Here is a 487,587-nt window from a genome sequence, read left to right on the forward strand (position 1 = left end):
CAGCAACTTATTTATATTTTCTATTTGTCTCAAGTTTGCCCAATTTGTATCATTCTCCAGTTATTTACCCCAGCAGTGCCCATTTCAAGAAAAACAAAATACAGCAGGGACAGTAAAATGGCAGCCACCAGATATCAGCCCAGCAGTTTAGTTACATGCACTGCAGCATTCACCAGCACCTGAACCCAGCTACTTCCACTAGAGCCTTGCTCTCACATGTGGAAAACACCTCATTTGCACTGTCTCTGTTTTTGGGTGCAAGTACACACATTTTTCTGTAGACACCTACTAGGGCTGAAGGTAGCTCTTAAATGTACATGGGGAAAGCCTCCTCTCAGGTTGCTGTTTTAAATATCCTTTTGGAACGCTGTTGAAAAGAAGCAGAAGGTACAATGAAGGTAATCTGTTGTATCACTGAGTGACCAGACAGAAGGGAACATAAGAAAATGATTTTCCAACATGAACATTGGAAATAGAGATCAAACATTTTCAGTTAGACTCAGGACAAAGATTTTATTCAGGCAAGCTTTCACAGCCCACACAGCACTCTGTCCTTGTAAAGTTCATCCTAAAAAGGAATTAGACCACCACAGCTCTACACACACACACAGCTCCGGTAAGTAGTGTCCATACTGATCACACTGAGAAGCCATGAAGGTTCCTCCAATTACCTAAACCATGGGCATTATACTGTTTTCCTGACCCAGAGTTTAATGCTTACAGCAACCCTGCATTTCCAGGTTCTCACCTTATCTTGATCTTCAAGATACACAGCTCATGTGAGCACTTCCTAATTCACTCCACATCAAATATCCCAGCTAAAAGTACAATCTCTATTTCTATATACTAACCTAGATAATTTATCCTTAAAACAACTTAAGAAGTCAGAAGCACTGACCTCTGAGGAGGGCAGTAGTTTCTTCTATGGGCACATCTGGATCCAGAAGAGGATAAGCCCTCTTTGGTCATAAAGGTGAAAGAGCTGCAAATGCACTGAGCTATTCCATCCCCTGGGCAAAAAGTCAGATTTGTTTTCCTGCAAGATATCTCCAAGCCTAAGCTTAAATGGAAGTCAGACTTCACCAATTCTGACTCTATTGAAGTCAAAGGCAGTTTTGTCATTGACTTAAACAAAAACTGGGATTCACCCTACGGTAAGGGGCATTGTGTTTTTCAGCAGCCACCCATGTGGAAATTTTGCTTAGATGACTGACTGCCTGGAAGGTAGCAATGCTAGGCCACAACGTACCAGAAATGTTTGTTAACCCATGTACTTCAGCATTTGAAACTGCAGAGATCTGAGTACAGTCATGTCCTTTAGAAAAAGGATGTTCCTATACCCTTGGCTTCTTTACTCCACCTGAAGCTGGTTATGCACCTGATGTACCTAGCCTGTTGTTCAGCTGTGCTACTGGGTCTGACTGTTTATCAGGAAACATCAGAGAGGTTTTATGTTCACACATTGTAAATAATGTGACAGACCTTGAAAATATAATATGGCTTTTTATAGCTACTGTATGCATTGTGAACTCAAAAGAAAACATCTCCTGAAAGTAGAGTTGAAAATAGGTTATTACATTCATGTTTCATGTTCACTCACATTCTGATTTTGAAAAATCTACTCAGTGCATGTTCAGACTGTGGGGAAATACATAAAAATATAGGAAGCAGGAACTAAAGAAGAATTCAAAAGCATACCTAGGAAATTCCTAAACTCATCCCAGGAATTTATCTGGTACTCAGAACCTGGGCGGAATGCTTTTGTGAGTTCAAATGAACATACATATGCAGAGGTATTCTAAAAATGCATCTTTGAACTGTGAGTCTGAACCAAAGTTTCTGTTATTACAAAAATGCAACAAAACTTCTTGGTAATATTGCTTGCTTATGCATTGTCTTTTCAGTATAAGGAGCCCTGTATTTGGCAACAGATGCATTTAAATTTATACATACAAAGATTTAGTGTGCTATTAAAACTGCAATGCAAAGCATGCTGTGAAATGTATAAAATATACTGCAATATAGTTAAGCTTGTGCTTAGCTGAGCTGTTTTCACCTGCTCTAATTAGAGAAGGCCTCACACAAAACCATCAAATCAGAGATGGAAGCAAAGCATCAGAAAATGCAGAAAGGCTGTAAAAAAAAAGGAGGAAAGGCATAGAGAGATCAAATTTCAGCCTTTGCATCTTGGGTTTCTTTCTAGTTCAGAAGCCTCCACAAAAGCTTTCCCGAGGTGGGTTGCTTCTTTCAGTTTCTTCAGTCTAGAAATTAAAGCAGGTACGTATCCACAGGCATCTTTTCACCATTCCTGTTTCTCCCATCTGCAATGAGCTTCTTAACAGTACTTCTGTGCTTCTGCTTTTGGGCCAAGCTGCAATGAGGTACTTCAGCCATCTAAAAAAACTAATTTTACTGTAGCAGCTAGAGGTGAACAACCCTCTCCTTAGAAGATGAAGTAGGTGCTAAATTTTATGGTTCTGAAGTGAGGCAAAAAATAAAATAAAATAAAAGTTAGGAACAGAAAATGAGTCAGCCTCCTATCTGCATCTGCCTGCAGGCACTGTTCTGAGGGACAGAATTTATGACCATGAATGCCCCTGTGCAGTTTGCATGAAAAGGAGGACAAACTTTCCACAGCTACATGCAGGCCAGTCACGATCTTGCTCTGTGGAAGTATGACTGGCACCAATAGTACCAACACCTTGCATTCCTCCAGCATCATCCATCAATGGGTCTCAGAGAGCATTAGAGATCCCAGAGGATGAAGGGATGGAGAATGACTTAATGCTTTTCCAAATAGCGAACTGTTATTTTCATTTTGCAGATGGGATGCTGAGGGTAAAGGAAACGAAGTGACTTTGGCCCATATGACAAGGCCAGAAGTAACCTCAAATTTCCTGAACACCATTTCTGAAATGTAGAAAGGGCCACTTGGCACTTTCACTTTCTTCACTCCAACAAAGACTTTTTCCATCACTACGCAAATCAGGGAAGATACTCTCATATGTTCCTAACCTCACCTTGAAACTGCTTCTCCTTGAGGTATATTTTATTTCCATCCTCCTCCTTTCACTGCCAGAGGTCTTTCTACCTCAGTACTCGAGCATTACGGAGCAACTGCAAAATCTTGCAGTACAGCAGAGCAGAGGTTATATGGCCAAGACAACTGCTATTTTCATCAATTCTTCAGCAGTCCAGCTGATCATAACAGCTATTCTTGACTAGCCTGCCTTCCTAATACCAGTCGCCAGGAGAACACAGCACATACTATTGGCTGTGGCCCTCACTAAAAATACAGTGCATTCTTGCACAACAACAAAAGCTCCCAGTAGAGCCAATGGACAGCAGACTAAAAACAGTAACCAAAGGCTTTAAATTGCACAAATTACAAAGGTAGAAGAACTGAAAGCAGCATGCCACTAAAAGCCATCTGCCATCTTGGCCCGCCCATGTGTCCCTTCTCCCCAGCAGTGTTTTATATTAGTAATGATGTCTCTGTATTATGTATGACAGTGTCTCTGCTGCTTTGAGCAAGCAATAATATAGATGCTCCTTCAGTCCACTGCTTTGCATATCCACGCTAGCTGGGGGAGCAGAGGATCTGCCTCCCAGTCTCTCTTTCTGGACATAGTTCAATTGGAAGGCAATATGCACATGCAGATATTCTCCAATGCATGTACATGTTGTATTATCAGGACTCTCATGCACATTAATAATACACAGAAATACATAGAAATAAGCATGGATTCAGACATGGTGTGGATTAGATGAGATAAGAATGGATCAGCAAAAGGTTAGTCTGATTCTGGGCCCATCTCCAGGATATAAAAACATTGGTGTGTTTTTTTAATTTGTTTTAACTACTTCACTGGTAGGTTAATAATTTTACCTGTCATTGAAGCTGCCCTTTACGTAAGTCTTTGAAGTGAAGTCTCAGAAGATTTTTTGAAGGAAGATGAAGCCAACCACTGGACTGTTCTGAAAGATGCTGCAGAGATGGATGTGGAGTCAAGGCTGAGGCACAGCAATTCAGTGCAGAAAAATAGCTGAGAACTCTCCACGATCAAGCTCACGTACTAGAAACAGCCTCTGCAGGTTAACATGCACTGTGAATAAAATAAATAAATAAATAAATAAAATAAAAAATAAAGGAGAATTAGCCTGAGGAAGGTAATGTGCTGATTTGCAAAGACTGCTTTCACTACTTGAGCTAATGGGCTAACTCATGTGGTCTTCACACAGTCCTGCCAATAACACCTGAGCCAACAGCCTGTACTCAGAAAAGAGAATGAATATAAATGAACAGAAGATGGAGGAAAAGGTGAAAACGAAACATGTGAATTTATGTTGGCAGATCTTGTTATGAATCAGAGAAAACGGTAGTTGGTTCAAGAGAAATGACTACTGCAGCTGACCTCAGAAACTACGGTGGGTTATCAGAAAGTTGGTGGAAAAATTCATTACAAGCTTATTTATTCAGATAATTTTGCAAAATACACTGTGTAACCCACTTTCAGCTGATGCTTCAGCTGATGCACATTGAAATCCATGAATACAAAACATCTTGGGGAGTTTGTGTATGGGAAACCCATTACCACAGCTCAGCTCACCTCAAGAATTAGATGGAAGGCAAGGGATATAGAGGCATATACACAGAGTGAAGGCAGGGAGAACTGAAGAGTTGAAAAGATATAAAAACAAGGGAAGGAGGAGACAAGGAAATTGTGCAGAGAGAAAGGTGGAGGGAGAAAAACTAGCAGAGAAGAAGGAAAATAACAGGGAAAAAAAAAAAAAAGACAGGTAAGTCAGAAGTAATCGTGGATAGCCAACAGGGTGGGGAAGAACAGAGTCTGCCAATAACTGGAGGAAGAGATGGCAGCTTGAGGCAGCTGAGCCTATAAGAAAGGGAAAAGTGAAATGTGCTGTCCAGACTCAGAAAGACAGCAGCAAAGGACATGTAGTAAATGTATTTCTTTCTCCCTGTTAGAGCATTTATCACCATTAGAGCAGAGAGATGGTAGCACATGTGAATCATTCCACAGCTGAGTTTTGGATCCCAAGCCAGCACATTCTGTATTTCAGCACAGGATGTTATATATTAGCAGAGGTTCTGATTTCCAGAGGTCCTGAGCTCCCAATCTGAAGTCTCACAGCTATCAAAGGCAGCTGCTTTCCCCTGAAAAGCTGCAGCACTGCACCTGAAAGTTATTTTGCTGGACTTTTATTCATGATTTTGACAAATCAGGCCTCAGCTCAGAGCACTACAGTCCAAGAACAGCCATTTGGCAAGCACACATAATGGGAATAAGGAGGAGTGAATCTGTTCTTGGAGGTAATGTGTTTCAGGTATGCTTCCAGTCAAGCCCCTCAACTGTGTGATGCAAAGAGAGCATCAGATTCCCTAATTTCTAGGAACAGTGGTCTGGATGTGTAACATGCATTGAGATGCTCAGAAGAAAGGTCTAATTTTAAGTCCAGAGAGTTGACATTTACTTGATTTTTCCCAATCTGCTGTTTCTTAGAACTCCAAATCTAAAGGGATGGGATGGTGCAGGCAACTGGCGATATCACTGTTATAATAGCTACATCATGGCACAGACAGCCCCAGCTCATAAGGCGGTAGGAAGCACACGAGTTGGTATATAAAAAAGGACTGGCAGCACAATGCAGTATGTGGATGCCAGATTCATTGCTCACTGAAAGCTACATTTTTAAATCCAGCATTTGCTTCGTGTCTGAGCTGTAGCTGATTGTTACAAAGAAAAAATACTAAAAAAGAATTTTAGCCCTGAGACTTTGTGTTGCTCTTGGTTCTTACGGCACCAAGAAGAAAGTAGGGTTTCTGTACTGAAATGCTAGTGAAGTCTTTGTCTGAATTGAGCTTTCTGTTGGCATTCTGGCTGCTCCTGTCTTTGTAAAAACTATAAGGTAGGATTTTTTTCATTGTGAAAGATTTAGCAAAGCTGCAGACATCCATTTTAGCCAAAGTGATTTCATCTCTTTTTCCTCCAAGGCTGCCCAACTGAAGAATTATCAGACTCTTTTTTTCTACTTCTCATTGCATTCTCTAATGCCACTGGTTTATACCAACCTTTTATTCATTTCTACAAGCCCCTCCCTAGACTAGCAATCATCAAACAGTTCAGATGTTGACTAGGAAGAAAAATAGTACAACTTAAAAATAGCAGAGAAAATAAAAACACGAGTTATTCTTCAGGGATCTGAATACATTCTGCTTCACACTGAATGTGTTTAAGAAAGAACAGACAACCTACTTCCCAATGTCTGGGAACACAAGATTCAGATTCATGCTTTGGCCTCATTTTGAGCTAAGATAGCACAACTACAGGACAGAAAAAGAATTGCGTAAGGATCTGATTACAGGACTGAGAGCCAGGAAACCATGAGCATTGGTGCTGTCACCAGAATTTTCCTGTGTAAATCACTTAATTTCAATTCCTCTGTCTGTATGAAGACAGACATATTTGCCTACTCCTAAATAAGTCTCAGAGTTACTGGTAAATTATTGGCAGAGAAATCCCAAGGCCCAAGTGCAGATCTGATGGTTGAGCACTCATCAGGAGCTCCATCTGTAAATACTGAGATTGAAAAGAAATTGCAGGCAAAAGGGGCGCATCCTCCATCCCTGAAGATGGCAGCCTCAACAAGTTCAGATTTGATCTTGTAGGCAAGGAAGTCCTTCTCTTTCCAGTTAGACATTTGTGTTCTTTTCTTGTATCACTGGAACAAAGCCAGAAGCATTTATTTTCTGCTACTTGGTTTTGCAATTTGCATGGAAAATTGTTCACTCAAGAATCAAAACATTTTTTCTTGCTCTTAAAAAAAACATTAAGACATCTTTTGTAAAAAATTCTAGAGAAACAAAGATATTTCACTTCTTTGCACAGAACTTAACAGATAATCTAAAGGAATTAATATCCACATTGGACAATATGCTCTTATTCCATACATCTCATGGGGGTATTACAAAGGAGGTAGTACATGGATTGTGAAAGCTTAATTTGAGATTGAAAACCTGCGGAACAAAACAAACGCACACATAAAAAAGAAGCTTCTGCAAAGTTTGTCAGCCATCTTCTTCATCTCACCAAAGACTGGTTCAACAGATGTTTATTTTATCTGACATACTAAGCATAGACTAATAATCAAAATAAGGTAAAAATAGAGGGAATCTGTATAAATTAATCATAGCATCAAGATTCATCATGGTATAAAACATGGATCATCAACCCACCAGGTACTGAGACATCATGCCACAAATCGGTCTTCAAAATGCACAATATTAGGTTCTGTCCATATAGTAGAAAACCACTCAGCTGCAGTCTCTCTAAGATCCCTAAATAAAGTGGGAAGACTGAACTTAAGTGTTTAGATAACAGACAAAACATCACTTGGTGGTACATGTTATTGCTCCTGAAAAGCACAAGCAGAAGGTGAGGTTATGGAATCCCCCCAGAAATACAGAAAGAAGCTAAGTGAGACTTTGCTAAGTAGTAGTTACTGCAAATACTTTATTGTACTCTCAGAACACAGATGTCCAGAAATGGTCTAAGACGTTCTCATTTTACTGAGGAGAACATCTCTTGTTTTCTGTGCCTTTAGAGGCCCCACTATAGCTGCTACATCAGGCTAAACTCATGTAGAATACTTAAAGAAAAATGAAAAGTGAAAGGTGAGTTGAAGAGGCTTCTGAACAAATTGATAAGCGAAGAGTAACTAGTCACTAGTATCAGAAGTTACATATCCAGTGATTCTAAATCAAAGACATTACTGAGTTATTAATAGAAGTCTATAACTAAGTCCTGAGTTCAACCGCAGTATCTTGAGGAGGTGAAAAAAATGAGACTATTTTTTGCCACATAAGGATTCCATAGGAATCCTGGATAACTAAAGAACAGTGTATCTGACCTCTGCAGTGGATACATTTCTAGAAACAACAGCAGTGAATAAAATTGGTGGACACATAAATAAAATATGCCGGGAACAATCCAACAGTTTCTTTCAAAAAGTCATGTCCCAGAAATTTGATGAAATCTTCTATGAGCATATGGCTTAAGATGCTCTCTAGCCAATATAGCATAAGAAATCCCTCCTTGCACTGAACTGAACGTTCATAGATCAAGAAGTTAATAATTGGAAACAAACTGTACTGTTAGTTCTCCCAGTGGAAAAAGGTTTTGAATGTGTTTACGACCACTATAACCACTATATTTTATAACTAATCTGGGAAAGCACTACAAGTGAGGTGACAGTTTGCTGATGATACAGCACTGCTCAGAACAGGCAAAATTGTAGTTAATTGCGTAGAGCTGCAGAAGAACATCATGAACTTAAATGAAATTCAGTGGTGATGGATGTGAAAAAAAAATTATACTAGTTATAGACACACAGTGATCAGAAGCACTCTTGGGAAAGAAATCTTAGACTTACTTCAAATAATTAGAAAAGGTCACCTCAGTGTTCAGCTGCTGTCAAAAATGCCCAAAGCAGCTTTTAGAAACTGCTAGGAAATAAGTTGAGAGAACAGCAGAATGAATGAATGAATAAATAAATAAATTCTGTCTTTCTGGATGAATCCACAGTGCACCTGCATCCTGAACACTCCTGGTCTCAATTTTAGAGGACATCATTTCTTGAAACATTTTAAGGAAGCATGGAAAAGCACTAGAAAAGCACTGCCACTAGCACTAGCTGACTCAAGGCTGCTGGTATAAGATGCAGGGGGAATGAGGAAGATGTCTGGTGTTGGGACCTGTCTTACTGGCAACTTGTCATGGGAGGAGAGTGACTCACAATACTTAAGATCACCACGTTGAAGAGTTTTACTCCTCATTCATGGAGACAGTGCACATTTAGAGGATGTTCTGTTCCTCTCTACAGTAGGACTCTCTGGTTTTGTAGCCAGGAGTGAGAACATCAGCATGTTTCAAACAGAGCACAGGTGATGCATGGAGAAATAAGCAACTTAGAAACTATCTGAAAGGAATCTAAACTATGTAAGCTGCCCAGTGACAGATGGGGAAATAAAAGGAGGACCCTCCTGTTCTGTCACATCTCTTGTCACCTCTTGCCCTCCCCTATTAATCATTTCCCATGCATGTCATCTTCTTACTTCCTTGCTCAGTATCTGATATCACTTCTCCCCTTCTGACAGGTAAACACCCACCACCTTAAATTTTCCAGGGTGAATTCCTAATGACCCACAGAAAAAAAATTATAAGGCTTTTAAAAATGTCCTAAACTACTTTGCCCTTCCTCTATTTAACTGATTTGCACTGAAAAGCAGTACTTGCTCTATTCTCAAACACAGGAATCACTAAAGGCAACAAACATATGTCATGATAAAAGAATACGGAGAATTCACATACTTCGTTCTCAGGATCATTTCAATGGAAACTTGAGTTCTCTGTGGATAAATACAATGCTTTGAGATAAATCTAAGAGGACTGAGCAGGAGGAGTTGTACTGGACTTGATTGGGAGGTACTGGTACTGTACACCTTTCCTGGGCATGAACACAGCATTTCAAAAACATCCATACAGAACCAATCTAGGATGACTCAGAATACAGGTTGAAATATAGGCATAGATACTGTCGTGCGTTTTAGAAGAGATTCATCTGGACAGCCACTATGAACACCTGAAGGTTTTGGTTGCATTTTGGAGGTGTACACTGGAGTTGCAGAAGTGTGTAGCCAAATCACAGACACTGCAAGTATGTCACAGCAGAGAACAGGCAAAAGCCCTAGCTATAGGAGGAGAGCAACTAGAGATGGATGAAGTCCAGCCATAAGTATTTCCGCCATAAGATTTTTGACCCTTGCATTTTTTGCACCCTCTGGATTCAGCATCTCCATGAAATGTACTGAGAAAAGTGACATTTTGGCAAAGAAAAATTAGTCAGGTTTTGAGTGTTATGTTTCAAACCATTTCATATCAGAATAAGTCTGCTCCTATTAGGGAAAAGGAACACATTTTACAAGGAAAAGCTCCAAGCTATGCTAGTACACACAGTAGAAAAAAAGGAAGCCTATTTTCAAGTTTCATGTTCAAAACATCATACGAAAGTCACGTCTCCAGCAGTTTTGTTGGGGTTGGGTTACATGCAGTTCCAACAATGCTATACAAGGCATATGAGCCATTACAATGATACCTCACTTGATCTTACATGATAGAAAAGGCAGATTGCATAAAACAGGTGCTATGCAGTAATGCAGCTTCCTCAGTTATCTGCTTCACAAACAGCAAACTCTTTAGCCTTATTATTGTTTTTCTCATTTGCCACATTCCAGCTCCAAAAGCAACTCTAGTTCTCTAAATTGTTAGCAGCTTTTATAGCCAAAGATAAGTATCCATCACTTTTAATTTTCATCGTTGCATCTGTTTTGTCATTTAGCTACAGCAGGTTGTATCACAATGAAACGATTAATGAGAAAATGGATACAAACATTTTTATTTCAAATAGTAGCTCCTGGACAAGATCTGTAGAACAGAACCAAGCCATGTGACCGTAAAAAAAAAAATAATCAAAACCCATACATATGTTTGTATACACACAAACCTAAACAAGTGGGAGTTGTGCCAGTCTGTGAACACCTTAGAAATGCAACAAAGGTACAGGCATATTTTTCACATTTGCCTGGTTGGATTTTTTGTTTGTCTTTTACAATTAATTTGGCCTTTTTTATTTCACATGAATGTCCAGCTCAAGTGTGGTACATCAACAAATGGCATCATTTATTTTCCAGGGAAAAGCCAAATGTTGTGCTTCCATTCAGAAAAGGCAGCATATATAAAAAGTACTGCTAATATCAAAGGTTTTGGGAATGAGAAACAGTAACTTCTATTGCTGTCTCTAGCAGATTTGCTATAAAAACTGTTCATTTATAATTATATTGGAACAAGAATATTCTTTAGTATAATTGTTACCTATTAACATAGAAGTCCCCCAAAATATTTTACAGTTTCTGCTGGATGGGAAGAAGAGTGTGATCTGTGGACACTATCCACAGAAAGCAGATAAGCTTTTCAGATTTCCCACACTCACTCCCCCCCCCCCCCCGACAATCCTTCAGATTGAAAGAATTAGTTAAATTTCATTAATATTAACATTGTAGTCAGTTAAGATTTTTCTAGGAAAACAAAAAATATTCATAAAAATACAAGCACATGAAACAACTATTTATCTAACAAGCAGCATATTATAGAGAACAGCATATAAAAGTGAAGACTGCAATAATAGACTGAGATGAATATTCTAGCTGGAGACCTATTAGATTCTACACTTTCATGTCAATGAAACATTTGGCCTACCGATGCATTTTTGCCTACTCTGCCAGGCAGGGCTCAGGCTCTGCAGGAAGATACAGCCGCAGATCTCTGCAGGAAGAGAAGACCTTTTTTTCCCCAAGTAAAATGTTCCCTAACTCTGCAAGGGAGGTTGGCAGTAGATCTCAAACTCCGGCCTGTCTTTTTAATACCCCTACAATAGCTCAGTTGGATTGGGACCAGCTGTTGGTGCATTACCATTTGTAAATGCTTAAAGCAACTACTCCTTGTTTTCTTGGCAACATGTACTGTGGAAGAAAAAAAAAAGCACTTTCATTCAGACATTAAGAATTACTGGATGCCAGCTTTGGCTTACACAAGCTATTGTTTGCACAGCTCTCTTCAACAAGTTTTCACAAAAAAAAAAAAAATCCTGTAGGGATAAATTAAGCCCCTAAAATTCTGATTTGCACCATCCACTCAGCCTTCATTGGAAACAAGATTCCTTTTCTAACTCAACCATTTCAGGCTACAGGTCTTTCTGAGTTCCAATTTCTGCAACATCCCCGCAAAATCACCCAGATTGTCTTAGGAATGATAATTATAACTTCCTTACTCGCTGTTTTAAAATAACAGTGATTTTTTTTGCCTGTTAATATGAGCATAAGAAAGAGATCTGAGCTGTCATTACCCATGTTCTAAAATCAGATTCAGCACTGAAAGCTTGGGAAAAAAAAGAAAAAGAAAACATTAGGATTATACTTAAGCATTTGAGAAATACTGAAAGAGTCAAAATACCAGAAAGATCCCTGATTTGGTTGCCACAACAAAAAGAGCCCAGTCATAGTAGGGAACATACCAACATTTTTGCTTTTCAGATGAAAACAGCTCCAGTGACCTTTCACTGCCTCATCCCTTCCCACCACCCCTACTGGAGCATGGTGTACTGGAAGTGTCTAAGCACGAATGCTAGCATCTCGGTGGTTGCAGCTGCTAGTACAATAGGATTAATTTGCCATCTACCAACTCTAATGCCCTTCTGTTTCATCTTCTTTCCCCACCAGGGGCAGTGGTGACAGCATCTGTTCCACTGTTATTTTAGTGGCGCCTTTCGTGCTGTTATAGTTAAAGGTCTGTCAGCATTTCCATTACTCTCACGCATGCACACATTTCTTGAGGGAAGGGACAGCTCAAATCCCTCTCTGGGAAAAAAAAAAAAAGAAAGAAAAAAATAGTAAGAACACTTTGGGGCTGAAAGGTATGAGAGTCTAAGAAGAAAACATTTATCTAATTTATTGTTAGAGAGAAAAAATGGAGATACAAGAGGTTCCTAGTAAAATATTTTGCACTTATTAATAGAAAACAATGTTGAAAATTTTATATGAGTTGTTGTATGGATTGGTCTTAGAGAAAGATATGTCAAAAAGAAAACAAAAAAGAAAAAAATGACAAAGCAGATAATTTCTCCCCACCAACCACACTCTTTTGTTAGCTTTTAGGTGACTAATTTAGATGATAGGATATTACAGGATATTATTGCAGACAAGATTTGATGAATGAGCCGTTGATTGGGGCTGACCAGCTCTTAATAAATTTAACAGGTGCCCCAGATCTCTGAGCTGAGAGAAATAATGGGAGAGAAGCATTGTTTTCTTTAGGAGGTCAAATGCTCCAAGAGGTAAAGAATCTCTCTGCCGGGGTCTGGGAGCCTACAGGTTGGTACTCCCAGCCCTGCTGATATATGTGGCAGTGATGGTTGCTGCATCCTACAGGACAAGGGCTCATCCCACCATCGTTTTGTGGCAGCTGTTGCCCATGAACAAGTCTGACTCACGAGCATTACTTTCTATCCAGTAGAGTGGATAGAAAAAAAAGGCAAGTGCTGAGGCAATTAGAGGACAGGTCAGCTTATCTCAGCAATGAAAATCCTCTGGAAAAGCAACAGGTAGCAGGTTAACCAGCTCAGGACTGCTTCACAGACCCCACAGGTGTTTTCTCTCACTGAGCTATGCAAGCCCTTCCATGCAAAATTGCTGGACGTGTGCAGGTTCCCCCTGGTGAAAGAGAACTTTGAAAGAGTATAACTTATCTAAAATCTGAAAACCCCTTTCACTTGGCATGCTTTAATACTGCAGAGAGGTATGGCTTCAACAATAGAAGGGGGGAATTCTTATTTTACAAAAATCTCTTCTTATAGAGAGAAATTCATTGGCAATTGAGAGGGCCAGCACAGGTAGAAGTACAATACTTGCCATAGGATGATTGACGTAATCTGAGTTTTCTGAGGGCGAGTTCAACTTTATCTCCAGTCTGATCAACAGACTGCCATCATTTACAACACTTTCTGTAAACCTCATCCTCTTCCACATTCTGAATAACAGAGAGGCATTTATCTTTCCGAAAAATACATTAACTAAACAAAGAAATTGGGGATTTTTAAATTCTTAGCACCCTAAGGGAAAAAAAAAAAAGCCTCACAAGAAACAGCTAAGCAATATAGTTGGAGGCAAGGCTCCAAAGCCATACAAATTTCTTTAGTCACATTGATTACCATCACAGTCCAGTCACTGTGATGGGAAACATTAATAACATGCTGTTTCTTTTACAAGTTACATGATCAAATACCTGGGTGTCCTTTGTCATATCACTTAACTGCTCTGCATTTCAGCATCCTCATCTGTGAAATGGAATAGGTAATTAAACACTCATGAATGCTTTGGGACTCTTTGGTGGAAAGAATTATGGTGTCTTATTACTGTGAGACAACATGCAATTGTCTCAGGTCTCTGTAACAGCTGAGCCTAAATGGTAAAGGAAAAAAAATCCAAAAGCTCAACTGAGATCTTCTGCCCTATCCTCTGCAAGATGCTGCTACTACTTCAATCTGATTTCCATGTTGGGGAAATCAATCTGAGGCTGGATCACACTGAAAAATATTATCAGGTTACATGCAACCAGGTTGGGTTGGAAATGAGGAAGAGAAAGGAGAAATGAAGAACTGTATCTCCCAGAAATATTACATTCATGAGCTGTAGGAATTATTTAAAAGATGACTGAGCAGAGGAAGCTCAAAAGAAGAGCATGGAATATACAGCCTTCCTCTCACAAAAAAAAACCACCCTAAAACCAGCGGAAATTTACCCCCATTGTGTAGTCAATTTCCCAAAAGCACACAGCAATGAAAAACATTTTATACTGCCCCAAATTTGCCAGCAGTGAGATCTAGGTGGCTACTGCCCACCTCACAGCACTGCAGAAGCAAGTGCCCAATGGGTATCATTCTCCATTATCTCTCAAACCTTTGCCACCAGTGTACAGATAGAAGCGACGAAAAAATGAAAAGTGTGTATATTGTAAGCGTTGGTTAAACAACCCCACAGTAATTCTTATTTGCTGGAGGTTTTAGAGAGCAGATGTAGGATTGGCAGGGGCCAGGAGCTGGCTATATTGTTCTAGCACATTTAGAGCCAACACGGAAAGAACACGGAAAGCTGCATTTTTGTGTGTGTGCATGCGAGTGTGTGCGCATACGTGCGTGTGTCTGCCTTTTGCCATCAACTCAGCTAAGGTTTCTTGGATTCACACTGACACATACAAAAAAAAAAAAACAGTGGGTTGGTTCTCTTCCAAAAGAAATATGACTTATATCAGCTGCTGCATGAGAGTCTCTCAATTGCCACTACTAAGCTGCCTATTTTGCAGTAGCAAGTGGCCATGTGCTGTAACACACTGATTGCCTGCTTTGGTGGTATCGGTTGCTAGAATAAGGGCAAACAAATGGGGAACCAAATATAAAAAGCAGCCAGCAGCACTGAAGAAGCATTACAGCTGCCAGGCAATAACTTAGATAGTTACAGCTGCCATCACCTAGTTCACGCAAGCTTTTTAATATCTTTTGGCAGCGCTTGGTGTCACAGCACAAAAGGAAAGTTGGCACTTCCTAGCATACTTTGTTTGACATAACTGTAGGCAGAACCCAGCTGATACCTTCATCAATGTGTATGTGTTTGCTCTTAAGGTACATTTTAGCAGATCAAACATTGTTTTTCTCTTTCTGTTGCACAAACCGCTGCTAAATCATAGGTTGGGAACCACACCAGATAAATGGGAAGCAAGCTGGAGCACACAGCCAGTCCCAGCAGCACCTCCGATAAGGAACACAAAAAAAATCCTACAAAAATATAGTACGGCGGGAGGGGTTGGGGAGGGAGGTTTAAAAAAATAAATATACTGCTTTGCCAAAATGTTCTCCCGCCTCGCCAGTAGCAGCAGCAGCCTCAGAGCCAGGCCAGATTCTCTCCTCCATTTACCGTACTTATAAAAAACCCACAAGCACAAACACATAGACCATCACATACACATAATTAAAGCATCGACATCCCTTACTGTGATTTACAATCCACACCACCAGAAGTACACAGGCGCTCCCAGGATTTCATCAATGTCTCATCTGGTGCTCTTGGCAAACCCAACCTCTTCCTTAGACACAGCGCATGCTGCACCTCATTCTCTCAGAAATGGGGATGCAGAGCTCTTCCCCTTATGTGAACTAGGGAAGACAAGCACTAAATGTGTCAGCGCTGTGTGATTTGCTGCCGTGGGACCTCATTTTGCAGGAGATTAATAAAAGACTAGCCTGCAGCATTGACTCTTGAGACTGCTTTCTATCATCGTGAGCCTTCTATGTGGCCCACAGATTCGGGTTATAATATTGTGCAAGAAACTGGACAGCCTCTGCATAATGATACTATTTTACAGCACTTACAAGCAAATATACAGAGAGAGAAGGCTCTGCCCCCAGGAGCCTCCACTGGCTTCAAACACAACAAGCCAGTAAACCTCCGCTTGAAATCATTCTGAGGTTCTAATAATGCATTGTGTTGATTTATTTGTATTTCATCCCATAAAACAAATGAATCCCTCTCTTAGGCCTCTGTTGCTTTAACAGGCATTAACAAACTACAGCACTAAGATGAACAGCATTACAACGCTTTTCAGGTGTAACACTATCAGGAAGGCTAGCAATTAAACTTGACAGAAGGAAAAAAGGGAAGCAGAAAATATCATTATTTTAATTTTAAAACAGGAAACTGAGGCATGTGAAAGCAATGAGATTTCTCCAAACCTAATCCAAGGCCAAGAACCAAAACACAGATCTTCCCGCTTTCTCATTCAGCATCACACCCCACAGCCCTGAGTCAAGCAGACTCCTCTCTGGGGAGCAGAAATGGCCCTGAATCCAACCTGCCTACTGCTGCACAAGAGCTAAAAACTCCAGTTGATCGTGGGTGGCAAAACACGGCTCCAGAAGCACCACAGGGACATGAGGGAGGCGCTGAATGTTTTCCTAACACTTTGCTTTGGGATCCAAAGCAACACTTTCACAGTGGCAGAAAAGGAAAGCCGATCCACAGAATGTCCATGTGGGTCCCAGTTTGGTCCAGGCTGCAAACACATTTTGTCTCGGTACAGCTCTTCATGTGCTGTACCGAGACAATCATTTAGACATGTATGCAAAAGGACAGTCCCAGATTTACATCCACACACCAAGGTAGAACAGGTGGCTGTAATGCAGTAAAAATGTATTGTGAGGAACGTGTGAATTTTAAAAACAAGGATGCCTATAGACATAATAAATTGATGCATCATTCTATTAAAGCTAAAGCTTTTGCCTATCTTAAAATGACAATGCAGGGGAATTCCAGGAAAGGGACTGCTCCATCAGTACTCATATCACAGCAATTTACTCCATTCATGCAGGTCACCTCCTTGATCTCAATGGGACAACACACAATGTCATGGCTTACATCTGCCACACACGTAGGAAACCAGGACCAAAGACACCCAACAAAGTCAACCCCAGAGAATTCCTGTGGAAAATAAATGTTTCAAGGTCCTGGCAAAGAAACCCAAGCCCTTCTCTTCCTCTACCACAAGACATGACATCATCTTTTCTTTGATTATTTTAAACATTTCAGGGGAGCTGATGCCATCTGATAGCCAAGAATTGCTTCCTCTTTCCCTCGTTGTGTTTTTAGTGGCAGTATACAGACTTGGAACTACTACAGATCATAGTCACTTTTCAATAGTATGGGAGCAATAAAATAAACTGATAGAGTCCTCTGCTAGCCCCAAAAGCTAAAGAAAGAGAAAGAGTGAGCATCTAGATTTAACTTTGCAGGCAAGATATATCCACCTCAGTTAAGATGCAGATTAACAAGACAGACAGCCTTACAGCATTTCACCAAACACTTTAACTGGGAAAATAAATAAATAAGCTAAGGTGCAGTGGGACACCGAAGAGAAAGAAACAGGGATAAATTGTCAATTATGATAAACTGGTTTCCTCGGTAACTATATTTATAACTGTAATGACATTGTTATTCTTTTAGTGATGAACAGGAAGGTTTGCTACAACAGTATATAATTCAGGTATACAACCAGCATCTGTTCCATTGGTAAAGCTGAATCTGTCTTAATGGAACATGGCAAACCTCTAAAGATTTTTAAATGCTTTAACGTTTCTTCTAAATGTTTGCAGATTTCCTACCAGGGAGGGGAGAGCTCACAGTGCTGAATTTCTCCCCCCCACATCTGTGCCTGGCTTTATGAGGTTACTCCAGCTCCAAGAGACAGTAGGCAAAGGCACAGATGAGAGGAGGAGAAAAAATGAGAATAACTTGGAAGTGGTATTTGACTTGTTGAGTATACATGTAATCTTCATCATACAGGTGTCATAATTAGACATTGCCTCCTACCTGCTTCCAAAAATGATTTCATCAGTAAACTGCCCCATCTATTTGAAAATGTGCTTGAATTTCCACTACTAATATCAGAAAATCAGTTCTACCGATGCCCTTTTAACTGCCATTTTAACTGCTTTCGTAAGTCAATTGAAATCCAGGCATAAATCACACTCCTTCCCACAATCCAGCCTTCAGCTGCCCATCAAAGCTGTGGTGCCCCACCCCTGCAGGCACTCAAGGCCAGGTTGGATGGGGCTCCAGGCAGCCTGAGTTGGGGGGGCAGGAGCAGCCCTGCCCACGAGCCGGGTGTAGTTCTGGGTAGGACATAAGGTCTCCTCCAACCCAAACCATTTTTTGGTTCTACAGCCTTTCATCACAAGTCTCCGGTCCTGAAAGCAGGCCATAGGCTGGAGCAGCATCTGCCTTCTTCCCAGATTTTCCCCCGGTTAACACCAGCGTTTATGGATGAGAGTGTGTGAAGTCCTCTGGTCTCCCATCTAGACACATTTGTTAGTACCACAACTGTGCCCCATCAGTGATAATCTCCACAGGGGCTTGTGATGGTGACTGACCTGCTTCACAGCATCACAGTACCCTTTCTTTCCAGCATGCCCCAGAGCAGCTTATAGTACAGTCAGTCATCTGTAGTCTGCCCACTTCTGCAATGCCCTTAATCAGGCACTTGGGCAGTTGGTGTCATTACTGCCCTCCACTCACAAGGAAGAGGAATGTAAATAGCAAAGCAAACCAAATCCTTTGGCAAAATAAAGACACTGTTCAGTTGCATCTGGAAGCAAATAAGCCTCCTGATGAACTATACTGTGGGCTGGGGGCTGCCTGTGTGCCTGATTGCAATATAAGCTTCCCCTGCCTAGCTAGGCAGGCTTTTCAGTTAGATGCTCAGTACTGATTAATGGGAGTGCTAGAGCTAAAGCACTATAATGCTCACAGATTTTACCCTCCACTGTGTCTTTAGGCCATTGCCCCAAAGGCTTTCATGTTCCTAAAGCTGTCATTTAAAACATTTGTGAATCAGGATGTGTGGACAATGGAAGAAGCTGGTAGAGCCAGGGAGTGCAGATGTGAAATAATTCAATCAACGGCAATTTTTCCATTTACTTCAATGGGTTTTGGATCACCCGCCTCATGAGTGGAACACGTATTGAGGAGGAAGCAGCCCGAGCCAGATGAACAGCCAAGATACCAAAGTAACAGAGTTCCACCAAACAAGAGGATCCACAGCAGCTGCAGCTTGAGATGTATGATGCAAACACAGACCACGACTCAGCTAGCAGAATGGGAAAAGTGTACAAGAAAAAACTGAAAATAATCAAGGATTTAGCTATATAAAATGCCATGAGTTGCTGAACAGAAAATTTTTGTAGGAGGAAACTTATTTCATAAAGGAATAATAATACTTGAAGAGCTGTGCAGGATTTTTCTGAGGGTGAAATGAAGGCACAAAGAAACAAAGTGAAAACTTCAGAACACTGAATTTATAATCAAAAAACAACCAAAGGAGGAAAAAAAAAAAAGAAAAGAAAGCCTGAAAGCTTTTTATTCCCTATATGGCATAAGTATCAGTCTGTGATGCTCACTGTAACAGTTATATCACACTGTGGTGCTGAGATCATTGTGTGCTAGATGACAAAGCTTGTCCTAATTGATGCCATTAAGTAATAAAATAATTATTGTACCTCAGATTATTGGCACTTCAGAAATGACCATTTCCACACACAAGCAGTGATGCGTTTCTGGCACACAGCTTGGTGCTGAAATGGTTAACACCATAGATTATATGTCAGTAATGAAAACTAGCACTCAAGCAACGAAATTCAAAGCTAAGGCTGACACACCATCGTTAACGCAGCCCTTTGTGCTTAGCTACCACGGGAGTCTTGGAGCAGCACATGGTGTTGTACCCCACACAATATGTGCTACTACAATACCGCATTCACAACACAATGAATCGAGGTCAAGTGAGTGACCTTAAAAAGAGCTTTCTTTTAATTCTTTAAAGAAACACCCCATGATATGTTGGAGCCCATTAAACAAAGCCGCAAGAAGATACGGTAAACTTTAATTAGCAGTGAAGGCAATAACCTCACTTTATACTTCATAATTTCTCCCACCATGTTTTATTACACGGAACAGTCATTTTAGTACCTTTGTACCTAAGGCAGCATCTGTGTGGTGTGGTAAGGGATGTGTTGTTGGATATTTATTGTAATGGGGCTTCATGTGGTTGGAGGTCAAAGTGTAGGACTTTCATTTGTACATCACTGCTCTACTATCTGCTCATGTCTCTGGGTAACCTGATGTTCAAACCTTTTGTAAGGCAATTGCTGAGGAGGTTGTTCTTATTGTTACAAGAACTTGGAGAAGGGATGCTGGGCCCTGGCTTCGGAACAAGCCTACTGTGTGACACAAGGTAGTCTGCCAAAATTTTTCTCACACTAATCCCAGATGCTTCCATTTTTAAGGGACTCAAGTGCAGCTCCTGCATTCTGGTCTCAGAGAATCAGCAACTGTTATGGGCTTGTCTGAAACACTCAGAAGCAACTTCAGAAAAATCACAAATTCTTACCTACAAATCACCTGTGATTTTGAAATGCTGGCCTCTTGCCACTCTGACCTTTGAAATATCCCACATTAAATTGGGATGGTAATCACCTACCTCTTAGAGCAGATTGCAAAACTGCAAGGGACACTTTTTGTTCTTTTTATATTAGATATTTACCCAATAATGGGGCATAATATCTGAACTTCTTGTATATATAAGGACACTCTCTGCATTTTACTGGTGGAAAACTCCAATACAAAGGGGTTCTGGACCAGATCCACAGCAGGGCTCGAGCAGCTGTATCCAGCCTGTGTGGAAAAGATATAATCCTCAGAACACCCAGGAGTCTTTTGGCACATCAATCAATTGCATTACATATTCCTCAGTTTGTACAATTCTGCTTCTGTGCATGCTTAGAAAATGCTGTCTTGAAAAGACTCAGTCATTCTGTGGTGATCAAGTATTTATGCCCCAGCAGGCATCCACACACCTCCATCTATCTCAGCATAACAGCCTGGTCTTACAGGTGCCTTTGGAACACGTCTACTAAAAAGGGACTCAATACAAAAACATCATTGCTCTCAATTTCCTAGGCACCATGGCTAGAAGAGGAAGGCATGCCTAGTGGTAATGGCAGAACTTGATTTCCATTACATGCTTCACAGTTCCCGCCACAAAACCTTCCTTTCCCAAACAAGCACAGCTAATGACTGTGCTAGAGTTGGACTATTTTTACATCCGTTTTCTGCCCCAATTAACCTTGAATTTCATGACAAGAATCACTTCCTGAAGAAGCATGAACATCTCTTCTGTCATCCTACCCAAGACTAGATGGTAGTTTGATGTGCAGGATCCAGTTCCTCCAGAAAACAATTATAGAATCACAGAAGAACCTGAGTTGGAAGGAAACCATAGCAATCAAGTCCAACTCCTAGGCAGGAGAAAAAGAAAGTGAACTCAAAAGTCTTGGATAAGTGTACTAACCAGTAAAGCACCAGCTAAAAATACTGCAGTTTCTTTGTTAGTTTTTCTTCAGAGGAAAGTCAAACACCAATCTTAAGAGATTTTGAGGCTGAAAGTCCCACATAGACAGAGGTAGCAAACAGTGCTGATTAAAGGGTCTGTGCCTGGGGGAAACACCTTGCAATGTTCTTCTACCAACCAGCTTCCAGAGTGCATATAGATTTCACAAAAAATCTCTGCACCTAACACCAGGCTGCTCTTCTCACTGTGATGTGAGGCCACTGAGAATAAGTATTGTGACATCTGCTGTTGCAGCTGTCAGTGTTGTTGCATCTCCGCAATAGGACCAAAAGAACTTGCCAGCCCCTGTGCACAAGGGATGAGAAACCCTGCGTAAGATAAAAAACTTGTCCTGTCCAGGATCACAGCAATCAAGTACAACACTTCTCTTGGATCTGAAGCTACAGCATCACAGGGGTTGGAAGGGACCTCAAGAAATCATTGAGTCCAACGCCCCAGCTGAAGCAGGTACCCTACAAGAGGTTGCACAGGTAGGCATCCAGACAGGTCTTAATTATCTCCACAGAAAGAGACTCCACAACCTCTCTGGGCAACCTGTTCCAGCACTCCATCACCCTAACTGTAAAGATGTCCTTCAGCTACCATGCAGAAGAACAATTTCCTATGTTTAAGTTTTAGACATTACTCCTTGTACTACTGCTACACACCACCAAGAAGAACACGGCCTCATCTGTTTGCCTCCCACATCCCCTTAGATATTTATCAGATCCCCTTCCAGACCTCTTTTCCCCAGACTGAACAGACCCAGGTTATTAAGCCTTTCCTTGTATGGGAGGTAATCCAGACCCTTACTCATTTTTGTGGCCCTCTTCTGGACTCCTCCTATCTTTTTTTAAACCAAGGAGCCCAGAACTAGATACAGTGCTCCAGATGTGGCCTCACCAGAGCAGAGCAGAGGGGGAGGTTAACCTCCAGGAGGAGCTTAGCAGAACACAACCCTTATGAAATGACAGGAGATGGACATACCTGTGCATTTCATACCATCAAAAATCTTCACCAACGGCTGTATTTACAGTGTTTGAAGGCCAGATTTTTCAGAATTCAGGGTATATAGTTCTGCACAGGAACATGTTAGGAGCATCAGCCTGCTGGTAGGCATGCACATGCCAGCCTGAAGAATATCCAGGAATATATGATGCAGAGGCTGCTGGATCTGTAGACGTAAACGCTGCTTGCTCTTAGTAGGGCTGGAATAATCACTGAATCTGCATTGAGAGCAAGTGCAGAACACAGGAGCTGCACGCTCTTAGCAGCAAGCCCTCAGTGAACACTGGGCAGGATGCTCTGCTCCAGCCCAGGCTACTAAATTGCCCTTAGAAGTAGTTCTTGATTGAGCACATTGCAGTCTCTACAGGGGGACAAATGTAGAAATAATTGTCACAAGAGGAAAGGGCAGAATATAGACAACTCAGTACTGAACAGGCACTTTAATAGGGAAGCAAATGAGAAAATTCAAGACAATTAATAGAAGACGGTTTAATTCTCTTTTTCTTTAAAGTCTGGCAAATGGGGCAGTAATGACTACTGGTAATTAATTTTTCCCATTTTGTGAAAGCACAGCAAGGACTCGCTAGGTATAAAGCAAGGATCATGTCATGAAGGCCTTTTTAAAACCCGCGTTGCAGACAAATCTTTGCAGGGCCCCACCTGGCCAAGTACCCTCTCAGCACCTTTATATCTCACTGTCTGAAAAACTGCTGTAGAACTGCAAGAAACACTAAAACACTAAATTCCACTAGAAAACAACAATGTCAACAATCCCCTTTCACACAACACATTTATTCCTAGAAAATATTAAATATATTCATTTACATTCACCCTTGATGCAATGCTACCAAGTTTAGCTGTGGCAAATTTACATCAGGTGTGATTTTGTCTACATTTGAGAAACTTCCAGTGCACTGAGGCTAAAATGCAGCAAGAAAAAGAAACAACTAATCAGCTTCAGAAGTTCCAGGAATGCCTTCATCTCTGTGTTTTCCCTGTGTTTTTATAGTATATTGTTGCATATGAGTTAAAATTTGTGAAAACATTAAAGCTGAGCCAACTACAAAATAAGCTAATATCTTGTGTTTCCTGAAAAATGCAAGTCTAATTAGAGTTTAGGTAATTAAAGCTTTCACAGTTATAAAAAATACAATACATTCATTTATGCAAATCTGCCACAGAGTGTGATTTCAGTAAAATACCATGTAATGCGCGTAACATCAGAATTTTGCTTACAATTGAAACGTCGGCAAAGCAAGTTCTCTTCCTAAATTTCAGGCACACGCACTGTAATTCTCTTGCATTATGGATTTAAAACTCAGATTGCTTTGTCTTCATTTAAAAATGATTAGCAGTTTACATCGGATTTATGTGCTGGCATAGCCTTTGTATCATTGAACAACTACAAGCTGATTTACAAAAGCCCAGATACACTATGTGTATATCTACGTAACTACGAAGTAATATGTGATGGCAAGCATAACCAGCACATAATTTATAATTATGTGATTAGCAATATAAGCCACTATTATTAATTAACGTTTAATGCTGACATTGTGCTTGGGGCCGTATAAACTACAGGTGTAAGGCAATTTCTGCCTTGCTTGGAGTGGCAAGGGGCTGAAGTGACACATCTCCCAGTCCTGCAGCTTCTGAGGACTCCAGAGGAGAAAGCACACAGCAGGAGTCCTGCAGCTAGCTCTGCACAGCCAGAGCAGCACAGGCTGCTGCAGCTGCCAACCCCTCTGAAATAGAAGCAGCAGGAAAAGCTGAGAACACTTTTCTATAAAGAAAACAACGAAGACGACTCAAGTCTCACCAAAAAACAGTTCTCAGCTTTTGTAACCCCGAGGCAGACCCAACAAATCTATTTAATACAGAGAAACATAGAACTAGAAACTCACCCGTCTCGCTAGCAAGGAGGAACAGACAACTTTGGGGGCTGCACAGATGATTTTTGGTCCATTCTGTCACTGAAGAGGTGAGAACTGCTTTTCAATAGCTCCAGGAGCCCTGACACAAAGCCTTACTGAGCAGCCCTAGTCTATAGGATACAACATGCCCAACACCTTACGAGCAAGTTCTCACGAAACAGCACCCAAGACACATTTGGACAGCAAAACATGAGTGAGAACAGTAGTTCAGAAACATTTGCCTGTAACTGAGACACCAAAACCAAAATTAGATAATCAAGATATGCAAAACAGCAAGAACAGCCACTATACGTTTGAGGGAAAGGATATTTCCTAGGTAGTGTGCACACTTGAGTTTGTGATTAGATTGAGATTTTAACAAAAGCCATGCGTAAAAGAGGTGGTGCTGCTCCACAGCACTCAAATGTTACTCTATCTGTAGACACATTTCTTGACTATGCAGAAGGGTAAGAGATATGAAATATCTTGCCATGAAACCATTGCATCTCCACCAGCCCCCAGGAAGGAATAACTGTCCACTATGCAATAAAGAGGAGTGGGGAGAATTTTTAGTACCCTATGAATTGGCTATGTGAAGCTAGCAGTAACTAAAACTGGGTTTAAAACATTTTTTAAGTGGCGATTAGGCATTGAAAAACACCTCTAACAGATACTGTCAGTTTTGAAAATCCTCTGCTTCTTTCATGCTCAGTAGTCTAAATGGGAAATAATCCAACCTGGAAGTGTCCTTCATTATTATTTACATAGAGCCTTACCTGCTCTTTTGTTGATAAATTGAAAAGCTGTATTTGCAGCAAAATAATGATAATATACAGCTGCACAGACAGATTACGAAAAGCAAAGCAATCAGACAATTATTTACTGTGCTACTAGAAGACAGGTACAAACTTTCTTTACATCAAGTTTTAAAACTGTCACGCAGCTTTTAATTGCCATTAATAAGGTGGAGATAAAGCCCTCTGGGTCTTAATCCCATCATCATGGTGTCGCAAGTTAATGATACATTAGCCACTGCTGTATATCACCAGCTTACAGAAGGGTCAGAAGGAACATTTCATCCTAGGCCATCAAGGCTGTATTCCATGGGTAACCTCTAACCTATTGGGACTGTCAATCAACAAGCAGTATGCATGAATACCATGGTTCTGGTCTGTCATCATCCATTATTAACATTTCTTTCAGTAGTTACAACTAAACTGAGTTGTCAGATCTTTTCACGATAGAGATGGGTGATCTGCTATTGATCTTATCTCAGAGAATTAGTGATCTACTGCACGGCTTTGGCTACTGATAGCACTACAAGTGGCACAAGATTGTTTGGCTTGCTGTAAAGGACCTCTGAAGATTACAAGAATACAGAAACTGTCAGAATCCTATAAAATTAAAGGAACTATCAAGGAAACAGTCCTTCAGATGGATTTAGCTGAGAGATGAACTGAGATCACAGAAGTCAAGTGACGGAAAGTAGCTGGGCCCCAATAATGAGCAGGACCTCAGAGAGGTATTGTCATACAGATAATAGAGATCTGCATCCAACCTACCACAAGATTCATTGGCACTTTGATTGGATTAATGCCACCAGTATAGATAAGGGTAAAAAGAATCCAAAGCAAAGGACTTTCTATTCCTTGCTATTGAAGTCTTTTTACAGAAAAAGTACTCTGGAGACCAGGTGTTCTATTGAATAGTTTTACATAGAAAATATGACTAGAAGTGTCTTCCCAGGTCATCCCCTGCTATGTCTGGTACATCATAGCTCATTGATATCACAACATCACGATCTCATTGATAGATTTCTCAAGTTTCTTCTTGAATCCAGGTAGTATTCTTGCCCCTGTGACTCCTACTGGAAGGCTGCCCCAAAACTTCATATTATTTAAAATCTTTATTCAACTTCCAAAGAACATGTGTTCAGAATTGGCTCCTATCAGTCATTCCTACAGCATTCAGTGTATATTTAATTTAAAGTGTTCTCTCTCATCATTTATCCTGATAATATTTTCATAGGAGCAATACACTCCTACTCAGTTTTAGTTTAACAGAACTGAAGACACAGTTCCTATCTCAATTTAATTAGCTCTTTTTCTGTATCACAGCATAATAGACTGGCTGAGGCTACCAGAGACCTCAGGGTCTATCTGGCCCATCTCCCACTTACACAGGGACACCCAGAGCAGGCTAACCGTTTCTATGTCCAGGTGACTTCTGAAGATCTCCAAGGAGGAGACCCCACAACCTTTGGGCAACCTGTACCAGAGCTCTGGCACCCAGGCAGCACTAGAGCACTTCATCATGGAAACACCTTCCATGTTCCAGTTTGTACCCACTGCCTCTTGTCCTGGCACTAAGCAACACCAAGATGAGGCTTCATCCTCTTTGCTCCCTTCCTTCAGTTACAAACTTTAAGATCTCCCCTGAGCCTTCTTTTCTCCAGGCTTACCAGTCCAAACTGTCTAGCCTTATCACATAGGAGAAATGCACCAGTCCCTTAACCATTTGTGACCTTGTGTTGGACTCTCCAGCATCTGTTTTTCTCTTACACTATGAAGCACAGAACCAAATGCAGTTCTCCAGGTGTGGCCTCAACAGTGCTAAGTAGAGAATAAGGATCAGCTGTCTTGACTTAATGCAACACTTTACCTAATGCAGTCTGAGATACATATAGCTGTTGTGGTTTTCTTTGCAGCAAGGGCACACTGCTCGTTTGTATTCAACTCTTTGTCCACAAGGACCTCCTCGTCCTTTACTGCCAGGCTACTTCCCACCTGCACATCCCCCAGCAGGTCCTGGTACATGGGGCTGTTCCTCTCCAGGTGCAGGACTTTGTACTTCTCCTTGTTGAACTTGGTGAGGATCTCCCCAGTGCCTTGTACAAAAGTGTTCAGGAATCCCACATGTTTCCTGGATATGCTTCCCCTCATGCAACATTCAGGGGAATATTTCCCCTTCCCTGCTGTTGAAGAGCTCCAGTAGTTGTCAGTCATTGTGAGATTCAGAAAACTCTATGCTGTTACTTCCAGTTGATGAGCCTCCTGCTCAGAGCAAAAAGGAAAAACATCTGCATGACCTTGTGCTTTATTAGTACTTAATTTTATCTGTTTTCCATTTCTGCTGTTGTCAGGGTCAGTCCTCTGAACTGTCAAGGCCTTTCAGCTTTCCGTCACTTACAAACTTTTTATGTGCTCACAAATAAAAGTGTTAAGATAGGTTACAAGACTGATCATTAATAAGCTGCTAGTTGCTGTTCTTGTCCCTTGGCAGTTCTTTCAACTAGGTTCTCAGCAATCATCCTACAGCCATTTCTTTACACTTCTAGCAAAACTCACGTTCTCCAGCCCAAATTATTTTCTTTCATGTACCACTCCATTAAATATTCTACAGAAGCCTTGATGAATTAGAGCTACTGTAGCTCTTGGTCACAAACTCAGAGAAAGATACCAAATGAATGGGATACAATTTACTCATGGTAACCCATGTACTATTACAGTATTTGCAAATTATGTTTTCTTCCAACAGATGTACACACCTCCCCCAGTCTCATTCAACTAGAAAGAGTTTTAAAAGTTACTGGAATTACAACAGCACATATTTTTAAAAAAATTTGAGACCTCACTTGGAACAGGACAGAGTGTAAACCCATAACTGTAATATCTACGTAACTATGGAAAGGATTAATCATCTCAAAATTATGACATCTATCTCAAATGAAAATAATTTGAAAGATCCTACTAGCCTCTAACAGGTTTTAAAGCTTATGGCAGGCAGCGTCATTGGTCAGTGTTGTTGATCTGAGAGAATATGGATCTGTTGCAGAGAGCTGCTAGCTCTGAAGTCCACAGAGAGAGTATGATATGTTGTCCTAACTTATCTTTACCTTTGCCCCATCATAATACCCTCGCGTTGGTATCTTCATGGGAACTTTTGGAAGGAAATAGAAGGAAATAATAGCCATCACTGTTTCTTTAGCAAGCCTGAAGAACTCCTAGGTGTCAGCCCAGCTCTAACTATGACCTACATGATGGTGACTTCAATATTAAAAACATGCACAGAGCTCATGCTGCTGTGGGCCCTTTCAGAAAGCTACTCACCATGTCTGATGGAAACATAACAAGATATACAGATTGCTGAAAATAACATTCCTTTGTGAACTCCACTGCCTCAACAGGTCAATTTAATTACTCAGAGAAGATTAACAAAGTAAGAAAAGAATAGCATCACTGGACCCTAAACCATGTGCTATGTCCTTGCTGCAGAAGAAAGGATGATTTTGACACTAAAACATGGCTGAGAGACTTACGGTAGGACTCTCAGTGTTGCACAAGTCACTTGATAACTTGATTCATGACAGTTAATAAAGTCATGACACCAATAAAGCCTCCATCAAAATAGTTCAGAAAAATCAGACTCATTTTGAGAACTTACTTATTAGAGCTTTTGAGATACCTTTAGACCCTTAGTTGGTAGAAACTGTCATTTCAGTAAGTGTATTTGGATGCAACAATTTCTCTATTTCAGCTGAATCAGTAGGACTGCTCCTCATAAAAAGCTCTTAGCTTAGAAGCTGTTCATATGGGTTTAGAGGGCCCAATCTTGCTGAGGTAGCATGAGGAAAGCGTGCATAGCATGTGGAATGTTGCCACATTCACTTCTCACTGGAAGCTGATAGATTTAGAAAAAGATGCAAGTGATTGCAGACAGATACTCCAAACCCTGACAGAAGTAAATGGAAAGAAAAGTTTTAGCAAGGTTCAGGCATTTGTTCAGTGGTCTAACATGAAGTACAGAGACCAGTTTCTACAAGAGCCATTCACCTAGCCCCCATTATTGAATTACTCAAAGCTGATTAAACAGTCTAAATCATCATCATCTTTACAATTATACAATTTATTTACTAAGCTTGTCAGACCTGGGCTTGTGTAAGATTCAAGGGCAGCCACCAGAAACTCCATATGTATCTGCAGTATTCTTAACTGCCTTCCTGCTAGGTGAGCATAACTCCAGTTGTCTGGACACCTCTAGAGAAAGAGAACAAGAGGAAAGTTCATTGTCTCCCCGACAATTTGCAAGAATATGCGAATTAAAAATGGAAGTTTTGTCATTTGCATGGCAAAGAGAGCGAGGAAAGAGAGGAAGTATTGTTAGGTATTGGTAATGTAAAAACATAAGTATGCTGTTATTTATGTAATTAGTTATTGCTTTCATTATGGGTGCAGTCTTAATGGTTATAGTATTTATGTATAATTACCTTAATATTCACTGAAATTTCCAAGTAGCTCCCTAATTAACTGTCTCAAATATATAATTACATTGCATCTTTACGCAAGACTTGCCTAATTAATGTAGTTACACCACTTCTTTGTGAATGTGCATTATTAAATGCTCTTCGCATCATTCTTCTGACTTCTTGTAATTCACGCTTTACAAAAATTAAGACCCTGAATTAGAAACCTTCATGAGCAACCAGTTCCAAAAGCAAGCACCAGATGATCTTTTCTTAACAAAAAAGAAATCTTACTGAGCCTCATTACCACCCCCTTTAACAAAAGCTTTCCATCTGGATCTCAATGAAATCTCAGGTACCATTGTTTTTTTGTTTTTTTTTTTTGTTTTGTTTTGTTTTTTTTTAAACAGGGCATAGAAAACATGTTATAGTTGTAAAGAGAAGATTTTGCTGCCATCAAGGGTACAAACTCCAGACTCCTTAACTCACCTATCAACATGCACATCTGGCAAAGGAATCAGATGAGTGCATGAGAGAACCTCAACCACTTGACAATGTCAGGTGACATTTTCAAAATGCAGGAGGTAACAAAAAGTTTAAGATGAAAATCCTCCAAAAATCAAATGTGCTGTGGTTTTAAATCAGCAGCTTTGACACTTTTTTGCTAATACCCCCACCAGCTTCTACACTTTAGACACTGCCCGTTGCTCTGAAGTGCCTACCATGACACTGCTTTCCAGTATCACAGCTTGGAGGTCTTTCCTTAACCCTTAGCTCCACAGGGAAAGGACTGCATTCCACCCTTGGTCAGCAACATGTGCTAAGTTACAAGCCTGTTACAGTTCAGAAGAATTTAAATGCACTTATAGACTGAATCCTTCTGATCCCCAGCATCCTGGACTGCTCTGTTAGGCACTTGAGAACAGAGACAAGAAAGAAGTTCTGGCACACTGTCCAGTGGCAAGGGTTTTCTGAGTTCATTATGCCCATCTTCACGTGACAGTGAGGACACTAGAAAGCTACTGAAGGGACAGAAAGGCCACAGGCAGTTCTTTAAAGAGGAGGAGCACTGAAAAGTGAAAGAGCTAAAGAAATCTTGTCAGAGTTCTTACAGAATAGAACTAAACCTGAAATCACCAAAATGCAAGGACAGTATTTGTTCACATTGCAAGCTAGCATATACAAGGAACTTGATTCTGCCAATTTCATAGGACAGATGTAGCTTATACTGTACTCAGCAAATGCTCTTGGCCATATAGGCATGACACTCGCAATAGTGTGCTCCAGCAGCACAGAACTCCCTGTCCACACCTGGTCAGTATGTTTTTCCCACCCTGGATTTGTTTGAAACAATTGGGTATGCTCCACAGACATTTTATAAGGGTTAATCTACTGGTTAAGTAGTTTCCCAAATAACTAGGAGTTGGAGAAAACTTTGCCAAACGTACTTGTAAACTGTAGAACTGTTGTAGCAAGTGACATCCACCCATGCAGCAAGTGAAGTGAGAGAAGAAGCACACTTCAAGGACTTTTAGTGAGACTTCACTTGGAGAACAGAGCTAAAGATCCCTGACAATCACTGTCTGTTCCAGATAGCCTGCTCCTTACATTAATTTGCCATTTCCAGTGTGAAATTCACTTGGTATTTTTGCACAGCAACCAGATCTCAGAGGTAAAAGGACAAAAGCTTCAGAGCTTGGGACTCAAGTTTGTTTGTATTTACCACTGCAAAGATTTCAGCAACCAGCTGTCATAGGTAGGCAATGCAGGTACATAGAACTAAGTAGACCATTCCTTTTCAGCTCCCATAGTAATCACTAAGTACAAGTACACAGGTGTATACTGCATATAAACCACATTACACAAGAAAAGAACCTACCCTTGATGAATCTGCCTGGATACAGATAGAACTACTTTGGTAGGCAAAGAGTTGGCATTGCTGAGCTTTACAATGCAGGCCAAAATGTACAGTTAGGCACTGAAATAAACAGCTTGTCTTTCAGAAGTGCCAAATGTCAGGAAGCCAGAATAAGAACTACTGCATACATCTTCAAGTATCCTGCCCTACATCCATATATTCTGGCCATTTCATAAGTACATCATGTTTTTTCCATGGGAGCCCATAGTTCCGAACTGGTTCAAGCACTGAAAAAATCTTAATCTCCTTGTTGCTAACAAATCACTACTATTTTAAAAGAACCCCTTTCTTTTTGAAATAACAGATACCAACTCATGTACTGAATGGATACACTAAGCACTATGTACTGCAGTATTTAGATAGATGTTCAACCTGCCAGTTGTGCATGTTTCAGTCGACATGTGACAGGCAGGTGGAAAATAGAGTATCATTTCACTGTGGGTTTTTTCCATTTCTGTTTTTTTCAAGCTTGTAGTATGCAAAGAGTTACTGAAATAGTCAGTCATGCAACATCTGGGAGACAAAAAACACACACAGGAAAATACAGCAGAAGGGGAAGATTCATGAAAACAGGAAACATTAAGAGGAGAGTGAAAATATGTCAAAACAAAGGAGGCAATAGACTATCAGGACGAATGAGTTCACTGATCAGAAGTTCCTCAAGAGCCTTTGGAGACCAGCAAGGTAACACAGGTCCCTCCTGACACAAAAGACCAGCAACCTTTTTAACCTCCATTTTATACACACGAAGTTTGGTGGTCTGCTCATAGACATGCTTACTGAGCACACAGTTCCATTTTCAAAGTCTGTGCCTCATTCTAATGGGAAACATTAGCACTTAAAGAACACCACTAAGAACAAATGCAGATGTTTACAGCCACAGGTGCCCATAGTAGGTGCTTGGACCTACTCTGTTAAAGCATCACTGGCAAACATGCATACTCAGACTTTTTGCTCCAACTGCAACCAGAGCCTTTTCACCAATGCTTGCACAAACAGCCTTTTACTTGCCCAAAGCTTCACCAGTACTCCTGTATTTCCAGCCATAAAATAGGATTCATTTGCATCACTTGTCCTCCCTCACATTTTCACTCTGAACAGTTTAGTCACCCAGTCTGATGCTATCAATACTATTTGGAGCACTGGAATAACTAGTTTCACAGCAGAATAAAAAACTGTAAGTACCTGAAGTGAGCAGTCCTCAGACCGAGCACTGCTCAGGCAATGTTTCAGTGACAAATGTGAGTGCAGAAACCAGGACGTTGTGCAACATGAGGAGCTGTGAAAGCAAAGGTCATTCTGCAAGAGATTACACAGGCTTTAAAGCCAGCCTGTCAAAGTAGCCTTACCCCGCCTTTCTGAGGGAGGCCTAAGATAGAGAGCCTTTGTAAGACAACATCAGCTCTTGAATCACTATAACTTTAGACAGAAAAGCAGCCAGGTATCATCTGCACAAAGAGAAGTTCCTTGTGTGGACATCCTCAGTCTTCTTATCACAGAACAATCTAGGAGGATTTTGACTGAGGAGATGAGGTACCTCAGTTCTTTGCAACAAACCAAGTCTGAGCCTGTAAGAAATGAAAGATCTGAGGACAAAAACAAAAAACAAAACCAGACTTCAGTGTAGCCTCACCCACTGGCTTTTTGCACTTGCACCAAGTATGTGGGCTCTTCCCATTTCACAGCACGTACTTTCCTCTGACACAAAAGCCATTTAGATACACAACTCCTACTGACTTTCAGAGGAAAGGTAAGCACTTAAATGCACTTGTGCCTTCACAAATCTCCCCCTAGTGACACAGCAGTAAAATTAATTCTCCAATAGTTGCAATAAAACGTATTCACTGATGCCCTACGAAACATCCCAAATCAGGCTTATGGGAACAAAAAAAATGCACAGGGTAAATGCTCCTCTCCTCCCACCTGGAGAGATGAGTGGAGAAACCTTTGGGGCCAAGGTCAAAGGGGGTTGTGAACCCCATGCAGAGGCTCAGGGGAGGCAAGAACTGAAGGCTGTGCATTGGGTTTGTAGCCAAAAGATGCCATCAGCTTCAATTCCAGAAGTAAAGATGACATCTGAAGGGCACACCTTCAAGAATCCATTCCAACATGTGACCTCAAAAACTCTTCTGGAAGTATCTCAAGCTCTCTGGAATAGCTCCCCCAAAAGTGAGAATGCAAATGGCTGTTAAATGCCAGTCTGGGTCAGAGGTGGGTTTCAGCATTTCTCCTCCTCATCTCACCAGTCTCTGAAAGACAGGGTGTTCAGGGATTTGCAGCTATGATGCTGGGAATCATGAGCTTGAGCTCTCTGCCTGGGGTTGTGACTAATCTACCACACCCACGGGTGTTTTGTTTTACTTTGAAAATATATTAAAGCCTTTCACAAACCCCAATTTAGACTGAAACAGACCCAAAAAGTCCACATTGTTCACTCAAGACCTAAACACCATCACAGAATAAAGCAGCACGTTGGGTATTTGTCAGACTACAGATGTTAGGCCAAAGCAGAAACTAGTACAGGGTTGCAATGAACTTCTGGGTCTGTAATGTATCACATCATACAGCATCCTGCCCATCACCAAACACAGACCCCACAGTTTCCAGGCACACAAGCAACACCCCATCTCCCCCAGCTGTAAATACACACAACATATACTCCAGATCCAGCAGTCAGAAGTGCACATGCCCGCTCCAGTCCCAGCGAGTGCACAGCACTGTGCTCAGCAGGACTCCCACAAAGTGAATCCCTAACCACACATCTCAGTTTTAGAAAGTTAATTCTAACCATTACCTGAAAGGCAGCTCATCCACAAAGTGTAGATCATTCACAACAACAACGACATCAGGAGAGATAGAGGAGTTTGGAGGGGGGGAAGCCTCTTAATTACATACAGTGCTGCATGACTTCACAGAGCAAAGCTTTTCTTTAAGATCTTAAGACCACCCACAAGCATAACACATGGCCTGGAACCTGAAGAGAATATCTGAACAGGGGTCTCAGCATAAGGATGGGAGGCAGGCAGTTTTGCCTGGGCATATGCAAATGTTTGTTTCTATGGGATCAAATAAAAATTAACTATTTGTTGTGTCTGGTTATCATTTGTCTGAGCTGGGGGCTGCTTGGTGAAACATGGAGAAATAAACCTCTAAAACCTGAGACACAGGAGGATTATTTGTCTGTGCAAGGCTTTAGTCACAGCTTTTGGTGTTTTATGTATGGATGTTGCGCAGGAATAGGACAACAAGGGCTTTGTTCAACTTGATCATCTCATCAAACAAGGCTAAAAGAATAAAAGTTGGGATGCAAGACTAAATGGATATGATCTGAATGCATATTTGTGTTACATCTAATGCAACCAGCATCATAGATGAACAAGATCAAATAAATGGTAAAACCTGACAAAGAGAAGAATAGATGGTGTGTGGAGCCATCTGTTTTGGAGGACACCCAAATCTGTCTGAATCAGGAAGGCCAAACTACCAGCTATTCTAAGATCCTCCATTCCAAGAGTGGCCTAATACGCAACTACACAATCAGCTTCTCTCACCATCACTTTGGCTGCAACTTTTTTGTGCAATTAAGTAATTTATTCCTTTCTTCATCCTCCTGATTCTAATGAATCCAAGCCACAAACAAGCCCCAGTTGCTCCTATTCAAGGAGTCTGATTGCATCTGGCAGTAATTGCTGAAAATCCTGAAGAGGAAACAGGGAAGGAAAGCATATTGTTTGTGGGGGTAATAGGTGAAGACCTGCCTCTCTTGACCTATAATACATTAGTGTCAGTGAACATTTGGCAGCCTTCAGATGATTAGCAATGAAGATGAATCAAGCAAAAAAAGAGGTAGAAATCTGCCTCATCTGAATCGCCAGAACTGCATAAATTTGCATGTTGATTAGCTGTTCTTTTGTCTGTGTTCCTAATTATTATGACACATTATGTCTTCATCATGCAAGATTCTGATCTGTCTTGTTCAAAATGCATGTAGAAAAAAGTGCTGTTTATTGATTCAACATGTAACTTTAATTTTTATGTTTGCTTTAATTAAATACATATTTGATTGCTTTTGACTGGTGTCTCAGATTTTTTTTTTAAACTCTTATTTACTTCATCCTGTTGACAAACAAGCAGGTAACCTTTCTTTATTCTCAGATCACTTGCTGATTAAAATCCTCCCTACCCCCATCCTCTTCTTCACACACAACCACCTTTCCTTCCATGTTAGAGCAAAGATTATTTTTAAAAAAGTCCTTAAGTAATGAGTGGTATCTACAGTTCTGAGCAGGACTGCAAGGACTTGAATGACATAAACAGTAGCAAAGAAGTTCATGTACAACACGGTCAAGGTAATTTTCTTACACCATAAACTCATTAGCATTAAGACCAGTAAAGTGTCTGGAAACGGAGACCTTCTGATCCACAGCATTAGTTACAACAGGCTAGATACTACCCATGAATTCTTCCATTGACTTTCACAGTATCAAGATTAAACGGTAGAGTTCCTAACACCAGAGGAAGCAAAACCTCCACCATTCCACTGATTCTTGCATGATTCCAACAGTCACAACACTACCTGCCTCTGGTAACTAGGAAACTATGTTGCTGTTTCTTCTTACAAGACTTTCTTGGCTGAGCAGCCAAAGAATCAAAGCCAAACAATAACAAAAAAGTAAACGTCAATTGCTTTGACTAAAATAAGCTCCCAGAAGGTTTTTTAGCATTGAAAAAAAGCAACATAAGATTAAATTTCAGTGAAAGATTTCATACTATAAATTGAAGTATATTTTAAATCTTTCAAGTTTTGAGATAAAATTGAAGTCACTTTGAAAATTAAACAGCATGTTAAAAGGAAAATTGGGGAAATGTATTTCATTGCAGAGCACGCTGGAATGTATAGAAATGTTGAAATGAAACATGAGTATTTTGGCTTTTTTTATTTTTCCCAAATTGAAACAATTTTCTGAAAGTGGCACAAATTTATGATTTGTTTTGTTTGACAGAAGTTTTAACCAGAACCTCAGTTTCAGATTAAACATTTGACCCTCTTCCCTGCCTACTAATATTAGTCTACCTTCACATGTGTATTCGTTATGGAAACTGACCTGCCTGTACTGAGGTAGAAAATATTTCTCTGGATTTTTTGTTCCTGATAAAGAAAAATAAACATAATCACTATTGTAACTTGGAAAACTAAGTAGCCCACTGAACTTGGCAACAATTCCTCATACTGTGGGCCAAATACGAGTATCAAGACTTAGGTTAACTTCCTCTAAGCTTAAAAATTATGTGTTTTATTATTATTATTTTCTAAAATCCACTCTTTCAAGGAAAGCAGCAAACAGCCTATTAAATTTTCTCTAACAGGAATAGGAATATGATAGTCTGTGTACAGATATTAATCAAAACTGTACTGATAAAGATGCCTGTGGGTGATAAAAACTGTATATACAAACAGTTGATTTAGCTGGTTTTTTTTTGTTTTTTTTTTTTTTAAACTGTTGTATCTCTGCCAAATCAAACAAGATTTAAAACAATGTTTACTATTTTTCACTGTTAATGGCACATGACTGGCTGCAAGGGTAATCGGTTGCTTGGTACCCAATAATCATCATGAAACACAGGTAAATACAAATACATATTTTTTAAGAATATGGACACATAATTAACACATTGTTACAGAGTAATGATTTAAAGTCTTTGACATCAACCCACAAGGGAAGGAGGAAAAAGTTGTTGTATTTTCAGGCTATCCATCTTCATTTTCCTTAAGTGCCAAGAGTATCTGATCCCGATCTAGAGGCAAGCAGTAACTACCACCCTGGACCTTCATTACAGTACCCAGAAGTAACAAAAGAAATCTCACATGTGGACAATAAATAATAACAGAGATTAAATCGAGTCAGCTAATAGACTCTCTGTTCTGAACTTTCCTTCCCAAAGCACTTCAGCACATGGCCCACACAGAGGCACAACAGCTCTGGGCTCATCCAGCCTCCACAGCAGCCAAGCACAGCCAGAGACAGGCAAGTGCACTGCAAATTAGGGCAAAGAGCAATGGAAAAGGGGGCCATGCTGGCATGACTGTCATGGGGCAAGTCAATACACCTCACCTCTGCCCTGGTAGCATCAACCTGAAGACAAAGCAGCCACATGACTACCAGCACTACATCCAAGACCACCACCGTGCTCTACCAGCACAACCATCAGTATATCAAGGCATTGCAGGTATCAAAGAGGATACATGATTTTTATTCACCACACAAAAGATCATGCTGATGAATGGATGCAGTGCCCTCTCCATGCTTTATTAGTACCTTGGGAAACACCAGACATCCTCCAGTTCTCCCTTTCCAGTAGCATCCTCAGCAGAGGAGGGAGGCAGAGTGCAAGGAGCTTGGTAAGCAGGAGAAGCCTGTTCCTGTAGTACAGTCTCATTTCTTCCAGCAAAGCCGTTCACACTATCTACTGGCTTCCATCCTTTCCCATAATCCTTTCCTCCAACTTACTTAATCAACAGGGAGGACTCGCCCTTCCTCACACATGGAAAATCAACACAGCTGCATTACAAGACCCAAAGATCAAATACTTCGATCTTTTGTAAAACCTTCCCATTCCCTCCTCCTCAGCCCGTGAAAAAATAAGAGCCTTATTTCACATCTGGTCAAGTTAATGTTAAAATCCCAGACTACAGCAAATGCACCAAAAAGCTCCCTCCATTTCAGTATCCATTTGTCCTGGATTCCACCTCACAATACTGCCTTCTGTCCAGGATTGCTGCAGAGCCCAACCCATAAGGCTAAAGTCTTGACGGAGGAAAGCTAGAGACACCAACCAAGAATTACCAACACACTGCATTACAGTTGGTATTACAGCTGGAAAGATTATTGTGGTGAAAACAGGAAAAGAAACAAGCAGGGAAGGAAATGCTCACCTGTATCCAAAGATCTAAGTTCACAGGAAAGACTCCACAGAAGAGGGATCTCCAGAAAGAAAACCTTCCCTAGTGGCAGTCAGCCCTTAAATGGGGTCTAGGAGGGGTGCAGCCAGGCTTCTGGTCATACAGCTGAATTGCCTTCACCTGTGCTCTCATGGCTGACTCAGTCCTTTCCTCAGGTGATCAATCAGTGGTTCAGGCCATGACTCAACATTTCCCATACACACTGGAAATTGACCATGACTCAGCCTTGAGGAAATCCACTCTGCAGACATGAGTTCTTCCTAACTAACATCCAACAGGCTTCCCAGCTCCCAAGAAAGCTTTTACAGCTACTAGCCAAAGAGTGGCTGGAACTAAATTCTGCTAAAAGTAAACCTTTTAGAATCTGGCATGGTTTGGATTCAAGTTGGGATGTAGCTTGAGTTGCATTGATGGATGAGGGTCTCCTGTCAGTGGGAAGAGGGCATAAATCCATCCTCATCCTCCTTGGCTTTAGTATTAACTATGAGATATTGCTGTCTCACCTGATGGGTGACAGAAGTCCAGGGTAAGGTACTAAAATTATTTTCAGTCTTTTCTGCTGAGACTCATCCCATGACTCCTGAAAAAAAAAACATTATCTTCAGCATTAAATTCCTCTCTCCTGTGGACTTCTGATCTGTATTCTTTGCAGCACTTCCCCATGCCTACAAAGAGCTACTACATGACATGACATGGATTGAATTGTCAGAAGTAGGCAGATAAAATATGTCTATATCTACATCTTGGTGAATATAAACACCCTGCTACCTCCAACATGACAGTGGAAGAAAAGCAGCTGGTTACATTCAAGCAAGACAGAGGTAAGACAGATGGGAGTCAGGAAAGTGTCTTTAAGAGCTTGTCACTTGTGTGCAGTATGCCTGGCATGAGATTGCATTTCCAGAATCGGGGTGTTTGTTTCATAATTTAGGAGTGCTCTTGGATTTGCTACTGATGCTAAGATTTCCCACAGCAACCTCTGCAAATAATACTTCTGTTCTCTTCCATTGGCTAGCAGGCTCTCTCCCATCCTGGCAGGTGATGACCTTGTCTCGGTTATTCATGGCTGTGTCACTTCTCAGCTGGACTGTAGTCATTTGAAATATGCAAGCACGCAGCATTCACGCTTAGAAAACTTCATTTACTGCTGCAATGCATCTCTTCAGTGACAATGGCATATCAAACCTGGCATTGGGCCTGGCACCAGCTTCCCCTGGAATTCCTAATTGAGTTCATGGTCTTCATTCTTATCATCCTCGTCACATCTAACAAGCTGTAGAAAGCTGCAATGAACGGACCGTTTGACAGATTTGCTCCTCTAGACCTATGAGCTTGCTGCAGAAACACATCTGTCCAGAGCCTTCAACCTGTGGATCAAACATCTTCACCTCTATCATAAGGCATATTTCTCTGACTTGAATAAATAATAATAGCAGAAACACAAAAACAAGATTCTCCATTGCACCTACTTTTCCCTTGGCAGGAAGGTTAGAGAGGCAATCCCATCAGAAAACCCTGATAAATTGTGTAGGGTCCTTTCCTATACACAATTCCCACAATGCTTGTTCCCCATGACAGATCCTCACTCTACAGGCAGCACCAGTGTCACCACCAAAGCTAAAGCCTCCAACAGCACAGTTGGGTTAGCATGGCCCTGGCACCAGTTGTGCTTTGCTCAGTGGGTGCAGGGGCTGCCTGCAGGGAGCTGACATGCCAAGCACACACTAAGGGCAGGGGCTCACACTGGATCCACCATGTCTGGGAGTTAACTTGGAACCAACTGGAAATAAACCAAATATGTTGCACCCAGGTACTAAAATGCATTATTGTATCTACTTTTATTGTATACGTTGTTCCTGAACAGATAATGAATTTGCAGGAATTCTGTATCATGCCCACTCTTCAGATGAATATACATTTCTCCCAGCTTGGTAAACACAGTTTTAGAGGATGTTGACAGGTCACAAGGCCTTTAAGATCACATGTTCTCCACTAGAATATGAATCTTAATCCAAATAGGACTTTTTTTTTAATTGATTTTTCAAATGCTGCAGTATTTTTAAAGAAGTGTTGTTGTAAATCCCATCTTTCAAGTCTTGCAAGCTCAAAAGATCACATCTGATGATGGTAAGAGGGCAGGTCAAATTACCAGCAAGCACGTGAAAATTATTTGCCATATGAAGGCTATGAAATATAATTAATATCTGCATAAAGGATGAAAACACTTTGCCTAAGAGCAATGTTTGCTGAAATTCACACTGATTAAACTACTGCGGTAGGAGGTGCTTTCTGGAGGCTTCTTTTCCCATAGCTTACTTACAAGTCACTGATAGTGGAGCTATTACTAGATGTGTTTATATCTATGGAATTGTACGCTGCGTTGCACTTTTCTTGGGGGGAGTGGAGGGAGGCTGTAATTACTGTTTGTTCTGGAAAGAGTGGACTTGGGTTTATACTCAGATTTCTAATGTATTCAGACAAATACAATTCCTCAGTGTCCATCAAAATACAAGTATTTACATTACAATACAAGTATTTACACTGTACAGCTCTACTTGCTTTGACTCTATACTTGCAATAAGAAATTACTAACATGCAGCAAATTTCTATCAGCAGAATTACACCCAAGCAATGCAGGTTTTGTTAATTTAACTGAGTCTGCGTGGTCTAAGACCAAGATTAGATAAAGCCTGCTTAAACTGACGGCAGCTACGTGCTTGTGACATTCCCAGTGGAGAGGGATTGCCAAAGCCACCAGTGTCATCGGCAGTATAGGTCTCTGCTGTGAAAACTGAAGCAGCAGCAGATACACTTTGAACAGACCCAGCAGGAGGAGCTGGTGAAGCTAGCAGGAACAACAGGTTTGATTCTACCACATATATTTTCCAACCCTGAAAGCCTTTCTATTATTTTGGTATGGATTTGAGGATAGGGGGTGTTTTTCTTTTGTTTTTGTTTTTGGAATTTTGGGTTACTTTGGGCATTTTCAAGTATTTTCATTAGTGTGACTTGCTGAAATTTTAAAATCATGTGAGAGAACCAAACTTTTCCTCACTATGGTGGCAAAACTGAGGTTGGAACTTAAAAGCAGTAGTTGGCCATACAATTTGCCAGACATGATCCACCCACTCAACAGAAAAACCCACCAGATGGGGGAGATGGCATTTCCCAACCTTACCACATTCCTGCAGAAGAACCTTCCCTTTATCTTCCACCAGCCTGCAGAAGTCATGCCACCTCCTGCTCCTCCGATTTTCCAAAGGCTGGAACAGATCAGAGAATTTGTGGCTGCTGCTTCTTGCTATAATCAGTATTATTTTGGCCCTGAAGCATGGAGGACCCTCCAAAAACGCCTCGAGTGGTCCACTCCTTGCTGCCTGCAGCCCCGAGGTAGCACAGCACAGCGTGGCCACGTCCCCCTGGTGGTGAGGACAAGCAGGCAAGTTCACCTGCAGGTCTCTGGCAGGAGTGGTTAAATCGCTCTGAGGGATATTAGGGACAGCAGTACATACCGATAAGTGGTTGTCCGGTTCCTTCAAAGTGGAGGATTTGTGGGTGCTTCAGCTTCGCTCCTGTGGCTGGCCCCGTGTCCTCAGCAGGAGGGTTACCTGAGGCCCACACAGGCAGGAGAGGCGTAGCCGTGCCCGGCTGCTGCCATCAGCGCTGGGCTGCCACTGAGAGAACAGCGCTTTTCGGCACAGATTACTGTTCCTCATATTCCTTTGTTTGCCATTGTAATCTCCGCAGTCATTCTCGTTGATAAACAAACAAGTGAAAAGATGCAATGAGGTGTAAGAATAGATTTGCACAGGGCAGACAACTGAACATTTAATTTATTTACCTCTCCTAACAGATACCTGGGGTGACATTTATTAATAAACGGCATTATCAGGTGTCTGATATGTAGCTCACAGAAATTAATTACCCAGCCCATGGTAAAACCATAACAAGCCTGCAGTGCTGTAACATTTGTGCTAATTGAAAATGAGATAAGTGCTGTGGGTGCAATTTGCATTCAATGCAGTGTATTAATTATCTTCAGTTCTCTTCATGATAAATATACCTGACTGAACCGCTCTGCTAATTTACTGGGTAATAGAGTCATAAGTGGATTCCCTTAGGTGACCAACTACCGGCACTGGGCTCTCCACAACATCAAGGCCTTCATCTCTTCCAAGCACTGACGCTGGTTAGCAGGCATTATATGATTTTCTTGCAGACTGAGTTGAAAGTACACAGCAGCAAACTCCTTTTGTGACCTCTCCGCTGCTCCATACGAAATTAGAAAACACATCTCCACACACAAGACTTTGTACTTCACCATAAAGCAAAACAGGACATATTTCATTTCCATTAATGACATACTGCGAAGTTTGATGGCGGCTCCGTGAGGAAAGGCCTTTCCCTCCATGCTCCCCGTCCCTCCCCAAGCATTTCACAGTCATGTTGTTGTGGGATTTAATTAGATTTCTGTGTGAAATATAAATGAATTAACTCTTGTAATACCTGTAATGATCAGGACAATTCAGATTTAAAGGTACTATGCAGTTCCAGCAGATTAAGGCACTAATTGTTGTGCTCACAGACTACGACTTATATGGGGATCAGGTTACAAAACCAATATGTGCTCAAGGTAAAGCTCTGTGGCACCGTACAATTAGGACTAAAGGTTTCCATAAATGGGCCCAACAACGCAAAAAGCTCTTTGCAAATCCCAGTCTTTCTACGTCAGAGGTCACACGCTGTCTGAGGCAACTGCTAGTACTGTACGCAGCCACCATCCTTTATTCACCCTCCTCCTCTGTGACTTGGGCATCTGAATTTGCCGCTAACCTTGGACGCGCTGTTACTAATTTCAGGGTAGGTGATGGCAATGCAAGGAGATCAGGGCCAGCGCCTCACTGCGCTGCCCCTGGAGCAGCCTGGGCACGCTGTGACTGAGCGGTGATATCTGCCTCCCCCAGCTCCCCTTCAGTTTGCAGGCTGCAGATGGGGTCAGCTTTTGGGCTCGGCTGTCAAATAAGCAGACACGCAGGGCAGCAGACGGATGGAGGTGACAGTCACACTTGCAGCTGAAGGTGCCAGAGGTGGTGAGCACAAATCTCAGCCCCAGGAGCACATAACTGAGGCCTGGTTGCCTAGAGGCAGCCCTGCAGGCAGGGAGACAGAGCAAGGAGGACACGTTCTGCTCTCCTTCATCCCAATACAACACCGTCTCAGCAACAACTGAAGGGTGAGAAATATCAATTCAATGCCAGCAGAATCAGTTAGCTATCTCAGAAGAACATCCTCGTGCAAAAGAGCTGGAGAGACAATACACTTCTGCCTGAGATATGTTCACAATGTTCCCTTTTTAAACAGAGGAGTCTCTCCAAACTGTTACCTATAATCTGCTTCTAAACACACTAACTGCAAGTACAAGTTTGTTTCTCAAAGTATTTTGTGTGCTTACCCAAATGCTTTTTGCTTCTTGAGCTTGTGTGGCTCATTAAAAAAGGCAATTTAATATAACTATAAAATTTTAGAGCTATTTTTAACAGGCTGATATGATCTATGCACAACTTAGCAGTGACATCTACAGAAGCATCAATTACATCTCCCCAGCACTGTTATTCTTCTCTGGAAAGAAATTCTTTGGAAAGATAAAACTGAAGAAATCTTTTTTTCTTAGAAAGCTGTAAGGGAGAGGCGGTAGATCTTATGCAGTATCTTTTGGTTCAGATGATAGCCAGAATCAGAGAGGATAGAACCTTGGCTATGCAGAGGCATACAAGTTCTCCCAACCCAAACCTCTACTGAAAAATTTTTATGTCACTACACAGATAGAGGGCATTACCTCATGGAAAGGGGTGTGGTGGTGTACAAGAGTGGCTCCTCAGCCCAGAGTGAGGGCAGTTATCCCACCCAGACCCATTTACAAGCTGAAAACAAGCAGGTCTAAGTCTTAATGCATTGAAGCCACCTTTATATTATTATCCTCCCCATACATTCCCAGACTGGTCTTCTCTCAGCTGCAATCCCCAGTATGGGCTATGAATCCTTTTGCCAAAGGGGGAAAAAGCCCAGTGTGGCAGGGGAGTCCTGGCATATTCATAGTGCTCAAGGATTCCAAGTGTAGACAACTGGGTTGCTTCCCCACAGAAGGGTGCTTCACTCCTCACCTCTTGCCACCACACAGCCCACCAACAGCTTCAGCCATGCTGCATGCAGCCCACCCTGGTTTGAGCAGACAGCTGCCACAGGGTGCTGCAGGCACACTGGTATCCCCATTTTGTGGGCAAGCAGGACAAATCATAGAATCATAGAATTATAGAATGGCTGAGGTTGGAAGGGACCTGAAAGACCTCAAGCTCCTATCCCCAGCTGTGGGCAGGGCTGTCCCCTCCCATCTCATGCTGCCCAGAGTCCCATCCAACCTGGCCTTGAGTGCCTCCAGGGACACCACAGCTTCTCTGGGCAGCTGTGCCAGTGCCTCACCACTCTCTGAGTAAAGAATTTTTTCAGAACGTCAATAGAATTCAGACATGCAGCTTGTCTGGGATGCTGCAGCAGGACTAAGATGAAGTCCAGATCTCCTGCATCCTAGTTGTCACACCAATGTGCCAGGCCTTACCGCCTTTGCACGCGCACAGTGGCCAAAGCACTTTCCTGCTCTTGCAGGAAAGACAGGGCTGCATAGAGAAGGACGTGAGGTGCAACAGAAAGAGGTGGGGGAAAAACATGAACAAAAAGTCTTAACTTTTCACATGAAGCACACATTTGCTAAATAGAATCCTAATGGCATTATTGTAGCTAAAAACAGAGACTTGAAAATGCTGTATACATTATTATGTTCATTATCTACGAACTGCAAGAATGCTGTGCTAAAACTAACTCAAAACACCTCAGGTAAGGTAATTGCTACTAATGGATTTGAAGTGTGTAAAATTGAGCGTTATTACACAGACATCACATTCTCGACTTGGTGAAGCTGTTGGATACTGTAGTTACCAGCTCACTCGTCTCTCAATCAGGGAGGGATTTGAGGAAAAGGGCAAGCTCTCTTTCAGTCAGCGCTGGAAGGAAAATTCAACAACATGATATTAAGGGCAGCCTGCGCACACTTCTGCAGCTCAGATGGGTCAGTGCTTGTTTTATAAACCACTGCCTCAGAAAAACATCTAGAAAAGTTTGCTCCAGAAGTAAATCTCTCAGGGGAGATCTGAGAGTAAACTTTGCCTTTTGTTTATACTTGCAGGTCTAGAGGAAAGAATAGGAGAGCAGCCTGCAAAATAAGATCTGAATAAGGAACCAGGAGTCCACATGATGCATTCTGATGCAAATTAAGGGCTGGCTCCTCAAGATATCCTAGGCTACTAAAAAGCCCTGCTGTCTAAAGACATCTACTGTCTTAATATACCCCCTTCTATTTGAGGGGATGTCCGCAGGCCAAGGACTGTGAACGTGAACCTTGCCAAAACCCAGGTGTGTTTGAAACATCTGAGTCACCTGTTTGAAAAATCCCATATAACAAAATGTGTTTAATAAATTTAGTTGGGTATTTTTGCACTGAGGAAAGGCAGGATTTATTTGCTTAAATGAACGATTCTGGATAAATACATGAAATTCCAAACACCAATTTAACTCTTTGCAGTCACATCACTGGTCCACAAATTAACCTCAAAACAACAGATTTTCCTCTTTCATAAACATGAAAAATAAACTTTATGAGAACAAATGCTTTTTTTCATCTTTGAGAAGTTAGATTAAGTCCATTTCTTATTTTAGTTACAGCACCAGAGCTGCAAAGTGGTGTTTGGACAAAATGATGTAGAGTATTGCCATTTCAGTTCAATATGCAGAAAGAATGTGTGGCTGGTACTAGTAAGTTTCAGTTCTTTCTGATTGTTGTGGAGGAAAGAAATTAAAAAGACCATGTACGAATGGGATTAAAGCAGTCTCTATCCAAGTAAAGAAAGCACAAAGAAATCTGAACTCACAGCTGCAACTGACAGCAATGGGAGCTGTGCTTTGAACAGATAACAAGCTGAAGTTCTCTGAAAAATCAGAGCGTGCATCTCAGATTTCTTAAAATTAGTGAACACTTTCCTACTTAATCTCTTTCTGCCTGAGTTCTTCATCATGAAATGGGGATAATACCACCACCCGATGCCTTACTGCAGCGCAGTGAAAATAAGTTCATTAATGTTTATGAAACATTCAGTTACCATAGCGATGAGTTCTATAGAAAAGCCCGTGTGGAAATTAATATTTCTGTCTTCAGAGCAGGGTTTGAATAGAACACAGTTAATAAGGCCCAGGGCCACACAATGAGGAGAAAGGAAAACCGTAAATAACTTGCCATTGAAAAATAAAAACAATAATCAAATCAAAATAGCTTGTTAAACATATTTTTATAGAAAATTTTCATTTTGGTAAAAGTTATTTGGTGAGAAATCCAAGATTTTTTTCTTGTTGGCTTTCTCTTCTCTAGTTTTCCCCTTTGCCTAGTACAAGGTTGAGCATTTTTTAAAGAGAGCTTGTGATGGCAAAAATTTGAAAAACTGGTGACATTTTTAGCTATTTGCAAAGTGTTTTGATTTGCTAATACATTTTCTGCCAAGAAAAGTACAACATCAGCCTTGCCCAACCCCAGAAGGTCAAGACGAGCAGTACCTCTGGAAGAGGCATCAGGTTTACGTAGCTCCGTTCCACACCTGATACTGGCAATCACTAAAACCAAATACAGATATATCAAGGGAATCAATAAGAGGAAATTACTGAGAGAGTGCAAAGTCTTTAAGACATAGATAATGAAAAATCATTTGCTCTGTGCTCTCTGGAAGCAAGAAATACAAGAGAGTGAACCTACGCCACGTGTGTTTTTTGAAATTCGCACTTTCTAAAGGGATGTGTTGCAAACCAAAATTGCATAACCTAAGCAAGACTATATATATACGTTATAAGCTGAAATTTTCATACTGAAAATAGCTACTGTGTAGCAAAAAAATGTAATACATCCAAAAACATATTGAAATACCAATATATGATTTGGGTATCTAATTACAGAGAAGACACTTAACTAATGAAAGCATTTTACTTATTAACAGCAAAATAGAAGAATGAAATAGAGAAATTTACCAGAGCAATAAAATATTAACAAAAAACTTCAAGATGTTTTTATACAACATCATATACTGCATCTTCATATTCCAAAACTTGAATTCCCCATTCAGAAACTAACAGAAAACCTTCAGAAGCTCTGAAAGATTTCCATTTTAGGTTCCTGAACAGTTCTGAACTGTTCCATCCGGCAATTCTTCTCACCGTACACTCACTAGTCAGTGTGCAGACAGAGTGATATAGTTTTCAGATTTTGAACTGTAATGCCTGGTGCTTGGCTTGAGTTGGCTGCTTGCATATCAGCTAGAGCTAGAGCTGATACCACCACGGCAGTCAGCACAACTAATCCCTGAAGTTGAGTCATTAATATCTTGGTAATGAATAGGCAGAACTTCACAGGCAAAACCAAATGAGTTGTTTTTAAGTAAAAAAATGCAGTCTTTCCTTTACAAGAGAATTTTTGCCAAAAAGCAAGCAATGAAAAACAAAATCTACATTCTGCATTAGAATTCACCTACCTTTTGTTGAAGGTGATCATTCAAGTCTTTCTCCTCTGCTTTAGCTCTCCTATGCATTTCTGCTATTTTATCTAATAGAAAACAGTGGTGGAGTCTTTTGAATAACCTTTATTTTCATTTGGCATTCACATTGATGTCTGAAAAAATTAAGCTTTGAAACACTACAGGACCACAGGATTCAGGTGGTGGAGAAAAAAACTGCTGCCTTATATGCTGGCTAAGTTTTGTGTTCGTTTATTGAATCCGATACCAAGCAGGGCACCTTTTGTCTCTGATTTTGTCTTTGTGTGGCACTGTTGTCCTGTTATCAGTTATTTATGTAGAATATATCTCTCTATATAGATGCATTTATGTAGAATATATCTCTATATATGTATTTACAGAATGTATGTCTACTGTTCTTACAATAGGTAGCAGATGAACGTTCATTCATGCTGAACGTCCATGGAACAGGACTCCCAAGGCATGTGGCTACAAGTGCTGTTAACCTCTAGAGGTGGGTTCCTCTACTCATTGCCAGCATGGTCTGCATCTCCTAATGCATGAGGCCACAGCAGGCACGGGCCTATTATGGAGCTACAGCCAGGAACCAGCACTCTCAGCAAAAGATAATATTTCTAGCTAAGCATGGTGTTAAATGGGCTTGTGCAATCCACTGCCAAAAATCCTGTTAAAACTAAGACACTAACAGGATTTCAAAAACAATAATTCAAGTAGATCTGGTGAAAGCAGTTCAACTCAACAAAGATAAAACAGGCATAATCTTTACATTTTAAAGCAAAATCTGAAGCTAATTGAACTTTGCAGGAAACTCCACCTACAAGAAAATCATTTCAGTTATTTACTATACAGATGTGATTCTCAGACAGGCCTGATAGTGAATAATAGTGAATGACAGATACTCAGTTCATAGAATGATAGAATCATTAAGGCTGGAAAGACCACTAAGATCATGCAGTCCAACCCCTAACCTATCCCCATCATGCCCACTGACCATGTCCCTCAGTGCCACATCTACATCGTACTTGAACACCTCCAGGGACTCTACCATCTCCCTGAGCATCCTGTGCCAGTGCCTCACTGCTCCTTCTGAGAAGAAATGTTTCCTAACATTCAACCTGAACCTCTCCTGGTACAACTTGAGGCCATTCCCTATTGGTCATTTCCCATTTTGAGAATATTGGTGTCATTTCAGAACACCTATATTTCCTTATAGGACCACAGACTAGGAAATGGCAGCACTGCTATCACTGTGTGCTTGCTGAGCTGTGCTGAGAGAAAAGAGCAGCTATGCCTTGAGCCTTCACCATCCTATGCCAGGGACCCACTGCACAGACCAGCCAGCCCACAGCTATAATTTGGTCTTTTGCAACAGAAAATTGTGCTGGCCTTTTTCACTAACTTTCAGGAAACTTCTTCATCAGGACTTCAGAAGCTTTTATGTTTTCATTTAAGAAAAGCTCTTCTAAGCTAGAGAAGCCTAATTATGAGAGCTGCAGTCTGCTACACAGCACTCTTGTACCCAGAAATGATGTGAGGGCCAATTGCCAGGACTAAACATTTAACGCATCAACAGGTGTTACATGTTATGCATCAATGAGGTGTACATCACTGAAACATAAAGACCCAGCAAGGCGGCAGCACAACTATCAACCAGAACAACACAGCCATAAAATCCTAATTAGCCTCATACACTTGTTATGGACATTTTTATTTATTGACACGATCAAATTAACAGGCAGCAGCATTTTATTTTAATGATAGCCTAGAAATCAGCCCAGAAAGAAAGTTAGCATTAATGTTCAGATACTGCCTGCCATTCACATTTAGCCATGTGAACGTATTTTTTTAAATACATAAATACTGTCACTCTGATGGAGTTACCTTGAGCAGGTAAAACCAAGCTTTAAATCGATGCCTATCTTGTATATTCTTCTCCCAAGCTGTGCAGAAGAACTGCTCAGCAACAGACAGGCCGCAAGCTTCATTGCTCTCCATGCACGTTGCCACAGGCCTGATCCCTGCCTGCTGGATGGAGCAAGTTCAGGCAAGATGGAGTGAAGGCATGAGGAATCCATGGTCTTTTATTTGAATGCAACCAGCCAGGGAACTATGTGAAAAGCACCTACAGGTTGGTTGTCCCTACAGGAGCACTGCACTGATTCACACACTTCCAAAAAGCAGGTGTTTCACTGAGCACTACGCTACTGCTATAAAGATTTATGTCCATTAGCAGAGTGGCAGATTCCCGTAAAGCAGACAAGATGGAGCAGACACTAAGTACTGGGGTTAGCTGTCAGCAACAGTTTACAAAGCAGGAGAGAATACCTCAGCTTATGGTTATTGCAGTGGGGAGTTTAGGTGGTCGGCCTGATCTCTTCTCAAGACACATAAATGGAAAGGAACTGAACAGCATTAGGGTTATCAACGGAGTTAGAGAAGACGAACAGCATAAAGGAGAATGAAGATTATTTTCCCAGGTAATTTAAACAAAATCCTATTTTGCTGAAGGTAGTAGAAGTAGCTTGGAGGTGAGCATTTCTGGAAATGAAATTATTTCATAGAGTTCAAATATACTGAGTACAGCTGCTTTCCCAAACCAGCTTCACCATTTTCAAGCTCCTGATTTACCCACCCCATCTATGATTGTACCAGAAATTGCAAAGGAATACTGGGAAAGTATCTGTGTGCAATAGTTGAATAAGACAGACTACATATTTTGCATGAATTACATACTATACCATGCTATGCTTGTTTGTAAATCCTGTTGTATACAAAGGATCAACGCTTCAAAAAGAACCAACATTCCCACTCAAAAGTGATTTGAGAGTCTAATTTCATCATCCAAAGTGCTGATGTCCTTTAAAAACACAGCTTGCATTTCTAACTCACTTCAGCAAACTACAGGTTTTTATGCTGAATCCTGTAGCTGAGATGTGGGCAGAAAACTGGAGAAGGAGAAAAGCACTCCTAGAGGTTTCTTGGTTCATTTTACTTGGTGTTTATGCATATGCATGAGGACAAACCCACCCGCATCTATTTTTTTGTTAAAAAAGAACCAGAAAATCCATTTTCACTTCAGTTTTCATGGGCAGATTATGTTGCTTCAGGGAAAAGCAGGCCTGCAAGCTTACCCGAGAAAAAGTTCCACACTGCATTTTTAGTAAAGGTGGTCATGACATGCAGAGAAGGACAGAAGAGGACAAAAAATCCTGCTTGCTTGGGTGCAAGCTCAGGCTCCAGTTGCTGCTATGGGACAAGAGCTTCCAAAGGGGTTGCATTATCTCAGCTGCTGGTATGGGACAAATGCTCCCAGAGGGGTTGAATTATGATCCCCACACCTCCCAAGCCCAGCCAAACTGGGGTATATTTTATGGCCTTTCTTCAAGTGATGGCAATATCAAGAGAATGGCCAAAAATGAAGGGGGAAAAAAAAAGCAGAAAAAAAAGCAGTTTCCAGTATTTGTCATTATTATAGGTTATATATACAGAAAGAAAGTTAATTAAGCTTTAAAAAATCCATCACACATCAATGGCTGCATTTTAATGAGTACAAAAAGTTGAGGTGTTTACTGCCAATTAAAGTGGTTTTTAAATAAGCATTAATTAACACAGAAATTCAGAAGAAAGTTATACCTTGTCAAAGAAAGGCCAGTGCAGGCTATGCCCACTTCTGCTCCCATTCATACTCAGATAGTAATTACCACCAACCCTATATTTTCCATAATAATGAGGAGAGGCTGTCATGGCTGTCAAACAAAAACAAAACAAAACAAAAAAGTAGTGCACAAAAATATCCTTAAATTGAAGTAAACTTTCTTTTAAGAGCCAAAACTGAAGGAGACTACAGCCTGTACCAGGACAGCAAGTGGGGCTACAGGACCACTGCCTCAGGAGAATCACAGAGCCATAGAATAGCCCGAGTTGGAAGAGATCAATATAGATCATGGAGACCAACTCTGGCTCCAGAAAGCACCACCCAAGATTCAAACTCAATGTCTGAGAGCGTTTTCCAAACGCTCCTTGAACTCCAGCAGCTGTGCCCACTGTCCTGGGCAGCCTCTTCCATGCCCACCACCCTCTGGTGCAAACCCTTTCCATAACCCCCCAGCTGCCCCTCCCCAGACACAGCTCCATGCTGTTCCCTCGGATCCTGTCGCTGACAGAGAGAGCAGAGCTCAGCGCTGTGCTCTGCTCCCTGAGAGGAGTTGCAGCCGCCATGACAAGATTCTGCTCCCCGCTGAACAAGGAAAGGAGCCTCACCCACTCCTCACACACTTTGCCCTCTAAATTCTTCTCCATCTTTGTTACCCTCTTTTGGACACACTAATAGATTTATGCATTATGGAAGCATCAGAGATGCTCAAGGCAGAGCCATCACCAATTTGGGGGCTTTCCAATCCCAAACCAAAGTTACAACTTCCCACTGAGGGAAGACAAAAGAAAGGCCAAAAGATGAGCAGTTTCATCCCTGGAGCCTCAGGTCCTGGAGGAGCCAATTTCTCATCCTTTAAGGATCCTTTCTGAACTCTCAGCAGGAGTTTTGTTCTCCCTCAAGTAGTCCCTCAGCAGGAAGCAAGGAAAACAAATTCTCCCATTTTTTGTCAGGTATATATTCAAAGATTTTAGGAAAATCTTCCCTACCCCAAAACGCATCTTAGGCATCAATGCCAAGGAAGTCTTTTAAGCTGCCTTACTGAAAATGGTGTATCTTCTGAGCTGTGGTCATACAAGAACATCACTGTACCCCAGCTGCCAGGAGAGACAAGTCCAAATTCCAGCACTGTAAGAAATTTTGGACAAATCTTCAGTGTAGTAATTTTAAAGGTAATAAAAAATTGATTGATATAAAGATGCACAGTTCCTGTTCCCTCTGTCCCTTTCCCTTGGCACGCCACCTGTACAAGTTATGTCGTTTAGACAACACACAGCCTTGTTATAAAGTGCATTGCTTGCTTCTATCAGGCAGTATCTGGGTGCCTTTTTCCTCTTCTATGTCCTCAGGCAGTATCTGCAGTAAAATAAAAGGAGTACATTAAAGCCTGTGGAAGTTTTGTTTAACTCAGCTGAACTGGGCCTTCAGATCTTTCACTAATCTTTCTAACATATCTGATGGGGCTAGAGAGGAACATTTTATTGCTAGGAATAGTTGGGCGATTACTTCAGAGAAAGGACGGACGTAACACAAAAGAGTTTCCAAGTACCGACAGGAAAGAGTGTTGCTCATTCTAAATTCCACATTAGGCACTACAATAATAACAAAAAAAAAACACCGGCCCTTGTGATGTCTGAACTCCCCGACACTGATGTATGGAGAGGGGAACAGGGAGGAAAAAGACAGACAGAGCAAAGCAAATACGCAGGGATGCTTACGAGCAGAATACAGAAGCCAAGTGCCACGAGTTGACCCTTTGTGTTTGCACTGAAATTTGACCACTCCAGGCAAAAGTCCCTTGGCATTTTTATACCTGTTTTGATTTTTGTTGATAAGGGGTATTTCACGCAGCATTATGATATTTAATGTTGATTAATCAAGATTTCAGAGAAGGAACTGATTTTAATTACTAAAAAATCCATTGTTCACATTTATGTTTTCTTTAGATGTATTTGCCCCAGCTCTGATTAAAGGCTGCAACACATAAGCATTGTGCATACAGGCACGTAATCAGAATACATCTTGCTTCATAAAAAATGGCCACACACACCCAAGGAAAATGCTCAGGAAAATGCAGCAAAGCCCTGTCCTCTGCTAGAAAACCTCACAGACCTCCAAATAGCCTAGCAGCAAGTAGCAGCAACCTTAGTGGAGCCCTCTGGGTGTCCTTGGCATGCAATTGACATGGGTTTAGCTTGCAGCTGCAGTCATCCATGTGTGAAGCTCCCACCAAAGAGACACCTGAACACCAGCACTTTGGGGTTTTTTATCCACAGTTCTTAATCACTGAGGAACAAGGGAAGTAAGTCAGAAAAGTTGTGCTGGATATAAATTATGTTTACCTTATACGTTATAGTGAGCGTGGCACTGGGCTTAGAAGTACAAACCTAAAGAAGGAATTGAAGTACCAAATCCAGCATGATAAGTACATAAGAAGCATACATAGTGAGAGAGGATGAGGCCATTAATTTTGAAATAACATGGAAGCTGTCCATTCTCCAAAAGTTTCAGCTGCAGTTGATTGGTCTAGACCAACTGCATGTCTATGGTCTAGACCATAGAGCTGGCCACACTCATAAGAATGCACATTTATATTTATGTTGGTTAAATTAGTGCAAAAAAAAGTAACTATTTGCTCTGACATCAATGGAGCCTGAATTCATCTGCAAGCTGCAGCTGACAAAACTGCACTACTAAGGAGACAAAATTTTTCACAAGTGTGCACCGCTCATGTGCAAATCCTCATCACAGCTGGCCTCATGCATCAATATCAGTGTTTAAAAATGGCAGAGAGAATCACAGAAAGAATCTATAGAATCATAGAAAATCCCAGATTGGAAGAGACCCTGAAGAGGCATTGAACTCAATTCCATATGGATAGATAGCACTGGCTTTCACTACTAGGAAACCAAAAAAACTCAAACAGTAGGAGCACCATCAGGCTCAACTCCATCAGTAGGTACAGCTGTAGGACAGACAGCTTGTCACCAACATCTTCAAGCACCTCGACACTTCCTTCAGTCTCTCCTGAAGGAAATGTCTCTCTCAGGCGCTGACACACAAGCATGCAGTGACCATCTCTCTAAATCCTGAAGTGGCATTTTTGCTTTAAGTCTTTTTCTGATTAAAAAACAAGCTTACATTTCAGTGAAGCATCCTCTTTTGATCAGCCCTCAAAAATAAACCTTTTGATTAAAAAATTATCCACACACCAGAAGCACTTTGAAAGGGCCACTGAGATGCTACAAAACGAAGAGGGTCTGCAGGAAGTCTCAGAAGGCATCTCCACTTTGTTTCCTATTGACAGCGTGAAAGGAGCCCTGACTTGCAACACTTTCTCTCTATTTAAGTGACAAAGGTCATTTCAAAATTTCCAAAACAGAAGCAAATCTTTAATTTTAGACACTGTATTTCCAAAGATGAGGCCAACAATGTGACTAGATAGTATGCTGGCATGAAGGCGGATATTGTTGTGAAAAGGGAGGGAGGTCAAAAAGCCACCCCAAGCTACGGACAGGAGGCGACCAGTAGCACGAGTTCCACACCTCGGTGCCAGAAAAGCCAGCCCAAAACACACACACATCCTCACGTGCCTCTGAGCACGTGCTGTGTGAGGACCGAGGTGGGACCATGTATGGGGCCGTGCCGGGGCGGGGGTCACATCGTGGGATCTCTGCTCTGCTAGGAGACCTGAGAGCAACATGGTAAAGCCAGGCTGCCAGGGTTTTATTGTGCAAACTACAAATAATACTATTTCTAGGAAAAAACAAAACAACAACAACAAAAAAAAACAATAATTTAAAAAAAAAAAAATTAACCATAGTAGTACATCTCTACAAGTCTTTGAATTAAATGGCATCCTGAAAGTCTCACATTTGCATCTTTCATACGCGTCATATTGTGAAGCAGTAGCGTAATTGTTTCAGAGCCCTGGATGAAACAACACCAATGATTAAACAAGCAGGTTTAACTATCTCGCACTGACGAGGCATTTGTCAACACGGTCCCGGCATTTGCGCGTGCCTGTGGCACATACTCTGCGGCTGCAGAGCCGAGCAGCTGCCCGTCAGCAGAGCGGTTCCCTGCGAGAACAGCGCAGTGCAGACTCCGTGCGACCCTTGGAGCCTCTTTCAGCTGCCTCCTCCTTCCCCATCCCTCCGGAGTCCTTCACCAGCATGTTCTGAATTAAAAGGGGGAAAAAAAAATCATATCAGAATATTTCTATGCATCTTCATATTAAAAGAGACTTAACCTTAGGCAAGTCTGCCTACACGTGCGAGCCAGAGCTAAAACAAAGTTGGGGAAAGGCGGCTTTGATTCACGGCTCGCGAACAGCTCCCGACAATCCCTTTAATAGAGCTCACCACATTAATGCAGCCCGAGCCGCTTGTGACACCCATTAGGGCTAGGGAGAGCTCCCATACATGTATTTCAAGTAAGCGGCGCATTCCCCGGTCCCAGAAGCTGTCTTCATTACAAAAGTCTAATATATCAGAAGACAGAGGAAAGCTCAGCTTTTAGAATGCATTTTTTATTATTCAGCCTTCAGTGGAAATGTCACCTTTCTAAAGCAAGCTGTTATCATGCGTTTCCCATGCCAAACACATGGCCTCCAAGGAGAGGGTTTTATCTCTACATTTCTAGTGATTTGTATTTCTCTTTCAAAGAGCTCCATGCCTTAAGGCACCCGAAACGCTCTCAGCACAGGGAGGTAAGGTTACACGAGACACCATCGAGCAGGATGAAAAGCAGAGCTGGGAGTCCAATGGTGGCCGGATGATCCCGGACCCTTTGGAGGCGTTGCTGCCACCCAAATCCCCAGTTGGGGCCCTCATGCCCACAGCAGCCATGGCAGCAGGGCCAGGCCAGGCAGCTGCCCTGCGCCTGCCAAGCAGCCAGATGCTGCCACGCGCTGGCATCTGGGGCCTGGAAAAGCGGCCACCGCCTCCATTTGGCGGCGAATCCCGACCCCTCAACTGGAGACAAAAGGAGGAGAGCAGGAGGGGGAGAAGGGGCCTCTCCTGACAGTCTCACTGGTGACGATTTAGACAAAAACCTATTGTTTAAGGGCTAGCCAAATGAATAACTTTCGGAGGGGGAAAAAAAAAACCACCAACCTTGTGCATTCTCAGTGCTGTCAGAGTCCAGGGTGCAAGTACAAGGGATTATTTATGAAAAGAAATAACAAGGAAACCAGACACCAGCCTTTCTCTGCCCCACTCTCTTTGGTCCCCTGAAGGGAAAGGAGCGGTACTGTTATGGCAGCCTCTCATCCTCACAGCTCAGGCCAGATACCAGCACCCGACCTCTTACAGGGTCCATGGCTGGTCCCAGCTCCTGCCATCCCCACACCCCTCCACCTGGGCTGGAGCTCAGCCCAGTCAGGGGCAGTGGCCGAGTGCCACACTAACAGCACCCTCCAGACCTGCAGAGAACGCTTTGGCTTATTTCTCTAGGCTGTGCATCCCTAAAGCTGGAAAGCAAATATAATCTCTGTACCTCTTTTCAAGAACTTGGCTTCTAAATCAAGGGCAAACCCCTGACCCAGTGAAAACTCCCAGCAACGTGAAGAGGGCTGGGATTTCACATTGTGCACTGCATTACTCTGCAGGAGTGTAACAAAGATAGTGAAGGGCCTGGAGGGCAAGGTGTGTGAGAAGCGGCTGAGGTCCCTGGGTTTGCTCAGTGCAGAGCAGAGGAGCTGAGGGGAGGCCTGATGGCGGCTGCAGCTCCTCACAGGGAGCGGAGGGCAGCGCTGAGCTCTGCTCTGTGTGACAGTGACAGGGCTGAGGGAACGGCATGGAGCTGTGCCAGGGGAGGGCAGCTGGGGATCAGGGACAGGGTCTGCATCAGAGTGTGCAGTGTGTTTGGACAGCACTCTTAGACACAGGGTTTGAAAGTTGAGCAGTGCTGTGTGAAGCCCAGAGATGCATTTGATGTTCCTTGTGAGTCCCTTCCAACTCGGGATATTCCATGATTCTTTGAGGGGTCATTCCGTTCAGGATTGAGGAGCTCACATTTGCTTGGCTTGCAGGCCACTCTGAGGGACCATGGTCTGGGCTCAGAGGACTTCTCTTGAGATCAAACCAGGACTGGGGCTGGAAATGAAGGAGGCAGAGCAGTAGGGAAGAAGGTTAAAAAAAAGCCTGGAGAAAGAATATACACCACTTGGCTCCTAATCTTCTCCGTGCCTGGTTCGTAAAGGAAGCTTATGAGCATGCAAATGTCAGAGCACAGTGCTCAAACAGGACCACAGGCAGAGTGCAGCCAGCCAGCAGAAAGCCCTAAATCACAATGCAGCACTGTCCTCTCTCATGGAAGCTTCTTCTCTGTTGTTCCACCACTGTGCTGGGCACCATAAAACTCTCATTACTCACATGCTTCTGGGGTAAGCTATTTCCTAGCCCTTTTACAAGCCCAGCACTTTCATTCTGTGGGAGCAATCCTTTCTGTTTTCATCATTACATGGGTATAACAGCTGCATCTAATAATCCACTCCCAGGTCCCAGCACTTTAGGACAGCATATCAGAAGCACAGGCGCAAAAAGAGCAAGAAAACCTGTGGCCAGGGCTGAAGGACATAGCACAGGACATGAACAGAGGCAGCTGGGCAAATCAGGCAATACCCTAGAGAGAAATGGCTCAGGGGTGTGAGAAACCAGCAGAATAGGGCACAGAGGAGTTTAGCTGGGAAGGAAAAACTACTAAGCAAGTGATCAGAATAAAACCAGAGCTTATTCTTCTTCACCTCACGCTGCACTGGTGAGGCTCCAGGGACACCTGCAGCTGCCCCTTCAGCCTCCATCCCTGCAGCTCAGGAGGAGCCATCAGGTAATGCAGCCAGCAGAGCCACTCCTTTTATTCAGCTACATTGGACCTATTTTGGTTTGTGGCTTTGTCCTTTACCACCATGCAGCTCCTGCGGTGAGGTCACACTGAGGCACAACAGCTGTCTAGTATGTCTAGCTGGTCTAGTATTAAATGGGAAGGTTGGTGGCCCTGCATGTGGCAGGGGGGTTCATGATCCTTGAGGTCCCTTCCAACCCTGGCCATTCTGTCTCCAAGGCAGAGCAGAACAAGGCTAGCAGGCTTTGCAGAGGACTGCTGATCAACATCTGCTCCTTCCCTGGCTGGCCCATCTTTATCCCACTTTGCCACCTGCCAATCAGCTTGCCTACTGCACTGCCCCCAGAAGGTCGTTTCCCAGACTTGCCAAACTTGGGATCTCGCAAAGCATCAAGGCACCTGCCTGCAGCCTTCCCAAGAGGTTGCCAATTCCCTGCTGCCCAACAGTGCGCACATCCCCAGCTCTCCTGCCCATCATGGTGCCACCACAGCCTTCCGGCAGCAGCTCTAATCCCTCCTGACAGGTCCCTGGGCCAAGAAGATGGAGACAGAGCTGCCTTTGGAGGAGGACAGCCTCTAGTCTGCCAAGAAGCCATGAGGTCCCATTGGGGCAGCACATGGAGCTATCGCCTGCTGCTGGAAGGCTGGACCATTCTCTGCTGTGCCTAATTTTGCTTCTTCTGACCCACAGCAGCAGTGCAAGGGATTTCACTGCACAGCACTAGCAGGTTGGACCAAATCCACCACTTCCTCCATCCACCAGAATTGTGTTTTTTCTTGGGGATGCCCCACATTTGGGTCTGGGCTCCCCGGCTCCACTCTTGTAGGTGGCCCAGGCACCAAATGGCCCCACTGTGCAAGAGATGGCTTCGTGCTGCCAGTGTGACACTGCACCAGTAGCAGCTGCACAGGCCTTCTGAGCAGGCACCATTCCTCCTCCAGGAGCTGGCTCTGCTCCCTTCCCAAAGCTTCCCTCTGCAGCAGAGCTGCACCAGGCCCCCGCCCACATTTGGTGGAAGACATGGCCCAAACAACGGCCCAGAAAGGGCTGCATTCACCTCACAGCAAAATCCACACGGAGAGCACAGATGCCAAGAAACCAACAAGTGCACTTTTTCATTTTATTGCTTAAATCACTGCCATAAATCTCACCAGAGAGGAAGTTTCTGTTTCTCCGGCTTCCTACTTAGTGTCCTTGAAAAAACAAATGACACCACACTCAAAAAAAGCCCTCAGAGGTTTACTTCGCACTTCCCTATGCGTTGTTATGCTGAGTGCTTCATTTAGAGCAGGCTGACCTCCCAGCCTTCTTCATCCCGCTGCCCTTCTCTGCGGGGACGCACCAAGGAACAGGTTTAGAAATGGAGAAAAGAGCCGAGTCGATGTTCCAGAGCAGCTAACCCTGCCAACTCAGCATCCCAAAGGGGTGCGGGGAGTCAGCATGACAATAACTGCTGTCTGAGAGGTGATTTTCACAGGAGATAGAGGAGCTAGGCAACAAGCACAGAAGCTGTGAATACAGCCATATAAAGCAAACAGTGTTACATCCCCTACATTTCACGAGAGACAGTTTCTCCCTTAGGTTTTGAGGGGGCTCTGGTGTGCTTCACAGCAACCCAGCTCAATGCCAAAGGTCAAAGATCAGGAGAAGCTCAAAGAATGTTGGAAAGGCTCAAAGAAGGGGGAAAGAAGGTGGAGAGGGGACCATGAGCACTCAGAGGATGTCAAAGCAGGCCAGGGTCTATCAGAGAAGAGAAGAGCAGAGATGAGCAGAGCAGAGATAAAGGGGTTTAAAAATGAAAATCGGAGAAAGGATGGTCAAAGAAAAGACGGTCATGGGTGTCAGAAGTCTGCAAAGAGAACATCAGACAACACAGGGAAAAAGAAGGTCAGAGAAGAGCAGACAACCAGAGAAGGACAGAGAGAAGATCAAGACGAGGAGGTGAGAAGGAAACAGACCAAGAAGACAAGAGCAGGTCAGAGAAGATCCAAGAAAAGCAGAGAAGGTCAAGGAGGGTCAAAAAAAAGGTGACAGCAGGCCATAGACAGTCAAGAAGAGCAGGGAAGAGATTTAAAAGTGAAGACGGGAGCAGAGAGGAGAGGAAAAGGTCAGAGAAAAGGTGGTCTTAGAAGGTCAAAGAAGGTCAGTGAATAGGAGGCTGGAGATGGAGCGATCAGAAAAAAGGAGGAGGTCACAGAGGACCAAAAAGAAAGAGAAGGTCACAGAGCCTTCATATGTTTTCTCTTTGAGGTTTTTTCAGTAGGAGACAAAAACATAATGGAGTGGTTCAATGGGGTGCAAGGAATTATCACTTCCAGACATCCAAAGCACGTCATCTGCTTTGCCTAAATGAGGATGAGAAAATCTATATGTGTATTTTACTGTACTACATCGTCTCACAGGAATTTCTGTGAACAAACTGGCAGGTTTGCTTTGCTATCAGCCGTTAGGTGTAACAGAAGGTGGAATGGACGCAGCACTTCTCAGCAGTCAGCAAAACAGAGATGTGCACCACAGGACCTCATAACAAGCACCAGAGAGAAGATAACCCAGAATATTTTCCCAAGTCATTTAAGCCATTGATTAGGTACAAAGGAAATATATAAATATCAACAAAAAATAGAATCCACCACCTATCTATCTATATATAAAACCAAGATTTTTAATGTGCCATTAACTCCAGACTGTGCTGTCTTTAGCAAAATCATTATCTGAAGCTGTGGTAAGGTTATGAATAACAGCAGTATCGCAAAGGTGCAGTTACAGCAAACTGTCTTATCAAATGTCCTGCTCCTTCTCATCTAGACTTCCTCATTACTCAATGTTGCACTTGAAAAAGAAATATTTCATTGTGTCATTACTTAAACCAAATCAGTGAGAGTCACTGGTCATTTGGTTCCTGCTAGAGCAGCGTTTTCCTTCTGCTGCTTGTCCTGCTGTGCTTGCTCACACTGCTTTCACCTATAACCAACCCTGGCACAATCTGAACAAGAAAATGTTTTAAGGTAACACGGAAAAACCCTTTACTTTTTTTTTTTTTAAATAGTTATTGCCAGACAAACACAGTGGGACAGCTAAATGGATCCAACAATACGACGAGGTGCTACCAGCACGCAGAGTCGCCAGGATGGAGGCAGGTGGCAGAGGGATGGAGTCCTCCCCTGAGCAATGAGCCCTCCAGAGTCACAGCCGGGGCAGCACTGGAAGGAAGCTCTGCATCAGTTCGGATTCTGCATTAGAGATTTCCTACCCTCTCGGCGCAGGAAGTCGTTCCTGTGGCTCACCTGAGGGAGTTCCTGTTATGAAGCCAGAGGGTGGTAGGTTGAAGCACAGTTTCTGAGAGTGATGTAATCTTGGACAGTGCTCCGTAGGCGGTGATACCAATGACCTGGTTACAACCTGCAGTGTTGTTACAGCCCCTCTGCTGGCCCGGTGATCACAAGAAAGGGAAGAAACAAAAAAAGAGGGGAGTGGAATAATTTTAAAAGGAAAAAAAAAGTTTCCAGATTTCCTTTGTTTAAGTGAAGCATTTTCCTTTTCCACTTTATTTCAATACACCGACCTGGTGTCTAACAGATGGAGACTGTGCAGATGCACTTTGGGGAATGCTCATAAAATGCGCTGCTAAAATACAAATGGAAGGATACAGCTCCCTCCCCCCCACCCCCCCTTAAAAAAAAAAAAAAAAGTCAATTCAAAAATCATTGCTGTCACCTCATTTTCCCAAAGGAGTCTGCTCTTTGTTCTCCGGATAAAGCTGGGGAGAAGTTTTGTTTTTTTTATAAAAAAAAAAAAACAGACAGAGAGCAAAGGGAACATTTAGAAAAGAACACAGATCCATAATCTGTACAACATTACAGTGTGCAGTGTTTGTACATCGGGAACCCATACAAGCATGGCTGATTAGCAGCAACCACAGCACAATATTCTGCATCCCTTGTGTCCTTCTCCCATTCTCTGGACCTTAACAACAAGCAAACAGGTCAGCTGGCTGGCTCGCTCCCAGCTCTTACCCACCAGGGTTTGCTCAGAGATGACACCAAGTCACTCAGTGTGAGCAAAGCCCAGGTCCTTCCTGCTCGAGCAGCAGAGTGGGTGAAGGCTTTCTTTGATTTATTCAGATCATTAACAAATAGAAAGTTCAGAAGCTTCCTCAAGCAGAACACAAGAATAAAGGGTTTTTCCTGAAGAAATGGTTAAAAATAGGACACTTAGAGGAAGTGAAGTTCATTAAGTGCTAAGTAGTGGCTGCAGTGACGAGAGAAGAGCTTTTCCTTTTGTAATCTATACATTTATTTAGCACTCTGTCTTCTTGCTCCTTATCAAGTTGCAAAAGCAGTGTTTATCCGGCTGAGGGAAAGGTCTCCCTTTCTGTAGTGACGTTAACATGTAGCTCATCAAATATAACAGAGTCAAGAGTTTTAAGCAGACAGTGCCAGCCAACAAAGTACAACATTTGACAGGATTATTTGCCTTTTATATGCTCTTTCCACTGTTTGAAGTGATATGCCATTTTCAAGACACATTCCACAGTATTATGCAACAGCTTTCTTACTTTTTAATGGATATACTATTTTTAATGTGTCAAGTTTTGCAGAAAGCATTTTAGTATTTCATTCAGCATATACCATTAATAAATTATTTGTTCCCCTCCCTCCTCCAGCTGCACTTAGCATAGGGAAATGGTCTACTGACATACAGTATAAAAGATATTTTCAACTGGCATACTCTACAGACGCTTCCATCACCAGACAAAGCACCAGGAGGGCACTGTCACTTAGTTGACAGTCTGGCAGCGCTAAGCATGCTATGCAGCAGCTTCATCACATATCACCCTTTGGTGAAAAGACTTACACACACATAGCAGCCAGTTGCCATAAAAATAAGCTAGCACCCTGCACAATTGGTGAGTCCTGTTAAAAGTGTTTGCTTTTGGCATGATTGGTCCAGCGTCCTTCAGTTAGAACGTCCAAGGATTTGGGACACCTGAAGGAAGAAAGTCGGTGTTGTTCTGTGCCAGAGAAACTTGTCCACTTGACCTGAGTTTGTTCGGAGGGCGAGCACATCTCTCATTTCACCAGATCTCCCCATTCTATGAGGGCAAAAAATGGATGGGATTTGATGTCTTCAACACCAGCAACGCCAGCACCAAGACGCTCCGCAGGATTAAACTGCAAAAGCTTGATATAAAAAGAAAAAATATATATATACGATTCAGTGAGTAAGAACAAAAACAACAGCTTAAAAGTTCTGTAAAGGTCTAAGGTAAAGGATATCCCACCGTTTTCCTGCTCTTTGAGTTACTTTCAAGAGTGTGAAGCATACTTGAAATTCCTAAAATGCAGTAAATGGAAGACTCTCTTTTCCTTGAGTCTCAGTGATACAGTCTTCAGAGAGTACTGATCACAGCATGCAATACCCTGAAGCACTGTACACTGGGACTTCATTTTAAGCATAACCTCGTTTTTAAAAAGAGAACAGCAGCCAGAGCCTACATCTGTAGAACTCTGGCCACTGCATTTGCTTCATGCAAACCTTTGCTCACACCACTGCAATAAGGCTACATCAGGGACGCTGGTCTGTAACTTTCCATTTCATAAGTTGTGAGTTGTTCCTAAAATATGGCAGTCAGTTCTCTGTTTTTTTAAAAAAAAAAAAAAAAAAAGTTTTTAAAGAGTTCTACAGATGCATTAAGATTGAAAAATCAAAATCCCAGTGGTTAAAAAACAAAACAAAACAAAACAAACAAAACAACAGCGTAAGGGCTCCATGGAAATTTCCTGAGATTCAGCACCTCATTCCCTTTCTAGTTGTACATCACATGCTGAATTCATGTGGAAAGGAAATCACAATATTTACATCTGTTTAAAGATATCAATCCACATAAAAGGGAATGCAAAGGTAATACTCTGAAGATATTAATAAAGACACACAAAAATATTTTGCACTTCCAGAGAATTGTTTATCCTCTATTCAATTACACTCAGTACAAAGGCATGATTTCTTTCTTGCTCTTTCTGCAATAGCTAATAGGATAACTTCTCCCAGTTGTCTCCTGGAACAGTGTGTACTCATATCTTTATGCACTCAACATCTAAGTGAGTCTACTTCAATAAACATATGAATTTACACATTCTAAGATAGCTTTGCGATTTGCAATTGTAATGTCACATAGTAAAGGTAACTTGATGACAGTAAATGGTGCTGCTCTGAGATCTTCCACAAGACAGCACAAGCTGATGCTGCCACTGTCCCTCTGCCTTCTGCTGAACTGTAACTCTGTGTAGCTGAACACTGAACGCAGAGAGTTATTCTGTGATGCTTTGACCTTGGCAGTGGAGGGAAGGAAAGTCGCAATGACAAATTACTATCCATGCCAAGAGAGCTTTCTTCCTTTTCCTGACAAGGTTTCCTCAACAAATGAATGGCAGCTTCCTTGGATAGTCACACAACAGAAATGTGATTTACTAGCTCATAGAGCTGAACCTCCACCTGACACGTCACCAACCTGCATCAGAAGGCTTAACCTAACAGGCACTAAGGTGACTGTCCTCTGAACAGATTATGGTCTTGCAATATATCTGAAAGTGACAGACATATCTCTACCACTTACATTCCAAGAGACAAAAAAGCTACTCTTTGGCATATATGAAAACAGGCAATACATTAGTCTGCACAGAACAATCCTGTATTGGCAGGGAAGAGTGAACTCCATGACATTGTTTGTCTTCATTTTCAGTATTAGAAGGGAAGAGTTCCCTTCATTGAGCTCGTTTTGCTTTTCTTTATCCATTTAAGTCACGTTGCACTTGTAGGTGAGGGCAACAGTTTGCTACCATCTAACAAAATAAATGCAGGTTCAACAAAGATGGGATTTTTCTTTCATCACTTCCCTTCCTATCCTTGCCAGAAACACAGAGATGCACGTGAAAGCACTTTCAAATCTGGAGGTTCAAACTTCGGGTTGCCTCTCCACTCATCATACAAAACTAACAGTGCAGAAATCAGTCACTAGGTCTTTTGACTTGCTGAATGTTCAAAAGGTCCTTCCTTCATTTTCTTCAGAAACTATTTTTCTATTTTCTTCCATTCAGTTTCTTCCGACATTTTGTACATATTCACTAGCCAGATACTCTCCACTCAAAGCTGAACACCACAGCTCACGTCTATTATTTATTCAGCTCAAATGGAATAGGTCTGATCCAGGCCCCACTTGCACAGTTAGGTCAAAATTAACTACAGGGAGGAAGACAGTATTACCTGAAATTCAAGACTCTACACAGACAAGTTATTTATTTTCCTCAGTTGTGACAACTTAAATCTAATTAGTTTGAAAATATGTGGTATATCACTCTGGAAGTTTGTCTGTATTTTAAAGTTTCCCATTTGGCTTTTTGTCTAACCTAGCAGTTATCTTCTTCTTACAGAAGTCAGACTATTCACATTTGCAAGTCCTTCACCCAGAATTTCCTGAAGCACAGCAAATTTTCAACCAGATTTTCAACAAGTGGTTGACATTTCAAATCATTGCCTTACGGGTTTCATGGCACTCTGAGCCATCTTGTTTGATTGGCTTTGGTATTTTCAAGTTTAATTCACTTCATCACAAACGTTTCCATTAACAGCTAGGACAGAATTCCTAAAATGGCCATGTATCACCAATAGTGTTGCCAAAGCACCCAATATTGACTAAACTTGTTCTTTGGAGAAACAGCAAAGCACTCTGGTTTTCTACAGAAGCACTGGGAAGCAGAAGTCAGTTTCCAGATGCAACAAACCAGTCAGGCAAAAATCATCACTTGCCGACAAAAGACCCATCCACATTCCCATCAGCAGCTTTTACTTTTTACAATAATTTCCACAAGAACAGTTCAGATATCTAAGTATTCATCTGAAGTGCATGTGTACCCATAGAAAATGATTTTTCCCCCCACAGTCACCTGCTGAATCAGCGATCTGGCTTCCTTTGATACATGGTCTGGTATACTTAAAGAAGTATGAGTGTTTATTCCTGATGGATGGCACTCGACCAGGGTCTGGAAAAAAAAAATAGTCAGATACATTTGTTAACTCAAAAAAATGTAGTGCTGGATTATCTTCTAGTATACATGTCAATTAGCACACACAGCTAAAATTTCAGTGCTTCCTAGTTTGAAATACTGGTTCTGAAAGGAACCTCTACAGACACTGAAGTACCCCTAGAGGTTTGCCATTAGAAGATTTACATCATAATGCTCTTGTTCTATTGCTCAAACTTGAAAAGTTTTGGAGTTTGGTGAACTTTGCTTTCCTCACATGGAACTGCCAAAAAGCCACTATTTTTCAATTTGACTGAGCACCCTGTCTTCACAAACTGAAATCAGCATTCCTTAGAGGTGGTGGTATCTTCCTGTTTCAATGTAAGATAATTTTGCATCACCACATCAGTCTGAGACCTCCCAGTGTAGGCAATCCACCAAGAGAGTCTGCTCAGGCTTGAATTAATATGTCACTGCAACACACAAAATTTAAACTATCCCACAGAATAGTGCTGAAACAAAGATATCTGCCAGGGAAAAAAAAGTATTAAATGTTCAGGAGGGCTATTAGAGAGTTTTGATTTTACTGCAGTTGAGAGGACAGCATTGGTTTTGGCTATTTTTTCAGTCCTGAGCTTGATGCAACTTTATCAAGTTATTCTGAAGCTTGAGCATGCTTAATTTCATGGCCATGAAGACATAGAAGATCAAGGATACTCTGCTATGCAAAGCACATCTGCGTATAAGAAAGAAGAAAATCAAAACTGGGCAAACCACTTGTGAGAAACTATTGGCCAGCATGCCCATTTTATAATGTAGCTTGTCCCCTACCTTCCCTGTGAGCAGTTCAAAAAGAATGGCACCCAGGCTCCACCAGTCACAGGCTTCTGTCTCTTCTAGGATAGCTCCAACCTCTAAACATGAGACATTTCAATTAATATTAAAAAGGTCAGTTACACCTTCAAAATTAACATATATTTACAAGGTGACTGTTTAATGCTGACAGAACATATACTAAATACCACAGAGCTTTCATTACGCCTGCAATTTAGTTAGCCCTTTAGCCACCTACAGATTGCATTGTTCAAACACAGCAACACTACACATTTCATGCATAATTTGCTTTTTCCTTGCACACACAGGCATTTTCAAGACTTTTAGGAATTATGGTTAGGATTCTGCTGCACTGAAACTGGACAGTGACAGATGGTAAAGCAAAACACATTTACAGAATTTACTCTGGTTAGAAGAGCTAGACTGGCAAGTTTGACCTGAGGCATCCATAAAAGCAATACAAGAGAGTTTATAATCGTCAACTGCACGCTTTAATTTTGTCTTGGAGGGCAGGATTCATCTCATGGCCAACCCGTACTCTGTGCTGTGATCACCATAGCAGGCTGTTCACAACAGCCTCCTGTCTGCTGAGAACGAGATGGAGATGCTAAATCTACTTCGCACAGCCTAGACATGGACAGTAATTGCACTGCTACAGCTCAGCCCGAGCTCACCTTCGCTACCTAGGAATAAAAAGTTTTCCCTAGCAACCAGCAAGAATCCAGTGCCATCCTTTGCTGCCCACGATCAAGCAGTAGCGGAGAGGTGAGGTGGGACTTGTGTCAGCCATTGTGTGTATAAGAGCACGATGCATGCAGCAAACTTGGCCTTCAGTGACTCAGGCTTTCAACTGCAAAAAATATTAAATACAAACACACCACACAGTCTGCTCTATATCAGTCAGAAAAACAGATTGTAACGAAGATGAAATCTTCATTTTGACTGTCAAAGATGCAGAAGCTGTACTAAAACAGATTTGGTGGCAAAAGGCACACCAGATTCCCAACAAAGGACACCAATTAGCATACAGTCACACAGCCATCACTGTGAAAAGCACTGCAGCTCATTAGAAAAATCCTGCTCATCACTTTATGGAGCTTAGTGTGAGCATGGCCAAGGAGAGCTACAGATGAGTCAGACTCCAGCATCAGGGGGAGGAACACCATCATCCCAGAGCTTCCCTAGCAGTGTACACACTGAGCAGGGGGTGTGCAGAAAGCTCCCTCTGGGGGAGATGCTCAGGACCTCAAAGGATGAGTCTGAGGTCACTGTTGCAAGAGCACAGAAGGATGGATCACACACTGCTTCTTTGGGTAGGACATCACTCCTAGTGAAGTTTTTTTGTACAGTTAATGGCATTTGACTCTCCAATATATCACTGTAAGGGTGCCATATGCTGGCATTTATCCCGCTCCTTATAGACTGATACTTCAATCAGTATTGAGGAACACTTAACAAAGATATAACAGCAGTCACATGACAAACTTATTGGTTTAACTGTGTTTCATACGTGTTTTAAGATCCCAGGCATGCATCTAAATAATCTCAATGTAAGTTGAGACAACTTATATGAAAATCAAAATCTGCTCCTACAACTTAATTTTATTTTAGAAAGAAAAACCTCCGTGACATTTGTCATCCAAAAAAAGAAGGGAAAAAAAACCCTCATGCCTTTCTATGTTAAATGGCTGCTAAAAGGTTTTTATAGCATTTCCCAGTAACACCTACACAGTAGAAATGCCTTTCCAGTCTGAGTGTGATTTCCTAGTGCTAAATGATCCAATGCTGTACATTCAAAAGCAGCATAATATGCAAACTAAAATCTAAAGACAAACACTTCAGGCATCTTTAGAGTTTTCTTTTCTTTGTGTCTTCCAAACAAATGGATGTTTTTATTACAAGTCCAATTCCGAAATCATTTGAGGATAAGGACAGTTAAACCAAGAGTTAATTACAACTGATTACTACATTCTCAACTCCCATACTGCCAGTAACCTCCCCATATTGACATACCTTAAATTTTAACATAATGCCCCAAAAGGAGATAGTCTATTCCTCCCCAGTGACAATGAAGGAACCTCAGAACTAACATTTAAAGGGGATGGACCTCTTGAATAACAGTCTAAAATAAATACATAAATAAATAAATAAGTGAAAAAATGGTCCTTCTGATCACAGAAAAGAAATATTATAGAAAACTCATTTCTAATTTTTGGTCCTTTCATGTTGGCAGTTGCAGGTGCTGATGCAGTTCTTTGAAGCATCAAACTTACAGTGCACTCTTCACAGAAACACACACTGTGTCACAAGAAGTTGCTGTAACCCTACCTCACTGATCAAGCAAATGGACACAGAGCAAGAGTCAAGAAGTAAACTAAAGTCTGCTTCTCCAAAATCTGAACTTATACTTTTAACCATAGAAGCACTTCCAGTACACATCAAGCCAAAATAAACATTGCAGAACTCTTGCAAGAAGAGTACTAAACTCTTCCATCCCTCTTATCTGTGACAAAACAACAGAATTGGGATAAAAAGAGAATGGCCAAACTGTGCAGGCTGGGATGTATGGAAAGTCTCTGGCTGGGTTCTCATACACAGAACAGAAACGGGTCTGTGATAAGTCATCTAAACCAACACAGAAGAGAACATGGAAAATTCAGCTGAAAGGAACATCTAAATCCCCTTTTTACAAAAACTAAATGTTAGCTCCACTTTTCTCCCACCATCCACTGTCTGCTGTCCTGCTGCTTTCCCTAGGTCCCACAGTTTCCTTACTTTGGACTAACATGAATGTTTTCCTTAAAAATAAAAACACAAAAATCAATGTGAATACTACAGATAAACATGTGTTGTTTACATTCCCTTACTTTGAACAGGTCACATTACTTCTGATGCAGTACACCGATCCTAAGTTCAGGATATCACATCAATATTACTGCATTTTATCTCAACTACACATCATGGGAAAATTTAGAAACTATAGATTATGAAGTGCTTTCAAGTGATACAGAGTAGCCAGCTAATGTAATACACCACACAGGGCATATGCTTTTTTTAAAGCTCTAATGTCGCAATAAATCTGAACTACAATATCTGCCTTCACTAAGAAAACATTTTCATCTCAATCCATCAGCAAAGTAATTTAAACAATAAATGGTAGTGACCCATAAGCCTAAGTGAAGAACATGGGGATATTTGTGCCAATTCTTTACTTCATGAACCTTGAAATCAAGGACCTTGTCCACATTTGTACAAACATAAACATGCGCACACACATGCGTAGTGTTGGTGTTTCTAGGACCAACACTGTAACATTTGCAGAAAAAAATATATTCTTATTTTCAAATACAAGATCCTTTTGAACTGAATAAACAAAAAGCAAGGTGAGAAAATAAAATCAGTAGCTCTACCAATTTTATTCAACTTCGTTAAAAGGAAAAACTTCCTTCTCTTCCTTTCCCAGCATATGTCCGTATAGTAGCTAGCACCAACACGTGCTCAATTCCTGCACAGAAACAACAGTAACAGCAGTCGTTGGGGTAAACTGAAGGGAAGGAGATTTGTAAAATGCTAACAGATTCAGACTGAGGCAGATGGTTCAGGTAAACAGCTTCTCTATCCAGCACTGTCTCTCCAGAGCAGCTGGTCTCAACTGAAAAGCCATTTTTTTTTAGTGTTTCCATACTTATCTCAGTACTTATCTCACTTCCTGATACGGGATCTGTAGCTGACAATGTGCTGTGTTTTCAGACAGAAGTGCCAATTCCAAAGTAGAAGAGTAGAACTTCACATCTTTTGAACACACGCACCCTTGATAACATTGTTAACACCGACGCTGATATTCTTTCTACTGGACCTTAACCCAAAATACATCCTTTCATTCTGAAGGATTTCAAAGGCTTTTACTACTATCCCTCAGATATATTCTCCTAAGAATTGTCTCTTCCATGGCTCCTGACCAGCTCACACAAACGCTAAAATAAAAGAAGCCAGGCTTAAGGCTGGCCAGGTGGACTTGGAAATTCACTGCGCAACTGAGCCGCGGTCATTTGCAAACAACAAGGAACATAAAGTCAATCAAACTTTGCAGGATAAATTGTAACATCCAAAGATGCATCTGAATTAGGAACAAGACCTGAAATCAGCTCATGAGAAAACAGGGTCTACACGGAGAAACTGCTTATCCAAACACCTGAGAGTCAGGATTAGCATTGCACTGAGATGGAATTAAGAAGGCAGCATTTGAATCTCGATGGATTGATAAGATTTTCAAAAGCCAGGGGATCCCTTTCCTTTATTCCGCATTTCAAGCAGAAACAGCATACCTTCAAGTACTGCTTCTGCACTGATAGGAAAACAAGGGCATCTATCTGAACTGCTGTCAGGTGTCTAGCACAGTTAAGGAGGAAATGGACTTGTCCAACACCCTGAAAACACCAGACACAAAATTTTCCCTTCTGCTGCCATTAAGATAAACAGCGTTGCATGAAAATCCATTAGAGTCGCTTCAGAAATTCTATTTACCTTACACTCATTTAATTTTAAAAGCTTACTATTTTATCTTATTTTAATATCTATAAATGTAAAGAAGCATTTGCAGAGAACCAAGGAAAATGAATCCAAGCTAATTTACTCTATGTAGATTCAGTCAGCCAAGGTGTAAGATACACTCACTAAATAATATATCACGCAAGCAGTCATAATGCTTTGCCTAAAATGCTTTAGCAATTTATAAAGCACAGTATTGAACCATCTACTCTTAAGTATAAAAAGTTTATCATGGTCTTTAAACAATAAAGTAGTGAAGCAAGTGCAATGAACATCTGCTAAGATCAAATGAAGTATGAAAATAGGAAGTTTCAGCTTAAAGGTATCAATAACATGCGAGCTTCTACATTCCTCTTTGGAAGAAATTTCCTCACGTCATTAACAGAAAAAAAAATTAGAAGCAACTCTTTTTTTTTTTTTTTTTTGTCCTCTTAGCAACCCAAGATGGAATTAAAACTTCCTTTAAAATAATCAGGTGGCCATACAGACAAAGAAACCTTTTACCGCTCCGTTAACAAAAGAAAGCAAACACTGTTTAACCCTTCAGCTATCTCCATTTATTTTTGAAAGGCATCTTCTGTACTATCTTTAAGTTTCAGCTCCATTATTAAAACATAACAGCAACAGAAAACAACTGCAGGTAAATTACAGTTTCTTCCAGAGTTGTTAGATGCCCTTTATGTCAGCCAGATTAAAAGACTAGATTCTTATAAATCAACAGCCTCAGTACATCTCACTGCTTACTAGTTAGAGAATCTGCAAAAGCCAAAGGAAAAGGTATTTCAGCTACATCACACAGTGTACTTGCAGCATGCCTGAGTGCCCAGCCACATCGTGCTGTTTTAGAAAATACCTGCTGCCCTCTCCAAACCTTTGCTTTCAACTACCTTCTCCAGGCTTATGACAGCTGGCTATTTTGGGAGCAGTCAGCTGCTACTGTTCTCTTTGGGACACTCCGGGGTCTTTGGAGAGCTGTACACCCCCGAAGGGTTGCACAGTCGTTACTCCCAGCTTCACAATCATCATTGCTTTTTCTGCAGCTTCAGACTTTTCCTCCTTATTCACAACAGCCATATAGTCGTCGCGTTAATGTTCAGTCCCATTTCCTATTGTCAGAGCTTTTAAAATCAAGATCGCTGTCCTTTTACACTTGCTGCTCTAAATCCATTCATCTGCCCCGTTCCCCCGACCCTTTTTTTCTTTAGGATCATCCTGAAACATTAACGTCACACAAAAAGCTACAACAGAGTCAGAGATAACATCGAGGAAGTCCAGTCTCACACTAACTTGAGACCAACCCACCCCTCGACACCTCTCGGGGTCAATGGCACTTTAATCCACCACCGCTATTTTGCTTCTTAAACAGTCTACTCCAAATTAAACCACTATAATAGAGAACAGGAGAATTTAATGAGTGCTTGCAAATTCCTACTGCAAAACACATACACATAACGTGCAGGTTTTCCAACATCAGATATCTATTTGGTAAATAGAGGCAGACCATTTTTTGCTTTCTTCAGTAAATAAAAATTATAGCATTCACTCTGATAATAGCACGCTAGCAATTTTTATTTTAATGCCATATGTTTTAGGTTATTATCAGCTGCACTTCGCATCTGTATTTTCAATTGTCTACAAGTAGACTGTTTGGGAGTATGAAAATCAGGTTGCACACTGAAACATAGTGGTCCGCTTGGGGTAAAATCATTTACCTGCAAAGCCTTCTTTTTTTAGCTAGGTTTCCCATTGTGTACAATTAGCACCAGTTTCGATCTAACCAAATATATCACAGATTTCCGTGCAGGCTTCTGCAAAGGTTAGTTTGTGTAAATAAGGCTTGATTATAGCACACAGCTTGTGAAAGCATCTGACTAACATGATGCATCACTGATGTCCAGTTTTCTACTTACATTTTCGATGACGCTAAGCTTATTTTTTCTACTTACATTTTCAATGAATCTAAGCTCACTTTGGCTTTACAATTTCAACAAATCTCCGGTTTTTAGTAAAAACAATCAGAGAAAACTCATGGTTTGGGTAAGAAAGAAAAAAGACTCCAAAGAAAACACAGCTCTGAAATCTCATCCTCTAATAATTCTACAGGGATAAGACAGAATTCGCCTCACTGCTGGAAGGAGAAGTTAGTGCAAATAAAACACCTCGTTCACAAATTGCATCCACGTGTTAGGTTAGACCAGCAAGCCACTGTAACATCCTGCTTTGCAGGTTAGATTGAAAAAGTACCTAAAAGATTCCTCTTCACGAGTAAATCCTCAACACAATCTGTTTCAGCTGCACACAGGCTCGACTAGTCTGTGGCTCTAGGCAATTCTGTCTTTCCCACAGGTATCAAGCATACTAGAAGGGGCTCTCTGGGAAAAAAAAAAGTTACCAATTTTATTTTAAAACTCACAACTATCAAAAATGGAATATAATTACTACTCTTTTTAAAAGGTAACAACACTTTATATTTAAGATCACAAAGATGACAAAACCAATACTTAAGTAACAGAAGGTAATCATTTGCATTTCAAAATTCATCTATCTTGCTTTTCCCTCAATTAGACCAAAACATGTTGATTCACAGGTTTGTGTGCGCGTTTGTTTCTTTTTTAAACTTATTTACAGTGCAGAATAATGGCCCCCCTGCTAGGCTGGCATTTGCTCAAGTTTCTGTCCCTGTAAATTGAATCTGTTACTGGAATTTTCCCCCTTCAGAATACCTAGGCACATTAACCAAGAGATAAAGAGATACACGCTGCTGATTCTATCAGCCACCGGGTAGGTGGATAATGTGAGGGATTTTCTGTTAGTTTTTGTGGGGTTTTTTTTTTGAACAAATAAGTGATAAGAGTTCTCAGGGGGCACAGAGAGCAAAGGGCTGTTTAAACAGAAGTGAATCATTCTCATCTGATCTGCTAATAACTTTGTATTCAGACATCAGCACACTTTAAAACATCCAGAAAACAGAATTACTTAAAAGAAGAGGAAGGGGAAAAAAAAAAAAAAAAAAAAAAAAAGCCAACCAAAAAAACCCAGGTGGATCTCACATTTGTCACCTTAACCACATGAGTGCAGCAGAACAGCTCACTTATGAGCACTTAATTTCTTCTTTAAAAGCAAATACGTTATTTTTGGCCAACTCCCCCTCAGATTTACTTGAAGCGGTGCTGAGCTTACAGGGATGATTTATAAACCATCATTTCCCTTGTGGGTTAGAGAAACAACATCTGACTTATCACAGGTGAACAGCAAAGCTTTGGTTTGGCCATCCATCAAAGCAGAGCGCGGGCGCTACTTCCAGGCATCTGCAGACAGCCCTGTTGTCCCGGAGCGGCTCCGGCACCAGCTCTCAGACTGAGTACAACTACGCAGCAGCGAGACTTCTGCCATCGAACAGCAGCGCAACGCAGCACTGAGCTCTAAGCACAACTCCGGAGGTGCGAGTCGCTGCAAGTAAACCTCGCCTTCAGCCTGCCGAGCGGTTGTGCATCCTCCAATGGCACAATGCCACCTGCCGCCCCCGGAGGAGAAGTGCAACTTCTCGCACGACGGCCGGCCCCGCTTTTAATTTATGCACGATGAAAACTGACAATTGCTCTTGCAAACAAAATTAAGTACGCTGGCAGCAGGAAATGGAGTGCGGCTATTTAAACTGTTTCTTCTCCCATCCTTCTGACACTTCTACGCTTACAATGTTTGCATTTGTTCTGTTAATTTATACCTACGTTGCATAATCCTTTTTATACACACGCCGTTAACAATTCCTCTCTGCTTTTCATAGGATAACAAGAGCTGAGCGAGCCCCGGCTACTCGCCGCAGAAAGGCTCTGGCCGCTGCCTCTGAACCAAGAGCCCTTCCTTGGCTTTCACAGAGCCCCATCCTCGAGGACTGAAAACCTCCACCACCACCTCCAGACCCACACAGGGGGACTTCTTCCCTCCTCAAGTCTGAAGAGCTTCAGCATTAATACATTATCATCCTTACCCCCTCCAGAAATTAGATTCTGACATAGAAGTTGTAGGATTTAGGTTCCACATTTTCCTTCAACCAATAAAGCAACTTAAAACCTAAATACACCCTCAGGAACTTTGCTGCTCAGTACTATTTACATATCATGTAAAAGATTAACACCTGAAACCTTAGCAATTAAAAAGATAAAATGATTTCAGATACACTTTTGTGCATTTCACATAACTCTGCAATACAACTTCCTACTATTTTAAATTGAAGATACCACATAATCTATTTAACTTCCACGTTCTTTTTTTTTTTTTCTTTTTCTTTTTCTGCCTGCAAAATTTGTTTCTCAACTATTATTGCAGAAAAACAACTGCATCTCAAGAAGGGTCATCATCTGTACTCAGTCCATAACACCAGACCCTAAAGGACAGCGTTGTGACAAAGATGTCTTCCCTTTCTTGCCTGCTTTTAATGAGACCATTTAAATAACAAAACGTCAAGAGTCTGTTAAATACAGGCTTTCTGCACCCAAATCCTATTCTATCCTGAATTCAGATGAAAACAGACACCAAACTAAACACATAAAGGTAAAATTTTACAAGCTGAGTTTCACTTGAAGTGTAAAGAGATGTCAGGTACCCAGAGGCACAGCACCTACAGCCCACTGAGCTGCTGGACGCACCAAAACGAGATGGAGATCACTTGGAGTTACTTCATTATTCACCGTGTTGCAATGATGATAAAAATCATAGGGCCTGGCTAAGTTTTGTGAAGATCACTTGTTCATCTCTTCCTTCAGCAGGAAAAAGCAAGCTATGAGAAACATGTACAAACAATTTGAAAGAGCAACTGAAGAAGAATAATATAAAATCCAACTTTCTCAATTTATCTAAGCACTCTGAACTGATGCACAACTAACTTCAAAATGGTTAACCCAAGAAGCAGCTTGAAGGGCAATGCTGCCATGATTAGGAGGAGACATGGGCTCCAGGCCATAGAACGTTTCTTAAAAGGAAAAATGACTGTCCACATAAGGCTTATTTTCCTGTAACGTAGCAGTGGTGCTGAAGAAAGCCCACTAAGGGGAGCTTTTTTAATAACAGTTGGATGTTTTCTAGCAGCCATAAGAAAGCTACTTCCATCTCAGCTGCACACATTATCTAAGGTGCACATACTAAACCTTAACTCAGAATAGAAGGCGTACACTTCAACAGGTAACAATAAGATCAAATATGAAAGGCTCACGTAGCAATATCAATCCTGCCATCCTGCATCTATCTAACACTTGCACTTGCAGATCTTCATCTTGCAGCTCACCAGTTACAGACACAGAAAAAACTTAACCAAAAAAATCCAGATGGATACCACACCTGTGCTGGGACGTGGAAATAACGATGGCACAGAAAACTTTATTCTTGTTTTTGGGGACTTCTAAATACTATTTTGCCTGCTTCCTAAACAATTAATTACCACAGGCGTTGGCTGGTTGAAGCTCAGGGAGCAAAAAAACCACCTCTCTTTGGATCCTCATTAAAATACAGAAAAATTAGGCTTTTGACTTTTACAGCTTATTAATGGTGACAAGGTGGGAAAAGGCTGTACTTCCATCTTTAAGGCAGCTCAACTGCGGAGAGCTTTGTACAGGCCTGGGTTATGGAGGCAGGAAAACACCTCCTTCTAATGCAACAGACTGCATACTGGCAAGCAGGACGTTTCTGTTCCACAGCCACAAGAATTGCTGGGGTTCTCAAATCAAGGGTTCCTCAGTTTTGCTGCTCTTGAACTAAAGTGGGGTGAGGGTAGAACAATAGTGCTGACTTTGCTTTCATTAAAAAGAGCGTTTGTTTTCTGTTTTTCTGTAATATCTGCCACTTCCCTTTTGACTTGCACCTGGAGAGCAAAGATTTTATTTACTGTTAATCTCAAGAGCTGGGATTCTTTTTTTTGTTGCCATACAACCACCTGTATTCACAAAGAGCAGTTTCTTGCTGTATTTCAGTTGGGGGGAACCAAGTTACAGAACAAACAGCTGCCAAACTAAGTTCAACTTTTGCCTTGTGTCGTTCACTCAGCTTCAGCTAATTTTTTTCAAGCCCATTTGCAGACTCAGCTTGAGGACTATCTGCACACCAAGTTGCAAAGCCTAGCCAGGCCACGCACTCAGCAGAAAGCGTACACTGGCATTTCAAATTCAGAACCAAAAAGACAAACTGAAAATCTGAATAGCATCAGTGTCGTTACTTTAACTCTAAAAGTCATTTCTTTAAGCTACCTATAAAATGTTTAAAATGCAAAGTTATAAGTAAAGTATCTGATCATAACTGTCACTACCATTAGACAACTATAATAGCAGAAAATAAATTGGAAAGAGTAAAAGAGGGAGGGACCAGTTTCAAGTGCCATCCTTGCTATAAAAACCCAAGAGATATTGATTTTATCACCCTCATGATTGATGAAAGCAGTTCTAAGAAAAGAGCTCTCTAAACTATTTCAAAGCCCACTGTAGCTCATCAAAAATGTCAGAGGCATCTCTGAGCCTATTAGGGTTGTGTATTTCATACTGCGATATGTTTTTTTCTATGTTCTTTGCATGTATAAATTTTTTGTGCTTTTAAAGCTCATGGTGTCATCTTTTCACTCTGCCCTTTCCCCATTTGCTCATTCCAGTTATCAGGATGTACTCACACATAACAAACCACTGAAAGAACACACAACATTTTAAAAATTTCCTTAAACAAGACATTCAATGCAATTACACTTTATGGAAATGCTCTAACAACAACACAGTTCAACAATAAAGCATTTACAAACTCTCTTGCTTTTTAAGAAATTCAGGAAAATAAAATTCTATTGATATTGCATGTTCTTGAGCTCTGTGTTACAAAGGCTCCGTGAGAAAATGAAAGCTGCTTATCTAGTTTCCAAGTGAAACATTGTAGGTGATTGTTCTAACCTGGGGCACAGTACATTCTCTCTATGGCATCGTTGTCACAGGAATCTTCAACCTCCCTCCACCTGCTAAAATACGTTAGCTGAATGTGTCCTAAAAACAAAACGACAGGAGAAATCAAAACATTTTTCCCTTCCATTTTCTGCAGAAGTGAACTGTAATTACTCCTTTTGTAGCTAAAAACAGTATCATTAAGAATAATGGCATCATTAAGTACTAGAAGCTATTACTGGGGGTGAATTTGCTGCACTGATAATGAAGCTCTAGACAGGAAATGAAGATACTAATTACAAGATAAAACGCCTACTCAGTTAATTGGAAGCAACAGCGAATAAAAAGAAATGCATTTGCAAAAGTTCCTGACCTCTATCATTCAATAAGATGTTGTTTGGGTTCAAATCGCGGCACACAATTCCTTCTCTATGTAAAGCATCAAGGGCTACAACCATTTCAGCTGCCCATCTTTGAATGCAGTCCTCTGGGATATAAAACCTGGAGGTTATCGCTAATCTTTCATCAAGGTCCTGAAAAATTTGGTGTATATCCTTCTCCCCTGCTACTGCTATTTTGTCTTCCCTCTTTGGTGCTGTCTGTTCACTTTCAGCTGCTGGTAACAAAGACAGGTTTGTTTCCTCTTTCCCAAAGTCTTCAGTTTGATCAGAAAACAGCAACACTGCTTCGTTTCTTATCGTGTCTCTGTCCAAGCTAACATCTTGAGCACCTGAGAGCAGGTTGGAAACAAACACGCTTTCTTCTTTGCTTGTCATGTTTATGGAGCAGGCTGCAGGCCCTTGAAACAGAGCCCCATCTTCTGAACTACCTACCTCTGGTTCAGAAGTAAAGAGGGTCCCGAGAGCTCCCTGAGTGACACCGCTTTGTCCATTTACTTCCTTGGGGGAAGGATCACCCAGTCCTTGTGTCACGTGATTTGGCTCTTGATTAAATGCTTTGCATTGCTCTGCAGAACTATTTAATTGTAGGACATCGGGTGTTTCTAATAATTTTACTTCTAAAACATCCATATCAGTTTTTGTAAACTTGGCAGGTCTTGACGCTGCTGCCTCCTCAGTCGCATCAGACATACCAGGTAAGTTTATCAGGAGATCAGGCCTTCCTTCATCAACACTACTCACATCATCTAATGCAGCATCCTTAAATGAGATAACTGGCACAGAGTCGTTTGAACCCCTGCTTACGGTGTCCTGAGCTCTCACACCCATTTTGTTCTCCAGGGCATCCAAGCTTCTGTCATGTCCTGGCATAGAGAACAATGGTTTCAAAGGTTCTGATTTCAGGTTATACAATTTTTCTCCCAAATCCAGTCCCAGAAGCTCACTAGCGCTATCTTTGCTGTCAATTCTGAAGAGTTCCATGGGACTTTTCTTTGATTTGGTTAGCGAGTCCAATATCCTAGTAGGACTGGCTATTTCTGATTCAGCATCATCAATGAAAAGCTTTAGCTCCTGAGATGGAACATGAGAGCTGAAGCTATCACTGCCAACAACAGTGCATTTCTGTAAAGAACTTTTCTCTTTAATACTCAGATCTTGACTCTCCACTTTAACCATAGGCTCCTCATTGAGAGAGCCAGAATCAATTTTTTCTTGTCCATACTCATTACATAACGTTAAATAACTTGTGGTGCACTCTTCTTCTGAGCTGGATGCTGAGTCCATCCATTTTGAACTCTCTTGCCCATCTTCCTGGTTACTGCTGTCATCCTGAGAGCTCGGCGTCAGGCTGCTCCTCAGCGGTACCACCTTCAGCATGTTCTCCCCGTAGCTTTCTCTGGAATCCGTGCTGCTACTCATTTCTTTAGGGCTGGGCGTCGGCCGCTCCAGGAGAATTTTAGTTGAACTGAATGTTTTGGTTTCAGGAATTTCAAAGCTCTGTTCAGGACTCGTGTTTAAGAATTTACTGACATATGACCACAGTTTTCCTCCTGCAAGAAAAGAAGAGATAGAAGTCTCTTAACATCACTCAGAACAGAATCAGTTTAATGGTGATATTGGAAAATGTCAATATTGACAGAACACACTATTTCCTTAAGCCCATAAAGCAAGTTGGATCTACTTCCTCAGGAGGAAGTAATTACAGGGACCACAACTTGCTTTCCAAGCGGATTTGTATTAATACATAAATATTTAAATAGCTGCATCTGAGATTAAGCTTTTTTTAAAAAATAAAAAAATAAAACCTTCAGTAAAGTCTCATTTCAGAGTCTGTCTCAAGTCGTATGGTGGTGACTGCTCTCTCCATCTGCTGTCTCAAAAGAAAGCATAAACTGGGAAAGATCAAATGGTTTAGGAGTACTCATCACCAGTTCTGCCTGTTCTGAATCACAGCTTCAAGCTCATAAGCAACATCAGGGAAGACAAGACTAAAAACTACTGATTAGTGAGTTCAGTGAGTGGAAGGGAAATACCTCACATTAGTAAGGTATTTTAAGGATCTGTTTCTCTTTGAAGAAATTGATTTTTTTAGTTAAATACAGATGAATTTCTCCCTTTAATGTCAGGCCTTAAGAAAATTCTTTATGCCTTGCTGCACTAAGAAAACATTTTCAATATTTTACACTATACAGGCAAACCAGTTTCTTCATATCAAAAACTCTAAAAAAAAAAAGATACAGCTTCAAGAGTAATCATGAAATTAAAAAAAAAATACACTCTAAAACTCATTTTTTCTCATTTATAAGAAATATTACAGATTACAAAACAGAAGTGGAAAAAAAAATGAATCAAGAAGTTACTGCTGCATCTCTTGCATATGGCAAAGAATTTGTCTTTGAAAAGCTAGAGAGCCACCTTTACTAACTTAAGGAAAAATGCAAAGACAAGACATTTCAGTTTAAAAATTTTATAAAAATTCTAGAAAGTACAGTTCAAACAATCTTTGTAGAAGAAAAGAATAAATATTCAGCCCGCTGGGCACCTGCAAAGTTTTTGGTGTGGTTTTTTTCTTATTTTACTTCTTTGGGTAAAACAGAGATTTATATTATGTTTTTCCAAAATAGAGTCTTTAATAGTTATTTTTAAGCACTCTCCTTATCAGGCAAAATTCCTTTAAAAAGGACAATGAAAGAAGAAAGTATTTTTCATTGCCTAGGAACAGGTTTTATATATTTCCAGGTATTTTAAAACTAAGTTATCAAAGGCAGAAAACCCTTGATACTTTAAAAATGAATTTGAATAATATAAAGTGGAGTTTTCTTGCTCTTCATCCCCCTGGCTAAGACAAGACTTCTTTTTAAGGGAAAAAAGATATCTCAGTGGTTGTTGTAAAACTAAATATATTAAAAATATTAAGAGGGAATTCTAGCAGCTTGAGTCTAGATGTAAATATGACAATTTACATTTATTAGTCCACAGTTTCTGCCTGCAAGCTACAAATTGATGTAGTGGGTCAAAATGACTCTTGCCACTTTCCAAGGCAAGAAAGTATGTCAGGAACAGGAACAAATGGAAGTGATGCTCAAATAGAAGGGAACAAGAGCTGCTGTACTTGCCATTGTATTACATAAGCATTTCAGATATTCACCCAAAGATGTAGAATCACTGAATGAATCTTGAGTTGGAAGGGACCAACAAGGATCAGTGAATCCAACGCTGGGCTCTACACAGCCACCCAGTGTTCAAATGCCAGGGGCTCAAAAGCCTTGAAAGCATTATCCAAACACTCCTCAAACTCCTGCAGCTTCATACAATCCCTCGGGCCCTGTTGCTGTCACACAGAGCAGAGCTCAGCGCTGCCCTCTGCTCCCTGTGAGGAGCTGCAGCCGCCATCAGGCCTCCCCTCAGCTCCTCTGCCCTGGCTGAGCAAACACAGGGACCTCAGCAGCTCCTCCTCATACCCCTTGTCCTCCAGACTTTTCACCATCTTCATAGATCTCTCTAATAGTTTTACACACTTCTTATATTGTGGTGCCCAAACCTGCATACAGTGCTCAAAGTGAAGCCATATCACGTATTCAAATACTTGCATGTCGTGCCACAGCAGCCAGACAAGGTCCAAGCACAACCGGAGAATTACCTCCTGCCAGTGTCACCAAGCAAGCTGCCTCCTGGGACAGCAACATACTCCCAGCCTGCTTGGATACAAGCAAAGTAGCAGCATGCATGGGAAAGAGCCAAGCATCCCAGTCCTGCCAGCAGCACCACACAATCAGGACACTGTTTGTCCCTGTGAGAGGGACATCCCCATCTCACCTGCTTTATATTTATTAATACAAGCAAATACTACTTCCATCTTCATATAACTAGTATTTATTATCCCAGCACTTTTTGTAAGAAAGCACAAATCTCAGCTTTCAAAAGGTGCTCACATAACACGACCAACAAAGACTCACTTTACATTTTCACAGCATTGCACAGTGTCTGAGATACAACGGCATCTCAGCTTCCAGGAATGGCTTTAAATGCAAATACTGTCCTGACCAGTCCTTTCTCTGTAGTACAAAAATCACTTTTTAATAGAGGTCTGGGTTGAGCTTAGACCCAGGGATCCAGAAAGCTCAATACATTGTTGCTGTGGTCTGTCTTCACATTCTTTTCCTGCGTCCTTACTGGACACCAGGTATGCTTTTGCATGTCACATCTGAAGGTCTGTCACCAAACTAAACACTTCATACCCTGTGCTAAGATAGAAAGGAGCTGGACTGTCTGACAGCATGAATAGTGAAAGAATTCTCCTCAGCACTACGTCATTTTTCAAGCATAGGTCAAGCTGCTCTTGGTGCAGTTGTCTTCTGCTCCCTTCACCTCACTTAATGCAAGATTTCATTCAGTCTCCACTACATCTTGGCCTCTGCTCAAAGTCTTAGTACAGCTTAAAGAAGGAATCAACTCAAGAAGGACTAACGAAGGAAAACAGATATGTTGAGATTAGCCCTTCAAAACATAACAGAAAACTCAATGGAAGAGTCAAGAAGTTCAAACTGTTTTTTAAAAAATGTTTGATTTCAAATGCTTTCAGCAAGAATAGGGTTTGCACAAGACAAAAAATAATCTCCCTTTATCCTTATAGCTTTCAGAAATTCACAACTTTCTATCTGTGAAAAGAGAACTACAACGATTCATTTTCCATTAGTAAACATGTTATTATCTTACCTTCTTAAGAAAGAAGTTGCTTATTAATAATCACTTGGACTGAGAAATCATAGTGAAAATAACTACTTCCTGCAACTCCAATTTCTAGTTAAATGCAAGTAAATATTAAAAAAAAAAAGTTATGTTCAAATATGTTTACACACAAATATTTCAAGACTGGCCTCCTGGTCAAATGGAACTATGTAAATAAATGCTATTCAATAATTGTGTTCTATAGTGAAAAACAACCATTTTATTCCTTTTTGAAAATGTCCAATCCAGGGTCAAACAAGAGTGATATTTGTATCTGGGTATATAATTATGCCTTTATGAATGACATACTAATAATCTTTCCCCCTCTCCCCATGTGTTGTGTAAGATCAAGAAAACCCATTAGCAAGCCATGCTAATATAGTATCAGGAATCTATAAAAACTAAAATTACAGAAATCAATCCAAACAAGTAAGCTTTGGTCACTGTCAAATAGTCTAACATACTAAATAACTATAAAAGCTATGATTTTAAGCTAAAGTTTATTAGTATTTAATACAATTTCATAAGTACAGTATTAACATAATTAAGATTTTTTATTATTTTTTTTTACCATAAGTAGACACTATAACCAGTCTAGCTTACTCTTTCTAGTTTTACTAGCACACAAAAATCAAAGCTCCTTCTGCAGGTATTAAATGTAAAATTACTTGTCAGAAGTGCCTTGTTTCACCATATTTTCAATACTCTGAAGGTAATATTTGTGCTTCAAGAGGCGGAATCTAAAAAGTTAGTGTTAAAAAAAAAACAATAGAATTTCAAAACAAAGTGATCAAGTGATGAAGCTGGATGGGAATACTGTTAGTTCCATATTTTTTTTTAATATTCTATCAAACACTTCTACAGTTTTTCTAATTAATAGGACTTTGAAGCAGCACATCAAAGAGAAGATACAGAGACTATACCGTACACACCACAAGATAAAAGGAAATCTAACATATCAGCAAATTTAGTCTCCTAACCATGTTTTTGCTCTAGCTGACATGAAAAAAATCATAACCTGTTGGTCTTTTCCTCAGCAGGTGCTCGGTCACTTACTATTTCAGTTCCACACCCTGAAAGACTGGCTACGTGGATGTAATTCAAAAGAATTCATTGGCTTTTGCTATCTTGGCCCACGAGTTTGCTCTGAAGGACAATATTATACATCAATTACTACAAAACCAGAATGCAGTTCAGAACGTGGTAATCGTTGTATTTAGGAAAGTCCAAAAAAAGTGAAAGTGAACAGCCTGAGCTTTCAAAAATGTGATTTAAAAATAAAAAAATAAAAAATAAAATAATAAAAAAAAAGCACTGTAAGACATCTGCTTGAACTATTCTGCAAAATCTGGCTAAATTCTCTACATCACTACATAAAAATCTGTTTACGGCCAGGACTGCCATTCATAAGTTATGTATTTCATGTGAAATAATATTCCTGGAAAAAGAACAACCTTATAGTTTTCTTAGAATCACAATCCTTCTTTTCAGTAAATCCATGGCTGCAGCTAAACTTCATCATATTAATACACAATGACAACATATAATTATCTTTGCATAGTTTCTAGGCCAAAAGGGAGCCAGACATGCAGACATTATCATGATAAAATAACAATATTTCACAGCAGCCACAATAGTATTGCAGCATACACAGGAACTGGAAGCTAATCTCAACCTAATCTCTAACACAATAGTTACAAACTCCAGAGCCTCATACACACAACTGCTTCCACTGCTGCTGGTGAATCTCTGCTATGAAGTTTGCTAGTTTAGGCAAAGCTCCCACTTCCCAAAGCACTTCAAGCAAAAGCTATTATTTCAAACTAGCCTTCTGAAAAAGTTCCTTGCCAATGACTACATCACCTTTCCTACCCTTTCTGATCTCTGTCAAGTCCTTACAGCTAGAACTGTCTCCTTTCCTAACAACAAATCCAAGCTTTGCAAATCACAATGCTACCACCCTGTTGTCTACCAATTCCTGCATGCAGCAAGCCTCTTCAGTGTGAAGTTTCTTGAGTGCTCTCCAGATTGATAAGAATCCACCTTATTTATGCTTAAAGAGATTTGACAGCTTCTAACAGCCACTTAAACTTTGATGCCCCATAGAAGCCCCCCAGCCTATTTTTGAAGCATCTGTTTCTAAAATTTCTGGAGTTCTTAGTGCCAAGAAGCAGCAAGGCCTTGTTAAGATCAGATTGGCTCTCTACCATAATAGAACTTGCAAAGTGCCTTCCAACAAAGCCACAAGATAACTTTACTGACTTTTGTGCTTCTAAGGCCCTCTTCAAGCCTCCAGCTGCAGTTACAAGAAAAGCCTGTTAGAGGACTCAAGAGCTCACTCAAAAGTCTGAGTGAGTGACAGCATTACAACTTACTGAAAAAAAAGTTTTCATCTGGAGCAAGAGTTTGGGGTCGAGCTTTCAGAATTCCATACAAAACCCAACAGTGCTGAACTTACTAATGCAGTTAAGGTGTACTGTAAGTAAGAGCTAGCAAGCTCCTTACCAAATACATAATACCTAACAGAACATTAGAACACCCTCTGAATTAGCTATAATTCAAGCCATAGCCCACTTAAATTAATATTTTATTTGTGAACCACTCAGTGATACTGATAGCATGACTGACATGATAGATCACCACAAGACAATATACTTATAAATTAGACTGGAACTATTTTCCATTGGAACAGAACTATTTTGAGTATGAATGTTAAGAACATTCACAAAGTGATGGAATAAAATTTCAGAGATTATCACTTTAAAAGCACTGTCCTAGAAACCTTCATACTTTCTCAAACTTACCTACAAGCACATTTTCTATTTATATTTGGTCTGAGATGGACAAAATTTTTTAAGAGAATATCTTTAAATATTCCTGGTATTTTTATCCCTGTTTAAAGGATGAGTTCTACTAACAAAGGACTGATGTGTTCGAGACAATCATCAGTGGGTTATATTTTTTTTCATGTTCTCTCCAGAGGTAGGAAAATCTACAAGACAACTTCAGCATTTCTGCTGAATTGCTTTCCTGCATTGGTCTCCTGGGACATGGTAAGGTGCACAGGTAATGCAGTTCCAAAGCAACACAAAATTATTGCTCATTAGGGATTTGGGACCAAGCCCTACACCTGCAATATAATTTTTGTACATGTTCTTGAGCAATTCACTCATCGATTTGTGGCCCAGTTCTCCCTCTTTAGAACAGAAAACAGCACTTATCTTCCTCTCCCTTTGTATGTTCAAAAGCCAGTCAATAATTTCATGAATGCAGGGAACTATCCTTAAAGACATTAACCTTGTTAATTCCCTGGTCATTAGGAAAAAATACTTACAGCAGTTGGAAAAAAACAGAGGTGAATCCATTTCCAAACAACTTGTTTTTTCAGAAAATGAGGGGAAACTCTTTGAGCTTAGCTTATACTCAAAAGTGTCCAAGTAAAGTGAATAACACATACCACCAATAACAGCCCTAACCCACATGAAATCCTTTTCTCCCAGCTCACCCATTCCTCCCCAGCACATTCTGACAGTCCTGCATCCCTGCAATGCTCCCCAGCTCTTCCCACGTCCCCTTCTCACTGTTCCTCCTTCAGAGCTCTCTTCAGAAAGTACTCCTATCTCACCATCTCACCTGCACACGCTCTCTCCCAGCTCCACCTCAAAATAATTTATCTCTCTCTTATGTTCTCTGCTTGCATGCATGACCCACAGCCAGCGAAAGGCATCATGAGCTCTGGCTGCTTCCAAGGATTTTTTTTTGCTGACTGCCCAGGTGAAATGACAATGCCTGACAGACACCACCTTCACCGCTGGCAAACAGATATCACAGGGTGCCACGCAAGACTCTAAACTGCACAAATAGGATTTAGCAGGCATTTGGTAAATTAAAGATCCTCCCACCACAGAACTCTAAACTCTGTTACAGACAGCGTTGGTAAGAGCAACACATTCAGGCCAAGAACATTTAACTGAACTCGTGATGAGGTCAAAGATGACTAGAACAGAGTTGCTCTTTCTTAACGAATATACTCCATCCAAGCATTAAGCTGAGTCTTCTGTTCTTAAATGGAAGAGCTCTGATCATACAACATCTCCATTTTTATCACTGTCATCACACACAAAAAAATTATAACTTTGGGGAGATTATCTTTGTCAACCAATCAAATTAAATTAAGCCTGCCTTTACATTTTTGTTCTCTCCATATGATCACTACTCCCCCAAATCCCATTGTTACTACACCCGGTTTTCCATCTGTCTTGTGAAGGGACATTCTTCCCAGGAGAACAGCAAAACCGTAGGTCTTCAGATACTGAAGAACTATTAGAAACAGTTGTAATTATTACTGTATCTGGTCTCTAATTCTTTCATTCATGCTAGCTTTAGGATCTGCTGGTATCTGCCTAGGCTTTGTTGTGTTTTGTTGTTGTTTGGATAGTTATTACTTCTCAAACTGTACCAGCTTACAAGTAAACTACAGTTCAAGGGATGGCTTCTAAATTATTTGGCTGAATTATACAGCCCTCAAAAAAGTAGCACTGTACAGAGCCACAGCATCACCACGGTACGGTACAGTAGTGTGAGGCCTTTCTTCATGCAACACTCGTAGCGACAAAATCTCGTCACACATAGCTTAAAAAGTTATTCATGCTTTAAAGCCAACTTTAGCTGGCCTCATGTGACATAAATTGCTCATAAAAACGCTAAAATCTAAGTTATTAGGAGTAAAAACAATAATAGTCAGTGCAATAAAATTATCTTCTCTCTTTGTTAGTGCAGTTCCTTCAAGTCATCCATTGTGTCTAAATTGTTAACAGTTCCTAAAAAGAGAACTATTAGCAAACCCAACATTTATATTCTGCACTCATTCTAAATAAATGTGGGTAATTATATTTGAGGAATATTTAAATCCAGGTGTTAGAGGAAAAAAATCAAGATGTAATTATTTTTTGCCACCTGTTCCCCGTACATTTAACAGGAATTTCATAAATAGTTTGAAGGCACTGCTCTGTGGTTCTGCTTTGAACTCCTATGTGATGCCACTAGCTATTTTCTTAAAAATCCAGATCAGAATAACTATGTAATATTAACTACTAGGCAAATGTTTATGGCTTTTTAGCACAGTTATTCAACTCATATGGGAATGCTCGTCACTTAACTAAAAATTTACTTGCCAAAGTTTGCAAAAGTAGCCAAATAATTAGTTTCTTAAAGATGACTGTAAATACTACAGGTATTTATTGCATTAAAAGCACGTGCTCTCTGGTAGAAATTAAATAGTTGGAATCTTTCAATAATGCTACAATGCAATAGACCCATCAGGACTAGAGGCTGTTTGAAAAAGGAATCAGATCTACCACAGAATGAAGGGAAAGAAGAGGAGAGAGGATGTGAGATGTTTTACATGACATCTCTAAGGCACAGAAAAATATTTTAATTAGATATACATAAGAGATTGATTTGACACTGAAATGTACGATTGATTAAAACCTAAACCTTTGACTTTTTCAGCAATATACTTAAATGAGAGACAAACCTTCTGCATGCTGTAATACGAGAAAGACAGACTCCTCAGAGATGATGTACTTGTGCAGGCACACCATGTTGGGCACACAGCGGGGGATGATGGTCGTTCTGCTCCTGCTGTACTCACTACTTTTCCTTAGACCCTGACAGAGAACAAAAAGGTCAGTTGTACCCTCAGTTGCCTTTGGAGCCTGCTGTGCTCTGTGTTTATCAACCAAACTAATCTATCCGAGTTACTCTGGGCTTCAGAGAAACCACTCATCTGCTGCTCTATGCCCCTCGGTCCCCCGAGGCTGTGCTGATGGCATCTGGCACATTTCCAGAGAACAGAAGATGGCACAAAGCTGCCATTAAAATCAATTACATGGGTCAATGTTTTTATTAGAATCTCTCTCAAACTAAGTCATCAGGATGACACTCAGTTATTTCCCCGTGACCTTTTTTTAAAAATTTATTTTTGTGCATGACCAAAAGACACTATTAAAAAATTCAATTCAAGTTCTAAAGACAAAAGAATGCTCTGGGCTTACAGGTAATCCTCACATTTCCATTGTACTTTAGTAAAGACAACAGCAACAACCACAACAAAAAGGAAAGGAAAGGATTAATCTCCTTGAGAGGTAATGATTTTTGGGAGGTAGCACAGAGATGAAGTTGCCAGAAGTGAAAAAATTGATGTGAGAGGGAGAAAGGGAGGGAATAGGAAAAGGAAAAAAAAATTATGTCAATAGTGTGACCTATTACAGTATTGATAAACATAAGCAGTGAAATGGGAAATTCAATGTTTCCCTATCTGCCAGCAGATAAAGTGAGGTTCTAATATACAATATTCACAAATAATCTTTTCTGAAGAACAAAACAGTTTTCTGTACCCTGCATAAACTTAAGACAAATCACTCCAATTACCAAATGCACTAAGTTATGACAGGATCGTAAGCCAGTCCTGAAGATACGTTATAAAATGTTAACTAATTATAGCTCCATGTCTGGGACATCCTTTTTCAGCCCCTTCTCCCATCGGTCAAGTCATTAATTTCAATGGGAGTCAGAAATAAAAGCCACAAAGACACGACTCAGACTAAACCAACTCTCAGCAACACAGATGCTCGAAGTATGTTGGGATCTTCATCTGAGCACTTTCTGAAACACAAAAGAGTAATATAAAAAAAATTTATCCTCAACCTTTAACTATTTGGCAGTTCAATGGCTTAGTAACATTAAATTCAGTTTTCAGAGTCTATTGATGTAAGCCATAAAAAAGCAATTTTGGATAAGACCAGTCATCCACTTCATCCAGAATCCCCTTTGGTCAATACTATACTCTTCAACTAAGGGCAACAAAACCATGAAGAAGAGCTGTGGCAATACTTGGGCTAAGGAGAATTTTCATCTTAACTTCCTTAACCAGTAGCACATGTATGGCTTGAGTCATCAGAGTCTGATGGCTCTTTTACAAAGCATGTTGAAACAGTGATTGTTTACCAAAGCCCACTGAGGTATTACCATCAATAACAAGTGGCAAATCAAGTGAGTAAACCAGCACATATGAGAAGTTACACAGAGAAAGGAATGGAAAAGATTGAATACTGAGAAAAATGATTCCAGCGCACTTAATATGGATATATATAACTTGGCACATTAGATGCAAAGTGATCTTGTGTGGATGTATAAATTAGGAGGCCAGTCTGTTTAGAGAAGTAATAAGACTTTACTTACCTTCAGTATAAAAGTCTGCTGTGTTCTAGTGTCCATTACAAGTAAAACCTAAGCAAAAAGTGTTCAGAGAAACATTTAAAATTCACATCAGTAAGAAGACAATACTCGACTCTCAAACTTAATATTGAAATATTCTTGCAAAGTGAAATATGTCACGATGAAAAAAAAAATTAAAGCGCTGCAACACACATTTGTTAAACAACTTTTTTTTTTTTTGTAAAGAAATAAATTTGACTGAGGATTGGATCTCTAGAGAACTACTAGAATGCTGCCTGATTCCCAATCAGCCAACTTAAAGAACGAATCTTAAACTGATAAAAAAAAAAAACTACTTTATAATTGTAGAAATAATTTAGCAGAATCCAAATTACAGAAGTGCAATTGTGACAACAAAATAAAACACACAAATAATGTCCACATAGCATTAGCCTCCTATGTTACATCATTTGTATTATTTTCTTTTTTCCTAGTTCACTGCACCTATCTTCTTACTACGGTATTTCTACCTCCAGCCCCCACCCTCCCCCCCCATCAAGCTTTCTGTACATCAAATGCTTTTCCTGCTAGTAAAGGAATGTTTTGAAACCAAAAGTTTTCAAACTGCATACAGCCACTCCTGTCTCATTCCTCAGCTGCCCTTTTATTTTGCCACACTCATAAACCACAACAGGAATGGCTGTAAGGAAGTTCCTTTCATGTCCCTGTAAAACTAGTATTAAGGTAACAACAAAAAGAAGGATTTCTTTTGGGAAAAAAAAAAAAAAAAGTTGATGGGTTTGCTGTAGAAGTACACCTACAGCCACAGAGAAGTCTCTATTAGGACTGCGTTACCTCTGCTGAAAGTACAGCCCAATGATGACAGAAGTACTAGACCATGTTCTGCCTCTTAGCAAGCTCTGTTTATTTACATGTTGAAAACAAAACAAACAAGAATTATGTCCGTATTTATTTTGGGAAAAGTTTATCTTCAGGGAGCTGGAGCTCTCTGCACCTCTTTCTTCAGATCACACACACACAGGAATTGTTTGTAAACTCCAAGAACACGGATGTACTTGAAAAGCACCAGCTGCAAGAGAGCCACAAAAACAATGGCAAGCACAAGATCAACTCTCTTCTAGGAACAAGAACAAGAGTACACACTCACTGCTTATTTACAATGTCTATTGGTGTAAATTGTCAGATTTGGTGGCACTAAATTCTTAGGCTGAAAAATTAAAAGCCTGAAGGGCTGAAAATATCAGCACTGGGGTTACCAAACTCAGCGTTCAAAGGATGAGATGCAGCAACTGCACTTACAGGTTCATCAAGAAAGACTCCTTGTAGAGGAACAATGTGTTGGAGCAACACGTTCTGGGTTTGCCAGGTGACAGGATAAGTGCAATACAGCATTCAATCTCCCCTGTTTCTACTCTGTGGGGCAATGATGGACCCACTGGCCCTTGTAGGGTAAAGCCTACCAAGTTCACTCACTGACTTTCTCTGCACCTTCTGACTTCCTCTTCTGCCAGAAGAGCCCCACGTGCAGTGCCTGTAACAAGGTGAAGATGTACGTAAGTAGCATGAGGGGAGGTTTCAGGGCAGCACTGCGCAGACTTTCCCAAAGCTGTGGCTGCAGCAAGACAAGCACTGCCTTTTGAGATGGCTCTCGTTCTCTCTCCACTTCATTCTAGTAAGAGAAAGAGAGTTGGAGTCTTCCCACATCGTTGCCCTCACCAAATTTCACTAAAAGAAATAAAGGGAGAGCCGCTTTTCCTTCTCGAAGACTTCCTCTTCTACTAGGATTGCACCCAGTATTCAAAGCCTTTTTTTATCTTCTAGTGAAAAAGTATCATCAGACGTTGCTATTAGTGACAATCTTTGAGAAAGAAATGACATGTCATTTCCATGTCAGTGGCATATGTCCCTACATCACGGACTTTCTCCAAACAATCTTTCAGGTCTCTTGATTGGATCTTCCAGAAACCAGCTGAAGAAATGGTAACTATAAAGCTGATTTTACTTATCCTTGCCTAACTACAAAGGAACAGAATTAAAATGATATAGAAACAGTAAAGAAAAGCAAAGAGCAAGAGGAAAATAAAAGCCACTTTGCAAGAGGTGCCAGACGAAGACAGATAAAAAACAGTTGAAAACGATCATGCGTTTACCGTCACTTTCTTCTTATCCCAAGTTTATTTGTAACTAGACACTGTTCACACTGAGGCAATAAATACAAGAACATATGTGATTTTTTTTTAAATGTGCCCTTTGACTGTCAATATCTCCCAAACAGGTGTTGGCTAAATGATTATAAATTGGCCTCTGGATACACCTCTTCAACTGAGCCGTACCAGGAGTGGCGATAATATAATTAGACCTAAAAACATCAGGCTGGTGAATGCTTTCCATCTGTTTGGCAATAATGTTTAGTTAACAATAGTCTTTAAAAGAAGCACCTTCAACTTCAGTTCTTAAAGTTATTTATAGGGCCATTCTTAACACACCAGCACTCTTGCTAACAAGAGCTTTAGCCACTTGGAAATTATTAGCCATACAGCTGCAGAGGAAAAGGAATGGCAGCATTTAACATCTGTATCTCTCCAGATTTACAAGCATCAACCTCATTTAAAGTCATATCTTAATGAACAGTTCTGTGGTCTGTATTAATATTTTAGTTGCATGCACAAAGATCATAAGGAGCCAAACATTTTTTTTTTTAATATCAACAGTAGACCTATCAGTAATGAAGCTGTCAGCATAAAGGACAGAATAATAGCTTCTTTAACCCTCAGACAGGATTCATTCATTTGTAGAGTAGGAGACACCAATTTAAAAACTGCTCATGGGTTTGCTCACCTTTATAAAGGCAAAAATCTAATTTGGTACTAATTTGATACAATTGTCTTTCCAATAAAAGTCTCCTAAAGCCATCCTTTATTTTATGATAAAACAACTGCTATAACTAAAACTGTCATGAAATAATTACCTTTGATAGCATACCTTATTGCACAAATACAATTAATGTATTCCTCCCTTTCATTTTTCACACTTGCTTATCAGCACTGTATTAGCATATGGTGAAACAGAACAGATTACTGAGCCCTCGCCCTATAAGATGACATATAGAATGACTACGACTAACGGGAATAAAGCAGACAACGGGTCCCTTTAGGGCTGCCTTCATCTGTTGTTATATTACAACATCAAATTGAAAGTACAGCTACAGCTTTATAGCAGTAATAACAAATAATGTTTGTGCATTTTTGAGGTTAACTACCTAGGTGGACTAACCAGTCTTACTAACCAGCTTCCCCATCAAGCATCATAACTTTCCCCCAGTGACGATGAGCTACAGCTCCACTTTATTTAATGGGAAATTATTTGTTTGCTGATTCAATACTTACTTTTCCACAAGATCGTTAGCTTCACAGGAGATTGATCCCAAGCAGCCCAGCAAGAACCATGGAAGGAACTTTTTGCCCAGAGATACTGCATTTGACCCTGGCTGACCAGGGAATTTACAGGGGCCCATGAAAACCAAGAATAAATTTCTAAGAGAGGCAGCCTGCATGCATATTACAAAAAGGTGGTTTAACCAGGCTCATCCAAATAATTTAACAAATACAAGGATGATTAAATCACTGACCAGGAAACTGATATTTTAGGAAGGGGAAAGGCAAGGAAAGAGACTGTCGCAAGCACATTCACTTGACTTTGTATCAGATGAACAGAGCAAAGAAAGGTGAGCAGCTCTTAGATGCATTATCCAGGCTGCTGCCCAACGGTAAAACCATCACTGACCCAAGTGCCAACTTAACTTCCTCGCTTTGCTTTTCCTAGCCAGGTTCTGGACAGCCATGTACCCCAACAAGTCTTACCTATTTGCACACTTTCACATTTTCCTCCCATTGCAAAAGGAAAATGCTTGCAAGTTCATCAGCAATTCTTTTTCTAAGAGTTCTTTTTCAAATACAAAATGACAAACCTCCACCAGAATGACACAGCAGGACAAAACAGGTTTCCACAAAACATTCCCCATTGCATAACTCTGTCCTTCCCCAGAGCAGATCACACTGAGATGCCTGTACTCCTGGCTTGCAGTAAGCTGATGGAACCTGTTTCGCTGATGACAACCACTGTGTAAGGTGTAATATTTAATACCTCGTAACAATGAGCTGTCAACTGTAACATGCAGCATCCTATCTCAGGGGGGAGGGAGAAAAATGCACAGCAGGGCATTCCTGGGCACTGAGCAACTAGACTGTGACACAAAAGGAGACCAGGCAAAATCCTATTTGTAATACTAATGTACAAACACAGTCAAGGTCTACACATCACGCTGGCTTTCGCAGCGCTGTTGCTTACCCATTTTTCCCTTATTTTTGTGCATTGATGACAAACTCAAAATGGTAAAAATAAAAATAAAAAATAAAATAAAATAAAAATGACAGCAAAATAGCAATTGCCATAAATGTGTATTGTAAATAAGTGTCTACACTGCTCATCCCTATTTTGTGTAAGCGGTGAAGTTCTCAGGAACATACTAAAACACAGGTGAACATAGTAACATTGCACAGCAGCAGACAGCAACACTTTTCTACTTGTGATTTTAAGATTTTTGTTTGTTTGGGTTTTTGTTGTTCGGTTTGCTCTGCTGGGGAGGGGGGTTAAGTCAAGCTTAATACTAATGCTGAGAGAAGCTACTTAAAAAATTTAGCTTCTTAGATTTAATTTACAGTGTATCCAACAGCTTAGTAGAAAATAAATTAAAATAAATTCAGTGCAGAAGGTACAATTAATTGGAGAAAAATAAAATAAAACCTGCTTGGTAAATAACGATAGTCTGGCTTTAAGAAAACAGTTAATTTTAGGATTTTTAAATGCACGGAAATTAGCAAGTGCTTCAGTATGCTAATTTTTTTTAATTAAAAGATATTTCTGCAGTAAAAGCTCTTTCATATGCACTACTGATTCTTCATCAAACGTTAAGTTTCCAACTTAACACCAGTATAGCCGGTGGCAGCCTGAAGGTTTACCATCTGCTGCCACCCAAAGTCACGGTGGCCACCTTCAGAACATATGCATCAAAGCCCAGAGATAAGAGACCGAAGGAATACTGCAGAAGTCAGCATAAGGGGAATCACAGACCCAGAGGCAGGCAACAGGCAAGTCACCAGGAAAAAAGAGCGCGGTGAACCATCAGTCACCCCACCAAGCACCCAGCCAAGGTCGCGCGGGACACTACTGCAAGAACTAAGAACTGCTAAATGCACTGCTCTCCTGCAGGTGGCTTTAATATAAATGCAGCCCTCTAACATACCGCTGTTATTTGCTTTCCCAGATCTCCTTTCTTTTCTGTTTTTGTTTCTCTCCCTCCCCCCAGTATATAATATTAATGTTTTTCCAGAATCCCTGCTTACAGAACATGGCACAGAACATATTTGTGCAGCTCGATTTACTTGAGCAAGGTTTAACATTGATCAAAATAAACACCTCAAAACATTCACTTACACAAACGTGACTAAGTTCACTAACATAGGTTGAAAAATAGCTGTTGCCTGATCAAATAAAAAAGAACAGAATTCCTTACTGTAGTATCAGATACCTAAAGGGTTTTGAAGATACTCTACAGCTGAGGGGCTACTTTAAAAGCTACTCATTTTTGTTTTTTAAATTGCTGCTCTACACTGAAGACACCCCACATAACAGTGTCACTAGTGGGTCACATAATGATTCTGGTCCTTACCTCCTAAACAACTGCAATCTCATCAGAGGACAGATCCTCTGGCAGAAGTCCAACAAACTCACAAGTATCAGATGCTCACCTACGATTTTTTCCTTGCATTTATACCACCAGTGGACAGGAAAATCCCATTACAGGTAGTGACAGACAACTAGGAAGGAGACAAGTTGGGAACCTGATCCTAGGACAAGCACTTGGGACTTCATAAAAGCCTCAGCAGGGCGGACAAAAGGCTGACTGCCGTGCTCAGCACACAGGAGTAGTGATGAGACAGAAACAGGCATGCAATTCCCCCTACTCTCCTCAGCTGTGCTGGCAGTCAAGGCTACTAGGATTAAAAAATCTGCTTAACACAGATTTATTCTTGTCACTTTTCAGATTACATCACTCAGACTCTCACTCATCTTCCTCTGTTGTTGCAAAAAGAGATTACATTTGGCTAATATGTATGAAAAATGTGATTATTGCTTATCTTTGTACCTGTGCAACATGAATTATCTTCAGTTTGCAATTATTCCTCCCTTCACACCATTATTCCAAGGAACTTAAGGTTTGTATATTCTGTGACTTGCTGTAATAGTGTACTTAAAAGACAAAAGGTGCAGCTTTAAATAATGCAAATACCAAGAGAGCAGAGTATATTCAAATTGAAGTCTTTTAATACTTTCAGTTGGCTGTAACAGAAAGAAAAGTTCATCTTTTTGCAAGCTAAAACCCAGTCAATTCCTTGCAATGTTTTCAGCCAGTTTCTCTTTCTAAGCATAATTATGAAACAAGAACAAATGTCTGAACTTGTTCACACTGTTTATTACAGTTCCTTCCCTCCCCCCCACCCCCCACCACCTCTCATATGCACACAGCCTCTCATTCAGATCCCCAAGATGGTTGAAAGAAGCTTGGCAACGTGTGCCCAAGAGCCAAGTGAGAGCAAACACCTGCTGCAGTCAATTCAGTTTCACAACCGCAGCATTCTTTAAACTCACCTCCACATACAGTGCTGCATACTGAAGTTTCTAATAGACACTAAATGGTCACAGCCACAACAACATGAAACATTCATGCCCAGCACACACTGCCATAAGAGCCCATTTCTCCTACTCTCTGACTGAACTCCATTAAAACTAGCCACAACCTGTTTGAATTCAACTATAGGTCTGCAGATTATACATGTGAACTCCAGATTCTTTATATTTGTGCTTTTTTGTATTTTTGCTCATCGCATTTTCTGAATAATTACCCCTGATTTGGTTATTCTACACATTTCTAAGGTCAACTCATCACAGTATATTAAATCAGTTACAACTTCTCACAGCAGCACAACAGTCACAAACATAATCTACACTACAGATTAAGACAATTACTTCCAGTTCTTCATGGGAAAAAAAAAAATAATAATTCTGGAATCCCCCTCAGAAGCTCCCAAAATAATATTAGCAAGGCCCTGATGAGAGTGATTTTATTTGATAAGGTTTCAGGTTGTATAAGGAAGCTTAACAAAGAGCGTATTGAACAACAAGGCTCAAATACACAGACATTCATCAAAGACTGATCACAGCACACCATTGCAATACGGACAATATGGCTTGATGAGAGTCTAGGGGAGGGGACAGAAAGACATAAAAGACAGTCATTGGTTACAGAGGCATAGTTATTACTTAATGTACTCTGCTTTCAAGATGAATCCTTAAATGGAGTGACTCTAAATAACAAGGTTCTAAAGAATAAGAAATTGGGCTTGAAACAGCATTGTTAAGGTATATCCAGCAGCACTGTAACAAAGTAGTTTCTTCAGGGGCCAGTTGTAGCTTCAAAGGAAAGATTTGCCTAGGGCAGAAACTCAGCACAGAATCTGCAACTCATATTTTTAATTAGTCAAATTTTGCAAGCAAAAATCCTTGGTACTCCAGAAAGAAGTTTTGTACTTTAAGGTACGTGAACCAGTAAAATGATTGATTGTTCCTGGTTGGTGATAACAGTAGCTAAAATATTTATATATTAGCCTGTTTTCAATGTGGTACCCCTGGTAACATTAATAAGAGCTGTGTTTGCCAAGCAGCAACAGAGCTGAGAGCCTACAACAGTTGCAGGACAAGAGCAACATCCAGAATTAGATTAAACCCCTATTTCCAGAAAGCCATCTACAGGTAGACTCTTCTCATAAGATACTTGCAAACACCATCTAGTTAACCTTTGGTACCGTGAAGCAAGCACAGCAAACATAGCAGCAGCAGAATTTAAGAAACGTGGTTTCCTCAAACACTAGCACAGATCCTCTCCATTCTATCAAAACAGTTGGATTTTTACCCACAGCCTTTGTACGAGAGCAAAAGCAAAGGGTGAGAGGTGAGGCACTGTTATGGGTGCTCTACTCTGAATTTTCACAGCACTTTCAGTATTTTAATAATGCTAAAATCCCTAACTCTTTCCGTTTCAGCAGAAAAGGGATCAACACAGCAAAAATTATTCAAGAAACAAGGAAAGTGAAAAGGCAGATAGAGAAGGAAAGATGGCACATCACTAAGCCAGACTAGAATTAAATGTCCATTGTTTTGCCCAGTCTAAAAAAAAAAATGGAAATAACCAGCATTTCAGGTAGCAGTAAGCATTTTATCTGTGAACAGGAAGCCAATTCCAAATACTTGAAGTGGCTTCAAAAGAAGAGCAAAGACAGACTTTACGCTAAGGTGAGGTGCTGAACCTTTCAGCATTAGATGAGTGAAGGTTAACAGCTGGTTTGCTCCAGTCAGCACTGCCACAGACACCAGCCTGGGCCTCATGCAGCAGTGGAAGAACAGCTCTGGAAGCCACTCACCACCATGTTCCATTCAGTGTGCTTAGTCTTGCCCAGATCTAAGCAAGACAGCAGTAAAATGTCAGTGGCTTGTTACTATCCACACACCTATTTTCTGCTGAAACCAGTGAAGTTATCTCAGGGTTAGAAATAGCAGAATACTATTTTCAGGCAAAACTCCGGATAATGCTGAATCAGCTGTAAACTTGAGCCCAGAAATATAGCATCTTCGACGCCAGTCCTGAAAATCAGAATCGATTTTGAAGAACAAACACACTATGCCTCAGCAAGAATACCTGCATCCAAAACTCGCCAATCAATTTGGATATATTCAGACATGAGCTTTATAGAGCATATGCAAGCAGAGAAAGAAGCAAAAAAAAGGGATGGTGAGGAAGGAAAGGAGGTGGTGGTTTAAAGCAAAGGCAGGGGCATAATTTCCAGCACACATACAAATGCATATCTTTGCTCCACTGATCACTCACTGAACGTTTGAACTTAGAGTGCCTTTTCATTTGCCTCACGAATGGATAAATACTTAGAAACAAAAGATAAAAGACAAGACTCAGTGTAATAAGGATAATCTGGAAGCATGTATACAGAGTACAAAGACAGCTGAAGGAGTATTGTTCCTTTTTCCACACAGTAATTAAACATTAACTCTGACCCCTATAGTACTGTTTACACACAAGCATACAGCTGTATATACAGGCCTGTTTCCTTGGACCACTCCTCACGTGTATCTCCAGCACTAAGATCTTATATTTCTGTCATCCTTGGAACCCTTATTCTCCCCAGCTCTGCCTCAAAGATCTGGGTACATTCATTTCACACCTGAGAAATGTTCTGAGAGCGATCTAGGAGACCTCATAATGCTAAGGACTCTAAAACCTCGACTGCGAGAACCAGCATTTTGTCCAATCACTGCTCCTTTTTCCTATACGAGAAGATGGAAAAGGCTTTTCTCAGTTCCTTTCCAACACTTCTTCAGTCTTATACTCTCAGACTAATTCATAAAGTCCATGACTGCCATGGGCATTCAGTTAGAGGCTACCAATCAAAGAGGTGTTCTTTCAAAGCCGTCTCTGACATGTACACAGGGAGAAACACGGGGTAAAGTCTGTACTTAAAAAACAGAGCGAAGATAATAAAATGAAGTTGAGGATCAGAAATCCTTATGTGTGACAAAAACAACCATAACACCTAATGTATATAGCCCTCTGAGAAGTTATCAACTTATCCACATAATTACAACAGTACAAGCAAAGAAAAACAAAGATTTGTAGCTAGGTTCAGTCTAAAAAGAAAAAAGAAATACAGATCTTAAAGCGATAGGATAGCTTTTCTGATACGACTTAGAAATGCATAAATTGGTCGTGCATCAAGTACACCAAGCACAAACCACAGACTATACAAGGAACTCAAAAGACACAAGGGAATTGGAATAGAAGGAGGAAATGAACCTTTGCAGTCTTACATTAGCCACTGTCACAATGCTGATTAACGCATCATCCTAGAAATATTTGGTAAGGTGACAACTAATCATTATCAAAACAAAGCAGAAGTTCTTCTGGTCTCTTAATCAGGCTTGCAAAAAAATCTGTATGGTCTTTCACTGCTTATAGAGGAACATGACCCTGAGATTTTGGGTGACATTACTTGCATGTGTCAAAAAGAAGCTTGGCTTCATTGATCAGTCTGTGTCTTTACTGGGGATTTCAATTCCAAATTCTCAGGAATGGAGAATAAACATTTGTTGTCCTTCTAACACCATTTTAAACAATAGCTCCAAAGTGGGAATTTTTACCTGTCTGTATTTCAAATGTCCACCAGCTTATACAACTAAAAACACATCAACTTGTCCTTACCCCAGTACTGTAACCATGATTCATTTTCAAAAAAACAGGCCTCATCCTATCGAATGCCACCAAACATGTGTCTTATCCTTTAGCTCAAATATATTTTGCATGACCTTACATGAATTGCTCAGATAAAAGCCTTTTTTCTTCTACTTTTGTTATTTTAAAGTGCAGATGCATTTGAGTCATTTTCCCCTTTTGTTTCATATCCTTAAGATCCACAGCTTCAAAGACAAAATGTCAGCATGCAGTCGATTTATGACTGAACTCTTGAAGAGACACTGAAGAATTACCTTGTCAATCACCCCAAGGACTCTGAAGGCCTTCAGTTCCTCGGCAGGGCTCCTTAGGTTCCAAGAGGGCCTTGAACTTAGTGATCCTGGAGGCTAATGGAAGATATCAAAGATTACACATCAATCAGGGTGGTACTTGAAGGAAGACTGCCTGCTGAAGCAAATGCCAGGCCGAAGGAAACTAAATTTATCATAAATCAGAGAGAGTGAAGATGAAAGGAGAAGTTTTCTGTTTGTCCTTAGTGGGGAAAAAAAAACAACTTGCAAGTAAATAAAACCAAGATAACATCGAAAACAAAATTTTGAAAAGAAAAAATAATGACTTTTTATACTTTCTATGCTTAACAAAACCTGGTTGAATCAATTGCTGAATTCTTAACCCATCCCAATAATCAAAGCCTTATAGCTATTACAGATACAAAATAATTCAGAGATCACTGAAGATGAGAAAGTAAATTAGAGGCTTTTTAAGTTTGAAGAACATAAAATACAGGGTTATAAACAGAATTCTCTTGTTCTCTGATGAGCATTATGAAATCCTTTTAATAGCAAGGTGTACAATAATTTCTAATACTGCCTTAGGAAAAGAAAGCTAGCTACATCACATTAATCTAGAAATTAACAAGAAAATCAGCAGGTGCTAACTGTTCAAGTATTTAATATGCAGAGACTTTTGTCCATGTTATACTTTGTAATTTCTCAGGGCAGACTCTAAGTTTGCATGGCAGAGGAGGGAACAGAGTTTAAAGCAGAAGTCTTTCAAGACAAAGTTCAACCTCTAAGTATCACATTTACCTCGGGCACGTTAACAAACATTTTCAGAAGTTTCTAGTTGCAAACTGAGAGAATTCATTAGATCCTCCTCTAAAAATTCAACATGCAGCTTCTACTAGAACCACAGACCAGAGTCTCTCCCTCCCAAATCTGATAAATTCATTTGGAAAGCTATTGAACACAAAACTCTTTTTAAGCCTAACCCAGCCTCCCCACGTCTCTCCTTCTAATGTACAAAGATAAAGGAAGAGGAAGGTGAAACTCCTTGTCTTTTTAAAATTTCTGAAAGTCAGAAGTTGTTTATCTCATTTGTCACTATCTTGAGACATTATTTATAAATATGTCACAAAGGAAAATGATCAGAAACTTGCAGAAAAACTGGAGACATTAAGCCAGTTAATTCCATTTCCTCCCCAGATAGTGTTTACCCTCCAATATATTCACTGTGCTATTCTCAAGGACCACAGCACCTCCTCATATTTCTCCCCAAAATCAGTTTCCCTTCACATTGTAAATCACCTTATTTCCTTCCAAATTATTTCCTCAAAGCAGCTCCTATTTTAGCATTGCCTGTGAAATTCAACAGAAAGGGTCAAAAACACACTTTCCAAAAACCTGGAACATGTTCCAAAGGTGTAATTTTCTTTTTGTCCATCTACTGGGCTCTTGGTTTAAAAGAGTTTATAATTTATCTTCATTTAACTGATTGGCTCTTATGATTTTTCTTGTCATGTAGATACTGCTGAGTACCACCAGCATGTAGAACACCCCAGATTCTACAACTCACTAAAGCCTTTGGTACAAAGAAGAAAATAATTCTGCATGAAGTTTGTTCTACAGACCTACCTTAGGTCCCACATGTTAGTAAGTTACCAGAAAGGTTAAGGGGGCTTTTTTTTTTTGTCTTGTATTTTAAGTGTGTGCTATTTTTCTGCATTAAAAAAATAGATGCTTTGAAACAGAGTTCTGCTAATGCAGAGTTTAATCATGACACAGTTTCAAAAGCATTCTAAGGAATACGTGTAATGAAAGAAAATATTTCAAAATTCTCAGGACTACTGTAAAAGATTTCCACTTCCATTTGCAAGCTATTACTGTTTTATAACATTGCTCGATAATCATGCTTTCAAAACTTTCTCTTATGCACAATGTTCCAACCATGAATTAAGTTCATATGTCTCCTCAGAAGTTAACAGTTGTCTTAACAGTGCTATAGAACTGGACTTCTGCACCCATCACGTCCATAGAGTCTGAAGTAAAACAGTACACGTTCTAGGGTTCTTCTCTACAATATCACCAACAATGGCACAGTCAGTAACAGTACATACACACTGTTCTCCATATGTGCATTTTATAGTTGCTTCTTACCTTAAAATGATTAATAACATTAATGTCTCTACAGTTCCCAGTAGCTTTTCTATTTCTATAAGTTTCAGGCTATTTTTCTTTTTCTTCTTTGTTCTTTTAAGTGGTTTGGTTTCACCGCTGCAAAGTCTAGCAGCTGACCCCAGAGTTGGAAAGACATCATACTCTGTTGCAGAAGCAAGCTCTAAATACTCAATTTCCAGAAGTAAGGCAATTAAGCATTATATGTCTGCTCCTCTGAACAAAGTGAAAAACCCAAGCTCAGCATCTTGCCAGCAATAAGAAAAATAACTAAAGGACAGCTAGCTCGTCAAAACTAGAGGAATTAAAAAAAGAAACAGGAAAGAGGCTAACAGAAAATCAAAGACTTAATCTGCTTTTAGAAATAAGGCATTCATATTCTAAAGGAAGTGTCAGACTACCTATACCCACAGAACTATCTGAAGAATAACTTCAGCAACCTGTCCAAATGCTCAGTATACTGCTCAGGTATTCTAGGACTTTCTCTCCCGTTGTTAAGCCTTATGTACCAGTTCCAGACTACACTCTGAGATTCACAGTAGAAGTCAGCTGGGATTACCTGACTAGGGATCAGCATCCAAAGTCCTGCAGTTCCTTTCCTACCATCACTTTTTGGTAAACCGGTGCTAACTTCAAGTGGAGAAGGATGATGTGATTGTGATGCTGGCCATTTCGAAGATGCAGCAATTTGTGTCCACCACGTGTCTTCAAAAGGCTCTAGTTTTGGAACCTACACAACGAAGCATAGCTCTTGTCTTAACTTCAGCATCACTGTCGGCCATTACAAGAGCCTCTCACGTTAATTTCACTGAAGACAAGAGCTCTATTCCTAGCCTGGTGACACAAACACCATGTGACAGGAGATAATTCTACTGCTGATTCCACAACCTTTGACAGAAATCTTCACAGAATTTCAGGATTAAAAAAGAGCACTTTCAGAAACATCAGTGCAGAGCTCAGCTACGAGCTGCATATCAAAATTAGATCTTCCCTCACCATGCAGAGGTAAGTGTTTGATGACTTCAGTCATCACCCTTCTTAGCACGGCCAAAACCCTCACTTCAGCAAAGAGATTCTTCATTTTGAAGCAGATTCTGTTGGCCTGAGATGCAAAGCTTCACATGATGGTTGTGAAACAGTTTCCAGCTCTCCTTGTCCAATAAGGTATCCAATAAGAAATCTGCACCAAGCAAAAAACATGCTGCATCTCTGCATGCATCTGTACAGAGACTAGGTTAAGGTGTGCTTCAGAAGGTCCCCAGTGACCACCAATTTGAAACTGCATCTTCCATGAAGCTGAGACACAGCTGGGGTCATGTACATCTAGAATCAACAGCTGACTGGAATGCAGAATGATCTGGAAAACCTAGAGACTGAATTTCTATTTTATGTTAAACTTGCAACACGTAAAACTAAAGTAGTGTGTTTTCTTTACACTTTCTGCAGTTTTTATGCACACTGAATGAGAAATTTAGGAAGTACAATATCTTATGAAATAACTGCAAAGAACGGAGATTATTTTTTCTGTTTAGGCATTGAGTTTGCCTGTAATATACAATACTAAACTGCTCTGAATATTTAAAATATCTGACATTTTAGAGGACAACAGCGTTTGTAAAGGTGCAAAAAGAGACAATCCAAATATAAAATAAATGGCGTAAGTGGAACTAGAAATAGTTTCAAAGAGTGAAGATATGCATTATAAAAATACCATCAGAGTTAAAACAGACCATGGCCTGTATGTATATTTGTGCTGGGCCTCCCAGTCGACAGCTATGCTAGGCTGAAGCTTTCTATTGGTCAGCCCAATGCAATTCAAAGGCTGCTGCGGCAGGCTATCTCTCTCACTCAGGCTTGGAGGTGACTCCCTCAAAGCCTGCTACTCATAAGTAGGCAAAAGTGAAAAGCAAAGCTTGAGAACCTGCAAAATGGCCTGCTGCTGCCAGCATTCTTGAGTATTTATTGTCAAGAAGGCTCTCGAGCCTGCCATGCTGTACTGAGGAAGAGCAGGAAAGTGTTTGCTGAAGCATGTTTTTCCATAAGGTCTGCATGCCTGTTTACAATCTTCTTCAGAAGGTCCCTCCGTATCTCCCACTCCAACAGATCACAGCAAGGCTTTTCTCAATGTTTACCATACCTTGTCAAATAAGTTCCCAGTTCATGGTCAGTCACAGTTGCATCTGTTCCCTGTGCTGCTTCTCAGCCTTAAGAAATCCTCTATCCATCCTTAAGCCCTCTGTTTGTAACCTTTTTCAACAGTGCCAAGAGTTCTTCAAACACGTCCTCTTGTGTTTCTCTCTTCACCACTTAGACTTGCCAGCAGCAGGGTGGTTGCTAAGGATGCTATCCTTGAGGCTACACTGATGGCTTTTTGCTGAGGCAAGAGAAGTAGCAAACTATTATCATTCTTTGTTTGGTTTCCATGGCATCAAAGAATCTTTTTCTTTGCAGTTTCGAAACACCAGGCTATTGCCTCTAGAGAAATCTGGTCTTCAGTGAGGCAAAAGCATGGCATTTCAGGCCTAGAAGAATAGCTTGCTTCCTTCTGCACAGGGCCCCAAGAGAAGTCCCTCTGCCTCAAGAGTTCAGATGGTAAATACTTGACTTGGGTTACATTTGTAATACACAGCCTTTTAAGGCTGCTTCATGTGGCTCAGCATAAGCCTGACAGATTTGGGGAGTCATGAGGAGCAGAGACGTGCAAGACAAATACTAAACCCACACTTCAGAGCTTACCTCTTCCCTTGCTGGACATTTCTCTGGCCTGGTGGATGAGAAAGAAGCAAAATGTCACATCTACGAAGGCCAGATAAGCCTGGTTTTGAAGCTGCTCACCCTGTTCCTTATAAGGGCGCAACAGGAACACAAGACCTACGCTCGTCATGAGTGACAAAGTAGTTCTGCCTTTTAACATCAGGTGGTGAATAGAAACACTGAAATATTTACTCCAGCTATCTAACCAAGCCTCTTCCTCCAATGTGCTGAAAGTTTCAGCGCTTTCATATTCCATGAAGTTCCCTGCACTGAATCATGTTTTCCTTGCCAGAAATGCATCCTGCCCATCATACAGGCACAGGCAATTCCAGGAGTCTATTACACCTGGAAGTGTGACAACACTTGACCATGCTTCTAGTAAAAGCATCATACATGTACTAAAGCAATGGTTCCTTGTAAACATTTTAGCATCACTCTAGCAAGGACGAAGAGATGAGAGACCTTTTTGCTGACCCATGTGGGCAAAAAAAGATTTGTACAGTCTTATTTAAATATTTGCCTACGTATCCTGTCCAAGCACCAGTATTTGAACAAGAGATGGGATCAGTCTGCAGGACTTACAACAGTAGGGGATGCTATCAGTAACAGACTAGCCTTGCCCCAGACTTGACCAAAGCCATGCTTACAGCAGTTCAGAAGCTAACTAGTTATAAGGAACGCGCACACTAATCTTCAAAACTATAGACTTAATTTCTATAGGGGACACATGCAAAATATCTGCATGTTTCCACCAGTGAACGTCTCCCACAAATCACCCCATAAACAGATGCAGGTAATTTCAGTACACTTTATCACTGCCTGCATGGGATGGAATAATACACACACACACACACACACACACAAATCTATCTTGGGGACTAAAAAGGATAAGTAGTAAATAAGTAATTAAGTAGTAATTAAGGTGAAAGAATTCAGGTCTGATCTGCAAACACCATACAGGGAGTCACTTTCTTCTTTTTGTAAGATCCTTTCCTGTCCTGAAAGCCAGAGTAAAGAACATGCCAATTCCTCACCTTTAAAACAATTTAGGCAAGTCCTTCTTCCAACAAATTTTCAGCTATAAACTCAGAGACAAGCTATTCTCCACCACAACCATCGTGACCCAAAAGCACTGTCTGCACTTGATGCCAGAAAATTACTAAAATTCTAAGACAAAAGTCAGGCTTCCATGTTATAAAGAGTAGGAAATAAATGGAACTAAAATACAAAGGGAAAACAGTGCCATAGGGAAGACAAAGCCACAGCCTAGAAAAACATATTTTATTGTAAAAAGGAGAGCAGAACATTCAGATTTGCCCTATTTTGTCAATTTGGAGTTTCAAGAAGTCTGAATTTCTAGTCTCATTACTTTCTTTTTTTTCCTTTTGTCTTAGTCCAATTAGTTCAACTTTCTTTGGATCTACAAAGAAGACATTTGCCTTACTCAGTACAGCAAAAGAGGAAATATTTCTCAAGCCCTCATAAAAAACGCAACCTATTTCTTCCTCCTTTCCAACTGCAATTAGTTTTTAAACTTATAAAAGGGTAAAAATAGGTTGTTCTTGGTTTTCTTTTCCTTGTTCTGTGGTTTCCAAACATACTGAGATTTCCATTCAATACAGATTCTTCCCCACTTTCAGGGGCACCTGACCCAAAGAAAGACTACCTAGTAGGAGTTCATATCAGTCCAAAATACTAAATTGTTCAAAGTACAATTCACAGCAGCAGCAAGACTCCAAATCTCACAAAATATATCTCATTTGGAACATTCTCAAAAAAATGTACTTGAGGGCTCTCAACACAGAAAAAGTTACCTTTAAAAATCACTGGTTTTGCTTTTTTAATTTACTTATTATGCAGTACGATTTTTATAACACTTCACATTTAGGTAGCTGTAATCTCCTTACAGCATTTTTGGATCTGTGCAACCTAAGGAGCAATAATCTCTGTGCTTTTTGCCCTTAACTGATACACACACAAAGAGATGGGAAGTTGGTAAATTTTATATTTACAATAGAGCAGTCACCTACATGCAGTTTCACATGAGTGCAGTAAAGATCTAAAGTAAGAATAGATAAGTCCTGATGGAAATGGTTGGGGAAGGGCAAAGTAGAAATTTATTGAGGGCGTCTTGGAACAAGCTTTGTTTATCTTTTGCACAAGTACAGATAAGGGTGTTTCTGCTTAAGACAGTCCTGAAACTCCACACCAATAAAGAATCTACTGATCACTCAAGCATAACCAGGAGAGACATTTAAAGAAACCAAAAAGAACCTTAGCTCAATTAAGTATTTATTTCTAACCATTCCCCACCCCTCCCCGCTCCACAAGCTTAACTCAGTTGTGATACATCTATATATGCTAGGCTAAAGAAACCAAGAGACTTTCTGCTCCATCCAGGAGTGAGTAATATTTTCATTGAAAAGTCAAAAAAAATGTTCTACTGGTGGCTTCTGGATTTTTGGTTTTTTTTTTGTTTTAACTAGAAATTCTTTAGCATGATCAAAATGTCCACCTCATCAACTGTGGAGCAGAAGAAAAGCGTGCTAAATCAAGCATGGTCTCTAATGAAATGAAACCAAAAAGAATAGGAAAATAAGAGCAACTTAATAGAAATGTAATACCAAAATACTCCTTAGGCCTCCTGAGATAAATTCCAAAGTTTTTGATCCTCAAGCTTGAATATGCTTTACTATGAGACAGAACAATTTAATTATACCAAATTTTAAAAAATAATAATAACAAAAAATAAACCCTACCATAGAAACAGATGCATCTTCAGAGGATTTATGGTAGAGACTGGAAATCTTTTCAGCTCTCATGAGGTATTCCGCAGTCTTCCTTTTCACTGCTTCTCGACGAGTTGGACTTGATTCACCTCAAAGGAAAAAAAAAAAGTAGGGTTATTTTTTCTACACAGAGAGAGGTGCTAAGTAATCAAAGCACATGACTGTTTTGATTCTACCTTTTTTATTTACTTTGGGTTATTAATAATCAAAACTACAAATAAGCATCTCATAAAATGCAAGTACTATGATATCAGAGTTCCACCCAAAAAAAATAAAATTAAATTAAACCTTGTAATAGACTAAGATGAATAAAAATTTTTACCTGTTTTTCCGTGATCTGGCAGATGTTCCTATTGTAACTTGAACTGAAACAAGCCGCCAGTGTGAACACTGTACCCCCCAAAATCTCAATTACAGAAAACAAGATAAGACCTTACATAGAAACAATAGAGAAATTTTTGGAGCTGTTTTTCCCCCCTATGTTTCTAACATAGGATTCCTTAAGTATAAAGGGAATACAGAAATGCTATCAATAGTCAAATGACAACATGAGAGACGTCAACAACTCCTGCTCACAACATTCTGATGCTTGCTATTCCTTTGCTGTTGACTTGGGGGTGATGCAGTAAGAAAGGAAAAACCACTCATATCAACTATTTCAATTTCTAGATGGCTGAATATTCATTGTGTTAGGCCTAGTCTATCCAAACTCTTGCAAGAGTTGATAGTCCTGTGGTACTGCAAAAAATCTGTGTTCACTCTAAATCCTTATGTTCAGGCACTCTCATCACAAGCAGTGTATTGCTACAAGAGACTCTATTTTTACCAAAGAAAAAAAAGAAGCCAACTACCAACCAAAGAGAAAAAGACTGAGCACCATAATTGCTATAGCAGAAAAACGAAAATAGTGTGGCTGCTGAAATACTGAAAGGCCTGTCCTGAAATTTCTCAGAGTAACAGCAAAAATTTCATTTGGCCATGACAGTTGCTTCCAGTCACAAATGATGCTGCCCAAGACTTGCATAAACACGGCCTTGGCTACAGAAGGCTTCAGAATCACCAGGTGCAAGTCAGCACCTTTCACCAACTGATTCTCAAACGGGGCAAGGAACTGCAAGGTTATCTAACAGCTACTCAAGATAAAAGACAAGGCAAGGAACAGGAGAGGTAATAAATTAAACATGCAAACACCAAACCCTGACAGCAGATAGCAGAGAATAACAAAGACTAGAACTCATAAGAAAGAGATCAATGGGCCATTTGACATGCCCACCAAGTGTAACCTTGAAGAAGTTCAACCAGAAACTTGGTGACTGATAAGAAAGGAACCAGATTATTGTGGGTTATTAAGAACAAGTCTCATAAAAAAAAAAAAAAAGCAAAATTATTACAGGATGTCTGAGGGAAACCAAGGAAGAACTTACTGAGTAAAAGCTTGTACACAAAACTTCATATGGAATGCTTTATAGGACAGATTGTGGGAAGGTTTAAACATCATCGTGAGATGTTTAGGGCCAGGATTAAAGGTGAGGGACAAGGTAAGGTCCCAGGGGACAAGTGTGAGAAAATAGGGATGGGAATTACATCAGTTGATTGTGTGTAAGTAGGCTGTTGGTCAGCATAACTGTCTGACTAAGATCCTGTACCTGGTCATCACTGTTCGTCTTACCTTCTCACTCAACTCTATTCTTCCTCATTTTCTGCATGTGTGAGCTCATTGCTCTCTGTGCGTATGATGCAATACCAACCTTCATACAAGAGTAGCAGACAAGTCTTCTGAAAGTCAGACAATGGGCCTAGACCCAGTCTTTCCCAGAACAGCAATAGTTCAAAAAAAAAATTCAGCTGCATACTTTGTCTGTGGTTATGTAGGTGCCTACAAAGGCAACGTCCTCTGCCTGTGCCCATCTGTTTGTGGCCAGCCGTGTGCCTACAGAGTATGCAGCCACATGCATAAGCCTCTCAGAAATTTGCAGCACAACTAGCAGGACCCAAAGGAGAGCTGAGCTGCCTACACTGATCTCCAGCAGGTCAGGGCAGCAGGAGTCACTCTGATCTTTCAGTTGGACAGACCTGGTTAGCTTTAACATCGGACTCCTTAATAAGGAAGGATGAGAAAGTTGTCTTACTGCTCATATTTCTCAAAACATTTTCAAGATCGGAGAGAAAAATGAAAAGCTAATTAGCAGGTTTCTTTAGAAAATTCATGGGAAATTTCTCTACTATAGAAGCTCTAAGTTATTTTCCCTCTGCCCTATACAAGAAGAAACAAATCACAGAATGGTTTGGCCTGAAAGGGACCTTAAAAAGTCTATCCAGTTCCAATCCCCCTGCAATGGATACGGTCACCTCTCACTGGACTGGGGTGCCCAAGGCCCCATCCAACCTGGCTTTGAATATCTCCAGTGATGGGACATCCACATCTTCTCTGGGCAACCTGTTTCACTGCCTCACCTCCCTCTGAGTATAGAATTTCCTCTTTATTTCTCATATAAATCTATCCTCTTTGAGTTTAAAGACATTACCCCTCATTCTTTGATAAAGAGTTCCTCATCTTCCCCACAGGTACTGAAAGGTTGCTATAAGGTCAACCCAGAGGCTTCTATTTTTCAGTCTGAACAATCACAGATCTCCCAGCCCGACACCATAGGAGAGGTGCTCCAGGCCTCTGATCATCTTCATGGCCTCCTCTGGACCCACTGTAACAGTTCCTTGTGTTGGGGGCCACAAAGCTGAATACTGTACTCCAGATGGAATCATCACTCTTGCTTTAAATAACCCTTGGACCAAGAGAGTGAACAAGGCAGAGGGGTCTTTATCACATTGTTTTTGTTCTACCAGTCATTTTGACCTTGTTAAATTAAAGATTCCCCCTCACTTTGTATCATGACTACCAACTACCTAAATGCACAGAACTGCCACACAGACTCCATCAAGAACAGAGCAGAAGAGACTCGTGTTCTACTCCAAGCTCTACTGAAAGTGATCTATTGTAACTATTATTATCCATCTCCCAGCAGGGTGGAAAAGTGATTGTTAACTCCTTGGATAGAGATACAAAGCTCTTCTCCATAAATATCTTGGACTGCACGTGGTTTAGGAGGAAGCCGGACAGTCAGAAATTCAGCACACTTTTAGGTTACAATGTTATGGATATGCACAAATTTCTGAGTTAACTCCTCTCATTCTAAAGAGAGGGTAAACTCAGGGGCAGCTCCTCTTAGATCAGTCTCTACTGGGTAGTACTCTTCTAGTGAAATTCCCTTGGACGAGACTAACAGTATTATTCTCATGTAGAAGAAAAAATAAAATTCAATTGTTTGAGCTTGAGATTGGCTGTATCAGCATGGAATAGACACACAGGGTTTTGTTTGCTTTTAAATAAATGTGTTGCAATTTCTTGAAATATGACCAACACTGCTGTGTTCATCTTTAATCTTAGAGCACCATAAAACTTTGTAATGATCACTGGTGATCATCAACATTCTCAAAGGCACACAAAAGTGGTAGTTGCACAGGGAAAACAAATCATCCACACTGCAACATTAAACTCTTCAGCCAGCATTTTCTTCAAACAAACTGGTAGAAAACTGCTAGGCTAGTGTCTAAGGCTATCATAAAAGTCAAGCTTACTGCTTAATTGTTAGTTATGTGTATTTAGTTTGGATGTTTATTGCCTTTTTTCAATGCTTCAGTAATTTTACAGTAATTAACGCAAACAAGATAGGCTGTCCCCTTAGAGCTGTCTTTGTTCTCCCTACTTTCACAAGACATTAATTTCAGTTTTCCTTCTAGTTTTCCTTCCTGAGCAATTTGTTAAAAAACATTCACAAACTGTTCAGTCATTAAAATCTTCAGCCATTAAAGAGGGTGCAGATTCACAAACTCAACAAGTTCTTGTAATCTTATTCATGATCAAGATCATTATCAGTTCCATCCCCAAGAATCCTGTAATAAGGTGTATGTTTGAGTGCGACTTGAGGAATTGAATTCACAGGAATAGGATTTTTATTTGCATTAGTTTAACAAAGCAAATGAAAAGGAAAAAAAGAAAAACCATATTCTAATGTAATTTCCCATTTAGCCAGTCAGCGCTTCATGGAAATCTGTAACGAAACAGAGGATATAAATTCTACAGGAGTAGAGGAAATATTACTTTAAAAGTCTTAGCACAGGGTGATGACTAATAATAAAAATCTCATTAAACTAAAAATAATCTTTACCATTTATGACAAATCTCAAGTTATCAAATGCTTCACTTAAATAAAGCATTAGAACACAGTGGTAGAAAAAAATCTGTTTCTGATAGATGCTTCAGCTGTGAGAGACTGCATATTTTTTCAAAATGGCAATATTGCATTTTGTTATAATATTTTTTAAAGTGAAACGAGTGCGTGTTCTTCAAAGAATCAACGCATTTATTTCTAGTGAAGATCTTTTGATTTTATCACTGCATGAACACACTGAGTTCCTATTTTCATTCTGTGGTTAGCCTGCAATAATCTAAAGAGGTATCTCTCTTTAATTACAATTTATAACTTGAAAGGCGTTTTTCTTTAAATGGCAGCAAACAGGAAATGTTTAAACTGTGTCAAAGCCTTTGATGAATCTTTACAACTGCTCATAAAAGATCATCCTGCTTAAAATAATATTGATTTTTCATTTATTTTCCTAGATACTAGAAGATTTATGTTTCATCTGATCAGGATCAAAGCTTTTCCCCGCTCCTGATCACTGGGATTAAATCAGCAATGTCATTTTACATGTTTAAAAACTACACTGCTAAAGCACAATATAAAGTGTAGCGATGCTGATCACAGAGACCTGAATAAAAACCCCCTCAAGATTCCTCATCTCTCTCCCTCTCTCTCCCTCTGCATTTGCTGCAGAGCAGCTGTGCCTCACACAGATTCACATGAATGAAAATATTAAGGCGAGAAACCACCCACTTAGTTTATTTTCCATATGACTTTCCTGTAATTATTTTGTAAACTGTTCACACAACAATATATAAAAACATCTGCAAAAACAGGTAATTAATGTGTCAAGCCAAACTAATGCATTTTTTATGGTGTCCATGCTTCGTCAACTGTAATTATAACTCTTTTTAAGCAAATGATGATGTGTTTGTTGCAATGTGCAAGTGGTTATTTTAGATGCTCTGTTTACTATTACTGCAAACAGAATATAAAAACTCTACAGCTACTTTGTTGCACATATAAGCCTTCATCTACACAAGCGCGAGCAGGCTGCTCCCTCATTTTCCAAAGGCTTTGCCTATTTCAAAGAAATAAAAATATCTTAAAATGAAAATTGGCTTTGGAAAGGCTGACCGGGCCACCCGCTGACCAAACTAACAGTAGCCAGGACATTAGGACAGCAGCCAACGAATTAAAATTTGTTCTTTAATTTTTATTTCTAAGGACAGCTCAGCTATAATATATTTACAAAAACAGACGTTCCTAACAACATTCAAATGATCTTGAGGGTTTGATAGAGGAAAACCACAAATATCAGAATAACTGTGCCACCGAGTTCATCTGTGACTTGCAGGCTTGTTTTCCTATAGCCCATTGATCTGAATGCAAAATACAGAGAAGCAACATTTCCACCAAATATGCACCCTGCGGTAGCATCTGGGAAGCCAGCAATATTACAAGCAGCTTTCTTGCTCAGAAGAGTAAGTACCTCTGAATGATCGGCTAATTTAATGGTGAAGCTTTGGGTGTTAAGGTGAGCTAGCTGTTTTTCTCAGGTATCAGATCTTCAATGATATTATCATATAGGTAAATGCCTTATGTTCAGGGTCAGGAAAAAAAAAAGCTATGGAGAGGGGGTTATACCTTGTAAATACAAAGTGAAAAATGAAAATATCTGGGAGATACCAAGAGGTGGTGCCCCCTCCCTGGAGACATTCGCGGTCAGGCTGGGGGGCTCTGAACACCTGATTGAGCTGCAGTTATCCCTGTTCTTTGCAGGGGGGTCAGTCTGGATGGCCTCTAAAAGTCCCTTCCAACTCAAATGATCCTACGATTAGGACCATGGAGAAATCTGTCCCTTTTTCCCCCCAGCTAATCTAGGGTACCAACAGAGCACATTATGGATGCATAGAAGTGCCTTCAAACTTGCTCTGGTCCTTCAACTAGTCTTCTCCACAGATCCGGGATGGATGCTTATCTTACAGGATGGTAACAAACAGAAATAGCACTGCACATTACTTGCCCTTAATGTATACTATATCACACATCTACTAAATCAGTATATATTACCCACCTAGGAAATCCAGATATTCCTTCCGTCATATCTGACCTCCTCCAAACCACTCCAAGCCCAAACAGTGAGTTCCCTACCTAGCCAGCTGCTTGACCAGGATGTGCATATTTCCACAGAAGAGGTACAAAGTTATCACTTGTCCCGATCCTTTGTAACCTCCATATTCCAAATCTTCCTGCTTTTTTCTCAGACTTACTAAAAATACATGTGGGCTGCCTTTGTTTAAGAGGGTATCAGAAGCGATTTGCTCCAGGAAGGAATGTCCTCTTGCAGGCTACAAGGAACTTGTGGGAGACTGCCTGTTGTGCTAACCCCAAACTCGATGTACTTAACAATTTAAACGGTAAAACTTTCTCTAAATACTGAAATCTTCAATGAAACATTTATAATTGCCAAATCTAATAGCTATAATACCATTTTTTATTTTTAAAAGTTTCTTTATCTTCTTCACAGTCTTCCTGCACATATCACCCAGCTGGATCGCTGAATTTTTCAAAGAATTGCTCTCTATAAAAATGCAAGGGAGTAAGCCTTAAAAGATTTATTTCTTCTCACAATGAAAAGAGGTTTAGCAGCACCTTCCTTATTAGTGGGTAGCCCAGCTGTTATTTTTGCCTAATTGGTTCAAGAGGACCTCTGTTCTTCTTAGGGCAAACACTTCTTACATCATGTGAAGCCGACTCCTTTGTCCATATTAGCCAAACAAAAGCTCAGGCCCACTGTAAGTGACAATGCAAGTCATAATCCAGCACAGATTTGTGACCACTTTGGACACACTTTTATAACCTCAACATTTATTTCAGGAATGGGAAGAGCTGTGGATTTAGGAACAAGTCTCCAAACTTTCACAGGAAAGTGGGTAACCTTTAATTTTCAAACAATTACTTAAGTGAAATGTGACAGGTGCTGGAGTAGACGGGCACCTCAGCATCAAGGAAAGATGCTATAGAATTTAGCAGCAGGTGGCAATTCGGACTTGCAAAATAAGCCCACTGGCTCCTCATCTCCAGTATGCTATATATTAAATTCATGGTGATTATCTTTGGGGTGGTGGCTAAATTCCACTGCTGAAAAAAAGGCAGTAAATATTAAAAAATAAATAAAATCAAAGTTAAGCCTATTATGGTAAAAACAGTTTGAAGTGATTTTTTTTCTCCTAAAAGAGGTTAGGATGCACCATATTTCTCAGACCTCCTTCCTGAAGGCACCAGAGAGTACTCTACTGTCCCTTAAAATCTCACAAGCTAAAGCACAACTGTGTGACAGTGAGTAAGCATGTAAGAATTCTTCTTCCAATTTTCTGGTATGCACTGTATATTTTGTGCATTTTCTTTATTGTACATTGCTCAAAACACAGATCATCACTCCCTGCAAGGTTACGAATTCCATTTGCTGTCACAAATATAAGGTTGCAAGCTAGTGGTATGAATATTTAGGTAAATATTTCCCTGGAAAGAAAATACTGGCACATGTGCAAAAGTTAAGATTACACAGAATAATGGTGTGGACAAAATGTGTTTGAATGACCAGTCACCAGGAGACAGTGACACTCAACATCATAAAAAAGTAGCTTTCCAGAAATACTAACCAACAAACATCTGTTTATTCATACAACCTCATGTTAAACACACAATATGGTAGCTTTCCTCATGCATGTGTGACTAACTGGAAAAAAAAACTAAAAGGAATGGTCATACAGTGCTACAGGGAAGAAAAGATTAATTTCTCATCCATCTGCTAAAACTTTCAGTCTTCAGCTGCAAGGCATTTCACCAAAGTAAGACCTCACAACATGAGAAATAACCTTGAACACTTTCCTGTAAAACTACACAGGAAAAAGGAAAATAAACCCACGACTTCTGTAAGACAGAAGGATAAGCAATGGCATCCTAGCACAGAAGGAAACAAAATGGTGACAATAGCAGCTCCTCTAACACATGGGCCACAGAAATAGAAAAGCACTCCAAAAGCCACAGCAGTGAAAGAATTTACACAGACCACCATCATGAATGAGAGGAAAAGACTTTCAAACTTCTCTGTGCTCTTCTTTCTTAGCTAAAAGAATTGACCCTTAATTCACCTACACGGCCTGAGGCATTTAATTCTGCAGTCAGAGACTTCAGTTAGTTTTCTCACCTAGACAAAAGTACCACCACCTAGGTCATGTGTTTACATCACCTAGAAGAAGCATGGCAACCACTAAGGGGTCTTCCGATAGGAGGTTAAAAACACCACAGAGCAGAAGCAAAAGATTAACACACACTGCTGCAGCTAAATGCTGCCTAACAGCCCAGACAAAAGGTTGTGCAGGCAGGCAAGGAGATCTATTAGAGACGCTGGGCATGATCAGCAAGCTGGTGAGGAACTGCCATGAGGACAAACTCAGAAATCCCTGGATCAACACCAAGCCCTCCGAAAGAGGGAAGAAAGTACAGATGCTTATGTTCCACCTTGCCACACATTTATTCACTCCATTACAATCAAATGCTATGGAACCGCATTCAGTGTCACCTCTGCAACATACCCTATACATTGGCTTAGTTGGCACCACAATTTACCCATACATTTATTGTACGAGTATCAACCTGCAGAAGGTAAACCCCAGATCTTTCTCAGCATTTTGTGCAAGGAAGTCTTGAAGTTTAAAATGGAACCTTGCCTTGAGTATTCCTTTACACAGCTGAATCTGGTTGTATTTACATACTAGACTGCACCATACTTTACTAGCAGATGCCATATTTTACTGCTTAGCCGTGATGGTGTGTCTAAACCCAGTATGTGTGCATACAGAATGACTTCACTCAGGGTGATCTATCCAACATCTGCCCTGCAGTTACAAATCCTGTGGCACTAATCTTCTCTGAGGCTCTATATGGTCTGCAACAGGCTTGGAAGTCAGCACATTTCAGTTATGAATAGCTCATGGCCCATATTAGCAAGAATTTCAGCATCACTGAAAGCACACTGGAATTAGATGATTTTTTTAAGCAAACCACAGTATTTTCAATATTCCTTCTTAATCCAGCTGTTTATCAGCAGACAAGTACTACTAAAACAACTAGCCTGTTTTAGAAGAAGAGCTGTAATGTCAAGAGATAACACTTTGCACAGCTGCTTAGAAAGCCAAATCCAAATGGTCCTATAGCATCCTCCTAGTCTACTAGGATATAATGGCTTTTGAGTTCCTCTGGAAGGACCTAGGGCAGGAACTTCCTATCTTGACTGGCTCCAAGCTCAGTGGAAGTTACAACAAGGAATAAGGAGACAGTCACGATGCACCATCTGAGCACAGAGGTCTGAGACTGGCTGGAAAACCCAGCAACCCCAATTCTGCTAGTAATGCTGCCATTAACCTTCCCTGGCACAACTCTCTTTCCCTGCAGACATCATCATCTCTTTCATCTCACAGCCCAAGGTGTCCTGATGGGCGGTCACCTCCAGGGCTCTGTCTTGCAAAAATTAACTGTTCCTCATCTCTTCAACAAGATCTCAAATATATAACATTAGCATAAATAGTCCTGCAATTGGAATGCAAGGATCCTCATTTGTATTTGCCCTATGTCAACAAACCCACCCTGACACCTCTTAGAAAACAGGTCTATTGTTTCCTCAAAAACGCTCTCATCTGGCACAATCACTGCCTAGCTCAAAAACTGCATAGAGATTGTCACTCTCAACAAGAAATACTACTCATAAGACTTTACAATCTATATTCCTTTAACATAGCTACTGCTTTGTACAGAAGCTGGTTTCGTAAGTATTATTCAACAAACAAGCAAAGGTTCTTTTTAATCTGGAAGCCAGAAGCATGCTCATGGAACAGCCACGGCTTTTCTCCTCTTTTCACAAAGCACCGTCTCTCTGGCATTCTGTCAGTCATGCTCCTGTTTGCATTCCTGGCTTCATCACAAGCTCAGATCATAGTCCATCATAATTCCAGTAATTAGAAACAAGTCAGTTTGTTTTCAGTATATCCAGAAATATCACCTAGTTGTCTAAAGTATTCCCAGTATTTCACTGTATATGCATTTCTGGGTTAAAAGTCAAAGTCATTGTATCAAGGTTCCAATAATTTGTGTAATTTTGTTCCAGCTCTGTTTACTGGATAAACATGAAAATAGCACGGAGCTGTGAGAAATCGACATTCACAGCCTGCTTTCAAAGACACCAACAGCTTATCTAGAAGCTGTAGATAACCAGCACAAAACACAAATACCTGGGAAACATACTTGTGGCTGCAAAGCTGACTTACGTACCATGCACTTCATGCAACGAGGTCTACACTGCCTGGCTGAACCAGCCTCATACAGTAAATAACTATTAACTGTGCTTAGCCACAGCTGCTACACACAGGAACACAACCACCCCAGATCCATGACAAAGCAAACGGATCATACACCTTCAGATGTTAATATGTAACAAAGAGCCTCATATGTAACAGTCTAGGAATGGGCACGTTTGTTTTCTAAGCCACAGGGAACACAGTTTGTACTTTTCTACACAATACAACTATATTGCTGTGGCTGCTCTTGCTCCATCACGTGCTTGAAGTGATTGAAATGCAGCAACATGAAACAGCATTAACTATGTTTTTACAGCCAAGATCCATAATGGATACAACTAGAGAATGGTAGGAGTTGAAGAGGAGCAATTCACACCAGAAGGAGCAGGACTCTCTTCTTTACTCCAAAAATCCTCTTCCATAATTTCAGTCCCCTAACCAATTTTTTCCTAACATAAATTACTTTCTGCATCGAAGTCAGGAAAGCACTAACTTTGTATAAAACACAGTTGACTTCCAGCCTAGAAGTCGGTGGCTTGCAATCAATAAGTGCATTTTTTCCATCACTGGGCCTGAAGCAATGCATTGACCTCAAAGTGCTCTGACATGCTAACAAAACAAATGAGCAGCTGTAACTGTGAACCAAAGTTTTTATCAATTAATGTATTTATTTTCTAGCATGGTTAAAAAGGATGAAAATTCGAAATTCTCAAGCAAGTCAGGAGTGCTCGCTCCCAGCTTGAATTTCTGAAGGTTTCAGTTTCTGGAGAAGTAGGCTCAACCAGCCTACACAACATTTACAGACCTGCTTTGTGAAAGTGCCAAAATCCTGCATACAGCAGATCCCAGAAAACACAAGAGGGGATCAGAATCTGTGTATTTCAAGGAAAAAGAAAATGATGGCAGTCATTCCCTCTGTGTGAACGTGAGGGAGCTCTGGCAGCAATGAAATGGGAAGTTACAAGAGGTGCAGGTAGGTCAGGGGCAGCAGAGCCCTCAGACTGCCATTCCAGGAATTTGTTCTCCTTCCCAATGGCAAATATGTTTAGCATTGAATACGTATACGGAGCAGAACCAGGCCCAAGACATTTGTAGGGCAGATGTCCAGAGACCAAGTTACACTACAGCCTCTCAGAGCATACACAGCCTTCATTTCCCAAGTGACACACATCCAATCTTGCAGCAGGACTGTAAAACAGGACATGGAAGGATTCCGTACTAAAAGTCCACAAGGGACTAGCAGAGGAAAATGCACATAGAGCATGCACAGTATAAGTGACAGCACTATGCTTCTGAGAGTATAGATAGTTGAAAATGAACTCAAGATGGAAACTTCCTTGGTGTAAGCCTATGCAATACCTCGTCTCACCCTGTAGAAGTACACCAACTCAGAGAGCTGAAGTCATTGGGAGTGTGACAGACCAGCTGCCCCAGCTGCTTTTATGGAAGCCTGCTATTCCTAACTAAACAATAAGTCTGTAAACTCACAGTAATAAACTTACTCATACGTGATTTGGAAGACGTAGACTTAAGAAGTAAGAACTTCTTGTGCCAAGCCTAAAGGAGTGGCTGGCAACAGAGAGATTTTTATCTTTTAGATATGCCTAATCAGCGCATGGAGGCATTTCACTTCCACAGTAATTCTCAGAGAAGTTTCAAACATAAGGGATGAATGATGGTTCTTTTTTCCTCTGGCACATTAGTTACATTTTCCAATTATAAGTATCAATTTCTATTTCCTTGGTGCCACCATGTGGCAAAAGTATGTACTGCCATTTTAAATGCAAAAGCCACCTCCAGTTCATTCTAAAGAAAGGCTGCATTTGCAGACAATACATGTCTGTATTGAAGGGTACAGTCACTTTAGATTGGTGTGTAAGTATGTATGAATGCTATGTTTCACTTTCAGAAAATACATAGGCTAATTTAGACAGAAAAGAATAAAGATATTAAATGGCAAAAGACAAGAGGCATCTGGCAACAGGTGCACCACCCTCACCTTAGAAACAGGCACATTATTATCCAAACGAACTACATAACCAGTATTGCTGAAATGATGGGAATGAGAGTTTTTTATTGCAACATACAGTGAATATTCACAAATCAGTGTTAAACATACCACCCTCACATTAAGCGTACAAGAGCTAACTCCTAGATTGGGCTTTTCTGTTATTTTAGTTTTTTGTGTGGGGTTTTTTTTTAAACTGTCTTCACTGATGCTTAAGCAGACTTTTTAAGCTCAGAAGAGAACACAAGATGAGCTGGATTCATACAAATGTAAGCTAAGCGCCCAGCAGAGGATGACCATCAACCTCCCATCTCCACACTCATGCAGAGCGACAGAGAAAGAAATGTCTACTTAGAAGCAGTCTGTACACATTTCTACTGCCAAGGAAAGGCATTTTGATTACATGCACAAGCCACAGCAAGCAACAAAGCAGCAGCCCTACTGACACCACTGGGACAGCAAAAATAAAAAAAATAAAAAAATAAAAAAGAGGTGGATTCACTTTTGCCAGAAAGTTAACGGACATTTTATATAAAGTGCACACCTCTAGCCTTCATCATTAACTTATCCATTATTTTCTGCTAGCCCCCATTAAAGCAGCTCAGTAGGTTAAGTTCCATTCCTACGACTGTTCACAGGGCTTAGGCCACTGCTGAGCTCTGTACTGAGATGGAGAACAGGATTCTACTTGTACATTCTTTGGTACATTAGCATTTAAGTTCAGCTCTGGAGTAGTAGAATATTCATGTGTGTATGCTGCTAAACAATGCCACAATTTTAATCTCATTCATTTGATCTGTGTCAAACAGAAGCACAATACACAGACCTTGAATCCACTCCAGGAAACAACAGATCTCTTCCTGTGGTCATTTTATTCTGTTGTTGAACAAAATGCAAATACATGAGGTTATCCCTCTAGATTCTCAAGAACTAGAGATGGAAAGGGATAAAACTGTCTCTTGACTGACAGGGTGCAAGGAGACTCTACAGAAGTTTACACAGAGTTGCACTTCATCAGTTAACAGTGGCTTTTGCAGATATACTGATGCATCTAGGTCTTCTGAAAAAAATCCTGTCCTCCTTCAGCAGCATAAGCATATAAATTTTTATGAATCTTCTAGCTAGAAAAAGGAGAACAGTTAAATGAAAGAAGCAGGAGGCTGTGAGCCAAGAATACTTCTAATCTTGTTGTGATTGAAAAGTTAACCTGAGTCTGCCTCTCCCCATGTGTAAAGTGGGGATAATTAATCCTCACTTAACCATGTAAATTAAATAATGTTTCAACAGTGCTGCAAGTGCCACATATTAATTAATGCCTAGGTAATAAAAAGGAAAGAGACAAAAGTGGAGCACTTCGCTACTTACCTGCAAGTCAGAGGTTGTACTGCAATTTTGAGTAGGAGATATTTGGCTCTTGGAAGATTAGACCCTAACTTATTATTCAAGTCTTGAATAGAAAGATTTCTCTCTGTCTTGCAAGCACAACAGCTATCAAGTAGATGAAAGCCAGACACACACTTTTCTGCATTTCATATCACCTCCTTGCAACACAATAAGCAGATGTAACTAAGGAAATGCCATAATCAAATACACATAACCAAAGGTAAAACAAACAATATGGGAAGATCCATACCTTGAACACCTTCCAGAAGCAAATCAACACCCTTTCTATAAAAGCTGAAAGCAGCTTCATAGTCTTCTTCTTCCTCCTTTTTCAAGGCCAGCTTTATCAACTCGCCTGCTTTCTCTAAGTAATCTTGTTTGCCAGGCTTGGGTTTTAAGCTTCCAGAAAACAGACCATAGCTCTCCCTCTCTCCTTCAGGTTTGCTCCACTCCTGGTTAGATGCCACAATGCTTTGTACTGGGGGCTCAGAAGTAAGGCAAAGGCCAACAGCTCTACTGGGAGAGCTGTGGTTGGATGCCATTCCATCATCTAATTCAGCAAGAGAGTCTACATCAACTGTCAAAGAGATCAGGTCGCTATCACTGGAGAAGCCTGAAAGCATGTTAAGACAGACATTTGTTACTCTACATTATACAGCACAGGAACATTCAACATTCTTTATCACATCCAAATATTTTAGCTTTCTTTTCACCTTTCCAACTTCCTAAGACTTTGCGCACAAAAATTTTCCAACTTAAAAATGGCTTTTGAGTAACCAGAGAAATGCTTTTTTTTTTTTTTTTTTTTTTTAAAGTTAGCTACAAACTCTGCAGAGCAATTCTTCATTTTAATACTGGGAATGAAGAGACAAACATCTAACACCCAACTTTAACCTTCAAAGCCTGCTTGCTGCTGGGCCCTAGGAAACTAAACCTCCCTGTGTGAGTGCTGTTAGAACAGCAGAAGCTAGATCATTGTTGTAAGATCTCTGTATATACTGTTTTGAAACAGTAAGATGAAACATCCCAAAATCATTCAATTAGGACTTTTCACAGAGTTCACAGAGTTTGGCAGCTTCTGCATCACGCAGCACTCTAATTCATGACTACCATATATACTATTCTTTCATTGTTAAGATGTGGTAAAAAATAGATTAGCTTACACCTCTTTCACAGGAATTTCACAGCTAGCATATTTTATTTTACATCTGCCACAAGCATACACACTTACTCCAAACTGATCTTCAGTAATTTCAAACTACAGAAACCTTGAAGAGCTATTTGGGAATAAGTGGCAAAGATATTTTACATGTACACCATTCTGTACGAATCATCATCCACATAAGGTGTCCATCCATAATTATGACTCTTCAGTAATTCAAATTCCACAAAAGTAATTGAAACAACTGTAGAGCTCACCTCCACATTCCGACTGGCTTGTAAGTGTCACATCATCAAGTCCACTTAAGTCTTTCCGAACTGAAAAAGACAAGAATGATAAAAATGGTTCTGATACCCTTTTGCATGACAGATTAGATGTTCACTTGTCATCAAAAAAGAAAGATAGGACCCTGCTGCAGGTAAAAGTATATATTGTGAAACTGCTCCTGAACTGGCTATCAGAGATACCCATTTGGTAACACACCATTAAAACTGACAGCAAAGTTAGACTTGCCATTTCTAGCTGCCGCCAAGGTTAAAATCAGAACACAGGCATTTGCTTAGGATGGCTAACTCAAATCTCAGCACTCCAACTCACCTAATTTCAACAATAGTAGGACTTTAATCCCTCATCATTCCAATGATTTACAGTTAACAAGACTTATAACAGAAGAGTCTTCAAAGCTGGGACCTACATCTACAAACTAAGACAAAAATGCCAGGTTTCAGTCTCAAAAAATGTCATTCCAGAATAGTACTCTGCATGAGACATATGGAGCAAGCAATGAATTTGGCAGTGCCACCTGGATATCACGTAGCAGTTTGTTTTATCACCTTGGCACACGTACCCACTGAAGCAATAAAATAAGCAAGAAGGTCAAGGCATTTAGCTGTTTGTACAAGCAACAAAAGTCAATTTTGAGCTAAAACCGGCTGTCTTGTTTTCTTCTGTATTATCAACAGAGTCAAGAGTTTATGCACATTATCAGGAAAAGTATTCTGACTTCTTCAAAAAGAATGTGTAGCAGCAAGGAGGTGACTCAAAGGCTCAAACTAGCTCAAACTTTCATTTTGATTTTGCAACTCTAGAGTTTGGGGGGGAAGGGGAGGCAGGGGGTTTTACAATTTATGGAAGAGTAGAGAGAAAGCACACACATATTTGCTAAGCACTGTAGAAATGTTGCTTCCCCAGAGTTAGCAAATCATTCAACCTGAGTGAGAGGAAAAAAAAAGACAGGAAGAAGAACAGATTACCAGTCATTACTTGGTCTAAAATCAAGCCATGGTGATATTCAGTGACACAAGACTACTGGAGAATACACACTCCAGTGCACACTCCTCCGGATCTTTTTAGGGGAAGAAAATATAGCAGTGTTTACACTGAGAAGAAAACTGTAGTTTTATGAATACATAAAGAAGGCAACTTCACAACAGACCAGTCGGAGAAAGACAGAAGATTCATTAGGATATGAGTGATTAGGTATCATCTGCCCAAGTTAGAGATAACAAATTTAAATTTGGCTGTTCATGACTAAATTTATGAAATAACATTCAGAGGTGCCAAATGTTTTTCTTCAGTAAAAAAAAAAATCACAAGTTAGGGAATCTGCATATGCAAGCAGAGCTGACTGATGGACAAAGGGTACAGACAGAATGAATGAATGGAAAAGACAGCCTTAAAGGCCATCCAGTTCCAACCCCCAGCCACGAACAGGGACCACTCCCACTAGACTATGTTGCTCAAAACTCCATCTAACACCTTGAATGCCTCCAAGGGATGGAGCATCCACAGCCTCTCTGGGCAAGCTATTCCAACACCTCACCACTCTGTGAGTAAAGAATTTCCTCCTACTACCTAATTTAAATGTACCCCCTATTAGCTTAAAACCATTACCCCTTGCCCTATCACTATCAGGCCATTTTGTGGAAAGGGTGCACTGGTCTCCCAGACTATATACACCTACACGGATACAAGATACACCTACACAGCATATTTCAAACACAGCTGTCTCCTGCAGCCAATTTGATCAGAAGCTGCATGAACACAGCTAGCAGGACACAGAGCCTGAGATAATAACTTTGCTTAGGGGTGTGGTATAAAGCCCAGGTCCATCACCACACAAATCGCAATCATAGGGCTTCCAACCAGCATGAGAGGTAGGAAAAGTCTGAACTGCATCTGCTTATTTCTGGAAAGAAAGCATGAACATGGTAAAACCAGAAGGAAGGAAAAAAAGGGGAAAAAAAAGATGATTTTCCAAGGGGATTTATCTAAACAATGTGGCAATTCCTATAGAAAAAATTTTGGAGAGGGGGGTTCGACAGATGAACATTATCCCACATATCCAGAGAGGAAGATGAGTGACAGTCAGCAAGATTAGTAAGTACTTAGTGATGCTCTGAGATCCACCCTCTTGAAAAGCACAGAGATCCTTGTAGAAGCATTTAAAGCATGAATTGTCAAAACTGCTAGAGAAGCAGGACATTTATTGTTCATTTATTGCTCAAAAAAAAAAAAGCCCATCAGTTTGCTTCTTCTACCATTAATATGCATGCATTCTGCAGAGTGAACTTTGTCTTAAAAGAATAGGCAAAACTGAGAAAACACATCAGACCCTTATTAGCAAACACCAACTTCTGTTAAGCAAACACAAGCTCCTTCTCAGTAGGACAGTTTGGAGGAACAGTGCTCATGGGGAGGCTGTGTCAGCCCACAAAAACAGAGAACTAACTAGTCCCAGTTAGCTATGATAATCAGACTAGAAGAATTATATGCAAACAGGGAGAGGACTCAGAGCCGAGTATTGCCACTGCCATCTAGAGGCCTTAAAGACAGCTGTTACTTTCTCTCCCATATCCCATTTGCCAACATTTGGTTTCAAACTTAAGAAAATATGAGTCGCAAGACATTAGTATACTTAATATATGAAGTATTACATGTATTACTTAAAAATGTAAGTATATCTGTTATAATAATACATACTTATATGCTGTTACTCTCTTTAACAAATCCTATTTGCCAACATTAGGTTTCATACACAAGAAACTGCGAGCACAATTTTTAAGTATATCTTCTGGATTCTAATGAGCAGTTAAAGCCTGGTGGCATCCAGGGCACAAACAGCTGAATAAGAACCCTCGAAATGAATACAGCAGCTCAAATCTTAGACCTATTTTTCATGCTCTAGGCAAATTCAAAGTTACCTTTGTATTTATTGATCAATCTCAAAATGATTTTAAAGTTCCCTGCAAATTTTTACCACCAGAAACTTAAGACAATTCATCATGAATGCTACTAGACCGCTTACCCAACCTTTTGGAATCAGGTGGGATTGCATACATTTACAGCAGAGAGGTCAGTTCCCAGTGATACCTGAAGAAGTTCTTTTTGAACAACAGAGCACAAGGACATTTAAAGTGGACTGGACAAACTCCCAGAAAATGGCCTGTTAGAAGCAAACTTCTAGTAGAGCAGACAGAGTTCTGCTGAGCTGCACTTTTTTTTTTAAAATCCCAGTTTCAACTTATCTGTCATATCAAGCAAACAGAAACTAGATACCAATGTACAAATGCAGCACTTGTCATTTACATGCTCTTTTAAAAGAGATTAAGGTATAAGGCCACATGACAGAAGGAAGCAAACCTTCAGAGCTGCAGTCAGATAGGTTGTCAGTCAGGGAGTCAGACAGAGGCTCAACAGGACCGATCAGTTCAGATCCATCGTGTACCTCTCCACCCTGAAGAGAGGGAAAGAAATTACTTAGTTGTTGAGCTCTATGGAAAGTCTCATTATATAGCACTGATATTCAAAATTAACTTTTCTAACCAGTAAGCGTTCCGCAGCCTTTCAGTTAATGCACTTAATCAATCTATACATACCTGCAAAATTAGCTTGAGGTTTAATCTGAGTATCATTTTAACCTATTCAACAACTGTGTAAAACAGCTGGTATAATTTCTCACAGACTTCAACAGGTATAACACTGTAACACAATGGAAAGCAAAGCACAGCAATGACAGTGTAGTAGCAAAGCCCCATGCTGAAGCAAGTGAGGATATGCTCAAATGCAGCAGCCATGGACACAGAAACAAAGGAAAGAAGCTGCTTACCTTCAGGAGACCTCAGGTACACAAGGATCTCCTGCAAGATACCCTTGCCTCCACTGCCAACCCTAAAATGAGATCTGGAAAGGGGTGGATCACAGTTCTACCCCTTGCAGTCACCCAGGTGCACTCCATGCACCTGAGCTCTCCTGGGTTGGCCCTGCCTTCCACCAGGTGCTCAATCACTATTTCAAGCCCTGACTTACCATTTCCACTACAGATGAGAGACAGAAAGCCTGATCAAATCCCTCTAGCTAAACTTCATACATTGCACAATATAAAATTAGGAAAAACTTCTCTGAAAGAGTGTTCAGGTGCTGGAACAGGCTGCCCAGTGAGGTGGTTGAGACACCATTCCTGAAGGTGTTCAAGAAACATTTAGATATTATAATAAGGAACACAGTTTAGTGGGGAAATATTGGTGGCAGGTGGACAGTTGGACTTCATGATCTTGGAGATCTTCTCCAACCTTGGAAATTCTATGATTCTATGAAAATTCACAATGCACTCCCTCTAAAGAACAAAAGCAAAACAAAGGTTTTTGCTCAGGCCATGGTTGCTTGCCACAGACCACTTAGGTATCAACTTCAGCTTCTGCGGTGAGTAACACAAGTCTGAACCACACAGGCTGCAGCAGGTCTACCTGCAAAGTCTAGAGTTTTACATGGAGAGAACAGTGATGCTCTAGCTCTCTTGTGGTTTGAGTCTGTGTCATTTCATGGTATTCCCTAGGTCAGCAGGGCCCTCACACAGAAGTGTCTGTGGATCAGATTAATAGCCTAACCAGGATCCAGTATCCTGAGTTTAGGACAAAAGAAGATAAGGCCAGGGCCAGCATGTAAGGACAGTGTTATATCCTGCTAAGCCTGGAAAGCACTATAGGTAAAGTATCAGAAGAAACAGTTAATTGCATGAGGAAACAGCTTTTCTTTTTTTTTTTGCTGTTGCTTTGTGCGTTGAGGGTGTCACTTTGTCTCTGTTTTTTTAATTTTCTGCTTTGCATTTCAAGTTCATCCCTTCCATGTAACTTTATTAGAAAACGCACCACATCCAAAGGCATTTCTAATCTGTCTTGAACTATTCCAGCACATTTCCACATAGGTAATCTGTTTTTCTGGAGTCAGTAGTACGTAGATAGACACAGCACCCCTCTCAGTTCTTTCTAAGACTTCACTAACCAACTCTACTTCTCCATGACTATATGCACAGAAATCTGACAAGCAACAAAACCACTCACAGGTGGAGCAGAAGGACTCTGAGCCAGTGACTGATCAAAACATGAGGCTTTCTTACAGAAAAACATAACATAGCATCAGCTAGTGTGAGCTCAGGCTGTTACACTTGCATAAATCTCCTTGTAGACATATTTACTCCCATAAAAATGAATGCCATTCTAGGTTTGTTCATTGCCTTATAAAGTCAGAAAACGTTCACTGGAAGGCTAAAACCAATACTTTTGTTAAGCAAAAGATGAAAACAGTTCTGAACAAGTATCCAAAAGCACGGAAGTATTTAAAAATAAATTTTAAGAAGTGTAAATGGAAATAAACTGAAAAATATTTAAATTCATTCTCCTATTTACCATTACTTCCAATGCTTAATGAATACTATCTTTATTATGCAATAACTGTACCATGAAAGTGAGTCGTAATTTGTAAGTCTTGCTGTAATCTTGCTTTTGCATGTATCATTTAAAGACACTAAACATGTGAATATGCTTGTGAACCGATCTAAACCAAATGAGTAACTCCCTTAATTTCAGGGAGTTATTATCATGTTTGCAAGTAAATTTATGCTTATCTACCTGTGAAATATTGTAATTAGCTAAGTACTGAAAATAAAGAGGTTTGAAGAAACTATTGAAAGTGAACTGCCTTAGATGTAATAAAAAGGAAGTCTCAACTTACTGTCCTAAACTGTATTCTGGTGAGTGGTTCTCATAACACTGTGCAAGTAGCATATTTAACTAGTTACATGCCAAATTTGTTTTCATGGAACTGAACCCAGAACAGGACAAGAAAAGAGTTTTCTAAGTCTTCATTCTTCTAGTTTGATGGTAGAATTTTTATTGCTTCCCCACATCATCCAGATTTAACATCACTGGTTTTGCTTCGGTAAGCAAAAATTCCAAATCCCTTCAACTAAAGTTCCTGTAGACCTTCCCACCTTAGAGGTGTGATACACCTTTTTGGTTTTTTCCTCAAAGCTACATTTTGAGAGTGAATGGAAAACTGCCAGTTGCTTCAGAAAGCAAGTCAGACCAGCTGGTTGGCATTCTATTGCTTATAAACAAAGCAGAATCAGCAGTACACTTTATTCCTATCAATAAGGAAAATACTCTTGCAAATACTAACAAACCTTAAAAAACTCTTCAAGCTGTTTGCTGTTATAGAGAGCAGGGATATTAGCAGAAAACTGCAACAGGTCTTCAGCACATTGCCTTCTTTCTTCAATCACGGTTTCATCAAATCGCCCTGGAACAGATACGTGGATTGACAGTTTTAGAAATAACTAGACATTTATTCTGCAATAATAACCACCACAGAGTAAATAAATATTAAAAAAAAAAAAGCAATGTTCCAGAGACAATGCCCTGAGCCTATGGAAGTTATTCCAGTGCTTCAGAAGAACACAGCAAATCTTCAATCTTCCTATTCTCAATTATCCCTAGAGTACCACCTTCTGCAATCCACTAGCATGATGAAAGCTGGCAGCTACGACAAGAATCTTTCACACTCTCATCGTAAGAATATGTGAGGCAACACTCTTCATTAGCCAAGAGACACTAACGGATGTCCAGTGTTGTCTAACAGTAAATGATACGTGCGCAATTTGACAATATGCCAGTCAGTGTCAGCCTTGATTACAGCCCAAATCCTGTAAGGAGCTGAGCATTCTTCACGTGTTCTCAAGAACGATGCATGACATGAGCAGAAAGCAGAAATATTGCTAAAAGCCCCCAAACAGATAAGTGATTCCAAGGTGCTATTTATGGAGACAAATCTCAGTGAGACAGGGAGTTACCAGGCACTGAAGCAGCTCCATGCAGACAGGGCCTCATCTCCCCTGGACTCAAGAGGTAATCAGAGCTGGGAGGCAGCTCGTTTACCAAAATGTACAATCCTTTCCTTTTTCCCTTCCCAGCACCCAAGACGTTCCAATTAGAAAAAAAAAAAATGTTTAAAACCAATCCCACAGCTCACCTCAGAGATTTGCTTCTCAGGAGAAAGGGCCCTTGCATTACTACCTTAAATCCACATTCTTCACAATTGCACACAACTTCTTTTAGCTTTTCATATCAACATCACTTTGTTGTTGAAATAGTTATAAGTTTACAAAAGGAAAAGGGCAGAGGTGAACAGTAATAATTGGAGGAGAATAGAAAAGATAGTTGAAACAGCTATACAGAGGGGAAAAAAAGGACTGGGAAGACAAGTTCAAGAAATAGTATTGCTATAACAGCATGACCATAAAAATAAGAGCCACCTATAACAGCTCTGTGGCATTAACCTTTGAAGAGGACAAAAGATGCATTGAATACAGAAGCAAAATTCATTTATACTCAGAACAAGCAAAAAAAAAAAATCCCAGAAGAAAATATCAAAGCAGGACTCTTTCCAGAAATTCTTCAAGTAAATAGCTCCTGCCCATGTGGTAACAGAAAAAAGAAAATAAAACTAGAAAGACATGTACATACTCAGAAGATCACAAACACAGCTTTTTGGGGATTATTTTTTCCATGAAAAGAAAGAAAAGTCATTGCTGGGCTAATTTTCAGCTGGATCAGCCCCATGATTTGTTCACTCTGGCCATTCAGCTGTACAAACATTAGCAGACATACAAAAGAGTGGGCAACAAGTAAGCAGAAAGAAGGCAAAGGCAATGCTACCACATTCAGTGGCAGTGCTGAAATCAGGCCATATCAAACTGCTCATCAAACTTCAGAAGCCTTCAGAGCAGCACTGTAGGAGCATTATGTTTTTCGCCTCACTCCAAGCAAGACAGGACATCGTGAAAAAATAATTTCCCTCAGTAAAGCATAACAGCATGAAATAAATTAATCTACAAAGTAACACAGATGCTAATGCAATGCATCAGAAAATTGATTACAAAGAAATTAGCAGCTAACAAGGTCAGAAACATACAATCTGCACAAAAAAAAGTGATTCTGTAAGACACCATTCCTGGTTTCCCAGAGATCCTTCTCCCTCCATTATACTCCTTCATCAAAACCAGTAAGAAGTGACTTTCTTCTTCCTCACCTTCTCCAAGCTTCCAGCAGGCACAGGCAGCATGCACTGAGGCCTACAGGCTGAAAACACTCTTGCTCATGTGCAAGTCCAACAGGCAGCAGGTGGCTCCTCCTTCTCTTAGGAGGACACAGCATGGGCATCCTACTCACTGGAATGCTGTTTCACACACTTCACAGAAACATCATTAGGTTTGCAGGCACCTCATCTCTCAAATTCAGCTGTTCCACATGAGCAAGAGATTTAACTTTCTGACAGTGCAATTATATAAGCCTTATTTTCTTAGGGAGCTGAGCAAAAACAAAATTCACTAAGATGTATGTTGGCATAAAGCCACTGAAACATAAGTCACTGTCACATTTTCTGGCTCATCAGCATCACGATACACTAACAGGACAACCAGTTTCAGAACTACAGGACTTCTTGGGATGGAAAAATATTATTTGAACTGCTTTGTTCAGACTGTCATCTTTGCAGCAGTACCATGCCCAGGCACCCTTACTGAACTCCTTCCCACTCCCCTAATTCTCCTGTTGCTCAACGCGTGGGCTGGTCTCTTCATTCTCAGTAAGCCTTTCAGAAATATTCAGATACTCATCTGACTCTTCACACACAGTCTAAATGATATCTTCCTGCACCTATGTCAATGTAATTTTCACTGCTCTTCACATCTCTTAGACAAATGAAAACTTCATGACAGAGATCATAGCTTTCCAGAGTTTTAGGAAATCTCAAGCACAATTTCATCGTACAACAAATGCATTAACATCATTAGGCTACTCCTCCAGCAAATGATCCTTTCAGAATTTCCTATGAGCACAGAAATCAAATGCAAGTTTCTGTAAAGAGACTTCACCATTCTCTTTCTGGAAAACAAAATACCTAGCAAAGTTTCTGCTCACAGTGCAGTTTCTCACAACACTTCAGATCATACATAACACCTAATCGTTAAACAGGTTCCTTCATTTGGTATCATTACCTGAGCTTACTATGGCCTGAACAATCACCTATAACATGGGTGGAAAAGTTCATTCTACTTTTTCTATCCTTCACTTGATTTATTTTTCCCTCACCCATACCAACTTTCATATTTGGAAGTGAGCAGCTTAAAAAAACCACACACTTGCAGATCATAATTTCCAAAAGCTGTGCTGTAGAACGTGCAAGGCAGCTCAATTCTGCAGATGTGACACGGCTTTGGTTATCCCAAATACAACAGCACAGCATGACTGATTCACTTCTAAATCCTTCTCAGTACTCCACATCACCTCCTGAAACTCTGAATGCTACACTTGAGATTCTGATGAGGTTTAACACTTTTAGAACAAATAAGCTCAACTGTCTGAATCAACAATGCCCACTTGTAAAGTATATTCTCCACAAAACAATATGAAACGTTATTTAAAGTACATGCATTTAAAAAAAAATGAAATTATGTCATTGGCAACTACTGGCAATGCTTATAAATAACTAATTTAAAAACTGCAACAAATAAAACATCAGCAGAGTGAAAAAATGTTTCAGAAATGCTTCGTTAAAGCAGCTTGAAAAGGGAAGCTCTTAATAAAGGTGTGCTTTGCAGCTCCATTTTAGCTGAACAAGACTGAAAAGAAGTTTGTCAAAAACTCAGCATCCACAAAGGCTACACATTTCTCTAAAACAAAAAGCACTAGGACTGAAGATACATGCTTTAGGTGGCAATAAGACACACAGCACCTATTATGAAGTAGAAGAGATGTGGAATTTTATGTTTTAAATAAAGATAATTCCTAAATTGGAAAAAATAAGGCATTTCTGTTCCTCTCTGCTATCTAAGAATTATTTAAAACTTTTTTTTACTTCATTTTTTCTTTTCTGTATTCTTCATTCAAACTTAGGGTGTTTTGCTTAGTTTGGTTTTTAACTTCAAAGAGTGTTTTGTCAACAACTACACTGAGTCCTTCTGTAGATTTTCTTCTCTTTGAATGTGTGCTGCAGTTATGTTTGTTCGTTCCATACAAGAGAAAGATGTATTTTAAAGGGATTTAATTCTATTCATCCCATGTTTATATAGGTACTACAGTAACAGCTCACAAATCTGTATTTCTGACAATTAAATTACTTGAGACATTAGAAGTTTGTACTCTTTTCAACCTCCATTTTATTTTCTCTTCCCCCTTCCTTGTGAATAGATACCATATCTTCTATCTAAAATCACATTACAGGTTGCAAATATTGACTCTGTGAATAACTTTTCCAGAGCACTCTAGTTTGTAAATCAGACTTGAAAATCATCTCAAGATGAAACTAATAAGGCAGTCCCTATTTAAACATCAGTGCACAAGTTCTGACAGAACAGTGAAGTTTACTCCTCTTCCAACTTCATAAACAAGCAATAAAAAGACCCAAGAGCTGGGTGTAATGTACCTGTTGTGAAAGACAACTTAAACTAGGAATTTTACACAGCTCTGCACAGAGACCCATGAAGTCTACACCAGAGCTCAGCTTCCTTCACTTGAACATTTCTAACAATAGCAGGCTAAGTCAGTGCCTCCCCAAGGGTAGTTTGCACGCAGGCTACAAGCCAACTTCAACTTGTTTATGTTCATATATTCTTCAAAACATTGCAGCACCATGCCTACATGCAGCACAGTCAACAAGAATAAGCATGGCAGCACTAGGTAGCAAAACTCTACATCTGGCAGAATTTGGTCCCTAAGAAACTAAGGGAAAAGTTGTGCTTTGCAGGTAGAGGTTTTGCCTCCAGGGGAGTTTCTTACTGTTTCTCTGACACTGGAGGAAAAAGAGGGCTGCCAGCAAATACTGCTACAGTGCCATAGACCAGAGCTTCACAACAGCACTGCTGAATAAAGGGTGACTGAATCACCTCTGCTATGGCAGGTTTGCCTATCTCAAAGTCACAGGGGGTTGGAGCTTTTTGTTATTTTCTTTTCACATTTACCCCTGAAATCATTCTTTAAAATAAAAAATGCACCAACAAAAAACACTGTGCAATATAAAAAGAATTAAAAATGCAGATAAAGTATGCAAAGAACAGCAAGGTGCAAGAAAGGGGAAAAAAAGTGTTAAATGCAAAAATGCTATACATGGAAAAAAAACAAGCAAAAATACACACATCAAAACATACTACATGTGAGAAGACAGGCAGTGAATGGTGTCAAATGCATGCTAGAGGCTGAAACACACTAGCAAGGGACAAGGAAAAAATGTGCAAAAGCCACATGCATGCCTACAAACACTGCATGAGGAAAACGTGGAAACATGCAGCAGCTGCACATTGGCTGCTTAAAAAGGCTCGTGAAAAATAAACACAAAAAAAAGAGTGCCCTAAGGCCCACCCAGCTGAGAAATGCACCACGTGCAAAAATGCACAAAAAAACACATTGCATAGATGCCAAAAATGGAGAAAAGGTGCAAAACTGTACGCTAGAGGCATACCATGAAACTTGAAAAACAGTCAACACACAAGCATTAAATGCCAGAGAAAAAGAATATGAAAAATGCTGTGAGAAGTGCAAAATGCACAGTAGGCACACAACTTGTTAAAAACACAATACACAACAAAAAGGCTTAAAGCTAAAGATATTGTACATCCAGCAAGACAAAGTTCAAAATACAATGTTACAATGTTACACAACAGGATATTACATTTTAATGTTAAAGTTATTTTAAGCCTTAACACTTGGGAGGTTTGGATGGCCTTTTTGGTTGGTTGGTTTTTACTTGAGAGGCACACAACATTTCTATCTTTAGTAGTTGATAGAGTGCAATTGGTTCTATATGGAGTTCTATACAGAGCCATACTGCTTCAGTGAAAATCCATCTATAGCTACTCTTGATGATTTTCATCTGGATTATGATAAGACCCTTTTAGGCTAATTAGTTTTTGCCACATATTTCTCATGTAGAGTCACAGCCATCTTATGTGCTGTCCTGGTAAAATAATTAATAGCTTTATGTAAAACTGTCCTCAAAAGAGTATACAATTGATAGTTATAATTAAATATAACATTTATTTTCTCCAACATTGTACTTCACTGTAACTCATCAATAAACAGTCTATATATCATAGTCTTTGTACACTGTTCAAGCACTGTTTACAAAACTAATACAAACAACATGCTCCTGAAAACAGGGAACTAACGTTTAACAGATATAGAATCCTTAGAGTTGGAAGGGACATTTAAAGTCCATCTAGTCCAACTCCCCTGCATTGAACACGGACACCACAGCTAGATCAGGTTGCTCAGGGCCTTCTCTAGCCTCGTCTTGAAAGTCTCCAGGGATGGAGCATCAACCTCATCTCGAGGCAACCTGTTCCAGTGCCTCACCACTCTCACTGTAAGAGACTTTTATAGAACATATTACATCAATAAACATAAGCACTTACATCTCTAAAATGCACAAGTACTTAAGTAATTCCATTTAAAAATAATACTAAAATAATAATAAAAATACCAAATTGTGGTAGCAGTGCACCTATCGGTAAGACATTCACCACAAACCAAAAACATTGAGCTCAAAAACACATAGGACAGATTTCTCCACGCAGCTGCAAAACAAAATGTACTTATGGATTCTGAGTTATCAATACATTTCAGCAATTCAGGAAGAAACCATGCTTAGTTATCAATACATTTCAGCAATTCAGGAAGAAACCATGCTTACCAAACACTATCGCTTTGGCAAAAGGTGGAAAGAGTTCTGTATGTCTGCAGAGGTTTTTATGAATTTGCCAGAGATCTTTGTGCAGTTTCTTAAAGTCGCTGTATCTCTTCCAAACGACTATCTGAAGCACAGAAAGAGGTGGGGACTATTAGTAGGGTCATTGTTCAAAGCACAAATATATTTTCAAGCAAATCAGATTCACTATCTTCAGCAAACACGTTTAGCAAAAATATACAATCCGAACTGACAACTGTAACAATCATAAAAAATAGTGATTCATTACCTGTCCCCAACCCCCGTTTTGGCTAACAAAACGATAGTGTACAGACTAGACATTGAGGAAAAGATGAAAAAAGGACACAGAGGGTGAAAGCAGCATTGTTTCAGCCACGATGCAAACCAGTTGCACAGGGAACCACTAAGAGAAGGGAAAAGAAGCTAAATAGGAGCATTTCACTATCCAAAACTCAACAGCATGCTGTGTTTGGCACAGGTATGGGGAAGAGACAACAGCAAGAGAAAACTAAGAAAAATAAATCAGTACAAGTAATAGATTCTTATGGATTCTTATGGACTGAGCATTAAGCACCAAGGACTACAAACTAGCTGATAATATATGCATCTACATAAAATGCTGATTGTGTGCAAATGCAAGTCCAAATTTTTTATTACTCAAAATCACGGCAAAAAAATTGAACAATTCTTTCTGTACTCTAGACTTCAGAAATGCAAAGACAGCATTTATTACAATGGATTTTCCTGATCTGCCCTTTTCAGAAAGAAGCAGCCATCTTGCAGGTATCTATATTATCCTACTTGCATCCCATTCTTTGTATCCTGCCATTCGAGAAAGAAGCAAGCCCAGTAGGAAAATCAGATCAGGAGAAAAATCAAGCAACAGAATTTACATTTGTCTGCTAACGAGTTCACTAACAAGATTTAAAAAAATAAATTAAAAAAAAGAACAAAGGCTAGACTCATTAAGCCATCGTAATAAAACTCAACACTAATGCAAAGAGACTAGTATAGAACAAAGAAAAACAATGAGAGTGTAATAAATTCATAAGTTGATTCCAGTGTTTCATCAGTCAATCGTCTCAATCAAGTTAACACAACTAAACACCATTTATGGTTTAACACCAAGTTTAAACAGTTGCATTCTTATGAGCAATCATAATAGAAAAAAAATTATCTGATCAAGCTTTCTCAAGGAGATCAGATTAAGAGATAAGTAAAAGATTTGATTTTAGAGTAATTCTTTTTTCCTTTTTAAGCACCAGGTCAGAGGCATTCCAATTGTCAGCGGATGTCATATCTACAGAACAGTGCAGATATAAGGCAATAGGACTGTTAGGAGTGTATATGCAAAGCTTTATTATGGCAACACTCTATTCACCTCATCAATTTAACTATGTGTAAAGTAGCTGTCCTGACTCAGCCCCACCTACCACACACATGCATCCAGAACTCAGCTGCAATTAGCATTTGATGGAGTTCAACAGGCATGGCAATTAAAAACAGAGTTTCTTAAGAAAGCTAACCAGTGATTTGACTTCCAGGAACAATAATTCTCTACTGCTGTACTTCCATTTAATCCAATATCCAGAAAGTGGGTGATTAGCACTTCTTGAGTTTCTTAAGAAAGCAAAGTCACAAAACATCAAGTTGCAATATAGTCAATACTTGGAGCCAATGGAAAATGCTGCCAAAAATTAAGAGCATTAAATTCTGTTCCACCACTATTATTTTTTGCTGCTGCAAGCGTTCTCCCAATAGCCAGGAGGAGAAAACATAAATGGCCTGTAAAGCAAATGAGTGAAGGTCATCCTAAACTCTTTCACAAGCTCATGGAAATCATGCCTTTGCATGCACACAGCTCAGCAAAGTTAGCAAAGCTCCCACTGTTATATACTCATTAGAAATTGGATTTGGAGGAAGGACACGTTATACTTTGAGGCCCAACAAAAGCACACCAAGTATATCAAAAAACATAAATTAGACTTGTAAGGCAATAATGTGTGTGCTCATCATAGCTAGAGCCAGTGTATCTCTATTAAGTCATCTGATCTCTGTCTCCACAACAAACAACCCTTTCTCCTCAGCAAATAAGGGAGGAAAAAAAAAGAAAAAGAAAATCAACCACGACTGCCCTAACTAGGATGACTTCATATGCCATGTTGCCATCAACACCCAGAAGCAAGGAAATTGAAATGAATGCCACAAGCCCTTTGGTATCTATTAACTCCTCCACATACAATTTTGCATTAACGTCATTCTTCTGAGAAGAAATCCCTTACTAAGTTATCTTCCTTCCTGTCTCAGCAATAACAGGTGAGGACATCTTGAACTCTAGTTGGCAGCAGCGGGAGAGACCGTGCATTAAAGGTATTCTAAAATGTAGTTAGAAGAGGTGACAGAAAGCAGAATTGAGGTGACTATACATGGTTTTACATACAACTGCATATACGTAACTCATTTATCAGCATCACAGCAGTGCCAAAAGACTTCTGAAAATGTAGGCAGGTGTGGCCAAGTGGGAAGTGGTTGCACAAGAGAGGCCATAAAGCAAGAGGGTTGTCGAATATACAAAATTCTGTCTGTTGGATTTCTAATCAAGTATTCTGGAAAACTGAGGTAATTTATTTTCAGCGGGAGCAGACTAGGAGCATCTTTTTTTTTTTTCTTTCAAACACTGCCCACAGTTCTTTCACTTCACAGGAGATCACTATAACAGCAAAGCTCCCAATGTATGTTGTTTTCCCATTACAACTCACTCTTTTGGCAACTACAGTCTGCAGTCTTGCTTTTAGTAACTAGGAACTTTCAGATGCTTGCTTATAACAAAACTGCATCACACTACCACACTACCACATGCAAAATAATTACTTTGATACAATGCAAAGTGGAAAAATTATCAACTAGTCCATGGCACATTTACGTTTCCATGTTGACTAGAGTATGTGGAATCCTGCAAGGCTAACCTGCATCTACAAAGTAAAGCAAGGACTGAAGGATATGGTTTTGCTGTTTTTTCAAAATTATTTAAAATACATTCATGCAGTACACTAGCTGAAAGACACTCAATGTATTTTACTGATAGCAGCTGTTGATGAGCTGTTCCTAAAGTGTTTCTCCCACAAATGAAGATTAATGTACTGGCAGAGGGTGCACATGGGCGGGCTCAACTCAGGAGTCTCTCTGGAAGAGGAGACTGAGCTACAAGCTACAGTCACACAGGTTTACTACTAGATCCATGATCTGATTCTTATAGATTATTTTAATCTTCTATAGCTTAAGAAAAAAAAAAAAAGCCAAAAGCATGAATGCTCATGCTTGCCTCATCCTCAAGACTTCAAAGAAAGATGCAACAAAAGGGTATTGGGTGTAGCAGGCAAGTCTCACCTCTGCCAAGCCACTAATCAGTAACTCATGTCTGACCATACAGATGCAGTGAATTCATCTACGGGCTCTTCTTTCATCAACTATCCAGGTTCTCCTCAACTGTGGTAAGAGACTGCACCAGAAATTCAACATATGCATGTTACTCAATGTCTGAAAAGCCATAAGGTTGCGCTTTTGAAGGAAGATACTGCATGTACACTATAATAGTATCAGCAATGTCAAGTCATTAGTCTAGAAGAAATCAAGAAAGAAACAAAAAATAGATTTTCCAAGGCATTAAAGCGACACAAGGCTTATTCAGAGCCTTTTTGAAAGAGGCAAAGAGCAAGCAATTCAAAAGTTTTATCAAAGTACATCGTGGGAAAACACTTAAGGATCCACAAAGAGAGACGCATAATATATGACTTGTAGTCTAATCTCCCTCAATTACTCCCACGTGCCTCCATTTTCCCTACTCACTAACAGCCAGTAATGATGTAGGCTTTTCCATGAAGTATTGGTTAAAGAGGAGAATAATACCTACAGCTGAGACCTAAGACTTGGATTGCGGACTGATCTCTAATTTTACCAGTAGGAGTTAAGTAACCATCAATTTGCCAATTCCAGCCCTGAGAAAAGAGCTTGCAAAGTTATCAAAGCCTTTCTGTCATCAAAAGACACTTTACTCCCTAAGACTTTGTTTCAAGTAGCATTCATCACTGAGGGCAGAATTGCAACATGTTACACCAGCGAGTTTTCAAGTAAGAAAGCAAAAAACAGATGGAAATATACAAAAAAGTGTTTGCACAATTATGATGACAAAATACATAGAAATTGCTAAATTACATAAAAGATACTTCAAAAGGCATAACATGATATGTAAAGACATTTGCACAAGTTTAAACTGTTACCTCCTGGACATCCTCTGGATTTTTTCTCGAAACAATCTGAAAAGGAAAACAAAAACATTAAGCACTCAACTTTACTATTCCAAATGGAAACATGCAATGATTTGCTGCTGAAAATTAAAACCTGGAAAAAGGCAAGCACTTGTATATTTCTCCTTGCACTTAGAACTGTTTTCATTAGTTTCACAGAAGTCCAATATCCAAACACAACACTGTAGGGAGTTCCAGCAGCAGAGATCGTTGCTGGGATGAGAAATCAAGATGGACATTCCAGGCAAAACGGCACAGAAGGCATCTCACAGAACAAAGCTGCATAGAGTGAACCCCCCTCATCTTTCCCATCTTCTCCTATTATTTCATATTAGGGTCACATTACTCCCACTAAGCAGAGCTAATTAAGGCCATGCTTAGCTTAATACGAGTCACTCACAGCCATGCTGTGAATTTAAGGCTTTGTATTCATTAAGACAGTATTTTCACTTCACTTACAGCCATCAACGTGCATACGCAACTAATTCCATCCTTCCGTATTTGTTTCTGCTTAAACGCTCTTTCCCTAATTAATTATAAATGACTTTGTCCAGAGGAAAATCGCAATGAAAATGAGGCTTGGCTGCACACCATCAAGAAGCCTGTGTTTTGTCAGGATTTCTTTCCATAAATAAACATTGACTGCAAAAGCCTTCGTAATCCAAGTTCTGTACTGATCTTATAAAACAGCAGTAAGAGCACATCCACACAATCAAACACATCAAAACCAGGTATCTTTATTTCATAACTGCAATAACCTTGTGTCAGTCAGTATATCCTTCATTGTAGCTCAGCCAAAGCTGTTTAGCACAATAATTAGCCCAGTCCTAAATAAACAGGGCACACTCACCCCAAACTCAGACTATTCACACACTGACACACCTCAAAACAATTAGCACTGTGAACTGGTGACATACAGGGGGGTAGGCTAAAGAGTTGATGTGACTCATGTTCCACAGCATAAAACACCATCTCACTGGCCTTGAGCATCACTCAGCTGTCAGTCCCTTGTAACAGCCTGCACTGACAAAACTTTCCTCAGCTTCTCCTCAATCCAAGGAAATCTGTGACTAACGTCACATTTGGCAACTCTACCAAACTTTAACCTTGTGGCTGTGCTACCTCATTCAGTACCAGCCAGTTCCTGTGTACCATTTGTGAACAATTCTGACCCTTCTTTTCCAGCAGCTGGCGTACTTGATGTAGGGAAGCTGTAGAGCTGAGGAAGGAAGGTACCACAGGTATGGCTGTGCGTCAAAAGGAGACCAAAGGGCGTGCACCAGCTGTTTGGCTTTGCAGTTCACCTTTAGTTAAAGTCTTACACCAGTTCTGGCAGCTAGGAAAGTTACCAGATGGGCAGAAGGAGACCCAGAGAGATGAGTAATTACCAGCCAGTTAGTAAGAATCTGGAATAAAACCCAGAGGCCCTGTTCCACACTTGTTATAATGTTACACTGCCTTCTATATCTACCAGTCCTGCCAACTTTTAGTCAGTATGTAATAATTAATGTGTCGTCCTACTTTGTTCTTCATATCCTTTCCTGAAGGTCAACCCCAAAAGAGGTTTTCCCCTTCAACCAAACCTTCAATCAATCCAGAGACTTGCCAAATAAACTAACCCCCAAGTTTTCTGCGCACATTTTTAGTCCTCCCACAAGGATCAATGCAATTGGCTCCTTCTGCAAACCTTTAATGCAAGCAACTTCCAACTATTTTAAAAATATCATCGGGATACCCATCAATGAGCTGAGCAATGCATAACTACTGCATTATGATCTGAAAAGAGAGACACTAAAAGGATCTCATACTTCACCTTTGAGCTAAGTATTTCAGAATATCCCATTCCTGCAGATAGCCAATGTAAGTTCAGTTGAATTTTAATTAGTAACTGTAATCTGCTCAATTTTCTGAACTTTTATGAGTAGCCTACATTTTCAGATATCACATAAACAATTCTCTTGGTATCATCACTTCCTGATACTTCTTTCTGTGCCTATGGTTAACTTATCAAATCTACTTTACAAATACATGACCTCAGTGTAGTTTCAGAAAGGATTCACTCATGCACCATTGAAAGGCATCTCCACTAGCACACTTAGTACCTTGGGTCTGTCAGAAAGGGATTCAATGCAAGGGGAAGACCCACCCCACTTTTTTCCTGGCAGTCCCCCAAAGCTGCTGAGCATCAGCTCAGCCAGTACAGCTGTAGTGCTGTGATATCAACCATGGAGCCAGAGCACTACAGGAACAGGAGGGAGGAATAGGAGGGGAGAAAAAGGGACAGCAGCAGATACGTTCCCTGTGTTATTTTTAAATCATTCTGTCCAATGTCTAACACATCAAATCCTCACTTCAAGTACTACATAATAGATTACCAGATAGAGACCCACTGAGGTGAGACAAATGCTATTTGTATTTCTACATTTGTCAGTACAACACATGCTTTGTTGCATAAATTAGATAATTTTGTATTTTGAGGACTTTCACCATCCAAACACAGCAAAGAATGAAAGATCTCTGGTTAACTCAGCTTAATTTGGAGAGATCACAGGTTGACCAACTCCTTGTTCTGCAGGAAAATCACTGCAGCCAGCATGCTCCCCAATTCTGAACTGCATCTCCTGGAAAACCACACCACCAGCATGGCTCCAACTTACAGGACATGGAGACACTCTGTCATTTCTCACTAGTTAACCACAGCCTGTTCCTGAGCAAGTGTGCGAGTACCAAAATATCACTTATTTTGACTATCTCCCACTCTGCACCGGCATTACTCTACCTCCGGCATAGCACCCATTGCTTTCCTTAGTTGAACACCACCAGCCAGGTGACTAGCCACCAGCCAGCCCCATTCACTGCAACCCTTTGAGCAGTGGGGAACACTACTAGCTCAGGTAGGATAAGGTTTGCTCTCCTGAAGTCCAGAGTGGTAATGCTGATCTTTCTTCTCTTCCTTCCAAAACATTTGAACGTAACCACTGCAAGAGTGCTGTGGCCAAGATAGCAACTTACTGACATCTCTCCCACAGGGCCTTCCCTGTTCTCAAACAACAGCTCTAGGAGGGCACCTTTCCCCCTTAGCTTCTCACTTATTTCTTGTGACAGGAAATTATCTTCAACTTGCTTTGAGAATTCCCCAGACTCAGCTGTCACAGCAGTTTGTGTCTGAGAAGTTGAAGTCTTCCATAGGGATGAGTTCAGCTGATGCTAGGATTCCCCCTAGCTGCCTACAGAATAGCTCATCTGTACTACCATCATGGGGGGGGCGGTCAATAGCAGACACCCATGACAACATCTGCTTTGCGATCCATCCCCTTAATCCTCATTCAGAGGCTCTCTGACTGCAAGCACAACCTAATCTTTCTCTTTTAGATTAAAATCTCTGAGGGAAAAAAAAAAAGAAAAAAACAACTTTTTTGGCTCTTAATAAAAAGTAGTTTATTTGACTAAAAAGGATGTATCAAGCACGTCCCATATCTGTGTTTGTATTAATACATATCTGTAGGTTGCTCCAAAAGTAATGCCTACAATTCATTTCCATAGAAAATACAACAAAGAGCACAACAACGGTCTTTGACAGAGCAAATTCTCAGCTACAAACCACTATTTTTCAACTCAGTCACCACCATTAGCTATGCATATTCACCAGCAATGAACAAGAGCCTGCATAAGCATGGCCGTCCAGAATGTTGCTTGACTCTTACATCATTTTCATCTCTTCTGAAACACACCACAAACCGCCTCACATGCTCACACCCACTGTTTGATCTCCATCAACATTCAACAAGTGTTAGTGACCATCAGTGGGTGCTAGTTTGTCCATATTAGGAGGAATTTGATTCCATAGCTTTGCCTCATGCACACTTCCATGTCAGACGCCATTTTGTCAGAGTGCCCCTCTGCTGCCATCTGTCACACGTCAACAACACGTAATGGGATACTGGTGGAAAGGTTCAGCCTCTGCTGCCATACCACCAACATCTGCCTCTGACATTGTGTGCCAACACATCAGAACAGGAAACATTACTTTTGGAGCAGTCCTCATTTGGGGTGGGAGGGTGGGGGGGAATAAGAGTAAAAATAGGTTTTTAATTCTATAAAATTATTTCATGCAATGTGATCGTGCTCAAAAAACCCGAGTGCTACAGCATAAAGACAGGTACAAAACGCCAAGGTAGGGGAAGGGATACACACAGCCACATTGCTCTCCCAGGCAGAACGCCTACAGCCACAGCACGCGCACGACCACAGCCATCTGAACACAACCTGTCCTTTCCGGTGGTCTCAATACACCCACCAACCCGTGACCTGAACTCCCACTCCTCTCGCAGCTTTCTCCACGTATGCACATACTCCTCCTCCCTTTCGGGCTTCAATGGGAAGATGGAGGCGAAAAGCATCCAGCACTGTCACAGGGCAGAGGCCCGAGCCCACGCGGCCCCGCAGACAGGGGTCCCCGCACTACTCCAGCCCAGCAGCCCAGCAGCCAGCCGGGCAGGGCGAAAGGAAGGGCTGCGGCCGCCGCCCGGGAGCGGGCAGCGGGCCGAGGCTGAGGCCCGGGCGGTGGCGGCGCGGCCCCGGGCGGCGCTGACTCACCCGCGCCGTGACCTTGTAGACGGTGTGCCCGCGGGGGTGCCGCCGCGGCTCCGTCACCGTGTAGAAGCGGGCCAGCTCCCCGCCGCGCTCCCGCGGGCTCAGCATGCTGCCCGCCGCCGCCGCAACGGGCCCCGACCGCGGCGGAAGCGGCGCCCCGGAACGCCCCGCCCCGCCCGGGCGGTGCCGGGCCCGGCCGCGCCCTCCCGCCCGCCGCCTCAGGGAGCCCCGCCCGAGCGGCGCGAGGGAGGTCGTGCGGACTTCCGCGGGCGGGGGAGGAGGCGCGAGGGAGCGGGATGTTCCCCTCCCGGGACCGATCTGACAGAAGGCGGATCACGTGCCCGCAGATTTCCTTGCGAAAGCCCGCAGAGCTCAGCACAGCTGCTGCTTTGAGCGGTGCAATCCCAATAAGAGTCATTCTGTGGGGGGGTGTACGTCTCATAGGGCAGAAATGGCCAAAAGCGACTTTTATAGCACTCTGTCTCTCAGTTTTATCTGGATTACTTTGGCATTCCAAGCTATCACTGGCCCCTCGCTACCAGAAACGCATCAAGGCCCTCGAGCACGTCACAGAACCACAGAATGGCCAGGGTTGGAAGGGACCTCAAGGATCATGAATCTCCAATCCCCTGCCACATGTAGGGCCACCAACCTCCCCATTTAATATTAGACAGGGCTGCCCAGGGCCTCATCCAACCTGGCCTTAAACACCTCCAGGGACGGGGCATCCACAGCCTCTCTGGGCAGCCTGTTCCAGTACCTCACCACTCTCTCTGTAAAGAACTTCCCCCTTGCGTCCAACCTAAATCTCCCCTCCCTCAACTTAAAACCATTTCCCCTCATCCTGCAGTTATCTACCCTTTGAAAGAGTTGATTCCTCTCCACGTCCAGAGAAGGCAAGGAATTTGTAAAGGATCTGGAACACAGATCTTATGGGGAGCAGCTGAGAGAACAGTGTGGAGGAAGCTCAGGAGAGACCCCATTGCTCTCTACAACTGCCTGAAAGGAGGTGATGGCGAGGTGGGTTCAGCCTCTTCTCCTGGGTTACAGTGATGGGCTGAGAGGGAATGGCCTCAAGTTACATCAAGGGGAGGTTCAGGTTGGATATGAGGAAACATCTCTTCTCAGAAATAGTGGGGAGGCAGTGGCACAGGCTGCCCGGGGAGGTGGTGGAGTTGTTCAGGGAACGCGGGGATGTGGTCAGTGGGCACGGTGGGGGTGGGTTGGCACTGGACTAGATGATCTCAGTGGTCTTTTCCAACCTTAATGATTTTATGATTCTACAAAGTTGCTAGGAAGATTCTTTATATTTTTATTTTCTAAGAACTCTCTGGACATTTTCTTAAGAGATGAGGAAGAGAGGGGACATGGATAGCACCTCACCTGCCACACCCACTTATCTTTTGAGAGAAGCACGTCTTTTACATCTTTGACAAGGTGGTATATCCAACTTCATGCAAGTAACTATCAAAAGAATTACCTCAGAGATAATTTGGTATTGATCACCATCCTTCTAAAGTAAGTTTCCAAGCCCCAAAGCTAAAGACAAGCAACAAAATTCATTGTATAGTGAATACTTTCTTATACCAATTTTAATGAAATAAGTTTCATTAGAAGAAAAATTCCAATACAAGGTCTTCTGCTTGGAGTAATTTTAATTACATAAAAACTCTAAGATTTTGTTTAAATTTGAAAGGAAGGGGTTAGAATGACCTCAGGATACTTTATTATTCTCATCTTCTGTAATATTAGCTGTAGAAAGTTTGCAGCTGCTCCGACTGCATTGGTGGCCGCATAAATCCAGAGGACACACTTGTCCAAGGAAACAAGGAAATGTTTTCCAGTATGGCATACCAAGTATTTGTAACATGCAGCTCATACAACCCTCCAGTGCAAAAACATGATTAGACAACCACTTCCAATATGAACTTGCTTATGAAGCGGTCCTTACTAATTATATCTTACAAGATGTGGAAGTTCTGAGGTTTTAGTGGTAACAACAGAAATCAGTGGTACTGAAGGCATCACTGATTAACCTCTTGTGAATGACATAACAGAACCTATTTAAATTTCAATAGCTAACTCATGCTCCTTCTGAGAAAAACATGCCAACTTTAAATCTGCCTTATTCAAAAGTTAGCATTTTGGTGGGAAGAGGAGCAGAGAAGCAGAAGTTCAGTAATTGAGAGGGGTATGTTGCAACACTACAGCTACATGGCTGAACTAAACTTCAGATATTTTGTGTAGTCAGAGAATACATAAATATTAGAAATAGGAAACCTCAGGAGGAGGAAAATAAAAATAATCAGAGACACGGAATAGTTTTGTTTGTTTGTTTGTTTTTTTCTTCATTTAGAACAACAAAACAGTCAGGGGGCGGGGGGGAGTTGGCAGGGAAGAAGAAATAACACAAAAGGATATGTTAATGGTCCACAAAATCATGAGTTGTATGGAGAAGATGGATGGGAATGGACTGCTTGATGTCTCTTTCAATACAGCCAGAGGCTGGTAGGAATTAGATAAATATATAATCAGCTTTTCACATGATGAATACTAGCTAGACCTGCACAACTTTTGCCAAATTATGTTGTTGATTTAAAAAAAAAAAAAAAAAAAAAAAAGCCAGAGTTTGCTCTTGTGAATAAGAAGGCTAATGATATCCTGGGGCACATTAAAAAAAAAAAAAATGTGGTGAGGCTACATCTGGAGCACTGTGCCTAGTTCTGGGCTTACCAGAAAGACAGGGAACTTCTAGAGAGTCCAGCGGGGGGCCACAAAGATGATAAGGGCCTGGAGCATTTCCCTTATGAGGAAAGGCTGAGAGACCTGGGGCTGTTCAGTCTGGAGGAGACTGAGAGGGGACCTTATCAACATTCATAAATATACAAATGGCAGAAGTCAAGTAGATGGGGCCAGGCTCTTTTCGGTAGTAGCCAGCAATAGGACAAGGGGCTGTGGGCACAGACAGGAACTCAGGACGTTCTACACAAACATGAGGGAAAAATTCTGTGCTTTGAGGGGGACAGAGCACTGAAACAAGCTGCCCAGAGAGGGAGTCTTTTTCTTTGAAAATATTCACAACTCACTTGTGTGACCTGCTGTAGGAAACCTGCTTTATCAGCAGGATTGGACTAGATGACCCCCAGAAATCCCTTCCAGCTCTTACGATTCTGTGATTCTGTGAAAAAGTTCACAAGTTCAAGTATATGGGGAGAGAGTCACTGAGATTTACTGAAAAGACAACTGCATCAGGCTCAGGAAATCTACTGCACTCAAAGCAGCTAGAGGCAGGGAAAGCATTCAGCTGCAGTTTGGCTGGTCCCTGCACATCTTGAGGCATCTGTTGCCAACCACCTCTAGAAGGCAGGAAACTGAGTTCTGGACCATTTTGCTGAAGCACCATGGCTGTTCTCATGTTCAGCATAATCCATCAACGCATCCCTCAGAGAGCCAGTAGCCTCAGATCACTGGGGAGTTTCCAAAGCTGAAATGATTCATGAAATACTTGGCTGCTAGTTACAAACCAGTATTTGGGGGTACATATTTCAAAGAATCTCTCTTAACATAAGCAGTACAGCCTAGATATACAAAATAATAATTAGAAGAGATTACATGTAATTAAGTGTTACTGGGTTATTAAAATTTACCTAGGGCAAAGTAAGAAATAATAACAAAATACAGAAATGAAAAGATTTTCAATGTATGATTAGATTAATCTCTTACTTCTATTTTTTTGTTTATAGTTTCTGTGTTTGCCAACATACCTTTCTTTTTTTAAAGACTTACCTTAAAAAAACTGTCTTCACAGCCACTGTACATCAAAATAAAATAATTACACGCTATGGGAAAATTCTCTCTGCTCCAAAAAATAATTGCCATTGATGCTGCCGCCTACGGGTGTCTTTTCTGTCTCCAAAATATGCTTAACAGTAAGAACTGCAGCGCTTCATTTCTCTAAGAGAGCAGAAGGTGATGCACGAGCTCCCACCCGCTCGGATTGCGCACAGCAGGGCGTGCCGCCCACAACCAAGATGGCGCCTGCGGCCTCACCCCGCCCTGGCCCAACATGGCGACGCGGCCCGGCCCGGCGCCGGCCCCCCCCGGAACCAAGATGGCGGCGGGACGGCAGGGCGGCCTTTGGACTACAAGTCCCACGGGCGAGCGGGCGTGGTCTAAGCCACCGCCCTCACGGGGTAAGCGGCGGGCAGGGATTGTGGCGGCGGCGGCGGGCGGAGCTGGCGTTGCCCTGGAATGACCCCTTCTGGGGGCGCCAGGGCTTGGCGGAGCAGCTAGCGGGGCTCCGCGGGGCCGGGCCCGGCCCTGGGCCCGCCGGGAGGTAAAGAGCGGCGGGCGGGGATCGGGGTTTCAGGGGGTGCCGGGCCCGAGGGCGCTGCGAGGCCTCCGCCGGGCCTGGATGCCGCGTCGGCCTCGGTTGGGCGGCGCGGCAGCTGCCGGAGGAACGGGCCCGGAACCCCGGGGGCGCCGCGTGCGGCTGCGGGAGGCCTGGCCGTGCCGGCCGGTAGCTTTAAGCGGCGCCCAGCGGAAGTCGGCGTAGGCGTGCGATTTCTCTGCTGGCTGCGGCGCCCGAAAGGGAGCGAGCATCGGTACCCTCTGTTTCCTTGTCGTCATGGCACCGTCCTTGTCAGCGCCTCTTTCAGCTAATTCCCGACTTCTTGCAAGTCGGTGCTTTTCTGACTGCTTTCTAATGGCCTTTTAAGGAAGCTAAAGCCGCATGCAAAGTGACCTTTTGTAAAAGTTGTTCTGCTGAGCGCTTGGAAGATGTGGCGTTCAATTCAACAAGACAGAGTTGTAGATAGTTTTTAAGAGGGAAAGTGTGAAAATTAAATGGCATTTGTATCCTTTTCCGTTTTCAGCATAACAGGAACAGTTCCTGAGGTCTCGCTTTGCGAGTCATCATCTAGGTTAAGGTTTACATTTCTGCCTGTGCCAACTACATTTGAAATTCTAAGTAAGAAGTTGTAATGTGTAAGTGGTGTCTAAAAATCTGACTCTTCTCTCATGTAGCTGAACTAGAACTAATAGAAAAATGAATATTCTGTATGTGTTAACTTGTAGAGAAGCAATATAAAGGCTTCTGCAGCCTTCTATAGGCACATTTTGTTGCATGTAAGTAACAAAACGTACACTTTCATTGGTAGACACCCCATGCTGCCCCGTCATGTGCAGAGGCTGGGCCGAGACTGGATCACCCATGTCAACAGTTCTCAGGTATTTGCCTTCAGCAGCCCAGTTCCCACCTGTATGAGATGGGCTGGACACTGCCCGTGGGCCTCGTTCCCTCTGCCTGTTCCGGTTGATTTCTCAGCAAACTGGAGGCTCCCACCGTTTTTTGGACCTTGGCGGCAATTTCAGAAGTCTAATTGGCAGCTCGATAACTTTGCACAAAATTCTTGCTTTCACCTGCCTAACCCCAGTATGAAATCTGAGGGAGAAGAACCACTGACAAAGAAGAGGAGGCTCAGCGCTGAGCCGGATTCTCCAGCCCCAGAAGAACCAAATTTCTCTGACCAGAAAGAAGCTTTATGTGTTTCTGTCTCACAAGATGAAAAAAGCAAGAGTAACAAGAAAGGTAAAAGATGTTTTTTTGCTTCTTTGCCTTGTTTGTTTCTCTTATTAAGAACATAGAACTTGTAACAACTTGTAACAAGTTAGATGCAACATTGCCCACCTCTTTTGAGTTACTGTTTTTCTTGGCACCTCTCCCAGAAAACATCTGTTTTAAAAATGTTACAGCGTCACAAAGGTGCAGCATGACTTCTCTCCTACTATGAAAATCGTATTTGAAGCCTTGCTGAATTCATTGCGGATACACTGCATTTAGGATGTAGGGGCAGGCAGTGACATAACCCTGTGTCAGAGACATGATTTGACTTCCTGGGCCAGCAGCCTTCCTGCAAGGAAGGAGCAAAGTGAGGTGGTGTGGTATGACAGCAGCAATCTCCTTAGAACATGCCAGTTTCCTGTTTTCAAAGTAATTAGCAATCCAGGACATATAACTGTTTCTGCTGTGCTGTTTACTGATGCTTATATAAAGATCATCATTTTTGGCATCTGGACGAAGAGCTGCGAGATCTGGTTTAGTAGCTTGTGGTAGCAGTGGGAGTGTGAAGATGGTTGGACTAGATGATCTTATAGGTCGTTTCCAACCTTGTGATTCTGTGATTCAATGGAGATTCTAAATCATTGCTAATCAGATGAGCTTTTAGAATTGGTTAAGCAATTTTTCAAGGCAAATAGTTGTTAGTAGAATGATTTCTAAGAGCAGTAAGAAGTCATATGGTTTGTTATGTAACTTGTTTTCTGCCACGTGTGTTTTTAACAGGAAATATCAAAAGACACTGGGAATATTTCTGTCAGCACAGCAGGACAATGAAAATCTTGGAAAGTGCAGAAACTGACCAAAGCAATAGAGAATGTGAAGCCAAATTTGATTTCACAGTCATGTCCTACAACATCCTCTCCCAGAATTTGTTAGAAGATAACTCCCACCTGTACAAACACTGCAGACAACGTTTGTTAATCTGGACATACAGATTTCCCAACATTCTACAAGAAATCAAACAGCTGGATGCAGATGTGAGTAGAAAACAAGCACGTGGCTACTAATAAGAACTGATGAAATGGGGTAGCAAATCCTTGATGGTTTTTAGTTCAGTGGATGGGCTGTCTTGGGAATCCAGCTGATCTGTTAGTTACGTCATGCCTAACAGTAGTTCTGATTTATGATTTATAATGCATTCCTTATGGTCCAAACTTAGAGGAAAGGCAAACTCTACAGTATACAACACTCATGGTTGCCTTTTGTACTTGACTTCCTAGTCTTTTTGAAATGACTCTGATGTTCTGCTGACACGCAGCAAAATTTTTCAATATTAGAACATGCTCTTCACATAAGTCTCATTTTGTCTTAAATGCATGATTGAATAGTGTGCAGTACAGAAAGCACCGAATTTAAGAATAGCTTATGGAAGTATAGCTGAAGGTCCACTCAGTCCAGCGTCATGTCTTCAGCATGTCTGATATAGATGTAGAGTGGGAAAATAGGGCAACTTTCTTTATGGTAGTCTCAGCTTCTGAACCTCTAGAGCTGAAGTCTGTGTCTTAAACTGTGCCAGAAATTATTTAGTGCAAAGGACATGTAAGACTGAATGAGTGATTTTCATTGGCAAATATTTCATTTTAAGGAGCTTTTTTTTTTTAATGGGAGAGTGAATCCTTTCATAGGATTATGGGTCAAAAAAAAAAAAATCTAAAATCTTTTTGGCTTTGTCTGAACACATGGAGACTGCCAACAGAGAGACAAAGTAATATTTTTATTGTAAACTTTTGCCTTAGGTACTTTGTTTACAAGAAGTCCAAGAAGACCACTATAGGAAAGAGATCAAGTCAAGTTTGGAATCCTTGGGTATGATGAAAATCTTATGGCCAGTATGGTTGTTGTTTTTTTTTTAACCACTGTTATGCTTCACAGGTAACATCCAGGAAAAAACAAAACAAAACAAAACAACCCTTTATTATGCAAGTCTACTTGCATAGATGTGACTTGTGGTTTATATTTTGGGTTGTTTGGTTGTTTTTCTCTTTTTCATTTTTTTTCCCCAACATGAATAGAGAAGAACATGCTTGGTATCTTAAACTATTTAAATGCTTATACACTGTGAAAGGTATTAGACCAAATTTTCTGCAGTATTTAAACTGAAGTTGGGACAGAATGCCTCTTGTGTCCACTCTCCTTATTGAACCATATTTTGAAGCTTTCATTAGTAAAGATTGCTAGTGATACTTGATTACTTATGTATCATTAGTTATGTTAAATAATTTCTCATTTAAAGAATATCAGATAATACCATATTAAATACTTACATTTTTACGTTTCTAGCTGAAGTTTATTTGGGGCAGATAATACTGAACTATTTCCTGACTTGAGATGGCAGCTCAATGCCATCTTAAAGCAATTATTTTTGGAAAACAAGAGACAATGGGGATGATCTGCATCAACTTGAAAGATAAACAGGAACTAAGTTTTACATAAGTTTCTTTTTATCAAGACCCAGTTGTTTTGGTATTTCTGTCAGAAGCCATTCAGGTCTGAGTTTCTCATAGGGAGTTTGTGATGGATATTGTTTAGGAACTCTGTTCTTAGCTTTGTATTTAGTGACACCAAATAATTCCCATTAAAGTCATCTGTCCTCCAAAACAACATGAGCATCAGAAAATTTAACCTCAAAAGGTGCAGAGTTCAATGATCGACATAAAAGAAAGGAATGTGAAGAGTGCAGTGAACTTCCCTCAGGCTTCTGTACTTCAGGCTGAGTCTTTACTGCTGTGGGAGGGGAAAAAGTAGAGTGAAGTGTAACTTTTTTTTTTTTTTTAATGAATCTGTATTTTTACAAGAGTATTCTACGTTTTTAATTACCTTTCTTGCAGGGTATCACTGTGAGTATAAAATGCGGACAGGAAGAAAACCTGATGGCTGTGCTATTTGCTTCAAAACTTCTAAATTTAGCCTGATCTCATCAAATCCCGTGGAATTTTTTCGCCGTGATATTCCACTCTTGGACAGGGACAACGTTGGACTAGTCTTACTTTTGCAGCCTAAATTTCCATGTAAAACTAATGCTGCCATCTGTATAGCTAATACACATCTGCTGTACAACCCGAGGAGAGGGGATATCAAACTGACCCAACTTGCAATGCTCCTGGCAGAGATTGCTAGCGTCGCCCCTCAGAAGAATGGTACCTTCTGCCCAATTATCATCTGTGGTGACTTCAATTCTGTTCCTGGTTCTCCACTGTACAGATTTATAAAGGAAGGGAAGTTAAATTATGAAGGACTTGCTATAGGGAAGGTAAGCTTTTCATTTCTTACCTGGAAAAAAGTTGATTCTGATTAAAGAGAATTGATAGAAATTTGCTGTGGAGTGAAGCCTGGGTTTGTTAGCTGTGCCTTACAGGATGTTGTATCTGCCTCTATTACTCTAAAATGAAAATTCTGCCAAACAAATTAATTGTTCTTAAAAGGCAGTTATCCACAGGATGATTGTGTCACTGTTTCTCAGTGCTCTGGTCTTTAAGCAGGAGAAAATAACCACTTAATCAATTACATACTGTTCTCTCTCTGAGAAGATGACTTTTGTTTTAGATGAGCTTGAATTGCAGTGCTTAGAATAACTGTAAAAATCAAACACGGGATTGGGTGCTGAGGCTAAACTGTTTCAGGTTAGATGGTTTTCTTTATAAATTCTTGTGTGCCATAGCTCTTGGGTATGTCAAATGCTATTTAATAGGAAGCACTGAACTATGTACAATGAGAAAATAGGAAAACAGCCCCAGTGGTGTTTGTTGCCAGTGGGTAGTTGTTTTTAGCCTGTCTTTGTTTGCTTGACCCCAGAAGAATAAGCATAAAAGAGATGAAATAAGATTCTGTTAGGGAGATGTCTATACCTATTACACTGCAAACAGTGTTCTCAGTAATCTCTCAGCTTCATGTCGCAACAGCTATCTTGGAAAATTAGGTAGCTACAAAAAGACCTTGATAGGAGTAAACAAAGGGAATGTACTTTCTGATGAGACCCACTGAAGTACTGTGTTCAGTTCTGGGCCCCCAGCACAGGAAGGATGTGCACCTGTTTTAGTGGTCCAGAGGAGAGCATGAAGATGCTCAGAGGGCTGGAGCACCTCTCTTGAACAAAGGCTGAGGGAGTTGGGCTGGTCAGCCTGGAGAAGAGAAGGCTGCAGGGAGACCTCATTGTGGCCCTTCAGTGTTTACAGGGGTTCAACAAGAAAGATGGGGAGAAACACTTTATCAGGGAGTGTAGTGATAGAACAAGAGGTAATGACTTTAAACTGAAAGAAGTTAGGTTTAGATAAGAGATATTCACGGAGAGGGTGACAAGGCAGTGGCACAGCTGCCCAGAGACACTGTGGTGTCCCATCCCTGCAGGCGTTCATGGCTGGGTTGGATAGGCCCTGGGCAGCTGAGCTGGGGGCAGCCCTGCCCATGGCTGGGGGCTGGGGCTGGGTGATTTTTAAGGTCCCTTCCAACCCAAGTCGTTCTATGATCAGGAGCATTTACTGTTTTTTATAATGTCTTGTCAAATTTCTATAAAAGATTTATTCTAGGGGGCTGTTTTTTGCTTACATTTTTAATGTACAGAAAATGTGTGGTCACGTCAAGGTCTTTTTTTAATCAAATTTCTTCTGAAAAAGCATGTTGTCTTTCTTAGGTCTCTGGACAAGAACAGTTTCCAAGGGGACAAAGAATCTTATCTATTCCAATTTGGCCCAAAAAATTAGGTATTTCACAAAACTGTGTGTATGAAATAAAACAGCAGCAAAAAGAAGAAGATGCAGGTCAGTTTCGGGATTGATGGATTTTGTGGTCCTTTGAAAGCATCCTTCAGGAAGCACTGAAAAATACATAATCTTTTTTAGTAGAAGGGGGAAAAATAGCCTTGAGCTTGCACAAACTTATTGTTGGGCTTGTTTGAGTGTAAGGTTATTTGTTCACATGTGCACATGCGAATTTGAATATTGTACAAGATAAGCATTTTCAGATTTAAATCTTTGAGAAGACACAGAATTTGCCATTCAGGAGCTGACAGATAATCACATCAGGATTACTGTGTTTGCATCAGGACAACTGCTTGTGCTGGGACAGGGAGAAGAGAGGGGAATGCAATGTGTGTAGCATCAGCCTACATATTCTGCTCCAGTATTCATGTATTACAGTAAGAGTATGTCATGAGACAAATGGGAAAAGAAAGTGATTCCTTGTTGAACGTCATTGCATCTTTCATCCACCTTTTGTGTGTGTCAGCCAAAACAATTTGAAATGAATGTGATGTAGGGAATCTAAATAATGGAACAGAATAATTTAGTCCAGTTTTGTGAATTGTACCTTGCTTGCCACAAGAAATAAACATACTTAGAGATATTCAGATATTCTGTTGTAGCTTTTCAATATTATAGTCTCAACTACATCCTACTTTTTAAATGTAAACTGAATGTATTTTTATTTGACAGGAGAAAAAACAGAGGAAGCAACATCAGATAACACCAAAGAGATTGTAATAGCATCTGAAAAGTATGTGTTGTTGGGGAAAAGATGCATTCCTTTGACTGGATCTTGGATATTTGGGGGGGGGGGGGAAGAGGAGGGGTTGTATTGGTTTTGGTTTTAGACCAAACTTGTATTTGATTTCAGACATGGATATAAGATGCACACTGATCTCAGTCTACCCATCTGGCAAAATAATCAGTAGACTGCTGTGAAGAAACAGGTGTTTTTTTGTTTTTGTTTTTTTTTAAAGGAAGAATATACTTGCATTTACCAAACTGGGAAAAGCATGTAAAATAAAGCAAAAAAGAAGGAAGCTCCTTTAATGGTATATGCGTGATATCAGGCTCTAAGTTAGCCATGTCTTATCAGAATTGAGATCTTGGTATCATTGCTAATAGATTAAAACCTCTGGTAATCAAAAAGGCAAGGAATAACTGTTCTGAGGAAGGGAGTCAATAACAGTACGAAAGTGGAATGCTACAGTGTAAATCTGTAGCATGCCACGTGTTGAAGACTGCTTGCAGGTTTTTTGCTTCATCTTATAAGGGAAATGAAGTAACAAGGATGATCAAAGTCATTGGAATAGCTTTGATCTGAAGAGTGACTAAATGGACTTGGGTCTCTTAATTTCGAAAAAGAAGAAAGCTGGGAGGGGATTAACTGGAAAATCATTTAGGGCTAGCAGAACATGAGCAAATATTGAAGGGTTAAGTAGAGAATGTACTCACTGTGACAAATTTCCAGGCAGTAGATACAAAACAGACAAACACTCTTCGCTTTCAGCACAAGTAAAACCAACTGCTAAACAACGCTGCACAAGTACTTGAACAATGGTAAGGAAAACTCATTGAAGAAAAAGCTGTTGCATCTACACCGATTAAGTCATGTACAATGATTGTTGGCTAGGCTGTGAGTCGCAGGATTGCTGAATGTTTAACCAGTTCTCACTCCCTGCCTAACCATTTGCACTGGCTGGTGTCAGGCTGTTAGGGCAGGCTGTACTGTCTGAGGAAAGCTGCACTTCTGCTTAACGTAGATGGAAAAGGTCATCAAAACGCAGGATGCAGAAGTCTACAGAAGCTGCAGCGTATAACTGTTGGCAGTAGAATCAGATTAAAAGAGAAACTTATTCCCCATCCATTTCTAGAGCAGAAATTACTACTTTCCTGTATTGTACCCACTGCCATCCAGGCTGATTTAATTGTAAAAACAACAACAAAACACTTTATTTTAACCAGGACACACTGCAGATTAGGTTTAAAATGCAGCCATGCAGGGTGAGGCAGGTACAGCTGAGGAAAGGGTAATTTGCTGAGCTGATAGGAGCAAATGGCCGGGATAGAGAGAAGAGCTGTTCTGCTGAAAGGTGCAATTGTGCCTTTTTCTTTCAGAATTGAATAAATACATGAGATGAGATGAACTGAAGAGAAACAGACTGGTTGCTGATGAGGAAAGGCAGAACAGGAGCCTGAGTAGAAGAAAGTTTGGGTACAGCCTAACCTGAGAACACTTGAGTTTTAGTTCAGGAAAAAAAAAACAAAAACATTGATTTCTTTACATACGGTAGGGCCCAGGTAGAGATGAGTTTCATAGCCAGTCCCTTTCTTATAAACTATTCTTATATAAACATTTCTAGCACAAAAAGTGATGAGATTGATTGCTTAAGGAAAACACCAGTTTGCTTGCATATCCAGAGGATTATTTTGTTTGAACAAGAAACCATTTGATGGCTTTTTCTAGGAAATGTAAGAAAATAAAATGTTTTTCTTTTGATTCCTGTCTAGATTGTCCTCAAAATTGCAGCACCATTTTAAGTTGTCTTCAGTCTATTCTCACTACTTCCCTGAAAATGGGTTGCCAGAAGTAACAACTTGTCACTCCAGAAGTGCAGTCACTGTGGATTATATTTTCTATTCTGCAGCAAATGATGATTCTGTTGCCCAACCAGGTAAAGAAACCAACTTTTAATTATTTTTCAGAGATGCTAAAAGGGAACTTCTGGATCCGGTTGTAAGGGAAACGTGATAATTTGATCCATATCGAGTACCTCAGAGGTATGGCTGCCTTGTCAACCTATCACAGCTGGAATGTCACACAGGGCTAACTCTTTCACCTAGAGAAACATTCCTGTAGTTACCATCTCAGCATGGAAACCAAGAGCTAAGGCTACAGAAAATCAGTGATGTAAGTAGCACTTGGAAAATATTGTTGACAGTAACTCATGGAGGATCTTAGTGCCCAGACTTACAACAAAATAGTTTTTCCAATCATTCAGCCAATAAAATGGCAATTCATGACACGTGCCAAAGCTGCTAAATGAACTGCTTCCTAGAAAATTACTTTTCAGATAGTCTATGTCAAGTGAATGGCCTTTCCTCTGAGAGGAGGTGCAGGCAGATGCCCAGTTGTCACTCTCCTGAATGCAGTTGCAGCTAAAACTCACCAGATGGTGCAAGAAAGACGCAGTGCCTCTGTGGGTGCCTTTCTTGGTGGGGAACTGCTCTGCTTTGATCGTAGCTGTGTGTTAGTGTGGTGCTCCTGAGCAGCAGACTTTTCATGGTACAGTTAGCTGCGTGTTTTGTGCCATTGTCAGACACACGTGCACAATGCAGTGCCATCAGATAAATGGCTCTGTAGAACTCTCAGCGAAAAAACCTGGATTCTACTCCTGCTCCCAGTGCAGACTGCCACTCATTTTTGTGAACTGACATTGTTCTTGGTAACTGAAATGAAAATTGCACCTTCATCTCTCATACTTTGGGTTTAGGTCATTAACATTCATTGAGTGAATGCACCGAAGCTTCTCTAGAAAAGAGTCTCTAAATTCCTCCTGAATTCTGTGCAATCTGAGTGCTCTGTGATTTAAAAATTTATGGTATGCTTAGCCAAGAATTTAATTTGGTGTTCTGGAAATGTTTCTGTGAAAAGGGAGTTAATACTTACCTGGGTCCTGCAGGATTTGATTTGGTTGCTTCCAAAGTGCATGCCCTGAGCTGGCATGAATCACTGCATACAAACCATGCTCTCTGTAGCAATGAACTGCTGCTTTGTAGAAGTGCAGGTGCTGCCAAATAATACATTTGGCTCAAGAGCTGAGCAGACGTGCTGTAAAGACACTGAGACATTTTTTGCAGCAAGAAGGATTTCCTTCAAAGCAGCAGTAAGCAGCTGCTAGGTTTTCAGAGGCCTGGTAAACTAGCAGTTTGCAAAAGGGGGTGAAGCTCCTGAAATCTGCAAGGAATTTAGCAGTTACTGGGTTATTCTTTACATAGTTCTACTTGTAAGCCAGCCCTTAAAAGGTTCAGCTGGAAGTTCTGAAATCAGCTGATCATACACATTCATTTCGTACACATTTTGTCAAAGTTGCAGCTGCTGTTTTGGGCCATTCCTGAAAAGCACTCAGCTCCCTGTGTATCTCTGCCCAACCAACTGGTAGGGGTGCAGAATAGTCTGCTCTCTCAGGAAGACAGGTCAAGAACTCTAAAAGTTTGATGCAACACAAAGGATCTCATTCTTAACAGAATTGCTTAATGTAAAAAAAAGTTTCTTGCTGCTGCTGCTGGCTTTGTGGTTTGTTCATTTGTTTGTTTTTAATGATGACACATTTTTAAATATAGTGTAATAATAATAAGGTTGTAAAAGGCTATCATTCATCTTCCCCTCTTCCATGACCAACGTGATGCTTTTACTTTGGGGGAAGGGGTTGGTACTTTTAAGATTTGTTTTAAGGCTCTGATGGAAAGTTAACAGGAAACACTGGGGAAGATCCATTTCTTATGATGAGCAATTAGGACTGAAGATGCCAAAATGCTTTCATCCTCAGCAGAGAGAGTATTGTCTGCCTGCTGGAGAACTGCATGCTTGAGGATACAGAAATGTTATGTGTACCAGTAAATCTCATGAGATTCTTAATTTTGCAAATGTCAGCTCTGTACAGCCATGCTGCTGCGCTAAGGAATAAGACTGGATTGTATGAGGTTTTTTTCAGGGAAGAAACAATGGACAAATAAATCCCTTTCCCTTATTACCTCAGCTCCCCTTCCTGCAAAGTGGAAGGGCTGTGTCCTGAGTATTGCAGCTCTTGTGGGAGCAAGTTCTTCTGTGTGGGAACAGCAATAAATTGAAAGAATTCCAAACCATCTTGTTTGGTTATTGTTCCATATAAAACCACAGACTGTCATGTTCTGTTCTTTCTGAAAATGTATGAATGCCATCTATAACTATTTTTTTTTAATTTAATTTAATTTTATTTTATTTTATTTTTACTTTTTAGTTTAGTCTACACTGAATGTTTTTGTCTGTTTTCACTTAGGAATGGAGGATTCTCTTCATGGAGGTCTGAAGCTACTTGGAAGGCTGGCACTTCTAACAGAGAAAGATCTCTGGACTGTTAATGGTCTTCCCAATGAAAATAACTCCTCTGATCACCTGCCATTGCTCGCCGAGTTCAGGCTCATTGAACGGTAACACCCAAAGGACTTTCTATGTAGCTACAGTTACTCCCACCTTCTCTCTTAATGTGATTTTTATTTTTTAAAGTTAGTTTGAGCACTGCTGGTTCGGTTAAAATGTTTTGCTTGCATGCTGATTTGGTAGTGCTGGGTAAAGTAGACTTTTTAGAGACTTTTTTAAAGAATTTGAATTACTTTATGAAGTCTTTGAGGCAAAAAAAAAAAAAAAGTTTACATGAGCTTCCTCTTTGATAATGGAAAACATCTGTGCCAGTCTTAAAATGGCATTATTTTTCACAGAAATGCTGTAAATGGTCTTTATTGTAAATCTGAGTAAAATTGATTATTCTCTGAGAACTGTGCATTTCTTTAATTAAAGGGGAGAGTTTGTGTGCACGTCAAATTTTGTAATGAGCTGAAAATAGTATTTTGTTATGGAGTTCCTTTTGAGCCACTTTCATCTGAGTACTTCTGCAGAGGAATTCAATGGGAGAAGATAGGTAAGGTAGGACTTGAGCAGCCCTTGTCTGGCACTCAAAGAAGTATTTGCTTAAAGCCTCAGCTCTTTCACAAGACAGGTTTCACATCAGTTCCAATTTCTTCTGAAGTACTTATATAGGCCGTAGGGCTGGTCTGAATCTTAAATTTTACACTAATTTAAAAGCAAATGCTTTAGATGTGCTTAACACTGACCTTCTCTATTTGTCTTGTATTTAAATACTGTGTCACTGTGACATTTTAAAATGATTTGGGTATTCTCTGGAATATCACAACTTGGACACTTACCAATAATGGCCAGTGTTAGACAAGACAAAAAGTAACCCTAAGTCACTACAAAGACTACCATGATATTTTATTGAAGTCTCACACTGTGCATAAGCATACAAGTAATGAAAAAAAACAAAGAACAGCATGCATGTTTTCTACATTATTTGATCATTTTGCAGTAAGGTAACAAAATGGCCACTAGAACCACCATTAAGACAAATGCCATAATAAGCAAGTTTCAAGAGAAATTTTCAGTTGAACAAGAACCACCTCAGAACAGCTCTGTAGCATAAAAGAGCTTCAGTATAAGTTAGAGGCTAAGAAAAAATAACTCAGATTGCTCTGGACCCTGGTAATAGATATATACCAACCACTGCTACTTGAGTTAAAAAGTAGTAAACTGTGGTTCCATAGAAAAAACTAGAAACATACCAGATACCCTCATGCTATATGATACAGCTGATCACCATGTCAGTTTTTCTACAGTATTTTACCCACGAGAAATCTAAAAGACACAAGAAGAAAACTGTCACAAGACAATGAGCAGCACAAAGTATAAACCAAACTCTGTAGCTGATGTCAAATTACACAAGAATTTCTACTAAAAAAATTCTTCCCTCTCTTCAACTTCACCCCTTAACCAAAATTCCTATTGTGAACACAGGAGTGAAAAAGGGTGGGGAAAGAGGGATGAGAAAGGCCTCCCTGTAACTGATCAAGTAATCTTGTATAAAGAAGTATAATACATTTGAAAAGCCTTCTTTCCAGGCCTCATGAAGAATGATTAGCGAAGAGCATTCTGCTGTTTGTAGAAGCTTGCTGGGTCTCTGTTGGCTTCCTGTCCTACGGAGATGAGTTCACTGGCTCTTCTGAGCAAGCAGTGAGGTTTGGCTACATGCACTCATTTCCTTCTGTTTTCGTTCGTTTCCTTGCTGATGCAGGAAGGGTTCTAGGAGCTTATATCATTCCATTTCATTCAGTATTACTATCATTGTGTTAGAATGTCCTGTCTTCTATGAGATTCCAAAACTAGTGCGTGCCCAGAAGAGGAGGTACACAAGGCCCATGGCAGTATAATCCATAAGCACAGCACAAAGGGTAGAGGCTGGATGCTTGGAATAATCCAGTTTCTACGTAGGCACCTAATGAAATATTTTCAGGAATGCAGCGCTCAAATGCTTCCAGAGAACTTCATTCATATGAAAGGCATGAAAGTCTCTTACCACGTCACTTGTGAGCACTGCCATCCATCACAGGTCCTTAGCCAAGTCTCACAGTGGAAGGGCAGAGGAAGGAAGAAGCAGACAAGCCTGGTTCTTGGCTATTTCAGACACACAATATATTTTATTGCTGAACTTGTTCCAATACAAGCTTCCTTATTCAGGTCTGACTAAGCAGTTGTGATTACGATGCATACAAGAGAAATTCCCTCGGCAGCACAGCGGAAGCTTAACTTCAGCCTGTGATGTCTGATCTTAATATAAGATGTCAAGGCATCACTATCTGAGAACACTTGGCCTTTCAAAGACAAAGTTCAAAGTTGCACACAAATCTTGAAAGAGTTGTGTTAAGACTCATCAAATTTGGATGATTTTTCCATGATTGCAATAACATATACAAGCAACAAGCCATTATTGTGGACACTTGTCTCTACAAAAACAGCAATCTCTTCTTCTTGTGCTTCAGCAGTGTAGTCAAGAAAGACAAAAAGCTTGTGACAAAGTATAAAAAATTATGAAATATTAGAAATTCATTATTAATCAATTATCATTATTTTTTTAAAAAACTCGTTTTTCCCCAAGAAAATGTGTTTAAGAATACACCTGCATATTACTATTACTTAACATCTTTCAGCAACATGCACAAACCAATACTAGAGGTGGCAGGGCACGTCCAGTGCCATTTTAATACTACCAGGAATGCTGGGAAACAGTACAAACTTGTTACAAAACAATAATACTGACAGTTTTGCATATCTATTCAGTTTTGTGAGGTAATTTGACACTTCAAGAAATCATGCCACTGCTGCACTGGTTGTTTTTATTGCTGAATTGACTATTAATACTGAATGTGATTATTTTTTTTTAAACACTGCACCCAGCACATCTTAATACTAAGAGTATGAGTTGTAGCCAGCCCAAAGGTACCACCCAGCACAATGTCCAAATTCAATTAATGCTCACATAGCAAAACTCTATTTGTAGAAATTCACATACAACTGCTGTTATGTCCTACACGATAGAGTGAAAGTTCTCTTCACTGATGCCTTTTCATGAACTGAATGAAAATAAATACAGCCACCAAGAAAAATCCTCTCTGTTCTATTTTCTAGATAAAACCTTTACTATAAGTGTCCACAAGTTAATAAATAGTCCCATTCCTTTTTCCTTCCAATGGAGTGAGGGTAAAGTGCAGTGGGAAGCACCCAGGAAGCCCTCTGTCCAGCCTATGGCTTTGTTAGATGCGGAGCTGGTAGCCCACCTCGTTGAGCGTAGCCAGGTCTCCCTTCTTGTCCACCACTGCAGGCCTACAAGGAAAGGAGGGGAGAGCGTTCTGCCAATGCTGCACAGGAACAGAGAGCACCAGTAGAGCCAGGTACAGCTTACTTCAAACTAGGGCTGACTACATCTAGTTTTCTCACTGCAAGCATGAGCATGCTGAAATTCTTACATAAATGAGCATAACCTGAGCTACTCATGTAGGCTCCCACAAAAGCCCACCACCAGCAAAGAACAAGCTGTCCATCCTCTGGTTTTTGCAGCAACGTGAAAACTGCTGAGAGTCAATAGGCAAGGACTCTCACACAGTAACGTAAGTCTCAGCCTACGCCTTCCCACTGCCTAAGTCTGCATGAAATTCTAGAGTCAGCCAAACAGAAAGCCTGAGATGAAGACCTTACGCTTTCCAGGCATCTTATAGATTGGTACTATCGAGCCATTCACTTCAGTTATCTCACTTAAACACATGCTGTTACTATATTCACAACTCCAAGCAAATGAAACTTCAAGACTGAGCAATCAGTCTTCCCCTACTTAGCATGCAATGGAAAAGCTCCTGCAGCAACATTCTTAAACCTAAATAATCCTGGCAATGTATAGTTTATGGAAGCATTTGATTTGATAGTTCATTCCAGGCTCTCAGCTATTCTCACAATAGAAAAGCAAACATGTCTCAGTTTGTAAGTACTTATCAGAAGAGAATTATAGAAGCATAACCATCCAGGCTGGCTTTAATTAAAGAGAGGGAGGAAGAAAGGACACTGGAAACTTCATATAGTGCATCTCTTGCTGTTCTCCCGCTCTCAGCACCAGTGCAATACATCCCCATGAGATAAGATGTAGGGTTTGACTAAGCATACCATACAACCATAGATAAAGCTGCAGTGCCTGTATTGTACTTCTGTACTGCACTAGGAGAAACCCAGAGGGGACCTCATCTGTCCAAAAGAACCCAGTAGATGAGGCCGGGGGGGAGCAGGGCCTGCCATGACTGTAATTACTCACACACTAAGCAAGGAGCACGCAGCGATGACATCTAAAGCACAGCATCGTGGACCAAGTATGAATTCACAAGTTAAAATAAAAGCCTGCTGTGAAATCATCTGCTGCTAAACTATCTGGAAGTTATCTTTAGAAAGTTAGCCTAATGTCTTTGTTAGCCACTTTCAAATAAATAAATAAGTGCTGAGACAGTAGTCCGGGAGCCTATTTAAAAAGAGGTGATCATAAATGCATGACTAATCTGGGTGACGTGTGAGCTTTCGCAGTTGTCAGCTTCCTGGCACGAGGCAGCGCAGCTCGAGCGTGACCCTTCCACATCTAAGGTATGGAGTGTGCTGGTGGCTGTAAAAGGCCTGGCAGCTCACTTCTGTCCATTTAGAGGTATCGCTCGCAGTCACAGTCCGTTCCTCCCCGCTCAGTTGCAGAAAAACAAATAGCTACGAAGCATGAATGAAGTGGCCTGGTTTTTTAAACCGATTAAATCAAAAGTTTACAATGGGAAAGCTAGTTCTGCTTTGGCAAGAAGAGAAAGGCTGACTTCTTCCACAATCCTCTAAGCTGGATAGCAGCCCAATATCAGTGCTACTCACAGGAAATCCAGCTTCTTTTGGAGCAGTGATAGCTGAGAACCCCACATCACCAGGAGATCTTCTCCTGTTTCTAATACGTATGTCTGAACACCCCAAAATGTGATCAAACTGCTTTCCTCCCTGTAAAGGCCTTCTGCACCCCAAGATATGTTCTTTGTTTCTCCCAAAAATGTACTGTATAAAAACCGAAAAAAAAATAAAAGGTGGAACCCACACTTTCACTGCCACAGCCATCCAACATCCAATAGAGCTGAACCAAACAAGTGTCACCAGGGCTTCCAGTGGCACCGTACAGAGGAACCATCAGGGACCAGTAACCACAGCAGCACCGGGACAAGCAGCACTGCTGACCTGGAGAGCCTCTCAGGTAGTCAAGATCCTGGTACAGTTTTCCTATAAATGCCAGTGTCTACATTTTGTATGCTGTCAAATAATAAATATATCATCACCCCCAACTTCATACGCCAGCAATGGCAGCAGTGACAGCACAAGAGTACTCACGATTTGTCTCTTCTGAACGGCCGTCTCGGAGGGCTGGCCTGCCTTCGGCGAGGGGACAGCGACTTACCCCGCGACCTCTCCTTCATGGGAGAATGGGCACTTGAGGGCTTCAGAATCTGCAGAAGATGGGAAGGGAGAAGCATTCTGTGATGGCAACAATTCATAAAGAAATAAAGCTTAAATGAAGGGCAGTAGCACGGATGGCACACACAAAGCCCTCGATCCCTTGGGGTTCATTCAAATGTTGCCCAGGTTAAGAGGAACTTCAGGCTGTTTTCAAGACTCAATCCTCCAAATCAGACCTCTTGCAATGTAAATGTTCTGAATTAAATGGCTCAAGCTCTGAATTAAGTCATCTTGTGGCTGACTAAGAGGTCAAGGTGGCATTAGGCACAGCCTTACTCACGTGGGCAGAGCTCAGTGCAGGACTTTCAGTCCTCAATTTTGACCTTTTTGACTGAATGCAAGTGTACAGGGCTGTGGTCTGGGCCTTGAGGACAGGACACAGTGTCACGGCTTGGTACAAATACTGAGCTGGTGCCTCTGTCAGAAGCAAGCACTAAGTTCAGGAAGCTGTCTACCTATATGGACTTCTTTAACTGGAGCCCACTTCAAGCGATTTGCTCTCCAGATGGTATTAGAAGTGTATGAATAGAGAAGAAGGGAAAAAAAAACTTCATTACAATGTAACCAAGCATATTTGCCTAGGATGACATCAGGGTACAAGCTGGCATGGCATCCTATCTGTGCCACTGCCCCACATGCTGTTTCTCTAAAGCCCTGTGCAAGATCACTTTGGCTTCAGCGCCTTTCACTGCTGTCTCCTTCTCCAGTGCCCCAGGCACAAAGTGACAGAGATAGCAGCGATGCTCACTGGGCCCACCTGGCTGCAGCACAGCTGAAGGACACGGCCCACTCTGTCCCGGTGGGAACCTCAGGGGACTCCCGAAGATAGATGTGCAGCAGAGGCAGAGGGAGGACATCGCTCACCCCTCCCGCCCTACTTGGCAGCACAGCAGAGGGCTGTCCTGCTGCCACCAACGTCAGCAGCAGTACTCCATCAGGGGGCAGGGAAGCTGCCTCAGCCCCTACCAAAAAGGCACATAGCTGCCATGTATGAGCCACTCCTCAGCAGGGAAGGGTGTGGGAACCCAGAATAACTCACATACCACTCCAAAAGAGCCAGCCCCATACTTAGCAATGCACCTGCTCAGCTCCTGCTGCCAACAGAAGGCTGGAGAGGCCCCAGCTCCCCTTCTGCCCTAGCTGTGACCGGCTTCTTGCCCACAGCCATGCTGGCAGCATGCTCAGGGACACCCCTTACCCCAAGGGCAGCCAAACCCTGCAGCCCTCTGGCAGCCAGCCCTCTCTCCCTGTGCTTCCCTTGGTCCTGCCAAGGGTTTGCTTTCCTTCCCTCCCCACCTCACCCACCTCGTGACTGAAGCATGGGTGGTGGGAAGCATGCCCTACATGGAGAAGCGACTCTCCTCAACATATGCTTGCATACCTCGGGGATTGCCATCATGCTCCTCTACAGACTTGCACCTCTCAGCAGATAGAGGAAAGGCCCATTTCCCTGTGCTGCAGGCATCCGCCCTTATGTAACACCAAACCTGCCTGATTTGGAGCTGTACAGAAACATCAGCCCCAATGGCCTCCTCTGGCCACCCTCATCCAGAGCTAGAAAACATGTTGAGAACAATCTGAGTGCTGACCCCTCAACAGCCAGGGGAGAGTGTGAGGTTCCAGTGTTTCCCAGGCTGAAGGAGAGATCCTGGAACTAAAACCAGGCACCGGACCTACCTTCATCCTCATATCCCTGGCAAACTTCTCCAGCTCCTTCCTGACTTCTGTGCGCATCATTTTGGATACGTTGAGGACAAGCTGTTTCCACTCAATGGGCTGAAAACTGTGTGGCTCATGTGGAACATATAATCCAATTTTGACTTTTTTGACTGAATGCAAATATTTTTTATAGGAGTCTTCAAATTCAAAGATGAGATCGCTCAGAGTTCGGTAAGTCAGAGGTTTGTCCATTAGATCCGAGCGCCTGCTCATGCCCAGTGATCCATACCGGCCATTGCAGTAAATCCCAAGCACCACATGATGAAAATAGTTCCCTGAGAAGTGGGTTTTAAAGCTGATGGGGAATCGTTCCACAGAGGGCTGCCCATTTGTTAGGTATCTGTGCACTGAGTCAAGGCAAAAACGGAGTTGAGAAGGGAGTACCACATTACAGCTGTGAGACTCCAACAGTTTTTCACTGCCAGGACCCATGCAAACACAAGTGTATTCTCAGTGTACCCCAGCAATTGTCAATATTACCAAAGCCCGTTTTAGTGTTTGGAGAATAAGACTCAATTGTTGAGGCAGGAAAGGGCCTGACTCTACCATGCCTGTGGAGAAGAACAGAAAAACAAAGCAACAATGACAGCACTCAGTGCAGTATGCTGGAGGAGAGCATCTGCCCCAAATCCCTGGGAACCCCTTTATCTGACACCAAAACCAAAAGGGAACTGTTGACACTTGGTAAGACTCAGGTTGTTTATCCTCATTTTCACACATCTCTGCAGCCGTTAAGCAGTAAAAACAGATCAGAATCCTCTCTACAGTTACAGATCTGGCTTTCAATATGACCCTCAGTCTGGCCACTCCTCATACAAGACCGGTTTCGTATATGTAACATGCTGCTGAGATAAAGACAAGCTTCTGGGTTGACAATTACTGTTTTCAGATTAGCACAGACACATATGACCAAGAACAAACCTTTATAAAGCAAAATTTGTCCCTGAACTGCTGGCTGGCCGTTCCAAATGCACCAGGGCAAGTGGCCGAGGGCCAAGCTTTCTGACAGCAATGTATGAGCTCAGATGGGAGCTGCGTGCTGGCCCAGGTGGTTTCCTCAGGACATCAGTGACCCTCACAGAATGGGAAGGACAGAGAGATTCCCTCACACAAGCGGGTCTGCATCAGTGCCGAGTCTGCACAGCTCCCTGCTGCTAATCCTGGACAGCTGAACCCCAGCTCCAGGCACTGAAGCCCACAAGGCCTCTTGGCCCCAGGCAGGGCAGGTGCAGTGATGAGGAACAGCTGCGGCACACTTCAGCACATTTGGGGTACATCATCCTCCCAACACTTGCTGAATTTCACATACTCAAACATTTTTACCACAGCAATTGTGACAACTGGAAACTCGGCCCACTCTCCTCTCATTTAGGTCACCTTACTCCAGGCCTTAAAAGGAGCATCCTGCATCTATCAAAGTCACATTACAGTAACTTGTCCTACAGACAGTTTCTTACAGAAGCCCATTGTATTTATCAATCCGTGTAACTGAAAAAGCAGTATCTTTTATTAACACATATGAAGCATTCAAACATTGCCACTATTTTCCCTTCATGATGAAAGGGTTTTCTTTCGCTCCCCAGCGCCCTTCTATTGAGCCCACACAAAGCGCGGCACCCGCCTGCCACACATACACATTTCTGCCACCAGGCCTTGCAGAAGTTGCAATTTAATCTCATTAAACGCTGGGTAGGAGTAAAAGGCTCCTTTGAGGATGGAAATTACCCGCCATCAAACAACCCAGCAACAACTGCTGTGGAAATTAACCTTTAGGTACAGGTTGCTTCTGCCAAGGGACTGCTTAATGAGAGTCCCCACCCGAGATGAAATGCACAGCAAACTGGCTTCCCCTCCGCCCGTGTGTCATTATTAGTTCTTTTCCTTTCTGCTCTGCCCTACTAGAGCTGTATTGTAACAAACAAAAGGCAATGACACGCTGACACCACGGCTGCAATCACATTTCTGAGCTGGGCCTGTAACTGCAGGATGGAGAGTCAGGGAGTAAATTGCACAGCACAGTGCTGACACAACACGGAGGAGGAGAGGGCACAGGCAGCTGAGAGGAAAGCTCGGTGTCCTCCACATCCTGGTCCTGATACAAGTCAAAGCAGCTTACCAGGGCCCAGCCATGGGGCTACACAGCCAAAAATCAGTATTGAGGGATGCTGATCTCCTCAGATGTCACCCAGAAAACCTATCTGTCACCTTCTGGGTAACCACCTCCTGCCCCCACTGCAAAAAGCACACAGACAACATCTGGAGCCCCACCAGAGAACACAGTGATAGGACAAGGGGGAATGGCTTTAAACTAAGAGGGGAGATTTAGATAGAAATTCTTTACTTGGAGGGCAGTGAGCTCTGGCACAGCTGCCCAGAGAAGCTGTGGTGCCTCATCCCTGCAGGCACTCAGAGTCAGGTGGGATGGGTTCCTGGGCAGCTGAGCTGCAGGGGCCGCCCTGCCCAGGGCTGGGGGTTGGAACTGGGTGGGCTTTAAGGTCCCTTCCAACCCAAACCATTCTTTGGTTCCATGAACATGCTGAGCTAAGGCATGATCTGAGTTAGACTCTGTTTTAAAACTCTGGAGCAAAACTAGATTCTGGATGTTTGTATTTTGTTTTTAAGTGTATATACCCACATGATGACTCCAGCAATGCTTTATAGTCAGCCCTTCCACGTTTTAATTTATTCCCTAGTAAACTCTACTACCAAAAAAGTCCTGCAGAAATCCCAGCATTCTTCTTCTCTGTTACAGACCATTCCCTAAATAGGTGATCCCCACCGAGGAGTGCAGAGCAGCTCCTCGCCAGAAGAGGAACTCTTCACCTCCTTCATCTGCCAGGAACAAATTTAGAAAGGGTTTTCTCTAATGCTTTTTTTTTTATTTTTAAATACATAATCTGAGTGGGATCTTTCCACGTGCTAGCACTGTGGCTCCAGGCTTTGGACACTGACATTTCTGGAAATAGGCCTTAGCAGCTGATGCCATCTACGCAGCAGCTGGCTTCCCATGGCTACCCAAGCTTGTGTTGCCTATGACCAACAGCCTCCCACAGCCTCTGGGAACCGCTGCCAGCTCAACAGGTGGCGAGGGAACAGTCTGCGGGGTGCCAGCCCACTGGTACCCAAACCAAGGGAGTGACTGTCACGCACCATGTGACATCAGGCAGGGAGGCTCAGACAGCAAGCACAGGCCAGGGCGGCCTGGTGCCAGGGAGGAGGGCAGAGCAGCCTGGCTGGCCGGACACGGCCGCTCATGGGAACCTGCAGCTGATGCAGCACTGAAATTCCTGGTCTGCATGGCCCTGCTGACTGAGCAGGGAGCCAGCTCTCTATTGCCCAGGTGCAGCCCGAGCTGACTAGTTCAAGGTTAGGCCATGAAGATGGAAGTTATGACAAGCTCTCCGAGCTCTTCCCAGCTACCAGAGGGGCTGCAGCTCTTCAGCAGGGCCTTCCCTGCTTCTATTCCAGTAAGAAAACATGTCAGGCTGCAGACAAGCTTGCAGAAAGCAAGCAGGGGACAGAGAGAATGTCAATATCCCAGGCACCCTGCAGTGACAGCAGGAAGAAAATCCACCCCTAACCAAAGCACTCACTCCCAGCCAGGAACTTGCCTGCAAGGCAAGAGGGACTCCAGCAGAGATAAACATCACCCAATGATTAAACGGGCAGAGTGTAAAGCCATTAAATCACCTCTCCTCCTGGGGCACGTCTGCTCTCCCCATTTAATGACATTATCAGACAGCAGGAGGTCTCATACGCTGCACAGGTCTGCTGGTTACCTCGCATGAACCAGGACAGGGACACTGCAGTCAGTGGCAATAAGTTAGATTCACCTGTCGCAGACAGCACTTTGTGGACCCCTGAGAATCTGTACTCACCCTCCATTATTTTGCTCTCCACATTTTAATACAACAATTAGATACAATTCCCTTGGCACCTTTTGGTTTACTACTCCCTTTCCTGAGCACAAGTAGTTTTGATCCTTGCTCATAATGGATGTAGTGCACACACAATTACTCAGCTGATCTACAGCTGAACTCAGAAGCATCCTGGGGAGGGCAGCAGGAGGAATGCTTCCAGTCAGGCACTGCTGAGCAGTCCATGAAAGCAACAAGACACAAAGCCAGTTCAGACAGCTATGCGGAGGAGATCTGTACAGACTGCTGCAATCGTTATAACGCTGGAAGATCTGTATAAGCTTCTGGTAATCTCACAGCAGCTGTTCACTTGCTGTGTGCACATAGAATAGCTCGGTATTTTACTTGCAGCCAGATAAAAAAGCTTCAAAATACAGCACGAAGACAATTATGCAAAACTTAATTCTGCACCAAGAGAGACTGCTGAAGTATTTTATAAGAAGTCACACTGCAAAAGGCAATTGCACAAACCAGCAAGCAGTTCAATTAAATGACACCTTGCTAAGCTGCTTTGCACAAGCTGCGCTCTGAACAGAGGCTCACCCTGAAGGTTCACTGTCAGCAAAGCTGGGCTTTGCTCCTTTCGGTACACACACACACCTCAGGATGCTCAGCTCAGGTGGATGCAGCTCAGTGATGTGACACTCAGAAAAGGGAAGAGAGGGCAACAGCATCTCTCATTTGGAAGCTCTTTGACCCTGGAAAGCACATCACAGCTGCTGCCTAACCAAGTACACATCCAGAGGGTGACAGTGAAGATTAAAGTCTCACAGCTGAGGAAAAAAATCAGCCAAGGACATGTTGTTACAGACATCTGCTCCAGAAACACATCTGGAGCACACCATGAGGTTCTGCAGGGACCCAGACTTTGTAAGGGCCACTTCCAAAAATCACACACTCACTTGGCCCATCGAATTGCTACTGATATTCTGTGTGCCCACATCTCACCTTTAATATAAAATCTGAATATTTTGCTGGTATCTTTTAACTTCCTTTAACGAACATGTTACTAGACAACCACCCCACAAGGCAGCCCCTGTTCTTACACAATTGACTTCCAACGCAGGAACTGGAAAGCAAAGGAAAAGACAGCCCTGTCCCACTCTCCTCTCTAAGCCTTCCCATGAGGCAACTAAAAGCCTTCCATAAACATTTTGGAAGTACTATCTTGAGACAGAAACATTCATTCAAAGCTTTAAAATCCATCCCCAAAGAAACTTCAGATGATACAAAATTGCAAAATCCAGAGCTTTCAACTGTTTTACCCCCCCCCCCCCAAAAAAAAAAAAAAAAAAAAAAAAAAAGATCAGACTTGAGGAAAGCAGGTAAAATACTTTGGAAAAAAAGGCATTTTCAGAAATCAAAAATAAAATGGTCAAAACTTTTCCACTGTCAACCATGACTCTTAGGTCATCTTTATGTCATCAGTGTTCTCACCCTCTGTTTGAATGCTATGTGGTTCAGTACTAGAAATACAGCACCAGAAGACACACTGACACTTACCAGTACTGCTGAGCAGCATCAGTTCCTCCTGGGGATTTCCTCCCCACTTTGTTCTCCAAATAATACAAAACAAAGTCCTGACACATGGCTAAGCACACATTGGTGTCAGCGCGAGCCTCCTGCTGCCACCAAGCCCTCAGGACTCCCAAGCCACCAGCAGGCCCTGATAAGGCAGGAGGAGGCAGCAGCACACAGGGGTGCAGCTCTCAGACACCCCCTCGCTAGCAGCGGGCACTACAGCACATGCCAATTCCTTCTGCCACGAGAGGGGGCAGCAGCAGCAAGCAGAACGCGGCAGAGACACGCCAGAAGCCACTCTGCATTGGGATTGGGTTTTCTTTGTTTGAAATCAAATTTGATCAGCTATGCTGAGGTACATCCAGTGCACAGCTGTACCTGTAGGCCTGCCTTGCCCTTTTCCAGCATCTGGGGACAAACAAGTTAGTTTACTATTGAGAGAACAAGGGAGTTAGAAAGTGAGTCGGTCTCAAAATAAAAATACCCTTGTTATTTTCTCAACCTGAGAAGGAAATAGCCATTACATTAAGGTAAAGCATAAGCGCTTAACTATAGTACACACCTGTTTCTGCACAATCCACAGCTGTGGACTGAGAAACAAAAAGTGAACACAACTTTGGTATGCAAACATTACACAAACACAGAGCAGAACCTATGCTTCTCATGTGTTAACAAGCTTCAACAGCAATAGGCAACAAACAACTAAACAAAGCAGGGATTGTACAGACAGACACTTGTGGGTCAGATCCTGATGTTACACAAATTACTGGGGCAGGAGGCAAAGGCAGCATGGCTGCTGTAACACCAGCTGATGCTTGTGAACAGCACGCACCCTCCCCAGCTCTTCCTAACACTTCTCAACAGCTCACCAATCCACAGCACAGACAGCCCCCAAAATGTGTATGCTCACCTTTGGCTTTGCAGATCTCAGACACCCTCCAGGACCGGTGATAAATTCAACAGCACTGCCGAATAAGAAGTGACAGACACGTGAAAGGATACATCCCCAGGATGACTGCTTCAAGGCATTTGATAGGTAAGGATTCCCTGGTCATTTCTCTTGCTGTTTCCATCAACCTAGGACAGAGACAAAAAGCTTTTAGTCTTTATGGCTGGAACAAAGTTCTCTCTTACTCTTGGAACTAGACATGTCCATTTCTCATCTCTGCAGGTGCTAGATGTGGTCTGAGGTTCCCGGGGAGCTCTGTTTGGGTCACTGCACAGGTCCCTGGGGCTGGAGGAGCCTCAGGGGATGCAGAGGACACGGCTTCCTGCTGGGTGGGTGCAATGACCACAGCAGCACCTTGTGAGCAGGTGACAGCTGTTGTTGGAAGTGCTGGAAGAACAGCACTCCTGCGTCGCACATGTCATTCCACACATCAGGCTGCCTATTAGGAGCTCCCTGTGCACCACAATCCCCTCTGCACTGCAGAACATGCCTGCATCGAGTTGATCCCCTCAGCAATTATGTCCCTTTTTGAGCTGATGGCTACAGATGCAGGCTGGAATTTCAGGTGTTTTACTGAAGTCTGCTCTGCAGCAAGCTCTGCCAGCACAGATATCTCACGTCACTGCAAGCCAAGTTACCTTCCTGCTGCTCCCCATCTCCTCTGGGCTGCCCCAAATGCAGGATTTCCTACAGGAGTGCAAGAAATGACACATCCCAGGGATCACGGCAAGCCCATGAAATTTAGTTACAATCTGGACTCTTTAAAAAAATTACCAGGAGGTAGAAAAGAGATGTTCAATGGCAGCAAGACAATGCTAAAAGCCAAAACAAAGGATGACTTCTATTTTGAAGTCTCCTCTAGCCCTCTCTGAGGAGAGCGTTATAAAAAGAGAGATATTTCTACCAGAGAAGATGATGAGAATATGCATCTCAAACCATTAATCTATTATCCCACTTCCCAGTTCAGCCATCTCACGCGTTCTAAACCTTGTGTTCAGTGTAAAAGGCAGCACAGCTTCCACTGCTATTATCGCCTGTCACAGGGATTCCAGGCTAGAAATTATCTTTTCATTTGTAAACAACTGCTCTTTACGTGCTGCCTGCCATACAGTGGGCACAGCAGGGCCAGCCTGCCTGCCTCCACCACGCTCACAATCAGTGACAGGAGACCCAGCACCAAGCAGCAGGTCTGGCAGGGACACAATGGGGCCCCTTCATCCTCCCACAGCAATGCAAGGCAATTCCTGTGGCTGCTGGGCTCGGGGTCACCGTCTCACCACAGCACACAGCACTGGCTCTCCTAACAGCTGCCTGCACAAGCTCCCTGCCATCAAGTCAAGCTGTCAGGCTGGATATAACGTTAATGATTCCCCAGCCAGGGAGGGAGGCTTCAAAGTAATCGGCCTAAATAAGCAGCCAAATTAGCCCCAATATATCTGTCACAGCAATATCCATAGTACTTAAATACTGATTTCTATTTAACATATGCTCTGCTTGCAAGTACAGCCCTTCAAGATGCTACATGATTATTAAGATAGATTTAAATTGACCAGGAGAGGCATTTAGCTTGCTTAAAAAAAAACAAAAACAAAAACAAAGTCACAATGCTATTCTTTGGCTGCCCACTCAGGCTAGCAGCTGCTCTCCCATTCCTTTACATAGCATCGGAGGATAATTCAGCCTGGCAGGGAGCATGGCAAGCCCATTTGTTCAGCTCCTGCTCTCAGCATCAGGACGCAGGAACCACAGCCATCCCTGGAAGGACAAGACCAGGTGGGAAGCCCATGGCCAGCTGTTGGCTGGTGGGCCCAGGGGCCATCCTGCAGAACTGGCTCTCCAAACTCAAGAGCTCAGCCTTGCTCCCCCAGGCAGCTCCTGGGCAGAACAAGCCCGGGTCTCACCTCAGTGTGGAACAAGAGGGTGCTCAGCACTCCTGTGAGTTCATGGAGCACAGAAAGCCAGGTGAACAGACCCCTGAGGATCTCCGCATCCAACACCACCACCCTGTCATGCCTAATCCTGGGCAGTACTCAAAGTTTTCTTTTTCCTTCATGTTTGCAACACAGGCCACAGAGTTTGTGGATGACCCAGTTCAACAACCACCCAGAGCCTTTCTGCCTCTCTTAACAAGCCTGAGTTAAACCACAGCCTCAAAAACTGCATTTGCATTGGAGACAGTCTTCAGAAAATCCCTAAGCCACCATTCTGCCCCAAGGTAGCACAAGCCAAACCTAAATCGCTCCTCACTGATAATTTTCCAACCTACTTTGAACTGGGTTCTCAAAGGCTTGGGAAGCCACCAGTAAATCCATCCTATGCTTAACCTCACATCTAAGAAGCTCCCCTAATGTTTAAATATTTAAACTAAATCTTTCTTTTTGCAATTTAAATGACAAGCTATTTCTGCTATCCGTGGTGGACATGGAGACCATTTATTAACTCTCCTCTTGCAACAGACATTTATACATACACAATCTGTAATCAACCTCTCCTCTGCAAACATGACAAAGTAAACCCACATTTACTATTATTATTATAGCCCTCCCTCCCCAAGCTTTGCCATAAGTCATGTTTTCTAGACCTTGGGCGACGTTTCTTGCTTTCCTTTTGTTCTCTTTTCACTTGTAGCCCTTTACTTGATCCCACCACTCCAATACAAACACTAATTATCTTTTCAATCCAACTATATTTTTGCAACCCAACCCAGTGTGTTGTTGGCCCTGCTGACTCACATTGAATGTCTTTAAAAATAAATACATAAAATCGGATCCTTCTCTGCAAAACCAGCCTCTCGTTCTCCGTCGTGTATCCTCACAGTTGAAGATTCCCAAAATCATTCTCTGCAACTGTCCTTACTAAAATAACACCTGTTTGTTCCAATCCACCTCCTACTCCCCAAAATCACTCTGAATCCCAGTTCAATCTTACAAAGCCTTGTCACTTTGTTCAGCTTGAAGTGCAAAGCACATTCATTAGCAAACAATTAGTCTTATCCACACCATTAATAAAAAAAATAATTGACATAGGACAGGTACTGCACACCTAAACTGATAAGCTCTGCCAGACCAAGAACAAGCTATTGTCCGCATGCCACTTCCTGAGTGCAGCTTTTCACCAGCTTGGGTCCCTCTCTCAGAATCATTTTATTTAGGCTGGATGCCCCTGCCTTATCTGGAAGCTACCAACAGCCATACTAAAGTGATCACTTCTGCAACTTCTCCCTTACACACAAAAGCCTTTACAATCTCATAGAGATAAAATTTGCCAAATTAAATTCATGTTGCCTTACAGCTTTATTATGTTCCAGACACTTGATTATTTGCGCTAGGGTTTTTTCCTGAGATTGCAGATAAATTGGAAGTTTCTAGATCTATTTTCTCTCCAGCTTTTTTTTCCCCCTCCACTAAAAGGCTGGTATCACTGCCTTCCTGTTTCCAGCCACACCACTCATCCTTCCTACACACTGTAACCAAAGCACAAATGGTTTGCAGGCTGCTCGTCAGCTAAGTCACCTAGAACAACCTACGCTGCATCCAGCTGATTTGAAAACAACTAATTACAAATGCTCTTTGGCTTGTCCTTTCCTTGTTTGATTTCACTCCTGAATTCTTACCACACTGTTTCATGTATTAACTGTGATGAGAAAGATTACGTGATCAAATTTGTTAATGAAGATTTAAGGAAGGGAAAAATAAAAAAAAAAAGAAACATCATCAAGTGCTTTGATTCCCTTTCTGCACAGGGTTTGTTTGTGGGACTTTTTGATCCTTCCGGTCATCTCAACAGACTCCACATACACAATTCTCCAGTGCGGTACCTGCAATCTCATCTTGGGCAGCTGGGAACGAGCACAATGCAACTTCCCTCTTTGCTGCATTTACACCACTACCTAAAATCTGCCAGGCAGGTATCTGTCCCAGACCACAGTTAACACTTCTGCCTCTGATAAGCACAGCTAACCTGAACAGGCTGCAGGCTTCCCTCTCTGGGTCCATGATGATATCTACTCGTAAATTGACTCAAATCTATTTCAGTGTTTTTAGGTGCCCATCTGAATTATCACCCTTGGTTTCTGCTCTGAGGATTAATTCATGCCATTCTAGGATACTTTCCATTTAAGACTGCAGTGACTGCAGGCACGTCACGTGAAACATAAATGCCTTTTGCTCCCTGGTTCTTAATCAGGGCACCACCCTTCCTATCTCACATACAGGTTAGAAAAAACTTCAAACCTGTTATCATGCCCAGTGCTAGAGGATCTCACCAGCAGGGGCCCACCACACTCATTCAGAGATGACCATGCTAAGGAGCACTGAACCATTTTTCCTCACCAAGGTTCCTACAGCTGTCAGTAAATCTCATAACAAAATCCTCCCACATATTTCCTACTAAGTTCTCCTTCTCCAGGCATCAGGACTTGCACAAGGCCCACTGAACCACTCTCTTCTTGGCTTTTCAAAGGCTCCTGACAGGTTTACTCTTCCCAAACAAAGCAAAAAGAGAAGTGAAAAGTAGGAGTAAAAAAAACAGGAGTAAGCAGATATAAAACAGTGCAGCCACCATTCTTGAGAATCTTCTCAACACCAGTTTGTGTCAGTGGCAAAAGGACTTCTCCCACACACTGACTACAGCGATGTGAGAAAGCAGATGTTCAAAAGCCTTTGCAGTCTATTGTTTGGAAATGGAATGAGCCCATTTTCTTTTGCAGCCCCATCAGGGTTTCTTAATAACATGGTGTGTTGAAACAGTATTGTGGTTTTTCTCCTCCCTACTATTTGGTTACATAGATCCCATGTGTCTGCTTCTATCGCACTCTTCTTGCCATCGATTATCTGCTGCCACAGAACAGCTCCACCTTCACAGCCCAGAGGCAGCTCTGTCATTTCTCAAAGCACCCACAATCCATTGTTGTTTTTGTTTTTTGCTTCAGCAGGAGTTACAGTAACCAACAGGACATTGAATGGAGGGAACGGCGCAATACCACACCTACCCATTACTCTGTGCAGAACAGAGATGCTCACTCCACATTGTGGCTCATGTCTGTATCCTAGTACAGAAGCTTGCAGAAGGTTTATTGCCTGTTGTACAGCCAGTAATAAAAGTCTGTTAGCACTGAATTAACATTCATAGACTTTATTAGATATCTGGAAATGCATTTTGTTTTTCTGAAGTTCTTATATGATCCATTCTTGGGAGCTTTAAAGAGTGACGACTAAAGAATAACCAATTTTAAATCAGAGTTGTACAAACAGAAGCTGTAATGTAAGTTCTGCCAGTATAATCCTGTATGAGAAAAAGAAAACCAGTCCTATAAGTGCCTGACACACACATATTCCAGCCTCACTCTCACACCTACCACATATCAGTAGAGCAGAACTCCACTGAGTATCCTTTACTTACCCAATATGAAAGGGCACACCACAAAACCTAAACCAAGGACATTGCCCTGGATCAGAACATCCATGCTACATCTGTAAATCTGGATTCCGTACAAGTACAGCAAACCCAGGCAAGCTAAGATCAAGTTTCACATACACACTGCCAATACAATAGGAACAACACACAATTTTCAGGGTCACATCTCTCCCACCCCTTACAAAGCCATACCAGCACAATCTAATATTTTCAGAAGCGTCCTTTGAGTCCAGACAAATTCACAGGGTGCCAGGCAGTCTAGATGCAAGTTGAGAGCTAACTGACTTCTTCATAAAAGGGATTATAAAGACAGAGTTGTATCAAGGCCGCATTGCTTAATGTTATGTGTTCCTATGGATAATTTATGCTCTCCTTCCTAAGCCCAGCCAGACATTTTTATTCTCTCATGTATTGCATTGATGCTGACAGTAAATCTCCATAATAGTCCTCCCTCCATAACAGAAATACTCATTAATATGCTCCAGCTGCTTTAGGACACTTTCACGTGAATTTATGAATATTCATCATTTCTACCTAGTGCTCTACTTCTTCGTGTCCAGCCACCACTCTCATGAAGTCAGGCTGCCAGAGGTCTTGTAATGCTTTCATTAGCCTGAGCCTTCACGATATGAAATAAACAATATGTTCAGCATCAATAAATCACAACTCTGGTAACAGTCTCAGCTTCCAAGAGTTGGTAGAAATGGATAGTGTAGCATCTTGCCAGATCCACTTGCAAATACAAACCTCGCTTTGTCAGCAGGCTCCTGTCTTATTTCAAAAGCAAGTGAAGGATCCTACACACATCCTGTGCCAGGCCTACTCCTGTCCATTATGTCAAGGAGCAAACCAATGCAGGCTTAGCAGCTAATACTGTGCAAGTCTAATGGAAGAGAAAGGAAGACAACTATGCCTGGCAAACCAGCAGGCCATTTCCAGAGGCCCTCACTGTAGCTCTCCTGAAGTCCTGACCACCACAAAGTAGATTGCTCAGAAGTCATTGCAACAAGGAGAGAAGCCAAACATGAGTACCCAAACCCACAAACATTAAAGGCAGATAAAAGGAGGAAATGAGACCACTTAGAAGAGGATCCAAAGCCCTGATTACGTCTCCACACTGATTCACCTTAAGGAAAAAGCACCATCCTCGTAAGGCAGGCTATCATCAAGCCCAAGAGAACACAGCCATTTAAAGTAGTGAGCTTATCTCACCCTTCACTTCCCTGGATAAAAGTAATGGGACAACTTTAAAAATGAGTGGCCAGCTTGAAAACTGGCTTAAGTGTCTGTAAACCCATTCATCATTCAAAGCACAAGATTTCTTCTAAACAAGTTCCACCAGTACAGTAAAATTACATAGAGAAAGGAAATGAGAAAGATTGTTGTCAGCAAGATGAAAACTTGAAGTCTGGAGCTGTGATTGGAAGAGAAATTTACAGCAACACACTATTAGTAACAGACAGCTGAGGAGAGCTAGACGGGACAACCTACAGGAGTCATTACATTCTGCTTGTCTAAATTTTGCCCTATAAAAAAGGCACAAAGTTGTCAACACCACCTCCCACCCCAATCTGCCAAGTTACTGGGTCCTTTCAAAGATCTGTCATAATCGGGATACAGCTCTTACTTGCAAGAGGTCCCAACTCTGTTGCTACACTCCCTGCACACGTTTTTATTCGTATTGTGCAACTCACTGTCATCCACACCAGGTGGAAGGAATGACAAGATGATCAGCAAAGGGAGAACCAAGACCGTGACTTGAGCTATTCCCTGCGATCCTCAAAGGTGAAATAACTGAGCCCAAGACAACATTAAAATTTCTGCAGCAATGTGCACAGTTGATCTCTTCCTATCATTAGCAATGGTATTATAGTGATTACAGTGCAAACCAGAATATCAAGATTTACATAGTTTCCATAAAAACAGCCCAGCCCTCCCAACCCCACATCAACAAACAAGAATCGAATTTTTCCAACCCTGCACATTCAAGCTTGGCCAGCTGCAGCATGGATACTGAGCAAGTTCAGCTCTCCCCCCTTGCTGGCTTGCTATGGGTCCTTGTCCCAGGAGGCAGCAAGCTGGGACTCTCCTTGCAAAGGCAGTGACACACAGCCATGGCTGTGCCAGGGCAGACAGTGACACTAGAGACCTCCCACACCACTACATTGCTTTGCATCAGCTGAGTGCCTTCAGTATTTATGGGGGAGCATGACAGTATACCACCTCCAAAGACACTTACCCACTTAGAGGTCTGGATTTTCTGATCTCGAAGAACTGAGTTCCCGTGTGATTGTATCTGAAGTTTGTATGTTAAGGAAAGCAACTTAAAAAGACAAACAATAAAATCACAATTTATGACATATTAATCAGCATGAGGTGGAGGATTGAGCAAAAAGGTCACTTGTCTAACATGACACATTTGGCATTTGGGAGATGTGAATTCTCTTTTCCTCTAGCTCCCATTTGCCACTGGGTTGCATTTGAAAAAAAATGAGTTATAGTTTGAAAAAAGTCTCCCTTTCAAACAAAAGCCCAAACCAACCAGCATAATTCATTGTTTCAAAGAACTAATTTCCTTTGTAAGTTTTAACTCAGTCAGCCTATAAATCAACTGCATGGCAATACATCTATTTACTCTTAGGAAATATAAATCATTCCCTAAAATACACAATGCACTTAAAATGGAACTAGCCAGCTAAGTGCAACTCAAGAACAAAAGTTAACACCACGAGCACATGAGAGCTCACCATGAAGGATGCCAGAGGACAGCCACCCACCAAGCAAACCCCAGCATAGTACAACCAGCACTGCTGTTGGCTGTGTGACCATGGCTATGCAAATCTTCAGTTTGCATCAGGATGCTCAGAACAGACTTTAGTTAGAGCTCAGAGACCTCCAGGAAAAAAAGAAGAAAAAAAAAAACCTTTCCTTCTCTCCCACCCACCTTTGAAACTTAATTCATGAGGCCCTTTCACAGAGTGCTCTGAAAACATACAGCCTCCTTCAGCCCTCAAAGGAAGCCAGGATCCTGCTCCCTAGTCCCGGCACACTTTGAAGCCTTTTTGAACACAGAGCCAAACCCGACCTCTGAGACTTGTTCCTCCTCCATAGCAAAGTGCAGCATTTCAAAACCACTGGAGGAAAAGATGGTGGTTTTTGAGCTGTGTGACATGGCCTCCCCTTCAGTGCAGCCCTCTTCCCTGTAGCTCTCTCTGCCTAAGGGGGGCTGCACAGCAGTGCCTGCCCTGCAGCTGCTGCCTGGGCTTTGATCCCAACCTCTGCCCTGCTATTTTTGGATGCTCCTCCAGCTGCCACCCAGATCCCTTTCTAATCCTTACCAGGACTTCACGTTCATTCCTCATCTTCACTGCTTCCCCCAGAGCGCGCACACACACACAAAGGGAGAGTTTAGAGAAAAAGCAAACAGAAAAGAGCAGCCAAGTCAGCATCCAGGCCAGCAGCTGCTTCCCCCAGCATTATCTGTCAGAGCAGCAGGGAGGCCAGGTTGATGCTTGCTGCTCCAAAGAAACCTCCAAGCATTTGGAACATGTGGAAAGGGCACTTCCTTCTTACCCCTCTCTTAATACAGCTGTCCCAGGGGCAGGCTGCAGGGCTAGAACACAGATGCATGCTCCAAGACCACCTTCCCTCCCTCCCACAGCTCCTGCTTTGCTGCAGCTCATTACACTCCTCAGAAAAGGCTCAAGAAGTCTGTAGCAGTGCTGAGAGGTGTCCCCTCACCCCCAATGATCCCCTTGTGACCAGGCTCCAGCAAACCCTGCTAACCCATGAGGCAGTGCTGCATGCTGGACACATCAGCCTTCTTTGCAAGAGTGCACACTGTGCAGAGGATACTGCAGCATCTTCATGTAGGTCTGTATTGCCTGCAGCCATTCTGGGATGGACATGGAGAGCTTGTAATTGGGCACTGGTGGAACCGAGGGCTGGGCACAGAGAGAAGAGGAAGAGGTCAGACAGCTACCACTCCCCACAGGAGGCTGTTACTCAGACAGATGCAAGCACTTAACGCCGCCGTGCAGCATTGCAGCACACGACTCCCACCTGAGTGAGCTTGGGCACAGGACAAAGCCATCCTGCTTGTGACAGGGACTGCCCACACCCCACAGCGTGGGGACAGGACAGGACCTGTGCCTGTGCAGCCTGCACACACAGGCTCCTCACAGAAACACAATCCCAGCACTTGCCAGGCAGGGATTGGTAGGGCCAAAAGGCCATCTGAGGGCACCAGATAGTTAATGGTATTAAGACACTTAAAAGATAGAGACTGTACCATAATGGGATTTTTTCAGAAATCCCCTAAGGCATCAGCTGGTGCCAAAGCACCATCAGAAGCCAGGCCCTCAATCCACATCTAATCCCCACAACTATGTGGCTCCTCAGCCCGCAGCAACGTGGGGAAGGGGCAGCTCCTTGTCATCATCCTACCACAGGGGCAAGGCTGCAAAACAAGGGGTCAGCATCTATAAAAATAGGTGGAGCCTCCATCCCATGGAACTGGCTGCTCAGGCTCCCACCTCCGCTCTGAGTGAGCTGCTCACTGTTTGCTTTGTGACAAGCACCTCCCAAGGAGACCGGCACCCACATTCAGCTCGCTACTACTGTCAGACAGTACACAGACCTTGGAAAAGGGATAGGAAGAGACTCACACTACTGACACACAAAAATGTGTTTTAAGTGGGAAGCAGACAGACAGCTGGGGCTCCAGTGTGCTGCTAGCATCCTCAGTGCAGCGAGAGATATGGTAACCACGCAGACAGCTCTGCTGCCACAACAAGTCACAAGTGGGGATGGTGAGCATTTCTTAGTACAAATTTCCAGGCATACGCTCTTCATTAGAGGTAGTTCTTCAGTTTCACAAGTTCCTTCCACCCCCAACCCCTTTGGCTTGGATGAATCACTGAGACAGGGCTCAAGTTTCAGGAGCAGAAATAGTTAAAAAAAAAAAAAAAAGTGAACGAAGGTTTCCAGATGTAACAGCTGCTGCTCTCACTCCCATACAGACCATCCTGTAAGATAAAAGCCTGCCTGCACTGCACATACACAGCACACTGAGGCAGTGGGGCGGCCCTCACCCAAACTACAGGAGCTCAACTGCTGAAGAGCCTTAAGGCCCCCAGCTGCTGGGACCCACAGCCCTCACTGCACACAGTGCAGGCATCCCAACTATCAGGGCTGGGCTGGCCTGGGCCAGGCCCCGAGCTTTTGGTGCTGAAACCTTCCATGTCAATGTCTCTCACACGTGTGTGAAGTACACGTGGAACAAGATCACCAGAGCACCATAAGAGCTTGCAGCACAAAGGGCTCTGGACTGCTCTGCATCTTGGGCCAGTCCCAGGCACAAATGTGGCTATGCAGGCAGCAGGCCCACATCGGTCACACCACAGCCAGGCAAGCTGATCTGGGCCAGCTGTGTCCTGGGTCAGTGGGCAGAGCTCCATCTGCCCAGAGCTCAATCCCTGCACATTTCTGAGCAGCGTGCAGCTCCTGCTTAACGCCACTGGAAGCACAAAGGACCGAGCACACCCCAGAAGGTGCTGTATACTCTCAGGGACCAGGCAGCATGAAAAATTCCAGTTCCTGGCTTCCTAACCACAGATTCATCCCTGGTTTCCAGAAGTACCCACAGAGATGGGGCACAGACAGTGGTGGGAAACGAGAGGGGACAGAAGAAGGGCTGCAGCTCCCATCCCTATTCTTATCTACCTGCAGGGAGCCCCCTCCGTTCCTCTGGTCACACTTTACACCAGGCTCAAGCCAGGGAAACTCCTGCCGGGACTGTCATTATGTCACAGCATTTGCTGCCTGGCATTGTCCTACTCCTCAAAGCACACCCCTGCAGAGGACCGGTCCCAGCCCGCCAGCAGGGCAGCAGCCAGCGCTGTGCGTACAAGTGGGATGTCAGGGCTGCCGAGCAGACACAGCGCTGCGGATCGCGCGTTTATAAAGCAAGTGGGATTCGGGAGCAGAGCGATGGGAGACCTCGACCCTGCGTCGCTATTCTAAGCAGCGACGCCTGCACAGACCGCACGGCCGCTGCAGCGCGAGGGCTGCTGATCCGAACGGCGCAGCGCGGCCAGCGACCGCCCGGTGCCCGGAACGCCAGGTCCCGACTCGCTGCGGGCAGCCCGCGTGGAAACGCCTTCCCTCGCCTCACCGCAGCCCATTAAGGAGCAGGAGGCCGCCGTGCGCAGATCGAGCGCTCCGTTACCCAGCGCGGACAAAGCCGGCGGACTCGATCCTGGGGCTCGCCATTCATTCCGGTCCGCACGCACCGTCCCGCCGGCCCAGGGCCCACCCTCTCCGGCCACCGGGCGCCGAGGCCAGCTCGGCAGCAGGCACGGACCCGCGGCGGGTCGCAGGAGGTCCGCGCGGCCCCTTCCCACCGCCCCGCAGCCTTACCCGGGCCAGGCAGGCGGCGCTGCGGATGGCGGCGGCCACGGCGCTGCCGTCGGGGTGCACCCGCTCCACGTGCCCCCACATCCGCTCCCAGGTCTGCCCGTCCAGCGGGAAGCCGCTCTTGTTGACGAGGAACAGCACCCCGCCGTCCCGCTGCTCCTCCTCCTCCGAGCCGCCGCCGCTGCCGCCCGCCGCCCGCGGCTGAGCGCTCCGGGAGCGGCCCCCGCCCTTGGCCGCAGCCGACACCCGGCGGGGGCCGCCGCCGCCCGCCGCTCCCGTCATGGCCCCGCCGCCATGCCCCGGGCGGGGGGCGACCGGGCCCCGCCGCCCCCCTCCGTCAATAGAGATGGGTTTAAACGTGCGTTCGCGCGCGCCGAGGCCCCGGCCCTAACGGCAGGTACCCGCCCCCCGCGCGACACCCCGAGTCCCACGGCCCGGGCGCCCCGGCCCGGCCCCGGCCGCTCTGCGGGTTCGCCGCTCCATGCCGCCCCGCCGTTACCACGCTACGGGCCTGCCGCCCGCCTTCAGCGCGCTCCTATTGGCGGCCGCAACAAAGAGGGGCGGGGCTAGAAGGCGGGCGGGGAAACAATTGGCGGAGACGCTGCCCGGCACGGCCGCGACGACGGCGCCCCCCGGCGGTCCGGGTACCGCGCCCGGGGGCTGTGACACGACTGACACCCGAGCCACCCCCCCCCCAAGGCTGCCTCACCCCGTGGCCCTTCAGAGAGCCGTGCCCAACCCCGGACTGCGCCCCTCACTAGCTGCCTAATAGCAGAAATCCCACGTGTCAACTAGCCCAGTAGGTGGCGCCAAGTGAGCGAGGAGAGCTGCCCCCTCAGCCACCCAGAGGCTGGGGTGAGTCCTGCCGTGCCCTGGCCTCTCCGTGAAGGCTCTCAGCGGCGCTGGGTGTACGCCAGCCTTCTGCTGACGGCCCCCAGCAAGAGCTGGCGTCCCCTGTGAGGGCTGTGAGCCCTGCCAGCCACCTTCTGTCAGCGTCCCAGCTGGAGGCTGGTGTCAGGAAGACTGGAGAAGGGCTGTCAGCCAGAGCCAAACGAGACCCTGCCTACCAGGGGCACCCACGCCTCAGAGCAGCTCGGAGGGCACTGCGGTCCCCTCTTCAAGTAACAGGGCTGAGCGGCACCCTTAACCTGTGGTCTTTTTCCTAACGCGGAGCTTGGTGCCACCGCAGATGTTTTCTGGGTCAAATGAACTAATTTGATCATTAAGTCATGCAAGAAGGTTCTAACCTTCATTATTTCCAATTGCAGACTCATTCACACACAGCATTCAGAACACCCTGCAGTGCAATTACACAACCAGCAGAAGGAAAATTAATGGCTCTTAATTGCACTGTAGCAGCAAGATGATATTAGGATCAGCACTGCTTCCTGGAAGCTTTCCCACAAGCTTCCCCAAATTAAGAAAAGGGGGAGCTGCTCTCTCTGCTAAGAACAACGTGGACCCCTGCACCCACAAAGCCCATTGCAGTTGCTGGGGGAGGAATGGTCAGGTGCTGGACAGGCTGCATAGGGAGGTGGAGTCACCCTCACTGGAAGTGCTCAAGAAACATTTAGATGTTGTACTAAGGGACATGGGTTAGGGTTAGTAGTGGTAGATGGACAGTTGGACTAGATAATCCTGGAAGTTATTTCCAAACTTGGTGATTCTATGATTCTGTGGAAACAAAAGAATGTGGGTCTGAAAAGTTTGCCTGACGTAAGTGCATGATGGATGTGCAACATTGAGTCCGTTTCCTGAAAAAAATCACTTGGTGCCTGAAAAGGAAAATCAGACTCATTTGTTTGGGCTTTTTGTCCTGACCTGGAAATCACACTGGAATGGGATTTGCTTAGTAATGAACTGCAAGGTTAAATGGTGATAAGAATGTCACCATGGTAATATGTTAATGGCAAGGTTGCAGGAGTGGTTTGCGTAACCACTAAGAGCGATAACTTTATGTATAAATCAATGTGATCATAAAAGCTGGCAGAATAAAAATGTAAAGTAGACTTTAAAAAAAAAAAAAAGCTATGAAAGGAAGACTTGAGAGTATGCTGCTTTAGAGCACTCCCCCAAACAACCCTTTCTGGAAACTCTTAACTGTTTGTTTTGCACTGCTCCAGCACAGCACAACAGCATCAAACTGCTTCAGCTTTAGCAATGAAGAACATCAGCAATGCCTTCTGATTTCCACCTGACCAGGTCCAGGACCTCCCGAACTAATTCTACCACAACACATCATTAGTGCTAATTTAGTTGGGTTTGTTTAATGAGGCTCCACTTGATCTCAGTCTAATACAACATGCAAGGTTTCCAGCACCGGAAACCAAAGCGGCAGGAAAAGCCAACACATCAGGACTAGCACGTAAATCCACCCCAACATGCTCCCCAAAAATCTTTCCTAGCCCTGCCAATAGCAGCGCAGCCCTGCCCACCCTGTTCCCATTAGGGTCACCTTGCTGACTGACAGCTAGTAGCACCAGGTACAATGGAGATCTCTGTTACTGAGCAGTACCCCACCATGTCCTGGCCAGCCTGCATTGCTGTCTTGCTCCAAGGCTTCACTCCCAGTCTGGGGAAATGTCTGCATTAACGCAACTTGTTGTGAAGGTCTCACTTGCCAGCATATCACATGATTCACTCTCTACAAGATCTGCTCGTAAAAAACAAGGAAACACAGTGGTAACCTTCCATAAGTCTATAAAAGCCATCTTTTTTGACTGCTCACTTCCTCCATAACCTTCAGGTGCAGGGTGAACCACTCCACACCATCACATTGCTCAGGGGAACTGCATAATAGCAGCACCGGTAGCAAAGAAAGGTAGCTGCTAAAAAAAGGACCTGCTTCTCTGACACAAGATCACTTCCATCTCTTCAGCAATTGGCAGCATCCCAGTCCTTATCACAAGAGAACTGGAGTAGTTGAGCAGAGGTGAGAGCTGGGACCGTCTCCCTGCCAAAGTAAGCCTCTGTGTTTGAGTACTGAGTCACTGTTTCCTGTACCAGGGGAGAAGTGGATGCCATTCAAACACTGCCTGCTCAAGATCAGGAGTACTTGAGAGTGTACTGAGAAAGTGATCAAGTTTAGCAATAAAACTTGTCATAAGCCCAGCAGCTTCAAGTGTTTGGACCGAGGTTCTCTGTGAAATCTGCAAAGAAAGAAGTGTGTGATTCACTGTTTTCACTCCACAATATGACAAAATATCACCGCAACACATATGATTTCATCAAGCAGCTTTTGATCTGGAACAGCACTTCAAGTTTCATTGGATGCCAGTGCTCTGCAGATTAAAACTCCTCCTCCTCAAGAAAGCAATGACTGAACAGTAGACAAAACACTGCAGAAGTGCCTGCAGATGAGGGTAAAGTTCAAATACTGTGGTCAATTTCAAAACTTAAAGCTCTTAAAGGAAATACAGTCATTTGGAGCAAAATGATTTTTTTTCATTCATCTACATGATACCCCATCATGTGAATCATACTCATTTTGCAACTCTAGCAAGATCCTCACAGTCCATGGCGGAGATGAAGTATGTTGGAGCAAAGTCACCCCAGGCTCTTCTGGATCTCCGTATCTCCACTGTCAGCTGTCAGGGCTGGGAGGCCTTGTCATGCTAAGCCCCTGAGGGCTCCTCCACCCTTTTGATACTTTTTTTGAGCAAATATAAGAGGAGAAAGTGTGGAAGCTTTAGACTTTAAGCATTAGCTTCCACATGAATTGTAGGCTTTTAGGAATAGACCCCTAAGTGAATTTCAGCTGCACTCTAGGAGCACAAGATATACAAACTGAAGTGCACGAAGCTGGTTAATAAGCCAAGGGCAAGCCATTCTCACCCCAGCGGGTTTCTTCCTGCACCTGGAAGCAAAATTAGCTGATGAATTATTCTGAGGAAAACAAGCTATTTTCCAAGGAAATAAAGGAGAATATCAGTATGTACAAGCATAGAAAGGGCAGCATAACATTTTAATGCCTTCTACCCTCGATACCAGAATCAGTAAAAGAATAAGGAACACGTGTGGTCCAGTCCCTATGATCCAACAACTTCAGGACTCTCCCCTCTGATTAAAAATCAGCACCCTAGAGGCTAACTGCTGACGTTACCTGATATTCAGCAGGCACTATCTCACAAATCAGAAACCATGTCTAAACATTGCCCACATTTCACCTTTTTTACTGATATGACTGCTGAAGTACTTTATTATACAAAGTCCAGGATATTATTGTTTTGACTTCTGAAAGATGTTGTCTAAGCAAAGATAGAAATACTGATTCAGAGCAAGGTCAAATGAGGTAAGTCCACTGTCAAAGGCAGAAAGGAGGAAATCCAGCAAGCTCTAAGAAGCCTTCTTAGCATAGGAAACAGAGTATTCATTACCTGTGCATTTTAACTTTGCAAAATCCAGTTTCTGAAAGTGTATCCCACTTGTTAGTTTTGGATACATACAGCACCCCTCAGTTATAGAAACAAAGAAAGCGTTTTCTCTGGAGAACAGCTTTGACTCACAGTCAGGATGCCTTCACATCTCCCACATACCTGGTGAGTTTTCTTTTCTTTCAAGAAAAACCAAGTGTCTGCCAGAGAATGAACTTTAGGGTAATAATAATTTGCTCTGATTGTTCCCTTCCAGCTGTGGGAACGTTTAAATTGCAACACTAAGTGGCAATATAAGCCTACAGCTTTTGTAGAGGTACTTTCATAGAGGAATACAGTCCTAACCAAATACGAGCGAAAATTAGCAGTGACTTACCACTCAAGGCTGGTGCATCTGATGCTCTGCACGAACTGTAGCCTCCTTCTAGGATTAATCTCTTATGAGAAAGTAGCTCAGAGCTGTGTGGAGAAGGAAGGTGAAAGTTAAAATCACTTTCTTACAGTGACTCTACTTTCTTTGAAGCTGTATCCTTCAGACTTGCTTGGCCCCCAGCTCATGTCCTGGGAATCAATACTAATCATTTGAAAATAAAATAATTAATATTGCACTACCCTGGAGGAGCTGACTTTATGCACAGCTTCAGGTCTCAGCCATACTTCTCCATAGACCTCCTTCAAACCAAAGGAGAAACCACTACATTAGAATAGTGCAACTCAGCAACTCAGCTATCGGTGCTAATACTTCAATTTCATACACTGACAAGATTTCACTGTAAGCCAATAGTCTTGTGTATAATGCTTGGGTAATGTGAAAACATCCAGTCTGTATATGAATGCATGCATGTTTATTAAGTGCACAGTAAAAAATTCACATATAAAGCTTAGTTTTCCTACATTAAATGACAGCTTTTGAGGGGGGCAAAACGAATCTAATACATCAGCTGTACCAGCAGCTTTGCTACAATCAAGTTGTATGCTGTAAGCTTTATAGGTGACATGTAATGGTAAAGAATGATTTCACCCACATATATACATATGTACAATACTGCATTCAGAGAATATTCATAGGTTTTTTTTTTTTAACTTTATTTTGAAACAAAGAATGGGACAATAACAAAAATTACAGCAAAAATCTTCACAATCTCCAAGAGAACAAAGACAAGCAGTATATAACACAGGTCTTACAAGAAAATGCATTTCTCTTAAGCATATTTTTGCTTATTCCATTCTATTCCGTGTATTAACAACTTCTCTTCACAGATTTCAGGCAGCATGTTGTGTGTATGGGGGATAAAACATGGATACAACAGCTTAGCTTGTGGGCTATGAACCGTTTGTAGTCTCTAATGCTTCAGAAAGTGTTACAAGTACAGCAAGACAAAAACCAACACCGCATTCCCATTCACAAACTATTGAGTTCACGGAATGGAAAATGAGAGTGATACATACTCATGGCTTAACCCAATTTCACTTAGTCATACACACAGACGTTAGTCCAAAGCTTTTTCAAAAGCATTTTTTTCCAGTAGGAAACATAAGTTGGTAACAATAATCACACGCTTCCGTGATACGTAGAAGATCATACTTAAAACACAAATTAATGCATGGGATTGGGGTGGCTCTCCTCACATGGTTTCTGATTCTGTTCTGTCACAGTTGGCACACACACAATCCCATTCCTGGACTGATTACTCTTTAAGCAATTTTGATTCTTAACCTCTGCTGGAAGAGAGCTGAGCCACAATAGCTCATAAACTCAGAGGCATTATTTTCAATTCCAGACACATTTGACTGATATTATTTAAAAACAAACAAACACAAAGCAAAAAAATAAAGCCCCAACTACTCCAAACCTGTTTCTGCCACAACCTAGAACCTTTTTCTTTTTTTTTTTTTTTTTGTGAAAAGATGAGAAGACTATTGGTTTATTTGTTCCTCATTTTGCCACTTAGCCTTTTATTTCTATACTTAGTCCTTGCCTAGAAATAGCTTTCAAATAAATACATACTCACAGGTTTCCGACTTTCAAGTTCCTTCTGATCTGCATTAAGTCCAGGATGTAATTAAGTCTTCATTATTAGGAATATTTTTTTTTCAGGAACCCTGCAGGTTTTTTTAGCATGCCAAAAATCTTGTTTGGACAATTTCAGAGGGCAGCCAAGTAATTTGGCAGAAGATGAAAAACACAAGGAGCCAGTAGGGCTGGAACAGTTTTCAATAATCAACTGAAAACAACTAAACAAATTGGAATCTAGTAGGGAAAGGAATTTCCAAAATAAATTAAGAGCTCAACTTTAGAGTGTTTAGCAGACATGTAGAAAGTATTCTGGATGCTGCCAAAGACTCTACTGGGCACAGTAGAGTACTGGGCACTCTATCTGAAAGCACATCCCCCAAAACAGAAGGTCCTAAATTTTTGCTTTCAAAAGGGAAAGCGCATAGCAAACACAGTCTCTGAACACAGTATTCTGTATATTTGTATTCTGTGGAAGAGTTTTATATTTATATTTATATATATATAATTCATAGTATCATCACTCCTCTAAAGGCAAAAATAACACAGAAAGAAAAGGAAGGAACTTTCACTTTGCTCACTCAGGCTGAAAATGTGTACATACCTGAATGGGGTAGCTGGTATCAGTTAGTTGTTTCATGTAAGAACTGAGATAAATAAGGAACCTCTACTTCCACTCCTATCCTCTTGCCTGCCATTTGAACATCTCCTTTCAGCTGTCTCGCAGAGGACTCCTCTCATAGAGCTTGCCTCTCCAGGAGCCATAAGCATGCCCACTTTCTCTGTAGTGCTGGGTCTGGCAGAGGTATGGACTTGTTTTGGAAAGACAAATGTTCAGATATGCCAGGCTTCTTCAGATACGTACAGTGCCACTCAGCCTACTCATATCTGAAGCATTTATCATACAAAACACTAAATTAAGAGCAAAGCTTAGAGGCTAAGTTAAGAAAGCTACCTATACAGGTTCTTTTTTATATATAAAAAAAATCTCAAAATCTACAGAGAAACAAGGCAAAAGAAAAGCATTTTATTATACTTAACACCTTGAAAGACTATCTTGGGAGTTGCAAAGTTCCTCATATCAATCTGTAACCCACAAGAAAACTTCAAGCAGGATTCAACCTGCTGGATGGCACTACAGCTGTAGGAACACAGAGACTGCATCACTGATGGCACTGAAACTGCAGGCTCACCTGAAAGGCTGCTAAAGCCTCAATGCTGCTAACTCTGGCTGGACTTTTCAGTAGAAGAGCCTCAGCATTACTGTAGGGATGTCAGTTCTCTAGCTGGGTAGATAGTACACAAGGTGAAGAATAATATCAGTAGCACTGCAGTGAGAAATAATAATACAAACAATTATAATACAAAAGCAAAGCAGCGTACTTAGTAGCTAAGACTCATTATTTAAACAGCAAGTATTTCATCAGACAAAGAGAAACATCACTATTTTCCTTTCAGTCACCCTTAGAGCTTTTAACTGTGAGGAACAAGACATTATTTACCGCTAAGTTATACAGTGAACACAAAAATTTTACAGGAGACAAATGATACAACGTAACACAGAGAAATAAAGGGAGGGGAAAAAAACAATACAACAGGTAGAACACATTTTCTGATACTCCACAAATATTCAGGAGGTTTAACAAGCAAAATGGAATGTCTTCAGCAGCACTGGTCAAACTCAAGATGAGACAAGGATTTTCTTTACTTTGTAAAGGCACCATCTCTTTGTAAACACGTGTTCCTCTCATTTGAACTGAGAAAGCACTCAAAATATTCAGGAGGCAACCTGTGCAATCATATTTCATTGCCTGTGAATACTTCACCATAGATAGACAGATAAATCAATGATCTTTCTTCTTCTTTTCTTTCTATTTAATAAGAAATGTATTTTCTTCAACATACCTAGTAAGAAATTCTTTAAATCTCCCCAGAAATGCTTGATGAACTTACAAAAAAAGCATTTTCTTTCATCTTCCACTATCTACCAAGAAGTTTCAAGGCAAAAGAAACTCAACACGCATAATTGCAGTTATCTCATTTTCAGAATTGTGCTATAGACAGTTTCCCAGAAAGAAATACTGTCTTACATCAGAGACATTAAAAAAAGTATGAATACCCTCCAGTCATGCAGCTACCTACTCTGACTTGGTAAAAGCACTAGAAAGGACTGCACAAGTAATTAATTAATTTTCGATTTCCTGGGGAGAAGATACTTCTGATCATGATTGTACCTCAGGATTCCAAACACACATTTTGGTACTACACATTTGGAATGTACACTTCTTCCCAAAATGGAGAGCATTTGGGGTTGGACTTGATGATCCCCAGAAGTCCCTTCCAACCCCCACGATTCTGTGATTCATTAACGAAACAGCAAAACTCGTAATCTGTTCCAATAAATATTCCATACAAAGTCCTATCGTTTATATCTCAGGCAAAATGAAGTCAGCATCTTCCTAGCTCCCACCACACAACTGTAACCAAAATCAGCAAACACATTTTACTACTCATACACATAAATCCAGTGATTACACTAATTTTGTTCAGCATTCAACCAAAATTGTGCGTTTCTAAGCCATCTTCTTTCAGGTTTACAAATCTGACTGAATTTTTAATGCAGTACAAGTTTCACGTTCTACTGGATTGTCAACTGGTACCTGTGGGAAGAAGAAAGCAGTAATCAAGAATTAAGCTGTAATACAGACAAAGCCACTTTCAATCTCAGTACTCTTGGGTAACTATTGAGTTAGACTACAATAGTATGTTAGACCAAATAGTTCATGTTGTTTATCAACTAGAAAAGACATTTACAGAACACTCTATTTTCCCTTCTCTTTTTGATTAAAAAAAAAATAAAAAGAACAAAAAACATCCATAGAATTGAGTTTCCTTAGTTTAACTCTAAAATATGCATTTACTGCACATAGATATTTATCATGTGGAGATTAACTTCCTTTTTTTTTTCCTCCATCAGGTTTAAATATGGGAGAATCTTAATCAAGGTTTAGAATCGGGTGTATTTTATCTTTATTTACACAGGAAGCTGTTCTACATTTATTAACACAGGCAGCTCTCATCTATGATAATGCTGGGGTGAGAACTCTACGCTTTCGTACTATTGGGGTTAATATTAATGAAGTTGTTTGACAATCTAGCTAATTAACAAGGTAAGGAGGGAAAGTGGAACAGTCAAGGAACTGCTACGTACAAGTCATCACGTGCATCTCTGTGACAACCCTAACCAAAGCTGATAAACACACAGACTGTCATACTGTGCAAACACAGCCACACAGGTTTCAGGTAAAAACGTCTGCTTGTGTGGCATTGACTTGCAAGTTTCTGAACCTTAAGTGTTCAAGCTGCTTGCAGATGACCAGAAGCTGTTGTTTATGCTAGACACCTTTATAATACAAAAAGGTATATGAAGGACCTTAAAAATCTGACTTCAGAAAGCTGTTTTCCTTAACTGAATCAAAAGGGTCAAGAAAATAACAGCACTGAAAGAAGTTTCAGGTGTTGGTTTTAATTCAACTTGTGACTATTTTAAGTTGTAAAAGCTGCTGAACCACGGTCTTGGAACCTCGTAAACAGCAGGAAGCACAGTGCTCATTCTCCCATAACTCAATAGGGTGCTCAGCAGAAGAATAACCTGGCTCTTCATGAAAACACAGAATAAAAAATGCAGCATGACTTCAGTTCATTGGACATCGACTTCACCTACAGGGATGGCAGGTATTTAAAATAAAATGTGTCATCTATAGCATGACCTCCTAAAGCAATATGCAAAAAAAAAAAGGCTTCACAATTTACAGAACTACTTACAAACATGGAAAAATAAATAAATCCTAGACTCAAGAAATAAAATAAGAGATGAATACTAGCCACACACAATTCAGGAAAATCTGAGAGCAGAGATTTGTCATGGAAGCTAAGGAGAGAAACATTATCTGATGGTAGCATCCCACACAGCTCCACCCTTACAAAGCAGCACAGAAACAGTCACACAGCAAGTTTTTGTCAATCACTCTTTTCTGTTAATATTAATTCAGTAGAAGCCAGCCATTCAAGTGTAGTAATATAATCAGTGTAAAAGAGTCACCACTTACAGCTTTAACATCCATATTCATAATCCCTGAATTCACATTATGTCTTCGCAGATCTGATTTTATTAAGGCTGGGGGAAAAAAAAAAAAGAAAAAGAGAAAGTTGATTTCCAGTTTTGTAATGACATGCATTTCATGGGCATGTGCAAGCACTAAGAAGCTGCTTTCAGCACTGACTGAAAATACATCACTGATTCTTGTAATTTGAAGTGGTGACAACTGGAACTTGCTCCTCACAAGTCACATGCCAAAAAATGACAATAAAAGCTTTTAAACTATGAGTACCTAAAGCAAAGCTTGGTGGTTTTGTCACTTCCAGCATGCTTCCAAATGCTGGCATGTCTAAATCACATCACATAAAAATCAACATTTCTTAACATTTGAAAAACTGCAAACTGTCTGCATTTATCAATTTGCTTATATTCACTAACCTACTTTGAAGGCAAGCATCTGCCACAAATTCAGGACAAGGCTCAAGAAATGGGTGGTGACTGGTTGTTCACCTATTAGCAACATCATCCTTAAAACAAAGCGTGTGGACACAGCAAGTATGTAAAACTTAAACAAAACATACCCTGCACTTACTAGTCATTTTGGTCCTCAGCCCGGAAAGAAAGTCACATACTAATACACATACATTCTATGTGTTTGAAACATCTCAACTCTACGTTTTTCTATTTAAAATAAACCATTACTTACATTTCTGCTTAATTACCTGTTAAGATAATGCCCACAAACAGCCAAGCACAAAGAAAGAGGTTTCCTGCACGAGGACTGTAGTCTGTTGTAAGCTTTCCTTGAACAAGCGTAAAGACAATTCCAAATATCTACAAACAAATCACTTCATCAGTACCACATCAAAAAGAGTCATCAACTTCAGACCACATCGTACTGAACCAAATAATAATTTAAAAAACACACATTTTAAAAGGACTACAACAACACAACGGAGATCAGCAGCCAAATCTAAGGAAGAACTTAGACTCTAGCAGAGCAGCCTTCCTGAACTTTACACCACTTGGATAAATAAAGTGACATAACCTGTGCTGATGCATTGAGGAGTCCTGAGGAAGTGCCTTCAGATTCTGGATATGTAATTTCCACTGCAAATTCAAACCCGAGTGGGAGATAGCCGGTCATGAAGAATCTGTTGAAGAAGAAAACAAGAAAATGATGGATATGGCTTTCATCTGTGACTGGGGCTATAAAAATCAAGCATCAACACCTGGTACTCTGAATTATCTGCTACTCTGAACTGTTTGTTTTCAAGATCTAATATGATTAAACACTTGCTTTGCCTGCTAAATAAACCACATCTATTAGCTACATAGACATAGGTTGAGAGCACGGTGACAGAACACACAGTAGAAACACTAAGTTAAAACAGTCAAATACTGTCTCTGAGCAGAACTGCAATCAGCCTTTTAGCCTCCTTTCATCACTCACCCAAGCACTCCTCCAGTCACAAACACCACTATAAGGTATCCGAGGTCCAGCGTGAAGGTGAATACCACCATCCCAATGAAGGAGAGAATGTAAACAATCAAAGTAGTTTGCCTGCAACGCAACAACAATAAAAACATATTAACAATTTAAACATAAGGTCATAGCACATTGTTGAAGTACAGAAGAGTAATATAAACATTATTTACTCTCTTGCTAACAACTGACTTTCTATAATAATGAAATTAGCTTCTGTAACTCTAACTTAACCATATAATGCATTTTAGTGAGAAGACATTCATACCCCAGCTCCTTATTGCCTTAGTTACACAGCTGCTTCATTCAAGGCCAAGAGAACTATTCAGACTCTCAAAGAACAAATAATTGTACAGGAAACCATTACCTCAAGACTAACTGAAGTTCTCCTTCAGTTCTGTGCTGCACCTCTTGGCCATTCTGCAGCACAATACATTATATAAAGATCAAAACAGCAGCAGCCAAATCAATATTAGTGATTTAAAAAAAAAAAAAAAACAGTCTAAGAAGCAAGTCAGAAAAATAAAACATTTTAAATCTGTAATGAGGGATGTAATCCAAAACATTAAAGCATGCACCACTCATTTATACAGCAAAAGGCATGGAGAAACAATCTACAGCACTAGCATCCTATAGGTTTCTACAGTGCTCACACGTGAGAATCACCAAGGGAGAACTCCTCTGCTGCCAGCAGCACTCTGGAGCACTGCCCACTCCTGGGGGGGCACCACAACACAGGCGATGGACCCAAGAGCTCTTACACCAAAACAGAGTTCTGCTGCATGGTCATCCCCTGAATGAAAACCAGTGTTGTGCTTCTTAACAGGTCCAGGAGTAGTACAAGAACTGGGAATCCCTCAACTGGATGCTTCACACAACAAGAGAGGGTAAGTTTTGAGCCTTTATGCTTTCCACAGATAAGGAAACTACTGGGTTCCTTCTGGCCACTACACGTAGGACACACAATACTTTTTTTGATAGCATGACTTTCCCTGCAGAGACAGGAGTAGATGAAAAACTCCTTCATGTCTTTGCATTCTCCACAGCACACCCTATCTCATTTCATTTTGTCAAGAACCAGTAAGAGTGTCAGACTTCTGCTGAAGCCTCTGAAACTCGTCTTCATCAAGGCTGCTCGAAGATCAGGAACGTGCTGCATTTTATCATCAGCTCACCTCCACACTTGCAGTATTTTTCAAACATAATTGCACCAGACTCCTACCCTTAGCCCCATACATGCCTACCCACACTTACTTGTACGTTTTAGTGTAATCCAGCCACAAACCACAAATAATCGAACCCACCATTCCTGCCACCACCAGTGTCAAGCCAATTCTCCCAGCGTTCACTTCTTCTCCCTTTCAACAAATATTTATATGGTGCTCATTAATAACTTGTTTCCACTCAGAGGCAAGTTCAGACCTCTTGGCAGTCATAAGGCAAACAAACATTCCTATGACTCCCACAGCTGTATGATGCAAGAAACTGTATGGGAGGGTACAAAGGAAACCAAATCTAAGTAATAAACACCATCACCTCTGCAAATATAAAATTAAAAAAACAAAAACAAAACAATACTTACCTCATAATGAGTTACTATCATCTGGTTCAGTAATGTGGAAACAGAATAAAATGTTCCAGTCATAATTCCTGCAACAGCAAAAGAAGAGCTTCAGTCACCCCACATCTAGCCACACAGATCTGCTACCACACAGTTAATCTTTTGACATCTAAGACTCAAACCAGAGGAATACCTTTCATCTACCATGCGACATCTCTTCTCCAGACCTATAAGTGGCATTTTGAATACTGCAGGGTTTTCCAGTATAAGCTGCTGAATATGTAGTAGTTTGACATTCCTCCCTCAACCAAAGAAAGCACAATAATTAACCTCACCATGCTTCTGGCACACATTGGAACTGCCCTGCCAGACAACAGCCAGACAGAACCACTTACCATAGCTGATCAGCAGAAGTACAAATGGGACATTTTTGATCAAATTAATAATTGACTGCTTGTAGGAGTAATCCTCAGGAGGCATAGCTTGCAGGAGTGCTTGAGAGTGACTGGGAGGGTATTTGGGCTTCTCTTCAAACACTAGGGAAAAAAAAGATTTTCATCTGTCTTTATGAGAGTCATTGCCTGTTTCTTTCTAGAAACATGAAGTCTTCTAGTTCAATACATTTAACAAGATTAATTTGTCTTTTTTTAATACTTCCAAATATATATTCTAGATTTTCCTCATGCAAGAAACAAGACACAGCCAGAATAGATGTGTTAATTAACTTGTTCACATCTCACTGCTGCCAGCATATAGTTAGTCTGACTTCGTATGCAACTTCACATGCAACCTTCACATCTAAATTGTAAGAATAACAGAAAGAATTTCCATAATATCATAGCGTCCCCATGGGTTCTAGCAAAAAACTGAGAGAGGCTGCTCCACGTGAAGCATGACACACAGTAACATTTGTCTCCTAGCCCTGATACCACAGACAGTGAGCACAAGTAACCTGAGAAGAGGTAAACTAGAGTCCTGTGGGCTAAGTCAAATGCCTGAAGTACAATAGCATAAACACTCCCTATGGCCACAGTACTTTCACACTGTAAGAACAGAACACTTACCAACTCCTGTTAAGAAGAACAAAAGTGTGGATACTATTGCTGTTCCATAGAACATTATGCTTATATTATGTGCCATTAGATCAATATCATCAGGGGTATTTGGAACCAGGACAGGTGGCAACAAAAAGCCAATGGCAGTGCCAAGCTGTAAAAGCAAGAAAAGAAACAAAAAATCATTTTCCTGACATTTTGGGTATATGTGTAAAGCATTAAAAAATGTCAAGAAACAACAGCCTTAAATTACTCTGCAACTTGCCTCTGCCACTCATATAAAACTAGGCTGTATTCTTAAGTGCAAGAACAAATTCTCAGACTTAAAAAAAAACCCCTGCATCTATTTCAGGTTAAAATGAATAATATGTCAATGACTGTCAGGACGGCAAATTCACAACTCAGAGAGCAGTCACACCAGAGGTGTGCCAGTAGGCTCTCAAAGCAGCCTTTGTGCATTCGCCTTGCAAGTCTTTCCCTGCTCCTCTCTCAGGCCATCAGATTTAAGCAGTATTCAGTTTTCACCTGAAGAACTCATTTCTTTTTATTGTCACCCTTCAGTATACAAAGTTCATAAACACAGAGTACACTGTTATGCTTTTTCCTAATGTGTAGGACTTTTATTTGCCATCAGAGCAGTGCTATGTAATACCCACAATCATCCTGTGCCACCTTTTTTTTTTTTAAAAAAAAAAAACCTTCTTCATACAGAGAACTGCAGTACAGAATTATGGTCAGAAGGATCAAGAAAGAACCTGTTATACCCAACTGTGAAACTATTTTTGAAAACTTGGTGCTCAAAACAACCCTTGACAGGCAAACAGCCGCACTCTCAGAGATATATGTTTCAGCTGAAGTAAACAGCACCTCAACAGATACCGTGTGTGATCTGGGACAATCCCTGCACTGCTGTTCCTCTCCTTCACCAGCATCAGAGCGAAGCACAGCCCCACAGCCAGTTTCTGCACTAGCTGGGGAAGCCTTGGCCACTGCACTGCCAAACTGAGGCCCCGGCAGCTCCTTGTCATTGGGAGGACTGGTGAGCATCTGAACTGCAGAGATGGAGCTGACAAAGAAAACTTAAACCTGATTCTGGATGGCAAAAAGGCACAGAATTAATTGCTGTGGGAAAGCAATAAAACAGCTGTTAATAGAGAAGTAGATTATAGCAAGAACCTTAACCGAAATATTACCAATAATCCAAAGTGCACAGTCATAAATCATCAGACTCACGCGACAGAAAACACAACCTCTATTATCTTAACGAAACCACACCTATGACCTCAGCCAGCACCAGTGACCTTGCTGGGAGTTTCACCATTTTGCTGCCACAGATGAGCAGGGACGGGGCTGAGAATAAGGTGATGTGGGGAAGGACAAGGAGCAGCACCTCATCTCCACCTGCGCTTCCAGAGATGCCCGGTCCAGCTCCGATAAACCAGCAGGGGACGCGGGGAGATCCGACTCAGTTACACCGCCACCTCATGCCACCGCCTCACACCACCATCACCTCACACCGCCTATCAGGGAACGTAACTCCTCAGAAATTGCGGTGAGGCAGTGGCACAGGCTGCCCAGGGACGCGTGGAGGCACCGTCCACGGAGGTGTTCAGGAAACGCGGAGATGCGGCGCTGAGGGACGCGGTCAGCGGGCAAAGCGGCGACGGGCCGGGGTCGGCCAGGGTGACCTCGGAGGTCTTTCCAACCTTAATTCCCCCGTGACTCACGGCACTTCACGTCGCCCAGCACCGCCTCAGCCCACCTCCCCGAAGCCGGCGCGAGTCCCTCACCTGGTTGCCCAGCACGGCCACGGAGCAGGCGGTGGAGACCTCGGCGGGGCCGAACCAGACGGAGGCGATGCGGGAGGGCAGCCCCAGGATGAAGACCTGCGCGACGGCGCACACGGCCTGCGCCGCCATGGTGAGCGCGTAGCGGCCGGGCGCCAGGCTGGCGCACTTGAGCCACGCGCCCAGCGCGTTGAGCCCCGCGCCCAGCAGCGCCGTGAGGCGCAGGCCGCGCGCGTCCAGCAGCCAGGAGGCGGGCAGGATGAGCGGCACGTAGGCCACCATGTACACCATGGAGAGCCAGTCTATCTCCGTGAAGGACACGCCGTAGAAGTGGACGAAGACGTTGCTGAGGATGCTGTACTGGATCCACTGGAAAGCGTTCACCAGCGAGTAGCAGCTGAACACGGCCAGCACCGCCAGCCGCCGCCGCGACAGCCGCGTCTCCGCCCGCCCGCCGCCCGCCGCGCATCCTCTGGGGCCGCCGTTCTCCGCTTCCTTGCCGGGGAGGAAGCCGTTGTGCTGCGGAGCTCCCAGCATCTCCCCTCTCTCTCCCTCCGCCTCCTCTTCCTCGCTGCCGTCCTCCACCATCTCGGCCGTCTCCCCGCCCAGCTTCCCGGCAGCGGCGGCCTCAGCCCGGCTCCGCCGGCGCTCACCGTCCCGCCAAGTCAGCGCTCCGCCGCCGGGCGGAAAGCAACCTCGGGCGGCCGGCGCGGGCAATCGAAGCCCAGGCGAGGCCGGGGCGGGGCGGGAGGCGGTGCTGCCGGAGCCGGGCGCGGCTGCCTCCAGCCGCGGGCGGCGGGGCTGGGGTCGCGGCGGCGCTGAGGGCGTGGCGGCGCTGAGGGCGTTCCCCGCTAGCTGCTCCGGCGCAGGCTGCGGGCTGCCAGAGCGCGGCGGGAAGGTGCTGTTTCTGTACCGATGCCCGCCGTCTTTCTGGACAGAACAGTCCTTGTTTATTCCTGGTGCCGAGTCGCATTCTGAGTGGTGTTGCTTGCCGACAGGCTGCCCTCGTGTTGTGTATTTACAGTCTTTTAGTCTGAACCTCGGAAGTGTTTCAGTGCAGACGATGGGGAAGCATATGGAGACAGGAACGATGTAAATAATCCCCACAACGCCCCCGAAGGAGCAGCAGCATAATCTCATTCCCATAAGCTCTTTCTCAGCTTACGCACCCTGTGTGCGGCAGCCCCCCCTTCAGCTACACTGCAGGCTGCATCCGCTGCTGCCCCGCCGCAGGCAGCTCCAAGGAAACAGCCACTGCTCCCCTCAGGCCGTAGGTTTGTCTCTTTGCAGCTGCGGTGGGAAGAAAGGCGCTGATGGGTTACGATGCAGGGGGCAAAGATGGAGGCCTGACTGGAGGCAAAGGGTGCCCAGGACTGGCGCTAGGGAACGCGCCCCTACCCTGGTCTTTCACTGTATCAAGTACTGTAGTCAAAGCATTCCTTGTTTCCACCCAACCTCTCCAGTCCGATGTGACGTACCCCCCAGAAATCAGGCTGTGTGGCTCACGTGTAGGCCGTCACTTGTCACCTCACTAAGTGATACTCCCTAAAACTTTGCCCGGTATGCGTTTGTGTAGGAGTGGTACCTGGCAACCCCACTGTGATTTATAATACTGCTGCTCTGGACAATGTGCCGTTATAAAAACGGATTGTTCTCCAAAGAGCATTAGGAAAATACCAAAATATTTAAGTTTGTTACTGGCTGCTGTGGGAAATCATTTTGCGTGTGCTCAGCAAATAGCATACTGCCAATTGTTGGTGCATATGTTTGAGCCTAATCAGATTTGTGTATGAGTGGTAGATGGCTTAGCCACCAGCCTTAATTTTCCTCGCTAATTATGATTCGGTATTTTACTTAACATCAGGTGATCTATTTAAGCCACAGTTCCTGATCTAATTTAGAGCATGAATAATACTATGAACACATTCTTCAGAATTCTACCTTGGCTATATTTGCTTTCCCTGAGCACTTAGCTAAGACACAGTAGTGATGACTGCAGGTACTGTGGATTTTTAGAGACTACAGGAAGTGAGTCTCGAATTCACAGATCACAGATAAGCAAACTGCTTTTTTTTGCAATTAAGTTATCTATATCACATTCAGGCCGTCTTTGTCTCCTTCATTCATTCCAAGAAAAAGCCTGATCTAGCTGTACTTTCCTTGTATCAGATCAGGTGCTGGGTAAATTCATTTATTCTGGCTGATTTCAGAGTTTAAGTGCTACTTGCTCCAGAAGCACAGCTTTGTTAAAAATAGGACTTTGTTTTGGTTCCTCTTTTTCTTAGACATCAAAGCAACAGAAGAGTCTGCTTTCACTTTAGGTGTGTCAATGCAACATGTCATTAAATGTGCTGAGGCCACATCTTGATACTTCCAACAGTATCTGTTTGTGGTCACTGGAGTCCGGCCATCTACACTGCTCAACTTCTAGAGCAATGCTTAGCACAGGGTTGGCCTGGGATAGTCACTGTTCAGTATTTAGGATGAGCTGGGAGCTCTCCTACCCCTCCAGCTCATTCATAGGAGAATTTCACTCTGTAGTAGGCCTTGCAGCTGAGGAAAGGACCACAATTTTTTGGGAATATAGGTATAGTTCTTGTTCTTTCCAAAGAAGGTGTAAACAGTGATCTGATTTCATTTAACTTTTTTTTTTTCCATTGTATTTTAGATGAGCTTGCAGTCCATCCAACGATAACATTTACCCCTACAGACATAGGAAATGATCTTTGTTCTTCTCTCATTCTTCTTTTTCCTAGTGTTACACTACTGACTGTGCAGCAGGCAGAGTTAGTGCTGGTGGATATGCTCTGAGTAAGGTTCAAGTTCAACCCTTTCTAGAGATGCGTCTGAGCTTTCACTTTCACAGCAAACAGACAGCATTCTCTTTGCATCACAACAACAAAGCTTTGTTTGCTTTCTACTCAGGAATCTCACGCAGAAGAAATAACTGAACACCTTTCTCAAAATGATGTCTAAGGCAGTGAAAAAAGCACCTGGTTGCAAAGGACATAACAAGGCTGTGCAGATGCTTGGTATGAGGGGAGAAGAGGCACAGCCTGGCTTGCACCTCAGAGGATATGTTGCCCTCAAAGCAGTGGAGGTCATCAGGAGACTTTAGAGAAGATCCTACGCCTGGCAGTAGAATGAGCACCTGGATGAAAGTTAGCCCCCATAAGCAAAGTGGATTTTTTCCAGAAGAAAGTAAGTTTGTTTATAACTCATCAACTTGAAGTTAAGTATATCACTGCCACTGCCACAGCTACACTGACGTTAGTAAAGTAAAACCAGGCTGAGTTTGATGTGGTAAAGCCAATGCAATTTTATGTGCTTTATCTCCAGAAGTACCTTTCTAAACAGGAAAGGAAAAGGCAGAACAAATTAACAGCACTAGGAAAAATCTTTGATACTTGCATCCTAACTTTTTACACTGTGTTTCATAGGCTTCACAACTACTACTTCTGATTTACATCTGTTTGCATGAGAAGCAGGGCCATTGGAGGAGCTCACTTAAAATGTGCATCCTTGGAGTTCTATGTTTCATGGATAATTTATGAAGCAAAAAACAGAAGACTGGTGTCAAGGTTTGCAGGACAAATTTAGCTTAGAACTGCTGCTAGCCTTTTTCAATCTAGCCTCTCATCCAAAATCTGATCCTGTTACTGTAATATATTGTCAATTGAAAAAGTGATGTATTTTCATAACTATTTCCAAACTTTAGTCTTATCTTTCAGATAATGCCATCTTTGGATGAAACATCATTCAGAAGGTGCCTTTTTATTTCAGTTCAGAGCATATAACAAAATAAAGGAAAGTCAGCTATATAGTGCTGCTTTCAAGGTGTAATTAGCTTCCTAACACTCCTAGTCACATTCTTCTTCCAAACCTCACAACAGCATCTAAGCCCTCCACCTAGAAATTCACAGGTGTGTACCTTGGTGAAACATAAGCCTAAGGGTAAGAATCTGAAATGAACATTTCACTGGGACTGGCTCTGTAGAATGTTGCCAAAACACCAACTCTTCTTCAAAAATAAAACTGGAATTATTTGTTGCACCTGGCACACAATTCAGATTTCCAGGATTTTCTGTTTATAATGTTTCAAACCGTGCCAGTCTTTACTGTCAAGAATTTAAATGTTATTTTATAAAGCACTCAACTCCCGGTTACACTGATCTCAGTGCAGGGACAATCTCCACTGAAGAAATGCACTGTGTACTTGTCTTTAGACAAAAATAATAATAGTAATAATAATAATAATCTAACAGAAGCTTAAGAAAGTGATTTCAGAACAAAAGATCTGAAGTTCCAACTGAGCTGGAAATGAACTACTTTAGCAAGATATTAAACAAACCTCGGTAAGCTGGACTTGAAATAAAGTGGTCTAAGAGTTGCATGTTTAAATTTCTTCATTGAAAGCTGTTAAGAGAATACAGGGAAAATGTAAACATCCTCTTCCTCCTATGCAGTCCTCATTCCAGCAACATTCGCCTGCTCTCCCCATAACATAAAGCCTTAATCTCTCTCACAGAATGAGCATCTGCAATACAAAGCACTTAATTGAAGTTGCTCATAGATTAACTCCAGGTGCTTGTCTGGGCACCTTAATTTTTGAACATAACTGCCCATAGCAGGGATGTTTGTCTGTTACCTTTACACAACTTTTTTATACTGGCAGGCACACATTTACTTAAGCATCAGAGAAAAGTTCTCAATTTTGAAACATGGGGAGTGATAAGTGAGCAGGGTACTCTTCTGTAAATAATATTAGAGATCAGCATTCTGAGATGTCTCCATCCACACAAAAGATGGAGAAATGTACATCTGGTGCTTCTGTTGTGCTGCCATCTGGTTTTCCTTTTGTAGTCAGCTGTCAGTCTGTTATATGTAACAGAATTTTTCTCCTGAGTTTCCAAGCAAAGTAAGTGGGGAAAAAATGTTACATACAGAGAATTTGTGTTTAAAATAGATAGATAGATAGATAGATAGATAGATAGATAGATAGATAAAGTGAACAAATCCAGTAGGTTAAATGTGTTGGGTTCTTATTCACCATGGATAAGAGCTTCTTCATCTATTACAAAAAGTGTAACCTCCATTTGAATCCTTTATAAACAGTAAACAACAACAAACTGCCCATGTTCACAACAATTAATAAAAATCATGAGATGTAGAGGGTTGCCTGTAAGGAACATTCTCATTTTCAACAAGTACTCATTCATCCAAACGGTGGTTAACTTTTGGGAAGAGCCTCAAAGCATTTTTTGTTGTGACTGCACAAACTCTTCCCCTAGTACTCTGTTCTCTGCAGCAATGCACAATAACAGTCTCAATCTCATGTTCTTTTGTGAGAGAGATCAAATGACATCAGCCTCAGTTAGCAAAAGACTGGGGGACAGAAGTGATTAGAAAAGCCATGTTAACATTAAGAAAAAAATGCCAAGTGTCTGACAGCTTTGGTAGGATGTTGAACAACTGGCCAATGAAAGCATCATTCAAAGGAATAAGGATAAAACATCACCTTCACTTCTAGGAGGTCTCAGATAACTTGAGAGCTGCAGCAATTTAATGTGCTATAATGCTATACTTGTGAAAAAACACCATAACAGGACTTCAGTTTCATGACTCTCTTTTACCACCTACTTCATCGCAACCACGTGCACACTCTTGAAAAATTAGATGGAAGGGAATTGTGGATTTGGATCTACTAAGAGCCAAGTATGGAAATGTACTATAAAGACAGATTGCTCACCCGATCTTGAGAAATGTTGTTACTCTTACTACTGAGGAAACCCAAATATTTACTAACAGCTTGAAGTTCCCAATTTCTCTCTGAAGAAGTTATCAGCAGGAAGAGAGCCATGTTTTTTAATGGCCTACATCTATTCCATAGGGAAGATGTTGGCTGACCTCAGCATAACTAAAAATCAGAGGGATTTTTTTTGTGTAGACTTGAATTAAAAAAAAACAATGCCTGCCCAGGCCCCTGGCTGTGATAGCACATTATGGAAAATGCAATAACATTCCTGCAGCCTACATCACTTGAACAGGAACTCAGCCATCCGACACCAAAAGGGACCTTTTCTGCTCCTTTGTTGGGAAAGCACTGCAAGCATTCTTCAAAGACCCCTTCAGACAGCAATCTTTATAGTACACCCAGCAAGATTCAGACTGTTTCAAATTAGCCGCAAAGCCAGAACATCTCAGGGAAAGTTCTCTTCCCTTTTACTATGGGGGAGATAATTTGGTGTTCTCCAAGGTGTCGATAAATGCATTCGCTGGCATGCTTTACTGGAGCAGTTATCACATAATCTCAGCCAGAAAGTGACACGCTGATTTACAAATTATTTATCTTTTCAAAACCTCGTGGCTCTTCTCATACGAAATAACAAGACCAGGCCAGTAAAAAAGAAAATACTGTGTTACATTACACTAAGGCTTTTCAGTGCATTAAGTTTTCAGAGAATACAGGCAGACAGTTTTAAAGGGGCTTAACTAAGGGGATTGATCTACCTGTTTTTGACTGAACCTATTTGTTTGGACCAAGGGAAGCACCCACTGTTTGGATCCATTCTCCTACATGGAATCTGTTTAATTAATTTCTGGTGCTGTTAAGAAAACAAAACAAGGCAGAACAGCACATGACAAGGTCAATCTCACTACAGAAATCAATATAGCAACATTCAAAACAGGAACCAGATCCGCCAGAGTGGCATTCAGACTGTTTAAGCTTCTGGAGATAATCCTGTATTTCCAATGAACTGCAAATACAGGCTAAACAGAGCATTTATGTCCCTTAAGACCTCAGATGGTACAAATGGCTGGCAGCTTTTAGAAGCCCTAGGAGAGGCATGAAGAGAAAATAACTTCAGTTATTTAAATAACTTTTGATTGCTTACTTCTCTTCACAGGCAGTATGAACTTGGGCTCCTTGGAGCTATGCACAGGACAAAAGCTGTGTTGGATGTCAGCAAGCAGATTCACAGAGCTCATGAAAAGCCATAGGTTACTTGAACACACTGGTGAAAGAACACCCTGGTCAGCTCCAGGTGGGCTGGTGGCTTAGGTGCACCATGCTTAGCAACATACCCAGGTGCCTGCTCACCGTCACCTCCTTTTCTTCCTCACTGCACAGTCAGTAACACTCACGGTAGTACAGCTTTTCCCAGGGTAAATGTCTGGGTGCTAGAAGCAGCAGTATTTCATTGGGCAGCAGCGAAGGTGAAGAAGTTCAGCCTCCTAAAAAAGCACTTAAAAACAACAGCCTGTGGAAGGCTCAGCTCCAAGCTGCTACATGAGGCCTTGCTCAAATCCCAGCATCTCATTTTCACCCCAAACGAAAACAGGTCTGCAAGGAGCACGGACATCACTGATACTTTCCATGGCATGTAAGTCACCCTTGGTCACCCACAGCCTCCCATCAATCACTTCTCCTTCTGCATTGATTCAGATATCGGAGAACGATAGCGGGAAGATAAAGCAGAAGGCCAAGCCTAATGCAATCTAATTATAGCGTGCTGAAACGGCTTCCAGGAACTCTGCAAGGACAGATACCCTGATCGTGCCTCGTAATGGCTGGAAGAAAAGTAAAGATAACAGCCACGTAGGTCCCGTTCCAGGAGAATAGTAAAGGTTCACACATTGTGATTACATTGGTACCAGACCAACACCAAGCAGCACCACCAGCCCAGTTCTGGAGAGCTTCCTGAGCACAGAGCCACATGTCCAGGCAGAGATGCAGGCACCAGTCTGTTAGCAGGCAGTGGGTACACAGACATGTCAGTGATCAGTTCCAAACTTGTGCCTAAGCCTGCATCCTGCACACTGCTAAATAAAACGAGGAGCAATACTGACCTTCCCCCTCAAGGGAAGCAATCATTTGCTGGCTGAATGAGAACACACATTTTTGCTCAATGTAAACCCATGCCTTCAAAAAGCAGAGTGTGTCACTGAGCAAGTTCATTGTTCTTATCTTAATTACTTAAATACTCCAGGAGAAGAGCACTATCCTGCAGTGATTTTCCAGACCGAACATGGACAGCTGTACCTTTCTACAGATCCTGATCTCTATTTTTTTTTAACACTTTTAGCAGCATCAGTCACATCAGAAGTCAGGTGTAAAGGTATTTTCACATCTCCCTTTCTACTGACTCACTCCTGATGCTGTTCTGATCAGGCTCCTATGGCTGGATGGTCATTATCCAGCCCCACTTTTGCAGCTGTTATGCCAGGTCCAAAGGGTATACATGTAATAGTTAGCAGTAAGCCGTACGAGGACACCTCCATCCCGAACCACCCTCTCGCTCACTCAGAGTGGCTTTATGGCCAGATCACGTGGACAGCACATGGCAAAGCAATTGTGATCTCTGATTTTCTCCAAATATCGATTTTCTGCTGGTCACCACAGGCGAGATGCTATTTCCTTCTTGCTCCTATTTGCATCTATCTGAAGTTTAAGAGAATCTTTAGAAATGCTGTACTAGATTTCATTTTTTTTTTATTGTTAGTGCTCTGGGCACCTGTGTAGGTATAGCTGTGACCCTTCCCCACACGTATGAACTGCACACAGCATGCTTATTTACAGTAACACAGTCACATACAAAAACAAGAGAAATTTGGCATTCCTGAGGTTCATATTTATGAAATCAAGCTTTTTGTTGGTGGTGGTAACTGGTGTTTTTTCCTAAATACTGACCCACTGGGTAGAGAACTGCTATCTACAACAGAAAAAGGGCTTTCAAACAGATACAGATCTTCCTTACAACAATCTGTTTCCAAAGGTTTGTCAGTCTACACAAAAATAGAACAACTAAGCTATGGGTGTTAATGCAGTAAGAGATCTACACAAGAACAAGATTTGTACCTCTCTCTCATCCTCCCTCCTCCATTCTAAATCACCTACTGAGGGCTGAAAGCTGGAGTCCAGATGGGGTTTTCTAAGAACAAGTAGCCCAGAGGTATGCTGGGTGGTACAGCCATGCATTACAAGATCACTGGCAAAGTCCCACAGAGAGAAAGCAGCCCTCTATCTTTTCTCTCTTCAATGAGGACCTTTCCTCTGCTGTGTCATGCAGCCTGGGATAAAACTGGGACTATTACATGTATAAATCTGAGCGGTCCCATCAGGTAAGTACAACCTGGTTATTACCAAGAAGACAGTACAGGTACTAATGAAAAACAGTTAAGAACCATAACATGGGGTCTCCATGGGGAGACAGGATGGAAAGCCCGTAAGGTACCTTACATCCAATCTGAGATGTGCTGGCTCATTGTCCTGGGATCTCTTAGTGGATCACTGCGTATGCGGTAAAATATTTAAACGCTTGCTTTGGCTTACTGTGTGTGTGAACGTGTGCTTTGTGCAGATGCCTCATCCCCAAGTCTGAACACCCTGATACAAGGAACCTCTTTGGATAAAGTCCCACATACATACATAGATTGGCAGTGGATGTTTTCAGAGGGCACTGACATCCACATGTGCAGGTTACATGGCGCTAGCACAAAGCTCGGCTTCCACTCGGAGCTCCTCAGGCAGGAACAGTGACCCCAAAACAGAAGGGAAGTTATCCAGGGGTGCTTTGATGGAAGCTCCCCACATGGTGCTCCATTTAACTTCTTCCCACTGTGCTCTCTTTGTTCGTTTCCTTCTTCTTTGTTGTGTGTCCAGAAAGACTCTGAGCTCAAAAGTGCTCTCTCTGTGTATTTATAGCAACAAGCCTGGGCCAACAAACTTCAAAGCTGCCCTTTCCAACAGCGCACATCACAAGGACAGGCCTTCCTGCCAGATAACCCCCAGCCCTCTAGTTTCCCAGCCATGGCAGTGTAGTGCAAGGAGGTCTGATCCCACAGGGTAGTACCACAGCAGGTACGAGGGAAAGGCATGGGGAGCTGGGAATGAAGCAGCTGGGAGTGGGGTGGGACTGCAGGGCTGCGATGGGAGCATCACAGGGCACACACACAGGAGAGTGGGGCTGCCATGGTGTGGAGGTCCCAATCCCTTGGAAAGAAAATCTCTGTGCTGCTTATGCAATGTGTTCTCTTCTGTTAACACAGGGACACTGCCTGATCTGTGCTGAGGCTGGGCTGATAAGGAGCCAAGCATCAGCTTTAACACACAGCCCTGGCACAGCAAAATAGACCCAAGATCTTAACATGCCCTCCTAACATTAAAGGAGACAAAACCCAAGTGTAACCCATCGCAGTGCCGCAAGGAACAGCTCTAGATAGAGTGGGCTGCATGTCCTAGTGCCTCAGTGTTTTTTTTCTCTCCACCATTATTTTTCACAGTTCCATGACTCACAGCATTATGGGGGCACAAAAGATGGCTAGCACTCAGGGCAGGAAGGGAGCTCATGTCCATGGAAAACCAGTGTTGGGGCACAAAGGGAAGGATAACCACCTGCTGGAAAGGAAAGCACTGAGACAATGAGGTGCTGTGGCAGCCTGTAACTTTTTGATTCCAATTGTCTTTTTAAATTGCATAAGAAAGCAAAGAAAAGGACAACAAACCTTTCTGCTAAGCCAGTAACTTTCTTAAATTCATTTTCCTGCTCTGCAATGGAAACAAAGGCCGCAGTCAGCATTAATGAAAAAAAAACAAAAAACAAAAGCAGAAGCTCATTAGTGATAAAACTTACATTTCCAACCAATTATTTACTGTTCCTGCTTCTAAAGAGCCTATCTATGCATTGCATAGGAACCAGCTGAAAGCACCTCCAGCAAACACCTTTAGTCAATTTGTTCAAACTCTTATCACAATGAGTAACAAGATAACACATATTATCTGCTTGGCCTTATTGTCATCTCCTCACTTGTTCCCACGTTAAAATCTTGAAAAACTACTTATCCTCACAGTTTGCCCCAGTATTTGGCAGAAGCAGTCCTTCACGGGAAGTTTCAGAAGGGCCCTGTGAGGTTGCTGCACCTGCAGCCCTCCAGAAATGAACTGCAAGCTCAGTCTGTGGAAAGTACGTTCACATTACTACTATCAGCCTGCATCCTCCTCATGATGTGTGTCTTGTACCGAGCGATGCATTCACTGTAACCCTATACACGTGGGAGTTCCTCATGCCCATCTGTGTGCTGTCTTTTAAATTTGGAAAGCACCAAGTGACACAGGGGTTTTCTTCCAGCAGAAGCTGTACCCACCAGAGCTGCACCAAAGACTGAGCGCTGAATAATGAATGAGGCACCCTGAAGGCACTATTTTTTACAAAAAAATCACAAGCCTTTCTTCATTTTTCTATCACTCCCCATAGAGCCTGCAAGACAGACCAGAAAAACCATACTACCAGGTCTGCTGTTGGGAGTATCCAAGAGGAGAATGATGGTTGAGGATAGAGCTCAGAACTGACCATTCTTCATGTTGCTGCCAACCTCAGGAGCCACTGTGCAGCTCATTTAATATTTCTGTGGCCTGCTTTTCACAGACACAAAGCTGGGGACACCCAAGCACTGCTCTGCTCCTGGAGTGCTGTGAGAGCTCGCTGGGGCTGCCACTGGCCCAACAAGCTAAAGGCATGACGGAACAGGAAAGCTGCATCTCCACTGGTTCTGAGCTCTCTCTCATTTCCCCTCACGATTCCTGAAAGCTCAACTTGATATCCAGCTGAATTTGCACTGAATCTGTCCCTCAGCACACTCCTGGTTACTCCAGTGCCCCATGCTACACAGGGAGGGGACAGGACTCATCCCAACAACCACACTGGCTGCAATAGCATTCAGCACACATGTGCTTGATCTCCTTGCCACACACAGAAAAGCTGATCTCCTGTGCAAAGAAACAAGGTTATTTCCAGAGCCTGCTGCCCCCAGTGCCAGCTGCAGGGCTAGCAAAGCCAAACAAATAGTACCCCAGAGCTGGTACAGCTTCTCATCCTTCTCTATACATGATTGCATTCACAGTCAGAATGAAGCACATGCAAGGTAGCCTGTTATCACCTGCTAGCATCTCCTGTGACAACATAATCATTAATATCACATAATTTAAGACTATTGCACACCTGTTCCCTAGCACCACCTGGAGGCAAACTGCATCATTCACTAATTCAGTAGAACTGGTGCCTGTATAACAAATGGCCCTAACTACTCTGGGTCAAAGCTTCAGGAGATTCAGGCAGTGCTGATCTGCATGCACAATGTAACATAGACTAATTCTTCAAGTTTTGTTGTGTGCTGCAAGACTGCTTAGAAAAAATATTTAAATTTGATAAAGTAATTCTGGATAAACAGCAGAATATCATGGTGTGGGTATGCCTTATATCACAAGGTTTTGCTCCCATTTCTATTTTACTGGACAGCTGACACCTTCTCCATCTGAATCCTCAAAACAGCAAATAAAAAACAAAACAAAACCCTTCTTCCTGACCTAAGGCAGAAGTACTCAGCTCTAAGGTATTTACTGCTAGTAACCTGATATGCCAATCAAGACAATATTATCTCTCCTTCTCATGCAACCCACAGAAAGGCAGACCTCTGACGAATTCAGAATAGGGCATCCTGCTGGGGTTTTCAAGCAGGTCCTAGTGGAGCTAACATAACACACACGTGGGGCCACAGACAAGTGACTTCCAGTCAGTGGAATGAAGAACAACATAACTTTATCACATTTAAAAGCCAATAACCTTGTACACGGAAGATCTCTGATGAACTTAGTATAATCATTGTAACTTGTATCTGTACAACACTGTGCTCACTTCTTTTTCCGTCTGATAGCAAAACTTCTCTTAAGGCCAAGATATGTGTTGGTTTTATTTATTATGTCATAACCAATAGTTTCAGCAACATCAGTTTCTAAGTCTATACCTGAAGAAAGTTACGAAGTTTGGGGAATACTTTCAGCGCATTCTGTGTCGTCACTTCTATAACTTCTTCAACTGGAATTCCTTTAATTTTAGCAATATATTCTGCAGCAATGTAAACATTTTTTGGTTCATTTCTCACCTGGATTAAAAAAATAAAATAAAAATCAAACAGACCAAATAACAGATCCCTCCAGATGGCATGTGCTTCATATACAGTACTTCCTGACACATCTTCAGTCACACTGTACCTATCCATGGTAGAGAAATTACAGGTATCTATTGTCCTTGAATCATTTTCCCCTTTGACCCTTTCTGGAATTTCTTTTTCTTTCCCAGCTTCAGACTGGGAAGTTACCTCTATAGCTATTTCTCTGAATTGTACATTTCAAAATTTCCACCTGGCAATCTCCTTCATCCCTTGTCAACGCCTACACTCCTCCTCTCTCCCATGCTAGCAACTAACCTCCACAAGGAGTCATTGTGGATATACAAACATAGAAAACCCCTCATCATTTACCTGTTTTTCAGGCCCCAAAGCAGGAGAGTCAGTTTCCAAGCATATACTTTCCAGAGGTAACACCTTCACAAGTTTCTGCTTCTTGAAGACAATAAAGAGAACTGCTAAATGTTTTATGCACTTAGACTTGTGGGAAAAAATGTGAGATATAAAGGTAAGTTCTGCATTTAAAAGCAATGTTCAAAGACTGATGCCACTGTCAGTATACTATCAGCAAATTCAGAATAGCAGCAAGAATACCAGGAACTGCTCAAGATGTCCCTTTAAAAAAGGATTATGCCATTTTTCGTGGCTCTAAACATCTGAAGCACTCTTACCTGAATACTGGATTTTTTATTTATCAAATGTGATTATATTGCACAGAATTAGATGTCAATGCAATTTTAATCTACTACTTTCCTGTATATACAGCATTTTAATATATTTTTTCCCCTTTCTGCTTTTACCACTCAGCTCCAGTTTGCTCTCCTTTCTGCAGCTTCCTGCCCTCATCCTCAACCATATCCATCCCTCACAACCTTCCCATTTGACTGATGCCTTTTCTTGTCGGACATTTCCTGAGCTTATTACAGAAAATGATGATGGTGCAGGATGGAAACAGACTGCTACCTGAGAAGTCAGCATAGTTTGCAGCAGCCCAGAGTAGAAACAGAAGCAGCATTTCACTGAGTCGAGGGCTGAAACTGGCCAGTGCTGCTTTGAGCATCATGCCAGACTAATCAGCATTTTTCAAAGACCTGTAACTTAGCCAATTGTAAGGAGATTTCGTTTTGAACAAAAAGTGCCATAGCACTGAGACAGAAACTAGTCCTTTTCCATACATCATCTCCCTACTCTAAAACATTATTGTATCAAAAGTTTCCACACAAAAGTTCATCAGAACACAATAAAATGAGAGAAAAAAACCGCTCATTTTCTTAATGCTTGCTTCTCAGGAATTGTATAGCTGTTAGCTTATTTGTTTTAGCCAAAATTTCTCCCCCAAATGTCCAGCTATGGCAGAAGTCCCAGAGAGAAACACAGCCAAAGTAAAAAGGCAAATTTAACTGAAAGCAGGATCTTCTATCAAAAAGCATCAAATGATTATAATCATATGTCTGTGATTGTCTTTTACACTATACAGACTTAATGAAAAACAACCAAACAACCAAGCATTCCTTTGAGCTGCACAGTTAAAATGTAACGTTTGCCAACACGTTAAGCTGCCAACTATCACCTGTAGCCCCCAAGCACTGAGCAGGAGTGATCCCCTTCAAACATTACCTGATCACTCCTTATAATGGAAGGAGGAATGGAGAAGAAGTATCCAGCTTTCACCCCTTCCATGGCTACAGATGGCTTCCCATCAAATGCATGAAGCAACACCTTTGAAGCACCTTGGAGAAAAGAAACAAATCAATTTATTAGCAGTGTTTACAGCATGTTCATAATGTCAGCTTCAAACTGGACCTCAACCCCACCAAAGAGTGAATACAGAATCTCTGCACTGCTCTTCACAAGTTTCTTGGGCACAAAATGATAGGAAAGCATTACAAAACTGAAGAAACTATTCTATGAAATTCTGTTGGCAAAAAATAAGAAGGGAAAAAATGCATTAGAAACATACCTTGCTCCTTTAAGAGATTAATGGTTGGTCTTCCAGCTGAGCGGGAGTGAACATTTCTGCAAAGGAAAGAGAGAGAGCCCTGACATTAGGAAATTAAGCAACAGTATCTATATTTATTTTTCAGTAAACATAAATCACAGAATCATAGCAGTTGGAAGGGACACCTGTAGGTCATCTAGTCCAGTTCCCTGCTAAAGCAGGCTCTCTAGAGTAGGCTGCAATGAACCAACAGCATGTTGGGAAGAAAACAATCTGTGTTAGCACTTTTACCAGGAAAAAAGTCTAGAGATGTGTATTTAAATCATTTTAGCCACAGTGAATATTTAGCAACAACACTGTGAGGACAGGCTAGAGAACTCCACTGTATTCATGGGCAAAATTTAGTAATTACATCTCAAGCTGGAGACGATCAGGACACTAATACCAGTTTAAGCCATGTAAGTTCGGGAGGCTCTTGGTAATTATAAATCCTGGCAACTATTCCAGATCTCAGTAACCTCTGTAAAAACTCTCCTATTAGTAAAACTTACAAAGGCAAATCCAGTTTTCTTGCTAACTCAACCTGCTTGATCAGAACCTGTCTTTGTTCTTCCTTCTGTTCATCCGTGCTGGCAAATCTGGGAGTGAAATCTAATCCAACCTATGGTACAAGAACAAAAGTGAGAAATCGTACAGGTCTAATGCTTGACTAAATCACAATAGCATAGAGAGAAAAAGAAAAAAAAAAAAGTTTCAAACTTGTAAGGTATTCCAAAACATATTTATGAAAGATGGCAATTAAAAAGGCTGTAGCCACACTGTAGCTTAATTTAGAAAGGTATTCATTCTCAAGATAAGACTTTCAATTATGAAAGAATTTGAGGGCAGCGACTGTATTTAGCATTTTAATCTGTAAGCAGTTTTCTGAGTTTTTATATACTATTAAATATTATTTCAGATAAAATCTCAAAGCTGGATCTCCAACCTAAGTTGAATTCCAGACTTGAACCTGTAACTTAGTCCTATCTCTAGCAAAAAATTACCCATTAATTTTATAGGGTTTTTTTTATCTAAATACATTCAAGCAGAATTTAAACTTCGTCAAAGAAGCCAAATTCACTGTTATACAAACCGAAAACCTGGTTAAAGTACAGGAACAAAACAGAATTACAGAACATCCTGAGTTGGAAGAGACCCATAAGGATCATTGAGTTCAACTCCTGGCTCCACACATGACAAGTTTAGCCAAGTTCTCTCAACAATTGCCTTTCCTCCAGCAAGTGCAGAACCAGCCACACACCCCTCTGCTACCAACATACCAAAGGGACAGACTCTACCCTAAAGTTCTCAAGCTTCTGTTTGTTTATAAGGGAATATAATATAATAGACATTGTATGAATAGAGACAGACAAGGGATCACAAGAAAAAGGGACTTATGTAAATCACCAAGGCATACTGAAACAGTTAGGTTGGCCTAACTGTGTTGCAGAAGGGAGGAAGGACCTGAACAAGGGTAACCATTTCCTAATAACAACATAATGAAGGAAAACAGGGATTTGGGCAAATCTACAAAGGAGAGCACATTAAGAGAATTACAAATTAGATGTGGGTTTTTTTCAAACCACCAGCAATATTTATCACATATACAAAGCCAAGCATTCACTAAGTTTTTGTAACTCTGGTGGCAGATGCTGCCAAAGCCATATACATTTGAACCCATTTTGGAATTCTACTTACTTCTCCAATTGCCACCAACTTATCTTTGTAGAGTTCTATAAGTGGCAATGCTGCATCCAGATCCTGCAAGAACAAAAGCAATCCTCACTGACCTTATGAGGTGGAAGCTTTATAAATGCAGAGTTGTGATTAGTTTGGATTTCCTGGCCACAGGGGCACACTGCTGGCTCACGGCCAACCAAGACCCCCAGATTTATTTGCAGAACTGCTTTCCAGCAGGTCAGCCCCTAACCTGTACTTATGCATACAGTTATTCCCCCATAGGCGCAGGACCCTACACTTGCACTTGTTGAACCTCATCAGGTTCCCCTCTACCCTACTCTCTAGCATGCCCAGGTCTTGCTGAGCGGCAGCACAGCCTTCTGCTGTGTCTGCCACTTCTCCCAACTTTGTACCATCAGCCCTTCCCTTTACTCCTCTTAAATTTTGTACCTTAAACTTGCTATTACTGGAAGTTGAGCCATCAGTGGTATTTCAAAGACCTGCAGGATTTTCCTGCTTTACTCAAAGACCCCTCCTTTCGAGGTGAACTTTCCATAGGACCAGAAGTAGTAACAAAGCCCATAGTCTGGTCATGTTACGTGGCTGCAGACAGTTCTCCAAGCTCCCCAGACTAAGAGCACAAACTGGTATTCTCCCAGTCCCACGCTAACAAAGGGCCATCTGCAAACAAGATGCATTCTGCTCACTGTAAGCAAACTGTTCACTTGGGATTTTTTAGAACTGCTTTCCATCAGCATCACTACTGAGGCCAGATGGCTCTCAGTGCTGCTGAAGTCACACAGGCAGATGCTATGCTAGAGGCCCTGGGGTTTGGTCTGCTGCATCCTCCACTTCACAGAAACACAACTAACTGAAATCAGGCAGACCAGAACAGCTCCCTGCATCTCCAGCACAGCCATAGCATAGAATCACAGAACTGTTTGAGTTGGAAGGGACTCTCAAAGGTCATCCTGTCCTTCCTTATATCCAATCTCAATACAAAACTCCTCTCTTAGTTTAAAACCAAGCCCCCCTGTCCTAACACAACAGACCCTAAGAAAGATTCTGTATCCTTCTTTCTTACAGCTGCCCTCTAGATACTGAAAAGCCGCTCTCAAGTCTCCCTGGAGCCTTCTTTTCTCTGTTCTGAACGGCCCCAGCTCTCTCAGCCTGTTCTTGTATGAGAGCTATTACATTCCTTGGATCATTTTTGTGGTCCTCCTCTGGATGCACTCCAACAGGTCCATGTCTCTCCTGTACTGAGGACTCTACATGTGGACACAGTGCTCCAGGTGAGGTCTCACCAGCCAGAGCAGAGGGGCAGGATCACCTCCCTCACACTGCTGGCTGTGCTTCTTTTGGTGCAGCCCAGGATCCGGTTGGCTATCTGGGCTGGGAGGGCACCCTGCTGACTCTTGTCCAGCTTGCCATCCACCGGTGCCCCCAGGTCCTTTTTGACACAGCTGTGCTCCACTCTTACAGCCCCCAGCTTGTACTGACAGCGGGGGTTGCCACGACCCAGGTGCAAGACCTTACAACTTGGATTTGTTAAACCTCATGAGGTTGTCCCGTGCCCTCTGCTCAGCCTGTCCAGGTCTCTGTACGGCACCCCGTCCCTCAGACACGTCCACACAGCAGCACATCACAGCTGCACCAGGCTACCCGCCACTAATTTACCTTCAAAGTAACGCTGCGTTGCTCTTCAGGAGAAACCTCCTGCACGGGGTGAACGCCCAGACACGGCAGCACGAACCCTGGGAACCTAGAACAGAGCGCAGCCCAAGCCAGCCTGACGTGGAACCGAAGGCCGACCGAGCAGCGAGGCGGGCAGCACGGCCACAGCCCCGCCCGGACGCGGACGCCAGGCCGTCGGCTCGCACCTGTCGGACAGCTCCAGCACGCCGCGGAACTCCCCCGCCTGCTCGGTCACCGTCACCAGCGCCGCCACCGCCGCCTGTCACGGCCACAAACAGCGCTGAAGGCCGCGCCGCGCGCCGCACCTGCGGGGCCGCGGGCCGCGCCTCACCTGCCGGGCCGCCCGCACCACGGCCGCCACGTCCTGCAAGACACACGCAGCGCCTCAGCGCCGGGCCGCGCCGCTCCGCTCCCCGCCCGCCTGCCCGCCTGCCCGCCCCGCGGCGCCTCACCGGCTGGAAGCAGGGCGCGGAGAGGTGGCAGTGACAGTCCACCGGCCCCGCCGCCATGCCGACGCCCCGCGCCCGGCCGCGGCCTCGAGAGGGAAGGGGCGGGGGAGCGGCGGGTTGTGCTTCCGGGCCGGCATTTTCGGTTCGGAGGAGGCGGGAAATGGCGGCCGGGCCGCCCGAGCGGCGGGACGCGCGGGTGCGTTGCTGCTCGCGGCGCGGCCTGGACGAGGTGGTGGGGCTGTGCGCGCCCTTCCTGCGGGACCTGGCGCGGGGGCAGCCGGGCGGCGCCGCAGCCGAGGATGACGCGATCTGGGTACGGCACCGGGACCCCGCGGCGCGGCTGGGGCTGGCCGCTACGGCTCGGTAGAGCGGCGTTGCCCGGGGTGCTGGGGCGGGGCTGTCGCTCAAGTACGGTACGCGGTGTCCCGAGCAGAGCAAAGAAGCTGGTGAAGGGCCAGAAAACAGGAGCTGGGGAGTGGCTGAGGAAACTGGGGCCGTTTGGTCTGGAGGAAGTTTTAGTCTGGAGGAGGGGAGACTGAAGGGAGACCTCAGTGCTCTACAGTTGCCTGAAAGGAGGCTGCAGCGAGGAGGGAGCCGGTGACACCGCGAGTGAGTATAGAATCACTCAGATTGGAAAAGACCTTAAATATCATCGTGTTCAAGGTGATAAGTGATAGTATGTTAGGAAACAGCCTCAAACTGTGCTGAGGAGGTTTAGATTGGATGTCGGGAAGAATTTATTCATAGGAAGAGCTGTCACGCATTGGAACGGGCCTTCAGGGAAGTGTTGGAGTCCCCCTCCCTGGAGATATTTAAGAAACACGTGGACGTGGCACTGAGGGATGTGGCGTAGTGCTGGACTTGGTTGGCAGTGCCAGGTTGATGGTTGGAGCTTCACAATCTTAAGGATTCCATGATTCTTGCCTGCCAAGCCAGGCAGTCATACAGGAAGGGTCCTATGTGCTGATGTTGCACATGTGTGTCTAAAGCATAACTTTTCCAGCCTATGCATCTCTTGCAGAACTTTGAGGCAGCAGTGAGAGAGAATGTTACCATCAATGGGCAGCCCTGGGCAGAGACATCAGCCGACTCTGAACCAAACAGTATGTATGGTCTTTCATATGGTCTGTCTTTCATTTTTCATGTGTTTATATATTTGGGGTTTTTTTAGATGTGGTATTTTTTTAATTGGGCACTTCTTCCTCTAGTAGCTGTGTGAACAATGACACTCATGAAGCAGGTGAGGTGGAACTCAAGCTTGGCTGCGTCTGTATAAAAAACTGAAGTACTGCATGGCAGGAACATGGTTCTTGCAGAGCACTGTAAGGGAAAAGCAACTAAAAGGTATAGCAACAAGTATCTGTGACAAAACAAAAGGGAAGACAGTTTTATTAGAAGGAGCACTGTTCTGGTTGATGCCTACAGCAAGGTGCTTACAGATAGGCACAATTTTAGCTATCACTATTATGGCACCTAAATAACTTGAAAGGATCTGTTCTTTACTAGAGAAAAGTAGTTTAGAAACACCCACAACATCTGATATTGACATGGGAAAAAACTAAGGTTTAACTAATTTTAATGGCAGCTGTCTTGCTAGAAAGTCTGCAGAAAGCTTTTAGAAAGTTGCTACTCCAAAACATAATTTTTAATTCAGGTTGGGAAAGTGCATGTTCCACTTCAGTAATTTTTCTCATAGGAGTAAAGAGAGTATACAAAATCTGATGGACTAGGGCCTGCTGATCTATTTTTAAAGCTAGAATGAAGCAGTAAGATGGATCCAAGTGTGGAGGCTTCAGCTCTACTCTGGGCAGTTACTGGTTGATTGTTCAGATGGTGAAATTCTCCTCCTTGTGGCTACTGGAATTTCCTTTACTGCACCATATCTGTTACCTCTAGTCCTTAAGCTGCACACCTTTGAGAAGAGCCTGCCTCCATCCTCTCTAGAACCACCCTTTAACTAGACAAGGATAACAGATCTCCTGTATCTTTCTTTATGTTGAACAAGTTTCTGCATGCTTCTCATACATCATGTACTCCAGATGCCAAGCCTCTTGGTGTTCTGCCGTTATCCAAGCAAAGGTGGAATAGTCTACGTAGGTGGAAATGCTGGCTGGATCATTGAGCTCAGAGGGTTACACTCAATGGCTTGTTCTTTTACCTTGATTACAGGCAGAGATCCTTCTGGGACCTGGGAGGTTTAAAGACTTTTTCTGTGATGTGAAGGAGAAGGCAGAAGGGGCCTTTATCCAATTTGTAGGTGGCATCAACTAGAGTGGGATACACTGAATGAGTCCTGTCCCTGAGGATATTCAGGGAAATATAAACAGGGTGGAGAAATGCATCTGTGGGAATCTCATGAAACTCGACAAGGACAAACAGCAAAACCCAAAACTTGGGAAGAGGTAACATCCTGTGGTGGTACAGGATGAAAAGTACCTAGGGGGTCCAGGTGAGCAAACAGTGAACCACTGTAGCATACTTTTTCAACAGAAGTCTGGTCAGCAGGTCCAGATAAATGATTATTTGGAACCACAAAATTGTTTGGGTCAGAAGGGACTTAAGACTCTCTAGTTCCAACTTTCCTGGCCTGGGCCCAGATACCTCCCCCTAGACCTCACTCTGAGCAGGAGGCTTGAGTCAGAAGAGACCTGAGAACCCTTGCAGGCTGAGTGATTTTGTATGGGTGACACTGACCAACAGCTCATCTCTACCAAGAGATCAAATAGTATGTCTGTTGCTACCATTTAATATGCAAAGTGCTTATTATTGCTACATAATCATATATTTAGAGGTAGTATATACAGTATAATTATTGCCTTTTTAATAATAACAGGGGAGACTCTTGGTAATCTGGTGTCCAAAGACAATTTGTGCACAAAATGTTTGCTTGCCTATGTTAGTGATAGATTTTTCTTTGCCTGCAACTTGATTTTTGCAGTTCTGTGAAGCCAAAAACACAGATATATTGAGTTGGCAATGTAGTAATGGCACCCTGGTTTTTGTCTGGAAGCTTCTGCAGCTGTAGATGGAGATCTAGAATGCCAAAGCTCACATACTCTTTTTAATGGCAAGTCTAAAAAAATAAAGAATCCCACCAACTCTCAAAACTTGTTTTTAACTTTCTGAGGTTAATCATCACCTGATTCTGCACTGCTTGACCAAGAGAGGGTGCTCAAAATCCACTTGTTTCCACTAGATTGACAATAATGCATGGCTTGCAAATTGTGTTCAACATTACTGGAAACTGTGAATGTAAATTCTAAGAAAATTTCAAAATTAAATGTAAAAATTATAAAGAAAGACCACTGTTGGTCTTTCTTTATAATTTTTTAAGTTTTAAGCCTTCACTGATGGAAAAAAAAATATAGATGTGCAAATGAAAGAATATAGAATTATGCACTCTCAGTTATGCAAGATTAGAGTATAACATTGCGCTGTTAATTCTGTTTTCTTCCATAACTCATAATTTTTATGGTCTGTAATGATGGCTTGCGACATCAGGAAAGTGCAGGCATTCATTTCTCCAATTGCTGAAAGCACTTATAAAACAGTGTATTAAGCTTTAAAAATGTCAAGTTTAACTGCAGTCTTGGAGAAGCTGAGTCTTGTAGTACAGTAACAGAAGTCAAAATATTTCAGTCATGTTCTACACATTTAACTTAATCTTAATTGGAAAAGAAGGCTGTGAAATTGGCTCCTATGAGATGCAGTGTCTTTGGCATCAGAGTTTGAAAGCAGACTTAATTTTGCTTTTCTGCCTCCTCATGAGGTGCATACAGAGTATTTCTGGGAACAAGGTTTCTTTAAGGTGGTGGTACATGTTATCAAAAATGTATGGATTGATTTAATGATTAAAATGTATGTCTGTGTTCTATATGATACAAAGTCAGTTAGCCTTCAGATTACTGCTTGGACAGCTGCATCTTGTTCAGTGCTCATAAATTACACAAAATTAAACAGATCAAATAACTTTTCTTGCAACAGTTTGCATTGTTTCCTTCAATTGAAAAACAAGTTAGCTGAAAGGTAACCACTTCTTTGTGAGTCTTTTGTCTTGGATTCCGAATGCTTAGAGCACTGGCGATTTTTTTTCCCACTAGGAGATCCAGGACAGATGTATTTATCTTCACTGAGAATCATAGAATTGTTCAGGTCTCAAGGAAAAGAAACATTGTAGGTAGGAGTATCATTACAATAACTTTGTTGCATGCTTGCCATGCTTAGGTGCCAACATCAAAATTCTTGAAGATCAGCTTGATGAACTGATAGTAGAGACAGCAACCAAACGTAAGCAGTGGCCTAAGAAGATACTGGTGCATGCTATCCAGACCATGAAAGCAGAGCAAGAGATGTTGGTGAGTAACACAGATGTTCAGAAAAGCTTTGCTTATAGTTGCTGATGTGTGTAATTTGAAGGAACAAATCATCAAATGGTGACCTTTAAATTTCTTCCCACAGTTGCATTTGATTTTCTCATATAATGAAATTTTTTCCTTGCGTGAATTTGCATTAGCTTGTTCTCCAGTAAAATAAGGGTTATTACAAGCTGCTGTGACTACAAATGAATTGGGCCTGTGTTACAGTTAAGCAAATTACTGAGGCACATTTTTTCCCACATGATGATTTGTGCTTTACGAGTCAGTTTCACCCCTATTTATCTTGTAAAATTCAGGTTTCTAAAGTTCTTATCTGAAGGCTGGTTGAAGTACTAAGTGTTACAATACATGCAGGCATATATATTACTACATGTAGTATTTGGCTTTTATTTAAAAGATGTCTAAGTTTTTCCCAAGTACTTCTGTTGAGCCAATAACTACACTGAGTACTTTCAGTAAGGAAAGAAAAAAGGTAGTGTGGATTATGAATAGGTTCATCAATTTCATTTTTTTTTGACACTGAATGTAAAGTAATCATTGGCATTAGGCAGCCCAGTCATGTTCCTAGTTGCTAAGTTTCTTTTCTGCAGTTACATTAGGACTCCTTTTTGCTTACTTGCAGGTTAACTAGACATCAGTTTTCTTTCTCTTACTTTGCTACCCTAAAGAGCTGTGAACTTCTACCCATCTCCTGAAGTATGTTTTTTAAGTGTCCAACTTTTGAATACATTCTTAAACCATCTTGGTTTTCTGGCAGGTTAATGGCTTAATGATAGATGCTTTATTATATGATTTTGGAGGAAAAAAAAAAAAAACGTGAATCTTTAGGAGTAAAAGACAGGGGTATCTGGACTATGGTACATTGTTTGAGCCATTTCTGTGTGAGCACGTTTGTGAACAGACTGAAGATATGAACAGATGAAGAAAGAAGAGGACTAGGGAAAATGCTCTCCCTTTCTGAATGGGACTGATGACAAAGCACGTGGAAAAGGCAAGAGATTTAGTCCCTTCTTTGCCTTTGTCTTTCCTGGTAAGATTTGCCTGCAAGAGCCATAGGCTCCCAAGACCTGTGGGAAACAGTCAAACAAGGAAAACGTAACTTGAGGGAATGGTAGAAGAGTGTCAAGTTAGGGACATTTAAAGAAACAGGAGATGCGTTGAATCTATGAGTCTTGATGGGATGTGCCTACAAGTGATGTCATTGCAAGGGCACCAGATAACTATACAGTGAGGCAGATTACAAACTGACCAAAATGCAGACCTCAGGAGTTGTGATCAGCAGTGTGAAGTCTACCTGGAGGCAAGTGTACCCCAGAGGCTGATGCTGGGAGCAGTACTGCTTAACATCTTCATCAGTAACCTGTTTGATAGGATAGAGTGTACCCTCACTAAGTTTGTAGACAGCACAAAACCAGGACTGATACATTGCGTGGTTGTGCTGCTATTCAGAGGGACCTGGATATGCTGGGGAAATGGGCTGACAGGAAATTCATGAAGCTCAGCAAAAGATAATGTTGGGAGGAGAAATAAGCACATGCACCAGGCCAGGTTTCCCCACAGCTGGAAAGCAGCTTTGCCATACAGGCCCTGACTGACGAGCTGACCGTGAGCCAGAAACGCACCCTTGTGGCAAAAGAAGCCAACAGCCTCTTGAAATGAGTTAGGAAGAGCGCTACCAGCGGGCTGAGGGTGTGATTCTTTCCCTCTTCTCAGTCCTGAGGAGACGCATCAGAAGTACTGAGTGCAGCTCTGGGCTCCTCAGTGTGAGGAAGATGTGCACAAATTGAAAGAAGTCCAGTGATGAGTCATTGGTGTGATGGGACTGTTCAGCCTGGAAGAGAGAAGTCTTGGGTGTATCAGCACTGTGCACAAATATTGCATGCGATAAAAGAGAAGCAGTGTGACCCACGCTCATCTCAGTGTTCAGACAGTGCTCTCAGACATAGGGTTTGAATTTTGGGTGGTCCTGTGTGGAGCCAGGAGCTGCGCTCCATGATCCATGTGGATCCCTTCCAACTCAGGATATTCTGCAATTCTATGAAAATTTGCTATTGCATAACACCAAGATTTAGCAAGACCTTTTGATTGTTTGGAAAAGGAGAGCTATGTTCCGCCTGAATCCTAAAGCAGATGACTTGCTTAGGATGCTTCTCAGACTCCTTTATTCTGCAGCTGACCTTCTTCTGTTTTTGTGAATGGTTCCTTAGGAGACAGAGCTGTTCTTTTTCCTCGGTTGTTCAGCAGATGGTAATGGTTCTTCCAGAACATCTGGATTTTAATTTAGAAATTCTCATACTTTAATAATTAGAATTCCATAAACTAAAGGAGATTCTGGAGACGTGTTCTCAAAGAACTTATGTTAATCAGAACATTCTTTCTAGTAGTTGAGTATCTATAAACTAAACATCTAATACACTCTATCTAAATAATTCCACCATCATCTCCTTCTATTAGCCTGTCTCCATTATGCTGCAATGTATGCATTAGATATCTGTTAAAGCAAGGGAGCGTTTCAGATTTTTTCTGTTTTGAATTTGCAGAAGCTCTACCAGCCTGTCGTAACGCCAGAAGAGATTAAATCACAGCCTTCTCAAGGTAAGGATTTCTCAGGGGAGTGCAGCAGTACTGAGGGAACACTGCCTTCCTTACTGCCTAGCAACAAACGTTTAAGAAGTTTTATTTCTTTAAATTTATTTAACTTTATTGACTAAATTAACTAAAATAGTTGGAAGTTTTTTATAATTGAAGTATTGCTGCATTAGCTTATTAATCTGTATGCATTTCTCTTGTTCTGAATGCTCTCTGCTGTTATATGCTGTGCTTAAAGGCAGAAGATGCCACTATGAGGGCACGGAGAAGAAAATGTCAAATATTCACTTTCTCTTACCTCTCTTCACCCTCTATTCTCACCTCTTTACCACTGGTTGGAGGCAAGATGCGGAACTAGATGGACCGCTGACATTATACTTTGGCCATTCTTGTGTTCCTTCCTATATAAATACTAGAAATGCTTCAGTCTCTCTTCCTAATCAGACAGCTTCCTCGGGGAATTGAAAGCTGTCCTGTGGTACTCACTGCTGATAGGGTTGACTCTCCTTACTTGTAAAGCATGTATCAAATTTTAATCTGCTTATATAAAACTGTGAAAGATATCATAAGTTTGCTGCATGCTTTTGAAAGGTTATTCCTTGTTCTGAGGCATTTGTATAAGGTGATGTGTATTTTGCAATAGTAGAATAGGAAGTGCTTTTTCTGTAGCTGCCCTAAAAAAATGCCTTGCCTATTTTTATGTACTGAAAAATGACAGAATTTATGTAGGTTGCTCCATAAATAATGCCTCATAATTGTTTCCATGCAAATTGTAACATACAAAGGGCACGTTAACTCTATTTGATAGAGTAAATTCTTAGCTACAAAACAGTATTTTTCAACAGCCACCAGCGTTAGCTATGCATTTTAGCCAGTGTTGAACAAGAGCCTGAATGTGCACTGGTAAAAAACTGCACCCATGGAAGTAACCCACTGTTTCACAGCTACTATGACAGTGTCATTGCTAGGAAAATGTTGCCCATGCAGTCCATCTTTCATTGGCCCAAACGGACGGAAGTCAGAAATCTGAACTATATGGTGTGTGTGGTAGGACAGACCAGTTAAGATTTGGCAGTGTACTCCATGACTTCCAGATTGATATAGGGCCTGGTTTTATTGTGTTGCAAGAGAAAGGTTGCTCTCTTCCCTGTCCCGGCTCTGGAAGTTCAATCTTTTGGCTTAGTCAGCATCAGGATGTAGTCACCAGAGTTGATGGTTTTATCCGGATTCCAGGAAATCCAGAAGGATCACTCTTTTCCTATCTCAAAAGACAGTGCTCATCACTTTACACACTGAGGGCTGCATCTTAACCTTTCTCTTTGCTGGGGAAGTCACGTGTCGCTGCTCCATAGATTGATGTTTTGACTCCAACTCAAGGTGATGACATGATGTCACTGGTAATGATGTGATCCTGGAAACTGTCACCTTCAGACTTATATTGCAAATTCAGTAGGTTCTGACAAACTTGCATAGGGTGTTCTTGTGTAGGCATTCATGAGACGCACTTGGTGCAGAATTTGTGATATTCCAATGTTGCCACCATCATATCCAATGCATTGAAGCTGATAGTCAGCTTCGAACAGTTATATTCTATTCTCCAGTTATAATCCAACAATTTGTGTGGATGAGCTGATCTAGGCGCTCTTCATTTCATGGTGTGACAGCTGTGCATGGTTGTCCAGAACATGGCTTGTATTTCAGGTTGGTGTCACCTCTTCTGAAATGCACCATCCACTTCCTCACTGTGCTCACATCCACTGTCTGGTCTCCATCAACATTCAGCAAACACTGATGAATGTCAATGGATGCCAATTTTTTTCTGCATGGAGGAATTCAGTGACACACCTTTGCTTGATACGCACTCCCATGTCAGATGCCATTTTGTCAGACTGCTCTTCTGCTGCCATCTGTCTCATAGCAATGACATGCAATGGGATGTCAGTGGGAAGGTTCAATCTCTACTGCCATACCACCAACATCTGCCTCTGACATCGCAGGCCAACATCATAAATAGGAGACATTACTTTTGGAGCAGTGTTCATACCAATGCTGTTTTAAGTGGACAAACATGGTGAGAGAACTCTCTATGTATTACTTTGCATGCTGTAAAGCTGGTGTAACAAGCAGAGGTGTTAAATTAAGTTTGAGAAGCAAGGCTCAGGCTTCCAACTCTCACTCTGCTGATCTGGCTTCACTCTAGGCATCATTTCCTCTTTGTAAACAGGAGATGTTGCTTCCAGAAGTGCCAGCCTGTGCAGCAAAGCAGCTAATAGGAGCAACAAAGAGTGTCACTTCATGTCTGCATTTCTTTTGGTTTCTAGTGTGTAATTCTATGCTCTCCTCTTAAGAATTAAGTACTCACAAGCTAGTAAGAGCTTGCACTATGGCCTTACCTTTTCATGTTAGGTAACAGCAAAGCCTCAGTCAAGACAGCATAGAGTTTGTGCTGAATATTAGTATTATGTAGTATTTGGGAAGTTTATGTATCCCAGTTTAGCAAGTACAGCGGCCAGAAACAAAAAATGTTTAGATTACTCAATACCTTTCATTTCCTCTTTTCATTTCCCTATGTTTTGGAAAGCCTTGAACACTGAGGAATATACTGCTGTCCATGTAAAGCTAAACTCAAGCAGGCAAATTTCATTTAATTGTGTGCCAGTCTTTCTGTATAAATGGAATAATCACTGGAATTATTTTTACTTAACTCCTTCCTTACAACTTCACAGCTTTCTAATCTGCATATTCTACTGTAAGAATTCTTCTTTATGGACATGTTCTTTTAGAGAATGTCCATCATAGATGTCTGTGTTGCATTTGAAGAGGCTACTACTTGAATATTTTTTCTTCCGAATTCTGAATGATTGTGCTTTTTAGCATCATATCCATATATGGACTATGTTTCCTAAGCCAAGTTTGATAAGCACTGTTGACACATAGCACACACAGTTTAACAAAACACTGTTTCTTGCTTTGTACTACGTTTCAGCAGTGATTGACTTAATCACTAATTAATGCTTTAGTAGCATTAATTAGATTGACTTCAAAGCAGATTTCTGTTTTGCTCTGAAATGGTTTAGGACTGCGTGCACCATCTGATGTGGTGTTCTTCTGCAGGCATGGTGACACCCTACAGACAAATGCTGGTGGTAGGTGAAACAACTTAGTTCCCAGATGCACATTTACTTAGCTGCTGATTTTAAGTTTTTCTTGATGGTATAGTGCAGGATAATGGCAGAGAGCATGCAAAATAATATATAATAACTTTAAAACTTTATAATAACTTTATAATAACTTTAAAACCTTAACTCCTGAACAGAAGAATTATTATTGTTTGTAAATCAGTCATCAAAAACGTGTATTGTGTCGATGATCATATTGCTACTGCAGTCAACTATTTTCCCCCAGTATTCTGCACTGCTGTCTGCAGCAGTCTTCCTGAAAGCTTATTTTTATTGCTTTTGTTGTTAACCCAAAAGAATTAGTGCCTTGGTTCATTTTTACTCCTGCTTGGAAATTAAATCAGAATGAAAAGTAGCGGTTTTTTTGTTTTTTAAGTAAAAGCTGAGTTGTTGCTATCAGGCTGAAGTTCTAAGGCTGAGGATTTTCCCCCTCCATTAAATTATTTTCCTTCATGTAATTTTCTCCATAGTTATGCTTATCCCTTGGAAATTTTTTTCCACAATGTAATGTGAATTTGAAAGATTGAAAAACAGATCTTTTTATTTTTAACCTCCTCCTTTATACACGTACTGTCTCTGTGTCTCATGTCTTGGACAAGCTGTAGGATTTCTAGCAAAGAACTCTGTGGCTTGCAATAGTTGAGACCTCTATGCACTACTGCACTTTGTATGATTAGAAGTAATAAGAGTAAGATGAAGCACATCAGCTGTCATCACCAACACTAATTAAAGAGATATGTTGTATGTTTAATTTTACAGAGGAACTCCACTGCTTTTCATGCCCAGTGTTAAGAAGTCAGTAGCAAGTGTCAGGGAAGGAGGGGAGGAGTTATGTATCAGAAGCTTATTGGAGCTTTATGTTTTTCTTAGATGCTTACATCGCAGATCTGAAGCAGGTGACCGAAATGGCATCCGAGCAGATTGGTGAGGCAATGAAGGTGAGATCTGTGTGTGCTCTAAGGGGATTTTTTTTGTTTCATTTTGTTGTTTTGATAATGTCATGAAATGAGGGTTGTAATTTATCTTGGTTGTAGATTTGTACAAAAAAGCCTGGGTGTACTATTGAAGCAAATACATTTTTAGGTTTGTATTACTGAATTTACATCTGTGAAGAATTCTCCCTCAATTTTAGTAGGAAGGAAGAATACCCTCTGACTTTAGGAAGTATTTCTTACAGAGATTTTAAAATCTGCAACATCTGAAAAATATCTTCTGAAGATAATCTCTGCAGACACTGAAGCTTTTGTGCCCCTCCGAATCTAATTAGCATATCTCCCTCATTGTAACCATTGCTTTTCCCATGTAACTTGAGATTCTTGATTTGTTTTTGCAGTCTCTCCCAGCCCTAATAGAAAGAGCAGAAGGTTTTTCCCAAGCGTTAACTTGGCAACCAACCTTGGAACTCTGCAAACTGCGTCAAGAAGTCTTCACTGGTTGTAATGCAAAGGAAGAAAATAGTGTCCAAAACTTTGTATCACCAGCAGAAGTCACACCAACAGATGCTGATACCACTAACAATCCTTACACTTTGTTCAAAAGAAAAAAAGCTGCAGATACACCACAGAGAAGATACTATCCACTTCGACGGAGGAAAATTACCCTCAGCACATAGATTTCTCACTTGGAATTTCAAGATAGGAGATTCAGAAATATTCTTGTTCAGTGTATTCAGTTTAAAAAAAAAAAAAACAACAACAACAACAAAAAACTTATTCTACTCTCTAATTCTGTGCTATACAAGGGAGCTTCCTTGATTATTTAGTCTTTTGATTCTTTTAAGTATTTCTCTTCTTACTGTTACACTGGTGGTATTATGAAAGCCTATATGTACCAGTCACTCCTGATATCCAGCAAGTATGTTTACTGATTAACTCTCTTCTTTTGCCCATTTATTACAGCATTTATTACCCTCAGCCTTCATGCTTCTCAGAGCTGTGCAAATGCTTTATGTGTGTGGGCACTCCTTTGGTAAACTACTAAGTGCTCATATACAGCAGGCACATCTCTGAAGATATTGGAGAATGTCTAATTCTCCTTCTCATTTATACGGATTTTGGATATTTAATAAATAAATTTAAAATACTTTCAGACTGGAGCATATGAAACCCACCAATTTTAGTACAGTGTTTTAGTTTTTAGAAAATCCAAGTGCAAATCTAAAATTGATCCCCCCTCTTCCACCCCATAGGTAATCTAGATCAGCAGGGCTCATTAACAGTCATCTTGATTTGAACTTGGAATTTTAATAATTATATGCATTTCCCTGCAGAATGCTCTTCTGCACAGTGATTCGACCATCTGCATTTTACCATCTGATATTTCAGTTTGTGTAACTGATCTATGCAATCTGGGGGTTTCCTGGACAATAGATCTACACATTACAGGATCTCGACTTGGCCATGCGTTTGTGGCATTTGACTAAACTTACAAAAAAAATCTAAAACAGTAGAAATTAACAGTAAAAGGGATTAAATTGAGCTAGCATTTTTTTTTATAAGCACAGTAGTACCTAGACATTTACATAGTAGTATTAAATTAAGCATTGTGCCTTAGCCACTGAAAACTTTTTCCAGCTTATGACTGCATACGCTTACAGTAAGCACTCGTGTCTAACCAATATGTCATGTATTCCCTCCCGCAGTACATAGAGGATGATTTGGAAGCTTTGCTAATGGAATGTAGCGTAGTGAGAAGGCAGGTGCGGCTTGATGTCTAGAGACTGACAGTTTTCAAGGAAATGCGTGACAGATTGTAGCGTCATTTATGTTGTGAAGGTGAGCACCTGTACTAAGGCTGTGTATATTTAATCGTATGTAAATATTTCCTATCACTTTTGTATATACAAACTCCTGTTTTTATACAAAGTAAATTAAATCAACTAAGAAAGATCAAAGATCTGGATAATGTCTGTCTTAGTCCTGCAATACATGTTGACTGAACAGTTAGTGTATTAGCACTTTAGAAGACATCTGTGTTAAATTTTGGCTGGAGTAACTGAAGTAGTTCCATTTACTGCCTTTGAACTTACGACTGCTATTAATCACAAGGCTACAAAGCCTCTAACATAAGAGAGGACAGGATGTGAGAGGGACTGGAATTGCAAAGCTGTGGAACGTGTGACCGGGATGGTTTTTCGTACAGTGAATTCTGGTTTGTTTGTGTGTGTGTGTTCTGGTTGAAAATCCCCACTGTTGCACAAATGCATACAACTTCAACAAGCACTGCAGGATTTTGCATGTCTACTATTAAAGTATTTAAATATTTTTATGTTAATAGAAATAGGTATATCTCTTTCAAGAGATCCCATCTAAAATGACCAACATAAGACAAATGTCTTAGAAAATAAGGAGAGTGAGCAGTGTGGATTAAGGGCTAGTAAGTGAACTAATGACTTCATCCTACGGTGCCTGTTAGAGGTAAGAGACTGCATGGTAGTCGGTCTGCATGGGGTTTGAAAGAAGTGGGAATGGATGTCTACTGCCCTGATCTAGGGCAGCCAGGCCTGGTTCCGTGGCCCCCCTTTTAATCACAGCTGGATAGAAAAAGAAAACTGCATCTGGAAATGTTGCCCAAATAACTGATATAAAGAAGAATAAAGAAAACCAGTTGATGTCCAGTGTATCAGCTATGAATTTACAAATTCATAGTGGCTGCTTTTGGCCATGCAGCAGTGGAAGATATCAGAGGACCTCTCTTGAAATGAAAGCTAAGTGATGAACTGAACTTTATGCTTGAATGTTCATTTGCTTTCCCAATGATTATTAAAAATTTCTACGGCAATTGATATTTCCAACTAGCTGTGTCTGCAATCTGTATTTCCACTAACAGAAATACATAAAATATTCCTCTTCTTCCCCACCACCCATCCGGTAGCCTTTTGTCCTTCAGTTAACTTCATAGAAATCAGCAGTGTTGTGCAAGAAGACTGTCTATTCAGGTTTCCACTGAAATGTCACAACATCCAAGCTTCTTATTTTTAACTTGGGGTGAATTGGTATTGCATCAAGAAACGTCTGGTCATTTTTCTTTATATAGCCTTTGAATTTTGTAAGGCAGCTCAATGGCGAAGGATGCTTGGGAATATTTGCAAACTTAGTTTGAATTTTGCAGTTATTTGGGGTGAGATTAAGCATCTTACCGTTTTTGAAGACGTGCTGCCAAAGGTGTGCATGTTGCCAAGTGAGGCATCTGTACCCAGGGAAATCTTACAAATCGGCATTGCATCCACATACTCTTACTGCATGTAGTTTTTAAACAGAGGTGATGACACCCCTCTTCCAGAAATCTTCGTGCAAACACCAACATCTGTTTGAAAGTTTGGGTATGTGGTGCTCTGGGACCCAGTTGTGACATACGCCACGCTTCCAAAGAGCCATGCTAAGTTAAAGTTAAAGACAGCGACTCCAGTTTGAAGGCGCGTGGGCTGCTTCAGTGCAGACAAATGTTACTGATATGCTGCGATTATAAAATGTAAGTTCAGCAGCTTAGACTGCTTTCTGGGCTTATTTTCTATCCTGCATAGAAATGCTCTGCCCTTACTGCTGTGTTACTTGGAACTACTGTGTAGGCATTTCTACAGATGTACCAGAGATAGCTTTAATACCAAGCAGAAATTTGTTCCTACAAGCACATTTTGATTTTTCATTTCCTTTGCCACTATGAGCACCAGTAGACTATAGCCAGGCCCAGGGGGACCTCCCTGTGACCTGTCACTCCTTGTGGGGTTCTGTAAACCTCACTTTACAAATACAGGAGGAATTCATACCAATAAATTACGCCTATCAATAAATTCTTGGAAAACTTGTTGTGACTTAGCTTTGTTAGATCACCTGCTTGTGCAGCTGCTTCTAGGGCATGTATGTATGGTTCCTGTAACAGCATGAACACTCCATTTGGGATCATTTCAAAGCCTCAGTTGTAGGAAGGGGGCTTTTTTCTTCTCCGAACACAAATCTGCAAGCCTTCCCCACAAAAAGGGCCACTGGGACCAACAGCCACAATGGTCCCTTTGGCTCCTTTGCTGAAGTGCCTTGACTCTGTGTACGTCCCGCAACTGCGTTGGATCCACCAAGTATCTTTGAAAACAGTTCTGAGGTTTAGTCCTCCGTGGTCCAAGAAGCTCTGGGAAAGGCGAAGGCAGTGCAGGAGACAGAGGCAGGAGGTGCTGTGAGGTGCAGTGGGGAGAAGAGTTTCCCCACAGGGCTGCCCTGGTCAGGCTTTCAGTGATGCTGACCTCAGCCTGACTCCTGGTCTCCGGGCAGGGCGCTTCTCCTCCCATCAGCGTGAACTGTCAAGCAGATCTTCCTGGAAGGATGATCTATATTTACTCCATTTGCAGCCTGCAACTTCATTTTCACCTAAGCTGAATGACTCAGACTTCGGGTGAAACGAGAAGAATAGGGAAGTGGCCGATTTATGAAGATACCTGGGGTTGATGACCGACTGTACGGCAGCGTAGGGGCACGTTCCCTAGCAGGGACGTGCGGTTATCCCCCTGAGTCGCGCGTTTGTGGTGCTGTACGCGCACACGCCGCAGAAAGGATGTCGCCGGCTATCTGCGGGGGCACACAGCAATTCACTTCCTTCAGAGCACAGGGAGAAGATACGCTTCAGTTGCGACGTAGGAAGAGTGTTTAGAAGGATAAAAGAAGCATTGTTCAGGCTGCTAAAATGTTCCCGGCAGAGCGTTCGAACAGAGAGAGTTCTGTCCCGGCAATTGCGTTTTCTGTGCTCATTGTCTTGCTTCGCCTTTACAAGAAACGTGCGGCATTTCCTTATTATTTAAAGGAACCGGGCGAGTAGCGAAAGTGAAAATCGCTTTATCCCAGCCCCGATGCCTTGTCCTCACTCCAATGAACCCCGCCTTGCGCTCCTGTCCATTCTCCGAGGTCGTGCCGCTTTGGAAAGCCGATGTCGCACGTGTTCCGCGGCCAGGAGTACGCGGGGGTGAGTCAGCCGCGCACCCCACGGGCGGTTTTTGCGCGGCATCTGAGCGGGATTCGCGCAGATGCCGCGCAAAAGCCCCTCGGAGGCAGCGCTCGGGCCAGGACGGCGTTTTAACCATCGGAGGGGCGGCAGGCGCGCCCAGCCCCGGGGCTCTCCGGGGGATTTTCGTGCGGCTCCTGCCCGGCAGCGCCGCGCCACGGGGGCCGCGGGCTTCCCCCCGGCTGCCGGGGGCCGGTCGGGCCGGGGCGCGGACCCCGCGGGCGCCACGTGAGCTCCGGGCGGCTCCGCCCCGGGGGCCGCGGCCGGGGCCCCCAGGTGCCGGGGCGGGGCGGGGCGGGGGACGGCTCCGTACCGCGGGGCCGGGGGAGCCCAGCGGCGCCGAGCGCGGCGCCCCGGCGCGGGCGGCAGCGGCGGGATGTCGTGCGGCGCCCCGGCGGCGGGCAGCGCGGTGCCGCGGAGCGCCGAAGGCGGCCAGCAGGTAGGGTAGGGGCGGGTAAGGGGCGGGTAGGGGAGAGCGGGACGGCCGGGGGGCTCTACCGAGGTTGGGTGCGGGAGGTAGGGGCTGGCTGCCGGCGGCGGCTCGGTGTGTGCGCCCGCACCTTGACGCCTAGCGAGCTGCTTCTGTCTTTCAGAGCCACGAAGAAGATGATAAGAAGGTAAGGAGGAGAGAGAAGAACCGAGTTGCTGCACAGAGAAGTCGGAAGAAGCAAACGCAGAAAGCAGACAAACTTCACGAGGTGAGCGGCTACGCGGTGCTCTTGGGCGTGGAGTGCGGGACGCTCCAATAACGGGACGCCTTCGGCACGCCCGGGCCTGCCCTCGTGCCGATACCGCCCGGAGCCGTCGGTGCAGCAGAGGCGGGCGCTGCCGGCTGCCCGCTCCGGAGCTACCCGGCGCTCTGCTCAGGTGGGGTGAAGCATCTCTGCCATCTGTGACACCGGGAAGGAGGTAGGCATGCGGTCGTGCCCGCTACTCCCATCCCTGTGACCACCTGCAGGCTGGATCTCTGGCTTCTGAGGGCTAAAGCAAACCCGCTTTCTGATGCATTAGTGCTGAACCCGGAGAGCTCGCAGTGGCAGTGTGTGAATGCCTTGCAGGGAAGGGGGCGGTGCCGTGCGGGGTCATGCTGCTCAGTGGCACTGCTGGCTTAACTCAGTTCTGAAGCTGTGGTCTGAGACAGAAATACCCCGTTGAAAAGGCTTCTTAGGAACTCCAAAACCTCCAAACAAGAGAGCTGGGTGCAGTTACTGCTGTACTTGTGTGCTCTGATAAATAGCAGTGGGTGTTTCCAAAAAACCATAAAAGTATCTGATTCTTCCAGAAACTCTTAACGCTTCTCAATATTACAGTGCAGTGGAGTTTTATCACGTCCCCATTGCAAACGCTGGAGGAGAAGAATTGTCGTTCTCTAGTTCAGGACGTTTCCTCACACAGCAGTGCTTTAGTTGCAGCTAGGGCTCAGCAGGTAGGTGTTGGTTACGCTGCCACAGTTGTGGCTTTGTCGGTTGCTCAGCTCTGGAGGCTCAGCACAGCCTCTTGTCTCTCTTAGGGTGGAAGGATCAGGCAGCAGAGGCTGGGAGATGTGAGGTGGAGAGCCTGGGGTTTGGTTTTTCCCAGATCTCCTCTGAGTCAGCACCCGAGACAGCCAGGTGCTGGTGTTTCTGTACAGGGGTAACCCCTGGCTTTTCTGGAGTCACTGCTGGGCCCTGTGCTGTCCCACAGTCAGTCTGGTGTTCCTGCTGGACTGGAAGCTCTTCCTCATGTTGAGAATCCACATACTCAGATCTGCAGGCAGATCTGGTTGAAGGCATTCTTCCCTAGTAAGAACAGTTTGGTATTTTCTCCCCTGAAAATGGAACAGAACAACTGGAGAGCAACGCTTGTTCCATGGACTTGAGGCACCGAGAGCAGAGTCAGAGCTGGGGATGCTGAGCCCTGCTGGAGTTTGGCTACAATGATGTGTTGGGAGGATTGTGTCTATTTTACTTTGTGTGTGTGTGTGCTGGAAGAGTGTGAGGAAGAGCAAGGGGATACAAACTGCCACAGCAAGGAAGGGTGGCATACATAGCATGAGGCTGCCCGGAGGAGCAGTGCACGAGAGGCATTCCCCTCAGCCCTCTGAGGGCACGTGTCGGCTTTGAAGTTTGCTCTGCAGCTTTCCCCAGGAGGTGAGATCGAGTGGGCGAGTGCTGAGCCCCAGGCCAGCAGTGAGGTGCGGACACCTGCGGGTTTTCCGTGGGCTGGCTCTAAACCTCGAGCTCTCTTCTTTTTGGGATGAGAAATCTTGGTGGCAGGGACACTTGAGACCTGCAGTCAGCAAAAAATGTGACATGTGAGTCTCACATCCGTCACAGGTGCTTGCTGCAGAGTATCTTAAAACTCTCCTGCAATTATCAAAAGATCATTGTCGGTGAAGCCCTGGTTCAAAAGCATCTTGGGATCACGATAACCAAGGCAGTGGTTGAAATTGCTTGTGACAAAGTGGGGCTTGGCATCAAGCTGGCATGATGCTCAGCTCTTCCTGCTTCTAAGTTCCTGAGCATTTGAACAGCTGACTGCAAACCATGGGCTGGAGGAGAGCAGCTGGCACCAGGCATGTGGTGCCAAGTGTGACGCCCAGCTGGTGCTCTTCCCCACTTTGGCTTGAGGCAGGGCACTTCTTTCCTACAGTTACATGAATATACTCAAGGTGGAGCACTGAAAAGAATGTTTTGCCTATGAGTAAGCTTTTTTTCCCCTCCTTTCAGGAATATGAATCTCTTGAGCAAGAAAATACCTCCCTGAAAAAAGAAATCGGAAAGCTAACAGATGAAATGAAACACTTGAGTGAAGTTTTGAAGGATCACGAAAAGATCTGTCCACTATTGCACTGCACCATGAACTTTGTAACCGTACCAAGGCCTGATGCACTCAGCAGCTGCCTGCCCAGATGAGACATCTCCTCAACCGTTGTTGTGTGATGTGTGAAAGTGCCAGTAAAATGGGAGATGTGAAGAACTGCCTGCTTAAGGTGCAGATCTACCCTTGAACAGGGCCGGACTTGCCCACACAGCTGTTCTCCACGTGTTTCAGTTTTCTGAATCTCAGGAAAGCATCAGTATAGGAAAAAAGACAGCTTGAACTACGACTCCTTTCTTTGGTAGAATCTCCAAGCCATGGTTTTGCGTTCAGAAATATCATGGTGCAATGCAGCCCGCCATCGCTCAATGGAATGTAGACCGGGAAAAGTACCAGCCTTGGGCTGAGATGCCTTTCTCCCACACGCTCACCACTAGCAACCCTTTGTCAGTTGTCATCCTTTTGTATCAGATTCTGGCTGCTGTTTTGGGTTTTTTTTGGTGTTGTTTGTTCCTCTAAACAGATTTGGCTAATAAAAAAACAATAGTGATGTTCTGTCTTTATGGTGTTCTCCACCTTCTTCAGTATCCAATGTCCTTACAGCATCTCTCCTCTTTGTTTGCTGGCCAAATCCAAAGTCTAATGGTAATCTTCCTGTCAGTTGTTTTATTGCTTGCTTATCACTACTTCATTAGTCCTCCTTTTCAAATGCATGTAACAATAATTTTTCCCAGTCTTCATTTCTTTACTATTCCAAATCATCAGCTCTGCCAACGTCAATACTAAAAATGTTTTCTATCTCAAAATATGGCTCAGCCAACTTCCAGTAATGACTGCCTGCTTTGTATGGAGGAAAAGCAAAACAGTTTGCTTGTTTTATACATTGTTTTAAAGAGCAGATTTTAAAATGTATTGGTTTAATGCACCACACCAGTGGAAATGAACTGGAGGGTTATTTGCGATTGAGGGAATTGTTTGGATTTTTTTGGTGATGCAGTATCTTTATCCTTCATCTTGAATATTGCTTCTGCTAAGTGATAGAATAAGTCAGGCTGAACGATTAGTTCCCATGTCCACATGGCATGATTTATTGCAAGAAAAACATTATTTTATTTCATCTTCAACTTTTTTTTTTTTTTTAACAAAAAGAATAATTATGACAACATTAGTGAGAAATATACAGAAAAATGTGCTTACTTCCTCTGAAGTTTCATAGAAGTGCCAAGCTCTAGAAATGTAAATGCTCTAGCCTGGTGTCCAGCAAGGAGTTTTTTTCACAGTGCTTCCCAGTGAAAGAACATCTTCAGATAATAAAAGACTCCATCCATTTGCCAACTCTCTCACTTTGGCATTCCTATTTTTTCACCTTAGCTTAGGAGATCAGTTTCTTCACTCAGCTGGATCTGTATGTTTATCAGCAGAACATCATGTGAAAAGTCTAAAATATTTATTTCTTTTTTAGTTTTACCAGTTCAATTATGCATTACTGATCACTGCCAAGATAGAATTGGGGAAACTGTGTAGTCAATTCTCTGTCTTCCAAAGTACCCTCTCATGCTATTGTCTTAGGCTAGAAACTCAAGGTCAACAGGAGGAGAGAGCCTTTGGCTTCTTCAGAAGTTTGCATTAGGTTGTTCCCAAGAGAATTTTCAGTGTTTGCAGAAGTCACCTACAGCCTAAATGTGGTGTTCAAAAAGTTTCTTACGGTCCTGTAAAAACTGAGTCATCATGCAAAGTAAATCAGGTGCACTCCTGACAAGGAAAATGAAAGCTTCAGGACACTTTGCAATATGCTTTTTGGATACTGTCCTTGATAGGATCCTTTCTGTCACCCTTAAGAAAGGAAGTTATCTTGAGTATCTTCATCCACCCACCCACGTTCCTTCCTCCCCTGAATGCCGCAGTGTAATTCAGGCTGAGTAGAGGTGTAATGGAGAAGGTTGAACATATTGGAGATGAACAGCATTCACTGCAAAAATTCATTATAGCTTAGGATGGTTGGAGACTGAAGTTACATTTTACATCTTTTAAGTATATAGATGTAGCTGAGCTGAGGCTGGAATGAAAAAGAGCTAGCTGAGGTCAGGGGTGAGGCAAAAGCCTCTCTCCTGTGTGGCTTCAGGAATTGGAGAAAAGTTCAGCCACCTTGTCCAAGATAGTCTTGCATTAGGTTGTTCCTAATGAAGATGCGAGCAGAACTCTCCTAACGATTCTGTCCCACAGGTACTTTCTTCTAGAAGGAAAGATCTAGTCACCTGCATAAAATCCTCCTCTTTATGCACTTACTCATGTAAATATCTGCCCAGAAAATGGCTCCAGATTTTCAGTAGTTCAAAATCTATTCAACATTCCTCAACTGTAAGCAGTAATACTGTTCTGCTGTGCAAACTTAATCCAGTTTCTGCACTGAAATTTATTGGCTTATTAATTATGTAATGTCTGAGCAGAGTGTAGAATGAAAGACAGCTGAATTTACAGCAATGTTGTGTGCTTGCCACAGCAACCTAAGCCCAAGGTTGTGCTGCTCTTCCCTGGAAGAGCTGGGAGCCCCACTGGGTCCTTGTGGTCTCAAGTTCTTTCCCACAACCAGGTGTATCTCCAGCCTGTGCATTGGGTCTGTGAGTAACAGCAGATTTTGAACCATCAGGACCAGGGCTGCTTCTTTCTCCTTTATTTATTGCATTACTATTTCCCAGCACTATTACTGAAGTGTTGTGCATAATTCTTCTGTTAAATACTTTAATCAAGGCATCTACTGCAGTGTTTTGTATGAATAAAGTTCACAGGCAGCTGAGAACCCTAAGCAAAAGAAGTGAGCAAAATGAGTGTCCCAAGCTAAATAAATCCAACCTACTGATATATTCGCAGAATTAATGTTGTTGCTGAATCATGTATTGAAAGGAACAACATTAAAGCACTGGCTTATGTATTGCTAACAAAATCATATGTATCCAGATTGATCGCACTATTTGCAGGAGCTCTTCACAAGGATATTGATTTACAGAGAGTTTTAAAACTGAAAGTATGTTCTGGAGCCTGGGATAATTGTAATGTGAATAGGGAACCAGAAAGGAGAACAGAAAGGAAAAGACCCATTTATTAAGGAAGCAACAGAAAGTTCTTTATCAGATTCAGACCTCTCCTTTCGCAGCAGGGTATTACGCCATCAGAAAAAAAATGTTTCATACCTATAAATGGCTAAAAAAGTGCTTGACGTATTCTAGCTGTAAAAAGCTATACCCTATGAATGTTTCTACTTTCAGTGAAATCAGAGTAGAACCCACGTATCTGCAATTAACTAATCCAAATTCTTTCACTCCTTTGCAGATGGGTGCCCACACCAGATGATGTGTGTACATTACACTTACATTATATTCTGATGAAGGTACACAGTGAAGATCTTTTCTATGTTCAGATGGTGATTCACGTAAGGAGTACTATGACCTGCAGTCTTGTTTGTTCATACAAAATATACATGAAGGCTGCCAAGCAAGTTTGGGATTTTCCCTTTTATGTTCACAATGAAGGTTACAGTTTGTCTACGTTTGGTTAGCATGGATTTCCTCTTTTCTTTGAGTCTAATGCAAAATCAAAATGCTTGGTTCAAACTTACACAAAGATACAAATATTCTATTCAGTAGCAGATGGAGCCCAATTTGGGTATTTGTCCATTCATTTATTTCAGATAATGTTGGGTCAAATTTAAATTGATCATATTTTTTAAAGATAATTCTAGCTTTCAAAGATAAAAAAAAATCAACAGAAAGACAAAATCAAGCTTCCCATAATGTCTACGGTGTAACAGAGATCAAATATTATACCTGAAGAGAGTTAATTAGAGAAAAAGTCCTACTTCTGCTTGATGTTTTGTATGAATGTCTGTGAATGTTTACAGTCATCTTCATGTAGTCATCCCAAGCCCTACAAAAAGTACACCCTTTTTAAAGAACACAATTAAAACAGCCTATTCTACAGCCACCACATCTTTCTGTTCTTTCTCCGTTGTCTGCTCGTTCTTTCTATAATAGTTGCTGGTCTCCCCTGCATTTGCTGCTATTTGCAATAGCCCATGTATTCTCCTGTTATATAATTTGAGATGCTGCTTTTTATTCCCCCTCCTTCCCTTGCTTCCCTTCTGTTCTTATGTGGTTTGGTGACAACACTGCTAAATGTTTTAAGTATTATAGTAGCAAGTCTAATCTACAGGAGTAATAAATTGAACTTTCTTGGCACACCCTATATATGATTAAAGTATACTATGTGTGGCTAGCTTTATCAGCTAAATATTAAGGAAGGTGTCTGTGCAGACTTTTAAAGTATACTTAGAAGTGACATAACCTTGACTGTAGCCTATAAAACCATACTATTTCCTGTCCATAGATGAACGCTTTGCTGCATGGTGTTTGGGGTTTCCATTTGTGAATCAGTCTAGAATTTCTGCTTCAGTGAAAGTGATAGATAAAACAACCATTAAAAAAAAATCCCTTTACTCTTCTTCCCATCAGTGTAGTGATATAATTCATGACACAGGAAGGAAGCATGTCTGATAAGCAGGAGAAGCAGTGGGTTTACTTACTGTTACAGAGACTAATGATACTCTCTTAACAGGAAGGCTAGGAGTTGTCTGTTAGTAAACCTGCGGTTGCTGTCAAGTGGTCACTGGAGAAAGATTTTACATTTACACACATCATCTGGTGTGGGCACCCATCTGCAAAGGAGTGAAAGAATTGGGTTAGTTAATTGCAGATACGTGGGTTCTACACTGATTTCACTGGAAGTAGGAACATTCCTACAGCTGCCCCGAGGACATGTGGCACTAAGTTTAGTAACTCAGGTAATATTTAACTAAAGAACAGTTAAAGACTAACTTAAAGTGGGTCATTGTTAATAAGGAAACCATTGTAGTAATCATCCCTGAAACTGCATTCTTCTTTTTTGCTACTTATTCAGTTTTTATTTGTTTTTGTTTGTTTGTTTGTTTTCCCTAGATAGTTGCTGTGGAAAAAATCCCTAAGAATTTAGTAGAATTTTAAACTATGACATGAAAAGTAAAGGCTTGCCTAGTCTGGAAATAGCTGGCACAGCTTTTGCAAATACTCTGTTCTCTACTAGCTATGTGTTCATTCTCTCTAAGGGTATCACTATTGTTCTCTTTGGAAGTGGATTAGCTAAACCACAAATGGCTCTTTTGACATAGAATGAAAAAGTTCATTTGGAGAGTTGGTACAGAATGACTACTATGCTTCAATTTCACATCTTTTCTTATCCTTAAGCAGCTTCTACATGTAGCCAAATAGAAAATGATACACTTAATAGATGTTTTTGCTTTAAGTCTGCATTAGAAGAGTTTTGTATCCATATGGTAAGTTCTATAGATTGCCATTATAACTTTTTATACTCATTTATGTACTGTCCAGTTAAGTCTGCTACAGAACTGTCTCAAAACTCAGTTCTGGATAGATGTGTCTAGTGGGGCAAAAAAGAAGTCAAATGACATCTTACGTGTGTTATAATGGGGTTATTTCTTTACGTGTGTATTTGTGTTCTTTAAAAGAGAAACTTCCAGGCAAGAGCCTGATAAAACCTCACTGGGAATCCTGCATATATTTCTGCTGCATCATGATAAAGAAAGATGAATCAAAACTAAACAAGTACATACAAGGGCTGCTAGGAAAAAATAAGATAATGACTTTTTTAAAAATTTGTTTCAGCTTGTTAGGCAAATAAAGTCTGAGAAATAGTAGGATTGTTGTTTATGTAATTATCATGAAATAAAGAAGATGGCAGGGAAAGAAGTATTCTAGATAAGTGATAGGGGTTGTAGAAACTAAATAGGAGTAATTTGTATATATTTTTGAGCTACATATGTTCAGAAGTTTCAGCTTGTAAGAAGGAGGTTCAGGAATAGCTTTCCAACAGAAATAGTGTGTGAGCAATGCCACAGGTAAACAGGTACACATGCAACCTATTTTAGGATGAAAACTGACTGACCACTGGTGTATTCTGGTGATCTAAAATATTTCCTCCTGTTTCACGTACTTATTTTCTTTAGAAAAGATTTGAAGTTGTTCTTAAAAAGTAAGTATTCAGTAAATAAATTAAACAAACAAACAAACAAAAAACAGAACAAACAAACCCAAGCAATCCCTGAGGTTCCTGTATCTCACCTCATTACCTAGCAGCTCATTCAGTCAGGAGAGCTAACACAGGTGTTACGTTATGGCAGAAGAAGTACTATCTCTTGTCAAAGTAAAGAACTGATTAAAGTAGGAAACGAGCAGAAAAGAGAGGGATTTTTTTTCCCTCATTGTTTCTGCCGAGCAGTTCTAGAACAATCAGAAAACTCTTCACAGAAAAGCAGAAACAAATAAAAAAAGAATGTGGGAAATTTCCCAAACTGTTTAGTTGTTTAAAAGCTGAGTTACTCCAGCTTTAAGAATACGTATTTGACAGAAGTTTGCAGGAAATTTTTGTTTCTCTCACATGCAGTTCATTGATTAAATATATAAACAGGATGTCTATAAGGGCAGAAAGTTTTAAAACAGGATTTGATACTAAGCAAGAGAGCTGCTAGTTCCCTTTTAGCTATTTGAGTTTCATCTTTGCTTATCAGAGCTGTTTTAAGGCACAGTAATTTCCAAGTGCACTACTGGGTTGTGAGGTAAATAATCTCTAGAGATGAATTTATTTTTTTTTTTTTTACTGTAAATGACAATAGTACACAGGGCTACAAATTTCCCTTGTAAATTCTGACCATCCCATTTGTTTTCAAAGTTCCAGTACGGACTCAGGACCTCTTCTGCTAGTGCACTAAGATGTGTGCTCATGCCTTTGTAGAACAACATGATCCATCAGCTGTGTATAAGGGCTTGATTAACATCCAAGAGCTGTGGAATTTGAAAGAGCCCTTTTGATCAAACAAGTGAAGTGAAGAAACTGCTTATATATTATTTCTATAAGAACAAAAGCCCAGTTCTCAAGGCTAACAAAATACTGAGAGAGCCTGCCTTGGTTTGGACCATTGTTCTGTTGGTTGTTTCACACTTTTCCAGTCTGGAGTTTCAGGTAACATGGGGAATCTTGGAGAGTCAGTGAAGTCAGCCCAGGCAGAGCAGCTTGCAGCTGTGCAAGTATGAACAGAGGTACAGGTGACTGAGTGTTGTTAACATGAAGCTATGTGATAACTCCAGCTTTTCATTGGCTGCTTTAAATGACATTCATGTGTGCAAACACCTGTATTTTTTACTACTCTGTTAAGAAACTGTGTCATCAAAACACTTTCCCTATGAATTGTTAGATTACCAAGTTTTATATCAGTCCCCTATATTGTAATATTCTACTTAATTCACATGAAAAGCTATTTCTACAGTATTTCACTAACTGGTTTTGCATCAGTGTTCCTTTCCATATATTTTCTTTACATTTCCAACTAGAAATGGTCACTATCTTTAAAATTCAGAAAACAATACACAATTATCTAAAAATAGGTAACTGCTTTTATTTCAAGTTGTAACTTTTATAATGGTTAAGAAAAATGAAATTATTTTACTCTTTAAACATCAGCTATACGTGTTAAAATATGTATAATGTGTTTTCATTTTCAATTTCACTTTTAGTACAGTATCTGACATCAGATTCTATGGAAAGACTTTTATCTGTCTCGTTTTCTTGATTTGCTCTCACAAACTGGGAGAATATATTATTACAAATGACAACACAAGGATATCAAACTGTTAAATGATTTCTTGATAAAAATCCCATTGCACAATCTGTATACTTGTTCAATACCTGAACAGTAGGGCTTCAATAATCTATCCAAGTCAACATGCAGAATCTGTCTGTCTTCTTCATAGAATCACAGAACAGTTTGTGTTGGAAGGGTCCTCAAAGCCCACCCATCCCTAATCCCAGCCACGGGCAGGGCTCCCCCCAGCTCAGCTGCCCAGGGCCCCATCCAACCTGGCCTTCTGGGCAGCTGTGCCACTGCCCCACTATCCCCCGAGTAAAGAAATTCCTCCTAATATCTAATCCTAATTTTCTGTCTTTTAGTGTAAAAATGTTACTTTTTTTTCAATCATTACACTTCCTGATAAAAGCCCCCCTCTTTCCCAGCTTTCCTGGAAGCCCGCTTTAGCTATTGGAAGGTTGCTATAAGGTCTCCCTGAGGCCTTTGCTTCTCCAGGCTGAATAATCCCAACTGCACCTCCAATTAACATTTTGATTTTCCTAACAATAATAGTAACTTTTTTTCATCACTTCTTACATTTTCCAAATCTATTTAATGAACAAACACTTTTCATTGGGCTCTGTCATACGCTGTGAGTTAGATGGCTGTTGTTTACCATGTAATGCATACGTCTCTCCAGCACCATCTGCTTTACCTACTAACCATGTGAGCCTTTCAGAGCAGAGGCATTTCTTACAATGAACAGTCAGTTCAGGGAAATGTTCCAGTACTTTTCTGGTGTTTCCATGCCCTGATACACTTGATTAAAACTCCTCTGCTATTACATATACTTCGTCATGCAATGTGATGGCTGTGGGAACATCAGCCCTCATCATGAGGCCTGCAATGGTTGGTTCTGTGTGAGCCCTGCCTTGTGACACCTGATACCTGTGCACATTACTTTTAGTTTTCCTCATTATTCCCTCACAGTGCATAGTACTTATTTGTATTTAGCTCAGGTTGGGGTATTTGAGTTGCAATAACTCAGTGTTATTTCCTTTTAACTTGCAACATTTTCTTGTCGTTTTTAACAGTGACATTTTCTTAACTACAGAAGAAATGTGTCAGTGCACACGGAAAGTTCTTATGTCCTCACCTTAGCTCTGCACTTGCTTGGAACCCATTCAGCACTGAGTTCAGCAAGAGTTCAGCCACATGGCACACAAAGGGCAGACCATGGTCTGTGGCATCTTACGTACAGTGATTACGACACGTTTAAAAAATGTGTCCGGTCCTGCAACATGTTCAAGAAACTTGGCACATTTACACGCTGCTCTACATAGCCAGAGTCTACCGCTCTGTAGCCTGAAAGATTATGCCTTAATGTGAGAAATGAGAAATTAAATTTTCTGCTTCAGGGTTCATTTTTGTTGTATAGCAGCTAGATTCCTGCATCTATCTGGACTCTCTAAAATGTTTTTATAGCAAGTCACGCTTGCCAACACGATATTAAATGGTCTCCAAACACTGTTTTAGCTGACTTGTCATGTTTTCTTCACCATACCTCACTTCGTAATTACTGCCTCCCATTGCCAATAACTCATGCCCTCCAGAAGGCCCTGTTTAAGGGTGAGTAATAAAATACTGAGAGATTAATGTTAGGTTGATGACAGATCATTTAATGCAACTTTTAGCAAAACTCCCTGGTGTCTAGGAAATTGGCAGGATGCTGTTGATGGCTGCTTTCTGATGTCATTCCATTAGCAACCAAGGGTTAGGGCTCTGAGGTTATTCTCTTGAGTTGAATGGAACAGGTTTCTCTTTAATCTTCAGTCCTCTCAGGGATTTGTATGAGGTGTGTTTCATTCATGTATATTTGGCATGAAAGTGGATCTTCCTAGACTACAAAACAAGATTTATGTTACTGTTACAGTACTGTAGTAAGTAAATTTAAATATTTTCACTTACATGTCTGCTAATACTTCCAGAGAGAGCAAAAGAGCCTCACAAACATGGATCCATGTTGATCACGCTCAAATGCCTTGGTTCCTTTGAAATGTTTTAAGGTAAGAAATTGCATGATGCTTATTTGCCTTTTATTAACAATGGAGTCAGAGCAGGAAGTATTGATTTTAAATCTGGGAGAAGTGCTAGAATGAAATCCTCTCCTCTATGTTAGTAGGGCTTGTCCTCAACTGCTTTTCAACACAGAAGTTCAACTACTGTTCAGTATGGGGAAGGGATGAAGGGAAGGCAAGTGATACAGATACCCAGGGATAAAAATGAGCATTGTTTATCCCTGAAATCAGATGATGTTAGAAATTTCATGCTAGATTAGCCCTATGTGAATATATTTTCAGGATGCATAGTTGTAACATGAAAAGACACCAAAAGCAAATGCCTGCTTGAGGGAGTAGGTATGCATACCATTTTCCAGGTGTCTACATCAACCAAAGCAAGCCTTATCTGCCCACCCCTAGCTGCTCCTTCTCCCATATTGCTATCTTTCCAATGACGTCAATGCAATGTTTCTAGGTTTTGTAATAAGCACTACAACTGGTTGAAAAGTAACCTTGAGTGAAGAGGGAGCCTTTTTTGAGCACTGGTTGTCTGATCCTGTTCGCAGAACGGCTTGACAAAAAGAATGACACGGTTGAAGGGGAGAACTTGCCATGCCAGGGAGACAGGAGAGGCTGGTGGCAGGAGAATGCCTTGAATCAGTAGGCTGTGCTTACCACCAAACACTGTGTGTCACAGACCAGCTTTGGCCTCGTTTGGTATCCAATATTTGTATACATAAATGGGACAGACAGTCTGTCATTTGATATCTGCCTGCACATCTTAGCTGCCTTGTTACTATGCTCTAGTAATAGCTGAATCTTGGACATTATTATGGAAATGCTTTCTAAATTGACTACTTTCAAGCAGATGAGTAAGACTTGCCAGTTCCCCAGAATTTGCTCTTAATGGTCATAATTTCTCTGGAATGCTATTGAATCTGATGTAATAATCTGAAAAGATTTCCCTCTCCATTCTCCTTTGGGAATAAACAAAGTAGAGAGAACTTTGTAAGAATTTGACTGATTTTTAAGTTTCTCTATAATTAGAATAATCACTTTTTTATTTTGTATATGGATGTATTTTTATAGTATCTTCATAACTATTTTGTGAACCATTGGGTGACATAAATGTCTATTTTTAAGTAAATATATGCTTTCAAGTGAAGGCAGTGTATATGTTATAAACTGTTTTCACCTCTATCTTGATACATGCTAAGGCGTTACTGGTTGATACCCAGTAGGATATTACTCTTCATGATTGCTGTTTTCAGTATTTAAAAACCCTGAACTAGCCTTTGCAGTAGTGTGACTGTGGTACTACCCAACACTTCTGAATCCTGTGAATCATGAAGGACTGGCAGTCTACCCATGCATTAATTCACTCTGAAGTAAGGCTTGCCATCAGCAGTCGAATAAAGTCACTTTGAACTGAGCACTACTTGTAGCTTCCTTTTGTTTAATTTCAGAAGGACCTGAATAACATACAGTAGTGGAAAAATAATGTCTTACATGGCATCTGATATACAGAACAGTGGTTCCCAGCCAATGAGGCAAGACTTACAGGCAAGGAATGAGTCTGTGACATTCAGGAATGTGCTCCATGGGACTCCCCTGAGAGCTGGAAGGCATTAACAATTCCCTCAGGTGAGGTTCATCTCCCCAGAAGTAAAATACCAAAACTGTTAAGAAGTTCAAAAGAGAAATCGCACTTGATGTAAAGTGTGTTCTGCTTCCAGTTGAAAGAGAATGAATTGAATGAGTGAAGCACACCGTTCGAAAGTGCTTACTGATTGTGTTAACAAGTTAACGTCCATACTTTTTAAAAGAAGTTGCCAGGAACTACAGTTCTATAGCAGAATTAGCAGAATAAATTATTCTTGTCTACAATCAGTGATCAAACTCCTCCTGAAGCAGCCTCCCAAACTTTCTAACCAAAGTGGCTGCAGACAGCTGGTGTGATTTTTTACACATATTTTCTCCTGAGCTGCTTACTTTATAAATCTTTATAAATTACTTAAACTGTTCGCTGTGTGCATATTTAAGCCTGAGAGCACGCACGTGCAGCACAATGCCATGCAAAATAAATAAAATAATGTATCACGAGAAGCAAACCTGATGAACTGGCAGGCCACAAGATAGCTATTCCTTCTGAGAAGCAGAACCGATTGTCACCCAGGACTATATTAGAACAGTGCTGGTAGGGAAACCACATTATGGTGCAGCATTTTCACCATTATATGACTTAGGCAAGAGTGACGTGCTGCAATCCTCTTGTGCCGTAAGTCAGTGCTTGCTAAAACGGCTGTGAGGACTCAAGTCAGTGCTTCTGCATGTGCACCGTGAGCATGCATTGAAAATGTTGGTTCAGATTTCTCTGGTAATTAACTTAGAGCTCACACTCCTTTCATTCAGTGTTAGCATCTACCAATACCCAGCTACGATTTGAAATGCTCAGTACTGCACAACGAGAGGAAGGTGTGGCGCTGCCACAACTGCCCACAGAAGCTCTGGTGCCCCATGCCTGCAGGCGCTCAGTCAGGTCGGATGGAGCCTGGGGGGCAGCCGTGCCCACGGCTGGGGTTGGGGCTGGCTGGGCTTGAAGGTCCCTTCCAAGCAAAGCCGTCCCGTGATCCTACAAATGACTGCGGTGCATTTGTTGCTCGTGCAGCAGCAGAGGCTGACAGCACGCGCCCCGTGCGCTCAGGGCCGCTCAGAGCTGCTGTTATCGGTGCACCCTGCTCTCACGAGGGCGGGCTGCCGGGCTATACCTGGAAGCCATCAGAAAATCCCAGCGACCGTATTTTGTTACTCATGAAATACAGTCTATAAATTGTTTTCGGGGACTCTCCATCCAGATAACCAGTGGGTTCAGAATTTTCATTTACAGGATCTCAGCTTGCCGAAACAAGGGGAAGTCCCTGTCACATACCATAACGCTGCATGAGTCCGAAATGCCTGGAAGTTACACGACAAGCCACGCCGACTCGCATGTACGCTCCGCGTCCCCGCCGGGATGGGGGGGGCAGGGTTTGTGCACGAGCCTCACGCCTGGCCCCAGGGAGACACGGCCGCCTCAGTCGGGCAGAGCCGGAGCCCGTGAGAGAGACACGGCGGCTGCGGGACCGCCTTCCCCTCACGCGCGCCCGCCAACGCCGCAACCACCACAGCCGCCAACGGCCGCCGCGCACGGCGTCCCGCCCTGCAGCCGCGGAGGCGGAGGGGCTCGGCCGGGGAGACACAGCGTCCCCTGGCGGCACGCGCCCGCCGCGCGCGGAAAGTGAAAGGCTTTCGGTTGAATTCTCCAGAAGGCTGAAGGAGCCTCTGGAGAAGAAGGCGAGGGCCGCCTGCCGCCATCGCGGGGAGCCCCGCTGCGGGCCGTGGGGTTCAGGGCCGAGGAAACCAAGCTTTTATTGCTGGATAAAAATAGAACGTGCGCAAACCGCTCTTCAGGCTGCTCGGTTGGGTTTGTGGCTATTGGGAACGTGTTGGGGTGCGGTGAGCTGGGTCTGACTGTGCCGTCAGTAAACCCACCGCTGTTCTGAGAGAAATCACCCGTCGTCCCGGTACAAATCCCAGCAGCCGCGGTGTGACAGGCTTTGGTGACTGCTGGATGCTGGCATGTCGTTAAACAGCCCAACTCGGAACAGTTTGCTTACATGCAGTCCTGTTTCAAATTAATAAGAATCACATCAAGATGATGCAAGATAGACTCATAGCCTCATGCAAGAAATATGTACAAATCTTGCACAATCCACGCGTAGCGATTGCGTTGTTTTGGCACCAGCGAGAGTACGTTTGCTGACACACTGCTGAGCAAAGGTAAAAAGCAAAAGATGCGATGTCGCAAAGAACTGTGCCTGTTGGGAGGGAAAGACTCCATCCGCTGGGGCAGGCAGTGCCAACACGCTGTCCGAGCGTCAGTCAGTGGGCAGGAGGAGTGGAGTGGCAGTGAGTAAAGTGCATCCGAAAGCTTGTTTCACTTCTGCTTGGTGCTGCTCGCTACTGGCCAGCAAATCGCTGCTCGCCGCCTTTGGGCTGCTCGGCAGAGCTGCTCTGGGGACAGTCTGATTGAGAAACACGTTCTGGAAACACCACATTTCGTCGAAGGAGACGGTGAATAGAAACCTTGCATTTGGGCTCGTATTTCTTACTGTCTGTACTAGAAGATGTGAAATACCCCATGGTTTTGTGATTTGTTTTTGGGCTACTCACAGCACAGCACACTCATGGTTCTTGTTGGAAGTGCTCTGCACAGATGTGAATTAAGAGGTCTCGGTATGAGCTGGACCTTTCTACTTTTGAGCAATCAAATTACATACAAGAACTGAACCACTCATTAGAGCACTAGCAAAAGGACTAGCAAAAGTCTAGATGTCATTAATTGAATTCTGCCTTTTGTTATACCGGCTGGGATCAGCCATTGATTTCATTCATGCTGAAGTCTTTGCTATTAAGAGGAGAAATCTTGATTGTTCATGTTGCTTCTAAAAATATCTGATTATGTTCTTCCCTTTTTTTATGTCCAAGGTCCTAATATTTCCTTTCACTATCTTCATCCCTAGGGACAGTGACAGTTTTTCTTAGAAAACTCAAAAGATATGCAAGAAACTGTCTTCTTCCACAGACCGCATGTACTTATCTATGATTTATCAGAAATGTGAGTATTTGGGGGAAATGCTCTCTCTGAATTTCTGGGAATGGCAATATCTGAGGGATCCCCCAAATTATATTTCTCTCTTTTTCTATTTTCCTATCATATTTTGTCTGCAGGTGGCACTGGCAGTTATCTCCATTTCTAATTAAAAAGCAGAAGATGATATTTTCCTCTATGTTAAATAATCATGTAGTGGTTTGGCACAATTTCCCTTCTTTGCCAGCTCAGGACAGTAGCATGTAAACCCCTGAACCAAGCTATGATTTCTTGTATTGTTCCATCTAATAAGTAAATATTGCTGGCATGCCCTTGAAATGGATGTTTATAATCATTTGCTTTATTCTTATTCTATAATCATTTACTTTACCTTTATTCTAGTAAGGTAATGTTCTGTGTTTTGCTCTATTAAATACATAGAGAATTTTGCTAATAGAGCCAAAGAGAATCTTTTACCTTTCTTTATGAATGAATGTGTACCTCTGAGTATTTTATGAAAAATTAATCCATATTTCTTGAATGGATTTCTCACTTTCAACCTATGATTTTGGCTTGCTAGTTGTCTATGTGACCTTCTAAAAGTTTACAGATAGAAGAAAGCTTCTGATATCATTTAGTGAGAGAATTACACCTATCTCTCTAAGGTGAACCAAAAAGCTGGATATCCAGGTTAAATTCTGGTCCAAAACTGACTAAAAGGCTGAAGGGCATGACTTTGCCTTGATTTGTTTCTTAGTAAAGTGATGAAGAATGAGGTAATGGGAGGTGTTTGGTTGGTTCCAGGGCTCAAGAAGCTGACCTCAAGCTCCAAGTGCTGCTTGCTCCTTGCAAGGCCTTACGTTATGGGGATTTGTTCATCTACCTCCAGTCAAACACAGTTACACTGTGATAAGAATGTACTGAAAATTCAAACTGGTATTGTAAAAGAGAGAAACTTATTTTAGTACAGAGAGGTTGGAACAAACTTTTGCTTACGTGTTTTTTCATTAATAGATTTTGTTTTCCATTTAAAGGAAAATAATTTCCACTCTTAGTAATGAAATGGTCCACCTAACAGCAATACATGGAGTACTGTAGATCTCCCAGCAAGTGTCATGGGTTGGACTGACTTCCCATCTATTTAAAAATGTGATCTGTTGCCGTGAATGTGTCGCGTAAAAAAAGCAGTTAAAAATCCCAAAAAAGCAGTTAAAAAAAAATCTCCCTCATCCCCACTCATAAATCAGGAACTGAAACACTTCTTTGTATCCTGCCTGACTTTTCAAGATGGGATTTTAGTACTTCAGAAAATTGCCATGATTTTGTATTTGTACACTGTGTGGTGGTAAAAGAAAGCTACAGATTCATTTGTGGTTTCTAAGCACTGCCTATTACAATACATAATAAGCCAAGTTTAACAAGGACTTAAATCATGGTATAAGTTTCTGATTATGTGCAGATTGTTCCTAAAAGAAGAATATGTGATAAAATGGAGTCAGTTGAGCAAATTCAGCTCAACAAGCATGCAAAAGAAATGCTTATGAGGAAGAAGTGTGGGAAGAAGATCTATACATCTGGGGAGAACTGGTAAATCTTACACTCTCCTGTGAGTTACTCATGTCATCATGGGCTGGGGATTAGGTGTTTTGGAGTAATTGCCATCAGTGATGTGCTTGGCCTCCCTGCTATGGAGAAGCTATAGAGCACACAGTGCATGCAGCAGCACTGGCAAGTGTGGTTGAGTTTGAAGGAGCTGGAAATGCTCTGGGTTGTGCTGGGAGGTTTGGGATCCATAGGAAAGAGATTCCAGTGAGAGCTGTGCTGGGGATTTGTGCTTTGAGGGGGCCTGGAAAGGGCCGAGAGTAGGAGGGAGGATTGCGTAGGAATTAGATAAGGCTAGAACTGAAAAAGAGCAAGAGTTGGAGAACTGTAGTTTCCAAATTTTTCTTACTGTAATACTTTCACACTGTTAATCCAGAGAGAAAAAATGAAAGGGAAATACTTTTATAGCCCACTTGGCTTTCAACTTTTTCTGCCAGAAGAGCTTCTGTGACACCTTTGGCACGGGAGAATATTTGTTTTTCAGTTTAAAATGGTAGTTTACCTGCTGAGGTCGGTAGATGAATATTATTGAGAGCTTGTGGCTTTCTGCCATAAGGTTGGTAGTGCTATCTTCCTTTTTGCAAGCCAGTTCATATAAAGTTGCACAGGTCACTCTGCCCAGCACCTCTCTATGTGAACAGTTTATATTACCTGTAAGCTGGTTCTCATCTTACACTCTCTGAAGAATAATCACTGAAGTCAATGTTTCTTTTGGACACCAGGATTATAGCTTGTGCCACTATTTAGTCACTGTTAATTTTGACCCATAGGTGTTTTGGAGATGGATATTTGCCTGCTCTGCTTCTAAATCTAGCTTGCTGCACTCTTACTACATAAAAGTCTGGAAGAGACAAGAAGAGACCCCTCCCTCTAAAATTTAATCCAGATTACATGCATTGTATGGCACACAACAAGAACCACAGAGTCCTCTGCCAGTCCCAGATCTTATAAAATCTAAACACACCAATAATCATGGAGTCTATTTTTAAATGTTTACCATGACTCTCAAAGGCACATACGCATTTAACATCTGTATCTTTTTAAAGTGTTATTTATTCTAATATACCACATCTCTGGCAGTAATTTTGTGCTAATTGCTCAGAACATGCTGTCCTTTGGGAGGTTATAAATTTAAGTATGACACTTACTGTGTTTTTTCAAATTTACACATATTGAATATTTAACTAACTCAAGATCATTGGGAGCTTGAGGTGCCTGCCTATTTCACTCCAAAAGTATGGATTTATTACCATGAGTCAGAGAAGTAGAATTACCTTTTCCTGAGGTTGGAGTGATCTGTCTTTCCATGTGAGATGCTACTATGGCAATGTCGGTTGTGTTACTAGGGTGACCTAAAAACACTTACTGAATGTCTTACACAGAGTTCATTTTAAAGGAAACTGAGCATTACCTTCTGTTCCCTCACTAATGCATATGGTTGTCCATATTTAGAAATACTATTTAGTTCTTGAATTTTAGTTACTTGAAATTGGAAGGATTTAAGCACTATTGAAGTCATGACAGTTTCAGCTCTCTGCTGCCTAAGCCTTCACTTCTGTTCACCTAGGCATGCACAGACATCAGGTTCTACAATCCATGGTTGTGCAGACCCACAGCTCTTGCGATGTGCCTTGAGCAGGACTCTGCTTTGCTATCTGTCAGGATCTGACGTGGCGTTCATGCTGAGAGCACACACATGTGGCAGCTGTGTATGTATTTAAAAGGCTCACTCCCAAATGTTTCTTCCGTGATGGCTGTGCAGATTGCAGATGGCAGAGGTTGGGCTGGAGGCACAGTATGTTCTCTTTAGAACCGCAGGGTTCTTTATCAAGATAACAGGGGTTTTTTTGATAGGGTATTTTCTCCAGACCTTGGGACATTCATATTTCTCTTTCCTTCACATGCAAAGAAGTAGCAGACTAATGCTTTCCTACTTAAGGAACAGCCTGAAATGCCAGACATAACTGGATATCCTCTCAGCATAGGACACTGACTATATATGTGTATGCCTGTGAATAACAAAACTGGGGTTTGGCAAAAAGAACAGAGACCTATGGTGTATGTCTCATAACATATGGAGGGAAGGGGTCACTTTTGAAGAATCTAACTTTTTCTATATTTGTGCTTGTGACAGGTCAGCTTTTTGAATCCAGTTTCCAGCGTGTAATATTTGCCTTGCAGTTTCTGAGCTAGTAGTGTTTTCTCTGTACTTCAGAAAATTGTCACTAAATAAGTGTTCCAATAACCGTGAATGCTGGTAGGGCTGGTTGTACAAGTGATCAAAATTGAAAGACAATCAAATGTAAAAGTATCTGGCTGGGGATGAAGGGAGAACTACTCCAAGTTTCTTTAAATGGTCGTGATGTGTTTTTGGGAAGAGTTGGAAAATGGCCCTGTGTCAGGTTCCATGTCTTCCTTGTCTGGTGCACACATCCCAGTGCATGGAAAGTATTATTACTCTGGAATTTAAATATGTGTCATATGTGCCATAGTCATTAATCTGGAGTTTCTGGTTTTGAGGGGAAAGAAAGATGAGAAACCAAAGAAGGAATTAAATCAGATCTCTCCCCCTGCCCTAAGCCCTTATCATTTCTTTTACAGTTATGCAGATCTCTCATACCCTTTTTTCATTGCACAGGACCTCCTGCTGCCCAGATATGGCCCTAGATACGCTGACGCCTTAGTCAAACATAGGAACGTTTCTGTTCTTTCCTGCATCCTTTTGTCTCAGAAAACTTGTCCCTTTATCTAGTTCTTCCTTCAAGTGGCCTTTGTGATTCTCATTGGCAATGCACAGCTCCCGCCCTCAGACACCTGGGAGTGGGTGCCAGCTGCTCTCAGAGTCCAGGGTTCAGTGGCAAAGGAAAAGGAAAAGGAGCCGTTCTTATCTCAGGGTGGGAGTTTGGTTGGCTGACTGCCTGCACGTGAGGGTCTTTATACTGAGGAACTGGAGGCTAACAGTTGACAATGCTCAGTAGTAGTTTTCTGTCTCTTTCCAAATGCTGCTGTAAGTAGTCATCTATTTATCACATATTATTTGTCACAGTGTCCAGGAGGACCAGAGGAGCTAGAAGTGCTTCTTTGGAAAGCACTTCCAAACTTCCCTTGTTTGGTTTGTTGTTACTTTTTTCTTTACTCTAACCCTTGTCTTCTGCCACAATGACATTTTCTGGCCCAAGTGTATTTATTATTCCGCCTTCCAAACCTTTGTACAGAATTGTTGCCTGTGCTGAAGAGGATTTGAGCTTGTCTTTTTTAAAAGACATTGGCTCACACTGACTGAAAGCATCACCAGCCAAAGCATTCACTTTCCTGAAGGCACAACGCCTTTGGTAATTTAGGCATTTATTTACAGTGTAATTATCAATTATGCTATGCTTTTGTGCTGCACACACTTTAGATGTATTGTAGTCCCCTGCAAATATTTTGGAGACCTACGTGTGTGGTTATCTGTTCATTTGTAACTGCAGATTTCTTCAGTAAATAGCTCCTAAATGAGATTATCTGTGAATCTATTTGCTTGGCAGTAAGAATCTTAAGTCTATTTGTGTAGTGTTTTCTGTAGACATATTCTTGAAAGATTCTATCCACGTTGCTTACGGAACTGTGCAAGCTACTGCACACAGAGAAGGAAGAATGTGGTATGTTATCTTACTTGGAAATACTGGGTCACACAATTAGAAGATATTCCATCATTCATGTGTAAGATAGCAGAACTGACCTTCTGCTTGCACTCTCAACAGTGGCATTTCCTGCTTTTGAATACGTTTTTGTGCAATTTAGTATTTGCTTTAGCTTCCTGTAGAATAGTTTCTCTTCTCTTTAGGGGAACTATTGAGTTGTTTCTATAAAACAGCTTTGGCACATTCTGTACGTTTGAGTAATAACTTCTAAAAAAAGTGGGAGCAGAGGGGTAAGTACACAAAGGGGTAGAAGAGTCAAAAATGTTTTGAGTAAATTCAGATAAAAGTAACAGAGAGCTTTTCCCTGCATTTGGTTAAATGCAGAGGAGCATGGTATTATTTGAAAGGCAGGAAATTTTTGAAATTAATTTGTCCTTTCTATTGCTATTCATTCTGAGGAGTTTTTTTCTTTGAAAATAACATGGGAAACCCTTGTAAGCACCAGTTTCTACAGCTACCTTTCCTTGGTCCGTGGATAGTTTTTCTGTCAGCAAAGGAATGTGATGTGACCAAATCCAGACATTCAGAACTCCTTTTTAATAGACCCGTCCCCTTCCCCAACAAACAAACAAGCCCCAGATTCCCAGAACATTTGTTTCTAAAGATGAAACATTAACAATCTAATGAATTGAATCTTCATTTATTTTCTTTTGGTTTCTGGACTTCTTACTTCAGAAATAAGTAATATTTCTAAAGCTTTCACTTTGGTAATGAGGAATGAGTTTCTCATCCCACAGTGTGTAACTCAGATCTGGGGCTTCAAGAATACGTGGTAAAACCACAGGAATTAGCTACAAATGTGGAAGTTGCAAATCCTGTGTGATTCAATTTTGAAGGTTGTAGGAGATAAAAGCAAGAGGGGAAGTTTCTCACCATGCCACTATCAGAAATCTATGTTTATCCAAGTCAGGTGAGAAAGGATCTCTGTTCTAACCAACAAAAGGTAGCTGCACTCAGTCAGCAGAGGGAATATTGTATACTTGGTTACTCCCCAACTATTTTCTTTTGTTCCAATCTCAACTCTTAACCAAGAAATTTGTCAATAGATTGACAGTTTTGACTGCAGTAGCTGTTTGGATAAAAGCATGAAGTGAAGTTCACGTATGCTCTTCCATTACAAAAAGAAAAAAAAAAAAAGAAAAAAAAAAGGTATTTCTGGGGTATTCATGAAGATCAACTGATCTGTTCCAGTCCTATGTGTTGCTAATTCCTAAGTTAAATACCCATAGGGAAAATTGACTCTGCTATCGTATGCAAAATGATGAAATGTTGGGCTTGATTTTATCATTATTTCTCAGGAGGGAGGCTTCAGGGTTATGGTTGATAGTTCCCTTGCACCAGGTTTGATTCTTGGCAGTTGTTTAAAAAAGAAAAAAAAAAAAGAAAGAAAGCAAACCAAATTCCTGGAACTGTTAGGAAAAGAATCGTGAACGTCAAGATCCCACCATATTGATCCATGGCTTGGCTATGTCTTGAATACTGTTTATATAGTTATGGTCTCCTGATCTTAAACTCCTGGAAAAGACACAGGCCTTTCTCAGAAGAGCTGGGTAACAGGAATGATCGAGGATGTGAAATTTGCTACCAAAAGAAGTGACTGAATAGGCTGGGACTCTTCATTCTTCACAATGGAGTGTAAAATCTTAAGTGGCTTGGAGAGCATGGACAAGTATGAACACTTCCAGTGCAAGAATGTGCAAGGGTCTGTCAGGTGAAACTGCAAGGAACAGGGTCAAAGGAAACAAGATAAAGCTTTCTTATGAGTGGTGTCAAGCCTACAAAACTTGTCACCAAAACATTTTGTGGGTGCTGGTATTGCAGGTAAATAATTGAGACAAAGACCTGATGAAGGTTACTATCTAAAGGAACTGTGTTGAGCTTGCGTGACTGCTAAGCTGAGCGTGGTCGGACTGTGGGGAAGCACCCAGAGCACATATACTTGTCCTACTCTCGTTCTTCCCTGAGTGGCTGCTTCTGATCACTGCCATAGGAAGAAAACAGGGGAAGGACCTCTGAGCTGAACCTGCGGAGCCGTTTGTCAAGAAGGCAGGCAGCTCTGGGATGTATTCTCACCAGATGAGCTGAATGATACCTGACCTGCCTGTAAATGAGCTACCTCAGATGCCAGGAGCAGCTGGTCCTTTGGCTGCATGGAGATCCTATCCTCTCAGTGCCAACAACGAGCCTGTGCTGAGATTTTTGCTGTCGTCACTGGGTGGTTCTCCCTGCTAGCTTGTACAAAAGCATTGCTACGCCACACTGTTTGCTGTGTGGACGTGCCCACAGTCTAAGTGGATAAACTGCTAAATTCTCAAAAGTGGGAAAAAGGATTCCAGCATCAACTCCCACTTCGTTTCCATTTTCTGTTTAATCTATTCACAGGTCTAATCATTTTTCTTTTTTTTTTTTTTAGTGTCAGATTAAATATGCTTAACTTGGAGACTGAAAATCATTAGCTTTTTTTTGGTTCACGTATCACTGTCAGCAGTAGTAAAGCTATGCAGCCAGACCTGCTGCTGTATCAAGAATAGAATCTGGTATATTCTTTTTTAATGGCTCTGAAGATCTGACTGAGAATTAGTAAAGGACTATTTTTATTACTGAAGTCAGCAGTTCTGATTCAGTGTCCAATAGGGTCTGCCTTGAGTAATGAGATTTTTTTTAATATTGTCACTCTTCATCTTAACTACACTTTAAAAAGGAATGGCGTCTAAGCAAAAAATCTGACACTACTGCCATGATAAGCTAGTGAGGAACACTGCTAAGTATTTCTACACAAATGAATATTCTTCAACATTTTCATCATGTGATTCTCAGGGTGTCCAGTTGGGGGCACTGGGCAAACATAGAAACATGGCTATGGCCAGACTCAATGAGACTGATGGTAGCCCTGCCACATGGGTGGAAGGACAGAAACGAAAAAAGGTAAAAAGGACGAGAGGTGCAGATGCCACTTTTAATTTAGACTTTTTTTTTTTTTTTTTTTTTTAAGATGAAGTAGGTTTAGCTTTTAAAACTTTTTGTTACTAACAGCTTTAGCATTTTATTTTCCTTATCCAGTTTCTTTGGTAAAATCAACAATGACAGCAACTTCAATGTCACCTCCTTAAGAAGCAATTTCAAATTCTTGATGGGTCCATGTAGAAAAGTTATTTTATGTTTAAATTTGTTAGCATTTGGTGTTGTTAAAAAGAATACCTAGCATGAATCACTGGCTTTGCCTACCTTTTTTATTAGTATTTATTCATTTATATCAAGGGAAGTGCTAGAAAAAAAAAGTAGAACATGTTCCTTATTAGTGTACAGGATAAAGATGAGCATGCATTAAGGTCTGCATGGGCCAGTATACACACAGTGTCTCAAACAAGACCAAAGGAGAAGATACAACATGTTTTGTTCAAGGAATATTAATTACTCTATTAGCAATATGCCGCAGTGATCAGATGTTTGTGCAATTAGATGATTTCAAATGAGAAAAGATTGTAAAATATCAGCTCAGAAATTCATAAGTCTAATTTTGTTGGTAAGGTTTTCTAAAATTAGGCAGGTAGATGATATAAAGATTTGTGAAATTGGAAGTGAATCAAATTTTCCAAAATAACATTTGGTAATGGGTTTAGGAGAATGCATGAGAGCATGTACATGGGGGAGGGAATATACACGTTGGGACTGCACATCTTTAAAGAGATGTACCAGTAAGAATAAGCATTCAATGTTTCCTTCATTCCAACTGATATTTTTAACTAGATTTTGTAATAGTGCAGTGGATTTCTTGGTTCCTTGGGCTCCCGGCCTTCAATCTCATCTCTGCAGTACAAGCTAGGATTACTTGCAAAGGACTGAAGCCAAAAGTTTTGTCCACACCACCAGCTATCAAAACACAGGGACTTCTGTCTGAGTGCAGATAGTTTTGGAAAGGCAGGATAGAACATTTTGTTCATCTTCCCTCGTGCTTCTCCACACACGCGTCTGCACACACAAAAACACACAGAAACAAACCAAAGCCCTGATTGTACTGTGCTTCTTTAGTCTTCCACATAACCATAGAGAGCAATCTGTAAATACTGAAACTTCACAAAGCAAAGGTATTAAGTCCCTTAGATAACTGGAAAGTTGAAATAACTATCAGCTGGTTGGTTGTAAGATTTGCAGGGACTCATAAGTTCTAACTTCCCATTCCTTAATCTAAGCCTAGACCAAGAATGAGAAATTAGCTGGAATCCATGATCAACTTTTTAATAACAAAGCTTTGTTTATATCTTGACACTCAGTGGGCAGTACCAATATCAGCTAGTAAGATGCTTATTTTTGAAAACCTATAAAACATGTTTGTTTTCTTTTAATACCTTGATATTGTTATAAGCAAATGAAATTGCTCCTGGAATTTGAGAATGAATTAAATGACACGCAAGTAAATATATATTATTTTTTTATTAAAGTATCAAAACAAACTTGAAAATAGAAAACAAACTGCTTTTAATGCATTTTAAAGGTTCTCCTGAATAACGTATACTTTTAGAAAACTCATGCAACATACTGCTCCTGTCTAGCTGTTCAAACACTCTTTCATGGGCATAGTCAAATCAACTTGAGTACCATAGCGTGCAGGAGCACGCATGCACACACACATACACACAGTAGAAAGCAGCTATGACTCCACATACAAAGAAATAAAAATAATTATCTTCTGACAATAGTAGTGGTACCCTATTAACATTTGGTATGCTAAATACATAACATCAAGCAACAAAAGCATGACGCCGGCGTCATCAGCGATGTGGTTAAAAGCAACCATACAGATTCCCTAAAGGAGAGACATTAACTGTGTCGTTACATTCTAGTCTCTGCTGGAACACTTTATAACAGCATAGGAGGCAAACTCTTGTCTGCTGGTATCTGAGGTGCTAAAGGCAAAGCCAAGGAGCACAGTACCATCATGAAGCCTCAGTTATGTACTCCCATACTACAGAAGTCAGACATCAATGAATACTGTTTGACAAATTTACTGATAACACACTTGATGTATATCCATCATCTGACGAATGACCGGCCCAGTTCCCCAGGAAACTCCCCCTGCTGCAGAAGCTCCAAATTCTGCCTGCAGGGCATTAATAAAAATCTCACTGAAGTCAAAGGCAGCTCCTTCCAACTTACAGAAAGAAAACAGATTCTCAGGACAGAATCAGACCTAGTGTGTTGTCTTTTTAATCATTCATTTTTCAGATATATGAAGTACATAGCTTTTAAACATGATATAGGACATTACAATATATCCAGATCTTAGGAAAACGTACTAAAAAGTTCTGTTGCAGAATATAAAGATCATTTAAGGATCAGGAGTGATATCTGATACATTCAGCCAGAACTTGTAGAGGAAGAAGCTTATGGCTGAGGTATCTTTAAGTTTAGCCTTTAGAATAAAACTACAAATTCAACACTGCATAACTGGTGTAAAATATTATGTACTGTAAGCTCCATTTAAATTGTGATGCAGAGCAGCTAGACACCATTGATCAAGATATAGAATTTTGAGAGGTATATTCTCTGCACTCAATCATTCAAGATACTCAAGTGCCTCATCTGTGGAGATGATGGAGGTTAAGTGGTGTCTCTTGCAACTCGTGAAGTTTAGGAATATATAATATTAAACACCAAGAGATGAAAGTAAAAAGACAGCACAACACTTGTGTTTTCAGTTTTATCTTGCTTGCAGTATTTATTAACTTTACTCATTATGATATTAGTGATAAATAAGGATATTTTCTTTTACAAAAAAATTGTAAGGATATATTTTGTAGGATTAAACAATCTGAGAATTTCACAGAAACATCAGAATTTAAACACTCATAGCTCCAACTGTATTGTCCAGCAGCTCTTCTACCAGTTCAAAAACATCTAAGGTTAGTATTTAATAAAAAATGAGAACAATTATTCACTATATCAGAACTCTTGTCTCCTTTAGATTCTAAGTAACACTTTTGATTGACTGTAGTTACCACTCAAACATAAAATAAAAGTAGCTGCAATCATAATTTTTCCCTCTGAATCATCTGGCAAAAAGAAGCAATCCTGACAAGGACGGAAAAAGCTTTGTCTACGTCTTTTTCCTGACAGCCATCTGTATAACCAGATCACTACAGGCCATGGAACCTCTTCTGTCAGTGAGGGTTTAAGGCTTCTAAGATTAGATCCCAGGTGATTTTGGTGTTTTTTTAAACTTTTCATGATTCATGAACCTGGGATTCAGTCCTGCAGTTCTTTGCTTGGGCAAAACCATATCAAAATCCCTTCATTGCTACTTCCTTCTTTCCAGTGGGTCCAATTCACCCAGTTGCCAAGTGATGGTACAAAATGCTCTCCTGAATGCAAGGAAACACCGTACTTCCCAAAGGATAATAGGTGGGGTTCCAGCTCCTAAAATAGCATCTTAGCTACGTGGATATTTTGCAAGAAACCTTCCTTCGTCACACCTACTAGGACTTGTCAAATTCAGTCTCTGAGATGAGTCATAGGAAAAAAACCACACAAGTGTTGTGAAAAAAGTTACAAAGCTTAATTGGAACTAAAGGCTTTTTGTGTGTTTGTGTGTGTGTGTGTGTTAGGTTAGAATGCAAAATTACGTATCAGTACATTCTGGCAGAAACCATCCTCCTGGAAACTACAAAACTTTAAAAATACTCTGTCTGCTTTCCCTGACAGCCACAAGGAAAAGTAGTGTCCATCCAGCACAGCTGTATGTACCATGTGCATCATCGAAGTCATAGTGTTCTAGCACAAACGTCGTGAGTGCAGATACTGTATACTAGCAGAGAGCTAAATCTTCTGAAGCTGTTGTCTGTAGCTCCTAGGAACAGCATGTATGACAGGTGCAAAACCTATTATGAGGCAGAAGGCTCTTCAGTTTGACCGAGACCAGATCTTCCGAGGGGAAGAATCTCTGACAAGCCAAAAATGATTCTTTCTGCTTAAGAAAGCGATCTGCCCTTCCTAAACGCTCTTTACTAATAGAATCCTACACATAAGTCAGATCCTCTGTGGATTCTGTTGCTTATAGTTGTTAAAACATACTATAAATATTTCCATATTTGCCATATCACTTAACCTTGTAATGTTCCTTCTTTGATCTGTTGAATAAAAAGATTCCTTTCATCTTCAGGTGTCCTTCCATTTTGTGCCCGAACTATACAGGTGGGCCTGTGAAGATTTAGCATGTATATCAAATGCTGCTTCTCATTCTTTAGCTCTTCAATCTGGGCTTTTAATTCCGCATTGATAGTTTCCAGCTTTTCTGATTCCTAGTCACAAGGTACAGACACAACTATTAGAGTGAGCATTTCAAGTAGTTAATTGCAGTATTTATCTAATAGTTGCAGTTTTTCATTGGTGGAAAAGCATATGGTTACAAGTTACATGCTCTTAGCGTGCCATAATGGTGAAACTATACATCTCCCAGTTGATAACAGTCTTAAGAACAGATTGACATTTGCCTTCTTTGGCCTTTACAGAAGTGTAACAAACATTGAAAAGCCAAGTTCAGATTTATATTCACTTACAATGGCAGACATCCAAAGTAATGTTTCTATCTTCTGTAAGATTATTTTGAGCTTTTTGGGTCAACTATTGACTTGAAATTATATATGCTACTTACTACCTCCCCAGTACTCCATATCACGTATCTGTAAACTTATATTAAGCCATCTAAGAATGTAGCTTTCTACCAGAATCCCTGGATATAGAAACAAACACAGGCCTTATGCTGCTGTAAAACAGTTTTAAATGGTAGCAGATAGGGTGAAGAAATGTCATTTTGTTCACGGTATGATGACAGACAATATATATATATATATATCTCAAAGATCTAAAGCCAGATACTTACTTTCTGCAAACATTCTGTTTTTTCCTTCTTTTTGTTTCGGCACTTTGCAGCAGCAATTTTGTTCCTTTCCCTTCTTCGCTTTTTTCTTTCATCCTCTTCAGGAGAAAACTATCCCACAAAAACAGATAGACACAATCCATAAGATGTTGTAAACGCTCTGCCTATCTTTTGATAACTTCAACGTATTTAAAAGCAACACAGTGCTGTTAGTGCTCACATCATGAGTTACATAAGGCTGTGATCTGACCTTGCTTGCAGTACTGTAAAATGGTAGTAACTCCATTTAAATTGTCAATAAAACCTCACTGAAGTTTGGATGAACGTGATGGCTCACTGTAAATCAATATCACCTCAAAAAATTGCCAAGTGTCTTCCTAGGCTGCATGCCAAAGAGGGGGTGCTGGGCTCAGGCCTAGGTGTTGCCATTCCCCTAACTTTATCTGTTTCTTCATTTTATAATATAATGTTTTCCATTGAGATTATTATCTATCTTAAAAGCCTACTGGTTAAGTTGTAGCACGGGAAGGACAACTGCTGTGACTTATTCCAAGTTCAGCCACACGTAGGCAGAGAAACCAGATTTAGCACTTACTCTAATCACTGTCAAACACTGTCCTAGTTCATAATTAAAAATAAAATACTAACTTACAGACTTCAATGGAAATTACTAATACCATAGGAATTTCCCAGAAGTGAATAACAGAAAACCAAGCAACAGGCTTAAAAGGATCTAATAAACTAACGTGTTTAGATGGTGGAGAGGGTTGTTTGTATTTGACATAATTAGTGCTCTTCTGTGCAAGCTGCTTAGAGAACTGAGCATTCACCCCGAAATGCTGCTCAGTGCCATACCTCTGTTTTCATGACTGATGTTTCCATCGGCCTTTCAGACACTGTCACCGTATCCAAAGTAGAAGACATCCTGTGGGACTGACGTTTGTTTTGGATGGCGAATCTAAGTTCCTCTTTCACCAATGGGGTTAAATTTGTGAAATCATCAAACCCCAGTGACCCTGCAGGAGACAAGGTGGGAACAACTGCGGAGGCGCTGACTTCTAATGCAGACACCTGGCCGGTGTGTTGGACCATCATTTTGCTGAAAAGTAAAAAGAGACAGAAATAGCCTTTCAACAGCTGTAGAGAGGCAAATAATATCTCCTAGAAATATATTTCATACTGTAAAATAATATATTTCTTGCACTGCTTCAGCCCACATTCCCTGCGTACCTCAATCTCTCATGAGAAACAGTTCAGAATTTTATCACTAGTAAAAGCTTTCACATCAGGCTCAATTCAAGACAGCATTTTAAAACAATAACCAAAAACAGTAACCAAAGGAATATTATTATTATTTAAAACACTGAAATATCTCTATCTTCATAGCTATCCCACCACAAAATCACAGCTTGAAATGGACAGAGCACACCTTCATCTCAGCTACAATTCAGTAAAGATTAAAGAGTTTTGAAGAAGCTGAAGTTTGCTAACCAAGACAGAATCAGCTACAAAACGCTCACCACATTCAGTTTCACAAACAGACAGAAAAATATGTCTTGTTATAAGCAGTTACATGTCCCGAAAAGCAGTTCACAATCAGAACTGTTAGAAATGTGGAAATCTACACATGCTCTGGAGCTTTGAGGCACAAACTGAGATAGAGGGAAGGAGTAATGAAAAATGTAATGCTGATTGTTTCCTCCCTTTATGCTCATAAAATCTGAAACTGTCCCCACGTGACCTCAGCAACAAGTTTTTTAATTCTTCTATGTTTATGGTCAGATCTCCTGCTGATATAAAGCTGTGTAACCAAAGAGACTTTGGCTGAGGCTTTGGTTAATGGGGCACCCATGGAGGAACTTCATTTCTAGCAGTTTTCCCACAGAAATAAACCAATCTGGCAGTGGTTTTTGCTTTCACCTTTTTAGCCATCCTCAGTTTTTTAGCCAATTTTGGAAGAGGTGGAGAGGCGCCCTACATGCTTGGTGAAAACTGGTAACCCCACTGAGGGAGAAATGCACAAAACTCAGCAGTCGGTCACCCAAACACCATGGGCAACCCAACACGAACCATCCATCCCTCAGCAGAGGCAAGAGAAGAGGTCTGGAAGAAAGCTGAGCATTTTGTGTGGCTGGCCCACAGGACAAGAGGTGCAAATCCGTAGAAGAATAGATTGTATTACCTCCCTTAATCATAAAGCAACTTTTGTTTATTGGATTTTGCTGTATTGCTTTTCCTGCTTTCCTTATTGTGGAGGTTTTTGAGATTTCTGTTTTCTTGGACTCCTTTGGAAACTAAATGACACATAATCTGTTCTTGTTTAGAATTGTAAGAATTATAGCCAAGTCATTGAATTAATGTAGCGCAGGTAAGCAAATGGGATAGCATTGTGGGTAAAGTAGAATTGCCATGTGGACCCAAATTGTGCAGTTCCCTATTTGCTAGTACTGTGACATGGCAAGAAATGGTTGGGGTCACGTGCCTTGACAAGAAGATAGATTTCGCTCAGAGATATCTAAAAATATACTGTAAATCCGCATCGGTGCAAATTAGAGTAGAACCCAGCTCCTCACTAAGCGAGGTAAACACAAAAATCCAAGGGCAGTGAACTGCCAGAGGACAGAAAATCACTTGTCCAGCTGCAGAGGTTTCCTCACTTTGAGTCTCAATGACCACAAAAGAGCCAAAGATTTCCCACATCCCAGGGGTGTAATGCTGAAACCACTGAAATCAAAAGGAGTTTTGCTGTCGACCTCAGCAGGGCCAGGATTTCACCCTCGGTTGTTAAATATGAGGAAATTATTCGGAACAATTTGTTATTCAGAAAGACCTTGGGAAATTTATGTAATTCTCTTCAGAAAGCCCCTGTTCATGAGTCACATTTAAAGTACTGATACAGTTTAATCCTATAATCTCAGAAAGCTGGCAGTTACTTTTTTCCCCGAGTCAGAAAGGCCCTGTGATTTCCAGCTGAACTCCTGGCATTATTTACCATTTCTCAACATTCAGCTCAGTGAAACAGGCTGACTCCAGGTGATATTGAGCCCCCCGCTGTTCACAGAATTTGGATCTGTGCTCCCTGACCGTCGGTCTCCTCCGCTCCTGCTGCTGCCTTCATTTAAAAAACTTAATTCCGTATAATTCAATCAAACCAGGAGTCTTCAATTAATAATAAAACCATTTCTCCAGCACACAGCATAATTAATTGGGCCAACCATTTCTCAGCACCGGGGGGGGGGGGGGGGTATTCATTTATATTTCAGTTTAGGTCAACTTTTAATTAAAGTCAGCACCAGAGGAAACAAAGAATGCCCGTGTTTTAGTAATGTGTCTGAGAAGTTGTGCTTACCTACCAGGCAGTGCTATTCCTACAAGCACTAAGCGTACCACGAGCCCCAGTGCAATCCTACTGTAATGTCCTCAGGTTTCTGCAGATCTATTGATCTACTGATCCCTCTTCGGTTTGATAAAAAGGGAAGGGAGGCTGCCACTGGGAGGGGAAGCCCAGAAAGAGCAATGCCCTTGCCTGCATGGCTCGCTGACCACCCAGGCACCCTGACAGCATTTCCCTTTACCCACACTTTGGGGCGGGGGGCCTGCCAGGGGCCAGGCAAGCTGGATGGGTCCTGTCCCCAGCCCACCACTGCTGGCAGGGCTCCTTGCCCCAAGCTGACTCCCCAGGTGCTTGGCAGTGGGGCTGGGGCCAGTACATGGCATGGCAGGATTCCTTCCAGTGCACGGCTGAGGTGGTCGGGAGTGACAGGGATATCAAAAATAATTAGCTTGCGTTGAAGCCAATAGTAAGCCACCAAACAGACTGGCTTTCCATAACAAAAGGTAGATGTTTTCCAATTTCTGAGGAACAGATCCACTTTTAGAAACGCTTTACAAGGATGGAGATTAGATTTTCCTAATACAAATAAACCACAGCAGCTTGCCCCTTTTTCCAGCTTCCGCACAAATTGTTCCTCTGTCTGTCAGTTTTCAAGAGTGGCATGCTGCTCTGCCCTAGGTCTGCATAGCAATAGGGACATCTAGACTCAAACTGCGATTACATCTGGGCTTCCTGATCCTATCTGTTTACTTCATTAGACCATGTACATGGATGGCAGCTCTGGTCTATTTTGAGGACTTCTGAAGTTACTGGAACTGAAGGTGTCGAACATTTCACGGACCTGATCCGTAAAGGCACAGCTTGCTCCCTCCGTGAGCTCACACTTCTTTACTTTATTCTTAGTTTGGCAATTCTCTGGGGAACAGCTCTGCTATTGATGGTACCCTCGACTTCAGGTAGATTCAATAAACTCTGCTTCCGCCACTATGCTTGTTTGTTCTTTTGTTAGTGGCTCTTTCTATCCTCACCAAATCTACACATCTCCTCTGCCGATGTTTTAGCTTCGGTACACGATTCCTAGCCGTGCACTTCTGTTAGTTATACATATTCCCGAACGACTGCTTGGAGTCTTTCCGCCCAGCTGCTGACGGCTGACTGTGCCTCACTCTCTGGTTTGCTTCTTCACGCGAATCCCTTTTCCTCCGGTGCTGATGCAACAAACGCCGATAACCACTGAGGTTAATCTTAAACAGCATTAAGGGCAATTACAGTTCACAACCTCCGTGCACGCCGATTGACCTTAAGCTTTCCGACATCCCGCATCACTCCCGAATCACTTTCCGCCGGCTTCCAACAGCTCAAACGCGAGAAGAACCCATTTCGAACGGGCAGCTCCTTCTCTCTAACAAGTTTTCTGCCGAGCCACGCCTGCCTCGCTTAGGAAGACTTTAGCGACCGGTCTCCGTGTCGGACATCGGCACAGAGACAGAACCGAGCGAGTCCCCGGCGCTTTTCCTCCCGGGCTGCCCGGCGCCCCGCAGCCTCTCCCCGGCGCCCCGCCGGCAGCCGGAGCGGCAGCCGGAGCGGCAGCGCGGGCGGTCGCGGCCGGCATCCCCTCGGCGCCGAGCCCCGCGCTGCCCGCCCCCGCGCGGCGCCGAGCGGCACGGCCGGCCCGAGGCAGCCGCGGCTCCGCTCGGGGCTCCGCTCGGGGCTCCGCTCCCGCCGCCGGCCGAGCGCCGCGGGCACCCCGGGATCCTACGGTTGCCGGCCCGTCCCTCTCCCCGGAGCCGCCCGCGATTCCTACCTTCAGTCCGCCGCCGGCCGGCCGGGGCTGCTCGCCGGCCCCGCCGCGCCCGCTCTCTCTCCCGCGCCCGCTCTCTCTCCCGTGCCCGCTCCGCCGGCGGGAGAGCAGCGCCCGCTCGCGCTCCCCGCGCCTCTGCCTCTCGCCGCGGTTGCATCACCCCCCTTATATAGCCGAGCGGGTAGAGCTGGTATTTACTCTGGCGGCGAGTCCCGGGCTGATGTCATGCTATTAATAGCTCCCGGAGGGCGGGCGGCCGGGCGGGGGGGCAGCGGGGCCCGCGGCGGTGATGCAAGGCTTCCCCGCCGCACGGAGGCGGGGCGGCGCGGCCTCGCGCTCCATAACAGGAGCGCACCGAGCCGGGCCGTGCCGAGCCGGGCCGCCGGGACCCCGCGGGACCCCGCGGGACCCCCTCCCCCCGGCGGCGGAGCGCCCCGCGCCGGCAGCGCCCCGCGGGAGAGCAGCGCTCGGCACCCGGCGCGGGGCCGTCCTCCCCCGGCGCTCTCTCTTCCCCTTCCCCCTTTTTCTTCCCTTCTTTTTAACAGACTTCAGGGGGCGTCCCCACTTCTTAGGCGTGCGAGACGCTTTGTTGCTTTATCATAAATCGGAGTCCTTCTCACGGCTCGGAAACGGTCAAACTAAGTGAAGGCAGCGCAGCTTTCGAAAGGACTAGAAAACGTGAGCCTTCTTCGCCCCCAAACTGTTGAACACCCCCTCGTGAAAAAAAAAACGAACCACCCCGAACTCCCTCCGTGCCGCTCCAGCTGACGGCCAGAAGCTCTTCGCGTTTCGGAGCGGGGGGCTTCAGTTCTTAGCCCGAGGAAACGGGAAGGAGCCGTTTAATTAAATTCCAGAACGCTGAAAATAAATAAATAACTTCTCCCCTTAAAACAGCGCAGCACGCGATGTCGTTCTGGTTTCGGGCAGAACCAGAGACTCCCCGTAGGAGACGGGGGAACGTGCTGGTGGCGGTGGTGGAGGGGTTTTGTTTTGTTCTTTTTTGTTCCCATAGCTTCCTGGTTCGGTAAGTGACAGCAATTGCCTTCCAAAATGCTAGAAAATAGACGTATCAAAAAAGCACTTATCTGAGAGCACGAGGCTCACAGAGATTTGCACAGCGTTATCCAATGCGATAATATTCCATCCTCGGTTCATACAGACTTGATATCTTTGGGTCTCCCTGCTAAGCATGGGAAGAGCTTGGAGACTCGTTTATTCACTTACAACACAGACCCCGATCAGCCCTCCAGACAGTTAATTCATTTCGCAGTGTTCGTGGGGCTGCATTTGGTAACGGGTAACGTGTCTCAAGTGGGAAAAGCTGGCATGTATTGATAGCTTAGAGCATTTAACCAAGGACGTGGATTTCTAACATTAGTCTGAGCCCATCTGTACCTCACCTCTGTGCATTTGTGTCCACACGGGTGTATGTGTGCATACATAAATGCACACGCTGCCCACCCAGATGGGAACTGTACTCTCAGCTTTGGAAATGTCACCATGTTAGCACGCTCAGCTTTGCAAACACAGCGTTCCTATTTCAAATTTAATTGTCTGCCTTGGGGAAAAAAAAAAAAAAGAAAAAAAAAAAGAAGAAGAAAAAACAAAAAAAAAGCAGGCAGATCTGTGCTGTTGGCTCTCCTCCTGCAGAAGGTGCGGCTGCTCGTGCTCCCCAACGGTTCCATGCACTCTGCAGGCACAGGAGCCAGCCCTGACCCACCTGGCAGCTGCTCCTGCTGGAGGCTCGGGAGCTCACCTATCGATAAATCAAGCTGAGTTCTTTCAAAACATGGTTATTTCTTAATCTAGGTACATCAATGTCAAAAATAACGTTAGGCAAAGGCTTTGCTTTTCAAAGCTTTACATTTCAGCTGGGCGCACTCTGAGGAGCTCACACTACTTTAGAGGCATAATGTTATAATTCATGCCGTGTTCAGAAACAGCTGGCATCGTTTTTCTCAAGCCTAGAAGAAAAAAAAATCCCTCTCAAGCAGAGGCCAAATGTGGGAAATGTCTTCCCAAAAGATAATTGGTTGGAAAGTTCTGAGCATGAAGTTATTGTGGAAACGTGTTAGCAACGTTAGTTTGAGCGGTCACGACCAGGTGCCTGCTGTAATGCTGACAGAGATGTAGCAACTGCCCGCTCCCCTGTACTTAGCTGCTCCAGAAGGGGGAATTTATCCCGAGGCTTTTCTGACCAGCAGGACAGCGTCACAGAACAACGGAGGTGGAAAAAAGCAAATCCCTCATCCAAAGTGACCAGAAGTACCTTTGAAATGCAACCATTGCTATCCGGTTGTTTAAAGGTCACTGACATTTACTCAATAATCACAACACTTGGCTGAGTAGACGGATGATAATTTTGTTTTGAAATCATACTACATTCTACAGACGTAAAGCCAATAGTTCTGTTTGCAGTCCAGGGCTTCTTCCCCACTGCTGGTCCCACCACTCACTGCAAGCCATACTTGGAACTAAGAATTGACAGCAAAACAGTTGTATTAACTCCTGAACCACTTCTGGAGCACGAGAGCCCCTCCCTGCAAAGCAAACAGAGATTGTTCCGTTTGCATTTCAGATTAGGCCACCGAGACATGTCCTGGCTTGAAATTCTCCTGAGAAAAAAGAAAATGAAACCACAGTGAAAAATAAACGGGGCTCCATTGTGTCACACAGGTCTTACCCTGCTCTTTAAAAACATGTTACCCTCACCTCCGTGAAGATGTAGGATCAGAGTCCTGTTCAAAACCAAATTAATTAATTACTGAGACTATCAGGAAGTGAGAGTAAAGACTGGTGCAGTCACCAGATGCTCTGATGCTCTTTGCCAGTTTCATTTTCCAGCATCTCTGGAAATATCTTTCATTTCCTTCCCTCTCAAATCTACCAACCCTTTCCATTCAATTTTTCTGATGGTGTCAGAAGCTTCAAGGAACAATCTCACTGGCCAGCAGCCACTTCCTGCAGCTGAAATTTCTGTTAAATTTCTGCTCTCCAGGTACAGCAGCTCATCACCAGCACTGACATTTGTTGGGTTATCCCTCTGGAGAGACACCAGACTGAACCTGAAGTGCTCTCCTTGCAGCCCTCAGGAAGTGCTCAGTGTAAAGAACTCTTTCCTTTACCTTTTCCGGACCAAATCCTGCCTCCATATCCCTTCACACCACTTCATATAATGTGGGTATTTGCATAAATCAAAAACTTGCTAAACAGAGCTGTAAGAGTCACTAGACAGAGCAACACATCCTTACAGCAACAGTTTTCTTCTGTCTTGTGCATATTTATGGAGGTCAATCAGACTAACAATGCAGTCCACACATCCCATCCAGAATTTGTGTTGTTTTATGGTCATGCAGTTCCTCTAAACCTATTTGGTCTGGTTAAAATACAAGATGCAAGCAAATAAAATGTGTAGTGGCAGGGGGGTTGGAGATTCATGATCCTTGAAGTCTCTTCCAACCCTGGCAATTCTGTGATTCTGTGATTCTGTATCTTGAGTAAAACCTGGCTCCCTGTGTGCTTTGTGGCTTTAATTGTTTTAAGCCTTGAAATCACTGTAACCCTGAGAGGTCCAATTTTTCCTTTCATGAAACATATGTGAGAAAGAGCTTTCCTGAACTGGGTTATTGTGCTGTAAAATCAGCATAGAATCAGGCTTTCTGACTGTCCCTCAAAAATGTTCCGTATTTCTGTGATGGCAATTAACTTTCACCGTGTTTATTTTACAACACAGTACAATCCATATGGGAAGGCTCCTTTGTTCACCAAAACATGCACTATTTTTGAGCTAATTTTCACATCCGATTGGACTAACAACCGAGCTGAAACTTAAGAATACTCTTTCCAAGATTGCTGCTGCTTACACAGAGGGAGCATCGGTGGTTCTCAGTCAGCCCAAGGCTCGTCAGCTGCCAGGCAGGGACCGCTTGGAGCTGCCTCTATGGCTTTCCCAGTAAGCCACTAAAAATCCCAAGGCGAAAGTAGCGAGGAACAAATGCATCACAGAAGGTTTGGATGTCTGCTGGTCTAAAAATTGATGGGAGTTAAAAACCGTGGAGGCAGAGGACAGGTTCTCACTCCAGCTGTATGGCAAATTATCTCACTGTATTACATTCAAACCCACCCAAATGGGTGGGTATTTGTCTTGTAGGAGGAAATTAGCTGCTAATAAGTGCACAATTTTTACTTCTATTCTTTAACACTGAAGACAAGATTCATTTGCTCCTCGCTTTTCTCTCCACAGCTTACTTTTTTTTCTTACTGCATGTTTCCATCACTAACCAATATTCCCTCTAAATACATTTATTTTCTGTTTTTTGAATTACTTTTTTTTTTTTTTTAATCTCCTTTTTTGGACAGTCCTTTTTCCTACACACTTTTGCTTTGTTTCAACAGCAGCCCTCCCTCCCATCCCTTTAAACCAGCAGCTTCTCATCTGCTTTCCCCACTTCCCTGTTTCTCTCTCTCTCATGTCTCCATGTCTCCCTGTTCCTTCCCCGTGTCCCTGGATTCCGTCATCCCACTTTTTGTTCCCCTTTTCCACAGATTTTCTCCCATTGGTCATCTGCTCCTCCCCAGATAGCTTCCTAAGTCTAAGTGAATCATTTTGATTTTCTCTTTCTGTCTTTTTTTTGTTTGTTTGTTTGCTTGTTTCTCTGCCAATAAGATGGAGCCAGAGATAATTACATTACCGGAGGGTGCAGCAATTATCAGAAACTTTAATGCCCCAAATTTCTGTGAACTTTCATGGAACTTTAGCGAACTAGATGTTCCATTCCAGAATGGCATTTGTCATTCTTCTGCCCAGTGCTCTGGGGCTGTCTGGAGGCACATTATTCAGATCCCCCCCCTCTGTAGCTGAGAGAGCCTGATGGGCTGACCCAGGCAAGTGCATCTGTCGCTCCTTTCTGCTGAACACTTTCACAGTGTTTTTGTCAGGTGGAGTTGTGCACTGGCATAAGAGCTGCTCACCACAACAGCCTGCAGTTACATTTGTTAATCCAACAACTAACAAAGAAAAGGCATCCCACATTGGGGATTCCACATATGAAATAATCACATCTTAAAACAGGCTGAGTAAAGCAAAATCACCGGTTCTACTGAACAAGAAAAATATTAATTGTGCTCCAGGCAACTGTGAACTACATCTCCCTTACCCAGCCCTTATCTTCCCATCCAGATTATGGCAATAAAAGTTCTGTCTCCACAGACCCTTCCCTCCGCTGTCCTCTCCCCATCCTGTAAACACACACTGGCATGTTGTTTCAGAGAACAGTCAGGGGTTCATACTGAACCACATGCATTCAGTTTATGTGTAAAAAACAGTTCACCAATTAAAGTGTATGCCAAGACCTGATCTAACCATTGCTAGAGTCAATGAAAAGATTCCCTTTGACTTCAATGAGAGAGAAATCTAGCTCCGAGTGGCTATGAAAAATCAGCACTTGATCACACTGCTATTGAAATGACTTAAATAAATGCTTAGGAATTGTTCACTGAAGGCATGAGTTTCACTGAGAGGACTTGATGTGAGTGTGTTCCTGTAGCCTGGAAGCCAATCACGAGGATGAGGGAAACAGTGTGAGAATATATGCATTTCTTACTGTGATAAGTTCCAAATATTCTGGGTACATTGTGGCATCATCATGCTGCCACACAAACACACACATGCACCCTATAAAAATTGCCTGCTCACATTGATTGCACTTGAACCGTGCATGCATAAAGAATGTTCCAGGGCTTAATATGATTAATGATACTTACAACAGCACTTCTATCTTGTTAGTATGCAATTTGCAATTTACTAAAATGACAAACAGAGATTTCCAATTATTAAATATTGATTTCTACATTTAAAAAAATACATTTTTAATACCAACAATATACAATAGATTTGTCATCTACACTAAATCCATAGCCAAGGCAGTCACTGCAGCTTCCCCTGTGCTTATCTTTTGTCCTCTCACCTACTTCACATGTGACTTGCCATGAGGAGAACACATGAATGGTCTTAACTTTCAACCTCTTATCTTTGCTTTTTTTTTTTTTTTTGGTTTGCTTTAACCATACAGGAACCTGCCAAGTTAATAAGGACAAAGTGTAAATTAACTGAAACCAACAGAACTGCAGCCTGTCCTTATTGCCAGCCTTGAAGCCCACCCCAGCCCAGATCCCACTGCCCTTGAGCACATGAGGCTGCACCCACCCGGCACCTGCCCTTGATGATCAGCCCTGTGAGAATGTCAACAGGCTACGTAGGTGCTGATTTTGTTCAGTGACTCTGAAACAGAATGGTTATATGGAGAGGAAAGCAGGCTGCAGGATGCCCTTTGTCCAGAGGCATGTCCTCCCCAGCACATTCTAAGTCAGGCATCATCTGCTTTACTAACAGCTCTCAGCTTCACGACAGCATAGCTTCAGTGGGAGAAGCCAAGAGTAAGGTTCTCCAAACAGCGCAGCTTATCATTTTGAGGTGAGTCATTTCTCCTCAGAAAGAGGGGACACGTTTTTCATCCCTCTCACTGAGAGATAGGAACTGAACTCTGGTCTTTACCTCCACAATGAGTGCTGTCACTGATGGGGCTTTATTAAAAGATGGCCTCAATCACTGAATGGTGTTCTGCAGTCAGAGTTTACGAGGGAATGCTGGGGTCACAAGAGCTCTGATCACAGTGATGCTTCACTTCAAGCCACAGGTCGGGCTGTCAGTGGGGTGGGATTTCAGATGCAGCTGCCTTGCGGTGCTTCTGGTCAGCACGCGGGGGTTAGAGAGGATAATGGTATTTACATCCTAGGCTGAAATGGCTGAGGATCACAAACAGAAATCACAGATGAGGCTGGTGTACTTCATTTTTATGTCTAACTTTAAATAGCACTCTGATGTGCCATCAGTCCTGGGCCTTTGCTGCTTTCTAGGGGCGTTATTATCTATTCTCACCATTCGCCATATTCGCATTGCAGCAGCATTTAGCAGCAATAAAAGTTCTGGGTGTGTTTCACTCACAAGTAAGACTCTTATGCTGAGCTCTAAAAAGGATGACAGTTTTTCAGCTGCCGAACTGAAGCCCAGCACAGTAATTCAACACACAGCTCAGCAGTCTCTGTCCAAAAACCTCAGGACTTGCTGTTTAGTGAAGAAATAAGAGAGCCTTTATAAATAATACAACTTATTCCCATTAATGTTTTGCTTTTTTTTCCCAACACGTTTGGGATGATAGTGCCTGATATGGTACAATGTTGTGGTCTTCTGTTAAGATTACTATTGTGGCCATTTTCTTATATGTAGGGGTTAACAATTCATATGAAGTACTGGAATTACTATTTTTTTTTTCTGAAACTATAAAAGTTTAAAATTTGAGTGGAATCTGAACTATTAAAATAAACAGAAGCCTAGTAACCTTAAAAAGCCATGGAGAATAAAATAAGTGTTTTGTCCACCTGTTAACACCAACCTCTGGATGCCTCTGGATGTTCCAGCAGTGCTTAGCTAGCAAGAACTAGGTTCCACTGTACTGCACAACCAGCTCTAGGATAAATTTCCTTTTTATTATTTTCATTCTAATTATAATGGACTGGGATGTAGCAAATCATTTAAAACTACCTTTTTCAGTAAGTTATTTAGAATTAAACGCTTCCTGTACTTAAATAGGAATGCAGAGGATTAATTGCACAGTTCTTTACACCCAGATGAACCACGAGCTTTGCTGACTGAAAACTCCTTGGAAGCATTCCACCCTGAAGTGATTCTCCCTGCAGCGGCAGCAATAAGCGATGATGACTGATAAGAAAAGCTTTTTCTGGTACTTTAATGATGAGTTGGAAGAGTTTTCATCCCTGTATCTGCACTCTGCTTGTCATTTACTGGCAGGAAATGCCTTTCCCATCAGGCACTTTTACTGTTAAATGCTGGGAAAATGTAAAACATAAAGAAGAAAGAGAAAAGGATAATCTCTGCTTTATTTGGACAAGCTAAACTCACACTACAGCAAACAGCAACATCAGTGAAGGTAGAACCAGGATTGGACCTCAGGCACTGGTAGTGGGACTGCAGAGACCAGAACTGAGAGGTAGGAGAGCTGCTATATATAAAGTTTGCAAACTAAAGCAAAAGAGGAGAAAACTAAGAAATTTCATCCAGGCAGCTGCAGGACAAAAGAATGTTTTGATGGTTCTGTTTGGTTCTGTGTGAATTATTATATATTGTTAGAGGGTTATTTTGTTCCTTGGTCTTTCATGGTACCATTTCAGGCATTCCAGAGCTTAGATGCAATCTTAGGCAGACGTAGGTGACGGAGACGTTAAACTACTGTAAGAAAAACAACAAAGTGGCTGATTTCTTAAGCTATATATTCTTTTGAAGTAGATAGTATATGCCTTATAACTTCATGATATTTTTGTCAGTGCTTCGCAGGACTATTCAAACCACAATTTTTAGGAGCATATGTAAAAAGATCTAGCTTGCACTATGGCTTCAAGAACCAGGACAACCAAAGTGAATCCTGCGTAACAGAGATCAGAAAACTGTCCCATGCAAGCAATCTCTAACAGGTACGCATGTAGCTAGTTTGACAAAGTTTAATTAATTAATTAATTAATTAACTCTAGTACTTATCAAGACCTTTAAGAACCAATGCAGGGAGTTTTTTCTCTGATACAACTCCTGTGAAGTTCAGTGCAAGGTCAGTCCCAATTAATTTCGCAGGGCTGTGCCCGCAGTGGGAGTGGACTGCTTTCCAGAATTGCTGATTACAAGGTCAAGAGTCTGCTTGCTTTTGCAGATAAACATTGGAGGATTTTTAGTGACTGTTTGCACATGAACGTGCATGTTAGTTTAAAAACGTAAAGAGCTATTTAACTAAAACTACCATGCTTCCCTTCATGTAGAAAAGAGACTTTGATATGAAATTATATAGAAAAGAGTCTGTGATATGCCATCAGCCAGCAAACGCCATGAGAGAGAGTAAAGCTATAAAAATAAAATACTCATGGAAAGGGCTGTTGGGACTAGTCAGCAGATTTCACCATGACTTTCACTGTGTTCTATACTGGAATTCAATACTCCATTGCTCCACATTAAGGGAGAAATACACCATGTTTAAGGGCTCAGTTTCCCATAAAAAGAAAATGTTGATCAAGATATTGATATGTCAGTTTTTCCCATAAGTAAAAACTGATCAAAGTAAAACGTGGTTTACCATCTCATTTTAATGATTAGATGTCTGTTAGTTTTCTGGAGAGGAAAGCATTTTAATACCTCTGCTCTTACATAAGCCAAGATGTTCCTCTCTGTATCAGAAAAGTTGTGAAATGTTTCATTAAGTGCGCTCCAAACGACAGCCATGCTGTGGCATGGGTAGATACCAGGCAACCGCCAGCTCAGCCTGACATTTGGTCCTGAATTGATAGCTTTCATCACCAGGTAGCACGTGTTTTCACACACTATTCTTTTCCCTTTTCAAAATACCTGCTGCACGTATTTTCACAAGAGGTGATGTAAGAGCAGCACTCCTGGCTGCAGCCCAGCTCCCAGGGAGGTGACCGGCACTGCGGAGCAGTGGGTGGCCAGGGCAGGGCTGCCTCGGGAACTGTCAGTGCAGGCCTGGGAACTTTTGTCTTTCTCCATTGAAAGATGGGGCCCTTCAGAGTGTGGCCATTTATCCAGCACCATTTAGGATTCTTCCTTTCCTTTCAGGTTTTCTAGTACATCATTTGGTTGCACTGGTACTTCAGACACAGCCATGAAGGCAGTGAAGAGGCTGCATGCTCACAGAGCTTCTCCCCAGTGAGCCCCTACCACAGGCTGTCAGCAGGATGCAGTCATGGTCCTCCTCTCTGAACCCACTCCCATGAACTGCGTGACAGGAGAACTCTATGCCCCTGACTCTCCCACATAGTCTGTTCATTACGTTGTGCTTCCTTGAAATGTGCCTGTCCCAAGTGGACTGCTGACAAAGCTGGAGGTGGGAGGGGTTGTTATAACCACCCTTTTTCTGTCACCCCGGCCCAAGACTTGTCTCTCTCAGCTCCTGCTACATGTCTCATGGCACCCAATAGAAAGATTGTATGGTGAAAGTTAGTGGCTGCGGTATACATGAGATCTGACCCAGTGAGATAATGGTCATCAACTATTATCATCACAGTGACTGTTATCACAGTCACCTATCTCCCAGATTCCCCTCAGGTTAGTACAAGGGTCTGTCTGTCGACCTCGGCTCACTTTGGCCCTAATTCTCCTTTCATATCCCAGAATGACTTCACTGGCTTCAGTCTGGCTGCACTTAGTTGGCACAAAGAAGAGGGTTGGTTCTTGAGGCCAGCTTCTGATAGATCTAGCATTTCAACAGCATGTACATTTATGCGGTAAGACACCTAAATATCTTGTGAGGTAGGAGGTGCTAAGTGTTCTCTCTGAGTTATGCCTCCTTCTACTACAACACAGATTATTTTAGATGTTACATGCATATCACTTTCTAACTGCAGCCTGCGAGGCCACATTTCCATTAATGTAAGCATTAAACTGGCAGCAGGGTTAGGGCAGGCCCTAATTATATTACAGTCTAATGGGGAAGCAGCCTGTGTCAAGTGAGAGGTCAGCAACATATTTTTGGAGCACATCGCAAAGTTCACTCTGTACGCATCCTTTGCTTTTACTAGAACATTCACAGTCTGTTTCAAACAGGCAACATCCCTTCTCTGAGCCACTTCTGAGAGACCTTTGGGACAAAGATGATAGGTAGAGCCTCCAAACAGACATCTCCTGTAGGAGAGTCTCCTGTTCTGTGTTCTCTTCCTCTCCAGCTCTCCTGTAATGGGTTAGAACAGCACTTTAAGGTGGACATGCTGTAGTAACCCAGACAGCAAATGTCAATTTCTAGAAGACAATATGTGCCACAACCAGTAGTCAGTTTAGGCAGCCTCATAGATCAAAATAAATCTGATTTAAACCTTGTTAGACAATCAGTGGGACCTAACCCTGGTCTTACCTATCCCTATCGAGTATACAAAATCAGCAGCACTACCTTGTTCTTCCATGAGGCTTTGTGAGAAAGAGTAATAAAGAAAGGAGCTAAACTACAGATAAGAAGTCAAAGACGAGGCAAAGGTCTCACATTTTGTGACCGGAGAGGACAGAGGTGCTCCCTGAGCCCTGGGGTCTCCCAATGGGGAGCTCGGGCTGCTCCCTGCACAGTGCAGGCACTGCTGGGAGCTGCTTCAGGGGAAGTGATTTAGCAGAGTTTAGTAAATTGTGTATACACAAAGCATATTTCCAACCCAAAGTAACATACGGTATCATTTTAATTTTTTTTTTTTTGAAATATCAAACTCGTGTTTATAGAAAAATGAAATGAACATGTGAAAAAAATCCTATCTTCTGCCACCTTATTCTAAGACAACAATGGGATCGACTTGGTGCAGCATTCTTTCCAGCTTATACTTGTAAGTATTCCTCCTTCCTACCGAAAGCACAGCCACTCAGGGAGATGATCACGACATCTGAATGTTTCATTCCATTCAATCTGATACACACGTGTTTTATTCAATACTTTGCCTATCAAACAACTACCACGTAAGTCCTTTAAATTAAACATAATTGCCATTTTCTTATGTGAATATGTGGTTACTAATTCTGTTTTTTCTTTTTAAACTCTGCACTAGGGAAAGAAATTGAACATCTTGACCTTGAGACACTTTTACGCATGCTTAATTTTAATTGTGCAAGTAATCACAGTGGGTCCAGTACTACTCATGCATTTAAATTTCAGCACAGGCGTAGGTACTAGCAGGTCAGGACTTTAACACAGCAGAAAAATTAATGTCTCATTTTTCAGCATTAAAATTAATAAGAGTTTTTAAAGATAAATCCTAAGAAACAGATTATAAAAATGAATCTGTATCTAGCAAATACGTTTACTCATTTATGTATCTCTCAGAAATATTTTCGTAATTGTAATTCTAAACATCCTGTTAGAGGCTTGGCTTTCCCAGAAGTCATGCAGGAAAAGGGAAATCAGGGATCTCCTCACATAGTTAGCATCTATTTTCTGTCACTGAGCCTATGTGCTGCACCTCCACATCCTATGGAAACCATTCCTGCTCCAAGGCCTTGCCAAATTGAGGCAGTAGTAAAGCCCCCCAGTAGTCTTTCTGGAGTATAACAACAGCTAAGGCTCATGTGGAGATACACAACCCCATGGAGAGAGGAAGAAACCCATGGAGAGAGGGTTAAAGGAAGGAAAAAATGGGAAAACTGTTTTCCCTTCTCTTAGCAGAACAGTCAATACATATTCCAAGGAGGCATTTCAGCCCCTGCCCTGCCCCACACCGGTGCCTGAGATCCTTCCCAACAGCTCTTCTCTTTCCAGCCCGCAGACCCAAGAAGGCCAGCAGGCTCCATGCTGAAACAGCCACTCTTCGTCCTTGCTAACTCGGTGCCTGTTGACACAAGTGCTGGGGAGCTATCGCCATTGCAAACAAAAATATTTGCGGTTCATCTGAGGATTTCCCAGGTATTTCCTAGCACACTTGTTTTCCTTTGCCGGGGTGTTGCTCTGCCGCCAACAGCAGCGCTCCCAGGGCCTCCAGGGGAGGAATATGGGGAATCTTATTTTGCTGCTGCTGGTGTGGGTATGCGGTCCTCATTCATTCAGTACTAATTCAGGGTAAGACATTATCAATTATTGTCAAGATAGTTATTTTTAGTATAGGAAACACTGAGCCTCTATATGGGATCTCTATACACTAGAAAGTCCAAAAATAAATGAGTTAATTTTTCTCTAATTCAGAAAACAAACCCAATCTCAACGTTGACTTTTATTTGCTTTTTAAAATGGTAATGATTTTCTATACTGAACTACTGTCTGTATACTTTGATGTGAACTTGGTTTAAAAATCAAGCTAACAACAACAAAACCCAACCAACCAGTAAGGGCAAGCTGTACTCACAAGATCTTATCGGTTACTTCCAGCAAACTCCCCTCATTGCCTAGTTCGCTCTGCTATTTTAAGTTAATTTGCAAAGCTTCGATAAGGAACAAAGGTTAAATACTTGGGATTTGCACAGGTTCTGCGGTGCTGCCAAAAGTTGAATAAACATTACAAATAAATGCTAGTTTCTCCAAGAAGGACAAAGGCAGATGGTGGAGGCATGGCATGCAGCTGCCCTGAAAACTGTGGTAAGAAAAAAATTCCTCTGGAGCTAGTAGCAAAGCAGAAGCTGGAAATGCAGAGCACTGCAGAGGTAATGCTTTCAGGAGTGTATGATCAGGGGGCTCCAAGTAGCTATGGAGCCCAGAACTGTTTTGCAAACAGTTCCTATTAAAACACAAAACTGTAACACATGAACACACTCTGGGAATAATGGAGTACGTTTTTGCAATCTGAGCTGAGACATGAGTTTTGGTAGCTAGGGATATTGCTAATTACGAGTGGTGAAAATACATGTGAAGCCAGCCACTAGATCCACGTGGTGGCACAGCATGTTACGGTGGTGGACGTCTGTCGTTACAAGACTGTTACCCTGCATGAACTTATAGCAAAGGAGTCATTTTATGACTGCTAGGTTGTGCTATGGGAAATTATTTCTGTCAATGGGGCTTGGGTTACTCTGTTTGTGTATGTTTGCTTTGGTTTCTGCTCAGTAATTTTATCAAGATCTGTTAACTTCATTCAGGCTGCTCACTGTAGTAGCAGCTGCCATTCAAAGCCACCTAAGCACAGCACACCATAAATCTCCTAGCAAGTAAGAAGCAGGGAAGCTGAAGATGCGGAACGAAGGTCATGGTCCCTAGGTCATGCAGTATGAAAACCACTGCAGAGAAAACCAAAAGCCTCCAAGTCTTGGCCAACTCTTCTGGCAAGTGGCTGGGTGGCATTGTCAGCACAAGATGCCATGGCAACCCTTTTTTCCCTCTGCCTTCTTCAGACACGTACAACTATTTTGTGACCAGTTCTGGTATTCATTTACTCTAAAAATCAGCGATGATAATCAGTGCATGGTTAGTGCCTGCTCTCCACAGTGTTTTGAGTGAAATTAAAATATGGGATGCGATTTGGGAGTTTCTCCTGAATCCTTTGAATATGCCTCTTGGAAAATAGTCTTCCTACCAACAGTTCTGCATTTTCTCTCTTTCCCACTTGTATTACTGTGACACTGTACAGAAGAGTTATTAACTATTTTCAGTTTTAGTACTCTATATAGGACTCGTAGTTCATTTCTGGTGGTATTTCAGAATCAGACTTCTATATTCACAGGCCAGTTCTGGGAGAAGTCAAGTATACTCAGCTCTTAAGAAACCTGCAAAGCTGTGCACACTCAGCACATGACTAAGGCTTAAGGATACCCAGCCTTAGCAAACAACCAGCTGAACAGCAAATACCCCACTATCATCCCCAAAAGTAAACCAAAACAGGCAGGAGAAAAAAATGGTAACTGTTCCTCCAGCTATTCTAACAAAATTATTAGGAAGCTGGTCAGTTCTAAAAATGGTACCTAATTGTTGAAACTAAGCACTAACATTTTAATTTATTCTTATAGTTTCTTTTTTTTTCTCCTAGCTTATACATTTCATGAATAAATACTTCTCCTAGTATTTACTCAGAATGTATTCATCATAATTCTCTGTACCATTATCAGTAGCCTTCAGACACATTTTTCTTAGAGAGGAAGATTTCATCACGATAGCAGCACCCAGCTTTGCCTTATTCTTACTGTTTTCCTTCTTTCATGTTATTCACGTACACAAAGTCCAAAATACTTGCAATATGATCTCATACTTTTTGTTGCTGTTTCATTTTGATCCTGTTTTCCTGTCTGAAAGGATGTGTGTCACTTGCATTTTGAAACGGACTCTGGTAAATACAGCCATTTCTTGAAAAGATCACTGCTTTCACGTGAGCACGACTTTACCATAAATATCCAAGTGGGATGAAAACCATGAAGACTTCTTGTGTGAACTACCCACGGGCTCAGTCTTAGCCCCATTGCAGCACGGTGCCATTTCTGGATTCTTCCTCGCAGCCCACAACCTATCTTCCAGCTGTGTGCGACGCTGAGTTCTAAAGAGGGATCACTGTGTTATAAGACTTTTTAATTCCCCAACTTACTTCAGCTGTTATCAGCAGCTGGTTACTTCAGCTAGCTGATATGCCTCAGTGCCTTGTAAACATTCTCTCTAGTATTGCACATTACTCATAGTTTGAAAATCACTTTGACTCCTCTAACATAATTATGTTAATGTCAGATGAGTCACAGAGAAACAGAAAGCCTGCATCAGAGCTGCACCTTACTGCCAGTTTCTGAAGGTCCTGTTGGCACAGGAGAAGTAGGTTAGGGGGTTCACCGGGAAAAACAACTTTCATTTAATGACTGATGGGAGATGACGATAATGACTCATGAGGAGGGTGGTGTGACAACCAAATTTGGATTCAGGAGAACAAAATTGGTAAGAGAATAGGCTGCCTGATTATTTATATTCGTAAGAATGAAAAGTGCTGCATTTTTAAAGAATGACTTTTCTAGGAAAACTTTACTGATACCTTCTGAGCATAAACAGTTTTCAACACTCATGATTTAGTACCAACTGCAGTAGTTTATTTCAGTTTACTTCTTAATTAGATTACACTTCACGTTCACCCATCTCTAATGCTCTATTAGTTCTACCTCTTTCCTTAAGTTCATGCAAGTGATTATTTTGGATCCCAGTGCGGAAAGGCAGAAGTTCTTCAACAAGCCCAAAGGGGTGGCAGTGCACTTTGTCTCGCTTCAGGCAGCCGAAGGGACATTCAGGGCAGGGCTGCTCCAGAGGTACGGGATGGGGACACAGAGCTGCAGCAGGGGCTATCACACTGTAACCTCCGGCACTTTTTCCGTGCCATACAGAAGCTGGTTACTCTGGTATTTCCCTAACAGGTCAGTACGTGCTCAAATACCTATCAATATTCATCAGGCTGGCATGTGTGAGTAAGATATGTCACCTCAGTGTGAGAGAAACGCTCTTTTATTATTTGTTTTCGTTTTTCATTGAGCAGATACGTTATTCCCGGAAGAGTTCAGTCCTCAACAGACCCACGGTGCCCCTTACAAAGAGCAGACTCCAAACTAAACTAACGGCAAAAGCTGCAATCAGAGCCCTTACTAAAGGCAATCAGAGCCTAAGGTAAAGCAGGGAAGCCCCAGACGGGCAGCGCACCCGCAGCACTCATTCAGCCACAGCCACCTCCACGTTCGCATCCCCTGTCAGAAGCTCAAAGCGCACTTACGTTTCCCCGAGCGCTACATCCCTCAGCACCGCCTGGCGGCTCGCTCCCTCGGACCCGCTCCCACCTGCCCCGACCCCGCTTATTAAGCGCCATCCCGCGTGCCCCGCGCCGTTACTAAATCGGGCGGGAGGAAGGTCACGCCGCAGGTGACTAACGGCGCCCTGGATGCCGGCTGACCTCAGTGCGGGGCCGCGGCATCCCCTCGCCCCGCCGGGGGGGCTCGCGGCGCTCCGCTCCCGCCCCCTGCCGGGCGAGTGCCGAGCGGGTCCGGCGGCTTCCCCGCCGCAGCCGCGAGGGGACCGCAAACGGCCGGCAGCCGCCCGCGCCGCCGCCGCACCCCGGGCCGGGCTCCCCCGGCGCCGCTCCCGGCCCCCAGCTGCGCCCGTCCGTCAGGGCCGCCCCCCGCGCGCGGGGCGGGGCCGGGGGGCGCTGGCCCTTTAAGGCAGCGAAGCCCCGCGAGCATTCCGGCCGCATCTCCCCCCAACGGCGCGGCCGCGTCATCGTTCCGGGAAGCAGATGGCGTCATCCCGTCCTCCCGCTGCGGAGGGGCGGGGACTTGAAACAAAGGAATAAAAATAGAAGGTGAGGCCCGGGGCACGGTGGCCGCGGCGGTGACGTCGCAGCATCACAACTGCCTCCCACCCCCATTACGCACTCACACCCCTGAACCGCGCCCGCGCCGCGCATGCGCCGTGCCGCGGGTTATTTATAGGCGGTGGGAGCGAGAGGGGTGACGTAATTCGGCGCTCGCTGCGTCGTGCGCGCGGTGTGTCACGTGCCTGGCGGCGTTCCCGGCGGCCTCGCGCCGTTGCCCGGCAACCGGGCCGGGGGTCCCGGCTTCCCCCGGAGCGCGCCCTGCCCGCCGGGACCTGCTGCTCCGCCCGGGCTGAGGTGAGGGGGCTGCGAGCGGGGCCTTCCGCGCCTTACCTAACGGACAGGGAGGGAGAGAGGTCACCGGCACGCGTGGCGTCCCTCGCAATTAACTGGTACGCGACCCGTTTGCTTCTCGTCCCGGGAAAAGCCCCGTGTGTAAAGCCCGGCTGTGCGGCCCTCGGGGCTGCGTGCTGGGGCGGCGGGAAGCACGGCGCGGTCACGCTGCCCTCAGGGGCTGCCTTGGATCTTTTGCCATTTTACTGACGGTCAGCTCTTCTTCCAGTAAAAAACAAAATGACGTGTAGGTTTCTCCAAAAGTAGTGCCGCCTATTTATTTCCGTGCAGACAACAACAGACAGAAATGGCAGGGTAGCTCCATTTGATAGAGCGGATTCTCAGCTACGAGAAGTGATTTTTTAACGTAGCACCCACCTGCGTTGAAGTTAGCCATGTATTTTCACCAGCGATGAACGAGGGCCCCCGTGCTGCGCTCACATCGCTGCACACGCGGAGGTGACCCGCTGGCACCACGGCTGAAGCACGCCGCCTCACCGTGCTCACACCCGCTGGTTGGCCTCCAAACACGCTCAGCAGGTATCAGTGAATGTCAGTGGGTGCCGACTTTTTCCGCGTGGAGGAGTTCAGTGATGCGCCGTTGCTCCATAGGCGCTCCCTGGTCAGACGCCATTTTGTCAGGCTGCCCCTCTGCCGCCGTCTGTCGCGTGGCAGAGGCGTGGTATGGAGTTCTGGTGGGAAGGGTTGGCTTCTACTGCCAGAACGCCAACATCTGCCTCTGACATCGTGGGCCGACGTCGTAAAATAGGAGGCATTACATTTGCAGCAGCGCTTACATAATAACGATTGTGTATTTGAAAGAGTGCTGGGCCACGTGCAGGCTTTTAATAGTTGCCTTGGTTAGATGGTGCTAAATCGCTGCTGTATTTCTGTGTGTCAAAAACAGCTTCTACAATGATGCTGGGACCTTTTGATCCAGTCAGTAGATGGCTTTTTAGAGAAATTGTCCGTTGAATTCAGTATGTGTCTGTCTCAGATCTGTTGCTTTCTGAATATGTACAACCTACGAGGCAAGAAATAGTTCTTCAGCTTGTGAAGGCTTGTGTCAGATGGTTTGAGCTCAAGGTGAATGTGACAGGCTGCATAAAGCAGTCTGAACTACACCATCAGTAAGTAGCTTCTGAGCCATTGCTAGCTGAGGAATAGTGAGCAAGTGCAAGACTTGAGAAAATGCTCAAGTAGGCAATAAGTACCAATAGCCATGTCTATGAAAGAGCCTGCACGTTGGAAAAGGTGGTGGAATAGTTGCTGATGATCCTTTTCAGTCAGTCCTCCTTTTAACAGCATGCATTCACAGGGGTTGCATATCTGATTTGAAAAGCTTTTTTGTGCAGGAAATGGTGGTGCAGTACAGTGCAAACTTAAGCCAAATACTGCTGTCATAGAGGATGTGAAGGGAAGGCATGCTTGGTGAAGGGTGGCTGCTGATCTGTTGTTGGATCAGCCCATGCAGTGGAAGAGAGGAAAGCAGTGGGCAAGCTTTCAGGCAGGCAAGCTTTCCTCCTTCAACTGCTTTAAAAAAAAAATCTGCAAACCTGTGCCAATGATTTATGCTGTTTCTAAAATTAGGGTTAGAAAACTGTTCTCTATCAAAAACCTAGATTGCTACATCAGTTTCTGTGACAGAAACTTAATAGCTGCTGGTTTTCCATTTGGCTGTTTCTGGTGACATGCTGCTACAAACACACCTCTCCAACAGAAAACTGTTTAGACCAGTATACATGCAGTTGCACAGTTAGTTGCTCTGTGTGCAGGAAAATGGCCCCAAGATGTATTGTCAGTTCTGCAGTTAGCTCTGCACTTGCAATGCCTGCCTCGCCGTTACAAGGATGACTGGATGCCAACAAGGAAAGTCTTTGGAATGAGCTACCAGAACGTCACTGCAAAGCTTACTGTAATTTTGAAAAAATCTGTATTGACTGTACATCCCTGGCTGTGATGCAGTATGCTATTACTGGAACCTCTCTGGAAAATGGTTAAATAATCACCTTATCCTGGAAGAAGTCCCGTGCTGTGAAACAAAGTTTTCCCGAACTTTCCCATTTGCCCTCTGTGGCTTTCAGGCAGTGCTGCAGCCTTACCATCAGGAGCCACCTTCCTGGAAGCCCTTGAGCACCAAGCAGAAGCACGCTGTGCACGTCTTGCATAATAAATGTCCTCTGCAGCAGAACCACCATGATTTATGGATCCTACTCATTTGCATTCCAAAATGTGACGTACTTGCTCAGTATTCTGAACGTCCTGATGGAGGTCAGTGGGATGAGCCCAGGCGGCCTCCAGGCATTTAGTGCTGCCTGTCACAAGCTGAAGGACAGAGATGCCAGGTCAGCAGCTGGAGGACATTTTCATAAAGCAGTCCAAGTAGACCATTTGGATGCCTCTAAAACACAAGCCCTGTGTTTTTGTGGATGCCAGAGAGCACAGGAGCTTAAATTTAGTGTTTAATTTTGTTATTAACCTTCCTGCTAGCCTTTTGCTTTCCCACAGGCAATAATTAGCAGCTGTTCTTTAAGTTCTATGGTGATTAAAGCTTCTCCTCACTTTTCAGTGCTAATTGCTCTTTTCTCTAAGAATATCTACCGTTTTCACATAATCAGAGTATTTAAATTCTTAAGAGAATTGTGAGGGTCTGCATACCTCTAACAACCTGTTTCTGTTGATCCAATTAAACAAAACATTTTTTACTGCATTCTGCATCTTTGCTTCTGAATTTGGAGTCCATTTTCAAGGCAGACTGTGAGGAGTTTCTGGTGGAACTGAAGAAAGGCTCAACAGGGCTCTGTTTTCAAGGAAGAGAAACCAAGAGGATCTCTTTTGAGTTTCCTTTAATTACAGGCCTGAGGGTACAGGGAAAGGAGCAATAATTTTTGTTTCTCAATATGATGTTTGTGATTTAGTTCTGCCTGGAGGAGTTGCTGATTTGTTGCTACACTGTAATGCAACTTCCCTGCGGCTGTAGGGTTTTGGCTGCGTTACACTGCTGGTTGGAGATCGTCTTCCCTTTTCTGTGGGAGCTCTCCAGAAGGCACACAGGAGTTGTATCTGTGACTTAAACATTCTTCTCTGCATTTCTCTCCTCACTCATAAGGATTTCCTTTTGGTATGATCTGGACTTGAATGTCAAGTTGGTTCTTGCAGTTTGGCTTTTTCATTCTAGAGAAAACATGATGCATTTGAAATGTATTTGAAATACCGTTTTCTCATTAGATCGTTAGTTATGCAAGGTGGAGGATGGCAGTTACCCTTAAAGCTATTTATTAAACTGTGGTTGTGAATCTAATGAGGGAAGATGAGATTCAAGAAAGGACATGATGAAAGTTTTGGTAGAAGTGGGTATAGTCAAGGTGATGAAGGTGTGAGAGAAAGTTAATGGCAAAAAAAGGTTTGCAAATCCTCTGGTGTGTAGATTTCTGCTATTATGTGTGAGCAGCCCTTGCTCAGGCAGAGGAGCTAAGTCAGTACTCTGTAGTTTCCTTCTTTATGGCAGTCTTCTTCTGGCAGCACCAAATTCAGGAGTTTTGTGACTTTTTGAGAAGTGTAGAAATTATTTATTTTATCCCTTCTGTGATAAGTTCCCCTCCTAGCAACTGTAAACAACCATCAGTGATCCTGAGCGTTTTTCTTCATGGGTGGGAAGAGTAGTTAACTTGGGAGCAAGGGTGTCAGGAATCAGTCCACCACAGTTTGATTTAGGTAAGTCATTTAATACCTTCTAACAAATAGAAATGATGTTTTGTACCTTATAGCAGTGTGGTGAGCATGTCATTCAGAATGTTTATAATGTAAACAGTGAAGATAAATAGAAATTGCACTTAAAAGGCCTTTTACTGCTTTCGACAGAACAGGTACTGCAGCATCTGTATGAAGTAAAACAATACAGCTATTCATAGAAGCTGCTGTAATCTCTCAAATTTATGGAACTTGTAAGATTGCTCCATATGTGAATAGCTGTTGAAAAGAAGTCCCTTTTTGACCTCTGCCTTCAAAACTTGGTCACATTTCAGAGTGATCAGCTACCTGTGAATTAATCGTGAACTGGAACTCATAAGGATATCATAACTTCTCATTTAACAATCTAAATTGTCTTTCCATTTGATCATCCAGTCCATTCATAGGGTGAGTGCAGAGTTGTTATTTTACAAGACAATGAATTATAGAATTCATGAATGTATTCTTGTTGCAGCTGCTCTCTACCAACAGCATGAATTGAAAGTTTATATTAAACATGACTCTTGATGTTCAGAAATAGATCAAGCACCACTGCTGCATTCTATGTTCTAATCCTCCCTGCCCTCACCTCCATCCCCACCCCCAAAACAGTGTTTCCAATAGCACAGAGTGAGAATATTTCACATAAGTCTTGGTGCACTCAGTCCCTGTAAGAACTTCAGTACTTCTCTATTTGTTTCTTCCCAACGCCTCACATTATCCATTTCCACTTGTTCTTGTTTTGTTTGCTCTGGCATGATATTTAGCATTATCTAACATTCCTAGTGGTCTGGAACTCTCATTTTCAACTGTTACTCAAAGATGTGGACAACTTCATTACTTCCATACAGAAACAAATGTAGCTGTGAATTGCAGTGGGAAACTTACTTTGCAAAGCAGGAATGGTTGCGTAAAGAAGTTTAGAAGTAAAAAAAAAAAAAACCCTTTGTTTTCCCCAAAGGCCCCTGTTTTTATTACTCTAGACTCTCACGTTCTTGGAACTTGTCTCAATCCTTAGCTTCGGAATGCCTTACCAAATGTGAGGAGTCTGAAATAGACTCTGTAGATCATGCCTGCCATTTTGAAACTTCCATAATCAGCAGGGCACACTGTGTATTGTGAAACATCTGTCTTCAGTGAGCACCATGCTTACATATCCCTCAGCTGTTACCCACTCACTTGCACGCGCAGCAGCAGCAAAGCCATGCATGAACACATCTACGAAGGCAACACATTTAAATACTATCAGCAGAAGTGCAGTGTTGGTTGACACTAGAGGTGACAACTGTTGCTCTGTGGGAATTTCATCTTTCCACATTTTTTTCATTGAACAATTCTGAGATGGTATCTTCCCTTTGCTCTACCGTTAAAAACAGCGCGAATAATACAAAGTTGTCTTCTAGGTTGGGTGTGATTCTTTCCCTCTTGAGCAAGTGTCACACTTCTTGCTAAGTGGAGCGATGCAGGACCAGGTGTGTAGGTTTCTGTGATGGAGAAGATGGTTTGTTTGTTCTTTGCTTCCTTTCTTTGCATGGATTGATGTGTGAGCAAAAGCCACAGGTTTGGCTGCTAAAACACACAACCTACACTGTTAAAAGTGAAGATCGTTTTAAAATTTGTTTGATTCCCTTTCAATAACTATTTTTATGATAAACAAAGTCTGTAAATTGAAATTATCTACTGCTTTTTTCTCCTAATACCAGGGATACAAATTTATATTTCTGGCCATTGATTTCTATTTGAACTTGACTGGCTTCTTAAAGCTGTGTTCTCATAAGCAGGGTCTTCTGAGGTTTTGTGATAACGTGGTCTGATTTTGCAAACTTTGTTGGACTGGGAGAATTCCCACAAAAGCTTGTTTCCTTCCTTCCTTTTGCCATTGAAGTCACTAATTTGCTTTTGAAAATACCTTTCAATGATACTTGTCCAACTGTAAGTTTTTTAGCTTTTTACTTTGCTTTCTATCTTAAATAATAATATTTTAAAGAATCAAGCTGTATGCTCCATGAATGTTATTCAGAGTTCTACTGCCAACTGGTTTTTGTTCCACTGCTATTTAGTCTATCATTGCTTTGTGTTTTAGAACACTGGATTGCAGTAATTCTTAGTAGTATCACATGTGATAAAAGCTCCTCGAAACTCAGAAAAAGAATATTCTTGAATCGTTACGCTGTGCTAAACACAGTATTAAGATATAAGTCTTGCTTTAAAGAAATAAGTTTTGCTTTAGCCTCTGTAATTCAGATTGGTTTTAATAACTGTGATTGCAGCGTAGTACCTTGCCTGCCTCCTAGGCAGTTATTCCATCACTGATGCAGTCTTTGACAGCTTGAAAATATAGGTAAAGAAATTAAGGTTTTATTCTTTTGCTCTTTCATAACTGCTGTAGAGTTCTGCAGTTTATGGTTGCTGTTCTACTTAAGTGCCAGGTTCTTCAGTGCTGAAAAGAAGCAGTCTTCAGCTGTTGAAAATAAACATGCATCTGTATCAAAGGTTATGATGATTCATTTTTATGCTTGTTGTCAGTTCTTTGAAAAATATCCTTTCAAATGTAAAAAGATAGATCCTTGTTTGTTTAACGATCCATTAGAATATGTTCCTGTGTCACTGAAACAGTGATAATGGAAAGAGGTAAAAATTGATGATTAAAGGCAAGATTTTAAAGTTCATTGAGAGTGTTTTAGCATTAGTGGATCATATTCTGCACCCAGTAAAGCAGAGATTACCAATTACTTCTGAAGGAGTTTAGGGGAAACTAAATTTGCTGAAATGGTCTGTTTTCACTCAGACTTGCAATACAAGGATTATGTGTTGACGTGTATTTAAACCAAACTGGTGTGTATACTAACCAGATGTTTCATGGGAACATTTTTTGTAATACATTTGAACCATAAAACACAAGGTGACATTTTTTTAATCAGCATTTCTGATGCTTGCATTGAGGATGTGTGTATTCTAACAAATACAGTGCTCAGTGTTATTGTGCAGATTCTTGTTTGGTTACGAAATACAGTGATCTTGGACAATGTTAATGAAAATCTGGATACAAAATAGAGTGACCATTTGTATGAGAGAAAATAACTTAGTTTTAAAAACTAAGTTTCTGTCCATTCTCACTGAGCATGAGGCCAGCAGCAATCAGTTGGTAAGCCTAATGTGGGGTCCAAGAGTGAAAGTGGAGAAAATGTAAGTCCCCTAATTCTTTTTTCCCCTCATGGAGGAGCTTTCAGAGGTGGGACAGTGCTGTTCCAGTGCTGACCCCTTCTGAACCAGCATCAGGTAGCCACGCCAAGAGACACAGCTGGGAGATCATCATCTTCATATTGGAATGCATTAATTTCATAGGTGTTGGCTTTATTAGTTCTTCTAAAAAGAGTAAAGGAAGTTACTGAGAGTTGCTTCTACCTTTTTTTTTTTTTCTTTTTTTCCTCTTAATGTTTCTCAAAGTTATGCTTGACTGTTCAACTGAAATCCTCTAGCATTTATAACAAACTTACACTCTTATTAAAAACAGAAAATCCATGAAGTTTGGACAATTGATGACTATAAATTATCTCTCCGCTGTGTAGTAATGTTACCTCGTCAGTCATTCAGTCACAGGAATTTTGCTGTTGCTGTGTCTGGAAAGCTGACTTTCTCCCAGTCTTTGCTTGGCTCTTAGATCCATAGAAGACTTCTTATTTCTCAGAGAACTGGATTATACATTTATTACAGGATGCAGTAAATTAAAAGGGAACAGTTGCACACAGAAGTATTTTCTGCTCTTCCTTTGTTTGCTTTAGATGATTTACGTAGAAGACATACTGAAATCCACTTGTATCCTTTCTTGTGCATCTTTGGATGCCTTTTCTCCAAAACCTGATGGTTTAAAAGAAGTCTTAAAACATTTGACACCAAGGATGACCTTGAGGTTTTGCAAGATGTGCTGACAATTCTGTGGTAATGTTTTGCATAACATTTCAATAAGACAGTATGTCCTTCCTGCTTGCATCTGCTTTCAGAAAACTTCTGTTTTAGGATGATGGAGTAGTTTCACTTTCTCGTGATTGGCAGTGTCATAACAGGATATAAATTGTGCATAGTGTTTCACTGTGTGCAGATGGATGCAGTTTGGAACCAGTTTTACAGCGATCAGATTAGAGCTTTTCTGAAATACACTATAATATATATACTGTGTAGTAGTAGTAGTGTGCAGGCAGGGCTATGTAAGCTAGTTCTGAAGAAGCTTGTGGTATCTGTACGTCACAGTATGGTGTCTAGCTCGGGTCTTTGATGTGGTACAGTGCTGTTGTGGATAGCTGAGTTCATTTTAGAACTATGTCCAGACAGTATACAAGCTCATATTACATATTGTAAACTTATCTATTATTTCTGAAACTGCAGAGTTCTGGTTTAGAAGAGGATAGAGGCAAAGAACACTTTGTACAGTTTCCTTTATTCCGCTAAGGTAACTTTAGTATGAATATAAGCGGGTCATAGAAGTGTAACAGTAACTTGACTTTATACACTGAGCCATAAGTACATTTTTTATTCTACATTTTACATATTTATGTGCTTGCATAGCTGTGCCTATAGTTCAGCTGCACAAAGAATATGTTCATTTAGCTAATGGTTAAGGCTGCTTTTTGTTAATATTTGCTTATACATTCTTTTGTCTAACTGCCAATGATGCCAACCACTTGCAGAAGGACAGTAGCATCTTAATTGACATCAGCTCGGTGGGTGAATTCCCAAAGTAATAATAGGTCCACTGTCGTATACAAATCTTCAACAGTGATAAAGGCTTTTAGCACAGTGAGGCCTGGTATATAAATTCTAACTAATGTTAGAAACAGCTGCTGGATTTCTTGGCTCTTGATTTTATTCATAAGTCTGGGAACCTGGTCATTTAGACTGTTGATCAGTCTGGAAACTTAGTTCATCCATCCATAGCGTCTACCCAAGGGTTCAATAGCAACTGTTCTAAAGTTGTTGGTGTTTTTTGTTATTTCATTTTGCATTATGGTTTGTTTGCTCCAAATGCTCCCAAAAGCAGCGTAAGTCTCTCCATTGACTTTGATTAGCTGGTCACCACATGACATTACAGTAAGCATATGTTGATTAATTCTCTTTAGTTCCTAACAGACAGCACACATCATGGAGAACCACGAATGACCATTGTCTCTTGTTACTCACTTCAGCAATATCTCATTTTCAGTATGAAACCCTTGGTCCTACACAGTATTACAAATAAGCCACATAAATAAAAAAATCTTGCCACAAAAAACTGGAGTAGTAGGGTGGCATTTTCTAAACTTGGAACTTTCCCAAAATCACGGTCACTGATCCATGTGACATGTTACAAAAGTTGCTGAGATCACTGTTCAGTTTTTTAAGCACGACTTTCAACTTGTAGATGGCTGAAGGCTGCTGCAGTCTGTAGGTGGAAGGGCACAAAGGACAATGTATTACACAGTGAAATGGAACTGTGACTCAGCTTTTGCCTGAAAGTAACACACAGTTCATTCCTTTTATTTCTTCCTGGCTATCAAGAAATGCCCTGCAGCACTGAAACAAGGGAACATTCTGCCTATTTAAATAATGCTTTCAAAACTTACTGGAAAAGGGTGACCCACAGAAAAGTAAAACTCTAACTAACAGTAGCAGTGTTGCTTTCTCAGCTATGAAATTTGTAGTAAGTACAACAGTGCAGCACGATTCCTTATTTTAGGGGCAAAGTGTCTCATTTTGTGTACACATGGCATAAAACATTAGACAGAGGTGAAAACTTTCTGTTAAGATATCCTCTGATATAATGCAGCTTTGCTGTAGTAACACTGACGGATAACAATAGTACAGATGTTTTGGGAAGACCTAAGAAGTTCTGGTAATGGCAAGTGTTTTTCATACTTGGTTTGTGTTATCTCAGGTATCAGGGATGGAAAATTAATGGCATCAGGACAGAATGGGTACTCTGCCCCATGCAGAGATTTCTTTGATGCTGATGAGAACTGGTGTTCTTACATTCCATGAGCAGCTATGTACTGTAAATAATGTAATATTAAATAAATAGGTTTTGGGGAGTGTTCTTCTTGTTTGTCTTGACTTTTTGTTACTACGGACCATAGTTTCTACTCTGCTTCTCACACCACCTAAATTCTAAAGCTTCCAGACCAGAAACCCTGACACCTCTCTGCCAGGTTTGCTGCAGAACAACGTAGTAAACTAAGCTCTGCATGTGCTTGTTTAAGAAAGTTTCAGAAGTTACCACAGATACACTAACAGGATTATTTTCTTGTAAAATCTTTGTCCCATTTCATCTTCCTAGCAAGTGAAATCTCTGTCAAAGAATAACAGAATTATGTAGAAAGGGACATCTGGAGACTATCTAATTCAAAGCACAGCCTACTTAAATTGGGTTGCACAAGATGTTATCCAGTCAAGTTTCAAGCATTTCCAAAGACAGAAGAACTGTCTTCTCTCAGTAACTTGTTGCAAGGTTCAACTAAATGTCACGGTGAATAATTTCTTAAAATATAATCAGAATTTCCCTTCTTGCAGCTTGTGTACATTACCTCATCTAATGCAGTCCTATCACTGTGCCTTTCTGAGGAAAAATTGACTGTATCTTCTCTACAGTCTTCCATTAGGTCATGGAAAACAGCAATGATCTCCTCTTAAAACCGTGTAAGCCTGTTTGCAGTGCTGCTTTGGTGCTGTGTAACTGTCCTCTGTAAGATTAAAGTACGTGTCTTATCTTGGGGAAAGAGAAGGTTTGTTCATCTTCAAGGCCTTTCTGTTAGACTCCCAGAACGGTAGGTGAAGAATCAATAAAAAACCTGGAGACAGAAAAATACATAAATATATTTTGCATTGAATTGTCTGACCTTTACAGTCAGAATAAAAAAAAGAGTCAGAAGATGCTTCCCAGTATTGTATTTCCACAAACAATATAGGTGCTGTAGTCTACCATTACAGTCAGACACAGTGATGTAACAAAGTTGCTTGAAACTCTACACATCCAACCTTCCACTTCCCTTTTTGTTAATCTCTAAAACCTTTTTGGGTTCCACTCCTGCTTGAGATTTGTGTAGCAGAATTTGTTCTATGAAGGAAAAAAATGTCATTTCTGTTGTCTCCCTTGTTGTGTATGGAAGTATTCTTCCCAGTACTGAGCATGTAGTTTTTCCCTGGATAGTCCTTTCCTTCCTTGATTCCAGTAGCATTACAGGCTGAAGTGTAGACTGGAAAGCCCTAGTGTCATTTTTCTTTGAAGCAAGTGCCCACGTTGACATTGCAATCTCTACTTATGTTGGAAGCAACTTCAAACTGGTTCAAACACCATCCTATTCTTACTCTTTTTGATAGGTCCTCACCCGTGCCAGCAAACTGCTTACGCCCACAGCTAAATTCCAGATCTGGTAGAAACACTGCATGAGATAGATCCAGGAGCAGTTCTCACATGTTTTCTCTGCTATACCCTAACCTTCCTCCTGGCTGGAAAAGTATTTCCTTGAGGTGAACAGAACTGGTCAAATAAGAGGTTGGCGATTCTCTAGAGTGCCCTCTGGTGAAACTGCCACCACGTGTGCCTCTCCCTGATGCGCTAAGAGGGTGCCTGCTAGGGGCTGCTATCAACGTGGTGCCTTTGGGCATCCTGTCTTACTCTGTGTCACCATCACATGACAGAAAGCAAGACAGATCAAAGTGGTGTGCTCTGAGCATTCTGGTCAGAAGCACAGAAAAAGACTTTGCATCCCACACAAGGCCAAGCAAATTCTGAGTCCAATGCTCAGGGGCTAGCCATGAGTGGAAGAGCTGTATCTACTTCAAGAACAAGGTATGAAAAGGTTAACAGTTTTTCTCCTCTGCATAGCACGCATCCCTCACCATCTAATATTCGTCTTGTGGAAATTTCTATTGCTCACTGAAAATAAAAGTCAGTCTAAGGAAACATTACATAATATATTTTTTTTATATAACAGTGCATCTGTTTGTGACTTTTTCTGTCATAGCAATACTTAGTATCTTTTGGATTAGTGTTGCTGTTGTCTTCAAGCCTAGGATAAGAAATACCTTGGAGTAGACTTTAGGGAACATTTTTGTTCTCTGCATTAATGTTGCTTTATTTCTTTGTAAGAGGCACAAAGCGTGTCTTAGAATATTCCGGTGACATCTCTACTTGACAATTAAGTTTCTAAGAATTCCTAATGGAGTGAGCTTCTTAATCTTCTTAGGCTTTAGTATTTTTCTGAATTAAGATCTGTTTCATTTCCTACCTGAGAAAAAAAGAATTTGGTAATAACTCTTAACAGAGATAAAACGTGTGTCTTTTTACTAACATGCCAACAAAATCATGTACTGATTATACATTTAGGAGCCTTTTTTTTTTTTTTTTCATTCCTACATGCAGATATCAGGGGATGAGAGCAGAAGAGTCTTATCTTCCTCCCTATGTTCTCTGTCTCTTCTTATAGATGACGTAGCATCCTGCTCCGTATTCCTGTATCCTGAATGCAATTTGAGCACAGTAGTCATCGGAAGGGAGATGCAGTCAGAATGCTTTTCTGTAGAGATATCCACCTCTCTGGTAATATTTTTAAGGCCTGCATTATGAGCACAAGCTGAGAAATCTGGAAACTGACCTAAATTGTGCTACTGACTGTACGTGGCTCTGACATATGAAGATACAAGCCACCCCTCTTAGATCACTGCATCCTGTGCTGGCAGAAGAACATGGATGAATCTGAGTTGGTGTGGAAAACTCAGGTATAGTGAGCAACCACATGGCTGGGACAGCTTCTGTGAATTTGTTGTCTCCAGGCAATGGACTTTGCTACTCTTAGAATTACAAGTAGATTGTTTATTCTGAACGCTTGGACGTGATTGTGAAAATCTGTGAAGCACTGGTAGCATATGAGCATTGTAAGCAAATACCCACACTACAAAGTGATGGTGTGAACAACAGCTGAGTTGTATATATTGACTTTTGCCTGTCCTTTCATTTGCCAGTGCCATATCAAGCTATGTTTTTCATATACAGGTAGGACTTAAATTACTGTCAATATTTAACTTACAACTTGAACTAGGATTACAGCAAAACCAAATTTAATATCAAAGAAGCCTGCAGGAGTGGCTCCTGGATCAAAATAATAGCTGATCTGACATGCCAATCTCATGTATGGGCCTTTTGAAGAATGAAACTATTCTGAATTCCTACAAATACAAAGGCAAACCCGAGGGAAGTGAGGTCACTTTTCATCTAAGCGTGTAGATTGAATCAAGGACTTCAGGAGACCTAGTTATAAATTTGATTTGCTAATCTTGTGTACAAATTACTATCCTTATTGCTATTACAGAGTTATTTTCAATACCAGTGAGCTTCTGACTGCCTGAACCATTTTGCCAACCATTGCTGAGCTCTGTGCTGCCCCACCTAGATTGCTGCAAGTATCCCAGCAAATTATTCTAAAGCTAGAACAGGCATGTCTAGGTGATACTGCAGCCACTGTTATGACTGCATTTTTAATTACTGTGAATTAATATAATTTTTTCCTTTATGAGGACAACTCCTGGAGACACTGCTCTTTTTTTTTTTTTTTTAATTGTTTCTGTTGGTTGAAGATAAAAGCTACTTAGACTAAATAGTGCAGAAGTCTTTTTTTTAATGAATCAATGATGTATGCCAGTGTGAACACATCTTACATGAAAAAGTAGTGTCAGTTGTACTTCACATTTCTAAAACTCTTAAGAAATGAGGTACTCAAAAGATTTTAAAGCAACTTTAAGTAGGACATTATGATGCATCTATCTTGAATAATTCTGGATTTCTAAAAGAAAATATTTTGTTGTTGAATTATTTTATACATACGTAGATTTAGTCATGCTTAGAATAGCTATTTAGTCATGTTGAGATGAACTATGGATAACTATGCAGATGTTTTGTGGTGGAGAAGTGATAAAGCGGCAATATAGAATATAAAAGTGGGATGGATCATTGAATTAATTTTCAAGGTATGACTTAAATTGATGAAAGACAATTAAATCCTTAAATTCACTCATTTTCAATAGGTAATAGCTGCAAAAAAAAAGGGCTGATAGAATACTACATGATCTGAAATTTTCTAGTCTGAATATAATTCGATCTAAATATACTTATTAGTGACTTAGAAAAGTTGTATGTTAATTAAAACCACATACTCAAAAATCTCTTACCTGAGATACAAAGTGTTTAGTGAATAGCTAATTTAAAACCAATATAAATGACCTCCAGGAAAAAAAAAAAAAAAAACACCTGCTGAATGAAGACAGCAGTTCTGCTTTATAAAGAGTGCTTTTCTGGGAACCAGTGGTATGGTAAATCTCCATTTGTTTCCCACGTGAAAAAAATCTTTCTCATTCCTTGTTAGATGTACATATATAGCCACTGTCTTCTACATGAATCTTGGTTTAGCTACTGGTAGCATGCACTGGGAGGTCTCACTGGCGTAACTGAAATACAACTATGATGTGCTGGAAAAATATGATTTCTGGATTCTTTTTATGCCCTGTACTGGATGTGTTGTGCATGTCATAGAATCACAGAATCATAGAATGGCTTGGGTTGGAAGGGATCTCAAGGATCATGAAGCTCCAATCCTCGCACCACAGGCAGGGTCACCAACCTCCATATCTAATACTACACCAGGCTGCCCAGAGCCCCATCCAATCTGGTCTTGAACACCTCCAGGTGGCATCCCCAGCCTCTCTGGGCAGCCTGTTCCAGCGCCTTACCACGCTCTTGGTAAAGAACTTCTCCTTGATTTCCAGTCTAAATCTTCCCTTCCTCAACTTAAAACCATTTCCCCTTGTCCTTTCATTGCTCTGAATGCTGACGAGACTTCCTCTCAAATGTTAATTCTGTATACAGATAGCTCTTCCTCCTAGGTCAGCAGGACTGTTCTTAGAAGGACTTGATGTCATTATCCATTTTCTTTTGCAGTTACTATTGAAATGGCCATCTTTTACCCGAGAATGGGAATTTTTCACATGAAATCAGACAATACTGTTCCATTTGACATCATCAGTTTAGATTTTTTTTTTATTAATGCAATTTTGTATGCGTTATTCCTAGTTATAAAATACAGTTAATTTGTCAAGTACACTTCAGAGTACATACAGGACTATATTCAGGATAACTATCTTGGAACACGTGTCTATAGTAACCTATAATTTTATCTCTTCTGCCAAGTACTTCACAAAGTAATGTCAAACTCATTGTTTTTTGCATAAGAAGTTGCTTGACTTGTTAATGCACAAAGTGTAGCTAGCATAGTTTTATTATGTGTTGATAAGATCCTCCATATGATATAGGGCTGTCAGTGGGAATGCTATTGATAGAATAGGATCAGATGCTCTGTCCCCTATCGTAAATCCGGTGTCTATATAGGCTGGGTATAAATTCCAGATTCTAATCTCTATGTTTCAATGTCCATATGTAATAATGTACCTTGATATACAATCCACTGTATTCATTTAGAAAAAATACAGTTTATATCCAATAATAATTTGCTGCTATTCTAATGGATATTTATCTTTTATGTTAGTTTTAAATTAGAGTAATTTTCTAGTTTAATATTTTCTCTGTGACTTTCTAACCAAGAGTTGTATCATAAAGGAACCAAGGAAAAATATTAAAACCTACCTGGCACAGATGATGCATTTAAGTTTCCTTGCAGATTGCCCCATATTGTCACATGCAAACGAAACCCTTTTACAACTGATTTTTTTTAATCAATGTTTGTTAATATTACAGAACATGTTGCAAAAGAACAGTCATTTACAATAAATCTTTAGTTTTCATTCTTGTGTTCTAGTAAGACTCTTTGGAAAGTATTGGGATTTTGTGTGACTCATTATGGTAGGGAATTCTTAATCTCAAATATACATTCTATGGTCCTTGGAAAGTACACTGTTGATTGCACAGGAGGTGTCTGAGTTGCTTAATATATTACCAAACACTTGATTACTAAATAACGCTTTACATAAATGAATTTTGCTTACAGAGAAATTCCATGGTAGATACAATTTACCACAGGCTTAAAAGTCAAAGAGAAGATGTGTTCAAGGCCAGGTTAGATGGGGCCCTGAGTAGCCTGATCTAGTGTCTGATTTAGTTGTTGGCAACCCTGCCCATCACAGGGAGGTTGGAACTAGATGATCTTTGAGGTCCCTTCCAAGCCTAGCCATTCTATGATTCTGTGTTTTGTTTTTCTCGAATCTGTGATCTGAAATGACAGTGTAGGAGGGAGGTTCACTGTGCCAGAAGCATTTGTTAAAATCCAAAACCCACTCAAAATAAATCTAGTTTCATATTTTGTTATGTACTCTGTATGGGAATTAGGCTTGTCATCCATGCTTGCAAATCAAGCGTGTTACTATTATTTCTAACATAAGTGTCCCAGTCAGAAAACTTGTACTAACCACTGTAAAACCTGAGTAGATACTGCTTATCTCAAAATAGTACACAGCAAAATGACATGATTTTGTAGCAAGACCAGGAGAAATTGAATTATTCAGAGTTGGAATTGTGAATGGCTTTTTTTTTTTTTTTTTCTCATAAAATTTGGTGAAGCAGAAAATCTGGATTTGGAATGAAATATAGATTAGATTTTGTAAACTAGTTCGAGATATTTCCTCTCATTACCAAACATTCTTCTACCAAGTCTTCCATACTAAACAAGCAATCTGGATTGCATATGAATGCTTATGTCCAGCTATGCAGCTATGAATCAATCAGCTCCCATTATCCCCAGTAACACTGGCATCAGCATGGTTCTTCACCATATAACATTCAGTGAGGGTGTTATTTTAAGCCAGGCCTTGACTCGTTTACAACATTTAAAATTGTCACTGCTCTTTACAGAAATGTTGGTTTGAGGCTTTGTTTTTTTGTTTGCTTTTGTAAGTTAATGGACTAAATACATTCTTATAGGTTACTGGGTTTAACGTTAGTTTTTGTATTTCTCATGTTTTTTCTTTATATGGGTTATTCCTTCTCCTCCTATAATCCCATATACTGTAGAAGCCTTTGCTAAACTTTCTGTTGTGTGACTTTCTTCTTTGAAGTCACACCTCATATTTGGTTGCTGACTTCATTGTGCTTACTTTCCTGAACGCTTTGCTATATTGGCTTAAAGTTTTAATCCATTACAACACTTAAGTACTGCATTACATACGTAAGATAAAAAACAAAGACCAAACTGGATAATGATACGGACCCAAACTCCATGTTCACCTGATGAGAACTGTGAGTTAATGGTGGTTCTCTGAGACGAATTAATTTTCCCTCCCTGTTGCTCTTCTTCCAGCCTTTGGAAGTTCGGATTTTTAGGGAAGGAGCTAAAAACCAGAGTCATTCTCTGAAGTACATGGAGATGGCAGGATCAGCATCTACATGAGATTCTGGAGAGATTCAAATACAATAATTCTGTTATAATATTTGTTAATATTTAATTTTGTTATAATATTTGCAACCTATCCCACGCCCACCACCCTCTGATGCAGACCCTGTCCCTCACCCCCAGCTGCCCTCCCCTGACGCAGCTCCATGCCGTTCTCTCAGGCGCTGTCGCTGTCACACAGAGCAGAGCTCAGCGCTGCCCTCCGCTCCCTGTGAGGAGCTGCAGCCGCCATCAGGCCTCCCCTCAGTTCCTCTGCGCTGAGCAAACACAGGGGCCTCAGCCGCTCTTCACACACCTTGCTCTCTAGACTCTAGATAATTCACCATTATTTTAACCCACCTTTGAGCACTCTCTAATATTCTTATATTGTGGTGTCCAAGCGTGCACGTAGTGCTTGAGGTACTTGAGATTGAGACCACATCAATGCAGAGTAGAGTGGGACAGTCTTTTCCCTCGATAAGCAAGCAGTGCTGTTTAGCATGGTTTCTGCCCTGTCTGTGTATCAGAAAGCTTTTTGTTGCGTGGGCTTTCCAAAAGATTTCCATATTGCAATGAGCATGCTCTCAGGACTCTGGCAAAATTCAGGAAATGTCTTCAGCCACATTCCTTAATTCAAGAAAATGATATCAGTGGTATTTGATGAGCAAGGTAAAGTCTAATGCTCAGGACATTAACATTTCTCTGAGTATATTGCCTTAATTTTTAATAAAGCTATATTGTTTATTCCAAAACTTCAAGGAATGCTCTTGGTCTCTTGGTATTGTTTTGAAATTTCCAATCGTAGCACCATGGAGCATTTCTGGGTGATCAAGTGAAGAAAGTCAGGAGCCACGCTTAGGGCAGAAGAGTAAGAGCTTGTAGGGAAGGAAGGATGAAAGGTGAGGGAAGTTATGATTAGTGAAATAGATGGAATTAGGATTGGTGAAATGACAGTTCTGGTAGCATTTTTGTTTTCAGAAACATTTTTTTCAAATCCAAAATGTTCTGTTAGAATGAACAGATTTTTTTGTTGCTGAGAGGCAGATGAGCTGCTCAATTTTTCCAGTTTTACAGCCAAGCAAGAACGAGCCTGAGGGAAACAAGAAGATTTACCGTTATGTCATTTACTAACTGCAGTTATTAGTTCTTTATTTTCAAGGCTCCCTTGTTCAGGGAGTTTCCAGATCTGGAGATCAACATTCTCAAACTGATAAAAATATTCCAATCATGAAGTCTTGTAATATCTTGTACAAAGACCCTTGGAATTTACCAATTTACATATTGCTCCATATGCAGGGTTTAATTTTGCCAGTGAACTGTGGAAAGAACGACTGCCATTAGAAAAGCTTTGTTTGACTGGGGAGGAATACACTTAGTGGCTAATAGTTGCATCAAATACTTGCAAAGTGTATACCTTGTGAATAAGCATTCTATTATGGTTTTTTTAAAAAAAACTCTGGTGGCTTTATAGATAGACTGATTTACCAATAAGAATGTTGGTTTCTCCAGTTGTGTTTCCTATGTAACATTATCATTTACTATTGGAAATGGTCCGTTTGTGACTTGTTGGGAGGAATGAATAGCGCTGCTGAAAAATGTGAGTTGCCTCTGGCTTCATTATAGTAGGCTTGTATTACAGTGATCGTGATGGCACCTACAGTTCATTATTAGTCTCCATCAGTTCGAGCAAGGAATTCTGAGGCTTGGTTAGTTGGAAATTTTGGTTATTCCTTTCATGGACTCTTTAAATATTACCTATTTGTCTTTTACATGTATAAAATATTTCTTAAGCATGGTTTATTAATTACATGTAGCTTAAAAGTAGTCTATTAGCTTTGATAAAAACTTGGATTAGAAACATCCACTGAACATATTTGTATTCTAGGAATTGCTATTTAAAAATCCATATCTGGAATTCATACTTCTAGGAGGGTGGAGTGGAATGCTATTGTACCAGAGGTACAATAAAAGAGGTATCTTTTGGAAAGAAAAGCTATATATGGTCAGTAGGAATTCTTTTCAGGGCTGTAAATCTCTGTATCATTAAATCATGTGTATATAGCTGACTAATTATTTCTGAACTTTCAGATGGAATATATGCTCTAAACAAAATGATTGTGTAACACTGTTAAACAGCTGTTATTTTTTGCCTCACAGGTGCCTACATTTCAGTTTTATTGAAGTAATTTCTGGATACCTTCTAAGTCAGTTGCAATGGTTAAAATTTTTTGTATGCCTGTATATTTGAATATTGAACAGATTTTTGACCCTGTCTCCCGTAATATCCTCATAGCTAAACTTAGGAAGTTTGGGATAGATGAGTGAACAGGGAGGTGTACTGAGAATGGGCTGTCTGGCAGAGCTGAGAGAGCTGTGATCAGTGGCACAGCCTAGCTGGAGGCCTGTAGACAGTGGTCAGTTCCCCAGGGTTGGTACTGGGTCCAGTCTTGTTCAACATCTTTATCAATCATAGAATCACAGAATGGCTTGGGTTGGAAGGGGCCTCAAAGGATCATCAAGTTCCAATCCCCCTGACACAGGCGAGTTTGCCAACCACTAGATCAAGTAATAGACCAAGTTGCCCAGGGCCCCATCCATCGTGGCCCTGAACACCTCCAGGGATGAGGCATCCACAACCTCTTTGGGCAGTTGTGCCAGCACCTCACTTCCCTCTCAGTGAAAAACTTCACCCTGACATCTGATATAAATCTTCCCTTCTTGAATTTAAAACCATTCCCCCTTGTTCTATCACTGTCAACCCATGTAAAACTTTTCCCTTGTGTTTATAATCTCCCTTTAAATATTGGAAGGCCATAATGAGGTATCCCCCAGCTTCTTCAGCCTTTCCTCATAGGAGAGGTGCTCTAGCCTTCTGATAATCTTCATAGCCCTACTCTGGACTGTCTCCAAAAGTATGACGTCTTTCCTGTCCGGGGCCCTAGATCTGGACACAATACTCCAGATGGGGTTTCAAGAGGACAGAGTAGAGAGAGACAATCCCTTCCCTCACCCTGCTGGCCACCCCTCTACTTTAGCCAGGATCATTTTCATACCACATGAGGAAGAACACTTCTGCAGTGTACGTTTTTAAGTCCTCTTTTAATGGAGAATTATTTTGTTCTCTGCTGACTTTTTGTTTTATGGGTTGCAGAACATAACGGGATGTCTTGTGTTGAGATTTTAACATTAGCTTTATATGATTGCAGAAAATTGTGTAATGATACAATCCTTATGTTTGTAAGACTAAGTATTCCTGAAAGCAGAGATTTCAACTGCAGCCTGTTAAGACTCTTCTTCACTTAGAGGCACTAAAATTTTAATCTTTCTTTTTTTGTTTGTTTGCATACAAATAATCATTGGTGTTCTGTGTCACTGCACAATTGCCAGCTTTCTTTCCACTTCTTATTATGATGTTGAGTTATTATGACTGAGTTGAAAATAAGAACTCACGTCCTCCTCTGGGGTTGTAACAGAGGCTTCTTTATCAAACTGTCAGCTGTTTACCTGAAGCTGTAACTCAGTTCCTTTAAATCACAGCACTGTGATGAAGCAATTCTGCTACCGCAGATTCTGCTTCGTTTTTGCCGTAAAAAAATTGGATTTGGCATTTTTCTGTGACTGGAACTGTTTTAAGACATAATTTCTTTTTGTATTTAGACTTTCTGTAAAACACTTCATGTGCTGTAAAAGATGTGTCATCTCAGAATTGAGTCACGTGTTTAATTGCAAATGACTTGAGCTTACTGCATTTTAGTGTAATTCTGTGATGTTCTCACCAAAGAAACAGCACATGATTATTTGTAAGCTTGCCATATCTAGAAGGAAATTTGATAAGGCTTTCAGAATCTGCACCGTAACGTTAGTAATTGCCATGATCCAATAAGGGAGCCCTCGGTGGTGGCATCACTAGAGAGAGTAAGCATGGTGTGACTGCTGCTGGCTTCTCGGATCACGCTGTCTAATGAAAGATTCATATGGAGATGATGCTTTGTAACAAATATCTATTACTGCCACCAGGTCACAAGCTTGATTTCAGCCAATCAATAGAGTTCATCCTCCTAAAGGTAGCTAATGACAGCATGCTTATGAGAAATGAAATGGCCTGCAATCTAAGACAGCCTGCAAGTTCTATTGTGTCAGCTTTAAAGAAACAGTACTCATTTGTTATGTCATTTGAACCTTGGAAAGAAAGAAGAGGCAGGGAGAAACTGCCAAGAAAACTTCTTAAAATTCTGAAACTCAAGACAACTGAACTAAGGAAATTCTAAAGTTAAAAATAAATTGTAATTAAAGCTCTCCACAGTATAAAGGAAATAGAAAAAAACAAAACAAAACAAAACATATTCTTGGAGCTAATAGTATCTGAAGTAAAAACAAGTATTTAATTTGACTTCAGGGTTCAAGAATCAGATGTACATGAATGTCTGAATCCTTAATCCTAGCAACGGCTCACTGGCCCATGAAAAGCAGGGGTTCATGTCCCCTTCTGTGTCATATTGACCCATCTGAGAAGAGATGAAAAGAAACTCCTGTTCTTGCACTTACAGAGAGCCAGATAATTTTCAGTAACTTAAAAGAGTCTCCAATTCATTTATTTATGTTTTTTTTAAACATTTTAGTAGTCATATTAGTTCCAGAAAGAAAATAGAGATGTGGGTATGTGTTTAATTATTGCCCTCAGGAATGATCCTGTGAGAGACTGGGCAATCTGAGAACTGGGGAGCAAAATGAGGAAACACAAAGCCAAGACTTTCTTCTGAAGTTCTCAGTAAAACCTTTGAGCTGAATCTTGCATCTCTGCTCCTATCTGAGCAGTGTTATGCTGTGCAAGTGTTGGCAATGAATTATTTTAACTACACGTGTATTAAGGTATGGTAATATATGAATAATGGAGCTTGACTTTTGAGCTACTGATTATTAGACCTCAGTTTTCCAAGCTGTAGAGTGGGAGATCCTTACTTTTTCAATTAAAAATCTGTTCAAATTGTACAATGAAAGATTCTGATTTTCATAGCAAAGTAGTATTGTCCTCTGTGCATATATGGGACCATACTGACCTGGCTCCAATTATTCCTTAGGTACAAAATAGCATTACAAAAAATTATGTCAATTTATTTCCAAATTGAAAGTAGTATTCATTTAAAATTTAGGATACTTACTCTGTGTGGTAATTTCTTTCTGCCTAGCTAAGTAACATAATAAGCTCTATGAGTCTTAACATTATTTTAATTAACAATGCTGTTTTCCTTATACCTGGAACAACTTGAAATTTGTCACAAATATCTTCGTGATAAACAAATAAATTTTATAGATGTGTGTGTATCAAATATCAAAATAGAACCCAGGAGAATATCTGTGCCAACTTTATTTTCCAGGAGCACAGGTGCATCAAAACACTCCCTGGCAGTGAGTAAGCAGTCTATTTGATGAGTAAGCCACTTTTAAAGCACTGAACAGCAATTCTAAGAGCAATTTCAGACTACTTTTACACTGTTATAAGAAAGCTGTATATTGTCATTAGATGATGTTTCTTAATGTTTATCTTTGTAGTTTCTTACAATAGAGGTGGGAACAAATTAATCACCTCTAACTGCAATTTGAGGTTACAGTCAGATCTTTGCTTCAGTTAATAACAAGTTAATTTTTTCCCTTTATATCGATTGCATTTTGCTTCCAGGCTGCACTCTGATCTATTGCTCTCATGTTTCTTGGATTAACTCAGATTTCTCATGCTTTCTATTTCCGTTTCCTTTTCCCTGTTCTGGTAAGTGCTTTAAAGTTTTAAATGTTTAAATAGAAGCTCTTTCCCATAAGGCTTGGAATTTGCCAGGATTCTTTCCTAGAAGAGCATCATGACCTATCTATCAGTCAGCACAAACACACAGCAGATGGATGCTGCTGTGTTCTTATGCTATTTGACTTACATTTGTGGCCTTGGGCAAGTCTCTTAACTACCTACCAGGGGACCTGTGAGGGTTAATTAAACAAGCAGTGTGCCATGTAATGCTTAACATAGTCTGGCTTGAGGATTACTGTACATTCACTGTAAGCCTTGAATATGGACGGTCTGGGGAAATTGTACATTTTCAGTGATCTTGCCTGAAGAGCAACAGTAAGATTCCTGATTCCAGCAATATGAGAGTTGTTTTCATGAAGCAACCAAATTCTGTCATTTCTGCCTCTCTTTAGTGGATGATAATGTTGCTAAAGTTTCCAATAAAGTTTTCAGAAGAAGTAAAGTTTATCTACATTTGTGAAGATCCATATTGACATAAATTTCATACCCAAAGTCCTGGAACAGAAGATGGATAAAAGAGATGTCCAGAACACAAATGTGCTAAATTTGATGTCTGGAGAAAGGACAACGTAGTACATCATGGTGGTCATATAAATTGTAATTATTTACTCAAAAAGCATATTATAAAGGAAATATTCAAAGTATTGATTTTTATTAGCTTGTTAATAGTTTGATCAGACATTTTTCTTTCAGAAGACATTTTATCCACATCTTTAGCATCTATCTTATTAGTGTTTTACTTGGGAACTCAGGTCATATTTTTTCTGTAATTGCTCTGTTTTGATTTAATTTAATTTTTCTTGAATATTAATGAAAAGACTTTACACCAATAACTTTATTCTGATTAGTTCTTTGCATCCTAACAGAAAATTTTAGTGTCACATCACAGTGATGGCTCACAGTCATCCTCTGGTGGATCTAATACATCCTATTTGTTCTCCTCATTTGTTATCTCCAGCTTGTCACAGGAATTCATAACGTTATGTGTATGACTGTGCACTTCATCTAATTCCACTTTTTTTTTTTCCGTCATTGCAGAGTTACTCATTCTCTTTTGGTGTGGAACACAGTCTTTCTTTGTATTAACAGCTTATTACAGACATAGCTTCTGTGCCAAGGTCACAAGGGAAAATATTAAGCATGTCCCAAGACTTGAGGAATTATCCCAGCAGTTTCTCTTCAGCCTGATGTTTTTCTGTTTTCTTTTCAACCAAGCTACAGAAATATAAGGGCATATATTTCAGTTTTACCTGTTGACTTTATAAAAGAGCCTGAGGTAGTACAACCCATACTTGAGTGTGAAAATGGATCTTCCATCAGTGGTCAGAGAAGTCTTGGATTCCAGAGATTCTTCAGGTGTCTCCACTCAGACCACAATGCCATCACTACATTTTTCAAGCCAAATAGCACATTTGATTGCAATTGCTACTTGCTCTGGCTTTACTCTGATGTCACCAACGTTTTGCTTTGCAGCTACCAGGGGTGGCACGTGTTTTTGGGCACATTTCAATAATAGAACAAACTAGTCTTTGTCAGTGACTGGAGTTTGAGTTTTGTTATCCACAGCATAGAATCATTAAGGTTGGAAAATGCCTCTAAGACCATTTAGTTCAATCACCAACCCATTACCCCCTTGCCCAGTAACCACGTCCCTCAGTGCCATATTTACTCTTTCTTTAAACATCTCCATGAGTGGTGAGTCCACCACCTCCCTGGGCAGCTCATTCCAATGCATTGCCACTCCTTCTGAGGAGAAATTCTTCCTAATATCCAAATTGAACTTCTCCTAGCACAAACTGAGGCCATTCCCTTGCATCCTGTCTCTGTTACCTGGGAGAAGAGGCTGATTCCCGCTTTGCCACAGCCTCCTCTCAGGGCAGCTGTAGAGAGCAGCAAGGTCCCCTCTGAGCCTCTTGTCCAGGATGAACAATCCCAGTTCCCTCAACTGCTTCTCATAAGACTCGTGTTCCAGACCCTTCTTGCATGGTATATTGTCAGGTGGTCCCCAGAGGAGTTAATAATGTTGCACTGTTAGTACAGAGTGCCCCTTGTCTGTCTTACAGGGGAGACAAGATAGCAAGTTAAGTTTGTGCTGTAGGGCTGTGGAAAGGGTGAAAAACAATTCATCCATTTCATGAATTGTTGGAACTAAAGCCAGTGATCAAGAATTGCAGTGTTAACATAGCAGATGGCGTGACTTCTTAAAAGCTTGTTTGACACATTTTTGGCACAGCTAAGTTTCTAGTTGAGAAATTTTTGCAGCTCTTGAAGCATTAAAGCTGTCAACTGGATTAAATGGCTGTTTAATATTTGTAAGGAATAGTGCTTTATCACAGAGATGCCTTTCCCTCCCTGTGATTAATGATAAGTGAGCTGCTCCAGGAGAATGGTGTGGAGACAGCGTCAAAGGCTTTGCTGAAGTCTAGGCAGACTGTTTCAATGGTCTTTGCCTCATCTGCCTGGCAAGTCACCTGGTCTGAGGTTAAATATGTATGTTCTCAAGGTTTTATTAGGTCAAATCTCGATCTGCTAAGGATAGAGACTGCAGAATGTCTTTGGGCAATTTATGCTGGTGCTTAGCTGGTGAAAAACTTCTTCCTTATTTCAAATTGGAACCTTTGTTTCAATGCGTAGTTTTCCTCTTATCCTTCTGCCGTGCAACACTGCCATTAGATGCTCTCAAACCACCTCTTCTCCAGGCTGAACAAGCCCATTTCCCTCAGTCTCTCCTCACTAAGTCTGTGCTGCAGCCCTTGACTATCTTGGTCACCTCTCAGTGAATTCACTGCAGTTTATCAACACCATTCTCATAGTGGGATGGCCCAAAGTGGATGCAGCATTCTCAGTACTGTTTCAGATGTGCTGAAGTAAGTGGAATAACCACTTCTTAACCCTCTGGCTATGTGTTTGGTGATACAGCTCATCCAACTAGTTTTTTACTGATTGCATCAATTCATCAATAAATCTCTCTCTCTCTCTCTCTTTTTTTTAATTCACTTAATACATTAAGTAACATTTTATCATAGAAATGCATTTAAGCCATGATACTTAGGGACCAGGGTGGTCTGGAGGAAATAAAGGTATGGATAATATGACAGCTTTTAAACCTGAATTTATTTCATTTATTCTTGGCTGATCCTGAGATAAGAAGTCTCTAAAACTGGGAGTTCAGTGGAACATGGTGTTGATGCTCCCAAGTTGGTGCTTTATAATGACATCTCAAATCTAGGGAGCTTTGTTAGCTCAGATGGAGTGCCTTGGGAACCATGTCATTTCTGTGCTCAGGCTTGCCTGAGAATCCAGTACTCATATTTGGCTTAGGTTTGGTGGACTTCAGCTAGCATGTACATTGCTGTATTAAGTATCTCTGCACCTGTGTCCTGATTTATCTGCAGAGTAGGTAGCCCACCCAAGAATGTGCCTGAGTTATTGGCTTTGCACTGACAATAGAGTCTCAGTAACTAGGTGGTTCAGCCTGAACATGTGTGTTTTTAGTTCATATTTTCCAAGGCAACCTCCTATTTGTATTTTGCAAGTGATTTGGCAAATAAAAATTGAGTCATTTGGTAAAGTTTTCTATCTGATGTCATTCACAAATTAAGCAGATGTTTAAATGACCCCATTTACGTTTACAGTTATTTGCAATTGTAAAAATAAATAGGGAGGCAGGAATCTCTTTAAAACTAGGTCCTGAATATTTTGGTCTTGATTTTGCTTTGGTTCAAACTTCTGAAGAGCTCACTGCTAGTGTCAGTGGGAACAAGGTGGGACATGTTTATAGGATATAGACATTACGTAGACTGGTAGTGGTGCGATGCTTTATATCACTCAATGTTAAGTGGCTTGCCTAGAATCACTTTCAATATTATTTCTTGTTCCCTGTACAGTAAAGTATGTTATTAGGGAACATGTTATACACCAAACTCAGTTTAAAAAATTCATTTTTAAAGCATAGAAGAAGCAGTGACTAAAGTCCTGTCAGACTGTATTGAATACTCACATGTATTTTATTGCAAACATAATATGATTATGCTGTATGTTGTCATAATAATTGGCAATGGTATGGAAGTCAGTCACTGAGTGCTTCATTCATGTGGTAAAAGATGAGAAGGAGTCCAGTGTTTGTTGGGAGTAAACTTGTTTTGCTTTGTGTTTTTCTAAGTAAATTGGTTTTAAAATAATTTTGAGGGATTTTTTTTAAATCAACTATCTTAGGATCCAGATGGCTTTATCTCTCTTTAATGAGATTTGGGCATTCTCCTTAGAAGTGCTGTTTGCTCAGAGCTGTCACAAAGGCTGTGCTTTTTCCTTAAAACTTGATGCTAGAACAACAACGATAGGGGATACTAAGTTGTGATCAGCATCACAGAAGGGTGTGTTAATTCAGATTAATTAGGCTCCAGAGCTGAAAGGTAGTACGTGAGACAAGAGAGTACATGAAAACTGAGTCTGAAGGCCAGCAAATAGTTTTAGGGTAGTGAGGAGGTACAGCTTAGTTGCTCATCCATGCCCTAATCCTACCTCATGCAGGACATGTCGCCAGGCCCCAGCAGCTGCCATGTGGCCAGAGCTGGTTGTTGTGTGTAAGTAGGGTAAAACTGCTCCACTTGTGGCAATAACCCTTAAAAGAGCAGGCAGGATAGGTAACAGGAAAGGGGTGTTTCTTCTGCTGCAACTTCAAGACGTTTCTTACTGACCTAATTGCCAATGCCATACAGGACAAGACCCTCTTAAACTGGTTTCTTTTAAGATCCAGACCATATGTGCTCTGCAGCATCCTGAGAGAGAATTTTTTGGTGGCTGGTGCATTCACAATAGGTATGCATTTCTGTTATGATGAAGTGAATTTCACCTCATACCACCTCACACGAGCTCAACAGCTGAAAAAATGTTGCCTGTACCAACTTTTCATCTTCCATCAAATTCATATTGTAAGGCTCACCTACTTAGCTTCAGATTCCTGCCAAATCAGCACCAACACACACACACACCCTATTCATCACCGTTCTTTCACCTTTACATATATCCTGCACTTTTGCCAGTTTGAGTCCCAATCGAGCCCTTGCTGACTTCATAGTACGTGTTATAGCCATATGCTTCCTGCCTTCTCAGGCCTCCATAGCTTCTCTCACACTATTCATGTGTCTGTCCTGTCAGTCCCTGTGCCAGTCATTTTCCATTTCTTCACTTGAGGCCATATTGCAAGATCTATATTTACCAGCTGTGGTGTCATCTAGCAGCGTATGATGGAATTGTTGCTGTCTTTCCTCAGCAAGACATAGTGATACGTGCATGAGTATATTCTAATACTCATAAGTATTCTCATAAGTGAATTCTTAGGTCAGGTATTAGAATCGTTGCAAAGCGTGGATTCTCTAAGTGCTTTTCTCCTTAATATTCCAATTGCTAATTATGCAGCTAATCATCATTTAAAAACAAAGTTGCATGTAAAGAATCTGTTCATCCTTTTGATGGCTTGCTAAACAATAAAGGATGCATTAGCTGCACGTGACCAAACAAAATCAGAAAAGGAAAATTTTCATAGCTACAGGGTACCTAAAAATTGTTTTTTTCAAAACTTGTATGAATTTTTCTCAGCGTACTTTACACACTGGGATGGAAAATCTATTCATGCAACAGTGCCCAGTGCTGAAATTGGGACTGATTTACCTTGTATTTAACCCTCCATAAGGAATCCTAAGGTCTCCACTGTGACTTTTGTGACTTTTATCCACTCTGCTGCTTTAGCAGTTGAGCGTTTTTAACCATGAAAATCTTGAAGATACAGATGTGCTTTGCCACACCTCTTTCTCTGTAGGGAATAGTAGAATGGGAGAGAAAAGATTTCCTGTACCAAAGCCGTTAATCAGAAACTGGGCCTTTTTATATTCTCTACAATGAAAAAAATGAAAAGGATAGTCTTCACATTCCTAATATTCTTGGGTAATATGCCTGAAGGCACACAGCAGCCTAACCTTAGGAAAATACACTCTCCAAATTTTTACAGCCTTTTTATGCCTTGTACCAGAGAAGGAAAAGAGCACGCAGATATGGCTCTTCCTTGATGAGCCATTTTATTCCTTTGATACTCTGTGCTGAAGACAACAATGCCATGCTCTTTCAACAGGCATTGTGAAGTGTTGGCCATCCTCCTTCAAACAGTGAGGTATTTGCATTTCTCTTGATCATGTGTCCCAGAGCTAAGTTCAGTGGGTTGAGGAAGTATTGTTTAAGTGCAATTGATCTAAAAATATATCAAAAGGAAACAATTGTATATGAACAAACTATGGAAAGTCTTTATATAGTTTTGTTGATGTCTGTAAATACATAAACAAGGAAGCAAGACCTTATGACATGGTTATTTCTGGAAAAGCAGAAGGTCTGACTGTGTTACTGCTGCACAATGCACAGAGCCAGGAGGTTGCTCTTGAAGAAATTGAGGGGGATTAAGAACCCCAAAATTAGAACTGTTTCCGCAGTCTTAGGAACTCTGCTCTGGGTTTGCTTCCATGCAAATAAATGGCAAATCAGATATCAATCTGTTTGATCGAATTTAAGATTTCTGCTTCCCTCCCCCTTTTTAATCCAGATCCATTTCCTTTCCTTTCCTGCTTTGATCATAAGCCTGAGAGGATATGGTACTCTTTAGTGATTAATGGCAGATCTCAACAGAGCATATTCTAAGGCCACTGATCTCTGCTGACTTCCACAGAAGAAAGAATAAAATGTACTTACTGCATATGCAGAAATAAATAAATCTGAAAGGGTCTGCTAGGTCAGTTAACTTGCTCCCTGTGTCATAGGTCATTATTACCCAGTAACCCCTGTACTGAATATTTGGTGTTCAGTTGCAGCAGTAAGCATCTACGTATGTGCTCAGCTGCAGTGCCCAAAGTGGTATCCAGGCTTGAAGACCTCAAGAACTAAAATTCACATGATAATTGAAGTTATAAATAACTTGTTATTTAATATGCCTTGTTTCCTACCTGAACTTTGTGTTTACACTCAAGAACCCTCTAGGGGCCTGTATTTCTGTGACATATTAAGTCAAACTAGTTAATTAATTTAACAAATGGACTGTAAGTCTTTGAACATCTTTCTGTAAAACGTTTTCTCTTCATTTTGTATACTTTTTATGTTCTATTTTGAAAAAGCCAAGATGTGAAACTTGATGTGGTATTTTGCTGTGTGTTTCACTGGTGTTGCATGTAGTTATATAAATCTGTTTTGCTGTTCACCACTTATCTGTACATGCTAGGATCATCTGAGGTTTTTTTGCTGCAACATCAGCTGGTTGTCACCTCTAATAATAAATACTTCCCAGACCATGTGTTTTTGAGAGAGGAGACTTGCTTGCTGGTGGAGCTTTTAGGTTTGATCCCTATGTGTTTGATTGTATTAATGCATGTTTAATTTGAGTGGCATTAGTTTGTTAACTGATTCAAGTCATTCTGCATGACTGTTTTCTGCCCTTGTCTTCACTTATATTTTAATTAATCTCACAAATTTTACTATTATAGATGTAGGTATTTATTTCCAAGTCACTGATGAAAATGATAAGCCTTAAAGCATGTTCATATTACTAGTCTATGTTTATTATTACATTTCTGGCTTTTTCTGTTGTTAGTCCATTTAACACATCTTCTTCACCTTGTGTCATGCTAATTTTCATCACTGGAATGTTGCACGCCGTTGAGTCAAGTGCACTCCATGAATACACTACATCTACACTATCACTTCTTTCTCACCAAGCAATGTAATGACTTTGTGTTACAAGATATGTTTGCCACACAACTGTTGACTGATATCAGTTACATTCCCGTACTTTATTTCTTTATGAATTTAATTTTATAACAGCTTTCCCGTTTTATTATCTGGAAGTAACGTCAGACTAACTAACCATTAGCTGTCTGAGTCATCCTGCCGGCTTTGTTTGTGTTGGCACAAACCTGAGCGCTTTTCCACGGAAATGGAATTTCTCTAGAATGCCTTCACTTACGAAAACAAACATGATTCGTTCTAAGGCCTTCTTAGTCTTATTTCTCAGGTGTCAGGCAGATGGATTGGCTGATTTTGGAAGGCTTGTTTCTAGTACCTGTTGTATAACATCCTGCTTGGTTACTAAGTGAGTGGGTAATACTTCGTCATCGTCATGTGACATAAGAACTTCTTTCCAAATATAGCATAGAAATATTTCTAATAGTTTTTTTTAATTTATTTTCTGCATCACTTTTAAGAATTTTTATCATTTCCAACTGGCAAAGGGGTTTGTGTTACTGCTACGACTAGTGGAGTCTTGATAACACTTTTAACATTTTTCAAACTGCGTTGGTACTGTCAGCTATGGCCTTTCTGCTCATGTTTCTAGCTTGCCTTGTCACTTCTTGCTCTTCATGACTCCTAATTCATATGGATTATTGCTGTTTCTTTTCAATCTTCATTTATTATGTAGTATTTTTACTACTAACTGCTGCTGACACTTGGGCAGTGAAACAGGACACCATTTGTAGCCAAAATTATGCTGTTCTTAGCAACAGAATCACGATTTCTTGATCATCCTAAGAATTCTTCCTAAATAAACAACAATAACAGAAAAACTTCTCACTTGATTTTTCCACCTGAGTTTAAGTCATCATTTTAACTACTCTGTTAGGATACTTTAGTTGCAAGTTACTGACAGCTGTAACACATGTACCACACTCATGGCTTTATACTGGAGTATCTCCGGTCTCTCCTGCTCATTCTGCCCTTTCTCTGATGGTCTTTTTTCTATTTTCTTCTTTTTCTCTCTTTTTTTTTTTTCCTTCAAATCAGGCAAATCATTGCATAATAGTCACTAATGATAATGGCATTGTACTGTCGTTCTTTTCCACTAGTGATAATTTAATACCTCTTCCAGTCTCAATACGTAAAGCCTTGAAAAATGTCATCTTCTAGTACTTCTTACCACAATAATTCAGTGTCTTCAAGGAATGCTGAAGCATGCACCATGTTTGCCTACTTAACAGCTTCCTCAGGGGCTGCTACTTTAACATTCTTCAGCTTATCTCCAGCTGGAGATACATATTATATATATTATATCCATACTGACAGCTGCCTTGTCCATGCACTCCCATCCTCCAGGCCATTCAGTCTGGCCACCAAGCCGTTAGTGTGACACCATGCTGACAGCTCACCTGTTTGCTGCTGGTGTTTTCCAGCTCTGTGGGAGCAATGCAATATGTCAGGGAAGTGGAGAAAGAGGGACCATCCTCCTTTAGAGGTTTTCTAAGAGGTGGGCTTACCATGGGGAGTGGATTTTTACAAAAGCCCTATTGGTGAAGTCTCCCCCCACGTCGTGTTATCCACCTGACCATACTTAATCAGTGTGTTCTGGAAGTGTTACTACAAAACAGAGACTTCAGATACCACAATGTGAGGTTCTCTATGCAAGTTTTGACCAGCGTGCCTTCCACACTGATATACCAGCAGAAATAAAAAATAAATCTCATTTTTCTGACTTTTTTTTTTTTTTTTTTTTTCACAGCATGTCCTCCTTTTAAATTCATGCATTTCCTTTTAATTTCATGCATTTTACCTCTGTGACTGAAACTCATCCATATTTGGAAGATGCATCATCTTTTTATTCTAAGCAGTTGTGTGCTTTACTTTCTTATTTTAGAATAGAGTGTGGTAAATTCAATTTGATGAGAGCATTGAGACAACCAGAGCACCTGTGTGTAAATTTTAGTGATGTTAAAGATTGCTCTCCAGGAGCTTACTGCATATTTTGTGTTGAGTGTTCAATTAGTTTCAGTGTTTAGAAGCAGCAGCAAGTTGGAGGTGGTAAACAAAAAATGTGACTTAAGCAGGCATCATTGCTTCAGTGTTTTAAATTAGATGCCTGCAGGGCCCTTAGTGCAGTCTCTCCTTTGACTTCTTCATGAAATAAAATTGCTGTCACTGTAGGCTCTCCTGTCTGCAGCAGGTATGACCAGCAAAACCTATGTGTTTCCTTAAAATATGTAAGTTGCAATAAAAACTTTCAAATTTTAGTTGAGTTTAGTAATATTCCTGCTTAAGCCTGCTGCTAGCATGGGCTAAAGAAGAATCCAGAAGTAAAGAGTTATTTCTTTCTGTTTTTTCTGGTTTTCATCTCTAGAAAGCAGAAATACTGATAGATGATGAGCAGAGAAGAGAGCTGACAAATTTTAACTGCACCTATTCCCTTATGGGCTTACAATCTCTTTTGTAATGAGGAAGGAGAAGAGCACTAATCAAAAGAAAGCAGAATGTACAAATAACCTTAAATCCAGGCTTTTCTCTTCCTAATTCATGGTTTAGTACTCTGTTTAAGTGGGCCTCTTATTATACAGATTTCACCTAATATTTTCCAGTGACAGATTCAAAACCCAGTGATGACTGAGTGTCATGCATTTAACCTGTGGCTTTGGTCATGCTGCTAAAGAAATCTTTAGATCTCATGAGTGCATAAGAACACTTATTTCCTTTCTGAATAAAGATCACAGAAGCACTTTGTGTAAAAACAAGTATAGTCCTACTGGAGCAGCAGTATTTTATTCGACATGATAAATACAGAAAAAGTGCTAAGAAAGGGTCACAGTGATGGAGCTACAGTTTTTCTGAATCCAGACTTGTTTGGATGTTTTGAAAGAGAAAATAAAATTGTCACATGGTTGCTGATTACATAGTGAGTGAATTGTTTCTAACTGTGTGTGCTTGGGGAGATAGACTGTGCAGCTGGGAAATCCCCAGCATGTGACTGGTACAGCTGTGCTTGATAGCATGATTCAGCTTTACTGTAGACCTGAGTATTTCACCGTGTTGCATCTGTACCTGTGAGTGTCTGCCTGTTGCAGCATTCAAGTAGCTGCCAAACGTTGCTGGTCTTTCAGAGTTTGCATCAGCATTTGAACGCCCAAGGTGCTTGAACTGTGCTAATCTTTCTTTTGTTGACAGAGAATGAGGAAACAGAGTCCCAAGTGCAGTGAAGAAGAAAATTTTCTGTAATAGTGAATACAGTATCCTTAAGTCATTTGTGCATTCCTGACAAAGGACAGAAAGAAACGGTTAGGAAAAGCAGAAGCTAGGACTTCTGCTTTTCTCCAAGCTATTTTTGTGCTTATCCATCCACATCTTGTTCCTGTGTTTTCTCCCCTTGTGGCATCTTGTCAGCAATTGAGCTGGTGAGTTCTTTGGGATAGCAGCTCTTTGTTACTTGCTGGTACAGTGCCAAGGTTAACAGGACTCAATTTCTTATGAGTTCTATAAGATTCTTTGTAACACAAATTTTTTATTTCAACTCATGGTTTGTTGGATGACTCATTCAGACCTAGTGTGTTGTGTGTGTCAAAGCTGTAGGCTGTTGGTTGTGCAGAGTGTCCCATATTCATCTAGGAGAAGAGAGATGCTCTGTGGCTTTGATGTGACTCCTGTTAGGGCTGTAGAGCTGCCATCCAGAGCTGCATGGTTGGAGGTTTGGTTCATTAATAATTGCAAAGCATCACTGTGATGATTTTGCCTGTTCTGTAGTCAGACTTTTTCACAATTCAGCCATTTCCTGGAAGGTTTTTAACACACTTTTGTGTTTCTTGCAGATATGAACCTATAGCCCAACCTGATAGTGAGCAGCCATGTTCATGATGTTGCAAGAAACCACCTCTCCTTGGATTTAGGAAATCAGTTATATGGTTTCTGAAATACTGTGATCCCTGACCAGAGTGAGTTACTAAGAAATAATATAAATAGAACATAATAATTCAGTTAGAAGGGACCTACAGGGACTACTGAGTCCAACTGCCTGACCATATCTGGGCTAACCAAAGGTCTCCTCTGTACTGGTGAGGCCACACTTCAAGTACTGTGTTCAGTTTTGGACTCCTCACTGCAAGAAAGACATTGAGGCCCTGGAGCATGTCCAGAGATGGGCAACAAAGCTGTGAGGGGTCTGGAGCACAAGTTTTATGGGGAGTGGTTGTGGAAGCTGGGTTTGTTTTAATCTGGAGAAGAGGAGGCTCAGGGAAGACCTTATCACACTCTACAACTGCCTGAAGGAAGGTTGTGGTGAGGCAGGAGTTGGCCTCTTCTCCCATGTAACTAGAGATGGCCCTACAGAGAATGACTTCAAGTTGCACCAGGGAAGATTCAGGTTGGACGTTTGAAAACACTTCTTCTCTGAAAGAGTGGTCAGTTACTGGAATGGGCTGCCCAGGGAGGTGGTGGAGTTGCCGAGCCAGAGGTGTTCAAGGAACTTTTAGATGTTGTATGGAGTGTCACGGAATTAACTGGATCAGTTTATGCCCGTGACAGGGGGCAGTATGCCCCTGCCCTCCCCACCCCCCACCTGGGCCCACAAAAAGGGAAGGAAGGGGGAAAAGGAAAGAAACAGCGGCAACAATCTATGGAGGTAAACTTATTTTACTAACTATGATATCGGAATACAAAATAATACAATATAATACAATCTAATTGAAATTGAGACTAATGAATGAAATAAGATATGAGAGAGAGTTCCCGAGACCGAGTCAAACCTGAAAAAGCTTGGAACGGCTAGGAAAGCACCCTCCAGCACCCACTGCCAGGCAGTAAGAGACCGCCCCCCCCGGAAGGGTCAGATCCCGTGACTTCCGCAATGTATAGGGATAGGTACGTAGAGTTAGAATATTAACTTCTTGTTAATATCCTTGTCACAGGATGGAGAACATGCTCCCTTTCCAGATTTCCATGTCTGTATGCAAGTGCCATAGTTTCAGAACATGATACTTCCCCAGATATTAAAATATGTAAAACGGAGTTGGGAGCAGGGCCTTTGTGACAACCCGCAAGAGCCAAAGCATCAGCTTCTCTCATGCTTTTTTGTTACTAGCACTAGGTTTGTCAAAGCTGCTACAGCTGGGGTTTGGGGAGGGCAGGCAGGGAAAAACACATCCCAGGTAAAATTCTGAAGCAAAATAAGTCACCAGAAATTGTGATTGGGATGGTGCAAGAGTCTGGTTTTGATTTGTTTTGTTTTGTTTTTCCACAGCGAAGCTGACATATTTGTGCATGCTACATTCTGCTTAGTCATTTGGCTAAGGTTTCATGTTCTCCATGGCCACCATATTGCATAACATAGAGGCATTTAACCAACCTCACATGCTTTACCACAGTGTGATAAGTCACTTGACATTATGAGGAACATGGCATAGTAATTTAGGGACCTTTTCTTTTTTCTTCCCCCAAAAAGTAGACGATTTCGTGTTTGTGGTATTATGTTAGCAGTTCAGGGAAGTGATGCTTTATTTTTCCCCCAGAGCAGATACAATACGTTCTGTTATGCTGCAGGCTTTCGTCATGCTGACATGTCAGCATTTCGATTCTCACTTGGAAATGCACCTTTTAGGGCTGAAAAAGCAACATAGGCCAACTTTGGCATTTAGTTCATTGTTACCGAACATTCTGGCTAACAGAACATTAAAGCTAGAGAATTCCCTGTAACTTCAACTAGAGCAGACAGTCTTGAGATATCAATACTGATGCCAGTGTGATCTTCATCTGCTAGAGGTGCTGCTTGGTACTTGAGACAGCCAACAACTTTCTCATAAATCATGTAGACCAAACCTTTAACACTTAGAAATGCAGCCCCAGCAAAGCTGTGATCTAGCAAGGGCACTCCATGGGCATAAACATCATACATCTGGGTACTGCTGTTGGGAGTGAAGGAGGGAGAGACAGTCCTATTAGCAACATCGGGTATTTTACTTAAAAGAAGTTGGAAGCCAAAGCCTAGCAAGAAAAAGTACCACTAAACTTCTCTATGATGCTTAACAACAGAAAGCTAGCCAATTTCATGGATACATTTCTGGACTGAGGCACCTCTGGTTTCTTCTAATGACGAGTATAATTACAGGTCCTCTGACCTTTAGCTGCCTTAATGCTGGCATCCAGGCTTGAAAGTTGTGCATTGTGCTAAGGGAGTTTGAGTTCTCTTACTACACCTACAAGTGGAATGCCAGTCCGATGTGCTCAGTAATGAAAACAAACACTGAGTTGAACAAATGGAAGCACTGTTGGACACAGGGGCTCAGTTTAACTTTGGCATCATAACTTTGTTCTTATAACGCCATCTTGAAGGAGTTTTTCAAAATGGAAGAAATCTGTTTTCCAGCCTTTCTTCTTCGGATAATGTGAGATCAATATATATGGAACTGAATGGATTTCATATGTTTTGTAGTTTACATCTTTGGAATTATCCCACAGCATCACTGCTGAGTATTGTTTCATTCCTGCAGATCTATTCCTATATTTTCTACAGATAAAGGAATATTTTAAAACTTTATTTGAAATATGAACTGACAATAGTCATAAGAGAGAGAATGCCTCTGTAAAGTGTCTATAGTTTTCTGCCATTGAATATGCAGGCATTATGCAATGCTCAATCTTAAAATTGATTTTGTCCCTTCCTAATAGGCACAGTGTTTGTCTCTTGCTAGATGCAGATTAACAATATTTAAGGGGGAAAAAATAGGACTATCAATTCCCCTTCAATTTGTCTTTACAATTATTGGCATAAATTCTCTTCCCATGATTGAGTTAAGTTGTTTGTTTCATACATACTCAAGGGGAAGATGCAGCTGCATTCATGTGTTTGTGTGTTATTAACTGTTCAGGTGAGCTTTGCAGAAATCAGGAAGTTTTACTGATACACTTTATTTTATGTAATCTTATGTTACAGAAATTGTACTGTGAGAGAGACGTGCATATCAACAATTCTGGAAACAAAAATGCACACAAACTTCTTGGGCACTTGGAATAATGGACAATACTAAATAGTTGTGAGGACAGGGAAATGTATGCAGCTGAGTTTGGGAGCTAAAACAAGAAACACAGGGTAAGTAGGAAGTTTATCTTGGATAAGCATAGAGAAAAGCTGTGAGTGTAGGGCCGTATCCCACTTTACCAGCTGGGGGCTCTTGTAAGCCGTCTCATTTGTTTGGTTGCACAGCTGGAAAGTGTCAAGCTCTGTAAAACCAGTTGTTAGTTTTATCTTGAGAGTAAAGCTGATAAATAAATTGGAGGGAAAAGAAGAAAAACAAACAAAGTGTAAAGTCAGTTCTAGTTTCTACCTTCTCTCTGTGGGAGGTTTCTAGCCCTTCGGCTAGACTGCAAGTTGAGTGCCTGCCTTTGGCACAGCTGAGAGCCCCAAATGATGAGCACAGCCTGCAAACAAGAGTGGTATCAATGGAGGAGGTTTCTGTGCTCCTAGCAGCAGAGGTGTGGGGGAAGTTTTGCACTCCTTGCCTGGCTGCCCCATTCTGTTCCCCAGCTGTGGCAGAGGCTGAGCCAAGTGTCCCTGCGCTGTGCTGCAGCTGGTGAGGCAAGGCCAGCGAGCGAGGTGAGCACGGGGTAGGATAATGATCAGTTAACAGTACTCACTGAAACTGGTAGTAAAAGCTAATTATCATTTGTGAAACTGGTAGTAGTAAATCAGTTACTATGTTTAATTAAAAATCCATGCTGACGTCTTCTAACTGGAAGGATCTCCAGAACTCTAAGTTTTGTCTAGGTGCTCAGGTAAAAGTGATAAGAGCTGAACAATTGAGATGGTGCCAAAGTTTAAATGTGCACTGGCAGTGATTAAGGATTGTGTTCAGCTTCCCCCTGGGGAGTGGATTCACAAATAGTTCCTTCTCACAGTAGTGCCATCCACTAGATGGTCCTTCTTGCTTGCTTCCCACCCGTACCTGTATGTTATTTTGTCTCAGTTTGTGTGACTGCACAGTGATTTAGACTGGGAAACAAATTCAACTCGAATTTATTCATTCATCTACTTATTGGGGGGTTATTTTCCTCGCTACAGTTTAGTTTGTGCCTTTACCAGCAGCTATCCTGGCATAAGTAAGGCTGTGGTGTAAGGTGGGAATAAACTGGAGGGAACAAGGTGTTAAAGCCAGTACTGTTGTTGAAAGAGATGTTTGTGAAAATACACCTTGTTTTGGTACAGAGCAGCCAGAAAGAGGGTGTAGCTGAGTTCCCTAGGAATTACTGGGTTACATGTGATCACTTTTGCTCAGAACAGAGACCTGGATTTGAGTGCCTGTGAACCTCCATTCTTCTCTGTAGTAGACTAAACAGAAATCTCATTGCCTCTGAATTCTGTTCTGTTCTGGGGTTCTGTTCTAGACTGAAGTGGATGTAAATCAATTCATGGAAAGGAGGAAAAAAAAAACAAACAAATTTACACTGAAATGTTCAGTATGATGCTGTTGTTCCTCAGTGCAGTCATCTTGTCCTTTCCCCCACTGTGCCCTGGCATTGTTGCAAGAGGAGATGCTGCTAATGGCCCCTCATGCTGCACAGATGTAAATCCCTTCTATGTATTCACCTCAAATCTGCCATTTCTTGTACTGTAAATCACATCACTTGTGCGCTTTGACAGCTGTGAGACATGCCATTCCCTCCTTTCCTGTTTGTCTCACAACTTTCCCAGAGCTGTAGTTCCCTCGGGTAAAGACATTTCTTGCCTTACTTTTTTGAGGTGTAACGCTGGAAGATTTTGATCGAGTGCTTTCTACTTACAGTTCTCACAGTGACATAAGCATTTCAGCATTTCTTGTACAGAAAAATAGACATAGATGAACAGATTGACCAAGTCGCTTGATCTCCATCAGAGTTCGGAATAGTTCAGTAGCTCTCCTTGCTTCAGGCCATTGCCCAAGTCACACACATTTTAGCATGGGACTGTTCCTTACATAAACTTAATTTGCTTATTTTTACATATTTATGTTATACCTCTGTCGTACATATTTTTATTAATTTGGGCTAATTTGGTCCTTAAAAATAATTAATGAGAGACAACCAAATTCTCCTATATGTCCAGCTGCATCTCTTTTTTCACATCTGAGGTAACACTCACTCTTATCACATCTCTCATTCCAATCCTCTTCATCCTGTGCTGCCATTGCAGAGGTTCTCAGAGTTGTTCTGATATTTGTCCACTTGCTGATATTGCAGAGCTCTCTTCACCTGGACCCTGAAGAAAACAGGTCATCTCCGCATCAGAAATTGGCAGGAACTTTTACACAGAAGTTGATGCCGTGATTCAGAAATATAAATGGAATCAGAATTGTGCCTTGGTCCCTGGAAGAGAATGTATGCTAAGTAGCAGTTTTGAATCTTAGTAGCTTCTTAACACCCAGCCCAACAGAGGAGCACAGACCCACCATGGACTCTGCTTGGCCACCGGAGCTCACCCTCAGCATTATCACTGCCGTGCCTGTATGCTGGTGCACTTATCCACGCCTCAGTAAAAAAAGTGTGTGCCTTTTTTATCTTTTCATTTTACCACACAGTCCTCTTCGTACAGATTATCCTACTTCTCAGCAGCGCTGCTGCCCTGAGTCTTCTCGGCCCACTGCTGCATTTCCAGTTAGTTACATTATACTGTCCTCTAGTGGTAAAATGCTCTGCTTGCTAGCTCGTATCAGAAGCTGGCAGCTTTCTGGCACTTTTTTCTCTGTTTCTTACACACTAATGCTATTCCAGAAGAGCCAACTTGCCTTGAGAAGGTTGCTTAATGACAGCGAGCATTTAGGAAGAAGTTTTTAACAGACGAACTTTGAAACAAAATTGATTTTAACTGTGATAGTGGTACTTTGCTAACGTAATTTGGTTTCAGGTTTAGTTTTAAGTTTTCTTCCACTGCCTCAGCCATTCCTCTGTGCTGTTTCTGGAACTAGCACGTGGAAGAATATTTGTTGGAAAAGCACAAAACATCGTTAGATTTGAGATATTAAAAATAAATTCTTCATTCAGGGTGGTGGGGCATTGGCACGGCTGCCAAGAGAAGCTGTGGTGCCCCATCTCTGCAGGCACTCAAGGCCAGGTTGGATGGCAGCCCTGCCCACGGCTGGGGTTGGGACTGGGTGGGCTTTAAAGTCCCTTCCAATCCACATTGTTCTGTGATTCTAAGTCAAGAGATTTGAGTTATTGCTCCGTTTCAACTCTATAAAGTTTTGGTGAAACCTTCAATGTCATTTTTCCCTCTGTACGGAGAGGGGAGTGACAGTAATAGCTATTTCATCGTGGTGTTTGTGGGCCACTGATGAAATCAAGATCCCAAATGCAAAGAATTTGCAATGTAGAAAACAGTACTGTATCGCCACTTGTTAGAGGATCCTGTCTCAGAGATGGTGTTTTTATATGTTTGCATTAAATCATGGTGAGTTCTTACCATATGTAAATACCACAGGATTGTAACTTTTCCCTCAGTGAATTACTGCCTATGATAACAGACTTCAAAGCAATTTGGAAGCTAAGGGGAAAAAAATACAACACTAGAAGTGATCTCAAATTTACTTTACTTTTCCTATACATATATTAGAATGTTTTGTTAATACATTTGGACCTACATTAATAAATCATTGATTAATTCGTGTTTAATTGCTGATTTAACCTTTAAATTAAAAAAGGAACAAAACCTGACCTAAAAAGTAATTATAATTTCTAGTTTCTGGTATTCATGTAAGTGTAATAATATACAGAACTAGGTGAAAATTCCATGAATTACCATGTTGATAATTAACATTTCTTCTAATAGGAAAAAATTCACATGGATTTTTATGCACTCTTCTGCAAGAACAAGCATATAAAGAAAGAAACTCCTATGAAACCAAGTGCTAACTTCAGCCAGTCACTTTTTCCTCCCAGTGAGGCAGAAATCTGAAGGATTTTTTATCTCCAGAAGTACAGCAATTAGGTAAGAATTAATGATTTTATCCTATATTAAAACTTGATTGTTTAAACTTGATCACAAATTGCAGTGGCCATCCAGACAGATTGGTAGGAGTGCAGTTGCCATTTGCCCTTCACTTACCTGACCTAAAATCTTCTTGTAGACAAAACTGCGTCTGGGCAGGCAAATTCTGAACTGCATGGTCTTTATGTAGGTGCCCTTCCACAGCTTTGTGCATTACTGAATTGTCGTCCAACTAGGCCAATTTGTGCTACAGAGCTATTCTAGCATATAACAGTATGGGTAATAAAATGAAGATCTGTTATCTCCTAATGCCTGACTGTCAGTAAGTAGCTTTCTTTTATGAATGGGAAAGAAGACTGGGATTTGTCTTTAAATGCTTTGAAGCGAGTGTTTTTGTCTCTGCTTTCTGATACCGCTATTCTAGACTTAACAGATGGACTGGTCCTTGAGCTAGGTTGTTCTGAGTTGAGGCAGCTGGGCAGTTAATTTAACACTGCTCAAAGCTAATTTGGGAGGTGGCCCTTGTGCTAGGTGGGCTGCAGCTTGATGTGTCACAACATAGTGCTGCAAAAGTGAAGGAAATAGGAGTAATGGAAGTAACATACTAAATTGCTGTTTGCTTAGGTGGATTGCTTTGGGTGCAACACAGCTTTCTGATGTACAGGTTTTTCAGATACTGGTGGTCCACCACCATATAAGGACCTGGAATTAGCTAACAACGTTTGTTAAATGCCAAATCCCTTTCCAGGCTGGTCAAGCATGAGACTTGCTGAACACTGTACCTCAGTCAGAGCCATGGGTCTCCACCTGTATAAGTGAATTGTGAATAGTGCTCACCAACAGGCAGCAATATTTGATCACTTACAAACGTGTTACATGATGGTGAAGTTCAGCGGCCCACATTGCATAGTCAGCAGGGAGGGCATAAACTCCTCAGGTGGGTGTTCTGAATTGCCTGCAGGGGTTGCTGAGTGGGATGCCACGTGGGTACCATGTCAGATCCCTACAATTGAGGATGTGAATAGCTCTGCCTTACAGCAGTTCCAGGATGCGCCCTCTATTTAAAAAAGGTGTCAGATTAAAAGAGTAGTTATGCTGCATATCTAATAGTTCTCCAAATGTTACCTATTCTGCCTCCTTTAAAAACACAAGAATGAAAGCAGTGTTTTGATAAATTAATAAAAGAACTGATCTTTGTCCAAAGATTATTAGAGAGAGTGCACGTGATGTTCAAAACATGAGATTCTGATTTCAGTTTTTGATTTCTGTTGATTATAGATGCATTGCTTCAACAGAGTGTTTGGCTTTCCAATTACGTCAAATATGGTCTAAAATTCCAAGGGAAAAATACTTGCTCTGATTTTTTTAGTCACTCTCAGGTCTAGGAATATATTGATTTAAAGCCTCAAAGTAGATTCTAATGATGCTAGCTATTAAAATCAAGTCCAATGGATATTTGATAGTTAAGAAATGTTTTATTTCATTCAAGCACAGGATGAGTGTTGAAATGAAAATTGCACCAAGGAATTTTTACTAGGTAGCAGTTAAGAAGTGCCTTGTGGACATTTCTGTACTGTTTTTGTAGTAGTAGTAGTGGCAACAGCAGCATGGTTGAAAAACCTTGCAGGGTAATGCACAGTAGAGTGAAATGTCTCCTTCTGTGTTTTTATATATTAGGAATAACTCTATTGCAGCTTGATATGTTGTTTTAGCTTGTGTGCAATGCATTTTTCTGTGTATGTATATGGTAAGAAAGGAACCTAATTTCTTCTCATATTGAGTATGTCTGTTTTTTTCCTAAGTAACAAGCAGCATACCCTACTAATCTGTGACATCACATTACGTGATTGCTCTTTACTTCACTGGCTGCATACCATTTTCTTTCCAAAAACAGGGATATTTGCTCAGAGCCATCAATTGTAACCACATCGCCTCATTCTACACTGTTGTTAGTGAAGTCAGCAATCGCCTGCATTCAGTTCTTCATTACATTTTGGAGGATTAATCCATTCCTTACTCTCTTATCAGATTTTATTGGTATACATTTTTCAAGTTTGTAGAGGTCACGCCTTTAAAAAGTCGATTATTAATATATGTCAGTTGCTTTTAGCAAATAAATTACTTGTAAATTATTATTGCTAATAATTTGTCCAAAACTTTATTTCTGCTTTTTCTCTATTTATTCATTCTGTCTTTGAGTTTTTGAGTTGCTAAGTACTCTTGTGCTGGTATGTTTCCAAAGAAGCTGTATTTTTGTATATAAAATATAGTTTGGATGGGGATTTTTTAATATAGGATAAAATAAGGATTTTTAAATAAAAAATGCTGTAGATACCACTAATTTACAGTGGCAAATTTAGAATCTTCTTGTTATTACATGAAGATCAAACCACTTAATATCAAGACTTACCACATTGATTCTCTGGAATTCTCTGGTATCAGTAATGACTAGGAAATCAATTTACTGTACAGATAAAAGTAAGTAGTACAGAATTGGAGAAAATATTTGAATGAAAAATGGCAGATGTGAAAAGAGCCCATAGGAACGATGAGATGTTTAGAATGAGATTCTAGGTTGACAGAAATTGCTATAGCTCCATGGACTTTAAGAACAGTTTCATCAATTGAGAATCAAAATAATGAAGTTAAGTTTATGAGAGAAAGCAAGAGCTGCACATAGACCCAGCATGCACAAGAATGTCTGCAGATGGCAGGAGGAATACCCAGCAGAGATAGCAGCAATTCTTCAGCCAGAAGAATAGTTTTCTTCTGATTCTCCTTCTCTCACAGATGGCATATGGTTGTCTTCTTATATAGGTAAGAGCATGGAATATGTTAGAATACTGGAGTTTGTCTCGTTAGATTAAAAATGCACTTATACGATCCAGCCACTGGATGTCTCTCTTGTTCCACTTACAAGGACGAAGTCTGGCCTCTCAGAGCCAAGCATCCCAGAGATAAATGAGCCACTGTGGAAAACCAGCTGTCACAGATGTCCAGCTCACAGCGTGTGAGGCTGTAACAACAAGATATAAGCAGGAACAAGAGCTGAGAAATGCATTTTTTTCTTGCATTACAACTGCACTTCTTACCAGCCCCTTCTTGACCAGCGTTCAACACAACTGCATTAAGCAGCCTGCTGCCAATAACTGAATATTATTTGAGAAAACAAGTTGAAATCAATTCTGCCTTTCTCAGTAGTTACAGTATATAAGCAAATACTTTGTTAGGCTGAAATTGTAAAGTGCACCAGAGACGTTTTCTTTTTTCCTGCCAGGTTTTTTGTTTGAGCGGGTTGAAGTTGGCAGTAACTTGAGCTAGACAAGAGCCAGATTTCCTTTTTCTGGAAAAGTCTGCAGCTTCTATTTATTTCTCTGTTCTGAAAGGGAATTACAAGAGACAGTTTCAGAGCTTCCCATGAAATTCAGTTATGGAAAAATAAACATTAGGAAAGGCTTTTTTTTTTAACCTGTGTGAGTGAAGGTACAGTATCAGCTCTTTGTTTTGCTCCTCTGTGTTGCTTGAGCAAGGGAGATCTTTCTGTATGCACACTGTCTTGTTCATTTGAACATCCTGAGGTGTCAGAAATTAATGAACGTGGGAAAATGTGTAAGAAATCCTTTTGAGGTTAAGAACCTCAAGATCTCTGGCTTCTATTCGCATTGAATCAGATAGTTTCATGCAGCATCAGAGCACACAGCACATAGTGTTCCAGAGGTCTGAGGAACAGGGAAGGACAGAGTCAAGCCTTAGGTGATGATTTCAGGGCAGGTGAACCTGAGTGCTGAGAGCATAGGGTTTCAGTGGTTCACACAGGATAACACAGGAATTTGGGAATTGGGAGAACTAGGTCAGTTTTTCCATTCTTCCCTTCTTCACACTTTTTTTTTTGTTTCATCAATGTGTTTTGACATACTCTCCCCTCCTTATGTTAATACTATATTTTACTTAAAGTTAAAAACAGAACAAAACCCTAGATTACAAATTCTGAATGAGAAGAGCCTAATGTCTGTAGGAATTTTGCTGGATTTTTTTCTGTACTTCTCAGTATGCATGAAGTGAGTTATGTAACTTTTTCCTCGGTGGTTGGGCCAGTGTGTGAGATCTATGGTTTATTTCTTTCAAAATATTGGTAGGAAGTGATCTGTCTTTGTGGACATTCTTTGTAATCAAAATGGGATTAAACTGCAGTCCTGTTTCCCTGAATGAAGCAGGAAAATAGACAAAAGGAAACAGCTCCTTTTGTGGTAATCCAAGCCTCTCAGTTCAGGCAGCACTGCCCTCAGAAAACTCTCTCTTTTTCTCTCTTTATATGTGCTCAGGATCGTTCTACAAAATGATCCCACTGATTTCCATTTTTTCCTGCATTTGGTCTTCAGATACGTTTTGCTCTCTTCTATCTCAGAATAATTATAAGAACAACGGGAGTGCTTTTTAACAGCAAAAACTAAGCCTTTAACAGGGGATATAGAAAGTGTAATTTCTTACTGTCTGATGTAGGCAAACCTGTGTTTTGCTATACTGAACATTTTAACTCCTGGATTCCAACATTTTCCAGTTAGTAATCCCTAATCTTCATTGTGCATGTGAACACCATAATCTGAAGTGGGCATTTAGTGCAAGAACCAGACTGTATGGCTGTTACCTTTGGCTGTGAAAGCCCTGGAGAGCTGCTTAATTTTGCCTAGTCCCATGCAATTGGAAAGGAAGTTTTCATCCCACCCCCAGAAACCAAGAACGTGATTTCTTTTTAGAGCCTTCCACTAGATTTGGCAATAGCTTCAGTATTCATTATTAATTATCCTATTCTGCATTTTGCAACAATATCTGTGCTAGTGTTGCTAGAACTCCTTGCAGCATGTATCCATAAAACTTCTGCAAAAGGAGCAGTGAAGGTAAAGGGATAATGATGTTTGCAGATGACTGCAGTAGGGTATTGAAGTTCCACTGTATTTTTATTTAAAAGCAAATGTCTAATTCAAAAATACTGGATGGAAACTGGATCTGTAATTACATTCACAAATTGAGAAGTCCTCTTTTAGAGCTTAATCTAAACAATATAGAGAATAGGTTTCTGAGCACCATAGGAAACATCAAAGCTGAGCACATAGATTTTGGTGGTCCAGGAAAAGGAGGGATTGGATTCTGAAACAGTGAACATCAGCATAGCTCAGTTGGAGCTTTTTATTGATGTATGCAAGTTGAAAATTGTTTTATGACTTCAAGTTGCATAGAAACAAAGCAAACCAAAGAAACTGTTATGAAAGCAACCGTCCAGGAAAACATGGGGGAAGAGAAATACAGTGAAAACAGAACTCTTTCTAAATTAAATTTACTTACTAAATTTAATAAAGTTTCCTAGTGAGGAGTTTCTGGGAAACATAGATTGAAATGCAAGGCAAACTTTGATCGCTCTTTCAGCTGGCTTGGTGGTATACTTACAGCAAGAAGTAAATTTCATTTTTGTACTGCTTCTAAAAAAGCTTTCTAGATAAAAATGCCATGCTTCACAACCACCTTACGAAGTATTTGTTGTGATTGTTGCTAAAGGAACAGCATAATAGTTTCATAAATACAGAGTTAATAGGCTCCTAAAAACAAGCAAAATTGCCTGTAGGTGATTTCCATTTATACAGAAATAGTTACTCTCTCAACTTAAACTTTCCCTAAACTTTCTCCCTGGGCCTGTTACCTATTTGTGCATACTTTACCATCCTGTTTCTGCTTCCTTTAGCTGTTTTGAATTAACTGTGGGTAGAAGCAGTACTTAATTTAAAAGTACTCGAGGGAAAAACCTGATCTGACAAATTACAGAAGATAAACAACACTGTGGATAGCTTGTGTCTATGATGAGATCAGAAACAAGCTGATGAACCACACTTCTTTTTGAAAAAGCAATGGCTGTGCCACATCATCATAAAGCTTATGACTGATGTTAGAGAAAAGGTGAAATCTTCCAGCAAAGTGGCTTTCAGAATAGCATCTGAGTGTAAAGAGGCTTTGGATTTTGATTTTATTGGTTTTTTTGTTAAGTTGCTGTTAGGTATTCAATACCTAACACTTCCCTTATCTTTGCTGTCTTTTTTTCCCTTGAATTTTAATTTTGATGTTGTTAAGGCACCTAGCACCTTGATAAGCAGCTTTTACTAAAGCTGATACAATAATTTTCCTTACAGACTTGATGTTTGGACAAGCCTCATGCTAGTCATATGTAGAGCTTTTTCTTCCCCATGGAAATGCAGGAGAACCTTGCTGCCAGCAAATTAGCTCGCATTGTGTTTTTCTGTTCGTCTGCATAATATTTCTATCATGCTTGGGATGCTTATCATTGGACAGCTGATAGGATTACGCTTATGAAAGGACATGCAAACAACGAAGAGAGATATTAGAAAATTGGGTCTTCCTGGTCTGATTTCCTATCGGGCTTTGAATCCTCATGGACTTATCCCTGAGAGAACCTTGAAGCTGTGGAGAGCCCTGCAATGACTCCCTCCGATGAGTAAGAACAAAGTGGCAGTAGTATATCGAAAGGATTCACAGTGCTGGTCCTAAGCTGGCACGTTTAAAGTGGTCTCAAGTGCACAACTCACATCAAGAGTTGATTTTACAGAAGGCAGCAAGAGGCTGGAACATGGCTGAACAGTATGGCCTTATGCTTATGATCTGTCCGGTGAAAGCTGATGATGCTCCTGATCATGGAGTCACTTCAGCCCAGGAAGCACAAGTGGACTGTGGTAGCGTGTGCTCGTCCCCATTTGGTGCCCATTAGGGAAAAACTAAGAGGCCCTTGCCCTACTCTTCTTCAGTATTCCTGGGTTTGGTAACTTCACTTTGTTTTCATCATATTAGATAATTTGTACTCTGCGTTCCTCAAGTCTTCTGAATCCTTTGTCAGTGGGAAGGAAGCATTTTTAAACTTGTTTGCATAACAAGTTTCTGAAATTTGCCTGTACATAAAGTTTTATGTAACGGCTTGTCTCACAATCTTTAGTTTTGGAAGGTGATTTTAGAAGCACACAGTTACTGGTAACACCTCTGGGAGATTGATTCCCCCTGGAAAATGTAGAACTGCTTAAAAAAGATGATGAGATGCTTCAGTCCAGACTGAAGTGAGTTTGTAATCCCCTCCTCTGCTGGCTTTTTCTGGCAAATCTATCCCTGATGCTTCATTGCAAGGCACTACAGAAAATCATTTCTTTCTCCTTCAGGCACTACGTAAGCCTTTCTACTTTCCCACCTTTGATTAAACAAAAGCCATCACAAAAATTTAGGTGGAGAAATAAAATGCAAAATATTGTGTACAATATAAAATATAAATAAATCTCCAAGTTTTCTCTTTAAAATGTGTTGTGCTGCCTTTCCTCACTACACTAGGCTGAAGTAATGAGGCAGGACCCAACTAGATAACAAGGCTGGCTCTGATAGCTTATTCCACTGAGACTGTTGGCACCCAAATTTCTACTACCTCTCCGTTGCTTAATTTGAGGTATTCTTCTCTACATTCATTCTCTTTCTCCTACTGATCTTTCCTTTTCCCGATTCTGTGTCAGCTTTTGAGTTTGTTCCAGGAACAAACAAGCAGAGTTGGACCTACTGTATATTTTGTACTGTGTGATGGGGAAGCTGAAGCTCAACATCCCTTTGAATTCTCAGTGCTGTGTGATGGAATCATGTGGAGTGTTAATTCTTATTTGATTATTCTGACATTCTTGATGAAAAATACACACATTAAAATCATAATGTAATTACAGATTTTGCTTTTAGCATGAATATATTTCTTCTCAATGACATTGAAGATATTTAGTGCTCCCAATATCTGTATATTATTTTGACAAATAGGCAGAGAGCTATGTGTAATTTTAAGGTGGCACAGTTTGTTCCATACAGCTTAAAAGCAAGGATTTTCCTCCTCCCCTTTCACCCCATCACATTTTATTATTAATGGATGCATCTGAATTGTCAGCTTTACCAAAGCTTTGGCATACATGCTAGAATGAATAATTAACCGATCAGATTAATTTAATTGCTTAACCACATTGTTCACTAACTGAGAGTACTGAAATCCCCCTTGTTCTTGCTTTATCTTTTCTCTAGCAGTTTTCCTTCTGTCTTTCACTTCATTCTGTTTAAACACAAGAATTTCAAGCTGACAGAGCCGCTACAGTGGAAAACACAGTATTCCAGGGGTTGTGTGTTTAGAAATTAACTTCTGGCATCATCTGGAGGCAGGATCCTAAGGCTGTGCAGCTGGCAGGTTAGTGATGGTTGTCATGAATATTAAATGATGGAACTGAAAGCTCCAGAGAGACATTTTGCACAAATGCGATGTACGACACAACCAGCGCAGACAGCTGGCTCTCTGTAGACTGTCTCAGAAAGAAACAGCACTGAGCATATCAGGATGATTTTTATAAACCTAAAGGCCAACTTGTAATGCATTGTTTGAAAGTTAGAGGTATTAATGATTTATAGCTGGAAGCAGAAGTCTGCTTTCTGAAGTACATGTAGATAAATGACAGGTAAATGATATCTGTGCTGTTCTCTCTCTTATTAGCTGTTTCAAAACATCTTTGAGCTTAGCACTTGCTAAAAATCTGTAGAGAGGAGTAACCCTTAGTGTTGACATTTAAATCAGCTCTGTGTTGTACATCTGCGTCCCTACTCCTTCCTCTATAGTTCCTCTATTTCCTCCTTTGTTTTCTTCCTCTCTGAAACCATCACATTGCAGGACATAGCACTGTGAGTTATGGTTGTGACTCTTCCCTGACGGGACAGGAGCTTGCTATTCAAAGTGTGTTTCCTCAGCTCCAGAGGGGTAAAACCAATTCCTGCAACATAGATTTGCTCCAGCACAGGAATAAATAACATTCAGAAAGTTTGGATTGAATTGAAGTAATATTAGTATAGGTTTGAGGTAATTCTGCAGTTATGTTTAGTTTCTAAGAGGATAAAATGCTTCCATAAGTGAAACATTCTCTATAGCTTAAAAAGTAGTTTTCTACTATGCTGTAAATTGGGGTGACGCTCTTGACTGATAGTTTTGCACATAGGAGCCATAATGGCTATGGTTATGTAAATTTATATCAACTTAATATGTGGTTCAGTGATTTTCAGACACCAAAACGAATGAGCTGAAATAGCAAAGTAGGTTTTCTCAGATAACTGCATGTAGGCATGATCCATTTTGTGCTGCTTTTCTGAGTTCAAAAAGATAAAGTAAATGTAAACTATTTTTAGGTGCAGTGAGTCAGTGTAAATGCGTTGATGGAAAAAGATATAACTGAAAGGATGGTCCAGTTAGAGGAAGTTATGAAATATAATGCTTTTATATAAACATTCTGCAGAACTGATTTGGCTTTCCAAACACAGTGGCTCATGGAGACTTCACCATTCACGTGGTGCTGCCCATCTCTGCTTTCAGTTCAAATGCATTAAACACAGAATGTGTTTTTAATACAGAACTGTAGAAGTATTTGTGTAAATAATCGATGCAGTTCTTACAGTGTTGTTCTGTGAATATGAATGGTGTGTACAGTCAGAAATAGAAGAGGCCAGCAGGTTCCTAGCTGTGAAAAAAAGCATTTGGTGAGATATTTTTTCAGTTAGCATCAAGGCATCCCCTGACTTATTTCAGCTGCTGTTAAATCAAAGACTGTAATGGAGTGGGAGCTACTTTTTTAAGGGTAACATAAGCCAGATTTGTTTAAAAGACCCATCTAGACTGCCTTTGGTTTTCACAGAATCATGAGAAACTTGCACCCAAGCTCTCTGACACAGTATGCAGTGTTGCATTCTACAATATTCTGGAATAATCATTTACAGCTATTTCCCTATGTATTAAATGTTCTCATAAATATATATTAATTTGTTTAGCAGATACAGTTAATATAATTATTCAGATAAAAACCCGCTGAAGAATTTACTCCCTTTTTTCCAAGCTGAAAAGCTCCTTAAAATGCTTATAGAAGTACACGTTAGTTTATCTTTGTCTGCAAAGTCTACAAACTCTGGTTTGAGGGTTGGAAGCCCGTTTCTTACTTATTTGAAATACCTCATTGATTTTAAAATAAACTAGCTAAGCCTAGTGGATGAAAAGTTTACCTTTAGCTTCCAGCTGCAGCTTCATTTTGCACGTTCTGAATATATAATTATGCATCTTGGCAATGTTGTGAAATACCTTTATAGAATATCTTTAAGCAGCTGAGCCAGAAGTACTGTTGGGGTCATCGTTCTTCCTACCAGTATTCCAGCAAATGTCCGAGGGGCACAGGCAAATTCCAAGTGATGACAGGCATGGATGAACATGAGCCATTGTATCCAACCGACATTACCTTCTTCAAATGGCTGAAAGCTCCAACACAGCAAAGGGAATTAGAGGGAAGCATGAGTTCATTTAACAGACAGGAAACCTGCAACTTGCAGAGCTGTAGTGGAGCACTGCACTTCGATCTCTGTGTCCCTGGTCAGGAAAACTGCAGCCTTCTTTCTTCAACTAAAGTAGGTGTCTTCTGAAGATGAAAGGAGAAGAATTGCTAAGTTGTGGGCTGAATAGCACCTGTGTGATTTGCTGTGAATCCAGGCACTGGCAAGGTATCAAAGCCATACGCCTGCATGTTTTTGAAAATGAGACTGAGGGTGTCAAGCAAGGAGCCAACAGCCACAAACTGCTGAATTTCCCAGAACTGCATCCAAGGGGGATGTCACGCTTTTCCATTCTGAAGTTCAACCTTTTCTCTGAGTGCATCAGCAGGTTTCACCACTTCTGAAACTGTGCTCTCCTGTGAGTTATTTATAACCTCCTGCTGCTTTCCATAAGAAGAATTTCACTCACCTTCCTTCTCTGCTGCGGATTGTTGTATCCCACTGATGTACTGCTGCTACACATGTTAACCTTTCAATAGCCTGTTTTCTTCCAGCTCCAAGACATACCAGTCTCCAAGGAGGCCATTCAGAGAACTGGGAAGGAAGTATTTATCCTTGGCAGCAGCAACTTAAAGACACATGTGATAATCAGTGCACAGAATCCCAGAGACTCATCACATACTCCTAAAACATTCCTGCAAAGCATTCATTTTTAAACTACATCTGCACAGTGCTGCTGTTCAAAATTAACACTACATTTTGTGTAACAATATTTAGATTTTTCAACGAGACTGCCTGTAAGAGCTTAGCTCAAACATAAAAAGTAACAAAGGGCTAAATGTAGAATGAGATGAAATTACTCAGCATTTATCTGTGATCGTTACCAAAAGAACCTTTCAATTTTAAGTAAAGGTTAGGTAGCTGCAGTCTCCTAGGTTGCTCTTGATCTGCCGCAGCTCCTTTTGACCAGTTATGAGTTTAATCTATAAAGTTATCCTTCAGGCATAGTGGGTTGGTGGCTTGGCAATAATACTCTGCATATCCAACATTACTGAATTTACTATTTCTGCAAAAGAGCATAGAATAACACATAGGGACATTTTCACTTTAATCATCATCTAATTCTGTCTGCCTGAGTACCAGAAAAGAAGGCACCCTTTCCTTTACAGACTGAAGCAAATGCTACCTGTAGGCCTTTTTTATTCAAAGACTCTCCTGTCTGGAAAAGTAGGGCTGCAAGGCTTTAAGTTCAGCTCTACCTTCAAACATTCCTACATGTTAGGACTGTTTAGATTCAGTACATGTGACTATTTACCATCAATCTACTATTGGTGGTGGTGTAATCTCAGAAAGCCCAAGGAGACATGCCAAGAAGTATAACAATCTCATATTCTGATTTTCTTGGATGGCTTATCTCTAACATGGCTTTTACCCAGATTTTCCTAAACTTTTAACTTCTCAGAAGGATCATGTCTCATGTCAGAAAGATTAAGGCTGGTGTCAAGCTCAGGACAGAGAACAGTAATCTGAAATATTCATTACAGGGCAGAATTTCTGATTGTGGCAGCTACAAATAACCTGTGGGAAACAGTAATAGGAATTGTTTATTCAGGAGTACATCCTGTGGCTCTGCAGTTAATCTAGGTGCAGAGTTCTATTTTTAATAGAAAGTTAATTATTGTGGATTTCTTGGCAACAGCTAACCCAAGCCAAGAAGATCTGAGCGTATGTTTTGTAAACAAGTAAATTAGGACTTGCACCTCTGACTGAAAAGGAAGAAAAAACAAAGGAAGCTGTGTAAATATCAACAGACAGGCTATAAGCTCACACTGTTATCACTGACCACATCTGACTGAAATAAAAATGGGAACCCGTCTCTTACCAGATCTGCATGTACTGCTTTGCCAAATCTACCTTTCCAGTATAGATTGCCCCAGTACCACCCTAAGATGTGTTCTTACTTCATACCTCTTCTATTGTCGGGGTTAGTTTTTTTTTGTGTAAGGTTTTTGACTGTTTTTGTGTTTTGTTTTTTGTTTTGTCAAGACACTGAGATCAAAATAATGCCTATGCTGTTAGAGTGCTTCTAGTAGTAATGTTCACCTGTCGTATACTTCGAGACTTCTGAGTGAAGAAAAATCACATTTTGATATAGCACTGATTTTTCTCTCAAAGTAGTCAGATACATCCTATATTATGTCTGCAGCTATCAGCATTCACAGATAGGGCTCTGAGTCAAATACTTATTACAAATCTAAAAGTTCGGGGTCTTTCTTTGTTTTAATCAAGTCATACACAGACAAAATCTTTGAAACTATCAGTTCCTTAGACAACGTAAGTAGCTTTCAGGTTATGGGCTTACATGCATTTTACTTTATCTCAGTATTCCTCATGTTACATTCATCTGTTATCTCAGCTGTGTGGCTCTGTATTATTTCCTGAATGGACACAAAAACTTCAAGCAATAGTATACATGGATGATGAACTGCAAAGTGTGTAACTGTACCGTTTACATCAGTTGTAGGAATTTTAAGGTATTCCTGAGGATACACAGTATTCATCTGAAAATATGCAAATATGAATCACCATGACTTAGCACATCTTACGGATGTGCAGCTGAATCCCACTGAATGGCAATAAGTGACAAGCCCTATAAGCCCAAATAATTTCATAATTATTAATGTTCTGAAAAGTAGACTATTGTTAAATACTAAAATAAGGTATTTTGTTGCAGCTATCCATTAAAACCTCAGATCATTAAAACACGCATGTGAAATCAGCAAGATGCAGGTTAGAAGCAGCACAGCAAAAATATTGGCATTTGCAATGAAAGAAATGCAAGAAATTAATCACCCTCCAAGGGAGCTGTGGGGTAGTAATTGGACTACAGCGGGGCTTTACACAGTGTGCTTGTTTTGACTGCAGCTTACTGATAGTGGGAGCAGTTGTCTTACTGGAATAATGCAGAGGTCAGGGAAATGCAACTGACTGAACAACACAATAACAATTTGCTTGTAAGCAAAACAAGTAACAACCTTAAAAATCAAAGCATCATCAGATTAATACTGAAAGAAATATTGTGGTACTCTGAATACATTAAATAAGAGTAGTTGAGGACCTATGTTTGCATAAAGGCTTATTGCCATAATGCTGTTTCTGTTGAGTGGGAACCTCAAAGAGCCTGAGAAGTATAAGCAAGTGCTTTAGTTCCCAAAACAAAATGAAAACAAAAAGGAAACATTTTGCATTCCAAAATGCACTCATTTCATTTGTGATACCATTCTTGTCAGTAACAGAAGGGAAGGACAGGAGTATCTCCCTCAGTTTGCAGACATAAAGATAGGGTGGATCCACAAGGATCTCACACTAAAAGTGGAGTTTGTATCAACCATTTCCTGTTGCAGCAGGATGTTTCTTCACCAAAATGCATCTGAATTTGAGTATGAGTGGGAGCTGATGAATTACCTGCATTGAGATCAGCATTAATAGGAAAAAGCAGGGAGAAAATGATAACGTTAAGCCATAGGTTACAGTCTAGCTACAAAATCTAGGAACTACTGGTGGATAAACTCATCCTAGATAAAGCAATAATGTGGTAGTAATCACAGCAGCCCAATTACTGCAGCCTAGCCTGTAAGTAAACTGGAAGGGAAAGGGAAGAACTGCTGGTAGAAGAACAGCAGCCATTATCAATGAGTTGACATGTACTCCCATAAAAATGGCAGGTATTACATCAAGGAGCCAACTCCCAGCTACTGCTGGTGGTGTATAATCAAAAAGTTAGCAGTTACAATAATGACAGTAAAACAAAACCAACCATCTGAAGTGGTATTTATTTCATAAATGCAAACTTACTTTTTCGCCCCAGAGCACCAACAAACAGAATGGACTCTGTGGAACCCTTGGGGCTTAGTAACTGGTGTAATGATAACATACAAAACAAGAGTAAAATCAGTAGCACTGTGAAAATAAGAATATATATAAAAAAGTAGGAACACTTTCTATAACTGACAGGCAGCAGATCCTTTCTCACAGCACAACATCCAAATCCTAAAGTGGAGAATCATCTAAATACATTCCCTTCAAAAAAACAGCCAAAATGCTAAAGAAACAGAAGAAAACATCTTTGAGGAAGTGGGAGCAGATGCTCAGTTTTTCCATGACAAGTCAACCTTTTGCAGTGATAGAAAAAATCCACATGTGACAATTTATAGTCCTCTTCAGTTACTAGAAGTCAGTGGTCAGCAGCAATTTATAAAGTGCACGCTCGTACTGTCCTCTTGCTTTACTGTGTTTTTGCCCTTGAGGAGCTGGAGGTTTATATAGTAGATTAAAAGGAAAAACAACACATGAAAGCATATCTCTTTGCAACAACAGCAATGATGAAGCCAGTGTAAAAACAAAGAAAAATTAACAGAAATTAAAAATGAGACTTGAAATTGTCAATGTGAAGGATTTTAAAATACTCTAACAAACTTGGGCTGTAAGAGTATGTGGTAAACATCACCTAAAAGTAGGTGATGATTTCCTTTTTGTTTGAGAGAAAGAGTGCGGGAAGCTAAAAGGAAATCATAATAATCTAATATAGATGATATATTTTTTTCAAAAAAAAAAAAAAAGAAAGAAAAAGTATCACAGTAGTTCTCATGGAGAGAAAACACGTATTTTTCCTGTAGGCTTTACACAAATATTCTACTGTAATTATGTTTTGAGAGTGAACGAGTGAATGTTTTTATATCCAGTTTTCTCAAACCTATCATATACTAAACCCATGATGCCTTTTAAAATACAAGCATCTATTACACCTCCTTAAATACACATGGGGCCAATACTCATGAAGCAGAGAATTAATGTTTGCTCATCCAGATAATGCATTGCTTTTCCAAAGAATGAAAAACAACTTGGGATTCACAAAAAAAACCATTCATGTTTCAACCCTTAAAGGCTTTCTTTTCTCTGCTAAGAAATGTAATTTTACATAATGTACTTGCAAACAAAGAAATACAAGCAGAAAGAACTTTCAAAAACATCAAAAAATTCCTACCATTCAGAGCAAAGATCCTGTATATACGCCACTAATACAGATCTGGTTTCTTTCATATTTTCAGTTATTCATTACAAATATTAGCTATCATCAATCAGTCTTCTGTTCAGAAAATATAGATGTGTATACATATACAGTACAGTAGTGTTGTGCCTTTCAGGAAATATATCATGCTTCTCCCCAAGCATTTTCCAAGTACAAAAATGTTTATCAAAATTCATCTCTAATGTTGAAGTGTGGCTGATCTTCAGGCTTAAAGTCTAGATTGGGGCTGCCATCCTCATTCAGAATTCTTCGAGAAGTATAGCCAACAATTGGATATTTGGCTTTGTAAACATTATTGAAGATATCATCCAGTGACTTTAGTTCCTCTTCTGTGAGTCCTGTCTAAATGAAATAGGGTCAAAGAAATAAAAATATAGGTATTAAAATTAATTTTTATCTTCTTTTGATTACTGTGAGTCTGAAGGTCAGCTTTTGGGTTTATTTTGGAAAGCATGATTAACTAAATTGATGGACTAACCTATAATTTCTTTCTTCTCATTCAGCCTTACAAAACTTTAACATATTCAGGTCAAACAAACTGTTAGTCACCTTTTTTTTTTTTTTTTCTTTTTTTGAAAAAGTAAACCAGATGTACAATGAGTAACAACCCACTGTCCCTTCCAACTGAACTGTTCTATTCTCATACAAGTTAATTGAATGTTATCATTCATCATCTTTCTGAGCTTTTCATGTACATTGACTAGCAGCACACAAAGCAAAAGAATAAAATTTTGCAAGATGGAATAAAATTAATTGGCAATTTCTTACTATGTCATGAGTAAGATCTGCTGGATCCAGAGACATCTTTGCAACTCCTCTTGTTGAATCTTTCCCAACCAAAGCATTGTATGGGGCTCCTTTTCCATAGAATTCTGTCAAACAACAATAACAAAACAAACGTAAAACCTGCCTATTTCACTTGTTAGTGAGTTGAAATTGTCACCTCAAGTCTAAGATTCTTCCCTCCAGAATTTTTTATTATCTCAGTCCTCAGAAAGCAGAGGATGGAGTTTAACACAGCCACTGCATTCCAATGCTGCAGCCTCAAAATTTTAGGGAGCAGTGCTTTATATTCTCATAGACTGTTTGTAGACTCCAGAATTTGCAAGCCTTGTCTCACTTAGGATTTGAAGATCAGACATGTATGCCCAAACAAGGCATATAAGCTTAGGACAAGCACAGCAGCAAGCCATGACGGCCTGTTATGGCATTAAGTTGAGTGGCCAGGAACCCTTGGTGCCTTCAAACATCTTACAGCCTCCTGTTTCCTCTTCCGCTTTCTGCTGAAAGAAAAAAAGCCCTGTGCAATGCGATACAGGCACATCCAAGTTAGCCTTTATCTGGCTAGTTCATGTGCCCAGAGTAGTAAGACAACAAGGACAGGGGGAGCCAGGCAGACGTCTCCAGCATTTCTGCCATCAGCCTGAGCTGCCTGCGCTACACTGGGTTATCTGTGGGTGTGCAGTAACTGCAAACCAGAATACGTCCTAGAAACAACCTTAGCACCAGCAGAGGAAAACTGAGTTTTTTAAAAAACAGAAAACATATATTCTTTTTGTTGCAATTGAACTGTGGGTTTTTAACAGCGTGGGAACATCTGAAAACAAATGACTGAACAATAGCACAAAAACAGCAGACGGGAGAGGAAAACTCAACTTGCCTTTTCCAGAGGTGACATCAAATACTACCCCCTTCACTGCTAGGTAAATGGGCTGTCCTTCCTGAAAGAAAGAAGTTGATATGTCCTCAATTCTTAACAGTAGGCAAAATATAATTACTTTTACCTATGAAACCCGTAAGTACTCAGCATGCTTAGGAGAAGATAAAATGCTTATTTGTCTGTTCTCAAGGAGCTTACAATCCAGTGCACAGTAAATACGTAGCCCGTAGTCAACAACCTGGTACAAATGGCACATCTGTGAGTATGTGGGCAATGCAGTGCATAGTATTTTCATACCTGGCCATTCTGAAGGCTCTCAGATATCACCTACTCGTGTATCCTTGTGTCAGCTACTGGCCACGTGCAGCAGAAAGAGAAGAAACAACAACGAAAATGGTGTCAGGAACTACAAAGGAGGTAAAGAAAGGCTGTGCACTCCTACATCACAAGCAGCTCCTTGCAAAAAAATCTTAGTGCCATCAGAAGACCAACACCAACATTGCATCTCCCGGCCCTTCTCTTGAATGCATTATGGTGCGTGAAGCATATGGCTGTGTTCCACAACACAGTGCCTTTTTTTGGAGCTGACAGTGATGAAAACTGTTTACTTTGCAGAAATCTGTTTGTGTGTATACAAACAAACCTGTTCTCTCCTTTGACATTTCTTGCTTGTGCTTCACACTGTCTCTACATCTTGCTCTTGGTAATGCAGACGGATGTTGCCCCACATAAAAAGGTGCAGGCAAACAGCATTCTTTATTTGATTAAGAGAGTAAGGGATTAACACACAACTGGGATCTGCTGCTGTCTGCCTGCCTGAGGCGTGCAAGCTGCTGAGTTCTTGGGAGGACGTTGAGAAGGCCCCGGGAAAGCCGGCCAGCTTGTCTGTCAAAAGAGAAGGCATCTCTCTGTACTGCAACTGATGCAGCAATTTCTCACCTTGAAGTTTTGCCGTCTCTTCTGTCTGTCTCAGAGAAAGCTAAGAACTCTGAAGTTACAATTGTTATTTTATTACCTCGGAGGGGAGAAAAAAACTGCTTAAATGTGTGGTTTAACGAATCATTCTGAGAAAGTTTCTCTAGCCTGAAGTTCAGCGACCTCGCTAGGCAGCAGCGCACGAAGCGACGCACGTCCGCCGGGCTCAGCGCGGAGCTTCGGCAGCCCCAGGCCGCGCAGCGGGACGGGCATCCGACCCCGGCTGCCTCGCAGCCCTGCAGCCGGGCAGCCCCCGCCTCCCCTACCTGCTGCCCGTCGTATCTGGCCAGCTCGGGCTCGGTGAACAGCCGCACCGGCGCCTCGGCCGCCGGCGGCGCCTTGAAGCGCAGCTCCCGCTCGGCCGCCGCCAGCGCCGCGACCGCCATCAGCAGCGCGGCCCGCAGCGGCCGCCCCGCCGCGCCGCCCGCCATGCCACCAGCCCCGCCCCGGCGCCCCGGCCCGCGGGAGGAGCGCGGCGCCGCCCCTCCTCTCGCCGCCAACCGCAGCCCCGCGGCCGGCGGCGCGCCTCGCGCCGTACTACGCCTCCCAGCAGCCCCGCGGCGGGCCGTCGCGGCGCCTGCGCGGCCCGGCACGGCAGGGCGCCGGGGTTCGGCCGTGCCGCCTCGCGCCGATGCCATGCTGAGGCCGGAGCTGTCTGCGTCTTACAAGGAGGTACGGCGCGGGGGCGAGGCGGCGGGAGGGCTGTCGCTTGCCGAGCGGAGGAGCCGCTCCTCGGGCGCGGCGGCTCTGGCGGTGCGATTCCTTCCTCGCTCGTGCCTGGCTTCCCGTCAGCCCGTCTGCGGCAGGGCTACAGAAGGGCGCTGCTTTTCGCATCCTGCGGGGAAAAGCAGCGCAGGTGCGTCGGTGCGCGTGTAGCGGCTGTGTGCTCCGTGCACCTGGGGCGGCGCGAGGGCTCCTGCGGCGGAGCTGCGGCTGTTGGCCGCGCGGGGCTTCGCCCCCGGGACTTGGCGTTTAGCTCGGTGCCGCCCGATCGGTTCCAGCTGCGTCCGTTCGCGTCGGAGCAGAAGGCGTTAGAAGGTGATGGATGAATCAGTTGTCTGGCGGCAGGCCTGCAGAGACAGGTTCTCCTTGTGTTTATGAGGGTTTTATCGAGTAGGAAGGCCTCATCCCGTAATTATCAGGATGACGTTAGCATCGTTAAGGTTGGAGAAGACCACTGAGATCATCTAGTCCAGTGCCAACCCACCCCCACCGTGCCCACTGACCACGTCCCTCAGTGCCACATCCCCACGTTCCCCGAACACCTCCATGGATGGTGACTCCACCACCTCCCCGGGCAGCCTGTGCCACTGCCTCCCCGCTATTTCTGAGAAGAGATGTTTCCTCATATCCAGCCTGAACCTCCCCTGATGTAACTTGAGGCCATTCCCTCTCATCCATTCACTGTTTCCCAGGAGAAGAGGCTGGCCACCACTTGCTTTCAGGTGATTGTAGAGAGCATTGAGGTCTCCCCTGAACCTCCAGACTGAACAATCCCAACTCCCTCAGCAGCTCCCATAAGACTTGTGCTCCAGACACCTCACAGCTTCATTACCCTTCTCTGGACACGCTCTGGGGCCTCATGGCACGTAACTCATGTAAGAGCTTAACTCATGTAAAAGCTTGTATTCAGGGGAGTGCTCGAGACAGTCACTGATGTCACAGAGATACCTGAAAGCAGAGACCGAACTATGCACGATGCCCTGAGCATCAGTCAGCACCACCCAGCCCTGCTCCATGTGCCATGTCCCCAGCTCCGTAGTGCCTGTGTGCTGGTGCAGAACTACTGCCCTTCCATCCCTCCTCTGGGCACCTGCCCTAGCAAGGAGGCTGACGTAGCTGGAGTTATCTTCTCTGCATTTGTTTTTCTAGTGTGTGGGATGGGCAAGGAACTGCTGGGTCATGAGCAGGCTCCTGCCATTGTTTCTCAGTCAGCTGCACGTGCTGAACACAGAGGGTTGCTGAACAAAGCTCCATTTCATGCCCTTCCTGCTCTCAATATCATATCTCCACATCCTCTTGTAAGCTTAACTGCCCCGTGAGTTGCATTCATTGTACATTAGCACCATGCTTCACCTCTTTATGAAAAATAGCAGAGGAAAAGCCAGCCTGTGGGAGTAAACACCGCTATGCCTGATAAATTCACTAATGTCACCTGCCACAATCTGGGGATTTTGTCTAAGTTTCTGGAAAAACTGGAATAAACTGCATGCAGTACTGCTGTGCTGGTTCTCCACAGCTCTGTGCGTGAGTTACCATGCTGGTTGGTCTGTGTGTGGGGCCACAAGCAGTGCTAGCTTCTAGCAGCCACAGTTGGGCACCTCCGCTTCTTCTCAAGACAGGTGTTTGGGATTTGCAGTGAAATTAGTTGGTTAAGGGGAGGCTTGTGCATCAGCTCAGCTTACTCAGTACACCTGAGGCAATGTGAGTTCTGCCTGCTTTTGGCTATCTGTACTTCCCTGGTGCTCCATGGGAAAGGTTTCTGAAACTGTGTGTGCGTTGTAAGCAGAGATCATAAAATATGTGGTTGCTTACTGGTTTTCCTGTTTGTTTCTAAGTACTGCTGGCTCCTTCTCTTCCTTCTTACTAGAATCAAGAAGATCTCTCTTGAGATGATAGTAAGTGTTGCATACTATGTTCTTGTTTAAACCCCTGTTGAGATCTCTTGCTGTTAGGAACAGAATGCACTTAACCCCTTACGTGATGTCAGCTGATGAGGTGTGGGTATCAGAGAACCCAGCCAGAAAGGTACAGGAGTCAGCTGAGACACTACATGGACTTTGTAATTCCTGGTAAACTATTTGGATCAAGAATTTCCATTGGTGTGTAATTCAGAGTGGCTTTTTAGCTGATTTAGCTAAACTGGTACAAAAGGCTCAGGGAATATTCTTCCTGTGTCACAAGAGCCTATTTTAGATAAGTAAGTAGAACTGACGTGGCCCTGCATAAAGGGGCAGTCTTGAGTTTCATTTATTTTATAATGGTTATTGGACAAAAAATATCTTCAGTTGTATCCAGGTAAGTCTCCTGCAAAGGAGCTGAGTGTAGCCTATGATTTACCTGTGTATTCCCTGCCTCGTGCTAACAGAAAACGTACTTTGTTTTAAATGCTTAGCACTTAAGTAACTGGTGAATGCTTCCAGTTCACTTTATATGGCAGAAACAAATACAGAAATGCGTCAGGAGGTGATGAAGGCTTTACATCAGCCTTCTGAGATGTGAAATTAATGAATTCTTTCCTAATAAATGCAAATGATGAACTGTTAATGATGTAACGATGATAATTTTAGTACTGAATTGGAGTTGCACAAAAGAAAAGCACTTACGGATACAGACAGTTACTGTTCAGTTGGGGGGGTAAAGTTTATTAGCATTCAGTGTGAGTAGTGCATTTAGTATGCACCCTTTTTCCTTGAAATAGGAACAAAGCGAATCTGCCTGAATTAGGTATCTGATACTGAGTGTTCAGCTGGATGGGTACTGTGCAGAACATGATATGCTGTAAGGACTCGGTTTACCAACCTGCAGTTTGTGTTGTTCCTTCCCATGAAAGAAGCTTGGAAGACATGCAGGGTATACTTTTAACGCACAGGAGGGGGCAAAACAAACAGTCAATTGTTTCCTGATCCCGTGTGATCTTCTGATGTGAGGAGCTTCTGACTCTGATGGAGGTGTCTTGGTGGTTGGGACCCAGAGCTCTGAATAGCAAAACAAGAAAACGTCAGGTCTCTGCTGGTGTGGAAACACTGGAAGACCAATTAGTTGCATCACCGCTAATGTAGAATAATATTTACAGAGAGCTCAAAGAAACATTAATGATGTCTTAATGTCTTTTAATGACCCACCCACCTACCTATATAGCTGGGACTGCATTTGAGTTTTTGTCCTAATATCTGTCAAAATTCAATTTGCTTTTTACATACTTCTCTATTAAGGGGTGCTGATGCTCTGTTTGTTGGCATGTGGTGTGGTATCTTTATACCTAAAATATGTTACTGAGTAACAGAACAGAGTTCCTGCCTATTTCAGAAGGCATCCCCTTAATTGGGGGTTCTGTGTGAGCTGAAACTGCCAGGGAAGCAATTACATCCGTCTTGAAAGAAAAGGTGATGTTATTCTTGAGACAGCAGGCTAGAAGTAGGTTAAATGCAGTGTGAGTGGCACTTAATTTTCAGCTCTAGATCTACACAGATGTGACTCCTGTGAACAATTGGAACACACACTGGGTGCTCTTGGACTGGGGGCATGGTTTTGTGTGTTTGGTTAGTTGGAGCCTCTCTTATTTGTACCATAGAAATTCCAGCAATTGCAAGTTGAGAGCATGTTTGGAAATTGAACCACTGTTTTAACTACACAGCTGAGTGAAGATGTGGAACAAGTATCTGAAAACCCAACAGATGAGAGAGAAGAAGAGATGGGAGTTGATGAAGATACCAGCTCTGCTATTTTACCAGGTGAGCACTGTTGACCCCAAGATTATGAGTTCTAAGTACCTGGTAAGCTGTGTCTGTTCAAAATTTTGTTTTTTGTTTTGTTTTTAATAAATGGGCTGATGTAGGCCGGATTTGAACATTAAGGTATGCCAACCTGAAATGAATATCCCCTAAATGTTTTGCAGCTGCTCAAGACAGACTTTTTGTTAGTAGTGCAATTTTATGCATGTTAATGACCTAATTTCCTTGGCTGACGTCTCCTGGCAATGAAATTTGGAACACTTGTGTGGCCACGGACCTTTATATGTGGTTATGTGTTCAGTAGGAGCTACAAAAAGGCTAGTGTTTGCTGTGGTAAGGAGCAAACAGCAAACCCTGCCATTATAGCTGAAGGGCAGAGTGTGGCATGGCCTGAAAGGGCCTGACTCATTAAATTACACCACACAGAAAAGTCAGTATAAAATATGCCTATTTATCTCCTTCCGTGCTTTTAGTTTTGATGTTTATTTTGCATGTTCAGCTTTATATCGCTCACAATCAAAATATGAATGTGTAACTTCAGTACATAATTTTTTTTACTTACAAGTACTGCCAAAAGAAGTTGAGAATGCAAAGGGGTATGGAGTAAGCAGTGTTTGTGTAACTCTGGATGTGTAAGTGAGACTAGTGCAAAGATCTTCAGAGAATAAGCTTTGAAGGCAAGAAGGAAGGAATTGGGTCTGTTTTTTTTCCTAGGTGTAATTGGAAAGAGCCTTCTTTTGTGAAACTTTATGCAGTATGCACCGGGAGTTAAGAATTACAAACCTGAAATTAGAGGGTAACAAATTCACAGTGGCTTTTGCCATGGTGGAAGTGCCATGCAGTTAGCTATGTAAGAGCATTATTAGAATGTTAAATCTTTGCTGACTGCATATACTGAAGGAGGTCAGAGTCAGATCAGGCTGGAAGTGAGGAGAAATAGGTTGTTTTTTCCAGGAGGAAAGACGGAGCACTGACAGACCTTTTCTTGTGAACTTTGAACTTTGTTTCCGGATTGGCTTTCTTGAAAATAAATGCTGTTTCCTGCCTTGTCCTTAGGTGAATGCCAAGTTCAACATTTAAAAAAGGCACAGCCGTCCAAAGACACTGCCTCGTGCTTGAGGAGGAAGCAGCTGTCTCACTGATCATTAAAGACAGCAATAGTTTTTGGGTTTTTTTTAAATCAAACATGATTTTAAGGTTTACTTTCTTCTCAAGTGATTGATCTTTAAACAAACACTATGTAAATTCTGCCCCAAAATCTGTATTTCAGAGATCTAATTCATGTTCTGTTTGGTTCCAGATAGTGAACTGGGTACCAGTGCCCCTTCCTTGCGTTTCAGCAAGACCTGCCTGAAGAATGTGTTTTCAGTAATTCTCCTGTTCATTTATCTGCTACTTATGGCTGTAGCTGTGTTCCTGGTCTACCAAACCATCAGTGACTTCAGGGAGAAGCTCAAGCACCCTGTGATGTCCGTCTCTTACAAGGAAGTGTCCTTGTATGATGCACCTGGTAAGACTGGTAGCTGATAAAGTGCAACATTTGATAGCCAGGAAGTGTTTGCACACTCTAGAATGGGCCCTCGTAGGGACAGAAGGTAATTCTCACGGAAATGCTCCCCAGACAGCATTACTGGGGCAGTGGAGCACGTAGGATCTGTTCCCAGATCTCACTCCTGCACTGGATAGTGAGGTGCTGCTGACAGTAAAGAAAGGTTTTCCAAAGAAACCATAAAACAATGATAATACTAACAAAAAACAACCAACCAAAAAAAACCCCAACAAGCCCAGAAGTGGTGCCACTTCCTACTTCTGTTCAGTTGTTTTTTTGTTTGTTTTTTTTTTTACCACTCGGAGGTGCATCAGAAGGCAACGACGATGTGATATGACTGCAGAGAACAGTGTTGGCATAAAAATGTAATGTGGCATCAGAAAATTGTATTGCAGTTTGCAGGAGGGATTACTCCACAGAAGCATTTTTGGATTGCGAGTTTTATAATCACTTTTTAAAATTATCTGGTAACCATTTGTAAATAAAGCTGTGGTAGCAAATGTAGCTCAAACAGCATTGGAAGCCTTTTGTTAGTTTCCAGTGTAAAAATAACGCTTCTGTTTGAAGTCTGTTCTGTTTGTTACCACATCTTAAATATCACAGTTCCAGTAATTGTAGTTGTAAGGTGTTTCATGTTGTTGTCTTACTCTTGCAGATTTTTGTAGAATTAATGTAGCCTTTTGCTAAGCTGTTCGTCAGTGTTGCTTTCATTGCTCTGTTAAGGTAACGAGATGGCAAGTTGAATGCATGGGGCACTGAAAGGAGGAGTAAAACATTTTTAGACTGATGTGTTCTGACTATTCTGACATCTTGCATTTTGGTGGACAGGTCATCTCAGTTGTATGAGTTAATCACACAACTCATAAATCATGCTTTTTTTTGTAGTTGGTCTAGATTAGCTTCAGGCAGGTTTGTTTCCAGTACTGAATGTGGCATAACAAGATGTTTGGTTTGGAGCCTTGTACTTTGCTGGGTTTCTACAGCTGAGGTATTTGAGGTCTGAAGCTTCTGCTTGCTGTTGGGCTGAAGCCACAAATTTATGGTATATACAAGTATGTGAATTCACATACAGGTGAAGTAGTAGCTTGCCTACCTAGCGATAAAAGTAATAAGGTATAAATACGTTGTATTTTATGAATAGAAGATGCTAGATGTTCTGAAGAGCATCTTTTCACTTTTATGAGATTAGCATAATCTCTCATATATAGTACCTATGCTTTTTCCAGTTAAAATATCGTGTGCTAAATCATAACATCTGAGTATGTACATGCTGAAGCACTTTGTGTCCCATTTAACTTCAGTGATCTCCTAGCTTACTTTGTACTTTCCTCTCATCTGGGGCTGGAAGGACTGATTCCTTAGCTGCTTGCTAAGGGGAATGAGGGAAGCTTAGTAACTTCTGTGAGCTTTGATTTGTAAATTCAAAACAAACCTGGATTTTCTCCAGTGCACTGCAGGACTTCTGTCCTGATGAGTGCAGCTGACTCTGCTGTCCTGCTCTGAAAAAATACTCAAGCGCATGATTTAATTTGATTGTGCTGCTGGATCTTGGCAGGACAGCTCAGTGTCCTGTGGGATTAAATCCCAGAGTGAAAATCTATGAATGTCAACTCTCCTCAATGTTCTCTCTCCTAAAACAGGTATTGCCTTTTACCCAGGAAAGGCTCGGCTGCTTAGCTGCAAGCATCATTATTATGATCATATTCTGCCGCTGATAAATCCAGGTCAGCCAGGAGACATTGAGTGCACCACGCAGAGAATCAACTACACAGATCCTTTTACTAATCAAACTATGGTAATAATACAACAGAGTAAAGCTTATTCAGTGGGCTGTGGGGGAGTTCTGCTCGTACAAGGTTTGAGAGTAGAAATATTTATGAGATGCTGCAAAATATCCTTGCTTCTAGGGTTGTGGGTTTTTTTTCTGTTAAGTTGGGTTTTTTTCCTCCAAACCATTTCTTTATATTTTCAGAAATGTAAAATACTCCAATCAGTTTGTATGTATTTTATGGATGATCGGCTGTCATGTGGCTCTGTGTAACATGCAAACCTGAATGAACAGAAGTTTTGCTTTGCACAGTGAAACTCAATTCATCTCCTAAGTGCAAGCACACTCCTTGATATAGTAAATCTAATGTTGAAAGCAGTAGCAATTTCATCATTTTTGTCACACTTCACAAATTCTTAGTTAGGCAACTGAGCATTTTATTGTATTGAAGCTATGTGCCAATAAGATGAGATAGTGCATTAAATGACATTCTAAATTCCCCTTAAAAATGCAGGGAATCTGGCTTCTGTACAGAAAAATGTTCAGAAAATGAAGTATGAAGTGGGGTCATTTGTGTCTAATCTGAAGTTATTGCAGATTGTTTCTAAGAAAAGTAGACCTCTTTGGTCAGCTTTTTTTCATCCTTGTGTTTTTCCTTCTGTCTAGTCACCAGTTCTGTCTGGGAAGAAGCTCCCGGTATGTTTTAAAATAATGTGCCAAGTCTAAATATTTAATGTCTTTCATTTCTTCCTCTATTTTTTTTTTTCTTGCGTGTTTTAATAAACTAAGAACCTGTATTTTATGCTGTGTGGTAAATTTGTTTGGAAGCTTGCAGTCCTCCAATTGAATGGAGAGGCATCGAGGCAGACCTCTGAACCATGCAGCTCCATGTTCGAATTGGCAGAGTCATTTTGCAAGCAACAACTTGCTGGCCAGTGTAATTCCTGCACATTAAGCAGTATTCTGCCTGCTAGCTAGTTTTTTGTTTTTTTTTTTTCTTCCCTTCCTCCTCAGCAGCTTGCTTGCAGGCTATGGAACTGTGCCTCTTTCTCAAAAACAAGCATAATATTTTCTACATCAGACTCCAAATGAAAATTGTTTTATGTCAAGAGCTGAAAGTTCCCAGGCTGTAATGCCCCAAACTGTCTTGATTGTCTTTCTGCAGAATGCAGGCTGCAGAGCCTTAGCTGGTAATTTCAAGTGAACCCAAGTGACAGTGATGGAAGTAGTGCAGATTGATGGAAGTGGTGTAGACTGATGGAACTAGTTCAGATCTCTTAGCAACGTCTGAATTCTGATTTAGAGAATTCATTTTTCAACCAAAAGGTGGAATTCTCATTTGCTTGGCAGGCAGTCTTTTTGGATGTCTTAACAGAACGTCTACTTACTGGAGGCCAAGAGAACCTCATTTTGTATTAGATTTCTGCAGAGTATCAGTGACATGTGGCAAATTCATGAACAGAAAATGAGGATTCCTCCTCTCCTACTCTCACTGTCTCTCTGTCTGCTTATAGAAGTATGCTTTGGTTGTTCAAGGCCCTCGTGACGTGAAGAAGAAGGAGCTGGTGTTTTTGCAGTTTCACTTAAATGGAACAGACCAAGATTTTAGTGCCATTGATTACCTTCTGTTTTCTTCTTTCCAAGAGTTCGTCAACAGGTATGTGGAGGGTTGAGCCTGTGACTATATTGAACTGTTATAGATGGGGATTTAAAAAATGCTTTGTGTTGATTTATGTCAGTGTCATTGAAGTGACTGATCAACCTTTTGTTTATTTTAATAAGAGTGGAATTAATCCTTTCTTGAACTTTCTTGAAAGCCCCAACCTTTTTCCTGCCTCGTGAGAAATTTAATTTTAGCTTTTAATTTAAATTCAAGTTCTGTTTTTCTCTCTGTGATCCAGATGAAAAGCTAGTCAAGAGCCATTAGGCACAGTGATACTTAATAAGGAGCCTTAATTTGTTAATGGTCAGATGTAGAGTGGTAAAAGGCCTATGCAGAGAGTAATAAGGTGATGGAGAGGAAGAAATATAATGCCTTATTGTATTGAAGCACTTCTGGAGGCTTGGGTGTATTTCCAAAAGAGGAGCAAAGACAGAAAGCGTTCGTTCCCGGTATCTCTGGGTGTCTGAAGACCAGTTATCTGTATTTGCTTTTTAGAAAGCGTTTCTACTTCAGTGAAGGAGACAGATAGTAAGTTCTCAGGTACTTCGTATAACTGCACAAAGACGCATCTGAACAATGCAGATGTTCCAGGTATTTTGGGCATTGATGTATTAGAGTGAGAAAATACTGAGAGTAGCGATGCTGGAAGTAATACTGGTTCCTTCTGTGTTGGATTTTCTCAGTTTTGTGGCTTGTACTGCAGTCAGTGGCAGGAATGGTGGGACTGATTCCAGCAAAGTGCACAGCTGTTTCTGTACTTCAAGACATGAGTGAGTGTCTGAGACCATCCCCAGTGGATGAAGATCGGAAAGGGTGGTTGTGTGGTGTCTGGTTGCTGTATCTGTGCAGAACATGCTAACTTACCAAGACACAAATTGGCCTATGTATACTCAAGTTCTGGAAGCTACCTTTCTGTTCTCATTGTATTAATTTGCAGATAAGCCATTTTAAAGAGCTGTTTGTTTCCCAGTTAAAGCATGGGTGTCCTGGTTAAGCTAACAGTATTCCAAGTATCTCTTCCTGCAAGCTAGTTTACATGCTGCTTTCTGAAATGTTTGTATTGGATGTTGTGCAGAGGTGGATTAGATGTGAAAAACAACACTAAATGGTATTGCCAGGATCCTAGCTTGAAGGCTATATTTGAACCAGAGTGGATGAATCAGTAAGAAACATCTGTAAGCTGCCTGAAGAAATTGGGGATTGCAACATCCTGCCTCCAGGTTTCCCAGATCAGACAGGTTGGATGGCAGAATTGATTCCTGAAAAGAAAGGGAAATGATGCTGTGTTCTTAAAGAAGCTGCCTTGTCTCTGCTTGGAGAGCGAAGACTGAGCCCAAGTTATGTTTGAAGCAAAGCAAAAAGGTAGGAAATGATGTTGTCTGTATGAAGGTGCATCTTTGTGCCTGTTCGTAGCACGTAATAGGAATGTAGCTTGAGGGTGGTTTTGAACTGACCCAGGTAATAGTAAAATTGGCAAAGGCACATAGGCCTTTAAGTGTACTGGTAAATGATCTGATTATCCAGTTGAAATAGAGAATCAGTTGTGTGCAAGAGGTTTTGATACTGTCTCTCATAGAGCGTTCTCCAAAGCTTAGAACAAACTGTATGTCTTTGTCTTCCTCAGTGTTGTTGTATTGCTCTCTTAATATCCCAGGGCACAAACAGGACAGGTTCAGGACAGACTGAAAACTAATCTTTTCTCCTGACTATGAACTGCAAGTGAAACATCTTGCATTTGTGGGATCTGCTCATTCTATTCAGCTTCTAGCAGGAGAGAAAATAGAAATGGCTTCTGGTTCCTCAGCTGATGCTAAATTTAGTTGATGGGAAGTCTGGACTGATATCCTTAGAAACTGTTGTGTATTGACAATGTAACTTTGTCCTCCCATACACACTCTAAAGAAACTTCAAATACTGACCAGTATTTGGCTGTTGTTAATTATTTTTGCTTCATATAATAATAACCAGTGAAGGCCGCTGCAGGCATCGGCTGTAAGAATACTAAAAATGGTTTCTAGGCTCTTGTGCTTTAAGAATTTGTTGAGTGGTGAGGACTCAAGTCAGGTCCAGTTGTTTCTGTTAAGGGTTTTATTTTCTGCAGCTCTCACGTTAAAATTGGATCACCAGCCTGTATTAAACTGGCAGTGCGTGCTAGCTTTGTTTTGGCTTTCACAGAACACTGCTGAATTGTGTGCTATTGTCGGACTGTGAGTTGGAGGAATACTGCCAGTGGATTTTCTTCTTTTGTGTTTTTCTTTCTCCTTTAAGATAGTGGCAGCTGCTGTGTGTGTACAACATTAATCGGGGAAAATGAAATAATGAAACCCTTGCAATGTTACCAAAAACGTGTAGCTAAGTATGCAAGTTCCTTTCCTGAACTGTCATTAGTGTAATATGTGGGTTTAAGAAGCAAATCCTCTGAACATATTGCTGTTGAAACTATTGTTATTTTAGCATGTAAAATTACTTATGTAAGATGACAAATACCAGTCAGAACAGGACAGAGATTATTTAAGGGTCTAAACAGAGCTTTGTGTTCACTTCTCTGGATTGCTGTGTGCAGAGAAATAAATGGTAACGAAGAAGGGGCATGGCTTTAATACCACAACATCTGACCCTGTGTTACATCCCATGTAATGTTGGAGAGTTTCCTGTTCCCCAGCAGAGGTAAACTCGGGTGTTATTTGCCCTCTGCTATTACTCGTGCAGAGCTTCTGCATCTCTGCTCTGTCCTCCCTCCTTTATTTTTTTTCCTGACTGTGGCACTGGTCTGGATTATTGGTGCACACAAGGAGATGCCTTTTCAGATCACTTCTCCACAACTTCTCTTAAGATATCAATCTTTCTTTTTCAAGCCTACAATTACCATTGAAGGCAAAGTATATTGTTGCTGCCTGCTTACCATGTAAGCTGTGGCTGTAATGTTCAACTCTAAGTCATAACTTCCTGCCTCAATTTTCCATGTTGGTTTGGAAAGCTTTTCTGGGATGCTGTACTGAGTCATGCATTGGGCACGTGACTGGCTGGCAGAGTGCTAATTATGTATGTTTCTCTGAGTGGCAAAATACCACGCTCTTCCTGGCTGTTTGTCCCCTTCATGCTGCTGTACCCAAATATTGAGAGGGGAAGAAGTAGTTTGTCACTGGTTGGCATGGCAAGGAGGAGTCAGGCATTGGCCTTTCCTCTCGTGCTTTGCCCATATCTTCACCATGGGATTGGAGAGCTGTACTGCAGCTTATGTTACAGAGAGAAGATATCCTATATGGCTGAAGCACTCTGGAATATCTTGATGGTTAGCAGAGTATTGTTTTTTCTTTCTGGAAATGCTTCTCCTTTCTGAGTTTGAGCCTTCCACCTGAAGCACTGAGCTGAAGGCAGTGACTTTGCTAGGCTGTGCCATGCTACTATCACGTGCATGCTCATCTATTCAGCCTGAGCAGTCGGTGTTGTACAGAGCAGCCATCAGCATGGTAATCTTACCAGCCTGTGCATGTGCTGCCAAGTGGACAAGTCATCGTTCTTTATAGGAAAAAAAAAAAAAAGGAGCCCTAGTTCTGAAGACTGAAAGAAAAGTTGGAAAGTGTGTAAATCCACCCAGTGCTGGTACATGGCAGATCTTCCACATCAGTCTTGATTTCTTTGCATCTTTCTCCTAGAAGACCAAAGTAGCTTCATCTTCTAGTAGACCTAGCTGTGAGCTTCCTCTGCCGTATGAACAGAAGTATGCTCTTTCCCTTTTACTCAGAAGGTGGATTTACTCTGGATCAAAAACTTTTTTCTTTTCCCTAGTCTCAAGGACCAGCATACCCTGGCATAGCTCTAAACCTGAAATCTATCTTCAGTAAAAATTTGCAGTCTGTTTTAATGTTTTGTGACTCATCACAGTACCTGTTTCATTTCAGATGAAACCTTGTGGAAAAGCAGCTGTAGAGAGAGACAGGCTTATTTCATGGAGAGGACATGAAAGTGGCTAAAATCGCTGTACCAGGAAGCTCCAAGTAAATGGAATGGTTAATTCAGTGTTTCCTGTGCACTTAATAGAGACAGGGCATGTCTGGTTTCTACCCTAGAGCTACCTCGTTACTACTTGAGGGATATTGGAAGACTTAAGATGGCAGAAAGTCACAGTATATTTTATAAAAAGATATAAACCAATCCTGTTATTCCAGGGCTGCAAATATCTGTGATTGTGTATTGGGAAAACAGCTGTACTGCAGATAGGAGCCCTTATGTTATTCCTAAATTAATAGCACTACATCAAATGTGAATTTCAAGGCATGTTGTCTCCGTTGCAGCCAGTTTATTTGCTCCCCAGAAACGGTGTGAAGCCTTGGCCTGAGGCTATTCCTTCCATCTCTTGCTTCTTAGCATTGTGGTGAGTTGTTAGCTGGGGTCTTGGCTCTCTTCCTCTCTCTTCCAGTGGTGACACATGAGCAGAACAAAGCTCCCCCGTAAAGCAGCGCAGCCTGCAGGGGGAGCAAGACAGCAGGTAAGTCTTCTGCAATTAAGAACACGAGTGTAAGTGCTAATGTTAATCAAAACTGTCCTGCTAACAGTGTATTAAATATGCTGAATTATAGCAGTTGATATTTCAAAGGAGTTTTAAACACATGTTGGAGAGGTTGTGGGCCTGACGTTCTGCTGCTGCAGTGTCCAAGCACTGCTCTGAGTTTGGTCAGCAAAGTTCTTTTTCCTTTAGTCCAGAAAAAGCAGAATTCATGAAGGACTGTGAAAGTTCATACTCCAGCTGGAAGTTTTCTGGAGGCTTTCGAACTTGGGTCAAGATGTCCTTGGTGAAAACAAAGGAAGAGGATGGTAGAGAGACTGTGGAATTCAAACAAGAGGTAAGCAAGCAAAGAAGAAAAAATCCATGAAGATGTTAGGGCGTTACGTGATTTAAAAACTGGTTGCTCTCAAAGAGTAGGGTACTTCTAGTTATAATTAGCCAACAGACCAGCTCTTGGAGCAGATAACAATCTGAGTTGAAGGAAGGGGTGGGTGCATTGGTTGGTTGTTTTGAGTGAAATGCCAGGAGACTGGCTTTTGCTTAATGGCATCTGTTCCACCCCTTGCTGCTGAGCAGTTGGTCATCTGAACCATCTCTACAGTTACTCGAGTTCTTTCAATGTGGAGAAATTGTGTAAAATTGTAGATGTTCTGATGTGCTCTGCTGTTGGTAGGGGAAAAGTCTCAGGAAAAGCATCTCCTAACAGGGAGGTGAGAAGTTCAAGGCCTTGGTCGTTGTCATAAGTGACACCTGTATCCAATGTGTGGGTCTGAAGAGACAGAGCTACTTTAGTTCGAGGTAGAGATTTCCAAAGGAATTATCTAAATAATAATAATGGAAAGAGGTACTGTTTAGGTTACTACAAGGGCTGATGTTAAAATGAAGATGTAAACATAAGCTCAGTATTGATTATAGCACTCTCATATCTGCTTTTTGTTTGGGATTGGCATTTTTATCTGTTAATTACCCTTAAGAACATGGAGTAACTCAACTTCTTGAAGTATCTCAAGCTAGAAAATATGCAGCTGGAAGACACATACTTAGCTAGAAATGAAATAGGTTTGACTGTTCACAATGACAGACAGAGTGTGTTCTGAGTCTGTTCCCTTGTGCCTGATATTGATGGAAGAGGCCTTCTGTGGCAAAGCCACAGGGACAGACTGTGACTGTGGGCTGGTGACTTTCAGCTCTGCTGCAGGAGAGTAGGAAAATCCTGAAATCCTGCAGTGTGGGCCTTTGTCTGCAGGAAAGGATGTCCCAGTCAGCTGCTGTCATATAAGCACTGACAACAGTTGTCTGTCCTTCATCATCTGGAGCTCTGTTTCACTTGCCAGTTGTGGTATTTATGTAGCATTGGATTTTTAAGTCTTTGCTGTGTGTCCATGTCTAAAGCATCTCAAAGTAGAAAAGACTGACCCAGAATCAAAGGTGAGCTGTTTGTTACCACAAGCATCCATTTAATCTGGCAGTTATGGACTTCCCAATCACCTGTGTGGGCTGTTTGGTTTAATAAAAAAAAGAAAAAGGAAGTAGGAATTGGTACAAATACGAATTTCATGTTTCAGTTACCTATTAATAATACAGCAGAGGTTGAATTAGTTCAGACTAATTGCACTTGCTGTTTGACAGTACAGTTTCTGCTCAAATGGAATAAGGAAGTTCATTGGCCTGTCAAATCTGAAACGGAGGCAGCACACCAGAAAGCTGGATACAAATACTGGGTCAAATAGCATAGCCAGTCAGTGTGCTGAGTAATGCAGTAGTCATTACTTGGTCTTTTCTGCCTTTCCCATTGCCTTTAGTCAGCTTTGTGACCTGGTTTCCTATTGTGCAGTTTTCCTGAATGAGTGTAGCTGGGGTATTGTGTGCTGCAATAAGTAAATGAGCTACAGAAGCATTGGGTGAATGTGCAGCAAAGAGGTTTGACTAGAAAACATAAGGCTGTTAAGATCCCACGTGCTTGGAATGGGTGCATGCAGTGCTCTGCTTCCTGCTTCTGGGCGTAGCATAACGTCAGGGTGTCTGTCTGGGAAGAGGAGACTGATAGAAAGCTGAAGGTATTTATAAAGACTCTAAGCCATGGTGGAGAGGTAGGAGGTCGTTTCCCATACAGTGTCTGCTGAATCCATTCTCATATCTGTAGCTCACGGAATGAAGTAACTGTACTGATTCATTACTTCAATTACAGAATTGAACTTCTCTAGGAAGATGAGAAGCGCTGCCCTGTGCACACACCAAGGTGTAACTTTTCCTCTGAGGTCTGGAGAGGGGCCAAGTCCTCCCATCACTGCAGTGCAGCTGCCTGGCTCCTGCATGCTTTGTGCTGTCCTCCAGGGACAGGAGGCTTACAGCGAACTTATTGCTGCTGCATGTGGTTCCCCATGTTGTTCCTTCTGGACTCAGATGTCTGTGCACTTACAAGACAAGATGGATGTTTTTCTGAGGCCCAATGTCTTAATGCTTTCCCAGTTGTCACTCTTCAGCCTACAATTCCATGTGGCTGCAACATCTCTCTGGCACCCTAAGCAGTACGTGTGTCACAGCTGCTGGGAGGTGTCACACAGCTCTGTACCAGGCAGCGATCATTTCAAACAGTAGCTCAGCCAAGGGGCAGTACTGGGAGGTAGGGTTTGATCAGCAGTGTGTAGGCTGCTTTTCCCTTTTCATTCTGCAGTTGCTGGTGTCCAGCTTGTTCTACACCTGATTCTTTAAAAAAAGAAACTCAGAAAAACCTTCCAGCCTGTTCCCTCCACCGTTGTGTAATTCTGTGGTAAATAAAAGTAATTCAGCACTCATGAATGACAGCTTGCTGAATGCTCTACTAGCCCCAATAAATGATTTTGGTAAATGAACTCTCTGCACTTGAAGGGGGAAAATCTTTACTTTGACAAAGGTGATGGATAGGGGCATTTCCAAAGCAGGTAGTGAAGCGTGCAGTGGGCTGTAACTGGATACTGCTGGAACAGAGTGCTTTCAGTAAGCTGCTTGTGCGGCCATGCTCCAGCTGAAGGCTTTCGTCTGCTATCTCTCACTCCTTCTTGAATGTTACCACACCTCCTTCTGCCCTCCTGCAGGCAGGAATAAATGAATAAAGCAGTCAGGCCCTGCTTCTGTTTTCCCACTTTGATTTTTAAAGAGAATATGGACCTGTAAGCACGTGGGAACAAAAGTGATCGCTGACACCACGGGTGAATGGAGTGAGACTTCCCGTGCTGGTATATATGGCTAAGAGCTGTGCTGCTGCTGCAGTGTGTGCTGTGGTTGTACCTTTGTTGTGCTGTGTCAGCAAGCACTGGGGCATCAAGTAGGAGCAATGAAATGTTGCTATATGTAACAAAAGCCTTGGCTGCCAGTCTGAAATGGTACAGTGTTTTATTAGGTGGGAAATAGGAAGTGAATGTGATCATGAAACAGATAAAGGTTACTGATGTTCTTTATTCTGAAAGCCTGACATTCCAGGTGGAGGAAGGCTGAACAGCCTGCTCTTTTCACCTTACAAGCCTTTTCTGATGCATTGAAGGCTGAATTGTACAACTGAAGAAAGTAATCAGCACCTTCTTCACTGTTTTCTTTTCTCCCTCCCCAGACTAGTGTGGTTAACTACATTGACCGGAGGACTAAGCTGAGGAACGACCAGCTGTTTTTTGTGGTATTTGAATGGAAAGACCCTTTTATACAGACTGTTCAAGATGTAAGTAAACAGCCTTGCATCTTATTTTCTTGCCATACACGCTCATGGTGTGTGTTTGTGTGCGTGTATGCCTCAGAGCTTCTGCATGAACTGAGGTAACAGGAAGAGTGAAGTTAATTTTGAAATCTCACTCTGAGGGTTGTTATTTTTATACATTCAGTAATAAATAGCCAGTGGGGCTCAAGACCATCCGATGTCTTTCCCTGGCTCAGTGACACAGCATTATCTTTGCAGCTAGAGGTGCACGTAGCTCAGAGAAACCATGCTGTAGTCTGTATGATGGGCCACATGCCCCCACCTCCTTCCAGCTGGGAGCGCCCCGTGCTGCAGTGAAGGGTGGTGTTTATTTCCTCTTGCTGATGCTACAGCAGCCTGTGGTGCTGTGTTTGGGCACATAATAGGGGCAGCCAGGTTGCAAACCTTGTGGCTCAGCTTGTGACCCAGAGCCATTGTCTTTGTGCTGACTATCAGTGTCTGGTACTCCACAGCAAATCTGAAAGCTGTGTTACTTTATTGCTGCTTAAACCTAAATCTGCTTGCTTCATCTTGAGGTCCCAGAAGTCACCATCGTGCCTACAGGTACAAGAAGAATTGCAAACTGTAAATAAAATTAACTATTCCTAAACCAAACATAGTTAAAAATAGAAACTGAGATACTTGCTGTAGTTCTACAGAAGCAGTTGCTGCTGTCAGAATGAGTTTATCATTACAATGCATCTTGTTAAAGCTTTCCAGTAGTTCTGGCTTTGTTTAGTCTTAATGGAAGAACCTCTTCCATGTAACTGCTTGGTTTTTTACATCTTTTAAGTAATGTAGTAAATTGCTAATTTAACAGTATCTAAAAAGTTAAACAACCCTGAAAGTCAGAAGGAATTTAGCAGCCAGTACAGGCAGCTCCTGGCACGTGTGCTTCCTTTCTCACAAAAGGAATGGGACGAAGCCCAGAACAAGGCACAGGTGTGGCGTGGGGCCTCAGCCCTTCTATGCAGTGTGAAGGTGTGTGCTGCCAAACTCTTCTGATAGATGAATGGGAATGCTTCTTAATGTACAGGTAGGTTATATACCGAGTCAGATGAGGAGAATAATATTTTCTCTTTCAGATAATCACAGCAAATCCTTGGAACACGATTGCCCTTCTCTGCGGTATCTTTTTGGCTCTGTTTAAGGCTGCAGACTTTGCTAAGTTAAGTGTTAAGTGGATGATCAAAATCCGAAAGAGACATCTGAAGAGAAGAAGTCAAGTAATGAACCATATAAGCTGAGACTGAAACTACCCCATAACTATCTGCAGCAGAAGGGACAGAGCACAACTGGAGTAAGCTTCCATTGGCAATACAGCAAACAGGTATGTTTTCTTTAGGAAAAACACAGCTGCTGGAGGAACAGCCTCATGAACTGACGTCTAAACTTCTGAGAAGAGCTTAACTCTAGGAGTGCTAGGACAGCTCTAACAAACTCATGCTTTTCTATTCCAGATTTAACAAGTTTACCTCGGTATGTGGGGGGAGTGAGGAGATTTCACTAATGTAGCAGTTAGATTCTTTCAAAAGAAACAAACAAAAAATGAACTGTTTTGAATGGTTCTCAGAACAGGGGGGTGTGAAAGTGCTGCCTAAGCTCTGAACTTGCATCTGCTACCAGAATGCAGTTATTTCCTTGAGCATACTTAGTGGAAGGTGAAACCCAAACAACAAAACAGTCCAGCCTCCCCTCTCCAAAGAATGTTAAAACAAAATACACTGGAATTCTACTACATCATTTCTCATTTAAAATGTATTGACTTGAATATTAAAAAAAATAATAAAATAAAATTGGAGTGAGCTGTCATATCCTTCTCTGAAACTGCCTGCTCTCAGATGCAGCTGGAGTTTTACAGGAGGTAATCCAGATGGGAATATTAATGCAAGATGTTGAAGTTTAATAAATAAGTAGACTTTTATGTATTTCTGGTCAGTCTAACTCAAGCAAAGTGATAGTTTCAGAGATAGACTTAGGCTGCTGCTCCTTCCTCTTTCTTGCAGTCTTTGCTAAGGTATTAAAGAAGCCTTTCATCAGCCTGGCACTTAAATGTGATTCTGTTATAAAGAGAATGTGCACTAATGAGCTGTGCTGGGGTGGTGGAGTCCTTTTCTTCCTTATAAGTCCCTTGCTGGTCAGATGCCTGACAACTCGGAGCTGTGCCGTCTACAAGGCAGCTGTGCAGCACTCACGGCTGTGTGTTTGCTCTGAAAGGTTTGTTGCAAGGAAGGAAGCATGCCACATCATATTTTGCTTCTTCCCTTCTCTACTAATGGCTTGTTAATGAAGTGGTAAGTGTACTCCCAATTTTTTTATTTTTTTTTTCCTTCTGAGGAAGTGTTTTGGGACAAAATATACTAACTTTCAGGTGATTTCCAGAGCAAAATGAAGGCGCTTAGGGTTAGAAGCCACATTCTAAGTGCTTTGATATTGCCAAGAGTGCTACAGGTTAAGGGCTGTTGGTAGGAGCTGCTCTAACCCTCTGGTCTTTACGAGCACAAAGATGTGATTACAGCACTAAATACAAACATAAAGACTTTATTGAATGCTGCTCAATTCCCCAAAGATCTTTCATTACAAAAGTTTTCCACACAACTGCAATTTAGGAGATTGGAATGGTACTCTGATAAAAGATGATGTGAAAAATACTTGATCAGGTGACAGACAAGACTTCCATAGTCAACTTCCCACTTTCAAGGAGTGGACTGCATTTTCTTTAAATAAAACAAAGAACTAGTTACTGACAGCCTTTCCTCCTCACTGAAAGGAAAAATATACCCCTTTTGGTATTGTTTTTCCATCCCCAAGGTGCTAAAAGTAATGCAGAAATGGCCACAATGGATGGGCAGTCTCCAGGAGAACTGCGCTCTGTGGGCTGAGCAGGAGCATCAGTGATGGGCTCCCTAAGCAAAGCTCTATTCTCAGCTGCAGCAGGAGGAAATTTTAAGTATGCCTGGGACCAAGAGGCAGTGAGAAGAGAGTAGAGGTACTTGCTGCATGTAACCAAACATATAGGCCATCCTGCCCTGTTCAAGCTGACCTTCTCTCCCTATATGTCTCACACTAAGTGACCTTATACAAAAATCTAAATGTCAATTCAGTCAGGAATTCAAGACCAGCACCATCTGAGAGCTCTTTTCAGTGCTGTGAGGGACACATACTGCGTGTCTCATGCTACTGGTAACAGACCTTGGTTTTATTTGAGAAAATACAGCACTGCTAGAAGCCTTCTCTATCATCTTCACCAAGGTATGCAGCGATGTGAAAAGCACATATAAAACAAGGAAAAAATGTACATAGCAAACTATACCACCTATGTGCAACACAATCAAAAATTCAAGTCATAATTCTCACCACTCCCATAATTATTTCACTCATTAAGGATGATAATTCAGTTCTATGAAACGCTGGAAGTGACAGGATATCGATAATTAGACATTTACAATATGCTCTGGTACTGACATCACTTAAATGCTGTATTTAAATTCAAATCTTTACATTTAGCCAGAGAAAAGTTGGCTGTTCCTACTGTACTGATGAGGTTTATTTTGCAAATTTTTACGTATTTCAAAAGGGTACAAAAAAGTATGTTTCTTGAGTGGAGGTTGTCATTTCTTTTATTTGGCACTTGTATCGTGTGCATTGAGCACGTTGTGAGTGCTGTTCTGCTTCTCTGCCATAGCCTTCTTCAGCTTTAGCTCCTCTAGCTTTCTCCACAGTTCTTCACGTTCCAATTCTTTCTTTTTCTCTCTGTGGAAAAGAGTGAAGTACCAATTTCAGATTCATCTTTAAAAGTGCAGTGTGGTGATGCAGGTACCTAAACAACTGTGGTCTACACCTAGGAATCTGCAGCTTAAGATAAGGTTTTTTCTCCAAAGCTATATTCAGAGGCATTCCATTTCCTCTACTAAAAAGTAAGCATACAAGTCAGTGAAGATTATAGCAGTAAAACAGTAACTGTGCTCTGACAAGAATTTGTCAGATGATTGCTGCAGTGTGGTTTTGCAGAGATGACCGCGGTTTGGAAAAAAGAAAGATACTGAGCGCTTTGAGCCAGTGGAAGCGCAGCTGCTGGAAGGAGCCTTAGCATGCACATCCAGCTAGCACACCTCCAGGAGCACTGGTGGGTGGTGGTGGGATAACAGAAGCGTTTGAGCAGTGAGGTATTTTCCAGCCAAGCCTCTTTCTCCAGGCAACAGCCCTGAAGCAGAGCCAGCACCAGGTAGCCCCTGCAGCACCTGAGTGCACTTCTCCCCCCCTCCACCAGGTGCCTCCTGCTGCAGTGCCACCCACAGCAGCAGTATCTACTGTGTGCTTCTACAGAACCCTGCAGCCACAGCAGTTAAGTGCTAGATATTAGCTGGTGCATTCTAGGTACGGACTCATCATCACCACCCATTTGGACAAACAAACAAAAAAAACCACATTACCTTTGCCTTTCTGCTTTATATGAGCTGGTAAGCTCATCAAAAAGCTTGCCATTCATTTCCATCAGTGTTTTCAGCACATTATATACCAGTGCCACAATGGTTCTAGAATGGAAGGAGCACAACTATTAGAATTAACACAAACTTCAGTAAGCAACTGTTTGGTTTCCTTTTTGGACCCTGAACTTTGTATTTAAGGTGCTACTGTAAAGTCCAGTTTTTGAAAGTTTGAAAGAAAATCTTGTACTGTAGTTCCCTCCATAAACAAACGAGTATTTAAACTCCCAACTCCTGTCATCACATAAGATATAACTGTTGGTACTGTGATGGTACTATAAAGCCTAAAGTACTATAAACAGAACTATTCAGTTACGTTAGCATTTAATAAACTGAATTCTAGCAAGGATTTTTAAGTATTTGAACAATGAAATAGAGTCCCAAAGGATAAAACTTCTGGTGATAGGCACAAACTTGGCAGTTAATTCATTAAGCTATCTTAATAATGTTCATCTCCTTTCAGCCCATTCTGAAATATTACACACACACCTGCAGAAACTGCAGTAAACATGAACAGGGTGCCTATCTTTCAGCTTATCGCTAATCAAAAAAAGGTAAGCTGTCTCCCCCTTGTTCCCCGTGCTAGTGGAGACCTTCACACAGCAGTAAGGTGTGGAAGGCTGTAGAGCAGGGGTGCCGTGCTCTCACCAGCGTGAAAAATGAGGAAGAGAAAAATTTAAGGAAGTAACCAAAGAACCACGTTTGCCTTTTCAATACACTCCGTTCACTCAAAGGTGGCACCTTTGAGATCTCTCTCCTGCTGACCGGAGGCCTCACACTCACCCAAATTGCAGAATGGCCTTGGCCTGCCCATGCACTGAATGCTGGCTGTCTCATGGTTTGAAGACAAAAGCTTACTTAGGTTATTGGTTTTCTGAGAGGAAAAGCCTGATCCTAAGTGAATAATTAAGACCACACTAGACAGGTAGATGGATGTAAATAAGCTTCTTTGTCTTTCAAATCAGATTAAAAGCACAGGGCTGTACTTGCTTCCTGAACTTCCTGCTTTTCAAAGTATACAATTAACTTATGTCTTTTGTGCCCTTCCTAAAGTAAAGAGCACCTTCTGTCTGCAGCTAGAGGAAGAGGGACACCATTTGGATTTGTTGAGGCCCGCAGGCACTACTAAGGCTCCAAGAATCAGGTCTCCTGTAGTTACACTCAGGCTCAGCTGGTAGGTTTGCACTGACACACACCACCTGGAGACATTCAGAGTAACTTCAGTCTCTACGGGCTCTTAACAGGTGTCTGATCTGCTTAGACTGCAGAAGGCTCCCGCCTACCTGGGTTTCTGCCTGTAAAAAGCTTTCTGTGTTCTACTGATTGACTCAGTTTAGGGTGCTGAGCACAGCCAAACTTGGCTTTTTTTTTTAGTATTTCAGCGTCATTACTTTGTCTTGCAAACATAGAAAAAAACAACTAAATAGGAAATTAAATAACCAACACAAATGTCATTAGAAATCACAACTGCCATCCAGTTCCCTCACTTTCTGAGTAAATTCCAGTTCTCCATCATAATGCAGAACAATGAAAGCCACGATACTGCTGAAAATGATGTCCATTTTAGCAGATTTCATCTAAGTTAAAATGAAGACATATTTACAAGGTTATGATCTCAACTGGAAATAGCAGGCACTTCCAGAACTGCAGAAAGTTAAACATTACTTACGGGTTCCAGTGTTCTTTGGAGATCTTGTATAAACTACCAAACATAATTGGTAGAATTTTATCAATGTTCTCCTCGATCAGACTAAGAATATATTCATTATTCCAAAAATACAAAGCTCTTTCTGCAACCTGAAATGCAAAGGTTAGGAGTCAACAACCAGTAAACAAATTACTGTGGGTGATTTTTGATGGGTTTTTGTTTTGTGATTTTCTTTTTTTTTTTACCTGAAAATGTGAACTTGACACACACTTGGAAATTTGCTTAAATAAAGGCTCTTCTATTTTTTTGAATTGTGTCGGCTCTATTACATCTAAGATTTCTTCAATTTCACCTAAAAACATTACCTGTTGTAAAAAAGAGATACATCAACAACTATGAGAATGTTTTATATCAACAGTGTAAACAGAAACAAAACATGGCTTAAACATGAGAACATGCACAGAGCAGTGCATGTCATCACAGAGCCTCAGGCTCTTCCGTTGTGTGACTGCTCTGGCACCTAAATGAGCTGCTTCTGCAGAATGTTCTTCACAGTTAAAAAAAAAAAAAAAAAAGCTGCAACATTTTACTTCCAAAGTATCTGCAGAGGTTACCTTTGAGATCTGCCGACTAGCTGCTGAATGGCCAGTAGTTAATAGTTTTAACCTAGAGCCAGCAGGACAGCAGGCAGGTGGCCTGGAAAAATTCAATGCCAAGCAACTGAATGGACAGCAGCTCTGAAGGGCCCCGCTGTCAGGCACCAGCAAAGGTGAGCTGGGGGGGCATAAGTCCAACTCCTGACTGTGCTCATTTGAATTACAGAGAAGAAAAGCCAGCCAGAAAAAAACAATTTCCCCAGACCATTAACAGTTGTTTTCATCCTGTGGAAAAGATGTATGCACACTTCAGAGTTCTATTCAGCATCTCTGTGGCTACCTCTGGGCTGTGGTACAGATGACTGCCTCCAACATTGTGTGACCACACTACAGTACTTCTTACCTCAAAAACCTTTTTCTCTATACAGTGTCTTAATTAGAATGAGCCTCTAGCACAGTTTTAATATATCACCATCACAGTGACAACTGGCATGCCAAAAAACTGCACTGATAGCACGACAAAGATGAGCACCCTTTATAAAGTTTCAAGCATTGCATGTTTGTTGCAAGATCTCTTGAGAAGTGCAGCAGAGATGGGGAGCACAACCCTGCCATGATGCAGTTTGCATCACAACAGACAAGAAACAGAAGAGAGAAGACAAAACCAACCTCTTTCTGACTGCAAGTTTTGGGCCAAAATTTGAGCAGTCCTCTGATTACCTATATGAGAAACACAAACAAGTTAGACCAGAGCACGTTTCTGTTACATATTTGATAAGATGGAGGAGGAAAAAAAACAAGGCTGTTCCTCCCTCTCCAGAACATCAATAAAAACTGAATAAGGCTATAAGCAATTGCATGAAAATAAATACTTTGTCTCATTTAAATATTCATCTTGCTTTGGTTATCCACTCCCACCACACTATGTACACTAGCTGATAGCATGCTGATATCATCAAAGCATCCCAAAACAAAGCTCATTTCCCTGTAGGCAGATTGCCAATACTTGTTCCCTCGTGACCCACACACTGCAGAGCACTGCACCCAGTGGGGTTCTGCAGGCCAAGAGAAAGAAGCACACAGACTGCACAAGTGGCAAACAGAGGAGGCCTGGTCTCCACCACACTCTTTTTTCTTCTGTGATTTGAAGTGTCAAAGGCTGGAAACTAGAAATGATGAGAACTTACAAAGAGAATGGTTTCCAGTGTAGATACTGAAATACATCTCATGTAAGACTGGAAAAACCCTTTGGAAAATGTAATTGGAAAGCACAGCCCCTAAGAGGGCAGAAGAGGAGGGAAACCACCACCACCAAAAAGAGTAGCAGTGCCATTCCCCAGAACAGACACCTGACCCAGCACCAACCTGCAGAACTAACGCTGGCTGTAGAAAGCCCCAGCTGTGCCTTTCAGACACAGAAACCTTCTTCATGCACTGTGAAATTTCATTCTGAGGAAAGACCTCAGCATTTATGGTATAGCAGCACCTAACAAATCATACCCAACTGTAGAATTTAGCCTACCATGTGAATGCCTTCCATATTGCAATTTTCCCATGTTTTTTTCCTCCAATCTTCCCAGCTGGCTGTTTGGTTCACAGCTGTGCATACTGTCACAGGTGACGTGCTGACAGTAAGTAAATGATGTTAGGTGTTCACCAAATTTTATCCTGGGATATGCAAACTAGAAGACTGGCTGTCACTTCAGATGAAACTCAGCAAATGAGGACTTCATATTTTCAAAGAACAAGTCGGAACATGTATAGTCTGCCAGCATCTTCCCTTCCCCCAGACAACACCAGAAAGCCAAAAGAATTTCAGATGGGTATATCTTCCAAAGAAAAGCTACTAAAACCTAACATACATTTCTGTAACCTGGAGCATGAATATACTGATACTGGAGGCACAGAGCTGGGTCAGCTGCAATAGTCCGGTTTCCAGCAGTGAGCAATGAGTGCTGAATATACTTCACTACATGGACTCACGTTCTCAACTTGACAAAGAAAAAATATGTTCCTGCTACAAAGTGCAAGCCTCTACAAAATACCTACTCCTTGCTCTTTAGAGTTTCAGTTTCCAGCTTGACCACACTCTTGCACTGAGAAGCTGATACATGCATATGTAAGTTCAAAGCCTTTTTTTCAAGAACTGCACAAATGTAGATCTGAAGTCATACTGTTCTCACAGCACAAAATACACATGTTAATATTCCTCCCAGGGCTACAAGGTTCCTATAAAGCTGACTTACACCAGCAGGCACCTGCTAGACAACTTCTGTACAAGGCCTGCACATTCAGCCTGATTCTCATGAAATGAAATTCCATCCATGTAAAGGCTGTGGCACTCAGCAGGGTTAGGTAATGAGCTCCTGTCAGCTCTGCAAACATCAAGACCGACCTAAGGCAGACTACCATAGCTACATGAGCTCGGAACGCACGTCCTCTGCACTGACCCCGAGAGACAATTCCTGCCAGAAAAATAACAGGGAGGTACTCATGAAGCCTTCTGATGGACTTCTTAAAATACTACTTCACCTACAGCCAAACAGAAATCCGTATGCTATTTCATCAGTTGCTCTGTTGAGTTTTGACATTTACATTTTGAGCGCTTCAAGTTTCTTACATCTCCACTTACTACCATATATTAACTTTTCCTTTATAAAAGGCAATTTTACTGTAAGTTCACATTAATAACCAAAGTATTTAAATTTCCAACATCTCCTTAATGGAAGGATTTCCAATTGCTGACCAAACTATTTCTGTCCTGGGTGCTGCAGTGCCGCTCTGTTTCCCCAGGAGCTGCAGCAGTGCCTGCACTCTGTATGGGCACAGCCAGGCTGCCTGCAGGAAGCACTGCCATTCCCTTTGGGGCTGGGCAGGCTGTGTGTGCCGCAGGAGATGCAGTCTGGCAGAAGCCACTGATGCCCAAAGCACCTCTACTGCAGCTGCCAAGAGCTGTCCCAGGAACCAAAAAGACAAACATCACATTTGGAATGTCAGCGTCCTTTCTGTCTCATTAAAGTGTAGTTACTCTTTCTCACTTCCATTTTGGGACAGTGTATTCCCTGAAATATTTTTGATTTATGCTAGGCACAAGCCATCACATCACTATTACTGAAATTTCAGCTCTTACCAGGAAGGAACATGCATTCTCATATGAGATTATTTATGTGATCTCAGTGGTTCAAACTTTTATTTCAATTTCATCTTGGATGCATGCTAAGAGATAACTGCACTTTCAAACTCAGGACTTTCTCCTACATTTTTTTCCCTCCTAAAAAACACCTATGGATCATAATCAAGATATCAGATAGCACTGCTCTGCAATTCCAGTGAACTACACTGAAATACTAAGTTGAAATTAAAGCCAGAAAAACATGCAACTGAAAAACACTTACAGGCTCTGTTAAAGTTGTATCTTTCTCCAGGAACTGTACAACACAATAGGCGAGCTAGAATATAAGTCACAGAATTATTTAAACAGACACTGGTTAGACACTGCAGCATAACTAAATAGCACGGCTTATAATGAGAGCACTTCAGAGCATGAAAAAAGAAAATAAGAAAAGAAAGGATAAAACTCCAAACACTGTGTTCTCCCCCACCTCAGTGATCGCTGCCCAAAGGCCTGAGGAGTGATACAGTACATTCTATATTCACTTATTTACATACTGCTTAATTACTCAGCACACAGTTAAGTGACAAAACAACCATGGCTCTGCTAAGTATCCAGACCGATTTTGAGAAATCACTGTATGCTTCATCTCACAATATGACCCAGATACAAAATTATTCCTTTGCATTACATGTGTATTGCCAAACCTGAAATCAAGAATTATCTTTTTTCTTTTTTAATCTGTTATCCTAAAACAGGTCATTACAACAAGCCTAACTTACTGCTGCTACCCGTAAGGATAAAGATATGTGTGTGTGTGTGGATTCAAAAAACAGTATGGCACACACAGACTTCATAAATCGCCACTACGGCATTACTGTGCCACTTATCCACTGTTCAAAGACACAAAGGTTCAAACTTAAGCCAGCTTTAAGTCTTCATCTTTTCAGGGCAGGCTCCTCGTGCTGCAGAAACAGAGCAATGGGACTGCTCCCTCACTTCCAAGTGCTGTTTTGGTACATAGCACTAGTGGTTTGTGACGGGATAGGCAAGTAGCCTGCTCAACAAACCAAATGCTGCTTCTCAGTATCCAGTACAGCTGAGTTTAGAGCATCCTTTCAGGTACCAATGGATGTGATTAAACATCACAGAAAAAGGGCAGCTTGCTGCACTGATCTATCAAGGAGAATACTTTTGGCACATGACAGGTTCCTTCATTTCACGTGGCAGCCTATCGCACTGTAATAAACCACAAAGACAAGTGATCTAATTCATTCCTAATTCTCAAATACAGTTTTAACTGCTCTCTCAACTTGGTCCTGTGTGTAGTCTATTAAGTCATAATGATTTTGCTTTAATTAGAAACTCATTTCCTTGTTTTGTCTATAAAGGAACTGTATTAGCTGGCGGACTAAGTTAACAAAGCTATTTTTTAATTAGTTAAGCTGAATTACTTGTAAGTTTACATCAAATGTATTCAATGCTCAAGTGCCATATGTCTGGCTATAATACACATTATTCCTCCAATAAGATGATGAACAGCCGCACTAAGCATAAGAATGGAAGTCAAATGAATAACTGCTGCATTCTGACAGCATGTCATGGATCTACATAATTTCTAGCTGAGCCAGACAGCTATTATGCGTTTCTGCCATTTCTACCCAATGCCCTTCCCCCCCTCATAATCACTGAAAGGTTTTGGAAATAAAGAAGCACTTCTGAAATAAGCACCAGCCATACTCAGGGTTCCTTGATACACAGCATGTAGGTTACATGAAGAAAGTGACAAGAGAACACAACAGGGGCCTAGGATTAAATGAAGCTTGGAGTGTGACAGACTGCCAAACCAAAAAGCTTCCCACTTCAGCTGATGAGAGTTCAAATCACTGTTACATCCCTTCACTTTTAATACATGCTAAGCAATATGTCAAAATTAACATTTATAAACAAGATCTGCAAGGTCTTAAAAAATATGTTTACAAATACCTCAAAATGTCAACATTATTCTAACACACGCCGTTTAACTTTTATTAGCTTCAAATGCAAATACAAAGAAAACCACTACTCTTAAAAATAGGTGAGAGCTTACCTGTGCGTGAAACAAAGCTAATCCCTTTGCAGTATGCATGGGAATCAGAACTTTCATAAGGAACTGTTTGTGTTCCGCTTTCAGTGGCAGTGCAAAACCATTGATAATACTGAAAACGTGAATAAGCAGGATTTATTTTTATTAAAAAAATCAAAACAAAAGATTTTCCTAGCAAGAAGTAAAGAATTCCTGTACATTCAGCAGACATTCCATTTCTGATTCCATTTCTAACCCTGGTAATTACGAAGCCATAAAATAACTTCAGATATGTACAGCCTCTAAAGGTTTGACATCTTGGCAGGCATATGAGAGAAGCAGAGTGGAAGCCCACTAACACTCATGAGAGGACTTTCACCATCACCTCCTCTAGTTAAAATAATATAAAGTAAGTTGCTGGGTAATGATAAAGCTCATACACATCAGGAAGCTGATCCATTTCATGCAGAATCACTTAAACACAACTTGCAGAGGAACAAAATAGATGGCATATAATTTTTTAATTATTACAATAGCACAGTTTGAAAATAGGTTTTGAGTTTTCCCCCTAAAAGTAAAGCTTCCAAGTGGTCATTGATTCAATAACCTTGTCCTAAGAGCCAGCCATGGAACAAATGACAGTCCTTCAGGAAGACGTTAGGTTTTGTTTCAGATAAATCTGATCAAATGGAATCCCATTTGCTTGGTTTTCATGATTGATTCCACGATACTTTCACAGTCTGTTAAGCCACTTGTGTTTATAGTTTTCTACCATGAAATGTATCTGTGTCAGTTTTGGAAAATTATTGAAAAGATACCACAAACAGCTTTCAAAGTAAAAATTAAATTGCTGAATTAGTGACAAAAATGGTAATTAAGATACTTTCAAGGCTTTTTCTGAACACACTTTAAACAAAAATCAGCCTGCTGAAGGTTAAAGCATTGTATTCAACTTGAGAGCTGAAGTTAACATTCATTTTCCAAACCAAAGAATCGGTACTTTATTGGATATATTCTTCAACAAGTGAGGACTCCTGAGAAATAAATATTAGACTCTATATCCTAATTAGATTCACATGGTAAACCAGACAGTATTCAATTATATCAGTGGCTGCACTTCATCACTCATTACTGTAATACTCTTCCCATTCCCAAAGCGGGGAAACTGAAGCAAGCACTGTCCACAATAACATTTTGTATCTTTTGTCCGCTCAAACTTACCTTCCTAATATCTCAAGAAGTTCAGCAACACCATTGAAGTGCTCTGTTTCATATATAAACCTATTATGAAAAAAGACAAAAAATGGAAGCAGGTTCCAAGTAAATAATCTTCAGTAAGTTCTAGATATTTGAAAGGCAATCACAGATCAAACCCAGCTCTTTCAGTGCAAGAACAAATCTCTGCAGTCTCAGACTACGAAGGGAAAACAGAACATTGCTCAACCTGGGCAGACATACAGACAGAGGAAAATACATACATACCTGAGGAAAATGTTATTGATCTGTTTCCTGATGAATGCTCTTAAACCAAGGAATTTGCCATAAATTCGATGAAGAACTGTCTTTAGGAAATCACGTTCTCGTGGGTCTTCACTGTCAAAGAGCTCCAGTAACTTCAAAAATTAAATTGAAATTTATTACTTTCGGAAGACTTATATTTTGTCAGGTTCCTAATCGAGTTGAGCTTGATCTTTAACTTACAAAGTCTGCATTAGGAAAAACAGAATCGATTTGACTCAATATTTTATTTGGATATCCAATGTTATTTTCAAAACTAGATTTCGAATAAAGCTGATTTAAGTACAACCAGCAGTTTCATTTCCTTTGTATTAAAAAGTCTGCATACAACAGACATCAACAAAGCCATTCCAACCACTACTCTATCAAAACAACAATGAAATTTTAAGAATGGCATTATCAAATTTGGGGTAAGTGGTTTTTACTCGGTCTTCAAGAAATTAGAATGAAGCAAATTTGTGTCATACATTTATGATTTCTTAATTAAGATCTTGTTCTACCGATTTCAATACACTACTCATGCCTTCAAGGTTAAACACAAGCATAATCCTCTGCAGAATCATTTTGTAAGACAAGTCCATGATAAGAATCATGCACATTTCCTCGGGGGACAGAGAGGGAGACAGATGTTTAACAGAATGCAAATGCATTAAAAATGAGCTGGGGAAGGGAGGGAAATCAGCAAGTACAAGTTTCTTCATTTCTGTCTGACTCTAATGGCAGTATTTCCCCCGCCCTGTTTGGTTTTGTTAATACCTTTTCCCTCCCAACAGTAACTTAGCTCCAGCAATCACTACAGCCTCCTGCTTAGTCCAGATCTGCAAGCTCACAAACATCTACACCAAGCAGCAGCAGGGACTGGGAACTGCTGTATGACAACTTTGCTCATTTCGTGTCTATATTCAGAAGGAATTTCTCAGGGTCACTACTGCACTTTCTCCCCGCAAACAGCGTGGTGTGCTTTGCACCATCTTTATTATACTCTAGAGAAAGACCTTGTGAAACATCAGGAGCTGAAATACTGCAACATAGCTCTTAAAAACTGTTGTCCAGTCAGGGAATTGGACAGGCACGGCCAATAGTTCAGCAGCAGCTTCACGTTTGAATTTTGTTTGAAAGTCAAACAAAATAGAGAAGAAGGGAACACCTACAAACAAGAAGGGTAAACCCAGAGAAGCAGGCACATAAACAGTCACTGAAGGCAGCAAGTGGAAGCATTCATCTACGTTTTCACTTCTCACTGCTGTACTGTGGCAGCCTATTCACACACAAGCTTTGAAAAATGAGCATTTTGGCACGGTAAAAATCCAGTGAGGTAACCTTGGACAAGAACTGTTAGCGTATCATACAGCCTAATGCCTTGACAAGTGAGGTGTGATGTCCTACTTCACTTTTCTTCATAGAAACTTTGTACGATGAAACAACTTTGCACTATTTTCTCATGAGCTTTCTCATTTAATTTTCCTTCTGCATATAATACACCACAATATGAGAATGACACCATCCAGTAATAACTCAGCACATGTTGGAACACATTTCATGTACATTAAATTACTTATTCATAGGAAAAACAATTTTGCTGTAAGATTTCCCATCGTAAATCTCTATGAAGAAAACAAACATCAAAGCACTACAACAGTGTCATTGGCACGCTGTTGATCTGACTGAAGGTAAATTACAAATCATTAAAAACACAACTTGCATTAACAAAAAATAAAACTCCTGCATTGCAAAGAAAGAGGCTAATATCTGAAAACAAAGTGTTTCTGAAGTTGCTAATTACTAATTATTCCCTATGCAGCAGGCACTGCTTGGCAGAAATCACTGTTGAAACAACTAGAATTGAACCCTCTGTCAAAGTGAAAGCTTTAGTATCTCCTCAGCTGAACAACCAGCAGTTAAGCCTGAGAGGCAATCTTTAACTTTGAGGTAGGAAACCTGTCTACTTACCTGCTGTACAAATTTCTGGTCAATGAATCTCTTTGCAATGCTAGGCTGAAAATCCGGGCTTTCCAAAAATCTTAGGAAAAATTCATACACCAACTACAAACATGAAAGTGAGAATTTTGAACAAGTTAATAAGTACACCATCCTATGGATCTTATCCCTATCCAGACTATTCACATAATTAACTTTTACAAATGAAAACCATCATGGCCTCTAGTGCAATTTACTGTAAGCACCAAGAGCATTTTAATTCTCAGAAGATTCTAAGCTTAACAAATAAATAAGTGAAAATACCACTTTACAACAGAAATAAAGTAGAAGTATTACACAAATTCGCATTTCCTACTACATTAAGAATGCATTATGTAGAAATAAGTTATCAAACACTCATCAACACTGAGGGTAAAATTAAGTGCTCTATCAGTACTTAATTCCATAAAACCAGATTCAGAAATATTTGCTAAGCGCTCCTGAAGTCAGGTTTCAGATTTAAGCTCCAAAAATGGAGCTTACAGCTCCAAAAAATGGTCATATTGGAAAAGCTGAAGGAATACACACAAACTTTAGTGCTTGGCACAGCATTACATTTCTATACTCTGGGCATTCCATTCAAACAATAAGACCTTCTGCAGATTCACCTTCAATATCCTGCATATTTTGTAGTATATTCTTTCTATTGACTTCAAGTCCCCCTTCACTATGATCCCATAAGGCCCACAGACAGAGAGGAGATGGAGGCAGCACAGGCCTGAGGCAGCAGAGCAAGGCACAAACATGGCAGAGCACAAATCCCATACTATTGGATTCATCACAAGTCCAAGACAAACAACCGTGTGTATCCATAACAGTGGCAGGTGGGGGAGGACACATGCAACCTTCTGATTTATAAAATACACCTCAGGCATCTCTTAAGCAAGGCAGAACTGAGAGGAAAGATGTCTTCAGATTAGCTGCATTCAGGGCTTCTCATGTTTTCAATGCTTATTTCTAAGCTCAGGAATAGTTAAATAGTAAGCGATAGTACTAAAGCACACTTCAGAAAAATACAAATATACTGCCTGGACTGAGGAATAAAACCTACACAGAAGTAACATATAAAGGCATGTATTTCAACAATTTCCACTAGGAAGAGTTACTAACCCATGGCTACTCATCTCTTTCAAGCTAGAAATTAGATAAATGTTTCAGTGGTTTGTACTGAAATGGGAAACATGACTGGAGGGAGATTAACAGAGTATCATGGGAATGCATGCTGGAATTAAATTTCATTAAGTAATGACTTCGTATATTATATATTTCCATCAGCAAACACAACAAGAATAGTTATATGAAAGACGCTGGAATGAAGCCACAACATTGGAAGCTATTGCCTGACTTAAAAAAAATAATAATAAAGAACATCAGGTTATAGTAAGAAAGGGACAAGACAGATAGAGGATGAAACTAAATGACTGTGAAGTCAGTTACAGAGATAAGAAAGAGCTCTACTAAGAAACAGCAAGCTTTGAAGGTGAGAAAAGAAGGATTGGATACTGGTTCTGAATGCTAGGATGACAAAGTTCCCCAGCTAGACAGCAAAGCCACAGCAATGACAAACAAAATCCTGGGATTTTCTAGTAAGATCATGACAGAACAGAGAGAGATGTGCTGTACCTACATGCACATGCTGGAGAAAACATATTCAGATCTGAAAGGATACAGAGGAGCCAGTAGAACAGCCAAGGGCCAGAGTACCAATTGTTATGAGCCAAGACTAAATAGGTCTGTTTTGTTTACCCTAAAGGAAGGCAGGGAGGGAGGACAATTATGGCTTTTTTCCATAAATAGATATGGGAACTGGGATAAACATCCAGCAGAAGAATGAGGCTAAAGCATAATGCTCTAGCAGAGTCATAGACTAACCCCATATCGATGCCAGATTCTCAATATCTGATGACATGGCATATCTCATTTCTAGTACAGAGAAGATCAATGAGTTACCATGTGAATGCTCTGTATAATCCAGGCAACTCCAGAACCACCATTGTTGCTACTGTTCTTAAAGAGAGGAGCTTTCAGAAAAATAAACATTTAATGCTCAAAAATCCACATACAGCTATGGAAGCCACACTTAAAAATGTACAGATAGTAAAAGGTAGCAAGAAACTTTGGGATTCCTTGGGAACCTTGGGAAATTTAGAAAACTTTATCCATGGTGTCCCAAGCTGTAATGGCCATTTCTGAATAACTCAGCCTCTTACTTCTCCCCTACACTTGTGCTTGAAAACAGAGGCACAATCCTAAGTATCAGCAAGGGGAACAAGGATGGGTTCTAAACACAACAGACACTAGTTGGGAAAAAAAAATCCAAACCTTGGGGAAAAAAAAATCCAAACCAACCAAATAAACAGACAGGTATGTTTAATCTTCCTGAGCACAACTGAAGTGTTACCACTAGGAATACTAAATCATGGGGAGAATTGTTGGCTTTGGTAGTTTCAATTCTCCAAATCAGTCTGTTTGGGTAAAAGGACAAATAACTCCTACTATGTTTTGATGATTCACTGTTCATTATTGCAGAGACCACTAGAATACTACTGCTTTGAGCTAACAATTCCACCATCTACTTACAGCTCACTAAGCCCAGCAACACAGGGTGGTTCTAATGCCAGCTTGTTCAATCTAGTCTGGTTTTTACAAACCACCTTGAGTATAACTTTAAAGCTATGTCTTTCAAGTGACTCTAGTTTTTACTGAACGTCTACAGTCTTTTGTAGTGGCTACACATGTTGCTGGTAACTTACTAAGCTATTAACTGTAACATTATGTTGAAGTGAAATAACACATTCATCAGAACAGAGAACAGTAGAGTCAGATTTTTTTTTTCTTTTCCCTCCCAGAAAAAACTGGCTATGTGACAGACAACAATTTTGAGTTCTACCATCTAGGTAAAGGGTGGAGAACTCAAGAAGAGCTAAAGGGGAGAAAAAACAAACTATTTCCATTGTGCTGCACTGAGCAAATTTATTCCAAGGACCAGGATGATTGACTGCAGGAGCAGGAAATCCACTATCAGTAATCAGATAGCCTGGCCAACACTCATTTAGAAAAGGGCAAAAGAAAAAGTCAAAAGTAAAATTTCAAACGATACAACAACACAGAGCTCTTCCACTTTCCCATAGATGAGCCTAAAGCACAAAGTGAAATGGCCACAGATACCACAAGTTTTTTTTCCTGTAAGAACCACAGTTCAGTCATGTCCTAAAGTGAACTGAGCAAACATTTACAAATTTTATTCCTGGGAGACAGGAGCATTTGGAAGTCAAATGATGCCTCTACAGACTTTAGGAGATATTTGCATAGCCTTTGTGCAACTCCCCACTGCACAGGGATTCGCATGCCCCTCGTAAGGACATAAAGTATTATATCTTCATGCAGTATTTTAAGGACAGAGGGGAGCAGATGGCATACAGATACTTAGCAACTATTAATCTTCTACTCTCTATTACAAGTTGCTACATAACTGAGTACCTTGGATGATAACCTGAGAACTTGGATGATGACAAGTGATTTAGGACTGTTCAACTTTTAACTGATAATTGAGAAAAAATCAGCAGTAGCACAAATAAATCATGTCATTGATACAGCGATGCTATAAAATCACAAGATTGGTAGAGGAGAGCAACAATAGAATAACTAACCTACTGTTAGCAAACAACAATGCCTATATTGTAAAGTTCTTGAACAGAGGGAGGGAAGAATGAAGAGATATCTATTTCTTGCTCAGAAGACAAATAAAAGCTATTGCTGTTTTTGTTACTGTGACAAGAAACTGAATTGTTAGCGTTCACTTATATTTTATTGAAACCATAGAAAAATTCATCAAGTGCAGAAAACAAACCTCCTAAATAAAGAACATAATTACCCAGAACATCGATACATTTTAAAGACGTATAGATACACACACCACACTTCAACACTACAAATCACTCAAAACAAGAAAGAGAATTTAGACAATTTGGAACGCTTATGTTTTTCCATATTCATACAAGTAAAAAAAGCCTCACTTTTTTTCCCCTCTTCCAAGCACAGAAATTCAGTTATATTCTTATAAAACCAATTCTGACTTTCATACCAAAGGTACAAAATTACTCAGATATCTCAGATCAGTTCATGCCTTACAAGAAGGCTTGACAATAAAGGAATCCCGTACCTGTATGTGGGGCCACGAGGCCTCAAGAGTTGGCTCATCTTCTTCTGGATCAAAATCTGGGTTATCGCTAGGTGGAAGTGTTCTGAAAATATTAGAACTAATCTGTAATAGAAAAAATACATGTTAATGGAATTGTTTCTTTGCTTCCACAGACCACACAGAGTAACGTACTGCTTTTATTTTAAAATTACACAAAGTAACAGCAGCTTAAAAAAAAAAAAAGAACCAACAACAACCTGACTTTTTCTTTACATTTTCCAAAGGCCAATGAAAATACTAAGGAAGTAACTGATGGCTTCATTATTGTATACATTTGCAGCTAGATATGGGCATACCTACATTTTTTCTTCAAAACTAGTCAAAGAAAATTTCTGCTTCCTCCCTCTGAAGCCTGGTTTTTAACTACATGATGCCACAAGCTGAAGCTTTGTATCAGGCATGAAATACAACATGACTGATTATGAGTCAGACACAGTTCTTTTCACGTGGAAGGCAGACAATCTCAAAAATGTATCTGGCTTTAGACTTGTGAACTATTTTTCAAGATGTTCTTCACTTGTAAGAAAAAATGTAAGAACCGCTTACAGCTTTTTACCTTTCATAATTTCAAGATATTTCAAGGTTTTGGGAAGTCAAGCACACCTAACAATTGTAACCTTTTGATCTAGCACAGAGGAACTTGGAAAAACTAGCAAAAATGGCTACCGAGTTACTTTAAGTACGACCCAGTCACGTCAAATCAATTTCAAGAGAGCAGATTTAAAAGGAGGTTTTTCAACTATATACAAGTCTGGATAGAGGACCCATCTTTCAGATGTCAAAAGAAAAATAAATGTCATGTCATCTGCCAAATGCAACACATCAGATTTTAAATCATTTCAACATGAACAATAGAGAACATGAAATTAATTTCTTTTCTGCATTTTCCACTGTTCTCTCAGGAACACATTTAGCCCAATTTTTCCAATTAAATTTCAAACTCATTAGCCTTTTCAATCAAATCTGTTTCAAATAGCTGCTATCCACCCAACCCTACTAAACACAAAAGAAAGAATGTTTGACAATTTGCAGCAAATGCTACTGCACAGCTTCCATGGAGTCTCCAAGGTGTTTGAAGGATCTTGCAAAAGGACATAAAAAGATCCAGAAGTCACCCAGTTGGCTCTGCACAGAAAAATCAGCTGCTTCATTAAACAAAATACAAAGCTGTTGCATGCGCTGACTTCTGAATTCCTCCTATGCCCTTCATTCCATTCCCTGTCACTGTCTCCTGTTGGCACACATTAAAGCTGCAGACACTGCTGCTCTAGACTAGAAGGTCAGTGATGTTCTGTATGGATGGGCATTAGAGCACCATCTCCTAGCTCACACTGCAGTTTGTTGTGTGGTGTTGTAAACATAAGGGACATGAACAAAATTGGCTGCAGGGAGAAAACTGGGGAGGGAGAAAATGGGAGCCTGAGAGAATGGGGATTTTAATCAAACCCAAAAACCAAGACTTGGTTCTGTTACTTGACAATGACTACTCTTACCAGGTATGCAAGAAGGTAACCATGAAAAACATTTAAATACAAATCAATCCCTACCAAGGCTCACCTATATCTGCCTGCAAGACTTCTGGTAACATCTCTTGAAAATGCACCTTTTTATTTCTAGATGCATCTTGCCGGACTGAACCCTTTAGCACAGAGCTTCTGTTTCCACACAGAATACAACAATTTTGAGGCTAGAACAGAGTACCAATTACCAAACATATCTCTGTAGTAGAAGAATAACAACCTCTCGTATTATTTAGAACAGCCCTTTTCATTCCTAAGCAGGGGATGGGTATTATCCCAAAACAGTGATTTTAAACACACAAATCTTAACAGAGTGCTACATGCTTTTGCAGCTCCATCACCTTTTACAGAAACCCAGCATTAGCTTTCTAAACCTCAGAAACTTTTGTAAAGTGGCCTCTGAAAATGTACCAGTTAAAGTGTTGAGATAAAGCATCTTTTATTATTTGAACTGAAACAGAAAAGAATCCCCTACTTCGCACTACTTCCCAAGGAAGCTAAACATCTGGAGGGACACCAGATTCCGTTCTCATTTCTCAGTATGCAGATAGAGATATGTGATACCTTTTGAAATTCTGAATACACCACTGCTAGGATAATCCATAATCAATTTATGTTACACTTCCATGTGCTGGTGCAGAATGAGGGGAGGTTGGTAGACAAACGAGGATGAAGCAGAAATGGGGACTGAAGGGACATTCCTGCTGTGCTCCCAAACTCACTGTGTTTTAGAGCTTTCAAACCTCCCACTGATTTTAAACTTTTAGAAAGATTCATTATGCCAAACTCTAAATTGCTGTTATCTTCAGAGTACTACCAAGAAATTTCCAAACTGAGAAGCTGCTAGTTTTAGACAACTTAGCAGGGAGCTGCACCACTCCTTCAAAACTATTTGCATGCAAAATTCTTCCTCAGTTCTTAAACTGAAGACTTCGGCAACAGAATTACATGAAAGTCAGGCTGCCTGGAACACCAAATAATAATTGACAGCACATGTCCTGCACATCTGCCTAAACAGAAAGGCATCTTTGTTCCTGAGAGAGAAGGAGACCTCCTAGGAGACGACCTCACCTGCACAGATCTCAGCTCTGGATATCTGTAAGGGATTGCTGACTTTGCCTCACCAAAACACAGGCAATTCCAATGAAATCTTTGCAATCTGGAAGAAAGTGATCCCAGGCCTAGAGAGACAAGGGGCCTTGGAAAGAAATAAGCTCTGTTTCTGTCACTGATGCCACTCCAGCTTTTCTAAGGGAATTTCTGCGATCTGTCCATCCTTTACTACAAGTCAGGTGGTTGTGGGATTTCACCAAAGTTGATTTCTACTTTTTGCCTCAAAAACACTATCCTTCAAACTCTGCAAAGAACTCAAATGCTTTTTCTTTTAATGTATTAACATTGAAAACAAAAGCTTGACAAGTAAAAATAAAGATACATATTTTTTTCAAAATCTCATGGAAGCTATAAAGGAAGGCCTCAAACCTGACACACATGTTGTTTGTAGGCACAGACCCAACCAGGGTTCTTTCAGAAAGCTGGTACTTAGTCCTAATTCATAGCAAAGACCTTTTCTGCTGCCAGTTGCTAGGGAGACTAGGAATACTGTTCAGGCTTGGAGAGATCTTTTGTCTCAAGCTCTGAAAAAGCTCTCACTGAGCATTTAAGGCCTTCTTCATTTTCTGTTATTTTAAGAAAGAAAAGGAGATGGAAATTTGTTGGAAGGAAAAATAAGCATCCACAGAGCCCAATCATTTGCACAACAACAATAACCTCAAAAGAACAGCCTAACACAGTATCTCCAAGAAAGGGAAACAACTCCAATATAAAAGAAAATCTCTTCTCCCTTCAGCAAGTATGACAGGCTAGTTAGTGTACTCTTTCTTCTACCAAGAGGCTGCAGAGGACACACAGATAGAAAAGGGTTCAGGCTTAGTGCCACCAACAGTGGGAAAAGAAAAAAAAAAAAAGCCAAGAAATAGGTGGATATTCTCTGAGCACTAAGACCTTGGGTAAAAACCATTTAGTATGGAAACACAGTGTCTCTTAAAAAACAATACTACATACACACACACAAAAAAGTGTCCTAGATCTTTTGTAAAGCTTAACAAGTATCCTGTGAAACAGCCAAAACAATTAGCAGAGTTTCGATAATCTGTTTCAACAATCTCAGTCCTTGATTATACTGGTATAATTCCTACGTTTACTTCCACATGAGCTTCTCACAGAAAGAAAGAAAAAAACATTGAGGGGAAAAAACCAGCAGATTTCAGTGCTTCAGCATATAGAAAATTATAAAAGTTGCAGGCCATGTGTTTGAAACTGCCCTGCTTACCAACCTAACAGTTACTTCTGAGGTCAGCACTGGGCATATGTAAGCTTAACCAAAGTTTAGACAACTGTTAGCCTAAATGCAAGAGGCATTCAACACATTATTTTTTAAGTTCAAATCTCTAGACAAATTAATTTTGGCAATATTCTGAAACATTTTTCAAGACCTTCAGTTGTGTTCCCTGCACACATAATACAGATACAGATATAGAAGTGGTAGCATTTTAAAATGTGTATAAAAAATCTAGCAACGTCAGCAGATAATGGCCACATATTTTGTTGCTTATTCAACAAGCCATTTGCAGAAATTGCACAGTACAAGTCATTCTGTGGTTTACAACTCAAGCGGACCACTTAGGCTAACCCTGCACAGCTCTCTGAGGCCCAAACAGTACTAACAAACAGCCACACTCTGTATTTACTACTTACAGACAGTTTGTCACACTGATAAACTTTTCTGTTGACACTAGCACCCACAAGAATCCTTACCAGAAGACTTCATGCTATCGTTCCACTGACATTCTTAAATAAACAAGGACAAGGTAGCACTGAAATATTTCCATTTTCTGAATGAGAATGACTTCAAAGCATATACAGAATGTAAACACCTGCAGTATACCAATTCCTTCATTTTAATTACCCTAGAAGCATGTACTTAAGCTAATAAATAAAACATTCAAGTTGTGTTGCTTTTTTCTTTTGTTACTTTTTACAAGCCTTTCTAAATAATCCTGTAAGCCAAGTTACCATTAACAATGGTAAAACAACATTACTGTATTTTATAAGCAGAAAAAACCAACGGCAATTCTGAGTTAGATGCCATCACATCTGTAAACTGATTCATTGAGGATACTTTATTCAGTTTAGAGCATTCAGTTCCAGATTCTACTTACCATTTTCACTATGTCAGCATAAGCTGATTCAACAATCACTCCACGATTCGTTGAAACATATTCAACCAGTTCATTCAGTGTTGCTCTCTTAATTTCTTTGCCTTTCAGGTCTGAAACAGAGTCCATGAAGTCAAAGAGCACACAACACTGCTGCAACTTCTGACAGAAAAGATCTTGCTGTTCATTGGAGGTGGCATCTATAGAAAACAAAAAACCAACAAACACCTAAGTCCATAAAAGCAAATTCAGTTGACTAAAATTTGCATAATCTGTCAGATCTTTAACTGAGGAATGGTATGTTGTACAACTAGCAAAGTAATAAGCTAAGTAATACTGTGAAAAGAGAAAGATACTGAAAGTATCTGTTTAAGTATGTTACAGTGGCTCATCATTCAAAACTTGTATACGAAATATACAATGGAATCCCAAATGAAAGCAAGGTAGAAAATGTATATATAGAAAACAAGTGAATTAACTTTATTTGAAATACATAGCCTTCAGTAAGTACCAGCTCTCCCTCACAAAAAGTCACATACACAAGCAGTGCATCATACTAACCTCTCATTCATCCGATTTGTCTCATTCTGTTCCCTAATCCTTTATTATATAACCTGCTTAAAAGCTGTAAAATCAGCTTTGAAGGAACTTTGTCTTTTCTTTTTTTTTAACCCTGATGCAACATACCTCACATACTTTTGATATCATGTGATGAATGTTTCCCCTGAGAATCAACTCCAATATTTCAAAAGGATTACCCCCAAATTTTGATGTTTTTGGTCTAATTTATTACAGTCTTAGTCATGTAAGGTTTTACAGCTTTTTTGGCCTATTAGGGCAATGTGTTTGTCTACAACTTGGCCTTTCCATTTGATAGTGCGGTTTCTCTGATAGCTGATAAGCAAAATTCCTCCATTAGCATTTCACGCTAGCTGCACATCAGCTAGATCACTGAGTAATGTATACTTCACAAATAGAATACACCCTCACAATGTAAGTGTTCGAAGGCAGCCATGGTTTTAACTGAGAAATCAGATCAATGTCACAGTGCCCAGGCCAATGTTAAGAACCATGGCATCCTTTGTCTGTGTTTTTTTTTTTTAGTTGCTTGAGTTGTCAGGCTTCTTCTCAGCCACTCCAGCAACATAGTACCACCTCATCTATCAGTCACCTGGGATTTCACTTGTTTCCCTATCTACTCCCTATTTTATCTGGGAGTAAGGAATGCTTTTCCCCTGTACAACTTCCAAGACCTATCTACAGGCAGACAACCTAATCCCTTAGTTTCATTCATCCCCTGTACTATTTGTTTTAGCACTGCCACTTCATCAGAAGGAAATTAAGAAGACGAAGAAAAAACAGCAGCCTTGTAATGCTGCTGAAAATCTTAAGCTCATTTTAAAGGTTGAACAAAACACAGAAAGATCTCATGCTTCTCTTTAGCGTTTTAGGATTACTCTAACTTAGCAAGATTTAAATTTGTAAGTTTAGTGACTCAAACACATTTTGTCAGTTCCTGAAGTTTCTCAGCAAAACACCTTCCACTTCCACCAGTCAGCAATGCTTTTAACATTCACTAATGATCTGATAGAATCCTTTAATTTCCATGCAAGCAAAGAAGTTGCTGCTAAAATGGACTAAATGCAAAGTCCCAAGTGCATGCTGCATTCCACGAGTTCCAACATCAGAACACTGTACCACCTTCCCCTTTGCCATCTGACAGTGACAGTCCTATTAACTGAGCACAACAGCTCCAGGGATCTTGTAAGAAAGCTGGTGGTTATTACTCCCTCGTAAAGAACAACCCATACTATTGTATGGCAGTTCTGATATTTGAACCATTTCTTCTGAAGAAAAAATTGCAGATGCTTGTTGCTCTCAGATATCAACAAATCACACGACAGCAAAGACGTGAATCGTTCCTCTGTGCAAAATAATGAGCATCAGCTGTAAAAACATTTGTAAGTTACATAACATTTCAGCTCAGAGCTTCTAATATTCTGCAGCAGATTGCATGAGTAAGTGCAGTATCATAGCAACAAAGCAATAACAGTGACATGCTGAGGAGACAATCCAAAAAGCTGAGCTAAAGGAACCAACACAGGAGGCATTTATTTCTGATAGCAACCCTAAGCACACAGCCAGCCTCAGACAGGACTCGCATCTCCTCTAACTCTGCCTCACTACAGCTGTGCTCCACACTACAAAAGCCCAGCAGCTAGAGGCAGCACGTGTTGTGTTTGGTTGATGGTCAATAAAATGAAGCTTCATAAACCAAAATTTGGAGTTTCAAAAACTAGCAGATGTCACCTGAACATTTGCAATAGTGGTGAAAACAAACTCAAGACCTAATGCTGAAATCAAGTAACAGGAATCCAGAAGAAATAATTAAATCACTTGTTAATTTCTCTCAAACAAAGAAATCTCTGTTAGCCACTTTTCATTAGACATTAGAGAAATAGAGATCATCTCTCTCTGACCACACATCAGTCCATTCCATTAGCAATCCAATCTAGCTTAGTTAGACATTTCTCCAGATGAAAAACCAGTTCATTAATCAGTTTTGTTCCTTGTAACACTCAGAACCAAACTGAAAGAAGTATTTTCTTCTACACATCTATTTTCCACAACAACACGACATCTGCAAGAGATAAAAATGACGTAAAATAAAAATGAGATAAAAATCACCTTAATAAATAAGGTAAGAGGACAGGCAGCTCTGCTGGATCAGCACTACCTGCCTCCACCAGCGCAGGACCTGCTTGACACACAGCACATGTATCCCAGGAATGTTAGGAGAGGTGCCTTGGTAAGCTCTAGGGACGTGGGAAAGCTCCTTGGTCAGATAGCCTTCTGACCCCTAAAGCCTTGTCTTGAACTCGGCTTAACTACCTCAGCACAACAGAAGCTAGGCACTACTCTACCATGACAAACTCATGTTGCAATAGTGTATTCCAGTTCTGTGAATGAAAACCTGTGCCACCATAAATGCAACATCACCAGAGCTTGTAGTTTTAGTACTTTAGCAACCAGCAGGATGATTTTTAAACCAGTTTCAATTTAAATTCTGTGAAGATTTATACCATCCATCTGAAGTGAAAGAAGCTGCTTACCCTAAATAGCGTGAGGACCATACACTACAACACAGGTTCAAAATAGGCAGTGAATGCTTCAAGAAAAAAACCTTGTTGGCAGGCTGTACTTTGAAGTGACAAAATAAACAAACCCTGAATTCTATTACCAGCACATTCCGAAATTGCTGTATGTTGTTGGAAAAGTCACTTAAAAGAAGGGCAAGGAGGAGAGAAGGAAGAAAGCAAAACACAAGGGAGTCTAAAGCAGAAAAACAGAGCTAAGACATTTAATCCTGTTTGGAAGTGTGTCATGACACATTAATAATAAAAAACTGAAAATGGCCTACACAACATCTGATCCAGGTGATCAAAATCCAATTGCCTCAGCTTTGTTTTCTAGAGGCTGCATGGCAGAAGCACGAGTCAGGAAATTCTTTAAATCCATTCTCATATCCTTTGAAAGGCTGTCAGTAGATCTGGGGTCCTTGGGAAGGCAGTAATGAAATTCTAGGCAGCTGCAGAAAGTCAATCCTTAATCAGATATGATGGCAGAAAATCCTGAAGACAAAGCCTTCTACCCAATACCAAAAAAAGCCATTGTAAATTATGATTCCCTTTAACTGTGACTTTTTAAGGACAGTCACTGCGTCTGATCATTTGCACGGCAGATGTTAACATGTGCTTGTAACTGATGAAAATAGTTCACTGGATCCTCACACTCCATAGCACTGAAATTCTCAGCCTCTCTACTATTTACAGAAGTCTAATGATTACAGACAATACCCCTAAACCAAGTGCTTTCATACTTATGAGGTTAGCAATCTAAGTCTGAGCACAGAGTACCAAGTTAAAGGTAACATATTTATTTATATTTAAGGAGGACCCAACAAAATATAGATAGGAAACTTGACAATCCCTGATCTACCTCACCAGCACTTGAGAGACAACCATCACTGTATCACTAGCCAACAAACTACAGTGACATCTTCCCACAGTATGCTTATTTCCTATGTTTACAGGCACTCCTCCTGGAAGGAAAAGAAAGACACTTCTCCTTTCTAAATGTAATTGTTTATCCAAGATCTCCTGTGCAAAGCCAGGGAACTCAACACAATCCTTGCTTCAGCAGAAAGCAGGATCCAAACCCACAAAAGCTCCCTTCCCAGCTACACAAATTGGAAATTCCAAAAACTTACTTTCCCAGGCAGTACAAAATTAACTCACTATGTGCAGCTGTATTCAATAGTGGAGGGATTTGCAAACAAAGAATGAAGCCTTAATGACATGACACAACAGGAGCAGCACACGCACCATGGAACACCATGCTTGGTTTTTTGTTTTTTGTTTTTAATTTCCTCACCTCATTAGAATAACAACATTGCTGTACAGTCTGCTCAAAGCAGAAAGAGGCTGTTCTGGTAAACTCTGGTCTAACCCATCTAAATCAAGCACAGGGAGTTCTGCCTAACATCACTTTTACGTTTATTTTTGTCCTGTGAAGTTCTTGCTATTGTTGCAATCTCCTGAAGCACCTGAAAGGCTGGAGTGCCAGTGTTTATGTTGCAGGCATGGTAAGACATCGTTAACAGAGTTTTGATGCAACTGATGTTACAAGAGAGGACAGAATACACTTCCCAGCTCTCAGAAGCTTACGCCTGCAGCTTGACAGGCAGCAAAACAGCTGGCTGACAATGACAAGGAGAGGTCTCTCTCCCCGCTACTCCCTTGTCATGTACTCATCCCTTCCCTCCTTTGCTCCCAGTCACATCTATCCCTCAACACTGGCTCTGGAATTTGTCAGACCCTTCTGTGAGCTGCTTTAACTCAATAACATGGCCATATTAGAGAAGTTAAATGGCTTCTGGAGGGGTCTGATGATCACCAGGTCTGGCACGAGGTTAGAGATGGGAGCAGAAACTCCTCTCTCAGCTGCATCAAGCTGTTACTTCACCGTCTCATTTGTAACCATATCCTCCAACTTCATGGGTATGAGATAACTGAAAAATCTTAACTATATTTTACTTCCCTTTCTCCTCTCCCTCAGAAAGCAAACTTTAAACTCCATTCTAATGAAAGATGCAGCCCCTGTACAAAATCTCACAGCATACTTCACTATACTGATAGTCTAAAATATTATTCATTGTCCTTACATCTGTAAAAGATGTTCCCACAGTATCAGCTTTTGGTAGCTCAGCAGCCCTGCTAGGGCCAGAATTATGCACCACGTTGGGTATCCAAGGAATCCTGTCATCGGTATTTTTTTTTTCCCCATCTAGAAATATGTTGCCATCTAAGGGATAAGTGCGATTTCCTAACAGAATAAGGTTTTTTGTTTCTGTGTGTGGTTTTTGTTTGTTTGCTTGTTTGTTTTTAATGCAGTTTGGCACCATACCTTTTCCAATTAGCCACAGCCCTACAGTAGTCTACAGGTTTTGCTGGAATTCTAGAAAGAGTTGCCCTGGATGTTTTTACTAAACAGAGCTCAGATTTGCAAGTCAGATAAAGGAGTCAGATAAAACAACATTATATATCTTAAGAGTTAACAAGCTCTCCTCCTGAGGAGGTGGTTTGGAAGATAACGAAGCAGAACACCATTCTCAAACATGAAACTAGGAAGTCTGTAGCACATACATAAGACAGCCAAAATAAAGATTTGTGATAGGACTGAAGGTGCAGGAGGCACACTGATCGATCCTGTCCGGGACACGTATGTTCATAAACACACTTCACCTCTCCATTTCAGAAATTCAAAGGACTGCAAAGGAGCAATCAAGGCAATGTGCTGAACTGCATCTTCTACCACTTAGAGATAAACTGTTCTGCAGATGATCACCAGGCAGGACTTGCAAACAGATCCACATGAACACTACTTTAAAAATATAATACCACACCCTCCTATTTGTTCAACCATCCCCAGAACATGCATTTTATCCAACTGAATGCACATAATTCTCCAAAGAGTTGTGCAAAAAAAAGCAATTAAAATGCTTAAAAATAAAATAAAATTAAACTTTAATTTCTTTCAACTAGTTAAGAAATCACAAATTTTGCTTAAGAGAAATTGTGTATTTAAGATTAACTCCTTGATACATCCTATGGCAAAAAGTGATTTAAAAAAATCTCGCACTAAATAGAGATAACAGCCTACGCTGACTTTTATTCATATACTTTTTCTGGCTTTAAAAGTTAGCTAAGAATTCTAGGCTATGAAAAATGTTAAAGTTGTTTACTAAAAGCACTACTCGAAAGCTATCTCCTGCCCAATAGCAGCACTGCTTTGCAGTAAGTCTCATCTGCCACTCCATGTGGCCAGCAGTTGACCTTAACAAATCAGTCCAGAAAATCTGAAAAGCCTACGCTGATCCAACAACATCTGCCACAAATTTTCTCTGACATGACTCCTTGGAGTGATGGTGAACTAAAAGTGTCTCCGATCTAAATTGTTTCTACCATCTTCCAAGCATTCTTATAATCTCATATGGCTAAGACCTCTTACCACAAGAAATCCCTTGACTTTAATGAGAATTTGACTCAACCAAAACACTTCAGACAATAAGAAAGTACCCAGCTGAAGTGCTTTCCTATTTAATAGCCCTATTTCCTGCCACGTAATTACAGAAGACAACATGCAAACAGATGCAGAAAGTAATAAATTACTCACATGGTACTCAAAAAGTTAAAGATAGCAAGACTCTAGTGATCAGACCTGCCACAATCCATCTCATTTCTTCCATAATGTTCTCAAAAAGGAGGATAAAAACCATGTCAACTCCTTAAACAAAAGATATATATAAAGATATAGATACACATATGTTTAAAAAAAAGAAAGAAAATCTACCAAACCAAATGACATATCAGCCACTGGAATGGGAACATGGATCATCCTATCACACTAAACTCATCTCTGACAAAATGTACAACATGAACCTTACAAACATTTCCTCAAGAGCACCACCCATTCAGATCCTAACCGAAAGTCGGTAGCATGCAACATGTAACTCCACAAAGCCAAAACCCAAACAAAAGCTAAATAGCATACATGTATATACACACTGATATACACACACGCACATACATACAGCTGATGACAGGACACAGTTGAACTAATGTTGCTTATAACAAAAATTACCAAGAAGCTGAGGAATTCGCACATGGTTAATTAAATGCAAGCTTCATTTGGAGTGATACTATGAATTTATTATAAAAGGCAAAGACATTTCACTTTGTGCAGCTGAAGTATGCATTTTCACAGACCAGTTATGTTACTCTTCTTGAATTTGAAGCAAGCTTTCTTGCATTAGTAAGACAACAACCACGTTCCCCAGTGTGTTCACTTGTTTTTGGCATAAACTGCTACTACATTTGCTGTGCTCATTTAAAAAGCAGACTGATCACATGCCAGGATGGGCCTTTCTTGAACTTATCCAGAGGTTCCAGGAGTTTAGCATTGTCTGCTACATGCAAGCCCAAATAATGGTTTCACTGGCTCGATGAAGGTGGAACAGTTCATGATTATTATGTAATATTAATCTTAAAATAATTTAGAATAGGAAGCCTACTTCTTTAAGGAAGACAATGATAAATGTAAGGGTGATAAACCTCATCATGGAATTAATGTGCATAGCCAGACCATTAAACTGGGAAATAAGAGTAAGTAAATGACTTTTGGAATGGGAAATTTTTATTTGGAAGGCAAGAAGATGGGACAGGCTTGATAATTTGAACTGCTTTCCTGAAACAGACATAGAAAATGTAACACACATCCCTCAGCAACAACCACACATCGGTGTGCAAGGGGCAATGCTGGCCTGAAACCAGGGCACGAGGAGGGCCCAGTGAACTAACTCAAGTTGTGGTAAATAACTGCATGTGTTTTCATATACTGGCTAAAAACTGTCCTGTGAACAGAGAAAAGTAGGCAGCCGTGCTTTCTGTTTCAATAAAGGAATTATGAGAATAGGTTTCAAGGCTCCCATAAAAGTCAGTGTATATCCATGATTGCATTTTCAGTCAACACAGATACATTCCATTTGAAGATCCTCAGGTAATGTATAGTTACAGATATTCGACTCAAAGATTCGATCACATCTTTTTACCAGAATCCTCTCTTACCAGAGGAAAAATCTCTCTCACTTCACCATCTGATTCACATCACTGCTACTTGGCAGTATGTATATTTGTGAACAATTACTGCCAAGAATGAAGCGCAGGAAGAATAAAATTTCCCCCAAAATCTCTGACTAGCACCTTGAGAGCTCACTGAGATTTGCAGCCACTGCCATCAGACCAGCCTGGTGCGCTACTGTCACAAACGCAGGACAGCATAGCGCACTAGTTTTATGGTTTTATTGCTCTCTTTTTTTTATCTGCTTTAATCAAAATATTAAAAATCAAAGAAACTTTTATTAATTACATACATTAATTTATATACGTGACAAAAGTAATGCCTCCTATTCTATTATGTCGGCCCATGATGTCAGAGGCAGATAGGTGTTGGTGGTACAGCTGTAGAGGTTGAGCCTTCCCACCAGTATTCCAGGACATGTTGTTGCTGTGTGACAGACAGCTGCAGAGAGGCATTCTGACACAACAGCATCTGACATGGAAGCATGTATCAAGCAAAGGTGTGTCACTGAATTTCTCCATGCAGAAAAAACAGCACTCATTGACAGTTATTGATCCTTTCTGAACATTTATGGAGAGCAAACAGTGGACGTGAGCACCACGAGGCAGTGGATGGTGCATTTCAGCAGCGCCGACAGTGGGTCAGCTCTGCTGCTGCAAAGTGTTACAAGCACAGCATGCAGGCTTTTGTTCATCACTAGCAAAAATGCATAGCTAATGGTGGTGACTATGTTGAAATAGAGTTTTTTTTGTAGCTGAGAATTTGCATTATCAAACAGTTACTGTGTAGTTGTATCTGTTGTAGTTTCTATGAAAATAAATATGAGGCATTACTTTCAGGGCGACCTATGTACCTGAGGCCTAAAGCAATTCCTCTTCCCTGAACATGACCCTCACAAGCCAGAAGGTTGGGCATTCATGCCCTACAGAAAAGGAAAGCAAATACAAACCAAGTCTCTAAGACAGCCACATCCAAAAGATGAGAATGGAACCATCACTGCGGTTCTGCTGGCTCCTTTAATACAGACTGCACCAAAGTACAGAAAGCTGTTGTCAACTTCACAACAGACTTCTATAATTATACTTTCTCCCAAACACAGTTGCTTTTAATGAAATGTTGTTTATTTAAATCTATGTGTTTGATACAACGTAGGATTTCCATATGTCTTTTTGAAGATGCAAAATAACCCTTAGGGTCATGAAGACCAGGAACTGTTTCACATCTCCCCTGCTTAGAATTAAAGTGATGGGAATGCCCTGCTCACTGCTCCCCCCTCTTTGAACAGCTGTAGTACTCCATATGTCCAAGAACCACAGTATAAAGCCATCTGGAAAGCAGGTGACAAAATGGTGTGCCACACCAACTAAGCACAAATTTCAGCTCAATAACCACTATACAGTACAGCATTAACAACATCCTCAAATTCACAAAAACAAAGCTTTGCTTGACCAGAAGCTCCAAGTGAATTCATTTGCACCTTCTAAGGCTAAAAGGATAGACAGTATGTTTACTACTTGAATAAGGCCTCCTTTTATTAATTTAAATGCACACTTAAATATCTATTTTCTTAACTTCTTCTTCCCCAGTCATGTGTCTGCCTGACCCAATAAATTAATTTTTGAATAAAATGCTGAAGTTACTCGACTAGGTTATGTCAAGTTTGCCACTCAAATTTCCAAAATCTGAAGAAATGCTCTTATCATTATCACATGGTAAAATTAGCACTGATGCAACACAAAACTGTTTTTCTTTGCAAACCAAGGGGGTAACTGTTACACATTACTGCACAGAACTACAGAATCTCATTTTACAGTTAATTTAGCACTTACACTATTTCAAACATGTGAAGAGGATGTATAGGGGAGTAATGTAATAGGGATACCAAGGAAAAACTCTTCTTTCTTTGACTGCCTCTGTAAACAAGGGTGGAAGTTATAGGTATTGAGTAATGCCTTGCATAAATACACACGTGAAGAATTGGCTGAACTCGTGTTTCTTAATTTCTCAAACAAATAAGATGATACTTAATAATGATATAAGTGTTAAAGTAGGAAGAAATGAAATTAAACTATACTGGAAAGAAAGGTGAAATCCTGGTTTTGCTGTAATCAGTGACTTAACTCCCACTGACCTCAAAAGGAATAGATCATCATCTTGAGCAAACAATCATTCAAACACTTACACCCATTTCACTTAAACTAAGCATTCAGCTGCATACACAAAAGGTCAGAATACTTCTTTTTCACCCATTCTATAAGCACGTTCTTTCTACCAAAAATTGTAAGCAGTGTGTTCAATAATAAAGGATTTATTTTACACATCAATCTACTTTCATTTGGCAAAATCTCTTTGCTGTTTTTAAACTCTACTTAAATCATTATGATGTACTGAGTTTTTTTTGCTCCTGCTTCCTCCTACCCCAAAGGGAAAATTCTCAGAAATACAAATCATTAAACCTTCTCCTTCCTGACTGAATTGTGGGACCCAGCCTATGCCTCTCTAGGGGGCTCTGACATTTACATCTTAATCTTGCATCTCAGAAGACTATTAAGTGTTTGTTTGCCTACAGAAGCCACCAATGCTAAATGTACAATTTCACTTTACGTACGCAGTTCAAAACCTAAGAGCAGCTCTTGTCACTTCTTCCTGTTACATGCAGATGGGACCAAAATTTATGCTGCTCAACAGGAATTCAGTCTTACTGTGTAAATGTTACATCTACCCCCTATTTTAAGTAAGCACAGAAATTATTAGAAACATCACAGTTTTCAAAGACCTTATCCCACTATTCCAAAACAAAACAAAAGCTTTCCTTTCCTCTTAATTGTTTTTTCTTCCAAAGTTTGACTTGCTTACGCAATGATGCACCCTGCTAACTCCCAGCTACAGCAACCGCAGACATAAAGCTGGATCCCCTTCATAGTCAGACAAATTGCTCTGACTTTTCATTCCTGCTTTTCTTCAGATCAGCTTTCCTGGCCTGTGCTACACAATCCTTCTCCAAATTTGCTCACCCCACCTCCTTTCCCATTTCTTCTGAGAAATGTCTTGAGCTATTTCCACCCCTTTTACCCAGAGTTTGTCAATACTTTAAGTATGCTATGGCCCCATATATATCAGTTTCTTTTAATCAGTAATTTTAAAAAAGTAAATTTGAACATATTTAAGTTTTCCTAGTTATGCAAGACTCTCATTTGATGAACCAACTCATCTACAATCAGTTCCCAATTTATCAAGGCAAAACCCTATGCTAGTGAAACTTCAAGACTGATTCTTCAGAGTCACAGGAGGTTTTCAAAACTCCGTGGTTACAATGCAAGACTATGAAGAAACTAGAAATGGAGATGGTATTTGCAGGAAGCTTCACAGCCAGCCTCTGGCAGAACAGGAGTGCTAAGACTCTAGATTCCAGACTTGTTGCACCTGCCAGACAGGGAGCCTCAGCTGTAGACCCTTCTGCCCTCTCTTCCCACTTGGCACCTCCAGCCAGCCTGCTGCTTCCGAGTCCATACCACCATCTGCAGTACACTTGCAGGTTTAGTGCTCAAGACTACGGAGTTTTTTTGCTTGGTTGGTTTTATCTTGGCTACATTTAACATATTTTTTACTCCAGCCTTAGAAACAGTTTGAATTGTTTTTGCTGAAACTAAGAAAATCAGCTTGAGGAACAGTTCCAAATCAAACTGTCCATACTTGGCATGGAAAAGTTCAGTTCAAAGAGTTCAGCAACGCTGCAAGCAGATGAGAATAAGGTCTCGTGAAGGAAAATAGCTGGCAATTAGCTAAGAAGAGTTCAGCCTTTAAGTCAAAGTATACCAACTGAGAGTGACCACCAGCTCAGCAAAACTGAGCAGAAACTGGTTCAGTGGCAAAAACCAATGATTCAAACATTAAAAGCAGCTGTCAGTGCAGCTTTTGGAAGAGTGTTTTGTCGAGACAGTCTTATACAGGAGAAGTTACTTATCATTTATTTGGCTAGATAGCCTGTGGTTCCAACCTTCAAACAGCATACTGTTATGAGACTATAGATGTAGTTTTTGCCTGCTGCTTTGAAACGGGAGTAGGTACTACAATGGTTGGATTTTATACTCTTCCCAAGGGAAATGTCTTGTCTCATAACCACACAACACTTAACCCTGAAAGAATATTAATCTATCCAGAGCAGTTGGTACAGCGCCTTTTCAAAAACTCCAAACAATTTTAAGGAAGATAGATAGATATTAAAAAGAGTGGCTGATTGATGTAATCTCCTTTTGATCAGATAGCCAGAGCAGTAATTCCATTTGTATTTCCTACAGCAACTACCATTAAATGGAGCACCTGCAAAACTAATATCTGACTAAACTAGAAAGCAACGAATATGGAAAAAGAAATGTGATACTAAGCTGGCACGCAGAAGATGTGAAAGATTTAAATAGAAAAGTTCATGTGAAGACTGTCAATAGGCTCTATATTTAGGAGTTGCTCTTGATGGAAGTATATTCTAAGACCAAAAATTCAAGTCTAAGGATAAAAAAGGTCAATTTGTTAAGAATTACAGACCGAATGTTCCACTCCATAAACTAGAAACAGTTCCTTAATATAGGAAAAAAAATTAAACAGTGCATTTTTAATGGAACTACATTAGACTATTAAAAGAAAAAAAACCAAAACAACAAACCACCTTCAATCTCCTCTAGCTATTACAGGTTGTCTATTTTCCAAGACTGTAACTTCACTAAACAGAAGTTCTAACTGCCTCACTGTGTGCCCTCTGTTGAGGCTGTATCTAAGAATTATTTGAAAATTCCCCACCAAACATCTTTATCTGAAATTACCTCTTAGGAAAAAAGTAGCTGGGAAGATCGTAGCTGCAAGCGGTGCGGAACACAAAAGGTACAGATGAGGCACTATAGAGGAGGAACTAGCACTGAATTATCAGGGATTTAAAAAAACACCATCACAAAACAGTGCAAGCTTGAGGGACACACATCTGCCTTTAACTTACAAATATTTGTTAGGGCTGTAGTAAAAGCAAACCGTTCTAAACTTTCTGAAAGGTATTTTCCTTTTGGAACAAAGGCAACTTAACGTCAGTATGAATCAAATTCCTTTCAGCTGTTTTTAACTCCACTTATTTTTGTCACTCAGAAAAACGCACATGATGACTCAAAGCATCAGAAGTTTAAGGTCCAAACTGCCCCTGCTGGATTTAATAAGATGAAAATTGTACCCATAAGCAAGCTTACTTATTAGGCCTTGCTATAATGTTTCCACAAAAGCTTAACTTGAACACAGCACCTGGTTTTCAGTCAAATCCAAGCTCTCACGAGATGGTTTAAATAAGGAAAATACTACCATTAGCACCTATTCTGAGCCCCATATTTGGATGCTAAAGCTACCTACTGGAAGGACTTTTTACAGACGTCTTATCCCAGGCTATTTCACCACTGTAACGTGCAGTCCCACAGAGATTCTTACAACCAGCCCAGGCCTACAGCTGACAGATTTTTGGACCAGATTCCAGCTGTTCTGCTGCAAGGGCCAGAGTTTTCTCTGTGGGGAGATGGTTTAATTTGGAAGTGAATACTAAGAATTTCTTTTAATAGTTTTGTTCTTTATGCGTGATATAGGAAATAAGCCTGCAGAGACATTCACTTTCCCAAACGGTTCTTCAGTGCTGAGAAAGACATCAGGAGACATTTATTTGTCCCAGCTGTACTCGACATCTTTGGTAACAGGAAAAAGGTATGCTTGCTTTAAAGCCTGACAGACCATATTAACTGTGCTAAATAAAAGCAACAAGCTGTATGTTTTTAGTAAGACCTTTTTTTTTTTCATTACTTCTAGTTCCCATTTTCCACCTGTATTTCTACATACCTCAGAGATCATAAATTACGTGTAGTTACATTGCCATTAGTCAGACCGAGTCCCAAGGTCAGGCTATTTTCTTTTCTCCAACAGTGAACTAACTGCACGTGCCCTCACAGCCTTCCAAAACGAGACAACACTACCACTCCTTGCAGTGGTAAAATAACACTTCCTCCACCAGATTTCTTTAAGCCCAGCACTCCTGGGATTGCCCACTAAGTGACAAAATCCTGCTGCTAACAAGCACATTATTCTGGCTGCAGATTTGCAAAGGATTTCTATTAAGTAAACTAGCAAGTAAAAAATGAAAAGGAGCAATTTCAGTATGCCACAGGTCTAACTCTTCTTTCTTTTTTAAAAAATTCTGAATCTTCAGTCTTGCTTATTCAGCTTAAGCATTATGTTCAAGTGCAGCTCTCCTGAGTAACAAAAGAGGAAGCTTAACTGAACAACACATTCCTCACTCATTTTAGGTGTCCTGACATCAGTGAGCTTTTATCCAACAGTGATACATAATATCACATGAATAACCTGAATGCTAATGACCAACGGGAAGCGCTGCTGCCCTCCCTTCACCCTCACGAACTCCCTGAAGTTACAAGTCCCTACCATATGGGACCTCTGCCAGTCTGATAGGACTTCTCCTAGCAGCGACATCACAAGCAGCCAAATTAAAGAATTCTGGTAATACACACAAACAGTACGATTAGCTCCAGAATTATGTAAATAAAAAGATCTTTCTACAGGCTTCCCAACAGTACTATTGAGGCCCCTACAAAAGGGTGTCACACCACCTGGTCTGTCCACATTAGTGGCAAACAAGAAACAGCCCCTAGATGAAAGGAGAGAAATAACCTACCCAAGATGTTTGGTAAAGTGAATGGTTAATTTTTATTTTCTTCTGGAACATCCTTCCTCCTAGTGAAAAAAGTAATGCAGGTATTTTAGCCCAGTATGACAAAGCTACCCGGGAGTTTTAGAGTACTTTTTATTGTCTTGACAATTATCACACAAGACAGTCACTACAAGTCAGAGTACTTCACAGTAGTTCAGTACCAAACTACTTTTTCAGCTACAAAATGCTACTTTTCTTCCAACAGAGGCTTCAAACACCCTACATTTAACATTCATTTGAAGATATCTGGAAAAGCAGAAAGTCTCAAACTAATTACTTAAGCGTGTACTGAGCACTCTTGGGCGTTAGGATAATGACTGTACTTTCCTTTTTCGGCCCCTCCCTGGGAACATTGGCTACTCGGCTGGTAGATGACATTACAGCATCACAACTATTACTGAATCTCAAGCTGGCTTTAAAGAATAAAGCAGATCTTCATCTTCCTGAGACATACGTGATTACAACAAGAAGTTTCACAAAACTGTACATTTATGGAGAACAGACACTTTTCTTCTGTCAGTTCCTGTGGTTTGAGGCCGGTGGAGGTTCGAGAGGGGAAGGGAGAAAGGAGTCAGAACCAAAGCGGAGAAAGCACCCTACGTCCTTAGCTACCACATCCACTCCAAATCTAAATTCCCATCAGATACAAACATCACAGTCCCAGGACAAAGCATGCAGCAGAGCACTGCCCAGCTTTCTGATACAGGGCTAAAAGGGATACTGTAACTCCTAAGAGCATATTTACCCTTTGTTTTCTGAAGCAGATTTGGAGGGCAAGACTCTAAATGTAAACCATAAAGACAGCTGTGATTTTCCTTTAAGAATTTAAGGCAATTCAAACAACTATAGAACTCTGCTTAACTGAACACATTCCTGTGATAGTTTATGGGCTCGAATTTCTAAACACTCGAGCTGCTGATGCCATGCAAACTTTCTCCACACAGTAAGCAAAAAGCTGCAAAACTGCACTCGCAAAACTTGAAGATTTAATCATACAAAGGTTAGGTTTTTTATGATGAAGTCCAGCAAAAATGTAAACGTGGGTATTCTGCTGATTGAAGCTGGAAGTGCTCCCTGCCTGAAGTATCAGGGAGCTCAGCTGTTTACAGCATCAGGATCCAAACTTTCTGAAGTCTGCCACCTATGTGTGATAATTATCAAGTGCTTTTACAAGGTCTCTAGAGGGGCTTTATTAAAACGATGTTTGAGGGAAATAGGCTGTCTGAACAGCACGTGAATTTGTCTTTCTTTGTTATTAAGAACAGGTTTAGTCATACTAATAGCAGAAACTCAATCATGATTTCAAAGAAATTATTTTGGTTATAAATCCCATAGAGATCAGGCTAGAGTACCAAGAGAGGAAAGAACTTCACAAACAAATAAGCATTATGAAGAACAGCTCCCTTGTTAAAGCAATAATGTGCACAGCCACTGCTACAAAGAAGATAAAAAATAATTCTGGTGCTACCTTCCTGCCCAAGCTTATTTGTACTTAATAATATTTCTGCTAACGGACGGATTCACGATTCATGAATACCTACCATTCAGAAGAAGCAAGAAAATGTCTTGAGATCTTACAGCCATGACTGTAAAATCCATAGAAATGGAACAGAAAAAGAATTAGTTATCAGCTAGGACTAACTTTAAGTTGGCCATGCTGCCAACTCAGCTTTCAGACACTTGCTGCAAATCATTACTTTTTTTTTTTTCCCCTATCATATGATATGGCCTCAGAAACCAGGAGATTTGATTTGTTGGGTAGCGTTCAGGGTAAGGTAACCTCACCCTCATTTTGCAGGTCCTTATCAAAGACTTTAATAAGTTGATATTCTCTGCCTAATCACTATTTTTCTAACTTCGAAGAGAAATACACAGAACTTTCATGAGGCATTCAAAGGTGTGGAAGGCTGCCATTAACTTCCGTTTCATTTTTGCTGCCGTGAATCGTGTACTTTCTGATTTCAGTTTCACAACAAAGGATAAACTCTTCGTTACCGATTTGAACGCCAAAGCCAAAACTCTTCATTCACTGCGCACAGCCCGGAGATGAGCCTCCGCCGCTCCACCAAGGCAGGCAGCAGGTGACCCACACCGCGTCCCAGAGAGACGGCAAAGAACACGCGGGCCGAAAGCAAACTCTCTCCGCTAACTCAGAGCGTTATGTCACAAGCACAGAGTTCCTTTGGCAAACCCCCCGTGGGAGGAGCCACCACTCGCTCCCGGGCCGCAGTGTTCAATCCCCTCGCTCCTAAACTCTGCATTTTGTGCGGCAAGACCTCTCCAGGAGCACCTGCCCCGCCGACGCTCGCTCCCAGGTGACCCGGAGGAGGGGAGCGCGGTAGCGGGGGCAGCCTCCGGGACAGCGGGCGACGGCCGTCCCGCAGGACGCTCGTTTAGCGGAGCACGGACCGCCAAAGCGAGCCCGCGAGCGAGGAGGACCCGGGGGAAGGCACGGGGAAACGGCCCCGGGGGCACCTGTACGGGAGCAGGGCCGCGGGGGGACGGCGGTACCTTTGAGCTGGGGCAGCGGCGAGAGCTCCACCTGGCTGCTCTGGCTGCGGAACTGCGAGGAGCCCTGCGAGCGCTTCTGCCTCTGAGCCTTGCGCACCGATTTCCGTGTGAAGCCATCCACTTTCTCCGCGGCAGAGATGGCCGCCGACATGGCTGGGCGGTGAGGCGGCGCGGGGGGACGTCGCTCTCCAGAAGCATATATTAAAGCGGAGGGAGAAGCGGGCGGGCAAAAAACGGGGCTCGGAAGGAAGGGGGAAAAAAAAAATAATAAAAAATAAAGGAAAAAAAAAAAAGGAAAAGAAAAGCTCGCCGCCGCCGCGCACAGCCCGGCACTGGGGCGGCCGCCCGAGGGGACGCGCTCCGTGCTCCCGAGCCTCCTGGATCCGGGCTGCGCCTGGCTCCCGAGTTCCTGCTTCCCTCGCAATTTCCTCTCCGCGCCGAGCCGGCTCCAGGGGAGGCGGGGGAGTCGGGGGGGGGAGCGGAAGGGGGGAGGAAAAGGAAAAACAAACAAACAAACCCGACGGTAACTTCGCCCGGCGGGGCGGGCGCTCGCCAAACTTTCCGGCGAGCGGGCGGGCGGGCGGCCGCTCTCCTCTTCAGGGCCGGATCCGCCGCCCGCCCGGCTCGGCCCGCTGCCGCCTGCCTCGCTCGCTCCTCGGCCCCCTCAGCCCGGCTCGCAGCGCCGAGCCCGCTGTCATCGGCCGGACTGCCCCGCGCCGCGCCGCGCCGCGCCGCCCGGGGAGGCTGTTCCCACCCCCCGCTCCCCGGCCGCGCGCTTCCACACGCCCCTTCTCCGCCTTCAACCGCCGCCGGGGGCCCCCCGCGCCTCCGCCGTCATGCTGCCTCCCGCCGCTCCGCCACGGCCCGCGAGCGGCTCCGCGACTCGGGTAAACGGAGCGAAGCCGAAGGGAAAGAGGGAAAAGCGCCGACGGGGCGAGACGGAGCGCGAGGAGCGGCCGTTGCTGAGCGGTGATTGACGGCGCCGAGCGGCCAATGAAGAGAAAGAATCGCGGGAGCCCCGCCCTCCGGGCCGGAGTGTGGGAAGGCCGGGACGAGGAGCGCTTGATTGACGGCAGAATTCTCCAACCGGCAGCGGGCCGCGGGGTGGGCGGGGCTTCTCTTGGCGAGGTAAATACGAGGGAAAGGGAAGGGGCGGGGCGCCGTGGGGCGGCTCCGGCCAATCCGCGCGGGGGGCGGTCGCCGCCCGGGGCCGTTGGGCGCGGGGCGTCTGCGGCCGCGGAGCTTCGGCGGTGCCGTTTCTGAGAAGCGGCCGCGGTCCCGGGCCGGAGCTCTCTGCCCGGTTCCTTTAAGCGTCCCGGTCCGCGGGGCTTCTTGCCGCTGCTCGGGGGCGATGAGAGAAGCCCGTGCCGGCTCCCGGATGCTTGGGAGCGCGTCAGCAGCGCCTCATCCTTTCCAGGAGGCCCTCGGCAGCCGCGCGCGGATGCGCTCCTCGCGGAGGAAGCTGCTGCGAGGGAGTTTGTTCCACCGCCGGCGGAGCGGCCGGAGTTCCGGCAGCACGCAGCGTGCCGTGCTGCGTTGTCATCGCGGCGCTCCGAACTTTATTCTCCCACCCTTCTCGCACAGTAGCGGCTGTGCGCCGCGTTCCGCCTCCGGGTCGGCTTGGCCGCCGCGCATCTGCGCTGCCGTGCGGGTCGCAGTCTGGACGTGCCGGCTGCGAAGCGCAAGTTACCCAGGGCGCGTGAATTGTCAGGGAGTTAGCAAGTGCTGCGTTCTGTTGGCTCGGGGTGGGACGCTGAGAGGTGTGTGGGCTGCAGGGGATGGAGCCTGACGCAGAGGATGCCGGTGAGGCCGGGGCAGAGAAATCAGAGACTTCCTGCCCGACAAAATACAAGGCTGAGCTGAGGGTGAAACTTGGATCTGGTGTCTCTGTTACCGTGTATTTCAAAAAGTAAAAATGCAGTAGCGCTTATGTGGTTGAAGGTGAAGTTAAGCGGTAAGCAACAAGCATGGGAAATTGTGCGTGCAGCACGAAGGCGACCTGCCCAGGCCCATTTCCAGCTGTGAACAGCCCAGCTTTTGAACTGCAAACATGTGGGATGCCTTAGCTCATAGTCATTTGGGCGCAGAGGAGCTTCACACACATCAGCATGTTTCTTAAGACGTACTCCTAGGTACCAATTTGACAAGTGAACACTTTTAGCATCTAAAATCACAGAATCGCAGATGCTACAGCCTCAGTAATTTCAGTAGGATGTAAATACTGTCAGGTATGTTTAAGTGCTTTTGTGAGGTGGAACTTAAATAGTGTATGGAATCCATAAATCAAAGCTGTGTGTAGGTAACAGCTTTATGTGAACACAGAAAAATGTGGATTTGCAGCTTCCTCAATAGAAACCATTGGCTGTATTTCCTTTGGTCATTTTTTCCCTTCTCAGTTCCTTTGTCAGCTCCATCTCTGCTAATGTTAACTTTCTTCTAAGTGTATAGACATTCAATTTTATTTATTTTTTATCTCCAAAATCCATTTTGAAGAATAAATGGCAATCTTTGGGCGCTTTAAACTGCCAACTCACTCTTTGTAGTAAACGAAATCCTTGCATTCCTTACTTGGTGAATTCACATTGCATTCTGTGGCCTTAGGTCCTGTGCAGGCAGCACTAAGGGGCAAACCCTGTGTGTGTTCCTCTGTTCCTGCCTGCCTTCCAACAGCTGTCATTTTCTTCTGCACCCATTTTTAGAAAGTGACATGATCCCATGTGTCCTGTATACTGTTTATTGGCAACTCAACCCTTGCTGCCTGTTCCCAGCATACAAGTGCCTACCTTCACGCTTCATCGATTAAATATTTTCAGAACGGTTAATGAGAGGTTTTATAGAGGTTCTGAGCAACATCAATATGTTTTCTGAGATTTAAAGTATCTTCTCCAAGGCTTTGGGACGGTTGCCATGTTGTTTGAAACAATGTTGTAAGATACTGGCAGTTTAAATTTCTGATGCAAAACCCTGAGTAGATAGTAGGTATAGCCTTGCAATGGTGAGATTTTCTTATCAGTTGCATTGGAAAATATTTTGAAGTTGTTTCTTCATTTGTCACTGTTATCGTGTAAGAAATATCAATGAAATCTGAGTCAGTCAAACAAAAAAGTAAGCTGCTTTATTGTTTCGAATAAATGAGAAGTGCTTTTAGCCATTGAGTTTCCAGTTGTCTCTTTAATGAAATTTTTCTGTTTGGGGAAAAAGAACATGCAAGCATCAGCTCTGTGGACCAGCAATAGTTTCCCAGATTGAAAGGTAATGTTTGAATTGATGAATGCTTCAAGAAGTGGTTGCGTGAGGCCAGTTGAACAAAAAGGCCTATGAATTGTGTGTTTGGGGAAAAGGAAAAAATGGAAGAGAGCTGTGGCTGGCAGTCTGAAATAGCTGCATTTGAGAAGGCTGCAGATTACCTTTGCCTGCTTTCTGCACTTACTGCTTCCTACACAGCTGTCTGAACTGCTTCTGAGTCAGCTGTTGAACCCCACGATTTCTAGACTGTATTTAAGGCATACAGCAACGATGCCAGGTTATAAGCTGCTGGCTCCAAATCTAATTCATAAAAGTCTGTGGTGTCCACAGCGAATGTTGTGAATAGTAATTTTATGCCAAGCTGTTCCTGCTCTTCAATCAGAGCCTTCAGTATGCACAGAAGCACTGATTCTGCAAAACCTAGTGTATCTAACTTAGAAGAAGCCTCATCATCATTCATGATCCTTATTCAAAACAGAGATGCAGCATTTTAGAACAGATTTAATTAAAAGTCACATTTGCAGTTCTTTTCATTCAATCACAGAGATTTATTCCCTGTATCTTCTTACCATCTTTTTTTTCAGGAGTGAGACCTTTGGGAAGGTGAATGGGAACATGATTTCAGAATGCTGTCCAACTTGGATTGGAAGCATGGGGCTCTGAGTACCAGGTGGTTGCTGAGCTTTTGCTACGGGGAATCATCTAGTTGCCAGTAGGCAAGAAGTTAACTATAGTTTTTCTTTCCCACTCTTTTGTATAGGCGCTGAGAAGCCAAGTTTCAAGAAATCCAGCTCTTCTCAGAGATAGTGGGGGGAGTAATTTAGCAAAGAGGATGTCATGAGTATGTGAGCCCTCAGCCAGGAAGGTTTATAGAGAAAAGCTGTGAAGACTTATTTTGATTTCCTTTTCAGAATTTTCAAAGATGATCCATGTTGATTGCAGCAGTGCTTAAATTCACTGTTGTGCAATCCTGTCTGTTTTTCAAGATATTTCAACTAACTTAAAATACTTTCTGAGTTAAGGCTGTGCTCTTTCAAGTATACAGGAATTAAGTTTAAGCACTTGAACTGTCATAATAATAAAACCAAATGAGCTATTCACATACATCAGGTTAAACTACACTCTGTGATCTGCACTGTCCAGTCTCTGTACAGCAGAAGTCTTCCTAAGTCTTCTGCCTGATAAGTCCTTAAATAATACAGAATCAATTATCTCGGGGACCATCTGCCACCTTCCTCCCAGAGCAGGATTCTGGGATTGGAAACCAGAGATTAGTTGGCAAGAGCTTCTTTTTAAGGGTGCTGAGTTAGATTTCCTTCCACATACCTATGAATACGTCACTACAGTCTTTCCAAGCAAAACTATGTGCGAGGGTATGTGCAGGCAATGGTCTGTTAAAAGTAGCTCTGATTCATGTTGTTATTTTAAAAACCTTTTAATTACATCTTCTGTCAGACAATCCAGCATGATTGGGCTGCAGATAAAAGATTGTTTTGAGAAGTTTGTACACAAGCACATACATACACTCGTATACCGATTGTCATAACTGGTAGGCCAATGAAAGTATATCCCAATGTAACTCCTTAATTCTGTTTGTCTTGAATTATTATTTTGAGTGGAAACAGTGCTGTCTGACAGTGTTACAGGAGCCTGGCTCAGTAAGATGAAAAGCACCCCTAAGGGACATAGGTTTACAACTAAGCTTTCAGAGTCAGTTAGTATCTTTTCCATAATGGCATTCCCTTAGCAAAAATTTACAGCCCATGAGCTTATATATATATATATATAAATCTGTTACCTGAGCTGAAGATCAGTGTATATTTATTTATACTAACATATTTGAGTGTAAAATGGGGAGCAATCTTTAGTAAGAAGAATGGATTCATAATATTTTTAAACGTAACAAATGGCACCTCCGTTCACTAAAATGAGTAACAAAACAAACCTGAAACCACCATCAAAGAAAGAAGGAAAAAAAACACCATACCAGCTATAACCTTCCTACTTCCACTTTCTAAATGCTTCTCTCTGTTGAAAACTGGACTTCTGTAAATGCCAAAGCTTCTACAAAGCTTGTTCAAAACAGCATTTAGGAAATAAAAAAGAAGCATTTCTGTTATGAAATGTTTGCGTTTAATAGCAAGCACCTGGGAGCCAGTGTTCTTTCAGAAATAATTCCTAATGCTCAGTGAAGGGAATTAAACAAACAAACAACAAGGTTTATTCTGTCAAGTTCTCAGCAGGCTAACAAGAATTACTGCATGCTAAGAATCAGCTGCTCTTGGAAACTTAATGACTGTGGCAGCCAGAAAAGTACAAAACATGGCTAAGAGATGTGAACCAGATACATAGGCAGTAACAAAGAGAAATGAAGAGAATTGGTAAATCTCTCAGTAAATCCAAAGTGGAAAGACTTTGCTGTACCAGGGTTTCCAAACACTTCCACAATGTAGAATACTCTGTGAGGAATTGGTTTTCCGTCTCAAACTGCAATTCTATTCCCAGATTGGAAGTGGTAATTACTTGGAAAAATAATAGAACCTAGTATTTATATTTTCACGTGTCTCTGCTGGGATTTAACAGCTGGAAACAAAGAGCCAAGCCATAACGGCCAGGTCTCTGCGGTCCACTAGCCAGTGGCCTGACAACCACTGCTGGCAAGTTTGCCCTCTTTCCACCCTCAGTTTCAAGCAGTACCTTCTGAGGGACTGTTTTTGTAGCTTTTTATTGAAAAAGCAGAATGAGTGCCAGTATTGAGGATAACTATAATCAATCCCTTCACACCCTGGTCAGTGGAAGAAATCAAATCATATGCGCTTGTAGATCTGTGAATTTATCATGTAGGTTACAAAGTTTTTGTGTGTTTGCTTCATGTTTTTAAGCTGTACTCAGCTGTTTTGAGAGCTGGAAGAAACTTTAAAGAGGCAGCTATGGTTCTCACGTACTAACATGATTCCCAGAGCTGGATGTTTGGGAAAAAAAAAATGACATAAAGTCATAGTTGTGGGTAAACCACAGAAGAGATTGAATTGAGCTTTTGAAAAATCTAGGTGATGTTATAATACCTCAGTCATTTGTCTTTTTGACTGTAACGTCCATAAAGATTTATTTTTGCCAGCAGTTGAAACAAACAGCCTTACTGCCATTTCAGAAGTACACACCTCCATGTTAGGACTTGCCTCCTTGGGGAAATGTACTGCCTTTGCTATAGCAGAAGAACCATAGCGATCAAATTAAAGCAGCACAGTACTGCTGGCGAGTTTTGCTTATGTAGATGTGCTCTTAGTCATGATGATAAAGGAAGCGGACACTCATTTCTGCCACAGCGAAATCTGGCTTTATAGCAAAAGCTGCCTCTCACAGGTCACTGTGTACATCAGAGTCCCAGCCTTTCCCTGCTTTTGCAGAAGGATGGAGCCCCTTAGGTGACCTGACTTGCTCTCCTTCCAGTGGATCTGACACCACAGGCACTAAGCACAGACCATGCAGCAAGCTCACTTAATCCTACCCAGTGAACACATGAGCCACAGTTTGTGTTTCAGTCTGTAAATTGTTCTTTTGTTTTGCAGGCTTTACTGAACACAGTTTTATTTCATGTGACTGTGCTATTTATGGAGGAGTAAATATTGCCGGGGGTCTATTTAAAAAGGCCAATGACCTGGATTTTTTTCCATTTGAATTATCTCCAAGAGTCAGGCGTGTTTAACAACGGATTTTTTTTCCCCTCATTGCTGTAGACTGCAATCATTTCTAATGTCTTGGGTCACCACCAGCTAAAAAGGTGAAGATTTTGAGATAAATAAAACTTTGTGTAGTATGAGAAAGATCAGACAATATGCAGCGTTTCTACGTTTGGAAAAGACTAATCTCATCTGGCAATTCAACCAGTTATTGGCACATCATGTCTTTAACTCTGAATGTTAACCTTGTCATACTGATATGGTAATTTCAGTTCATAACTAGTTTGTTCCTTTTATTTTTTTTTTACAAAACCTATTATCAAGTCTGTTTCCACATATTCTAAATAAATAAAGTAACCATGTTTTTGGAAAGAGAAGCTTTAAAAGAGTAAATATTCTTCCTGCTGCCCTTGCAATCTAAATAGCAGTATTGCTTTACTATTTAAGAATCAGAAAGTTAAACAGCACTGGTAAAATACTGCTGTATTTTCACTTTCAGGAAGGAGCTTTGTGAAAGCCAAATGTCAGGAATATCAAACGTGTTTGAGTGTTCTTAAAAGATCATCCAACCACATTTTTTGTAATATGTAACACTTTTTAAACAGTATAAAATAAGTTTATCACAATCACGGTAGATACAATGAGCTCCAACATGAAATTTAGCTATAGACATACCTATATTTATCCAGCCATAAAAAAGATAGAAATTATTTTTTATACTGAATGGCATTCAGTATATGCCCTAAGGCTTGTGGGTTTCACCACGCAGTGAGAAGATGCCCTCACTTCATTGCAAAGCTGGTTTCAGAAGTTATGACTCAGAAGAAGGGTGGGCTCTTTAGGGTAATCTTACTGCCAAAGCCATCACCTCACCTGCCTTTGTTAAGAACCCCATCTTCATTGGAAAATGAGCATAGTGGACAGCACTTCCATAGTTCAACACTATTACAAAATAAATGAAGAGTACATAATTAATATTCTTCTGCCTTCAACTCCACTATGCCATGGAGCAGCTCCATAGAAATTTGCTCTGATTATTCTTCAAATGAAGCAAAACTGCATCCTTACCCTTTCTTCAGAAAATATAATTCACAAGGAAATCTTCTGGAAGGTTTTCCATTCACTCCCACCACTTATTACTCCTCTTTTTTTTTGGGGGGGGGGTGGGTGGGTGAGGGGTATCCTTTTTCATACACCGGAGTTTACCAGTAGGATATTGCACTCTTTAGAAGACCATAGTTTGCCTGGAGTCAGAACTGTTACAGTAAAATTAATTGCTGTCAGTGACACCTACAGCCTCCTTCAAGATTAATTGCACTAGTGCTGTTTCCTTCACTGCTGCAACTAACATATGTTTTCATTTCTCATTTGTGTTACTAAACAAAGGGTTTCAGATTCTAACTCAAACCATCTTTCAAAACTGAATTAACTACAGCCTTAATTAGCCAGTTCTGATCAGAACAGATTGCAATGACTGTATGTGTTACTCCAGTCTATCTCCGTTAAAAAGCTGCTAGCTTTAAAGGGAGTACAAATTTCAAGACTATTTTCTGTCTTAGTAGTCCTCAGAGTTGTCTGAGGATAAGCAAAATGATCATAGCAAGCACCTCAGTAATCCCTTCCTAGATTCTTTCTCACTCATCAGTCGATTTAAATGTAACTAAACCTAATGGAAAAATAAGGTAACTCATTTGGTAATGTATGTCCCAACCAGGGGTATTGCAGAATCCCCTTACATTTTTTCATCTGTTTGATGACTGGCAGACTGATTCTTCTCCACTCGAGGTTCTGGAGACAATCAGAAAGTCATCAAAATTACACGGACATAGAACTTGCTAACATGACATTAAAGACCAGTTCCTCAAATGAGCCCAAAGGCCAGGTTTTACAATAAGAAATGTAACTGGAAGAATGCAGCTTTCTGAATTAAAAAAAAAATATTTTAAATACTATTTTTTCTTTAAAAAGATGGTCATTAAAATGAGCATCTGAAAAGTAGTCATCCATTGTCTTCCAGAACAGGTAGGCAGCAGAAGTACAAATGGATCTCTAAGCACGCAAGGACTGCTTTTAAAAGCAACTCATGAATCTGATCTCTGGCACAGTTTAAAACATTAAATGTATATGGAGAAAGGACTGGACTAAGACTATGTATATATACACAGTCTTAAATATATAGAGAGAGTATAGAGATTTAGATATTCTGAACCATTGATACTTGAGACCAAAACAATTCAATCCTTTAAGTATGTTGCCCTGTGTTAGATATCTTGCTACTGGTGTCCACCTCCATAGCTGACACCAGTGTGGTGTCAGTTCTTCCACATCCTTGCAAATCCTCAGCACTAAAATTCCCTGTCAAAGGCAGATAAAATTACTGCGTTCTTCTGCAAGGTACTGAAATGGTCCCTACAGACAACCCTAGTGATCCAGGTACCAAATAAAGCATTGATTCCCAGCCTTTCTGTAGCTGGCACCACAATGGCATTCTGTGCACTGCCTGCTTCCTACCCTGCTGCTTGTGGAAGTTTCTTGTCTTCTGGGCAGCCACCATGGAGCGTATCTTAAAACCTTAAGTACTCTACAAGAAAACAAAGAAGTAGCTTAGAAATTCCTGAAGCGAGAAAGCATTTAATGGCTGATAAATTTAGGCAATTAAAAAAAAAAAAATTTTTTTAAATTGGGCTAGTGCATGCACCACTTCATAGCTTTTCACATGCGTTTCTCACAAAAGAGTATCAATTCATCAGAGCTGATGCTTAGTAAAGTATGTGATAGAAAGACAGAAAATATTAGGTGTTCTTTCAACATAAGCCCCAATAAAGAAGGATCTTCACTAATCCCAAAATACTCAATGTTGTTACTGATTTCAACAATGTGACTTCCAAAAATAGGCTTTGTTGCAGAGACTGTGATGCTCATCTCTAGCCTCAGAATGATTATTCTGAGTTTTGGGTTTTTTTTTTTGTCTGTTAAGAAATTTATTAAGTGAGAGTTATTGCAAGTGCTGTTGCCATGCCCTAAATTTCTTATGTAATATTTTTTTATTCTGTTCATGTCAACAACTGTACTGGGCCATGTGTCGGGTGTCACGCTGTGACTTCTATGCCTGTTTTTCCATTGTGCAAATTGAGTTTCTGAAAACAGGGGAGGCATTGTTAAAAGTTGTCTTCCTGTTTTATTCAATACTGGCGCACTCAACTGCTTTTCTAGATCACTCTAAAGGAGAGAAGATGGGATTTCTTCCTGTGACAACTGCTGCTAATACTCACTGCATTTCCAAAATAATATAGTCAAATTGCTATGATAACCTTATGTGTTTCAATTATTATATTTGGAAATGATCCATTCCTATCTCCAAATATGTGTTCTAGATCGTGAGTTATTTTCCATATTCAGCAATTTTTACAACAGTGGTTTCAGAGGATTTATCAGTCCTTTACTCCTTAGCACATTTCCAGTGTAGTCCAGCGTTAAATGTACAGCTGTCCACACAGGTAATTGCTAGACACTATGAAACTCTATTGTCATTTAAATGTCCTTAGTGCTCGTTTGTTCACTAGGGCAGTGAGAATTTCAAATTCTTGGTATGTGTATCTGCAGCTTTGTTGTTACCACTGACTGCCTTTTCTGTCAGAGAAAAAAAAAAAGAGTGAAACTTCAAAGTCACTGTTCCCAAAGTGTTACTTAAATATCTGTGCTGATTGACTGGGCTGATCAGCTGCTGTTTATAAGACTAAAGTAGGTGCAAAAATGAGTCCTGGAATTTTTCTTAGAAAAAAAACAAAGAAAATACCCCTTTTAAACAACATTTAAGCTCTATTTGATCTCTGGCATACAGGGTGGCCAGTATGTTCTACAGACGTTTTACAAATTCTTGACAAAGTTATTCTGAATGTGTTGTATTTTTAATGCGGAATGGACAATTTGCTGACTGGGTCTATACCATGTACTTGTCAGAGCAATGAAGAGTAATTAACTTTAACGACTGTACCAGATAATGTGGACAGTTCTCAAACAGGAAGAAGGAACAGAGACCAAAAAAGAATAGTGGGTTGAAAAGGACTCACAGAGGGAACAGTGAGGAAGATTTATGAAGTGTTTCAAAAGTTTTGAATAGGAAAGGTGATTTTTTGAAGCAGGAGAAAAAGTGTGATTTAACTATGAGACCCTACAATATTAAAGGAAGCCGTCTTGACTACAATGGGAAACATTGAGACAAGTAGACTATAGATACAGCCATAGAGGGTGATCGATGTACTGCCTAATAGTACTGCAGAGCTAGAGCTGTGGAGTGGGATTCCTGATCACTGCTGAGACAATACCTACAAAAGTGAATTAAACAGTATGAGAACTGTTTCCAGAAGCAGGAACTCTACCCTTTCTGTTACTGCCCAGCTGGAATGGCACCTTGCCCAGGCTGTCCTTACCAAGCAGTGTGCAAATAGTGTCTTGGGCTTGAGGCTCAGGGGGTTTTCTAGACCAAACACATGCTCTTACAAGAAAGTTAGCCTCAATGCTAAGAAATGGTTTTAAAAGAGTTTAATTAACCAATACGGAAATGTACTTTATCTATGAATATTTTGAAATCAGCTCAGGCTTGTTTGCACTATGGGTTTGCACAGCCTATGGTTACTCCCTGGCCTAGTCACTCTGCTAGTCCCAAAGTGCAAAACCCATATGTATTTTCTTCAATTTGTCTGACTGTTCTTTCTCTAGGAAAAAAAAGCTTTCCCATGCACTGGCTCTTTGCTTGTCAGCCTTAGATATGGGGTAGCATGACCCAGCCACTTTCTGCTTTTGACAAGTAGCACCTTGGGTCTGAAGATACTAGGAAGTTTGCACAGATCATGAGAGGAGTCTGTCAGCAGAACTTGGAGGGGTGAGGTGACATAGTTCAGTCTAATATTAGAATGTACTCTTCACTTGAGCACCAATAAGCACGTTATTTAAAGTATTTTGTTGTGTAATTCAAGGTGGAACAAGATCAAATAAATGTATTTATTTTCACTGTTGCTCTTTCATTACCAATCTATTTTCTAATAATTGTTTTGGACCAATTTCTAAGCTCCACTACATAAGAGTTTGTTGCCTCCACTGACATCATACTGATTTACATTTGTTGAAAATATGTCAATTTCTTCAGTCTTTTCTCAAGTCGTTTTTTTTTTTTCCTGCCTTCCCCCCATATTTACTGTATGACATTTGCTGTTTTCATTGACCTCTTTTAACTGTAAACAATCTGTCACTGCAGGAACTGTAGTACTATGTGATTTAATGTTGCTGTTAGCACCATAGACCAGAGCTGAAACCCTCTGTAGAATGTGTTGTGCTGTGTCTTTAATCAGATAGCAAGCTGCTACCACTTTGCTGTATCTGTTGTTAAATGAGCATTCAGAGAAGTAGGTGATAAGTAGTAAATAGTCTTAATAACTTTAGGTAAATTTTTAATATCTTGGTAAGAAAAGGGATTTTTTATGGACCAAGTAACTGAAAGAGGAAGGGCTGTTTTCCAAAACAGAAGCTTATGCAGTTAAAGATGTTTGATTGCTCTTTGGTTAAAGTTTGTGGCTATGTGAGGGAAAGGCGCACAGTCAAAAAAGGAGAAACTGAAATAGGGCAGTCAGAAATGGTTACAGCCACAGAAATACCATCAGTCTGGCAGTGGTAACAAAAAATAATAAAAGATAACGTTGGGAAGAATGCTACCTACAAAAGAGATTTAATTTGTGAGCAAAGCCTTTGTCTCCTGCTGCTTCATTTCTTTTGCATTCAAAGGCACAGGACTGTTTCCTCCCTTAAACACAAATGAACAAATTAATATTGGCCCCAATTTCTTCTATAGAAAACAAATCATACTTTCCCAATTCTAGTTAACAAATGGTTAAAATAATCAGAATGTTACTTTTAGGGTTGGTATACAGATTTTGAAAGTTTCCATTTCACTTCCTCCTGAACAAATCTGACAAGAAATGATGAACCTGGGTTTTCAGAGGAGCACAGACCACGTTCTCTAGTTGTTGTTACTGTAAGGTGTGCTGTTTTCCTGATGATTAGAGTGCTTCTGTGCAGAAGATTCTGATGAGGATGGGGAAAGCAAGGAAATAAAAATTTATGATGTTTTCAAAGATAGAAGATGGCAATGCAAACGTGGCAGTAGGTCAGTCATTTCTCTTATTGCTCCCATCATGAAGACCAGTTTTCTAAGAAGTTTGTTCATCTTCACAAAAAGAAAACAGCATAAAACTATGTATGCTGTCCAGAGGGCAGATGTTGGAACTAGATGATCTTCAAAGGTCCCTTCCAACTCAAGCCATTCTATGTTTCTGTATTTTTGTGTTCCTCAGTTTTCATTTATTTCTGAATATGAGCTGGAGGACTTTTTGAATGGAAATTTCAACATAAAATTCCAAATCATAATAAATCAGTAGGATTTTTTTTTTTTTAATGAGATCTTCAGAATGTTATTCTGCAAATTATGTGAGCATCAAATTATTTTAAAATAGTATAATATTGTCATGATATAATGTCAAAGTACAGTGCACTTGAAAACTATCAGACTTAAAAATATTGGCTTTTGACATGTTCTTACAAGCATCATCTCTGATGCTGTGACCTTTAGCAAGGATTTTCTGTAGGTTAATTTATAGAAAGAAGCAGCAAGCTGAGCATCAGTACTCATGCAGCTTGCTTTACTATGGCAGGTGTCCAATGTCCTACAGCACCTTACAAACCAGAATTGTCCTCTTTGAATCCCTACAACCTTCCCAGTACTCCAATACTCTTTCAAATGTGATGCAGACAGTTCTTTGGCTGACTCTGAGGTCTGTTGCATGTCAACTATCCAACAAAGATGCATGTACAGACTGGCCAAAAGCCCCATGGCTGTTGAGCTCTCCCAGCAATCTATTATCATGCTGAGATAACTGCTGTGGTCTCCTGACTGCAACCCATGTGATAGTTTTCATGACATTCAGAAGAGCTTTTATTTTTAAGACCCCTGCCCTTCTGTCAGATATGGTTAAAATTGGCTGACAGACTAAGGATTTGTTGTGCTTAGTATATGCAACAGATTATGTGATTGCAAAAGTCCCATTTTCTTGAGAAAGCAGGCAAATATATAGCTAACATAAGGGGTTTTTTTTGGGGGGGGGGAGGGGGTAATAAAATGACCTCCATTTTATATGCTAGCACATGGATCTTGAGAAATGCAGTATTTGTCACAGCCATCCATCACTGCCACAATCAAACCTACAAGACTCTAGAGTCTAGACCTTCAACCCTATCCCCAGGCCACTCAGCCCTAGCCTGAACTACACCTCATCCACACCCAGCCCTAAGCACCACAAATACCCTGGAGCTCCATGAGATCTCTCTTTTGGGTGTGTAAAACTTGGCTACCACAGCTGTCCCTGAGGATCTGCATGGACACTATTCCTTCCGATGGGTGGGAGCAGCCACCATGACTCCCTTGCAGCTCCAGGGTAACAAAGGAGGCAGGCCCCAGCCTTGCTGATTTCTTTAGCATTCCTGTTCTCTCCACCTCAAATCCTTTAATATATGCTCTTAAGTTGAACTGGTCAGGTATTCTAAACAAAACCAGCTGTTGTAGGAAAATACATACGCTAGATACCCCAAATTGTTTATTTTTGTTATACAGCATTTCCAAATGTGTAGTAGGACTAGCAGTGTTTGGTGAAGTTTCTAAATAAAGTAGTTGCATGACTATGCAAGAACCATTATCACTTCCCAGACTTGCCTTGTGGATCTTGAATGTTTGAATTTGGCTTTGTGCACGACAGGAAATCTCAATTCCATAGCATATGAAGCTAGTCTGCATGCCCATGAACACATTTTCATGTCTAATCAGCCTTGTTCTGCATAGAATTACAGCTACCTACTCAATATTAAATGTAGCCAATTATTCATAATTATCAGTTTATCTTGGAGCAGTGTTTTCATTAAGTCAGAGTAGATTTCCAGTGTGGAAATCAGTATCTTTCAGAGAATCTGTAATATACGTGGTAGCTTTGATAGTAAAAGTCACAGTTTCTTTCTTTTTCCTGACAGTCAATGTCATTCAGAACCAAACACAGCCAGTAGTAGTATTGCCACAGTTTTACACTGGGAACAAGGAGTCAGAATATTTTTAAGGAAGGAAAATTGCAAGATAATTAACTTTGAGATTCCTGCTACCATATCTGGACAGCACAGAAGAAAGAACCGACAGCTCAGAGAAAATATCTGCTTGAATATATATCTGTGCCAATCGGTAGGAGACTGCATCTCATCTCATTTGAAAAGAGAAGGCAGTGGTATCTTCACAGCCCTTCAACAGCTGAGAAGGGCTGGGATAAGCAGAAATGAGATTTTAGAAATGGAAACTAGATTCTATTTTCAGCTGTTAGGTTTGTTTGCTTTAAGTCCTGAAAATTTAAATACAGATAGAAACATTAGTTCTTCATGTTCTGACAGGGAATTGCTGTGTTTAACATTAGATCCATATTTACAGGAGAAAAACAAAGCATCTGGACAGCAATGCCATTGTGGAGTTACCACTGAATACTACTGCTCTCCTTTGAATATTTTGTGGATTGAAAGAGCTCTAGTACATTTTTTGCCTGCTTTTTCTGATTGTTGATGTTATTACCTTGCACTATTTTCCTTCTGCTTTTACAGTGGCCCATTTTTCTTTGTCACTTTTTTTTAATATATGTTTTCCTTCTGGAAAGCGGTTAGCCTTGCTTTTGTGACATGTCATCCAAGAGTGTTGCTTCAGCATTTGAAAAGAAGCGTGAATTTGAAAACCTCATGGCTGCAAAGAGGTTTTAAACAAATAAAATAAAAGCCCTGGGCCGTGCTTACTGGCACAATGTACAAAAACCCTATGGGAAAGAAACAGATGTGTGTCCATGGCCCAAATAAAATGTAGATGAATGTAGTACTCCTACCTATTGTGGCGAAAACACTCCATGATTTTGAATATTGATGCCTTCTCACAACTGATAACAGTCTGTGGAGAGCATTCCTAATTGAGTGCTCATTTGTATGTTGGCTCAGACAGGAAAACTTAGGATCCAGATTGGCCACTTTGCTTTTCATGAAGCCTGTATCTGGCTGTGGGGTTCTGAGATGATAATTTACCTGAGTCTATGAGGGATCGTTTGTCTGGGACAATTTCTCCACAAAGGCTTGCGAGGCTGCACTTCTACACCACACATACAATTTCTGCACGTGGTTATTTTTATATATATTCTAGGATAGCTCCAGGCCTACCACTATGGGTATTGGAAAAGTCCACAGAAACACAGAAACTGCTAATAGCTAACCAAAGGATTAGATCCCAATGCCCATGTGAATTAACTGCCTGAATGCATACATAGTTACCTTACACACAGCACTGAGGTGCCTGAATTAGGGATCTATGCTCCCTTTACAGTCATCAGAAAGAGGCAGTACATTGATTGGCTGAAGGCAAGCTCTTGTAGCTCCTGGTTCTCAGTGAGCAGGGGAGGATAAGGCACTGGTGTTTAAGAGAAACAATTAAACAATTGGAGTCAGAAGGAGTTAAAATTTCCACCAGTAAGAGATACAGAAAAACAGAATGGAGAAAGGTAGACTGTGTCACCTTGGATGAAAGGCTATTGCACTTGCACTGAGCAGGCTGTGTATGCACAGTCATGCTAACAGCAGCCAGGAATTTCATAGGAATTTCACAGGAAATCTATGTGAGAAAAAATATAGGTAGGACAAATGGGAACAGGGTTATACAAGAGGTGGGGGTCAGATTGCTGGAAAAGCCTCCTGTTTTGAGTATATGTCATGCCTGTTTTGAATTACTGAAGTATCCAAAATTTTTGCAAATCCCTTGCTAATGTCTTTTAACTCAAAATAGCACATGCAATAATTGCAGGTAGGTCCTGAACAGAACACCAACCTCAACCATCTTGACCGTTCTTCTTGGATCCTTCCCAGATTCCTAGAGTCATATAATCAGAATTAAAAAATTATTCAGATGATTCCCATTGTGCCATTTTCGTTTACCGGTAAAAACAATTGTTTTGTGTTCTTCAGCATGTCTTACGTTTTCAAGATATCAGTGTTAAAATGTTTACCCAATCTGAGAGGCTGTCATCAGGATCGCATAGGCCACAGATATTTTGGGCTCTTTCCCATAATTACCAAGAGTTCTGTGTTTTAGTGGCTCACTCTTGATTACCAGACATGCAGCTTCTTATCTTAACAGATACCTCCATCAATATATACCAAGAAAATCTGATTTCATAGAATCATAGAATGGCCTGGTTTGAAAAGGACAACAATGATCATCTAGTTTCAACTTGCCTGCTACGTGCAGGGTCACCATCCACTAGACCTGGCTGCCCAGAGCCACATCAAACTTAATAAAGACCTTGATATGTAATACTGTGTTACTAAAGTACTCAATGAATTGAGTAAGTTTGCTCAAGAACAAAACCACAATTTTCTCATTTTGTGGTTTCTTTTAATTCACACCCTACTTACTTATTAAAGATCTACCTTCCTTGCAGCATGGAAATTTTGTTTAAAATCAATTCTGATTCATCTGACCATTATGATAAAGTCAAACATCAAACCACAGAAATCGAGGGCCACGTGGTGCCAACAATGCAGGAAGGTGCATTACAGACCAACCACCTACATGTGCACTGTTCTTTAGGATGTGATATGCCTTTAGGTAACACAAAGTGCAGTTTTCTCTGGAAATGAGCCTAACAAGACACTGTCACAAGGCCTGTTCACTGCAGAATTTTCTCTCTTTATGTACCATAAAGAGAAAAGGTGGAAATGCTGAGGGAGAATATTTTTCTCTGTGACTTGATAACATGGGTTTTCAGACATCTCTGAGTTAGGAAATGAGTCAGATGGTTATTATTTACTCATCTAATTCCACAGTTTCTGCTGTAATAATCATTTTTATTGTAACTGGACGTGTTGCATTCTTCAAAATTAAGACTTGAGAGATAAAAAATAATGGCAGTTTCTACTTCTCTGGCTACAAAGTCCCAGTACATACCAGGCTGGCAGCCATATTCACACCTCAGATGATGGACTTCCCTGTAGGAGTTACAGGGGATCCGCCAGATATTTATTCTGTGAGCAGCATTGGCAAAGATGCAGGCAGTAATATGGGAACATCTGTCATCAAGGCCCAAACTGATCCAGGTGCTCCTGCCCTTGGTGGACTTTGGGTCTCACAAGTCCATAGGGCTGAGGGGGAATCAGAGCTGGTCTACAGAAATGCTCCAGAGCTGTTATCCTGCCTCCCAAGGGTTAGACAGCCCTGCTGTAATACATCACACCCCATGATTTCTCCCTTCGTGAACAAAATGGAAAAATTTCCTTTAGGGTCCTTGAACATTTCCTTTATGGTCCTTGACAAGTAGGCTCTCCCAGTGCATGATGTCTGGCTGACACAAAAATGGACAGAGAGTGTCACTGAGACAGCCAACCCTGAAATGCCTTCTGCACTAGAGGCAGTCATCATTTTGCTCTCTAATGGTACAGCTATTGCCACAAGCTCTGTCTGCTTCTGCCTGCTGAAATGGAGGCTTAGAGAGAGTGGTACATTTCTGAGCTATCTGAATTTCAAAGTGACTCTCTTCTACCATATTCCTTCCTTAAGCAACAGCCTAACAACTCAGTGTCTTTTTTGCTTTTGTTATCAAAGCAGTGTAACAGAAGTACAGGCTTTTCTACAGATCCCACATTCACCACAATGGTGCTATATTTTTTCATTTGACAGCAAGCACTGTTGGTGCCTTGTTTTCCATCTCTACCACTGTCATATAACTGTACTAGATGTCACTTCTCCTTGAACGAATGCCCTTCCTATTTTTACTTTTTTATCCAGGTAACCATTGCACTTTCTCATTGCATATCCCTTTATGATTTATTTGCTTTTTTTTTTTTTTTCTTCTTTTTTTTTTTAATAGCAGCAGGTAGTGCTTCCAGTGGAATACAGGAACTGTGGTTTGCATCCAACATACAGATCAATGAAAAGAAGTTGTTCCTGCCCTCTTTAAACAGCTTACAGTGAAAAGAAAGAAGGAAGAATGGAAGGATGGGAGGATGGAAGGATGGAAAGAAGGAAGGAAGGAAGGAAGGAAGGAAGGAAGGAAGGAAGGAAGGAAGGAAGGAAGGAAGGAAGGAAGGAAGGAAGGGGAGAAAAAGAGGAAAAGAGGAAAAGAGGAAAAGAAAAAGAAAAAGAAAAAGAAAAAGAAAAAGAAAAAGAAAAAGAAAAAGAAAAAGAAAAAGAAAAAGAAAAAGAAAAAGAAAAAGAAAAAGAAAAAGAAAAAGAAAAAGGAAAAGGAAAAGGAAAAGGAAAAGGAAAAGGAAAAGAAAAAGAAAAAGAAAAAAAAGAAAGGAAGGAAGAAAGGAAAAGAGAGAGAAAGAGAAGGAGAAAAACAGCTGATGGTAAAAAGTGGAGTCATTTCTGTACTGTTGCATTTCTCTGTGAGGATCAAGACTCTACATAGGTGTAAATGCCAGTTCTAGCCAGGCTGGGAAGGAGGAAAAATAAGTTCATCAGACAGCGGAAGAGCTGTTTTTGATGCAAACTGTACACAGATTGTAACCTAAGTATCACACCACCATTAAGCCCTATCCACTTACCTACTTCATTAGTTCAAGGATTGTGGCACTTTTAATCTTTGCAATCTGGGTCACTGAAGGATTCAGGCTAATGGTTGAATCAATGCAGTGTTCCAGTTCCCACTTCCACTCATGTTCTTTGCAGCTCGTCTGTCCTCACTCAAGCTGAGTAAACATGAAGGAAGGCAGATTTCTAAGCTTGGCTCTTTACTTTTAACACTCACATCAGCTATGGTTTTTCCTTGGTTTGCTATTAGCTTGTGTACATGGCCGACACCCAGTAATCAGGAATCAAAATCCCACTACAGCCACCGCTGTTCACTCCTTTGCAGAGATGCAAGCTTGGACGTGTTTGGGGTGAAAAGGAGTTTTCTGAGCTGGGATTGTTCCCTGAGCAATGCTTTGAAGCAGTTTGATACCTACTCTGTCTGCAGGGACAATGTCACTGAGTATAGGTGGCTCTCCTATGGGGTTGCTGCAAAGTCACATTCAAATACCTGCTAAATAGCAATGTGCCAGAGCCTTAGAGAAAATGTGTGTGGGGAAAAATTAGGTCAATTCTTAGGGAAACCTCTTTGCAATGGAAAACAGGCTGGTGAGGCAGTCTGATGGCAAGACAAAAATTATACCTCTCATAAATTGTATTCATTCCCTGTCTTCCTGTATGAAAATGTGGGAATAGGCAAGAACCTCTGTTGCCTAACACCCACTTGTCCTGCTGGAATAACTGGGCTTGCTTTGGCTGCCTACTGCAGCTGGTTAGGTCACCTCTGATAGGAAAGAAGAGGATGCATGCGTGGGGAGGAAACCGGAATTTAAATGACCGAACCAGTCAGTGTGATCCTTGGGCGTTGTGAGAGGACTGGAGGAGCCCAGGCTGGATCCAGGCCTGGGTACGGGTTCAGGAGCTGTGGAGATACCCAGAGGTACAGCAAGGAAGGCAAAGGGGGGTGGTGGTAAATAGATGTCCAAGGGAAAGAAATAAGCATGTTCGTACAGACGTAACTTTGGTCAGCATTTATATCTAGTTGACACTGAGGTTTCATCATGTAGAATATGGTTTTGTTGTTGCATTGCCAACAGAACCTGTACTCCGCATACAGAGTGCAAAAATGTTCATGCCATTCTGTTCTGTTTTGCTTTGTATGACTGGACTGAACCATACCAGTATAACTGCTGCCATGCCAGAAAGGCTTACTGCTCTGCGCTGGCTTAACTAAAGTAGAACTTATAAGCATAGATGAATCTTTGAAGACCTGGGGATCTTGTTTGGAGTCAACAGATATTCTGCTGGTGGTTTTTTGAGATACATTTTTCTCTTCTAGTTTTTGCACTGAAATTCTTCTGTATTGTCAAATAATCCTTCTCAGAGCACTTAACAGTGTGTGCTGATTTGTGTCCCAAAGGTTTCTTTTCAATGTGCAGGGCTGCTGACGCTTTGAAGAGAAGTCTTGGATTACTTTTTTAATGAGGTGTGGAAAGCAAACTGTGGGAATAAGTGGACTTGGCTGGGCTGTAACTTCCCCAGGTCCCTCGGGAGCTTTGAGTATCCAAGGGATGCAAGTGCTTGATGTTAAGAATATCTCAGAAACATGAAGTTCCTGAAGTAAATAATAACCATCTTTTCATGCGTCCTAAACCCTTGCAGCTCCTGAGATTGTAGGCATTTATACTATATTCCTTGCTTCAAAGGAAATACACCTGAAAGGAGTACTTAGACGATTTGCAGTAAAGTCTGTAAATATTATAAGGCAATAAAATTATGTTCTAAAACAATTAGTATCATTATAATTCATAATATGTCTGAAATACTGGAACTTCAGCAAAACGTCAGGGAAGATTGTGACCTCCCTCACCTCCTGAGCAAAGCAGAGGCACAGTCCTGAGTGCCAGGGAAAAGAATAACCCAGAATCGTCATACCTCAGCCCTTGGGAAAGATAAGCAAGGTCCAGAAAGTATGAGAAGCATTTCTGCACACGTCAGTGCAGAGAGGGGGACATACTTTTCTCCAAAGTGCTTGAAATACTTCATCTGTTTAGGAGGAGATACAGCAGCAGTAATCAATGAGATGTTGGCTAAGAACCTGTGAAGTAGTGGGGAGGATTTTATATTGAGAAAAAAAAACCATGGGGGCTTGTACACGTGTGCAACCATCTCTCTTTAACAGAAATGAGATCGAGTGGTCCAAACACTGCCAAAAGCAAAAAGGCTCCCTCCTTGCTCGAGTGGGAAGGATTTTGCCTTCCCTACCAGCAGCACCCAGGAGCTGACCAGGAAGCACGCATGGCTCTGCACACGCGGTGAGTGCTGAGTGTGCAGCCACCGCCTGCCCAGCACTGCTGACCACAGCCTCTCTCGGTGCCTGCTCCAGCATTCCTTCAGGAGGAGAGGCTCCCAGCAGCTCTGTTAGCAGTGGGAGGGTGAGTGCCCAAGCTTTATTACCTGCCACTGCCAGCTCACCAGGAAAGTATGCCATTCCTGAACCGACAGATATGTGGCTGCTGCTGTTTAATTATCATGTGGCTGCCCTGCCAGAAGCATTGGCCCACAATGTCCTTTAGCTTTTCATTGCTGTATGCAAAGCAGGAGCCTCATGCTGCTTTGAATGGGGTGTTATTACAGCCACTGCAGGGACTGAAGTGCAGAGTAGCAAAGGCTTTCTGCTGATGAGGAGGAACTGATTTTGGTATGTCTGTGACTCACGAAGTCTGTGCCTGAAATTTCTATGACATTTGAGATCTCACCATCCTTAAAAATAATGATTGAAAGTCCTATCTGCAAACGTGGTCCATTTGTGGGTTTAAATGGAGAATGTGGTGCATTTGTGGTTTAAATGAAGAATGTGGGAGAATGGTATAAATGTGGGTTTAAATGGAGAGGTTCTCTCAGTCCCTTTCCATGCCCATGGACGAACACTGCCTGCTCAGAGGCCAACTGGCGATGCTTCCATTTCAGTGCTGTGCTAAAGTCTGGTTATACAAATGCTGCTACAGGCAAAGAAAAAATACAGCAAAAGAAAGCTGAAGGATTAAGAAGAGAAAAAGAGCACAAAACCCAGCCAAGCCAAAGCCACAGGAAATGGAGTCTGAATCCAAGCTCAGGAGCTAGACTGAAAGGGATTTGGCTGGAAAGAAATTGTAGCGAGGACTTCAAGGAGAACTATAAGGCTTAGTCCTATAAAAGTCTTGTTCGTGATGGGTCCTTATCCCACAAATAAACTCATCTGCAAGGCACTGCAGGAGCTTGTTAGGTCTGGGATTGAGGGAGGCTAACAAAAGGGTTAGTAGTGCTGAGAGCGGAATCACGAGGTAGGAACAGAGAAACATGGGGAGTGGAGATAGCTGCTGTCAGCCTCTGGGTGCTGCAGCCTCACCTCACATAGACAGGCTGCATGTGCTCCTGCAAGTGAGGAGGAAGTTGTTTGCAAACAGCAGCTCTGGTTGTGACAAAAAGGGGTGCGCTTCACATATGCTTATTTGCCATTTCTTCTGTTTCAGGCAGGATACTCCTTGTTACGCTGGACTGCTTCCCAGCCTCCTGTAGGTTTTGGAAAGTGTCCCGTTCAGCTGCCATGTGGAAGGCTTTGAACTTTAAATGGGAACAGGCGCAGCGCAGCCGGGGGGGCTGGGGGGTGCTAGCAGTCCTCTTTCCCCTCCCTCCCTCCCCAGTGCCACCTCAGGAAGCTGTCCTGCAGCCCTGGAGCCTGGGGGGAGGCTGCAAGGAAGTGTTCTACACAATGGGAACGTGTCCTGGATCAACAGGTGGCACTGGGATTGCTCTGTACAAAATCTGCTGTTTTCTTCCCCCTCAAGGAGAGGGCACACAGGTGGAGAAGGTGCCACCTGTGTATCAGCTCCCCTCTGACTTTGGGCACCTGCCCAAGTGAAGCCTATTGCTGCTTTGTAACCAATGGAAACATAGTCATACAATCATAGAATTATTTGAGTTGAAAGGGACCCTAAAAGGTCATCCAGACCATCTTCCCTGCAATGAACATGAACATCTACAGCTCAGACAGGTTGCTCAGAGCCCTGACCAGCCTGACCTTGAGTGTCTCCAGGGACGGGCATCTACCACTTCTCTGGGCAACCTGTTTCATAGCCTTGGCACTTACATATCACATATTTATTTGTTGATAGGTGTGATGCTTGCATATGGAGCCTGACCTAAATAGATGAAGAAGTACCCTGTGGTACGGTCAGTGTTGCCATTGGTGCACCTTGTGCTGTCCTTACCTGCCACAGTGTGTTTCAGAAGATCTCCTCACGGGCCTAAGGAACTGCAGGAAGTTGTTGGTGTGCTGCAGCACAGCAAGCTGCTTTCTTCACTTCCTTCCTTGCACAGTTGTGTAAAGCTGTGGTCAACAGCATAGAGGAAAAACAGAATGCATATTTTTTCATTCTTCTTTCAAAAGGCCTCACTGGGCTTATTCGTTGATGCATCAGGACTGTGCTTTGTTTACTCTGCCTCAGTACTGCTCCTGGTACTCAGCACCCCAGGTGGGGAGATACAGCCATCCTGCCCACCCTCCAGCCTTCCCTGGGATGGATATCAGAAAGGCAGATTTCAGAAGGGATGGAAAAAGCATGCCATCAGCTCACATGGGCATTTCTCATGTTGGATGTGCCTTCAGCAAAGGAAGTCAGACATCATTGGGCTCAGCTCCACAGTGCTAGTGGGTTTTGGAACATCCAGGATAAGAGCTGTTTCCTTTATGGAATGCATCAGGAAGAGAGAAGCACCTCACTGTACAAATGGGGCAATTTAAGAACAGCTACTTTTACAATACTTACACTTTTGAGAAATACATTCTTTCCGTTATGCTTAAAAGCCAGCTTGGTTCTCTTGGGCAGCAAAACTCTTTCTGGCTGAAATGCTGGACTGTGCACAGAAATAGGCTAATTTATTGACAGGAGACACTAATGTTTAAAAACTGATCTTAAAGAATGTAATCAAGTTAACTGACACAAGAATAGCATAAGAAATATGGCTTATCTTGTCTTTTCCTTCAGTAATGCAGGAAAAAAGAAGTAAATACAAGACATCTTTTGACATGTTTTTGTCTCCTGTGATAACGCCTGGTGAACTTTGTTGAATATCTGAGTGAAGGAACTGTGCTGTGTAACGTGGCTGGTTGCAATGTTTTGTTCTTGCTGTATTTCCCATCAATTCACATGCGTGCCTGCCTGTGCCACACTGCTCAGCTGACAAACCCACAGCAGCCCAGAAGCTCTATGGAATTGCCCCTCATTAGGCATCCTGCAGTGGCACCTCACCTCCTTCTTCCCTCCTGCCTCACTCCAAGGTGCTTTGTGGTGAAAACAAACCTTAGTTACTTAGTTGCAACAAGACAGAGCTGAATGGTTTCACTGGGAAGGTTAAACCTAACTAGGGATCTCATATCCATTTCAAACTGCAAGTCAATTGAAAGATCAGTGGTCAGGATTTTGTGAAATGATTTATTGTGTTGGTGACCATGGAGATACTTCATGCTGATGGAGTGTTCTTTTCTGTCACAAGGAGAACAGCTGTTTTCATCCAGGGCCAAAACCCGAAGCCATTATTCATTTTATTACCTAGGCAAAATTCTCATTAAAGCCTTGAGGGACTGGCTTAAGGCTCAATATTTCAAAGGAGACTGTGTTTAGAACAGAAAATAGAAGATAAATCTCTGCAAACATCCGAGCATCTCTCTAGGCTCCTACAAACACATTAAGTCCACCGCAATGGAAACAGGGAAAGTGGATTCAGCCACAATTCCCACACTTATTGCTTGCCGAGGGAGGAGTGTATGGGCTCCTCTTGAAGATCATACTGTCAGTTCTCTACCAAGATATTCCACAGCTTGGAATATCCCCAGGGAGAGACTGAAGGAGCAGAGCACTAACCGATCAGCAGGCATTGCTGGTGTGCACAGGGAGTACGTGGTTTTGTCTCTACCTCATTTGGAGATGTGGTGTCTGCATGCACACAAGTTTCCAGCTGATTCTGCATGTATGTCCTAAAGATTAATTGAGTAAGTGGCTTACCTGCAATACATTATACTTCCATCAACCTTGCCTAGATTTGACAGTTCCTTAGGGCAGGAACTATCTTTCGTTGTGGTGCACATATGGATGATAATTAAAAATGTAGTAATGTATGTAAGGAGAACTGGAAATGACTGTAATTGGCTTGGTGTTTCCAAGAGTCTTAAAAGTTCCTTCTGCAGCAGACTACAGCAGAACAACATCTGTACAGTGAGATCTGTCTGATTTCAAAGGCCAGTTCTCAGTGTTTGATTTTCCTCCTGTGAATTTTACCATCTTCCATCCTGAAAACAAGTTTTCCCTCTTCATCCGTATGTTGTCTCTTCACCCATATAGTGAAACATAAGAATGACGTTATTCTCTGATTTCTGAAAATTAAATCGATGAATAGAAACAGTAGCAGCCTAAGTTTCTTGATAATAAAGACAGGCTGCCGAGAGAAGAAGTGGAGTCACTTCCCTGGAGGTGTTCAAGAACCGTGGAGATGAGTCATTGAGTGACATGGGTTAGTGGGCATGGTGGGGATGGGTTGATGGTTAGACTACATGATCCTAATGGTATTTTCCAACCTTAATGTTTCTACAATTCTATGATTCTGTGAAAAGAGATTTGTTGAGTATTCAAATTAGCATGAGATTGAAGCAACATAATTCACCTTTGCTTAAGACCTTGAATGGATGAATTACTATTTGCAGGCTGTTTTGCAGTGATCCTTCCCTGGGCCCCTATCATCCCCAATGAGGTGCCAGGAAGAGTGAGAGGTGACTGTTGAGTGTATTCTGGCATTCCCAGCTCCAAGGCAGGAAGCCTGTGGTTACATTAACACTATGAATTTGGGAGCAGTGTACATTCTCCTCTCTCCACCAGCTGGAGCAAAGTGCGTCTCCAGAGATGTCCCTCTCCCTCCATAATTGTTATGCATTTGGCAAGGGGCAATCTCCTCCAGCATTAGGTGAAATGGAGAGGAACAACCCCCACTGTAAGGGAGGAGAAACAAGCACAGAAGTGTAAGACAGCCTGCAGAGAGCCCTGCGGAGGGGAGGGCTTGCCTCAAGGCTCTTGCCCTGTGGACACTTGCAGGTATCCTTGGAGTGTGCCTGGCACAGTTGTTTTATCTGGTGTAGCAAGTGACTCACTCACAGGCTTGCTATGCAAAATTCATCATCTGCGATAAGGCTAAACACAGACCATAACTTCCTGCTGTATGCAGCAGATTCAGAAATGCAAGAGCCTACCAAAAAAATCAGAAAAGTGGCAGAAGAAACCGTTGGGGTTAGCTACAACCCAGTGAGCATGCCTCTTCTTTTTTTCTGTGGGCATTTCTGTCTTGCTTTTTTGAGGTGGGGCTGCCTGGGACTGCGAGCTGTGCTTCCAATCTGCCTGCACGCATCACGGCTGTGTGAAAGCTGCCTGGGGACAGCAAACTGTGGCTGGCGAGGTCAGGTTGCTTGCTTGGGTTGCACTGTGTATTCTTTCCCCTGCCAACACACTTCTCTGCACCCCTCCAGCACACTTTGGAACAAGCGAGCCCTGTGCAGCAGTTCTCCTCACGTTGCAGAGAAACCTCCTTGGGCGGTCATCAAAAAGCCAGGCTCAATTTAAATGAGGTGTACTGGCAAGGAACAGCAAAGGTGAAGCTTTTCCTTTGAAAAAGTGTGAAGCTGGCTGCTGCAGTCTGCTGCAAAGAAGATTTTATTTAGAAATGCACAAATGTGGTCATGTAAAATACCATTCAAAATGTAAGACAGCAGAATGCTTTCTTGCTGATGCTGTGCTTCAATCGTTTTGGGGTTTAAATTAGACAAGAAAAATACAAGAACATTTATCTACTGTGTTTCTGCTTTTCTGTTGGGTTCACATGATACTGTCTGCATCCTATTTTTTGGCATCAATTCCCCTCTCCATAATATGGGCTTTCTGCTTTCTCCATGCTTTGAAATGCTTTCACAGGAAGGGTGGTAGGTGTCTCTTATTTAAAGATGGGTATTGATCGTAGAAATATAAAAAAATACATCAGTACTTACAGTTGAATAGGAAAAAACGCTTCTAAGGTATCTTTTTGCCATGATTGGATGCTGCAGAGACTAACATGTTAATGTTTGATTTACACAGCAGGACTTCAGTGATGGAAGACAATCAATGTGCAAGTGTTGCAGCACAGGGCATGGAGAGCAGCAAATGTTTTCACAAATTGATCTGTCTGATGATTTGATTAACCAGTGAGTTTTAAGTATTAAAGAAGAGCATCCAGGGCTTCTGCTTGAAGACACTAGTCTTTCCTTTCCCAGAGCTGAACAGAGTTGAGATTTGTATTCTCATTAACTCAACCTCTGTAGTTCCCCCGAATGAAAAAAGGTTTCTAGTGTGTTTATGATGATATGATGATGATGCCCAAGTGGGGTACCTAGCAAGGAGGGTAAAAGATAGGCATGGAAACTCAACTACATCTACCCTTGGATCTGCCATCAGGCAGCACTTGGGCTTGCAGAGACCCCTTGAGAACATGGTGGCTCCATGGCCTGATCCTGTTTAGAAACACCTGTATGGAAAACCTACCCAGCGGCCTCGTGTTCTGACTCTGGGTAGAGGCTCTTCACCTGCACAGGATAGGATCTAGAGCCTAGCTACCTACAATTACTCCTCTCCATTTATTGACCTAGGTCTTAATGTTTAAATGTTCCTTGATGCTGGAGATCCTCAAAGGTCCGCTTGCCTCCTGTATTCACACATCACTTACGGCTCCTTAAGAGTACAAGATACTGAAGATGCTCTTCTGCACAGGTGAGAACCAAATGACTGGTACCTGATCTTGTTGGTACCTGTCCATGTTACTGTGCTGGGTACTTCTCTACTCCGATGGTATCATTTTGGTTTTGTTTTCCTTTCTTCACCAGGTGCTACATGACATGGAGGTGATTTAGGTTGTGAGCTGTCAGTTGGCTGCCAATCAGTCACCAGGGATGTGCTGCTCCTTGACTGCTGTCAGCCGGCATTACAGGACTGGTTCTGATGATGTATTTGTGCTGCATTACAGATCTTCAACTCAGAAAAGAAAACTTTCTTCCACTGTCAACAAATTCGGCAAACCACAGTGGTTTGATGCTAACTCTTGTACTGGCAACTCTGCTGTGCTAGTGGGGTTCACAGTGCCCCAGTCTTGCTGAGTGATGGAAAAATCTTTCACAGCAGAAATTGTTTTTTCTACCAAGCTTAAACCACGAGAAGTGCTATAGCATATTTAGTAAGGAGACTGAGAAAGCTAAGCAAAGCTAACATACCACTACACAACTGGGGGTGTTAGAGAAAGCACTGTGTACTCTAGCTTTGTACAATTAAATAGCCATCCTGCTTCACACCCGCAGTGGTTATTCTGCAGCCATAGAGCCACTTCATCTGTGTTATAGGCAAAGGCAGCCTGCAACAGGCTTCAGTTAGATGAAGAGATCGTACTGTCAACAAGAATAATATTTGATTACTAAGAGATGGAGTCCCAGCCAGGAACAATACATCTCCAAGTTTACGCCCTTATGATCAGAAGGATAATCTATTGATAATCAGGTTTTTAGGAAGAGTAACTGGAAAAACAGTCTGGGAGCAGCTGAGATGGCATTCTGCTGTGTGTGTTTGGTGAAAGGATGTATTATCACAGTCCCCAGCACTTAATCACTGAGTGCAATACACAGAAATAGTCCGAAAGTTGCACACTGTGCTAAATGGGTTGAAAGGTTGTGGGAACATGTTCTGGCACAGCCTTGTGCTGTGGTGAGACACAAAACAAGGGTGAAAGGATAAACCCTCTTCTCTCGTTCATTCAGCATCATTTTGCTTCCTGGAGCAGAAATAATTTCCATTACTCATTTAAGGTAACACTTTTCTAATGCATATTACATGGAAATTTCTCAGCTGCAGATTTTTGGCCCTGCTCAAACACTGTGAAAAATCTTTAGTATATTACACAATGAAGTATTTGTAAACACAGCTGACTTGAGTTTAACAGGAACTTTGGCCAGTTCGAAAATAAACCAACAGCATATTACATGACAACAGACCAGCCTGGCATGAAACCTGCCCATAGCTCTTACCAAAATCCTGAGAGCCTGGAGTGTGTCCAGAGAAGGGTAACGAAGCTGTGGAGGGTCTGGAACACAAGTCTTACAGGAAGGACCTGAAGGGGAGCTGGGATTGCTTAGTCTGGAGAAGAGGAGGCTCAGGGCAGATATTATTGCTCTATACAACTGCCTAAAAGGAGATGGTGGTGAGTGGGGATCAGTATTTTCTCCTGGGTAACAGTGAAATGATGAGAGGGAATGGCCTCAAGTTGCACCAGGGGAGATTCAGGTTGGATATTAGGAAACATTTCTTCTCAGAAATAGACATGATGCACTGGCACAGGCTGTCCAGGGATGTGGTGAAGTCACCATCCTGGAGGTGTTCAAGAAATATGCAGGTGTGGTAATGAGTGACGTGGTCGACAGGCATGAGGATAATGGGCTGAGAGCCGGATATGGTGATCTTAGAGGCCTTTCCCAACTCTAATGTGCCTATGAAAACTGCTGCAACAAACCCCAAGGCCCACTGCTGGAGCAGATGAGGGAGCAGATACCCGAGAAAACCAGGGTGAAGAGCCATTTGGTTGCCTACCTGTGCCATATGTGCAGAAAAGGCCCATCAAGACCAGAGAGTGTGCTGAAGTAACATCCAGTTAGGCGCCGTGCTGCCTGCTTAAGCCTACTTAGGTGAGGGAACACAGCCCACAGCCTACACTGTGAAAGGCCCAAGAGCAGTGGGAAAGCAGAGTCCAATTTTGTGGCAGTCCGGAAGTGAGACAAGGTGAGAAGGCTGCCAAAGGGCACCATCAGCTGCTCCCTCAGCTGCAGGCTGGTGGGAGCCCACTAACAGCCACACATGTGATCAGAGCTACTCATAGAACAGCTGAAAACTCACTTTCATGTCTAATTCTTTCCCAGCTGCCTTCTCATCACAGAATCACGGAATGGTTTGGGTTGGAAAGGACCTTAAAGCCCACCAATCCCAACTCCCTGCCATGGACAGGACTGCCCCCCCAGCAAAGGCTGCGCAAGGACCCATCCAACCTGGCCGTGAGTGCCTCCAGGGATGGGGAACACACAGCAGCCTTCCAGATTGCATTCACTTAGTCAGAGTGGGCTGGCAAGTATGGACAACTGTTCCCATGTGCAGAGGAAAGAAACTGGAGGATATGGATGGGAGCCTAATACGGAGGCACCGAGTGGGCCTCAGGCCCTAATCTTTCTTATATGTACCCAACAAGCACGTGAAGCTGTTTCTCCTGCCAGTGGCACCTCTTATGCAATGTACTTTGTTCTTTCAATTTTGTTCTTACATGGAGTAATTTTTCCTCTGCTCAATTCTGCCAACGTCAGCATTCTGTTTATCATTGCAGTCCCACTTCTTAGAATAATTGCAAACAACCAATTTCTAGTAATGCAACACTCTCAATTTTCACATGACCACCTTGCTATCAACTGCCTACAGCAAATCAGAGCCTATACAAACAAATCAAGACTCATTTCATTTATTTCAGACACGTTTTCAAGAATCCAGTAGATTCCTTAATCTCACATACACACTGTCACTTCCTCCACCAGTAAATCCATGAAAATTAACAGAAATATCTTTAACCTAAATGAAACAAATAATAAATAAATAAAATAGTCTGAAGTAATAACTGAAAAATAAACAAATTCAAAATGCACATCAGAACCTTTTCACAGTGAGTATTTCACCTCTAGAATAATTTAGGTACAGGTGTAATGGACCTGTGATCACCTGTTGTCTTTAACTCGGGAGAAAACTAAGAAGTGCTGTAACTTAAGCAGAGTTAAAGATGTTGGGTCAAAGTTAATGTAACAGGGTATTTGAACGTCGTTATGCATAACCCTTTCCTGAATTTATATCTAAGTCTAACTACCAGCACTAGCCTGGGGTAATAGGTCTTCCTGTTATAATCTTGCTTTTTTAAAAAAAAATTTTTTGGGGGGGAAAAACCTGCAAGATGCATAAGACGAGACCTTCATATATATAGGGTTTGGGAGACCCCTCTCAACCATGGAGTAGAGTTTTTTATCAAACTTTCAGAAAGATAATTTAGAGATATGGCTTGCTAGCTCAAAACAACAGCTCATAGCCCTCGATACTTAGTTTGACAAGTGTCTCAGGGGGAGCACTGCTTACCTTAAATCATTTGAAATGTGATTTGTACATGTGATTCTTCTTCTGTGCTCCTGCAGTCATTATTTTATCACATTGAGATCAAGGCACTTTGACACAGAAGAATGTAAACTTCAGTTATTTTACTTCTTTACTTCTCTGAAACAGGCTGGCAACAGTTTAAGGTGAAAGAAATTACAGCTGATGGTCCACAAAACAAATTGTTCCACTAAATATGTACTATTTAAAAGGAAAAATTCTGACATTCCCAGTTAAGATTATTCATTTAAGAGGTACACCGTCAGTGTAAATCATCACTAGGCAGCTGTTAACAATATACAAGAGAGAACATTTTGGGTGTAGAACTTTCCTGCCAGAGGAAAATATTGTGGAAGGTATGGTGGAACATAAAACCCTATCACTGTTGAAATGGCTGACAAAACACTCAAATACTTTGAGAGGGTCCACATCTGCTTATTCTGCAACAAGTTATTTACAAGCTGAATAGAAAAATCCTGCACAGAAAACTGGCTGTAGGCAAGCTAAACAGTTTCTCTGATTAATTGTAATTAAGACAGAATTAAATCACAAACCTCCTAGGTTGCCTTTGTTATATTTCTTTGCTACTTCCATCTACACAAAGTATGTTAATATTAAGCTAACAGAATTTTTTATTCTTGTTTTATTCAGGTTAATATTTATTCAGATAATCAGTTTAAAAAACATTTTTTTTTTAATTAAGAACTATAAAAAAGTGTCCAAAGAACTACACTCTCTTTCCTGCTTTCTTCTAACTTAATAACATCTCCTCAAAGCTCATACAGTAATGCCTTGTAATTTAGTAAACAAGAGGAAGTTTTCCTGGTCCTTAAACATAGCAAGTGCTCTTACTAAAAGCTGCAGCTTGATGATGAGTAGTGTTTGGTTTTTTTTACCCATTTACTTTTGCTTTGTAGCTGTGAGAGAACTTTTACAAAAGCCAGTTCCTTTCATGTCATTTATTTCCTTGCAAAATATAATCCACAGCAAATAAAACAAACGAGCATTTAAATCCTTTCAGTTACTGCACTTTTCAATACTGTAAAGTAGGTGGGAAAACTTCAGTCAGAAAACATGGGTTAGTTGGAACATATCCCCTTTAAATCCCTTAGGACTTTTGCAGTAAAAAGACTTAATTGGGATTGTAATTTTTTATTTAATTATTTTTTAAGTTTATAGAAACCATCATACCAAAAAACAGAGTAAATGCTCAAATCTAACATACAAATCTACAAGCTACCCCTGTGGAAACAATGACCTTGGATTCAGTATCATTAGCCAGCAGGCCAGTGAACTTATTTCAGCTAGTGATCTTGTTCTACCAGTACCAGAGATGACTTTGAGATGGCAAAGCACGTAAAATATTAATCTGTAAACTTTGTGAAGTGCTTTCTAAAATGTGAAGTGGCCCCCCATTTACAAGCTATTATTTAATAAATACTGTATTATAAAAGTGTCATAAAGGTATTTTACAAGCAGTTATTAATGCCTTTGCTTCAGGCTGAATCTGTAAGAAGTCACCGAGCAACCAGTTGTTATGGAATGCTGTTTGGCAATAATTTTTGTAACACAACTTGCCAATATTTTATTTCAGAGAAGTGACAAGCTGTTGGCCTCTACAGCTCTAGTGCTGATGGTCCAAAAGCCAACTATTTTGGTCATTACTGAAGTTTTCAGCCTTTGAGAAAGAAAGCAATGGCAAGAAAAATAAAGGCATTAAGTACTCGATCATACCCTCTCTTCTTTTAGACTATAATCACCAGTTGTGCCATTGAATGGAGATGGACACAAGGGCATTTAAAATTCTTTTGTATTTAAATATTCAAGACCTTCTTGCTGGAATTGAGTAGTTGGTGCTGTAAGGAGGAGGACTAACTGGAAATGCCATTCAGCACAAAGTAGTTCAGCTCTTCCTTCAGAATGGGCTTCTGGACACACAATATTTGCTTTTCTGGAGGGCACAATGCCTCACACAGTATTCTTAAATAAAGAAAGTTTCAGTGGCACCAGACTAGTAACATTGAAGGATAAGCTTCATGTGCCTGTCAGCAATATGCAGTTGCTCTCTTTATAACAGTTGTCATGTAAAAGATAACTGTTTTCTCTATCAAAATGATCCATTACCTGACATGAATACAAGAGCAGGAGTCTCTACGTATCATACTAATCTTCCATGCTCTGATGATTTCAAGTATTATTAGCTTTAAAACAGAAGAGTTTACCGATGTCCAACAACAAACTGTAATGCTGGTATATTGCTCTGTCAGCTGTGCTAAATCTGGTCTCAATACCAGTGTCAACATCCAACATGATCGGGTGCAACAGCCACACACTACTTCAGTCAATTCTGTGGCTTTCTGTGGAAGTACGTGCAGATCTTCCTCATGGAAACTGAAGTGGTTACAGCCTATAAAAAAAAACAAAAACAACAAGAAATGTTTCTGAGTTAACGGTTTGTATGCTGTATAATTCTTAAAGTCTCCCCTCCATCACTGCTCCAGTTTGTTTTGCTTCTTAAATAAGACAGTAAATGAAAGGTTCTTTACTGTAATCTGTTTCTCTCACAGATAAGAAGCTTACTACCTACAGGAAACACTGTCTAAAAACTAGGTTTGTCTGACTGCAGCTCCACCTTCCCTACCACAGATATCAGGGCTGTGGATCTCCGAGATGCAATGGACCAATGAGTGCTGCTGGGCACCTTGACAAGCTTCACTGAGGCCACTGAGCTCCCAAAATTTGAGCTAGAATATACTTTGTGGGAGAGATAATTTTTGTATGGTAATCACTCTCTGGGGCAAATCTTTGTCTTATGTTTAAGCAGGTTACTGTCTGTAAATCACAAGCACTTCCAAGTTTTCTTGGTACCACTACAAGATGAAGAGTTCAACTGCTGTAACCCAAGGTGTGGTGGTTTGCACACTTCACATCTTGTAGAAGTGCTGAAGGAGATGTGAGATATTTCAGCAAAATAAGCCTTAAACATGGCAACAACTGCTAGGATCAAATATTCACTTGAAAGTATAATGAAAATATGACAATTGAAAATTTACTTGGAAAATACTGAAATAATATTCAAAGATGCTTTAGGACCAAGAGCCCAGTTTCAGAGTTTAGTTTGTTTTTTAAATGTGCAATTTCTCAGTATGTGTGTTAAATCCTCAAGCCCTCGTGCCAACTTTTGTAGCTGCTTTATGAGCTTATCGTTCAGATCCTAGGATGAGCTCAGTGACAGGTTTCTCGTATATCAAAACTAAGATTATGTAGGTCAAATCCCACCCTCTGACTCCTCTGCGATTCCTTTGTTTTCTGTTAGTTTTCAGTAGAAAGAACTGGAGGCATTATTTAGCTCATGGTTTTAACATGGGTAAAAAACTGTTTTGCTGCTTGGGCTAGAATAAAATGTAACTCTTTCTTCCAATGCTGAAGCAGCTTTTCAATAATATAAACATGCAGATGTGACACTGAACAGTAGATCTGCCAGGAAAGGTGCTGTCATTATTGTGCTTCTCAGAGAAGAGCTGTATTTCAGAAGACAGCCACATCCTTCAAACATCCAGCTGGGAACTATGAGGATTTCTTAGTTCCTGTGTGCTCTAAGTCCTTTTCAAAGGAGGTACGAGACCATCTTAAGAATTCTCCTCCTGCATGGAGGGGATTAGTATACTGCAGCATTAATATACCTAGATTATTAGGTGAGAGATCATATCTCTTGCCCATAATCAAAGAGAACAGACAATTCTCCAAATGTTTGAGTAAGAGGGATCTGACCATGTAGAAAGGGGACAGTGGTAGCGAGGGATAACTTCTTTCATTACCACTGTCCCTGATCATCCTACTTACAGTTTTCGGTGAGGTGGTCACTACTGCAGCCTCTTGACGTTTTGCGCTGGAGTTGGAAGATGATGGGGGGCTGCCAGCTTTGCCAGTCCGTAGCTTCTCTCCCAGAGCAGACAGCCAGTTTTTCCTTTCTGGTGAACTATTCTCTTTATCTACTACATCTGAGTCTCTCTCGCAGGGAGACTGCAAAACAAGAGGGGGAGTTTGAGTGCCGGATGGATTAACAAGGCTTCCAGGAAAAGAAAGCTCTTTTGGGCTGTGGCTCGAGTCTTCATTATCCAAGTCAGCCAGACTTAGAGAGCCCTCATCACAAGCTCTTTGGCCTGCAGCCAAGTGACATAAATTTAGCTTGGACTTCTTAGCCACACGGTCCAGTTCAGTCACACAGCTACAGGCCTGCAGACACTTCTGCCCTGCTTCATCTTCCTTGCTGCAGTCCAGCCTTCTCTTGGCACGCTTCTCAGCCTGTGAGTATTGTGCTTTAGGAGTGCTAGGTGTTTCCAGGAGACTTTGTGTGACTTCTGCCAGGGCTTTTCTAGGAGAAGGTGTCTTTTTCCCTACTTCTGGGGAAGAGCATGAAGTCCTGGCAATCCAGTGTTTAATGGACATTTTGGAGGAAGGCACCAGTTTGGGAGAAGCACGTGGGCTGGTTCCACTCAGCTTTGCTGGTGTACAGACTGTGGCCATTTGAGTTTTGAGAGAGACTGTTGGAGTGTTTGTAGAAAGAGGAAGGTCTCCAGAATAACTGGGAGCACAGGCAGCTGGACGCGGTGAGGAAGCACATGGGTTGCTCACTGAGAAGGCCTTGGCAGGAGTATTCTGTGGGCTGGCTGAACGTCCTAATGGAGCAAAAATAAGCAGTCTAATGAGGAACACAGAGCAGCAGATTAAAGACAGCCCTTTCATAAATATCTGTCCCAGCTAGGATATTAATTCAGTGCTGGCCCTGATTCTCAGATACACCTTGCTGAATTAGATTGCATGGATGTTTCTTTTATCACTTAAACTGACACAAGTCCTCCTTAGAATCCTGTATCGCTTGGCTAAGTATAACACAGTACATTGGTACATTAATGTCTGACTTTTATTCCTTCTATGATTAGAACCCTTACTTAAGCTGCAACTGAGGGACTAATGGATAGAAAAAACAGATATTGAATCTTCTAAGTTATCTAGCCTTGCTGGCAGCTTTGCAATAGCTCAGTCCAGACAGCTCTGTTTTGGGAAGCTGCCTGAAAACAAGGCTGGCTTTCTATCTGCAGCTGGTCAGCCTATCTGCCCAATCTTTAACAGTTTCATGATTGAATGAAGGGACAAAGGTACTGCAAGCAGGTCCCATAGCTAATTACACCAGGAAAGCTTTATTCTGCAATGCCATACCATATGAACAGTGCTCCTAATCAAGTGTTAATAATTGCAATTTTTTAAGATTAAAAAAAATGAGAATGGGAAAGTATATGCTTTCACCTTCTTGTCTTTTTGATGGAGTATTTTCCGCAGTGTTATATTAGGACAAAGATGGTAGTTATTTACCACACCCAATGACATGTGAGAAATTCTTCACCTCTCCAGCAAGAAAATTTAAATTCCCATGAAAATAAAAATCTGTCACTGGGCTTCTTTAAAACAAATGATCCCCAGACAAATATGTCACAATGGCATTGGAGCTCACTAGACAAGCTGTTAAAATCCCCTGCTTTTAAAGAAGAAGCTTCTGAAAACCCAGCTTATTAAAACAGTAGTCATAGGTAGCTTTACACCTGAGACCTCACCGAGGACCTTAACAGTAACAGTGGGAATCACATATAGCAAAGATCTCAGTCTGCAGCAATATTAGAGAATTATTTTATTTATGGGACCCTCCAACAGAGACACATCAACAGGTCTCTTAGATGCCTGCTTTCTCTTTCATCTAACTTGGGGTGATGCAATTAAGTAGGATAGCATATTAATTACTCCAAGCATTTCCACTCCTGAGCAAGAGAGCTCTGACTGTTTTCTATTTTCCAAAGGCTTAAACTGAACTCCTAAGTTTCAACATTAGCTGCTGTAAAGTACTTCATTAGGACAATGAGAAATCTAGTGTGAATAACCTGCCATTTTCTTTAGGATGTTGGGCTGTCTCACAAATAACATGTCAAGTGAACACCTACATGACTCTTTGATGCCATAATAAGCCTCTTTTGATCCTTCCTTTTATTACATTATCTAGCCCTTTAAAATAAAGGGCTGATGCATGAGAGAAAAAGGAATATGACACCGTATTAATTGATCCCACTACAAATCACCTTAAAGCAAAGAGAGAATTAAAGGCTCCTTCCCAGACAAAATGTGCTACTTCATAATAACTTATTTCAACTTGGACTAAGAGAAAATCACTGCCAAGATTGGGTCTCTTAATCTTCACTTTAATGAGCACTTACAGAACAATAATATCTCAGTTGGGGAACCCAATGTATTTTCAAAATTAAGCTCCTAGAGGTAGAAGAAAAGAAGCAAGCTCAGCAGTTCTCATTCTCTAATGACCATCTACAAATCCGTACAGCAGAAATGTGGCATGACCAGCTGGGTTTGAGCACTCTCAATCCTATACCAGTGTGAATACTACACTTTGGAGACCCTGGATAACAGAAAAAGCTGTTATGAGAGCTGGAGGGGCAAAATGCAAACTAGTTACATCCCCAAACTTAAAAGAAGGAAGATGAACATGAAGCTTTTTTGTAACTGCATACATTATTCAGGCTTCTGCTGAGCCAGCCTCAAGCTGTTTCCCTTCATGCTGCCACTCCACGTAGCATTGCGTGTTTCTGCATACTGTAAACATCTGCAGTCAAACTGCATAACACCAATGCAGATATTTCCCACCTTCTCTGCTGCAAATTCTCTAGAATGGGATTATGAATCTCCAGATATAAGAGTCATGAATTTTCCATGTGCAGGCCTGCTCCAGAAATTTGGTTACACAAAAGCATAGAGAAAGTACTGCTAATTAGGGAAACCACAGAATCAGTTTCCAAAGAAAAGGAAACTCTGCTTCCTATACTTCATAATATAGGTCAACAGTTAATGCACATCCTCAGCTTCACAATTCATTTCACACAAATGGGTGGAAAACTACCTAGATGTCATCCCAGCAGGTCTGAAATACTACTTAGTTGTCAGCTCTGAATCAATCTCTGCAGATAACTCCTATATTCTAACAGCACGTGCTTGTGTTCAAGAGCCAAGGTCAGCAGGAAGCCTGCTGTTGTGTTTGCAGTGTCTGTGTACTTCCTTTTTCCTCCTGTGTTGCTTTAATGCATCAAGAACCAGGAGAAATAAGCTATTCTTCCAGTATAATTGCCGAAGCTGACTTGTAAAGTTTTAGCATACAAATCACTTTAGATTTCAGACTTCTACACTAGACTCACATTTACTTCTCTTTTGCAGAAATTAATACACAAAGTGTACTTCTCAGCCCCCTCTGAAGCAATGTGAATGCACACACAAACCATATACCACCTACAGAGCAGAGCTGGCACTCTCCCTGCTATTGTCTTGCAAACTTCCTGCAAGACTGTTACTCACTGGCAAAAGGTTAGATGTAATATTATCCAATTAGTGGGATTTGGAGACCTTCAGCCTTTATTTGTGTTAGCCAAAGTAAAATTCATTCAGAGGGTGGCTAGAAAAGATAGGTAGAATAGAGGAACTCACATCAACAGCTGCTGGAAAGCTATTGTATTACAAGTTTCAAAGTCACACTACAGAGAAGCTCTTCTTATTTCTCTTTGTCAGGGTTATTCGCCTCTCACCCACCTTACTGTAACAAAATGTAAGTTTCAGGCAAGTCAAAGTAACACTACAGCGCAGGATTCCTTTCTTTTCGCTGGGGTACTGCCCAGTGAGCTGCTCCTCTTCCAGCAGCAATTCACAATGAAGGCTTCACTACAGGCATCTAGCTGAATTTTCCTGCTGGCAGCTCTTTAGATGTATTATCATGAACTTGACCAACCTTAGACATTCCTAAACATGGCAGAGCCGTGATCTGCCTGCTAGCTGTGAGAACATGCTGGATGGTTTGTCTGATCACCTAGGCTGTGTAGAAAACTAATGCATCTGAATTGATGGACATGATTTATCAATGTTGGAACATTAAGATCACATTGTGATTTTCTACACGCATTTTTGAAGTACTTCCACTAACTGCCATTTGTCTGCATGGACAGTCAGTTACAATGAGATGTAAAATTAATAGCAGCAGCAAAGAATGCTGTCCACAGTTTAACAACTGGGCAGGAGAAAAAAAATTCAGAGTTCCCACGCTGTGCCATCAGCCCTTTACAGGGTAAAATATGAAACTGGAAAAAGAACATGATCTTACTTCTCTCAGTTACCATTTGATATGAAAAAATATGACTTGCTGCTACAGCTAACGATCAAATCATTTTTAGCTGGAGCTGTAAGAATGCAACTGTGAAGCAGGTGATTCTGGCTTCCAGCTCCACTGGCTGAAGAAGTCCATGCACACATGACATCTCCTTTGGCCGTTCAATTATCAAACACTGCTGATGCCCACTGAAGACCTGGCTGCCTGACAAGTTATATTAATAAATATTTACTTTGCAAGCTGGTCATGCACACTTCAGCATACTGTAAGCTATTTCAGCCAGCTCATCTTGGTGGTAGTAGAAGTATTTACAAGTAGAAGTGTTTGGCTGGCTTTATGAACTATTGCCTAATATGAAAAAATAGAAGACTAGGACAAGCCAAAGGATTTCGCTGGTGAGCAGCCAAATTTCAGAAGCCATGCTGCAGAGCAAGATATCACAGGGGCCTTACCTGCTCCACCCTGTTCTTCCGATTTCTTCTGTGTGACCCAGCCCACCAACTTGGCTTTGTTGGACACTGACTTTTCCTCCTCAGGACAATGTTGTAGGCGCCAGATCCTTACGGTGTTGTCATCAGAGCATGTGGCAATCTACAATATAAATGCATTTGGGGAATGGCCTAGGCACATTCTGTGGGTCACAGGCCAAATGAGCTAGGACAGCTACACCCAGCACACCATGCCAACATGTATGCACGGCGAAATCTGGTTGAGGAGGATACAAGATTTGCCTGCTAAACAAACAGAATAACCCAACTCTATTCCACTACTGTACCACAGACAAGTGTTTGCTTTGAAGGGGAAATCAAATCTTATAGGGAAATCCCAGTCACCAGTAACCATATGCTTTGTACAGCTCTGTAACAGAGAACAGCCTGCTCAGGAAGGGCCAGTGCATGTTTTGCAATTTCCATTGCTCAGTAGCTAAAAGTAGCCATGCTGCTTCTTGCACCTGCACCTCTGTCTGTCTGTTATTCAGGACCTTTTCTGCCTGGGGACAAACTTTCACAACCATAGAGAAGGTGACATTGGAAGGCTGTTGCATTAGCCTTAGGCGCTATCTCTACAGACTCAGATGTCAGCAGTATCTGGCAGAGAAACCAACCCTGCTGGAAACATTCGCCTAGATTCCTGCTGTGGCTTCATGTGTTCCAAAATGATCCGTGCAATCTATTTCAAACAAGGAGTAGCATCTAATCTTCTCTTGTACAGCTCTCTTTGTACAGGTTATCTGGTGACTCACATGGGAATCATCAGCAAGAAGGAAATGCTGTGGCTGAAGATCACAGTAATCTTGGATAGGAAAGTACCTCTACTGTGACCTCTGTGACACCAATATCACGCTCACAGAAAGCAACTTGGCCTCTCAAATCATTCAAAGCAGCTTCTTGACCTTTCTTAGCACAGTGTCTTCACTTTCTTCACACCTCACGATCTGTACTGTGACTAACTAATTTTTATCTGTGTTAGTATAGATTTTAAAGGCTGTATTGGTCCGCATTTCCAAACTATGATCAGGACTTTAGGTCACACAGACAACAGATTTCATCTAAAATGCCAATTCACATACCATTGTGCATTCTACATAGCTAAAACAATTATCCTTGTTTGCCTGCAAGACTCCCACTCTCCTACATTGTGTAAAGCTTTTCTGAAGACCTGGTGCTGCAGTGAAAGCTGGGCAAAGTGTCCGATTTGCTTAATAACACTGAAGTGCAAGGAACTATTATTAGGGTACTGTCTAGGATTAATTAGGATTACTTCTCATTTTGATCTAATCAATCATTTAAACCAACATCCTCCTGCAATTCCCTTCCTTCTAATGATACTTGGAGTATTATTACTGACAATTTCACTATGAATTTTTGGATGTATATGCAAATATTTGTTAGGAAAACAGTTCTGAGTATAAGAACAGTCATGAGGGAAGATTCTACATGATTTTTGAAGAGCATACGTCTTACCACTCTCTACCAGACTGGTAGATAGATCAGTGGTCAGGCAGTTATGTATGGAACCACAAAGCAAGCTTTTGGCTTTTGAAAGATTCAGTGAAATGGTTTCACAACTTTGCCTCTCACAGGTAGTAAGACAAGCTCTAATCAGAAGTCTTTGTTCATTTACAGTTTGCTAGGTCTTATCAAATAGCCCAAATTATTAAAGAATAATGAAGAAGTTCTGATATATTCATGTAACAAGTTTGGTTCACTGCCCTAAAAAAGTGAGCATGTTTGGAAATTATTAATTAAGAACTTCCTCCCAAATAAACTAACATTGCTGTAATTTTGAAAGGCAAATGTTGCCATAGCACATCTGTTGTTTCACAGTGAAGAAAGTTTTCCAGAAAACAAACCTTGGTGAAGTCTGAAGGACACCAAGCAATGGAGGTAACCTCTTGAGAATGGCCAACAAGGATCCGTGGAGGCAGGCTGGGTTCAGAAACCTTATAGAAAAATAAGTACAAAATCAGAAGATCACACACCACTAAGAAAACCTTCACAATCCACCTGTGAGGCATACAAGACAGATCACAGAATCATAGAATCATTAAGGTTGGAAAAGACCACAAAGATCATCCAGTCTAACCATCAACCCATCACCACCATGCCCACTAAACCACGTCCCTCAGTGCCACAAATGATAAATCCAATTGTCTTCTGCCTACAGTCACAGTCCAGTGCTGCTGAGAGGCAAACCCAGACCTCCATCCCTATTCCTAACTTCAAGGACTTCTTTCTGGCACTGGATGCCTAGAGTGGTGTCGTACCCTCTTTGGGAGACACCACAGCTCTACAACTGTACAAAGGCAAGATTTTCTGTAGGACTGAATGCCTCAAAGCCTCAAAGCAAGGGAACACTTTCAAAGGGATGGTGTTAATAAGGATGGCTATTCCATGACTGTTCAGTAGCCCATGTAGAACAAGTCCATAGTTTCACTTCAGCACTTCATGGACTACCAGAGATATCCTAACACTCCTTCTTCCTCAAAACACATCTCCACATTTCATACTGTTGGCAATTTTTTCTTAGAGACAAGGACTTACAGGGCTCTAAAGATCTGTTCACATTCTACTGCTAAAGGTGAAGCAGCTGGTCAGCAATGAGATGCACGGACTTGCCTGCAAACACTTGTTTAATTTCTGCTGCACATGGGATTTCTGCCAGAGCTGTCAGCACAGCACACTGTGTGAAGTGGTATCTCTGTCTCTGCTAGGTAAGATGCTTAAAAGTTTGGGAAGATCATACTCTGAATGAGAGTAGGTAAATATATTCAGCTGCTATTTTAAAAACAACCCTAAAACAAATGGTTTAAAAATAAAGAACAACAACAACAAAGTCTAATATATGAATACTTACTGACTTCAGAACTGGTGGCTGCCAATCAAGTGAGCCAGAGAGCACCTAAGAGTTGATTAAAAAGTTCCCTAAAGCACACGTGCTCATTAAACTTGGGTCCTTTTCTCTTTTACCCTTCATAGAAATCTTTTTCATTATTCTTGTTAATCTTTATTATTATTACTCTTCAATTACAGCTTGTGTAAGTGACAGATACAACAGAAGCTCAAGCATTAGGTAGCACATGGAAGAAAATATATACACACATACACACACGCATGCAGATTATATCCAAGTTAAGCATGCTTTCAGCAGAGAATCCGTTCCAGATCAATGAGTCACCATTTTCAATGTGACATTATATGGGGGATTTATAAGGGGGATTTGCATACATGACTAAGTGAATGAACAGATCCTTTACTGTGTGGGAAAAGGAGTAGACGTTACATACAGGTTTCAAAGAGAGATGCAAAACATCAGGGAAGGCTTCTGATTTACACACATGTTTTTTCTCGTGGAACCCCTCCTACAACAACCTGCATAAATATAATTGAATATCCAGCTTCTGCATCTTCAACTTTTTCTATATAAACAGGTTCATCATAACTGGCTATGTTTTCTTTTTCCTGGCATTGCACAGGCAATCGCTGATTAAATATCCACTAACTGCTTTGTTCAGAACATTCCCATCTCTGACAAAATATGTAATGCCATAGAAACTAAATCCCTATTTAGGGAATAAGTGACAGAGGTGCAGAGAACATCTTTGTTTATATTTAATAGCAGTGTTGCACTGCACACAGAACAGTTTAGTAGTCACTGACTGCTAAAGGAAAGCAGAGGAAGAGAATTCCTCCAGCTGGGCCAAGTTGATGTTACACTGCATTAGTATAAATTAAGCCAGTTACACTCAACTTACCATTTTGTGAACCAAAGGATGGTGTGTTCATTAGAGTATGAGGGAGGAGGAGGCTAAATGACACCACCCATCATTGGGTGCTAGAAAAAAAATGCATTTGGAAGACCTTTGTATTTCCTTATGTCCTTGGGATGCCAAAGTATTTAGAGTCCAGAAACCTTCATTTTTAGCCTTCCTTTCTAAAGAATGGAGGCTTCTGCAATAAGAGATTCTATGATTCTAAGAGGATCATCAGAGGATTCAGAGGATAATGGAACTACGGAAGTCCAAGTCTATAAAGCTTGTTTTAATTACCAGGGAGGTAGCTCATTTAGGTACCATTTTACAGAGAATAACTTCTCTGCTCCCAGGCTTTTACAGTCTTAGAGTTGTTTAAGAGCCAGTTCATTAATCAACAGAGTAGTAATTAAAACAACCAACATAATAAAGTGAGCTTTTATTGTCTGAAAGTGATGTTATATGTCAAAGCAGACAGAAACAGTATCCTCGTCAGCAATACCTTCTAGCCACAGTATTCCTTGGGAATTGCTGACCCAAGTGCAAATTGGCATTGCTTACAAAGTTCCTCAAAGAAATAATCTGGGTAGACAATGTCTAGTTTTGTTTTTCTTTCCTCAGCAAGGACTTGGTCTGCCTTTCATGCTTCTCTGGATATGGAAAGTTAGCACACTTCTTTGAGTTCTTTCCAATATTACCTGCTAATTACTTGTGAAATATCTAAGCACGTATTTTCAGTGCACAGTAAATCCTCATCCCAGAGAATGTACATGTGTTCCAGTGTCACTAAAATCTGCCAACATTTAAAACAAATTAAGAAGGCTTTGAATATGGCAGATCAGAAAAATAGACTGAGTTTTGCTGAAAGTCCCACTTCCTAACATGACTATGGAATTAAAAGTGATTATCTGATGATTTACTTAATAAATATTCAATATGATCTGTCACCCATACATGATAGAAATAGACAACTCATACGAAGCAAATGCATTTAAATGTATTTGCTTAAACTTTGAGATGGTACAGTGTCCTTGAATGCTCTTGACCCAGTTCCAGCCTGCTTTCCACTAAAAGTGCCAAAACACGTGAGTGCAGAATGCACAGCCCAAGTTTGCATAGGTATTTTTGCTGAACTCACACTGAAGTGAGAAAGGCTAAAATTACACTGCCTGACGTGGGACTGGCCATGTTGCTGCACCCTGCTCCTTCTGGGTAAGCAACCTAGCTGCTTACAAGAAGCGTTCGCAGAAACAAAGGGACTACATGCTCAAATCACGATCAGAGTAGGGAGACTCACTGCCCTCAGAGCTTTGTATTGTACTTTCAAACACATCATGAAAAGAATAACCAAGTCAGCGTTTCTTGGAATTACCCTAAACCTGAAATAATCAGTCACCTGTGAATTCTGTTTATTCTACTTGAGATAAGAAGTCCACTTTATTGCCGAATGGCTGTAGACTATGCAGAACAGAACTTGAAGCATGCCTTATTCTGAGGTCCCTGCTATTAACTTTGTGACATTTGCATTTCCTGCACGTCAGTGCAAGATGCCAAGTGACTAAGCCTCTCAGCTGTCAGACAGTGCTTTGGAATTTTGCTGAAGGCTCTGGCTGAGCTCTTGCTATAATACAAAGGCTTTAACTACTGTAAATTTAGTATGAAAAAAGTTAAGTCTGAAGCAAGAGCTAGAAAAAAGGAGGAGGAGAAGAGTGCCCTTTAAATACTTAAAATTTAAGTTTTTTCTAATGTAATCCATTGCTAAATATGAATCAAGAACTGTCTACTTGCTATAGCCACCTAAATCAACAGGATCAAAAGAAGATTGTACTGCCCATTAAAACCAGATTAAGATCAGCAACTTGCAATAACCGGCAATGATGAGAGACATATTGATGGCAGGAGGTTAGCTCTATTTTACATTAAATAGTTAGATCTAGCCTTGACAGCACACTCTGGGCACAACATGCCAGGATCTAACCCTGCACTACATTAAGCAGGAGTGAAGGCTGGGAGTGCCCTGTGTGAACATGAAAAGCAAATGAAACCAAAGAGCTGAGCAGATCTGGGCAGCCAGCCTGAGGCTACACACTTGGGTTTCTCCCAAATGTCTCACCTTCCAGATGTACGCGTTGCAGTCACTTGAGCCACTAACCAGGAACTGGTCATCTGGGCTAATACTGGATTTGATGTAAAAGGTAGAATTCTGGTGTCCGCTGAAAACCGCCACTGTGAGAAAAAACAATGAAAATAAAAACAGTACTCAACACACAGCTGTGGGTGTTGGTTGCATAAGCAGGGCTGATCTGACAGGCTTTTCCTGCCTAGCCATGTATATTCTAGAGAAAGCGGTTGTACTGCTTCCTTGCTATAGGGCTGGGAGCTCCAGCTGGCAGGCAGCAGGAGGCATCACTCAATAGGAGCCCTTTGCATCTCCCTGCATGAAGCAGGTTTACCCAAAAGGTTCTCTTCACAGCATTATTAAGATGTGTTAGGTTTATTAAAGCTTCAGCTCCACTCATATCACAACCAGGCCAAGGCATCACCTGGGCTACCCTTTGCTGTTCTTCCCACTTCCACCAGCCAGCCCCACTGTGTTAACAAGGACAGTCGCACAGAAAGCTTCCACTGAAGAAACCAAGGCTACTCCTTTCCCCTGCTGCCAGCCTCGTTGTCAGCCAAACGTATTCCATGTCAGCTACACTCGTCAATCATCTATATTTAACGTCCCAGTAACACTTCACCTCGAGCCTCCAAATAGCTCCTGCTCTTCCTATTGCAAGCACCGGAAGAGTCAATGGCCAATGCAGGAGCTGAACGTGCATCTGGAGCACTTGGCCACGCTACACCCAGCCTTCTTATCAGGGTGGAAAGGGCAACTTTCCTGATTTAGCACCACGTGGGGCTGGCACGCCCTTGGCCAGCCCTGGCACAAAGCACTCAGAAGCAGGGACACCGTGAATACTGTAGGCTCCACGAGCAGTTAGCAGTCGGTTCGACGAATTTTAGTCTCTTTTCCATCATGATTTTGACAAAGGTGACCCACAGACTGGAGAACACATGGTTGCCTTTGGCTTTCTTTGAAACCTTGTGAGACTCCACAACGTACTTTGATTTTAACGTGCAGCTCTTTCCTCGCAGTGGTTACAGGCAAATCCTATTACTGAAGGATTTCCTCGCAGCCCTCTTCCAACTAACACTGTTGTCCCATTAGATCGGAGCAGCTGCCATCTGGGTCCAGCCCAGCGAGTCAGGAGGCCCAGTGTCCTCCCAGCAGCTCACCCCAGCCATAGGTCCGTGCTGCCCTCTGCAGGAGGGCCAGCTCACTGATCCCCTGCCAGTTCCCCAAAAGTCCTGCGTTTTTCAGGCAGCTTGATAAAATGAAGTTTCTGTCCAGGTTTTATTTGCTAACTTGTTGACACTAGTCAGCAGAAGATGACAGCTAAATGTAGAAATAAGTGGCAGGGTGGCCTAGACTTCAGAGAGAAACTGTTCTTGGAAATCATAAAATATCCCAAGTTGGAAAGGATCTATAGCAATCGTCAAGGCCAACTCTCAGCTCCATACAAGAACATTCAGAAATATCAGAAACATCTCAGATCTTATGCCTGAGAGTGTTGTCCAAATGCCCCCTGAATTCCTGCAGCTTGGGGCGGTGCTCACTGCCCTGGGCAGCCTGTTCTGTGCCCACCGCCCTCTGGTGCAGACCCTGTCCCTCACCCCCAGATGCCCTCCCCTGGCACAGCTCCATGCCGTTCCCTCAGCCCTGTCGCTGTCACACAGAGCAGAGCTCAGCGCTGCCCTCCGCTCCCTGTGAGGAGCAGCAGCCGCCATCAGGCCTCTCCTCAGCTTCTCTGCTCTGGGCTGAGCAAACCCAGGGACTTCAGCCACTTCTCACACGCTCCAGACTCTTCCCCATCTTTGCAACCCTCCTTTTGAAGAGGGACAGACCAGGGGAGTATTTCCACATCTCAGCAGCAGCACACAGGGTTTAAATCAACAGCTGACCTACTAATATATAATACTTGCACTGCTTCTCCACTTTGGCAACATCTCCACCCAATTGACTGCTTTCCTGAAGAGCATACAGAAGAACACATTGTTCATTTAATTTCAATTAACTGGAAGACTGAGAAAAGGCAATGGAAACTAAATCATATGTCTGTCTGGAACGCATTTAATAAGATTGGCTGCTTTCTGAGAAGCAGCCATTGGCCTATGACAAAGAAGTTTTAGTGCACCAAAGTCTGCAAACCATCTTGCTGATGTAAAGGTCACAGACACAGAGCTGAAGGAATCTAAAAAGCTGGAAAAAGACAAAGCATCTCCACTACTTGCTGGGGATGCTTTCTCCCTGAAACTGCCACAAAAAATTAAATTTAAAAGACACCTTAAAATATCTCAGTATAGTCTAAGAGGTGATCCCTCTTTAGCTCTGATTCAGAGCTAAAATCCTAAGAGATCAGACTGAAAGATTAAAAACTGCTACAAGCAGGCAGTGAAACTTATCTTTCTATGTTCCATAATATCTCATTAGCAATGCTAGTTATCAGTCCATAACACAGTCCTCATCTCTGAGCTGCCTGGCAAAACTGCTCCACCAGGGTTCCAGCAAGTGCTGTGAGCACCTAAGGCTGGGAGCAAGCTATTTGCACCTATGCCATCACATTGCTCGCAGCTCTTACAGTGCTCTTTTCCCTGCTGATCAAGACCAAGTTTGAAGCAGGGGTCCATGCCCATACAAAGCTACTGCAAGCCAGCTGCTTGATTTTAGTAGATACCTACTCCTGTGGATGAACTCAGAAACCTTATTGTATGCAATACTATTTTTACGGGTTATTTCCTCAGATATCATTCTCACCTGGAAAGGTCTTTAAACTTGTCATGTTGAACATGTAGATACTGTCATCAGTGCAGTTAGCAAACAGATTAGCACCAGTGGAATCCAACACCAGACTAGAATATCCTAGCAACAAAGCGAGAAGTTATTCCCAATAAATAACTCTGTCAAAACATTTTGGAAAACAGGCATTGTCAAAGAAATGTCAAGAGAGGGAAATTTGGAAAGGATCTCTGTCACATAGGAGATTGTCATTGGAAAGATCACTTGTTTGCTGGAACACTTGCTGGAGAACAAAAGTTTTTAGCACAACATTGACATTTTCTCATGAGTGCTATTCAGAGAGAATTCTCAACTTCAGAGCAGGCAAACAACTTATTTGATAGTTTTGAGTGGATATCAGTAACATCCAATTGTAGAAGCAGAGTTTAAAAATACACATAAATCCTCATGTTTGGTGGTGTTGATGGCTTACACCATCTGCTGATTTGCTGATGATTTAAGTTAAAGCAGAATCTTTCCCTGTTGGCAAGTTATTTCATAGTCAGCTACTTGAAAATTTCCCTCATGTTCTTGGGACTAATACTGACCATTACTACATCAAGATGGTTATTAAACAAGTCATGAACAATTACTGTGTTTTACTGTAAGGTGCCAGGTACAAAGTAAGAGCAATACAAACAGTAACACTATCATTTTTATACCAAACAGTTTAAAGTATTGCTCTGCTCTCAAAGACCATGATGTAAAAATCCATCCTTTCTGTTGCCTTTGCAAGATACAGTGCAAATAGAGTTGAACTATCCAACAACTTACCAAGTTTGCGAGTGCTGGTTCCAGGATAGAAAAAAGACTTGAAAGGCACAGGATCCTGCCGGCAAGCAGTATAGTTCTTGCGCAAGTCCCACACTTTGATCACACTGAAATATATGAGCATGGGTGTCTACAACTTGCAAAAAGTCAAACCTTCTTTTGCAGTGCAGACAGAGCCTTCTAAATGCACAGGAAGACTGGTTGCTCATTAATAAGGAATGCCCAGTGATGGCACAACGGGGCAAGAGTAGAGCAGAGATGTGCTGACAGCACAATTGTTCTGCTGAGCAGCATTGTTTTGTGTAACTAACACAACACAAAACACAAGCCCACAAGCCAACTTTCCTCAACTAGTAAAAGGACATAACAAGGATGCCTTTATATTCTGTTTTTTAAGATGAAGCTCTTTGAGTTTTCTCTTGCTCTCTAGGAGCAAGCCTCTATCATGAACCATGGGATGGAGAGTCAGTATTACGTGTCTCAGAAAGGCTCTGACCACAATGAAACCTGCTATATAATCAAGGCCTGAAAGACTAATTTCTGTGCTAAACAGCAAGACATTTTCCTGAGCTCCAAGATGCTGCAACAGATCTGGCATCTAAAAGAATGCCTCCTTTGTAACTCGACACACCATTTTCTCAAGCACATCCGCACAAATTTAAGGCCCCAATCTTCCCCTCACAACCCAAAACAGCTCCTTGTCTAACAATAGTCTGCTTACTTGCCATCTAACAGGTCCATGAAAATAAACACAGATGATAGGAACTGTTCTCACACTGCCCCATAGCTAATGACACTAAAATGAATATTTACCATTTAGGCACAATTTGTTCCAGCACAACAATCTTGGGTAAGGAAGGAAAGAACTAATCAGGCAGCAAGTTCTGTTAACTTTACCTAATACTAGGGCTGCCCCAAAAGTAATGCATTCTATTTATTATGTTAGCCCATGATGTCAGAGGAGGAGGTTAGAGTCTAAATGATGGATGTGAGCACAGTGAAGCAGTAGGAGGTATGTTTCAGCAGTGGCAACGGTAATAGAGGTCACCTCTACTGGTGCAGATACTTGGTGCAGATGGGCACAGCATGCAGTATCCTGCTCATCACTGGGAAAAATGCATAGCTAATGGTGGTGACTATGTTGGAAAGCAGTGTTTTGTAGCTGAGAATTTGCTCACTGATTACAAATAGTGTGACTGTGCTCCACATACCTGTTACAGTTTTCATGAAAATAAATAGGAGGCATTACTTTTGGAGCAAGCTATGTAGTAATTGTAGCTTTGTGATCTTAGGAAAAAAAAAAATCTCCCAATCTTTCTGTGTCACTAAGAAAAACAGGCAGGAAAGCACAGAAAAGCAGGCATCTTCCTTCCTTACCCATCAACAGCTCCCGCAGAGATAAGAGTATGCTCATCTTGAAGCAGCACCACAGTTACACTCTGCTGGAAATCCTTGAGGAGAGAAAAAGGAACTTTGTTTCATTTCAAGGTCAGCAGCATCTTGCTGCTAAGTTGAAGGCCAAGTGAATATCGAGGACACCATCTCTCAGCCAATCTACACTTCTCTTGCCCATAGGCCAGACTGAGTTTTGCTATAGAATTAGCCTTAGCTTCTTGGGCTCCCTCCTGCCAGAGTTTGCTTTGTGTTTCCCCAGCAAGCTGCTCACTGCAGGCAAGAGAAGGTGAAATACCAGATTTCACTTAGGAGACAATAAACCTTTAACCCTGCTTAGCAATGTGGTTAAAGGACCTACAGGGAGTGGTCAGCATAAGATTACACCTCACAGGTCAGAGATAAGAGAGTTCCATCAGAGGGTTTAATAGATGAAATAAGAGATCTTATTCAGGAGAGGCTGCTGTTTATGTGGTCACGTTTGGGAGGTGCACTGTGGAGGGACTAAGAAGGGAAAGGAAGGAAAAAAAATTGGAACCTTTCCTTCTCACCCTTCGAAAACAGAAATATTAGCCACTCCTTTTCTCTCTGGAAAAAAAAAAAAGATGTATTTTCACATGGCATTTACACAAAGACGGCTCTGATAGCATGTGAGTAATTAGACAACAATGTCTAAAATTAGCCAGAGCAAGTGACCATGACACAAAAATCTAGCTCTGCAAAGACAAATTGGAGTGTTTACAGAATTCAAGCCAAATATTTCTCACTGCAATTACTTAGGAAGGCCACTATGCATAACACTGTCCTCAGAGCAGAGGCCTCTGTTCTGCCTGTCTTCCTGGCACCTACCACCAAGGGAGCAAGTCCTCTCAGGTTCTGCCTCTTCTTCCTCAGCTTGGAAGGAGTTTGCTTGTCAACCACGTTGTGTGCTCCGCTGATTTGATTCACTTGCCTGTAAAATCCATCTGAAAGACAAATACATATAAATTGTTAGTCTTCTACACCTATTTAATTTTGCCAACATTTTCACGTAACAGGCAGCAGCTTGGAATAAATCCCAAAAAAGCAGCTGAGACAAGCTTTTAAAATCAGTAATGTGTTCTGAAAACATCAACTGCTACTTGTGTACAAAAATTATGAGAACACATTCCAGAAAACTGCTGGTGGCAGGAAACTGAAAGTACGAGATCATGAGCTGACTGGTGAGGGAGAAGCTCCAGAAGCAGAAGAGTAGAACAATCACCCTGCACTTAGACTTTCCCACAACACCTTCAGTTGCTCCCAGGACTCTCAGGACAATCTCCTTTCTTCCTTCCTATACTGGTAGGAAACTTTTCAGCTTTGATTACCTCCTCCCCACCACCAATGGCTCTGAGTGAATTGGTCTCACCCAGCCCATCTGAGTGCTGTCCTACACAATGATGTGTTTTGTACACCTCTCTTTAACAATACACAGGGCGTTATCAGGGCAACATAGACATCAAGCTGCCAGTCTGAGACAACTGCAAAGTGAAAAAACATGTTAAACAGTCTAACCTATTCTAGCTATTCCATACTCTCACTGCACTAAGGCAGTCCCTGATTACCTGATAATCTTCTTACCAAAGTATTGCTTATGCTGTAATCAAAAGCAATACTCCAATAAGTACATTGGAGCACTATTTCTATATGAGCTATGGAGCTTTATTAATACTTATCTGAAAGTTCAATTACCTTTCTTGTTGCATCTGGTGTCCCAAACCATGATGTTTCCATCTCTGCCTCCAGTACAGAAAACAGCTGAGAAAGAGAGAGCTATTAATTCTCAAAAGTTGAGAAACTGAATCCAGCATAATGCCATCTGCGTGCCCCTAGAACTACTATGACCAGGCCTTTGGTGCTTTCTGACTAGTTTCCTTGTGGTCTTTCCTTAGTGCAATCATAGGAAAAAATTGTTTACAAAGAGTATTCCCAGGTTTGTAAGTAAGGTCTAAATGACTTCAATGCCATGTCTTAAAATTGCCTAAGATCAGAGATTTGCAGACATCATCAGATCACTGCAAGGTTACAACGTTGGTTAGGTTGCTGCTCAGCCCACCTGTGCTATGTGCAACCAACAGATTCCAGAGCCCTTTTTTAGCCCCATAAGGGTAGAAGTGGTAGTGGGAAAGAAGAAGGAAAAAAAAAAGACAGGAGGGAACGCCAACATTTACCTTTCTCAAACCTAGAAAAAGCAACTGACTTGAGGCTACACTGATGACCTTTGCATATGCCAAGCAGCTCCCCAGCTCTCACGTCCCACACCTTGGCTGTCTGATCTCCTGAAGCAGTGACCTTCAGAGGAAAGAATAAAAAGCTTTTGTCATATTCTGCACATCACTGCCAAAGCATTAAGAATAAACTTAGATAGGAAAAGGCTTCTTACAATCCTGTGCTCTCCAGGTACCCAGGCAAGGTCAAACACAGCATTTGAGTGAGCCTGCCATTCTGACAAGAGAACAAAAGCCAAAATTAGTTCAGTGCACGTGTTCAGTTCAGCAGGATGGTATTTTGCAAGAGGCTAATGAACATCAGACATCAGAAGCTGAAAACAGTTTACTTGTTAGCAGCTTCCCTGAGGCATGGCAAACACACAACCACTCATCTCCCATTGCTTTTGTAAGAGCACACTCATATGGCTGCTTTGTAAACAGGACTCTGCAAAGCATGAAAAGATGCAAGTACTTCCCAGATTAAGTTTAAACAGCCTGCATAAAGTTTTCTTTGGTTCCACCACATCCCATACTTGTCACTTCAAATGAAGATCATATACTTACCCTTAGAGATCAGTTTGGTGGTATTTTGAGCTTCAGTATCATACAGTCTGACAAATCCTTCTTCATTTGCAACTGCCAATATGTGCTCAAAATTTGGGGCTGTAAAGAAATTTGAAATGTCTATTACAAGGCTGATCCACAGTTGTGCCTCTTCCCTTTGTGAGGGGAGTACAGGCACTTTAAGTGGGGCGCACACCAAACTGATAGCTGTAAAAAAAAAAAATAGCATTTACACAGCGATTTCCACTCTCAAAATGCAGAAATTTTGCAAATTGCCAAGCATTTCTTTCTAGACACTCCATTCTGAAACTGTTGTGTATGGGAAATAGAGTGGGTCGAGGAGCAACTTCTAAGACAGTGCCCTCTTTCAACAGCATTGGTGACAGCTCCTTTCCTCCTGTACATCTTTATGACCTATCCTCTTGGATGTTTTCCAAGTGCTTTCCTTGGATGTGAGATAGGGGAGCAGAAAGCTGCCTTGGAGAAAGGCATTTACAGTCTGATTGTTGGGTGGTACCGCGTGGAGCCAGTGCTTGTACTCGACGATTCTTATGGGTCCTTTGCAATTTGGGACAGTCTGCAATTCTGTAATAACCCCACAGCATAACCAGAATACAGCACACCAAAGTTCTACCCCTAAGGTCTCCAAGACCCAACATATAGGACGTGGAGGCACACGTTCACTGTTACCAGCTCACACTAACACTGAACCCTGCCAACAGATCTTGAAACATTCAACAGAAACGAGTTTACAGAGGGACCCACACACCGCGGCATCCCGGCATGTGGCCGTACCTGCAGAAAAGCTGCAGCCGAAGGGAGGGACGGGCATTCCGATTTCTCCGTAGGAGAGATGATCATCTTCCCGGCTGCACTTATAGCCGTCCAAGAGATGCTGCAGGGGAAGCGGTGAAGACTGACCTGAAACGAGACAAACGGACAGTGTCCGCACCGAACTCTGCGATCCGGGAGGCGAAGGGCCCGGGTGCCGCACACTCCGCTCCCAGCTGCGGTGCGGGCTTCCCGCACGGCAGCTCCCATTGTGCGGTACACGCGGTACTCACGGTGCCCGGCGGCGCGGCGGAGCAGCGCGCGGCACAGCATGGCCAAGAGCCCGCGGACCGGCGGAGCGCTACCAAACTCCCGCCACCGACCGACCCGCCAAACGCATCTCTGCTCCCTCATTGGACGACGGGTGCGCGCCGCACCGCCCTCTCTCCGCTCGGATTGGGCGGTGGAAGAGAGGCGGGGGCCCCGGACCGCGCCCGCGCCGCGGCCTCTGCTGTTGGCGCGGGCGGAGGAGCGCGCGGGTGCCGCTGGGCCGCCGTGGCGGGAGGGCGGCCGCGCATGCGCGCTGCGGGGCAGCGGGGTTCGCGATGGCGGCGGGCGGGAAGTCGTTCTTGGCGGACGCGGGGTACGGCGAGCAGGAGCTGGACGCCAACTCCGCCCTCATGGAGCTGGACAAGGGTGAGCACCGGGGCTGAGGGAGCGCGAGGCCGGGGTGTCGGGCGGGGCCCGGCGGGTGCCGCTGTAGCAGTCAGCGTTGTGCTGCTCTGTGTAGGCCTGCGGTCCGGCAAGCTCGGCGAGCAGTGCGAGGCGGTCGTGCGCTTCCCTCGGCTCTTCCAGAAGTATCCCTTCCCCATCCTCATCAACTCGGCCTTCCTGAAGCTGGCCGACGTCTTCAGGGTCGGGTGAGTGGCGTGCTTTAATTCACTGGGGGCGATTCTCCGTAGGTGACTTCAAAATCGTAACTAATAAATGAATGGTCGACTCTGCAGGTCCTTTCTGTGAGGAAGGGGAATACCAGAGCCTCAAGTTGAGCTTTTCCAAGTGCCCTGAGCCTAACTGAGCCGTGTCTGCTATGCAGCTGCTTGCAGTAGCACACAGACATCCTTGTTTCTGCTGTGGGATCTTTGCCGTTGGGTGCAGGAAGGACTACAGACTCGTTCATGCTTGGCAATGGCTGTTGGGTTTCTCTGTCTCAGTTTTTGCCACAGTTTTCCAGTAGAATCACATCTGGGATTGTGTGCAGCACAGACACGTGCCTGTGCCCATGTCACTGCTATCACTGGGTTCATTTCTTCAGAAGTGTTGGACCCACGTTCGTTGTACACTACTTGTGCTTTGAAGCAATGGGAAACTTCTCCCTTGTGCTACAAAATAGTAGGCATTCATATTCCATCTTTAACTGTATCAGCCTACTCGAACCATTTCTAAAGCACAGAGCTTCTTTGTTGTGATTAACTCTCTGAAGTTTTTCATTATACATTTAGTTTAGAAGTGTTTGATAATATAGATTCAAACAGCTCAGTAAAGATAAGCTCGTGTCTTTTGATAGAAACAACTTCCTGAGGCTGTGCGTGCTGAAAGTTACCCAGCAGAGTGAGAAGCACCTAGAGAAGATCCTCAATGTGGATGAGTTTGTGAAGAGAGTTTTCTCAGTGATTCATAGCAATGATCCTGTTGCTCGGGCTATCACACTTCGGTATGTAGCACAGAAATGAACCTGACTTACTGTAAAGCTGTAACTCGTTATTGGTGTGCTAATCTGTTCTAAACAAAATCAGCAACTACTCAGAATATAGGAGCTGTCTTCTATGTTCATCATAAAGACAAAAGCAGGGCATCTCACAGGGAGTGAGCAGTGGGGATCTGTAAGTGGAAGAACACGGTTTTTGCATGCTTGTATTTGTGATGTGAGAACTGTGCAGATGGCTCCAGGCAAGATGGGATTGGCGATATTCAGATGTTGTGTGTACTCCCAAGATAAAAGAAATCATTGTATGTGTAACCCAGATGTATCTATACAAAACCTACATGCATTACGTGATATATTTAGAGCAAGACCAAAAGGGAAGTACTTCCATATATGTCAAAATAACTTTTGTTAACTTGTGAACTAAACTAATTTGTGTGAACTTTGTCACACTTTTGTTTATTCTTCATTTGTTGTCCTAGATGCCTACTGCTTGCTTGTCTTATGATGTCTAAGAAGGTGCACTTCTGCTATTGATTTCTCTGTCCTTCTTAGGAATCCAGTGGGTGAAAAACACCCACACTTTAAGATATCTTTAATGTTGCTGTCCTGCTGCTTTGGTGTTTGTATCTTTAATGGTACCCAACATGATAATCTTTTCTGCATCTTCAACTTCTGTGCAGCTGAATTAAAATGTGAACAGAGCACTCCTTCTCCCTTGCTTATTCTTTTCTCCTATCCATCCAGAACTCTTGATCTCTCTGTTGAAAGATGGGAGTCATTAACAGAGGTTTGTTTTATTAGCTCATACACCCATTTCTTTTTATATTTTTGAAATTATGTTTTGTTGCTTTAGGATCTCAGAAATGTGAGAGTGCAGTGTATCTATATGTTTTGTTGTAGTATCACTTCAGTATTCTAACGTAAGTCTATGCTTTTTGCCTGGTGTTGAGGGCCATCTTGACAGCCAGAAGTCCCAGGAATTAGCTTAGTTTGCATTAATTACAAATCACTACCCAAGATGCAGCAGGTGAAAGATAGGTTGCAGTAGCTCTCACTTTCAGCTCTAGTTTTCAGTTTGGCCCTTCTCCAGTAGTGTCAGTAAGAAAGGACATGCTGAAAGAAAGATCTAAAGCAACACTTTATGTAGGGGCACAGTGAGTTGCCAGGTAGTTCTGTGTAAGTACTTACATAGAAGTCTTGCTAACGTTACCATTGGTGCAAATTCTTGTGTTCATTCCAGTTGACTGTAAACATTTCTGAAACTATCTGTGAGGTGATTGATGGTACAGATACTTGAATTTGTTCTTTTTTTTCCTGTTGCTTAAACAGAAGGTATTGTGCTATTCCCAATAGTAACTTTGTTTCAGACCAGCAAAGGATCTTAGAAACAAATGCTGAAAGCCTGATGTTTGTTTGCTTCATTGTAGTGATTCTCTAGAAGTTTTGCTTTCTTAATACTTGGTTAATGTTTATGACTTCTCAGGCATGTATCACTTCAATTTGAAGACTTAATGGGAAGGATAGAAAAGGTGGAAACAACTTTCAAAGTGCTGTTTTAGTTCTCCTAAACTACCAAATGTCTGACTTTTAAATTTCATGATGTATACTTTGTGTATGCATGCAGTAATACATTTTAGCATTAAATCTGTGGCATTGATATCAGAGCTTGAACAAAAACACTCAGTGTACCCTGTGCCATAGTGTGTTTCTAGTTTTATAACAATTCCTGCTTTCCACTAATGATACTACAATATGGTTACTTTTTTGTTGTCTGTTTTTATTAGATGACTAACAGAAGACTGATACCAATGTTTTCATGTTTTAGTTATATGCCTACTGTCAGTGTGTCTTTTTCTGTGGTGGACATAAGAGCCTTCATTTATATAAAAATCAAGACTTTAAACCAGTCCTTCTGCACTTTTCTTTGATTTCATCTTGCGTTACTTCATATTCATTGTGCTTGATCTGTGTCTGTAGGATGTTGGGCAGCATGGCATCTATTATTCCAGAAAGGAAGAATGCGCATCACAGTATTCGTCAGAGTTTGGATTCCCATGATAACGTGGAAGTTGAAGCTGCTATTTTTGCTGCTGCTAACTTTTCTGCACAGTCAAAGTAAGGTGGATTTTTTTTTTCCCCTATTTTTCACATTACAAAGGATAAGAACTCCACTGTCACTCTCAGAACTTAGTATTTTTCTTCAGTGGTGTTAGAACATCCTTCACAGCTGTTATGTGTCATAACAGTACTGTAGGGAAATCTGAATTCAAGTCTAAAAAAAACTTTGAAACATATTTAGAAGCTTCCATTTTTATCATTTGGTTATGTACCTGTGTAGGGGTTCTAAAATAGCTTAAGTTTTGGCAAGCATTCTTGTGGTAGTTTTTATTATTAAAATGCAGTGTTTGTTCTGTTGATTTTTAATCTATTTGTTTTCATTTCACCTGGTGCTTTGTCTTTTTCTCTACAGGGACTTTGCTGCAGGAATATGTAACAAAATCAGTGAGATGATTCAAGGTATGTACAAATACTGAGTGACATCTGAGAGTTCTTTTTTATACATACATATATAAAAATATCACTATACCATTGCCCTTATCCCCAAATAATTCCAGTTTTTTAGCTAAATTAGGTAACAAATAATCCAATACCTCTTCTACATGTACTCTCAAAATCTGAGTTTTCAGAACACTCCTGTATTCTTAATATACTTGATATTGCTGTGCTTAAGCTGCTAGCCAGAGGACAGGTTACTTGAAGCTAATGCAGGAGTCTGCACAGACTGCATTGATAGCAGTGCTAGTAATACATGCTGTGTGTCTTAGTACTACTAAAAGCCAGTACAGCAGCCTGGCAATGTCTCTGTTCCCTCTTACAGGTTTAGCTACACCTGTGGACTTGAAATTGAAGTTGATCCCTATTCTGCAGCACATGCATCATGATGCTAGCCTGGCCTCCAGTTCCCGGCAGCTGCTTCAGCAGTTGGTAACATCATATCCTTCCACCAAGATGGTCATTGTTACTCTGCACACGTTCACTCTGCTTGCTGCTGCTTCTTTGGTTGACATTCCTAAGCAGGTAATTCTTTCAAATGAATTTACAAAGCATGTTTAAAACAAAGCAAAACCCTAAACTTTCACCATCAGCTGGCATCTGAAGATATTGTGGTGGATATGCTGAGGTGATTGTCTCTATGGCACATAGGAGCAGAGTACATTGCAACTGCTGTCACTGCCAGATGACCCCCTCCCACACAGAGACCTTTTTCATAGTTCATAAACTGTCTATCTTGGAAATCAGTAATGAAATTAAGAAAGAAAATGATTTTTTTCTGAAAACTTTCTTTTTGCCTCTAGAACACAGGCTTCCCTTCTGTGTGTTTTCCCTGCTGTATATTTTCTTTGGATAGTGTGTGTGCCTTTTACCATTTGTATGTACAAGGAAATTAATAATTCAACAGCATAGAGTAATTCAAAAATGAAATTAAAAACTTTCTTGAAAGACTGAGTCTATTGCTATAGCTTATGTTTTTAAACAAAGTTGTGAGAAAGCAGTGATGGGCAAAATATAATGTTTTTATGTTTAGATAATGGACATTGTGAATGTGATTTATATAGCAAGTGTGAATACACAGTGGCATTTGAGACTCATCTAACTAATTACTGTAAAGCCATAAAAATCTATTGGCCTTTTAATTCCATACATCTGTGGAAGGCTGGTGTCTGTTTGACTTATGGCATTGATTTGTTTGAAACTTCTTTCAGAAATAGTCCTGAATTTGAGCTAACTGAAATGACATTCAAGCATTTTACGTGCTTTTTATGAAAGTAATTATGGACTTAAAGGCTGTATGTCTGCAAAACAGCAGCCTATGTTGCACATATAAATCAGGTAGCCAGGGTTTCTTGTTATTTTTTTTCTGAGACACAGTGTATATCTGTGCTGCTCTCTGTTGACTGCAGATTGTGCAGACACCTGAATTAGTGTCAAATGCCTGAAATACTTGCTGCTGGTGTAATCATGACAATGCAAAGTTGACTAAAGTCTTTGGGAGTGTTTTACCAGTATTTCTGTGAGAGCAGGAATAGCTCTCAGGGCTTCATGGGGTATGCAGGGTGGTGCAGAGAAGTGTGCTTGAGCAGATTGGAGAGGAGGATAGCAGAAAGCAGCTGTTGGATTGATTCCACTTGCCATGGAACTGCAGTATAGTCTTTGCCATGTGGGAAGCATGCAGCCAGGTAATGCATAGCAGTTTCAGATGAGTATTCTCAAAATTCCTTTGTGAATATTTTTGAATGGGCTTCCTTCTAGTACGATCTCTTCCCCTTAAATGATGAATTTATCTTTTTACAGGTCCAGCTTCTGTTGCAGTACTTGAAGAATGACCCCAGAAAGGCTGTAAAGAGGCTTGCAATCCAAGATTTAAAGCTTTTGGCCAACAAGATGCCACATACGTGGAGTAGAGAAAATATTCAGGTTAATACATTTTTAGGCAAAAGTTTGTTATGAAACTGCATTTAGTTGTGGAATTCTTTCCAAGAGAACAATTTGTAAGGGAAAGGAAGGAGGAAAGAATACACGTCTCCATGTCCTTAAATTAGGCATAATCTACTAAGCAGAGTAGCCAAAAATTAATGACCAATTGAAGTAATGTAACTGAGGAGAAGCGTGTATCATTGGCTTTAGAAACTGGTGCTGTTGATATTTAGAGCAGTTGATTAGGATACGTGCAAGATGTTTTCTAGATGCTTGCCAGGTGAGCAAGGAAGTTCTGCTTTGACTTCAGTTCTGTCTGTTTTGGTCATAGGTCTTCCTTACAAACAAGTGCAACTAGACCTTTAATACAGATAGTTCATGAAACTTCCTTCTGTTTGCATCTTCTCCCTTCTCTTAATCTATAGGCACTGTGTGAATCTGCTCTTCACACTCCATATGACAGTTTGAAGCTGGGCATGCTGTCAGTTCTTTCCACGTTATCGGGGACCATTGCCATTAAACAGTACTTCAGCAGTGCTCCAGGTAAGAAAACTAGATTAGATGGTAATTTTTGGCATTTTTGGTAGATTAGCTATCTACTTCTGAACAGTTTAATCTAAACATTGTTGCATATTCTGGAAGTATTTTTGAACTACAGGGCACTAGAGAGAGTCAGACTGTGTTTATTGTATGTGAATTTGAATGAGGGAGCGTGCACCAATGACAGTCACAGTCTAAGATTCTGTGCTAATAAGCTCTGTGAAAGTTCTGTTTACCTTTGGATTTTCAACTTCTCTACATAAACTAAAGAAACAGTTTGCCTCTTAAATGGTCAGCCTGTATTCTGTTTATGGCACTTTGAAACCACTACTTGTGTAGTGTTTCAGTGTGAATGAAGGGAACAGAGAAGCATTTAGAGGCTTTGTAGTTGAGAAGGAGCAGACATTCTGAAACAATTAAAGGTGTCTCATTCTGCAAATGGAGATGATAATGTCTTTTATGTCTTCTTGAAAGCTACTATGCCTTAATGAGTATAGTGAGCCTGACAAAATTGGTTGCAGGAAAGAAGAAAAACAGTATGTTTTCATTAGTTATTCTGGCATGTCTTAATATGCTCGATAGCTTTTTTTTTTTTTTCAGTCAGTAATATCTTAGGGACAAGTCTAAACATCTCCAAGTCCCTGAAACATCAGCCTTCAGACCTGAATACTCTTTTCTTGTGTACATCTAAGTTGTGTGTAGGAAAGAGGAGAGAATCTGCGTTTTGGTGCATGTATAGGAATATATGTTAAAATGGTAGGATAAAAATATATGAAGTAAAATAAGTAATTTTAAGAAACAAAGCACCATAAATCAGTATAGATTTTGTACAGGAATATACTTGAAAGTACCATACTTTAATTAAGTTATGTGCTGTCATATGTCTGCTTTGCCTTGTCTTCATTTAGGAACAGCGGCTACAACTGCAAGGTCATTTGATTTAGTAAAATTAGCACAGGAGTGCTGTTACCATAATAACCGTGGCATTGCAGCTCATGGTGTGAGAATTCTGACAAATATATCAGCCTCTTGTCAGGAAAAAGGTAAATGAGAGCAAGGGCAATGAAATAAAATTATTTGCAATCAGGCTTATGCACTTAATATGTATTAACTGGTTTTGTTCATGAATTTTTCTGTAAATCTGTCTGATCCTCTTCATGCTGGTTATGGGGACTATAATCTCTACAAATGTTTTGTGGGATTTTGTGAATGGTTGGGAAGATTCCACATTCTGCTAATTTGTAAAAAAAAAAAAAAAAAAAAAAAAAAAAAAATTAATGGACACAGTAGAACTGCTAAAATAAACGTTTGTCTTACTTTTGCTATAAGCCACTGAATTGTCTGTCTGTTATCCTTTGGTAACTCTTGGCACAAGATCTGCTACAAAGGAATAATGGAGCATCTGGAAGTTGTAGTCCAGAATTTTATGCTCACTCTACAAATGTCATGGTTAATGTGACTGCTGAATAATTACCTGAGACACAGAATTGCTTCCAATTAAAGTAAGTCAGAATTATTAGAATATTCATCTGTCACCATTGCGACACCACTGTAAGCATTACATAGATTAAAGTCAGGAACTGTGAAAGAGAACTGACTGACTCTTTCTTTTTCTTAGATCTTCTGCCTTTGGAGCAAGATGCTGTTTTTGGCTTAGAATCTCTTCTTGTTCTCTGTAGTCAAGATGACAGTCCAGGAGCTCAAGCAACTTTAAAGGTGATAGTACTGTTGTTTCATTAGCACTGCTGTAAGTTATAGTAATGGTTTCTATAGCAGAGGAGCTAAAGTGTAGCAGACCTTTCTGGTGGAAACAAAACATATTGACTGGAAAGAAATCAATCTTTTTCTGTGTCTTGCCAGTAGTTAAGAGTTCAGAGTGATAGTACATGAGTGCAGTGTGATTGCTTTCAACTCTAGAATAAGTTTATTTTCATGGAGGGGGGAGAAAGTGGACTTTTCTGAGGTACGGTTGTAATAAAACAAACTTGAATGAGGGATGGAGATGCCTCTAGAGAATGAAGAAATTCTTGGGAAGGGAGAACCCACTTTTTCTGAGATGGGGATGCAATCTGCAAGATAACGATGCTCCTATGAAGTATTTTTTTTATTGTCCCACTTCATGACCTGCTATCAGCAATTTTATTTAGTTATGTACCTGTAAAGGGATGAGAAGAATTGTTTCTTGGTGTCTTTGTGCTTTGAGTTTAGAGAGAGAGCATAAGATTCTAAGGAAATCTCCTTTTTGTGTATTTCTGTAATCACACTTGCACCAAAGCGTCTGTTTTGATTTTACTTTTAAAAAGAATTGTATTAATTGTACCTATTGATGTTTGTGAATTACAGATCACCTTAACTTGTATGGTGAAGTTGGTCAAGTGCCGTCCTCACCTGAGCCAGTCAGTGGTTGAATCTCTGTTGACACAGCTGCACAGTGCTCAGGATGCTGCTAGGATTCTCATGTGCCATTGCTTAGCAGCTATTGCCATGCAGCTGCCTGTGTTAGCTGATGGCATGCTAGGAGATCTGATGGAGCTCTATAAAGTGATTGGACAATCCACCACAGATAAAAAACAGGAACTCTTGGTAAGACCTATTTCTAAATAATAAACCTTGATGGACAAGATCATAGAATGATAGAATGGTTTGGATTAGAAGGAATGTTAAAAACCATCCAGTTCCAACCTCCCTGCTGTGGGCAGGGATACCTTCCTCTAGACCAGATTGTTCAAAGCCTCATCCAACCTGGCCTTGAACACCTCCAGGGATGAGGTATTCACAGCTTATCAGGGCAGCCCGTGCCAGTGCCTCACCGCTTCTTTATATCTAATCTAGATCTACTGTCTTTGAGTTTAAAGCCACTACCCCTTCTCCTATTACTACACACCTTTGTAAAAAACAAACAAACAAAAAAAACCTCCCTCTTCAGCTTTCTTGTAATCTCCCTTTGGGTACACAAAAGCTATATTAAGGTCTCCCTGGAGCCTTCTCTTTGTCAGGCTGAACAGCCCCAGCTCTCTCAGCCCTCTTCAAAGGATGAGTGCTCCAGCCCCCCATCATCTTTACAGCCTCCTCTTGACCTCATGTAACAGATCCTGTGTTGATCTTATCTTGGGTGAGACCCAATCAGTACTGCAGGTTGGGTCTCACAAGATCAGAGTAGGGGGAAACAATCGCCTCCCTTGACCTGCTGATCACTCTGCTTTTGATTCAGCCCAGGACATGGTTGGCACTCGGGGCTGCAATCATCTGCTGCCATCTCATACTGAGTTTGACTTCAGCTAACACCCCTGGTCCTTTGCCTCAGGGCTACTCTGAGTCCATTCTTTGCTCAGTCTGTATCTGTGCTTGAAATTGTCCCAACCAAAGTGCATGACATAGCATTTGACCTTATTGACTAAGAATTTTATACAGGCCTACCTCTGAAACCTGTTGAGATCCCTCTTGGCGGCGTCCTTTCCCTTCAGTGTGTTGACTGCGCTGCTCAGCTTGGTGTCGTCAGCACGCTTGTTGAGGGTGTACTCAGTTGCACTGTTCACGTCACTGACAAAGATGTAACAAAGTGCCAGTCCAATACTGACCTCTGAACACCTCTTGTAACTTGGGGCCCATCTGGACATGGAGCCACTGAGTGTGATCATCCAGCCAATTCCTTATCCACCAAGTGTTCCATCTATCAAATCCGTATCTCTCCGGAGACAAGAATGTCATGTGGGATAGTGTCAGATGCATTGAAAGAGTCTAGATAGGTGGTGTTCTTCCTTCATCCATCAGTGCTGTAACCCCATCTGCATAAACTACAATGGATAGTTTTTTCCCTTCCAAAAGGTTAGCCTAAGGCATTTCTTAGGTCCAAGTTGATGTGCCAGCCTATGGTCTCATTTTCAGGTTTTTTTTTTTTGATAGTTCAAGTCAATAGAATTGAATCATAGATGTATGAGGTGTGATTTCAGAGTTGTGTTGGCATATGCAATGTATTTCCTCTAGATTTCCCAGCAGATGGCACTGCTTAGACAAAAGTTGGGATAGTAAAACAAGGTTTGCAGAAGAGCAAGGTGGCAGTTAATTATATCAATTTACATGTGGTAGTCTGACATGCATTTTAATATATTTTAATAGATAAAAATACTCTTATTACATCTATTTAGAGATTTATTTTTTAGAAAGAAATTACAAGCTTCCTGCTTATTTATCTGGAGCCTTTGAACTATCCCAGTAGTGTGGTATCCCAGAAAGTGGCAGTAAAGGTTATTTAAACTAAAGTGAGTTTCATCTACAAGAAATATTTTGGTTGGCTTAAATATTAAGGTACATGACTGAGAAGAGTTCTTCAGTTAAAATGTGTATTAAGTCTTTTATGTAGTTCCAGGTCCAAAATCAAGCAGATCGTTTCTATTAGGCTGAGATGTTTTGGGTTTCTTTTGTTTGTGGTGGTTTGTTCTTGAAATACAACCTTATTCCTAATGTCTCCGCTCTTCTACAGGTTTCTCTTGCCACAGTGATATTTGTTTCCAGTCAGAAAGCTTTATCTCCAGAAATTAAAACTGTTATCAAACAGCAGCTTGAGAATGCCTCCAATGGATGGACAGCCTACAGGATAGCCAGGCAGGCTTCCAGAATGGTAGGTGAAAATAAATACCTGTTTTGGTGTTGTTGGAAGGATCCTAGTGATTTCCTTGAATTGGAAAAAGAATGTAAGGAAGGAAAATAATAGGGCTCAGAACTAGAAAACAATGTGGGTGGGTAGCTGTGGGGAATATATAATTTTCCTTAATTCTCTGGAATGCTGATCCCATTCAGAGTGGTCACCCCATCGAACTGGTTTTCCTAGCAATTCATCTTTCCAGAGCAGTTGAGAAGGGAGAAGCTAATGACTTGATCTTTATTTTTTTATGAGCATGTCTAATCTTTATTTTCTGGCTGATCTTTAGAAAGTGCTACAGGCCATCCTGATGTATGCTTCTGTTCAGTGTGAAGAAAGATCAATTTTTCTCTCCCCTTCAATAAAGTCATAGCTGGGGTTAGAATTATGCAGAAAGCCTATTACGAGATGCAGGGGTAATTTGAAGCAGATAAGGTATGCGTTGCAGAGGGGAGGGCTGAGTATAGCACTGCTTCAGTACATCAGCCAGGGCTCCTGATTTTAGCTCTTGTCTGACTTGATAATAGTTTCAAACCCAGTGTTACTGTGCAGATGAAACGTATGTTTTCAGTATTAAAAATAAATATATTTCTAAACTTGTTTCTTTTCTTGTTAAACGTATAAATAATTACTTCATCTTTCCATAAAATAAGGTTTAGTGGTTTTATTTGTTATTAGGCTTGTAATGATCAAATGACTAATAGGAGGTTCACTGGTTTTATTTTTGAAGTATGACTAATTCTGGGGAAGTTGATGTTCTTACACAGCAATTATCCACAGCCTTTTTTCTTGTCTCCTCTTCCAAACCTTTTTATCATTACAGGGTAACCATGACATGGCCAGAGAACTGTATCAAAGCCTGCTGACTCAGGTGGCTTCAGAGCACTTTTACTTCTGGCTGAACAGTTTGAAGGAGTTCTCCCACGCAGAGCAGTGTCTGACGGGTTTGCAAGAGGACAACTACAGCTCAGCACTTTCTTGCATAGCTGAGGCTTTAAAATCGTATCACAAAGGAATAGCATCCCTAACGGTTAGCACAGATCTTCTACTGTAGTGATGATTCTGTGTACCGTGGCAGATATGTTTAGTTTCTTTTCTTAAACTACTTAAAGGTGTTATTTCTTATGAGAGGGCTGCAGAGAAATGCCCATTATAACCCACTGTGTCTTCAGAGAGATCAGCAGCAAGTTCATTTGCTAGATTTTTTTTTTTCCAGTTTTTCCATTCCTCACTTTCTGCCTTGATCAAATTATCTGATGCATTTTTTTTTTAACTAAAAGTTACAGTGCTTAATTGTCTTCCTATTGAGTTCATATTGCATTGTATTTGACAATGTGATCCTATGGAATTGTAAGAACAGTAAAGCCATACCAATACAGTAAGAGGAGGGAGAACAATTCAGTGTTGTCAAATTCACAGGAATTTTGAGGTACATATTTTAAGCAAGTATTTTCTGCTTTGCTAAAGTAGGAAAAAATAAGGCTGTGTGTGGTGTCTCTGTGAACAACAGCAACAAAGGCATTAATGAATATGGACTTCCATTTCATGCTGTCATCTTAACAAAAGGCATTCTGTCTTCATACAGCACTTCTAAATGAAACAGTTTACTTCTTTTGCAGTTGTTGTCAGTGTTATGTCAGCACAGATATTAGTATTAATAAAGCTCAGATGTACTGTTTTTAATAATCTGCCACTTGGATAACATGGAAGGTTATAAATTTTATGCCTTTATCCTCTGAGAGAAAGCTCTAAGTATTTGCCTTTAAGTTGTTGGCTAAGTGGATGAGGCTTTTCATTCAACACTTAAGGCTTCTCTAACATCAAGAAGCCATTGGAGGAGGCATCTAATTAGACATGAATATTTAATACAGGCAGGAAAGTGATTCAGCAAATTAATTTGTCTTTCCCTAGAGTTTGTTTTTTCTTTTTGCCATTGAAAAATTACTTTCCTCATCTTTTCTACTGATTTCCTTGAAAATTGTGGTCCACAGGTTTCAGAGAGCTAGAGAAGAGGAAGCTGCTTTATATTTATTATTATTGCTGTTATTATTTGCTAGCTGTTGCCGACTTGTTGCATCTCTCTTGACAAATTTTTCCCCATGCTCAAATCTCAGCTGTGAAAGGAGCCATTCTCAGCTTACATCTGCGTAACTCAGTGTGTAAAGGAGGAGCAAAGTGTCATTAAGGATAAATGGTAGTCTAACTGCAGAATACTTCAGCTGTCCCTTCCCTCTGAATTCGGCTTTTCTGTTGCTTCTGTTTTAGTGTAGTGCATGACTCAGCACTGTTGGTGCTGCAGACCATTAATGCCTGTGTAGTTGGGCCACCTTGTAACTATGCTGCACTGTGCCTGGTAATCCTGCAGACGTTCTGCAATGATGACATATCCAGACAGTGACTGATCTTATCAAATATTTCTCAATTCCTTCTTGATGCACATGCAAGAAGGAAGGTTGCATTAGGTGTATGCAAAGTGTTTTTTCAGGTAAGTTTCTCCTCTTGAGGACTGAGTCCAATTTCTTTACAGATGAGAGAAATGTGTGGGCATCAGGCCCAGTCCCATCTGTCTTGCTTTGTGCTTTCTTGCATAGTTAGCAAAGGTTTTGAAATAGGACTCTGGCACAGAACTTGCGTTTCCTTAGAAACTCCTACTTGCTTTTTCGCTACTGGTAATGTAAAGAAGAGACAGAACTTGAACAAAGCGCATGTACGATTAAGTAGTGCTAACTCAAAACATGTTAAGTAGTGTCATTTGAAGAACTTAACTGAGCTGAAGAACTTTCTATGTCACTTTCAGAAGAAGAACTGCAACTTCTTTTGTAACTCTGTGGCTGTGATTAAAGGGAGGATAACATGGCTAACTTAATTATTGCCCATGGCTTATATGGGTTGCAGGTAATATAAATTGCAGTATTAATGAGGCAGGGTTGTATCTCTATCTACAAGAATCAAGTCCAGTTTGCTCTACTGAGAACTTTTTATAGTGGTTGGTTGATATTTCCTTAGTTTTGCCCATGGTAAGCCAGTTCTCAGATGATGTGGGACACTTTGTGATAAACTTGTTTGTTTTCCTGCCAGCAAAAGAAAAAAAAAAAGTTCTTGGTAATGTGTTGGATGCATCCTAGCTTGAATTTTTGGCTTGACTAGCATCAAATCTTGAGCACTGCAGTTTGCCCTCCTGGGTGTCTTCAGCTGTCACAGGTGGTTCTTCAAGTCAGATGAGCTTTTAGGGAACAGAACTGTGTAGAGCAATAACCTTAGATTAATAGCAGCATGTCTTTCCTCCTGGAGTTCTGTTGATCATTCTTGGTTGTCACTGCCTTCATCAAATATAAGGTGCCTTTGTTGTTCCTGTCCATGTCACAGTTCAGAGAAAATCTAAGATGGTTGCTACTGCTTTTAGTACTGGGTGGCTTTAGCTGGTCCTTTATCATTCTGGCTCATCCAAAGATTGACTTTTGCAGTCCTCTCTTTCTTTGCCTTTCAATTCAGTGTACCCTCTCATGGTAGGGGCTGTCTGGACTGTGTGGGTTTAAAGGTCTAATAGCTTGTCCTTTGAAGAAGGGGAAATAAGTGCCCAAATAGCTCAAGTCACAGCATGATACACTTGATGGCTTAGTAATTACCTAAATTTTTCTACCCTTTATATTTGGTATGATTTAAATTGAGCAAATCTATTAGGTTTGTTTTTAAAAATTAGCTTTAGTAGTGACCCAGAGAGTATAGTTGTCTGATGAGAACACAGTTTAGTGACGTTGCAAAGTTATTTTACTATGTTTGCTTTTGGCCTCAATTAGCAACATTACAATTACTGTGTTTCAGGCTGCAAGTACACCGCTTAATCCTCTGAGCTTTCAGTGTGGATTTGTGAAACTCAGGATTGACCTTCTGCAAGCTTTTTCTCAACTTATTTGTACCTGCAACAGCCTGAAAACAAGTCCACCACCAGCTATTGCCACAACGATTGCCATGACATCAGGCAATGATCTCCAGAGGTGTGGACGCATCTCTAACCAGGCATGTGTTCTTGTTCCATTCTTGTATAGTTATGTTTATGATGTCAGTATGTATTTTGCTTCTCAGCAGATATCATATCTTAAGATTAGAAGGGGGAAGTTTTTACAGAGAGAGTGGTGAGGTGCTGGCACAGCTGACCGTAGAGGTTGTGGATGCCCTATCCCTGAAGGCATCCAGATGAGGCTGCACAAAGCCCCATCCAACCTGGGTTATTCAAGTTAATTTTGTTTTTAACCTTAAAATGGTATGCTGCTTTGTTGTTTGTAAGTTTTTTTTTAATTTTTTTTTTTTACAGGAAGAATATCTATTTAAATCATGAGTAATACTCTGTCACTTATGTGCTTTTTATCCATGGGAAGAGGGAAAAACTTTGTATCTTTGAGAGTGTGTTTTATTTCTTCAGTGGTGCTGATTGGTGTAGTGATTTTCTGGATGCACGCTGTTTTTTTGTTATTTTGACTGGTAACATTGTCTCTGTAGATGAAGTTATCAATGGAGGAATTCCGAAACCTGGCTGTGCGTTATGGAGATCTGTATCAGTCATCTTTTGATGCAGACTCAGCAACTCTAAGGAATGTAGAACTGTATCCTTCTAAAAGCTCAGAATTTGTCCTCTTATTTTCTCATTGGGACAGCACAAAGCTTAACAGTCCTTTCTCTAGTGAAAGCTAGCACAAAGTCATTTTGAAGCAGTTAACATAAGTCAGGTTACTTAAAACCTATTTGGAAATGTACATTAATATTATTGTTCAGAATTACTTCATGAGTAAGTTAGGTTTTGAAACTTGCAACAGCATAAAATGGGATTTCCGTAGTTGTTCTTCTGTTTACCAAAAGAATAATGATAGGATTACTTCACAAAAGCTAGAGAAATAAGGAAGAGTGCTAGTAAGTAGTACTGTGTTTCTGACTTTAGGAACCAAATTTGTAAGTCTCCTAACTCCTTAATATTAATATCAGACAACAGCAGAGCTGCCTGTTGATTTCACATGCAATTGAAGCTCTGATTTTGGATCCAGAATCTGCAAAGTAAGTTTTAGAGTTGACTTTCTGCTCCTTTGCTTTTAGTTTCTAAACACTTGGGACTTTAAATCTAGGAATTCAAGGAATGTTCAGAAAAGCTTCCCTGTGGCCCCTTACAATTTTGTTCTGGCCAGGCTGGAGGACCTGTTGCTGCTGTGCTGTAGCCGACAGGTTAGGGACTGCATTTCAGGTTCTGCTTTTTTATATTTTACTCTGCTCTTGAGAGCTGTACTGCACTCATCTTAAGTACAGATTTGAATTAAAATAAGAAATGACTTTTAATCTGTTGCCATGTATTTTAATTTTTGCTTTTCTGTGTTAACTCTCGTACTTGTAAGTGGAAGTAGCAGGCACATGTTAGTTTCCTTCAGAGTCCTGGAAATGCATGCATTAGATTAGTATAAGATTTTTAAGGTAAATTAATAATTTCTGGCTTTTTTGTGTGTGTGTGTAAGCTTGTACGTATTAGCAAAATCACACTGAAGCAGCTATGAATCAAATCATTATTCAGAACTCTGTGGCTGTGATTAAAGGGAGGATAACATGGCTAAACATCTTTATAAATGTGCATTTCTTGTAACTGGAAGTAAAAATTGGGCATCCCAAACATCTATCCTACTCATTATGAATTAAGCACTATTTTGAAGATGCCTTAATCATACTTTTTCCTATTGTGTCATTTAAAAAGTTAGGTTTGTAGGAGCTGGAACTGTATTCAGAGCATTAGATTATAAGATTCCGTATTTATTAACTCTGTCTGACATTGTCCATTTTTGTTGAGTTGTCAGACTTTTTAAAAAATGTTTTAAGTGCTGCAGGCTGAAATAAAATCCCTCAGGGAAGTAAGCACAGCCAGACTGTTAGAGTTGTAGCTGCTTCAACTGGGAAAGGATGGGAACGCAAAATGCTGGATAAGTGGAGTTAAGAAAGGGCTTAAATGTGCGGAGCAAGTCTGACTGGGAAAACAATAAATCAAACACTTTGTTTATTTCTTAATGAATTTCAAGTTGTAACAGAGGATGCTCTTGTTCGGCATGTTTCAGAGTGAGCCTCGGACTGGGATGAAGAAAATATTTTAGGCACAGCAGAATGTTTTATTTTCTAGTTTCCAGGAATACAGTTCAAATGGAGCAGCACACGTTGAGAGTGAATATGAAAGAAGAATGATGTCTGTATTTAATCACGTACTGGAAGAAGTGGAATCCCTCAACAGGAAGTATGCTCCTGTGTCTTACTTGGCAAGTAATAGCTTTACGCATATATTTTGTAGATGAAGGTTCCAAAACCTCAGGAAATCTCAGGTGATCAAGCAGCTGAAGAGCATATTTCAGTTATTTAATGTAAGCTATTAGTGGTACAAGGAACTCTGTTCCTAAGGATATACTCTAATACTTGAAAAAAAGGTTTTGCTGGAACATCTATAAGCTTACTGTCCTGATTAAAAACATGGTTTTAAAAATTCTGGTGTTATGAGTGTAGCAGATGCTGATAAATGTTAGGATAGCTGGAGGTAATACTGAGTCTCTGTCAAATCCCTTACCGCAATCAATTTAAAATACTGAAATACTGTTTATTCATGCTGTTGTGGTTCAGGAATTTCACCTGTAGCACACAGCGCTGGAGGGTCCAATGCTAGCCCAGCTCCAGTGTCTGAGCTGTTGGCAGTTAGTACTGTGTGGCTGGAGTATAGTGTTTCTCTTATCGATACAGGTCATCAGAAACACAATGTAAAGTGTGCTGAATGCAAACAGGGAGCTGATAAGAGTACTCCTTTACAATCCTAATCTGGTGTTGTCGTCTTCTGTTAGTGAAAATCATAAAGCTGAAGTGTGCATTGGTGGAAACAGGGCAGTTCACTTGTTAGGACTGGCACCTTCTTGCCTATCTTTTTCTGAATTCAGCAGTCCTTATAAAATTCCAATTTGTGCAGAAAAGTGAGTTGCCTAAAATGTAGCCAAAGTAAACACTGTAAACTTAGTTGCTGTCTGTTCCAGCCCAGCTGGGTGATTTCAGTAGCGCTTCCTTCTCTGATGTTACAATGCAATGAGGGAAGGAAGAGCAAATAAAAGGTTTAAAACTCAAGTTATTGTACCCTGTGGAGTTGTGGGAGTTGCCAGTTCTGTTTGCCAGGAGTGGATTATTGTTTATTTGAGGGTTTCTGTATCAATTCTGTGTTAGGAGTGTTTTAAGCAAATATTGCTAAGCTAACTCTTAACACTAGGACTGAAATTATCTAGATTTGTATTTTTCTTGGCCTGCTTGTTCTTTCCAGAGCAGAATACCTTCTTTGTAAAGAGGAGAACATAAGAATAAGCTGAATGTAGTCACTGCCATTGCAGTGGCTGTTATCATATGACTGTCTCAATATATTTCTGGACTTCTAGTGGAAGCTACTGCAGTTTCAGTACCTGAAGTGCATGTCTTTTCCATACTGTCTGAAATATACTCATTTGGTTTGGCTCTGTTTCTTACAGCATACAGCTTGTCTATGCAGTGCTGTCATTGCCTTGCTGAAGGTACCCCTTTCTTTCCAAAGGTATTTCTTCCAAAAGCTGCAGTCTACAAGCATTAAAGTAAGTGTTGCTCAAATGTGGCCTAAAATCTCTCCTTATAGAGCCTACTTCATGAGTAGTCATACCGAAAGCATAAGGCTTCAGTACTTTTACTGAAGATACTTAACTGCAATACAGATCTGGGCTTGCCTGTTAGGAATGGCTTAATAATGTCTGTGTCATAACTGAATACGTATGTAATTGTTGTGATCCACTAGGCTATGATTTAATCAAGCAAATAGGATTCAGTTTTTTGATTGCAAGATCTTAAAATAAAATATGACTGGTAATTTTTCTTGGTTCTGCATCTGCAGAGCAGATTTTCTAGTCTTAGAAAAACAACTTTTATAAACCTAAGTTATTTTTCTTCAAAAACCAACATTTACTATGGAATGAAGTTGTAATATTTATCAGTTAAGTGAGTGAGAATGGCAGTGCGATGCCTTCAAGGGCAAGTTAATTTGGTATTTTTAAATCAAAAGGTCCTTTTTTTCTGGGGAAATTGGAAGCCTGGAGATTTACATTATTTAATCATACAGGTTTTTACTTCTGTATTCATCTTCATATGCTTAGAGCTTGCTTGAGGATATTTTATAGAAGGCTTCTTTTGAAGGTGTTTAATTGAAGGAGATGCTAACACCATGCCTGGTATTGCTGATGATGCTTATAGATTTTTAACAGTGATCTGTTTCTGCTGCAAATTGAATGTTTCCATCTTCTGCTTTTCTCTACCAAATCCTTCCTTGAAGTTATTCTATAAGAAGGTGCTCTGTTTCATCTTGTAATTATCTTTGCTTTTAAGGAGGCATGAGGTTACATATTTGTCTGTTGTCTTGTGTTGTAGCTTGCTCTATCCCCATCTCCAAGGAATCCTGCAGAACCTATTGCAGTACAGAACAATCAGCAGTTGGCCTTAAAGGTAGAAGGAGTGGTTCAGCATGGATCTAAACCAGGCCTCTTCCGTAAAATTCAATCAGTCTGTCTAAATGTATCTTCAGTACTGCAGAGCAAATCTGGACAAGACTATAAGGTATGGGGAGACAAGAGTCTTAGACCTAGACAAGGAGTCTTAGACCTTCTCAGTGTATTTTCCATTCTTTTCAGCCTCTGGTTGAAATTAATGTGTTCTTGTCTAATCCTCTCTTGGCAGTCGACATTTGGGCACAAGTGGGAGCTGGTCATAGTGCTTGGAAGGAATCTGGGATTTCTGTGCTTGCCATATGCTGATAGCTTTTTAGTAACAACTTTCCTTCCAGACTAAAGAGACCTTGTCATGTTCAGAAGAAGTCATTAGGAGTCTGCTTGAGATAAGGAAAATTCACTCTAGCTATATACCAATGAAAACTCCAGAGGCACAAAAAAAGGCAGGAACAGATCATTCTTTACTGCACAGTCGCTGTAACTTCTTACCCTTATTAAGGATTGTTGTCTTTTTCTTATAACAGTCCTCTTAATTTCCATTAATCCAGTGGAGTGCCTTATCAAAGACCGCATGTCTGAAGTTCAGCTTATGCTAATGTAGTACTTAGTGAAAGGTCTGTTTTGGTGAGATTGGGGGTTCTTGAGGTTCAGGGGGGAAGTGAGTTGCTTCTTAAGAAGTACATCTGAATTGCATTATTGCAAAACCAGAACATTGGTGAGGGGAAAGACTTCATGCTAGCTACCTTGCCTTTATTGATAGATTGATAGATACAAAAAAAAAAAATTGCATTAATTTATAAAAAATATGTCAAAACTGATGCAAGCATATGTGTGCATTGGTTTAGGAAAACTGAGGACAAAGGTGTTTTTTTCCTTTCTCTTTCAAACAGAAAATAGAAAACTGATTTTTAGCAGCTTATATATAATATGGTAACCTTTTTTGTATTCTCAGATTCCTATTGACAACATGACCAATGAAATGGAGCAGAGGGTGGAGCCACACAACGACTACTTCAGCACTCAGTTTCTGTTAAACTTTGTGATACTTGGCACCCATAATATTACAGTTGAGTCTTCTGTAATAGATTCCAATGGTATTGTTTGGAAAACTGGGCCTAAAACAACTATTTTTGTTAAATCTCTTGAAGATCCATACTCTCAGCAAGTTCGTCTTCAGCAACAGCAAGGACAGCCACCATCACAGCAACAACAACAAAGAACAGCATACTCACGGTTCTAATTCCTGGAAGTGACTCTTGTGGTCAGTGACTGCTTCGTGCTGGCTAAGGGAAGTGATGTTTTCTGTCCCCACTTAGATTGTTATGTAGTTAGTTCTGTGGCTGTGTATGTACATGTTCCCAAATGCATGCATGCACATACCCATGACCACAAATAGCTGTAAGGTCCAGAAGGAGATGATTCACCTACTGTACGTGCAACCAGAGATCTGAACTGTTTGTGGTTGGTGCTTTCTTTATTGAAGTCTCAGGTTATTGTCTTAACCACGCAATCTTTCTTATTGTAACACAGAAAAAGAAAGCAAAAATCTCCAGATTAAAGTGTCCAACAACTTTTTATCTTGTATAATGAATGTTTGTTTCTTGTTCTGTTATTGACGGATATGTTGCTGAAAACCTGTGATGTCAGCATTCCAAACCAGCTCAGAAACACTGGGGAGCAGACTTATCTTGTAGGTCTCACGATATTCAGAGTGTGTAGCTGAATGTGTGAGAATTCTAGTAGAAGAAACTTAAGCCAGCTCTGGTCTTTCCCTGGATGACTCTCTATTTTCTGTGAGCCAGTGAGAATTGTAACCCTGCTGCAATTCAAAAATGCGTTCCTTCTCCAAAGTACTTTGTTCACCTGATCTGCTAGGTGTGTATAACTCCAGAGACTTGCATCAATTC

The 487,587-nt window shown here is 41.5% G+C and overlaps 13 protein-coding genes and 2 long non-coding RNA genes across 56 annotated transcripts; 7 read left to right on the forward strand and 8 right to left on the reverse strand.

Annotated features, from left to right (window-relative positions):
- Positions 1 to 62,476: 62,476 nt before the first annotated feature.
- Positions 62,477 to 147,030, reverse strand: RPS6KC1 (ribosomal protein S6 kinase C1). Of its 2 annotated transcripts, XM_031595690.2 has the most exons (16): positions 146,872 to 147,030; positions 142,249 to 142,284; positions 137,957 to 138,077; positions 131,397 to 131,512; positions 128,579 to 128,672; positions 125,194 to 125,253; positions 124,025 to 124,387; positions 109,799 to 109,917; positions 102,126 to 102,218; positions 91,461 to 91,508; positions 89,755 to 89,887; positions 79,463 to 81,040; positions 79,102 to 79,191; positions 67,634 to 67,716; positions 66,725 to 66,820; positions 62,477 to 63,964 (listed from the first exon to the last, which is right to left on the reverse strand). In XM_031595690.2, exons 1-16 carry the CDS (start codon positions 146,974 to 146,976, stop codon positions 63,854 to 63,856), a joined length of 3,246 nt encoding a protein of 1,081 aa, XP_031451550.1. In that variant the 5' UTR covers positions 146,977 to 147,030; the 3' UTR covers positions 62,477 to 63,853. The 2 variants fall into 2 exon arrangements, with proteins under 2 accessions (XP_031451550.1, XP_089991182.1); XM_090135056.1 differs by lacking the exons at positions 142,249 to 142,284; positions 146,872 to 147,030 and adding an exon at positions 141,359 to 141,461.
- A 3,920-nt stretch (positions 147,031 to 150,950) lies between these two features.
- On the forward strand, positions 150,951 to 162,759 carry ANGEL2 (angel homolog 2). Of its 6 annotated transcripts, none has more exons than XM_090135057.1 (9): positions 150,951 to 151,061; positions 152,028 to 152,458; positions 153,212 to 153,465; positions 154,225 to 154,294; positions 155,317 to 155,738; positions 157,116 to 157,242; positions 157,915 to 157,975; positions 159,736 to 159,899; positions 162,264 to 162,759. In XM_090135057.1, the coding sequence occupies exons 2-9, from the start codon at positions 152,035 to 152,037 to the stop codon at positions 162,416 to 162,418; spliced, it is 1,677 nt and encodes a 558-aa protein (XP_089991183.1). In that variant the 5' UTR covers positions 150,951 to 151,061; positions 152,028 to 152,034; the 3' UTR covers positions 162,419 to 162,759. The 6 variants fall into 6 exon arrangements, 5 of the variants coding, with proteins under 5 accessions (XP_089991183.1, XP_031451508.2, XP_089991186.1 ...); XM_031595648.2 differs by lacking the exon at positions 150,951 to 151,061 and adding an exon at positions 151,069 to 151,204; XR_016464015.1 differs by lacking the exons at positions 150,951 to 151,061; positions 159,736 to 159,899 and adding exons at positions 151,072 to 151,204; positions 159,931 to 160,135 and having other exon boundaries at positions 162,264 to 162,353.
- Positions 162,760 to 164,330: 1,571 nt separating this feature from the next.
- On the reverse strand, positions 164,331 to 192,660 carry VASH2 (vasohibin 2). Of its 2 annotated transcripts, none has more exons than XM_090135062.1 (7): positions 192,575 to 192,660; positions 185,264 to 185,352; positions 183,648 to 183,704; positions 176,047 to 176,121; positions 169,565 to 169,946; positions 167,762 to 167,877; positions 164,331 to 165,697 (listed from the first exon to the last, which is right to left on the reverse strand). In XM_090135062.1, exons 2-7 carry the CDS (start codon positions 185,314 to 185,316, stop codon positions 165,628 to 165,630), a joined length of 753 nt encoding a protein of 250 aa, XP_089991188.1. In that variant the 5' UTR covers positions 185,317 to 185,352; positions 192,575 to 192,660; the 3' UTR covers positions 164,331 to 165,627. The 2 variants fall into 2 exon arrangements, with proteins under 2 accessions (XP_089991188.1, XP_031451535.2); XM_031595675.2 differs by lacking the exon at positions 192,575 to 192,660 and adding an exon at positions 187,829 to 188,288.
- Positions 192,661 to 193,026: 366 nt separating this feature from the next.
- FLVCR1 (FLVCR choline and heme transporter 1) lies at positions 193,027 to 204,936 on the reverse strand. Of its 2 annotated transcripts, none has more exons than XM_031595661.2 (10): positions 204,204 to 204,936; positions 202,423 to 202,567; positions 201,754 to 201,894; positions 201,380 to 201,447; positions 201,052 to 201,155; positions 199,765 to 199,875; positions 199,360 to 199,465; positions 199,034 to 199,145; positions 198,322 to 198,389; positions 193,027 to 196,872 (listed from the first exon to the last, which is right to left on the reverse strand). In XM_031595661.2, exons 1-10 carry the CDS (start codon positions 204,786 to 204,788, stop codon positions 196,807 to 196,809), a joined length of 1,506 nt encoding a protein of 501 aa, XP_031451521.1. In that variant the 5' UTR covers positions 204,789 to 204,936; the 3' UTR covers positions 193,027 to 196,806. The 2 variants fall into 2 exon arrangements, with proteins under 2 accessions (XP_031451521.1, XP_089991187.1); XM_090135061.1 differs by lacking the exon at positions 193,027 to 196,872 and adding an exon at positions 196,879 to 197,985.
- A 3,756-nt stretch (positions 204,937 to 208,692) lies between these two features.
- On the reverse strand, positions 208,693 to 223,058 carry TATDN3 (TatD DNase domain containing 3). Of its 5 annotated transcripts, XM_090135064.1 has the most exons (11): positions 222,969 to 223,058; positions 222,848 to 222,880; positions 222,702 to 222,775; positions 222,499 to 222,583; positions 220,840 to 220,902; positions 219,654 to 219,763; positions 219,124 to 219,179; positions 218,781 to 218,893; positions 217,518 to 217,598; positions 214,707 to 214,749; positions 208,693 to 214,596 (listed from the first exon to the last, which is right to left on the reverse strand). In XM_090135064.1, exons 1-10 carry the CDS (start codon positions 223,023 to 223,025, stop codon positions 214,714 to 214,716), a joined length of 708 nt encoding a protein of 235 aa, XP_089991190.1. In that variant the 5' UTR covers positions 223,026 to 223,058; the 3' UTR covers positions 208,693 to 214,596; positions 214,707 to 214,713. The 5 variants fall into 5 exon arrangements, with proteins under 5 accessions (XP_089991190.1, XP_031451438.2, XP_031451428.2 ...); XM_031595578.2 differs by having other exon boundaries at positions 208,693 to 214,749; XM_031595568.2 differs by lacking the exons at positions 208,693 to 214,596; positions 214,707 to 214,749 and adding an exon at positions 216,771 to 217,139 and having other exon boundaries at positions 217,518 to 217,595.
- On the forward strand, positions 223,024 to 236,906 carry NSL1 (NSL1 component of MIS12 kinetochore complex). 3 transcript variants are annotated; one of them, XM_031595532.2, is made up of 7 exons: positions 223,024 to 223,278; positions 223,987 to 224,068; positions 227,190 to 227,320; positions 229,882 to 229,936; positions 233,008 to 233,076; positions 233,980 to 234,047; positions 234,443 to 236,906. In XM_031595532.2, the coding sequence occupies exons 1-7, from the start codon at positions 223,024 to 223,026 to the stop codon at positions 234,719 to 234,721; spliced, it is 939 nt and encodes a 312-aa protein (XP_031451392.1). In that variant the 3' UTR covers positions 234,722 to 236,906. The 3 variants fall into 3 exon arrangements, with proteins under 3 accessions (XP_031451392.1, XP_031451412.1, XP_031451402.1); XM_031595552.2 differs by having other exon boundaries at positions 223,024 to 223,161; XM_031595542.2 differs by lacking the exon at positions 233,008 to 233,076 and having other exon boundaries at positions 234,443 to 236,905.
- A 1,605-nt stretch (positions 236,907 to 238,511) lies between these two features.
- On the forward strand, positions 238,512 to 242,443 carry BATF3 (basic leucine zipper ATF-like transcription factor 3). Of its 2 annotated transcripts, none has more exons than XM_031595617.2 (3): positions 238,512 to 239,055; positions 239,688 to 239,792; positions 241,803 to 242,443. In XM_031595617.2, the coding sequence occupies exons 1-3, from the start codon at positions 239,020 to 239,022 to the stop codon at positions 241,986 to 241,988; spliced, it is 327 nt and encodes a 108-aa protein (XP_031451477.2). In that variant the 5' UTR covers positions 238,512 to 239,019; the 3' UTR covers positions 241,989 to 242,443. The 2 variants fall into 2 exon arrangements, with proteins under 2 accessions (XP_031451477.2, XP_089991192.1); XM_090135066.1 differs by lacking the exon at positions 238,512 to 239,055 and adding an exon at positions 239,428 to 239,533.
- A 12,769-nt stretch (positions 242,444 to 255,212) lies between these two features.
- Positions 255,213 to 287,351, forward strand: LOC116230457 (uncharacterized). 5 transcript variants are annotated; one of them, XR_016464017.1, is made up of 7 exons: positions 255,213 to 255,438; positions 256,182 to 256,276; positions 280,614 to 281,014; positions 282,229 to 282,608; positions 282,943 to 283,089; positions 285,878 to 285,978; positions 286,905 to 287,351. It is a non-coding gene; the product is annotated as an uncharacterized LOC116230457 (long non-coding RNA). The 5 variants fall into 5 exon arrangements; XR_004167241.2 differs by lacking the exons at positions 280,614 to 281,014; positions 282,229 to 282,608; positions 282,943 to 283,089; positions 285,878 to 285,978; positions 286,905 to 287,351 and adding an exon at positions 270,301 to 270,390; XR_004167239.2 differs by lacking the exons at positions 280,614 to 281,014; positions 282,229 to 282,608; positions 282,943 to 283,089; positions 285,878 to 285,978; positions 286,905 to 287,351 and adding an exon at positions 268,234 to 268,320.
- ATF3 (activating transcription factor 3) lies at positions 265,947 to 291,039 on the reverse strand. Of its 2 annotated transcripts, none has more exons than XM_090135065.1 (4): positions 290,800 to 291,039; positions 270,263 to 270,506; positions 269,411 to 269,518; positions 265,947 to 268,829 (listed from the first exon to the last, which is right to left on the reverse strand). In XM_090135065.1, the coding sequence occupies exons 2-4, from the start codon at positions 270,500 to 270,502 to the stop codon at positions 268,632 to 268,634; spliced, it is 546 nt and encodes a 181-aa protein (XP_089991191.1). In that variant the 5' UTR covers positions 270,503 to 270,506; positions 290,800 to 291,039; the 3' UTR covers positions 265,947 to 268,631. The 2 variants fall into 2 exon arrangements, with proteins under 2 accessions (XP_089991191.1, XP_031451451.2); XM_031595591.2 differs by lacking the exon at positions 290,800 to 291,039 and adding an exon at positions 274,546 to 274,769.
- A 150-nt stretch (positions 291,040 to 291,189) lies between these two features.
- On the forward strand, positions 291,190 to 371,566 carry PACC1 (proton activated chloride channel 1). 20 transcript variants are annotated; one of them, XM_090135070.1, is made up of 12 exons: positions 291,190 to 291,381; positions 326,250 to 326,372; positions 329,366 to 329,521; positions 331,645 to 331,945; positions 333,230 to 333,388; positions 355,769 to 355,928; positions 357,229 to 357,438; positions 359,118 to 359,272; positions 360,760 to 360,902; positions 365,608 to 365,752; positions 369,002 to 369,106; positions 370,207 to 371,566. In XM_090135070.1, exons 6-12 carry the CDS (start codon positions 355,889 to 355,891, stop codon positions 370,366 to 370,368), a joined length of 960 nt encoding a protein of 319 aa, XP_089991196.1. In that variant the 5' UTR covers positions 291,190 to 291,381; positions 326,250 to 326,372; positions 329,366 to 329,521; positions 331,645 to 331,945; positions 333,230 to 333,388; positions 355,769 to 355,888; the 3' UTR covers positions 370,369 to 371,566. The 20 variants fall into 20 exon arrangements, with proteins under 20 accessions (XP_089991196.1, XP_089991198.1, XP_089991203.1 ...); XM_090135068.1 differs by lacking the exon at positions 291,190 to 291,381 and adding an exon at positions 291,592 to 291,785; XM_090135073.1 differs by lacking the exon at positions 291,190 to 291,381 and adding an exon at positions 291,592 to 291,785 and having other exon boundaries at positions 355,832 to 355,928.
- NENF (neudesin neurotrophic factor) lies at positions 347,567 to 351,905 on the reverse strand. The gene is made up of 4 exons (XM_031591720.2): positions 351,741 to 351,905; positions 350,500 to 350,560; positions 349,608 to 349,711; positions 347,567 to 349,181 (listed from the first exon to the last, which is right to left on the reverse strand). Exons 1-4 carry the CDS (start codon positions 351,903 to 351,905, stop codon positions 349,005 to 349,007), a joined length of 507 nt encoding a protein of 168 aa, XP_031447580.1. The 3' UTR covers positions 347,567 to 349,004.
- Positions 371,567 to 371,646: 80 nt separating the features above from the next.
- On the reverse strand, positions 371,647 to 411,487 carry PPP2R5A (protein phosphatase 2 regulatory subunit B'alpha). Of its 2 annotated transcripts, none has more exons than XM_031595466.2 (13): positions 410,919 to 411,487; positions 393,467 to 393,663; positions 388,687 to 388,788; positions 384,498 to 384,590; positions 382,512 to 382,642; positions 382,251 to 382,310; positions 381,054 to 381,162; positions 379,248 to 379,301; positions 376,522 to 376,572; positions 375,502 to 375,621; positions 375,278 to 375,405; positions 373,555 to 373,656; positions 371,647 to 372,874 (listed from the first exon to the last, which is right to left on the reverse strand). In XM_031595466.2, the coding sequence occupies exons 1-13, from the start codon at positions 411,067 to 411,069 to the stop codon at positions 372,742 to 372,744; spliced, it is 1,431 nt and encodes a 476-aa protein (XP_031451326.1). In that variant the 5' UTR covers positions 411,070 to 411,487; the 3' UTR covers positions 371,647 to 372,741. The 2 variants fall into 2 exon arrangements, with proteins under 2 accessions (XP_031451326.1, XP_031451334.1); XM_031595474.2 differs by lacking the exon at positions 410,919 to 411,487 and adding an exon at positions 410,403 to 410,846.
- Positions 411,488 to 411,930: 443 nt separating this feature from the next.
- Positions 411,931 to 440,553, forward strand: LOC149918888 (uncharacterized). The gene is made up of 3 exons (XR_016464018.1): positions 411,931 to 412,046; positions 439,168 to 439,288; positions 439,402 to 440,553. It is a non-coding gene; the product is annotated as an uncharacterized LOC149918888 (long non-coding RNA).
- A 1,257-nt stretch (positions 440,554 to 441,810) lies between these two features.
- Positions 441,811 to 466,203, reverse strand: DTL (denticleless E3 ubiquitin protein ligase adapter). The gene is made up of 15 exons (XM_031595452.2): positions 466,098 to 466,203; positions 465,829 to 465,954; positions 465,034 to 465,132; positions 464,643 to 464,704; positions 464,431 to 464,551; positions 463,952 to 464,017; positions 463,088 to 463,203; positions 462,224 to 462,297; positions 460,850 to 460,953; positions 460,055 to 460,159; positions 457,310 to 457,422; positions 453,298 to 453,387; positions 451,397 to 451,535; positions 446,579 to 447,414; positions 441,811 to 445,142 (listed from the first exon to the last, which is right to left on the reverse strand). The coding sequence occupies exons 1-15, from the start codon at positions 466,135 to 466,137 to the stop codon at positions 445,077 to 445,079; spliced, it is 2,157 nt and encodes a 718-aa protein (XP_031451312.2). The 5' UTR covers positions 466,138 to 466,203; the 3' UTR covers positions 441,811 to 445,076.
- A 139-nt stretch (positions 466,204 to 466,342) lies between these two features.
- INTS7 (integrator complex subunit 7) lies at positions 466,343 to 487,267 on the forward strand. Of its 2 annotated transcripts, XM_031595440.2 has the most exons (21): positions 466,343 to 466,500; positions 466,595 to 466,724; positions 467,372 to 467,518; positions 469,490 to 469,627; positions 469,983 to 470,029; positions 470,391 to 470,590; positions 471,866 to 471,988; positions 472,414 to 472,531; positions 473,437 to 473,571; positions 474,147 to 474,244; positions 474,872 to 475,111; positions 477,009 to 477,146; positions 477,991 to 478,197; positions 480,990 to 481,184; positions 481,665 to 481,768; positions 482,145 to 482,213; positions 483,313 to 483,445; positions 484,682 to 484,780; positions 485,604 to 485,789; positions 486,633 to 486,746; positions 486,829 to 487,267. In XM_031595440.2, the coding sequence occupies exons 1-21, from the start codon at positions 466,410 to 466,412 to the stop codon at positions 486,931 to 486,933; spliced, it is 2,817 nt and encodes a 938-aa protein (XP_031451300.2). In that variant the 5' UTR covers positions 466,343 to 466,409; the 3' UTR covers positions 486,934 to 487,267. The 2 variants fall into 2 exon arrangements, with proteins under 2 accessions (XP_031451300.2, XP_031451291.2); XM_031595431.2 differs by having other exon boundaries at positions 486,633 to 487,267.
- The last annotated feature ends 320 nt before the right edge of the window (positions 487,268 to 487,587 follow it).

The sequence above is a fragment of the Phasianus colchicus genome, chromosome 2 (assembly GCF_987193195.1).
Source record: "Phasianus colchicus chromosome 2, bPhaCol1.hap1.1, whole genome shotgun sequence".
NCBI lineage: Eukaryota > Metazoa > Chordata > Aves > Galliformes > Phasianidae > Phasianus > Phasianus colchicus.

Coding starts and splice junctions, on each gene's coding strand:
- FLVCR1 (XM_031595661.2), bottom strand. CDS start 204,788: ATGGTGGAGGACGGCAGCGAGGAAGAGGAGGCGGAGGGAGAGAGAGGG. Junction 199,146..199,359: donor TCCTCAATGCATCAGCACAG/GTTATGTCACTT, acceptor ATTTGTTTGTAG/ATATTTGGAATTGTCTTTAC. Junction 198,390..199,033: donor TGTGGGCATTATCTTAACAG/GTAATTAAGCAG, acceptor TTTTTCCCCCAG/CCTTAATAAAATCAGATCTG.
- INTS7 (XM_031595431.2), top strand. CDS start 466,410: ATGGCGGCGGGCGGGAAGTCGTTCTTGGCGGACGCGGGGTACGGCGAG. Junction 470,030..470,390: donor AATCAGTGAGATGATTCAAG/GTATGTACAAAT, acceptor TCCCTCTTACAG/GTTTAGCTACACCTGTGGAC. Junction 472,532..473,436: donor GTACTTCAGCAGTGCTCCAG/GTAAGAAAACTA, acceptor GTCTTCATTTAG/GAACAGCGGCTACAACTGCA.
- ANGEL2 (XM_090135057.1), top strand. CDS start 152,035: ATGCTGCCCCGTCATGTGCAGAGGCTGGGCCGAGACTGGATCACCCAT. Junction 157,243..157,914: donor GCAAAAAGAAGAAGATGCAG/GTCAGTTTCGGG, acceptor TTTATTTGACAG/GAGAAAAAACAGAGGAAGCA. Junction 159,900..162,263: donor TGATTCTGTTGCCCAACCAG/GTAAAGAAACCA, acceptor GTTTTCACTTAG/GAATGGAGGATTCTCTTCAT.
- BATF3 (XM_090135066.1), top strand. CDS start 239,471: ATGTCGTGCGGCGCCCCGGCGGCGGGCAGCGCGGTGCCGCGGAGCGCC. Junction 239,534..239,687: donor GCGCCGAAGGCGGCCAGCAG/GTAGGGTAGGGG, acceptor TCTGTCTTTCAG/AGCCACGAAGAAGATGATAA. Junction 239,793..241,802: donor AAGCAGACAAACTTCACGAG/GTGAGCGGCTAC, acceptor CCCTCCTTTCAG/GAATATGAATCTCTTGAGCA.
- NSL1 (XM_031595532.2), top strand. CDS start 223,024: ATGCCGACGCCCCGCGCCCGGCCGCGGCCTCGAGAGGGAAGGGGCGGG. Junction 224,069..227,189: donor AGCCGACTCTGAACCAAACA/GTATGTATGGTC, acceptor TGCCATGCTTAG/GTGCCAACATCAAAATTCTT. Junction 227,321..229,881: donor AAGCAGAGCAAGAGATGTTG/GTGAGTAACACA, acceptor TTGAATTTGCAG/AAGCTCTACCAGCCTGTCGT.
- DTL (XM_031595452.2), bottom strand. CDS start 466,137: ATGCTGTGCCGCGCGCTGCTCCGCCGCGCCGCCGGGCACC. Junction 465,955..466,097: donor CCGCCGCGCCGCCGGGCACC/GTGAGTACCGCG, acceptor GTCTCGTTTCAG/GTCAGTCTTCACCGCTTCCC. Junction 464,018..464,430: donor TTTTTCTAGGTTTGAGAAAG/GTAAATGTTGGC, acceptor TCTCTTTCTCAG/CTGTTTTCTGTACTGGAGGC.
- PACC1 (XM_031595484.2), top strand. CDS start 352,111: ATGCTGAGGCCGGAGCTGTCTGCGTCTTACAAGGAG. Junction 355,929..357,228: donor CAGCTCTGCTATTTTACCAG/GTGAGCACTGTT, acceptor GTTTGGTTCCAG/ATAGTGAACTGGGTACCAGT. Junction 365,753..369,001: donor CTGTGGAATTCAAACAAGAG/GTAAGCAAGCAA, acceptor CTCCCTCCCCAG/ACTAGTGTGGTTAACTACAT.
- ATF3 (XM_090135065.1), bottom strand. CDS start 270,502: ATGATGGTCCAACACACCGGCCAGGTGTCTGCATTAGAAGTCAGCGCC. Junction 269,519..270,262: donor CATCAGTCATGAAAACAGAG/GTATGGCACTGA, acceptor TTTGTGGGATAG/TTTTCTCCTGAAGAGGATGA. Junction 268,830..269,410: donor AAACAGAATGTTTGCAGAAA/GTAAGTATCTGG, acceptor CCTTGTGACTAG/GAATCAGAAAAGCTGGAAAC.
- RPS6KC1 (XM_031595690.2), bottom strand. CDS start 146,976: ATGCTGAGCCCGCGGGAGCGCGGCGGGGAGCTGGCCCGCTTCTACACG. Junction 125,254..128,578: donor ATCTGACTGCAGCTCTGAAG/GTTTGCTTCCTT, acceptor TGTCTTTTTCAG/TTCGGAAAGACTTAAGTGGA. Junction 124,388..125,193: donor AAGCCAGTCGGAATGTGGAG/GTGAGCTCTACA, acceptor ACATGCTTTCAG/GCTTCTCCAGTGATAGCGAC.
- VASH2 (XM_031595675.2), bottom strand. CDS start 188,107: ATGACGGGAGCGGCGGGCGGCGGCGGCCCCCGCCGGGTGTCGGCTGCG. Junction 176,122..183,647: donor AAATCCAGACCTCTAAGTGG/GTAAGTGTCTTT, acceptor TCTCTGTCCTAG/GTTGATGGAAACAGCAAGAG. Junction 167,878..169,564: donor CCAGGGATATGAGGATGAAG/GTAGGTCCGGTG, acceptor CATCTTCTGCAG/ATTCTGAAGCCCTCAAGTGC.
- PPP2R5A (XM_031595466.2), bottom strand. CDS start 411,069: ATGTCGGCGGCCATCTCTGCCGCGGAGAAAGTGGATGGCTTCACACGG. Junction 381,163..382,250: donor CTTCTTGAGATATTAGGAAG/GTAAGTTTGAGC, acceptor TCACGTTTTCAG/TATTATCAATGGTTTTGCAC. Junction 375,622..376,521: donor AAACTTGCAGTCAGAAAGAG/GTTGGTTTTGTC, acceptor TTTTTACAACAG/GTAATGTTTTTAGGTGAAAT.
- TATDN3 (XM_031595559.2), bottom strand. CDS start 223,025: ATGGCGGCGGGGCCGGTGGACTGTCACTGCCACCTCTCCGCGCCCTGC. Junction 222,881..222,968: donor CCGCGCCCTGCTTCCAGCCG/GTGAGGCGCCGC, acceptor TGTGTCTTGCAG/GACGTGGCGGCCGTGGTGCG. Junction 217,140..217,517: donor CTTTGGGGCCTGAAAAACAG/GTAAATGATGAG, acceptor TTTTTAATCCAG/GTGAGAAATGAACCAAAAAA.
- NENF (XM_031591720.2), bottom strand. CDS start 351,905: ATGGCGGGCGGCGCGGCGGGGCGGCCGCTGCGGGCCGCGCTGCTGATG. Junction 349,712..350,499: donor TGATGTCACCTCTGGAAAAG/GCAAGTTGAGTT, acceptor GTTGTTTGACAG/AATTCTATGGAAAAGGAGCC. Junction 349,182..349,607: donor CAGATCTTACTCATGACATA/GTAAGAAATTGC, acceptor TATTTCATTTAG/ACAGGACTCACAGAAGAGGA.